This window comes from Notamacropus eugenii, chromosome 4, assembly GCF_028372415.1.
Source record: "Notamacropus eugenii isolate mMacEug1 chromosome 4, mMacEug1.pri_v2, whole genome shotgun sequence".
Taxonomy (NCBI): Eukaryota; Metazoa; Chordata; class Mammalia; order Diprotodontia; family Macropodidae; genus Notamacropus; species Notamacropus eugenii.
Window position 1 is genome coordinate 21,287,823 of NC_092875.1, and position 482,736 is coordinate 21,770,558.

The 482,736-nt window shown below is 43.8% G+C and overlaps 12 protein-coding genes and 3 long non-coding RNA genes across 23 annotated transcripts; 10 read left to right on the plus strand and 5 right to left on the minus strand.

Annotated features, from left to right (window-relative positions):
- Nucleotides 1-13,257: 13,257 nt before the first annotated feature.
- On the plus strand, nt 13,258-16,941 carry LOC140499114 (LHFPL tetraspan subfamily member 7 protein-like). Its single transcript, XM_072600128.1, has 3 exons — nt 13,258-13,591; nt 15,322-15,460; nt 16,103-16,941. Exons 1-3 carry the CDS (start codon nt 13,340-13,342, stop codon nt 16,360-16,362), a joined length of 651 nt encoding a protein of 216 aa, XP_072456229.1. The 5' UTR covers nt 13,258-13,339; the 3' UTR covers nt 16,363-16,941.
- Nucleotides 16,942-36,598: 19,657 nt separating this feature from the next.
- On the minus strand, nt 36,599-429,328 carry LOC140499107 (uncharacterized). Its single transcript, XM_072600116.1, is given in 12 exon segments — nt 36,599-37,274; nt 58,684-58,806; nt 63,706-66,651; nt 201,950-204,895; nt 209,820-211,008; nt 211,010-212,766; nt 308,300-311,257; nt 421,510-422,698; nt 422,700-423,200; nt 423,202-423,459; nt 423,461-424,437; nt 429,158-429,328. Coding segments are annotated over 12 exon segments (15,051 nt in total). The 3' UTR covers nt 36,599-37,238.
- Nucleotides 71,286-81,905, minus strand: LOC140499111 (uncharacterized protein KIAA1671-like). The gene is given in 3 exon segments (XM_072600125.1): nt 71,286-72,621; nt 81,112-81,226; nt 81,885-81,905. A coding segment is annotated over 1 exon segment (1,281 nt). The 5' UTR covers nt 72,567-72,621; nt 81,112-81,226; nt 81,885-81,905.
- On the plus strand, nt 71,766-80,594 carry LOC140499119 (uncharacterized). The gene is made up of 2 exons (XR_011965286.1): nt 71,766-71,855; nt 80,321-80,594. It is a non-coding gene; the product is annotated as an uncharacterized lncRNA (long non-coding RNA).
- On the minus strand, nt 104,536-107,625 carry LOC140498692 (LHFPL tetraspan subfamily member 7 protein-like). The gene is made up of 3 exons (XM_072599563.1): nt 107,322-107,625; nt 105,441-105,579; nt 104,536-104,798 (listed from the first exon to the last, which is right to left on the minus strand). The coding sequence occupies exons 1-3, from the start codon at nt 107,571-107,573 to the stop codon at nt 104,536-104,538; spliced, it is 654 nt and encodes a 217-aa protein (XP_072455664.1). The 5' UTR covers nt 107,574-107,625.
- Nucleotides 137,792-402,157, plus strand: LOC140499108 (uncharacterized). 3 transcript variants are annotated; one of them, XM_072600119.1, is made up of 6 exons: nt 137,792-137,902; nt 146,037-146,124; nt 150,498-153,203; nt 369,949-372,654; nt 377,581-377,703; nt 399,021-402,157. In XM_072600119.1, the coding sequence occupies exons 3-6, from the start codon at nt 150,525-150,527 to the stop codon at nt 399,054-399,056; spliced, it is 5,544 nt and encodes a 1,847-aa protein (XP_072456220.1). In that variant the 5' UTR covers nt 137,792-137,902; nt 146,037-146,124; nt 150,498-150,524; the 3' UTR covers nt 399,057-402,157. The 3 variants fall into 3 exon arrangements, with proteins under 3 accessions (XP_072456220.1, XP_072456218.1, XP_072456219.1); XM_072600117.1 differs by lacking the exon at nt 137,792-137,902 and having other exon boundaries at nt 145,860-146,124; XM_072600118.1 differs by lacking the exons at nt 137,792-137,902; nt 399,021-402,157 and adding an exon at nt 389,497-391,542 and having other exon boundaries at nt 145,860-146,124.
- Nucleotides 137,909-145,967, plus strand: LOC140499113 (uncharacterized protein KIAA1671-like). Its single transcript, XM_072600127.1, has one exon. It carries the CDS (start codon nt 144,795-144,797, stop codon nt 145,863-145,865), a length of 1,071 nt encoding a protein of 356 aa, XP_072456228.1. The 5' UTR covers nt 137,909-144,794; the 3' UTR covers nt 145,866-145,967.
- On the plus strand, nt 170,044-187,698 carry SGSM1 (small G protein signaling modulator 1). 5 transcript variants are annotated; one of them, XM_072600132.1, is made up of 4 exons: nt 170,044-171,929; nt 177,505-177,601; nt 178,245-178,412; nt 179,580-187,698. In XM_072600132.1, the coding sequence occupies exons 2-4, from the start codon at nt 177,532-177,534 to the stop codon at nt 179,666-179,668; spliced, it is 327 nt and encodes a 108-aa protein (XP_072456233.1). In that variant the 5' UTR covers nt 170,044-171,929; nt 177,505-177,531; the 3' UTR covers nt 179,669-187,698. The 5 variants fall into 5 exon arrangements, with proteins under 5 accessions (XP_072456233.1, XP_072456234.1, XP_072456230.1 ...); XM_072600133.1 differs by having other exon boundaries at nt 170,044-171,680; XM_072600131.1 differs by lacking the exon at nt 170,044-171,929 and adding an exon at nt 173,651-175,137.
- On the plus strand, nt 213,046-226,908 carry LOC140499118 (uncharacterized). The gene is made up of 3 exons (XR_011965285.1): nt 213,046-218,315; nt 221,886-222,075; nt 226,793-226,908. It is a non-coding gene; the product is annotated as an uncharacterized lncRNA (long non-coding RNA).
- LOC140498059 (LHFPL tetraspan subfamily member 7 protein-like) lies at nt 256,562-261,355 on the plus strand. Its single transcript, XM_072599384.1, has 4 exons — nt 256,562-256,714; nt 257,868-258,203; nt 259,944-260,082; nt 260,725-261,355. Exons 2-4 carry the CDS (start codon nt 257,952-257,954, stop codon nt 260,985-260,987), a joined length of 654 nt encoding a protein of 217 aa, XP_072455485.1. The 5' UTR covers nt 256,562-256,714; nt 257,868-257,951; the 3' UTR covers nt 260,988-261,355.
- Nucleotides 315,622-317,213, minus strand: LOC140499112 (uncharacterized protein KIAA1671-like). The gene has a single exon (XM_072600126.1). It carries the CDS (start codon nt 317,032-317,034, stop codon nt 315,883-315,885), a length of 1,152 nt encoding a protein of 383 aa, XP_072456227.1. The 5' UTR covers nt 317,035-317,213; the 3' UTR covers nt 315,622-315,882.
- On the plus strand, nt 356,412-365,414 carry LOC140499110 (uncharacterized protein KIAA1671-like). The gene is given in 2 exon segments (XM_072600124.1): nt 356,412-364,076; nt 364,079-365,414. Coding segments are annotated over 2 exon segments (1,350 nt in total). The 5' UTR covers nt 356,412-363,964; the 3' UTR covers nt 365,317-365,414.
- Nucleotides 429,329-429,415: 87 nt separating the features above from the next.
- Nucleotides 429,416-451,896, minus strand: LOC140499109 (uncharacterized protein KIAA1671-like). 3 transcript variants are annotated; one of them, XM_072600123.1, is made up of 3 exons: nt 451,811-451,896; nt 439,243-439,358; nt 429,416-430,751 (listed from the first exon to the last, which is right to left on the minus strand). In XM_072600123.1, the coding sequence occupies exon 3, from the start codon at nt 430,694-430,696 to the stop codon at nt 429,416-429,418; it is 1,281 nt and encodes a 426-aa protein (XP_072456224.1). In that variant the 5' UTR covers nt 430,697-430,751; nt 439,243-439,358; nt 451,811-451,896. The 3 variants fall into 3 exon arrangements, with proteins under 3 accessions (XP_072456224.1, XP_072456222.1, XP_072456221.1); XM_072600121.1 differs by lacking the exon at nt 451,811-451,896 and adding an exon at nt 451,630-451,779 and having other exon boundaries at nt 429,416-430,716; XM_072600120.1 differs by lacking the exon at nt 451,811-451,896 and adding an exon at nt 451,630-451,778.
- LOC140499117 (uncharacterized) lies at nt 429,897-438,739 on the plus strand. Its single transcript, XR_011965284.1, has 3 exons — nt 429,897-429,985; nt 433,556-433,745; nt 438,451-438,739. It is a non-coding gene; the product is annotated as an uncharacterized lncRNA (long non-coding RNA).
- Nucleotides 451,897-469,596: 17,700 nt separating the features above from the next.
- On the plus strand, nt 469,597-472,591 carry LOC140502162 (LHFPL tetraspan subfamily member 7 protein-like). Its single transcript, XM_072606493.1, has 3 exons — nt 469,597-469,806; nt 471,551-471,689; nt 472,329-472,591. Exons 1-3 carry the CDS (start codon nt 469,597-469,599, stop codon nt 472,589-472,591), a joined length of 612 nt encoding a protein of 203 aa, XP_072462594.1.
- Nucleotides 472,592-482,736: the final 10,145 nt, after the last annotated feature.

The window sequence follows — 482,736 nt, forward strand, 5'->3', positions numbered from 1 at the left end:
TAATACAAAAGAAAATGATCTGCTTCACGTAAATCCTTTTTTAAAAAAATAATGGATTCAACTAGCTGATTGATAATGGAGAGCACACTGTTGGGGGCTCATGAGATACAATGTTAGAAAACACAGTTCTTCAGGAGTATCCCTGGAATTTTGAGGGGAATCACAGTCATTTGTACTTCTGAGCACAAATCTTTTTTTTTTTTTTTTAACATTTTAGGAAAAGGCTTAAATCTCTAGTTTATTTCTTTTTTTTCTTTCTATTTATTTTTCATATTTATCACAGCTCATATCACATAAAACAATTCCAACCTTTGGTCAGGTGGTATTTCTTTTAAAGCATTTAAAATATAGACCATAAAAGAATTTTTTTTAACATTATCCAAATGAGACACAAACAATAACTGTGTATGCTAACTTCATAAGCCCTTGACTTAATTGTCTCCACACTATTACTAAGAATTAGAGTACCCTAACTTATTGTTGTTGGTCTAAAGTCCTAAGCCTAATAGCTTAATTTTAGACTTGACCTCGGATGTTCCCCTACTAACAATCTATAATTTAATTGATCTGGTATTAAGCTTACAAACCTTTTGACTATAGGAAATTGCCACCAAGAGTAGGGACATTGCAGGGAAAAAAATATCTCCCCAACTTCATGTCAGTTCCAGGCAAGAGGAGATTATCAACTTGCATTCAGTGAGGCTTAGAGTCTGCCAGGTGTCAGTGGGGAAATTGAGTCAGGAGAATCCTACCTCAGCCCAGGCTGAACAGCCACTCTCCCACCCTTCCCTTGAGATCACCTATGCAGTTCCTACCAGCATCTCACAGGCCTACTGGTATCATGGATTGGAGGCTCAGACCACCTTTCTTGCTATCCATACCTGGAGTTAGACTCAGAAGAACAGTCACTTAATAGTCCCATAGCATCTTAAAATAGAAAGTTGCAATGACCAGGTTTCAGATATGACTATAATTTCACATTGGCTAAGGAACATCTTTTGTGGCAAGTCTTAAGTGGCTTACATGCCTTTCCATACTTGTTCTAGTTCCTGCTTAAATAACAATCCTAAAATCAAATTTACCATTAAAACCTTAACTTTTCCATCAATGCCAAATTTTACCTGAAGTTACCTGCCTCTAGGAGATTTAGACCAAAATTCATTTCCCCAATCTAAAGATGTGTCTGATTTAGTCTCAGTAATTAATTCAGTCAATTTTTTTAATACTAATTGCTTTTACATCACTTTGTAACATGTCCAATTTTTCTCCCCATCTCTCCCCTCCTCCTACCCCCTAATTCCTTGCATTCTGATTACCCCTTCCCTCAATGAGCCCTCCCTTCTATCACAGCCCACCTTTCCATTATCCCCATCTTCTCTCTTTTCTTGTAGGGCAAGATAAATTTCTATACCCCATTACCTGTGTTTCTTATTTCCCAGTTATATGCAATAATCATTCTCAACATTCATTTCTAATACTTTAAATTATACCTTTTTTCCCTCCCTTTCTCCCTACCAATCCCCACTGAGAAGGCAAGCAATTCAATACAGATTAAATAGATACTGTTTTGCAGAAGACTTCCATAATAATCATGTTGTGTAATACTATGTTGCTCTCTTTCCTATTCTATCCCCCCTTATTTTTTTATTCCCTCATTTGACCTTGTCCCTTCCTAAAAGTGTTTATTTCTAGTTACTCCCTTCTCCCATTTGCCCTCCCTTCTATCATTCCCCTCACCCCACTTGTCACCTCTTCCTCTACTTTCCTCTAGTATAAGATACATTTTCATACCAAATTTAGTGAGCATGATATTCCTTCCTTAAGGCATATGTGGAGAGAGTAGCTTCACTTTTCCCCTCTTCTCTTCTCCCTTTTCTCCTCTATTGAACAAGATTTTTCTTTATCTCTTTTATGAGTTATAGCCTGCCCCATTCCACTTCTCCCTTTCTCCTTCCAATATTTTCCTCCCTCACCCCTTAATTTTTATTTTATATGTTCTTTTTGTGGATATCATCTCTTCTGATTCAACACAGCCTGTAGTCTCTGTCTATATGTGTGTATGTGTGTGAGTGTGTGTGTGTGTATGTACAATCCCTCCACCTACTCAAATACTGAGAAAAGTCTCAAGAGTTATAAATATTTTCTTTCCTGTTTACCTTTTCAAGCTTCTCTTGATTCTTGTGTTTGAAAGTCAAATTTTCTATACAGTTCTGGTCTTTTCAACATGAATGCTTGAAAGTCCTCTATATCATTGAAAGACCATTTTCCCCCCTAAAGTATTATACTCAGTTTTGCTGGGTAGGGGATTCTTAGTTTTAATCCCAGTTCCTTTGACTTCTGGAATACCCTGTTCCAAGCCCTTCAATCTCTTAATGTTGAAGCTGCCAGATCCTGTGTTATCCTGATTATATTTCCACAATACTCGAATTGTTTCTTTCTAGCTGCTTGCAGCATTTTCTCCTTGACTTTGGAACTCTGAAATTTGGCCACATAGACACAAATCTTGAATGAGAATTTGACCTGAGGGAGTAGTCTTAAAATTTCACACAAGGAATTATGAAGACAGTAAAGGTCTAAAAATATGAATGAACAGAAAATATAGATTGGTTATGTGACCTAACCAAGGTACAGCGCACATCTTCCATTAATATCCTATCAACATTAAGAGAAACTGAGGCAGAAAAACCCTAGCATTTTAGATGTGTCTCCAATGGCAAAAATATATAGCAAAGAGTCACATAGGATGAGCAGGCATGTGACATGATAGGCTAGGATCTACATCATGGAGATCACACAACAATTTGAACATATGTTTACAAAAGGAAGGAAGGAAGAAAAGAAAGAAAGGGAGAGAGGAAAAAAGAAAGAAAGAGAGAGAAAGAGAAAGAAAGAAAGAGAAAAAAAATAAAGAAAGAGAAAGAAAGAAAGAAGCAATCCTTGCTTTCAAGGAGCTTATATTCTCTTGAGGAAAAAACTGCAAATAAGCAGACAAATATATATGAAGTAGAGAGTGGTGATGTAGCTAGGAGGTGCAGTGGGTAGAGCTCTGAGCCTGGAGTCAGGAAAACCTGAGTTCAAATCCAGGCTCAGACATTGACTAGCTGTGTGACCCTGGGAAAGTCACTTAACCCTGTTTGCCTCAGTCTTCTCATCTGTAAAATGAGCTACAGAAGGAAATGGCAAAAAACTCCAATATCTCTGCCAAGAAAATCCCAAATGTAGTCATGACTGAACAACAAAAGTGGTGGGGAGGAGAGACAAAGGAATATTTGAGGATGGATAGAATAATTCCAAGTTGGGGATCAGGAAGGTTTCATGTAGGAGGTGTGCCTGAGCTGACCTTTGAAGGGGAGAAGAGTTCCAAAAGATAGAGATGAATAGGGATGCATTCCAAATAGGGATGCATTCCAAGAATGGAAAGACAGCCTGTGTAAATACTCAGAGACTGGAGATACCCAGATGAATTAGCTAGTGGACCAGTTTGTCTCAGACGTAAAATGTATGAAATAGCATTGATAAGTAAACCTGGAAAAGTAGGTTGGACTTGTGTAAATGAATGCAGAGTGAGGAGAACAGAACCAAGAGAACACTTTACAGAATAGTAGCAACAGTAGAGAGAGAGGAGTGGGCAGAGGTCCCACGTATTTCAAAGGCTGTCACCATGTGACTCCAGGGAAAAGCAGCATAGACATCGCTAACCTCTTCACCTCCCACACTTCTCCAAGGGAGACTTTGGTTCATGCCTGGAGGGGAAACAGGAAGTTGGGGTAGAAGGCCATTCTGCCCTCAGTAGAAAGAATGAGTACCAGGCTAGAATTATATCTATCTGCTCCCTTAAATATTGTTTACCAAGGGAATAATATAATTTCTGAGTGCTTTGTCATTTCTGGGAGGAAGACCCTAAGCTCTTTATCCAAGGCTTGAACCATTTCCAGCCAAATACCAATTCCACAATGAACCCATGTAGTAGCAAAAAACCAAACAAACCATTTTTCTGAATCATAGCAAAACTGGGATCAGAAAAGGTATACGTAGGAGAATCTACAGCAGACAGTTCAGGCTGAAGGAGTGTTCTCAATGGAAGTGACATAGCTCAGTCAAGAGACATTGTCCTTGATCTCATCCAAGGGGAAATTCCCCAAAGACTTTAGAGTAGCAATCTGAGAACAGGGACATAATAGAGAGAGCTGACTTTTCTCATGTCTTCCCATAGTCTTCCTCTTCCATCTTCCTCCTGGAAGCTGAAAACCAGAAGCCCTGAAAGCAACTTGACACTTGAAAAATTTTGGAAGGGGGACTGAGCCTGAAGAGTCCAGAATGGGACTCTTCCTTGAAGAGTCTCCAAAGGGGATTAGTGAAGGTTGGGCCTCTCATCAGCTCAGCCCTCCCTCTCATGCACGGCTAGGCATTCATCTCTACCAATAGGGAGAGAGTCCAAGACCAATGGGCTTTGGCACTAGGGGTCCACAACAATGTAAAGGCAAGCTGTTCAGAATGTCTTAAGAACCCTGATCAATGCCAGCACCAGGCATGATTTCAAAGGGCTGATGAAGAGCTAGTTTACCTATCCTAATAGATTGGGTGGTGGACTCAGGGAACAAAAGGACACAGACACATTTTTGGACTCAGCCATTATGGGAATTTGTTGAGCTTGACTATGCATACTTGTCATAATGGTTTTGTTCTTTTTGGGGGCGGGGGTAGAATGTGGATAGGTAGAAGGGAGACAAAATAAATGGTTGCTTAAAAAATTAACTTTTAGGATCCACATGTACAAAAGTATTTATAGCAGCTCTTTTTGTGGTGACTAAGAACTCAAAATCAAGGGGATGCCCATCCATTGGGGAATGGCTGAACAAGGTGTGGTATATATGAATGTAATGGAATACTATTGTGCTATAACAAATGATGAAGAGGAGGACTTCAGAAAAACCTAGAAAGACTTAATATGAACGGATGCTGAGTGAAATGAGCAGAACCAGGAGAACATTATGGACAGTAACAGACACAGTGTGCAAGGATGGTTTGTAATAGATTTAGCCCTTCACAGCAATGCAAGGACCTAAAACTTTTCCAAAGGACTCAATGTAAAATGCCATTCACAAAAAAATTTGACTTTTGAAAAAGAAAAGAAAGTCATATTGCAGCCACATTACAGAGGGACTTACATGCCATCCTAAGCAGTTTATATTCCATCCTGGGGGGCAATAATGAGCCATCAAAGGTTGTTAAGCAGGAGAAGTGATAGAGTCAACTCTGTGCTTAGAAAGCAGAAAACTTTTTACCCCAGGGTGCTGTAACCCAGCTGTGCCAATGCACTTTTTACCAGCAGGTCTTTGAGAAGAGCCCCTTGGACAGGGAGGCTTATTGATTTAAAGGGGCAAGCAAGGACACACATGAGTCTAGCACTGGCTTATCAGGGAGCAGGTTCAGTTCTCCCAACCCAAATGTGACCTTTAAAGGCAAGTAGAAATTCAAGTCAAGAAGAAATTCAAGGTCACAGGGCTTGGTTTCTGAAAGCAGCAACTGGGCCCTGGGGATCTGAAAGTACAGTAGGGGTAAAAAATCCTTCATTAGTTTGAAAATAAAGGAGAGAGGCCCAGGATGCTTGTCCTCAGGGTAGGGGAGAAGGGGCTGGAAGGGGCTTCTTCCAAGGATTATTCACAGGAGAGTCATGGATACCACCAGACTTGAAGAAACACAAGGAGTTGAATGGGAGTGAAAAGAACACATCAGACCAGAATTGGGAACATCCATGTTCTGATCCCAGGCATTTGGAATCTAGAGAATTAGTAAGGGTGGGGTTGAAAGCACAATGAGTTTAGATCCTGAAAGGGATCTGGTTTCCAAGTTTTCTGCTCTTGCCATCTACCATTTCTATGATTCTTAACAATTCAGGGAATGTCTCTGGATCTTAATTTTCCCATCTGCAACAGAATGTGACAGCTGTCATCCTATAACCCTTGGAGCTTTGTGAAGAACTTTGAGTAGAGAGAAAGGTTATCAGGGTATCCCTGCTCAATTAAGTCCCCCAATATGCCATCAGATTTAGAGCCACCCATTTTTCTCTAGGAAGGGAAGTCCTTCGGAGGTCCATTTACATATGAAAGGTCTGGAAATTCAGTTGAGGAGTGATGGAGATAATGGACCAGCTCCTTGGGTAGCCAGAGGGCCATTTCTTGACCCATTCAATTCCCTGGAGAGTTTAGGTTTAAAAATGAGGAGACATCCTAAAAAGGCAGAGGAGAAGAGAGCTGGTCATGGAGGAAGAACCAAGCTTTTGAGGATGCTCCTGACTCTCTGGTGGAGTGTATTACCTGTACAAACTACAGTGTGCCTGCCAACCAATGAACAATTTATCATTAGCAATCACCAGTGTTGTTTCAGCAGGATCACTCGGCCATTGGAGACATACGCTTGTCTCGGGAGACACACAGGCTGAGAATAACACCCAAGAACATGGCTTTCCAAAACCCAACTTTCTGTCAAGTGAGTAGGGGAGCTTGGGTCAAGCTACTCAGGAGATGGTAGCCCCCAGACGCAAGCGTACAAAAGAGCAGACCTGGGAAAGTTTTTCACTTGTCTTAGGGAAAGAATTCTGGCTCTTTCTGAAAAAGCCTAGCAGTATCCTAGTCAAAGATTACAGCTGAGCCAAAAGACAGTGACAGAGTATGACCAAGCAGCAGATCCATGCCCAGTCTGGCCCAGCAGAGATATCACATTCCCGGTACCTCGCTCTTCACTGGCCAAAGAATGTACAAAAGAGAGTAAGGTACAATTACATCGGAAAGGTGAATTGGAGCCAAGCTTTAAAAGACAGCAGAGTTTGTATGTGATCCAAAAGGTAGGAAGTCACTGGACTTTATTCAGCCATAGAATATTATGGTCAGGCTTTAAAAAGATCTCTCACCAACTCATGCAGTACTAAGCATGGATCTCCACCAATAAAGCCTCCACCAGTGGGCTTTGGGACAACATTAAGACAAGCTGCTCAGAATGTCTTAAGAACTCTGAGATCAATGCTAGCACCAAGCATGATTCCTAAGGGCTGACAAAGAACTATCTTACCTATCCTAACCGATAGGGTAGTGGACTCAGAGCAGAATGAGACATACGCATTTTTGGTGGTACAGTGGATAGAGCACCATCCCTGGAGTCAGAAGGACCTGAGGACTTGGATTTATATTGACTCTCAGACATTTACTGTGTGATCCTGGGCAAGTCACTTAACTCCAGTTACCTCAAAAAAACCCCAAAAAACTGACAGAAATGTGAAGGACACATTAGAAAGGGGAGACACTTAAGTTAGCAAGAATAACTGGAAGGCCTTTGCAGTTCCAGGCAAGAGTTGATGAGGGTCTGAGGCAAGGAGGCAGGAGGGTAAGAGGAAAAAAAAGGGGAGAGAGTTATCCCAAAGTGAGATGGGATGTCTGGGGAACCAGTGAGTTCTTCCTCCCTGATCATTTTCAAGCAAAGGCCTCTATGACCAAGGATATGCATTTATGAGGGAGTTAGGAGTGCTTTCTGAGCCCTTGATAAAGAGTGAAACTCACTGGGTCCTTTTTCTATACTCCATGGCCTGTACAGGGCCTACCACATAGTAGGAGCTTAATACATGCTCACTGAATGAGTATGTGAATTGCCTTTGATAGCAACAGAACCCAGCTGAACTGCTGACCAATTAACAAGAATTAATTAAACAAGCATTGGAAATACCCATACAAAATGACATCCATCCTTTCCCTTAAGGAACTTACATTTTAATTACATTATATTACATTTACATTTCATTTGACCAGTTAGAGAAAATGCTGCCACCCAACCGGGTCATCCTCCCTTTTCTCCCCACCATATTTACCCCTTTCTGTTTCCCCACCCTCTTCATCCAAATCCCACAAGAACCAGTGAGAAAAGCCAAGGCAAGACGCCATTTCCCGAATTGCATTGTGATATTCTCCATGGTCTAGGCAGTCGAGTGTGTATTCATTGATGATAAAGCAGGAACCCTACCAAATATCTGGCTTTTAATCGCTTTGATACAGGGCTTTATGGTGTGCAAACAAAGCACTTTACAAAAAATTAACTTGTTTGATCTTCACAACAACGCTGGGAGGTTGGAAGTTATTTATAGATGAGATGGTTGAGTCTTTTCAGTTATGTCTGACTCTCCATGACCCTATTTTCTTGGCAGAGATACTGGAGTGGGTTTTGCTGTTTCCTTCTCCAGCTCATTTTACAGATGAGGAAACTGAAACACACAGGGTTAAGTAAATTGCCCAGGGTCACACAGCTAGTAGGTGTCTGAGGTCAGATTTGAACTCAGAAAGATGAGTCTTCTTAACTCCAGACCCAGTGCTCTGTGCACTATAGTGCCATCTAGCTGTCCTAAGCATTCTACTGTTCATTTAAGGTGTCTCCTTTGCAAGAGTGAGTTCCCTGGGGAACATAGACAAGATTTGGCACACCCTGTCCAAAGCACTGGTACACATCCAATCCCAGTCCATGAACTCTAGGAGAAATTCTCGCCAATTAAAAGAATGGCAAAAAAGATGGACCATGCAGGTGAAATGATGCCTGTTTTGGCTGTGATGTCATCCTTCCTGCTGAAGCATCTGCTAATCACCAAATGGTAAGGTACCAGTAACTATGAAGCTGCTGCATCCTAGTGAGTCAGGCTGGTGTGTTGAGAACAGCTGGCACTCCTCTTGCTCCTTAAGGCTGGTGAAGTACTTAACATATCATCTCATTTAGTCATCAAGATGACCCAGTGGGGCAGGTCCTATGGCATTATTATCCCCTTTTTATGAATGAGTAAACTGAGGCAGCAAAGAGTAAAGGATAGACTTGACCATGGTGACCCAGCTACTAAGTGCTAAAGGCTGGGTTGGAGCCCAAGTCTTCTTGATTCCAAGACTAATGCTGCATCAACTGTAATGTGTTACCTCACTGAAAACCAGGGTTAGAAGGGACATGATTATGTGCATTTCATTTTATAGAAAAGGAAATAGAGGAGATTCCTTTAATGTACAGGCTGGACTAGATGGCTGCTAAGGGCCCCTTTCTGCTCGCAGTTTCTGTGATTTATTTTGAATGGGGTTTATATTTACTTGTATATGTTCCCATATCCTATAGAAAGTAAGCCCTTCAAGAGCCAGAACCACTTCATTTTGTCTTTGCGTTCCCGACACGATGCCTGGCACATAGTAGGCACATAATAGACACTTGTAAATTGACTTAACGATCATTGATAGTTCTATATTGATTTAAGATGATAATAATAAACACACGAGTAGCCTTTGATTCCAAGGACCAATTGCATGAGACTGTCCTCACTGATTGAGACTGATTACTCAGCACTTCTCGCCTGTGTGAGGGGCGGGTGGAGTCGGCGAGAGTGGGAGAGAAAAGAACCTAAATCTCTTTAGGTTCTTCTAACTTCCAGCTTGGAGAGGGAAGTCAACCTCTCCGTAGGCTTCTGAAGGGAGAGAAAGTCTCTGAGAAGAAACCAGAATGGGAAGAGCTAGAAGACTTTGTCATATCCCAGTTTCCAGCTTGCAACACTTCAGGAAATGGTCCCCTTTCTGAGACCTAGATCCTCTTACTCCTCCCCCTCCTCCTCCTCCTCCTCCTCCTCCTCCTCCTCCTCCTCCTCCTCCTTCTCTCTCTCTCTCTCTCTGTAATGAAAAAGATCCTTCAGTTTGTAATGTCTGATTATATATTCCCATATGTATGTTTTTCTGATTTCTGGTTTGCTATCAACCTGCACAAATGAGTAGCTTTGCTATTTGGGGTGTGTGTGTGTGTGTGTGTGTGTGTGTGTGTGTCTATTGTAGAATTACTATTTGGTGGGACAGAATTCCAGCCTCGGATATTAATCTTGGGGCCCTTCTTCTCCATTAAAGGACAGTTGACCTGATAATTACATTGTCCATACTAGTAATTCTTAATAGAAAAGACAGAATTGTAGCTAGGTACTAGGAGAGCAGAATGGTGGCCATGCCTGGTCCTCGCCTCCTGCTCCCTCTCCTCTAGTAGGAATCAAAATCTCCCTTAGAGATAAGAGGGAGATGGGGGAGATGCTAGACATGGCTATTCTTGCCTCGCTGTGAGTCAGACACCAGACACCCCTTACTATACCAGCAAAGTGCTTTATATATTGTGGCTCACTTGATTCTCACACCCCTGTGAGGTGTTATTATCATTTCCATTTTACAGTTGAGGAAACTGAAATTTAGAGGTTAAGTGACTTGCCCAGGGTCATACAGCTCCTACGTATCTGTGGTGGGATTTGAATTTAGGTCTTCCTGAGTCCAGCACTAGCATTCTATGCACTGGACCATATAGCTGCCACATGAAGATTTCACAAAACCTTTCCTCATAACCTTGTGAGATAAGTTATACAAGGATTATCACCCCCACCCCCATTTCACAGATGGCAGCCTGAAGGCTCAGAAGGCTGAGACTTGGCCAACACTTGAAGCCAGGTCTTCTAACTCCAGAGATAGAGCTCTTTCTACCATACTGCACCGCCTCCTTCATTTCCAAGGTTTTTATTAGAAGTGGTTATTTCTGCTGATCTGAGATTCTGAGATCATTTAAATAACTGTGCGCATTCAGAGAACCTGGAATCTTGGAGGCGGAAGGAACCTCAGAGGCCGAATAAGACAAGACCGTGTCCTGTAGAACATCCCCAGTGGGCAGTCACCTGAACAGACTTCAGATGAGCAGGAGACCCAATGGCCATTCATGCTGGGATCACTCCAACTATGGTCTTCCTAACATTGGGCCAAAATCTGCTTCCTTTGCAACTGCCAACTCATTTGGCCTGGAGGGCCAGACACAACTAGTCCAGTCCCTCTTGCCTGTGAAAGTTCTTTTCTAGACTCAACATCCAAAGCTTCTCTAGACTGGGCTAGGCTTGGGGGAAGGTTCTGCAGCATCGCTATAGGCTCCATCATCACCAACTTCATTTGTTACTTGGTCATAATCTCTGGCTCCTCAGTCTTCCAGTAGAAAGAGAGGGGTTAGACTAGATCATTGGTGATAAACTCAAGTGACAATGAGGACCATTGGATCATATCTAAGGATTCGTGTTGCTGTTCAGTTGTGTCCAACTCTTCGTGACCCCAGCAGAGATGCTGGGGTAGTTTCCATTTCCTTCTCAAACTCATTTTACAGATGAGGAAACTGAGGCAGAGTGAAGTGACTTGCCCAGAATCACACAGCTAGGTGACTGTTGTCAAATTTGAACTCAGGGAGATGAACCTTCCTGACTCCAGGCTCAGCACTGTATGCACTATGGTGCCACCTAGCAGCCTTCAAGGTCACATATTGACTTGGACACACACACACACACACATACACACACACACACACACACACACACACACACACACTTTATCTCTGTCTCTATCTACATCTACAGCTATACACAGACATATATATGTATATACATATACATATATATACACAAATACCTTGATATACATACACACATGTATATATAAATACATATACACACTCTGCATAGTGTGTATATATAGGTATGTGTATATATAATCATATATACATACATATATGCACTGTATTGTATATATTTTCATATATGTACATATGATTTTTATATAATATAATTATGATATATTTAATATACATATTTTATTACTGCATGAAGACATTAAAATAAAAAAGGAACTCTGCTTTGATCTGGTTTGGGTCACACTCAGTAGCATCATAGACTGGGTACTTGACTCCTCCAGACCAAATGACCTGGAAGGTCCCTTTCAACTTTAATCTATGACCCCATGAAAGAGACAAGGCCATTGGGTTGATTGAAAGCCTTCTTTTGGGTTGGCCCTTTAAGAATCACCTCACCTGTGACCAGGTCTGCCTCCACCCTCATGTCATGAGGATGATAAGATTAGAGGCACCTTTGGTTGGGTGAAATTCTGCTCTTTAGAACAGGAAGGACAAAGCATGCCTTCCCAAATACAGGGCCACAAGGACTAGGATGAATGTCTAGCTTTCTCCTCGGAGGATATTACCTGGAAATTGAACGGAGAAATTGACACCAACATGGCATCCTCTAAGATAACTCCAGTTCAACTCTACACTTTCTTGGACTGTTGCATGGGGAGCTCATAAAATTATGGAATTTCCTTAGGGTTTATCAAATCCAACCCCCATATTTTGCAGATAGGGAAACTGAGTCCAAGAGAAGGGAATTAAATCGGCCAAGATTAAATAGCTGGTAAATGGCAGAGGTGGTATTTTGCTCCTTCTATAACTCTAGCTATTTTTTTTTCTGGGACTGTACCTAAGGGAAGAATGAAAAATTGTGTGGGTCTGAAATAATAATAGTAACTAGCAATTATGTAGCATTTTAAACTTTACATCTATTTTTTTTATCCTCACTGTAACCCTAAAAATTAGGTGCTATTATCAATCTGGTTTTACACATCAGGAAACTGAGGCCAAAAGCTGTTAAGTGACTTGCGCAGGGTCACACAACTAGAAAGTGTCTGAGACCAGGTTGGAACTCAGGTCCTTCTCATTCTAGACCTTATGCTCTATCCACTGTGCCATCTGGCAGAGATCCCCTAAAATCCCGCCCCCCCATCGAGGGTCCATGGACCCCAGGTAAGAACCCTCGGACCAGATGGTTTCTAAGGTATCTTCCTGCTATAAATCTCTATGACCTAGTTCAACCACAGCATTTTTTAAAGCAGGAAAGAAGACAAATTCTTAAATAACATGGAGACAGGGCTGTGTGTATGTGGGCATACATACATACATACATAAGTTCAGACTGGTTTCATTTTAAGAGCACTGAAATGTACCTAGCACATAGTAGATGCTTGTTGATTGATTAGTCAATTATGTGTGTGCGTGATCTTACCTCCAGCACTGCCTCTTCATCATGTCATATGGCTCTGTCTTTAAGTTCTCTAAGCCCACACCTGCAGAGCACAGAATTGAGCAGGTTCTTCTAAGCTGGAAAGACATAGAGAGTGGGCTGGGTGAGGATTGCGTTTGTCCAACGAGGACCAGCCTGGCTAAGTTTAGAAGCAGCTCATCACCAGATAACACTGGGGAGGAAACATGGAACAGAGGGGCAGAGCAGAGTGAGGAACAAGGGATGTCAGGCCTGGGAGGGCCTTAGAACAGGGAAAGTCAGAACCGTTGGAATCTTGGAAACCAATGCTAAAAACCACTAACGTCTTTAGACATCTCCCTGAGCCTTTCTGTTTTTCAGATGACCTTGAGGTCCAGAGATGAGCCATGACAGTGTCCAAAATATAAGGCCAAACTTATCAGAGAGAAGCCCTCTCCATGTCTCATGTACGCAGCAGGTGTTGAGGCCTGTTTCCTGGAACTCCGCATGAGGGACAGTGGGGACAGTGTGGGCTCAGCCCTGACTCTCTCCTTGGTCTTCATATCTGCCTTGGGCCTAGTCTCCCCTGCCTGGTTCCAAAGTGATCTTTTTTCTTTTGGACTCTTTGCCTCGTGCTCCTGGCCTGAGGGTAATGACTGGAACCAGACCTGCGTGGCTTACAGGACCCTGGAGGACATGCCTGACCTGGCCTGGAAGGTAGTGATCATTTAGGGCAAACTCAGTGGCTGTCCTCCAGAGGGGAGGAAAGGAGGGAGGGAGGGAGAGAAGGAAATGAGTATTTAATAATCACCTACTATGTGCTAAGCACTTTACAAACGCATCATTTGATCCTCCCTGGGAGGTGGGTGTTATTTTGATTCCCATTTTACAGGTGAGGACACTGAAGCAGAGGGAGGTTAAGTGACTGGCCCAGGGTCACCTACTAGTGCAGACTAGTGAGTTCCAGAAGTCACATTTGAACTGGAGACTTCCTGACTCCAGGCCCACCACTCCACCCACTCTTTGTCACTTAGCTGCCTCTAGAGGCTTAAGAGATGGTTCCTCAGGCAATCGACACACTTTTACTAAGGACTGATTATGTGCTGGGCAGTCTGCTGAGCAATAGGAAAACAGAAGCAAAAAGGAAAAAAAAGTCTAAGGTGATGAGAGGCAGGGCCTTTTCCCCAAGGGATTGGCCAGTGATCTGACTTCAGCAGTTATCAGCCCTCAGGAACAGCTAGGTGGTGTAGTGGATAGAGCACCAGTGCAGGAGTCAGGAGGACCTGAGTTCAAATCTCACCTCAGACACTTGATACTCACTAGCTGTGTGACCTTGGGCAAGTCACTTAACCCCAATTGCCTCATCCTGGGTCATCTCCAGTCATCCGGATGAACATCTAGTCACTGGATTCAGATGGCTCTGGAGGAGAAGTGAGGCTGGTGACCCGCACAGCCCTCCCTCACTCAAAACAAAGTCAAGGGCAAGTCATGTTATTATTTCTCTGATGGCATGGTCTTCTTCGGCAATGAAGGATGAACACACACATGCCTTTGATCAGTCCTCAGTAACAGGTGGACAGTTTAAGAGGGGCCTTCTAGAGGCACAAGGTTATAACCCAAAATTTAACCCACATTTTCAGTTCCCAGAGCACTTGGCTCATAGCCACTCTGAGAAGGAGGTCTTGAAAAGTTTCTCCCGTGGAAGAATATTCTTCTTGAGAGTAGACTCTGTATCCTCACTACCTGGTACACCATAGGTGCTTAATAAATGCCTGCCGATAGATTGATTTACTCCCATTTTGCAGATAAGGAATCTGGGAGGTGATTTAGGAGGCCAAAAGAGTTCTGAGATAATTTCGGGTCCTCAGATTTTGAACTGTAAGAGATCTAGTTCCACTGCTCACTTTACAGATGAGCAAGTTGAAACCCTGAGAGTGTGTGATTTGCCAAAGGTCACACAGGTATTCTAAATCCTTCATTTTACTGATAGGGAAACATGAGGCCCACAGAATGTGTAATTAGCCAAAGGTCACACAGGTATACAAATCCTTCATTTTACTGATGGGAAAACTAAAGCCAAGAGAGGGGAAGCAAGTAGCTTAAAGTCACACAGCAAGTGACCAGGTTGAGAGATGAACCCAGGTCTCTTGACCCTCAATCCAGTGATCTTTATAAAAATAATACCAACACTGTCTGCCTGTTCATATTACAACTAGCTTATGGGGAAGGGGAACTGAACAATGGGGTTCTTTTCCTCCCACATAGAATGTTACAGTTTGAAGAGATCTTCATTTTACAACAAAAACAAATGAGTGCCAGGGAGGAGATAACCTGACTTGGGTCTCTTCTTCCAAGACATGGTGTGAAGGGAAGTTCCCTAGTGGCTGAATTGAAAATGATGCTTTTGTGGTTTCTGGGGTATCCACCCTCCTCTTTCTCTCCTCTAGGCTTCAGCTGCTCTGCTTCTTGGAGGCTGGCTCCTGCTGGCCTTTTGGGCCCTGCTCCTCCTCTCCTGGACCATCCTCCCTGAGGACTTCTGCCCTGTGAAAGGGCGCATCCCAACGCAGTACATACAAGCAACATCGGGTGAGTCCCTTAAGTACTCACAACCGCATTTCTGACAGAGCAGGTTCCTGTTTCTAAACTGATAGAGTCAGATAAAAAAACTGACCTTCCCACAATGTGGCAGAAACAGCTCTGGATTTGGAAGTCAGATGACCTGTGTTCAAATCCCAGCTTTCCTATTACTCCCTGAGTGACTTTGGGAGAATAACTTCATATCCTTCCTCCCTCCCCCACTGCCTCACTTTCTTCATCTGTCAAATGAGAACATTGGGCTTCGTGGCTTCTAGGGTCATTTCCAGTCCTAGTTCTATGACCATATGCTTCTATTTTTACTTGGAGAAGTCACGCCTTTCTGAGTCTCAGTTTGCCCATCCGTAAAATGATAACATTGGACCAGATGATTACTCAACTCTACTTTTCATAGGCCCATCAGAAACTAGCAGAGTCATAGAGCCGGCCCATTAGCATCTAAGCTCCCTAAAGGAAAGAGCCTGCTTTGTTTCTGTATTTGGATCAACCAATATTTCTGCAGCACAATGTGCTAAGCACTGGACATTCAGGCAAAAGACAGTGCTTGCCCTCAAGGACCTTACGATCTAATGGTGCTTAGCACAACACTTAGCAACCCAGTAAAGATGCCTTTCTCCTCTTGTCTTCCTCCAGTCATCACCACTCTCCTGGGCCTATTGCTTTTCCCATTCAGTCTGGACTCCCAGATGGCTCAAGATGCCTGCGGTCCTTCCACCGTGTACAGTGCTGGTCGATGCCACCTGGGTTGGGGCTACATCACCGCCATTTTCGCTCTGGTCCTCACCAGCCTCTTGTCCATCATGGGGAGATTCCACCTAGACAAGAGCCAGGAGAAGATTCTTTTCTCCACCATCACTGAAAGAAATGTCTTGGTTTCAGAGTCAAATACATAAACAGCCAACATCTCTGCAAATTATTGCTTCCTGCTGCCACCTAGTGGCTCCTGTACCTCACTGCCCAGAGATCAGTAGAGTTTAAGAGGCTGCTGACCTGCCCCTAAACTCTCTGTGTGATCTTGGGCAAGTCACCTATTCTCTGGGCCAAATAATAGACTTGGACAAATCTCAGGCTCTTAACTTAGCTCCACAAAGGAGTACGCAGATAGATTTTAGGGAGTCTGTAACTTTGGATGGGAAAAAATGCCATTGTTACTTTCACTAACCTCTAATTCAAATTTACCATTTTCTACATTTTTTCCCCACTTAATAATATTTTATTTTTTCTAATTACATGTAAAAGATAGTTTTCAACATTCACTTCTATAAGATTTTGAGTTCCAAATTTTTTTCTCCCTCTCCTTCCTACTCCCCAAGACGGCAAGCAATCTGATATAGGCTACACATGTTCAATCATATTAAACATATTTTATTTCCTTTATTTAAAAAATAATTCTCCTAAGAGGACCATAGGCTTCCCCAGACTCCCCAAGGCATCCATGATTCAAATGAGGATAATGAGGATAAAAGCCTGTGGCTGGTATAGGCTCTACTATCCTTTCTATCTCTTGAGCCAGGGATGTTAAGGCATCCTTGAAAGGGACGCATATGAAGAATACAAGAAACGTGGACAGACAAAATTAGGCAAAGTGTCAGATATGTATAATAGAAACACAGACCACAATGCTATGAAAAGTTTTTCAAAATATAGAGCACAGGGGGAGGGCTCTTGAAGAACCACACTGCCACACCAGGAGGGCAGGATACCAATAGGATACCACACAACATAGCTGGGTTTCCCCTCCACCATTGTAACCAGATCCATGGGCACGCTTGACATACAACCAAGATGTGTCCTCCCATCCAAAGCCCCCACACCACTCAAGATTCAAACTTATACAGAAATTTAGACCAAGAGCTGACTTGGCATTATTAGGAAACTGCCATGATCAAGGCAATAGAGTAGTCTAGACCCCTGAAATGAGGGTATTCTCTGAATTGACTAATAAGGAATGAGGAATAAGGGGCAGGAATCCAGGACACTTCACCCTAACTGTGCCACAACAAGCAAGTAGCACAATGGAGAGGGGGCCAATGCCCAGTCTCTGGGTCAATTAAGCCTTATCCTGCATCAATCCTGAGGCATGCCAGCCAAACCAGTTTTTACTGTCTTCCCCAGATTAAGAATGTAACAACATTGTCATCATCATCATTTTTATTTTGAGTATTTGAGTATATTTTTAAAAAATAACATGAACAACACACAGACTTCAAGTGGTTTTAAGAGTCTAGTTTTAGGTAACAATTCCAGGGACAATATAGAATCATTTTCCTAGAATTATTCTCGTTTCAGCCCTGTACAACTTTCTGTGACTCCATTTGGGGTTTTTTTGGCAAGGATACTGGAGTAGTTTGCCATTTCCTTTTCCAGCTCATTTTACAGATGAGGAAACTGAGGCAAACAGGGTGAAGTGACTTGCCCAGAGTCATACAGTTAGGAAGTGTCTGAGGCCACATATGAACTCAGGTCCTCCTGACTCCAGAGCTGGTGCTCTATCCACTTCACCACCTAGCTGCCTTTCCTAGACTAGTTTGAGAAAAGAAGGAAAAACGTTTTAGAGTTACTTTAAGGAATTGTACCTGGAATTAAAGGGTTGAGTCATGCATGGTTTTTTGAGTTCCATTCACTGTCCTTATAGTTATGATCCCAAGGAAAATAGAAAATGTGCAACTGACTCAATCCTACTTTTCTTTTTAAAAATTTTTATATATTTTTTCCAATTACATGTAAAAACAATTTTTAACAAGGCAACAACATTCTGTAAGTCCCTAGACATATTCGTAATGGGACCCAGAACTGAAAAGTTAACACTGTTATTATTTAGTTTAGAATCAGTGTAGATTTAAAACCTAAAGTCATCAATTCTAACCCCCTTGTACAAATGAAGAAAGAGAAGCCCAAAGAGGTGAAGTAACTTGCCCAAGGCCATCTGCAGAGCTGGAGCAGTGTTGAGATTCAGTGCCAGTTCCTCTGAATTCAAATCTAAAGCCCTTCATCCTGTGCCACCCAGACCTTTTTTTAAAATCTAAATGTAAAGAGTTCAGATTTAATAACATAATAATGATAGAATGTTCAGGATGGGAAAGGCTCAACTTGGCCCTGTTTAGCCAAAAAGAAGATTCAGGAAAGGTATGAGACCTGGATTCAAGTATCTGAGGAAGAAGGATTAGTCTTTTTCTGCCAGACCCCAGTGGGGAGGCATAGCCTGGGTGGAAGTTAGAAAAGGTCAATTTCAGCATGATGTCAGAACTTCCTAATGATAAGGGAACTGTCCAAAGTAGAATGAGCTGCACAGAGTAGTAATGAGCTCCCTGTTCTTGGAAGTCTTCAGCCAAAAACTGGATGATTACTTACCCTTCAGGGGTTTTTTAGAGAGGATACTTGTTCAGGTAAGGGCTAGACTAAATGGTCTCTGAGGTCCCTTCCAAACTTGACATTCTGGGATAACTCACCTTGATATAGTCAATGAAAGTTTGCAAAATATATAATTTCCTTATTTAATTGGGTTTGGAGTCCATTACCCAGAAGGTCTCTTCTCTCTCTAACCAACGACCCTGTGCTCTTCTGGGTGTGGTAAGCAGTATAAGAATCATCATCTCCATTTTGCAAATGAAACTGAAGCTGGAGGAGGGGAGTGACTTGCTTGTGGCACATGTAAGTGGCAGAGCCTGAGTTTGAAACTAGAACTGCTTGTCTCCAAGTTCATATGCTCATAGATCTAGACTAGAGATTCTTACCCCTTTCTTGTATCATGAACCCCTTTGGTAGTAGGGTGAAGCCTGTGGAACCTTCTGAGAACCATATTTTTAAATGCACAAAATAAAATATGTGAGATTACAAAAATGAACCAATTTTATTGAAATTGCTTTATCAAAATATTTTTTTAAATTTATCAACCACGGAGGTTAATGACTTTATGAGAAACCAAGAAATCACAAAACAAAACCAAAAGAATGAAAAAATGGAAGATAACGTGAAATATCTCATTGGAAAAGCAACTGACCTGGAAAATATATCCAGGAGAGACAATTTAAAAATTATGGGACTACCTGAAAGTCATGATCAAAAAAGAGCCTAGACATCATCTTTCATGAAATTATCAAGGAAAACTGCCCTGATATTCTAGAACCAGGGGGCAAAATAAATATTGAAAGAATCCACCGATCACCTCCTGAAAGAGATCCAAAAAGAGAAACTCCTAGGAACATTGTGGACAAATTCCAGAGTTCCCAGGTCAAGGAGAAAATATTGCAAGCAGCTAGAAAGAAACAATTCAAGTATTGTGGAAATACAATCAGGATAACACAAGATCTAGCAGCTTCTACACTAAGGGATCGAAGGGCATGGAATATGATATTCCAGAAGTCAAAGGAACTAGGACCAAAACCAAAAATCACCTACCCAGCACAACTGAGTATAATACTTCAGCGGAAAAAATGGTCTTTCAATGAAATCGAGGGCTTTCAAGCATTCTTGATGAAAAAACCGAAGCTGAAAAGAAAATTTAACTTTCAAACACAAGAATGAAGAGAAGTATGAAAAGGTAAACAGCAAAGAGAAGTCATAAGGGACTTACTAAAGCTGAACTATTTACATTCTTACAGGGAAAGACAATATTTGTAACTCTTGAAACTTTTTTCAGTATCTGGGTAGTTAATGGGATTACACACACACACACACACAGAGACAGAGAGAGAGAGAGAGAGAGAGAGAGAGAGAGAGCGAAGGCGAGAGACAGACAGACAGACAGACAGACAGATAGACAGAGAGACAGAGAGCACAAGGTGAATTGAATAGGATGGGATCATATGTTTAAATAATGAAATTAAAGCAGTGAGAGAGAAATATATTGGGAGGAGAAAGGAAGAAATGAAATGGGGCAAATTATCTCTCACAAAAGAGGCAAGTAAAAGACTTTTCAGTGGAGGGGAAAAGGGGGGAGGTGAGAGAGAAAAAAACATGAAGCTTACTCTCATCACATTTGACTAAAGGAAGGAATAAAATGCACACTCATTTTGGTATGAAAACCTATCTTACAATACAGGATAGTGGGGGAGAAAGGGATAAGCAGGGTGGGGGGGATAATTGAAAGGAGGGCAGTGGGAGGAGGGAGCACTCTCGGGGAGGGATCAAAAGAGAGAACAGAAGAAATAGGGGGGCAGGATAGGATGGAGGGAAATATAGTTAGTCTTACACAACACGACTATTATGGAAGTCATTTGCAAAAGTACACAGATATGGCCTATATTGAATTGCTTGCCTTCCCAAAGGGAATGGGTGAGGAGGGAGGGATGAGGAGAAGTTGTAACTCAAAAGTTTTAGGAACAACTGTTGAGTATTGTTCTTGCAACTAAGAAATAGAAATTTATCTTGCGCTACAAGACAAAAGAGAAGATGGGGACAAGGGAAGGGAAGGATGTTAGAAGGGAGGACAGATTGGTGATAGGGGTAATTAGAATGCATGGCATTTAGGGGTGGGGGGAGGGGAGAAATGGGAAGAAAATTTGGAACCCAAAATTTTGAGGAAATGAATGTTGAAAACTTAAATAAATAAATTTAAATTTAAAAAATTTATCAACCACATGTATAACCTACATCAGATTGCATGCTGGATTGAGGAGGGAGGAGGGAAGGGAGGGAGAGAGAAAAAAATTTGGAACTCAAAATTTTATAAAAATGGATGTTGAAAACTATCTTTTCATGTAATTGGAAAAAAAAATACTATTAAGTGGGGGGGAAAGAGAAAAAGATTGACAAATTCTATCAGGGGATCTAGAGTTGGAAGGGGCCTCAGACATCTGCTAGTCCCATTCTCTCCTTTTACATAGGAAGAAACAGAAGCCTGGGGATATTGAGTGGCTTTATTCTTCAGTCATTTCTAACTCTTTGTGAGGGGTTTTCTTGGCAAAAATACCAGAGTGGTTTGCCATTTCCTTCTTCAGCTCACTTTGCACATGAAGAAACTGAGACAGACAATAGTTAAGTGATCTGCCCAAGGTCACACAGCTAGTAAGTGTCTGAGGCCAACTCAGGTCTTCCTGACTCCAAGCCTGGTGCTCTATCCACTGTGCCATCTGGCTGCCCCAATTAGTTGATTTACTCAAGATCAAACAGGGAGTCAGTCGAAAAGCCAGCACTCAAACTCAGAACCAATGAGTCTAAGCTCAGCATTCTTCTGCTTTCCGAACTAAGCTTGCTCTTTATGTCTTGTCCCTATACATGAGAAAGAATAATCCCTGCATCTGGGATAAGGCAATGTGTTACTAAAAAGAACATTATTTCTTGAGGCAGAGGACCCAGGTTCAAATCCTGCCTCTCCCGTTTCCTGCCTGTGTGACCAAGAACAGGTAAAATTATCTTATTTTGAACTTCTGGTTCCTCATCAGTAAAGCAAAGAGGTTAGACAAGATGACCTCAACGGTTCCTTCTAGCTCTAGATGTATAATCTTAATTAATCATAGTACTGTTCTTTTAAAGGAACCCTCCCCTTTATTTTTCTTAAGATTTTATTTTTAAAAAAACCCTTAACATTGACCATAAATATCGTCATCTCAGTAGAAACTCTTTACATTGAAAATAATTTCAATACATAAAATGTCAGAAGAATTCTTCGTTTATTCCATGTTCTCATTAGAATTTTGGGCTTATGCACTCATTCTCATTAGCTTTTCTCCTGACGTGATTATAGTTAAGGAATATTGCATTTTCTGGTCCTGCTTTTGCTTTGCATTATTTTGTATGGGACTTTCTAGATTTCTTTTTATTCCTCATATTTGTCTGTCCTACTTACATGATCAAATACCACTGGGTTCAGATTCCCCATTTTATTTAACCTTTTCTGCTTCACTGTTGGATACTTAGATTACTTTCCTTCCACCACCCCCATTCCCCACCTCCCCACCCCTGCACACACACACCTTTTTTTTTTGTCCTTACATATAATATGATTATGAGAAATCGTCCAACAAATAGACCTCATTTTTTATTGCTTTTGATAAAATTCTTCAGGGTACCTTCCAGGCAACAGAATTTCATATCTGAGAGTATAATTATTTCTGTAATTTTCCTCAATATTTATCAGAATTGCTCACCAAAAAGATTTTGCAAGTCTCTGATTCCACCAAGGATGAGTGAATGTGTCCATTCTTCCATGACTCCATCAAGATCAAAGTTTGTTACTTTTAATTATTTTTGCAAGTTTTCAATTCTGCCGGCAATGTATGAGTGCGCTTGCCTGTTCCCGAATAGCCTCACCAACACTGAATTTTGATTCTTTTCATAGTTGCCAGGTGATAGGTTTGAGGACCCACCATTTGGTTTCTCCTGTAAATATCACCTTCTTCTCCGATCTCTCTTTATAGTGGCTCATGTACAAAGGTAGTAAACCAGCAAATTCTGCAGTTCATAAAAACTATTGTTTTTCTTGTTAGTCCTTTGTTGTGTTTTTTTAATGAAGGTTACTTTATTTTTTCCCACTTAATGGCATGTTATTTCTTCCAAATACATGTAAAGATACTTTTCAACATTCACTTTAATAAGATTTTCAGTTCTAATTTTTTCCTTCCCTCCCTCTGCTTTTTCCTCCCCAAGACAGCATGCAATCTGATGTGTACTTTGTTTTCAAAGAGAACTGATGATACCACAACGTGATGTCTTGACTTGTGCATGAATTGGATTGAAGTGAGGCAGAACATCACAAAGTTGTCAGCCTCACTCTCTCCTCCAGAGTCACTGAAGTCCAGTAGTAGGACAAAGTTAAGACAACTGGTGATGGCTTGAGATGAACCTTGGCATCTTCCATGTCAGACCAAGTTCTAAGAGCTCCAAGAGACCTGCTTCAGAAAAACTAACCAACTTATTAACTGCCTTTTGAAAATCTCAAATTGTCAATAAATCAATAAATCAAAGGCATAAAGTGATTTTAAAAATCTTTAATCAGTTTGGAAGAAAAATATTTTGAGCCATTGAATTACATGAGATTATGCTACACAGGAAATGGCCTGAAATTGGTTGACAGGAATAGAGACATCATTGAGAAGGAGATTCCTAGGGGAACCAGGATGGGGTACCCACTACGGCAGCTGAGTAGGAGTCATGGGAGGCCCTACCCTACCCACATCCCCCTCGGATGCTTCATTGTAGTACACTACTTGATAGTTTCTCAGTGATTTTAACCAATGTTAAATGTTTAACAATTTTTTTTAATATCACCTGCATTTTCCTAAAGCATTCCCCCTCCCAGAGTGCCAATTCTTAACAGATAATGGTTTTTAAAAAGAAGCAATTTCACAAAACTAACTAATATACCAATTACATTTGGAAGATCTAAAATTGGATACCCCAGAAGTATGGCAAACTCAACATATTCAACCTTATTGCCCCCACCCCCAAGCCCTCCCAGTTCTTCCCAATTTTCCTACGACTGTGAAAGGAATCACGATTTCTTACACACTTGGTGTCATCAGCAACTCCTCATTCACACTCAGCCCACGTACTCAATCTGTCATCAAGTCTGTGAGTGTCTGCTTCCAGAACATTTCTCCTGTCTGTCCCTTCCTCTCATCTTCCACAGCCAACACTCTGGTGCAGCCTGTCATCTCACCATGGCTAGATTTCCTTCCCTTGTGGCTTCTTTCCCCATCTCGAGTTTCTTTTTACTCAAATCCAGCCTCCACACAGCTGCCAAAGGGAAGTCCCTAAAACAAAGATCTGAGTGCCTTCCTGTCTTGTTCGCTAATCTCCAATGGCTCTTGAGGACCACCAGGATCAAAGAGAAAATCTTTTGTTTGGCTTTTAAAACTCTTCACAGCCTGGCCCCTTCCTACCTTTCCAGCCTTCTTACCTTTACTCCCCTCCGTGCCCTGTGGTCCAGGGATACTGGTCTTCTCACTGTTCCTTGAACCAGACAGTCCATCTCCTAACTGCTGCATTTTTATTATTTGTCCCACACACCTGGAGTGTTCCCTTCTCCTCCCTGCCTTCTAGCTTCCTTGGACTCCTCAAAGTCTCAGTTCAAATCCCAGCTTCCCTCCTCCACCTCTAGAAGCAGCTGGACCGCAAATCTGGAAGACCTGACTTCAAATTTAACCTCAAACACTTACTAACTGTGTGACCTTGGGCAAGTCATTTAACCTTGTTTGCCCCAGTTTTTCCAACTGTACAAAGCGGATAATGATAGCACCTTTTTTTTCCTGTCATTGTGAGGATCAAATGAGATAATATTTGGTGTCTGGCACAGCTGGTTGGTTGGTTGTCGTCCTTTGTTCTCGAAGAAGGACAAAATCACATCATCATGATAAAGTGAAGTTTCAGTATCTCCGACTGTGGCTGATCAGTCCAAACAAGGTCAGAACGCTCTACCACAGGTTGGGCACAGATAGTCCATGTGAATATTTAGGATGGCTGCTCCAAATTTGCCCATTTTTTTGTGCTATTGCAATTCTGCTTTGCTCATAGAGTATAATACCCTTTCTGATGTGGGCACGCCATGCTGAGCAGTCCTGTGCCAGTGTCTCCCATGTTGTACAATCAAATTCAAAGTTCTTGAGAGAGACCTTGAGAGTGCCCTTGTATCGCTTCTTATGACCACCATGTGATCGCCTGCGCCATGTGAGTTCTCCATAAAATAGTCTTTTTGGCAAGCGTACATTTTGCATTCGAACAATGCACAGTACTCGGCACATAGTAGGTGCTTTACAAATACATTCCTTTCCCTTCCCCTTATCCCAGTATCTTCTTCTGATGTTACTTTTATTTTCATTGTGATAAGTACATAGTTATTCTCATGTTATCTCGCCTAGTAGAATATGGACTTTTGAAAGGCAGGGACTGTGTTTCTGCTTTTATTAGAATCTCCAGGATTTATTTAGCACATTGCCTGGCACACAGATAGAAAGTACGGCCCCATATACACTACAGTATTTATAGCAGCCCTTTTTGTGAGCTACAAATTAGATGCCCCTTGATTGAGAAATGACTATGTTATTTGTGGCTTCTGAATATAATAGAATATCCTTTTACTATATGACATTGCAACAATCAAAAAGCATTTATTAAGCACTTACTGTTTGTTTTAGTCTTGATCAGGTGAGAACACCCCCTTTGAGTTACAGAATCAATCAAATGTATCACCTGGCATGAACCCCATAATCAACATAATATAATCAATCAACCAAAAACATAAACTAAGTGGAGAAAAGTCCTTATTCAATTTGGAAGGAGTAAAATGATCTAAATCAGTGGATGAAATGAAGTGATGCTACATAGGAAATATATTGAGATTGGTTTAAAGGATTGTTGTTCAGTCATTTCAGACTCTGTGATCCCGTTTGGGTTTTTCTTGGCAAAGATACTGGAGTGGTTTACCATTTTCTTCTCCAGCTCATTTTTACAGATGAAGAAACTGAGGCAAATAGCATTAAGTGACTTGCCCACAGTCACACACCTGGTAAGTGTCTGAGGCCAGATTTGAACTCACAAAGACGAGTCTTCCCAACTCCAGGCTAGGCATTCCCTCCTTTGTACCAACCAGCTGCCCCTTACAGAATTAAATCTAGGTATAGAAGAAGATTCCAGCAGAAGTTTTTCCAACAACTGCTATTGGAGTCAAGTTTTGGTATCTTGAGAAAGCTTATACTTGGCTAGGTGGGCAGCAAGGGAGGACAGGGAGAGAGTTTCACACTTCCCTCCAGATCCCTCACTATTGCCACGTCCTCAGAGAGACTGGTCCACGACAAACAAGTCTTCTAAAGAGCAGATGAAAACAAGCCAGACATGCAGAGAGGAGGCAGCTTCAGGATTCTACAGGGACCCAGGCCCATCAGGGAACTACCCAGACCCCAGGGAAACTTCACAAGAATTTCACAATAGGAGAAAGAACATCCATCCAACCAGGAGCTGTGAGTTAATCATTGGATACACGTGCTTTCTAAGCTTGAGATCACTCCCTCTCGAAGTCAGGCTGTACCTATGGGAAAGTATGTCCCAGACTCTTTGCAGGATGTTATTATACTTTGGTCCTTGTTATATCTTGTCAGTAAATATCCTTTTGTAAAAGCTAATGGATATGAATTGGTATATTGATATTAAAAAGATGTTAACTGTTTGATATTGGGGCACACTGGATAGGGACTCATTCTCTGGAAACTAGAACCACTAATCCAAGTTGTGAGTCATAATTCAAAATTGCTTTCCCAGAATGGTTGAGATTCATTAGTTCTGCCAACAGTGCATTAGTATGCCCACTATCACACTGGCAATATTTTTAAAAATATCCTCCCAACAGCCTGGATACAGGAGAGAAGTGTTCAGATGGTTAAATTCTTCTTGTTGCATCTCCTTCCCTGGAGGGCGAGCTTTGAGACCAGGCTTTTCTGCCCAGAATGGCTTAGCTTTCCAACTCCAATTTCATTTGCATAGAGTTACCACCACAGAATTATGGGATCTTTAAGTTCAAAGGAACCTTAGAGGCCATCTTGTCTTACTCAAGGATGTGTATCCTCTTTATAACATCCCCAACAAGTGGTCATCCAGCCTTTCTTTGAAGGGCTCTGAAGATAGCCCATCCCACTTGGGAACAGGTCTCCACAGATAGCCCATCCCACTTGGGAACAGGGCTCCACAGATAGCATAGCCATCCCACTTGGGAATAGATCTACACAGTTTAAATTTTCCTTTGAGATTATGTTTTATCTCTTTCCTAAGGGGCTCAAAGTGCATCCCCTTATATCCTCTTGTCATCCAGATCTACTTTTGGCCAAAGACTAAGATCAGGTGAGGAAGTCAGAGGACCTGGCTTCAAATCTCTACAGTTTATCTGTGACCTTGGACAGGTTGCTTCTGAAAGACAATGGGGTCAGATTAGCATTTTTCTCTTTCTAAAGTCCATTGGTCTATGAAAAAAGGCATAATATATAGGTCTAAACCCCTGGGTTCAAAGGGTTCTCAAGCCTTGAACACGAGTTGTATCTTCATAGTTGGGTTGGTCACACAGACTCTATGGAAGGATTTATGGAGAAATGGAGATTTTAGTTCTGATTGCCTAGGTGGTCAGTTCTAAGCAGTTGTGGCTACTCTACAAGGCTTCTTTGCCCCACCTCTCCAGAAGACCATGTGGTACAGGGATAAGAGCGCTGGTTCTTAAGTCTCAGATGTGGGTTCATATCCTGCTTCTAAGGGTTATTACCCAGTGAATGTGGGCAAGTACCCAGTTTCCTTTTCTACAAAATGAAGAGGGTGGACTGGTTGACCTCCGAGCTGTTTCTGTCCTAGCATTGGGATCCTCAGTTCTTCCATCCAGGAGACAACATCCAGTTCTGTGACACATCTGCACTTCCACAATCTTCTGTTAGAGGCAAGGCACCCACCCTGTCCTGTGCACAAGGGAAACAGAGGTAGATGTTCTGGCTCAGTGGGCCTCTAGATCACGTGCAGAGGGGACTGGGAAGCTTCTGGGTCACAGACGGGTCCTCTACTCTTGGCCTGAAAAGTTCCCAGGTGTGGATGATGTGAGTAGACCCAGGGAGGCTGCAGTAGGGGACACTGGCTTCCACAATGGGAGCATGGGGGTGACGGGGCTATTGGGATATGGGAAATGTTAAAAGAGCATCTTTAGAATACAAAATGTCAGGGCTGAGAGGAGCCTCTGAACAGGGGATGTCAGGGCTGGGAGGGGCCTCAGAATAGGGGATGTCAGGGCTGGTAGGGGCCTTAGGATAGGTCCTTCACTCCTCTCCAGGCAAGTCTTTCTTCCCCATCCCCAGCATTTTTCTCACACTCAGAGATCTTTTCTCCTCAAATCCCCTTCCTCTTGACAGTTTTTCCTTGTACGTCCATTTTAGGAGAGAGCCTCCAGACCAGTCAGGTTCCTTCTCCCACTTTTCTTGCCTCTCTGGAATCTTTATTCATCTTGCCTGGCTCAAGTACCTTCTCTTCTCTCCCCAGCCTTTTCACCTGAATTTAAGTTCCCTGAGGGCAGAACCTTATTATTTTTACTTGTTCTGTATTCCCAATACTTCGAATGGAGCCTGGCATATATCAGTGCACTTATATGTATATGTATAACAGGGCACAGATGGCTTCGCCCAGCAGAATGTCTGGTATATATATACAGAAGGGGACTGATTAGTGCTTATCAACTAATTCCACCCCCTCTCTACACAAGTATAACATTGAACATAGGGCCAAGAAAACTTGAATTCAAATAACCACTCAGAAACTTTCTAGCTGTATGATGCTGGGCAAGTACCTTACTTCTCTGAGCCTCAGTTTTCTTATCTGTGAAACGGGGATAATAATAGCGCCTACTACATTAGTTGTTGTGAGGAACAAGTAAGATAATATCTACAGAATGTTTAAGAATATGGATGGGGATTGGCTTGTGATTTTAGTGGCAAAGGGAACTCCTGGGTGAGGAAACTTGACCAATTCAGGTCCACACCTTCCCTTCCACTTGGTCTGGAGGGCTGCCTAGAATGACTTACTTGCCTGGGGCCACACAGCCAGTGTGTGTTAGAGACACGACATGACTTGAACCCGGGAGTTCCTGACTTAGAGGTTAGTTCTATCTACTACACCAGGCTGCTCGAAAGAGTTTGTAAACCATAGATGTTTTCATCCTCATCATCATCATCGTTGTCATCATCATTTTACTTCACTTCCTGCAAATATCCCCTCACCCAATAACAAAACCACAGAGACCAACCAGTAACGATTTTATTGTTCTGAAAACACACAGACCATAGGGACCAAAGTTTGAACTGTTGTTTTTTTTTGAAACAACAATCAATTTACAATTAAAAAAAAAAAACGCAGGGCCAAAACCCATATAAAATATATTATACCACCACATGGAGATCACAGGTGCTCATAAATTGGGTGACACGGATACATAATACCATAAAAGCCACAACATCGACTGATCTCATACAGAAGGATTTCCCTCAGACCAGGACAGCGTCCAAGCTAGAGTCACAATAGTCCAGCATCACCCTGGAGACTGAATCTAGATGCCAAGTCGCATATGCATTATTTACTACAAAAAAGACCCAGGCTTTCATGACCTGGAGTCTTTTCTCATCCTTCTCTGGGGCTATTTAACCAGAGACAGTTTGGATTTGGAGGAGGAGGAGAGGGTCGGTGACTTTCCTACCAAGTGAATGAACACCCTGTTGGAACATCCTGTCTTGAGGGGGTAGGTAAGGTAGGAAGGGCCTAATTTACTCCTGAACAGGGCGATGGCTACAGATTTTCCAAGCTCTGTGACCATAACAGCCAGAGAGGCCACCCATTTATTGAAATCGGCTTCCAAAGAAGGGAGGTCTTAGGATCGGTTTCAGCAATTTCAGTCACCTCTCTTTGCTGGTGTTGATGAGCAGCAGGTATATTCCTGATTGAAAGTCGGCACTTCAAAGATAATTGAATTGTGCTATTGGGTACATACCTTCAGACTATTAACTGTCTCCTCATCCCTAATGCCCTAAAATCCCAGAGGCTGCAGCCTGGGGTCCTCTAAGGTAAACAGTTCAGAGTCTTGCCTACCCACCCCACACCTGTTTTCTCCTTCCTACACTGGTCTCATTTCCAGGAGAATCCATGAATGAGAGGTTTGCCCTCCAAGTGACTTCCTGCTTTGAGTAAGTGATACCTGGGGATTTTGTAAGTGCAGATGGGACAGTTCCCATTCTGAGCCTTTATCCAAAGAAAAAGCATCATCTGACTCAGAGGATTAGGGGTCAAATTCTGTTTCTGCTACTCAATAGCCACAGGACTTAAAGCCCCGTGTTGGGCCCACTTTTCTCTCCTTTAATTAAGGCCATTGGCCTAGATGACCTTTAACCTTTGTGGCACTATATGTAACAATGGTGGGGCTTGATTTGTCCTCCTGGGCCCCTGTCGCATCTTTAAAGTCCCAAGGCAAAATATAAAATGAATAATCAAGGGAGAAAAGGTGGGCTAAGAATGAAATGCCAGTGAAGTCTGGGTGATGGTAAAAACCAGGCAAACACCGCAAGGAAAGAAAAGGACTGGAATTATGTGGGCAGGAGGAGGAAACATGAGTGGAAAAGATTCTGGTCCATCCCCTGGGATGGTTACAGGAGGAGCTCCTTCCCCAAAATTCCACTGCATTTATTCGGTCGTGGTATAGTTTAAGCTTATTAGAACTTAATAAGGCTTAAGCCGCACTGCCTTTTGGGATTCTCTATTTAGCATTTACTTACATGTGTACATCTAGCATGTAAGCTTTTTGAGGGCAGGAACATTTCATTTTTGTTTTTATACGTCTAGCATCTACAGTGCCTAGAACATTTTTTTTGGAGGGGAGGAGAAGGTTGATCTGGGATTTCATAGGCATAGGGAACTCTCAATAAGGAAATTCCCTCTAGAATCTCAGAAAGTTGCCTAGGTTGATAGGAGCTTAAGTGACTTGCCCAAGGTCACACAGTTAGTGTGTGTCAGAGCAGGCTTTGAATTCTGACTCCAAGGCCTTTCACTTGGAAGGCAGCAAGTGTTTAATAAATGGGGTTGGTGTTAGGGAAGAGGTACATTGAAACAGAATGGTATTATCTTGGGCTCAGCTCCCCTGCCCTAGGAGAAGCTCTAAGGAGAAAATTATAAAAATTAGGGACCTTAGAAATCACCTAGACCAACAAGCTTATTTTACAGAGGAGGAAATGAGGCACAGAAAATTTAAGCGACTTCCTGAAAGTTTCACACTGCAGGCAGTAATAGTAGTTATAGTTCAAGCTCAGAGTTCTCTGGTACCACATTTGATAATTCTTTCTACTATGTTGCCTGCTCACCACATCAGTCTCCAAGGAGAGGGAGAAGAAAGGGAGAAGGGAAAGGGAAAGAGCTGTGAAATATTTTGTACCCACTCCAAAATGTAGGGATTAAGTAGAGTGGTTCATGGTGGAAACTACTTTCTTTCCTCTTTCTTCCCGACCCAGGCAGGCATGGCTCTGACCCTTCTGGGATCATCTTCATAACCAAATTAAAAAACAACCCATGGTCTTCCATTTGGTCAGCTGGGAGAGGAAAAGGCCCAGGAAAGAGAAGGGAAATCATACCAGGATATCACTCAAACACCTTTGTGCCGCCATCTTGGTCTTAAGTGGAATAAATCCAATCCACATGAAATCTTTCACAGAACCATTATTTTCAGTTTCAACACTACAAGAGGCAAAGATGCCTGAAACACACACACACACACACACACACACACACACACACACATTTTGGGGACAAAGACCACATACTTCCAAAACTCACATCAGGAATGCTTAAAGAAGATGTGGCCAGTCCTTCATCCATGACTACAGAAAATTCAAATGAATGCAATTGTGTAAGAAGTCCTTTACAAAAAGCAAGAATATCAACTTAGACTTTTTTTGTTGTCTGTAAAAATATAACATCGAGAACAAGGAGAGCCATAGTGCATTAGATTAGGCATTTGTGCGAGTTCAACAGGTATGTGGGCGCCCTGCTCCCCACAAGGGCAAGCTTAGATGTGGGTCTGCAAGCTTCAGAGGGAAGTTCTGGTGCATGCCAAAAGGCCTGTGTACACCGAACTAAGGCTGAGGGGGGGAGGTGTGAAGCTGGCTGAATGATGACAGAGCAATGGGACCATTGGGGTACTGGGACCATAACAGGATGGGGCCATTGCAATATATGAATGTGGATGCTGGAAGAATGATATTGGGGAAAAAGGGGCTGTTGGAACATGGAACGATGAGACTGGCAGACCAAGGAATAATGTGACAACTGAGATATAGTACAGAATCAGAACAATGGGACTGGTGGAATATGAAACAGTAAGGCTGGTGGAGGGGCCATAGGCCATGGGTACCTCAGGAACATCTGCCATCCCACAGATTTCCTTTAGTAACCATCAAAAGAACCAACAAAAAAGTGTCACAAAGACCAAAAATGCAGCTGATGTGGTTTCAGTTATGCCTGACTCTTTGTGACCCCATTTGGAGTTTTCTTGGCAAACTCCTTGCCATTTCCTTCTCTACCTCATTTTACAGATGAGGAAACTGAGGCAAACAAAGTTAAGTGACTTGCCCAGGGTCACATAGCTAGTAAGTGAATGAGGCCACATTTGAACTCAGGTCTTCCTGATTCTAGCCTTGGTGCTCTATCCACTGCACTTCCTAGTTGCTCCAGACCAAAAATACAGAACCCTTTATACCACCCACCTCTGCTTTATGACTTTCTAGTATTTTGGATCTATAACCAATTTTCTAGGATGGAGTGAGTGGGACATATTTCCCACCATCTAAAAGCTCAATACTCAAGTAGTATGCCACTTGGATGTAAACAGATATCTCATAGTATCTGTATTTTTTTTTAAATATATAGTTTCCAATGGAAACTCACTATGTAAGGTCAACCCCGGTCCCATTGTTGGTTTTGTGCAATTAGTGGGGCAGGGAATGTCTACCTCTTATCAGTTACTTAACCACCAGTGACAGGCAGGAGTTACAAATGGCAGGGATTCAGCTGTCAACCCCAGTTTCAGGGAAAGATGATTCTTTACTTTTAAATGATCAACATGTACACCAAAAAATATGGGACGCTAGAGGGATGGACCCCCCTGGAAAAACTTCTTTGAGTGCTCTCTCTGGGTTGCATGATAGACCTTTCTTCTTGTTCCACAAAAAGGTCCATCAGCCAAGTGACTCTTTCCCATAAGCAGAAATTCTCTAAAGTCACCTCTGGATGGTTTCACAGGCTGGTATTCTAGAATTTGAACATGTGTATATAATCTGACAACATCTGGATTTGTGGTTCTGGCCCAACTTAATAACTCACTTTGGCTGGCCCCACTGGTGGCTCACTTAACATGGCTCTATTTCCCGATACATTCAGGGAGTTTTGGGTGAGGTATGTGGTCTGTGGGAGATAGCAGGGCTGGTAAAAATGGAGACCCATTGATGTAAAAGCTTGTCAGTATCTATACAATGCTCACATGGAAAAAGTCAGAGAGTGAGATGGAAATTTTTCCTCTGATGTGAAAACTACTCGGATCTCCAGCATGGCATTTCACTGTTTCTTTCTCCTCTAGGCAGAATCTGCTGCTACCTGTGGTCAAAGCTGCTGTGCTAGAGTACAGTTGGCTGGTGCTCATGAGAAGCTCATTTTTGAAAGCCTCTTGGAGACAGGTGTTTTCTAGAGAAAACTGCCTTTGCTCTTGGGAATGTTAAAACCAGAGTTGAGCCAAAGAGGGGGCTACATAGACAACACACAGGACACTTCATACATTTTAAACCAGTCTCACCAATAAGGACTTGAAAACTGACCAGCTCACATAAATCATCCCCCTCGAGAGTGGATACTAGTAGTAAACAAACAGAAAAACCCACCAGCATTCTATTTCACTTACCTGAAAAAGTAGGCAAGTAACTAGTTCCAAGGCTGTTTTAAACATTCCAAAATTGAAAATGCCCATCCTCACCCCCTCCATGAGGTAGTTTAGGCAATAAATCAGTCACAGTTACCTAATATATCTCTATATGCAATGTAGCTATACATTTGTGTGTATATATATATATATTAATGTACATGTTGAAACTTCACATCAGGGCTATGTTCAGCTTCATAGCCTCGTTCAGTCCTCAACTCAGACAGGTGGGCTTGTATCCACACAAAAGAAAAAGAGAATCAAAGGTCTTTTCTCTGCCCTTAATTTTTTTGTGGGAGTAACAGAAGAGTTGACATGAGAAGATGACATCTGGACACACCACTGAAAGGGAGGGAAAGCATGAGCCATACAGTCTTCAGAAGCAAAAAGGTTCTTCCCAAAATAAATAAATAAATATGGTAATATTAGCTTGACCCCCTTCATAGACTTCTCTACATTTGTCCATAGATAGATATCAATACATCAAGGATCTGAGATTTTCTCAGTGGAGGGTTCCTACACCCAAGCAGACTGAAGCTTTTCTCTTACTTAGTAGAGAAGTTTGAAAGAGGTCAAATGACTTGCCCAGGGTCATACATCTAGGAAGAGGCAGGACTTCCTGACTCCAAATCTAGCAAATATATGCCTTCTGTCCTACAGAATGTAAGCACCTCCAGTGAACTATAAATGCCTCGAAGGCAGACAGTGTTTTGTTTTCCTTTGTCTTGTCTCTGTATCCCTAGTACCTAGCTCAGTGATTGGCACACAGTAGGGGCTGAATAAATGCTCATTGATTTGTACTGAATTGTACCACCCTGCCTCTCATTTGTGTGTATATGTGAAAAGAGAGACAAATCTCTGGTAAACACTGGCAATATACATATATAACAATGAAAAGCTTCAGTCCCATTTGCCAAAGAACTCGCAAATTGCTTAAATTTGGTTATGTATGGAAACATGAGATTCACAAGAAATAGGGTAAGTCCGAGGGATTCCAAATGGCCAAGAGATGCTTTCTGGAAAACCATCGCAACAGAGAGAGGAGGCTTCCAGGATTTCTCAGGCACTTTGTCCGAAGCATGACAACTTGGGAATATTTGGATTTTTAAAAATTTCTCTAAGGGGCCTTCTTATGTATTTGATTGTTTTGTTCCTACACACCTGGAAAGTGATGGGAGACCAGGCTGATGACCGCAAGTGGAATAGAAGAAGATGCCACTTTCTATCTGGTGATCAGTGTTAAGTACTCAGACTTCAGATGGAATAAGATGGATTCTGAAAGTCGTATCCAGATGGTTTCTCAGAGTAGGGAAGCTCAACACTCCCCATGGCTCACCAAGTATGCTCTTCTGAAGATTAAGTCAAGAGAAAAGACCCAGATCCAACAGAGAGGGGAGAGAGGACAATGCAGGGTAGATAACAAGAGAGCCTTCTCCTCCTGGAGGAAATGGATGATGCCTCGCAAATACTGCTGCTAGATGCCATTTGGTAGAGAATGGAAGCTCACTGGGAGTAGCGGTTGCTCCATTTCTTGTGCACACAGCAGGTGCTTCAGAAATGTTTGTTGAATTGAACCTGGGGCCAGAAGACTTGGCTTGAAATTCCAGCTCAGACACTCAGGAGCTGTGTGACCCAGAATTAATCACTTCCTCATCTGTAAACTGAGAATAAGAGAACGTAGGCAACTGTCTCCCAGAGTTATGAGGAGATAACTTTCTATCTCTGGAAATGAGAGTTACAGCTCCCACAGACTGTGTCTGCTGCTCTCACCTCCAACTCAAGGATTGTACACACATACTGAGTAGCTGATGCTATACAGAATCATAGCTTTGGAGTTTGGAAGGGACCTCAGAGACCATCCAATCCAATCCTTTCATTTTAGAGATGAGGAAGAAACTGAGGCCCACGTGCCCAAGATAACACAGGTAATAAGTGTCTGAGGCAGAATTTGAACACAGGTTCTTCCTGATGCTAAGCCCTATCCTCTACACCCTGCTACTGGTCATGTTTTACGTAGTTATTGTTGTTTCCCTGGAACCAATCCAATGCTGTTTATGTCGTGAGATTTTAGGCAGGTTGATGGCCAGGGCACTGAATGATTTTCTGGAAAGAGGGGATGTGGGAAAGAGCTTCACTCTCCCACCTGGGGCTGCCTTTCTCTGATTTGTGACCTTGAATCACAATTAGGGCACTGAGGAAACCAAGCTCATAGAAGGGAAGGTGGGGGAGAGAAAACTCATTTAGGGTGAGTCTGTGGCTGGAGGCTGTCCCAGCTGGACAACAGAAGAGGAAGGAGCCTTGGGTGTATATTTATCCTAACATAGACCGACTTCTCAGTGGGACCTTAGGGAGATACCCGACCCGAGCCCCACTCTGGGCACATCAAGGCTCCACCCAGCCAGACCTCCAGCGTTCCCTGTTGGGTCATCCAACAGGACTAATCCGCATCTTTCTTCTGCCTAAATTTGAAAAAAAAAAAGCCAGGAAGGGGACACTGAGGAAGGGCTCTCTGATCTTGTCCATCCTTTAGGAGTTCACCACGAGACAGCCCTACCTAGCCCCAGTGAGAGCTCTCAGGAAGAAATCCTTGTCTGCTGGGATCCACACCTTTGGCTGGCACTGAGGTGTGAAAAAAGAAGGTTCCCCTTTGAGGAAAAAATAGGGTGTCCTCCTTGGAGAAGGGAAGAAGGAGCAGCATCAAACAGATACCCAAACATCAGAAAGGAAGCTGGGCTATTCTGTATATTTCTGGGGTTTCTGGGCTAGACTGGGGGCAGTAGATCTTGGCAGTGGGTAGAAGGAGGTGAAAGAGACTTAGATTCCTTCATTATGGTCATCTGTGGCTCTCCACCCTGCCCACTGTTCACACAAGGGACGAGGGAGCCTGGGGCAGCTAGGGCGGACTCTCCCAGGTCTGCTTCCTGGAAGGCCCCATTACCCCTGCTCTTCAGAAGATAGGGGAACTGCTTGGACCAGGGGAGGTGGAACTTGAGGGAAGACAGGAAGAGCAGTGAGGCAAAGGAGAAACACTTCCTTTCTTTTCCAGTCGGCCCCTTCCTCCCCCTAAAAGAGACGATTCTGACTTGGAGATCTTTGGTTGAACACATAGGAATGAAGTTGTAGCGAAGGAACAAACCCCTCTCCTGCCAGCTGCAGATCTGAACAGGAGACCCTTCCAGATGCTGGCAGCACAACCTGGGTCCTGGGCCAGGTCCCAAAGTCTTTCTGGAGAGCGTGGATACCACCAGACGAAAGAAGATGCAACCAAAGCCTCAGGCAGGAACTTCCAGGGGACGCTGGTACCACCACTGGCCCTCTACTTATTCTCGATCAGAGTCTGCACCTTGTAGACGAGGTCTCGGGCTAGTTTCAGGATCTGTTTAGTATTGTGTCTCTCTGCCATCTCTGAGAAGAGACAGGGGAGAAAATGGAAGTGAGCAAAATGTCCCAAACAGCCCTGGACCCTGTGAAGCCACCAGCTCCAAGCAGGGAATCAGAGGAGGCAGGAGGGCAGGAGGAGAACCAGGACTGCTCAGAAAGTGGTACTCATTTTATAGAAATCCTCATAGAATTGATGGGGTACAAGTCCAAGCCAATATCTTTTCCTCTTGGATCAGGAGGGCCTTTGTCACATTTGTCCAAAGGGCCCTGGAAAGTCTGCCCCTGGGGGGAGGGGGGCCCTTGGATTCCCCTTCCATTTCTCCCAGCCCAGATGCTCCCTGTCTGATCACCATTTAGCATTCTGTTTCTTTGATCTTAGCATCCTTTTGACATTCTTGACTACTTAGCATATTTTGAAGTCCAACTTGCCCAGACTGGATTGTGGATAGTCTGGATTACTGGCCACTCCCATCAGGATATCAGGATTCTCCCTGGGTTTGATCTATCAAGACTATCCCTGGCACCCCAGACTACTTGGTGACACCTGGATTCTTCCCTCAGTCTTTTTCTGTATTTAAGTTCCATCTCACCTCCATGAAGGCACTCAGATTTGATCCAGCTCAGACTGTCTAGCTGAGATTCTATCTGGCCCACTTGTGAATACAAGTGTTACAAATGTTTAGCCTCCTTAAGAGTCAACCCATATGGCAAATCTTTAATAAACTGTTTTTCTTTGGCTTTAAGAAGGCTTGTGTCAAATTCATTCACGCAAGACCCGTGCTGTCAGTATTTTGGGGTCTCTACATCCCATCCCTCAACAGAATTATGGAATGTTCTACCAGGAGGGAAACTTAGAACAGGGAATGTCAGGGCTAGGAGGGACCTGAGAACAGAGGATGTCAGGGCTAGAAGGGGCCTTAGAAGAGGGGATGTCAGGGCTGGGAGGGACCTGAGAACAGAGGATGTCAGGGCTGGAAGGGGCCTTAGAAGAGGGGATGTCAGGGCTGGGAGGGGCCTTAGAACAGGGGATGTCAGAAATCATCCAGTCCAATTATCTTGCTCCTTATGGCTGTATCTCTTAGTCACACTTAGCTCCGCTGACACCCATGAGTCTTTATAAGTTACACAAGAGCAGAATCTGTCTCAGCTTAACTTTGTCCTAGCCCCTAGCATAGAGTTTTGCATACAATAGGTGCTTAATAAATGTGGGTTGTGTGGTATTTTTTATTTTAGCAAAAGGCTCCTACTTTATTTTTTTCAACATGGTCTTCCTTCTTCCTCAGGGTTCAAATCTTACCTTGGCAAATACCAGCCAAATGACTCTGGACAAGTCACTGAATGTCCTGGACAATTCTCCAAGTAGGTGCCCTTGGCACTAGAAGCTTCTTATACCGATAAAATCACCCTGCAGCCCATCCCATTCATTCTACTCCTCTTATCCTTTGGATTTAGCCATCTATTTGCCTGTTTCATTTTTACTTCTTTCTTTGTATCAATGGGGCTTGGCACATAGTAGGTGCTTAATAAATGTTTCTGACTGATGAACTGATGTCCTACAATCTGAGGCCCCTTCCAGCTTTGACAGTGGGTTCTGCAGGCCCAACAGTAACTGTTTTAAGGCCCACCCCAGCTCTAAACTTCAGCACATGGGACCACAGAAACCCAGATTTCCTGCCTTCAAAATTTTATCCTTCTCTTAGCTCACCTCAGAAAAAGTGACGTTCTCCACCTCCTCTTTAGCAGACAACGAGGAAGCATGCTTGCTGATAAAGACAAGATGAAAATTCAGAGGCCCTTCTCCCACTGGCTCAAACAATGCCCCTCCCCCTCAAGAGGTCACCTGGTGGCCCAGAAATCAGGTGAGCACAGCCCAGGCTTCATTCAGAAAATATACTCAACCTCCAACAATGATTGAGCCCCAGGGAAACCTGGGAAGGACAGGATAAGGGCCTACTCCCTCTGTTCCACATAAAGGGGTATGGGGCTGCCCCAGCAAATTCCCAGGCCAGGGGGTGAACAATCCTAGCTGTAAAAGGCCTCCCACCACCTCCACAACGCTATGGCCATCCCACAAGTCTCTCTCTCTGGGAGACATCTCCTGCCCAAACCAACCAACAACTGGTTTAGCAAGACTGATCTTTCCAAGGAAAAGGAATACACTTTACAAACAAATGGTAAGAGAGACACCATAGCATTGTGGCTGTGGGATGACTTGGAAGTTAAAATATCCCACATTCAAATCCTATCTAAATGATTTTTACCTTTCTTTGTGTCCCTGGTGCCAAGCACAGTGCCTGGAACATAGTAGGTGCTTAATAAATGCTTACAGCCTTGACATCTACTAAGTGGTGTTTAATAAATGCTTGTTGACTTGATATGTACTAAGTGGTGTTTAGTAAATGCTTATTTTACACTTTACATGGTGCCTAATTAATGCTGGTTGACTTGCCATGTAGTAACTGTTCAACTAATCAATAGATAAGTGCTTGTTGGTTGATCGACTGGCCTTGGGCAAGACCTCTCTGACTCCAGACAATTTGCTGAGATTATTAATTACTGAGGAGCTTTGCTGAAATTTATCCATAGATGGAATTTTCTACACTGGACTTTTCCTAAACAGACCAAAGCAACGTCACTGGAGCATAGGCCCAAAGACTTCACGCCAGACAGGACCTCAGAGGTCATCCCATTCTCAGTCCCCTTCATTTTTTCAAGTGAGAAAACTGAGGCCTAGAAGGGTTAAGTGGCTTACCTAACATCACACAGACAGTAGCTAACAGAGGCAGAATCTGAACCCAGGTTTTAGGACTCCAAATTGAATACTCTTAGCACAGAAAACCAAAAGTCTTGACCCTGAACTGGCCTGTCTCTCATTCAGAAACAGATCCGGGACTCCATCTAAGAGGCAGCATGGCTTAGTCTCAGTGGATATTCACTCAGTAGACAGAGCACCAGCCCTGCAGTCAGGAGGACCTGAGTTCAAATCCAGACTCAGATACTTGACGCATACTAGCTGTGTGACCCTGGGCAAGTCACTTAACCCTGACTGCTTCTCCAAAACAAAATATAGATAGACACGCGCGCGCGCACACACACACACACATACAATATATACATATGTGTATATATATATATACATACATATGTCTGTATACATCTACATCTACCTCTATAGAGATATAAACACAGATACTGACTCATCTGTACACTTGTGGCTATCACTGGAGGATGTAAGCATGAGGTTTCTGACTGGAAAGTTCAAACCATGACGTCCATACCCCTTCCCCTCAGGACCACCAAGAAAAAACATTTCTTTACATGCACAGATTCTCCCATGGTCTTGGAGGCCACCCACTCAACTCCATACTTATCTGGCCAAGTCTGTCATCCAAGTCAGTCCCAATGAGTGACCCTCCAGCCTGACCTTGAAGCCTTCACTGAGAGGGAGCCCACCTTCATCAGCAGAATCCCCACTATACCTAAGGTCTGCTCCCATTATTTCCACACCATCCAGGCTAAACTGGGTCCCATCTATGGTCCTAGGCTTAGGGACAGATGCTCTGCCACCCCAGAAACGACATTCTCCCTGTCTTTCCCCAGTCCTACCCAGCTACTTATTAGTGCAGGGCTCTACATTTAGTAAATCCAGGTCAAGGGGAAATTGAATGGCTTCCTGGTTTGGCCTTGGCTCCAAAGTCATAAAAAACTCAGTGTCCTGTAGAATCTATCAGGGAGAAGAGCCTCCATACCCCACCAAAAGAAAGCTGGAGAGCTAGAGCCCTTCTCTCTCATCTTTGAAATGGGATCATTCTGAACTCCACCCTAGGCCAGGCTAAGGACTAAGTCTTATAACCATGAAACCCCCTGCCTGAAAGTGAATGGAATCCTATGTGATTCCAAAGGAGAGACTGGAGAGACCGCTCCTACCCTGAGCCACTCTTTCGTGGAATTGGGACCACAGGAACTGAACGCTGCACATTTTCTGACTTTTCAATGTATTTATGAGTCATGCTGACTTTGTCATATTTTTCTTTCTGTATTTAAAAAATACTATTTGTTACGAGAGAGGGGAGACACCAAGGAAAATATGACGTGAAAAAATCAATAAAAACATTTTTAGATGAATGTGATGTAACTGCAGTGACCAAAGCAGAAACTCCACCTGCCCCCAGGAAATGAATACACCTGTTTGCCACCGTGGGGGAGGGTGCATGCACTGCCTCAGACTCATGATTTGCTGTCTGGTTTTTGCTGACACTGTCCCCCCACAGCTCCCCAAACCTTTCTTGTTTATTTTTTGTTACAAAGGATGGCTTGAGGGGTTGGGGAAAGAGGAGGGCTAATTCAGAAAGGACGGTGATGTCAGAACAAAAGACAGAATTTCTAGGGAGATGACTTCTGTATTCATCTCCTCCAGATCCTTTAGAACGCTTCCTCAGTTCTAAAGGCCAGCTGTGGTTTCTCATACGCTCACACACACACATATACACACACACACGTATACATATATGTGTATACACACATACACATATACAAACACACAAACATATACACGTGACTATATACATGTGTGCCGGTGTGTGCAAATACATGCATGTATACATGTGTGTGTGCATGTGTATATAGGTAGAGTATGTCTACATGGATGCATCTATGTGTTTAGTTGTATCTGATTCTTCAGGACCTCAAATATGTAACAAGCTATGCTATACATGATTATATGATATACAATAGAATACATCACACATGTTATATGTGTACATATTTTTGTCATTGATACAATTTTATACGTATATTTATGGATGAGCATGTAGAATATATTGGATGTAATCATATATTACATATAAAATATTATATATGTGTGTGCATGTGCGTGTGCAAACAATAATCACAGCAACGAACAACGTGAAAGCCTACCCGTAAAGGGAAGCAGGCCCACACAAGCTCCTGGAAGAACCCTGAAAACAGGAGAGGGCAGGGCCAGCTCACCCAGCTGGCACACCTTCACTAAGATGTGCCAAAGTCCCTCCGGACATTTCTGAGATGCTGACACCGGCAGGTGAAGGATTTCAAGGTGTTCTATGACACAGGGCTTTAGGCAGAGTGTGGAGCTGGATTTGGAGGCAGCGGAGCTGGGTTCCCATAATCCCAGCCATGCAGACTAACCTTGTTCCACTCTCCATCTGTGGCCCTCTGTGGGTCTCAGTTTCTTCACCTGTAAAATGAGCGGCTTGGACCAGATGGCCTCTGATGGCCTTTGGTGGCTCAGTGGTGCTGGCTCTGTGTGACCTTGGGCAAGTCAGCCCTTAGGACTTTATTACTAAGTAGTACTAAGTGCCCACTATGTGCCTGTCACTGTGCTAAATGTCGGGGATACAAGGCAAAGGACTGCCTCTGTTCTGGAGGAGCCCAGATGATGGGGGAGACAATGTGCCCCCACACAAGCTAGACCTAGTCTAAATTGGACAGCATCAATGGAGGGAAGGCACCAGTGCCATCCAGCGGCTCAGAGGTCCTGAGAAGGTCCAGTGCCCCAATGAACATGCTGGTCGAGGGCTGACCCATGAGGAGGTTCTCCTGCTGGGATCGTGTCGCTATCAGCCCATCAGCCACGGAACTCCTCACTTCATGGGATAGGGTGAGAGGAGAGGGAGAGGAGAGTTCCAGTTCTGACATGGTCCAAGGTGAACCAAGGCTAATGACTGGTTTCCTCATGCCCACCCCTACCCTCCATTCCCAACATACCAGGATTATCCACAGAATGTCAGGAATCACAGCTTAGAATGTGGAATCACAGCTTTATGATTTAGAATACAAAACGCTGAAACTAGGAAGGACTAGGAAAAATGAGGGTCAAAACTGAAGGTTAGAACTGGGAGGGGTCCAGAACTTGATAGGGTCCTTAGACTGTGGAATCACAGCTTTATGATTTAGAATTCAAAACGCTGAAACTAGGAAGGACTAGGAAAAATGAGGGTCAAAACTGAAGGTTAGAACTGAGAGGGGTCCAGAACTTGATAGGGTCCTTAGACTGTGGAATCACAGCTTTATGATTTAGAATACAAAACGCTGAAACTAGGAAGGACTAGGAAAAATGAGGGTCAAAACTGAAGGTTGGAACTGGGAGGGGTCCAGAACTTGATAGGGTCCTTAGACTGTGGAATCACAGCTTTATGATTTAGAATTCAAAACGCTGAAACTAGGAAGGACTAGGAAAAATGAGGGTCAAAACTGAAGGTTAGAACTGGGAGGGGTCCAGAACTTGATAGGGTCCTTAGACTGTGGAATCACAGCTTTATGATTTAGAATACAAAACGCTGAAACTAGGAAGGACTAGGAAAAATGAGGGTCAAAACTGAAGGTTAGAACTGGGAGGGGTCCAGAACTTGATAGGGTCCTTAGAACACTAAGTGACAGAGCTAATAGAGATCTAGAATGAAGAATATAGAGTTATTAGAGCCAAAAGTGAGCTTGAAGATCGCCATGCCCAATCTAGTAGATGGGAAATGGATGCCCAGAAAAGGGGGATGCCTTGTCCTGCCGGTTTGGGCGAATCACACAGCCAGGCCCTGGATGCCCCCCACAGGTCTGGCTTCTTCCTATTATGCCAAAAAGGAAACCAGTCTTTACTTTAGAAATCTCATCATCTCCAAGCCCATTCCGAGGCAGAAATAGCAGGTCTTGAGTCACCATCTCTTGCTCCAAGTCAACTAAGGAACCCAACCAGACTCTTCAATGAAGCAGCTCAGGACAGTCTTTGGATTCTGTGATTTCCAGGGAGGGAAAAGGAATGTTCTGATTGTCCTCACTAAAAAAAAAGGGAAAAGAAAAGGACACAAAAGAGCATTTGTGGGCATGTGGTCTCAGGGGTCAACCCAATAACCGTGGATAGGAGGCTAGGGATGCACACCGTGGGGACAGGAAGGACTAGCCAAGCCTGAAATGTTAAAGATCCAGGCCCAAGGCCAAGCTTTGGGATTCTTGGGGCTCCAAAGCTGGGTATGGCTTGAGTTGATTGATCTCTTCTGAATCTAAGTCAGACCCACCCATAATGAAGCCCACCCTCTCCTCAAACCCTCCTCTGGATCTAGTTCCCAGGCCTGGTTGAAAAAAAAAAAGGTTGGGGGGGCAGCAGGTGACAAATTGAGTCACCTGCTGACTCTGGGCCAAGGTATACCCATCTGTCTCTTCCACTTGGGTCCCAGAGCAAGAAGGTCCCTAGGGAGTGAAGGGCCTTACTTGGGTCTCTTTCTGATCTCAATGCCAAAGCAGTCCAAACAGAGCTGACCTTTGCAACAAGGAGGGATAGAGGAGGCGACTCTTCATGCCAAACCTGTTCCCTCTTTCTCAGCCCTCTAAGAGGCCTACTTTCATTCATACTCATGCTACTCAGAAAGACAGGGCTAGAAAGGAGACGTGTGATTTTGCTGGGATGGGGAACCTCTTGGTGAAGGGGCAACCTTCTTACATATCAGGGGTAGGGAGCTTGCGGCCTTGAGGCTATATGTGGCCTTCTAGATCCTTAAGTCCCTTTATTTAAATTTTATTACAATTTTTAATCTTTTTATTTTTTACTTAAACCTTTTATTAAAAGGATTTGTCCTGTAAAATTTGGATTCAGTCAAAAGGCCACACTTACCGACCTAGAAGCCACACGTGGTCTCAAGGTCACAGGTTCCTCACCCCAGCTTATATATAAAGTTTATGTTATAAGGTTTATACGCTTAGCCAAAGGCCTAGAGCAATTGAGAGGTGACATTTGTTTAAGGGTGTCTTATGTCGTCTCCCCCAGCAGAATGTAAGTCCCTTGAGTGCACAGACTGTTTCATTTTTGCCTTGGTATACCAAGTACCTGGCCAGGGCCTGGCATATGGAGGAGCTTAATAAGTATTGGTAAAGGACCATGATTCCTGAGGACTCATGATGAACCTATTTCACCATGTCCTCACTTAAAGAGTACAGTGTGAGACTTACTCTTTTGGATGTGGCCAATTTGGGGATTTCTTTTGCTTGGCTACATGATTATGACAGGGGATTCTGTCTTCCTTGCTTTCCCAATGTTGAGGAAGTAGAACTGGCAAGAAGTGGGGGAGTGGGTCTTCATTCAAAAAGTATTTTCAATTAAAAAAAAAACTGGCTAAATGGAAAAGATGATAAAATAAATAAATAACCAGGATCCTTGGGCTCCAAGGGCTTCTAGACCCCAAATATCTAAAGGCATACAAAAGAATGATTCAAGTTTGAGTGTTATAGACAAAGCAAAGATCCAAAAGAGCTCTAAGAAAATACAAAGGGGAGGTCCTCAAGGAAGGAACCTAAAAGTCTACTATCTAGCACTCATTTTATGTATTTTCCCTGGGCAGAGCAGGTGGTAATATGTTGTTGGTGTTCAATCGCTTCAGTCATGTTTGACTTTCCACGACCCCATTTGGGGTTTTCTTGGCAGAGACACTGAAGTGGTTTGCCCATTTCCTTCTCCAGCTCATCTGACAGATGAGGAAACAGAGGCAAACAGGGTGAAGTAACTTGCTCAGGGTCACACCACTAACATCTGAAGCCAAATTTGAATTCAGAAAGGTGAGTCTTCCTGACTCCAGGCCCGGCATTCTATCTACTGTATCACAATAACTAGAGGGTGTAATTTATTTGATTGGAGTCTACAAGATCTGAGTTTGAATTTTGTCTCAGACGCTGTGTAACTCTGGTGATGTAACTTCACCTCTGAGCCTCAGTTTCCTTCTCTGTTAAATGAAGGGGTTGGACTCAGTGTCGTCTCTAAGGGCCCTTCTTGCTCTCACACTATGGTCCTCTGTTCCTGCTTCATTCAATCTAGAGGCAGTGGGGAGGATAACTACAGATGCTGAGCCAGCCAGGGCCTCTGAAGTCATCTTGTCCAATTCCCTCATTTTGCAGACCAGGAAATACAGGCAAATTACCTAAGGCTGCACAGGTGGTAAGTTGAATCCAGGTTCTTTGACCACAATATGTTGGTTTTCTCTACTGTACACATATAAAAATATACAAAAGCAAGCCATTTATTAAGCACCAACTGCATGAAAAGCACCTACTATGTGCTAAGTGCTTGGGACACAATGACAAAAATAAAAATAATCCTCGTCCTCAACAAGCTATATTCCCTTGTCTGTGACTCTATCCTGGAGAAGAAAGCTAGCTGTCCACCACCAAACACTGAACTACTCTCTGGGCCTCAGTTTCCTCAACTGTAAAATGGGCTCAATGCCCTCCAAGAACTTTCCTGCTCTTGAGCAACAAATGAAAGTCATTTTAACCCTTTGAGGCTCAGTTTTCTCATCTGTAAAAAGCCTCTCCACCTCTAGTTAAAAATTAAATTCACTTCCCTCTCTGGGTCTCAGTTTCCTGATCTGGCACTGGACTAAATAAACAGCGACTACACTTCCTTTCCTGTTCCCTAGCTCCTACTTCCAAAGCCCCTGAGTTCCATTTTAGCCTTTCTGTGCAGAAAGATCCTGGAGATGCTCAAGGCCTCCACCAGAGGGGGCCCTTGAGCCAAGATGAGTGGCCATGCCTAGGCTCTCACCCTGGAGCCCAAGGTGGAAAGGGATGGGGATGGTTGAGTGTATCTCGAGAAGGCTCTCTTTCCTCCTGCCTCACCCTATCTGTTCTTCGAGTAAGTGGAGGCTTGGATTTCCTCCATGCTTCCTCAGCTCAAAGTGTCAAGTGGGGCCCCCAAAGGAGATCATATAGCGCCAATTCCCTGGCCGGCAGAGAGCCCCAGCGCCTCCAGAGAACATGCCTCATTGTAGCCCAACGATTTCTGTTTCTCCTCAGACACCCTGGGCTGGGAGGGAGGCGTGTGCCATCTGCAGGTGCAGAAACCAGAGACTCCTTGATAGAATTTCCTCATTGTCCCCAGTCAATGCTCCCAGCGATTTCCGGAGCTAGAGATGGTGAAGGGGCCCTCCTCCCAGCCCCCAAAGAGTAGAGGAAGCTCCCGATCAGACTTTCAAGGACCTTCCCTCCCACAAGCCTCCGATGGGAGGTGGGGGAGACCAAAAGACAGTATTAAAATTAAGAAAATTCCATCAATAGAAACAGCGTTAAAGTCAAACCCCATTTCCCATCTTCATTTTTCTCCAAAAAGGATAGTCTCAGAGGATCATAGATTTAGCCCTGAAAGAAACCTCAGAGGTCATCTGGTCCAACTCTCTTCTTTTACAGATGAGGAAACTGAGGCTCCAAGAGGTCACTGGACAATAAAACCAAAGATTGGGAGAAGGCATCTGCTCCAACCTCCTCATTTCACAGATGACAGGAAGTAACCATCCAAGGTCACTTGGGAACAATATGACACAACTGGAATTTCAACCTCAGTTTCCATCATCTGCAAAAGTGATAGGCTTGGATCAGATGACTTTGGAGGTCCCAAACAACTTTAGACAACCCTGCTTTCTCAGCTTTACTATGTCACATTATATATTATTTTCATCACATTACCCCCCTTCCTGGACTCTGCCTTTCAGCCAAGGGTGGGGTTGGCAACATTTACTAAGTGTCAAGTCAAAGTCCTGACCCCTTTTTCTCATCGAATTGGGTGTGGAGGGGAGATGCCCCTGGACCATCACACTGGGTGTGGAGGGGAGGTGTGCCTGCATCTTCTCTTGAGGGTTGGATATCAATTTAATTCCAAGGAGCAAAATAGCTCTCACTAGCCATGGAGGGGAAGGAGTTGGGAGGCAGGGAGAGGAGGGGAGTAGAAAGTGGGGGGGATGATTAAAACAGACCCCCAAATCCTCCCATGCCATATTTAAGATAGATTAAAGGTTGCCAATCCCTATTCAAAAGAAATCTTCAAGCATGCTTCTTTTCTTTAAATTCATAGGTTTGAGTCAGAGGAGACTTTAGAAATTATCTAGAGTCTAGACCAGAGGCTCTTAACCTTGGCTTCAAGGGGGGTCTGTGGATAGATTTCAGATGGTCTGTGAATTTAGATAGAAAAAAAAATCATCCTTATTTCCACTAACCTTTGGTTTCCTTTGAAATACTAGGTATTTTATGCATTTAAAAATATCATTCTTTTTCACCAGACAAGAAAGGGGTCCATGACACCAAAAAAAGTATAGTCAGGGATGGGGAACCGGCTCTTGACCAACCCTCCAAATTTTAACAGATGAGGAAGCTGAAGCTGGAGAGAAGAGGGGAACCAAGGGCTCATATGCAGTAAATAGCAAAGCTCAGACTCAAACCCAGGTCCTCAGACATCTAATTCATCATTCATTTCCAGTTTTAAAAATAAAGGAAGGATGGGGAAAGTTAGGCAAAAAAATAAGTAGAAGGAAAAAAATTTCTTTTTAAATCTCAGCTCATCCATTTGGAAAGTAATGGGACCCTAAAGCTTCCAGTGAATATAATAAAGAAAAACCCAATGATTAGTAGCCATTGGTTAATAGGGATGAGAATCAGCCTGACTCAGAGTCCTTTCCTGTCTGCAGGTGAAGGGTGGAAAGTAATTAACAAAGTGAAATTTACTAGGTGGATGGAGCATTCTTGTACCTACCCCACCCCCACCCCAGCATGTGCCACTTACTCACTGTCTCTCTCCTGGGATCTGGCCATCTAAGACCTGTTTGGGGATTTAGGAGAAAATCCCCAACGTCCAAGGAAGCACAGCTCGCCCACCCAAATGGAATGCATGGTGAAGGAGCCGAAAACCCAAATGCCAATGGGTTGACAAAAAATTAAGGAGATTTTAGGCTGCATTAAGAAAAGTCCGGCTTATACAACAAAGGAAATGAGACTGCTGCTGTGTAATATACTCAGCCCTGGTTAGACCACACCTGGAGCACTGGTGGGTTCAGTTCTAAGCAGGTGTAGTGGCTGGGGAATCAATCCTGGAATCAGGAAGCCCTGGGTTCAAGTCTTGCCTCTAAATAAACATATTGGCTTTGTGACAAGCATGAACAGATGCACTACAGCCAGTTCAAACCAGCTCTGGGGAGCTGATTATTAAAATTTCAGCATTTATACCTCAGAAGCCTTGGGTTCAAGTCCTACCTCTAAACCATATTGGCTTTGTGACCCTGGCCAACTCACACTGGCTCTGAGGAAACAATTGTTAAATTTTCAGTGTGAGTATTTATACCTCAGATGCCCTAGGATCAAGTCCTGACTCTTTAACACACTGGCTTGGTGCCCCTGGCAAGCAGGGAGGTGGTAGAGTCAGTTCCAACTGGTCTGGGAAGCCAATTGTTAAATGTTTATGTGACCATTTATACCTCAGACACCTACAAATGCTACAGATCAAGGCCTGACTTATTATGCTTGTCTAGACCAAAGGGTGAAAAAAAATTTGTGATATATATTAAATTTTAAAATGTGTCATGGGTACATTTCCTCCCACTGCCACAGAAAGGTGGTTGTTAAACATATACCAGCATACCCCTACTAGAAAGTCACTCACTTCTCAGTACTCCAGGCAATCCTAAGGCTATAAATTACAGAGAATCTGCACTGGTGAAGGGAATGTCCACACCTGCAAGTTCTTCATACCAATGAAGTCCAGTCCTAACTCCTATCTATCCCTATCTGGGCCCCACATTTGGAAATTTGCATTTGCTGATGCTAACACCCTAAAGCATAGATACAGGATCCCTAAAGAGTTTGCTGGGTTAGAACATTGGACTGAACTGAATAAATGCAATTCAACTGCAATAAGTACAAAAATCTTCCACTTGGGTTCAAAAACATGATTTGAAAAGTACAAGCTGGAGGAGAGATGGCGCAAGGGCAGAGGTTTGCCTGAAAACGATCTGGGGGTCTAAGTGGATTTCCAGTTCATCCTAAATCCACAGTATGCTATGGCAGCCAAGAAGGTGGCAGGATCACACACTGCATGCAAAGAGGGACACAGATGGTCTAATGGCACTCTACCCTGATCAGACCACATGTTGGGGATTGTGTTCTGTGCTAAGCACACCCACAATTTGGTATGGCTGCTGATAAACTAGAGGGTCTTCAGATACAAAGTAGAGGAAAAGCCCCCAGATCATCACACAGGAGGATTACAACTATACCTCTTCTCAGTCTCAGTTTCCTCATCTGTAAATGGAGGGGGAAAACAGATGACCTCTAAAGTTCCTTGGACCTGGAGATGGCTAATTCAGAGAAAAGATTTCCCAAGGGGCTGGAGTATTTGAATGATAGTCTGTGGAAGTAGAATCAGAAGTCCTGGGTTCAAATCCCTGCTCTGCCACTTACTAACTATGGAACCTTGTACAAGTCACCTCACTTCCCTGGACCTCAATTTCCTTCTCTGAAAAATGAGTAGGGCTGGACTAAATGGTTTTCCAGAGAGTTAAATTAATTATCAGGAAAAATATTCGCACACACATTAGACTTGAAGTCACGAAGTCCTGAGCTAGAATCCCACCTTAGACACATACTAGCTATCAATTTCTACTTGACTCAGTTTCTTCATTTGTAAAATTGAAATAATAATAGCCCCTGCCTCCCAGGGTCACTGTGAGGATCAAATGAGATAACTGCAAGCCTTCCTAGCTTTTATTATTAATAATAATAATGATGGGTCTCTTTAAGAGCTAGTGAGTTCTCCACCACCACTCTTGTGCAAGTATGGGTTGGACTGGATGTTGCAGAGGTCCCTGCTAGTTTGGAGTTTCAGTGATCCCTCCATCCCATTCCCTGAATCCCCCAAAATCACAAAATGGAAGGAATCTCGGAGAACCTCTGATCCAATCCAAACCTGCCATGCCAAGGGTTGGCTTCCCACCAGGGAACACACAAACACACATAAAGCCTTGTACTAGACCACAAGACAAACCAGAGTCACTGCCTTTTATTAGCCCAAGACAAAAGGAGACCGAAGAGCAAACTTTTTTATGGGAAAGAGGGAAGCGGATGTATAATCTGGGGCACAGGCTTCCTGGCTGTTCCCCAAACAAGGCCCTTGGCTTTGGGCATTTTTTCTGGTTGTCCCTCATGCCTGGAACTGCTGACTGATTGGCTGAATCCCTGGGGAAGGGAAGGAGGAAGGCTCTCTTCTCACCCTGGGAGCTAAGAACCCCTAGTTTGTCACTGGTTTGCAAAGCCCATGGTGGCTGGGAGTCTCATCACCCTGATTTTCATGTCTGAACACTAGAAACCGGTAGTTTCTGAGGCTTTGTGCTACCAGAAAAGGCTAGCCTCTGAGGTCCCTTCCCACGCTGAGATTCTGGGATTCTGACAAGGGATCCCAGTGGTGACCCAAAGGATGTCAAGCAGGCAGTGAGCCTAAACAAAGCCAGGTGGGAAAGAACAATGGAGGGGAAGCTCACGGATGTCAAGAAATGTATGTCCCTTCTCTGCAGAGGTGGGGGGCTATGGGTGCACAGTACCACATACACAGGCTATTCAACTTAGGGGATGTTGGCTGGTTTTAATGAATTTCTTTTTTTTCCCCCTTCTCTTTCTTTTTTCTTTACTTTTCATTGACTGATCGATTGTTATTCCCTGGGGAGGGAAGCATTCAGAAATGTAGGTGATATAAACATAAAAGTTCACAATGAAAAGGAAAAGAAAGAATCTGAAACCTGGAATCAAAAGACCTCGGTCTTAATCCTACAACTTCCACTTATAATAAGATTTCTATCCTCCATGGCTCATTTGACAGGGCAAGTAACTTAACCTCTCTGGGTCTCAGTTTTCTTTTTCTGCAAAAGTCATGGATCATGGGATCATAGATTTAGGGCCAGGAGGGATCTTCATTGAGTACAATATTAAATACAACTCCATTTCACAGATGAGGAAATTGAGGCCCAGAGAGGTCACACAGAGGGTTCAGGATCACACAGCTAGTGCCTGAGGCAACATTAGAAACCTGGTCCTGCAGACTCCAAGAGACCTTTAAATATCTGTTAGCCCTAGAACTTATAATTCTAAAATGCCTAACCTCTCTGCTACTCAGCTCTAAAAATACTGTCAACCTCCCAGAAAGAACACTGGACTTGAGTTAGGGGTCTTGGATTCAACTCCTACTTCACACACTTACTAGTTGTGTGACCTTGGCCAAGTCACTTAACCACTAGGAGCCTCAGGTTACCCATCTGTAAAAAGGAGATAACAACAGGGATAGTTCCTCAGAGATATGTTTCCCAGTGCTTTCTGCTACCTTTCTCATGTTAGTAAGCAGCAAGTATGATACATGTGGAGACAGACAACCTGAGTTGAAATTCAGACTCCACCACATGATAGGTATGTGGTCCTCTTAACTTGTCTGTCTCAGTTTCCTTATCTGTAAAATGAAGGGGTTAAACCAGGTGGCATCTGAGGTTTCTACCAGTTCTTATGATCACAGGACAGTGGATCTAGGAATGGGGAGCATTCCAGGGACCCCCATTCTGCAGATGAGGAAACTGAAGCCTGGGGAGGTGAAATGAATACAGGAAGTAAGTCTAAGAAGTGGGATATGAAACCAGGTCCTTTGACACCACAGCAAGCATTCTTTATGCTGTACTCAATTGAGGACCCTGAGGCACAGAGTAACTTCAAGGTCAAGGTACATAGCAGAGCTGGGATTCGAACCCAGATCCTCTTTATCCAAATGGAGAGCCCTCTGCTCTCCCCTCTGCCTCATCCTCCTGGTAAGAGGCCAGGCTGAGCTCAGGAAATGCTGACCAAACTGAATTAATGGATTTTCTGTAAGCCTTTGTCCCAGTGGCCTCAGCCTAGTGCCAGAGGGGCTGGTGGGAGGGATCGCCTAATGGCTGGGGAGAAGAAAGGAGGGGGTAGGGATGAAAACAGAGGAAAGCAGTCCTGGGAAATGTGGGTGTGGCCAATGCAAATCCGGAATGCTCATTAGCATTCTGGGAGATTCTCCACCTTGTCAAGCAACATTTGCAAGGATAAGAAACAGCTGATGCCAAACCCTAGCTCTGAACAAAGACCAAGCTCTCATTTCTCAAATGTCAGCGATGCCAAGCCAGCCCAGGGAAAAAGGCTGATGGAGACCAAGACCATCATCCTCAAGCTGGCTCAGGAAGGAGGATTACTCTGGCCTGCTGGGCTTCTGAGAGCAGAATGGGGAGCATGGAGACAGGACAGAGAAGGGATGGGATGTCATGGAGTGGGGAAAGAATACAAGGGAGGAAAAGAGCCAAACTTGGGGTCTGGAAGACCTGAGTTCAAATTTGACCTCAGACACTTACTAGCTGTGTGACTCTGGGCAAGTCACTTAACTTCTGTCTGCCTCAGTTTCCTAATCTTTTTTTCCTTGGGAATTTGATTTTTTTAATCTATTTTTTAAATAATTATTTTATTTCTTTTCAGTGTTCTATAATCACTTTCATATATCTTAGATATTTTTCCCTCCCTCTTCTTCTTTCCCCTCTCTTTCCCCACTCTCTCTCCAAAGGATGTATGTACACATACATTCCTATTAAATACAATTTCACCATAGTCATGTTGAATAGAAGAACCAAAATGAACCGGAGAAACTTGGTTTCCTCATCTTTAAAAATTGAATCCAATGCCCTCAAAGTTCCCTCCCTGCTGTAAATCCCATGATTCTACCTGTGTAACCTTGGATAAGTCATTTCCTCAGAGTCACTCAGTTTCCTCATCTATGGTCCTTTTTAACTCTAAAGTGGTGCTCCTACAAGGACAGGAAGGTATAATGGAAAGTACCCTGGGACTGTTACAACCTGTGACTCTGGGCAAGCTGTGCCCCTCTCTGGGCTTCAGATCCTTTGCTTTAATGTCTGACAACTGGTTTGCCTGTACTCTCATCTGATCCTGACAGCCCTGTGAGGCAGGTACCACTGGGAGTATTATCCCTGCTTTACAGGTGAGGAAGGCAACTGAGGCCTATGTGGACTGCCCATGCTCACAAAGGCTAGGAAGTATTAAAGGGAGGAGGATCTGAAGCTCAGGGAAACCCCAAAGAAATCACTTCTCTCCACACCAAGATAAAACGCTGAGAGAGAACCCAAAGGAAAGTAGCCTAACAATCCACAGAGGAGAAACAAAGTGAATGAATGAATAACCGTAGCCCAGACTATAGCCTACAATGGACTGGCAGCTCAGCTATACTGGGTAAGTTCATCTTGGAATTCCAAAGGCTGGTCAGTGGAAGAATCCCACTGGATTTCTCCCCTTGACTAACAACAAGAGCTCCCTCAGGGCCCTGGCCAAGGTAGCCTCAATGAGGATTTCCACAAATATAGCAGAAAGCCACTATTTAAAAGGAGTGATCACACCCTCCAGAAAAATGGTAAGAAGTAATTAGCTCTACAGGAGTCTGGGGGATGGGGAGGGGCACCTTAGACCCAGACCAAGCTAAAGTTAGTGGTGAGACAGGCAATAAGGAGGAGCCTGAGTGGTAAAGCTTTTTTAAAAGCACCACGTGAGAAGTCTTGTAGTCTTTCAATCGTTTCAGTCATGTTTCACTCTCCGTGATCCTGTTTGGGGTTTTCTTGGCAGAGACACTGGAATGGTTTGCCATTTCCTTCTCCAGCTCATTTGAGAGATGAGGAAACCATGGCAAACTGGGTGAAGTGACTTGACCAGGGTCACCCAACTAGTAAGTGTCTGAGGCTGGATCTGAACCCAGACCCAGTGCTCCATTCACTGCTCCCCCTAGTAGGAGCAATCAGAGGTGCTTTTCCATGTATATATACATTATTCCCCTTTCTACACTCCACAGTCCAGGTAAACTAATATACGATATCCCATCTCCTGCCTCCACACCTCTGCTCAGGTGGCCTAAGGTTTGCAGAGAACTTGACAAATACTACCTCATTTGATTCTCACAACAACCCCGGGATGTAGGTGTCAGTAGTACCCCCATTTTGGAGAGGAAATAATCGAGAAAGGCAAGTCAATTGACTTGCCCAGGGTCATAGAGCTAGTAAGTATCCAAGCAAAGATTTGGAATCAGTCTTTGTAAATCTGGTACTTAACCCAGGGCCTGGCACATGGGAGGGACTTAGTGTACCTGCGTGTTGATGAACTGACCATGCTATCACCAGTTGATGCTACCTGTCTGGCATCTTAATCAAGGTGATTTAGCAAGCATTTATTAAGCACCTATTGTGTGTGATGCAATCAGTGTTCAAGTCCCTATTAAGTGCCAAGGACAGTCCACTTGCTGCCTTCACTATCAGAAACCTCCATCAGAGTGAAAGAGCCAGGAAGACAGTCATGTGGCCAGCCCATCCATCCATCTCTGTGCAGATGGGCAATGGGACAGACAAGGAGGAGGAGGCTGGGTGCTATTTGCAGAAATATGCAGTCTTTTCCGAGAGCCCCAGCTGGGTCCCTCAGGAGACGACCAAGCCACGAGTCAGGCAGAGAAAGCCAAAGAGGCTGGGCAGGAGAGCAGACAAAGGGGTAGAGGAAGTGGTTCTTCAGTTAAATGAGGCCAAAGAGGCTCGAGGAAAGGAGGAGAAACTTCGATAAGCCTGGACTATAAAAAAAGGGAGAGGGTTTTCAATGGCCCTTCTTTTCCGTCTAACCTTTGTCTGCTCGGGAAAAGTTCAGTTCAGATCAGATTAGGGAAAGGCTGCAGCACTACCTGAGAGAGAGAGAGAATGCCAGGGGAGAAAGGAAGGAGGATGGGGTGGATTCCCCCTGGGGCCTGACCATGTCAGGGTACCGAGGAACCAGAGTTTGTCATAAGGGATCCAGCCCTTCGTAACTACCCATCTAGAAATGTGCGGCCTCCAAAGTTCCTTCTAGATCTCACATTCTACAGTCAACATGGTTGGGTAAGTCACATAAACTCTGCCCAGTTTCCTCATCTGTAAAATGAGAGGATTGGAATACAGGATCTCTAAGGTTCCTTCCAGTTCCACCTCCTCTGGACTATATCTCCCTGAGCTGTGTGATCTTGGTCAAGTCACAGATTCCTGGAGAAGTTATGAGTGGTGGTGGGCATTCCTGAGGAGTGCCAGCCTCCCCTTGAAGACCTGCAGTACTGGAGCTCAAATGCCAGCTCCAAGAGGCAGTTCACTCCATGGTTTCAACAGCCCTCATTGTTAGAAAATGCTTCTGTTCCACCTCTACTTCTATCCTCTGGGACCAAGCAGAATGTCTCCATCTGGGTGCACAATTAGCCTTTTAAACATCTGAACAGAGCTAATAAATCCAGGATGCCCAACTCTTCCTACTAATTCAATTCAATCCAATAAGCACTGATTAAACACCTGCTGTGTGCCAGGTGCTGTGCTAGGTACTTACAAAGATAAAAATGAGGCAGTCCCTGGCTGGGAGGGTGGGGGGTAACAATCTACCAGGCGGTGCCATTATCGCAGAGTGTACATGCTGTTTCTCCCAATAGAATATAAACTCTTTGAAGGCAGGAACAGTTTCATTTTGATCTTTGGTATCCCCAGCAGCTGGCACTAGGACCTTACTAAATGGGCCAATCCCAGTCCCTAATTTAGGAAATTAGGCAATTTTCTAAAATGTGGCACTCAGAATGGAAGACAATACTCCAGATGAGGTCTGCCCAGAGTAAGGGATTGGCAAGATAGCTCATAGTGACGGTCTTTAGATGCCACCCTGAAACACTTGTTTTTTATACTAGAACAGGAGTTATGAATTCTTTTTGTGCGTGTGTCATGGGCAGCTTTGGCGATCTGAGGAAACCTATGGCCCTCTTTTCAGAAAAATGTTTTAAAATGCATAAAATCAAGTACTTAAGATGACAAGAAAATTAGGGTCCATGGCCCCCAGATTAACAGTCCCTTTCCTTGAGGTAACTGGGGATCACCAAAGCTTTCTGAGAAAGCGAGGGAGTGCCATGGTCTGACCTGTGAGAATGTCTCAGTTTCCTCTTCTGTAAATGGATTAGATGAGACAATCTCTACTTCCCCTTGCAACTCCAAACACAGTGATTCCAGCTGTTCTCTTCACCAGACTTCTGCTAACAATGGCTGAGCCCAAATGGGCTTTACGGGCTGGATTTTCACGACTCCGGGCCTCACGAAACAGCCTAGACACACACCAGGAGCAAGGCTGGGCTGGGATTTATGTTAGCTTCATAAAGCTCCGTCTGGGAAACCAAAAAATCCTCAGGCGATTTCTGAAGCAGGTCTACCAAGGAACACCCATTCTGGTGGGCTTCCAGCACAGACTCAAGCTTCCCACACAGGAAGAAATACAAAGATAAAATCGAGGGTCAAGTCCAGCCAAACTCCATCTTCTTTAGACACATACAGGCAATCAAGATGTAAATCAATAATTTTTTAAGCCCCTACTGTGTACCAGGAACTGAGCTGGGAAATGAGGATACAAACACTAAACAGTTGCTGTCCCCAGGCAGCTTACATTCCATAAATTATATCCATATATCAACACATACCCATATAAGCAAACACAAATCGACAAGCATTAATTAAGCCCCTTTTGTGTGCCAGGCACTAGAATACAAACACTGAACAGCCCCTGTCCTCAGGAGGCTCACTTTCCATGAGGTATACCAGCACATACTTACATAAGCAAACAAAAACCAATCAAGCATTTATTAAGCACCTACTATATGCCAGAGGCTGGCAAAGACAAACACTAAGCAGTCCTCAGGGAGTTTACTTCTCCTAGCTTCCATTCTGTCGTCCACAATTCCACACTGGGGAGAACACCCCAGCAGAAGACGCAGGTTGGCTGTATGGACAGTCTACAATGCTAGCCTCCATCTCCTAACTGCTAAGTGTGACTCAGTTAGAAGGTACCTACTTGACACTCACAACTAATGACAATAATTACTTTTCCAAAGGGAAAAAGAAAACCACCCACATGGGCCTTGAAGGACACTCATCATTGGGAAACCAACGGTGGGGTGACAGCATTCAGGCAGGTCAATGGAAACATGTTAAAGAAAACACTAGAAAACGCAAGAGAAAAATATAGACCAAGACAAAATGATTCATTATGGCCAGGGAGGATCTGTAATCCAATTATGTTCAACAACCGTAATAGTATGACTAAGGAAGCTCTCATTCAACGGATGTATAAATAACCTTTGGAAAACATAATATCCATTTATGTTTTTTTAAAAAGCATATAACAGAGAAATCTAGCCACCAGAAAGGACGCAAAATTAAATGCAAAGCTCTTCAGTGACCCACAAAAATTTCATTCAATCTTGTATTCTCAAATTTCCTCAATTTACTCCAACACATATTCCCAAGTTTAAAAAAAGTGACTTTTTTTCTGCAACAGGACATCAAGACGCACTTCATGAAGCCCAGAGCATGCCACCACTCCTTTCACTTCACATGAACGCAAAAACAGAACACAGCCGTGCCCAAGTGTGCCCAAAAGATCACCCCAAGTATAGGGGGAAGTACCATTCGCAAGCACATCCACTGTAATTAAATGTTCCTGGACCAGCATTCCTCCCACCCTGTGGAGGAAAGATAGGGGCAGAATGGCTGGTTCTAGGCAAAAGAAAACTTACCATAAAAGGGTCCATTTTCTTGTCTTTACAGAAGCTGTGCCTTCTCCTGGAAACAGGTGCAGGAGTGAAGCCTCTCAGGGGGGATTTATTGTTTGCAGGTCGGACCTTCTCTTTTTCAGTGTCCTGTGGCACCCGAGTAACCAAAGAGAGAAAGTACCTTAATGTAATGAAAAGTGTGACAGACTTACAAGTCAAAAGACGTGGGTTCAAATCCTAGTTTTGATACATACTAGCTCTGTGACTTTGGGTAGGTAGCTATACCTATCAGAACCTCAGTTTCTTCTTCTGCCAACAGAGAGCAATAATCCTTGACCTATCTACCCTCACAGGGTCTTTATGAGAAAAACACATTATAAACCTCCCAGTACAATTAATTAATCAATCAACAGTTATCAAACACCTACTATGTTCCAGGTGCTGCGCTAAACTAAGAAATGAGATCTATAACAACGTCACACAGGATTTTTTTTGAGGTTTATTTCTTGGGGTTTTTTTGCATTCATTAGGACAACATACATACAGGTTGCAGGATTCCTAAGTGTGTGTGTTTGTCCTTCGTTGCCAAAGAAAACCATGCCATCAGAGAAATAATGACGTGACTTGCACTTGACTTTCTTCTGAGTGAGGGAAGGCTGTGCAGGTCACTAGACTCACTTCTCCTCCACAGCCATCTAAATCCAGTGACCAGATATTCATCAGGATGACTGGAGATGACCCAGGATGAGGCAGTTGGGGTTAAGTGACTTGCTCAAGGTCACATAGCTAGTGAGTGTCAAGTGTCTGAGGTGAGATTTGAACTCAGGTCAATGGCCAATGGTTATCAATCAATTCAGTACAATTAATCAAACACAAAACACCAATGGTCCAACTGCTTTTACAGCCAACCAGGACACAGCTGTTGCCTAAAGATTCCATTGTTGTGTGAATCTCAATCCCCCACTGGGAGGAGGGGGGTGGGTCCTTGAGGGAAGAGCTCATGTCAGCTACCTCCTGTGACCACCCCACCACCCAGAATAGGGCTGGGCACAGCAGACACTGAGGAAGAGTTACTGATGGTAGAGACTAGGAGCAGTGTGATGCAATGAAGACCTGAGTACAAATCCTGCCTTGGCTACTAGTCAGCCAGTAAACATTTATTATGCATTTACCACGAGTCAGGCACTGTGCTAAGCTCTAGGGCTACAAAAAAGTCAACACGCATTTATTAAGCATTTACTAGGAGCCAGGCTTATGCTAAGCTCTGGGGATACAGCCCCTGCCCTCAGGAAGCTCACAATTAAATGGGGCAAACAACATGCGAACAACTACGTACTGGTGAGATTGGAGATAAAATGCATTGGGGATAACTGATAGAGGGAAGGCACTAGACTAAAGGGGAGTGGGGAAAGGCTCCCTGTAGAAGGTGGGATTTTGACAGGGACTTAAAGGAAGCCAGGAGACAGAGGTGAGGATGGAGACCACTCCAGGCTTGGGGGCAAGTCACCTTGCTCTCCCTGAGCCTCTGCTTCCTCCCTTTGTAAAATGAGAGTACTGGACACTAAGGTGTCTAAATCCTAAGATTCTGCTTTTTACAGGAAAAGAAATGACCCTGCTTTTACCATCAGCTAGATGGCTTCATGAGAGGCAGTGTGGTACAATGGGTACATACCTAGCCTCACTGTCAGTTCTGAGTCCCACCTCTGACACAGACTAACTGTGTCACCTCAGATGAGTCACTGAAACTCTTGGGTTAAGGAACATTTGGCAGTTTGCATTGGGAGACGAAGTTTCAAAGCAGGGACTCCTGACTTTTAGAATCACAAGTATCCTCCGATAAAAAACAGGATGGGGCTTTTCAGAGTTCAGGGTCCCACGATTTGCTACCCACTCTCTCTCAGATATACTCAGGAACAAGTGAACACGTGGGGCAGCCAGGTGGCACTGTGGACAGACTGAAATCAGGAATACTGGAGCTCAAATCCAGCCACAGGCACTTACTAGTTGTATGACCCTGAGCAAGTCACTTAACTGTGTCTGCTTCAGTTTGCTAATCTATAAAATGAGCTGAAGAAGGAAATGGCAAACCACTCCAGTATCTCTGCCAAGAAAACCCCAAGGGTAGGAAGTCATGAAGACCATGACTGAAAAAAAACAAGTGTGAACAAATGTTTGGGAACAATCACAGAATCATATCTAGGTTTAGAGCTGTTGGAGAGCACTGGGTACAACCCCCTCGTTTGACAGATGAGGAAACTAAGGCTCTGGTGTTCTGAAATAAATGAGGTTGTCTGGGCTTTCCAATTCTCAAGAAATGACAAGGAAGAGGAAAGTAAAAGGAAGGGAGCAGAAGCAAGGGATAGAGAGATCCACTGACTATGAGAACACAGAGAATTCTCCCAAAGAAAGTCAAGCTTCCAATCACTGCTATGACGACCCATGTGGGTCCTGCCGAAATAAGGAGGAAAGGCAGTTTCCTATCCCCAGCCTAAACCTTCCCTCTTTCTGGGGGGTGAGAGGGAGCTTACAGAGATTGTGTATGTCCATGGTCCATTAACTTGTCTTAACTGATATTCTTTGTTACAAAAGAGAGCTCACTGGACTGGGAGTGGGAAGGAGATATCTCTGGAAACAACCAGGATGTTTAAAAAAAAAAGACAATGATAAAATCAGTTTTTAAAAATGTCAAATAAAAAAATTAATTCAATTTTAATAATTATTTTAAATTAATATTTTATCTTAAAAATATTTTGAATTAAATATTTATTGTTTTTAAATAACAATTACTTAAATACAATTTTATTTCATGTTAAAATTTATTTTCTTAAACTTAATTTTTTGATAAAAATTTTATTCCATTTCATTTTTAAATAAAATCATTTTCTTATTAATAAAATTATTGCTAAATAAAAATGATTTTGTTTTCTAATGAAACTATTTTAAAACTACTTTATTTTTAAATAAAGATTTCATTTTTAATAAAATTATTTTAAATAAAAGTGATTGTTTTTAATAAAATTATTTTAAAATAAACATTTTGTTAAAATAAAAACTGTTTTAATAAAAGTATTTTAAATAAAAATTATTTCATTTTTAATAAAATTATTATAAATAAAAACATTCCATTTTTAAATAAAAATCTTGTTTTATTTTAAAGAAAAATTTATTTCATTTTTTTAAACAATTTTTTTAATTTAAAAATTATGGTCTTTAAAATAAATTTTTATTTTTTTAATAATTTTTTTATTTTTTAAAATTAAAACATTTAATAAAAATTATTTGGCATTTGTGTTCTTGGAGAGAGAAAAAGCAGCAGGAGTTGATTAAATCAGGTGTCACCAAAGCACACCAGCCTTTCTGCCAAATTGGGCCCAGGAGCAGTGAACATGCCCTGTGTGAGAAAGGGCAGCTCCATGTGGTCTAAGGACTTCTCAGATAAGGGAACAGCCTTCCTGTTGAAAATCCATGTTTGGGGTCCAGGAGATAGGAGCAGACACTCCAGCACCCGTGATTGGGGTCAGAGCCGGAGGGCAGAGCAGCTCTCCCAGGTCTGAGGCCAGGGCACCCTCTGCTACAACGCTGCCTTTCTCCTGGGCCCTTCTCAGCAGCCATGCTGCTGCTCCAGTCTAGGGAAGGACTAAATGTCACATTTCCATTGGCATTCTCCCAGAAGCCCTCTCCCCACTGCTCCCAGCATAGCAATCCTGTAGACAGGCAAAAATAGTCGCTGGATGACTAAAAACAAAGCAGAACTCATGGAGGGGGGCCACGGATGGCCTTTTGCTGTGGTCAGCTGTATTCTCCAGCCAGGCTGATCTACACTAGAAGGAAACGTCAGAGATGGAGTCTGAACCCAAGTTCTTCCCACTGTCCCATAATGCCTCACTTAGGGTATAGTTCCCCAGGACAATATAAACTGTTTGAGGACAGAGACAAATGTATGACGCAGTGTTTTTCCATAACCAATGCTTTCATCAGGGTAGGGAACCTTGAGCATGGAAGCTCCCTTCGTCAACAGCAATCTTTCTGTAACTGAGTCTTACTAAGTTGTCTACAGCATCAAGAGGTCACTAAGTATGTTGAGTAGGACTTGAATCTGAGTCTTCCTGATTCCAAAACCAGACCTCGTTTATTATACTATACCTAACACACAGTAGGTGTTTAATAAGAGTCTTGTCGAATTGAAATGTGCCACCTGGACTAGGCTAAGCTAGGATGGCCCAATAAATAGGCCTCTGGGCTAGACTCTGAGTCACTTCATTTCTGTCTGTCTCAGTTTTCCCATCTGTAAATGTGGTGATAAAAACAGCAACTACCTCTCAGGATTGTTGTGAAAATCAAAGGAGATATTATTTATAAAGAGGTGCCTAGCACATAGTAAGTGTTTAACATATGTTCCTCTCTCTCCATGAATTGAATTTTTTGACTGACAAGACCTAGGATCACACCCCAACATTTTACAGACAAGGAAATTGAGGCCACAGACAAGGAAACACTGGTGCCCAAAGTAACACAGGCAAGTTAAAATGAGAGAGAGCTAAGTGTTCTGACTGCAAACCCAGGATTTTCTTACATTGTACCCTAAGAGAAGAGAGTGAGGAGGAAGAGTTGGTCACGGCCCCATGTTCGTGAGGACGAATGACAGGAAAGATGGAGAAAAAACTGAGAAGTGGAGAGGAGGGAAAGATAATGAACCCTACTGGGTCCAAGTATAAGAGAATCACTCATGAGTCAGAGAATCAGGGAGGAGAAATCGCTCTTAGGTCACAGAGCCCAGAATGTTGGAGCTCCAGCCGGACCCCTAGAAACCACCTGATCCAAACTTATCCTTTTACGCAGAAGGAAAGGAAAGCTCAGAAAACAACGCAGAGCCAGAAGCAACTGACAGCAATCTAGGGGCTCTTTTCACTTATCTTTGATCTTATCATTTGGCCCTTTTGATTTCTCCTTAGTGTATGCTAATACTTTTCTTTTTTTGGTCTCCTAACTTGAGGCTGGGAACATGAGAGGTGTGTTGAACAGAAACGAATTTCAGTATATAAATACCTTATGATCCTCACTGGATTTCGTTTCCCAGTGTGGGAATTCCTTGTAGGCCACAGTGCTCTCAAGATTTTCCCCTGGGAGACTCTTCTGGGCTTTTAATGGATCTCTCCTTCGTTCTCGGGCCTCCTGCATGAGGGACAGATTCTCTCGGACTGAAGCAGGGGCTATCTGTTCTGAATCAGTACGCTTGATGTTTCCAAAATCCGAATCATAGTCTTCTCTCCTGACTTTAGTTCTTCCATGGAGAGAGGACACTTTCTCTCTTTTCCCCACAGAGTTTCGGGGAGCCCAGACTTCATCCTCAAATAAGATGGCATCACGAGCAACAGGGGAAGTCTTGGGAGGCAAGCTTACCTCTGTGTTTTTAATATCATGTAAAGGGGTGCTTGCCTCCGCCCTGTAACTCTGGCATTTCGTGTTTTGTGGTTTGTTAGCAGGTGCCACCTCCATTTTCTGATCCTCAGCTGTTTTTTTCTTCCAGAGGTCAGAAGGTGACTGTTCAGAAAGTTCATATTGGGGCATCCCCCAGAGTGGAGGGGTGAATCTGGTGCTGGGAGCTTTCTGTCTACTCAGTTCTTGAGTGGGGGACCCAGTCTTTTCTTTGCTTATTTCAGGTCCAGAGGGTATCATGGAGCTGGATTCTTCAGGCCTGGGACGTAGCTGCCCAGGGAGATTCACCAACTTTCTAAAACCCATATGATCCTGGGCTTCCTTCTGGCCCCTCCAGTCATACCTTTGGGAAAGGTTATCTGCAGTTGAACTCCTGGTACTTGGCCTTTCCCACTGAAACCCACCATGACTAGAATGTACTCTGTCCTCCTTCCAGTCCCTGGGCTCACTGCCTTTTGCGGAGTCTTCTTTGTATTCGGCCATGAGGGCATCTATGTCAAGGATACTTGACCTATAACCATCCTCAGCTTTGGTCCTGAGTGATTCACGGGCATCCCGCTGCTTCCTTCTTGTCAGGAGGTCACTGTTCTTTGACGAATACATAAAATGCTCAGAACCTCTGGAGGACCTCTTGCCTCCATTGTCTTTGGGGTCACTGGGGATGCTGACAGTTGCTGACCTTTGGCTAACTGACAAAGCATCCACATCTATCCCTCTGCCATCTGCATGTCTCGTCCTTCTCTCCCCAGGCAGCACTGGCTGGTCCCTGGACCTTGGGCTCCTAGAAAAACTGAGGTTTTCCTGTTCCCTCTCTTTGGCCTGCCAAGTTTTCCTCTCAAAGTTGTCTGACAGATCTCTGGGATTTGGAGGAGCTAACCTAGAGCTTGGGGATGATTCAGACCAAAAGCTGAGTTTTCTAGAATTATGGACATTGACTGGCTCATCTTTGTCTAACGAAGAGGCCTTCCTATTTTCATAAACAGAACTGTCCATGTTATAGTCTCTTTTATCCCCAGGGATCTGATATGTCACAGCAAAACGGGTCTCCCTGGGCTCCCGAGGTGGGTCTGCCTTTGGAGCTGCATCCTTTGCATTCTGACTGGACTCCTCTGAATCTGGTCCATCTTGGGTGTGCCGACTCTTTTTGAAGGAGGCATCCCTGGGGGACAGAGAGTCAGCTCGTCTCCCATGCCTCTTGGTCGGTTCTGGGGCAAATGAGACGAATTCATCAAACTTCACATCATGAGGCAATGTCCTCCGTTGCCATCTCTCTGTGACTTTCAGATCCACACTACCTGACTTTCTGACTTTGGCTTCTGGCTCCGGGGTTGGGGACTGGCTCCATTCACTTTCTTCACCCATTATTAAAGGGTCTTTTCTCATGGACCTGGAGCCTAAGGGTTTTCTTGATCTGAGGTCAAAGGATTCTTCTTTAGCCAAGTCCCTGGGATGAGAGCTCTCTGAATAATCACCAAACTGGCTCCTTCCTTCTCCTGGACTTTGTGAATCAAGCTTCTTCATTTCTACTGGCTGTACATTATAAGAACCTATATGGGCTGCTCTGACCACCACAGTCTCAGAGACATGGATTGGACTTTCCTTTCCCTTGGCAATGTGCCGGGGGAACAACCGAGCAGCTTTTTCATCACCCACAATCCCGGGAGTCTTGTCTTGGTTTGCCAAATAGGATCTCTCAACAATTTTATTGGGTGGCAGCGAGCTCCCACCTAACACGTCCTTCGGTTCATGGAATTCAGACTTAGGGGTTGCTGTTTCCAGCCTCTCTCGGGCTTCCCCAACCAAACTAGAAACTTGGGAGCGCCCCATTTTCATGTCCAGTCTACCCTGCTGCTTCATGCTCAGACCCTCATTCCAAGAGCCCTGCTTCTGAGAAGACCACTGTTTATTAGTCCTAAGCGTCACGGCCTTCTCCTCAGGGGCAGTCACCACAGCCTTGCTGAGGACCCTTTCGCCAGTCATATGTACATTGTTATATCTTGGCTCAATTCTTTGGTGAGAAAGACTATTTCCCGTTTGCTTCACCGAGGACATATTCCATCTTTCGTCCCTGGGACGTTTTTCCAACAGGGTGGCATTAACTGGGCTTTTTTCTTCGTTCGACAGTATGCTACTCCAGGGTTTCTCAGCCCACTTTGAATTCTCGGTTCTGACATTTGCATTGTCCAGCGGCCCCTTCCCTAACCATGATGTTTTCTCCGCTGCTAGGCTAGGTGACTCACCACATTTTCTGGCTGACTCACTGGAGGATGTCAAGAAGGAACGATCAGCCACAGGGTACTTCATCACATTGGACTGAAACACAGTTGCCCAGACAGTCTGGAAGTCCTTATCATCTTCATCCATGGCGGCTGCAGGCCGACGGGGCACCATGGTGGAATCCTCTTTCGAGAAGAGGGAGCTGTCTGACTCGTTGCTGGCACTCAGTTTCCGCTCAGTCTGTCTGGTTTTCTCACAGGGCTTCACAGGCTTCCACTGGTTTCTCCCAGCAGATGCTCCGTTCAAATCCATCCTGAGCAAACTCTGCCCTTCTCTGTTCTGTGAAGAAAAAAGGAAGAAAGAAAGAAAACTCAATATGGAAGAACTCAAAAACTAAAGCAGGCTCGTGAGGCTAATTGAAGTGGCTTACAAAGGGCAGGTGGATGAAATTTCCTTCTATTTAAAGGGGGATGTCTTAAATAGAATACAGTTTGGGGTACATTCAGATCCTCTCTCTAGTCACATACAGTAGTCCAACAACTATTCAAAGCGACAGAGCAGAAAATTTACAAAATGACCCAACTAATTTAGAAAAGGTAAAAAGACAGCCTCTTTTTACGTCAACAGTCAAATGTCTGTTCATCTTTTTCTGTGTGGTTGCTTTGTTTTTACAGGTCAGGGTTCAGTCTGCAATAAAGACCCATTATGACATTACAACCTCTGAAGAGGGAGTTGGACACAAGATGGTCATGCCAACAGTTTCTTTTAGAAAAGGACTTTGAAGAAAACATTGGGCCAGCTGGGATGTCCAAAGATACTCTGTGGAGTTCAGCAGAAAAGCCCAGAAATCTGGGAAGGATCACATGTCCTGGAGGCAAGCTGATGATCTCGAAGGCCCTATCCCCAGCTCTATTTCAACAAGTAGAAAACTAGCCCGTACTCTGATTCAGACCCTGGGCTAGACCCTGGGCATACGAAAGACAAGAAAATGAAGCAGGCCCTGCCCTGGGGGAGATTCCGTTCTACAGGGATTCTACTACTGGTGGATATTAACTGTAGGGTCCTCCATGCTCACCCCACCCCCGAAGATGACAGTTCTTCATGAGGAGCTGTGGTCAGTCCCCTGAGGCCCAAGCTTCTGGTAATGGGACTCTGGTCTTCTCTAACAAGACTGGTCATTGAACCACACACCATCCCTGTGAGAAAGGTAGGGCTTCCTGGAGAAGGGAGAATCTTAGGCTCCTGAATTAGGTTCATTTTTTCAAATGAAATGAGGCCAGTAATCCCTGTGTTTTATATTGATTTTGCTTTAAAATGGAACACTAGCTATGAATTATTATCTGTTTTTTGTGAAATATTTCCCAATTAACACTCCCTCTCAAACCAGGTCACAAGCTGTTGTTGTCCACTCACTTTTCAGTCATGTCCAACTCTTCCCGACCCCATTTAGGGTTTTCTTGGCAGAGAGATTAGAGAGGTTTGCCATGTCCTTCTCCAGCTCATTTTGCAGATGAGGAAACTGAGACAAACAGGGTGAAGTGACTTGCCCAGGGTCACACAACTGAGACCACAGTGAACGAAAGGAGATGAGTCTTCCTAACTGTAGGCCCACTGTTCTATCCACTGTACCACCTAGCTGTCCCAGACTGCAAGTACCTGCTTAGCAATTTATAATCTCAAAGAGGTGCCTGAGCATTAAAAGGTTGAAGTGATTGGATAACAGGCAAGGTAGTATGTTAGAACGGAGAGCTGGTCTTACAGTACAAAAGATATGGATTCTAATATAATAAAAATGACAATTTTACCTAAATTAATTTACTTATTTGGTGTCATACCAATCAAACTACCAGATAACTTATTTTCTAGAGCTAGAAAAAATAATCTCAAAATGCATCTGCAAGAACAAAAGGTCTAAAATATCAAGGGAAGTAATGAAAAGAAATGCTAGGGAAAGTGGCCTATCCCTACCAGATCTCAAATTGTATTATAAAGCAGCAATCATCAAAATCACTTGGTACTGGCTAAGAAATAGAGGGATAGACCAGTGGAACAGGTTAGGTATTCAAGACACAGTAGTCAATGAATATAACAGCAATCTACTGTTTGATAAACCCAAGGACCCCCGTTTCTAGGATAAGAACTCACTGTTTGACAAAAACTACTAAGAAAACTGGATAACAGTGTGGCAGACACTGGGCATAGACCAATGCCTGACACCATATACAAGAATAAAGTCCAAATACATGATCTCGGTATAAAGATTGATACCATAAACAAATTAGGGGAGCAAGGAAGAGTGTATTTGTCAGATTTATGGAGAATGGACAAATGTATGACCAAACAAGAGATAGAGAACATTATGAAGTGCAAAATGGATAATTTTAATTACATTAAATTGAAAAGTTTCTGCATAAACAAACTCAATGCAACCAAGATTAGGAGGGAAGCAGAAAAGTGAGAAAGAATTTTTGCAACTAGTGTCTGTGATAAAGGCCTCATTTCCAAATATAGGTAGAGAACTCAGTCAAATGTACAAGAATACAAGTCATTCCCCAACTGATAATTGATCAAAGGATATCAACAGGCAGTTTTCAAGAGGAAGAAATTAAAGCTATCTAAAATCATATGAAAAAATGCTCTAAATCACTATTGATTAGAGAGATGCAAATCAAAACAACTCTGAGGTACCACATCATACCTGTCAGATTGGCAAACATGACAGAACAGGAAGATGATAAATGCTGGAGAGGATGTGGCAGAGTTGGAACATTAATTCATTGTTGGTGGAGCTGATCTAACCATTCTGGAGAGCAATTTGGAACTATGCCCACAGGGCAACAAAAATCTGCACACCCTTTGACCTAGCAATATTGCTTCTAGGACTGTATCCCCAAGAGATCATAAAAATAGGAAAGGGTCCCACATGTACAAAAATATTTATAGCAGCACACTTTGTGGTGGCCAAAACCTGCAAATCAACGGGATGTCTATCAATTGGGGAATGACAAGTTATGGTATAAGAATATAATGGAAGACTATTGTGCTATGAGAAATGATGAACAGGAAGACTTCAGACAGGTCTGGAAGGACTTATATGAACTGATGGTGAGTGAAAGAAGCAGATCCAGGAGAACACTGTACACAGTAACAACCACAGTGTGCAAGAAATTTTTCTGGCAGACTTAGCCCTTCACAGCAATGCAAGGACCTAAAACATTCTCAATGGACTCGAGGCAAAATGTCTTCCACATCCAGAGAAAGAACTATGGAACTGGATTGCCAAATGAAGCAATATATATTCTCTTGTGCTATGTTTTGGTTTGGTTTGGTTTTTCTCATGGTTTCTCCCATTCATCTTAATTCTTCTATGCAACATGACCAATGTGAAAATGTGTTTAATAAGAATGTATGAGTAGAACCCCACCCTCCCAAAAAAACCATCTGGATTCAAGACCTGTCTTTCACCTGTCTCTGGCTGTAAAATCTGGGAAAAGTTGCAGAATCCCAGTGTTATATATTTTTACATAATTTTTTTAAAGGAGAAGGGGAATTCCCAGTGTGGAAACTCATCTTCAGTTTAAGAAAGCTCCCTAGGGGTAGCAAGGGCTCTTAGTTATCAAGCACTTAATTGTCAACTATATACACTCGGGCTGCTAGGTGGCACCATAGTGGATAGAGTACCAGGCCTAGAGTCAAGAAGACTTATCTTCCTGAGTTCAAATCTGGCCTCAGATACTAGCTATGGGACCCTGAGCAAGTCACCTTACCCTGTTTGCCTCAGTTTCTTCACCTCCAAAATGAACTGTAGAAGGAAATGGCAAACCCCTCTGGTATCTTGCCAAGAAAACCCCAAATGGGGTCATGAAGAATCAACTGAACAATATGAGGAAGACCATAAACAGTGAATGTATACATTCACAGACACATCTATTTTATATGTATATACACATGCACACAATACACACTAAGTATAAAAAAAAGGCAAACACAAAAATCCCCAACTTTGAGGGGCTCAATCTAATGGCAGAGACAACCCCAAACAAGCCCACAACTTTATGCCCAGCATCACACAATTGGTGCGCCAGAAGAGGGGGATGTGAACCCTGGTCTTCCTCACTCCAAGTCTGAGCCTCTTTCCAAGCTGCTGCACAGCCTTTCTATGTACGTTACAGAATTCTAGAATGGCAAAGTGGCAGCTGTGGGGCAGTGGTTAGAGATGCCAACCCTTGAGTCAGGAAGTCCCTCATTTGATACATAATGCTTCTGTGACCCAGGACACTTAATGGCCCCCAGAACTCTCCAGAGGAGGTGTCATTCTGCACTGAAGAGGGACTTTCCTTACTGGGAGATCCCTACACCAGGACAATCCCAGTCCATTGGCAAAAGAAAATAAAAAGGATGTCAGGTATTAAAAACCTTAAAATTAATTACTCGTGGGATCTAAAACCTTGTAAAATAACATCTGGGAAAAGGGTCTCAGGACACATAACGAGAAGGTTAGCCAGTGTAATGACCTCCTTTTACAGGTGTGGAAACTAACGAACAGGGAGGGGGAAACAAAGCCCCCTTGTGAGGCCACACAATAGTGGAGCATCAGGGCCCAGCTAGGGCTCCAGATTCCTTGCAAATGAATCTAAAGGTCATTGTGCACAGGGATATTTGAAGGGGGCACAGGACAACTGCAGGGAAGCTGGACACCAGAGGGGCCTCTTACCTGAAGAACACTTTCTTGAAGAAGCTCACCGCTCGATGCTGGGCCTTTCTCAAGTCTTGATTGACTTTCCAAAGCTGGCCTTGTGAACCTAGAGTAGAAACTCAGGTTAATCTCAGAGGGGGCAAGCAAAGGTGCTATATGCCAGGGTAGGAGTACCCAGAGCATTAAACATAATATGAAAATGACACAGACAGCAGGCTAAATACTCTCTGTCTCTCAGTTGCTGTTGACATGAGTCTGACAGACAAAGCCTACGATGTCACAATGTCAGTCTGGCTTTACACTCCCTCTCCTGTTTGGCTTTCTCTTCCAGGGGGTTTCACCCTTTTCTGACAGAGGCCTCAGGCAGGTCTGTAGATGTTTCAGGGGAACAGGCGTCCATCGACTTAAAGACGATTTTCGGACTCTGTTCCGTGACTTTGTTTTTCAAGTCTGGGTCATCCAAACCCTGTTCCTTCAATCTCAAAGAAGGATTCAAGGATGTAGCCCTGTCCAACGGCTCTGTTCTCTTTTCTCCATTCCCTCTGTCTCTGGAACCTACACCCAGCCCTTTGTCCTTGCTCACCTCCACGGGACTGCCCACCTTCTTGGAAAGGACGTCCTTATTTTCAAACCTGGCTGTGAGATCCACAGACAAGGGCCGAGGTTTCCGGACCCACGATTTCTCTGGGGGAGGAGGTGGTACCTTCCCCCCAGGGCTTTCTAAAGAGCTAGGCTTTGGATGTTGGACAGACTCAGTGAAGATCGCTGAGACAGGCCTCCGCTTGCTCCTTGGCCAGGCCTCTGAAGATGGGTGGCCTCCTTCATTCTTGATGCCAGGGGATGCCAGGTGATTGTTTTCCTCCCCTTTCTCCCAAGATTTCAACACAGCTGGCCTTTCCTCAGAACACAAAGATGCCTGCCTCTGGAGGGTCCCTGCAGGTTTCCGAGGCGGTAATGCAGGTTTGGCTGTAGTCTCGGTCTTGGAACTGGGTGGCTGTCCTTGGGGCTGGGTCACAGCGTCTACCTTTTGCTCCTCACCCGTCCACTTTCCAGAGCTGGGATCTGCCTTGGACTTGGCAGGGCCAGCCGTTTCAAAAAGAATGATGGTGTTTTGGCTGTGCACGGTTTGGGGCAGGGCTTTATTACGGGGCTTTATTACACTTGAGCTCGTGCCTCCCCCCTCATTCATCTTTGGTTCAACCAAGGAAGGCATGTTTTCATCTGAAGCCTTAGCAGTGGTTGAGTCCTCAAGCTTGCTATATGAGAGTGGCCTGATCACCAGAGTGCCAGGCTTGACAGCTGTGATGGCAGATTTCACATTTGCAAACACATCCGAAGAGTTCTCCTTAGAAAATGGTTTGGGGGAAAGTCGGGGCATGGGGAGTGCTCTTGATGGAGTCCCAAGATTCCTAGACCCTGCCAACACCATCACTGGAGGAGAGGCTTTGCTGGCAAGGTGATAGTAGGTGGTCTGCAGTCTGTCTTCCTTGGCGATCTCATTTAAATTGGGAACAGGTGTTAGAGACGCTAGTGGGCTGACCTCCACCCTTGTGGCCATGGTCACACTCACAGGGCCATCTGTGTTAAGACATTCCGAAACAAAGCAGAGACCACTAGTGAAGCAAGAGAAAAAAAGAATTAGCATAGGGCAGGACTCAAGTTAACAGCATAAAGACTTCCTCACACCTGATCCTCCCCCGCAATTCCATCACCATCTCTAGGTTTGGAACCAAGGCCTAGGCCTAAATCTCTCACTGCATACTTACTGGCTGTCACAGTCTGGACAAGTCAACTTTCCCTTCCTATAGATAATCATATATGGCTTTGATTTCTGTAACATCTTCAAAATTTACAAGTATTTGTTGAGTTGCTTCAGTTATGTCTGATTCTTTGTGACCCCATTTGAGGTTTCTTGGCAGAGATACTAGAGTGGTTTGCCATTTCCTTCTCCAGCTCATTCTACAGAGGAGGAAACTGAGGCAAACGGTGAAGTGACTTGCCCAGGGTCACACAGCTAGTAAGTGTCTGAAGTTGGATTTTAATTCAGGTTTTCCTGACTCCAGGCCCATGGCTCAATCCACTGAACCACATCCTGCCCTTACATGGCGGGGGAGGGAGGGTTGTTAGCAAATTTAAGAAGCATAAGATGGTGCCTGGAACATATTTGATGCCTCATATACATTGACTGACTGGCTGCCTGATGGCAATGCAATCTTGGACTACAGAGGTTCCAAGAATAAATAAAAGAATGAGGGAATAGCATGCTCTGGTCAGACCACAGCTGGAGGGCTATCTTCCATTCTGGGTGAAAACATGGGCAAACTAGAGTATAACCATTGAAGGCTAGAGGGTTATAGATAAATAAGTAGTGAGAAGGCACTTGGAATCATAAAGAGTTGGGTTTCACTCCTGCCTCAGGCACTTACTAGCTACATGACCCTGAACAAGTCACTTCCCCTAGGTCTGCCTCAGTGTCCTCTTCTGTAAAATGAGAATAACAGTATTTACTTCCCAGAAATGAATTAAAATTTGTGAAGGGCTTTGCAAACCTTAAAGTGTTAAACAAATGTTAGTTGTTGTTGTGGACAGAGCCAGGATGGACCCAGAGACCCTCTAGTCCAACTCTCTTGCCTAGTTTATAGATGAAGAAACCAAGTCCCATGGAGGTGAAGTGACTTGTCCCAAGGTCACACAGGTAAGTAGTAGGAGCAGGATCCAAACCCAAATGCTCTGATTCTAAATAGAACATTCCACCCTCAAGACGGGGAAGATATGTGAAGCAGAGCAAGCTTTGTCTCCAAAGTCACAAGTGGATGGTGGTAGGAGGGAACATTAGGCTGGATGACCTCCTGGATCCCTTCCAACTTTGCCGGGAGGAATGTGGCCTTCTAGGTCCTCAAGTGTGGTCTTCTGACTGAGTCCAAGTTTTACACAACAAATCCTTGTATTAAGGGCATTTGTTCTGTGAAGTTTGGATTCAGTCAAAAGGCCACACTTGAGGACCTAGAGAGCCACATGTGACCTCAAGGCTGCAGGTTCCCCCACCCTGATCTAAATAAATGGCAGCTATTCATCCATTTGGCATTCTTTACCAGTTTGGGTACTCAGAGAAAATTCTCCCCTTGTGGCATCACCCCGGTCACTGGGCATGATAATTAGCCTCTATCATGCCAAGACAAACATTAAGTGTCAGCTAGGTGACACCATCTGAGCTGAGGCTTTGAAAACAGAAAAGAAGAGGCTGTTGCTGCCTTTCAGAAACTTACATGCTATCTCAGGAAACACAGTACTGGCTGTGTGGTCCGAAGTCATTTAGCTGTTTTTCTGTGCCTCACTTTCCTCATCTGTATATGGAGGAAACTGAACTGGTGGCTTCTAAAGTGCTTTCCTGTTCTTAATCTATGGTCTTATGATCTTCAGGATACATGTGAGCATATGTATGTATGTAGCAGATAGATATAGATGCGTGTATACATATATATATTTTGATCCTCTTCGAGAATGAAGGAATATATACACACACAGAAACATGTATGTATATCTTTGTGTATACATAAACACAGATATACTGAAATGTACATTTATATCCCTGTAATTGGCTAGTACTCTTTCAGATATACATTATGTAGGATGAATTATAGTATATTGTATATGTAAAAGATGATGCATATTATATATTATTTATAATAGAAATATGCTGCAATGCAACATATCCTCATATGTAATACTACATAGTACCTAAGAGTAATATATTGCAACATAATAGCTATCCCTTTAACACCATGGGGGTTTGACACACAACACTCCCGTAGTCTGGAGTATCCGTGTAGGGATTTTTGGTCCTCCTCTCATACCAGAAAAGAAATCGAAATTGTTTTCTTTCCTTTATGGTTTGGGGTGTTTACAGTACCTTAAAAGATAAAATATGTTGATATTATATAATACTATGCATACATTTTATGCATTTCTGAGTTGCTAAACCTTTTCTGCATCATCTGTTGGCCTTTGTGTGTTGTCTACAGCTTCCACAAAACTCCCCCAAAATTCCAATTTCACTTTTTTATGCCCACCTGTAATATGGCAAAACCAGGATGGGGAAAATCACACTGTGGAAGGGATAATTGTATATTCTGTATATACTGTATACATGATAATATATTACATATATACTTGTATATTGTACCTATAATAGATGTAATATAAAATATTATTGTAGATATTAAATCTATTATTTATAATGTATGTTTTCTATGTTATATAGTCTTATTATATATTACATTTTATAGCTAATATGTATAAAATGTGTGTATATATGCATATATCTATATAGATGTATAGAAATGTGAGTATATGTATATCTATACATGTCTATGTGTGTGGTATATACATAAATAACAAACACCAGATAATTTCAGGGATCCTAGCAGCTGGGGGAATCAGGAAGCCTTCCTGGAGGAAGAAGGCCTAGCATGCACTTCCTTCTCACCTCCTTGCGTCAAAGACGTCCTCTCTTCCTGTAAGATGTAGCTCGGACACTATCTTCACATGAAGCCTCTTCTGATCCCCCCCCCCATGCTAACGTCCTTCGTACTTTCCAGACCTTCAGGTATTTAATGACTTTTTAAACAGAAGTGTCTGTTCACTTTCTACATAAAAAATGCGCAAAATTACATGATAATATAAAGACTACAAATCGAAGTACATAAATCTGGAGCATATATAGTTGTGTACGTACCTATTCTGGGAAACATGACACTAACTGCAGGACCGACCTTGAATAAGTCACTTAACTTGTCTATTGTTGGGGGTGGAAGCTCAATTCCATGTGGACAGTCTCGGGTGGGTAAAGGTGGGAACTTCTAAATCTTAGAGTTCTCATGAGGCCCCCAGAAAACAGCAGGGAATCGAGGAGTGAGACTGAGCTATCTCGTGTATTTGTGCCTCTTCCCGTGAGAAACGTGATGGGAGAGAGCTCTCCCCGCCCTTGAGATTGGCCCGGGTCTGGGCACACCTATTGTTATCTAACAGGCACGGTATTCAGGTGCAAACTACTCGGCCGGAGAGCTTAACTAGGGTCAGGAAAGCCCGAAGGCGCTCTTAGCGCTGAGGGGCCCTGACAGGACAGAAGGCTCCATTTTTCCTCTCTTCGTTCTCCCCTCCCCCTCTCTCCCCACTTACACTTCTGCTTCCAATCTCTTACCGTAAGATCTTTGCCTCCTTGGGAGATTTCTCTCTCCCTCCTAAGGAAGAGCTCCCCCTGCACATGTAACCAGGACCCTGAATAAAGCCTAACCCTTGCTCGACTCCGAAAAGTCTCTTCTCTCATACGTTTATCCGGTTTGGCCAACCGAAGACCTGGGACAGGTAAGGTAAGACTCGGGTAGCCCTCAGGCCTCTAGGCCTGGCAGTCTATGCCTTAGTTTCCTTATCTGTAAAAGGAGGGAACTGTACTCCATAAAAATGGACTCAGCTCCGTGTTGTCTCTTCCATTAGACTAGAAGTTCCTTAAGAGTTGAGAGCGTTCCATTGCTTGTTCATAAGAAACTTAAAGTCCCTGCACATAGTAGGTGGCTAATTAAATACCTGTTGATCAGCTTATTGAGCCTGGAAAGAAGTTAGAGATTATCAGAGGGGAAGCATTCCAGGTGTGGAGGAGAAAGAAAATAAAGAAAATTAAAAAAAATAAAAGAAATATATTAAAAATAAGGAGAAATTGAAAAAATAAAGGGAAGACATCTGCATCCTTTCATATCAGTCAATGGTGTGTACACATCCTCCATTCCCTCTCAATTCTCTCCAGCTGACTATAACTTCTCTGAGGGCAGGCACTATATCTCCTCTCTTTGTATCCCCCCTCATAATCTATCAGCTGTAGGGGAGGCCTCCGAAGTTTGGTGGACACCTACCTGTCTTCCAGTCACTTTTATCTCACCATTTCTTCCTGAAAACCTGAATTCAGATCTGGTCTCAGACACTTACTATCTGTTTGACCCTGGGCAAATCTCTTAACCTCTGGGCCTCAGTTACCTCAACTATAAAATATGGACCACAATCACACCTATCTCACAGAATTGTTGTGAAGATCAAATGGACAAATTTGTAAAGCACTTTTATAGTACAGTGCCTAGCACACAGTAGGAGCTTAATAAAGGCTTGTTTCCTTCCTTCTTCTAGCAAGTAAGTTGTAGAAATTCCTCATATCTCTACTATTTATGACAAAAAGGCTCTCACTGGTTCAATTCAGTTCAATATACAAGTATTAATTAGATACGTACTATGTGGCGAGCCCTGGAGAAACAAACATAGCTCTTTGGAAACCTTTATGAATTATTTATTTTTTTCTTTTGAACCCCCAAGAACAGAGGTCCATAGGAGAACAGCTATACACACACACACACACACACAAACACAGCTGCCTCTCCTTGCTTTCATAATGAGGGTGTATGATAATAGCTGGCATCCCTATAGGTGCCAAAATATTCACAGGAACCCTTTTGTAGTAGCTAAGGGAACCGGAAACAAAGCCAATGCCCATAGAATAGGAAAAGGTTAAAGCAGTAGTGAGATATGTGAGTATAATGAGTAGGACCAAGCTGGAAGAAACGATGGAAAGGGAATCATGGGGAGACTTTCATGAAATGATGCAAAATGAAATCAGCAGAATCAGGAAAACATCATATACAGTGACTGCAACAATGTAACAAGAGGAGTAAGAAAAGGAAACTAAATAAACACTGTGTAATCTGAATGACCAAGCTTAGCCTCAGAGAAGAGGTAGAAAAATGCACCTCTCCTTTACAGAGGAGGGGGATCACAGGGATGGAATATGGTATATACTGTGTGATTCTCAGCTCAGATGTGTTTGATCCATTTTGCTGAAAGAAGGAATTCTTTCCCTTACTCTTTCCCTCCTCTCTCCTTCTTTCTTCTCTCCCTCTTTCCTTCCTTCTACTTAGTTATAACTAAGTAGAAGGCTCAATGGGTAGGAGAGGGAGATATTGGGAAATGTTATCAATAACTTTTTAAATAGAAAAGAAATAAATCCTAATTGGCATCTTTGCCATCACAAGGCTTTCTTTCATGATCTCAGCTGATGCTCGCAGAAAGCGCATGGGCTCAGAAGCCTGGGATCTCAGCAGCCATCTGGTCCAACCATTCCTGAAGAATCCCTTCTATGATGTCACACACATGTACTCACACTCACTCTGGCATTCACACAGTGCTTAGCACCGTGCCTGGCGCATAGGAGCCACTTAATATTGTATATACATACACACACATACATAGACATACTCACACAAATGCATATACACACTCACACCATGCATTTGCACACGTTCACACACATGCTTGTTTCCTTCTCCCTGTCCTCTGGGACAGGGATAATCCCATCATGCTCTACACCCTGGGCAAACTATACCTGAACTACAATGTTCTGACGCCACATTTTAGGGAGGACATTGGAAAGTTGTGGAGTACTGAGGACAGCAACCAGAATGGTGAGGTGACTGGGTACCATGTCCTTGGAAGAACAATGGAAGGAAAAAGGCATATTTAAACAGAAAGACATGCGGAGGCCACGACCATTGCCTCCACCTATCCAAAGACCTAAAATGTGAAATCACACAAAGTGCTACATAAATGCTAATTATTATTATTTATGACAGACAATTCAATTTAACCAAGAAGTGTTCATTAGACACTTCATATGTACCAGAGACTGCTGGACCTTGGTGTTGTAAGCACAGCACCATGGAAACTTCTAGAATCGAATCTAGAGCTAGAAGTTGGCTACAAGTTACAAAATAGCAAATATTAACTTGAGGTGAGGCCAAGACCCTTAACAGGGAGCACTGACCTAAGCAGAATGAGCCACCTTCAGGGGCAATGGGTTCCTCCTCCTTTCCAGGGGTTGAGCAAGAGGACTGAGTTTCTTGGGGCTTGGGAGAGTCACCATATTTGGGTTGGAAGGTTGTCCTTCATGCCCATTCTTGGGGGTTCTGGAGTGGGGATTTGTGTTCTGGTACAGATTAGACTCAGTGGCCTGTGAGGTCCTCCTGAGATTCTACCAGGCCCCCATAAATAGGCCAGAGGGAAGCAAGACACTTCCTTCCAAGGCTTTTGTCCAGAAGGCCTTACACCATCACACCCCCTAGACCTTGACTCATTCAACAGCCTCCTGGAAGGCAACACGGAACAGACTTTGTCAGAAAGAGGAAAATGGGCAAACAGCATATTGAGTAGGACTCAGATTGCATCCCACAAAGAACCAGAGAGCACATCAAGACACATTCAGGGATGGGAATGGAGGAGGATCTTCAGTAAGGTTCTCCAACTCAGGCAGCCTTTGGGCTACATGACACACAGCCACTCATTCATTTTCAGGCTGACCTTTTTGTATCTCGATGCCAAGTGTCCTGAGCTGGAAAAATGGGAGGATTCAGAAGTAGGGTGGAAAGTGTTCTGGGCTCAAGGCCAGAAGATTTAGATTCTAGTCTCAGCCCTACTGCTCAATGATGGACAAGGGTACTTCATTGCCTAAATCTGTTTCCCCATCTGTAAAAGTGGAAATTAATAAGGCAGTGTAACATAATATCAGGCATCCCACCCCAGTATAAAAGTCTATGTTGGATACTTCATTAGCTGTGTGACTATGGATAGCCATCGAACCTCTCTGAGTCTCATCTCTAAGGTGAGGAAAACCAGTAGTACCTACCTTACAGGGTTATTGTAAGGATCAAATGAGAGAGTGACATAAAATATTCTGCAAATTCCAAAGCATTATTGAAATGCCACTTCCTGTTCTCCTCAATCATCACCGTCACCAATCCCTACCCCTGTCAGCATCACAGAGGAGACCCCAAGAGCGTCAAGAGGTACAAAGTATCCCTCAGAAAAAGCAGTATGGAAAGCAAGAAGGAATGCTGGCCTTGTTTGTGGTCAGCAAGGCCTGGCTTCAAATCCTACGAAGGACACCTACGAGCTATATAACCCTGGCAAATCACTTACTGACTTACTGAGCCTATGTGAGCCTCAAGTTCCATGTCTGGAAAATGGGATCATAATAACACTGAACCTCACCAAACTGCTATAAGATCATTCATGTAAAGAGCTTTGTAAAAGGTAAAGTACTCTGTCAGCATCTGCTACCTTCATCATCATCGTCATCCGTGTTATATCCACAGCAATACTATTAAAATTAGTCCTAATAATAATCTTCTTAGGGGACTATGGGTGTGAAATACATGCAGACCCAATTAACGTACTGCTTAGTTTTGCTGAATTTTTATTTCTCCTCATTATTTGTTACAGGACATGACTCTCAAGGGATATGGAAAGGAAAGAGATGCAAAAACAAAAGACAGCAAATAAAATTTTTAATTACTGTAATTATTAAAGTGCTTCCCTGATTATATTCCTCTGCATTTTTTACATGCACTTAGATTGTGTATTTGTCTCACCTTAAAGATTGCAAGCTTGCTGGGGGGAAGACTATGTCCTTTCAGAAAGTGCTTAATAAGTGCTTATTGATCAATACCAAGGACTAATACATAGTAAGTGCTTAATAAATGCTGATTGATTAATACCAGGACTAATATATAGTGTTTAATAAATGCTGATTAATACCAAGGACTAATATATAGTAAGTGCTTAATAAATGCTGATTAACTACTACTAAGTACTGATACACAATAAGTGCCTAATAAATGCTTTACCTATCCTCATTGGTGGGGAGGGGAAGGGAATAAGCATTATTATAGTGCCTACTGTGTGCCAGGCACTGTGTTAAGCACCTTACAAATATCTCATTTGATCTTTACAACAATCCTGAGAGGCAGGAGATATTATGATCCTCATTTTACAGATGAGGAAACTGAGGCAAACAGAGATGAAGTGACTTGCCCAGGATCACCCAGTTGTTCAGCATCAGAGGGCCCATTTGAATTCAGGTTTCTATGACTCCAGGCCCAGCACTGTATCCACTCCACCCCCAGTTGCCTCTGGTACTATCATCAAAAGAGGGAAAAGGGGCCTGTTGGGGCAGAAGTAGTGACCAAAACCTCAACATTCTTTTCCCCTGCCCTGAGCCCCAATGTCCTTACCAGCAGAGGCAGGGCCTTGGTATCCCTTCTCATTGTGAATGGGGGCATCTCCTCACTCCCACTGCAGATGGGAGACAGGGCAGGGACCGTGCCATCCGTCTACATTACAGCAGGCCTGTGGACAAAGAAAAATTCAAAATTCTGGAACTTCTCCATGACCTACAGCCAGACAGCCCTCCACATACTTTAGGAGTCTGTCTCCATTTGCCACAATCATCGAAGCCAGGATTCCTCCACAATTTGCCCACAAGACTTTTTGGCAGAAGAGCGCTGGACTTGGGGTTCCAAAGACCCAAGGAAACATCCTGCCCTCACACTACCACTGACTAGTTCTTTGACCTTGGTAATTCATTCTCCCTCCCTGAGGCTGACTCTTTAGGTAAAAAATGGAAGGGAGGTAGGGGACTGCTGATCAAATCCTAGTCTAGAGCTGTACCAGAATACAGGCCTCATGGCGCTGAGAAATGAAAATGATGAGGAGCTCATTGGGCCCTCCTGCTTCAGAGTGAATGTCAACATTAACTGTCTTTTGGCCAGCAACCATGGGGGTATTCCCCTCCCAGTTTGATTTTTTTAAGGGACATCCCTTGACTCACTTCTTAAAGAGACCTATTCACTACATGGGCATTATCTCACTTTAAGTGAGTCCCTGAAAAGGCCTTAGCCTAAAAGGGGCGGGGTCTCCCATTGCATCCTGGGCCATCTCCAGTCATCCTGATGACTATCTGGCCAATGATCCAGATGACTCTGGAGGAGAAAGTGAAGCTGCTGACCTTGCACAGCCCTTCCTCACTCAAATCCAAGTCAACTGTGAGTCATGTCATCACCTCCCTGAGATCACGGTTCTCTTCGATAACGAAGGACAAACACAACAACAAATCATTCGTTGCTACTCCAGCTTTAGTCCGGAACTACACCTGCTCACATACAGGTCATTCAATCCATCAAGAAGCAATAGTGAGTTATTAATAACAATAGTGAGTTACTAATAACAAGCTTAATGTGCCAGGGACTGAGCTAAGCATTGGGGATTAGAAAACCAATAAGTGGGTCCCTGGTCCTAAGATGCTCACATTCTCTAGAAGGATATGTTTTCTCCCTTGGCCAACTCGCCTCACTAATCACCACCACACCAATCTTTAACATGCCACAACCCTGCTCAGAAAAACATCCACATATAGTCAATGACTCCCTATTTGACTTCCAAGACCCTCTCTCTTAAAACCACCAAACTGTTCTAATTTTGCTTTCTATTTTTAGGACAGGTAAGGTCTTCTTACTCTTATAAGGGTGTAGTCGAAGGCAGACAGCTTTTTATGATGCTCATATTTAAAAAGAAACAGAATGATTAACCACTAATTGCCACATATCTAAAATCTGGAACAAGGGGGTAAAAAATCAATTGTTGGTACAAATGAACTCTGAATGAGTCTCCTTAAAAGTATAAAACTATCATCAATTCATACAGATTCAAGGACCCATTTGTTTATTCTGTTTTTGGAATCCAGAGACAAGATGTCCAGAAACTGCCCACTATATCAGAATCCATCAGTCAAACCCATAAACGTTTATTATGCACTGATAATGGCCAAGGCACTGCAGTAAGGGCTGGGGTGCAAAGAAAGGCAAAAACAGTATTAGAATGTTAGCACTGAAAAGGACCTGAGAATATTGAATGTCAGGGCCAGGAGGGGCTTCAGAACAGGGGATGTCAGAGCTGGGAGGGGCCTTAGAACAGGGGATGTCAGGGCTGAAGGGGCCTTAGAACAGGGGATGTCAGAGCTGGGAGGGGCCTTAGAACAGGGGATGTCAGACCTGGGAAGGGCCTTAGAAAATAGAAGGTAATAATAAGACGGCAATATTTGGGACCTGATTATGACGATTCATACCATAAATAAAAAATAAGACAAAAAAAATCAGGAATTTTTTCCAAAGATTATTGTTCAGGGAAGAGCTCTTAATGAAGTAAGAGACAAAGGTGATCACCAAAGATCAAATAGATAATTTCAATTACATAAAATGGAAAAATATTTGCATGAACAAAATCAATGCTGCCAGGATAAGAAAGAAATATAGAGATTGGAAAAAGGCATCCTTGCATCAAGCAATTCTGATGATGGGCTAATATGTGGGATAAGTAGGGAATTATCCCAAATATATACAACACAGTCATTTATCTCCCCATGGCTAGGTGGTCAAAGTAGATGAATAAATATTTCTCCAAAAAAAAGTTGCAAACTAATAGCAACCATATGGAAAACTACACTGAACCACTAATATTGTGAGAAATGCAAATCAAAATTATCCTGAGGTTTCACCTCATGCCTAGTAAATTGTCCAAGATGGTAAGAGATGGAAATCATTGATGCTAGCAGAGTTGTGGAAAGACAGGTACACACCAATCCGTGATTGGTGGAACCATGAATGGGTCTAGTCACTCTGAAAAACAATTTGGGATAATGCTAAAAAAAAAAAAAAAAAAAAAAAAGGTAGGGGGTGGAGGTTCAGAAGTCAATTTTCCTTTGATCCAGAGATCCTACTACTACACATACACAACATGAACATCAGGAATAGAAAGAGGCCCCATAGAAACTTAACTAGCACAAAACAAAGAACCAGAAACAAAAGTTGAGAGCAATGATTCGGCCAATTGTGGGATGTACTGGAATATCACAGCACCATAAGAAATCATGCATATCATCGTCATAGCTATGCCACACACCAGAATTACTGTCTTATGGGATCTTCACAACAACCCTGGAAGGTAAGTGCTATTTTTATTCCCATTTTTCAGATAAGGAAACTGAGGCAAACAAGGGTTAAGTGACTTGTCCAGGGTTATACTGCTAGTGTCTGAGGTCAGATCTGACCTCGGGTCTTACAGACTCCAGGCATAGCCTTGTATTCACCAAACTGTCCGCTGTACCTGCCTGAGGAATTCTGAGAAGTATGAGAAGAAATAAGCAGGGTCACAAAAACAACTCACGATAACTACCATAGAAATGGAAAGAATGAAAACTCAAATTGCATGATATGGTTAAGTACCATGATGAGGACCTCTTTTTTAAATTCTTTATTCCAAGGGATAGCCAACTAGCAAGGAATACATTTGTAAATGAATAAAAGATACCAAGAAAAGTATTTTTAAAAGATAAAACAGAATGTTAGAGCTGGAAGAAATGTTAGAACATACAACAACAAAGCAAAACGGATGAAACCTTAGAGATCATCTTCATTGTACAGAAAGGGATACTGAGGTAGAAGCCCTTCCAGGGACGCTGACTAGTCCAAGGTCATACAACAAATTAGCAGATTTGTGGCTCAAGCCCTGCTCACCATCTATCCCATGTAGCCTCTTGTGATATCGGCAAGACCAGTTTCAAACATGATCCCAACATTCCTCTGAAATTGTACTTGGTTTATGAGGAAGGGGCATCCCATGTAGACTCCCAGAAAGATGGCCCCAAACCCTCCTCAGGATGGCAGTTTATAGGAAGCCATGGAGAGTGCTGAAAACTTGATTCCTCCCCCAAGACTTGGGGCACACCCCCTGCCTCCTTCCTGGGACACACCCTAAAAACCATGCACACCTGAGGCTTCGCCTCCCCTCTCTACCTGCTCTGCAATAACTGAAATACACCAGCTTCCCGCCATCACCAAGATGGCTTGCTCCCAAAATGAAATAAATCTACTCCTTTCCCTCCCCCAGTAGGCCAGATTACACACTCATAAAAGCCCAGGCCAACCCAGGAACAATCAGCTACTTTTACAAACCCTTATAAATCTGTCACTACCCACATCCTTGAGTGCTTATTCTGTTCAATGGCGACCGGAAGCCAAAACCAGCGAAAATAGAAAGCTGGAGTCTCAGCGTTGATGGCATTGACTTGGGGCCATAGGCTCTGCCAAGAACAACTACTGTGTTCTCCCCATTTCACAGATGAACAACATGGAAGTCACAGATGTTAAGTGAGGCTGCCTAATGTCACAACAACAACTGTCCATGAAGAATTCAAATCCTAGGTCTCTCTGAACTCAAGTCCAGGACTCTTTCATGATACCAGAAGAACATAAATTGTCAAAGTAGGAAAGAACTTGAGATATGATTTAGTGCAAAGGTTCTTAAGTTTGGGGTCTATGAACTTGCTTTTCAAAATATTGTAATAACTCTATTTTAACATAATTGGTTTCCTTTGTAAATCACCCAAAGCTAGTATCTTCCCTCTGAAATTATATCCAATTTATCCTCTCTACATTATATGTGTGTGTGTGTGTGTGTGTGTGTGTGTGTGTGTTATATACACATACACCCATATGATATAGACAGGGTAAATTAGATGTGATACACATTGACAATATTGGAATGTTCATTGCGAGCAGGGCCTGTTTTTTATCTTTCTTTGTATCTCCAGCGTTTAGTATAGTGTCTGGAATATAATAGGTGCTTAGTAAATGCTTATTGACTAATATTTTATTTTGCGCATTTAAAAATATTATTCTGAGGAGTCCACAAAATTCATCAGAATGTCAAAGGGGTCCACAACTCAAAGTTAAAAAACCTTGACCTAGTCCAAATGCCTCATTTTACGGATGAGGAAACTGATAGAGGTTAAGTGACTTGCTCAGGGTAACAGGTTTCAGAGGCAGGATTCCAATACAGATCCTCCCAACTCCAAGTTCTGAGTTCTGTCTACTATTCCATACTGACTCATACTCATTGGCTGCCTCTCTTCCAACAAGAGAGAAATGTCTTTCACAAGCCTAAAATGTTGAAGAAGACTAAACACTCTCCTTGAGTGACAGCTGAACCCAGAATTGGAAACGCACCAACTACATTGTTGTTTTTTGTCCTTCATTTTCAGAGGACCAATGACATCCTGACATGCACATAAACTGAATTTAAGTGAGACAAAGTTACTTATGAAGTGAACAGCTTCACTCTGACTTCCAGAGTCACTGAAGTCCAGTGGCAGAACACAAGTCAAGAGGACTGGTGATTGCCCAGGATAGAGTGGATGACCTTGCCATCTTCCATATTTGACCAACCTCTAAGCATTCCCCCAAGCTTTCTTCAGAGTCTTCATGACCATTGGAACAAAATGTTCTTATCTGCCCGTTCCACTGGGAGAAATCTTTACATGCTTGGGGTAGACACCCCCCTAACTCATTGACAGATTTGAGGTCTGTTGGCTATCCTCAACCTGGTTTAGCCCATCTGCCCTGATGGTTTACCAGGGTGTGACCACTGTGCATGCTACAGCTTCTTGGAACCACAGGTGAGTGTTCAGTGAGAGGTGGACACCAACAGTGGATGAGCAGCCCTCACATCAGAGGTGCTAGTCACTTGTGGATGAGTCGTACATGTTAAGAAAAGATTGCAACATTATGGTATATGTCCCTATTCAGAGGACTCAAAGAACCATTGGTTCAGAAACGACTATGCTCTCAAGGACCCTCTTCTACATCACAGGTCATTTTGAACAGCTCAACAGCAACATGGAGGATGTGTGGTCCAAAGGGTACTGATGGCCTGAGAATAAGAAGACCAGGATTGCTGTTCCAGCTGTCACTTACTAGCTATGTGACTTCAGGTAATCTGGCCTCAGCTCCCTCCCCTGTAAAAAAGAAGAGGGGTCTGGAATTGATACCCTCTGACCTAGGGATAGTACTAAGCCTATACCCCAAAGAGATCTTGCAAAAAATTTTAAAAGGAAGAGGACGAAAAGGACTCACATGTGAACAAAATTTCTCTAGCAGCTGTTTGTGGTGGCAAAGAATTGGAAGCAGAGGGTGCGCCCATCAACTGGGGAATGGTGGAACAAGTATATGAATATGATAGAATGCTGTGGTTCATTAAGAAGACTTGTATGAACGGATGCAGAAGGAAGTAAGCAGAACCAGGGACACTGTACACAGTAACAGTAACAACTTTGTAAAGACTTTGAACGATCTAAGAACTCTCCTTCATTCAATGACCAATGACAATTTCAGAGGATCAATAAGGAGTGATGGACGCTGGGGTCAGGAGACACACGTTTTTGGATGTGGCCAATGTGGGAATTTGTTTGGCTCGTCTTCTTTGCACGTTTGCTACGAGTTTTCTTTGCTTTGTTTTTGCAAAGTTTGGGGGACGTGAGAGAGAATATCAGTTTTTGTTCATTGAAAAAGGTTTTAATTATTTTTGAAAAATTAAAAGATAAAAAACCCAAGTTCGCATCCATCACTATAAATCTCTGTTCTGTATTTGCACAGCACATTGCCTGGTAACACATAATCTGTTCATGGACAGGCACTGCCTAACATCTTGGTGTCTGTCTCCCAAAACCACCTGAGGTGATTTCCTTGGTACAAGGAACTCCCAGGTGAGGAAACTGCCTCCATCAAAGCAGGATATCACATTATCAGTGCCTTCAAGACTTAGAGAACTGCCTGGAGCACTGGGACATTCAACCCAGGACCAACACAGTCAGGATGTGGCCCAGAAGGGACTTAGAGGCCAACTGTTTATTCATAGATGCCTTATGCCCTTCACAAAGTAGATGGTAAATAAATGCTTATTGAACAGAATTATGGATGCTCCCAACCTAAGGTACTTTCCAGGTCTGATATTCCCTGTTTTAAGGCCCTTTCAGCTCTGACATTCTCTGCTCTAAGGGTACTTCCAGTTCAGACATCCTCTCTTCTAATATCCCTTCTAAATGACATTTTGTGTTCTAAGATCTCTTTAATATCCTATGCTCTTAAAGTCTCTTACAGCTCCAGCATTCAATGCTCTAAGGTCCCTCCCAACTCTAATATTCTATGGTCATAGACCACAGGACCACCTATCTACTCCAATCCCTTGATTTTTACAAATGAGAAAACTGAAGCCTGGGAAGGTAAGTGACAAACCTAAGGCGACACCGGTAATAAACATCAGAGGTGGAATCTGAACCCAGGGTCTCTGACTTCAGAACCAGTCTTTTTCCACCACAGTGAACCACAACCCTTATTTAAAGGTTCCGACTAACTGAGGGCCCTGAGTCCTGACGGAAAGATTTGTGGGACCAAAATGAAAGGATCTGTTCTCTTTCGACGAGCTGGGCCATACCAGAAAACCACTTGGCTTTTTAAGATAGTCATATCAAGGAATGGTGACTTCAGCTAATCTTTCTTCTAAGCCCTCCTATCCCTGTGCCCAAAGAGGAAGAGATGCCCTGGATACAAAGTCCAGGGAAGGGCTTGACAAGTCTAAAGAAATATACAAACATAAAGAGAGAGTGTACATGGTTATGAATGTACACACACAAACAGTGATTAAGAACCTACTAAGTGCCAGCCACTGAGTGGTGCAGGGGTGGGGGGTACGATACAAAGAAAGGTAAAAACATAATTCCTGTTTTCAAGGACCTTATAGACAACACGCAAATAACTACGTACAAACAAGATGGATACAATGTAAAGAGATGGTACTAATCAATCCACCAGCATATAGGAAGCACCTACTGTGTGCTAGACCCTGGGTATACAAACACAAATGAAAGCAGTCCCTGCACTCATGAAGCTTATATGTTATTGAGAAGCAGTATGGAATAATGGATAAAGCCATAGCCTTGGAAAGGTGAAAGACCTGGGTTCAGATCCTGCCTCAGACTGTCCCTAGCTATGTGACCTTTGACAAATGATTTCACTTCTCAGTATCTCAGGCTACCCTCTAAGATTCACCTACCAAATTATGTCCAGATTTCCATCCCACCACAGGTGGACAACCTTCAAACGCCAGAGAAATCAGTCTTATTATATAGAACAGTACCCACTCTCTGACATTCTTACACCCTGATGGAGACTGGGCAGAGTGGTAGAGAGGAAGGAACACAGGATTTAGATTCAGAGGACTGAGTTCAAATCCCAAATCTCCCATTTACTACTTGTATAACCCTGAACAGGCAGCTAGGTGGCTCAATGGATAGGGTACCAGGAAGGACATGAGTTCAAATCCAGCCTCAGACACTTTCCTAACTGCATGATCCTGGGCAAGTCACTTAACCTGGTTTGCCTCAGTTTCCTCATCTGTAAAATGAGCAGGGAAGGAAATGGCAAACCACTCCAGAAAACCCCAAAGGGGGCCACAGCAGATACAACTGAAATAAATGAATAACCTTGGACAAGTCATTTTGAACCAAATAGCCTTAAGCTAAGAGACACTTGGGTTCAAATGTGGCCCCACTGTGTAACCACGGTTGAGTCATTTCACTACCCCAAGCCTCAGTTTCCTCATTTGTAAAACTGAGACAATATCTGAGATAAGACTCACATGAGAGTATGTTCACACCTTTGCAGATGGCAAAGCATCAGATAAATGTCAATGACCACATCCCCACAATGCCTTGTGAAGTCAAAATGTCCATCTTACAGAAGAGGAAACAGGCCAAGAGAGAAGATTAGTGACTTGTTTCGGGGGCAAGGGTTCGAGTCAGGGTCACTTCCACCTGGTATCCTTCATGTCTCTTCTAAAGCCCTCCCAGCCCCCGTTCTAGGGCCCCTCTCAGCCCTGACATTCCCTGTTCTGTAACGTTCCTTCCAGCTCCGGCATCCTATACACCATGTTTCAAGATGCCCTCCAACTCTGTGCAGGCTAGAGGTGAAGGAAGGACAAGTCCCTGGAGGACTCTCCATCCCATTCAGAGCCAGGGGTTGCACCTGCCTGAGGAGGCCAGCTGGAGGAAAGGAGGTCCCCTGGGCAGCTTGCAGTGATGGCCACTCCCCTATTTCCCCCACTGAATAACCCTGTGTTCACCCTGCAGTTGGACTCAGCCTCTGGAACCGGATACAGTCACTGTTCACAGTCTCCAGCCAAGGACAATAGTTAGGCTGTGGGTTTTTGTCTTGAAAGTTTGGGGGGAGTGGGAAGGGAGGGCCAGTGACTGCCAGAGGCATGTTAAGGGAAGGTTTTCTGTTCTGAGTCATGATTTCTATGGCTAAAAATCAAACCTAGGAATCCTTTCCATAGGCCATCTTTACTGCAGGAGTGGTGACCAATAGCTGCTCCTCAGATCCCACACTGTTACCAAAGTGGGTTATCTCAATGGATGCCCACCCTCCCCCCTGCCTCAGCCAGCCAGGCATGGGATCTGGCCCTAAGAAACTCAACTCAAATCCTACTTCATGCAAGAGATCTTTACTAAACTATCCCCCACCCCAGAGCCTTCTCTCTAAGACTGCCCTGTTTATACTGTCTATACCTTGTATAGACCTAGTTACTTACATATCATCTGCCCTGGTAGACTGAGAGCCCCTGCAGGGCAGCGACTGTGTTTTTGCCTTTCATTGCATCTCTATCACGTGGCGTGGTGCCCCGACACATAGTAGGTTCTGTAGTAATAATGTTTGTTGACTGCTAGAGCTGAAATGATCTTAAGGCAGAGGCCACTAAGTGCAACCCCTTCATTTTACAGATGAGGAAACTGAGGTCCAGAGATGTTAAGGGACTTGACCTGCTGAGCATCCCAAAGCTAGGGTCACAGGAAAGATTTGAACCAGGTCTTTCTGAGACCAATTCCAGACTGCTTACCATTCTACTACACTAATCTTTTTCTCCTTAAGCCTTCTCTCCCCCAGGCTTTTTACATTCAAATTTTCATTACAGTTATCTGGGGCCACACCTTCTCTTTCAAATGGATTGGCAGCTCCCTGGGGGTGGCCATCAGAGCTCATTCGTGTTTGTCTCCACATGGTCAAGCCCAGCACACTGGAGAGAGAGAGAAGGGGGAGGAGAGAGAAAATGAAAGGAAGGGCCAAAAGGAGAGAGGGAGAGGGAAAGGGAGAGGGATAGAGAGAGGGAGAGAGGGAGGAAGAAAGAAAGTGAAAGGAAGGGAGAGAGAGGGAGGGAGAGAGTAGGGGGAGAGAGAGGAGAGGAGAGGAGAGAAAGAGGGAGAGGAGAGGAGAGAGAGAGAGAGAGATGCACACACATTGAGTCTTGATCTCTTCCTTCACCCCCACCCCCCACCATGTTCCTTTGGATTTACTTTATATAATGCTGATGGTGATAAAAATAATAATAGATAGCACTTCATAGTACCTAACGGTTTGTGAAGAACTTTTATGTATACTATGTCATCTTACACTCACAACTATGCCCATATTGCAGATGAGAAAACTGAGGCAGGTAGGCAGAGGTCAAGGGACCTGCCCTAGGTCACACAGCTAGTAAGTATCAGAGGCTGGATTTGAACTCAGGTCTTCCTAACTCCAGGCCCAGAGCTATATTGTGCTACACACATGCACAAGTATATGTGTGTACGCATATGTGTGTACAAGCACATACATACATGTAAAATATTTAATTGGAAAAACAACTGACCTGGAAAATAGATCCAGGAGAGAAAATTTAAGAACTATATATTTTTTAAAAAAAATACAGATACTATGAGATATCTGTTTACATCCAAGTGGCATACTACTTGAGTATTGAGCTTTTAGATGGTGGGAAATATGTACCACTCACTCCATCCTAGAAAATTGGTTATAGATCCAAAATACTAGAAAGTCATAAAGCAGCAGTGGGTGGTATAAAGGGTTCTGTATTTTTGGTCTGGAGCAACTAGGAAGTGCAATGGATAGAGCACCAAGGCTAGAATCAGGAAGACCTGAGTTCAAATGTGGCCTCAGTCACTTATTAGCTATGTGACCCTGGGCAAGTCACTTAACTTTGTTTGCCTCAGTTTCCTCATCTGTAAAATGAGGTGGAGAAGGAAATGGCAAGGAGTTTGCCAAGAAAACTCCAAATGGGGTCACAAAGAGTCAGGCATGACTGAAACCACATCAGCTGCATTTTTGGTCTTTGTGACAGTTTTTTGTTTGGTTCTTTTGATGGTTACTAAAGGAAATCTGTGGGATGGCAGATGTTCCTGAGGTACCCATGGCCTATGGCCCCTCCACCAGCCTTACTGTTTCATATTCCACCAGTCCCATTGTTCTGATTCTGTACTATATCTCAGTTCTCACATTATTCCTTGGTCTGCCAGTCTCATCGTTCCATGTTCCAACAGCCCCTTTTTCCCCAATATCATTCTTCCAGCATCCACATTCATATATTGCAATGGCCCCATCCTGTTATGGTCCCAGTACCCCAATGGTCCCATTGCTCTGTCATCATTCAGCCAGCTTCACACCCCCCCCCCCCCAGCCTTAGTTCGGTGTACACAGGCCTTTTGTCATGCACCAGAACTTCCCTCTGAAGCTTGCAGACCCATATCTAGGCTTCCCCCTTGGGGAGCAGGGCGCCCACACACCTGTTGAACTCACACAAATGCCTAATCTAATGCACTATGGCTCTCCTTGTTCTTGATGTTATATTTTTACAGACAACAAAAAAAGTCTAAGTTGATATTCTTGCTTTTTGTAAAGGACTTCTTACACAATTGCATTCATTTGAATTTTCTGTGGTCATGGATGAAGGACTGGCCACATCTTCTTTAAGCATTCCTGATGTGAGTTTTGGAAGTATGTGGTCTTTGTCCCCAAAATGTGTGTGTGTGTGTGTGTGTGTGTGTGTTTCAGGCATCTTTGCCTCTTGTAGTGTTGAAACTGAAAATAATGGTTCTGTGAAAGATTTCCTGTGGATTGGATTTATTCCACTTAAGACCAAGATGGCAGCACAAAGGTGTTTGAGTGATATCCTGGTATGATTTCCCTTCTCTTTCCTGGGCCTTTTCCTCTCCCAGCTGACCAAATGGAAGACCATGGGTTGTTTTTTAATTTGGTTATGAAGATGATCCCAGAAGGGTCAGAGCCATGCCTGTCTGGGTCAGGAAGAAAGAGGAAAGAAAGTGGCTTCTGCCATGAACCACTCTACTTAATCCCTACATTTTGGAGTGGGTACAAAATATTTCACAGCTCTTTCCCTTTCCCTTCTCCCTTTCTTCTCCCTCTCCTTGGAGACTGATGTGGTGAGCAGGCAACATAGTAGAAAGAATTATCAAATGTGGTACCAGAGAACTCTGAGTTTGAACTATAACTACTATTACTGCCTGCAGTGTGAAACTTTCAGGAAGTCACTTAAATTTTTCTGTGCCTCATTTCCTCCTCTGTAAAATAAGCTTGTTGGTCTAGGTGATTTCTAAGGTCCCTAATTTTTATAATTTTCTCCTTAGAGCTTCTCCTAGGGCAGGGGAGCTGAGCCCAAGATAATAGGAAGGAGCTCACTCATTCTGGTTCAATGTCCCTCTTCCCTAACACCAACCCCATTTATTAAACGCTTGCTGCCTTCCAAGTGAAAGGCCTTGGAGTCAGAAAGACTTGGATTCAAAGCCTGCTCTGACACACACCAACTGTGTGACCTTGGGCAAGTCACTTAAGCTCCTATCAACCTAGGCAACTTTCTGAGATTCTAGAGGGAATTTCCTTATTGAGAGTTCCCTATGCCAATGAAATCCCAGATCAACCTTCTCCTCCCCTCCAAAAAGTGTTCTAGGCACTGTAGATGCTAGACATATAAAAACAAAAATGAAATGTTACTGCCCTCAAAAAGCTTATATGCTAGATGTACACAGGTAAGTAAATGCTAAATACAGAGAATCCCAAAAGTCAGTGCTCCTTAAGCCTTATTAGGTTCTAATAAGCTTAAACTATACCAAGACCAAATAAATGCAGTGGAATTTTAGGGAAGGAGCTCCTCCTGTAACCATCCCAGGGGATGGAGCAGAATCTTTTCCACTCATGTTTCCTCCTCCTGCCCTCATAATTCCAGTCCTTTTCTTTCCTTGGGGTGTTTGCCTGGTTTTTACCATCACCCAGACTTCACTGGCATTTCATTCTTAGCCCACCTTTCCTCCCTTGATTATTCATTTTATATTTTCCCTTGGGACTTTAAAGATGCGACAGGGGCCCAGGAGCACAAATCAAGCCCCATCATCGTTAGATATAGTGCCACAAAGGTTAAAGGTCATCTAGGCCAATGGCCTTAATTAAAAGAGAGAAAAGTGGGGCCCAACACGGGGCCTTTAAGTCCTGTGGCTATTGAGTAGCAGAAACAGAATTTGACCCCTAGTCCTCTGAGTCAGATGATGCTTTTTCTTTGGATAAAGGCTCAGAATGGGGACTATCCCATCTGCACTCACAAAATCCCCAGGTATCACTTACTCAAAGCAGGAAGTCACTTGGAGGGCAAACCTCATTCATGGATTCTCCTGGAAATGAGACCAGTGTAGGAAGGAGAAAACAGGTGTGGGGTGGGTAGGCAAGACTCTGAACTGTTTACCCTAGAGGACCCCAGGCTGCAGCCTCTGGAATTTTAGGGCATTAGGGATGAGGAGAGAGTTAATAGTCTGAAGGTATGTACCCAATAGCACGATTCAATTATCTTTGAAGTGCCGACTTTCAATCAGGAATATACCTGCTGCTCATCAACACCAGCAAAGAGAGGTGACTGAAATTGCTGAAACCAATCCTAAGACCTCCCTTCTTTGGAAACCGATTTCAATAAATGGGTGGCCTCTCTGGCTGTTATGGTCACAGAGCTTGGAAAATCTGTAGCCATCGCCCTGTTCAGGAGTAAATTAGGCCCTTCCTACCTTACCCACCCCCTCAAGACAGGATGTTCCAACAGGGTGTTCATTCACTTGGTAGGAAAGTCACCGACCCTCTCCTCCTCCTCCTCCAAATCCAAACGGTCTCTGGTTAAATAGCCCCAGAGAAGGATGAGAAAAGACTCCAGGTCATGAAAGCCTGGGTCTTTTTTGTAGTAAATAATGCATATGCGACTTGGCATCTAGATTCAGTCTCCAGGGTGATGCTGGACTGTTGTGACTCTACCTTGGATGCTGTCCTGGTCTGAGGGAAATCCTTCTGTATGATATCAGTCGATGTTGTGGCTTTTATGGTATTATATATCCGTGTCACCCAATTTATGAGCACATGTGATCTCCATGTGGTGGTATAATATATTTTATATGGGTTTTGGCCCTGCCTTTTTTTTTTTTTTATTGTAACTTGATTGTTGTTTCAAAAAAAAACAACAGTTGCAAACTTTGGTCCCTATGGTCTGTGTCTTTTCAGAACAATAAAATCGTTACTGGTTGGTCTCTGTGGTTTTGTTATTGGGTGAGGGGATATTTGCAGGAAGTGAAGTAAAATGATGATGACGACGATGACGATGATGAGGATGAAAACATCTATGGTTTACAAACTCTTTCGAGCAGCCTGGTGTAGTAGATAGAACTAACCTCTAAGTCAGGAACTCCCGGGTTCAAGTCATGTCGTGTCTCTAACACACACTGGCTGTGTGACCCCAGGCAAGTAAGTCATTCTAGGCAGCCCTCCAGACCAAGTGGAAGGGAAGGTGTGGACCTGAATTGGTCAAGTTTCCTCACCCAGGAGTTCCCTTTGCCACTAAAATCACAAGCCAATCCCCATCCATATTCTTAAACATTCTGTAGATATTATCTTACTTGTTCCTCACAACAGCCCAATGTAGTAGGTGCTATTATTATCCCTGTTTCACAGATAAGAAAACTGAGGCTCAGAGAAGTAAGGTACTTGCCCACAATCATACAGCTAGAAAGTTTCTGAGTGGTTATTTGAATTCCAGTTTTCTTGGCCCTATGTTCAATGTTACACTTGTGTAGAGAGGAGGTGGAATTAGTTGATAAGCACTAATTAGTCCCTTTCTGTATATATATATATATACCAGACATTCTGCTGGGTGAAGCCATCTGTGCCCTGTTATACATATACATATAAGTGCACTGATATATGCCAGGTTCCATTCAAAGTACTGAGAATCCAGATACAAGTAAAAATAATAAGGTTCTGCCCTCAGGGAACTTAAATTCTAATACAGTCAAAGGAAGGTGAAAAGGCTGGGGAGACAAGAGAAGGTGCTTGAGCCAGGCAAGATGAAAAAAGATTCCAGAGAGGCAAGAAAAGTGGGAGAAGGAACCTGACTGGTCTGGACGCTCTCTCCTAAAATGGAGGTGCAAGGAAAAACTGTCAAGGGGAAGGGGATTTGAGGAGAAAAGATCTCTGAGTGTGAGAAAAATGCTGGGGATGGGGAAGAAAGACTTGCCTGGAGAGGAGTGAAGGACCTGTTCTAAGGCCCCTCCCAGCCCTGATATCCCCTATTCTGAGGCCCCTCCTAGCCCTGACATCCCCTGTTCTGAGGCCCCTCCCAGCCCTGACATCCCCTGTTCAGCGGCTCCTCTCCACCCTGACATTTTGTATTCTAAAGATGCTCTTTTAACATTTCCCATATCCCAATAGACCCCTCACCCCCATGCTCCCGTTGTGGAAACCAGTCCCCTACTGCAGCCTCCCTGGGTCTACTCACATTATCCACACCTGGGAACTTTTCAGGCCAAGAGTAGAGGACCCGTCTGTGACCCAGAAGCTTCCCAGTCCCCTCTGCACGTGATCCAGAGGCCCACTGAGCCAGAACATCTACCTCTGTTTCCCTTGTGCACAGGACAGGGTGGGTACCTTGCCTCTAACAGAAGATTGTGGAAGTGCAGATGTGTCACAGAACTGGATGTTGTCTCCTGGATGGAAGAACTGAGGATCCCAATGCTAGGACAGAAACAGCTCGGATGTCAACCAGTCCACCCCCTTCATTTTGTAGAAAAGGAAACTGGGTACTTGCCCACATTCACTGGGTAATAACCCTTAGAGGCAGGATATGAACCCACATCTGAGACTTAAGAACCAGCGCTCTTATCCCTGTACCACATGGTCTTCTGGGGAGGTGGGGCAAAGAAGCCTTGTAGAGTAGCCACAACTGCTTAGAACTGACCACCTAAGCAGCCAGAACTAAAATCTCCATTTCTCCATAATCCTTCCATAGAGTCTGTGTGACCAACCCAACTATGAGGATACAACTTCTGTTGAAGGCTTGAGAACCCTTTGAACCCAGGGGTTTAGACCTATATATTATGCCTTTTTTCATAGACCAATGGACTTTAGAAAGAGAAAAACGCTAATCTGACCCCACTGTCTTTCAGAAGCAACCTGTCCAAGGTCACAGATAAACCTGTAGAGATTTGAACCCAGGTCCTCAGCTGATCTAAGTCTTTGGCCAAAAGTAGATCTGGATGACAAGAGGATATAAGGGGATGCACTTTGAGCCCCTTAGGAAAGAGATAAAATGTAATCTCAAAGGAAAATTTAAACTGGGTAGAGGAAAATCTTCCCAGCAATGATGAGATCTATTCCCAAGTGGGATGGGCTATCTTCAGAGCCCTTCAAAGAAAGGCTGGATGACCACTTGTTGGGGATGTTATAAAGAGGATACACATCCTTGGGTAAGACAAGATGCCCTCTAAGGTCCCTTTGAACTTAAAGATCCCATAATTCTGTGGTGGTAACTCTATGCAAACGAAATCAGAGTTGGAAAGCTAAGCCATTCTGGGCAGGAAAGCCTGGTCTCAAAGCTCGCCCTCCAGGGAAGGAGATGCAACAAGAAGAATTTAACCATCTGAACACTTATCTCCTGTATCCAGGCTGTTGGGAGGATATTTTTAAAAATATTGCCAGTGTGATGGTGGGCATAGTAATGCACTGTTGGCAGAACTAATGAATCTCAACCATTCTGGGAAAGCAATTTTGAATTATGACTCACAACTTGGATTAGTGGTTCTAGTTTCCAGAGAATGAGTCCCTATCCAGTGTGCCCCAATATCAAACAGCTAACATCTTTTTAATATCAATATACCAATTCATATCCATTAGCTTTTACCAAAGGATATTTACTGACAAGATATAACAAGGACCAAAGTATAATAACATCCTGCAAAGAGTCTGGGACATACTTTCCCATAGGTACAGCCTTACTTCGAGAGGGAATGATCTCAAGCTTAGAAAGCATGTGTGTCCAATGATTAACTCACAGCTTTTGTTTGGATGGATGTTCTTTCTCCTATTGTGAAATTCTTGTGAAGTTTCCCTGGGGCCTGGGTAGTTCCCTGATGGACCCATGGCCTGGGTCCCTGTAGAATCCTGAAGCTGCCTCCTCTCTGCATGTCTGGCTTGTTTTCATCTGCTCTTTAGAAGACTTGTTTGTCGTGGACCAGTCTCTCTGAGGACGTGGCAATAGTGAGGGATCTGGAGGGAAGTGTGAAACTCTCTCCCTGTCCTCCCTTGCTGCCCACCCAGCCCAGTATAAGCTTCCTCAAGATACCAAAACTTGACTCCAATAGCAGTTGTTGGAAAAACTTCTACTGGAATCTTCTTATATTCCTAGATTTAATTCTGTAAGGGGCAGCTGGTTGGTACAAAGGAGGGAATGCCTAGCCTGGAGTTGGGAAGACTCGTCTTTGTGAGTTCAAATCTGGCCTCAGACACTTACCAGCTGTGTGACTGTGGGCAAGTAATTAATGCTATTTGCCTCAGTTTCTTCATCTGTAAAAATGAGCTGGAGAAGAAAATGGCAAACCACTCCAGTATCTTTGCCAAGAAAAACCCAAACAGGATCACAGAGTCTGAAATGACTGAATAACAATCCTTTAAACCAATCTCAATATATTTCCTATGTAGCATCACTTCATTTCATCCACTGATTTAGAGCATTTTATTCCTTCCAAATTGAATAGAGACTTTTCTCCACTTAGTTTGTGTTTTTGCTTGATTGATTATATTATGTTGATTATGGCGTTCATGCCAGGTGATACATTTGATTGATTCTGTAACTCAAAGGGGGTGTTCTCACCTGATCAAGACTAAAGCAAACAGTAAGTGCTTAATAAATGCTTTCTGATTGTTGCAATGTCATATAGTAAAAGGACATTCTATTACATTCATGAGCCACAAGTAACATAGTCATTTCTCAATCAAGGGGCATCTACTTTGTTTGTGGTTCACAAAAAGTCCTGCTATAAATACTGTAGTGTATATGGGGCCGTACTTTCTATCTGTGTGCCAGGCAATGTGCTAAATAAATCCGGGAGATTCTAATAAAAGCAGAAACACAGTCCCTGCCTTTCAAAAGTCCATATTCTACTAAGCGAGATAACCTGAGAATAACTATGTACTTATCACAATGAAAATACAAGTAACACCAGAAGAAGATATGGGATAAGGGGAAGGGAAAGGAATTTATTTATAAAGCACCTACTATGTGCCAAGTACTGTGCATTGTTCGAATGCAAAATGTACGCTTGCCAAAAAGACTATTTTATGGGGAACTCACATGGGGCAGGCAATCACACAGTGGTCAGAAGGAGCGATACAAGGGCACTCTCAAGGTCTCTCTTAAGAACTTTGAATTTGATTGTACAACATGGGAGACACTGGCACAGGACTGCTCAGCATGGCATGCCCACATCAGAAAGGGTACTATACTCTATGAGCAAAGCAGAATTGAAATAGCACAAACAAATGGGTAAATTTGGAGTACCCATGCTAAATATTCACATGGACTATGGTAGAGCGTTCTGACCTTGTATTGTTCTGATCAGCCACAGTCAGAGACACTGAAACTTCATTTTATCGTGATGATGTCATTTTGGTCCTCTTTGAGAACAAAGGACAACAACCAACCAGCCAACCAACTGTGCTAGACACCAAATATTATCTCATTTGATCCACACAATGACAGAGAAAAAAGGTGCTATCATTATCCCCTTTGTACAGTTGGAAAAACTGGGGCAAACAAGGTTAAGTGACTTGCCCAAGGTCACACAGTTAGTAAGTGTTTGAGGTTAAATTTGAAGTCAGGTCTTCCAGATTTGAGGTCCAGCTGCTACTAGGGGTAGAGGAGGGAAGCTGGGATTTGAACTGAGACTTTGAGGAGTCCAAGGAAGCTAGAAGGCAGGGAGGAGAAGGGAACACTCCAGGTGTGTGGGACAAATAATAAAAAGGCAGCAATTAGGAGATGGACTGTCTGATTCAAGGAACAGTGAGAAGACCAGTATCCCTGGACCACAGGGCACGGAGGGGAGTAAAGGTAAGAAGCCTGGAAAGGTAGGAAGGGTCCAGGTTGTGAAGAGTTTTAAAAGCCAAACAAAGGATTTTCTCTTTGATCCTGGTGGTCCTCAAGAGCCATTGGTGATTAATGAACAAGACAGGAAGGCAGTCAGATCTTTGTTTTAGGGACTTCCCTTTGGCAGCTGTGTGGAGGCTGGATTTGAGTAAAAAGAAACTCGAAGTGGGGAAAGAAGCCACAAGGGAAGGAAATCTAGCCATGGTGAGATGACAGGCTGCACCAGAGTGTTGGCTGTGGAAGATGAGAGGAAGGGACAGACAGGAAAAATGTTCTGGAAGCAGACACTCACAGACTTGATGACAGATTGAGTACGTGGGCTGAGTGTGAATGAGGAGTTGCTGATGACACCAAGTTTGTAAGAAATCGTGATTTCTTTCACAGTCATAGGAAAATTGGGAAGAACTGGGAGGGCTTGGGGGTGGGGGGAATAAGGTTGAATATGTTGAGTTTGCCGTACTTCTGGGATATCCAATTTTAGATCTTCCAAATGTAATTGACATATTAGTTCTGTGAAATTGCTTCTTTTTAAAAACCATTGTCTGTTAAGAATTGGCACTCTGGGAGGGGGAATGCTTTAGGAAAAAGCAGGGGATATGAAAAAAATTGTTAAACATTTAACATTTGTTAAAATCATTGAGAAACTACCAAGTAGTGTACTACAATGAAGCATCCGAGGGGGATGTGGGTAGGGTAGGGCCTCCCATGACTCCTACTCAGCTGCCGTAGTGGGTACCCCATCCTGGTTCCCCTAGGAATCTCCTTCTCAATGATGTCTCTATTCCTGTCAACCAATCTCAGGCCATTTCCTGTGTAGCATAATCTCATTTAATTCAATGGCTCAAAGTATTTAACTTCTTCCAAACTGATTTTCAGCTCTGGTTTTTTCATTAAGAATGCTTGAAAGTCCTCAATTTCATTGAAAGACCATTTTTTCCCCTGAAGTATTATACTCAGTTTTGCTGGGTAGGTGATTCTTGGTTTTAGTCCTAGTTCCTTTGACTTCTGGAATATCATATTCCATGCCCTTCAATCCCTTAATGTAGAAGCTGCTAGATCTTGTGTTATCCTGATTGTATTTCCACAATACTTGAATTGTTTCTTTCTAGCTGCTTGCAATATTTTCTCCTTGACCTGAGAACTCTGGAATTTGGCCACAATGTTCCTAGGAGTTTCTCTTTTTGGATCTCTTTCAGGAGGTGATCAGTAGATTCTTTCAATATTTATTTTGCCCCCTGGTTCTAGAATATCAGGGCAGTTTTCCTTGATAATTTCATGAAAGATGATGTCTAGGCTCTTTTTTGATCATGACTTTCAGGTAGTCCCATAATTTTTAAATTGTCTCTCCTGGATATATTTTCCAGGTCAGTTGCTTTTCCAATGAGATATTTCACGTTATCTTCCATTTTTTCATTCTTTTGGTTTTGTTTTGTGATTTCTTGGTTTCTCATAAAGTCATTAACCTCCGTGGTTGATAAATTTAAAAAAAATATTTTGATAAAGCAATTTCAATAAAATTGGTTCATTTTTGTAATCTCACATATTTTATTTTGTGCATTTAAAAATATGGTTCTCAGAAGGTTCCACAGGCTTCACCCTACTACCAAAGGGGTTCATGATACAAGAGAGGGGTAAGAATCTCTAGTCTAGATCTATGAGCGTATGAACTTGGAGACAAGCAGTTCTAGTTTCAAACTCAGCCTCTGCCACTTACATGTATCACAAGCAAGTCACTCCCCTCCCTCAGCTTCAGTTTCATTTGCAAAATGGAGATGATGATTCTTATACTGCTTACCACACCCAGAAGAGCACAGGGTCGTTGGTTAGAGAGAGAAGAGACCTTCTGGGTAATGGACTCCAAACCCAATTAAATAAGGAAATTATATATTTTGCAAACTTTCATTGACTATATAAAGGTGAGTTATCCCAGAATGTCAAGTTTGGAAGGGACCTCCGAGACCATTTAGTCTAGCCCTTACCTGAACAAGTATCCTCTCTAAAAAACCCCTGAAGGGTAAGTAATCATCCAGTTTTTGGCTGAAGACTTCCAAGAACAGGGAGCTCATTACTACTCTGTGCAGCTCAATCTACTTTGGACAGTTCCCTTATCATTAGGAAGTTCTGACATCATGCTGAAATTGACCTTTTCTAACTTCCACCCAGGCTATGCCTCCCCACTGGGGTCTGGTAGAAAAAGACTAATCCTTCTTCCTCAGATACTTGAATCCAGGTCTCATATCTTTCCTGAATCTTCTTTTAGGCTAAACAGGGCCAAGTTGAGCCTTTCCCCTTCCTGAACATTCTATCATTATTATGTTATTAAATCTGAACTCTTTACATTTAGATTTTAAAAAGAGGTCTGGGTGGCACAGGATGAAGGGCTTTAGATTTGAATTCAGAGGAACTAGTGTTGAATCTCAACACTGCTCCAGCTCTGCAGATGGCCTTGGGCAAGTTACTTCACCTCTTTGGGCTTCTCTTTCTTCATTTGTACAAGGGGGTTAGAATTGATGACTTTAGGTTTTAAATCTACACTGATTCTAAACTAAATAATAACAGTATTAACTTTTCAGTTCTGAGTCCCATTACGAATCTGTCTAGGGACTTATAGAATGTTGTTGCCTTGTTAAAAATTGTTTTTACATGTAATTGGAAAAAATATATAAAAATTTTTAAAAAGAAAAGTAGGATTGAGTCAGTTGCACATTTTCTATTTTCCTTGGGATCGTAACTATAAGGACAGTGAATGGAGCTCAAAAAACCATACATGACTCAACCCTTTAATTCTAGGTACAATTCCTTAAAGTAACTCTAAAACGTTTTTCCTTCTTTTCTCAAACTAGTCTAGGAAAGGCAGCTAGGTGGTGAAGTGGATAGAGTACCAGCTCTGGAGTCAGGAGGACCTGAGTTCATATGTTTCCTCACACACTTCCTAACTGTATGACTCTGGGCAAGTCACTTCACCCTGTTTGCCTCAGTTTCCTCATCTCTAAAATGAGCTGGAGAAGGAAATGGCAAACTACTCCAGTATCCTTGCCAAAAAAACCCCAAATGGAGTCACAAAAAGTTGTACAGGGCTGAAATGAGAATAATTCTAGGAAAATGATTCTATATTGTCCCTGGATTTGTTACCTAAAACTAGACTCTTAAAACCACTTGAAGTCTGTGTGTTGTTCATGTTATTTTTTAAAAATATACTCAAATACTCAAAATAAAAATGATGATGATGATGATGACAATGTCGTTACCTTCTTAATCTGGGGAAGACACTAAAAACTGGTTTGGCTGGCATGCCTCAGGATTGATGCAGGATAAGGCTTAATTGACCCAGAGACTGGGCATTGGCCCCCTCTCCATTGTGCTACTTGCTTGTTGTGGCACAGTTAGGGTGAAGTGTCCTGGATCCCTGCCCCTTATTCCTCATTCCTTATTAGTCAATTCAGAGAATACCCTCATTTCAGGGGTCTAGACTACTCTATTGCCTTGATCATGGCAGTTTCCTAATAATGCCAAGTCAGCTCTTGGTCTAAAATTCTATATAAGTTTGAATCTTGAGTGGTGTGGGGGCTTTGGATGGGAGGACACATCTTGGTTGTATGTCAAGCGTGCCCATGGATCTGGTTACAATGGTGGAGGGGAGACCCAGCTATGTTGTGTGGTATCCTATTGGTATCCTGCCCTCCTGGTGTGGCAGTGTGGTTCTTCAAGAGCCCTCCCCCTGTGCTCTATATTTTGAAAAACTTTTCATAGCATTGTCGTCTGTGTTTCTATTATACATATCTGACACTTTGCATAATTTTGTCTGTCCACATTTCTTGTATTCTTCATATGCGTCTCTTTCAAGGATGCCTTAACATCCCTGGCTCAGGAGATAGAAAGGATAGTAGAGACGATACCAGCCACAGGCTTTTATCCTCATTATCCTCATTTGAATCATGGATGCCTTGGGGAGTCTGGGGAAGCCTATGGTCCTCTTAGGAGAATTATTTTTTAAATAAAGGAAATAAAATATGTTTAATATGATTGAACATGTGTAGCCTATATCAGATTGCTTGCCGTCTTGGGGAGTAGGAAGGAGAGGGAGAAAAAAATTTGGAACTCAAAATCTTATAGAAGTGAATGTTGAAAACTGTCTTTTACATGTAATTAGAAAAAATAAAATACTATTAAGTGGGGGAAAAACGTAGGAAATGGTAAATTTGAATTAGAGGTTAGTGAAAGTAACAATGGCATTTTTTCCCATCCAAAGTTACAGACTCCCTAAAATCTATCTGCGTACTCCTTTGTGGAGCTAAGTTAAGAGCCTGAGATTTGTCCAAGTCTATTATTTGGCCCAGAGAATAGGTGACTTGCCCAAGATCACACAGAGAGTTAGGGGCAGGTCAGCAGCCTCTTAAACTCTACTGATCTCTGGGCAGTGAGGTACAGGAGCCACTAGGTGGCAGCAGGAAGCAATAATTTGCAGAGATGTTGGATGTTTAATCATTTGGCTCTGAAATCAAGACATTTCTTTCAGTGATGGTGGAGAAAAGGATCTTCTTCTCCTGCCTCTTGTTTAGGTGGAATCTCCCCACGATGGACAAGAGGCTGGTGAGGACCAGAGTGAAAATGGCGGTGATGTAGCCCCAACCCAGGTGGCATAGACCAGCACTGTACACGGCGGAAGGACCCCAGGCATCCTGAGCCACCTGGGAGTCCAGACTGAATGGGAAAAGCAATAGGCCCAGGAGAGTGGTGATGACTGGAGGAAGACAAGAGGAGAAAGGCATCTTTACTGGGTTGCTAAGTGTTGTGCTAAGCACCATTAGATCGTAAGGTCCTTGAGGGCAAGCACTGTCTTTTGCCTGAATGTCCAGTGCTTAGCACATTGTGCTGCAGAAATATTGGTTGATCCAAATACAGAAACAAAGCAGGCTCTTTCCTTTAGGGAGCTTAGATGCTAATGGGCCGGCTCTATGACTCTGCTAGTTTCTGATGGGCCTATGAAAAGTAGAGTTGAGTAATCATCTGGTCCAATGTTATCATTTTACAGATGGGCAAACTGAGACTCAGAAAGGCGTGACTTCTCCAAGTAAAAATAGAAGCATATGGTCATAGAACTAGGACTGGAAATGACCCTAGAAGCCACGAAGCCCAATGTTCTCATTTGACAGATGAAGAAAGTGAGGCAGTGGGGGAGGGAGGAAGGATATGAAGTTATTCTCCCAAAGTCACTCAGGGAGTAATAGGAAAGCTGGGATTTGAACACAGGTCATCTGACTTCCAAATCCAGAGCTGTTTCTGCCAGATTGTGGGAAGGTCAGTTTTTTTATCTGACTGTATCAGTTTAGAAACAGGAACCTGCTCAGTCAGAAATGCAGTTGTGAGTACTTAAGGGACTCACCCGATGTTGCTTGTATGTACTGCGTTGGGATGCGCCCTTTCACAGGGCAGAAGTCCTCAGGGAGGATGGTCCAGGAGAGGAGGAGCAGGGCCCAAAAGGCCAGCAGGAGCCAGCCTCCAAGAAGCAGAGCAGCTGAAGCCTAGAGGAGAGAAAGAGGAGGGTGGATACCCCAGAAACCACAAAAGCATCATTTTCAATTCAGCCACTAGGGAACTTCCCTTCACACCATGTCTTGGAAGAAGAGACCCAAGTCAGGTTATCTCCTCCCTGGCACTCATTTGTTTTTGTTGTAAAATGAAGATCTCTTCAAACTGTAACATTCTATGTGGGAGGAAAAGAACCCCATTGTTCAGTTCCCCTTCCCTATCAGCTAGTTGTAATATGGACAGACAGTATTAGTATTATTTTTATAAAGATCACTGGATTGAGAGTCAAGAGACCTGGGTTCATCTCTCAACCTGGTCACTTGCTGTGTGACTTTAAGCTAATTGCTTCCCCTCTCTTGGCTTTAGTTTCCCCATCAGTAAAATGAAGGATTTGTAATACCTGTGTGACCTTTGACAAATTACACATTCTCTGGACCTCATGTTTCCCTATCAGTAAAATGAAGGATTTAGAATACCTGTGTGACCTTTGGCAAATCACACACTCTCAGGGTTTCAACTTGCTCATCTGTAAAATGAGCAGTGGAACTAGATCTCTTACAGTTCAAAATCTGAGGACCCCAAATTATCTCAGAACTCTTTTGGCCTCCTAAATCACCTCCCAGATTCCTTATCTGCAAAATGGGAGTCAATCAATCTATCGGCAGGCATTTATTAAGCACCTATGGTGTACCAGGTGGTGAGGATACAGAGTCTACTCTCAAGAAGAATATTCTTCCACGGGAGAAACTTTTCAAGACCTCCTTCTCAGAGTGGCTATGAGCCAAGTGCTCTGGGAACTGAAAATGTGGGTTAAATTTTGGGTTATAACCTTGTGCCTCTAGAAGGCCCCTCTTAAACTGTCCACCTGTTACTGAGGACTGATCAAAGGCATGTGTGTGTTCGTCCTTCATTGCCGAAGAAGACCATGCCATCAGAGAAATAATAACATGACTTGCCCTTGACTTTGTTTTGAGTGAGGGAGGGCTGTGCGGGTCACCAGCCTCACTTCTCCTCCAGAGCCATCTGAATCCAGTGACTAGATGTTCATCCGGATGACTGGAGATGACCCAGGATGAGGCAATTGGGGTTAAGTGACTTGCCCAAGGTCACACAGCTAGTGAGTATCAAGTGTCTGAGGTGAGATTTGAACTCAGGTCCTCCTGACTCCTGCACTGGTGCTCCATCCACTGCACCACCTAGCTGCCCCTGAGGGCTGATACTGCTGAAGTCAGATCATTGGTCAGTCCCTTGGGGAAAAGGCCCTGCCTCTCATCACCTTAGACTTTTTTTTCCTTTTCACTTCTGTTTATCTATTGCTCAGCAGACTGCCCAGCACATAATCAGTCCTTAGTAAAAGTGTGTTGATTGCCTGAGGAACCATCTCTTAAGCCTCTAGAGGCAGCTAAATGACAAAGAGTGGGTGGAGTGGTGGGCCTGGAGTCAGGACGTCTCGAGTTCAAATGTGACTTCTGGAACTCACTAGTCTGCACTAGTAGGTGACCCTGGGCAAGTCACTTAACCTCCCTCTGCTTCAGTGTCCTCACCTGTAAAATGGGAATCACAATAACACCCACCTCCCAGGGAGCATCAAATGATGCATTTGTAAAGTTCTTAGCACTTAGTAGGTGATTATTAAATACTCATTTCCTTCTCTCCCTCCCTCCCTCCTTTCCTCCCTCCTTCCCTCCCTCCCCTCTGGAGGACAGCCACTGAGTTTGCCCTAAATGATCACTACCTTCCAGGCCAGGTCAGGCATGTCCTCCAGGGTCCTATAAGCCACGCAAGTCTGGTTCCAGTCATTACCCTCAGTCCAGGAGCACGAGGCAAAGAGTCCAAAAGAATAAAGATCACTTTGGAACCAGGCAGGGGAGATTAGGCCCAAGGCAGATATGAAGACCAAGGAGAGAGTCAGGGCTGAGCCCACACTGTCCCCACTGTCCCTCATGTGGAGTTCCAGGAAACAGGCCTCAACACCTGCTGCGTACATGAGACGTGGAGAGGGCTTCTCTCTGATAAATTTGGTCTTTTATTTTGGACTCTGTCATGGCTCATCTCTGGACCTCAAGGTCATCTGAAAAACAGAAAGGCTCAGGGAGACTTCTAAAGACGTTAGTGGTTTTTAGCATTGGTTTCCAAGATTCCAATGGTTCTGACTTTCCCTGTTCTAAGGCCCTCCCAGGCCTGACATCCCTTGTTCCTCACTCTGCTCTGCCCCTCTGTTTCATGTTTCCTCCCCAGTGTTATCTGGTGATGAGCTGCTTCTAAACTTAGCCAGGCTGGTCCTCATTGGACAAACGCAATCCTCACCCAGCCCACTCTCTATGTCTTTCCAGCTTAGAAGAACCTGCTCAATTCTGTGCTCTGCAGGTGTGGGCTTAGAGAACTTAAAGACAGAGCCATATGACATGATGAAGAGGCAGTGCTGGAGGTAAGATCATGCACACACATAATTGACTAATCAATCAACAAGCATCTACTATGTGCTAGGTCCATTTCAGTGCTCTTAAAATGAAACCAGTCTGAACTTATGTATGTATGTATGTATGCCCACATACACACAGCCCTGTCTCCATGTTATTTAAGAATTTGTCTTCTTTCCTGCTTTAAAAAATGCTGTGGGTGAACTAGGTCATAGAGATTTATAGCAGGAAGATACCTTAGAAACCATCTGGTCCGAGGGTTCTTACCTGGACCCTCCATGGACCCTCGATGGGGGCGAGGGGGATTTTAGGGGATCTCTGCCAGATGGCACAGTGGATAGAGCATAAGGTCTAGAATGAGAAGGACCTGAGTTCCAACCTGGTCTCAGACACTTTCTAGTTGTGTGACCCTGAGTAAGTCACTTAACAGCTTTAGGCCTCAGTTTCCTGATCTATAAAACCAGATTGATAATAGCACCTAATTTTTAGGGTTATAGTGAGCATAAAAAAAATCAGCAGATATAAAGCTTAAAATGCTACATAATTGCTAGTTATTATTATTATTTCAGACCCACATAATTTTTCAATCTTCCCTTAGGTACAGTCCCCCCAAAGAAATAGCTAGAGTTATAGAAGGAGCAAAATACCACCTCTGCCATTTACCAGCTATTTAATCTTGGCCGATTTAATTCCCTTCTCTTGGACTCAGTTTCCCTATCTGCAAAATATGGGGGTTGGATTTGATAAACCCTAAGGAAATTCCATAATTTTATGAGCTCCCCATGCAACAGTCCAAGACAGTGTAGAGTTGAACTGGAGTTACCTTAGAGGATGCCATGTTGGTGTCAATTTCTCCGTTCAATTTCCAGGTAATATCCTGGGAGGAGAAAGCTAGACATTCATCCTAGTCCTTGTGGCCCTGTATTTGGGAAGGCATGCTTTGTCCTTCCTGTTCTAAAGAGCAGAATTTCACCCAACCAAAGGTGCCTCTAATCTTATCATCCTCATGACATGAGGGTGGAGGCAGACCTGGTCACAGGTGAGGTGATTCTTAAAGGGCCAACCCAAAAGAAGGCTTTCAATCAACCCAATGGCCTTGTCTCTTTCATGGGGTCATAGATTAAAGTTGAAAGGGACCTTTCAGGTCATTTGGTCTGGAGGAGTCAAGTACCCAGTCTATGATGCTACCGAGTGTGACCCAAACCAGATCAAAGCAGAGTTCCTTTTTTATTTTAATGTCTTCATGTAGTAGTAAAATATGTATATTAAATATATCATAATTATATTATATAAAAATCATATGTACATATATGAACATATATACAATACAGTGCATATATATGTATGTATATACAATTATATATAAACATACCTATACATACACACTATCCAGAGTGTGTATATGTATTTACATATGTATATATGTGTGTATATGTATATCGAGGTATTTGTGTATCTATATATATATATACATATATATGTCTGTGTATAGCTGTAGATGTAGATAGAGACAGAGACAAAGTGTGTGTGTGTGTGTGTGTGTGTATGTGTGTGTGTGTGTGTGTGTCCAAGTCAATATGTGACCTTGAAGGCTGCTAGGTGGCACCATAGTGCATACAGTGCTGAGCCTGGAGTCAGGAAGGTTCATCTCCCTGAGTTCAAATTTGACAACAGTCACCTAGCTGTGTGATTCTGGGCAAGTCACTTCACTCTGCCTCAGTTTCCTCATCTGTAAAATGAGTTTGAGAAGGAAATGGAAACTACCCCAGCATCTCTGCTGGGGTCACGAAGAGTTGGACACAACTGAACAGCAACACAAATCCTTAGATATGATCCAATGGTCCTCATTGTCACTTGAGTTTATCACCAATGATCTAGTCTAACCCCTCTCTTTCTACTGGAAGACTGAGGAGCCAGAGATTATGACCAAGTACCAAATGAAGTTAGTGATGATGGAGCCTATAGTGATACTGCAGAACCTTCCCCCAAGCCTAGCCCAGTCTAGAGAAGCTTTGGATGTTGAGTCTAGAAAAGAACTTTCACAGGCAAGAGGGACTGGACTAGTTGTGTCTGGCCCTCCAGGCCAAATGAGTGGCAGCTGCAAAGGATGCAGATTTCAGCCCAATGTTAGGAAGACCATAGTTGGAGTGATCCCAGCGTGAATGGCCCTTGGGTCTCCTGCTCATCTGAAGTCTGTTCAGGTGACTGCCCACTGGGGATGTTCTACAGGACACGGTCTTGTCTTATTCGGTGTCTGAGGTTCCTTCCGCCTCCAAGATTCGAGGTTCTCTGAATGCGCACAGTTATTTAAATGATCTCAGAATCTCAGATCAGCAGAAATAACCACTTCTAATAAAAACCTTGGAAATGAAGGAGGCAGTGCAGTATGGTAGAAAGAGCTCTATCTCTAGAGTTAGAAGACCTGGCTTCAAGTGTTGGCCAAGTCTCAGCCTTCTGAGCCTTCAGGCTGCCATCTGTGAAATGGGAATGGGGGTGATAATCCTTGTATAACCTATCTCACAAGGTTATGAGGAAAGGTTTTGTGAAATCTTCACGTGGCAGCTATCTAGTCCAGTGCATAGAATGCTAGTCCTAGACTCAGGAAGACCTAAATTCAAATCCCACTACAGATATGTAGGAGCTGTATGACCCTGGGCAAGTCACTTAACCTCTAAATTTCAGTTTCCTCAACTGTAAAATGGAAATGATAATAACACCTCACAGGGGTGTGAGAATCAAGTGAGCCACAATATATAAAGCACTTTGCTGGTATAGTAAGGGGTGTCTGGTGTGTGACTCACAGCAAGGCAAGAATAGCCATGTCTAGCATCTCCCCCATCTCCCTCTTATCTCTAAGGGAGATTTTGATTCCTACTAGAGGAGAGGGAGCAGGAGGCTAGGACCAGGCATGGCCACCATTCTGCTCTCCTAGTACCTAGCTACAATTCTGTCTTTTCTATTAAGAATTACTAGTATGGACAATTTAATTATCAGGTCAACTGTCCTTTAATGGAGAAGAAGGGCCCCAAGATTAATATCCGAGGCTTGAATTCAGTCCCACCAAATAGTAATTCTACAATGGACACACACACACACACACACACACACACACACACACACACACACACACAGACCCCAAATAGCTAAGCTACTCATTTGTGCAGGTTGATAGCAAACCAGAAATCAGAAAAACATACATATGGGAATATATAAGCAGACATTACAAACTGAAGGATCTTTTTCATTACAGAGAGAGAGAGAGAGAGAGAGAGAGAGAGAGAGAGAGAGAGAGAGAAGGAGGAGGAGGAGGAGGAGGAGGAAGAGGGGGAGGAGGAAGAGGACCTAGGTCTCATGAAAGGGACCATTTCCTGAAGTGTTGCAAGCTGGCAACTGGGACATGACAAAGTCTTCCAGCTCTTCCCATTGTGGTTTCTTCTCAGAGACTTTCTCTCCCTTCAGAAGCCTACGGAGAGGTTGACTTCCCTCTCCAAACTGGAAGTTAGAAGAACCTAAAGAGATTTAGGTTCTTTTCTCTCCCACTCTCGCCGACTCCACCCGCCCCTCACACAGGCAAGAAGCGCTGAGTAATCAGTCTCAACCAGTGAGGACAGTCTCATGCAATTGGTCCTTGCAATCAAAGGCTACTCGTATGTTTATTATTATCATCTTAAATCAATATAGAACTATCAATGATTGTTAAGTCAATTTACAAGTGTCTATTATGTGCCTACTATGTGCCAGGCATCGTGTCGGGAACGCAAAGACAAAATGAAGTGGTTCTGGCTCTTGAAGGGCTTACTTTCTATAGGATATGGGAACATATATAAGTAAATATAAACCCCATTCAAAATAAATCACAGAAACTGAGAGCAGAAAGGGGCCCTTAGCAGCCATCCAGTCCAGCCTGTACATTAAAGGAATCTCCTCTATTTCCTTTTCTCTAAAATGAAGTGCACATAATCATGTCCCTTCTAACCCTGGTTTTCAGTGACGAAGCACATTACAGTTGATGCAGCATTAGTCTTGGAATCAAGAAGACTTGGGCTCCAACCCAGCCTTTAGCACTTAGTAGCTGGGTCACCACGGTCAAATCTATCCTTTACTCTTTGCTGCCTCAATTTACTCATTCATAAAAAGGGGATAATAATGCCATAGGACCTGCCCCACTGGGTCATCTTGATGACTAAAAGAGATGATAAGTTAAGTACTTCACCAGCCTTAAGGAGCAAGAGGAGTGCCAGCTGTTCTCAACACACCAGCCTGACTCACTAGGATGCAGCAGCTTCATAGTTACTGGCACCTTACCATTTGGTGATTTGCAGATGCTTGAGCAGGAAGGATGACATCACAGCCAAAACAGGCATCATTTCACCCGCATGGTCCATCTTTTTTGCCATTCTTTTAATTGGCGAGAATTTCTCCTAGAGCTCATGGACTGGGATTGGATGTGTACCAGTGCTTTGGACAGGATGTGCCAAATCTAGTCTGTGTTCCCCAGGGAACTCTCACTCTTGCAAAGGAGACACCTTAAATAAACAGTAGAATGCTTAGGACAGCTAGATGGCGCTATAGTGCACAGAGCCCTGGGTCTGGAGTTAAGAAGACTCATCTTTCTGAGTTCAAATCTGACCTCAGACACCTACTAGCTGTGTGACCCTGGGCAATTTGCTTAACCCTGTGTGTTTCAGTTTCCTCATCTGTAAAATGAGCTGGAGAAGGAAACAGCAAAACCCACTCCAGTATCTCTGCCAAGAAAATAGGGTCATGGAGAGTCAGACATACCTGATAAGACTCAACCATCTCATCTATAAATAACTTCCAACCTCCCAGCGTTGTTGTGAAGATCAAACAAGTTAATTTTTTGTAAAGCGCTTTGTTTGCACACCATAAAGCCCTAAGCTATGACAAGCCAGATATTTGGTGAGGTTGCTGCTTTATCATCAATGAATACACACTTGACGTGCCTAGACCATGGAGAATATCACAGTGCAATTCGGGAAATGGCAGCTTGCCTTGGCTTTTCTCTCTGGTTCTTGTGGGATTTGGGTGAAGAGGGTGGGGAAACAGAAAGGGGTAAATATGGTGGGGAGAAAAGGGAGGATGACCCGGTTGGGCGGCAGCATTTTCTCTGACTGGTCAAATAAAATGTAAATGTAATATAATATAATTAAAATGTAAGTTCCTTAAGGGAAAGGATGGATGTCATTTTGTATGGGTATTTTCAATGCTTGTTTAATTAATTCTTGTTAATTGGTCTGCAGTTCAGCTGGGTTCTGTTGCTATCAAAGGCAATTCACATACTCATTCAGTGAGCATGTATTAAGCTCCTACTATGTGGTAGGCCCTGTACAGGCCATGGAGTATAGAAAAAGGACCCAGTGAGTTTCACTCTTTATCAAAGGCTCAGAAAGCACTCCTAACTCCCTCATAAATGCATATCCTTGGTCATAGAGCCCTTTGCTTGAAAACCATCAGGGAGGAAGAACTCACTGGTTCCCCAGACATGCCATCTCACTTTGGGATAACTCTCTCCCCTTTTTTTTCCTCTTACCTGCCTGCCCCCTTGCCTCAGACCCTCATCAACTCTTGCCTGGAACTGCAAAAGCCTTCCAGTTGTTCTTGCTAACTTAAGTGTCTCCCCTTTCTAATGTGTCCTTCACATTTCTGTCAGTTTTTGGGGTTTTTTTTGAGATAATTGGAGTTAAGTCACTTGCCCAGGATCACACAGTAAATGTCTGAGAGTCAATATAAATCCAGGTCCTCAGGTCCTTCTGACTCCAGGGATGGTGCTCTATCCACTGTACCACCAAAAATGCGTATGCCTCATTCTGCTCTGAGTCCACCACCCTATCGGTTAGGATAGGTACGATAGTTCTTTGTCAGCCCTTAGGAATCATGCTTGGTGCTGGCATTGATTTCAGAGTTCTTAAGACATTCTGAGCAGCTTGTCTTTATGTTGTCCCAAAGCCCACTGGTGGAGGCTTTATTGGTGGAGATCCATGCTTAATACTGCATGAGTTGGTGAGAGATCTTTTTAAAGCCTGACCATGATATTCTATGGCTGAATAAAGTCCAGTGACTTCCTACCTTTTGGATCACATACAAACGCTGCTGTCTTTTAAAGCTTGGCTCCAATTCACCTTTCCAATGTAATTATACCTTACCCTCTTTTGTACATTCTTTGGCCAGTGAAGAGCGAGGTACTGGGAACGTGATATCTCTGCTGGGCCAGGCTGGGCATGGATCTGCTGCTTGGTCATACTCTGTCACTGTCTCTTGGCTCAGCTGTAATCTTTGACTGGGATACTGCTAGGCTTTTTCAGAAAGAGCCAGAATTCTTTCCCTAAGACAAGTGAAAAACTTTCCCAGGTCTGCTCTTTCGTACGCTTGGGTCTGGGGGCTACCATCTCCTGAAAAGCTTGACCCAAGCTCCCCTACTCACTTGACAGAAAGTTGGGTTTTGGAAAGCCATGTTCTTGGGTGTTATTCTCAGCCTGTGTGTCTCCCGAGACAAGCGTATGTCTCCAATGGCCGAGTGATCCTGCTGAAACAACACTGGTGATTGCTAATGATAAATTGTTCATTGGTTGGCAGGCACACTGTAGTTTGTACAGGTAATACACTCCACCAGAGAGTCAGGAGCATCCTCAAAAGCTTGGTTCTTCCTCCATGACCAGCTCTCTTCTCCTCTGCCTTTTTAGGATGTCTCCTCATTTTTAAACCTAAACTCTCCAGGGAATTGAATGGGTCAAGAAATGGCCCTCTGGCTACCCAAGGAGCTGGTCCATTATCTCCATCATTCCTCAACTGAATTTCCAGACCTTTCATATGTAAATGGACCTCCGAAGGACTCCTTCTCTTCCTAGAGAAAAATGGGTGGCTCTAAATCTGATGGCATATTGGGGGACTTAATTGATCAGGGATACCCTGATAACCTTTCTCTCTGCTCAAAGCTCTTCACAAAGCTCCAAGAGTTATAGGATGACAGCTGTCACATTCTGTTGCAGATGGGAAAATTAAGATCCAGAGACATTCCCTGAATTGTTAAGAATCATACAAATGGTAGATGGCAAGAGCAGAAAATTTGGAAACCAGATCCCTTTTAGGATCTAAACTCATTGTGCTTTCAACCCCACCCTTACCAATTCTCTAGATTCCAAATGCCTGGGATCAGAACATGGATGTTCCCAATTCTGGTCTGATGTGTTCTTTTCACTCCCATTCAACTCCTTGTGTTTCTTCAAGTCTGGTGGTATCCATGACTCTCCTGTGAATAATCCTTGGAAGAAGCCCCTTCCAGCCCCTTCTCCCCTACCCTGAGGACAAGCATCCTGGGCCTCTCTCCTTTATTTTCAAACTAATGAAGAATTTTTTACCCCTACTGTACTTTCAGATCCCCAGGGCCCAGTTGCTGCTTTCAGAAACCAAGCCCTGTGACCTTGAATTTCTTCTTGACTTGAATTTCTACTTGCCTTTAAAGGTCACATTTGGGTTGGGAGAACTGAACCTGCTCCCTGATAAGCCAGTGCTAGACTCATGTGTGTCCTTGCTTGCCCCTTTAAATCAATAAGCCTCCCTGTCCAAGGGGCTCTTCTCAAAGACCTGCTGGTAAAAAGTGCATTGGCACAGCTGGGTTACAGCACCCTGGGGTAAAAAGTTTTCTGCTTTCTAAGCACAGAGTTGACTCTATCACTTCTCCTGCTGAACAACCTTTGATGGCTCATTATTGCCCCCCAGGATGGAATATAAACTGCTTAGGATGGCATGTAAGTCCCTCTGTAATGTGGCTGCAATATGACTTTCTTTTCTTTTTCAAAAGTCAAATTTTTTTGTGAATGGCATTTTACATTGAGTCCTTTGGAAAAGTTTTAGGTCCTTGCATTGTTACGAAGGGCTAAATCTATTACAAACCATCCTTGCACACTGTGTCTGTTACTGTCCATAATGTTCTCCTGGTTCTGCTCATTTCACTCAGCATCCGTTCATATTAAGTCTTTCTAGGTTTTTCTGAAGTCCTCCTGTTCATCATTTGTTATAGCACAATAGTATTCCATTACATTCATATATACCACACCTTGTTCAGCCATTCCCCAATGGATGGGCATCCCCTTGATTTTGAGTTCTTAGTCACCACAAAAAGAGCTGCTATAAATACTTTTGTACATGTGGATCCTAAAAGTTAATTTTTTAAGCAACCATTTATTTTGTCTCCCTTCTACCTATCCACATTCTACCCCCGCCCCCAAAAAGAACAAAACCATTATGACAAGTATGCATAGTCAAGCTCAACAAATTCCCATAATGGCTGAGTCCAAAAATGTGTCTGTGTCCTTTTTTTCCCTGAGTCCACCACCCAATCTGTTAGGATAGGTAAACTAGCTCTTCATCAGCCCTTTGAAATCATGCCTGGTGCTGGCATTGATCAGGGTTCTTAAGACATTCTGAACAGCTTGCCTTTACATTGTTGTGGACCCCTAGTGCCAAAGCCCATTGGTCTTGGACTCTTTCCCTATTGGTAGAGATGAATGCCTAGCCCTGCATGAGAGGGAGGGCTGAGTTGATGAGAGGCCCAACCTTCACTAATCCCCTTTGGAGACTCTTCAAGGAAGAGTCCCATTCTGGACTCTTCAGGCTCAGTCCCCCTTCCAAAATTTTTCAAGTGTCAAGTTGCTTTCAGGGCTTCTGGTTTTCAGCTTCCAGGAGGAAGATGGAAGAGGAAGACTATGGGAAGACATGAGAAAAGTCAGCTCTCTCTATTATGTCCCTGTTCTCAGATTGCTACGCTAAAGTCTTTGGGGAATTTCCCCTTGGATGAGATCAAGGACAATGTCTCTTGGCTGAGCTATGTCACTTCCATTGAGAACACTCCTTCAGCCTGAACTGTCTGCTGTAGATTCTCCTACGTATACCTTTTCTGATCCCAGTTATGCTATGATTCAGAAAAATGGTTTGTTTGGTTTTTTGCTACTACATGGATTCATTGTGGAATTGGTATTTGGCTGGAAATGGTTCAAGCCTTGGATAAAGAGCTTAGGGTCTTCCTCCCAGAAATGACAAAGCACTCAGAAATTATATTATTCCCTAGGTAAACAATAGTTAAGGGAGCAGATAGATATAATTCTAGCCTGGTACTCAGTCCTTCTACTGAGGGCAGAATGGCCTTCTGCCCCAACTTCCTGTTTCCCCTCCAGGCATGAACCAAAGTCTCCCTTGGAGAAGTGTGGGAGGTAAAGAGGTTAGCGATGTCTATGCTGCTTTTCCCTGGAATCACATGGTGACAGCCTTTGAAATACGTGGGACCTCTGCCCACTCCTCTCTCTCTACTGTTGCTACTATTCTGTAAAGTGTTCTCCTGGTTCTGTTCTCCTCACTCTGCATTCATTTACACAAGTCCAACCTACTTTTCCAGGTTTACTTATCAATGCTATTTCATACATTTTACGTCTGAGACAAACTGGTCCACTAGCTAATTCATCTGGGTATCTCCAGTCTCTGAGTATTTACACAGGCTGTCTTTCCATTCTTGGAATGCATCCCTATTCATCTCTATCTTTTGGAACTCTTCTCCCCTTCAAAGGTCAGCTCAGGCACACCTCCTACATGAAGCCTTCCTGATCCCCAACTTGGAATTATTCTATCCATCCTCAAATATTCCTTTGTCTCTCCTCCCCACCACTTTTGTTGTTCAGTCATGACTACATTTGGGATTTTCTTGGCAGAGATACTGGAGTGGTTTGCCATTTCCTTCTGTAGCTCATTTTACAGATTGAGGAGACTGAGGCAAACAGGGTTAAGTGACTTTCCCAGGGTCACACAGCTAGTAAGTGTCTGAGCCTGGATTTGAACTCAGGTTTTCCTGACTCCAGGCTCAGAGCTCTATCCACTGCACCTCCTAGCTACATCACCACTCTCTACTTCATATATACTTGTCTGCTTATTTGCAGTTTTTTCCTCAGGAGAATATAAGTTCCTTGAAAGCAAGGATTGCTTCTTTCTTTCTTTCTCTTTCTTTATTTTTTTTCTCTTTCTTTCTTTCTCTTCCTGTCTCTTTCTTTCTTTTTTCCTCCCTCCCTTCCTTTCTTTTCTTCCTTCCTTCCTTTTGTAAACATATGTTCAAATTGTTGTGTGATCTCCATGATGTAGATCCCAGCCTATCATGTCACATGCCTGCTCATCCTATGTGACTCTTTGCTATATATTTTTGCCATTGGAGACACATCTAAAATGCTAGGGTTTTTCTGCCTCAGTTTCTCTTAATGTTGATAGGATATTAATGGAAGATGTGGGCTGTACCTTGGTTAGGTCACGTAACCAATCTATATTTTCTGTTCATTCATATTTTTAGACCTTTACTGTCTACATAATTCCTTGTGTGAAATTTTAAGACTACTCCCTCAGGTCAAATTCTCATTCAAGATTTGTGTCTATGTGGCCAAATTTCAGAGTTCCAAAGTCAAGGAGAAAATGCTGCAAGCAGCTAGAAAGAAACAATTCGAGTATTGTGGAAATATAATCAGGATAACACAGGATCTGGCAGCTTCAACATTAAGAGATTGAAGGGCTTGGAACAGGATATTCCAGAAGTCAAAGGAACTGGGATTAAAACTAAGAATCCCCTACCCAGCAAAACTGAGTATAATACTTCAGGGGGGAAAATGGTCTTTCAATGATATAGAGGACTTTCAAGCATTCATGTTGAAAAGACCAGAACTGTATAGAAAATTTGACTTTCAAACACAAGAATCAAGAGAAGCTTGAAAAGGTAAACAGGAAAGAAAATATTTATAACTCTTGAGACTTTTCTCAGTATTTGAGTAGGTGGAGGGATTGTACATACACACACACACACTCACACACATACACACATATAGACAGAGACTACAGGCTGTGTTGAATCAGAAGAGATGATATCCACAAAAAGAACACATAAAATAAAAATTAAGGGGTGAGGAAGGAAAATATTGGAAGGAGAAAGGGAGAAGTGGAATGGGGCAGGCTATAACTCATAAAAGAGATAAAGAAAAATCTTGTTCAATAGAGGAGAAAAGGGAGAAGAGAAGAGGGGAAAAGTGAAGCTACTCTCTCCACATATGCCTTAAGGAAGGAATATCATGCTCACTAAATTTGGTATGAAAATGTATCTTATACTAGAGGAAAGTAGAGGAAGAGGTGACAAGTGGGGTGAGGGGAATGATAGAAGGGAGGGCAAATGGGAGAAGGGAGTAACTAGAAATAAACACTTTTAGGAAGGGACAAGGTCAAATGAGGGAATAAAAAAATAAGGGGGGATAGAATAGGAAAGAGAGCAACATAGTATTACACAACATGATTATTATGGAAGTCTTCTGCAAAACAGTATCTATTTAATCTGTATTGAATTGCTTGCCTTCTCAGTGGGGATTGGTAGGGAGAAAGGGAGGGAAAAAAGGTATAATTTAAAGTATTAGAAATGAATGTTGAGAATGATTATTGCATATAACTGGGAAATAAGAAACACAGGTAATGGGGTATAGAAATTTATCTTGCCCTACAAGAAAAGAGAGAAGATGGGGATAGTGGAAAGGTGGGCTGTGATAGAAGGGAGGGCTCATTGAGGGAAGGGGTAATCAGAATGCAAGGAATTAGGGGGTAGGAGGAGGGGAGAGATGGGGAGAAAAATTGGACATGTTACAAAGTGATGTAAAAGCAATTAGTATTAAAAAAATTGACTGAGTTAATTACTGAGACTAAATCAGAGACATCTTTAGATTGGGGAAATGAATTTTGGTCTAAATCTCCTAGAGGCAGGTAACTTCAGGTAAAATTTGGCATTGATGGAAAAGTTAAGGTTTTAATGGTAAATTTGATTTTAGGATTGTTATTTAAGCAGGAACTAGAACAAGTATGGAAAGGCATGTAAGCCACTTAAGACTTGCCACAAAAGATGCTCCTTAGCCAATGTGAAATTATAGTCATATCTGAAACCTGGTCATTGCAACTTTCTATTTTAAGATGCTATGGGACTATTAAGTGACTGTTCTTCTGAGTCTAACTCCAGGTATGGATAGCAAGAAAGGTGGTCTGAGCCTCCAATCCATGATACCAGTAGGCCTGTGAGATGCTGGTAGGAACTGCATAGGTGATCTCAAGGGAAGGGTGGGAGAGTGGCTGTTCAGCCTGGGCTGAGGTAGGATTCTCCTGACTCAATTTCCCCACTGACACCTGGCAGACTCTAAGCCTCACTGAATGCAAGTTGATAATCTCCTCTTGCCTGGAACTGACATGAAGTTGGGGAGATATTTTTTTCCCTGCAATGTCCCTACTCTTGGTGGCAATTTCCTATAGTCAAAAGGTTTGTAAGCTTAATACCAGATCAATTAAATTATAGATTGTTAGTAGGGGAACATCCGAGGTCAAGTCTAAAATTAAGCTATTAGGCTTAGGACTTTAGACCAACAACAATAAGTTAGGGTACTCTAATTCTTAGTAATAGTGTGGAGACAATTAAGTCAAGGGCTTATGAAGTTAGCATACACAGTTATTGTTTGTGTCTCATTTGGATAATGTTAAAAAAAATTCTTTTATGGTCTATATTTTAAATGCTTTAAAAGAAATACCACCTGACCAAAGGTTGGAATTGTTTTATGTGATATGAGCTGTGATAAATATGAAAAATAAATAGAAAGAAAAAAAAGAAATAAACTAGAGATTTAAGCCTTTTCCTAAAATGTTAAAAAAAAAAAAAAAGATTTGTGCTCAGAAGTACAAATGACTGTGATTCCCCTCAAAATTCCAGGGATACTCCTGAAGAACTGTGTTTTCTAACATTGTATCTCATGAGCCCCCAACAGTGTGCTCTCCATTATCAATCAGCTAGTTGAATCCATTATTTTTTTAAAAAAGGATTTACGTGAAGCAGATCATTTTCTTTTGTATTATGTTTTGATTTGTTTTATGATTTCTCCCATTTATTTTGATTCTTCTCTGCAAAATGACTAAGGTGAAAATGTATTTAATAGGAATGTGTGTGTAGAACCTATATAGAAACCTATATAAAACCTATACAAAACACCCTCAAGGAGGGAGTGGGGAGCTAGTGGGGAAAGGGGGAAGGGAGGGGAAAAATCTAAGCTATATAGAAGTGATTGTGGAACACTGAAAACAAATAAAATTGTTTTAAAAAATAAAAAAAGGATTTACTCACAAGGTATAGTAAGAACGTTTGGTACAAAATATTCCCCCCATACACACCTCAAACTAGGGGTACACTTTCTGCTCATACAGCAAGGTCTCTGAGTTGTCTCAACCTTAAAGTAAAAGATAGTGTGAAATGCATGTAGAAAACACCTGTGGAAAAGGTACTCATTGACTCCTAGACCTGGAAGTTCTTTTTTTCTTTGTTTCCCTTTTTTTTCCCTTTAGGTATAGCTCCTTACTGAATGATAAACCCAGCTTAGCCTAGAGGATCCATGCTTCTTTTGAGACCACAGTTGGCACTTTCTTACATCGGGAAGGGTCTCATTCCTTGAAACTGTTGCTACACGTGGATGACATTTCTTTCTGCATCTGTTGCTGTCTCCAGCCATAAACAGGATCTCTGAATCTCTCAGATTTAGCTGGTCATCCACTGCAAGACCAGGTTGCTAGGCTGTGGGTGGTTTTCTCTCTCCCCTGCCTGCTCAGGTCCTGGGGAAGGAGAAGAAACCAGCTGCTGCCCAGCTATTGTGCTGATTCCTCCCTGGGTTCAGCTGCTGCTGAGCTAATAATAATGATGATAGTTTGTGCTTATATAAAACTTTAAGGTTTACAAAGTGCTTCACATATATTAGCTCATATGATCCTCACAACAATCCTAGGAGGTTGGTGTTGTCATTTTATTCTCATTTTATAGGTGAGGAAACTGAGGCAAACAGGGCTAAGTGACTTGCCCAGAGTCACACAACTAGTAAGTGTTTGAGGCAGAATGAGAACTCAGGTCTTCCTGACTCCAAGTCCTGTGCTCTATCCACTGCACCACCCTGCAGATGGGCGGTTCAGCTGCTATCTTGACATCTCTTGCCCTCAAGGTCACTTCCTGGGTAAAGCTCTTTCAAGGCTGCTGCTCAGCCCCCTCCTAACTTTCGGGCCTTTAGCTATCAGCTCTCCTAGACTGCGCTTCTGACTCTGGTGGGTTCTCTGATGAGAACTTTGAATACTGAGGTCTCATCATGTTTCTCTTTGGATACATCCACTTTGGGGCATTCATTTGTCTCATATCAGAAAAGAACGATCATAAAAGAAAGAAATGAACTCCTGGACAGTGGTGGCCAGGGAGAGAAATGTATCCAGGTACCCCTCCAAAAGCTAAAGCAGCTTTCCTAATAGGAAACCACCTAGGAGAAAAACCAACAAACCCAGCAATGGTTAAGTGACACCTTTTGTACATACATTCAATTCTACCTCAGCAACTACTGAGTCATCTGTTCTGATTCTGCAGACAAAGAGAAGACTTTTCAACTTTGTAATGTCAACACCTCAACCACTCATAGCTCTCCAAAGTTTCCACGTGATCGGATTGGAAGCAGGCAGAGCATATCGGCACATGCTCTAAGGACTGGCCCTCATAGGCCAATCCATCCAGGCTACAATGATCTGTAATGAGTTACAGCCACTGCACACCTACCAAGTACCTTATGGTAGGAGCAGCATCTGACATGTAGGCCAGCTTGGTTATTCCTTACAAGGTATTGAAGCTATCCTCTAGACTTAATTGGTGGAGGGAACTAAGTAAGACTTGAACCACTTAAGAAGCCTCCTACTGGCTAAAAAAAAAAAAAAAAGCCAGCAAAACAGCTTTTGAACAGCCAAACGGCACAGACAAAACAGAGGTAGGGAAAGCTATCCCCAAGTGAATCAATGCTGTTTCCTTGACAAATATTCCATTTCCTGCTATGGTTAAGTAAAACTCATTTTGGTAAGTCTTAGCTGGTGTGCAGTTCTCTCACTTCAATCCAGTCTTGGACCTCAGTTACCAGACTGTCTAGCTGCCCACACATTTCTGCATTGCCCTCGGAGTGATCATTAGTTTCTGTTTTTCAGAGACCACAGTGTTCCATGGTTTACAGACATACAACATCACCAGAAGGATGAGGATATTTTGGAAAATGGACTTTTATTTCAGGATAAAGTTTGGAGATATTAAAATAACTTTGCAATTTCCCAAACCTGAATATGTCTCTTGCATTGTATTCCCTGCCCCCTCCAGCCAAATTGACCCACTTACCTGTACATTACTTTTTCTCTCCTGCTGCCACATCATGGCACACACCTCCTTGCCTCTCTCATACCTGAAATGCTCTTTCTGTCTCTGTCTCTGAAACCTCAGGTCCCTTTAAAACTCAGCTCAAGCTCCATCTCCTTCTGGAGACATTTCCTGATTCTTTTACTTCTTAGTATCCTTTCCCCCCGCCAATACCTGAACTCACTTGTTTTAGAGCGTGCTGTAGCCTAAAAGTAGAAAGAAGGTAGAAACTTTCTCGCTTTTGGATTTGTCTTCCCAGAATTCAGCATATAATAGGTGCTTAATAAATGCTTGTTAACTGATTATGGCGTAATGATTCAGATTATTGCTAATCCTACTTAAAGGGTCGAGGTCTATGATACCATTTTTGTTTCGGTCACTGACTGAATGGCATCTGTCTTCTCAAATAAACCATTAGATAGTAGGTGTACCCTCTGTAGTTTTAGGTGTAGTGGGATGGTAGTGAGCACAGTCGATTTGCCTTGAGAGATTTGATATTGAGAGACAGGCATCTAGGCAGGAGCAAGAAGGCAGTAAGTAACCCAGTCTAAGAAGGCCTGGGTTCAAGTCCTGACACGCTCTGATTCGCTTGAGCTGTGACATTTTCCCTCCCCCCAGGCATTTAATATTTCGATGCTTTAGGCAACTAATTCTAAGACTAATTACAGAGAAGTGGATGATCTACCATGGGAGTCAGTCAATCCTAAGCATTTATTAAATATCTGCTGTGTGCCAAGCTCTGTGCTAGGGCGCCAGGGATACAATGAAAGATAAAAGAGTCCCTACCTTCAAGGGGCTCACAGTGTGAGTGGCAACATAAAATGACTATGTAGAAACACCGCATAAATACAGAGTCATCGCAGAGGGAAGGCACAAATCTCAAGTGCGACTTGCAGAAATTGGGACTTGAGCTGAGATCTGGAGGAACCCAGGGAAGCCACGAGGCCACCTACGCTGATGAAATCACAGATCTCCCCTTAGAAAAATGTATTTACCCTGTTGTGACCGTAGGGTCTTTGTAGGAATAAGCTCCCTGAGAGGAGCTGCATTTAAGAAACTAATCCTTCCGTTGAAAGTGTGCTGGTGTAGGGTCCTGGGAGTGGGGGCACATCGCCTGGAGCTCAGCAAGCCCCTGGGGAAGAGGGCCGCCCCCTCAGGCCAGTCCCCCGGAAAGCAGCAGAAGGCGCAGAGGAGTGGCGCAGATTCTCCCGGCTGGTTACGAAGGAAGTGTCCAAGAGGAAACTGACCTAAAGCAATGCGGGAGATCCCGTCGGGCCTGGCTCCTGCGGACCCAGAGGTGCTGTTACAGCTTCTGCCCACGGCAGGGCACTGACACCTCACTTGTGGATGTAAGGGTGGCCCGCATGGGGCGGGAGGGCAGGTAAGGGGGGGGTACTAAAATTCTTACACCACCATCGGGGTGTGTGGGGGCGCCGAGCGTGGGGAAAGATTGGGTGTCCGCAGGCAGGGTCCTAGACTCAGGGCGCATACGTTCTAAGGTCACACTGCGGCCGCTCTAAGGACAGACCGCAGGCTGGCCGGGTTCTGGGCTGGGCAGCAGCGCGGCGGCGGGTCTGCCGACCTTTACCTCTGGGAATGGTCCCCAGCCTCAGACCCTCGGACCGGGCATCGGGCCCAGGGGAAGGACGGGGGTCCTTCCGCGCCTGCTGACCATTTTCTGTCACCACCTCCTGCAGCATTTCCAAGTTCAGCCCGGCCCGCCCATCCTGCTGCAGCCCGCTCACAGCCCAGCTCAGGGGCAGACGTCCAGCCGGCCTGCCCCCTTCTCGCTCCCCACGCGCGCGACTCCGCCCCGGGCCCCAGTAGGCGCAGGCGCCGCCGGACTCAGGGTTGCCATGACCACGGAGGCGCTTCCCCGCCCCCTCCCCCGGCGGCCCCGGTCCCCCGGCCCCGCCCCTCACGCCGGCCCCGCCCCCTGGCGCCCCCCACCCTCCTGGCCCCAGCAGGGTAGGCTGCGCGCCGGCCGCCGCGGCTGGGCAGCGCAGCGCGGCTCGGCTCAGGTGGCGGCAGGTGGCCCGCACACCCAGCCCCGCAGGGTAGGTTGCACCGCGGGGCCGGCGGGGAGGGGCGGGGCGTGAGAGTGGGAGGGAGCCCCACTGCCCGCCCGTCCGGCCCGTGGCAAAAGGGCTGCAGGTGGAGGGCGGGCGATGGCGGTGCCCGGGGCGAGGGGCGAGCGAGGCGCTGGCGGCGGCGGAGCCCACGGACCTGGGCGACTGAGTGAGTGCCTGGCGGCCGGAAACTTTCTGCCCCGGGAGAAAAGTTCCCCGAGCGTCCGGGGAGGGTCCGGTGTGGGGGCGGCGGGGACGGATGGAGGTCCGGTGCACCGGCAGTGGTGAGAGGAGTAGATCCCAAGGGATCTCCCTCCCGGACCTTGGAGCCTGGGAGCGTCGGCCGGGATCCTGAGGGCCCGAGGGCGAACTGGGATTGGGAGCGAGTGGATCCTCTCCGATCCTCCCCCGCCCTCTGTCCGAGGTTCCGTAGGGGATTCTGGGCTGGGGGCGAGTGGATCGGCCGAAAGGCGGGGTGAGGGATTGGACTGCGGCCGGGATTTGGGTTTAGCCGAGTGGATTCCCCAGACTGGGGTGCGGGTGGGGGTGGGGGACAAGAGATCAGAGCTGGGATCCCAGGCAGAGATTAGGGTCCTCGGGAGGGCTGTGGGTTTGGAGGTAGCGGGTTGCCGGGGCAGTGAACGGGGCTCCCACTTTCCTAAACCTCCGTGGAGCCCTCCCGCACCCACGGCGCCCGGGGCGTGGGAAAGGCCCGGAGCCCCGCTGTGGCCGCCTAGCCGCTTCCGGGGGATACCCCACGGGCCAGGCTCCACTCCCAGGGGAGCTGGAAGGCTCCCTCGCCAACCTCTCGGGGGCTCGTGTTCTCTGGCGCGCCCCAGCCCCGCGTGGATTCCCACTTTCCCACACAAAGGGCCGCGGAAGGGAAGCCGAGGACTAGGTGGTGAGGGGCGTGGGGTCCTCCGTGGATGTCCCTGAGGGTTCTGGGCTGAGCTGATCGGCTCTCCCCCATATCTGCTCGGAGGCTCGGTTGGTAGAACAACAAAGTCGCTTTGATGGGATTAAGGGCTCAGGCGGCCAGCTCCAACCTAACCCCAACTCTCCCGGGAGGGAGCTGCACAGGATTTCCCCTTCTCTCTGTCATCCTGCCTTCCCCACCCCCAAGCTTAGTTGGGCCCAGGCAACCGAGTCTAGGAGCCTGGACCAGAGGGAGGCAGGGGGCCCCGAGAGGAAAAGGACGGGTGATCCCCCAGCTTCGGGGGAAATGGCCTATTGCCCCACATTCAGAATCTGACCTTTTAAACAGACAGGGAGCTCTGGGGCTCCAGCCCCTTTCCTGGTAGCCAGGGACATTTCGCTTAAACCTTATTATCTCTGAGGAGATAATTGAGCGTCTGACATCCATAATTTGCTCTAAAAGTGGTTCTGATGTCTGTGTTTAATGCCAGGCTGATACTTAACTTTCCCAGAGGTTATCCATTATCTTTTGGAGGGGGGTGTGGCTTTTGGACCTGGTACCAAATGCTTCCCCCCACTTCTCATTTTCCCTGTATGTGCCTCTCTCAGGAGTCTTCCTTTTGCCTCCTCAACTCTGTCTGTCTAGTCCGGTATAGCTGAGGTAAGGCCCCTTTCATTTAGCAGCTTGGGGAAATTGGTTTCCAGGGGGGCTGGGCCCTGTCTTGGCTAGCCTAGCTCAGTAGGTTTGGTTAATCAGTAACTTTTTACTCTGGTCATTCACTCTCCTTTGGCGTGGCTCAACTTTGAAAATATTTCTGAGTTACAGATTGGTTCTGTGAAGGGAGACATTGGGGGCCTCCCCCAATGGCCTTGCTGGGGCATGCTGGGCATCCTTATGGGGGATCAGGCAGCTTCAAAGACACACAGGCTGAGCTAGGAGGGGCCCTGGAGGTGGTCTGGATCAGCCTCCTGACTAGGGCATTCTCGGATGGGGCTGGGCCTAGAGGCTCCTTTTTAGCTGGAAAGCAAGTAGTCATTATTGGGATCTCTCTAAATAAATAGGGCTTGGAAACAGATTTGCTAGTATCTGCATTGAGCAAAAGACTCCAGAGTGGACAGCTTGTGGCAAATTAACATTTTATTTCTTTTTAAAGAAAAGTTTTCTTCACCAATCAGTCATATACTTCCTCCACCCTTGTCTTTTCCTGTGACAAAGAAGAGTCTGCTAAGGGGAACTACCCAATATATACTGCCTCAGCCTGACAGCATTGCAAACCTCTTCATATCTCTAAAAGACCATTTAGCTGAACTCCTTCATTTTACAGAACAGGAAACTGAGGCCCAGAGAGTTTAAGTCACTAACTCAGAAACACATCCACATATACTAAGTGACAGTGCAGGATTTGAACTCAGTTCTGTGACTGGTAGGATCATTTATCTTTCCACTGAGCCATGTGGATTGAAGGTGTTTGTTTATCTCAGTCAAGATTGGTCATCACAGTTACACAGTTTTGTTGTTCACTGGATTTTTACATGAGTGTTCTCATTGTATATAATTAAAAAATTTTTTTTCCTCACATAGCATGATTCTGGTTAACATTTGCACTGATTTCTTATCCCTTCTGTTTCTGATAAGGACATTCATTGCTAACACAGGTCTAGAGCTGGAAGGGACTTTACAGCCACTTTCAGATGAGGAAACAGAGGCTTAGCATTTCAGGTGACTTCTCCAAGGTCCTACCACTAATAAGGTCAGAAGGGAGATTTAAACCCGGGTCTTCCTGCCTTTATGTCCAGCAGCCTTTTCCATGAGGCACATTGAAATGAGGTGAGTTTCCCAAGGCCACCTGACTGGTAAGTGTTAGGAGACAGATTCAAGCCTCTTAAGTTGAGTTTATTTTTATAAACCTCTTTGCTCACAAAAGATCCAGGTAGTGGGGGGGGGGGGTGTTGACTTAAGGTGAGGCCATTTGGGAGAATCAAACTGCGTCCCAGGATGGGGATTTCAGTTAAGACAGACAGCATGATACAGCAGTGAGGGTCAGGAATTCCTAGTCAGAAAACTGTTAGGATCCTGGGATTAAAGCTAAAAGGGACCTTGGAGGTCACCTAATCTGATCCCTTCACTGTATAGAGAATGAGATTGAGGCCTGAAGGGGGTTGGGGAATGATTTATTAAGGTCAAACAAGCAGTATCAGAGCCAAGATTTGAATTCTGCAAGTAGTAGGTTGCCCCACAGAAGAAACTGAGTAAGCAGAAGCGTTGATTTGGCACCTGCTGTGTGCTGTGGACATTATCTTTCCTTCATCTGATATGAACTTGGGGGGCCTCATTTTATTCATTTGTAAAATTGGGCAGGTAGGTGGCACAATGGATAGACTCATTTTCACAGGTTCAGACACCGTGACCCTGGGCAAGTCACCTTAACCCTATTGGACTCAGTTTCCTCTTCTGAAAAATGAGCTGAAGAAGGAAATGGCAAACCACTCCAGTATCTTTGCAAAGAAAACCCTAAATGGGCTCGTGGCAGGTCAGACACGACTGAAATGACTGAACTACAACAAAAATGGACTGGATAATAAGTATTATATTTCCCCGTGCCCATGGTGGAGGGGTTCTCCTCTGCTAGATTGTAAGTTCCATGAAGGTAAGCACTAGCTCTTACTTAGTTCTGTCACCCCTCCTACCTAAAGCAGGTGCTTTTGAAGATGAAATAAAAGATACTAAAGATGCCTTTCCTCAAATAGAGAAGCAGCTGGTCTCTGACGTCCCATCCAGTTCTAAATTTCTCTGATTCATGTTTGCAATCTGAAAGACACAGATTGTGGAATGACTTACAAATGAGGAGAATTCTTACAAAACAGAATGTCAGAGACTCATAGAGATTATCAAAGCCAGAAAATTCTGTAGAGAATGTCAGAGCTGGGAGGGAGCCTGGAACACAGGTTCTCAGACCTGGGAGGGAGCTTAGAACACATTGTCCAAGCAGGTCTAAGAGGAGAGAATGTCAGAACTGAAAGGCATCTTAGAGATTATCTCATCCAACCCACTCACATTTACACATGAGGAAACTGAGGCCTGGAGGGAAGATATGATTTTAGCTAATTTAATAGACAGTTGAGTGATAATGAGTTGAGAGCATTTTAAGAGTTGGCATAAATCCCAGAAGGCTTGATAGAAAGTTGGAAGGCATTCTAGGTATGGAGATACGTGTGTGTATGTATGTATAAATGGTGGATCAGTCCTGCCTTTAACATTTAACTGACATTGACATGGCTGCGTGACTTTGACTGTGACCTTTTGGGTGATCACAGGTCTCTATTAGCTTGTCAAAGCCCAGTGGACCAGCAGGGAGGTAATGAATAAAGTTGGGGAGATGGCTGGAGGCTCTAGAAAGTCAGATGGGAGAGCTTGAATCTTAGAATCTGCTCATTCGTGTATTCAATGGACATTTTTGATCTTACGAGTTAAATTTGTCTTCCAAAGTTGGATGAGTTTATGCCTATCCCCAGCCCTCTTTGTATATGGTTCATGCTGAATCTTTTTTTTTCTATCACTAAAGAGACATTTGAAAGCTGATATGACTTCAGGAAATGACTTCTGCGAAGCTTACTGTTTCCACAGCTTTCTCTAGTGTGGTGGAGTACAGAGAGCGCTAGACATGGAATCATAGAGATGAGGATTTGAATCTCACTTGCATTGCAACACTTGCTTAGCCATGTCTGACATTTTCCTAGATGTATGACTTTGAGCCGATCACTTATTTGAGCCTTCGCTTTCTCATCTGTGAAATGGGATCACCCAACCATAGATCCAGAGCAGAAAGGCATTCTGAGATCCTTTAGTCCAGTCTTCTAATTATAGATGAGAAAGCTGAGGCTCAGGGAGGTATGTGCTCAAGGTCTTAAGAGGAATAAGCAAAAATGTAGCCCTTTTATCACTCAAATGGGGTCTGAAATGTGCTATTATCATGGCTTTCTTAGGCATAAAGGTACAAGCCCTGGTGCAAGGTGCCAGCCTCCTGGTGTCTGATGATGCCCTTTGACAGGAATTACTGTGGGAGACCAATGATGCTCAGGCATCATCGACTTGGTTTTGGGGTCCAAGTGGTAATTATGGGTAATTTTCTCTGTATACAAAGTGAATAAATAGGAGAATCTCCAAGGTAACTGGTTCAGTCAGATCATCACCAATTAAAAAAAAGTAGGCTAACCATCCTCACCCCTTTCTGCCCATTCCAAAAAGAACCAGAAAATCCAGATCCAAGGTCTAAACACTTTGTAGAGTGGAATGGACTGGGATGTTTGCTTGGGTCATGGTGTCACTCACTTCAGTTGGCATTAATCATTTTTGCCATGAATTGTCCTTCCAAAGTGACCCTGGAAGCAGGTGAGATTTTTTTAGAGTGTGAGGAAATTCCTTCTTCCAATGCAGTCCATCACCTGCTCTGCAGTTGAGAGGTTAAGTGACTTATCTGGGGTCACAAAGCAAGAGATGTCAGAGGTTGAAGTTGATATTGAGTAGTGCCCCCTCAACTCATCTACTGGAAGATTTTCTGGTTAGGGTGTCTGAGGGAAGTGGTTGCTACTTTGTAAAGGAATTGTATGGGGTCAGTGTAGCTCAGGAGCCCCCACTGGTGTATTTATTTTTAATAGTCAGCCAGTGGACACAATTAACTAGAAGCAAAGACATCCCCTTTCCTAAGACCTTATCCAGAGAACCACAGATATAGAGCTATCCAAGTCTATGACTCTACAGATAAGGAAACTGGGTCCTACTTGTCTAGGCTCATTCAAATGCAGGGATGGGATTTGGACCCAAGTCATATGACTTCAGATCTGATCAGTGCTCGTACCAAAGAGAAAAATGAGCTCAATGAATAAGTATTTCTTAAGCAGCTACTGTGTGCCAGGCACTGTGTTAAGTGACAGAAATACAAAGACAAAAATGATACAGTTCCTTCTTTCTAGGAGTTTATGGACTTTGAAATGAGACCAAAAGTTCTGTGGGGTAGGTTTCCCATCCTCCCAACCCAACAATGTTTGTGCTAAGAAGATCTGCCTCTTGAACTCAAGGGAAATGTGATTTGACAACTTAAGGAGATGTTTATTTGTGAGAGCAAAATACCTTCCTGTCTATGTATAAATGTGGAAGTTTGCTCTTAAAAGATCTTCGAATGTCAGAACAGAGTGAGGGAAGGTCCCAGCTGGAAGGGACCTAAAGGTCAAAGCCATGCTTTTGCAGATGAGGAAACTTTAGCCTTGAGAGAGGAAGAGGCTTGGCCCAGGGGGATGATCTTTTTATTTCAAGTGGCTACCAGATGTTTTGTACCCAGTGTGAGGAAGGAAGGCCCTTCCCAGCGCTGACCCTTCAGGACACTTGGCTTCTATTGAGAAGGCAGATGGAGAGCTTCCAAAGACCATGGTTCATTGGTGCTTTGTAAGGGATGCAGTGGAACTATTGGGATCCCCTCTTACAGGTGAGGAAAATGAGTTGTGCCCATGAAGTGTGGTAGGGGGTAGGATGGGGTGGGGTGGGAGCCCAAGGCATGTCTGTCAGTAGTTGTCAGACCATAGTGCAAAAATCTCACTAAAAAAAATTAACCATCCCATTTTAGAATGCTAGAATGGCATGTCTGGGGTTGGCCTTAGAATAGAGAATTTCAGAACTGGAAGAGCTTAGAACAGGCAGAGCTGGGAGGGACCTTAAAAGAGGAAATATCAGAGTTGGGAGGGGCCTTAGAACAGGGAATGCCAGAGCTGGGAGGGAGCTTAGAACAGGGGATGTCAGAGCTGGGAGGGAGCTTAGAACAGGGCATGTCAGAGCTCAGCTAGGGTAAGGGAGACATTAGAACACAGAATGTCAGATTGGGAGTGCCCTTAGAGAATATCTAGTTCAGGATTTCTTAACCTGGGCTCTGTAAACATCTTTAAATTTTTTTTAATAGCTACATTTCAATATAATGGGCTTCCTTTATGTTCTATGTATTTTATTTTCTGCATTTGCAAACATGATTCTGAGCATGAGTCCCTAGACTTCTCCAGGATCAGTACACTCGGGAAGCCCCTCCTTTTGGACATAAAGTAACAGCTTTGGAGTGAAGCAGGGTGTCCTGGGCCAGCAGGTCTCCAGACTCCAGGCCTGGGGCTCTTTCCTGGGTTCTCGGTGGCTGCCTTTGGAAGTTTCTGGTTTCCCATGTTTTTTTTTATAAAAAGGGGAAAGCTGGGTAGCTCTTTAGAAGAAATAAAAGGTTCATTTGCAACTTTAGAGCAGTCCTTAGCCTGCCAGGAGGTTGGGGACATTATCCAAATGGAAATGTTTCTGATTTACCTGTGGGCACTTTGAAAGTGAGACTTCTTTGACAGTCAATGGTGGGTCTTCAGCCAAGGAACCAGTTCAGGGTGGGGAAAAGAGGGTTTCACCAGGTCAGGAGACTAGATTTTTAATCCTGACTTCCTCACCATCACCTGGCCATAGACAAACCACATCCCCCCTCTTTTGCTCAGTTTTCCTGTCTGTAAAATGTGGAGGAGGGATTGAGGGGGCTTCTCTCCAGCCCCTTCCTATCTGTGAAACTTGGATTCACCACTGGCTTGGTAGAAGGCTGGATTAGTCATGGGCAAGATATAGGGTAAAATCCTGCCCCTGACACTGAGCATGGGAAAGACACAGAGTAACAACTTTAGGGCCAGGGGCTCTGTAGAAGCAATCTGATGCAGCTTCATCACCATACGGATGAGGAAACTGGAATCTAAGAAGGTCACACAAGTGGTAAGCTTCAAAGGTGGAATTTGAACCCAGGTTCTTGGACTCCAGAGTTTGGGTTCTTTCCAGCATCTGGAAAATGAGGGTCTCATTTCCCCAAGAGGCCTTTAAGTCCAGGAAAGTCTGGGCTCCCACGGGAGGATGGTCAGGCCAGGGTATGATTGTTTTCCAGGTGGGGTCCAAGGCTAGACTCCCCGGGGGATGGTGTGATGTGTATTGTTTTCTTTTTCCTTTGGTGACTAAGATTTTTTTGGGGGGGGGTGGGAACTCACTGTTTATTTGTAGAGTGATGAGGTGCCTGAGAGAGTGGAAGCCGGATGTCAGTGCTTATTGTCCAGTCCTGGCAGCCAAGCTTTGTGTAGCCAGGGGTCGGTCTGAACCATCATGGCAGCCTCTCCTAAGCTGGGCTAGAGCTCCAGGGGTGATGTTCCTGGGCATGATGTCTGTGACCTGGTGAGCATAGCCGCTGAGAACAGCCCCCTATACCCGCCAGCCAAGAACTCTTTGAATAATGTTTAGAAATTATAATACCAGCTGACATGAGTGGCTAGCATCACTTTTTAAAAAAATTCTCAAAGCAACTGTGGGTACTTGGTGCTATCTTTTTTACCTCTTTTACAGGTGAGGAAACTGAGGCAGGCTTTGGTTCAGTGACTTGCTCAAGGTCCCATAGCTAATATAAGATGGAATTTGAACATCAAGGCATGCCAGACTCCCAATTCAAACTCGTATCCACTGCCCTACACTGCCTTAATTTCTTGACTTAGTTTAATAAAAATATGGTACAGTGGATTGGGCTCAATCACTTCTGAGAGGCTAGCTAGGTATGATTCTGTATCTGCAGAAAAAATCATTTTTCTTCTTTATAAAATGAGCCTGGACCAGATGACCTCTGTACCAACTGTAAATCTTTGACCTTCTGAAGTTTTTATTTTGTAACAGATGAGTGAGTGAGGTTAAAGTGTTTTACTACCCTTAGAACTCTCTATAAATACAAGTGACCCTGGATGAGTCCTTTCCCATCTCTGTGGTCCCCAAGACTGTAAGGTAGGGGCCTTTGATATAGAATGCTAGAGCTAAGGTTTTCTGCAGACTCTGTGACTGTAAAACATGAAATAAGCTCTATCAAGCAATTTTGACACCTGGAATGGGCAGCATGGATAGAGATCTCAAAAGAGCTTTGAAAAAGAAGTTGAGTTGGGGATTAGGAAGAGTCCTCAGAAGTTGGGCCCCGTTGTACGTTGGGAAGGCAGGGGAGGAAGGGCTGGTGACCCTGCCTTGGCTTTGGTGGGCAGACCCCAGATACCAGGGAAGGATGGGTGGGGTTTCCCTGGGGTGTGGCTACAGTGGGGTAGAGGGAGACAGGGAGAAGGTCTGAGACTAAGGTGGGGAACCAGGGGCCTTGAGGCCACATGTGATCCTTTGGGTCCTTAAGTGAGGCCCTTTGACAGAATCTAAGCTTCATTTGTGATTCAATCAAAGGGCCACACTTTTGAGGACCTAGAGGGCCACATGTGGCCTTGAGACTGCAGGTACCCCACTCCTAGCTCAAAGAAGATGTCCTGCCATCTTTGAGTGCTTCTTTTAACTCAGGATTTTGCTAACTTGGTCAGTTGCCAGGCTTGGCCGATTCTCCCTGTTTTAGAAGAACAAGTATCATCAGGGCCCTCTTAGTTCTAGTGCCCTCAGTCAATGCTTCTACTGTCCCCATGACTCTCCATTTTCAGAGGTTGAAGAGTCATTCGTTGGTTGGGTTCTCTGTATCCCAAGAGGGCAGTGACCAAATTGGTCCCAACTTCCACATCCTGCCAGCTTGGAAAGAGGAAACAAAGCCATGTGCAAACAGAAATCTTGTGGCCTTGACGTTTGTCTCCAAGCTGGTTGTGTATCAGGATTTACCAATTTGGGAGATGGAGCTTAGGAACTTAGATCATTCGTTAAGAGGAATGAACCTTTGTTCCCGGGAGGAACAGACACAGAGTGGGACTTGGCTGGCTGTTTCAGACAGATGGTGTCATTACAAAGGAAACCATTCAGTGGAGACAGGAGTCCCGGATGGTCTTTGCCTAGGTCACTCTGGGCTCACTGAGTTGAATGGGAGAGAGAGTCATTAATTCTGAGCGATGGTCAGCAGCTGATTGAATTAATGACGTATCAGAACTGCCAAACTCTTCCATCTTTGAATAGATGTTTTCCTTCCTTCTCCTTTTGTGACGGGGGTGTATTGGTACTTCCTCTAGCTAATGGGGGTGATTAGAGATGCACACAGAGGGTGATGGCCTTTGGAGCTCACAAGGTCATCAGAATTCCAGGACCTTCCAGATTGTGCCTTGGTAACTCAGCGTTGGATTCCAACCTGATTCTCTTTTTCTGTTGATGACTTTGGGCAAATTGCCTCCTCTCTGGGCCTCGGGATCCCCATCTGTGAAACCAGCAGATTGAAGTAGTTGACTTCTAAGACCCCTCCCAGCTCTGACATCCCCTGTTCTAAGGCCCTTCTCAGCTCTGACATCCCCTGTTCTAAGGCCCTTCTCAGCTCTGACATCCCTTGTTGTAAGGCCCTTCCCAGCTCTGACATTCTCTGTTTGAAAGACCCTTCCAAGTCTGACATTCTCTGTTCTCGGTGGGTCAGGTGGGCTGGTGTACAGAAGGCTAGAAAATGAGATGGAAACCTAACTCCAGGAATGAAAAAGCCTGACATTCTCACCTATCAGAGATGAGGCCTCAGGGATAGAGTCCAAGGTTGGGCTGGAGGCGAGATGATGGAGACCAGATGAGGCAGCCCTGTGTAGGCAGCACAGTGATGAGATGATTGACAGAATGTCACTTCTGAAGAGCAGTAAATAGGTCAGGGTGGCTGGCCTGGAGACTTAATGAAGGAGGGCAGCATGTAAAAATGTGCAGAGGTCAGCTGGGGCCAGATCACAAAGGCTTTAAGTGCTAGACAGAGGACGAGAGTGTACTTCATCCCAGAGGCAGTTGGGAAGTTTCTGTGGCATGGTCAAACTGGGATTCCAGGAATATCACCCTGGCATCATTTGGAGGCTGGATTGGAGAGGGGAGAACATGGTGGACCTGAGGAACCCAGAGAGGTCAGAGCTTTAGAATGGAAAAGGACGTTAGAAGCCTTCTCCTTCAACCCTCTCGTTTCTTCCAGGTGAACAAAGCTATAGGCCCCCAGAAGTTTAAGTACCATGCCCAAGGTTACTTGGATAATAAATAATCGTTAGCATTTATATTAACTTTTAAGATTTTACAAAGTATTTTACGATTATTTATTTCATTTTATACTCATGATAATCCTGGGAGGTAGAGGCTAGTACGATTATTATCCCCATTTTACAGATGAGGAAACTAAGGCAGGCATAGGTTAGGTGAGTTGCCCAAGGGTACACATAGAACTAGTTAGTGTCTGAGGTTGGAGGTGAACTCAGATCTTGCTGATGCCAGGTTCAGTGCTCTATCCGCAGTGTACCTAGCTGCCTCTGATAAATGACAGAGCTAGGATTTGAACCCAGGACAACTAAGTCCCAGTGCAGTACTTTTGCCCAATGAACCATGAGACATTCTCATGAGTGATGAGGGTGTGGATTCCACCCTGATAAGAGTAAGAAGACCTTACCTGTCCTAAAAATAGAAAGCAAAATTAGAACAGTTTGGTGGTTTTAGGAGAGAGGGTCTTGGAAGTCAAATAGGAAGTCATTGACTATATATGGATGTTTTTCTGAGCAGGGTTGTGGCATGTTGAAGATTGGTGTGGTGGTGATTAGTGAGGCAAGTTGGCCAAGGGAGAAAACATATCCTTCTAGAGAATGTGAGCATCTTAGGACCAGGGCCCCCCTTATTGGTTTTCTAATCCCCAATGCTTAGCTCAGTCCCTGGCACATTAAGCTTGTTATTAGTAACTCACTATTGTTATTAATAACTCACTATTGCTTCTTGACAGATTTAATGACCTGCATGTGAGCAGGTGTAGTTCCGGACTAAAGCTGGAGTAGCAACGAATGATTTGTTGTTGTGTTTGTCCTTCGTTATCGAAGAGGACCGTGATCTCAGGGAGATGATGACATGACTCACAGTTGACTTGGATTTGAGTGAGGAAGGGCTGTGCAAGGTCAGCAGCTTCACTTTCTCCTACAGAGTCATCTGGATCATTGGCCAGATAGTCATCAGGATGACTGGAGATGACCCAGGAAGCAGTGGGAGACCCCGCCCCTTTTAGGCTAAGGCCTTTTCAGGGACTCACTTAAAGTGAGATAATGCCCATGTAGTGAATAGGTCTCTTTAAGAAGTGAGTCAAGGGATGTCCCTTAAAAAAATCAAACTGGGAGGGGAATACCCTCACGGTTGCTGGCTAAAAGGCAGTTAATATTGACATTCACTCTGAAGCAGGAGGGCCCAATGAGCTCCTCATCATTTTCATTTCTCAGGGCCATGAGGCCTATATTCTGGTACAGCTCTAGACCAGGATTTGATCAGCAGTCCCCTACCTCCCTTTCATTTTTTACCTAAAGAGTGAGCCTCAGGGAGGGAGAATGAATTACCAAGGTCAAAGACCCAGTCAGTGGTAGTGTGAGGGCAGGGCGTTTCCTTGGGTCTTTGGAACCCCAAGTCCAGCGCTCTTCTGCCAAAAAGTCTTGTGGGCAAATTGTGGAGGAATCCTGGCTTTGATGATTGTGGTGAATGGAGACAGAATCCTAAAGTATGTGGAGGGCTGTCTGGCTGTAGGTCATGGAGAAGTTCCAGAATTTTGAATTTTTCTTTGTCCACAGGCCTGCTGTAATGTAGACGGATGGCACGGTCCCTGCCCTGTCTCCCATCTGCAGTGGGAGTGAGGAGATGCCCCCATTCACAATGAGAAGGGATACCCAGGCCCTGCCTCTGCTGGTAATGACGTTGGGGCTCAGGGCAGGGGAAAAGAATGTTGAGGTTTCCGTCACTACTTCTGCCCCAATAGGCCCCTTTTCCCTCTTTTGATGATAATACCAGAGGCAGCTGGGGGTGGAGTGGATTCAGTGCTGGGCCTGGAGTCATAGAAACCTGAATTCAAATGTGCCCTCTGATGCTGAATAGCTGGGTGATCCTGGGCAAGTCACTTCATCTCTGTTTGCCTCAGTTTCCTCATCTGTAAAATGAGGATCATAACAGCCCCTGCCTCTCAGGATTGTTGTAAAGATCAAATGAGATATTTGTAAGGTGCTTAGCACAGTGCCTGGCACACAGTAGGCACTATAATAATGCTTATTCCCTTCCCCTCCCCACCAATGAGGATAGGTAAAGCATTTATTAGGCACTTATTGTGTATCAGTACTTAGTAGTAGTTAATCAGCATTTATCAAGCACTTACTCTATATTAGTCCTTGGTATTAATCAGCATTTATTAAACACTATATATTAGTCCTGGTACAAACCAGTCAGCATTTATTAAGCACTTACTATATACTAGTCCTTGGTATTAATCAGCATTTATTAAACACTATATATTAGTCCTGGTATTAATCAATCAGCATTTATTAAGCACTTACTATGTATTAGTCCTTGGTATTGATCAATAAGCACTTATTAAGCACTTTCTGAAAGGACATAGTCTTCCCCTCAGCAAGCTTGCAATCTTGAAGGTGAGACAAATACACAATCTACGTGCATGTAAAAAATGCAGAGGAATATAATCAGGGAAGCACTTTAATAATTACAGTAATTAAAAATTTTATTGCTGTCTTTTGTTTTTGCATCTCTTTCCTTTCCGTAGCCCTTGAGAGTCATGTCCTGTAACAAATAATGAGGAGAAATAAAAATTCAGCAAAACTAAGCAGTACGTTAATTGGGTCTGCATGTGTTTCACACCCATAGTCCCCTAAGAAGATTATTATTAGGACTAATTTTAATAGTATTGCTGTGCATATAACACGGATGACGATGATGATGAAGGTAGAAGATGTTGACAGAGTACTTTACCTTTTACAAAGCTCTTTACATGAATGATCTTATAACAGCTTGGTGAGGTTCAGTGCTATTATGATCCCATTTTCCAGACATGGAACTTGAGGCTCACATAGGCTCAGTAAGTCAGTAAGTGATTTGCCAGGGTTACATAGCTCATAAGTGTCCAACGTAGGATTTGAACCCAGGCCTTGCTGACCACAAGGCCAGCATTCCCTTTTGCTTTCCATACTGCTTTTTCTGAGGGATACTTTGTAGCTCTTGATGTTCTTGGGGTCTCCTCTGTGATGTTGACAGGGGTAGGGATTGATGACGGTGATGATTGATGAGAACAGGAAGTGGCATTTCGATAATGCTTTGGAATTTGCAGAATATTTTATGTCACTCTCTCATTTGATCCTTACAATAACCCTGTAAGGTAGGTACTACTGGTTTTCCTCACCTTAGAGATGAGGCTCAGAGAGGTTCGATGGCTATCCATAGTCACACAGCTAATGAAGTATCCAACATAGACTTTTATACTGGGGTGGGATGCCTGATATTATGTTACACTGCCTTATTAATTTCCACTTTTACAGATGGGGAAACAGATTAGGCAATGAAGTACCCTTGTCCATCATTGAGCAGTAAGGCTGAGACTAGAATCTAAATCTTCTGGCCTTGAGCCCAGAACACTTTCCACCCTACTTCTGAATCCTCCCATTTTTCTAGCTCAGGACATTTGGCATCGAGATACAAAAGGGTCAGCCTGAAAATGAATGAGTGGCTCTTTTGGGCAGCTGCCATCTGTCATGTAGCCCAAAGGCTGCCTGAGTTGGAGAACCTTACTGAAGATCCTCCTCCATTCCCATCCCTGAATGTGTCTCGATGTGCTCTCTGATTCTTTGTGGGACGCAATCTGGGAGTCCTACTCAATATGCTGTTTGCCCATTTTCCTCTTCCTGACAAAGTCTGTTCCATGTTGCCTTCCATGAGGCCGTTGTATGAGTCAAGGTCTAGGGGGTGTGATGGTGTAAGGCCTTCTGGACAAAAGCCTTGGAAGGAAGTGTCTTGCTTCCCTCTGGCCTATTTATGGGGGCCTGGTAGAATCTCAGGAGGACCTCACAGGCCACTGAGTCTAATCTGTACCAGAACACAAATCCCCACTCCAGAACCCCCAAGAATGGGCATGAAGGACAACCTTCCAACCCAAATATGGTGACTCTCCGAAGCCCCAAGAAACTCAGTCCTCTTGCTCAACCCCTGGAAAGGAGGAGGAACCCATTGCCCCTGAAGGTGGCTCATTCTGCTTAGGTCAGAGCTCCGCGTTAAGGGTCTTGGCCTCACCTCAAGTTAATATTTGCTACTTTGTAACTTCTAGCTCTAGATTCGATTCTAGAGGTTTCCATGGTGCTGTGCTTACAACACCAAGGTCCAGCAGTCTCTGGTGCATATGAAGTGTCTAATAAACACTTCTTGGTTAAATTGAATTGTCTGTCATAAACAGTAATAATTAGCATTTTTGTAGCACTTTGTGTGATTCCACATTTTAGGTCTTCGGATAGGTGGAGGCAATGGTCGTGGCCTCCGCATATCTTTCTGTTTAAATATGCCTGTTTCCTTCCATTGTTCTTCCAAGGACATGGTACCCAGTCACCTCACCATTCTGGTTGCTGTCCTCAATACTCCACAACTTTCCAATGTCCTCCCTAAAATGTGGCATCAGAACATTGCAGTTCAGGTATAGTTTGCCCAGGGTGTAGAGCATGATGGGATTATCCTTGTCCCAGAGGACAGGGAGAAGGAAACAAGCATGTGTGTGAATGTGTGCAAATGTATGGTGTGAGTGTGTATATGCATTTGTGTGAGTATGTCTATGTATGTGTGTGTATGTATGTACAATGTTAAATAGCTCCTATGTGCCAGGCACGGTGCTAAGCACTGTGTGAATGCCAGAGTGAGTGTGAGTACATGTGTGTGACATCATAGAAGGGATTCTTCAGGAATGGTTGGACCAGATGGCTGCTGAGATCCCAGGCTTCTGAGCCCATGCGCTTTCTGCGAGCATCAGCTGAGATCATGAAAGAAAGCCTTGTGATGGCAGAGATGCCAATTAGGATTTATTTCTTTTCTATTTAAAAAGTTATTGATAACATTTCCCAATATCTCCCTCTCCTACCCATTGAGCCTTCTACAAGTAGAAGGAAGGAAAGAGGGAGAGAAGAAAGAAGGAGAGAGGAGGGAAAGAGTAAGGGAAAGAATTCCTTCTTTCATCAAAATGGATCAAACACATCTGAGCTGAGAATCACACAGTATATACCATATTCCATCCCTGTGATCCCCCTCCTCTGTAAAGGAGAGGTGCATTTTTCTACCTCTTCTCTGAGGCTAAGCTTGGTCATTCAGATTACACAGTGTTTATTTAGTTTCCTTTTCTTACTCCTCTTGTTACATTGTTGCAGTCACTGTATATGATGTTTTCCTGATTCTGCTGATTTCATTTTGCATCATTTCATGAAAGTCTCCCCATGATTCCCTTTCCATCGTTTCTTCCAGCTTGGTCCTACTCATTATACTCACATATCTCACAACTGCTTTAACCTTTCTCTATTCTATGGGCATTGTCTTTGTTCCTGGTCCTCTTAGCTACTACAAAAGGGTTCCTGTGAATATTTTGGCACCTATGGGGATGCCAGCTATTATCATACATCCTTCTTATGAAAGCAAGGAGAGGCAGGTGTGTTTGTTTGTGTGTGTGTGTATGTGTGTGTGTGTGTGTGTGTGTGTGTGTGTGTGTGTGTGTGTGTGTGTGCAGCTGTTATCCTATGGACCTCTGTTCTTGGGGCTTCAAAAGAAAAAAATATATAATTCATAAAGGTTTCCAAAGTGCTATGTTTGTTTCTCCAGGGCCCGCCACATAGTAGGTATCTAATTAATACTTGCAGATTGAACTGAATTGAACCAGTGAGAGCCTTTTTGTCACAAATAGTAGAGATACGAGGAATTTCTACAACTTACCTGCTAGAAGAAGGAAGGAAACAAGCATTTATTAAGCTCCTACTGTGTGCTAGGCACTGTACTATAAAAGTGCTTTACAAATTTGTCCATTTGATCTTCACAACAATTCTGTGAGATAGGTGTGATTGTGGTCCATATTTTGCAGTTGAGATAACTGAGCCCCAGCGGTTAAGAGATTTGCCCAGGGTCAAACAGATAGTAAGTGTCTGAGACCAGATCTGAATTCAGGTTTTCAGGAAGAAATGGTGAGATAAAAGTGACTGGAAGACAGGTAGGTGTCCACCAAACTTCGGAGGCCTCCCCCACAGCTGATAGATTATGAGGGGGGATACAAAGAGAGGAGATATTGTGCCTGCCCTCAAAGAAGTTATAGTCAGCTGGAGAGAATTGAGAAGGAATGGAGGATGTGTGCACACCATTGACTGATGTGAATGGACGCAGATGTCTTCCCTTTATTTTTTCAATTTCTCCTTATTTTTAATATATTTCTTTAATTTTTTTAAATTTTCTTTATTTTCTTTCTCCCCCACACCGGGAGTGCTTCCCCTCTGATAATCTCTAACTTCTTTCCAGGCTCAGTAAGCTGATCAACAGGTATTTAATTAGCCACCTGCTGTGTGCAGGGACTTTAGATTTCTTTTGAACAAGGAATGGAACGCTCTCAACTCTTAAGGAACTTCCATTCTAATGGAAGAGACAACACGGAGCTGAGTCCATTTTTATGGAGTACAGTTCCCTCCTTTTACAGATAAGGAAACTAAGGCATAGACAAGTGAAGTGACTTACTCAAGGTCGATCCTGCAGTTAGTGCCATGTTTCCCAGAATAGGTACGTACACAACTATATATGCTCCATATTTATGTGCTTCGATTTGTAGTCTTTATATTATCATGTAATTTTGCGCATTTTTTAAGTAGAAAGTGAACAGATACTTCTGTTTACAAAGTCATTAAATACCTGAAGGTCTGGAAAGTACAAAGGACATTAGCTTGGGGGGGGGATCAGAAGAGGCTTCATGTGAAGATAGTGTCCGTGCTACATCTTATAGGAAGAGAGGACGTCTTTGACGCAAGGAGGTGAGAAGGAAGTGCATGCCAGGCCTTCTTCCTCCAGGAAGGCCTCCTGATTCCCACAGCTGCTAGGATCCCTGAAATTATCTGGTGTTTGCTATTTATGTATATACCACACACACAGACATGTATGCATATACATACACTCACATTTATATACATCTATATAGATATATGCATCTATACACACATTTTATACATATTAGCTATAAAATGTAATATATAATAAGACTATATAACATAGAAAACATACATTATAAATAATAGATTTAATATCTACAATAATATTGTATATTACATCTATCATAGGTACAATATACAAGTATATAAGTAATATGTTATCATGTATACAGTATACACACAATATACAGTTATCCCTTCCACAGTGTGATTTTCCCGTCCTGGTTTTGCCATATTACAGGTGGGCATAAAAAAGTGAAATTGGAATTTTGGGGGAGTTTTGTGGAAGCTGTAGACAACACACAAAGGCCAACAGATGATGCAGAAAAGGTTTAGCAACTCAGAAATGCATAAAATGTATGCATAGTATTATATAATATCAACATATTTTATCTTTTAAGGTACTGTAAACACCCCAAACCATAAAGGAAAGAAAAAAATTTCGATTTCTTTTCTGGTATGAGGGGAGGACCAAAAATCCCTACACGGATAGTCCAGACTACGGGAGTGTTGTGTGTCAAACCCCCATGATGTGAAAGGGATAGCTATTATGTTGCAATATATTCCTCTTAGGTACTATGTAGTATTACATATGAGGATATATTGCATTGCAGCATATTTCTATTATAAATAATATATAATATGCATATATATAAATAATATATAATATGCATCATAATATGCATACATATACAATATACTATAATTCATCCTACATAATGTATATCTGAAAGAGTACTAGCCAATTACAGGGATATAAATGGACATTTCAGTATATCTGTGTTTATGTATACACAAAGATATACATACATGTTTCTGTGTGTGTATATATTCCTTCGTTCTCGAAGAGGATCAAAATATATATATGTATACACGCATCTATATCTATCTGCTACATACATACATATGCTCACATGTATCCTTAAGATCATAAGACCATAGATTAAGAACAGGAAAGCACTTTAGAAGCCACCAGTTCAGTTTCCTCAATACACAGATGAGGAAAGTGAGGCACAGAAAAACAGCTAAATGACTTCGGACCACACAGCCAGTACTGTGTTTCCTGAGATAGCATGTAAGTTTCTGGAAGGCAGCAACAGCCTCTTCTTTTCTGTTTTCAAAGCCTCAGCCCAGATGGTGTCACCTAGCTGACACTTAATGTTTGTCTTGGCATGATAGAGGCTAATTATCATGCCCAGTGACCGGGGTGATGCCACAAGGGGAGAATTTTCTCTGAGTACCCAAACTGGTAAAGAATGCCAAATGGATGAATAGCTGCCATTTATTTAGATCAGGGTGGGGGAACCTGCAGCCTTGAGGTCACATGTGGCTCTCTAGGTCCTCAAGTGTGGCCTTTTGACTGAATCCAAACTTCACAGAACAAATGCCCTTAATACAAGGATTTGTTGTGTAAAACTTGGACTCAGTCAGAAGACCACACTTGAGGACCTAGAAGGCCACATTCCTCCCGGCAAAGTTGGAAGGGATCCAGGAGGTCATCCAGCCTAATGTTCCCTCCTACCACCATCCACTTGTGACTTTGGAGACAAAGCTTGCTCTGCTTCCCATGTCTTCCCTGTCTTGAGGGTGGAATGTTCTATTTAGAATCAGAGCATTTGGGTTTGGATCCTGCTCCTACTACTTACCTGTGTGACCTTGGGACAAGTCACTTCACCTCCATGGGACTTGGTTTCTTCATCTATAAACTAGGCAAGAGAGTTGGAAACATGCCTTCCTTGGTTGAACCAAAGATGAATGAGGGGGGAGGCACGAGCTCAAGTGTAATAAAGCCCTGTAATAAAACCCTGCCCCAAACCGTGCACAGCCAAAACACCATCATTCTTTTTGAAACGGCTGGCCCCGTCAAGTCCAAGGCAGATCCCAGCTCTGGAAAGTGGATGGGTGAGGAGCAAAAGGTAGACACTGTGACCCAGCCCCAAGGACAGCCACCCAGTTCCAAGACCGAGACTACAGCCAAACCTGCATTACCACCTCGGAAACCTGCGGGGACCCTCCAGAGGCAGGCATCTTTGTGTTCTGAGGAAAGGCCAGCTGTGTTGAAATCTTGGGAGAAAGGGGAGGAAAACAATCACCTGGCATCCCCTGGCATCAAGAATGAAGGAGGCCACCCATCTTCAGAGGCCTGGCCAAGGAGCAAGCGGAGGCCTGTCTCAGCGATCTTCACTGAGTCTGTCCAACATCCAAAGCCTAGCTCTTTAGAAACCCCTGGGGGGAAGGTACCACCTCCTCCCCCAGAGAAATCGTGGGTCCAGAAACCTCGGCCCTTGTCTGTGGATCTCACAGCCAGGTTTGAAAATAAGGACGTCCTTTCCAAGAAGGTGGGCAGTCCCATGGAGGTGAGCAAGGACAAAGGGCTGGGTGTAGGTTCCAGAGACAGAGGGAACGGAGAAGAGAGAACAGAGCCGTTGGACAGGGCTACATCCTTGAATCCTTCTTTGAGATTGAAGGAACAGGGTTTGGATGACCCAGACTTGAAAAACAAAGTCACGGAACAGAGTCCGAAAATCGTCTTTAAGTCGATGGATGCCTGTTCCCCTGAAACATCTACAGACCTGCCTGAGGCCTCTGTCAGAAAAGGGTGGAACCCCCTGGAAGAGAAAGCCAAACAGGAGAGGGAGTGTAAAGCCAGACTGACATTGTGACATCGTAGGCTTTGTCTGTCAGACTCATGTCAACAGCAACTGAGAGACAGAGAGTATTTAGCCTGCTGTCTGTGTCATTTTCATGTTATGTTAAATGCTCTGGGTACTCCTACCCTGGCATATAGCACCTTTGCTTGCCCCCTCTGAGATTAACCTGAGCTTCTACTCTAGGTTCACAAGGCCAGCTTTGGAAAGTCAATCAAGACTTGAGAAAGGCCCAGCATCGAGCGGTGAGCTTCTTCAAGAAAGTGTTCTTCAGGTAAGAGGCCCCTCTGGTGTCCAGCTTCCCTGCAGTTGTCCTGTGCCCCCTTCAAATATCCCTGTGCACAATGACCTTTAGATTCATTTGCAAGGAATCTGGAGCCCTAGCTGGGCCCTGATACTCCACTATTGTGTGGGGCTTTGTTTCCCCCTCCCTGTTCCTTAGTTTCAACACCTGTAAAAGGAGGTCATTACACTGGCTAACCTTCTCGTTATGTGTCCTGAGACCCTTTTCCCAGATGTTATTTTACAAGGTTTTAGATCCCATGAGTAATTAATTTTAAGGTTTTTAATACCTGACATCCTTTTTATTTTCTTTTGCCAATGGACTGGGATTGTCCCGGTGTAGGGATCTCCCAGTAAGGAAAGTCCCTCTTCAGTGCAGAATGACACCTCCTCTGGAGAGTTCTGGGGGCCATTAAGTGTCCTGGGTCACAGAAGCATTATGTATCAAATGAGGGACTTCCTGACTCAAGGGTTGGCATCTCTAACCACTGCCCCACAGCTGCCACTTTGCCATTCTGGAATTCTGTAACGTCCATAGAAAGGCTGTGCAGCAGCTTGGAAAGAGGCTCAGACTTGGAGTGAGGAAGACCAGGGTTCACATCCCCCTCTTCTGGCGCACCAATTGTGTGATGCTGGGCATAAAGTTGTGGGCTTGTTTGGGGTTGTCTCTGCCATTAGATTGAGCCCCTCAAAGTTGGGGATTTTTGTGTTTGCCTTTTTTTTATACTTAGTGTGTATTGTGTGCATGTGTATATACATATAAAATAGATGTGTCTGTGAATGTATACATTCACTGTTTATGGTCTTCCTCATATTGTTCAGTTGATTCTTCATGACCCCATTTGGGGTTTTCTTGGCAAGATACCAGAGGGGTTTGCCATTTCCTTCTACAGTTCATTTTGGAGGTGAAGAAACTGAGGCAAACAGGGTAAGGTGACTTGCTCAGGGTCCCATAGCTAGTATCTGAGGCCAGATTTGAACTCAGGAAGATAAGTCTTCTTGACTCTAGGCCTGGTAATCTATCCACTATGGTGCCACCTAGCAGCCCGAGTGTATATAGTTGACAATTAAGTGCTTGATAACTAAGAGCCCTTGCTACCCCTAGGGAGCTTTCTTAAACTGAAGATGAGTTTCCACACTGGGAATTCCCCTTTTCCTTTAAAAAAATTATGTAAAAATATATAACACTGGGATTCTGCAACTTTTCCCAGATTTTACAGCCAGAGACAGGTGAAAGACAGGTCTTGAATCCAGATGGTTTTTTTGGGGGGTGGGGTTCTACTCATACATTCTTATTAAACACATTTTCACATTGGTCATGTTGCATAGAAGAATTAAGATGAATGGGAGAAACCATGATAAAAACCAAACCAAACCAAAACATAGCACAAGAGAATATATATTGCTTCATTTGGCAATCCAGTTCCATAGTTCTTTCTCTGGATGTGGAAGACATTTTGCCTCGAGTCCAGTGAGAATGTTTTAGGTCCTTGCATTGCTGTGAAGGGCTAAGTCTACCAACCAGAAAAATTTCTTGCACACTATGGTTGTTACTGTGTACAATGTTCTCCTGGTTCTGCTCCTTTCACTCACCATCAGTTCATATAAGTCCTTCCAGACCTCTCTGAAGTCTTCCTGTTCATCATTTCTCATAGCACAATAGTATTCCATTATATTCTTATACCATAACTTGTCATTCCCCAATTGATAGACATCCCGTTGATTTGCAGGTTTTGGCCACCACAAAGAGTGCTGCTATAAATATTTTTGTACATGTGGGACCCTTTCCTATTTTTATGATCTCTTGGGGATACAGTCCTAGAAGCAATATTGCTAGGTCAAAGGGTGTGCACATTTTTGTTGCCCTGTGGGCATAGTTCCAAATTGCTCTCCAGAATGGTTAGATCAGCTCCACCAACAATGAATTAATGTTTCAACTCTGCCGCATCCTCTCCAGCATTTATCATCTTCCTGTTCTGTCATGTTTGCCAATCTGACAGGTATGATGTGGTACCTCAGAGTTGTTTTGATTTGCATCTCTCTAATCAATAGTGATTTAGAGCATTTTTTCATATGATTTTAGATAGCTTTAATTTCTTCCTCTTGAAAACTGCCTGTTGATATCCTTTGATCAATTATCAGTTGGGGAATGACTTGTATTCTTGTATATTTGACTGAGTTCTCTACCTATATTTGGAAATGAGGCCTTTATCACAGACACTAGTTGCAAAAATTCTTTCTCAGTTTTCTGCTTCCCTCCTAATCTTGGTTGCATTGAGTTTGTTTATGCAGAAACTTTTCAATTTAATGTAATTAAAATTATCCATTTTGCACTTCATAATGTTCTCTATCTCTTGTTTGGTCATACATTTGTCCATTCTCCATAAATCTGACAAATACACTATTCCTTGCTCCCCTAATTTGTTTATGGTATCAATCTTTATACCTAGATCATGTATTTGGACTTTATTCTTGTATATGGTGTCAGGCATTGGTGTATGCCCAGTTTCTGCCACACTCTTATCCAGTTTTCTTAGCAGTTTTTGTCAAACAGTGAGTTCTTATCCTAGAAACGGGGGTCCTTGGGTTTATCAAACAGTAGATTGCTGTTATATTCATTGACTACTGTGTCTTGAATACCTAACCTGTTCCACTGGTCTATCCCTCTATTTCTTAGCCAGTACCAAGTGATTTTGATGATTGCTGCCTTATAATACAATATGAGATCTGGTGGGGATAGGCCACTTTCCCTAGCATTTCTTTTCATTACTTCCCTTGATATTTTGGACCTATTGTTCTTGCAGATGCATTTTGAGATTATTTTTTCTAGCTCTAGAAAATAGTTATCTGGTAGTTTGACTGGTATGATACCAAATAAGTAAATTAATTGAGGTAAAATTGTCATTTTTATTATATTAGAATCCATATCTTTTGTACTGTAAGACCAGCTCTCCATTCTAACATACTACCTTGACTGTTATCCAATCACTTAAACCTTTTAATGCTCAGGCAACTCTTTGAGATTATAAATTGCTAAGCAGGTACTTGCAGTCTGGGACAGCTAGGTGGTACAGTGGATAGAACAGTGGGCCTGCAGTTAGGAAGACTCATCTCCTTTCGTTCACATGTGGTCTCAGTTGTGTGACCCTGGGCAAGTCACTTCACCCTGTTTGTCTCAGTTTCCTCATCTGCAAAATGAGCTTTAGAAGGACATGGCAAACCTCTCTAATCTCTCTGCCAAGAAAACCCTAAATGGGGTCGGGAAGAGTTGGACATGACTGAAAAGTGAGTGGACAACAACAGCTTGTGACCTGGTTTGAGAGGGAGTGTTAATTGGGACATATTTCACAAAAAAACAGATAATAATTCATAGCTAGTGTTCCATTTTAAAACAAAATCAATATAAAACACAGGGATTACTGGCCTCATTTCATTTGAAAAAATGAACCTAATTCCGGAGCCTAAGATTCTCCCTGCTCCAGGAAGCCCTACCTTTCTCACAGGGATGGTGTGTGGTTCAATGACCAGTCTTGTTAGAGAAGACCAGAGTCCCATTACCAGAAGCTTGGGCCTCAGGGGACTGGCCACAGCTCCTCATGAATAATTGTCATCTTGGGGAGTGGGGTGAGCATGGAGGACCCTACAGTTAATATCCACCAGTAGTAGAATCCCTGTAGAACGGAATCTCCCCCAGGGCAGGGCCTGCTTCATTTTCTTGTCTTTCGTATGCCCAGGGTCTAGCCCAGGGTCTGAACCAGAGTACGGGCTAGTTTTCTGCTTGTTGAAATAGAGCTGGGGATAGGGCCTTCGAGATCATCAGCTTGCCTCCAGGACATGCGATCCTTCCCTCATTTCTGGGCTTTTCTGCCGAACTCCACAGAGTATCTTTGGACATCCCAGCTGGCCCAATGTTTTCTTCAAAGTCCTTTTCTAAAAGAAACTGTTGGCATGACCATCTTGTGTCCAACTCCCTCTTCAGAGGTTGTAATGTCGTAATGGGTCTTTATTACAGACAGAACTCTGACATGTAAAAACAAAGCAACCACACAGAAAAAGATGAACAGACATTTGACTGTTGACGTAAAAAGATATGCTGCTGTCTTTTTACCTTTTCTAAATTAGTTGGGTCATTTTGTAAATTTTCTGCTCTGTCGCTTTGAATAGTTATTGGACTACTGTACGTGACTAGAGAGAGGATCTGAATGTACCCCAAACTGTATTCTATTTAAGACATCCCCCTTTCAATAGAAGGAAATTTCATCCACCTGCCCTTTGTAAGCCACTTCAATTAGCCTCACGAGCCTGCTTTAGTTTTTGAGTTCTTCCATATTGAGTTTTCTTTCTTTCTCCCTTTTTTCTTCACAGAACAGAGAAGGGCAGAGTTTGCTCAGAATGGATTTGAACGGAGCATCTGCTGGGAGAAACCAGTGGAAGCCTGTGAAGCCCTGTGAGAAAAGCAGACAGACTGAGCGGAAACTGAGTGCCAGCAACGAGTCAGACGGCTCCCTCTTCTCGAAAGAGGATTCCACCATGGCGCCCCGTCGGCCTGCAGCCGCCGTGGCTGAAGATGATGGGGACTTTCAGACTGTCTGGGCAACTGTGTTTCAGTCCAATGTGATGAAGTACCCCGTGGCTGACCGTTCCTTCTTGACATCCTCCAGTGAGTCAGCCAGAAAATGTGGTGAGTCACCTAGCCTAGCAGCGGAGAAAACATCATGGTTAGGGAAGGGGCCGCTGGACAATGCAAATGTCAGAACTGAGAATTCGAAGTGGGCTGAGAAACCCTGGAGTAGCATACTGTCGAAGGAAGCAAAAAGCCCAGTTAATGCCACCCTGTTGGAAAAACGTCCCAGGGACGAAAGATGGAATATGTCCTCGGTGAAGCAAACGGGAAATAGTCTTTCTCACCAAAGAATTGAGCCAAGATATGACATTGTACATATGACTGGCGAAAGGGTCCTCAGCAAGGCTGTGGTGACTGCCCTTGAGGAGAAGGCCGTGACGCTTAGGACTAATAAACAGTGGTCTTCTCAGAAGCAGGGCTCTTGGAATGAGGGTCTGAGCATGAAGCAGCAGGGTAGACTGGACATGAAAATGGGGCGCTCCCAAGTTTCTAGTTTGGTTGGGGAAGCCCGAGAGAGGCTGGAAACACCTAGCCCTAAGTCTGAATTCCATGAACCCAAGGACGTGTTAGGTGGGAGCTCGCTGCCACCCAATAAAATTGTTGAGAGATCCTATTTGGTAAACCAAGACAAGACTCCCGGGATTGTGGGCGATGAAAAAGCTGCTCGGTTGTTCCCCCGGCACATTGCCAAGGGAAAGGAAAGTCCAATCCATGTCTCTGAGACTGTGGTGGTCAGAGCAGCCCATATAGGTTCTTATAATGTACAGCCAGTAGAAATGAAGAAGCTTGATTCACGAAGTCCAGTAGAAGGAAGGAGCCAGTTTCGTGATTATTCAGAGAGCTCTCATAGCGGGGACTTGGCTAAAGAAGAACCCTTTGACCTCAGATCAAGAAAACACTTCGGCTCAAGGTCCATGAGAAAAGACCCTTTGATAATGGGTGAAGAAAGTGAATGGAGCCAGTCCCCAACCCCGGAGCCAGAAGCCAAAGTCAGAAAGTCAGGTAGTGTGGATCTGAGAGTCACAGAGAGATGGCGACGGAGGACATTGCCTCATGATGTGAAGTTTGATGAATTCGTCTCATTTGCCCCAGAACCGACCAAGAGGCATGGGAGACCAGCTGACTCTCTGTCCCCCAGGGATGCCTCCTTCAAAAAGAGTCGGCACACCCAAGATGGACCAGATTCAGAGGAGTCCAGTCGGGATCTGTCAGACAACTTTGACAGGAAAACTTGGCAGGCCAAAGAGAGGGAACAGGAAAACCTCAGTTTTTCTAGGAGCCCAAGGTCCAGGCACCAGCCAGTGCTGCCTGGGGAGAGAAGGATGAGACATGCAGATGGCAGAGGGATAGATGTGGATGCTTTGTCAGTTAGCCAAAGGTCAGCAACTGTCAGCATCCCCAGTGACCCCAAAGACAATGGAGGCAAGAGGTCCTCCAGAGGTTCTGAGCATTTTATGTATTCGTCAAAGAACAGTGACCTCCTGACAAGAAGGAAGCAGCGGGATGCCCGTGAATCACTCAGGACCAAAGCTGAGGATGGTTATAGGTCAAGTATCCTTGACATAGATGCCCTCATGGCAGAATACAAAGAAGACTCCGCAAAAGGCAGTGAGCCCAGGGACTGGAAGGAGGACAGAGTACATTCTAGTCATGGTGGGTTTCAGTGGGAAAGGCCAAGTACCAGGAGTTCAACTGCAGATAACCTTTCCCAAAGGTATGACTGGAGGGGCCAGAAGGAAGCCCAGGATCATATGGGTTTTAGAAAGCTGGTGAATCTCCCTGGGCAGCTACGTCCCAGGCCTGAAGAATCCAGCTCCATGATACCCTCTGGACCTGAAATAAGCAAAGAAAAGACTGGGTCCCCCACTCACGAACTGAGTAGACAGAAAGCTCCCAGCACCAGATTCACCCCTCCACTCTGGGGGATGCCCCAATCTGAACTTTCTGAACAGTCACCTTCTGACCTCTGGAAGAAAAAAACAGCTGAGGATCAGAAAATGGAGGTGGCACCTGCTAACAAGCCACAAAACACCAAATGCCGGAGTTACAGGGCTGAGGCAAGCACCCCTTTACATGATATTAAAAACACAGAGGTAAGCTTGCCTCCCAAGACTTCCCCTGTTGCTCGTGATGCCATCTTATTGGAGGATGAAGTCTGGGCTCCCCGAAACTCTGTGGGGAAAAGAGAGAAAGTGTCCTCTCTCCATGGAAGAACTAAAGTCAGGAGAGAAGACTATGATTCGGATTTTGGAAACATCAAGCGTACTGATTCAGAACAGATAGCCCCTGCTTCAGTCCGAGAGAATCTGTCCCTCATGCAGGAGGCCCGAGAACGAAGGAGAGATCCATTAAAAGCCCAGAAGAGTCTCCCAGGGGAAAATCTTGAGAGCACTGTGGCCTACAAGGAATTCCCACACTGGGAAACGAAATCCAGTGAGGATCATAAGGTATTTATATACTGAAATTCGTTTCTGTTCAACACACCTCTCATGTTCCCAGCCTCAAGTTAGGAGACCAAAAAAAGAAAAGTATTAGCATACACTAAGGAGAAATCAAAAGGGCCAAATGGTAAGATCAAAGATAAGTGAAAAGAGCCCCTAGATTGCTGTCAGTTGCTTCTGGCTCTGCGTTGTTTTCTGAGCTTTCCTTTCTTTCTGCGTAAAAGGATAAGGTTGGATCAGGTGGTTTGTAGGGGTCCGGCCTGAGCTCCAACATTCTGGGCTCTGTGACCTAAGAGCGATTTCTCCTCCCTGAGTCTCTGACTCATGAGTGATTCTCTTATACTTGGACCCAGTGGGGTTCATTATCTTTCCCTCCTCTCCACTTCTCAGTTTTTTCTCCATCTTTCCTGTCATTCGTGCTCACAAACATGGGGCCATGACCAACTCTTCCTCCTCACTCTCTTCTCTTAGGGTACAATGTAAGAAAATCCTGGGTTTGCAGTCAGAACACTTAGCTCTCTCTCATTTTAACTTGCCTGTGTTACTTTGGGCACCAGTGTTTCCTTGTCTGTGGCCTCAATTTCCTTGTCTGTAAAATGTTGGGGTGTGATCCTAGGTCTTGTCAGTCAAAAAATTCAATTCATGGAGAGAGAGGAACATATGTTAAACACTTACTATGTGCTAGGCACCTCTTTATAAATAATATCTCCTTTGATTTTCACAACAATCCTGAGAGGTAGTTGCTGTTTTTATCACCACATTTACAGATGGGAAAACTGAGACAGACAAAAATGAAGTGAGTCAGAGTCTAGCCCAGAGGCCTATTTATTGGGCCATCCTAGCTTAGCCTAGTCCAGGTGGCACATTTCAATTCGACAAGACTCTTATTAAACACCTACTGTGTGTTAGGTATAGTATAATAAACGAGGTCTGGTTTTGGAATCAGGAAGACTCAGATTCAAGTCCTACTCAACATACTTAGTGACCTCTTGATGCTGTAGACAACTTAGTAAGACTCAGTTACAGAAAGATTGCTGTTGACGAAGGGAGCTTCCATGCTCAAGGTTCCCTACCCTGATGAAAGCATTGGTTATGGAAAAACACTGCGTCATACATTTGTCTCTGTCCTCAAACAGTTTATATTGTCCTGGGGAACTATACCCTAAGTGAGGCATTATGGAACAGTGGGAAGAACTTGGGTTCAGACTCCATCTCTGACGTTTCCTTCTAGTGTAGATCAGCCTGGCTGGAGAATACAGCTGACCACAGCAAAAGGCCATCCGTAGCCCCCCTCCATGAGTTCTGCTTTGTTTTTAGTCATCCAGCGACTATTTTTGCCTGTCTACAGGATTGCTATTCTGGGAGCAGTGGGGAGAGGGCTTCTGGGAGAATGCCAATGGAAATGTGACATTTAGTCCTTCCCTAGACTGGAGCAGCAGCATGGCTGCTGAGAAGGGCCCAGGAGAAAGGCAGCGTTGTAGCAGAGGATGCCCTGGCCTCAGACCTGGGAGAGCTGCTCTGCCCTCTGGCTCTGGCATCCCATTCACGGGTGCTGGAGTGTCTGCTCCTATCTCCTGGACCCCAAACATGGATTTTCAACAGGAAGGCTGTTCCCTTATCTGACAAGTCCTTAGACCACATGGAGCTGCCCCTTTCTCACACAGGGCATGTTCACTGCTGCTGGGCCCAATTTGGCAGAAAGGCTGGGGTGCTTTGGTGACACCTGATTTAATCAACTCCTGCTGCTTTTTCTGTCTCCAAGAACACAAATGCCAAATAATTTTTATTAAATGTTTTCATTTAAAAAAATAAAAAAATTATTAAAAAAATAAAAATTTATTTTAAAGAACATAATTTTTAAATTTAAAAAATTGTTTAAAAAAATGAAATAAATTTTTATTTAAAATAAAACAAGATTTTTATTTAAAAATGGAATGTTTTTATTTACAATGATTTTATTAAAAATGAAATAATTTTTATTGAAAATACTTTTATTAAAACAGTTTTATTTTATTTAAGTACAAAATGTTTATTTCAAAATAATTTTATTAAAAACAAAATCATTTTTATTTAAAATAATTTTATTAAAAATGAAATCTTTATTTAAAAATAAATTGGTTTTATTTTAAAATAGTTTCATTAGAAAACAAAATCATTTTTATTCAGCAATAATTTTATTAAAAAGAAAATGATTTTATTTAAAAATGAAATGGAATAAAATTTTTATTAAAAAATAAAGTTTAAGAAAATAAATTTTAACATGAAATAAAATTGTATTTAAGGAATTGTTATTTAAAAACAATAACTATTTAATTGAAAATATTTTTAAGATAAAATATTAATTTAAAATAATTTTTAAAATTTAATTCATATTTTTATTTGACATTTTAAAACACAGATTTTATCATTGTCTTTTTTTTTTTAAACATCCTGGTTGTTTCCAGAGATATCTCCTTCCCACTCCCAGTCCAGTGAGCTCTCTTTTGTAACAAAGAATATCAGTTAAGAAAAGTTAATGGACCATGGACATACACAATCTCTGTAAGCTCCCTCTCCCCCGCCAGAAAGAGGGAAGGATTAGGTTGGGGATAGGAAACTGCCTTTCCTCCTTATTTCGGCAGGAACCACATGGGTCGTCACAGCAGCAATTGGAAGCTTGACTTTCTTTGGGAGAATTCTCTATGTTCTCATAGTCAGTGGGTCTCTCTATCCCTTGCTTCTGCTCCCTTCCTTTTACTTTCCTCTTCCTTGTCATTTCTTGAGAATTGGAAAGCCCAGACAACCTCATTTATTTGAGAACACCAGAGCCTTAGTTTCCTCATCTGTCAAACGAGGGGGTTGTACCCAGTGCTCTCCAACAGCTCTAAACCTAGATATGATTCTGTGATTGTTCCCAAACACTTGTTCACACGACTTGTATTTTTTCAGTCATGGTCTTCATGACTTCCCACCCTTGGGCTTTTCTTGGCAGAGATACTGGAGTGGTTTGCCATTTCCTTCTTCAGCTTATTTTATAGATTAGCAAACTGAAGCAGACACAGTTAAGTGACTTGCTCAGGGTCATACAACTAGTAAGTGCCTGTGGCTGGATTTGAGCTCCAGTATTCCTGATTTCAGTCTGTCCACAGTGCCACCTGGCTGCCCCACGTGTTCACTTGTTCCTGAGTATATCTGAGAGAGAGTGGGTGGCAAATAGTGGGACCCTGAACTCTGAAAAGCCCCATCCCGCTTTTTATCAGAGGATACTTGTGATTCTAAAAGAGTCAGGAGTCCCTGCTTTGAAACTTCGTCTCCCAGTGCAAACTGCCAAATGTTCCTTAACCCAAGAGTTTCAGTGACTCCTCTGAGGTGACACAGTTAGTCTGTGTCAGAGGTGGGACTCAGAACTGACAGTGAGGCTAGGTATGTACCCATTGTACCACACTGCCTCTCATGAAGCCATCTAGCTGATGGTAAAAGCAGGGTCATTTCTTTTCCTGTAAAAAGCAGAATCTTAGGATTTAGACACCTTAGTGTCCAGTACTCTCATTTTACACAGGGAGGAAGCAGAGGCTCAGGGAGAGCAAGGTGACTTGCCCCCAAGCCTGGAGTGGTCTCCATCCTCACCTCTGTCTCCTGGCTTCCTTTAAGTCCCTGTCAAAATCCCACCTTCTACAGGGAGCCTTTCCCCACTCCCCTTTAGTCTAGTGCCTTCCCTCTATCAATTATCCCCAATGTATTTTATCTCCAATCTCACCAGTACGTAGTTGTTCGCATGTTGTTTGCCCCATTTAATTGTGAGCTTCCTGAGGGCAGGGACTGTATCCCCAGAGCTTAGCATAAGCCTGGCTCCTAGTAAATGCTTAATAAATGCGTGTTGACTTTTTTGTAGCCCTAGAGCTTAGCACAGTGCCTGACTCGTGGTAAATGCATAATAAATGTTTACTGGCTGACTAGTAGCCAAGGCAGGATTTGTACTCAGGTCTTCATTGCATCACACTGCTCCTAGTCTCTACCATCAGTAACTCTTCCTCAGTGTCTGCTGTGCCCAGCCCTGTTCTGGGTGGTGGGGTGGTCACAGGAGATAGCTGACATGAGCTCTTCCCTCAAGGACCCACCCCCCTCCCCCCAATGGGGGATTGAGATTCACACAACAATGGAATCTTTAGGCAACAGCTGTGTCCTGGTTGGCTGTAAAAGCGGTTGGACCATTGGTGTTTTGTGTTTGATTAATTGTACTGAATTGATTGATAACCATTGGCCATTGACCTGAGTTCAAATCTCACCTCAGACACTTGACACTCACTAGCTATGTGACCTTGAGCAAGTCACTTAACCCCAACTGCCTCATCCTGGGTCATCTCCAGTCATCCGGATGAATATCTGGTCACTGGATTTAGATGGCTGTGGAGGAGAAGTGAGTCTAGTGACCTGCACAGCCTTCCCTCACTCAGAACAAAGTCAAGTGCAAGTCATGTCATTATTTCCCTGATGGCGTGGTTTTCTTTGGCAACGAAGGACAAACACACACACTTAAGAATCCTGCAACCTCCACGTATGTTGTCCTAATGAATGCAAAAAAACCCCAAGAAATAAACCTCAAAAAAAATCCTGTGTGACATTGTAATAGATCTCATTTCTTAGTTTAGCGCAGCACCTGGAACATAGTAGGTGTTTGATAACTGTTTGTTGATTGATTAATTAATTGTATTGGGAGGTTTACAATGTGTTTTTCTCATAAAGACCCTGTGAGGGTAGATGGGTCAAGGATTATTGCTCTCTACTGGCTGAAGAAGAAACTGAGGTTCTGATAGGTATAGCTACCTACCCAAAGTCACAGAGCTAGTATGTATCAAAACTAGGATTTGAACCCACATCTTTTGACTTGTAAGTCTGTCACACTTTTCATTACATTAAGGTACTTTCTCTCTTTGGTTACTCGGGTGCCACAGGACACTGAAAAAGAGAAGGTCCGACCTGCAAACAATAAATCCCCCCTGAGAGGCTTCACTCCTGCACCTGTTTCCAGGAGAAGGCACAGCTTCTGTAAAGACAAGAAAATGGACCCTTTTATGGTAAGTTTTCTTTTGCCTAGAACCAGCCATTCTGCCCCTATCTTTCCTCCACAGGGTGGGAGGAATGCTGGTCCAGGAACATTTAATTTCAGTGGATGTGCTTGCAAATGGTACTTCCCCCTATACTTGGGGTGATCTTTTGGGCACACTTGGGCACGGCTGTGTTCTGTTTTTGCGTTGATGTGAAGTGAAAGGAGTGGTGGCATGCTCTGGGCTTCATGAAGTGCGTCTTGATGTCCTGTTGCAGAAAAAAAGTCACTTTTTTTAAACTTGGGAACATGTGTTGGAGTAAATTGAGGAAATTTGAGAATACAAGATTGAATGAAATTTTTGTGGGTCACTGAACAGCTTTGCATTTAATTTTGCGTCCTTTCTGGTGCCTAGATTTCTCTGTGTTATATGCTTTTTAAAAAAACATAAATGGATATTACATTTTCCAAAGGTTATTTATACATCTGTTGAATGAGGGCTTCCTGTTACAGTTGTTGAACATAATTGGATTATAGATCCTCCCTGGCCATAATGAATCATTTTGTGTTGGTCTATATTTTTCTCTTGCGTTTTCTGGTGTTTTCTTTAACATGTTTCCATTGATCTGCCTGAATGCTGTCACCCCACCGTTGGTTTCCCAATGATGAGTGTGCTTCAAGGCCCATGTGGGTGGTTTTCTTTTTCCCTTTGGAAAAGTAATTATTGTCATTAGTTGTGTGTGTCAAGTAGGAACCTTCTAACTGAGTCACACTTAGCAGTTAGGACATGGAGGCTAGCATTGTAGACTATCCATACAGCCAACCTGCGTCTTCTGCTGGGGTGTTCTCCCCAGTGTGGAATTGTGGACAACAGAATGGAAGCTAGGAGAAGTAAACTCCCTGAGGACTGCTTAGTGTTTGTCTTTGCCAGCCTCTGGCATATAGTAGGTGCTTAATAAATGCTTGATTGGTTTTTGTTTGCTTATGTAAGTATGTGCTGGTATACCTCATGGAAAGTGAGCTTCCTCAGGACAGGGGCTGTTTAGTGTTTGTATTCTAGTGCCTGGCACACAGAAGGGGCTTAATTAATGCTTGTCGATTTGTGTTTGCTTATATGGGTATGTGTTGATATATGGATATAATTTATGGAATGTAAGCTGCCTGGGGACAGCAACAGTTTAGTGTTTGTATCCTCATTTCTCAGCTCAGTTCCTGGTACACAGTAGGGGCTTAAAAAATTATTGATTTACATCTTGATTGCCTGTATGTGTCTAAAGAAGATGGAGTTTGGCTGGACTTGACCCTCGATTTTATCTTTGTATTTCTTCCTGTGTGGGAAGCTTGAGTCTGTGCTGGAAGCCCACCAGAATGGGTGTTCCTTGGTAGACCTGCTTCAGAAATCGCCTGAGGATTTTTTGGTTTCCCAGACGGAGCTTTATGAAGCTAACATAAATCCCAGCCCAGCCTTGCTCCTGGTGTGTGTCTAGGCTGTTTCGTGAGGCCCGGAGTCGTGAAAATCCAGCCCGTAAAGCCCATTTGGGCTCAGCCATTGTTAGCAGAAGTCTGGTGAAGAGAACAGCTGGAATCACTGTGTTTGGAGTTGCAAGGGGAGGTAGAGATTGTCTCATCTAATCCATTTACAGAAGAGGAAACTGAGACATTCTCACAGGTCAGACCATGGCACTCCCTCGCTTTCTCAGAAAGCTTTGGTGATCCCCAGTTACCTCAAGGAAAGGGACTCTTAATCTGGGGGCCATGGACCCTAATTTTCTTGTCATCTTAAGTACTTGATTTTATGCATTTTCAAACATTTTTCTGAAAAGAGGGCCATAGGTTTCCTGAGATCGCCAAAGCTGCCCATGACACACGCACAAAAAGAATTCATAACTCCTGTTCTAGTATAAAAAACAAGTGTTTCAGGGTGGCATCTAAAGACCGTCACTATGAACTATCTTGCCAATCCCTTACTCTGGGCAGACCTCATCTGGAGTATTGTCTTCCATTCTGAGTGCCACATTTTAGAAAATTGCCTAATTTCCTAAATTAGGGACTGGGATTGGCCCATTTAGTAAGGTCCTAGTGCCAGCTGCTGGGGATACCAAAGACCAAAATGAAACTGTTCCTGCCTTCAAAGAGTTTATATTCTATTGGGAGAAGCAGCATGTACACTCTGCGATAATGGCACCGCCTGGTAGATTGTTACCCCCCACCCTCCCAGCCAACCACTGCCTCATTTATATCTTTATCTATATGAAAGTGATTATAGAACACTGAAAACAAATAAAATAATTATTTAAAACATAGATGAAAAAAATCAAATTCCCAAGGAAAAAAAGATTAGGAAACTGAGGCAGAGAGAAGTTAAGTGACTTGCCCAGGGTCACACAGCTAGTAAGTGTCTGAGGTCAAATTTGAACTCAGGTCTTCCAGACCCCAAGTTTGGCTCTTTTTCTCCCTTGTTTTCTTTCCCCACTCCATGACATCCCATCCCTTCTCTGTCCTGTCTCCATGCTCCCCATTATGCCCTCAGAAGCCCAGCAGGCCAGAGTAATCCTCCTTCCTGAGCCAGCTTGAGGATGATGGTCTTGGTCTCCATCAGCCTTTTCCCTGGGCTGGCTTGGCATCGCTGACATTTGAGAAATGAGAACTTGGTCTTTGTTCAGAGCTAGGGTTTGGCATCAGCTGTTTCTTATCCTTGAAAATGTTGCTTGACAAGGTGGAGAATCTCCCAGAATGCTAATGAGCATTCCGGATTTGCATTGGCCATACCCACATCTCCCAGGACTGCTTTCCTCTGTTTTCATCCCTACCCCCTCCTTTCTTCTCCCCAGCCATTAGGCAATCCCTCCCACCAGCCCCTCTGGCACTAGGCTGAGGCCACTGGGACAAAGGCTTACAGAAAATCCATTAATTCAGTTTGGTCAACATTTCCTGAGCTCAGCCTGGCCTCTTACCAGGAGGATGAGGCAGAGGGGAGAGCAGAGGGCTCTCCATTTGGATTAAGAGGATCTGGGTTCGAATCCCAGCTCTGCTATGTACCTTGACCTTGAAGTTACTCTGTGCCTCAGGGTCCTCAACTAGGTACAGCAAAAAGAACGCTTACTGTGGTGTCAAAGGACCTGGCTTCATATCCCACTTCTTAGACTTACTTCCTGTATTCATTTCACCTCCCCAGGCCTCAGTTTCCTCATCTGCAGAATGGGGGTCCCTGGAATGCCCCCCATTCCTAGATCCACTATCCTGTGATCATAAGAACTGGTAGAAACCTCGGATGCCACCTGGTTTAACCCCTTCATTTTACAGATAAGGAAACTGAGACAGACAAGTTAAGAGGACCACATACCTATCATGTGGTGGAGTCTGGATTTGAACTCAGGTTGTCTGTCTCCACATGTATCATACTTGCTGCTTACTAACATGAGAAAGGTAGCAGAAAGCTCTGGGAAACGTATCTCTGAGGAACTATCCCTGTTGTTATCTCCTTTTTACAGACGGGTAACCTGAGGCTCCTAGTGGTTAAGTGACTTGGCCAAGGTCACACAACTAGTAAGTGTGTGAAGTAGGAGTTGAATCCAAGACCCCTAACTGAAGTCCAGTGTTCTTTCTGGGAGGTTGACAGTATTTTTAGACCTGAGTAGCAGAGAGGTTAGGCATTTTAGAATTATAAGTTCTAGGGCTAACAGATATTTAAAGGTCTCTTGGAGTAGCAGAAAGGACATGAGGCTTGGAGTCTGCAGGAGCAGGTTTCTAGTCTTGCCTTAGGCACTAGCTGTGTGATCCTGAACCCTCTGCATGACCTTTCTGGGCCTCAATTTCCTCATCTGTGAAATGGAGTTGTATTTAGTATTGTACTCAATTAAGATCCCTCCCGACCTTAAATCTATGATCCCATGATCCATGACTTTTGCAGAAAACGAAAACTGAGGCTCAGAGAGGTTAAGTTACTTGCCCTGTTAAATATCCAGCAAATGAGCCATGGAGGATTGAAATCTTATTATAAGTGGAAGTTGTAGGATTAAGACCGAGGTCTTTTGATTCCAGGTTTAAGATTCTTTCTTTTCCTTTTCATTGTGAACTTTTATGTTTATATCACCTACATTTCTGAATGCTTCCCTCCCCAGGGAATAACAATCGATCAGTCAATGAAAAGTAAAGAAAAAAGAAAGAGAAGGGGGAAAAAAAGAAATTCATTAAAACCAGCCAACATCCCCCAAGTTGGAAAGCCTGTGTATGCGGTACTGTGCACCCATAGCCCCCAACCTCTGCAGAGAAGGGACATACATTTCTTGACATCCGTGAGCTTCCCCTCCATTGTTCTTTCCCACCTGGCTTTGTTTAGGCTCACTGCCTGCTTGACATCCTTTGGGTCACCAGTGGGATCCCTTGTCAGAATCCCAGAATCTCAGCGTGGGAAGGGACCTCAGAGGCTAGCCTTTTCTGGTAGCACAAAGCCTCAGAAACTACCAGTTTCTAGAGTTCAGACACGAAAATCAGGGTGATGAGACTTCCAGCCACCATGGGCTTTGCAAACCAGTGACAAACTAGGGGTTCTTAGCTCCCAGGATGAGAAGAGAGCCTTCCTCCTTCCCTTCCCCAGGGATTCAGCCAATCAGTCAGCAGTTCCAGGCATGAGGGACAACCAGAAAACATGCCCAAAGCCAAGAGCCTTGTTTGGGGAACAGCCAGGAAGCCTGTGCCCCAGATTATACACCCCCTTCCCTCTTTCCCATAAAAAAGTTTGCTCTTCGGTCTCCTTTTGTCTTGGGCTAATAAAAGGCAGTGACTCTGGTTTGTCTTGTGGTCTAGTACAAGGCTTTATGTGTGTTTGTGTGTTCCCTGGTGGGAAGCCAACCCTTGGCATGGCAGGTTTGGATTGGATCAGAGGGTCTCTGAGATTCTTTCCATTTTGTGATTTTGGGGGATTCAGGGAATGGGATGGAGGGATCACTGAAACTCCAAACTGGCAGGGACCTCTGCAACACCCAGTCCAACCCATACTTGCACAAGAGTGGTGGTGGAGAACTCACTACCTCTTAAAGAGACCCATCATTATTATTATTAATAATAAAAGCTAGGAAGGCTTGCAGTTATCTCATTTGATCCTCACAGTGACCCTGGGAGGCAGGGGCTATTATTATTTCAATTTTACAAATGAAGAAACTGAGTCAAGTAGAAGTTGATAGCTAGTATGTGTCTAAGGTGGGATCCTAGCTCAGGACTTCGTGACTTCAAGTCTAATGTGTGTGCGAATATTTTTCCTGATAATTAATTTAACTCTCTGGAAAACCATTTAGTCCAGCCCTACTCATTTTTCAGAGAAGGAAATTGAGGTCCAGGGAAGTGAGGTGACTTGTCCAAGGTTCCATAGTTAGTAAGTGGCAGAGCTGGGATTTGAACCCAGGACTTCTGATTCTACTTCCACAGACTATCATTCAAATACTCCAGCCCCTTGGGGAATCTTTTCTCTGAATTAGCCATCTCCAGGTCCAAGGAACTTTAGAGGTCATCTGTTTTCCCCCTCCATTTACAGATGAGGAAACTGAGACTGAGAAGAGGTATAGTTGTAATCCTCCTGTGTGATGATCTGGGGGCTTTTCCTCTACTTTGTATCTGAAGACCCTCTAGTTTATCAGCAGCCATACCAAATTGTGGGTGTGCTTAGCACAGAAAACAATCCCCAACATGTGGTCTGATCAGGGTAGAGTGCCATTAGATCACCTGTGTCCCTCTTTGCATGCAGTGTGTGATCCTGCCACCTTCTTGGCTGCCATAGCATACTGTGGATTTAGGATGAACTGGAAATCCACTTAGACCCCCAGATCGTTTTCAGGCAAACCTCTGCCCTTGAGCCATCTCTCCTCCAGCTTGTACTTTTCAAATCATGTTTTTGAACCCAAGTGGAAGATTTTTGTACTTATTGCAGTTGAATTGCATTTATTCAGTTCAGTCCAATGTTCTAACACAGCAAACTCTTTAGGGATCCTGTATCTATGCTTTAGGGTGTTAGCATCAGCAAATGCAAATTTCCAAATATGAGGCCCAGATAGGGATAGATAGGAGTTAGGACTGGACTTCATTGGTATGAAGAACTTGCAGGTGTGGACATTCCCTTCACCAGTGCAGATTCTCTGTAATTTATAGCCTTAGGATTGCCTGGAGTACTGAGAAGTGAGTGACTTTCTAGTAGGGGTATGCTGGTATATGTTTAACAACCACCTTTCTGTGGCAGTGGGAGGAAATGTACCCATGACACATTTTAAAATTTAATATATATCACAAATTTTTTTTTCACCCTTTGGTCTAGACAAGCATAATAAGTCAGGCCTTGATCTATAGCATGTGTAGGTGTCTGAGGTATAAATGCTCACACTAAACATTTAACAATTGGCTTCCCAGACCACTTGGAACTGACTGTACCACCTCCCTGCTTGCCAGGGTCACCAAGCTAGTGTGTTAAAGAGTCAGGACTTGATCCTAGGGCATCTGAGGTATAAATACTCACACTGAAAATTTAACAATTGTTTCCTCAGAGCCAGTGTGAGTTGGCCAGGGTCACAAAGCCAATATGGTTTAGAGGTAGGACTTGAACCCAAGGCTTCTGAGGTATAAATGATGAAATTTTAATAATCAGCTCCCCAGAGCTGGTTTGAATTGGCTGTAGTGCATCTGTTCATGCTTGTCACAAAGCCAACATGTTTATTTAGAGGGAAGACTTGAACCCAGGGCTTCCTGATTCCAGGATTGATTCCCCAGCCACTACACCTGCTTAGAACTGAACCCACCAGTGCTCCAGGTGTGGTCTAACCAGGGCTGAGTATATTACACAGCAGCAGTCTCATTTCCTTTGTTGTATAAGCCGGACTTTTCTTAATGCAGCCTAAAATCTCCTTAATTTTTTGTCAACCCATTGGCATTTGGGTTTTCGGCTCCTTCACCATGCATTCCATTTGGGTGGGCGAGCTGTGCTTCCTTGGACGTTGGGGATTTTCTCCTAAATCCCCAAACAGGTCTTAGATGGCCAGATCCCAGGAGAGAGACAGTGAGTAAGTAAGTGGCACATGCTGGGGTGGGGGTGGGGTAGGTACAAGAATGCTCCATCCACCTAGTAAATTTCACTTTGTTAATTACTTTCCACCCTTCACCTGCAGACAGGAAAGGACTCTGAGTCAGGCTGATTCTCATCCCTATTAACCAATGGCTACTAATCATTGGGTTTTTCTTTATTATATTCACTGGAAGCTTTAGGGTCCTATTACTTTCCAAATGGATGAGCTGAGATTTAAAAAGAAATTTTTTTCCTTCTGCTTCTTTTTTTACCTAACTTTCCCCATCCTTCCTTTATTTTTAAAACTAGAAATGAATGATGAATTAGATGTCTGAGGACCTTGGTTTGAGTCTGAGCTTTGCTATTTACTGCATATGAGCCCTTGGTTCCCCTCTTCTCTCCAGCTTCAGTTTCCTCATCCGTTAAAATTTGGAGGGTTGGTCAAGAGCCGGTTCCCCATCCCTGACTATACTTTTTTTGGTGTCATGGACCCCTTTCTTGTCTGGTGAAAAAGAATGATATTTTAAATGCATAAAATACCTAGTATTTCAAAGGAAACCAAAGATTAGTGAAAATAAGGATGATTTTTTTTTCTATCTAAATTCACAGACCATCTGAAATCTATCCACAGACCCCCTTGAAGCCAAGGTTAAGAGCCTCTGGTCTAGACTCTAGATAATTTCTAAAGTCTCTTCTGACTCAGACCTATGAATTTAAAGAAAAGAAGCATGCTTGAAGATTTCTTTGGAATAGGGATTGGCAACCTTTAATCTATCTTAAATATGGCATGGGAGGATTTGGGGGCCTGTTTTAATCATCCCCCCCACTTTCTACTCCCCTCCTCTCCCTGCCTCCCAACTCCTTCCCCTCCGTGGCTAGTGAGAGCTATTTTGCTCCTTGGAATTAAATTGATATCCAACCCTCAAGAGAAGATGCAGGCACACCTCCCCTCCACACCCAGTGTGATGGTCCAGGGGCGTCTCCCCTCCACACCCAATTCGATGAGAAAAAGCGGTCAGGACATTGACTTGACACTTAGTAAATGTTGCCAACCCCACCCTTGGCTGAAAGGCAGAGTCCATGAAGGGGCGTAATGTAATGAAAATAATATATAATGCGACATAGTAAAGCTGAGAAAGCAGGGTTGTCTAAAGTTGTTTGGGACCTCCAAAGTCAGCTGATCCAAGCCTATCACTTTTGCAGATGATGGAAACTGAGGTTGAAATTCCAGTTGTGTCATATTGTTCCCAAGTGACCTTGGATGGTTACTTCCTCTCATCTGTGAAATGAGGAGGTTGGAGCAGATGGCTTCTCCCAATCTTTGGTTTTATTGTCCAGTGACCTCTTGGAGCCTCAGTTTCCTCATCTGTAAAAGAAGAGAGTTGGACCAGATGACCTCTGAGGTTTCTTTCAGGGCTAAATCTATGATCCTCTGAGACTATCCTTTTTGGAGAAAAATGAAGATGGGAAATGGGGTTTGACTTTAACGCTGTTTCTATTGATGGAATTTTCTTAATTTTAATACTGTCTTTTGGTCTCCCCCGCCTCCCATCGGAGGCTTGTGGGAGGGAAGGTCCTTGAAAGTCTGATCAGGAGCTTCCTCTACTCTTTGGGGGCTGGGAGGAGGGCCCCTTCACCATCTCTAGCTCCGGAAATCGCTGGGAGCATTGAATAGGGACAATGAGGAAATTCTATCAAGGAGTCTCTGGTTTCAGCACCTGCAGATGGCACACGCCTCCCTCCCAGCCCAGGGTGTCTGAGGAGAAACAGAAATCGTTGGGCTACAATGAGGCATGTTCTCTGGAGGCGCTGGGGCTCTCTGCCGGCCAGGGAATTGGCGCTATATGATCTCCTTTGGGGGCCCCACTTGACACTTTGAGCTGAGGAAGCATGGAGGAGATCCAAGCCTCCACTTACTCGAAGAACAGATAGGGTGAGGCAGGAGGAAAGAGAGCCTTCTGGAGATACAGTCAACCATCCCCATCCCTTTCCACCTTGGGCTCCAGGGTGAGAGCCTGGGCATGGCCACTCATCTTGGCTCAAGGGCCCCCTCTGGTGGAGGCCTTGAGCATCTCCAGGATCTTTCTGCACAGAAAGGCTAAAATGGAACTCAGGGGCTTTGGAAGTAGGAGCTAGGGAACAGGAAAGGAAGTGTAGTCGCTGTTTATTTAGTCCAGTGCCAGATCAGGAAACTGAGACCCAGAGAGGGAAGTGAATTTAATTTTTAACTAGAGGTGGAGAGGCTTTTTACAGATGAGAAAACTGAGCCTCAAAGGGTTAAAATGACTTTCATTTGTTGCTCAAGAGCAGGAAAGTTCTTGGAGGGCATTGAGCCCATTTTACAGTTGAGTAAACTGAGGCCCAGAGAGTAGTTCAGTGTTTGGTGGTGGACAGCTAGCTTTCTTCTCCAGGATAGAGTCACAGACAAGGGAATATAGCTTGTTGAGGACGAGGATTATTTTTATTTTTGTCATTGTGTCCCAAGCACTTAGCACATAGTAGGTGCTTTTCATGCAGTTGGTGCTTAATAAATGACTTGCTTTTGTATATTTTTATATGTGTACAGTAGAGAAAACCAACATATTGTGGTCAAAGAACCTAGATTCAACTTACCACCTGTGCAGCCTTAGGTAATTTTCCTCTATTTCCTGGTCAGCAAAATGAGGGAATTGGACAAGATGACTTCAGAGGCCCTGGCTGGCTCAGCATCTGTAGTTATCCTCCCCACTGCCTCTAGATTGAATGAAGCAGGAACAGAGGACCATAGTGTGAGAGCAAGAAGGGCCCTTAGAGACGACACTGAGTCCAACCCCTTCATTTAACAGAGAAGGAAACTGAGGCTCAGAGGTGAAGTTACATCACCAGAGTTACACAGTGTCTGAGACAAAATTCCAACTCAGATCTTGTAGACTCCGATCAAATAAATTACACCCTCTAGTTATTGTGATACAGTAGATAGAATGCCGGGCCTGGAGTCAGGAAGACTCACCTTTCTGAATTCAAATTTGGCTTCAGATGTTAGTGGTGTGACCCTGAGCAAGTTACTTCACCCTGTTTGCCTCTGTTTCCTCATCTGTCAGATGAGCTGGAGAAGGAAATGGGCAAACCACTCCAGTGTCTCTGCCAAGAAAACCCCAAATGGGGTCGTGGAGAGTCAAACATGACTGAAGCTATTGAACACCAACAACATATTACCACCTGCTCTGCCCAGGGAAAATACATAAAATGAGTGCTAGATAGTAGACTTTTAGGTTCCTTCCTTGAGGACCTCCCCTTTGTATTTTCTTAGAGCTCTTTTGGATCTTTGCTTTGTCTATAACACTCAAACTTGAATCATTCTTTTGTATGCCTTTAGATATTTGGGGTCTAGAAGCCCTTGGAGCCCAAGGATCCTGGTTATTTATTTATTTTATCATCTTTTCCATTTAACCAGTTTTTTTTTTAATTGAAAATACTTTTTGAATGAAGACCCACTCCCCCACTTCTTGCCAGTTCTACTTCCTCAATATTGGGAAAGCAAGGAAGACAGGATCCCCTGTCATAATCATGTAGCCAAGCAAAAGAAATCCCCAAATTGGCCACATCCAAAAGAGTAAGTCTCACACTGTACTCTTTAAGTGAGGACATGGTGAAATAGGTTCATCATGAGTCCTCAGGAATCATGGTCCTTTACCAATACTTATTAAGCTCCTCCATATGCCAGGCCCTGGCCAGGCACTTGGTGTACCAAGGCAAAAGTGAAACAGTCTGTGCACTCAAGGGACTTACATCCTGCTGGGGGAGACGACATAAGGCCCCATAAACAAATGTCACCTCTCAGTTGCCCTAGGCCTTCGGCTAACTGTATAAACCTTATAACATAAAGTTTATATATAAGCTGGGGTGAGGAACCTGTGACCTTGAGACCACGTGTGGCCTCTAGGTCCGTAAGTGTGGCCTTTTGACTGAATCCAAATTTTACAGGACAAATCCTTTTAATAAAAGGATTAAGTAAAAAATAAAAAGATTAAAAATTGTAATAAAATTTAAATAAAGGGACTTAAGGATCTAGAAGGCCACATATAGCCTCAAGGCCGCAAGCTTCCCACCCCTGATATATAAGAAGGTTGCCCCTTCACCAAAAGGTTCCCCATCCCAGCAAAATCACACGTCTCCTTTCTAGCCCTGTCTTTCTGAGTAGCATGAGTATGAATGAAAGTAGGCCTCTTAGAGGGCTGAGAAAGAGGGAACAGGTTTGGCATGAAGAGTCCCCTCCTCTATCCCTCCTTGTTGCAAAGGTCAGCTCTGTTTGGACTGCTTTGGCATTGAGATCAGAAAGAGACCCAAGCAAGGCCCTTCACTCCCTAGGGACCTTCTTGCTCTGGGACCCAAGTGGAAGAGACAGATGGGTATACCTTGGCCCAGAGTCAGCAGGTGACTCAATTTGTCACCTGCTGCCCCCCCAACCTTTTTTTTTCCAACCAGGCCTGGGAACTAGATCCAGAGGAGGGTCTGAGGAGAGGGTGGGCTTCATTATGGGTGGGTCTGACTTAGATTCAGAAGAGATCAATCAACTCAAGCCATACCCAGCTTTGGAGCCCCAAGAATCCCAAAGCTTGGCCTTGGGCCCGGATCTTTAACATTTCAGGCTTGGCCAGTCCTTCCTGTCCCCACGGTGTGCATCCCTAGCCTCCTATCCACGGTTATTGGGTTGACCCCTAAGACCACATGCCCACAAATGCTCTTTTGTGTCCTTTCTTTTCCCCCGTGGTTATTTCTTTCTTTTTTTTTTTTTTTAGTGAGGACAATCAGAACATTCCTTTTCCCTCCCTGGAAATCACAGAACCCAAAGACTGTCCTGAGCTGCTTCATCGAAGAGTCTGGTTGGGTTCCTTAGTTCACTTGGAGCAAGAGATGGTGACTCAAGACCTGCTATTTCTGCCTCGGAATGGGTTTGGAGATGATGAGATTTTGAAAGTAAAGACTGGTTTCCTTTTTGGCGTAATAGGAAGAAGCCAGACCTGTGGGGGGCATCCAGGGCCTGGCTGTGTGATTCGCCCAAACCGGCAAGACAAGGCATCTCCCTTTTCTGGGCATCCATTTACCATCTACCAGATTGGGCATGGCGATCTTCAAGCTCACTTTTGGCTCTAATAACTCTATATTCTTCATTCTAGATCTCTATTAGCTCTGTCACTTAGTGTTCTAAGGACCCTATCAAGTTCTGGACCCCTCCCAGTTCTAACCTTCAGTTTTGTCCCTCATTTTTCCTAGTCCTTCCTAGTTTCAGCGTTTTGTATTCTAAATCATAAAGCTGTGATTCCACAGTCTAAGGACAATATCAAGTTCTGGACCCCTCCCAGTTCTTCAGTTTTGTCCCTCATTTTTCCTAGTCCTTCCTAGTTTCAGCGTTTTGTATTCTAAATCATAAAGCTGTGATTCCACAGTCTAAGGACACTATCAAGTTCTGGACCCCTCCCAGTTCTAACCTTCAGTTTTGACCTTCATTTTTCCTAGTCCTTCCTAGTTTCAGCGTTTTGTATTCTAAATCATAAAGCTGTGAATCCACAGTCTAAGGACAATATCAAGTTCTGGACCCCTCCCAGTTCTAACCTTCAGTTTTGACCTTCATTTTTCCTAGTCCTTCCTAGTTTCAGCGTTTTGTATTCTAAATCATAAAGCTGTGATTCCACAGTCTAAGGACCCTATCAAGTTCTGGACCCCTCCCAGTTCTAACCTTCAGTTTTGACCCTCATTTTTCCTAGTCCTTCCTAGTTTCAGCGTTTTGTATTCTAAATCATAAAGCTGTGATTCCACATTCTAAGCTGTGATTCCTGACATTCTGTGGATAATCCTGGTATGTTGGGAATGGAGGGTAGGGGTGGGCATGAGGAAACCAGTCATTAGCCTTGGTTCACCTTGGACCATGTCAGAACTGGAACTCTCCTCTCCCTCTCCTCTCACCCTATCCCATGAAGTGAGGAGTTCCGTGGCTGATGGGCTGATAGCGACAAGATCCCAGCAGGAGAACCTCCTCATGGGTCAGCCCTCAACCAGCATGTTCATTGGGGCACTGGACCTTGTCAGGACCTCTGAGCAGCTGGATGGCACTGGTGCCTTCCCTCCATTGATGCTGTCCGATTTAGACTAGGTCTAGCTTGTGTGGGGGCACATTGTCTCCCCCATCATCTGGGCTCCTCCAGAACAGAGGCAGTCCTTTGCCTTGTATCCCCGACATTTAGCACAGTGACAGGCACATAGTGGGCACTTAGTACTACTTAGTAATAAAGTCCTAAGGGCTGACTTGCCCAAGGTCACACAGAGCCAGCATCACTGAGCCACCAAAGGCCATCAGAGGCCATCTGGTCCAAGCCGCTCATTTTACAGGTGAAGAAACTGAGACCCACAGAGGGCCACAGATGGAGAGTGGAACAAGGTTAGTCTGCATGGCTGGGATTATGGGAACCCAGCTCCGCTACCTCCAAATCCAGCTCCACACTCTGCCTAAAGTCCTGTGTCATAGAACACCGTGAAATCCTTCACCTGCCGGTGTCAGCATCTCAGAAATGCCCCGAGGGACTTTGGCACATCTTAGTGAAGGTGTGCCAGCTGGGTGAGCTGGCCCTGCCCTCTCCTGTCTTCAGGGTTCTTCCAGGAGCTTGTGTGGGCCTGCTTCCCTTTACGGGTAGGCTTTCACGTTGTTCGTTGGTGTGATTATTGTTTGCACACGCACATGCACACACATGTATAATATTTTATATGTAATATATGATTACATCCAATATATTCTACATGCTCATCCATAAATATACGTATAAAATTGTATCAATGACAAAAATATGTACACATATAACATGTGTGATGTATTCTATTGTATATCATATAATCATGTATAGCATAGCTTGTTACATATTTGAGGTCCTGAAGAATCAGATACAACTAAACACAGAGATGCATCCATGTAGACATACTCTACCTATATACACATGCACACACATATGCATATGCACACACATGTATACATGCATGTATTTGCACACATCGGCACACATGTATATAGTCATGTGTATATGTTTGTGTGTTTGTATGTGTGTATACACATATATGTATACGTGTGTGTGTGTGTGTGAGCGTATGAGAAACCACAGCTGGCCTTTAGAACTGAGGAAGCGTTCTAAAGGATCTGGAGGAGATGAATACAGAAGTCATCTCCCTAGAAATTCTGTCTTTTGTTCTGACATCACCGTCCTTTCTGAATTAGCCCTCCTCTTTCCCCAACCCCTCAAGCCATCCTTTGTAACAAAAAATAAACAAGAAAGGGTTGGGGAGCTGTGGGGGGACAGTGTCAGCAAAAACCAGACAGCAAATCATGAGTCTGAGGCAGTGCATGCACCCTCCCCCACGGTGGCAAACAGGTGTATTCATTTCCTGGGGGCAGGTGGAGTTTCTGCTTTGGTCACTGCAGTTACATCACATTCATCTAAAAATGTTTTTATTGATTTTTTCACGTCATATTTTCCTTGGTGTCTCCCCTCTCTCGTAACAAATAGTATTTTTTAAATACAGAAAGAAAAATATGACAAAGTCAGCATGACTCATAAATACATTGAAAAGTCAGAAAATGTGCAGCGTTCAGTTCCTGTGGTCCCAATTCCACGAAAGAGTGGCTCAGGGTAGGAGCGGTCTCTCCAGTCTCTCCTTTGGAATCACATAGGATTCCATTCACTTTCAGGCAGGGGGTTTCATGGTTATAAGACTTAGTCCTTAGCCTGGCCTAGGGTGGAGTTCAGAATGATCCCATTTCAAAGATGAGAGAGAAGGGCTCTAGCTCTCCAGCTTTCTTTTGGTGGGGTATGGAGGCTCTTCTCCCTGATAGATTCTACAGGACACTGAGTTTTTTATGACTTTGGAGCCAAGGCCAAACCAGGAAGCCATTCAATTTCCCCTTGACCTGGATTTACTAAATGTAGAGCCCTGCACTAATAAGTAGCTGGGTAGGACTGGGGAAAGACAGGGAGAATGTCGTTTCTGGGGTGGCAGAGCATCTGTCCCTAAGCCTAGGACCATAGATGGGACCCAGTTTAGCCTGGATGGTGTGGAAATAATGGGAGCAGACCTTAGGTATAGTGGGGATTCTGCTGATGAAGGTGGGCTCCCTCTCAGTGAAGGCTTCAAGGTCAGGCTGGAGGGTCACTCATTGGGACTGACTTGGATGACAGACTTGGCCAGATAAGTATGGAGTTGAGTGGGTGGCCTCCAAGACCATGGGAGAATCTGTGCATGTAAAGAAATGTTTTTTCTTGGTGGTCCTGAGGGGAAGGGGTATGGACGTCATGGTTTGAACTTTCCAGTCAGAAACCTCATGCTTACATCCTCCAGTGATAGCCACAAGTGTACAGATGAGTCAGTATCTGTGTTTATATCTCTATAGAGGTAGATGTAGATGTATACAGACATATGTATGTATATATATATATACACATATGTATATATTGTATGTGTGTGTGTGTGCGCGCGCGCGTGTCTATCTATATTTTGTTTTGGAGAAGCAGTCAGGGTTAAGTGACTTGCCCAGGGTCACACAGCTAGTATGCGTCAAGTATCTGAGTCTGGATTTGAACTCAGGTCCTCCTGACTGCAGGGCTGGTGCTCTGTCTACTGAGTGAATATCCACTGAGACTAAGCCATGCTGCCTCTTAGATGGAGTCCCGGATCTGTTTCTGAATGAGAGACAGGCCAGTTCAGGGTCAAGACTTTTGGTTTTCTGTGCTAAGAGTATTCAATTTGGAGTCCTAAAACCTGGGTTCAGATTCTGCCTCTGTTAGCTACTGTCTGTGTGATGTTAGGTAAGCCACTTAACCCTTCTAGGCCTCAGTTTTCTCACTTGAAAAAATGAAGGGGACTGAGAATGGGATGACCTCTGAGGTCCTGTCTGGCGTGAAGTCTTTGGGCCTATGCTCCAGTGACGTTGCTTTGGTCTGTTTAGGAAAAGTCCAGTGTAGAAAATTCCATCTATGGATAAATTTCAGCAAAGCTCCTCAGTAATTAATAATCTCAGCAAATTGTCTGGAGTCAGAGAGGTCTTGCCCAAGGCCAGTCGATCAACCAACAAGCACTTATCTATTGATTAGTTGAACAGTTACTACATGGCAAGTCAACCAGCATTAATTAGGCACCATGTAAAGTGTAAAATAAGCATTTACTAAACACCACTTAGTACATATCAAGTCAACAAGCATTTATTAAACACCACTTAGTAGATGTCAAGGCTGTAAGCATTTATTAAGCACCTACTATCTTCCAGGCACTGTGCTTGGCACCAGGGACACAAAGAAAGGTAAAAATCATTTAGATAGGATTTGAATGTGGGATATGTTAACTTCCAAGTCATCCCACAGCCACAATGCTATGGTGTCTCTCTTACCATTTGTTTGTAAAGTGTATTCCTTTTCCTTGGAAAGATCAGTCTTGCTAAACCAGTTGTTGGTTGGTTTGGGCAGGAGATGTCTCCCAGAGAGAGAGACTTGTGGGATGGCCATAGCGTTGTGGAGGTGGTGGGAGGCCTTTTACAGCTAGGATTGTTCACCCCCTGGCCTGGGAATTTGCTGGGGCAGCCCCATACCCCTTTATGTGGAACAGAGGGAGTAGGCCCTTATCCTGTCCTTCCCAGGTTTCCCTGGGGCTCAATCATTGTTGGAGGTTGAGTATATTTTCTGAATGAAGCCTGGGCTGTGCTCACCTGATTTCTGGGCCACCAGGTGACCTCTTGAGGGGGAGGGGCATTGTTTGAGCCAGTGGGAGAAGGGCCCCTGAATTTTCATCTTGTCTTTATCAGCAAGCATGCTTCCTCGTTGTCTGCTAAAGAGGAGGTGGAGAACGTCACTTTTTCTGAGGTGAGCTAAGAGAAGGATAAAATTTTGAAGGCAGGAAATCTGGGTTTCTGTGGTCCCATGTGCTGAAGTTTAGAGCTGGGGTGGGCCTTAAAACAGTTACTGTTGGGCCTGCAGAACCCACTGTCAAAGCTGGAAGGGGCCTCAGATTGTAGGACATCAGTTCATCAGTCAAAAACATTTATTAAGCACCTTATTAAGCCAAGCCCCATTGATACAAAGAAAGAAGTAAAAATGAAACAGGCAAATAGATGGCTAAATCCAAAGGATAAGAGGAGTAGAATGAATGGGATGGGCTGCAGGGTGATTTTATCGGTATAAGAAGCTTCTAGTGCCAAGGGCACCTACTTGGAGAATTGTCCAGGACATTCAGTGACTTGTCCAGAGTCATTTGGCTGGTATTTGCCAAGGTAAGATTTGAACCCTGAGGAAGAAGGAACACCATGTTGAAAAAAATAAAGTAGGAGCCTTTTGCTAAAATAAAAAATACCACACAACCCACATTTATTAAGCACCTATTGTATGCAAAACTCTATGCTAGGGGCTAGGACAAAGTTAAGCTGAGACAGATTCTGCTCTTGTGTAACTTATAAAGACTCATGGGTGTCAGCGGAGCTAAGTGTGACTAAGAGATACAGCCATAAGGAGCAAGATAATTGGACTGGATGATTTCGGACATCCCCTGCTCTAAGGCCCTTCCCAGCCCTGCTGTCCCCTGTTCTAAGGCCCCTCCAAGCTCTGACATCCCCTGTTCCAGGGCCCTTTCTGGCACTAACACTCTGTGTTTCATTTTCCAGGGACCCTGCCAGCTTTCATGTTTTTTGTATTATATATTCTAAAGTCCCTTCCTGGTCCCACCTTAGGTGTTCTCAGGTATCTTCCAATTTTAGTATTTTCAGTTCTAGGGGGAGCTAGGTGGTGAAGTGGATGGAACCCTGGTGTCTGGAGTTAGGAAGGCCTGAGTTCAAATATGCCACTAGACACTCAGTTGCTGTGTGACCCTGTGCAGGCCAATCAGTCAGTCAACAACCATTTATTAAGCACCTATGCTATTTGTGCCAGGTCATGCTAAATGCTATCTGCCTCAGTTTCCTCATCTATTAAATGGGGATAATGGTAGCCCCTACCTTCAGGGATTATGCTGATGACATGAGCTATTTTCAAAGTGCTTAGCATGGTGTCCGGCTTGCAGTAGATGCTGTATAAATGTTAGCTGTTATTACTGTCAGTAGGCCTGCAGACCCCTTCCTGTTCATACGTCTTGTGGGCTTCCCAGTGTGGTTCTGACCTCAGATGGGAAAGGAGGTGTGGGTAAGAATAGGGGAGAGCAGAGGCATCCCCTTCCCACCAAGCGTTTAGGGGAATGGGAGTAAGTAGGGCCTCCTTCCCCACCTCCCAGGCCCTGCCTCCCATGCAATTTCCTCCCAGGGGTTTCCGGTGGGCTAGAAGATCCCAGAACACCCCAGATGAGGAGTGAAGCCTGTTTGAAGCAGTCCCCTAGGCCAGTCATCCACTTGGGCAGAGGTTTAATTGGAAGGATGCTAGGAAGATAGCTGGAGGCACCATAGTGCACAGCATGCCAACCCAGTGTTCTTTTTCACAGTACCAGGCCACTGCCTTCTTTTTGGCTTTTGGGACCCCAGTGCTTAGCACAGGGACAAGCACAGACTAGGTGCCCAGTAAATGCCTCTGAAAACGGAATTCTTGCCTCTGGGGCCAGCTCCTTAAGCTGTCTCTCAACCACATTGTTAAAATAATAAAATCTCGTGTTTCTATAGCACTTTAAGGTGTTCAAGATCCCTGTCCCCCATAATACTCTTTGAGACTGGCAATCCAGAAGTTATTATACCCACTTTACTGATGTGGAAAATAAGTCTTAGAGAAAGGAAATAATTTGCTCATAGAATCATACTATTCATTCACATTTCTGGAGAAGACTCAAGGCAAAGATGTGAGTGATCATCATCTATTTCAAGGGCTGTCGTGTGGAAGAGGCATTGGCCTTGATCTGGGTTGTGGTTGAGTCTTGTCCGTGACCCCGTTTAGGTTTTCTTAGCAAAGATACCAGCGGGGTTCACCATTTCCTTCTCCAGCTCATTTTACAGATGAGGAAACTTAGGCAGACAGGGTAAAGTGACTTGCCCAGGGTCACATAACTAGCGTTTGAACTCAAGTCTTCCTGACTCCAGACTACTCTGACTGAATAACATATGTGGTAGGTTTTTTGTGCAGATACATTTTTTCTTCTTTTTCTTAATGATCCAAGTCTTGGGGAACAACTGGCCAATAATAGGCTCCCGGGGTCAGTGGGAGACCCTCCTTTCACGTGCTCTCAGGTGCATTGGCATGACTCTTTCTTCTCTTGGGCAGATTTTGGACTCGGAGCTTTTTGAGCTCATGCACCAGAACGGCAATTACACACATTTCTACTTCTGCAACCGCTGGTTCCTCCTGGATTTCAAGAGAGGTACGAGCCTTGGCAGGGGTTGGCTGCCATGTTGTACCATCGAGTGGGAGGGTGGCAGCTCAAGAGCAACTGGGGATAATAAAACTTAAAGTTCTTTGGAGGTCACATAATCCAACCTCTTTATTTTGCACAAGAGGAAACAGGCTTATTGGAGTTAGGGGACTGACCCAAGGTCACACAGCTTGTAGTAGCAGAATTGGAATTCAAGCCCGGGACCTCTGACTCCAATTTCCAGTTCTCTTTCTCCTACACAATAGTACCCTTAGAAGTAACCAAAGCATGTGTCATGAATTATATAAGACATTTCTAGAATATTTTAACATTTCTATAATAACACCATTGGAGCCTCACAAGAACCCATTAAAGTAGGTTTTATTATTTTCATTTCTATAGCTGGAGAAACTGAGGTATGAGTGACTTGATGTTGGGGGGTCTGGATATCCCATGAACTTGATGTTTTTGATGCTGGGCCATAGGCCGTCAATGCTGTTGGGTATCCATCCATTGAATGGGATGAATAATTAGCCATGGATTGAGCTGAGTTGTTCTTGAAGGTGGTTGAGTGAGGGGCAGGGGGCAGTTTTGAACAGATGGCGTGCTGTCTCTGACACTCTCCCGAAGCTGTGCTTTGGTGTTTTCACAGAACTCGTCTACGATGATGTCTTCTCTGTCTGGGAGACCATTTGGGCTGCAAAGCACGTCTCTTCCTCCCACTACGTCCTGTTCATCGCCCTGGCCTTGGTGGAGGTGTACCGAGACATCATCCTGGAAAACAACATGGACTTCACAGACATCATCAAGTTCTTTAACGGTACCACAGTGGCCGGGTCCTGCTAGGGGAGGGAGAAGAGGAGGGGCAGCTCTGGGGGTCCAGAAGGAAAATGGTACTTTGGAATAAAACAGCTCTTGTTCAGGGCTGACTTGGTGGTGAAATAAGGAGGAAGGTTTGGCAGAGTGAAATCTGTGCACTTGAAGTTCCATTATTTCAAAAAACAGAGTGACAAGATGACATCCTTCCATTGAATCTCTTTGAAGAGAAGGCCTGTCTTCAAGACTCCTCCCAGCCCTGACATCCCCTCTTCTAAGGCCCCTTCCAGCCCTGACATCCTCTGTTCTCAGGTCCCTCCTAGCCCTGACATTCCCTGTTCTAAGTTTACCTCCTGGTAGAACATTCCATAATTCTGTTGAGGGATGGGATGTAGAGACCCCAAAATACTGACAGCACGGGTCTTGCGTGAATGAATTTGACACAAGCCTTCTTAAAGCCAAAGAAAAACAGTTTATTAAAGATTTGCCATATGGGTTGACTCTTAAGGAGGCTAAACATTTGTAACACTTGTATTCACAAGTGGGCCAGATAGAATCTCAGCTAGACAGTCTGAGCTGGATCGAATCTGAGTGCCTTCATGGAGGTGAGATGGAAATTAAATACAGAAAAAGACTGAGGGAAGAATCCAGGTGTCACCAAGTAGTCTGGGGTGCCAGGGATGGTCTTGATAGATCAAACCCAGGGAGAATCCTGATATCCTGATGGGAGTGGCCGGTAGTCCAGACTATCCACAATCCAGTCTGGGCAACTTGGACTTCAAAATATGCTAAGTAGTCAAGAATGTCAAAAGGATGCTAAGATCAAAGAAACAGAATGCTAAATGGTGATCAGACAGGGAGTATCTGGGCTGGGAGAAATGGAAGGGGAATCCAAGGGCCCCCCTCCCCCCAGGGGCAGACTTTCCAGGGCTCTTTAGACAACTGTAAAAAAAGCCCTCCTGATCCAAGGTGAAAAGATCTTGGCTTGGACTTGTACCCCATGAATTCTATGAGGATTTCTATAAAATGAGTACCACTTTCTGAGCAGTCCTGGTTCTCCTCCTGCCCTCCTGCCTCCTCTGATTCCCTGCTTGGAGCTGGTGGTTTCACAGGGTCCAGGGCTGTTTGGAACATTTTGGTCACTTCCATTTTCTCCCCTGTCTCTTCTCAGAGATGGCAGAGAGACACAATACTAAACAGATCCTGAAACTAGCCCGAGACCTCGTCTACAAGGTGCAGACTCTGATCGAGAATAAGTAGAGGGCCAGTGGTGGTACCAGCATCCCCTGGAAGTTCCTGCCTGAGGCTTTGGTTGCATCTTCTTTCGTCTGGTGGTATCCACGCTCTCCAGAAAGACTTTGGGACCTGGCCCAGGACCCACGTTGTGCTGCCAGCATCTGGAAGGGTCTCCTGTTCAGATCTGCAGCTGGCAGGAGAGGGGTTTGTTCCTTCGCTACAACTTCATTCCTATGTGTTCAACCAAAGATCTCCAAGTCAGAATCGTCTCTTTTAGGGGGAGGAAGGGGCCGACTGGAAAAGAAAGGAAGTGTTTCTCCTTTGCCTCACTGCTCTTCCTGTCTTCCCTCGAGTTCCACCTCCCCTGGTCCAAGCAGTTCCCCTATCTTCTGAAGAGCAGGGGTAATGGGGCCTTCCAGGAAGCAGACCTGGGAGAGTCCGCCCTAGCTGCCCCAGGCTCCCTCGTACCCTTGTGTGAACAGTGGGCAGGGTGGAGAGCCACAGATGACCATAATGAAGGAATCTAAGTCCCTTTCACCTCCTTCTACCCACTGCCAAGATCTACTGGCCCCAGTCTAGCCCAGAAACCCCAGAAATATACAGAATAGCCCAGCTTCCTTTCTGATGTTTGGGTATCTGTTCGATGCTGCTCCTTCTTCCCTTCTCCCAGGAGGACACCCTATTTTTTCCTCAAAGGGGAACCTTCTTTTTTCACACCTCAGTGCCAGCCAAAGGTCTGGATCCCAGCAGACAAGGATTTCTTCCTGAGAGCTCTCACTGGGGCTAGGTAGGGCTGTCTCGTGGTGAACTCCTAAAGGATGGACAAGATCAGAGAGCCCTTCCTCAGTGTCCCCTTCCTGGCTTTTTTTTTCAAATTTAGGCAGAAGAAAGATGCGGATTAGTCCTGTTGGATGACCCAACAGGGAACGGTGGAGGTCTGGCTGGGTGGAGCCTTGATGTGCCCAGAGTGGGGCTGGGGTGGGGTATCTCCCTAAGGTCCCGCTGAGAAGTCGGTCTATGTTAGGATAAATCTACACCCAAGGCTCCTTCCTCTTCTGTTGTCCAGCTGGGACAGCCTCCAGCCACAGACTCACCCTAAATGCATTTTCTCTCCCCCACCTTCCCTTCTATGAGCTTGGTTTCCTCAGTGCCCTAATTGTGATTCAAGGCCACAAATCAGAGAAAGGCAGCCCCAGGTGGGAGAGTGAAGCTCTTTCCCACATCCCCTCTTTCCAGAAAATCATTCAGTGCCCTGGCCATCAACCTGCCTAAAATCTCACCACATAAACAGCATTGGATTGGTTCCAGGGAAACAACAATAACTACGTAAAACATGGCCAGTAGCAGGGTGTAGAGGATAGGGCTTAGCATCAGGAAGAACCTGTGTTCAAATTCTGCCTCAGACACTTATTACCTGTGTTATCTTGGGCACGTGGGCCTCAGTTTCTTCCTCATCTCTAAAATGAAAGGATTGGATTGGATGGTCTCTGAGGTCCCTTCCAAACTCCAAGGCTATGATTCTGTATACCATGAGCTACTCAGTATGTGTGTACAATCCTTGAGTTGGAGGTGAGAGAAGCAGACACAGTCTGTGGGAGCTGTAACTCTCGTTTCCAGAGATAGAAAGTTATCTCCTCATAACTCTGGGAGACAGTTGCCTACGTTCTCTTATTCTCAGTTTACAGATGAGGAAGTGATTAATTCTGGGTCACACAGCTCCTGAGTGTCTGAGCTGGAATTTCAAGCCAAGTCTTCTGGCCCCAGGTTCAATTCAACAAACATTTCTGAAGCACCTGCTGTGTGCACAAGAAATGGAGCAACCGCTACTCCCAGTGAGCTTCCATTCTCTACCAAATGGCATCTAGCAGCAGTATTTGCGAGGCATCATCCATTTACTCCAGGAGGAGAAGGCTCTCTTGTTATCTACCCTGCATTGTCCTCTCTCCCCTCTCTGTTGGATCTGGGTCTTTTCTCTTGACTTAATCTTCAGAAGAGCATACTTGGTGAGCCATGGGGAGTGTTGAGCTTCCCTACTCTGAGAAACCATCTGTATACGACTTTCAAAATCCATCTTATTCCATCTGAAGTCTGAGTACTTAACACTGATCACCAGATAGAAAGTGGCATCTTCTTCTATTCCACTTGCGGTCATCAGCCTGGTCTCCCATCACTTTCCAGGTGTGTAGGAACAAAACAATCAAATACATAAGAAGGCCCCTTAGAGAAATTTTTAAAGATCCGAATATTCCCAAGTTGTCATGCTTTGGACAAAGTGCCTGAGAAATCCTGGAAGCCTCTTCTCTCTGTTGCGATGGTGTTCCAGAAAGCATCTCTTGGCCATTTGGAATCCCTGGGACTTACCCTATTTCTTGTGAATCTCATGTTTCCATACGTAACCAAATTTAAGCAATTTGCGAGTTCTTTGGCAAATGGGACTGAAGCTTTTCATTGTTATATATGTATATTGCAGGGTTTACCAGAGATTTGTCTCTCTTTTCACATATACACACATATGAGAGGCAGGGTGGTACAATTCAGTACAAATCAATGAGCATTTATTCAGCCCCTACTGTGTGCCAATCACTGGGCTAGGTACTAGGGATACGGAGACAAGACAAAGGAAAACAAAACACTGTCTGCCTTCGAGGCATTTATAGTTCACTGGAGGTGCTTACATTCTGTAGGACAGAAGGCATATATTTGCTAGATTTGGAGTCAGGAAGTCCTGCCTCTTCCTAGATGTATGACCCTGGGCAAGTCATTTGACCTCTTTCAAACTTCTCTACTAAGTTAGAGAAAAGCGTCAGTCTGCTTGGGTGTAGGAACCCTCCACTGAGAAAATCTCAGATCCTTGATGTATTGATATCTATCTATGGACAAATGTAGAGAAGTCTATGAAGGGGGTCAAGCTAATATTACCATATTTATTTATTTATTTTGGGAAGAACCTTTTTGCTTCTGAAGACTGTATGGCTCATGCTTCCCCTCCCTTTCAGTGGTGTGTCCAGATGTCATCTTCTCATGTCAACTCTTCTGTTACTCCCACAAAAAAATTAAGGGCAGAGAAAAGACCTTTGATTCTCTTTTTCTTTTGTGTGGATACATGCCCACCTGTCTGAGTTGAGGACTGAACGAGGCTATGAAGCTGAACGTAGCCCTGATGTGAAGTTTCAACATGTACATTAATATATATATATACACAAATGTATAGGTACATTGCATATAGAGATATATTAGGTAACTTTGACTTATTTATTGCCTAACCTACCTCATGGAGGGGGGTGAGGATGGGCATTTTCAATTTTGGAATGTTTAAAACAGCCTTGGAACTAGTTACTTGCCTGCTCTTTCAGGCAAGTGAAATAGAATGCTGGTGGGTTTTTTTGTGGGTTTGTTTCCTACTAGTATCCACTCTCGAGGTGGATGATTTATGTGAGCTGGTCAGTTTTCAAGTCCTTGTTCATGAGACTGGTTTAAAATGTAGGAAGTGTCCTGTGTGTTGTCTATGTAGCCCCCTCTTTGGCTCAACTCTGGTTTTAACATTCCCAAGAGCAAAGGCAGTTTTCTCTAGAAAACACCTGTCTCCAAGAGGCTTTCAAAAATGAGCTTCTCATGAGCACCAGCCAACTGTGCTCTAGCACAGCAGCTTTGACCGCAGGTAGCAGCAGATTCTGCCTAGAGGAGAAAGAAGCGGTGAAATGCCATGCTGGAGATCAGAGTAGTTTTCACATCAGAGGGAAAATTTCCATCTCACTCTCTGACTTTTTCCATGTAAGCATTGTATAGATACTGACAAGCTTTTACATCAATGGTTCTCCATTTTTACCAGCCCTGCTATCTCCCACACACCACATACCTCACCCAAAACTCGCTGAACATATCGGGAAATGGCACCATGTTAAGTGAGCCACCAGTGGGGCCAGCCAAAGTGAGTTATTAAGTTGGGCCAGAACCACAAATCCAGATGTTGTCAGATTATATACACATGTTCAAATTCTAGAATACCAGCCTGTGAAACCATCCAGAGGTGACTTTAGAGAATTTCTGCTTATGGGAAAGAGTCACTTGGCTGATGGACCTTTTTGTGGAACAAGAAGAAAGGTCTATCATGGCAACCCAGAGAGAGCACCCAAAGGAGTTTTTTCAGGGGGGGCCATCCCTCTAGCTTCCCATATTTTTTGGTGTACATGTTGATCATTTAAAAGTAAAGAATCATCTTTCCTTGAAACTGGGGTTGAAAGCTGAATCCCTGCCATTTGTAACTCCTGCCTGTCACTGGTGGTTAAGTAACTGATAAGAGGTAGACATTCCCTGCCCTACTAATTGCACAAAACCAACAATGGAACCGGGGTTGACCTTACATAGTGAGTTTCCATTGGAAACTATATATTTTTAAAAAAAAAATACAGATACTATGAGATATCTGTTTACATCCAAGTGGCATACTACTTGAGTATGGAGCTTTTAGATGGTGGGAAATATGTCCCACTCACTCCATCCTAGAAAATTGGTTATAGATCCAAAATACTAGAAAGTCATAAAGCAGCAGTGGGTGGTATAAAGGGTTCTGTATTTTTGGTCTGGAGCAACTAGGAAGTGCAGTGGATAGAGCACCAAGGCTAGAATCAGGAAGACCTGAGTTCAAATGTGGCCTCAGTCACTTACTAGCTATGTGACCCTGGGCAAGTCACTTAACTTTGTTTGCCTCAGTTTCCTCATCTGTAAAATGAGGTGGAGAAGGAAATGGCAAGGAGTTTGCCAAGAAAACTCCAAATGGGGTCACAAAGAGTCAGGCATGACCGAAACCACATCAGCTGCGTTTTTGGTCTTTGTGACAGTTTTTTGTTTGGTTCTTTTGATGGTTACTAAAGGAAATCTGTGGGATGGCAGATGTTCCTGAGGTACCCATGGCCTATGGCCCCTCCACCAGCCTTACTGTTTCATATTCCACCAGTCCCATTGTTCTGATTCTGTACTATATCTCAGTTGTCACATTATTCCTTGGTCTGCCAGTCTCATCATTCCATGTTCCAACAGCCCCTTTTTCCCCAATATCATTCTTCCAGCATCCACATTCATATATTGCAATGGCCCCATCCTGTTATGGTCCCAGTACCCCAATGGTCCCATTGCTCTGTCATCATTCAGCCAGCTTCACACCCCCCCCCTCAGCCTTAGTTCGGTGTACACAGGCCTTTTGACATGCACCAGAACTTCCCTCTGAAGCTTGCAGACCCACATCTAGGCTTGCCCTTGTGGGGAGCAGGGTGCCCACATACCTGTTGAACTCGCACAAATGCCTAATCTAATGCACTATGGCTCTCCTTGTTCTCGATGGTATATTTTTACAGACAACAAAAAAAGTCTAAGTTGATATTTTTGCTTTTTGTAAAGGACTTCTTACACAATTGCATTCATTTGAATTTTCTGTAGTCATGGATGAAGGACTGGCCACATCTTCTTTAAGCATTCCTGATGTGAGTTTTGGAAGTATGTGGTCTTTGTCCCCAAAATGTGTGTGTCTGTGTGTGTGTGTGTTTCAGGCATCTTTGCCTCTTGTAGTGTTGAAACTGAAAATAATGGTTCTGTGAAAGATTTCATGTGGATTGGATTTATTCCACTTAAGACCAAGATGGCGGCACAAAGGTGTTTGAGTGATATCCTGGTGTGATTTCCCTTCTCTTTCCTGGGCCTTTTCCTCTCCCAGCTGACCAAATGGAAGACCATGGGTTGTTTTTTAATTTGGTTATGAAGATGATCCCAGAAAAGTCGGAGCCATGACTGCCTGGTTCGGGAAGAAAGAGAAAAGCCATGTTGTTTCCACCATGAACCACTCTACTTAATCCCTACATTTTGGAGTGGGTACAAAATATTTCACAGTTCTTTCCCTTTCCCTTCTCCCTTTCTTCTCCCTCTCCTTGGAGACTGATGTGGTGAGCAGGCAACATAGTAGAAAGAATTATCAAATGTGGTGCCAGAGAACTCTGAGTTTGAACTATAACTACTATTACTGCCTGCAGTGTGAAACTTTCAGGAAGTCACTTAAATTTTCTGTGCCTCATTTCCTCCTCTGTAAAATAAGCTTGTTGGTCTAGGTGATTTCTAAGGTCCCTAATTTTTATAATTTTCTCCTTAGAGCTTCTCCTAGGGCAGGGGAGCTGAGCCCAAGATAATAGGAAGGAGCTCACCCATTCTGGTTCAATGTCCCTCTTCCCTAACACCAACCCCATTTATTAAACACTTGCTGCCTTCCAAGTGAAAGGCCTTGGAGTAAGAAAGACTTGGATTCAAAGCCTTCTCTGACACACACCAACTGTGCGACCTTGGGCAAGTCACTTAAGCTCCTATCAACCTAGGCAACTTTCTGAGATTCTAGAGGGAATTTCCTTACTGAGAGTTCCCTATGCCAATGAAATCCCAGATCAACCTCCTCCCCTCCAAAAAAGTGTTCTAGGCACTGTAGATGTTAGACATATAAAAACAAAAATGAAATGTTACTGCCCTCAAAAAGCTTACATGCTAGATGTACACAGGTAAGTAAATGCTAAATAGAGAATCCCAAAAGTCAGTGCCCCTTAAACCTTATTAAGTTCTAATAAGCTTAAACTATACCAAGACCAAATAAATGGAGTGGAATTTTTGGGAAGGAGCTCCTCCTGTAACCATCCCAAGGGATGGACCAGAATCTTTTCCACTCATGTTTCCTCCTCCTGCCCTCATAATTCCAGTCCTTTTCTTTCCTTGGGGTGTTTGCCTGGTTTTTACCATCACCCAGACTTCACTGGCATTTCATTCTTAGTCCCCCTTTTCTCCCTTGATAATTCATTTTATATTTTGCCTTGGGACTTTAAAGATGCAACAGGGGCCCAGGAGCACAAATCAAGCCCCATCATCGTTAGATATAGTACCACAAAGGTTAAAGGTCATCTAGGCCAATGGCCTTAATTAAAGGAGAGAAAAGTGGGGCCCAACAGGGGGCTTTAAGTCCTGTGGCTATTGAGTAGCAGAAACAGAATTTGACCCCTAGTCCTCTGAGTCAGATGATGCTTTTCCTTTGGATAAAGGCTCAGAATGGGGACTATCCCATCTGCACTCACAAAATCCCCAGGTATCACTTACTCAAAGCAGGAAGTCACTTGGAGGGCAAACCTCTCACTCATGGATTCTCCTGGAAATGAGACCAGTGTAGGAAGGAGAAAACAGGTGTGGGGTGGGTAGGCAAGACTCTGAACTGTTTACCCTAGAGGACCCCAGGCTGCAGCCTCTGGAATTTTAGGGCATTAGGGATGAGGAGAGAGTTAATAGTCTGAAGGTATGTACCCAATAGCACAATTCAGTTATCTTTGAAGTGCCAACTTTCAGTCAGGAATATACCTGCTGCTCATCAACACCAGCAAAGAGAGGTGACTGAAATTACTGAAACTGATCCTAAGACCTCCCTTCTTTGGAAGCCGATTTCAATAAATGGGTGGCCTCTCTGGCTGTTATGGTCACAGAGCTTGGAAAATCTGTAGCCATCGCCCTGTTCAGGAGTAAATTAGGCCCCTCCTACCTTACCCACCCCCTCAAGACAGGATGTTCCAACAGGGTGTTCATTCACTTGGTAGGAAAGTCACCGACCCTCTCCTCCTCCTCCAAGTCCATACGGTCTCTGGTTAAATAGCCCCAGAGAAGGATGAGAAAAGACTCCAGGTCATGAAAGTCTGGGTCTTTTTTGTAGTAAATAATGCATGTGCGACTTGACATCTAGATTCAGTCTCCAGGGTGATGCTGGACTGTTGTGACTCTAGCTTGGATGCTGTCCTGGTCTGAGAGAAATCCTTCTGTATGAGATCAGTCAATGTTGTGGCTTCTTTGGTATTATGTATCCGTGTCACCCAATTTATGAGCACATGTGATCTCCATGTGGTGGTATAATATATTTTATATGGGTTTTGGCCCTGCCTTTTTTTTTTTTTTATTGTAAATTGATTGTTTCAGAAAAAAACAACAGTTTCAAACTTTGGTCCCTATGGTCTGTGTGTTTTCAGAATAATAAAATCGTTACTGGTTGGTCTCTGGTTTTGTTATTGGGTGAGGGGATATTTGCAGGAAGTGAAGTAAAATGATGATGACGACGACGATGATGAGGATGAAAACATCTATGGTTTACAAACTCTTTCGAGCAGCCTGGTGTAGTAGATAGAACTAACCTCTAAGTCAGGAACTCCCGGGTTCAAGTCATGTCGTGTCTCTAACACACACTGGCTGTGTGGCCCCGGGCAAGTAAGTCATTCTAGGCAGCCCTCCAGACCAAGTGGAAGGGAAGGTGTGGACCTGAATTGGTCAAGTTTCCTCACCCAGGAGTTCCCTTTGCCACTAAAATCACAATCCATATTCTTAAACATTCTGTAGATATTATCTTGTTCCTCACAACAGCCCAATGTAGTAGGTGCTATTATTATCCCTGTTTCACAGATAAGAAAACTGAGGCTCAGAGAAGTAAGGTACTTGCCCACAATCATACAGCTAGAAAGTTTCTGAGTGGTTATTTGAATTCCAGTTTTCTTGGCCCTATGTTCAATATTATACTTGTGTAGAGAGGGAGTGGAATTAGTTGATAAGCACTAATTAGTCCCCTTCTGTATATATATACCAGACATTCTGCTGGGTAAAGCCATCTGTGCCCTGTTATACATATACATATAAGTGCACTGATATATGCCAGCCTCCATTCGAAGTATTGGGAATACAGAACAAGTAAAAATAATAAGGTTCTGCCCTCAGGGAACTTAAATTCTAATACAGTCAAAGGAAGGTGAAAAGGCTGGGGAGAGAAGAGAAGGTGCTTGAGCCAGGCAAGATGAAGAAAGATTCCAGAGAGGCAAGAAAAGTGGGAGAAGGAACCTGACTGGTCTGGAGGCTGTTCCCTAAAATGGAGGTACAAGGAAAAACTGTCAAGAGGAAGGGGATTTGAGGAGAAAAGATCTCTGAGTGTAAGAAAAATGCTGGGGATGGGGAAGAAAGACTTGCATGGAGAGGAGTGAAGGACATATTCTAAGGCCCCTCCCAGCCCTGACATCCCCTATTCTGAGGCCCCTCCCAGCCCTGACATCCCCTGTTCTGAGGCCCCTCCCAGCCCTGACATCTCCTGTCCTGAGGCCCCTCCCAGCCTTGACATCCCCTGTTCAGAGGCTCCTCCCAGCCCTGACATTTTGTATTCTAAAGATGCTCTTTTAACATTTCCCATATCCCAATAGCCCCCTCACCTCCATGCTTCCATTGTGGAAGCCAGTGTCCCCTACTGCAGCCTCCCTCAGTCTACTCACATCATCCACACCTGGGAACTTTTCAGGCCAAGAGTAGAGGACCAGTCTGTGACCCAGAAGCTTCCCAGTGCCCTCTGCACGTGATCCAGAGGCCCACTGAGCCAGAACATCTACCTCTGTTTCCCTTGTGCCCAGGACAGGGTGGGTGCCTTGCCTCTAATAGAAGATTGTGGAAGTGCAGATGTCTCGCAGAACTGGATGTTGTCTCCTGGATGGAAGAACTGAGGATCCCAATGCTAGGACAGAAACAGCTTGGAGGTCAACCAGGCCACCCCCTTCATTTTGTAGAAAAGGAAACTGGGTACTTGCCCACATTCACTGGGTAATAACCCTTAGAGGCAGGATATGAACCCACATCTGAGACTTAAGAACCAGCGCTCTTATCCCTGTACCACGTGGTCTTCTGGAGAGGTGGGGCAAAGAAGCCTTGTAGAGTAGCCACAACTGCTTAGAACTGACCACCTAGGCAGCCATAACTAAAATCTCCATTTCTCCAAAAATCCTTACATAGAGTCTGTGTGACCAACGCAACTATGAAGATACAACTTGTGTTCAAGGCTTGAGAACCCTTTGAACCCAGGGGTTTAGACCTATATATTATGCCTTTTTTCATAGACCAATGGACTTCAGAAAGAGAAAAACATTAATCTGACCCCACTGTCTTTCAGAAGCAACCTGTCCAGGGTCACAGATAAACTGTAGAGATTTGAACCCAGGTCCTCTGACTTCCTCAGCTGATCTAAGTCTTTGGCCAAAAGTAGATCTGGATGACAAGAGGATATAAGGGGATGCACTTTGAGCCCCTTAGGAAAGAGATAAAACGTAATCTCAAAGGAAAATTTAAACTGGGTAGAGGAAAATCTTCCCAGCAATGATGAGATCTATTCCCAAGTGGGATGGGCTATGCTATCTGTGGAGTCCTCTTCCCAAGTGGAATGGGCTATTTGTGGAGCCCTGTTCCCAAATGGGATGGGCTATCTTCAGAGCCCTTCAAAGAAAGGCTGGATGTCCACTTGTTGGGGATGTTATAAAGAGGATACACATCCTTGAGTAAGACAAGATGGCCTCTAAGGTCCCTTTGAACTTAAAGATCCCATAATTCTGTGGTGGTAACTCTATGAAAACGAAATCAGAGTTGGAAAGCTAAGCCATTCTGGGCAGGAAACCCTGGTCTCAAAGCTCTCCCTCCAGGGAAGGAGATGCAACAAGAAGAATTTAACCATCTGAACACTTCTCTCCTGTATCCAGGCTGTTGGGAGGATATTTTTAAAAATATTGCCATTGTGATGGTGGGCATACTAATGCACTGTTGGTAGAACTAATGAATCTCAACCATTCTGGGAAAGCAATTTTGAATTATGACTCACAACTTGGATTAGTGGTTCTAGTTTCCAGAGAATGAGTCCCTATCCAGTGTGCCCCAATATCAAACAGCTAACATATTTTTAATATCAATATACCAATTCATATCCATTAGCTTTTACCAAAGGATATTTACTGACAAGATATAACAAGGACCAAAGTATAATAACATCCTGCAAAGAGTCTGGGACATACTTTCCCATAGGTACAGCCTTACTTCGAGAGGGAATGATCTCAAGCTTAGAAAGCACGTGTGTCCAATGATTAACTCACAGCTCCTGTTTGGATGGATGTTCTTTCTCCTATTGTGAAATTCTTGTGAAGTTTCCCTGGGGCCTGGGTAGTTCCCTGATGGACCCATGGCCTGGGTCCCTGTAGAATCCTGAAGCTGCCTCCTCTCTGCATGTCTGGCTTGTTTTCATCTGCTCTTTAGAAGACTTGTTTGTCGTGGACCAGTCTCTCTGAGGACATGGCAATAGTGAGGGATCTGGAGGGAAGTGTGAAACTCTCTCCGTGTCCTCCCTTGCTGCCCACCCAGCCAAGTATAAGCTTCCTCAAGATACCAAAATTTGACTCCAATAGCAGTTGTTGGAAAAACTTCTACTGGAATCTTCTTCTATACCTAGATTTAATTCTGTAAGGGGCAGCTGGTTGGTACAAAGGAGGGAATGCCTAGCCTGGAGTTGGGAAGACTCGTCTTTGTGAGTTCAAATCTGGCCTCAGACACTTACCAGCTGTGTGACTGTGGGCAAGTCACTTAATGCCATTTGCCTCAGTTTCTTCATCTGTAAAAATGAGCTGGAGAAGAAAATGACAAACCACTCCAGTATCTTTGCCAAGAAAAACCCAAACAGGATCACAGAGTCTGAAATGACTGAACAACAATCCTTTAAACCAATCTCAATATATTTCCTATGTAGCATCACTTCATTTCATCCACTGATTTAGAGCATTTTATTCCTTCCAAATTGAATAGAGACTTTTCTCCACTTAGTCTGTGTTTTTGGTTGATTGATTATATTATGTTGATTATGGCGTTCATGCCAGGTGATACATTTGATTGATTCTGTAGCTCAAAGGGGGTGTTCTCACCTGATCAAGACTAAAGCAAACAGTAAGTGCTTAATAAATGCTTTCTGATTGTTGCAATGTCATATAGTAAAAGGACATTCTATTACATTCATGAGCCACAAGTAACATAGTCATTTCTCAATCAAGGGGCATCTACTTTGTTTGTAGTTCACAAAAAGTCCTGCTATAAATACTGTAGTGTATATGGGGCCTTACTTTCTATCTGTGTGCCAGGCAATGTGCTAAATAAATCCGGGAGATTCTAATAAAAGCAGAAACACAGTCCCTGCCTTTCAAAAGTCCATATTCTACTAAGCGAGATAACCTGAGAATAACTATGTACTTATCACAATGAAAATAAAAGTAACACCTGAAGAAGATACTGGGATAAGGGGAAGGGAAAGGAATTTATTTATAAAGCACCTACTATGTGCCAAGTACTGTGCATTGTTCGAATGCAAAATGTACGCTTGCCAAAAAGACTGTTTTATGGAGAACTCACATGGGGCAGGCGATCACATGGTGGTCAGAAGAAACGATACAAGGGCACTCTCAAGGTCTCTCTCAAGAAATTTGAATTTGAAAGGGTACTATACTCTATGAGCAAAGCAGAATTGAAATAGCACAAACAAATGGGCAAATTTGGAGTACCCATCCTAAATATTCACATGGACTATGGTAGAGCGTTCTGACCTTGTATTGTTCTGATCAGCCACAGTCAGAGCCACTGAAACTTCATTTTATCGTGATGATGTCATTTTGGTCCTCTTTGAGAACAAAGGACAACAACCAACCAACCAACCAACTGTGCTAGACACCAAATATTATCTCATTTGATCCTCACAATGACAGAGAAAAAAGGTGCTATCATTATCCCCTTTTTTACAGTTGGAAAAACTGGGGCAAACAAGGTTAAGTGACTTGCCCAAGGTCACACAGTTAGTAAGTGTTTGAGGTTAAATTTGAAGTCAGGTCTTCCAGATTTGAGGTCCAGCTGCTACTAGGGGTAGAGGAGGGAAGCTGGGATTTGAACTGAGACTTTGAGGAGTCCAAGGAAGCTAGAAGGCAGGGAGGAGTAGGGAACACTCCAGGTGTGTGGGACAAAAAATGAAAAGGCAGCAATTAGGAGATGGACTGTCTGGTTCAAGGAACAGTGAGAAGACCAGTATCCCTGGACCACAGGGCACGGAGGGGAGTAAAGGTAAGAAGGCTGGAAAGGTAGGAAGGGGCCAGGTGGTGAAGAGTTTTAAAAGCCAAACAAAGGATTTTCTATTTGATCCTGGTGGTTCTCAAGAGCCATTGGAGATTAGCGAACAAGACAGGAAGGCAGTCAGATCTTTGTTTTAGGGACTTCCCTTTGGCAGCTGTGTGGAGGCTGGATTTGAGTAAAAAGAAACTCGAGATGGGGAAAGAAGCCACAAGGGAAGGAAATGTAGCCATGGTGAGATGACAGGCTGCACCAGAGTGTTGGCTGTGGAAGATGAGAGGAAGGGACAGACAGGAGAAATGTTCTGGAAGCAGACACTCACAGACTTGATGACAGATTGAGTACGTGGGCTGAGTGTGAATGAGGAGTTGCTGATGACACCAAGTTTGTAAGAAATCGTGATTCCTTTCACAGTCACAGGAAAATTGGGAAGAACTGGGAGGGATTGGGGGTGGGGGGAATAAGGTTGAATATGTTGAGTTTGCCGTACTTCTGGGGTATCCAATTTTAGATCTTCCAAATGTAATTGACATATTAGTTAGTTTTGTGAAATTGCTTCTTTTTAAAAACCATTATCTGTTAAGAATTGGCACTCTGGGAGGGGGAATGCTTTAGGAAAATGCAGGTGATATTAAAAAAAATTGTTAAACATTTAACATTTGTTAAAATCATTGAGAAACTACCAAGTAGTGTACTAAAATGAAGCATCCGAGGGGGATGTGGGTAGGGTAGGGCCTCCCATGACTCCTACTCAGCTGCTGTAGTGGGTACTCCATCCTGGTTCCCCTAGGAATCTCCTTCTCAATGGAGTCTCTATTCCTGTCAGCCATTTCCTGTGTAGCATAATCTCATTTAATTCAATGGCTCAAAGTATTTAACTTCTTCCAAACTGATTAAAGATTTTTAAAATCACTTTATGCCTTTGATTTATTGATTTATTGACAGTCTGAGATTTTCAAAAGGCAGTTAATAAGTTGGTTAGTTTTTCTGAAGCAGGTCCCTTGGAGCTCTTAGAACTTGGTCTGACATGGAAGATGCCAAGGTTCATCCCAAGCCATCACCAGTTGTCTTAACTTTGTCCTACTACTGGACTTCAGTGACTCTGGAGAAGAGAGTGAGGCTGACAACTTTGTGATGTTCTGCCTCACTTCAATCCAATTCATGCACAAATCAAGACATCACGTTGTGGTATCATCAGTTGTCTTTGAAAACAAAGTACACATCAGATTGCATGCTGTCTTGGGGAGGAAAAAGCAGAGGGAGGGAAGGAAAAAATTAGAACTGAAAATCTTATTAAAGGGAATGTTGAAAAGTATCTTTACATGTATTTGGAAGAAATAACATACCATTAAGTGGGAAAAAATAAAGTAACCTTCATTAAAAAAACACAACAAAGGACTAACAAGAAAAACAATAGTTTTTATGAACTGCAGAATTTGCTGGTTTACTACCTTTGTACATGAGCCACTATAAAGAGAGATCAGAGAAGAAGGTGATATTTACAGGAGAAACCAAATGGTGGGTCCTCAAACCTAGCACCTGGCAACTATGAAAAGAATCAAAATTCAGTGTTGGTGAGACTATTCGGGAACAGGCAAGCATACTCATACATTGCCGGTAGAATTGAAAACTTGTACCAAAAATAATTAAAAGTAACAAACTTTGATCTTGAGGGAGTCATGGAAGAATGGACACATTCACTCATCCTTGGTGGAATCGGAGACTTGCAAAATCTTTTTGGTGAGCAAACTGATAAATATTGAGGACAATTACAGAAATAAACATACTCTCAGATCTGAAATTCTGTTGCTTGGAAGGTACCCTGAAGAATTTTATCAAAAGCAAGAAAAAATGACGTCTATTTGTTGGAAGATTTTTCATAGTCATATTATATGTAAGGACTAAAAAAAAAGGTGTGTGTGTGCAGGGGTGGGGAGGTGGGGAATGGGGGTGGTGGAAGGAAAGTAATCTAAGTATCCAACAATGAAGAGGAAAAGGTTAAATAAAATGGGGAATCTGAACCCAGTGGTATTTTATCATGTAATTAGGACAGACAAATATGAGGAATAAAAAGAAATCTAGAAAGTCCCATACAAAATAATGCAAAGCAAAAGCAGGACCAGAAAATGCAATATTCCTTAACTATAATCACGTCAGGAGAAAAGCTAATGAGAATGAGTGCATAAGCCCAAAATTCTAATGAGAACATGGAATAAATGAAGAATTCTTCTGACATTTTATGTATTGAAATTATTTTAAATGTAAATGGTTTCTACTGAGATGACGATATTTATGGGCAATGTTAAGGGTTTTTTTAAAAATAAAATCTTAAGAAAAAATAAGGGGGGGGGGGTTCCTTTAAAAGAACAGTACTATGATTAATTAAGATTATACATCTAGAGCTAGAAGGAACCGTTGAGGTCATCTTGTCTAACCTCTTTGCTTTACTGATGAGGAACCAGAAGTTCAAAATAAGATAATTTTACCTGTTCTTGGTCACACAGGCAGGAAGTGGGAGAGGCAGGATTTGAACCTGGGTCCTCTGCCTCAAGAAATAACGTTCTTTTTAGTAACACATTGCCGTATCCCAGATGCAGGGATTATTCTTTCTCATGTATAGGGACAAGACATAAGGAGCAGGCTTAGTTCAGAAAGCAGAAGAATGCTGAGCTTGGACTCATTGGTTCTGAGTTTGAGTGCTGGCTTTTCGACTGACTCCCTGTTTGATCTTGAGTAAATCAACTAATTGGGGCAGCCAGATGGCACAGTGGATAGAGCACCAGCCGTGGAGTCAGGAAGACCTGAGTTGGCCTCAGACACTTACTAGCTGTGTGACCTTGGGCAAATCACTTAATTACTGTCTGTCTCAGTTTCTTCATGTGTAAAGTGAGCTGAAGAAGGAAATGGCAAACCACTCTGGTATCTTTGCCAAGAAAACCCCTCAGAAAGAGTTAGAAATGACTGAACAATAAAGCCACTCAATATCCCCAGGCTTCTGTTTCTTCCTATGTAAAAGGAGAGAATTGGACTAGCAGATGTCTGAGACCCATTCCAACTCTAGATCCCCTGATAGAATTTGTCAACCTTTTTCTCTTTTTCCCCCACTTAATAGTATTTTTTTTCCAATTACATGAAAAGATAGTTTTCAACATTCACTTTTATAAAATTTTGAGTTGCAAATTTTTTTCTCTCTCCCTCCCTTCCCTCCTCCCTCCTCAATCCAGCATGCAATCTGATGTAGGTTATACATGTGGTTGATAATTTTTTTAAATTTAAATTTATTTATTTAAGTTTTCAACATTCATTTCCTCAAAATTTTGGGTTCCAAATTTTCTCCCCATTTCTCCCCTTCCCCCACCCCTAAATGCCAAGCATTCTAATTACCCCTATCACCAATCTGTCCTCCCTTCTAACATCCCTCCCTTCCCTTATCCCCATCTTCTCTTTTGTCTTGTAGCGCAAGATAACTTTCTATATCCCATTACCTGTATTTCTTATTTCCTAGTTGCAAGAACAATACTCAACAGTTGTTCCTAAAACTTTTGAGTTCCGACTTCTCCTCATCCCTCCCTCTGCACCCATTCCCTTTGGGAAGGCAAGTAATTCAACATAGGCCATATCCATGTAGTTTTGAAAATGACTTCCATAATAGTCGTGTTGTGTAAGATTAACTATATTTCCCTCCATCCTATCCTGCCTCCCATTTCTTCTATTCTTTCTTTTGACCTTGTCCCTCCCCAAGAGTGTTGAATTCTAATTGTTCCCTCCTCCCACTGCCCTCCCTTCCATCATCACCCCCCTACCCTGCTTATCCCTTTCTCCCCCACTATCCTGTATTGTAAGATAGGTTTTCATACCAAAATGAGTGTGCATTTTATTCCTTCCTTTAGTCAAATGTGACGAGAGTAAGCTTCATGTTTTTTCTCTCTCACCTCCCCCATTTTCCCCTCCACTGAAAAGTCTTTTACTAGCCTCTTTTATGAGAGATAATTTGCCCCACTCCGTTTCTTCCTTTCTCCTCCCAATATATTTCTCTCTCACTGCTTAATTTCATTATGTAAAGGTATGATCCCATCCTATTCAATTCACCTTGTTGTCTGTCTGTCTGTCTCTCTCTCTCTCTCTCTGTGTGTGTGTGTGTATGTGTGTGTGTGTGTGTGTGTGTATGTGTGTGCAATCCCACCAACTACCCAGATACTGAAAAAAGTTTCAAGAGTTACAAATATTGTCTTTCCCTGTAGGAATGTAAATAGTTCAGCTTTAGTAAGTCCCTTATGACTTCTCTTTGCTGTTTACCTTTTCATGCTTCTCTTCATTCTTGTGTTTGAAAGTTAACTTTTCTTTTCAGCTCTGGTTTTTTCATTAAGAATGCTTGAAAGTCCTCAATTTCATTGAAAGACCATTTTTTCCCCTGAAGTATTATACACAGTTTTGCTGGGTAGGTGATTCTTGGTTTTAGTCCTAGTTCCTTTGACTTCTGGAATATCATATCCCACACCCTTCGATCCCTTAATGTAGAAACTGCTAGATCTTGTGTTATCCTGATTGTATTTCCACATTATTTGAATTGTTTCTTTCTAGCTGCTTGCAATATTTTCTCCTTGACCTGGGAACTCTGGAATTTGGCCACAATGTTCCTAGGAGTGTCTCTTTTTGGATCTCTTACAGGAGGTGAACAGTGATTCTTTCAATATTTATTTTGCTCCCTGGTTCTAGAATCTCAGGGCAGTTTTCCTTGATAATTTCATGAAAGATGATGTCTAGGCTCTTTTTTGATCATGGCTTTCAGGTAGTCCCATAATTTTTAAATTGTCTCTCCTGGATATATTTTCGAGATCAGTTGCTTTTCCAATGAGATATTTCACGTTATCTTCCATTTTTTCATCCTTTTGGTTTTGTTTTGTGATTTCTTGGTTTCTCCTCAAGTCATTAGCCTCCATGGTTGATAAATTAAAAAAATATATTTTGATAAAGCAATTTCAATAAAATTGGTTCATTTTTGTAATCTCACGTATTTCATTTTGTGCATTTAAAAATATGGTTCTCAGAAGGTTCCACAGGCTTCACCCTACTACCAAAGGGGTTCATGATACAAGAAAGGGGTAAGAATCTCTAGTCTAGATCTATGAGCATATGAACTTGGAGACAAGCAGTTCTAGTTTCAAACTCAGCCTCTACCACTTACATGTACCACAGGCAAGTCACTCCCCTCCCCAAGCCTCAGTTTCATTTGCAAAATGGAGGTGATGATTCTTATACTGCTTACCACACCCAGAAGAGCACAGGGTAGTTGGTTAGAGAGAGAAGAGACCTTCTGGGTAATGGACTCCAAACCCAATTAAATAAGGAAATTATATATTTTGCAAACTTTCATTGACTATATAAAGGTGAGTTATTCCAGAATGTCAAGTTTGGAAGGGACCTCCGAGACCATTTAGTCTAGCTCTTACCTGAATAAGTATCCTCTCTAAAAAACCCCTGAAGGGTAAGTAATCATCCAGTTTTTGGCTGAAGACTTCCAAGAACAGGGAGCTCATTACTACTCTGTGCAGCTCATTCTACTTTGGACAGTTCCCTTATCATTAGGAAGTTCTGACATCATGCTGAAATTGACCTTTTCTAACTTCCACCCAGGCTATGCCTCTCCACTGGGGTCTGGCAGAAAAAGACTAATCCATCTTCCTCAGATACTTGAATCCAGGTCTCATATCTTTCCTGAATCTTCTTTTAGGCTAAACAGGGCCAAGTTGAGCCTTTCCCCTTCCTGAACATTCTATCATTATTATGTTATTAAATCTGAACTCTTTACATTTAGATTTTAAAAAAAGGTCTGGGTGGCACAGGATGAAGGGCTTTAGATTTGAATTCAGAGGAACTGGCACTGAATCTCAACATTGCTCCAGCTCTGCAGATGGCCTTGGGCAAGTTACTTCACCTCTTTGGGCTTCTCTTTCTTCATTTGTACAAGGGGGTTAGAATTGATGACTTTAGGTTTTAAATCTACACTGATTCTAAACTAAATAATAACAGTATTAACTTTTCAGTTCTGGGTCCCATTACGAATATGTCTAGGGACTTACAGAATGTTGTTGCCTTGTTAAAAATTGTTTTTACATGTAATTGGAAAAAATATATAAAAATTTTTTAAAAAGAAAAGTAGGATTGAGTCAGTTGCACAATTTCCATTTTCCTTGGGATCGTAACTATAAGGACAGTGAAGGGAGCTCAAAAAACCATACATGACTCAACCCTTTAATTCTAGGTACAATTCCTTAAAGTAACTCTAAAACGTTTTTCCTTCTTTTCTCAAACTAGTCTAGGAAAGGCAGCTAGGTGGTGAAGTGGATAGAGTACCAGCTCTGGAGTCAGGAGGACCTGAGTTCATATGTGGCTTCACACACTTCCTAACTGTATGACTCTGGGCAAGTCATTTCACCCTGTTTGCCTCAGTTTCCTCATCTCTAAAATGAGCTGGAGAAGGAAATGGCAAACTACTCCAGTATCCTTGCCCAAAAAACCCCAAATGGAGTCACAAAAAGTTGTACAGGGCTGAAACAGGAATAATTCTAGGAAAATGATTCTGTATTGTCCCTGGAATTGTTACCTAAAACTAGACTCTTAAAACCACTTGCAGTCTGTGTGTTGTTCATGTTATTTTTTAAAAATATACTCAAATGCTCAAAATAAAAATGATGATGATGACAATGTTGTTACCTTCTTAATCTGGGGAAGACAGTAAAAACTGGTTTGGCTGGCATGCCTCAGGATTGATGCAGGATAAGGCTTAATTGACCCAGAGACTGGGCATTGGCTCCCTCTCCTTTGTGCTACTTGTTTGTTGTGGCACAGTTAGGGTGAAGTGTCCTGGATCCCTGCCCCTTATTCCTCATTTTTATTAGTCAATTCAGAGAATACCCTCATTTCAGGGGTCTAGACTACTCTATTGCCTTGATCATGGCAGTTTCCTAATAATGCCAAGTCAGCTCTTGGTCTAAAATTCTGTATAAGTTTGAATCTTGAGTGCTGTGGGGGCTTTGGATGGGAGGACACATCTTGGTTGTATGTCAAGCCTGCCCATGGATCTGGTTACAATGGTGGAGGGGAAACCCAGCTATGTTATGTGGTATCCTATTGGTATCATGCCCTCCTGGTGTGGCAGTGTGGTTCTTCAAGAGCCCTCCCCCTGTGCTCTATATTTTGAAAAATTTTTCATAGCATTGTGGTCTGTGTTTCTATTATACATATCTGACACTTTGCATAATTTTGTCTGTCCACATTTCTTGTATTCTTCATATGCGTCCCTTTCAAGGATGCCTTAACATCCCTGGCTCAGGAGATAGAAAGGATATTAGAGACTATACCAGCCACAGGCTTTTATCCTCATTATCCTCATTTGAATCATGGATGCCTTGGGGAGTCTGGGGAAGCCTATGGTCCTCTTAGGAGAATTATTTTTTAAATAAAGGAAATAAAATATGTTTAATATGATTGAACATGTGTAGCCTATACCAGATTGCTTGCCATCTTGGGGAGTAGGAAGGAGAGGGAGAAAAAAATTTGGTACTCAAAATCTTATAGAAGTGAATGTTGAAAACTGTCTTTTACATGTAATTAGAAAAAATAAAATACTATTAAGTGGGGGAAAAACGTAGGAAATGGTTGCCAGGCCTAGAGGCCTGAGGGCTACCCGAGTCTTCTTACCTCACCTCCCGAGGTCTTCGGCTGGCCAAGCCCGATGCTTGTATGAGAGAAAGGACGTTCCATAGTCGAACAAGGGTTGAGCTTTATTCAGGGTTCTGGTTAAAAGTGCAGGGGAATTCTTCCTTAGGAGGGAGTGAAGAATCTCCCAAGGAGGCAAAGATCTTACAATAAGAGATTGGAAGTAGAAGTATAAGTGGGGAGAGAGGGGGAGGGGCGAGAAGAGAGAGGAAAAGCGGAGCCTAATGTCCTCACACGTGGCCCCTCCGCCCAAGAGCACTTTCAGGCTTTCCTGATCCTACTTAAGCTCTCCAGCCGCATAGTTTGCATCTGAATACCGTGCTGTTAGGTGTGCCCAGATCGGGGACAATCTCAAGGGCAGGGAGAGCTCTCTCCCATCACGTTTCTCACGGGAAGAGGTGGAAATACACGAGATAGCTCGGTTCACCTCGATTCCCAGTCGTTTCCTGGGGGGTCTCGTGAGAACTCTAAGATTTAGAAGTTCCCACCTTTACCCGCACGAGACTGTCCACATGGAATTGAGCTTCCATCCCCAGCAAATGGTAAGTTTGAATTAGAGGTTAGTGAAAGTAACAACGGCATTTTTTCCATTCCAAAGTTACAGACTCCTGAAAATCTATGTGCATACTACTTTGTGGAGCTAAGTTAAGAGCCTGAGATTTGTCCAAGTCTATTATTTGGCCCAGAGAATAGGTGACTTGCCCAAGATCACACACAGAGTTAGGGGCAGGTCAGCAGCCTCTTAAACTCTACTGATCTCTGGGCAGTGAAGTACAGGAGCCACTAGGTGGAAGCTAGGATGGCCCAATAAATAGGCCTCTGGGCTAGACTCTGACTCACTTCATTTCTGTCTTTCTCAGTTTTCCCATCTGTAAATGTGGTGATAAAAACAGCAACTACCTCTCAGGATTGTTGTGAAAATCAAAGGAGATATTATTTATAAAGAGGTGCCTAGCACATAGTAAGTGTTTAAGATATGTTCCTCTCTCTCCATGAATTGAATTTTTTGACTGACAAGACCTAGGATCATACCCCAACATTTTACAGACAAGGAAATTGAGGCCACAGATAAGGAAACACTGGTGCCCAAAGTAACACAGGCAAGTTAAAATGAGAGAGAGCTAAGTGTTCTGACTGGAAACCCAGGATTTTCTTACATTGTACCCTAAGAGAAGAGAGTGAAGAGGAAGAGTTGGTCACGGCCCCATGTTCGTGAGGACGAATGACCGGAAAGATGGAGAAAAAACTGAGAAGTGGAGAGGAGGGAAAGATAACGAACCCCACTGGGTCCAAGTATAAGAGAATCACTCATGAGTCAGAGACTCAGGGAGGAGAAATCGCTCTTAGGTCACAGAGCCCAGAATGTTGGAGCTCCAGCCGGACCCCTACAAACCACCTGATCCAAACTTAGCCTTTTACGGAGAAGGAAAGTAAAGCTCAGAAAACAACGCAGAGCCAGAAGCAACTGACAGCAATCTAGGGGCTCTTTTCTCTTATCTTTGATCTTATCATTTGGCCCTTTTGATTTCTCCTTAGTGTATGCTAATACGCTAATACTTTTTTTTTTTTGGTCTCCTAACTTGAGGCTGGGAACATGAGAGGTGTGTTGAACAGAAACGAATTTCAGTATATAAATACCTTATGATCCTCACTGGATTTCGTTTCCCAGTGTGGGAATTCCTTGTAGGCCACAGTGCTCTCAAGATTTTCCCCTGGGAGACTCTTCTGGGCTTTTAATGGATCTCTCCTTCGTTCTCGGGCCTCCTGCATGAGGGACAGATTCTCTCGGACTGAAGCAGGGGCTATCTGTTCTGAATCAGTACGCTTGATGTTTCCAAAATCCGAATCATAGCCTTCTCTCCTGACTTTAGTTCTTCCATGGAGAGAGGACACTTTCTCTCTTTTCCCCACAGAGTTTCGGGGAGCCCAGACTTCATCCTCAAATAAGATGGCATCACGAGCAACAGGGGAAGTCTTGGGAGGCAAGCTTACCTCTGTGTTTTTAATATCATGTAAAGGGGTGCTTGCCTCAGCCCTGTAACTCCGGCATTTCGTGTTTTGTGGCTTGTTAGCAGGTGCCACATCCATTTTCTGATCCTCAGCTGTTTTTTTCTTCCAGAGGTCAGAAGGTGACTGTTCAAAAAGTTCAGATTGGGGCATCCCCCAGAGTGGAGGGGTGAATCTGGTGCTGGGAGCTTTCTGTCTACTCAGTTCGTGAGTGGGGGACCCAGTCTTTTCTTTGCTTATTTCAGGTCCAGAGGGTATCATGGAGCTGGATTCTTCAGGCCTGGGACGTAGCTGCCCAGGGAGATTCACCAACTTTCTAAAACCCATATGATCCTGGGCTTCCTTCTGGCCCCTCCAGTCATACCTTTGGGAAAGGTTATCTGCAGTTGAACTCCTGGTACTTGGCCTTTCCCACTGAAACCCACCATGACTAGAATGTACTCTGTCCTCCTTCCAGTCCCTGGGCTCAATGCCTTTTGCGGAGTCTTCTTTGTATTCGGCCATGAGGGTATCTACGTCAAGGATACTTGACCTATAACCATCCTCAGCTTTGGTCCTGAGTGATTCACGGGCATCCCGCTGCTTCCTTCTTGTCAGGAGGTCACTGTTCTGTGACGAATACATAAAATGCTCAGAACCTCTGGAGGACCTCTTGCCTCCATCGTCTTTGGGGTCACTGGGGATGCTGACAGTTCCTGACCTTTGGCTAACTGACAAAGCATCCACATCTATCCCTCTGCCATCTGCATGTCTCGTCCTTCTCTCCCCAGGCAGCACTGGCTGGTCACTGGACCTTGGGCTCCTAGAAAAACTGAGGTTTTCCTGTTCCCTCTCTTTGGCCTGCCAAGTTTTCCTGTCAAAGTTTTCTGACAGATCTCTGCGATATGGAGGAGCTAACCTAGAGCTTGGGGATGATTCAGACCAAAAGCTGAGTTTTCTAGAATTATGGACATTGACTGGCTCATCTTTGTCTAACGAAGAGGCCTTCCTGTTTTCATAAACAGAACTGTCCATGTTATAGTCTCTTTTATCCCCAGGGATCTGATATGTCACAGCAAAACAGGTCTCCCTGGGCTCCCGAGGTGGGTCTGCCTTTGGAGCTGCATCCTTTGCATTCTGACTGGACTCCTCTGAATCTGGTCCATCTTGGGTGTGCCGACTCTTTTTGAAGGAGGCATCCCTGGGGGACAGAGAGTCAGCTCGTCTCCCATGCCTCTTGGTCGGTTCTGGGGCAAATCAGACGAATTCATCAAACTTCACATCATGAGGCAATGTCCTCCGTCGCCATCTCTCTGTGACTCTCAGATCCACACTACCTGACTTTCTGACTTTGGCTTCTGGCTCCGGGGTTGGGGACTGGCTCCATTCACTTTCTTCACCCATTATCAAAGGGTCTTTTCTCATGGACCTTGAGCCTAAGTGTTTTCTTGATCTGAGGTCAAAGGGTTCTTCTTTAGCCAAGTCCCTGCTATGAGAGCTCTCTGAATAATCACGAAACTGGCTCCTTCCTTCTCCTGGACTTCGTGAATCAAGCTTCTTCATTTCTACTGGCTGTACATTATAAGAACCTATATGGGCTGCTCTGACCACCACAGTCTCAGAGACATGGATCGGACTTTCCTTTCCCTTGGCAATGTGCCGGGGGAACAACCGAGCAGCTTTTTCATCGCCCACAATCCCGGGAGTCTTGTCTTGGTTTACCAAATAGGATCTCTCAACAATTTTATTGGGTGGCAGCGAGCTCCCACCTAACACGTCCTTGGGTTCATGGAATTCAGACTTAGGGGTAGCTGTTTCCAGCCTCTCTCGGGCTTCCCCAACCAAACTAGAAACTTGGGAGTGCCCCATTTTCATGTCCAGTCTACCCTGCTGCTTCATGCTCTGACCCTCATTCCAAGAGCCCTGCTTCTGAGAAGACCACCATTTATTAGTCCTAAGCGTCATGGCCTTCTCCTCAGGGGCAGTCACCACAGCCTTGCTGAGGACCCTTTCGCCAGTCATATGTACAATGTCATATCTTGGCTCGATTCTTTGGTGAGAAAGACTATTTCCCGTTTCCTTCACTGAGGACACATTCCATCTTTCGTCCCTGGGACGTTTTTCCAACAGGGTGGCATTAACTGGGCTTTTTGCTTCCTTCGACAGTATGCTACTCCAGGGTTTCTCGGCCCACTTTGAATTCTCAGTTCTGACATTTGCATTGTCCACCGGCCCCTTCCCTAACCACGATGTTTTCTCCGCTGCTAGGGTAGGTGACTCACCACATTTTCTGGCTGACTCACTGGAGGATGTCAAGAAGGAACGGTCAGCCACAGGGTACTTCATCACATTGGACTGAAACACAGTTGCCCAGACAGTCTGAAAGTCCCCATCATCTTCAGCCACGGCGGCTGCAGGCCGACCGGGCGCCATGGTGGAATCCTCTTTCGAGAAGAGGGAGCCGTCTGACTCGTTGCTGGCACTCAGTTTCCGCTCAGTCTGTCTGGTTTTCTCACAGGGCTTCACAGGCTTCCACTGGTTTCTCCCAGCAGATGCTCCGTTCAAGTCCGTTCTGAGCAAACTCTGCCCTTCTCTGTTCTGTGAAGAAAAAAGGGAGAAAGAAAGAAAACTCAATATGGAAGAACTCAAAAACTAAAGCAGCCTCGTGAGGCTAATTGAAGTGGCTTACAAAGGGCAGGGGGATGAAATTTCCTTCTATTTAAAGGGGGATGTCTTAAATAGAATACAGTTTGGGGTACACTCAGATCCTCTCTCTAGTCACGTACAGTAGTCCAATAACTATTCAAAGCGACAGAGCAGAAAATTTACAAAATGACCCAACTAATTTAGAAAAGGTAAAAAGACAGCCTCTTTTTACATCAACAGTCAAATGTCTGTTCATCTTTTTCTCTGTGGTTGCTTTGTTTTTACAGGTCAGGGTTCAGTCTGCAATAAAGACCCATCATGACATCACAACCTCTGAAGAGGGAGTTGGATGCAAGATGGTCATGCCAACAGTTTCTTTTAGAAAAGGACTTTAAAGAAAACATTGGGCCAGCTGGGATGTCCAAAGATACTCTGTGGAGTTCGGCAGAAAAGCCCAGAAATCAGGGAAGGATCGCATGTCCTGGAGGCAAGCTGATGATCTCGAAGGCCCTATCCCCAGCTCTATTTCAACAAGTAGAAAACTAGCCCATACTCTGGTTCAGACCCTGGGCTAGACCCTGGGCATACGGAAGACAAGAAAATGAAGCAGGCCCTGCCCTGGGGGAGATTCCGTTCTATAGGGATTCTACTACTGGTGGATATTAACTGTAGGGTCCTCCATGCTCACCCCACCCCCGAAGATGACAATTCTTCATGAGGAGCTGTGGCCAGTCCCCTGAGGCCCAAGCTTCTGGTAATGGGACTCTGGTCTTCTCTAACAAGACTGGTCATTGAACCACACACCATCCCTGTGAGAGAGGTAGGGCTTCCTGGAGCAGGGAGAATCTTAGGCTCCTGAATTAGGTTCATTTTCTCAAATGAAATGAGGCCAGTAATCCCTGTGTTTTATATTGATTTTGTTTTAAAATGGAACACTAGCTATGAATTATTATCCGTTTTTTGTGAAACATTTCCCAATTAACACTCCCTCTCAAACCAGATCACAAGCTGTTGTTGTCCACTCACTTTTCAGTCATGTCCAACTCTTCCCGACCCCATTTAGGGTTTTCTTGGCAGAGAGATTAGAGAGGTTTGCCATGTCCTTCTCCAGCTCATTTTGCAGATGAGGAAACTGAGGCAAACAGGGTGAAGTGACTTGCCCAGGATCACACAACTGAGACCACATTTGAACGAAAGGAGATGAGTCTTCCTAACTGTAGGCCCACTGTTCTATCCACTGTACCACCTAGCTGTCCCAGACTGCAAGTACCTGCTTAGCAATTTATAATCTCAAAGAGTTGCCTGAGCATTAAAAGGTTTAAGTGATTGGATAACAGGCAAGGTAGTATGTTAGAACGGAGAGCTGGTCTTACAGTACAAAAGATATGGATTCTAATATAATAAAAATGACAATTTTACCTAAATTAACTTACTTATTTGGTGTCATGCCAATCAAACTACCAGATAACTTATTTTCTAGAGCTAGAAAAAAGAATATCAGAATGCATCTGGAAGAACAAAAGGTCCAAAATATCAAGGGGAGTAATGAAAAGAAATGCTAGGGAAAGTGGCCTATCCCTACTAGATCTCAAATTGTATTATAAAGCAGCAATCATCAAAATCACTTGCTACTGGCTAAGAAATAGAGGGATAGACCAGTGGAACAGGTTAGGTATTCAAGACACAGTAGTCAATGAATATAACAGCAATCTACTGTTCGATAAACCCAAGGACCCCCGTTTCTAGGATAACAACTCACTGTTTGACAAAAACTGCTAAGAAAACTGGATAACAGTGTGGCAGAAACTGGGCATAGACCAATGCCTGACACCATATACAAGAATAAAGTCCAAATACATGATCTAGGTATAAAGATTGATACCATAAACAAATGAGGGGAGCAAGGAATAGTGTATTTGTCAGATTTATGGAGAATGGACAAATGTATGACCAAACAAGAGATAGAGAACATTATGAAGTGCAAAATGGATAATTTTAATTCCATTAAATTGAAAAGTTTCTGCACAAACAAACTCAATGCAACCAAGATTAGGAGAGAAGCAGAAAACTGAGAAAGAATTTTTGCAACTAGTGTCTGTGATAAAGGCCTCATTTCCAAATATAGGTAGAGAACTCAGTCAAATGTACAAGAATACAAGTCATTCCCCAACTGATAATTGATCAAAGGATATCAACAGGCAGTTTTCAAGAGGAAGAAATTAAAGCTATCTAAAATCATATGAAAAAATGGTCTAAATCACTATTGATTAGAGAGATGCAAATGAAAACAACTCTCAGGTACCACATCACACCTATAAGATTGGCAAACATGACAGAACAAGAAAATGATAAATGCTGGAGAGGATGTGGGAGAGCTGGAACACTAATTCATTGTTGGTGGAGCTGCGAGCGCATCCAACCATTCTGGAGAGCAATTTGGAACTATGCCCAAAGGGCTACAAAAATGTGCATACCCTGTGACCCAGCAATATCTCTACTAGGACTATATCCCCAAGAGATCAAAAAAATGGGAAAGGGTCCCACATGTACAAAAAATATTTATAGCAGCACTCTACGTAGTTGCCAAAAACTGGAAGTCAAGGGGATGTCCATCAATTGGGGAATGGCTGAATAAATTATGGTATATGAATGTAATGGAGTACTATTGTGCCATAAGAAATGATGAACAAGAAGACTTCAGAGAGGCCTGGAAGGACTTATATGACCTGATGCTGAGTGAAAGGAGTAGAACCAGGAGAACTTTGTGCACAGCAACGACCACAGTGTGCGAGAGTTTTTTCTGGTAATGATTTTGTTTTTAATAAAATTATTTTAAAATAAACATTTTGTACTTAAATAAAATAAAACTGTTTTAATAAAAGTATTTTCAATAAAAATTATTTCATTTTTAAGAAAATTATTTTAAATAAAAACATTCCATTTTTAAATAAAAATCTTGTTTTATTTTAAATAAAAATTTATTTCATTTTTTTAAACAATTTTTTAAATTTAAAAATTATGGTCTTTAAAATAAATTTTTATTTTTTTAATAATTTTTTTATTTTCTTAAATGAAAAAATTTAATAAAAATTACTTGGCATTTGTGTTCTTGGAGAGAGAAAAAGCAGCAGGAGTTGATTAAATCAGGTGTCCCCAAAGCACCCCAGCCTTTCTGCCAAATTGTGCCCAGGAGCAGTGAACATGCCCTGTGTGAGAAAGGGCAGCTCCATGTGGTCTAAGGACTTGTCAGATAAGGGAACAGCCTTCCTGTTGAAAATCCATGTTTGGGGTCCAGGAGATAGGAGCAGACACTCCAGCACCCGTGAATGGGGGCCAGAGCCGGAGGGCAGAGCAGCTCTCCCAGGTCTGAGGCCAGGGCACCCTCTGCTACAACGCTGCCTTTCTCCTGGGCCCTTCTCAGCAGCCATGCTGCTGCTCCAGTCTAGGGAAGGACTAAATGTCACATTTCCATTGGCATTCTCCCAGAAGCCCTCTCCCCACTGCTCCCAGCATAGCAATCCTGTAGACAGGCAAAAATAGTCGCTGGATGACTAAAAACAAAGCAGAACTCATGGAGGGGGGCCACGGATGGCCTTTTGCTGTGGTCAGCTGTATTCTCCAGCCAGGCTGATCTACACTAGAAGGAAACGTCAGAGATGGAGTCTGAACCCAAGTTCTTCCCACTGTCCCATAATGCCTCACTTAGGGTATAGTTCCCCAGGACAATATAAACTGTTTGAGGACAGAGACAAATGTATGACGCAGTGTTTTTCCATAACCAATGCTTTCATCAGGGTAGGGAACCTTGAGCATGGAAGCTCCCTTCGTCAACAGCAATCTTTCTGTAACTGAGTCTTACTAAGTCGTCTACAGCATCAAGAGGTCACTAAGTATGTTGAGTAGGACTTGAATCTGAGTCTTCCTGATTCCAAAACCAGACCTCGTTTATTATACTATACCTAACACACAGTAGGTGTTTAATAAGAGTCTTGTCGAATTGAAATGTGCCACCTGGACTAGGCTAAGCTAGGATGGCCCAATAAATAGGCCTCTGGGCTAGACTCTGAGTCACTTCATTTCTGTCTGTCTCAGTTTTCCCATCTGTAAATGTGGTGATAAAAACAGCAACTACCTCTCAGGATTGTTGTGAAAATCAAAGGAGATATTATTTATAAAGAGGTGCCTAGCACATAGTAAGTGTTTAACATATGTTCCTCTCTCTCCATGAATTGAATTTTTTGACTGACAAGACCTAGGATCATACCCCAACATTTTACAGACAAGGAAATTGAGGCCACAGATAAGGAAACACTGGTGCCCAAAGTAACACAGGCAAGTTAAAATGAGAGAGAGCTAAGTGTTCTGACTGGAAACCCAGGATTTTCTTACATTGTACCCTAAGAGAAGAGAGTGAGGAGGAAGAGTTGGTCACGGCCCCACGTTCGTGAGGACGAATGACCGCCGGAAAGATGGAGAAAATACTGAGAAGTGGAGAGGAGGGAAAGATAACGAACCCCACTGGGTCCAAGTATAAGAGAATCACTCATGAGTCACAGAATCAGGGAGGAGAAATCGCTCTTAGGTCACAGAGCCCAGAATGTTGGAGCTCCAGCCGGACCCCTACAAACCACCTAATCCAACCTTATCCTTTTACGGAGAAGGAAAGTAAAGCTCAGAAAACAACGCAGAGCCAGAAGCAACTGACAGCAATCTAGGGGCTCTTTTCTCTTATCTTTGATCTTATCATTTGGCCCTTTTGATTTCTCCTTAGTGTATGCTAATATGCTAATACTTTTTTTCTTTTTTTGGTCTCCTAACTTGAGGCTGGGAACATGAGAGGTGTGTTGAACAGAAACGAATTTCAGTATATAAATACCTTATGATCCTCACTGGATTTCGTTTCCCAGTGTGGGAATTCTTTGTAGGCCACAGTGCTCTCAAGATTTTCCCCTGGGAGACTCTTCTGGGCTTTTAATGGATCTCTCCTTCGTTCTTGGGCCTCCTGCATGAGGGACAGATTCTCTCGGACTGAAGCAGGGGCTATCTGTTCTGAATCAGTACGCTTGATGTTTCCAAAATCCGAATCATAGCCTTCTCTCCTGACTTTAGTTCTTCCATGGAGAGAGGACACTTTCTCTCTTTTCCCCACAGAGTTTCGGGGAGCCCAGACTTCATCCTCAAATAAGATGGCATCACGAGCAACAGGGGAAGTCTTGGGAGGCAAGCTTACCTCTGTGTTTTTAATATCATGTAAAGGGGTGCTTGCCTCAGCCCTGTAACTCCGGCATTTCGTGTTTTGTGGCTTGTTAGCAGGTGCCACATCCATTTTCTGATCCTCAGCTGTTTTTTTCTTCCAGAGGTCAGAAGGTGACTGTTCAGAAAGTTCAGATTGGGGCATCCCCCAGAGTGGAGGGGTGAATCTGGTGCTGGGAGCTTTCTGTCTACTCAGTTCGTGAGTGGGGGACCCAGTCTTTTCTTTGCTTATTTCAGGTCCAGAGGGTATCATGGAGCTGGATTCTTCAGGCCTGGGACGTAGCTGCCCAGGGAGATTCACCAGCTTTCTAAAACCCATATGATCCTGGGCTTCCTTCTGGCCCCTCCAGTCATACCTTTGGGAAAGGTTATCTGCAGTTGAACTCCTGGTACTTGGCCTTTCCCACTGAAACCCACCATGACTAGAATGTACTCTGTCCTCCTTCCAGTCCCTGGGCTCACTGCCTTTTGCGGAGTCTTCTTTGTATTCGGCCATGAGGGCATCTATGTCAAGGATACTTGACCTATAACCATCCTCAGCTTTGGTCCTGAGTGATTCAAGGGCATCCCGCTGCTTCCTTCTTGTCAGGAGGTCACTGTTCTGTGACGAATACATAAAATGCTCAGAAGCTCTGGAGGACCTCTTGCCTCCATCGTCTTTGGGGTCACTGGGGATGCTGACAGTTCCTGACCTTTGGCTAACTGACAAAGCATCCACATCTATCCCTCTGCCATCTGCATGTCTCGTCCTTCTCTCCCCAGGCAGCACTGGCTGGTCACTGGACCTTGGGCTCCTAGAAAAACTGAGGTTTTTCTTTGGCCTGCCAAGTTTTCCTGTCAAAGTTTTCTGACAGATCTCTGCGATATGGAGGAGCTAACCTAGAGCTTGGGGATGATTCAGACCAAAAGCTGAGTTTTCTAGAATTATGGACATTGACTGGCTCATCTTTGTCTAACGAAGAGGCCTTCCTGTTTTCATAAACAGAACTGTCCATGTTATAGTCTCTTTTATCCCCAGGGATCTGATATGTCACAGCAAAACAGGTCTCCCTGGGCTCCCGAGGTGGGTCTGCCTTTGGAGCTGTATCCTTTGCATTCTGAGGCACACCCCAACTGGACTCCTCTGAATCTGGTCCATCTTGGCTGTGCCGACTCTTTTTGAAGGAGGCATCCCTGGGGGACAGAGAGTCAGCTCGTCTCCCATGCCTCTTGGTCAGTTCTGGGGCAAATCAGACGAATTCATCAAACTTCACATCATGAGGCAATGTCCTCCGTCGCCATCTCTCTGTGACTCTCAGATCCACACTACCTGACTTTCTGACTTTGGCTTCTGGTTCCGGGGTTGGGGACTGGCTCCATTCACTTTCTTCACCCATTATCAAAGGGTCTTTTCTCATGGACCTTGAGCCTAAGTGTTTTCTTGATCTGAGGTCAAAGGGTTCTTCTTTAGCCAAGTCCCTGCTATGAGAGCTCTCTGAATAATCACGAAACTGGCTCCTTCCTTCTCCTGGACTTCGTGAATCAAGCTTCTTCATTTCTACTGGCTGTACATTATAAGAACCTATATGGGCTGCTCTGACCACCACAGTCTCAGAGACATGGATCGGACTTTCCTTTCCCTTGGCAATGTGCCGGGGGAACAACCGAGCAGCTTTTTCATCGCCCACAATCCCGGGAGTCTTGTCTTGGTTTACCAAATAGGATCTCTCAACAATTTTATTGGGTGGCAGCGAGCTCCCACCTAACACGTCCTTGGGTTCATGGAATTCAGACTTAGGGGTAGCTGTTTCCAGCCTCTCTCGGGCTTCCCCAACCAAACTAGAAACTTGGGAGCGTCCCATTTTCATGTCCAGTCTACCCTGCTGCTTCATGCTCTGACCCTCATTCCAAGAGCCCTGCTTCTGAGAAGACCACCGTTTATTAGTCCTAAGCGTCACGGCCTTCTCCTCAGGGGCAGTCACCACAGCCTTGCTGAGGACCCTTTCGCCAGTCATATGTACAATGTCATATCTTGGCTCGATTCTTTGGTGAGAAAGACTATTTCCCGTTTCCTTCACCGAGGACACATTCCATCTTTCGTCCCTGGGACGTTTTTCCAACAGGGTGGCATTAACTGGGCTTTTTGCTTCCTTCGACAGTATGCTACTCCAGGGTTTCTTGGCCCACTTTGAATTCTCAGTTCTGACATTTGCATTGTCCACCGGCCCCTTCCCTAACCACGATGTTTTCTCCGCTGCTAGGGTAGGTGACTCACCACATTTTCTGGCTGACTCACTGGAGGATGTCAAGAAGGAACGGTCAGCCACAGGGTACTTCATCACATTGGACTGAAACACAGTTGCCCAGACAGTCTGAAAGTCCCCATCATCTTCAGCCATGGCGGCTGCAGGACGACAGGGTGCCATGGTGGAATCCTCTTTCGAGAAGAGGGAGCCGTCTGACTCGTTGCTGGCACTCAGTTTCCGCTCAGTCTGTCTGGTTTTCTCACAGGGCTTCACAGGCTTCCACTGGTTTCTCCCAGCAGATGCTCCGTTCAAGTCCGTTCTGAGCAAACTCTGCCCTTCTCTGTTCTGTGAAGAAAAAAGGGAGAAGAAAAGAAAACTCAATATGGAAGAACTCAAAAACTAAAGCAGGCTCATGAGGCTAATTGAAGTGGCTTACAAAGGGCAGGTGGATGAAATTTCCTTCTATTGAAAGGGGGATGTCTTAAATAGAATACAGTTTGGGGTACACTCAGATCCTCTCTCTAGTCACGTACAGTAGTCCAATAACTATTCAAAGCGACAGAGCAGAAAATTTATAAAATGACCCAACTAATTTAGAAAAGGTAAAAAGACAGCCTCTTTTTACATCAACAGTCAAATGTCTGTTCATCTTTTTCTCTGTGGTTGCTTTGTTTTTACAGGTCAGGGTTCAGTCTGCAATAAAGACCCATCATGACATCACAACCTCTGAAGAGGGAGTTGGATGCAAGATGGTCATGCCAACAGTTTCTTTTAGAAAAGGACTTTAAAGAAAACATTGGGCCAGCTGGGATGTCCAAAGATACTCTGTGGAGTTCGGCAGAAAAGCCCAGAAATCAGGGAAGGATCGCATGTCCTGGAGGCAAGCTGATGATCTCGAAGGTCCTATCCCCAGCTCTATTTCAACAAGTAGAAAACTAGCCCATACTCTGGTTCAGACCCTGGGCTAGACCCTGGGCATACGGAAGACAAGAAAATGAAGCAGGCCCTGCCCTGGGGGAAGATTCCGTTCTATAGGGGTTCTACTACTGGTGGATATTAACTGTAGGGTCCTCCATGCTCACCCCACCCCCGAAGATGACAATTCTTCATGAGGAGCTGTGGCCAGTCCCCTGAGGCCCAAGCTTCTGGTAATGGGACTCTGGTCTTCTCTAACAAGACTGGTCATTGAACCACATACCATCCCTGTGAGAAAGGTAGGGCTTCCTGGAGCAGGGAGAATCTTAGGCTCCTGAATTAGGTTCATTTTCTCAAATGAAATGAGGCCAGTAATCCCTGTGTTTTATATTGATTTTGTTTTAAAATGGAACACTAGCTATGAATTATTATCCGTTTTTTGTGAAACATTTCCCAATTAACACTCCCTCTCAAACCAGATCACAAGCTGTTGTTGTCCACTCACTTTTCAGTCATGTCCAACTCTTCCCGACCCCATTTAGGGTTTTCTTGGCAGAGAGATTAGAGAGGTTTGCCATGTCCTTCTCCAGCTCATTTTGCAGATGAGGAAACTGAGGCAAACAGGGTGAAGTGACTTGTCCAGGGTCACACAACTGAGACCACATCTGAACGAAAGGAGATGAGTCTTCCTAACTGTAGGCCCACTGTTCTATCCACTGTACCACCTAGCTGTCCCAGACTGCAAGTACCTGCTTAGCAATTTATAATCTCAAAGAGTTGCCTGAGCATTAAAAGGTTTAAGTGATTGGATAACAGGCAAGGTAGTATGTTAGAACGGAGAGCTGGTCTTACAGTACAAAAGATATGGATTCTAATAAAATAAAAATGACAATTTTACCTAAATTAACTTACTTATTTGGTGTCATGCCAATCAAACTACCAGATAACTTATTTTCTAGAGCTAGAAAAAAGAATATCAGAATGCATCTGGAAGAACAAAAGGTCCAAAATATCAAGGGGAGTAATGAAAAGAAATGCTAGGGAAAGTGGCCTATCCCTACTAGATCTCAAATTGTATTATAAAGCAGCAATCATCAAAATCACTTGCTACTGGCTAAGAAATAGAGGGATAGACCAGTGGAACAGGTTAGGTATTCAAGACACAGTAGTCAATGAATATAACAGCAATCTACTGTTCGATAAACCCAAGGACCCCCGTTTCTAGGATAACAACTCACTGTTTGACAAAAACTGCTAAGAAAACTGGATAACAGTGTGGCAGAAACTGGGCATAGACCAATGCCTGACACCATATACAAGAATAAAGTCCAAATACATGATCTCGGTATAAAGATTGATACCATAAACAAATTAGGGGAGCAAAGAATAGTGCATTTGTCAGATTTATGGAGAATGGACAAATGTATGACCAAACAAGAGATAGAGAACATTATGAAGTGCAAAATGGATAATTTTAATTCCATTAAATTGAAAAGTTTCTGCACAAACAAACTCAATGCAACCAAGATTAGGAGGGAAGCAGAAAAGTGAGAAAGAATTTTTGCAACTAGTGTCTGTGATAAAGGCCTCATTTCCAAATATAGGTAGAGAACTCAGTCAAATGTACAAGAATACAAGTCATTCCCCAACTGATAATTGATCAAAGGATATCAACAGGCAGTTTTCAAGAGGAAGAAATTAAAGCTATCTAAAATCATATGAAAAAATGGTCTAAATCACTATTGATTAGAGAGATGCAAATCAAAACAACTCTCAGGTACCACATCATACTTGTCAGATTGGCAAACATGACAGAACAGGAAGATGATAAATGCTGGAGAGGATGTGGCAGAGTTGGAACATTAATTCATTGTTGGTGGAGCTGATCTAACCATTCTGGAGAGCAATTTGGAACTATGCCCACAGGGCAACAAAAATGTGCACACCCTTTGACCTAGCAATATTGCTTCTAGGACTGTATCCACAAGAGATCATAAAAATAGGAAAGAGTCCCACATGTACAAAAATATTTATAGCAGCACTCTTTGTGGTGGCCAAAACCTGCAAATCAACGGGATGTCTATCAATTGGGGAATGACAAGTTATGGTATAAGAATATAATGGAATACTATTGTGCTATGAGAAATGATGAACAGGAAGACTTCAGAGAGGTCTGGAAGGACTTATATGAACTGATGGTGAGTGAAAGAAGCAGAACCAGGAGAATATTGTACACAGTAACAAGCACAGTGTACAAGAAATTTTTCTGATAGACTTTGCCCTTCACAGCAATGCAAGGACCTAAAACATTCTCAATGGACTCGAGGCAAAATGTCTTCCACATCCAGAGAACAAACTATGGAACTGGATTGCCAAATGAAGCAATATATATTCTCTTGTGCTATGTTTTGGTTTGGTTTGGTTTTTCTCATGGTTTCTCCCATTCATCTTAATTCTTCTATGCAACATGACCAATGTGAAAATGTGTTTAATAAGAATGTATGAGTAGAACCCCACCCCCCCAAAAAAACCATCTGGATTCAAGACCTGTCTTTCACCTGTGTCTGGCTGTAAAATCTGGGAAAAGTTGCAGAATCCCAGTGTTATATATTTTTACATAATTTTTTTAAAGGAGAAGGGGAATTCCCAGTGTGGAAACTCATCTTCAGTTTAAGAAAGCTCCCTAGGGGTAGCAAGGGCTCTTAGTTATCAAGCACTTAATTGTCAACTATATACACTCGGGCTGCTAGGTGGCACCATCGTGGATAGAGTACCAGGCCTAGAGTCAAGAAGACTTATCTTCCTGAGTTCAAATCTGTAGAGGACCGAGCTCTGGACCATGGCCCCCTGGTGAGCCCGGAGATGCCCGGGGGTGAGAACCAGCCTTCGGGTGCTGGGAAGACCCCTTCCGGAGCTGACCTCTGCCTCCAGGGCGGAACATGGGAGGAGCTACGGCAGGGTATATAACGGGGAACACGGGAAGGTCGGGAGGACTGGGGTAAGCAATAAAGTGCAGTAAGCAGCTCCTAGAGTGCACTGTTTGGTCATTCCCCTCCCCCACAGGAGGGGGCCGGAACCCTTGGAAGACCGGTAAAGCAGTTGGAGCAGTTGGAGAGACAAGCTCCAGGCGACAGCTCAGGGCAGGCCCTGAGCAAAAATCTGGCCTCAGATACTAGCTACGTGACCCTGAGCAAGTCACCTTACCCTGTTTGCCTCAATTTCTTCACCTCCAAAATGAACTGTAGAAGGAAATGGCAAACCCCTCTGGTATCTTGCCAAGAAAACCCCAAATGGGGTCATGAAGAATCAGTTGAACAATATGAGGAAGACCATAAACAGTGAATGTATACATTCACAGACACATATATTTTATATGTATATACACATGCACACAATACACACTAAGTATAAAATAAAGGCAAACACAAAAATCCCCAACTTTGAGGGGCTCAATCTAATGGCAGAGACAACCCCAAACAAGCCCACAACTTTATGCCCAGCATCATGCAATTGGTGCGCCAGAAGAGGGGGATGTGAACCCTGGTCTTCCTCACTCCAAGCCTGAGCCTCTTTCCAAGCTGCTGCACAGCCTTTCTATGGACGTTACAGAATTCCAGAATGGCAAAGTGGCAGCTGTGGGGCAGTGGTTAGAGATGCCAACCCTTGAGTCAGGAAGTCCCTCATTTGATACATAATGCTTCTGTGACCCAGGACACTTAATGGTCCCCAGAACTCTCCAGAGGAGGTGTCATTCTGCACTGAAGAGGGACTTTCCTTACTGGGAGATCCCTACACCAGGACAATCCCAGTCCATTGCCAAAAGAAAATAAAAAGGATGTCAGGTATTAAAAACCTTAAAATTAATTACTCATGGGATCTAAAACCTTGTAAAATAACATCTGGGAAAAGGGTCTCAGGACACATAACTAGAAGCTTAGCCAGTGTAATGACCTCCTTTTACAGGTGTTGAAACTAAGGAACAGGGAGGGGGAAACAAAGCCCCCTTGTGAGGCCACACAATAGTGGAGCATCAGGGCCCAGCTAGGGCTCCAGATTCCTTGCAAATGAATCTAAAGGTCATTGTGCACAGGGATATTTGAAGGGGGCACAGGACAACTGCAGGGAAGCTGGACACCAGAGGGGCCTCTTACCTGAAGAACACTTTCTTGAAGAAGCTCACTGCTCAATGCTAGGCCTTTCTCAAGTCTTGATTGACTTTCCAAAGCTGGCCTTGTGAACCTAGAGTAGAAACTCAGGTTAATCTCAGAGGGGGCAAGCAAAGGTGCTAATGCCAGGGTAGGAGTACCCAGAGCATTTAACATAATATGAAAATGACACAGACAGCAGGCTAAATACTCTCTGTCTCTCAGTTGCTGTTGACATGAGTCTGACAGACAAAGCCTACGATGTCACAATGTCAGTCTGGCTTTACACTCCCTCTCCTGTTTGGCTTTCTCTTCCAGGGGGTTCCACCCTTTTCTGACAGAGGCCTCAGGCAGGTCTGTAGATGTTTCAGGGGAACAGGCGTCCATTGACTTAAAGACGATTTTCGGACTCTGTTCCGTGACTTTGTTTTTCAAGTCTGGGTCATCCAAACCCTGTTCCTTCAATCTCAAAGAAGGATTCAAGGATGTAGCCCTGTCCAACGGCTCTGTTCTCTCTTCTCCGTTCCCTCTGTCTCTGGAACCTACACCCAGCCCTTTGTCCTTGCTCACCTCCACGGGACTGCCCACCTTCTTGGAAAGGACGTCCTTATTTTCAAACCTGGCTGTGAGATCCACAGACAAGGGCCGAGGTTTCTGGACCCAGGATTTCTCTGGGGGAGGAGGTGGTACCTTCCCCCCAGGGCTTTCTAAAGAGCTAGGCTTTGGATGTTGGACAGACTCAGTGAAGATCGCTGAGACAGGCCTCCGCTTGCTCCTTGGCCAGGCCTCTGAAGATGGGTGGCCTCCTTCATTCTTGATGCCAGGGGATGCCAGGTGATTGTTTTCCTCCCCTTTCTCCCAAGATTTCAACACAGCTGGCCTTTCCTCAGAACACAAAGATGCCTGCCTCTGGAGGGTCCTCGCAGGTTTCCAAGGTGGTAATGCAGGTTTGGCTGTAGTCTTGGTCTTGGAACTGGGTGGCTGTCCTTGGGGCTGGGTCACAGCGTCTACCTTTTGCTCCTCACCCATCCACTTTCCAGAGCTGGGATCTGCCTTGGACTTGGCAGGGCCAGCCGTTTCAAAAAGAATGATGGTGTTTTGGCTGTGCACGGTTTGGGGCAGGGTTTTATTACAGGGCTTTATTACACTTGAGCTCATGCCTCCCCCCTCATTCATCTTTGGTTCAACCAAGGAAGGCATGTTTTCATCTGAAGCCTTAGCAGTGGTTGAGTCCTCAAGCTTGCTATATGAGAGTGGCCTGGTCACCAGAGTGCCAGGCTTGACAGCTGTGATGGGAGATTTCACATTTGCAAACACATCCGAAGGGTTCTTCTTAGAAAATGGTTTGGGGGAAAGTCGGGGCATGGGGAGTGCTCTTGATGGAGTCCCATGATTCCTAGACCCTGCCAACACCATCAGTGGAGGAGAGGCTTTGCTGGCAGGGTGATAGTAGGTGGTCTGCAGTTTGTCTTCCTTGGCGATCTCATTTAAATTGGGAACAGGTGTTAGAGACGCTAGTGGGCTGACCTCCACCCTTGTGGCCATGGTCACACTCACAGGGCCATCTGTGTTAAGACATTCCGAAACAAAGCAGCGACCACTAGTGAAACAAGAGAAAAAAAGAATTAGCATAGGGCAGGCCTCAAGTTAACAGCATAAAGACTTCCTCACACCTGATCCTCCCCTGCAACTCCATCACCATCTCTAGGTTTGGAACCAAGGCCTAGGCCTAAATCTCTCACTGCATACTTACTGGCTGTCACAGTCTGGACAAGTCAACTTTCCCTTCCTATAGATAATCATATATGGCTTTGATTTCTGTAACATCTTCAAAATTTACAAGTATTTGTTGAGTTGCTTCAGTTTTGTCTGATTCTTTGTGACCCCATTTGAGGTTTCTTGGCAGAGATACTAGAGTGGTTTGCCATTTCCGTCTCCAGCTCATTCTACAGAGGAGGAAACCGAGGCAAACAGGGTGAAGTGACTTGCCCAGGGTCACACAGCTAGTAAGTGTCTGAAGTTGGATTTTAATTCAGGTTTTCCTGACTCCAGGCCCATGGCTCAATCCACTGAACCACATCCTGCCCTTACATGGCGGGGGAGGGAGGGTTGTTAGCAAATTTAAGAAGCATAAGATGGTGCCTGGAACATATTTGATGCCTCATATACGTTGACTGACTGGCTGCCTGATGGCAATGCAATCTTGGACTACAGAGGTTCCAAGAATAAATAAAAGAATGAGGGAATAGCATGCTCTGGTCAGACCACAGCTGGAGGGCTATCTTCCATTCTGGGTGAAAACATGGGCAAACTAGAGTATAACCATTGAAGGCTAGAGGGTTATAGATAAAGAAGTCGTGAGAAGGCACGTGCAATCATAAAGAGCTGGGTTTCACTCCTGCCTCAGGCACTTACTAGCTGCATGACCCTGAACAAGTCACTTCCCCTGGGTCTGCCTCAGTGTCCTCTTCTGTAAAATGGGAATAACAGTATTTACTTCCCAGAAATGAATTAAAATTTGTGAAGGGCTTTGCAAACCTTAAAGTGTTAAACAAATGTTAGTTGTTGTTGTGGACAGAGCCGGGATGGACCCCAGAGACCCTCTAGTCCAACTCTCTTGCCTAGTTTATAGATGAAGAAACCAAGTCCCATGGAGGTGAAGTGACTTGTCCCAAGGTCACACAGGTAAGTAGTAGGAGCAGGATCCAAACCCAAATGCTCTGATTCTAAATAGAACATTCCACCCTCAAGACGGGGAAGATATGTGAAGCAGAGCAAGCTTTGTCTCCAAAGTCAGAAGTGGATGGTGGTAGGAGGGAACATTAGGCTGGATGACCTCCTGGATCCCTTCCAACTTTGCCGGGAGGAATGTGGCCTTCTAGGTCCTCAAGTGTGGTCTTCTGACTGAGTCCAAGTTTTACAAAACAAATCCTTGTATTAAGGGCATTTGTTCTGTGAAGTTTGGATTCAGTCAAAAGGCCACACTTGAGGACCTAGAGAGCCACATGTGACCTCAAGGCCGCAGGTTCCCCCACCCTGATCTAAATAAATGGCAGCTATTCATCCATTTGGCATTCTTTACCAGTTTGGGTACTCAGAGAAAATTCTCCCCTTGTGGCATCACCCCGGTCACTGGGCATGATAATTAGCCTCTATCATGCCAAGACAAACATTAAGTGTCAGCTAGGTGACACCATCTGGGCTGAGGCTTTGAAAACAGAAAAGAAGAGGCTGTTGCTGCCTTCCAGAAACTTACATGCTATCTCAGGAAACACAGTACTGGCTGTGTGGTCCTAAGTCATTTAGCTGTTTTTCTGTGACTCACTTTCCTCATCTGTGTATTGAGGAAACTGAACTGGTGGCTTTTAAAGTGCTTTCCTGTTCTTAATCTATGGTCTTATGATCTTAAGGATACATGTGAGCATATGTATGTATGTAGCAGATAGATATAGATGTGTGTATACATATATATATTTTGATCCTCTTCGAGAACGAAGGAATATATACACACACAGAAACATGTATGTATATCTTTGTGCATACATAAACACAGATATACTGAAATATACATTTATATCCCTGTAATTGGCTAGTACTCTGTCAGATATACATTATGTAGGATGAATTATAGTATATTGTATATGTAAAAGATGATGCATATTATATATTATTTATAATAGAAATATGCTGCAATGCAATATATCCTCATATGTAATACTACACAATACCTAAGAGGAATATATTGCAACATAATAGCTATCCCTTTAACACCATGGGGGTTTGACACACAACACTCCCGTAGTCTGGACTATCCGTGTAGGGATTTTTGGTCCTCCCCTCATACCAGAAAAGAAATCGAAATTGTTTTCTTTCCTTTATGGTTTGGGGTGTTTACAGTACCTTAAAAGATAAAATATGTTGATATTATATAATACTATGCATACATTTTATGCATTTCTGAGTTTCTAAACCTTTTCTGCGTCATCTGTTGGCCTTTGTGTGTTGTCTACAGCTTCCACAAAACTCCCCCAAAATTCCAATTTCACTTTTTTATGCCCACCTGTAATATGGCAAAACCAGGACGGGAAAATCACACTGTGGAAGGGATAACTGTATATTGTGTGTATACTGTAAACATGATAATATATTACATATATACTTGTATATTGTACCTATGATAGATGTAATATAAAATATTATTGTAGATATTAAATCTATTATTTATAATGTATGTTTTCTATGTTATATAGTCTTATTATATATTACATTTTATAGCTAATATGTATAAAATGTGTGTATATATGCATATATCTATATAGATGTATATAAATGTGAGTGTATGTATATCTATACATGTCTATGTGTGTGGTATATACATAAATAACAAACACCAGATAATTTCAGGGATCCTAGCAGCTGGGGGAATCAGGAAGCCTTCCTGGAGGAAGAAGGCCTAGCATGCACTTCCTTCTCACCTCCTTGCGTCAAAGACGTCCTCTCTTCCTGTAAGATGTAGCTCGGACACTATCTTCACATGAAGCCTCTTCTGATCCCCCCCCCATGCTAACGTCCTTCGTACTTTCCAGACCTTCAGGTATTTAATGACTTTTTAAACAGAAGTGTCTGTTCACTTTCTACATAAAAAATGCGCAAAATTACATGATAATATGAAGACTACAAATCGAAGTACATAAATCTGGAGCATATATAGTTGTGTACGTACCTATTCTGGGAAACATGACACTAACTGCAGGACCGACCTTGAATAAGTCACTTAACTTGTCTATTGTTGGGGGTGGAAGCTCAATTCCATGTGGACAGTCTCGGGTGGGTAAAGGTGGGAACTTCTAAATCTTAGAGTTCTCATGAGGCCCCCAGAAAACAGCAGGGAATCGAGGAGTGAGACTGAGCTATCTCGTGTATTTGTGCCTCTTCCCGTGAGAAACGTGATGGGAGAGAGCTCTCCCCGCCCTTGAGATTGGCCCGGGTCTGGGCACACCTATTGTTATCTAACAGGCACGGTATTCAGGTGCAAACTACTCGGCCGGAGAGCTTAACTAGGGTCAGGAAAGCCCGAAGGCGCTCTTAGCCCTGAGGGGCCCTGACAGGACAGAAGGCTCCATTTTTCCTCTCTTCGTTCTCCCCTCCCCCTCTCTCCCCACTTACACTTCTGCTTCCAATCTCTTACCGTAAGATCTTTGCCTCCTTGGGAGATTTCTCTCTCCCTCCTAAGGAAGAGCTCCCCCTGCACATGTAACCAGGACGCTGAATAAAGCCTAACCCTTGCTCAACTCAGGAAACTCTCTTCTCTCATACGTTTATCCAGTTTGGCCAACCGAAGACCTGGGACAGGTAAGGTAAGACTTGGGTAGCCCTCAGGCCTCTAGGCCTGGCAGTCTATGCCTTAGTTTCCTTATCTGTAAAAGGAGGGAACTGTACTCCATAAAAATGGACTCAGCTCCGTGTTGTCTCTTCCATTAGACTGGAAGTTCCTTAAGAGTTGAGAGCGTTCCATTCCTTGTTCATAAGAAACTTAAAGTCCCTGCACACAGTAGGTGGCTAATTAAATACCTGTTGATCAGCTTATTGAGCCTGGAAAGAAGTTAGAGATTATCAGAGGGGAAGCATTCCAGGTGTGGGGGAGAAAGAAAATGAAGAAAATTAAAAAAAATTAAAGAAATATATTAAAAATAAGGAGAAATTGAAAAAATAAAGGGAAGACATCTGCATCCATTCGTATCAGTCAATGGTGTGTACACATCCTCCATTCCCTCTCAATTCTCTCCAGCTGACTATAACTTCTCTGAGGGCAGGCACTATATCTCCTCTCTTTGTATCCCCCCTCATAATCTATCAGCTGTAGGGGAGGCCTCTGAAGTTTGGTGGACACCCACCTGTCTTCCAGTCACTTTTATCTCACCATTTCTTCCTGAAAACCTGAATTCAGATCTGGTCTCAGACACTTACTATCTGTTTGACCCTGGGCAAATATCTTAACCTCTGGGCCTCAGTTACCTCAACTGTAAAATATGGACCACAATCACACCTATCTCACAGAATTGTTGTGAAGATCAAATGGACAAATGTGTAAAGCACTTTTATAGTACAGTGCCTAGCACACAGTAGGAGCTTAATAAATGCTTGTTTCCTTTCTTCTTCTAGCAATTAAGTTGTAGAAATTCCTCATATCTCTACTATTTGTGACAAAAAGGCTCTCACTGTTTCAATTCAGTTCAATCTGCAAGTATTAATTAGATACCTACTATGTGGCAGGCCCTGGAGAAACAAACATAGCACTTTGGAAACCTTTATGAATTATTTATTTTTTTCTTTTGAACCCCCAAGAACAGAGGTCCATAGGAGAACAGCTATACACACACACACACACACACACACACACACACACACACACACACACACACAAACACACCTGCCTCTCCTTGCTTTCATAATGAGGGTGTATGATAATAGCTGGCATCCCTATAGGTGCCAAAATATTCACAGGAACCCTTTTGTAGTAGCTAAGGGAACCGGAAACAAAGCCAATGCCCAAAGAATAGGAAAAGGTTAAAGCAGTTGTGAGATATGTGAGTATAATGAGTAGGATCAAGCTGGAAGAAACAATGGAAAGAGAATCATGGGGAGACTTTCATGAAATGATGCAAAATGAAATCAGCAGAATCAGGAAAACATCATATACAGTGACTGCAACAATGTAACAAGAGGAGTAAGAAAAGGAAACTAAATAAACACTGTGTAATCTGAATGACCAAGCTTAGCCTCAGAGAAGAGGTAGAAAAATGCACCTCTCCTTTACAGAGGAGGGGGATCACAGGGATGGAATATGGTATATACTGTGTGATTCTCAGCTCAGATGTGTTTGATCCATTTTGCTGAACTTCTTTCCCTTACTCTTTCCCTCCTCTCTCCTTCTTTCTTCTCTCCCTCTTTCCTTCCTTCTACTTGTAGAAGGCTCAATGGGTAGGAGAGGGAGATATTGGGAAATGTTATCAATAACTTTTTAAATAGAAAAGAAATAAATCCTAATTGGCATCTCTGCCATCACAAGGCTTTCTTTCATGATCTCAGCTGATGCTCGCAGAAAGCCCATGGGCTCAGAAGCCTGGGATCTCAGCAGCCATCTGGTCCAACCATTCCTGAAGAATCCCTTCTATGATGTCACACACATGTACTCACACTCACTCTGGCATTCACACAGTGCTTAGCACCGTGCCTGGCGCATAGGAGCCACTTAATATTGTATATACATACACACACATACATAGACATACTCACACAAATGCATATACACACTCACACCATGCATTTGCACACGTTCACACACATGCTTGTTTCCTTCTCCCTGTCCTCTGGGACAGGGATAATCCCATCATGCTCTACACCCTGGGCAAACTATACCTGAACTACAATGTTCTGACGCCACATTTTAGGGAGGACATTGGAAAGTTGTGGAGTACTGAGGACAGCAACCAGAATGGTGAGGTGACTGGGTACCATGTCCTTGGAAGAACAATGGAAGGAAAAAGGCATATTTAAACAGAAAGACATGCGGAGGCCACGACCATTGCCTCCACCTATCCAAAGACCTAAAATGTGAAATCACACAAAGTGCTACATAAATGCTAATTATTATTATTTATGACAGACAATTCAATTTAACCAAGAAGTGTTCATTAGACACTTAATATGTACCAGAGACTGCTGGACCTTGGTGTTGTAAGCACAGCACCATGGAAACTTCTAGAATCGAATCTAGAGCTAGAAGTTGGCTACAAGTTACAAAATAGCAAATATTAACTTGAGGTGAGGCCAAGACCCTTAACAGGGAGCACTGACCTAAGAAGAATGAGCCACCTTCAGGGGCAATGGGTTCCTCCTCCTTTCCAGGGGTTGAGCAAGAGGACTGAGTTTCTTGGGGCTTGGGAGAGTCACCATATTTGGGTTGGAAGGTTGTCCTTCATGCCCATTCTTGGGGGTTCTGGAGTGGGGATTCGTGTTCTGGTACAGATTAGACTCAGTGGCCTGTGAGGTCCTCCTGAGATTCTACCAGGCCCCCATAAATAGGCCAGAGGGAAGCAAGACACTTCCTTCCAAGGCTTTTGTCCAGAAGGCCTTACACCATCACACCCCCTAGACCTTGACTCATTCAACAGCCTCCTGGAAGGCAACACGGAACAGACTTTGTCAGAAAGAGGAAAATGGGCAAACAGCATATTGAGTAGGACTCAGATTGCGTCCCACAAAGAACCAGAGAGCACATCAAGACACATTCAGGGATGGGAATGGAGGAGGATCTTCAGTAAGGTTCTCCAACTCAGGCAGCCTTTGGGCTACATGACACACAGCCACTCATTCATTTTCAGGCTGACCTTTTTGTATCTCGATGCCAAGTGTCCTGAGCTAGGAAAATGGGAGGATTCAGAAGTAGGGTGGAAAGTGTTCTGGGCTCAAGGCCAGAAGATTTAGATTCTAGTCTCAGCCCTACTGCTCAATGATGGACAAGGGCAGTTCACTGCCTAAATCTGTTTCCCCATCTGTAAAAGTGGAAATTAATAAGGCAGTGTAACATAATATCAGGCATCCCACCCCAGTATAAAAGTCTATGTTGGATACTTAATTAGCTGTGTGACTATGGATAGCCATCGAACCTCTCTGAGCCTCATCTCTAAGGTGAGGAAAACCAGTAGTACCTACCTTACAGGGTTATTGTAAGGATCAAATGAGAGAGTGACATAAAATATTCTGCAAATTCCAAAGCATTATTGAAATGCCACTTCCTGTTCTCCTCAATCATCACCGTCACCAATCCCTACCCCTGTCAGCATCACAGAGGAGACCCCAAGAGCGTCAAGAGGTACAAAGTATCCCTCAGAAAAAGCAGTATGGAAAGCAAGAAGGAATGCTGGCCTTGTTTGTGGTCAGCAAGGCCTGGCTTCAAATCCTACGAAGGACACCTACGAGCTATATAACCCTGGCAAATCACTTACTGACTTACTGAGCCTATGTGAGCCTCAAGTTCCATGTCTGGAAAATGGGATCATAATAACACTGAACCTCACCAAACTGCTATAAGATCATTCATGTAAAGAGCTTTGTAAAAGGTAAAGTACTCTGTCAGCATCTGCTACCTTCATCATCATCGTCATCCGTGTTATATCCACAGCAATACTATTAAAATTAGTCCTAATAATAATCTTCTTAGGGGACTATGGGTGTGAAACACATGCAGACCCAATTAACGTACTGCTTAGTTTTGCTGAATTTTTATTTCTCCTCATTATTTGTTACAGGACATGACTCTCAAGGGATATGGAAAGGAAAGAGATGCAAAAACAAAAGACAGCAAATAAAATTTTTAATTACTGTAATTATTAAAGTGCTTCCCAGATTATATTCCTCTGCATTTTTTACATGCACTTAGATTGTGTATTTGTCTCACCTTAAAGATTGCAAGCTTGCTGGGGGGAAGACTATGTCCTTTCAGAAAGTGCTTAATAAGTGCTTATTGATCAATACCGAGGACTAATACATAGTAAGTGCTTAATAAATGCTGATTGATTAATACCAGGACTAATATATAGAGTTTAATAAATGCTGATTAATACCAAGGACTAATATATAGTAAGTGCTTAATAAATGCTGATTAACTACTACTAAGTACTGATACATAATAAGTGCCTAATAAATGCTTTACCTATCCTGATTGGTGGGGAGGGGAAGGGAATAAGCATTATTATAGTGCCTACTGTGTGCCAGGCACTGTGTTAAGCACCTTACAAATATCTCATTTGATCTTTACAACAATCCTGAGAGGCAGGAGATATTATGATCCTCATTTTACAGATGAGGAAACTGAGGCAAACAGAGATGAATTGACTTGCCCAGGATCACCAAGTTGTTCAGCATCAGAGGGCCCATTTGAATTCAGGTTTCTATGACTCCAGGCCCAGCACTGTATCCACTCCACCCCCAGTTGCCTCTGGTACTATCATCAAAAGAGGGAAAAGGGGCCTGTTGGGGCAGAAGTAGTGATCAAAACCTCAACATTCTTTTCCCCTGCCCTGAGTCCCAATGTCCTTACCAGCAGAGGCAGGGCCTTGGTATCCCTTCTCATTGTGAATGGGGGCATCTCCTCACTCCCACTGCAGATGGGAGACAAGGCAGAGACTGTGCCAATGCGTCTACGTTACAGCAGGCCTGTGGACAAAGAAAAATTCAAAATTCTGGAACTTCTCCATGACCTACAGCCAGACAGACCCCTACATACTTTAGGATTCTGTCTCCATTTGCCACAATCATCAAAGCCAGGATTCCTCCACAATTTGCCCACAAGACTTTTTGGCAGAAGAGCGCTGGACTTGGGGTTCCAAAGACCCAAGGAAACGCCCTGCCCTCACACTACCACTGACTAGTTCTTTGACCTTGGTAATTCATTCTCCCTCCCTGAGGCTGACTCTTTAGGTAAAAAATGGAAGGGAGGTAGGGGACTGCTGATCAAATCCTAGTCTAGAGCTGTACCAGAATACAGGCCTCATGGCCCTGAGAAATGAAAATGATGAGGAGCTCATTGGGTCCTCCTCGTTCAGAGTGAATGTCAACATTAACTGTCTTCTGGCCAGCAACCATGGGGGTATTCCCCTCCCAGTTTGATTTTTTTAAGGGACATCCCTTGACTCACTTCTTAAAGAGACCTATTCACTACATGGGCATTATCTCACTTTAAGTGAGTCCCTGATAAAGCCTTAGCCTAAAAGGGGCGGGGTCTCCCATTGCATCCTGGGCCATCTCCAGTCATCCTGATGACTATCGGGCCAATGATCCAGATGACTCTGGAGGAGAAAGTGAAGCTGCTGACCTTGCACAGCCCTTCCTCCCTCAAATCCAAGTCAACTGTGAGTCATGTCATCACCTCCCTGAGAACACGGTTCTCTTCGATAACGAAGGACAAACACAACAACAAATCATTCGTTGCTACTCCAGCTTTAGTCCGGAACTACACCTGCTCACATACAGGTCATTCAATCCATCAAGAAGCAATAGTGAGTTATTAATAACAATAGTGAGTTACTAATAACAAGCTTAATGTGCCAGGGACTGAGCTAAGCATTGGGGATTAGAAAACCAATAAGTGGGTCCCTGGTCCTAAGATGCTCACATTCTCTAGAAGGATATGTTTTCTCCCTTGGCCAACTCGCCTCACTAATCACCACCACACCAATCTTCAACATGCCACAACCCTGCTCAGAAAAACATCCACATATAGTCACTGACTCCCTATTTGACTTCCAAGACCCTCTCTCCTAAAACCACCAAACTGTTCTAATTTTGCTTTCTATTTTTAGGACAGGTAAGGTCTTCTTACTCTTATCAGGGTGTAGTCCACACCCTCATCACTCAGGAGAATGTCTCATGGTTCACTGGGCAAAAGTACTGCACTGGGACTTAGTTGTCCTGGGTTCAAATCCTAGCTCTGTCATTTATCAGAGGCAGCTAGGTACACTGCGGATAGAGCACTGAACTTGGCATCAGCAAGATCTGAGTTCAGCTCCAACCTCAGACACTAACTAGTTCTATGTGTACCCTTGGGCAACTCACCTAACCTATGCCTGCCTTAGTTTCCTCATCTGTAAAATGGGGATAATAATCGTACTAGCCTCTACCTCCCAGGATTATCATGAGTATAAAATGAAATAAATAATCGTAAAATACTTTGTAAAATCTTAAAAGTTAATATAAATGCTAACGATTATTTATTATCCAAGTAACCTTGGGCATGGTACTTAAACTTCTGGGGGCCTATAGCTTTGTTCACCTGGAAGAAACGAGAGGGTTGAAGGAGAAGGCTTCTAACGTCCTTTTCCATTCTAAAGCTCTGACCTCTCTGGGTTCCTCAGGTCCACCATGTTCTCCCCTCTCCAATCCAGCCTCCAAATGATGCCAGGGTGATATTCCTGGAATCCCAGTTTGACCATGCCACAGAAACTTCCCAACTGCCTCTGGGATGAAGTACACTCTCGTCCTCTGTCTAGCACTTAAAGCCTTTGTGATCTGGCCCCAGCTGACCTCTGCACATTTTTACATGCTGCCCTCCTTCATTAAGTCTCCAGGCCAGCCACCCTGACCTATTTACTGCTCTTCAGAAGTGACATTCTGTCAATCATCTCATCACTGTGCTGCCTACACAGGGCTGCCTCATCTGGTCTCCATCATCTCGCCTCCAGCCCAACCTTGGACTCTATCCCTGAGGCCTCATCTCTGATAGGTGAGAATGTCAGGCTTTTTCATTCCTGGAGTTAGGTTTCCATCTCATTTTCTAGCCTTCTGTACACCAGCCCACCTGACCCACCGAGAACAGAGAATGTCAGACTTGGAAGGGTCTTTCAAACAGAGAATGTCAGAGCTGGGAAGGGCCTTACAACAAGGGATGTCAGAGCTGAGAAGGGCCTTAGAACAGGGGATGTCAGAGCTGAGAAGGGCCTTAGAACAGGGGATGTCAGAGCTGGGAGGGGTCTTAGAAGTCAACTACTTCAATCTGCTGGTTTCACAGATGGGGATCCCGAGGCCCAGAGAGGAGGCAATTTGCCCAAAGTCATCAACAGAAAAAGAGAATCAGGTTGGAATCCAACGCTGAGTTACCAAGGCACAATCTGGAAGGTCCTGGAATTCTGATGACCTTGTGAGCTCCAAAGGCCATCACCCTCTGTGTGCATCTCTAATCACCCCCATTAGCTAGAGGAAGTACCAATACACCCCCGTCACAAAAGGAGAAGGAAGGAAAACATCTATTCAAAGATGGAAGAGTTTGGCAGTTCTGATACGTCATTAATTCAATCAGCTGCTGACCATCGCTCAGAATTAATGACTCTCTCTCCCATTCAACTCAGTGAGCCCAGAGTGACCTAGGCAAAGACCATCCGGGACTCCTGTCTCCACTGAATGGTTTCCTTTGTAATGACACCATCTGTCTGAAACAGCCAGCCAAGTCCCACTCTGTGTCTGTCCCTCCCGGGAACAAAGGTTCATTCCTCTTAACGAATGATCTAAGTTCCTAAGCTCCATCTCCCAAATTGGTAAATCCTGATACACAACCAGCTTGGAGACAAACGTCAAGGCCACAAGATTTCTGTTTGCACATGGCTTTGTTTCCTCTTTCCAAGCTGGCAGGATGTGGAAGTTGGGACCAATTTGGTCACTGCCCTCTTGGGATACAGAGAACCCAACCAACGAATGACTCTTCAACCTCTGATAATGGACAGTCATGGGGACAGTAGAAGCATTGACTGAGGGCACTAGAACTAAGAGGGCCCTGATGATACTTGTTCTTCTAAAACAGGGAGAATCGGCCAAGCCTGGCAACTGACCAAGTTAGCAAAATCCTGAGTTAAAAGAAGCACTCAAAGATGGCAGGACATCTTCTTTGAGCTAGGAGTGGGGTACCTGCAGTCTCAAGGCCACATGTGGCCCTCTAGGTCCTCAAAAGTGTGGCCCTTTGATTGAATCACAAATGAAGCTTAGATTCTGTCAAAGGGCCTCACTTAAGGACCCAAAGGATCACATGTGGCCTCAAGGCCCCTGGTTCCCCACCTTAGTCTCAGACCTTCTCCCTGTCTCCCTCTACCCCACTGTAGCCACACCCCAGGGAAACCCCACCCATCCTTCCCTGGTATCTGGGGTCTGCCCACCAAAGCCAAGGCAGGGTCACCAGCCCTTCCTCCCCTGCCTTCCCAACGTACAACGGGGCCCAACTTCTGAGGACTCTTCCTAATCCCCAACTCAACTTCTTTTTCAAAGCTCTTTTGAGATCTCTATCCATGCTGCCCATTCCAGGTGTCAAAATTGCTTGATAGAGCTTATTTCATGTTTTACAGTCACAGAGTCTGCAGAAAACCTTAGCTCTAGCATTCTATATCAAAGGCCCCTACCTTACAGTCTTGGGGACCACAGAGATGGGAAAGGACTCATCCAGGGTCACTTGTATTTATAGAGAGTTCTAAGGGTAGTAAAACACTTTAACCTCACTCACTCATCTGTTACAAAATAAAAACTTCAGAAGGTCAAAGATTTACAGTTGGTACAGAGGTCATCTGGTCCAGGCTCATTTTATAAAGAAGAAAAATGATTTTTTCTGCAGATACAGAATCATACCTAGCTAGCCTCTCAGAAGTGATTGAGCCCAATCCACTGTACCATATTTTTATTAAACTAAGTCAAGAAATTAAGGCAGTGTAGGGCAGTGGATACGAGTTTGAATTGGGAGTCTGGCATGCCTTGATGTTCAAATTCCATCTTATATTAGCTATGGGACCTTGGGCAAGTCACTGAACCAAAGCCTGCCTCAGTTTCCTCACCTGTAAAAGAGGTAAAAAAGATAGCACCAAGTACCCACAGTTGCTTTGAGAATTTTTTTTAAAAAGTGATGCTAGCCACTCATGTCAGCTGGTATTATAATTTCTAAACATTATTCAAAGAGTTCTTGGCTGGCGGGTATAGGGGGCTGTTCTCAGGGGCTATGCTCACCAGGTCACAGACATCATGCCCAGGAACATCACCCCTGGAGCTCTAGCCCAGCTTAGGAGAGGCTGCCATGATGGTTCAGACCGACCCCTGGCTACACAAAGCTTGGCTGCCAGGACTGGACAATAAGCACTGACATCCGGCTTCCACTCTCTCAGGCACCTCATCACTCTACAAATAAACAGTGAGTTCCCACCCACCCCCCAAAAAAATCTTAGTCACCAAAGGAAAAAGAAAACAATACACATCACACCATCCCCCGGGGAGTCTAGCCTTGGACCCCACCTGGAAAACAATCATACCCTGGCCTGACCATCCTTCCGTGGGAGCCCAGACTTTCCTGGACTTAAAGGCCTCTTGGGGAAATGAGACCCTCATCTTCCAGATGCTGGAAAGAACCCAAACTCTGGAGTCCAAGAACCTGGGTTCAAATTCCACCTTTGAAGCTTACCACTTGTGTGACCTTCTTAGATTCCAGTTTCCTCATCCGTATGGTGATGAAGCTGCATCAGATTGCTTCTACAGAGCCCCTGGCCCTAAAGTTGTTACTCTGTGTCTTTCCCATGCTCAGTGTCAGGGGCAGGATTTTACCCTATATCTTGCCCATGACTAATCCAGCCTTCTACCAAGCCAGTGGTGAATCCAAGTTTCACAGATAGGAAGGGGCTGGAGAGAAGCCCCCTCAATCCCTCCTCCACATTTTACAGACAGGAAAACTGAGCAAAAGAGGGGGGATGTGGTTTGTCTATGGCCAGGTGATGGTGAGGAAGTCAGGATTAAAAATCTAGTCTCCTGACCTGGTGAAACCCTCTTTTCCCCACCCTGAACTGGTTCCTTGGCTGAAGACCCACCATTGACTGTCAAAGAAGTCTCACTTTCAAAGTGCCCACAGGTAAATCATAAACATTTCCATTTGGATAATGTCCCCAACCTCCTGGCAGGCTAAGGACTGCTCTAAAGTTGCAAATGAACCTTTTATTTCTTCTAAAGAGCTACCCAGCTTTCCACTTTTTATAAAAAAAAAAGATGGTAAACCAGAAACTTCCAAAGGCAGCCACCGAGAACCCAGGAAAGAGCCCCAGGCCTGGAGTCTGGAGACCTGCTGGCCCAGGACACCCTGCTTCACTCCAAAGCTGTTACTTTATCTCCAAAAGGAGGGGCTTCCCAAGTGTACTGATCCTGGAGAAGTCTAGGGACTCATGCTCAGAATTATGTTTGCAAATGCAGAAAATAAAATACATAGAACATAAAGGAAGCCCATTATATTGAAATGTAGCTATTAAAAAAAATTTAAAGATGTTTACAGAGCCCAGGTTAAGAAATCCTGAACTAGATATTCTCTAAGGGCACTCCCAATCTGACATTCTGTGTTCTAATGTCTCCCTTACCCTAGCTGAGCTCTGACATCCCCTGTTCTAAGCTCCCTCCCAGCTCTGACATCCCCTGTTCTAAGCTCCCTCCCAGCTCTGGCATTCCCTGTTCTAAGGCCCCTCCCAACTCTGATATTTCCTGTTTTAAGGTCCCTACCAGCTCTGCCTGTTCTAAGCTCTTCCAGCTCTGAAATTCTCTATTCTAAGGTCAACCCCAGACATGCCATTCTAGCATTCTAAGAAGGGATGGTTAATTTTTTTTAGTGAGATTTTTGCACTATGGTCTGACAACTACTGACAGACATGCCTTGGGCTCCCACCCCACCCCATTCTACCCCCTACCACACTTCATGGGCACAACTCATTTTCCTCACCTATAAGAGGGGATCCCAATAGTTCCACTGCATCCCTTACAAAGCACCAATGAACCATGGTCTTTGGAAGCTCTCCATCTGCCTTCTCAATAGAAGCCAAGTGTCCTGAAGGGTCAGCGCTGGGAAGGGCCTTCCTTCCTCACACTGGGTACAAAACGTCTGGTAGCCACTTGAAATAAAAAGATCATCCCCCTGGGCCAAGCCTCTTCCTCTCTCAAGGCTAAAGTTTCCTCATCTGCAAAAGCATGGCTTTGACCTTTAGGTCCCTTCCAGCTGGGACCTTCCCTCACTCTGTTCTGACATTCGAAGATCTTTTAAGAGCAAACTTCCACATTTATACATAGACAGGAAGGTATTTTGCTCTCACAAGTAAACATCTCCTTAAGTTGTCAAATCACATTTCCCTTGAGTTCAAGAGGCAGATCTTCTTAGCACAAACATTGTTGGGTTGGGAGGATGGGAAACCTACCCCACAGAACTTTTGGTCTCATTTCAAAGTCCATAAACTCCTAGAAAGAAGGAACTGTATCATTTTTGTCTTTGTATTTCTGTCACTTAACACAGTGCCTGGCACACAGTAGCTGCTTAAGAAATACTTATTCATTGAGCTCATTTTTCTCTTTGGTAAGAGCACTGATCAGATCTGAAGTCATATGACTTGGGTCCAAATCCCATCCCTGCATTTGAATGAGTCTAGACAAGTAGGACCCAGTTTCCTTATCTGTAGAGTCATAGACTTGGATAGCTCTATATCTGTGGTTCTCTGGATAAGGTCTTAGGAAAGGGGATGTCTTTGCTTCTAGTTAATTGTGTCCACTGGCTGACTATTAAAAATAAATACACCAGTGGGGGCTCCTGAGCTACACTGACCCCATACAATTCCTTTACAAAGTAGCAACCACTTCCCTCAGACACCCTAACCAGAAAATCTTCCAGTAGATGAGTTGAGGGGGCACTACTCAATATCAACTTCAACCTCTGACATCTCTTGCTTTGTGACCCCAGATAAGTCACTTAACCTCTCAACTGCAGAGCAGGTGATGGACTGCATTGGAAGAAGGAATTTCCTCACACTCTAAAAAAATCTCACCTGCTTCCAGGGTCACTTTGGAAGGACAATTCATGGCAAAAATGATTAATGCCAACTGAAGTGAGTGACACCATGACCCAAGCAAACATCCCAGTCCATTCCACTCTACAAAGTGTTTAGACCTTGGATCTGGATTTTCTGGTTCTTTTTGGAATGGGCAGAAAGGGGTGAGGATGGTTAGCCTACTTTTTTTTAATTGGTGATGATCTGACTGAACCAGTTACCTTGGAGATTCTCCTTTGTATACAGAGAAAATTACCCATAATTACCACTTGGACCCCAAAACCAAGTCGATGATGCCTGAGCATCATTGGTCTCCCACAGTAATTCCTGTCAAAGGGCATCATCAGACACCAGGAGGCTGGCACCTTGCACCAGGGCTTGTACCTTTATGCCTAAGAAAGCCATGATAATAGCACATTTCAGACCCCATTTGAGTGATAAAAGGGCTACATTTTTGCTTATTCCTCTTAAGACCTTGAGCACATACCTCCCTGAGCCTCAGCTTTCTCATCTATAATTAGAAGACTGGACTAAAGGATCTCAGAATGCCTTTCTGCTCTGGATCTATGGTTGGGTGATCCCATTTCACAGATGAGAAAGCGAAGGCTCAAATAAGTGATCGGCTCAAAGTCATACATCTAGGAAAATGTCAGACATGGCTAAGCAAGTGTTGCAATGCAAGTGAGATTCAAATCCTCATCTCTATGATTCCATGTCTAGCGCTCTCTGTACTCCACCACACTAGAGAAAGCTGTGGAAACAGTAAGCTTCGCAGAAGTCATTTCCTGAAGTCATATCAGCTTTCAAATGTCTCTTTAGTGATAGAAAAAAAAAGATTCAGCATGAACCATATACAAAGAGGGCTGGGGATAGGCATAAACTCATCCAACTTTGGAAGACAAATTTAACTCGTAAGATCAAAAATGTCCATTGAATACACGAATGAGCAGATTCTGAGATTCAAGCTCTCCCATCTGACTTTCTAGAGCCTCCAGCCATCTCCCCAACTTTATTCATTACCTCCCTGCTGGTCCACTGGGCTTTGACAAGCTAATAGAGACCTGTGATCACCCAAAAGGTCACAGTCAAAGTCACGCAGCCATGTCAATGTCAGTTAAATGTTAAAGGCAGGACTGATCCACCATTTATACATACATACACACACGTATCTCCATACCTAGAATGCCTTCCAACTTTCTATCAAGCCTTCTGGGATTTATGCCAACTCTTAAAATGCTCTCAACTCATTATCACTCAACTGTCTATTAAATTAGCTAAAATCATATCTTCCCTCCAGGCCTCAGTTTCCTCATGTGTAAATGTGAGTGGGTTGGATGAGATAATCTCTAAGATGCCTTTCAGTTCTGACATTCTCTCCTCTTAGACCTGCTTGGACAATGTGTTCTAAGCTCCCTCCCAGGTCTGAGAACCTGTGTTCCAGGCTCCCTCCCAGCTCTGACATTCTCTACAGGATTTTCTGGCTTTGATAATCTCTATGAGTCTCTGACATTCTGTTTTGTAAGAATTCTCCTCATTTGTAAGTCATTCCACAATCTGTGTCTTTCAGATTGCAAACATGAATCAGAGAAATTTAGAACTGAATGGGACGTCAGAGACCAGCTGCTTCTCTATTTGAGGAAAGGCATCTTTAGTATCTTTTATTTCATCTTCAAAAGCACCTGCTTTAGGTAGGAGGGGTGACAGAACTAAGTAAGAGCTAGTGCTTACCTTCATGGAACTTACAATCTAGCAGAGGAGAACCCCTCCACCATGGGCACGGGGAAATATAATACTTATTATCCAGTCCATTTTTGTTGTAGTTCAGTCATTTCAGTCGTGTCTGACCTGCCACGAGCCCATTTAGGGTTTTCTTTGCAAAGATACTGGAGTGGTTTGCCATTTCCTTCTTCAGCTCATTTTTTAGAAGAGGAAACTGAGTCCAATAGGGTTAAGGTGACTTGCCCAGGGTCACGGTGTCTGAACCTGTGAAAATGAGTCTATCCATTGTGCCACCTACCTGCCCAATTTTACAAATGAATAAAATGAGGCCCCCCAAGTTCATATCAGATGAAGGAAAGATAATGTCCACAGCACACAGCAGGTGCCAAATCAACGCTTCTGCTTACTCAGTTTCTTCTGTGGGGCAACCTACTACTTGCAGAATTCAAATCTTGGCTCTGATACTGCTTGTTTGACCTTAATAAATCATTCCCCAACCCCCTTCAGGCCTCAATCTCATTCTCTATACAGTGAAGGGATCAGATTAGGTGACCTCCAAGGTCCCTTTTAGCTTTAATCCCAGGATCCTAACAGTTTTCTGACTAGGAATTCCTGACCCTCACTGCTGTATCATGCTGTCTGTCTTAACTGAAATCCCCATCCTGGGTCGCAGTTTGATTCTCCCAAATGGCCTCACCTTAAGTCAACACCCCTCCCCCCCCCACTACCTGGATCTTTTGTGAGCAAAGAGGTTTATAAAAATAAACTCAACTTAAGAGGCTTGAATCTGTCTCCTAACACTTACCAGTCAGGTGGCCTTGGGAAACTCACTTCATTTCAATGTGCCTCATGGAAAAGGCTGCTGGACATAAAGGCAGGAAGACCCGGGTTTAAATCTCCCTTCTGACCTTATTAGTGGTAGGACCTTGGAGAAGTCACCTGAAATGCTAAGCCTCTGTTTCCTCATCTGAAAGTGGCTGTAAAGTCCCTTCCAGCTCTAGACCTGTGTTAGCAATGAATGTCCTTATCAGAAACAGAAGGGATAAGAAATCAGTGCAAATGTTAACCAGAATCATGCTATGTGAGGAAAAAAAATTTTTTAATTATATACAATGAGAACACTCATGTAAAAATCCAGTGAACAACAAAACTGTGTAACTGTGATGACCAATCTTGACTGAGATAAACAAACACCTTCAATCCACATGGCTCAGTGGAAAGATAAATGATCCTACCAGTCACAGAACTGAGTTCAAATCCTGCACTGTCACTTAGTATATGTGGATGTGTTTCTGAGTTAGTGACTTAAACTCTCTGGGCCTCAGTTTCCTGTTCTGTAAAATGAAGGAGTTCAGCTAAATGGTCTTTTAGAGATATGAAGAGGTTTGCAATGCTGTCAGGCTGAGGCAGTATATATTGGGTAGTTCCCCTTAGCAGACTCTTCTTTGTCACAGGAAAAGACAAGGGTGGAGGAAGTATATGACTGATTGGTGAAGAAAACTTTTCTTTAAAAAGAAATAAAATGTTAATTTGCCACAAGCTGTCCACTCTGGAGTCTTTTGCTCAATGCAGATACTAGCAAATCTGTTTCCAAGCCCTATTTATTTAGAGAGATCCCAATAATGACTACTTGCTTTCCAGCTAAAAAGGAGCCTCTAGGCCCAGCCCCATCCGAGAATGCCCTAGTCAGGAGGCTGATCCAGACGACCTCCAGGGCCCCTCCTAGCTCAGCCTGTGTGTCTTTGAAGCTGCCTGATCCCCCATAAGGATGCCCAGCATGCCCCAGCAAGGCCATTGGGGGAGGCCCCCAATGTCTCCCTTCACAGAACCAATCTGTAACTCAGAAATATTTTCAAAGTTGAGCCACGCCAAAGGAGAGTGAATGACCAGAGTAAAAAGTTACTGATTAACCAAACCTACTGAGCTAGGCTAGCCAAGACAGGGCCCAGCCCCCCTGGAAACCAATTTCCCCAAGCTGCTAAATGAAAGGGGCCTTACCTCACCTATACAGGACTAGACAGACAGAGTTGAGGAGGCAAAAGGAAGACTCCTGAGAGAGGCACATACAGGGAAAAGGAGAAGTGGGGGGAAGCATTTGGTACCAGGTCCAAAAGCCACACCCCCCTCCAAAAGATAATGGATAACCTCTGGGAAAGTTAAGTATCAGCCTGGCATTAAACACAGACATCAGAACCAGTTTTAGAGCAAATTATGGATGTCAGACGCTCAATTATCTCCTCAGAGATAATAAGGTTTAAGCGAAATGTCCCTGGCTACCAGGAAAGGGGCTGGAGCCCCAGAGCTCCCTGTCTGTTTAAAAGGTCAGATTCTGAATGTGGGGCAATAGGCCATTTCCCCCGAAGCTGGGGGATCACCCGTCCTTTTCCTCTCGGGGCCCCCTGCCTCCCTCTGGTCCAGGCCCCTAGGCCCGGTTGCCTGGGCCCAACTAAGCTTGGGGGTGGGGAAGGCAGGATGACAGAGAGAAGGGGAAATCCTGTGCAGCTCCCTCCCGGGAGAGTTGGGGTTAGGTTGGAGCTGGCCGCCTGAGCCCTTAATCCCATCAAAGCGACTTTGTTGTTCTACCAACCGAGCCTCCGAGCAGAAGTGGGGGAGAGCCGATCAGCTCAGCCCAGAACCCTCAGGGACGTCAACGGAGGACCCCACGCCCCTCACCACCTAGTCCTCGGCTTCCCTTCCGCGGCCCTTTGTGTGGGAAAGTGGGAATCCACGCGGGGCTGGGGCGCGCCAGAGAACACGAGCCCCCGAGAGGTTGGCGAGGGAGCCTTCCAGCTCCCCTGGGAGTGGAGCCTGGCCCGCGGGGTATCCCCCGGGAGCGGCTAGGCGGCCACAGCGGGGCTCCGGGCCTTTCCCACGCCCCGGGCGCCGTGGGTGCGGGAGGGCTCCACGGAGGTTTAGGAAAGTGGGAGCCCCGTTCACTGCCCCGGCAACCCGCTACCTCCAAACCCACAGCCCTCCCGAGGACCCTAATCTCTTCCTGGGATCCCAGCTCTGATCTCTTGTCCCCCACCCCCACCCGCACCCCAGTCTGGGGGAATCCACTCGGCTAAACCCAAATCCCGGCCGCAGTCCAATCCCTCACCCCGCCTTTCGGCCGATCTACTCGCCCCCAGCCCAGAATCCACTACGGAACCTCGGACAGAGGGCGGGGGAGGATCGGAGAGGATCCACTCGCTCCCAATCCCAGTTCGCCCTCGGGCCCTCAGGATCCCGGCCGAGGCTCCCAGGCTCCAAGGTCCGGGAGGGAGATCCCTTGGGATCTACTCCTCTCACCACTGCCGGTGCACCGGACCTCCATCCGTCCCCGCCGCCCCCACACCGGACCCTCCCCGGACGCTCGGGGAACTTTTCTCCCGGGACAGAAAGTTTCCGGCCGCCAGGCACTCACTCAGTCGCCCAGGTCCGTGGGCTCCGCCGCCGCCAGCGCCTCGCTCGCCCCTCGCCCCGGGCACCGCCATCGCCCGCCCTCCACCTGCAGCCCTTTTGCCACGGGCCGGACGGGCGGGCAGTGGGGCTCCCTCCCACTCTCACGCCCCGCCCCTCCCCGCCGGCCCCGCGGTGCAACCTACCCTGCGGGGCTGGGTGTGCGGGCCACCTGCCGCCACCTGAGCCGAGCCGCGCTGCGCTGCCGAGCCGCGGCGGCCGGCGCGCAGCCTACCCTGCTGGGGCCAGGAGGGTGGGGGGCGCCAGGGGGCGGGGCCGGCGTGAGGGGCGGGGCCGGGGGCCGCCGGGGGAGGGGGCGGGGAAGCGCCTCCGTGGTCATGGCAACCCTGAGTCCGGCGGCGCCTGCGCCTACTGGGGCCCGGGGCGGAGTCGCGCGCGTGGGGAGCGAGAAGGGGGCAGGCCGGCTGGACGTCTGCCCCTGAGCTGGGCAGTGAGCGGGCTGCAGGAGGATGGGCGGGCCGGGCTGAACTTGGAAATGCTGCAGGAGGTGGTGACAGAAAATGGTCAGCAGGCGCGGAAGGACCCCCGTCCTCCCCCTGGGCCCGATGCCCGGTCCGAGGGTCTGAGGCTGGGGACCATTCCCAGAGGTAAAGGTCGGCAGACCCGCCGCCGCGCTGCTGCCCAGCCCAGAACCCGGCCAGCCTGCGGTCTGTCCTTAGAGCGGCCGCAGTGTGACCTTAGAACGTATGCGCCCTGAGTCTAGGACCCTGCCTGCGGACACCCAATCTTTCCCCACGCTCGGCGCCCCCACACACCCCGATGGTGGTGTAAGAATTTTAGTACCCCCCCTTACCTGCCCTCCCGCCCCATGCGGGCCACCCTTACATCCACAAGTGAGGTGTCAGTGCCCTGCCGTGGGCAGAAGCTGTAACAGCACCTCTGGGTCCGCAGGAGCCAGGCCCGACGGGATCTCCCGCATTGCTTTAGGTCAGTTTCCTCTTGGACACTTCCTTCGTAACCAGCCGGGAGAATCTGCGCCACCCCTCTGCGCCTTCTGCTGCTTTCCGGGGGACTGGCCTGAGGGGGCGGCCCTCTTCCCCAGGGGCTTGCTGAGCTCCAGGCGATGTGCCCCCACTCCCAGGACCCTGCACCGGCACACTTTCAACGGAAGGATTGGTTTCTTAAATGCAGCTCCTCTCAGGGAGCTTATTCCTACAAAGACCCTACGGTCACAACAGGGTAAATACATTTTTCTAAGGGGAGATCTGTGATTTCATCAGCGTAGGTGGCCTCGTGGCTTCCCTGGGTTCCTCCAGATCTCAGCTCAAGTCCCAATTTCTGCAAGTCGCACTTGAGATTTGTGCCTTCCCTCTGCGATGACTCTGTATTTATGCGGTGTTTGTACATAGTCATTTTATGTTGCCACTCACACTGTGAGCCCCTTGAGGGTAGGGACTCTTTTATCTTTCATTGTATCCCTGGCGCCCTAGCACAGAGCTTGGCACACAGCAGATATTTAATAAATGCTTAGGACTGACTGACTCCCATGGTAGATCATCCACTTCTCTGTAATTAGTCTTAGAATTAGTTGCCTAAAGCATCGAAATATTAAATGCCTGGGGGGAGGGAAAATGTCACAGCTCAAGCGAATCAGAGCGTGTCAGGACTTAAACTCAGGCCTTCTTAGACTGGGTTACTTACTGCCTTCTTGCTCCTGCCTAGATGCCTGTCTCTCAATATCAAATCTCTGAAGGCAAATCGACTGTGCTCACTACCATCCCACTACACCTAAAACTACAGAGGGTACACCTACTATCTAATGGTTTATTTGAGAAGACAGATGCCATTCAGTCAGTGACCGAAACAACAAAAATGGTATCATAGACCTCAACCCTTTAAGTAGGATTAGCAATAATCTGAATCATTACGCCATAATCAGTTAACAAGCATTTATTAAGCACCTATTATATGCTGAATTCTGGGAAGACAAATCCAAAAGCGAGAAAGTTTCTACCTTCTTTCTACTTTTAGGCTACAGCACGCTCTAAAACAAGTGAGTTCAGGTATTGGCGGGGGGAAAGGATACTAAGAAGTAAAAGAATCAGGAAATGTCTCCAGAAGGAGATGGAGCTTGAGCTGAGTTTTAAAGGGACCTGAGGTTTCAGAGACAGAGACAGAAAGAGCATTTCAGGTATGAGAGAGGCAAGGAGGTGTGTGCCATGATGTGGCAGCATCATGGCAGCAGGAGAGAAAATGTAATGTACAGGTAAGCAGGTCAATTTGGCTGGAGGGGGCAGGGAATACAATGCAAGAGACATATTCAGGTTTGGGAAATTGCAAAGTTATTTTAATATCTCCAAACCTTATCCTGAAATAAAAGTCCATTTTCCAAAATATCCTCATCCTTCTGGTGATGTTGTATGTCTGTAAACCATGGAACACTGTGGTCTCTGAAAAACAGAAACTAATGATCACTCCGAGGGCAATGCAGAAATGTGTGGGCAGCTAGACAGTCTGGTAACTGAGGTCCAAGACTGGATTGAAGTGAGAGAACTGCACACCAGCTAAGACTTACCTAAATGAGTTTTACTTAACCATAGCAGGAAATGGAATATTTGTCAAGGAAACAGCATTGATTCACTTGGGGATAGCTTTCCCTACCTCTGTTTTGTCTGTGCCGTTTGGCTGTTCAAAAGCTGTTTTGCTGGCTTTTTTTTTTTTTAGCCAGTAGGAGGCTTCTTAAGTGGTTCAAGTCTTACTTAGTTCCCTCCACCAATTAAGTCTAGAGGATAGCTTCAATACCTTGTAAGGAATAACCAAGCTGGCCTACATGTCAGATGCTGCTCCTACCATAAGGTACTTGGTAGGTGTGCAGTGGCTGTAACTCATTACAGATCATTGTAGCCTGGATGGATTGGCCTATGAGGGCCAGTCCTTAGAGCATGTGCCGATATGCTCTGCCTGCTTCCAATCCGATCACGTGGAAACTTTGGAGAGCTATGAGTGGTTGAGGTGTTGACATTACAAAGTTGAAAAGTCTTCTCTTTGTCTGCAGAATCAGAACAGATGACTCAGTAGTTGCTGAGGTAGAATTGAATGTATGTACAAAAGGTGTCACTTAACCATTGCTGGGTTTGTTGGTTTTTCTCCTAGGTGGTTTCCTATTAGGAAAGCTGCTTTAGCTTTTGGAGGGGTACCTGGATACATTTCTCTCCCTGGCCACCACTGTCCAGGAGTTCATTTCTTTCTTTTATGATCGTTCTTTTCTGATATGAGACAAATGAATGCCCCAAAGTGGATGTATCCAAAGAGAAACATGATGAGACCTCAGTATTCAAAGTTCTCATCAGAGAACCCACCAGAGTCAGAAGCGCAGTCTAGGAGAGCTGATAGCTAAAGGCCCGAAAGTTAGGAGGGGGCTGAGCAGCAGCCTTGAAAGAGCTTTACCCAGGAAGTGACCTTGAGGGCAAGAGATGTCAAGATAGCAGCTGAACCGCCCATCTGCAGGGTGGTGCAGTGGATAGAGCACAGGACTTGGAGTCAGGAAGACCTGAGTTCTCATTCTGCCTCAAACACTTACTAGTTGTGTGACTCTGGGCAAGTCACTTAGCCCTGTTTGCCTCAGTTTCCTCACCTATAAAATGAGAATAAAATGACAACACCAACCTCCTAGGATTGTTGTGAGGATCATATGAGCTAATATACGTGAAGCACTTTGTAAACCTTAAAGTTTTATATAAGCACAAACTATCATCATTATTATTAGCTCAGCAGCAGCTGAACCCAGGGAGGAATCAGCACAATAGCTGGGCAGCAGCTGGTTTCTTCTCCTTCCCCAGGACCTGAGCAGGCAGGGGAGAGAGAAAACCACCCACAGCCTAGCAACCTGGTCTTGCAGTGGATGACCAGCTAAATCTGAGAGATTCAGAGATCCTGTTTATGGCTGGAGACAGCAACAGATGCAGAAAGAAATGTCATCCACGTGTAGCAACAGTTTCAAGGAATGAGACCCTTCACAATGTAAGAAAGTGCCAACTGTGGTCTCAAAAGAAGCATGGATCCTCTAGGCTAAGCTGGGTTTATCATTCAGTAAGGAGCTATACCTAAAGGGAAAAAAAAGGGAAACAAAGAAAAAAAGAACTTCCAGGTCTAGGAGTCAATGAGTACCTTTTCCACAGGTGTTTTCTACATGCATTTCACACTATCTTTTACTTTAAGGTTGAAACAACTCAGAGACCTTGCTGTATGAGCAGAAAGTGTACCCCTAGTTTGAGGTGTGTATGGGGGGAATATTTTGTACCAAACGTTCTTACTATACCTTGTGAGTAAATCCTTTTTTTATTTTTTAAAACAATTTTATTTGTTTTCAGTGTTCCACAATCACTTCTATATAGCTTAGATTTTTCCCCTCCCTTTCCCCTTTCCCCACTAGCTCCCCACTCCCTCCTTGAGGGTGTTTTGTATAGGTTTTATATAGGTTTCTATATAGGTTCTACACACACATTCCTATTAAATACATTTTCACCTTAGTCATTTTGCAGAGAAGAATCAAAATAAATGGGAGAAATCATAAAACAAATCAAAACATAATACAAAAGAAAATGATCTGCTTCACGTAAATCCTTTTTTAAAAAAATAATGGATTCAACTAGCTGATTGATAATGGAGAGCACACTGTTGGGGGCTCATGAGATACAATGTTAGAAAACACAGTTCTTCAGGAGTATCCCTGGAATTTTGAGGGGAATCACAGTCATTTGTACTTCTGAGCACAAATCTTTTTTTTTTTTTTTAACATTTTAGGAAAAGGCTTAAATCTCTAGTTTATTTCTTTTTTTTCTTTCTATTTATTTTTCATATTTATCACAGCTCATATCACATAAAACAATTCCAACCTTTGGTCAGGTGGTATTTCTTTTAAAGCATTTAAAATATAGACCATAAAAGAATTTTTTTTAACATTATCCAAATGAGACACAAACAATAACTGTGTATGCTAACTTCATAAGCCCTTGACTTAATTGTCTCCACACTATTACTAAGAATTAGAGTACCCTAACTTATTGTTGTTGGTCTAAAGTCCTAAGCCTAATAGCTTAATTTTAGACTTGACCTCGGATGTTCCCCTACTAACAATCTATAATTTAATTGATCTGGTATTAAGCTTACAAACCTTTTGACTATAGGAAATTGCCACCAAGAGTAGGGACATTGCAGGGAAAAAAATATCTCCCCAACTTCATGTCAGTTCCAGGCAAGAGGAGATTATCAACTTGCATTCAGTGAGGCTTAGAGTCTGCCAGGTGTCAGTGGGGAAATTGAGTCAGGAGAATCCTACCTCAGCCCAGGCTGAACAGCCACTCTCCCACCCTTCCCTTGAGATCACCTATGCAGTTCCTACCAGCATCTCACAGGCCTACTGGTATCATGGATTGGAGGCTCAGACCACCTTTCTTGCTATCCATACCTGGAGTTAGACTCAGAAGAACAGTCACTTAATAGTCCCATAGCATCTTAAAATAGAAAGTTGCAATGACCAGGTTTCAGATATGACTATAATTTCACATTGGCTAAGGAGCATCTTTTGTGGCAAGTCTTAAGTGGCTTACATGCCTTTCCATACTTGTTCTAGTTCCTGCTTAAATAACAATCCTAAAATCAAATTTACCATTAAAACCTTAACTTTTCCATCAATGCCAAATTTTACCTGAAGTTACCTGCCTCTAGGAGATTTAGACCAAAATTCATTTCCCCAATCTAAAGATGTCTCTGATTTAGTCTCAGTAATTAACTCAGTCAATTTTTTTAATACTAATTGCTTTTACATCACTTTGTAACATGTCCAATTTTTCTCCCCATCTCTCCCCTCCTCCTACCCCCTAATTCCTTGCATTCTGATTACCCCTTCCCTCAATGAGCCCTCCCTTCTATCACAGCCCACCTTTCCACTATCCCCATCTTCTCTCTTTTCTTGTAGGGCAAGATAAATTTCTATACCCCATTACCTGTGTTTCTTATTTCCCAGTTATATGCAATAATCATTCTCAACATTCATTTCTAATACTTTAAATTATACCTTTTTTCCCTCCCTTTCTCCCTACCAATCCCCACTGAGAAGGCAAGCAATTCAATACAGATTAAATAGATACTGTTTTGCAGAAGACTTCCATAATAATCATGTTGTGTAATACTATGTTGCTCTCTTTCCTATTCTATCCCCCCTTATTTTTTTATTCCCTCATTTGACCTTGTCCCTTCCTAAAAGTGTTTATTTCTAGTTACTCCCTTCTCCCATTTGCCCTCCCTTCTATCATTCCCCTCACCCCACTTGTCACCTCTTCCTCTACTTTCCTCTAGTATAAGATACATTTTCATACCAAATTTAGTGAGCATGATATTCCTTCCTTAAGGCATATGTGGAGAGAGTAGCTTCACTTTTCCCCTCTTCTCTTCTCCCTTTTCTCCTCTATTGAACAAGATTTTTCTTTATCTCTTTTATGAGTTATAGCCTGCCCCATTCCACTTCTCCCTTTCTCCTTCCAATATTTTCCTCCCTCACCCCTTAATTTTTATTTTATATGTTCTTTTTGTGGATATCATCTCTTCTGATTCAACACAGCCTGTAGTCTCTGTCTATATGTGTGTATGTGTGTGTGTGTGTGTGTGTGTGTGTATGTACAATCCCTCCACCTACTCAAATACTGAGAAAAGTCTCAAGAGTTATAAATATTTTCTTTCCTGTTTACCTTTTCAAGCTTCTCTTGATTCTTGTGTTTGAAAGTCAAATTTTCTATACAGTTCTGGTCTTTTCAACATGAATGCTTGAAAGTCCTCTATATCATTGAAAGACCATTTTCCCCCCTGAAGTATTATACTCAGTTTTGCTGGGTAGGGGATTCTTAGTTTTAATCCCAGTTCCTTTGACTTCTGGAATATCCTGTTCCAAGCCCTTCAATCTCTTAATGTTGAAGCTGCCAGATCCTGTGTTATCCTGATTATATTTCCACAATACTCGAATTGTTTCTTTCTAGCTGCTTGCAGCATTTTCTCCTTGACTTTGGAACTCTGAAATTTGGCCACATAGACACAAATCTTGAATGAGAATTTGACCTGAGGGAGTAGTCTTAAAATTTCACACAAGGAATTATGTAGACAGTAAAGGTCTAAAAATATGAATGAACAGAAAATATAGATTGGTTACGTGACCTAACCAAGGTACAGCCCACATCTTCCATTAATATCCTATCAACATTAAGAGAAACTGAGGCAGAAAAACCCTAGCATTTTAGATGTGTCTCCAATGGCAAAAATATATAGCAAAGAGTCACATAGGATGAGCAGGCATGTGACATGATAGGCTGGGATCTACATCATGGAGATCACACAACAATTTGAACATATGTTTACAAAAGGAAGGAAGGAAGAAAAGAAAGGAAGGGAGGGAGGAAAAAAGAAAGAAAGAGAGAGGAAGAGAAAGAAAGAAAGAAAGAGAAAAAAAATAAAGAAAGAGAAAGAAAGAAAGAAGCAATCCTTGCTTTCAAGGAACTTATATTCTCCTGAGGAAAAAACTGCAAATAAGCAGACAAGTATATATGAAGTAGAGAGTGGTGATGTAGCTAGGAGGTGCAGTGGATAGAGCTCTGAGCCTGGAGTCAGGAAAACCTGAGTTCAAATCCAGGCTCAGACACTGACTAGCTGTGTGACCCTAGGAAAGTCACTTAACCCTGTTTGCCTCAGTCTCCTCAATCTGTAAAATGAGCTACAGAAGGAAATGGCAAACCACTCCAGTATCTCTGCCAAGAAAATCCCAAATGTAGTCATGACTGAACAACAAAAGTGGTGGGGAGGAGAGACAAAGGAATATTTGAGGATGGATAGAATAATTCCAAGTTGGGGATCAGGAAGGCTTCATGTAGGAGGTGTGCCTGAGCTGACCTTTGAAGGGGAGAAGAGTTCCAAAAGATAGAGATGAATAGGGATGCATTCCAAGAATGGAAAGACAGCCTGTGTAAATACTCAGAGACTGGAGATACCCAGATGAATTAGCTAGTGGACCAGTTTGTCTCAGACGTAAAATGTATGAAATAGCATTGATAAGTAAACCTGGAAAAGTAGGTTGGACTTGTGTAAATGAATGCAGAGTGAGGAGAACAGAACCAGGAGAACACTTTACAGAATAGTAGCAACAGTAGAGAGAGAGGAGTGGGCAGAGGTCCCACGTATTTCAAAGGCTGTCACCATGTGATTCCAGGGAAAAGCAGCATAGACATCGCTAACCTCTTTACCTCCCAAACTTCTCCAAGGGAGACTTTGGTTCATGGCTGGAGGGGAAACAGGAAGTTGGGGCAGAAGGCCATTCTGCCCTCAGTAGAAGGACTGAGTACCAGGCTAGAATTATATCTATCTGCTCCCTTAACTATTGTTTACCTAGGGAATAATATAATTTCTGAGTGCTTTGTCATTTCTGGGAGGAAGACCCTAAGCTCTTTATCCAAGGCTTGAACCATTTCCAGCCAAATACCAATTCCACAATGAACCCATGTAGTAGCAAAAAACCAAACAAACCATTTTTCTGAATCATAGCATAACTGGGATCAGAAAAGGTATACGTAGGAGAATCTACAGCAGACAGTTCAGGCTGAAGGAGTGTTCTCAATGGAAGTGACATAGCTCAGCCAAGAGACATTGTCCTTGATCTCATCCAAGGGGAAATTCCCCAAAGACTTTAGCGTAGCAATCTGAGAACAGGGACATAATAGAGAGAGCTGACTTTTCTCATGTCTTCCCATAGTCTTCCTCTTCCATCTTCCTCCTGGAAGCTGAAAACCAGAAGCCCTGAAAGCAACTTGACACTTGAAAAATTTTGGAAGGGGGACTGAGCCTGAAGAGTCCAGAATGGGACTCTTCCTTGAAGAGTCTCCAAAGGGGATTAGTGAAGGTTGGGCCTCTCATCAACTCAGCCCTCCCTCTCATGCAGGGCTAGGCATTCATCTCTACCAATAGGGAAAGAGTCCAAGACCAATGGGCTTTGGCACTAGGGGTCCACAACAATGTAAAGGCAAGCTGTTCAGAATGTCTTAAGAACCCTGATCAATGCCAGCACCAGGCATGATTTCAAAGGGCTGATGAAGAGCTAGTTTACCTATCCTAACAGATTGGGTGGTGGACTCAGGGAAAAAAAGGACACAGACACATTTTTGGACTCAGCCATTATGGGAATTTGTTGAGCTTGACTATGCATACTTGTCATAATGGTTTTGTTCTTTTTGGGGGCGGGGGTAGAATGTGGATAGGTAGAAGGGAGACAAAATAAATGGTTGCTTAAAAAATTAACTTTTAGGATCCACATGTACAAAAGTATTTATAGCAGCTCTTTTTGTGGTGACTAAGAACTCAAAATCAAGGGGATGCCCATCCATTGGGGAATGGCTGAACAAGGTGTGGTATATATGAATGTAATGGAATACTATTGTGCTATAACAAATGATGAAGAGGAGGACTTCAGAAAAACCTAGAAAGACTTAATATGAACGGATGCTGAGTGAAATGAGCAGAACCAGGAGAACATTATGGACAGTAACAGACACAGTGTGCAAGGATGGTTTGTAATAGATTTAGCCCTTCGTAACAATGCAAGGACCTAAAACTTTTCCAAAGGACTCAATGTAAAATGCCATTCACAAAAAAATTTGACTTTTGAAAAAGAAAAGAAAGTCATATTGCAGCCACATTACAGAGGGACTTACATGCTATCCTAAGCAGTTTATATTCCATCCTGGGGGGCAATAATGAGCCATCAAAGGTTGTTCAGCAGGAGAAGTGATAGAGTCAACTCTGTGCTTAGAAAGCAGAAAACTTTTTACCCCAGGGTGCTGTAACCCAGCTGTGCCAATGCACTTTTTACCAGCAGGTCTTTGAGAAGAGCCCCTTGGACAGGGAGGCTTATTGATTTAAAGGGGCAAGCAAGGACACACATGAGTCTAGCACTGGCTTATCAGGGAGCAGGTTCAGTTCTCCCAACCCAAATGTGACCTTTAAAGGCAAGTAGAAATTCAAGTCAAGAAGAAATTCAAGGTCACAGGGCTTGGTTTCTGAAAGCAGCAACTGGGCCCTGGGGATCTGAAAGTACAGTAGGGGTAAAAAATTCTTCATTAGTTTGAAAATAAAGGAGAGAGGCCCAGGATGCTTGTCCTCAGGGTAGGGGAGAAGGGGCTGGAAGGGGCTTCTTCCAAGGATTATTCACAGGAGAGTCATGGATACCACCAGACTTGAAGAAACACAAGGAGTTGAATGGGAGTGAAAAGAACACATCAGACCAGAATTGGGAACATCCATGTTCTGATCCCAGGCATTTGGAATCTAGAGAATTGGTAAGGGTGGGGTTGAAAGCACAATGAGTTTAGATCCTGAAAGGGATCTGGTTTCCAAGTTTTCTGCTCTTGCCATCTACCATTTGTATGATTCTTAACAATTCAGGGAATGTCTCTGGATCTTAATTTTCCCATCTGCAACAGAATGTGACAGCTGTCATCCTATAACTCTTGGAGCTTTGTGAAGAGCTTTGAGCAGAGAGAAAGGTTATCAGGGTATCCCTGATCAATTAAGTCCCCCAATATGCCATCAGATTTAGAGCCACCCATTTTTCTCTAGGAAGAGAAGGAGTCCTTCAGAGGTCCATTTACATATGAAAGGTCTGGAAATTCAGTTGAGGAGTAATGGAGATAATGGACCAGCTCCTTGGGTAGCCGGGGGGGGGGGGGGGGGGGGGGGAGGGGGGGGGCGGCATTTCTTGACCCATTCAATTCCCTGGAGAGTTTAGGTTTAAAAATGAGGAGACATCCTAAAAAGGCAGAGGAGAAGAGAGCTGGTCATGGAGGAAGAACCAAGCTTTTGAGGATGCTCCTGACTCTCTGGTGGAGTGTATTACCTGTACAAACTACAGTGTGCCTGCCAACCAATGAACAATTTATCATTAGCAATCACCAGTGTTGTTTCAGCAGGATCACTCGGCCATTGGAGACATACGCTTGTCTCGGGAGACATACGCTTGTCTCGGGAGACACACAGGCTGAGAATAACACCCAAGAACATGGCTTTCCAAAACCCAACTTTCTGTCAAGTGAGTAGGGGAGCTTGGGTCAAGCTTTTCAGGAGATGGTAGCCCCCAGACCCAAGCGTACGAAAGAGCAGACCTGGGAAAGGTTTTCACTTGTCTTAGGGAAAGAATTCTGGCTCTTTCTGAAAAAGCCTAGCAGTATCCCAGTCAAAGATTACAGCTGAGCCAAGAGACAGTGACAGAGTATGACCAAGCAGCAGATCCATGCCCAGCCTGGCCCAGCAGAGATATCACGTTCCCAGTACCTCGCTCTTCACTGGCCAAAGAATGTACAAAAGAGGGTAAGGTATAATTACATTGGAAAGGTGAATTGGAGCCAAGCTTTAAAAGACAGCAGCGTTTGTATGTGATCCAAAAGGTAGGAAGTCACTGGACTTTATTCAGCCATAGAATATCATGGTCAGGCTTTAAAAAGATCTCTCACCAACTCATGCAGTATTAAGCATGGATCTCCACCAATAAAGCCTCCACCAGTGGGCTTTGGGACAACATAAAGACAAGCTGCTCAGAATGTCTTAAGAACTCTGAAATCAATGCCAGCACCAAGCATGATTCCTAAGGGCTGACAAAGAACTATCGTACCTATCCTAACCGATAGGGTGGTGGACTCAGAGCAGAATGAGGCATACGCATTTTTGGTGGTACAGTGGATTAGAGCACCATCCCTGGAGTCAGAAGGACCTGAGGACCTGGATTTATATTGACTCTCAGACATTTACTGTGTGATCCTGGGCAAGTGACTTAACTCCAATTATCTCAAAAAAAACCCCAAAAACTGACAGAAATGTGAAGGACACATTAGAAAGGGGAGACACTTAAGTTAGCAAGAACAACTGGAAGGCCTTTGCAGTTCCAGGCAAGAGTTGATGAGGGTCTGAGGCAAGGGGGCAGGCAGGTAAGAGGAAAAAAACGGGGAGAGAGTTATCCCAAAGTGAGATGGCATGTCTGGGGAACCAGTGAGTTCTTCCTCCCTGATGGTTTTCAAGCAAAGGCCTCTATGACCAAGGATATGCATTTATGAGGGAGTTAGGAGTACTTTCTGAGCCTTTGATAAAGAGTGAAACTCACTGGGTCCTTTTTCTATACTCCATGGCCTGTACAGGGCCTACCACATAGTAGGAGCTTAATACATGCTCACTGAATGAGTATGTGAATTGCCTTTGATAGCAACAGAACCCAGCTGAACTGCTGACCAATTAACAAGAATTAATTAAACAAGCATTGAAAATACCCATACAAAATGACATCCATCCTTTCCCTTAAGGAACTTACATTTTAATTATATTATATTACATTTACATTTTATTTGACCAGTCAGAGAAAATGCTGCCGCCCAACCGGGTCATCCTCCCTTTTCTCCCCACCATATTTACCCCTTTCTGTTTCCCCACCCTCTTCACCCAAATCCCACAAGAACCAGAGAGAAAAGCCAAGGCAAGCTGCCATTTCCCGAATTGCACTGTGATATTCTCCATGGTCTAGGCACGTCAAGTGTGTATTCATTGATGATAAAGCAGCAACCTCACCAAATATCTGGCTTGTCATAGCTTAGGGCTTTATGGTGTGCAAACAAAGCGCTTTACAAAAAATTAACTTGTTTGATCTTCACAACAACGCTGGGAGGTTGGAAGTTATTTATAGATGAGATGGTTGAGTCTTATCAGGTATGTGTGACTCTCCATGACCCTATTTTCTTGGCAGAGATACTGGAGTGGGTTTTGCTGTTTCCTTCTCCAGCTCATTTTACAGATGAGGAAACTGAAACACACAGGGTTAAGCAAATTGCCCAGGGTCACACAGCTAGTAGGTGTCTGAGGTCAGATTTGAACTCAGAAAGATGAGTCTTCTTAACTCCAGACCCAGTGCTCTGTGCACTATAGAGCCATCTAGCTGTCCTAAGCATTCTACTGTTTATTTAAGGTGTCTCCTTTGCAAGAGTGAGAGTTCCCTGGGGAACACAGACTAGATTTGGCACATCCTGTCCAAAGCACTGGTACACATCCAATCCCAGTCCATGAGCTCTAGGAGAAATTCTCGCCAATTAAAAGAATGGCAAAAAAGATGGACCATGCGGGTGAAATGATGCCTGTTTTGGCTGTGATGTCATCCTTCCTGCTCAAGCATCTGCAAATCACCAAATGGTAAGGTGCCAGTAACTATGAAGCTGCTGCATCCTAGTGAGTCAGGCTGGTGTGTTGAGAACAGCTGGCACTCCTCTTGCTCCTTAAGGCTGGTGAAGTACTTAACTTATCATCTCTTTTAGTCATCAAGATGACCCAGTGGGGCAGGTCCTATGGCATTATTATCCCCTTTTTATGAATGAGTAAATTGAGGCAGCAAAGAGTAAAGGATAGATTTGACCGTGGTGACCCAGCTACTAAGTGCTAAAGGCTGGGTTGGAGCCCAAGTCTTCTTGATTCCAAGACTAATGCTGCATCAACTGTAATGTGCTTCGTCACTGAAAACCAGGGTTAGAAGGGACATGATTATGTGCACTTCATTTTAGAGAAAAGGAAATAGAGGAGATTCCTTTAATGTACAGGCTGGACTGGATGGCTGCTAAGGGCCCCTTTCTGCTCTCAGTTTCTGTGATTTATTTTGAATGGGGTTTATATTTACTTATATATGTTCCCATATCCTATAGAAAGTAAGCCCTTCAAGAGCCAGAACCACTTCATTTTGTCTTTGCGTTCCCGACACGATGCCTGGCACATAGTAGGCACATAATAGACACTTGTAAATTGACTTAACAATCATTGATAGTTCTATATTGATTTAAGATGATAATAATAAACATACGAGTAGCCTTTGATTGCAAGGACCAATTGCATGAGACTGTCCTCACTGGTTGAGACTGATTACTCAGCGCTTCTTGCCTGTGTGAGGGGCGGGTGGAGTCGGCGAGAGTGGGAGAGAAAAGAACCTAAATCTCTTTAGGTTCTTCTAACTTCCAGTTTGGAGAGGGAAGTCAACCTCTCCTTAGGCTTCTGAAGGGAGAGAAAGTCTCTGAGAAGAAACCACAATGGGAAGAGCTGGAAGACTTTGTCATGTCCCAGTTGCCAGCTTGCAACACTTCAGGAAATAGTCCCCTTCATGAGACCTAGGTCCTCTTCCTCCTCCCCCTCTTCCTCCTCCTCCTCCTCCTCCTTCTCTCTCTCTCTCTCTCTCTCTCTCTCTCTCTCTCTCTCTCTCTCTCTGTAATGAAAAAGATCCTTCAGTTTGTAATGTCTGCTTATATATTCCCATATGTATGTTTTTCTGATTTCTGGTTTGCTATCAACCTGCACAAATGAGTAGCTTTGCTATTTGGGGTGTGTGTGTGTGTGTGTGTGTGTGTGTGTGTGTGTGTGTGTGTGTGTGTGTGTGTGTGTGTGTCCATTGTAGAATTACTATTTGGTGGGACTGAATTCAAGCCTCGGATATTAATCTTGGGGCCCTTCTTCTCCATTAAAGGACAGTTGACCTGATAATTACATTGTCTATACTAGTAATTCTTAATAGAAAAGACAGAATTGTAGCTAGGTACTAGGAGAGCAGAATGGTGGCCATGCCTGGTCCTAGCCTCCTGCTCCCTCTCCTCTAGTAGGAATCAAAATCTCCCTTAGAGATAAGAGGGAGATGGGGGAGATGCTAGACATGGCTATTCTTGCCTTGCTGTGAGTCACACACCAGACACCCCTTACTATACCAGCAAAGTGCTTTATATATTGTGGCTCACTTGATTCTCACACCCCTGTGAGGTGTTATTATCATTTCCATTTTACAGTTGAGGAAACTGAAATTTAGAGGTTAAGTGACTTGCCCAGGGTCATACAGCTCCTACGTATCTGTAGTAGGATTTGAATTTAGGTCTTCCTGAGTCTAGGACTAGCATTCTATGCACTGGACTAGATAGCTGCCACGTGAAGATTTCACAAAACCTTTCCTCATAACCTTGTGAGATAGGTTATACAAGGATTATCACCCCCATTCCCATTTCACAGATGGCAGCCTGAAGGCTCAGAAGGCTGAGACTTGGCCAACACTTGAAGCCAGGTCTTCTAACTCTAGAGATAGAGCTCTTTCTACCATACTGCACCGCCTCCTTCATTTCCAAGGTTTTTATTAGAAGTGGTTATTTCTGCTGATCTGAGATTCTGAGATCATTTAAATAACTGTGCTCATTCAGAGAACCCCAAATCTTGGAGGCGGAAGGAACCTCAGACACCGAATAAGACAAGACCGTGTCCTGTAGAACATCCCCAGTGGGCAGTCACCTGAACAGACTTCAGATGAGCAGGAGACCCAAGGGCCATTCACGCTGGGATCGCTCCAACTATGGTCTTCCTAACATTGGGCTGAAATCTGCATCCTTTGCAGCTGCCACTCATTTGGCCTGGAGGGCCAGACACAACTAGTCCAGTCCCTCTTGCCTGTGAAAGTTCTTTTCTAGACTCAACATCCAAAGCTTCTCTAGACTGGGCTAGGCTTGGGGGAAGGTTCTGCAGTATCACTATAGGCTCCATCATCACTAACTTCATTTGGTACTTGGTCATAATCTCTGGCTCCTCAGTCTTCCAGTAGAAAGAGAGGGGTTAGACTAGATCATTGGTGATAAACTCAAGGGACAATGAGGACCATTGGATCATATCTAAGGATTCGTGTTGCTGTTCAGTTGTGTCCAACTCTTCGTGACCCTGGGGTAGTTTCCATTTCCTTCTCAAACTCATTTTACAGATGAGAAAACTGAGGCAGAGTGAAGTGACTTGCCCAGAATCACACAGCTAGGTGACTGTGGCCAAATTTGAACTCAGGGAGATGAACCTTCCTGACTCCAGGCTCAGCACTCTATGCACTATGGTGCCACCTAGCAGCCTTCAAGGCTACATATTGACTTGGACACACGCACACACACACACACACACACATACACACACACACACTTTGTCTCGGTCTCTATCTACATCTACAGCTATACACAGACATATATATGTATATATATATATATATAGATACACAAATACCTCGATATACATATACACACATATATACATATGTAAATACATATACACACTCTGGATAGTGTGTATGTATAGGTATGTTTATATATAATTGTATATACATACATATATATGCACTGTATTGTATATATTTTCATATATGTACATATGATTTTTATATAATATAATTATGATATATTTAATATACATATTTTACTACTACATGAAGACATTAAAATAAAAAAGGAACTCTGCTTTGATCTGGTTTGGGTCACACTCAGTAGCATCATAGACTGGGTACTTGACTCCTCCAGACCAAATGACCTGGAAGGTCCCTTTCAACTTTAATCTATGACCCCATGAAAGAGACAAGGCCATTGGGTTGATTGAAAGCCTTCTTTTGGGTTGGCCCTTTAAGAATCACCTCACCTGTGACCAGGTCTGCCTCCACCCTCATGTCATGAGGATGATAAGATTAGAGGCACCTTTGGTTGGGTGAAATTCTGCTCTTTAGAACAGGAAGGACAAAGCATGCCTTCCCAAATACAGGGCCACAGGGACTAGGATGAGTGTCTAGCTTTCTCCTTGCAGGATATTACCTGGAAATTGAACAGAGAAATCGACACCAACATGGCATCCTCTAAGGTAACTCCAGTTCAACTCTACACTTTCTTGGACTGCTGCATGGGGAGCTCATAAAATTATGGAATTTCCTTAGGGTTTATCAAATCCAACCCCCATATTTTGCAGATAGGGAAACTGAGTGCAAGAGAAGGGAATTAAATCGGTCAAGATTAAATAGCTGGTAAATGGCAGAGGTGGTATTTTGCTCCTTCTATAACTCTAGCTATTTCTTTGGGGGGACTGTACCTAAGGGAAGAATGAAAAATTATGTGGGTCTGAAATAATAATAGTAACTAGCAATTATGTAGCATTTTAAACTTTACATCTATTTTTTTTATCCTCACTGTAACCCTAAAAATTAGGTGCTATTATCAATCTGGTTTTACAGATCAGGAAACTGAGGCCAAAAGCTGTTAAGTGACTTGCTCAGGGTCACACAACTAGAAAGTGTCTGAGACCAGGTTGGAACTCAGGTCCTTCTCATTCTAGACCTTATGCTCTATCCACTGTGCCATCTGGCAGAGATCCCCTAAAATCCCCCTCGCCCCCATCGAGGGTCCATGGACCCCAGGTAAGAACCCTCGGACCAGATGGTTTCTAAGGTATCTTCCTGCTATAAATCTCTATGACCTAGTTCAACCACAGCATTTTTTAAAGCAGGAAAGAAGACAAATTCTTAAATAACATGGAGACAGGGCTGTGTGTATGTGGGCTTACAGAAGTTCAGACTGGTTTCATTTTAAGGGCACTGAAATGGACCTAGCAAATAGTAGATGCTTGTTGATTGATTAGTCAATTATGTGTGTGCGTGATCTTACCTCCAGCACTGCCTCTTCATCATGTCATATGGCTCTGTCTTTAAGTTCTCTAAGCCCACACCTGCAGAGCACAGAATTGAGCAGGTTCTTCTAAACTGGGAAGACATAGAGAGTGGGCTGGGTGAGGATTGCGTTTGTCCAACGAGGACCAGCCTGGCTAAGTTTAGAAGCAGCTCATCACCAGATAACACTGGGGAGGAAACGTGGAACAGAGGGGCAGATCAGAGTGAGGAACAAGGGATGTCAGGCCTGGGAGGGCCTTAGAACAGGGAAAGTCAGAACCGTTGGAACGTTGGAAACCAATGCTAAAACCACTAACGTCTTTAGAAATCTCCCTGAGCCTTTCTGTTTTTCAGATGACCTTGAGGTCCAGAGATGAGCCATGACAGAGTCCAAAATAAAAGACCAAATTTATCAGAGAGAAGCCCTCTCCACGTCTCATGTACGCAGCAGGTGTTGAGGCCTGTTTCCTGGAACTCCACATGAGGGACAGTGGGGACAGTGTGGGCTCAGCCCTGACTCTCTCCTTGGTCTTCATATCTGCCTTGGGCCTAATCTCCCCTGCCTGGTTCCAAAGTGATCTTTATTCTTTTGGACTCTTTGCCTCGTGCTCCTGGCCTGAGGGTAATGACTGGAACCAGACTTGCGTGGCTTATAGGACCCTGGAGGACATGCCTGACCTGGCCTGGAAGGTAGTGATCATTTAGGGCAAACTCAGTGGCTGTCCTCCAGAGGGGAGGGAAGGAAGGAGGGAGGAAAGGAGGGAGGGAGGGAGATAAGGAAAGGAGTATTTAATAATCACCTACTATGTGCTAAGAACTTTACAAATGCATCATTTGATCCTCCCTGGGAGGTGGGTGTTATTATGATTCCCATTTTACAGGTGAGGACACTGAAGCAGAGGGAGGTTAAGTGACTTGCCCAGGGTCACCTACTAGTGCAGACTAGTGATTTCCAGAAGTCACATTTGAACTGGAGACTTCCTGACTCCAGGCCCACCACTCCACCCACTCTTTGTCATTTAGCTGCCTCTAGAGGCTTAAGAAATGGTTCCTCAGGCAATCGACACACTTTTACTAAGGACTGATTATGTGCTGGCAGTCTGCTGAGCAATAGGAAAACAGAAGTGAAAAGGAAAAAAAAGTCTAAGGTGATGAGAGGCAGGGCCTTTTCCCCAAGAGACTGACCAATGATCTGACTTCAGCAGTATCAGCCCTCAGGGGCAGCTAGGTGGTGCAGTGGATGGAGCACCAGTGCAGGAGTCAGGAGGACCTGAGTTCAAATCTCACCTCAGACACTTGGCACTCACTAGCTGTGTGACCTTGGGCAAGTCACTTAACCCCAATTGCCTCATCCTGGGTCATCTCCAGTCATCCGGATGAACATCTAGTTGCTGGATTCAGATGGCTCTGGAGGAGAAGTGAGGCTGGTGACCTGCACAGCCCTCTCTCACTCAAAACAAAGTCAAGGGCAAGTCATGTTATTATTTCTCTGATGGCATGGTCTTCTTCGGCAATGAAGGACGAACACACACATGCCTTTGATCAGTCCTCAGTAACAGGTAGACAGTTTAAGAGGGACCTTCTAGAGGCACAAGGTTATAACCCAAAATTTAACCCATATTTTCAGTTCCCAGAGCACTTGGCTCATAGCCACTCTGAGAAGGAGGTCTTGAAAAGTTTCTCCCGTGGAAGAATATTCTTCTTGAGAGTAGACTCTGTATCCTCACCACCTGGTACACCATAGGTGCTTAATAAATGCCTGCCGATTGATTGACTCCCATTTTGCAGATAAGGAATCTGGGAGGTGATTCAGGAGGCCAAAGGAGTTCTGAGATAATTTGGGGTCCTCAGATTTTGAACTGTAAGAGATCTAGTTCCACTGCTCACTTTACAGATGAGCAAGTTGAAACCCTGAGAGTGTGTGATTTGCCAAAGGTCACACAGGTATTCTAAATCCTTCATTTTACTGATAGGGAAACATGAGGCCCACAGAATGTGTAATTAGCCAAAGGTCACACAGGTATACAAATCCTTCATTTTACTGATGGGAAAACTAAAGCCAAGAGAGGGGAAGCAAGTAGCTTAAAGTCACACAGCAAGTGACCAGGTTGAGAGATGAACCCAGGTCTCTTGACCCTCAATCCAGTGATCTTTATAAAAATAATACCAACACTGTCTGCCTGTTCATATTACAACTAGCTTATGGGGAAGGGGAACTGAACAATGGGGTTCTTTTCCTCCCACATAGAATGTTACAGTTTGAAGAGATCTTCATTTTACAACAAAAACAAATGAGTGCCAGGGAGGAGATAACCTGACTTGGGTCTCTTCTTCCAAGACATGGTGTGAAGGGAAGTTCCCTAGTGGCTGAATTGAAAATGATGCTTTTGTGGTTTCTGGGGTATCCACCCTCCTCTTTCTCTCCTCTAGGCTTCAGCTGCTCTGCTTCTTGGAGGCTGGCTCCTGCTGGCCTTTTGGGCCCTGCTCCTCCTCTCCTGGACCATCCTCCCTGAGGACTTCTGCCCTGTGAAAGGGCGCATCCCAACACAGTACATACAAGCAACATCGGGTGAGTCCCTTAAGTACTCACAACCGCATTTCTGACTGAGCAGGTTCCTGTTTCTAAACTGATACAGTCAGATAAAAAAACTGACCTTCCCACAATCTGGCAGAAACAGCTCTGGATTTGGAAGTCAGATGACCTGTGTTCAAATCCCAGCTTTCCTATTACTCCCTGAGTGACTTTGGGAGAATAACTTCATATCCTTCCTCCCTCCCCCACTGCCTCACTTTCTTCATCTGTCAAATGAGAACATTGGGCTTCGTGGCTTCTAGGGTCATTTCCAGTCCTAGTTCTATGACCATATGCTTCTATTTTTACTTGGAGAAGTCACGCCTTTCTGAGTCTCAGTTTGCCCATCTGTAAAATGATAACATTGGACCAGATGATTACTCAACTCTACTTTTCATAGGCCCATCAGAAACTAGCAGAGTCATAGAGCCGGCCCATTAGTATCTAAGCTCCCTAAAGGAAAGAGCCTGCTTTGTTTCTGTATTTGGATCAACCAATATTTCTGCAGCACAATGTGCTAAGCCCTGGACATTCAGGCAAAAGACAGTGCTTGCCCTCAAGGACCTTACGATCTAATGGTGCTTAGCACAACACTTAGCAACCCAGTAAAGATGCCTTTCTCCTCTTGTCTTCCTCCAGTCATCACCACTCTCCTGGGCCTATTGCTTTTCCCATTCAGTCTGGACTCCCAGATGGCTCAAGATGCCTGCGGTCCTTCCACCGTGTACAGTGCTGGTCGATGCCACCTGGGTTGGGGCTACATCACCGCCATTTTCACTCTGGTCCTCACCAGCCTCTTGTCCATCGTGGGGAGATTCCACCTAAACAAGAGGCAGGAGAAGAAGATTCTTTTCTCCACCATCACTGAAAGAAATGTCTTGGTTTCAGAGTCAAATACATAAACAGCCAACATCTCTGCAAATTATTGCTTCCTGCTGCCACCTAGTGGCTCCTGTACCTCACTGCCCAGAGATCAGTAGAGTTTAAGAGGCTGCTGACCTGCCCCTAAACTCTCTGTGTGATCTTGGGCAAGTCACCTATTCTCTGGGCCAAATAATAGACTTGGACAAATCTCAGGCTCTTAACTTAGCTCCACAAAGGAGTACGCAGATAGATTTTAGGGAGTCTGTAACTTTGGATGGGAAAAAATGCCATTGTTACTTTCACTAACCTCTAATTCAAATTTACCATTTTCTACATTTTTTCCCCACTTAATAATATTTTATTTTTTCTAATTACATGTAAAAGATAGTTTTCAACATTCACTTCTATAAGATTTTGAGTTCCAAATTTTTTTCTCCCTCTCCTTCCTACTCCCCAAGACGGCAAGCAATCTGATATAGGCTACACATGTTCAATCATATTAAACATATTTTATTTCCTTTATTTAAAAAATAATTCTCCTAAGAGGACCATAGGCTTCCCCAGACTCCCCAAGGCATCCATGATTCAAATGAGGATAATGAGGATAAAACCCTGTGGCTGGTATAGTCTCTACTATCCTTTCTATCTCCTGAGCCAGGGATGTTAAGGCATCCTTGAAAGGGATGCATATGAAGAATACAAGAAATATGGACAGACAAAATTATGCAAAGTGTCAGATATGTATAATAGAAACACAGACCACAATGCTATGAAAAAATTTTCAAAATATAGAGCACAGGGGGAGGGCTCTTGAAGAACCACACTGCCACACCAGGAGGGCAGCATACCACACAACATAGCTGGGTTTCCCCTCCACCATTGTAACCAGATCCATGGGCACGCTTGACATACAACCAAGATGTGTCCTCCCATCCAAAGCCCCCACACCACTCAAGATTCAAACTTATACAGAATTTTAGACCAAGAGCTGACTTGGCATTATTAGGAAACTGCCATGATCAAGGCAATAGAGTAGTCTAGACCCCTGAAATGAGGGTATTCTCTGAATTGACTAATAAGGAATGAGGAATAAGGGGCAGGGATCCAGGACACTTCACCCTAACTGTGCCACAACAAACAAATAGCACAATGGAGAGGGGGCCAATGCCCAGTCTCTGGGTCAATTAAGCCTTATCCTGCATCAATCCTGAGGCATGCCAGCCAAACCAGTTTTTACTCTCTTCCCCAGATTAAGAAGGTAACAACATTGTCATCATCATCATCATCATCATCATTTTTATTTTGAGCATTTGAGTATATTTTAAAAAAATAACATGAACAACACACAGACTTCAAGTGGTTTTAAGAGTCTAGTTTTAGGTAACAATTCCAGGGACAATATAGAATCATTTTCCTAGAATTATTCTCATTTCAGCCCTGTACAACTTTTTGTGACTCCATTTGGGGTTTTTCTGGCAAAGATACTGGAGTAGTTTGCCATTTCCTTCTCCAGCTCATTTTACAGATGAGGAAACTGAGGCAAACAGGGTGAAATGACTTGCCCAGAGTCATACAGTTAGGAAGTGTCTGAGGCCACATATGAACTCAGGTCCTCCTGACTCCAGAGCTGGTGCTCTATCCACTTCACCACCTAGCTGCCTTTCCTAGACTAGTTTGAGAAAAGAAGGAAAAACGTTTTAGAGTTACTTTAAGGAATTGTACCTGGAATTAAAGGGTTGAGTCATGCATGGTTTTTTGAGTTCCATTCACTGTCCTTATAGTTATGATCCCAAGGAAAATAGAAAATGTGCAACTGACTCAATCCTACTTTTCTTTTAAAAAATTTTTATATATTTTTTCCAATTACATGTAAAAACAATTTTTAACGAGGCAACAACGTTCTATAAGTCCCTAGACAGATTCGTAATGGGACCCAGAACTGAAAAGTTAATACTGTTATTATTTAGTTTAGAATCAGTGTAGATTTAAAACCTAAAGTCATCAATTCTAACCCCCTTGTACAAATGAAGAAACAGAAGCCCAAAGAGGTGAAGTAACTTGCCCAAGGCCTTCTGCAGAGCTGGAGCAGTGTTGAGATTCAGCGCCAGTTCCTCTGAATTCAAATCTAAAGCCCTTCGTCTTGTGCCACCCAGACCTTTTTTTAAAATCTAAATGTAAAGAGTTCAGATTTAATAACATAATAATGATAGAATGTTCAGGAAGGGGAAAGGCTCAACTTGGCGCTGTTTAGCCTCAAAGAAGATTCAGGAAAGATTTGAGACCTGGATTCAAGTATGTGAGGAAGAAGGATTGGCCTTTTTCTGCCAGACCCCAGTGGGGAGGCATAGCCTGGGTGGAAGTTTAAAAAAAGTCAATTTCAGCATGATGTCAGAACTTCCTAATGATAAGGGAACTGTCCAAAGTAGAATGAGCTGCACAGAGTAGTAATGAGCTCCCTGTTCTTGGAAGTCTTTAGCCAAAAACTGGATGATTACTTACCCTTCAGGGATTTTTTAGAGAGGATACTTATTCAGGTAAGGGCTAGACTAAATGGTCTCGGAGGTCCCTTCCAAACTTGACATTCTGGGATAACTCACCTTTATATAGTCAATGAAAGTTTGCAAAATATATAATTTCCTTATTTAATTGGGTTTGGAGACCATTACCCAGAAGGTCTCTTCTCTCTCTAACCAACTACCCTGTGCTCTTCTGGGTGTGGTAAGCAGTATAAGAATCATCATCTCCATTTTGCAAATGAAACTGAAGCTGAGGGAGGGGAGTGACTTGCTTGTGCCACATGTAAGTGGCAAAGGCTGAGTTTGAAACTAGAACTTCTTGTCTCCAAGTTCATATGCTCATAGATCTAGACTAGAGATTCTTACCCCTTTCTTGTATCATGAACCCCTTTGGTAGTAGGGTGAAGCCTATGGAACCTTCTGAGAACCATATTTTTAAATGCACAAAATAAAATATGTGAGATTACAAAAAAGAACCAATTTTATTGAAATTGCTTTGTCAAAATATATTTTTTTAATTTATCAACCATGGAGGCTAATGACTTTATGAGAAACCAAGAAATCACAAAACAAAACCAAAAGAATGAAAAAATGGAAGATAACGTGAAATATCTCATTGGAAAAGCAACTGATCTGGAAAATAGATCCAGGAGAGACAATTTAAAAATTATGGGACTACCTGAAAGCCATGATCAAAAAAGAGCCTAGACATCATCTTTCATGAAATTATCAAGGAAAACTGCCCTGAGATTCTAGAACCAGGGGGCAAAATAAATATTGAAAGAATCTACTGATCACCTCCTGAAAGAGATCCAAAAAGAGAAACTCCTAGGAACATTGTGGCCAAATTCCAGAGTTCTCAGGTCAAGGAGAAAATATTGCAAGCAGCTAGAAAGAAACAATTCAAGTATCGTGGAAATACAATCAGGATAACACAAGATCTAGCAGCCTCTACATTAAGGGATTGAAGGGCATGGAATATGATATTCCAGAAGTCAAAGGAACTAGGACTAAAACCAAGAATCACCTACCCCGCAAAACTGAGTATAATACTTCAGGGGAAAAAATGGTCTTTCAATGAAATTGAGGACTTTCAAGCATTCTTAATGAAAAAACCAGAGCTGAAAAGAAAATTTAACTTTCAAACACAAGAATGAAGAGAAGCATGAAAAGGTAAACAGCAAAGAGAAGTCATAAGGGACTTGCTAAAGCTGAACTATTTACATTCCTACAGGGAAAGACAATATTTGTAACTCTTGAAACTTTTTTCAGTATCTGGGTAGCTGGTGGGATGACACACACACACACACACACACACACACACACACAGAGAGAGAGAGAGAGAGAGAGAGAGAGAGAGAGAGAGAGAGAGAGAGAGAGAGAGAGAGAGAGACCACAGGGTGAATTGAATAGGATGGGATCATACCTTTACATAATGAAATTAAGCAGTGAGAGAGAAATATATTGGGAGGAGAAAGGAAGAAACGGAGTGGGGCAAATTATCTCTCATAAAAGAGGCTAGTAAAAGATTTTTCAGTGGAGGGGAAAATGGGGGAGGTGAGAGAGAAAAAACATGAAGCTTACTCTCATCACATTTGACTAAAGGAAGGAATAAAATGCACACTCATTTTGGTATGAAAACCTATCTTACAATACAGGATAGTGGGGGAGAAAGGGATAAGCAGGGTAGGGGGGTGATGATGGAAGGGAGGGCAGTGGGAGGAGGGAACAATTAGAAGTCAACACTCTTGGTGAGGGACAAAGTCAAAAGAAAGAATAGAAGAAGTGGGAGGCAGGATAGGATGGAGGGAAATATAGTTAGTCTTACCCAACATGACTATTATGGAAGTCATTTGCAAAACTACACATATACGGCCTGTATTGAATTGCTTGCCTTCCCAATGGGGATGAGTGGGGAGGGAAGAAGGAAGAGAAGTTGGAACTCAAAGTTTTAGAAACAACTGTTGAATATTGTTTTTGCATATAACTTCAAAATAAGAAATACAGGTAATGGGGTATAGAAAGTTATCTTGCGCTACAAGACAAAAGAGAAGATGGGGATAAGGGAAGGGAAGGATGTTAGCAGGGAGGACAGATTGGTGATAGGGGTAATTAGAATGCTTGGCATTTAGGGGTGGGGGAAGGGGAGAAATGGGGAGACAATTTGGAACCCAAAATTTTGAGGAAATGAATGTTGAAAACTTAAATAAATAAATTTAAATTTAAAAAAATTATCAACCACATGTATAACCTACATCAGATTGCATGCTGTCTTGAGGAGGGAAGAAGGAAGGGAGGGAGAGAGAAAAAAATTTGGAACTCAAAATTTTATAAAAGTGAATGTTGAAAACTATCTTTTCATGTAATTGGAAAAAAAATACTATTAAGTGGGGGGAAAAGAGAAAAAGGTTGACAAATTCTATCAGGGGATCTAGAGTTGGAATGGGTCTCAGACATCTGCTAGTCCAATTCTCTCCTTTTACATAGGAAGAAACAGAAGCCTGGGGATATTGAGTGGCTTTATTGTTCAGTCATTTCTAAATCTTTGTGAGGGGTTTTCTTGGCAAAGATACCAGAGTGGTTTGCCATTTCCTTCTTCAGCTCACTTTACACATGAAGAAACTGAGACAGACAATGATTAAGTGATTTGCCCAAGGTCACACAGCTAGTAAGTGTCTGAGGCCAACTCAGGTCTTCCTGACTCCAAGGTTGGTGCTCTATCCACTGTGCCATCTGGCTGCCCCAATTAGTTGATTTACTCAAGATCAAACAGGGAGTCAGTCGAAAAGCCAGCACTCAAACTCAGAACCAATGAGTCCAAGCTCAGCATTCTTCTGCTTCTGAACTAAGCCTGCTCTTTATATCTTGTCCCTATACATGAGAAAGAATAATCCCTGCATCTGGGATACGACAATGTGTTACTAAAAAGAACGTTATTTCTTGAGGCAGGGCAGAGGACCCAGGTTCAAATCCTGCCTCTTCCGCTTCCTGCCTGTGTGACCAAGAACAGGTAAAATTATCTTATTTTGAACTTCTGGTTCCTCATCAGTAAAGCAAAGAGGTTAGACAAGATGACCTCAACGGTTCCTTCTAGCTCTAGATGTATAATCTTAATTAATCATAGTACTGTTCTTTTAAAGGAACCCCCCTCTTTATTTTTTCTTAAGATTTTATTTTTAAAAAAACCCTTCACATTGACCATAAATATCGTCATCTCAGTAGAAACCATTTACATTTAAAATAATTTCAATACATAAAATGTCAGAACAATTCTTCGTTTATTCCATGTTCTCATTAGAATTTTGGGCTTATCCACTCATTCTCATTAGCTTTTCTCCTGACGTGATTATAGTTAAGGAATATTGCATTTTCTGGTCCTGCTTTTGCTTTGCATTATTTTGTATGGGACTTTCTAGATTTCTTTTTATTCCTCATATTTGTCTGTCCTAATTACATGATAAAATACCACTGGGTTCAGATTCCCCATTTTATTTAACCTTTTCCTCTTCATTGTTGGATACTTAGATTACTTTCCTTCCACCACCCCCATTCCCCACCTCCCCACCCCTGCACAGACACACCTTTTTTTTTAGTCCTTACATATAATATGATTATGGAAAAATCTTCCAACAAATAGACCTCATTTTTTTTTGCTTTTGATAAAATTCTTCAGGGTATCTTCCAAGCAACAGAACTTCAGATCTGAGAGTATGGTTATTCTGTAATTGTCCTCAATATTTATCAGATTGCTCACCAAAAAGATTTTGCAAGTCTCCGATTCCACCAAGGATGAGTGAATGTGTCCACTCTTCCATGACTCCCTCAAGATCAAAGTTTGTTACTTTTAATTATTTTTGGTACAAGTTTTCAATTCCACCGGCAATGTATGAGTATGCTTGCCTGTTCCCGAATAGCGTCTCCAACACTGAATTTTGATTCTTTTCATAGTTGCCAGGTGATAGGTTTGAGGACCCACCATTTGGTTTCTCCTGTAAATATCACCTTCTTCTCCGATCTCACTTTATAGTGGCTCATGTACAAAGGTAGTAAACCAGCAAATTCTGCAGTTCATAAAAACTATTGTTTTTCTTGTTAGTCCTTTGTTGTGTTTTTTTAAATGAAGGTTACTTTATTTTTTCCCACTTAATGGTATGTTATTTCTTCCAAATACATGTAAAGATACTTTTCAACATTCACTTTAATAAGATTTTCAGTTCTAATTTTTTTCTTTCCCTCCCTCTGCTTTTTCCTCCCCAAGACAGCATGCAATCTGATGTGTACTTTGTTTTCAAAGAGAACTGATGATACCACAACGTGATGTCTTGACTTGTGCATGAATTGGATTGAAGTGAGGCAGAACATCACAAAGTTGTCAGCCTCACTCTCTTCTCCAGAGTCACTGAAGTCCAGTAGTAGGACAAAGTTAAGACAACTGGTGATGGCTTGGGATGAACCTTGGCATCTTCCATGTCAGACCAAGTTCTAAGAGCTCCAAGGGACCTGCTTCAGAAAAACTAACCAACTTATTAACTGCCTTTTGAAAATCTCAGACTGTCAATAAATCAATAAATCAAAGGCATAAAGTGATTTTAAAAATCTTTAGTCAGTTTGGAAGAAAAATATTTTGAGCCATTGAATTAAATGAGATTATGCTACACAGGAAATGGCTGACAGGAATAAGGACTCCATTGAGAAGGAGATTCCTAGGGGAACCAGGATGGGGTACCTACTACGGCAGCTGAGTAGGAGTCATGGGAGGTCCTACCCTACCCACATCCCCCTCGGATGCTTCATTGTAGTACACTACTTGGTAGTTTCTCAGTGATTTTAACAAATGTTAAATGTTTAACAATTTTTTAAAATATCACCTGCATTTTCCTAAAGCATTCCCCCTCCCAGAGTGCCAATTCTTAACAGATAATGGTTTTTAAAAAGAAGCAATTTCACAGAACTAACTAATATGTCAATTACATTTGGAAGATCTAAAATTGGATACCCCAGAAGTATGGCAAACTCAACATATTCAACCTTATTCCCCCCACCCCCAATCCCTCCCAGTTCTTCCCAATTTTCCTATGACTGTGAAAGGAATCACGATTTCTTACACACTTGGTGTCATCAGCAACTCCTCATTCACACTCAGCCCACGTACTCAATCTGTCATCAAGTCTGTGAGTGTCTGCTTCCAGAACATTTCTCCTGTCTGTCCCTTCCTCTCATCTTCCACAGCCAACACTCTGGTGCAGCCTGTCTTCTCACCATGGCTAGATTTCCTTCCCTTGTGGCTTCTTTCCCCATCTCGAGTTTCTTTTTACTCAAATCCAGCCTCCACACAGCTGCCAAAGGGAAGTCCCTAAAACAAAGATCTGACTGCCTTCCTGTCCTGTTCATTAATCTCCAATGGCTCTTGAGGACCACCAGGATCAAAGAGAAAATCCTTTGTTTGGCTTTTAAAACTCTTCACAACCTGGACCCTTCCTACCTTTCCAGCCTTCTTAACTTTACTCCGCTCTGTGCCCTGTGGTCCAGGGATACTGGTCTTCTCACTGTTCCTTGAACCAGACAGTCCATCTCCTAATTGCTGCCTTTTTATTATTTGTCCTACACACCTGAAGTGTTCCCTTCTCCTCCCTGCCTTCTAGCTTTCTTGGACTCCTCAAAGTCTCAGTTCAAATCCCAGATTCCCTCCTCTACCCCTAGAAGCAGCTGGACCTCAAATCTGGAAGAACTGACTTCAAATTTAACCTCAAACACTTACTAACTGTGTGACCTTGGGCAAGTCATTTAACCTTGTTTGCCCCAGTTTTTCCAACTGTACAAAGGGGATAATGATAGCACCGTTTTTCTCTGTCATTGTGAGGATCAAATGAGATAATATTTGGTGTCTAGCACAGTTGGTTGGTTGGTTGGTTGTCATCCTTTGTTCTCGAAGAGGACCAAAACGACAAAGTAAAGTTTCAGTGTCTCCGACTGTGGCTGATCAGTCCAATACAAGGTCAGAATGCTCTACCATAGTCCATGTGAATATTTAGGATGGGTACTCCAAATTTGCCCATTTGTTTGTGCTATTTCAATTCTGCTTTGCTCATAGAGTATAGTAACCTTTCTGATATGGGCACACCATGCTGAGCAGTCCTGTGCCAGTGTCTCCCATGTTGTATAATCAAATTCAAAGTTCTTGAGAGAGACCTTGAGAGTGCCCTTGCATCGCTTCTTCTGACCACCATGTGATCACCTGCCCCATGTGAGTTCTGCATAAAATAGTCTTTTTGGCAAGTGTACATTTTGCATTCGAACAATGCACAGTACTCGGCACATAGTAGGTACTTTACAAATACATTCCTTTCCCTTCCCCTTATCCCAGTATCTTCTTCTGATGTTACTTTTATTTTCATTGTGATAAGTACATAGTTATTCTCATCTTATCTTGCCTAGTAGAATATGGACTTTTGAAAGGCAGGGACTGTGTTTCTGCTTTTATTAGAATCTCCAGGATTTATTTAGCACATTGCCTGGCACACAGATAGAAAGTAAGGCCCCATATACACTACAGTATTTATAGCAGCACTTTTTGTGAGCTACGAAGTAGATGCCCCTTGATTGAGAAATGACCATGTTACTTGTGGCTCATGAATATAATAGAATATCCTTTTACTATATGACATTGCAACAATCAAAAAGCATTTATTAAGCACTTACTGTTTGCTTTAGTCTTGATCAGGTGAGAACACCCCCTTTGAGCTACAGAATCAATCAAATGTATCACCTGGCATGAACGCCATAATCAACATAATATAATCAATCAACCAAAAACACAAACTAAGTGGAGAAAAGTCTCTATTCAATTTGGAAGGAGTAAAATGCTCTAAATCAGTGGATGAAATGAAGTGATGCTACATAGGAAATATATTGAGATTGGTTTAAAGGATTGTTGTTCAGTCATTTCAGACTTTGTGATCCCGTTTGGGTTTTTCTTGGCAAAGATACTGGAGTGGTTTGCCATTTTCTTCTCCAGCTCATTTTTACAGATGAAGAAACTGAGGCAAATAGCATTAAGTGACTTGCCCACAGTCACACAGCTGGTAAGTGTCTGAGGCCAGATTTGAACTCACAAAGATGAGTCTTCCCAGCTCCAGGCTAGGCATTCCCTCCTTTGTACCAACCAGCTGCCCCTTACAGAATTAAATCTAGGTATAGAAGAAGATTCCAGTAGAAGTTTTTCCAACAACTGCTATTGGAGTCAAGTTTTGGTATCTTGAGGAAGCTTATACTTGGCTGGGTGGGCAGCAAGGGAGGACAGGGAGAGAGTTTCACACTTCCCTCCAGATCCCTCACTATTGCCATGTCGTCAGGGAGACTGGTCCAGGACAAGCAAGTCTTCTAAAGAGCAGATGAAAACAAGCCAGACATGCAGAGAGGAGGCAGCTTCAGGATTCTACAGGGACCCAGGCCATGGGTCCATCAGGGAACTACCCAGACTCCAGGGAAACTTCACAAGAATTTCACAATAGGAGAAAGAACATCCATCCAACCAGGAGCTGTGAGTTAATCATTGGATACACGTGCTTTCTAGGCTTGAGATCACTCCCTCTCGAAGTCGGGCTGTACCTATGGGAAAGTACGTCCCAGACTCTTTGCAGGATGTTATTATACTTTGGTCCTTGTTATATCTTCTCAGTAAATATCCTTTGGTAAAAGCTAATGGATATGAATTGGTATATTGATATTAAAAAGATGTTAACTGTTTGATATTGGGGCACACTGGATAGGGACTCATTCTCTGGAAACTAGAACCACTAATCCAAGTTGTGAGTCATAATTCAAAATTGCTTTCCCAGAATGGTTGAGATTCATTAGTTCTGCCAACAGTGCATTAGTATGCTCACCATCGCACTGGCAATATTTTTTAAAATATCCTCCCAACAGCCTGGATACAGGAGATAAGTGTTCAGATGGTTAAATTCTTCTTGTTGCATCTCCTTCCCTGGAGGGTGAGCTTTGAGACCAGGCTTTCCTGCCCAGAATGGCTTAGCTTTCCAACTCCGATTTTGTTTGCATAGAGTTACCACCACAGAATTATGGAATCTTTAAGTTCAAAGGAACCTTAGAGGCCATCTTGTCTTACTCAAGGATGTGTATCCTCTTTATAACATCCCCAACAAGTGGTCATCCAGCCTTTCTTTGAGGGGCTCTGAAGATAGCCCATCCCACTTAGGAACAGGTCTCCACAGATAGCCCATCCCACTTGGGAACAGGGCTCCGCAGATAGTATAGCCATCCCACTTGGGAATAGATCTACACAGTTTAAATTTTCCTTTGAGATTATGTTTTATCTCTTTCCTAAGGGGCTCAAAGTGCATCCCCTTATATCCTCTTGTCATCCAGATCTACTTTTGGCCAAAGACTTAGATCAGCTGAGGAAGTCAGAGGACCTGGGTTCAAATCTCTGCAGTTTATCTGTGACCTTGGACAGGTTGCTTCTGAAAGACAATGGGGTCAGATTAGCATTTTTCTCTTTCTAAAGTCCATTGGTCTATGAAAAAAGGCATAATATATAGGTCTAAACCCCTGGGTTCAAAGGGTTCTCAAGCCTTGAACACAAGTTGTATCCTCATAGTTGGGTTGGTCACACAGACTCTATGGAAGGATTTATGGAGAAATGGAGATTTTAGTTCTGATTGCCTAGGTGGTCAGTTCTAAGCAGTTGTGGCTACTCTACAAGGCTTCTTTGCCCCACCTCCCCAGAAGACCATGTGGTACAGGGATAAGAGCGCTGGTTTTTAAGTCTCAGATGTGGGTTCATATCCTGCTTCTAAGGGTTGTTACCCAGTGAATGTGGGCAAGTACCCAGTTTCCTTTTCTACAAAATGAAGAGGGTGGACTGGTTGACCTCCGAGCTGTTTCTGTCCTCGCATTGGGATCCTCAGTTCTTCCATCCAGGAGACAACATCCAGTTCCGTGAGACATCTGCACTTCCACAATCTTCTATTAGAGGCAAGGCACCCACCCTGTCCTAGGCACAAGGGAAACAGAGGTAGATGTTCTGGCTCAGTGGGCCCCTGGATCACGTGCAGAGGGGACTGGGAAGCTTCTGGGTCACAGACTGGTCCTCTACTCTTGGCCTGAAAAGTTCCCAGGTGTGGATGATGTGAGTAGACCCAGGGAGGCTGCAGTAGGGGACACTGGCTTCCACAATGGGAGCATGGGGGTGAGGGGACTATTGGGATATGGGAAATGTTAAAAGAGCATCTTTAGAATACAAAATGTCAGGGCTGAGAGGAGCCTCAGAACAGGGGATGTCAGGGCTGGGAGGGGCCTTAGAATAGGTCCTTCACTCCTCTCCAGGCAAGTCTTTCTTCCCCATCCCCAGCATTTTTCTCACACTCAGAGATCTTTTCTCCTCAAATCCCCTTCCTCTTGACAGTTTTTCCTTGCACCTCCATTTTAGGACAGAGCCTCCAGACCAGTCAGGTTCCTTCTCCCACTTTTCTTGCCTCTCTGGAATCTTTCTTCATCTTGCCTGGCTCAAGCACCTTCTCTTCTCTCCCCAGCCTTTTCACCTTCCTTTGACTGTATTAGAATTTAAGTTCCCTGAGGGCAGAACCTTATTATTTTTACTTGTTCTGTATTCCCAATACTTCCAATGAAGCCTGGCATATATCAGTGCACTTATATGTATATGTATAACAGGGCACAGATGGCTTCACCCAGCAGAATGTCTGGTATATATATACAGAAGGGGACTAATTAGTGCTTATCAACTAATTCCACCCCCTCTCTACACAAGTATAACATTAAACATAGGGCCAAGAAAACTGGAATTCAAATAACCACTCAGAAACTTTCTAGGGGTATAATTCTGGGCAAGTACCTTACTTCTCTGAGCCTCAGTTTTCTTATCTGTGAAACAGGGATAATAATAGCACCTACTACATTGGGTTGTTGTGAGGAACAAGTAAGATAATATCTACAGAATGTTTAAGAATATGGATGGGGATTGGCTTGTGATTTTAGTGGCAAAGGGAACTCCTGGGTGAGGAAACTTGACCAATTCAGGTCCACACCTTCCCTTCCACTTGGTCTGGAGGGCTGCCTAGAATGACTTACTTGCCCGGGGCCACACAGCCAGTGTGTGTTAGAGACACGACATGACTTGAACCCGGGAGTTCCTGACTTAGAGGTTAGTTCTATCTACTACACCAGGCTGCTCGAAAGAGTTTGTAAACCATAGATGTTTTCATCCTCATCATCGTCATCGTCGTCATCATCATTTAACTTCACTTCCTGCAAATATCCCCTCACCCAATAACAAAACCAGAGAGACCAACCAGTAACGATTTTATTGTTCTGAAAACACACAGACCATAGGGACCAAAGTTTGAAACTGTTGTTTTTTTTTGAAACAACAATCAATTTACAATAAAAAAAAAAAAAAGGCAGGGCCAAAACCCATATAAAATATATTATACCACCACATGGAGATCACATGTGCTCATAAATTGGGTGACACGGATACATAATACCATAAAAGCCACAACATCGACTGATCTCATACAGAAGGATTTCCCTCAGACCAGGACAGCGTCCAAGCTAGAGTCACAACAGTCCAGCATCACCCTGGAGACTGAATCTAGATGCCAAGTCGCATATGCATTATTTACTACAAAAAAGACCCAGACTTTCATGACCTGGAGTCTTTTCTCATCCTTCTCTGGGGCTATTTAACCAGAGACCGTTTGGATTTGGAGGAGGAGGAGAGGGTCGGTGACTTTCCTACCAAGTGAATGAACAGAACACCCTGTTGGAACATCCTGTCTTGAGGGGGTGGGTAAGATAGGAAGGGCCTAATTTACTCCTGAACAGGACCATGGCTACAGATTTTCCAAGCTCTGTGACCATAACAGCCAGAGAGGCCACCCATTTATTGAAATCGGCTTCCAACGAAGGGAGGTCTTAGGATCAGTTTCAGCAATTTCAGTCACCTCTCTTTGCTGGTGTTGATGAGCAGCAGGTATATTCCTGATTGAAAGTCGGCACTTCAAAGATAATTGAATTGTGCTATTGGGTACATACCTTCAGACTATTAACTCTCTCCTCATCCCTAATGCCCTAAAATCCCAGAGGCTGCAGCCTGGGGTCCTCTAAGGTAAACAGTTCAGAGTCTTGCCTACCCACCCCACACCTGTTTTCTCCTTCCTACACTGGTCTCATTTCCAGGAGAATCCATGAATGAGAGGTTTGCCCTCCAAGTGACTTCCTGCTTTGAGTAAGTGATACCTGGGGATTTTGTGAGTGCAGATGGGATAGTCCCCATTCTGAGCCTTTATCCGAAGAAAAAGCATCATCTGACTCAGAGGACTAGGGGTCAAATTCTGTTTCTGCTACTCAATAGCCACAGGACTTAAAGGCCCCTGTTGGGCCCCACTTTTCTCTCCTTTAATTAAGGCCATTCCTCTAGATGACCTTTAACCTTTGTGGCACTATATCTAACGATGATGGGGCTTGATTTGTGCTCCTGGGCCCCTGTCGCATCTTTAAAGTCCAAGGCAAAATATAAAATGAATAATCAAGGGAGAAAAGGTGGGCTAAGAATGAAATGCCAGTGAAGTCTGGGTGATGGTAAAAACCAGGCAAACACCCCAAGGAAAGAAAAGGACTGGAATTATGAGGGCAGGAGGAGGAAACATGAGTGGAAAAGATTCTGCTCCATCCCCTAGGATGGTTACGGGAGGAGCTCCTTCCCCAAAATTCCACTGCATTTATTTGGTCTTGGTATAGTTTAAGCTTATTAGAACTTTATAAGGCTTAAGCCGCACTGCCTTTTGGGATTCTCTGTATTTAGCATTTACTTACCTGTGTACATCTAGCATGTAAGCTTTTTGAGGGAAGTAACATTTCACTTTTGTTTTTATATGTCTAGCATCTACAGTGCCTAGAACACTTTTTGGAGGGGAGGAGAAGGTTGATCTGGGATTTCATTGGCATAGGGAACTCTCAATAAGGAAATTCCCTCTAGAATTTCAGAAAGTTGCCTAGGTTGATAGGAACTTAAGTGACTTGCCCAAGGTCGCACAGTTGGTGTGTGTCAGAGCAGGCTTTGAATCCAAGTCTTTCTGACTCCAAGGCCTTTCACGTGGAAGGCAGCAAGCAAGTGTTTAATAAGTGGTGTTAGGGAAGAGGGACATTGAACCAGAATGAGTGAGCTCCTTCCTATTATCTTGGGCTTAGCTCCCCTGCCCTAGGAGAAGCTCTAAGGAGAAAATTATAAAAATTAGGGACCTTAGAAATCACCTAGACCAACAAGCTTATTTTACAGAGGAGGAAATGAGGCACAGAAAAATTTAAGTGACTTCCTGAAAGTTTCACACTGCAGGCAGTAATAGTAGTTATAGTTCAAACTCAGAGTTCTCTGGCACCACATTTGATAATTCTTTCTACTATGTTGCCTGCTCACCACATCAGTCTCCAAGGAGAGGGAGAAGAAAGGGAGAAGGGAAAGGAAAAGAGCTGTGAAATATTTTGTACCCACTCCAAAATGTAGGGATTAAGTAGAGTGGTTCATGGTGGAAACAACATGGCTTTTCTCTTTCTCCCGACCCAGGCAGGCATGGCTCTGACCCTTCTGGGATCATCTTCATAACCAAACTAAAAAACAACCCATGGTCTTCCATTTGGTCAGCTGGGAGAGGAAAAGGCCCAGGAAAGAGAAGGGAAATCATACCAGGATATCACTCAAACACCTTTGTGCTGCCATCTTGGTCTTAAGAGGAATAAATCCAATCCACAGGAAATCTTTCACAGAACCATTATTTTCAGTTTCAACACTACAAGAGGCAAAGATGCCTGAAACACACACACACACAGACACACACATTTTGGGGACAAAGACCACATACTTCCAAAACTCACATCAGGAATGCTTAAAGAAGATGTGGCCAGTCCTTCATCCATGACCACAGAAAATTCAAATGAATGCAATTGTGTAAGAAGTCCTTTACAAAAAGCAAGAAATCAACTTAGACTTTTTTTGTTGTCAGTAAAAATATAACCTTGAGAACAAGGAGAGCCATAGTGCATTAGATTAGGCATTTGTGCGAGTTCAACAGGTATGTGGGCGCCCTGCTCCCCACGAGGGCAAGCCTAGATGTGGGTCTGCAAGCTTCAGAGGGAAGTTCTGGTGCATGCCAAAAGGCCTGTGTACACCGAACTAAGGCTGAGGGGGGGAGGTGTGAAGCTGGCTGAATGATGACAGAGCAATGGGACCATTGGGGTACTGGGACCATAACAGGATGGGGCCATTGCAATATATGAACGTGGATGCTGGAAGAATGATATTGGGGAAAAAGGGGCTGTTGGAACATGGAACGATGAGACTGGCAGACCAAGGAATAATGTGAGAACTGAGATATAGTACAGAATCAGAACAATGGGACTGGTGGAATATGAAACAGTAAGGCTGGTGGAAGGGCCATAGGCCATGGGTACCTCAGGAACATCTGCCATCCCACAGATTTCCTTTAGTAACCATCAAAAGAACCAAACAAAAAAGTGTCACAAAGACCAAAAATGCAGCTGATGTGGTTTCGGTCATGCCTGACTCTTTGTGACCCCATTTGGAGTTTTCTTGGCAAACTCCTTGCCATTTCCTTCTCCACCTCATTTTACAGATGAGGAAACTGAGGCAAACAAAGTTAAGTGACTTGCCCAGGGTCACATAGCTAGTAAGTGACTGAGGCCACATTTCAACTCAGGTCTTCCTGATTCTAGCCTTGGTGCTCTATCCACTGCACTTCCTAGTTGCTCCAGACCAAAAATATAGAACCCTTTATACCATCCACCTCTGCTTTATGACTTTCTAGTATTTTGGATCGATAACCAATTTTCTAGGATGGAGTGAGTGGGACATATTTCCCACCATCTAAAAGCTCAATACTCAAGTAGTATGCCACTTGGACGTAAACAGATATCTTATAGTATCTGTATTTTTTTAAAAAAATATATAGTTTCCAATGGAAACTCACTATGTAAGGTCAACCCCTGGTCCCATTGTTGGTTTTGTGCAATTACTGGGGCAGGGAATGTCTACCTCTTATCAGTTACTTAACCACCAGTGACAGGCAGGAGTTACAAATGCCAGGGATTCAGCTGTCAACCCCAGTTCCAGGGAAAGATGATTCTTTACCTTTAAATGATCAACATGTACACCAAAAAATATGGGAAGCTAGAAGGATGGCCCCCCCTGAAAAAACTCCTTTGGGTGCTCTCTCTGGGTTGCCATGATAGACCTTTCTTCTTGTTCCACAAAAGGGTCCATCAGCCAAGTGACTCTTTCCCATAAGCAGAAATTCTCTAAAGTCACCTCTGGATGGTTTCACAGGCTGGTATTCTAGAATTTGAACATGTGTATATAATCTGACAACATCTGGATTTGTGGTTCTGGCCCAACTTAATAACTCACTTTGGCTGGCCCCACTGGTGGCTCACTTAACATGGCGCCATTTCCCGATACATTCAGGGAGTTTTGGGTGAGGTACGTGGTCTGTGGGAGATAGCAGGGCTGGTAAAAATGGAAAACCATTGATGTAAAAGCTTGTCAGTATCTATACAATGCTCACATGGAAAAAGTCAGAGAGTGAGATGGAAATTTTCCCTCTGATGTGAAAACTACTCTGATCTCCAGCATGGCATTTCACCGCTTCTTTCTCCTCTAGGCAGAATCTGCTGCTACCTGCGGTCAAAGCTGCTGTGCTAGAGCACAGTTGGCTGGTGCTCATGAGAAGCTCATTTTTGAAAGCCTCTTGGAGACAGGTGTTTTCTAGAGAAAACTGCCTTTGCTCTTGGGAATGTTAAAACCAGAGTTGAGCCAAAGAGGGGGCTACATAGACAACACACAGGACACTTCCTACATTTTAAACCAGTCTCATAAATAAGGACTTGAAAACTGACCAGCTCACATAAATCATCCACCTTGAGAATGGATACTAGTAGGAAACAAACACACAAAAAAACCCACCAGCATTCTATTTCACTTGCCTGAAAGAGGAGGCAAGTAACTAGTTCCAAGGCTGTTTTAAACATTCCAAAATTCAAAATGCCCATCCTCACCCCCTCCATGAGGTAGGTTAGGCAATAAATAAGTCAAAGTTACCTAATATATCTCTATATGCAATATACCTATACATTTGTGTATATATATATATATTAATGTACATGTTGAAACTTCACATCAGGGCTATGTTCAGCTTCATAGCCTCATTCAGTCCTCAACTCAGACAGGTGGGCATGTATCCACACAAAAGAAAAAGAGAATCAAAGGTCTTTTCTCTGCCCTTAATTTTTTTGTGGGAGTAACAGAAGAGTTGACATGAGAAGATGACATCTGGACACACCACTGAAAGGGAGGGGAAGCATGAGCCATACAGTCTTCAGAAGCAAAAAGGTTCTTCCCAAAATAAATAAATAAATACGGTAATATTAGCTTGACCCCCTTCATAGACTTCTCTACATTTGTCCATAGATAGATATCAATACATCAAGGATCTGAGATTTTCTCAGTGGAGGGTTCCTACACCCAAGCAGACTGAAGCTTTTCTCTTACTTAGTAGAGAAGTTTGAAAAAGGTCAAATGACTTGCCCAGGGTCATACATCTAGGAAGAGGCAGGACTTCCTGACTCCAAATCTAGCAAATATATGCCTTCTGTCCTACAGAATGTAAGCACCTCCAGTGAACTATGAATGCCTCGAAGGCAGACAGTGTTTTGTTTTCCTTTGTCTTGTCTCTGTATCCCTAGTACCTAGCTCAGTGATTGGCACACAGTAGGGGCTGAATAAATGCTCATTGATTTGTACTGAATTGTACCACTCTGCCTCTCATATGTGTGTATATGTGAAAAGAGAGACAAATCTCTGGTAAACACTGGCAATATACATATATAACAATGAAAAGCTTCAGTCCCATTTGCCAAAGAACTCGCAAATTGCTTAAATTTGGTTATGTATGGAAACATGAGATTCACAAGAAATAGGGTAAGTCCCAGGGATTCCAAATGGCCAAGAGATGCTTTCTGGAAAACCATCGCAACAGAGAGAAGAGGCTTCCAGGATTTCTCAGGCACTTTGTCCGAAGCATGACAACTTGGGAATATTTGGATTTTTAAAAATTTCTCTAAGGGGCCTTCTTATGTATTTGATTGTTTTGTTCCTACACACCTGGAAAGTGATGGGAGACCAGGCTGATGACCGCAAGTGGAATAGAAGAAGATGCCACTTTCTATCTGGTGATCAGGGTTAAGTACTCAGACTTCAGATGGAATAAGATGGATTCTGAAAGTCGTATACAGATGGTTTCTCAGAGTAGGGAAGCTCAACACTCCCCATGGCTCACCAAGTATGCTCTTCTTAAGATTAAGTCAAGAGAAAAGACCCAGATCCAACAGAGAGGGGAGAGAGGACAATGCAGGGTAGATAACAAGAGAGCCTTCTCCTCCTGGAGGAAATGGATGATGCCTCGCAAATACTGCTGCTAGATGCCATTTGGTAGAGAATGGAAGCTCACTGGGAGTAGCGGTTGCTCCATTTCTTGTGCACACAGCAGGTGCTTCAGAAATGTTTGTTGAATTGAACCTGGGGCCAGAAGACTTGGCTTGAAATTCCAGCTCACACACTCAGGAGCTGTGTGACCCAGAATTAATCACTTCCTCATCTGTAAACTGAGAATAAGAGAACGTAGGCAACTGTCTCCCAGAGTTATGAGGAGATAACTTTCTATCTCTGGAAACGAGAGTTACAGCTCCCACAGACGGTGTCTGCGTCTCTCACCTCTAACTCAAGGATTGTACACACATACTGAGTAGCTGATGCTATACAGAATCATAGCCTTGGAGTTTGGAAGGGACCTCAGAGACCATCCAATCCAATGCTTTCATTTTAGAGATGAGGAAGAAACTGAGGCCCACGTGCCCAAGATAACACAGGTAATAAGTGTCTGAGGCAGAATTTGAACACAGGTTCTTCCTGATGCTAAGCCCTATCCTCTACACCCTGCTACTGGTCATGTTTTACGTAGTTATTGTTGTTTCCCTGGAACCAATCCAATGCTGTTTCTGTGGTGAGATTTTAGGCAGGTTGATGGCCAGGGCACTGAATGATTTTCTGGAAAGAGGGGATGTGGGAAAGAGCTTCACTCTCCCACCTGGGGCTGCCTTTCTCTGATTTGTGACCTTGAATCACAATTAGGGCACTGAGGAAACCAAGCTCATAGAAGGGAAGGTGGGGGAGAGAAAACTCATTTAGGGTGAGTCTGTGGCTGGAGGCTGCCCCAACTGGACAACAGAAGAGGAAGGAGCCTTGGGTGTAGATTTATCCTAACATAGACCGACTTCTCAGCAGGACCTTAGGGAGATACCCCACCCGAGCCCCACTCTGGGCACATCAAGGCTCCACCCAGCCAGACCTCCAGTGTTCCCTGTTGGGTCATCCAACAGGACTAATCCGCATCTTTCTTCTGCCTAAATTAAAAAAAAAAAAGCCAGGAAGGGGACACTGAGGAAGGGCTCTCTGATCTTGTCCATCCTTTAGGAGTTCACCACGAGACAGCCCTACCTAGCCCCAGTGAGAGCTGTCAGGAAGAAATCCTTGTCTGCTGGGATCCAGACCTTTGGCTGGCACTGAGGTGTGAAAAAAGAAGGTTCCCCTTTGAGGAAAAAATAGGGTGTCCTCCTGGGAGAAGGGAAGAAGGAGCAGCATCGAACAGATACCCAAACATCAGAAAGGAAGCTGGGCTATTCTGTATATTTCTGGGGTTTCTGGGCTAGACTGGGGCCAGTAGATCTTGGCAGTGGGTAGAAGGAGGTGAAAGAGACTTAGATTCCTTCATTATGGTCATCTGTGGCTCTCCACCCTGCCCACTGTTCACACAAGGGACGAGGGAGCCTGGGGCAGCTAGGGCTGACTCTCCCAGGTCTGCTTCCTGGAAGGCCCCATTACCCCTGCTCTTCAGAAGATAGGGGAACTGCTTGGACCAGGGGAGGTGGAACTTGAGGGAAGACAGGAAGAGCAGTGAGGCAAAGGAGAAACACTTCCTTTCTTTTCCAGTCAGCCCCTTCCTCCCCCTAAAAGAGACGATTCTGACTTGGAGATCTTTGGTTGAACACATAGGAATGAAGTTGTAGCGAAGGAACAAACCCCTCTCCTGCCAGCTGCAGATCCGAACAGGAGACCCTTCCAGATGCTGGCAGCACAACCTGGGTCCTGGGCCAGGTCCCAAAGTCTTTCAGGAGAGCGTGGATACCACCAGACGAAAGAAGATGCAACCAAAGCCTCAGGCAGGAACTTCCAGGGGACGCTGGTACCACCACTGGCCCTCTACTTATTCTCGATCAGAGTCTGCACCTTGTAGACGAGGTCTCGGGCTAGTTTCAGGATCTGTTTAGTATTGTGTCTCTCTGCCATCTCTGAGAAGAGACAGGGGAGAAAATGGAAGTGAGCAAAATGTCCCAAACAGCCCTGGACCCTGTGAAGCCACCAGCTCCAAGCAGGGAATCAGAGGAGGCAGGAGGGCAGGAGGAGAACCAGGACTGCTCAGAAAGTGGTACTCATTTTATAGAAATCCTCATAGAATTGATGGGGTACAAGTCCAAGCCAAGATCTTTTCCTCTTGGATCAGGAGGGCTTTTGTCACATTTGTCTAAAGGGTCCTGGAAAGTCTGCCCCTGGGGGGAGGGGGGCCCTTGGATTCCCCTTCCATTTCTCCCAGCCCAGATACTCCCTGTCTGATCACCATTTAGCATTCTGTTTCTTTGATCTTAGCATCCTTTTGACATTCTTGACTACTTAGCATATTTTGAAGTCCAACTTGCCCAGACTGGATTGTGGATAGTCTGGACTACTGGCCACTCCCATCAGGATATCAGGATTCTCCCTGGGTTTGATCTATCAAGACTATCCCTGGCACCCCAGACTACTTGGTGACACCTGGATTCTTCCCTCAGTCTTTTTCTGTATTTAAGTTCCATCTCACCTCCATGAAGGCACTCAGATTCGATCCAGCTCAGACTGTCTAGCTGAGATTCTATCTGGCCCACTTGTGAATACAAGTGTTACAAATGTTTAGCCTCCTTAAGAGTCAACCCATATGGCAAATCTTTAATAAACTGTTTTTCTTTGGCTTTAAGAAGGCTTGTGTCAAATTCATTCACGCAAGACCCGTGCTGTCAGTATTTTGGGGTCTCTACATCCCATCCCTCAACAGAATTATGGAATGTTCTACCAGGAGGGAAACTTAGAACAGGGAATATCAGGGCTAGGAGGGACCTGAGAACAGAGGATGTCAGGGCTAGAAGGGGCCTTAGAAGAGAGGATGTCAGGGCCTGGAGGGGTCTTAGAAGAGGGGATGTCAGGGCTGGGAGGGACCTGAGAACAGAGGATGTCAGGGCTGGAAGGGGCCTTAGAAGAGGGGATGTCAGGGCTGGGAGGGGCCTTAGAACAGGGGATGTCAGAAATCATCCAGTCCAATTATCTTGCTCCTTATGGCTGTATCTCTTAGTCACACTTAGCTCCGCTGACACCCATGAGTCTTTATAAGTTACACAAGAGCAGAATCTGTCTCAGTTTAACTTTGTCCTAGCCCCTAGCATAGAGTTTTGCATACAATAGGTGATTAATAAATGTGGGTTGTGTGGTATTTTTTATTTTAGCAAAAGGCTCCTACTTTATTTTTTTCAACATGGTGTTCCTTCTTCCTCAGGGTTCAAATCTTACCTTGGCAAATACCAGCCAAATGACTCTGGACAAGTCACTGAATGTCCTGGGCAATTCTCCAAGTAGGTGCCCTTGGCACTAGAAGCTTCTTCTACCAATAAAATCACCCTGCAGCCCATCCCATTCATTATATTCCTCTTATCCTTTGGATTTAGCCATCTCTTTGCTTGTTTCATTTTTACTGTTTCTTTCTTTGTATCAATGGGGCTTGGCACATAGTAGGTGCTTAATAAATGTTTTTGACTGATGAACTGATGTCCTACAATCGGAGGCCCCTTCCAGCTTTGACAGTGGGTTCTGCAGGCCCAACAGTAACTGTTTTAAGGCCCACCCCAGCTCTAAACTTCAGCACATGGGACCACAGAAACCCAGATTTCCTGCCTTCAAAATTTTATCCTTCTCTTAGCTCACCTCAGAAAAAGTGACATTCTCCACCTCCTCTTTAGCAGACAACGAGGAAGCATGCTTGCTGATAAAGACAAGATGAAAATTCAGAGGCCCTTCTCCCACTGGCTCAAACAATGCCCCCTCCCCCTCAAGAGGTCACCTGGTGGCCCAGAAATCAGGTGAGCACAGCCCAGGCTTCATTCAGAAAATATACTCAACCTCCAACAATGATTGAGCCCCAGGGAAACCTGGGAAGGACAGGATAAGGGCCTACTCCCTCTGTTCCACATAAAGGGGTATGGGGCTGCCCCAGCAAATTCCCAGGCCAGGGGGTGAACAATCCTAGCTGTAAAAGGCCTCCCACCACCTCCACAACGCTATGGCCATCCCACAAGTCTCTCTCTCTGGGAGACATCTCCTGCCCAAACCAACCAACAACTGGTTTAGCAAGACTGATCTTTCCAAGGAAAAGGAATACACTTTACAAACAAATGGTAAGAGAGACACCATAGCATTGTGGCTGTGGGATGACTTGGAAGTTAACATATCCCACATTCAAATCCTATCTAAATGATTTTTACCTTTCTTTGTGTCCCTGGTGCCAAGCACAGTGCCTGGAACATAGTAGGTGCTTAATAAATGCTTACAGCCTTGACATCTACTAAGTGGTGTTTAATAAATGCTTGTTGACTTGATATGTACTAAGTGGTGTTTAGTAAATGCTTATTTTACACTTTACATGGTGCCTAATTAATGCTGGTTGACTTGCCATGTAGTAACTGTTCAACTACTCAATAGAGAAGTGCTTGTTGGTTGATCAATTGGCCTTGGGCAAGACCTCTCTGACTCCAGACAATTTGCTGAGATTATTAATTACTGAGGAGCTTTCCTGAAATTTATCCATAGATGGAATTTTCTACACTGGACTTTTGCTAAACAGACCAAAGCAACGTCACTGGAGCATAGGCCCAAAGACTTCACGCCAGACAGGACCTCAGAGGTCATCCCATTCTGAGTCCCCTTCATTTTTTCAAGTGAGAAAACTGAGGCCTAGAAGGGTTAAGTGGCTTACCTAACATCACACAGACAGTAGCTAACAGAGGCAGAATCTGAACCCAGGTTCTAGGACTCCAAATTGAATACTCTTAGCACAGAAAACCAAAAGTCTTGACCCTGAACTGGCCTGTCTCTCATTCAGAAACAGATCCGGGAGTCCATCTAAGAGGCAGCATGGCTTAGTCTCAGTGGATATTAACTCAGTAGACAGAGCACCAGCCCTGCAGTCAGGAGGACCTGAGTTCAAATCCAGACTCAGATACTTGACGCATACTAGCTGTGTGACCCTGGGCAAGTCACTTAACCCTGACTGCTTCTCCAAAACAAAATATAGATAGACGCGCGTGCACACACACACACACACACACACATACAATATATGCATATGTGTATATATATATATATATATATATATACATACATATGTCTGTATACATCTACATCTACCTCTATATAGATATAAACACAGATACTGACTCATCTGTACACTTGTGGCTATCACTGGAGGATGTAAGCATGAGGTTTCTGACTGGAGAGTTCAAACCATGACGTCCATACCCCTTCCCCTCAGGACCACCAAGAAAAAACATTTCTTTACATGCACAGATTCTCCCATGGTCTTGGAGGCCACCCACTCAACTCCATACTTATCTGGCCAAGTCTGTCATCCAAGTCAGTCCCAATGAGTGACCCTCCAGCCTGACCTTGAAGCCTTCACTGAGAGGGAGCCCACCTTCATCAGCAGAATCCCCACTATACCTAAGGTCTGCTCCCATTATTTCCACACCATCCAGGCTAAACTGGGTCCCATCTATGGTCCTAGGCTTAGGGACAGATGCTCTGCCACCCCAGAAACGACATTCTCCCTGTCTTTCCCCAGTCCTACCCAGCTACTTATTAGTGCAGGGCTCTACATTTAGTAAATCCAGGTCAAGGGGAAATTGAATGGCTTCCTGGTTTGGCCTTGGCTCCAAAGTCATAAAAAACTCAGTGTCCTGTAGAATCTATCAGGGAGAAGAGCCTCCATACCCCACCAAAAGAAAGCTGGAGAGCTAGAGCCCTTCTCTCTCATCTTGGAAATGGGATCATTCTGAACTCCACCCTAGGCCAGGCTAAGGAGTAAGTCTTATAACCATGAAACCCCCTGCCTGAAAGTGAATTGAATCCTATGTGATTCCAAAGGAGAGACTGGAGAGACCGCTCCTACCCTGAGCCACTCTTTTGTGGAATTGGGACCACAGGCACTGAACGCTGCACATTTTCTGACTTTTCAATGTATTTATGAGTCATGCTGACTTTGTCATATTTTTCTTTTTGTCTTTAAAAATACTTTTTGTTACGAGAGAGGGGAGACACCAAGGAAAATATGACGTGAAAAAATCAATGAAAACATTTTTAGATGAATGTGATGTAACTGCAGTGACCAAAGCAGAAACTCCACCTGCCCCCAGGAAATGAATACACCTGTTTGCCACCGTGGGGGAAGGTGCATGCACTGCCTCAGACTCATGATTTGCTGTCTGGTTTTTGCTGACACTGTCCCCCCACAGCTCCCCAACCCTTTCTTGTTTATTTGTTGTTACAAAGGATGGCTTGAGGGGTTGGGGAAAGAGGAGGGCTAATTCAGAAAGGACGGTGATGTCAGAACAAAAGACAGAATTTCTAGGGAGATGACTTCTGTATTCATCTCCTCCAGATCCTTTAGAACGCTTCCTCAGTTCTAAAGGCCAGCTGTGGTTTCTCATACGCTCACACACACACACACACACACACACACACGCATACATATATGTGTATACACACATACACACACAAACATATACACATGACTATATACATGTGTGCCGATGTGTGCAAATACATGCATGTATACATGTGTGCATATGCATATGTGTGTGCGTGTGTATATATGTAGACTATGTCTACATGGATGCATCTATGTGTTTAGCTGCATCTGATTCTTCAGGACCTCAAATATGTAACAAGCTATGCTATACATGATTATGTGGTATACAATAGAATACATCACACATGTTATATGGGTACATATTTTGTCATTGATACAATTTCATACGTATATTTATGGATGAGCATGTAGAATATATTGGATGTAATCATATATTACATATAAAATATTATACATGTGTGTGCATGTGCGTGTGCAAACAATAATCACAGCAACGAACAAGGTGAAAGCCTACCCGTAAAGGGAAGCAGGCCCACACAAGCTCCTGGAAGAACCCTGAAGACAGGAGAGGGCAGGGCCAGCTCACCCAGCTGGCACACCTTCACTAAGATGTGCCAAAGTCCCTCGGGGCATTTCTGAGATGCTGACACCGGCAGGTGAAGGATTTCAAGGTGTTCTACAACACGGGGCTTTAGGCAGAGTGTGGAGCTGGATTTGGAGGCAGCGGAGCTGGGTTCCCATAATCCCAGCCATGCAGACTAACCTTGTTCCACTCTCCATCTGTGGCCCTCTGTGGGTCTCAGTTTCTTCACCTGTAAAATGAGCGGGTTGGACCAGATGGCCTCTGATGGACTTTGGTGGCTCAGTGATGCTGGCTCTGTGTGATCTTGGGCAAGTCAGCCCTTAGGACTTTATTACTAAGTAGTACTAAGTGCCCACTATGTGCCTGTCACTGTGCTAAATGTCGGGGATACAAGGAAAAGGACTGCCTCTGTTCTGGAGGAGCCCAGATGATGGGGGAGACAATGTGTCCCCACACAAGCTAGACCTAGTCTAAATTGGACAGCATCAATGGAGGGAAGGCACCAGTGCCATCCAGCTGCTCAGAGGTCCTGAGAAGGTCCAATGCCCCAATGAACATGCTGGTTGAGGGCTGACCCATGAGGAGGTTCTCCTGCTGGGATCTTGTCGCTATCAGCCCATCAGCCACGGAACTCCTCACTTCATGGGATAGGGTGAGAGGAGAGGGAGAGGAGAGTTCTAGTTCTGACATGGTCCAAGGTGAACCAAGGCTAATGACTGGTTTCCTCATGCCCACCCCTACCCTCCATTCCCAACATACCAGGATTATCCACAGAATGTCAGGAATCACAGCTTAGAATGTGGAATCACAGCTTTATGATTTAGAATACAAAACGCTGAAACTAGGAAGGACTAGGAAAAATGAGGGTCAAAACTGAAGGTTAGAACTGGGAGGGGTCCAGAATTTGATAGGGTCCTTAGACTGTGGAATCACAGCTTTATGATTTAGAATACAAAACGCTGAAACTAGGAAGGACTAGGAAAAATGAGGGTCAAAACTGAAGGTTAGAACTGAGAGGGGTCCAGAACTTGATAGGGTCCTTAGACTGTGGAATCACAGCTTTATGATTTAGAATACAAAACGCTGAAACTAGGAAGGACTAGGAAAAATGAGGGTCAAAACTGAAGGTTAGAACTGGGAGGGGTCCAGAACTTGATAGGGTCCTTAGACTGTGGAATCACAGCTTTATGATTTAGAATTCAAAATGATGAAACTAGGAAGGACTAGGAAAAATGAGGGACAAAACTGAAGGTTAGAACTAGGAGGGGTCCAGAACTTGATAGGGTCCTTAGAACACTAAGTGACAGAGCTAATAGAGATCTAGAATGAAGAATATAGAGTTATTAGAGCCAAAAGTGAGCTTGAAGATCGCCATGCCCAATCTTGTAGATGGGAAATGGATGCCCAGAAAAGGGGGATGCCTTGTCCTGCCGGTTTGGGCGAATCACACAGCCAGGCCCTGGATGCCCCCCACAGGTCTGGCTTCTTCCTATTACGCCAAAAAGGAAACCAGTCTTTACTTTAGAAATCTCATCATCTCCAAGCCCATTCCGAGGCAGAAATAGCAGGTCTTGAGTCACCATCTCTTGCTCCAAGTCAACTAAGGAACCCAACCAGACTCTTCAATGAAGCAGCTCAGGACAGTCTTTGGGTTCTGTGATTTCCAGGGAGGGAAAAGGAATGTTCTGATTGTCCTCACTAAAAAAAAAGGGAAAAGAAAAGGACACAAAAGAGCATTTGTGGGCATGTGGTCTCAGGGGTCAACCCAATAACCGTGGATAGGAGGCTAGGGACGCACACCGTGGGGACAGGAAGGACTGGCCAAGCCTGAAATGTTAAAGATCCAGGCCCAAGGCCAAGCTTTGGGATTCTTGGGGCTCCAAAGCTGGGTATGGCTTGAGTTGATTGATCTCTTCTGAATCTAAGTCAGACCCACCCATAATGAAGCCCACCCTCTCCTCAAACCCTCCTCTGGATCTAGTTCCCAGGCTTGGTTGAAAAAAAAAAAGGTTGGGGAGGCAGCAGGTGACAAATTGAGTCACCTGCTGACTCTGGGCCAAGGTATACCCATCTGTCTCTTCCACTTGGGTCCCAGAGCAAGAAGGTCCCTAGGGAGTGAAGGGCCTTGCTTGGGTCTCTTTCTGATCTCAATGCCAAAGCAGTCCAAACAGAGCTGACTTTTGCAACAAGGAGGGATAGAGGAGGGGACTCTTCATGCCAAACCTGTTCCCTCTTTCTCAGCCCTCTAAGAGGCCTACTTTCGTTCATACTCATGCTACTCAGAAAGACAGGGCTAGAAAGGAGACGTGTGATTTTGCTGGGATGGGGAACCTTTTGGTGAAGGGGCAACCTTCTTACATATCAGGGGTGGGAAGCTTGCGGCCTTGAGGCTATATGTGGCCTTCTAGATCCTTAAGTCCCTTTCTTTAAATTTTATTACAATTTTTAATCTTTTTATTTTTTACTTAAACCTTTTATTAAAAGGCTTTGTCCTGTAAAATTTGGATTCAGTCAAAAGGCCACACTTACGGACCTAGAAGCCACACGTGGTCTCAAGGTCACAGGTTCCTCACCCCAGCTTATATATAAACTTTATGTTATAAGGTTTATACGCTTAGCCAAAGGCCTAGAGCAATTGAGAGGTGACATTTGTTTAAGGGTGTCTTATGTCGTCTCCCCCAGCAGAATGTAAGTCCCTTGAGTGCACAGACTGTTTCATTTTTGCCTTGGTACACCAAGTACCTGGCCAGGGCCTGGCATATGGAGGAGCTTAATAAGTATTGGTAAAGGACCATGATTCCTGAGGACTCATGATGAACCTATTTCACCATGTCCTCACTTAAAGAGTACAGTGTGAGACTTATTCTTTTGGATGTGGCCAATTTGGGGATTTCTTTTGCTTGGCTACATGATAATGACAGGGGATTCTGTCTTCCTTGCTTTCCCAATGTTGAGGAAGTAGAACTGGCAAGAAGTGGGGGAGTGGGTCTTCATTGAAAAAGTATTTTCAATTAAAAAAAAAACTGGTTAAATGGAAAAGATGATAAAATAAATAAATAACCAGGATCCTTGGGCTCCAAGGGCTTCTAGACCCCAAATATCTAAAGGCATACAAAAGAATGATTCAAGTTTGAGTGTTACAGACAAAGCAAAGACCCAAAAGAGCTCTAAGAAAATACAAAGGGGAAGTCCTCAAGGAAGGAACCTAAAAGTCTACTATCTAGCACTCATTTTATGTATTTTCCCTGGGCAGAGCAGGTGTTAATATGTTGTTGGTGTTCCATCGCTTCAGTCATGTTTGACTTTCCACGACCCCATTTGGGGTTTTCTTGGCAGAGACACTGGAGTGGTTTGCCCATTTCCTTCTCCAGCTCATCTGACAGATGAGGAAACAGAGGCAAACAGGGTGAAGTAACTTGCTCAGGGTCACACCACTAACATCTGAAGCCAAATTTGAATTCAGAAAGGTGAGTCTTCCTGACTCCAGGCCCGGCATTCTATCTACTGTATCACAATAACTAGAGGGTGTAATTTATTTGATCGGCGTCTACAAGATCTGAGTTGGAATTTTGTCTTAGACACTGTGTAACTCTGGTGACGTAACTTCACCTCTGAGCCTCAGTTTCCTTCTCTGTTAAATGAAGGGGTTGGACTCAGTGTCGTCTCTAAGGGCCCTTCTTGCTCTCACACTATGGTCCTCTGTTCCTGCTTCATTCAATCTAGAGGCAGTGGGGAGGATAACTACAGATGGTGAGCCAGCCAGGGCCTCTGAAGTCATCTTGTCCAATTCCCTCATTTTGCTGACCAGGAAATAGAGGCAAATTACCTAAGGCTGCACAGGTGGTAAGTTGAATCCAGGTTCTTTGAGCACAATATGTTGGTTTTCTCTACTGTACACATATAAAAATATACAAAAGCAAGCCATTTATTAAGCACCAACTGCATGAAAAGCACCTACTATGTGCTAAGTGCTTGGGACACAATGACAAAAATAAAAATAATCCTCATCCTCAACAAGCTATATTCCCTTGTCTGTGACTCTGTCCTGGAGAAGAAAGCTAGCTGTCCACCACCAAACACTGAACTACTCTCTGGGCCTCAGTTTACTCAACTGTAAAATGGGCTCAATGCCCTCCAAGAACTTTCCTGCTCTTCAGCAACAAATGAAAGTCATTTAACCCTTTGAGGCTCAGTTTTCTCATCTGTAAAAAGCCTTTCCACCTCTAGTTAAAAATTAAATTCACTTCCCTCTCTGGGTCTCAGTTTCCTGATCTGGCACTGGACTAAATAAACAGCGACTACACTTCCTTTCCTGTTCCCTAGCTCCTACTTCCAAAGCCCCTGAGTTCCATTTTAGCCTTTCTGTGCAGAAAGATCCTGGAGATGCTCAAGGCCTCCACCAGAGGGGGCCCTTGAGCCAAGATGAGTGGCCATGGCCAGGCTCTCACCCTGGAGCCCAAGGTGGACAGGGATGGGGATGGTTGAGTGTATCTCGAGAAGGCTCCCTTTCCTCCTGCCTCACCCTATCTGTTCTTCGAGTAAGTGGAGGCTTGGATGTCCTCCATGCTTCCTCAGCTCAAAGTGTCAAGTGGGGCCCCCAAAGGAGATCATATAGCGCCAATTCCCTGGCCGGCAGAGAGCCCCAGCCCCTCCACAGAACATGCCTCATTGTAGCCCAACGATTTCTGTTTCTCCTCAGACACCCTGGGCTGGGAGGGAGGTGTGTGCCATCTGCAGGTGCTGAAACCAGAGACTCCTTGATAGAATTTCCTCATTGTCCCCAGTCAATGCTCCCAGCGATTTCTGGAGCTAGAGATGGTGAAGGGGCCCTCCTCCCAGCCCCCAAAGAGTAGAGGAAGCTCCTGATCAGACTTTCAAGGACCTTCCCTCCCACAAGCCTCCGATGGGAGGCGGGGGAGACCAAAAGACAGTATTAAAATTAAGAAAATTCCATCAATAGAAACAGCGTTAAAGTCAAACCCCATTTAACATCTTCATTTTTCTCCAAAAAGGATAGTCTCAGAGGATCATAGATTTAGCCCTGAAAGAAACCTCAGAGGTCATCTGGTCCAACTCTCTTCTTTTACAGATGAGGAAACTGAGGCTCCAAGAGGTCACTGGACAATAAAACCAAAGATTGGGAGAAGCCGTCTGCTCCAACCTCCTCATTTCACAGATGAGAGGAAGTAACCATCCAAGGTCACTTGGGAACAATATGACACAACTGGAATTTCAACCTCAGTTTCCATCATCTGCAAAAGTGATACGCTTGGATCAGATGACTTTGGAGGTCCCAAACAACTTTAGACAACCCTGCTTTCTCAGCTTTACTATGTCGCATTATATATTATTTTCATCACATTACCCCCCTTCATGGACTCTGCCTTTCAGCCAAGGGTGGGGTTGGCAACATTTACTAAGTGTCAAGTCAAAGTCCTGACCCCTTTTTCTCATAGAATTGGGTGTGGAGGGGAGACGCCCCTGGACCATCACACTGGGTGTGGAGGGGAGGTGTGCCTGCATCTTCTCTTGAGGGTTGGATATCAATTTAATTCCAAGGAGCAAAATAGCTCTCACTAGCCATGGAGGGGAAGGAGTTGGGAGGCAGGGAGAGGAGGGGAGTAGAAAGTGGAGGGGATGATTAAAACAGGCCCCCAAATCCTCCCATGTCATATTTAAGATAGATTAAAGGTTGCCAATCCCTATTCCAAAGAAATCTTCAATCATGCTTCTTTTCTTTAAATTCAAAGGTTTGAGTCAGAAGAGACTTTAGAAATTATCTAGAGTCTAGACCAGAGGCTCTTAACCTTGGCTTCAAGGGGCATCTGTGGATAGATTTCAGATGGTCTGTGAATTTAGATAGAAAAAAAAATCATCCTTATTTCCACTAACCTTTGGTTTCCTTTGAAATACTAGGTATTTTATGCATTTAAAAATATCATTCTTTTTCACCAGACAAGAAAGGGGTCCATGACACCAAAAAAAGTATAGTCAGGGATGGGGAACCGGCTCTTGACCAACCCTCCAAATTTTAACAGATGAGGAAACTGAAGCTGGAGAGAAGAGGGGAACCAAGGGCTCATATGCAGTAAATAGCAAAGCTCAGACTCAAACCCAGGTCCTCAGACATCTAATTCATCATTCATTTCCAGTTTTAAAAATAAAGGAAGGATGGGAAAGTTAGGCAAAAAAATAAGTAGAAGGAAAAAAATTTCTTTTTAAATCTCAGCTCATCCATTTGGAAAGTAATAGGACCCTAAAGCTTCCAGTGAATATAATAAAGAAAAACCCAATGATTAGTAGCCATTGGTTAATAGGGATGAGAATCAGCCTGACTCAGAGTCCTTTCCTGTCTGCAGGTGAAGGGTGGAAAGTAATTAACAAAGTGAAATTTACTAGGTGGATGGAGCATTCTTGTACCTACCCCACCCCCACCCCAGCATGTGCCACTTACTTACTCACTGTCTCTCTCCTGGGATCTGGCCATCTAAGACCTGTTTGGGGATTTAGGAGAAAATCCCCAACGTCCAAGGAAGCACAGCTCGCCCGCCCAAATGGAATGCATGGTGAAGGAGCCGAAAACCCAAATGCCAATGGGTTGACAAAAAATTAAGGAGATTTTAGGCTGCATTAAGAAAAGTCTGGCTTATATAACAAAGGAAATGAGACTGCTGCTGTGTAATATACTCAGCCCTGGTTAGACCACACCTGGAGCACTGGTGGGTTCAGTTCTAAGCAGGTGTAGTGGCTGGGGAATCAATCCTGGAATCAGGAAGCCCTGGGTTCAAGTCTTGCCTCTAAATAAACATATTGGCTTTGTGACAAGCATGAACAGATGCGCTACAGCCAATTCAAACCAGCTCTGGGGAGCTGATTATTAAAATTTCAGCATTTATACCTCAGAAGCCTTGGGTTCAAGTCCTACCTCTAAACCATATTGGCTTTGTGACCCTGGCCAACTCACACTGGCTCTGAGGAAACAATTGTTAAATTTTCAGTGTGAGTATTTATACCTCAGATGCCCTAGGATCAAGTCCTGACTCTTTAACACACTAGCTTGGTGACCCTGGCAAGCAGGGAGGTGGTACAGTCAGTTCCAAGTGGTCTGGGAAGCCAATTGTTAAATGTTTATGTGACCATTTATATCTCAGACACCTACAAATGCTACAGATCAAGGCCTGACTTATTATGCTTGTCTAGACCAAAGGGTGAAAAAAAATTTGTGATATATATTAAATTTTAAAATGTGTCATGGGTACATTTCCTCCCACTGCCACAGAAAGGTGGTTGTTAAACATATACCAGCATACCCCTACTAGAAAGTCACTCACTTCTCAGTACTCCAGGCAATCCTAAGGCTATAAATTACAGAGAATCTGCACTGGTGAAGGGAATGTCCACACCTGCAAGTTCTTCATACCAATGAAGTCCAGTCCTAACTCCTATCTATCCCTATCTGGGCCCCACATTTGGAAATTTGCATTTGCTGATGCTAACACCCTAAAGCATAGATACAGGATCCCTAAAGAGTTTGCTGGGTTAGAACATTGGACTGAACTGAATAAATGCAATTCAACTGCAATAAGTACAAAAATCTTCCACTTGGGTTCAAAAACATGATTTGAAAAGTACAAGCTGGAGGAGAGATGGCGCAAGGGCAGAGGTTTGCCTGAAAATGATCTGGGGGTCTAAGTGGATTTCCAGTTCATCCTAAATCCACAGTATGCTATGGCAGCCAAGAAGGTGGCAGGATCACACACTGCATGCAAAGAGGGACACAGGTGGTCTAATGGCACTCTACCCTGATCAGACCACATGTTGGGGATTGTGTTCTGTGCTAAGCACACCCACAATTTGGTATGGCTGCTGATAAACTAGAGGGTCTTCAGATACAAAGTAGAGGAAAAGCCCCCAGATCATCACACAGGAGGATTACAACTATACCTCTTCTCAGTCTCAGTTTCCTCATCTGTAAATGGAGGGGGAAAAGAGATGACCTCTAAAGTTCCTTGGACCTGGAGAAGGCTAATTCAGAGAAAAGATTCCCCAAGGGGCTGGAGTATTTCAAGGATAGTCTGTGGAAGTAGAATCAGAAGTCCTGGGTTCAAATCCCAGTTCTGCCACTTACTAACTATGGAACCTTGGACAAGTCACCTCACTTCCCTGGACCTCAATTTCCTTCTCTGAAAAATGAGTAGGGCTGGACTAAATGGTTTTCCAGAGAGTTAAATTAATTATCAGGAAAAATATTCGCACACACATTAGACTTGAAGTCACGAAGTCCTGAGCTAGGATCCCACCTTAGACACATACTAGCTATCAACTTCTACTTGACTCAGTTTCTTCATTTGTAAAATTGAAATAATAATAGCCCCTGCCTCCCAGGGTCACTGTGAGGATCAAATGAGATAACTGCAAGCCTTCCTAGCTTTTATTATTAATAATAATAATGATGGGTCTCTTTAAGAGCTAGTGAGTTCTCCACCACCACTCTTGTGCAAGTATGGGTTGGACTGGGTGTTGCAGAGGTCCCTGCCAGTTTGGAGTTTCAGTGATCCCTCCATCCCATTCCCTGAATCCCCCAAAATCACAAAATGGAAGGAATCTCAGAGACCCTCTGATCCAATCCAAACCTGCCATGCCAAGGGTTGGCTTCCCACCAGGGAACACACAAACACACATAAAGCCTTGTACTAGACCACAAGACAAACCAGAGTCACTGCCTTTTATTAGCCCAAGACAAAAGGAGACTGAAGAGCAAACTTTTTTATGGGAAAGAGGGAAGCGGATGCATAATCTGAGGTACAGGCTTCCTGGCTGTTCCCCAAACAAGGCTCTTGGCTTTGGGCATGTTTTCTGGTTGTCCCTCATGCCTGGAACTGCTGACTGATTGGCTGAATCCCTGGGGAAGGGAAGGAGGAAGGCTCTCTTCTCACCCTGGGAGCTAAGAACCCCTAGTTTGTCACTGGTTTGCAAAGCCCATGGTGGCTGGGAGTCTCATCACCCTGATTTTCATGTCTGAACTCTAGAAACTGGTAGTTTCTGAGGCTTTGTGCTACCAGAAAAGGCTAGCCTCTGAGGTCCCTTCCCACGCTGAGATTCTGGGATTCTGACAAGGGATCCCACTGGTGACCCAAAGCATGTCAAGCAGGCAGTGAGCCTAAACAAAGCCAGGTGGGAAAGAACAATGGAGGGGAAGCTCACGGATGTCAAGAAATGTATGTCCCTTCTCTGCAGAGGTGGGGGGCTATGGGTGCACAGTACCACATACACAGGCTATCCAACTTAGGGGATGTTGGCTGGTTTTAATGAATTTCTTTTTTTTCCCCCTTCTCTTTCTTTTTTCTTTACTTTTCATTGACTGATCGATTGTTATTCCCTGGGGAGGGAAGCATTCAGAAATGTAGGTGATATAAACATAAAAGTTCACAATGAAAAGGAAAAGAAAGAATCTGAAACCTGGAATCAAAAGACCTCGGTCTTAATCCTACAACTTCCACTTATAATAAGATTTCTATCCTCCATGGCTCATTTGACAGGGCAAGTAACTTAACTTCTCTGGGTCTCAGTTTTCTTTTTCTGCAAAAGTCATGGATCATGGGATCATAGATTTAGGGCCAGGAGGGATCTTCATTGACTACAATATTAAATACAACTCCATTTCACAGATGAGGAAATTGAGGCCCAGAGAGGTCACGCAGAGGGTTCAGGATCACACAGCTAGTGCCTGAGGCAACATTAGAAACCTGGTCCTGCAGACTCCAAGAGACCTTTAAATATCTGTTAGCCCTAGAACTTATAATTCTAAAATGCCTAACCTCTCTGCTACTCAGCTCTAAAAATACTGTCAACCTCCCAGAAAGAACACTGGACTTGAGTTAGGGGTCTTGGATTCAACTCCTACTTCACACACTTACTAGTTGTGTGACCTTGGCCAAGTCACTTAACCACTAGGAGCCTCAGGTTACCCATCTGTAAAAAGGAGATAACAACAGGGATAGTTCCTCAGAGATATGTTTCCCAGAGCTTTCTGCTACCTTTCTCATGTTAGTAAGCAGCAAGTATGATACATGTGGAGACAGAAAACCTGAGTTCAAATCCAGACTCCACCACATGATAGGTATGTGGTCCTCTTAACTTGTCTGTCTCAGTTTCCTTATCTGTAAAATGAAGGGGTTAAAGCAGGTGGCATCCGAGGTTTCTACCAGTTCTTATGATCACAGGACAGTGGATCTAGGAATGCGGGGCATTCCAGGGACCCCCATTCTGCAGATGACGAAACTGAAGCCTGGGGAGGTGAAATGAATACAGGAAGTAAGTCTAAGAAGTGGGATATGAAACCAGGTCCTTTGACACCACAGCAAGCGTTCTTTATGCTGTACTCAATTGAGGACCCTGAGGCACAGAGTAACTTCAAGGTCAAGGTACATAGCAGAGCTGGGATTCGAACCCAGATCCTCTTAATCCAAATGGAGAGCCCTCTGCTCTCCCCTCTGCCTCATCCTCCTGGTAAGAGGCCAGGCTGAGCTCAGGAAATGCTGACCAAACTGAATTAATGGATTTTCTGTAAGCCTTTGTCCCAGTGGCCTCAGCCTAGTGCCAGAGGGGCTGGTGGGAGGGATCGCCTAATGGCTGGGGAGAAGAAAGGAGGGGGTAGGGACAAGAACAGAGGAAAGCAGTCCTGGGAAATGTGGGTGTGGCCAATGCAAATCCGGAATGCTCATTAGCATTCTGGGAGATTCTCCACCTTGTCAAGCAACATTTGCAAGGATAAGAAACAGCTGATGCCAAACCCTAGCTCTGAACAAAGACCAAGCTCTCATTTCTCAAATGTCAGCGATGCCAAGCCAGCCCAGGGAAAAGGCTGATGGAGACCAAGACCATCATCCTCAAGCTGGCTCAGGAAGGAGGATTACTCTGGCCTGCTGGGCTTCTGAGAGCAGAATGGGGAGCATGGAGACAGGACAGAGAAGGGATGGGATGTCATGGAGTGGGGAAAGAATACAAGGGAGGAAAAGAGCCAAACTTGGGGTCTGGAAGACCTGAGTTCAAATTTGACCTCAGACACTTACTAGCTGTGTGACCCTGGGCAAGTCACTTAACTTCTGTCTGCCTCAGTTTCCTAATCTTTTTCTCCTTGGGAATTTGATTTTTTTAATCTATTTTTTAAATAATTATTTTATTTCTTTTCAGTGTTCTATAATCACTTTCATATATCTTAGATATTTTTCCCTCCCTCTTCTTCTTTCCCCTCTCTTTCCCCACTCTCTCACCAAAGGATGTATGTACACATACATTCCTATTAAATACAATTTCACCATAGTCATGTTGAATAGAAGAACCAAAATGCACAGGAGAAACTTGGTTTCCTCATCTTTAAAAATTGAATCCAATGCCCTCAAAGTTCCCTCCCTGCTGTAAATCCCATGATTCTACCTGTGTAACCTTGGATAAGTCATTTCCTCAGAGTCACTCAGTTTCCTCATCTATGGTCCTTTTTAACTCTAAAGTGGTGCTCCTACAAGGACAGGAAGGTATAATGGAAAGAACCCTGGGACTGTTACAACCTGTGACTCTGGGCAAGCTGCGCCCCTCTCTGGGCTTCAGATCCTTTGCTTTAATGTCTGACAACTGGTTTGCCTGTACTCTCATCTGATCCTGACAGCCCTGTGAGGCAGGTACCACTGGGAGTATTATCCCTGCTTTACAGGTGAGGAAGGCAACTGAGGCCTATGTGGATTGCCCATGCTCACAAAGGCTAGGAAGTATTAAAGGGAGGAGGATCTGAAGCTCAGGGAAACCCCAAAGAAATCACTTCTCTCCACACCAAGATAAAACGCTGAGAGAGAACCCAAAGGAAAGTAGCCTAACAATCCACAGAGGAGAAACAAAGTGAATGAATGAATAACCGTAGCCCAGACTATAGCCTACAATGGACTGGTAGCTCAGCTATACTGGGTAAGTTCATCTTGGAATTCCAAAGGCTGGTCAGTGGAAGAATCCCACTGGATTTCTCCCCTTGACTAACAACAAGAGCTCCCTCAGGGCCCTGGCCAAGGTAGCCTCAATGAGGCTCCACAAACGCAGCAGAAAGCCACTATTTAAAAGGAGTGATCACACCCTCCAGAAAAATGGTAAGAAGTAATTAGCTCTACAGGAGTCTGGGGGATGGGGAGGGGCACCTTAGACCCAGACCAAGCTAAAGTTAGTGGTGAGACAGGCAATGAGGAGGAGCTCGAGCGGTAAAGCTTGTTTAAAAGCACCACGTGAGAAGTCTTGTAGTCTTTCAATCGTTTCAGTCATGTTTCACTCTCCGTGATCCTGTTTGGGGTTTTCTTGGCAGAGACACTGGAATGGTTTGCCATTTCCTTCTCCAGCTCATTTGAGAGATGAGGAAACCATGGAAAACTGGGTGAAGTGACTTGCCCAGGGTCACCCAACTAGTAAGTGTCTAAGGCTGGATCTGAACCCAGGCCCAGTGCTCCATTCACTGCTCCCCCTAGTAGGAGCAATCAGAGGTGCTTTTCCATGTATATATACATTATTCCCCTTTCTACACTCCACAGTCCAGGTAAACTGATATACGATATCCCATCTCTTGCCTCCACACCTCTGCTCAGGTGGCCTAAGGTTTGCAGAGAACTTTACAAATACTACCTCATTTGATCCTCACAACAACCCCGGGATGTAGGTGTCAGTAGTACCCCCATTTTAGAGAGGAAATAATCGAGAAAGGCAAGTCAATTGACTTGCCCAGGGTCATAGAGCTAGTAAGTATCCAAGCAAAGATTTGGAATCAGTCTTTGTAAATCTGGTACTTAACCCAGGGCCTGGCACATGGGAGGGACTTAGTGTACCTGCGTGTTGATGAACTGACCATGCTATCACCAGTTGATGCTACCTGGCTGGCATTCTAATCAAGGTGATTTAGCAAGCATTTATTAAGCACCTATTGTGTGTGCTGCAATCAGTGTTCAAGTCCCTATTAAGTGCCAAGGACAGTCCACTTGCTGCCTTCACTATCAGAAACCTCCATCAGAGTGAAAGAGCCAGGAAGACAGTCATGTGGCCAGCCCATCCATCCATCTCTGTGCAGATGGGCAATGGGACAGACAAGGAGGAGGAGGCTGGGTGCTATTTGCAGAAATATGCAGTCTTTTCCGAGAGCCCCAGCTGGGTCCCTCAGGAGACGACCAATCCACGAGTCAGGCAGAGAAAGCCAAAGAGGCTGGGCAGGAGAGCAGACAAAGGGGTAGAGGAAGTGGTTCTTCAGTTAAATGAGGCCAAAGAGGCTCGAGGAAAGGGGGAGAAACTCCGATAAGCCTGGACTATAAAAAAAGGGAGAGGGTTTTCAATGGCCCTTCTTTTCCGTCTAACCTTTGTCTGCTCGGGAAAAGTTCAGTTCAGATCAGATTAGGGAAAGGCTGCAGCACTACCTGAGAGAGAGAGAGAATGCCAGGGGAGAAAGGAAGGAGGATGGGGTGGATTCCCCCTGGGGCCTGACCATGTCAGGGTACTGAGGAACCAGAGTTTGTCATAAGGGATCCAGCCCTTCGTAACTACCCATCTAGAAATGTGCAGCCTCCAAAGTTCCTTCTAGATCTCACATTCTACAGTCAACATGGTTGGGTAAGTCACATAAACTCTGCCCAGTTTCCTCATCTGTAAAATGAGAGGATTGGAATACAGGATCTCTAAGGTTCCTTCCAGTTCCACCTCCTCTGGACTATATCTCCCTGAGCTGTGTGATCTTGGTCAAGTCACAGATTCCTGGAGAAGTTATGAGTGGTGGTGGGCATTCCTGAGGAGTGCCAGCCTCCCCTTGAAGACCTGCAGTAGTGGAGCTCAAATGCCAGCTCCAAGAGGCAGTTTACTCCATGGTTTCAACAGCCCTCATTGTTAGAAAATGCTTCTGTTCCACCTCTACTTCTGTCCTCTGGGACCAAGCAGAATGTCTCCATCTGGGTGCACAATTAGCCTTTTAAACATCTGAACAGAGCTAATAAATCCAGGATGCCCAACTCTTCCTACTAATTCAATTCAATCCAATAAGCACTGATTAAACACCTGCTGTGTGCCAGGTGCTGTGCTAGGTACTTACAAAGATAAAAATGAGGCAGTCCCTGGCTGGGAGGGTGGGGGGTAACAATCTACCAGGCGGTGCCATTATCGCAGAGTATACATGCTGTTTCTCCCAATAGAATATAAACTCTTTGAAGGCAGGAACAGCTTCATTTTGATCTTTGGTATCCCCAGCAGCTGGCACTAGGACCTTAATAAATGGGCCAATCCCAGTCCCTAATTTAGGAAATAAGGCAATTTTCTAAAATGTGGCACTCAGAATGGAAGACAATACTCCAGATGAGGTCTGCCCAGAGTAAGGGATTGGCAAGATAGTTCATAGTGACGGTCTTTAGATGCCACCCTGAAACACTTGTTTTTTATACTAGAACAGGAGTTATGAATTCTTTTTGTGCGTGTGTCATGGGCAGCTTTGGCGATCTGAGGAAACCTATGGCCCTCTTTTCAGAAAAATGTTTTAAAATGCATAAAATCAAGTACTTAAGATGACAAGAAAATTAGGGTCCATGGCCCCCAGATTAACAATCCCTTTCCTTGAGGTAACTGGGGATCACCAAAGCTTTCTGAGAAAGCGAGGGAGTGCCATGGTCTGACCTGTGAGAATGTCTCAGTTTCCTCTTCTGTAAATGGATTAGATGAGACAATCTCTACCTCCCCTTGCAACTCCAAACACAGTGATTCCAGCTGTTCTCTTCACCAGACTTCTGCTAACAATGGCTGAGCCCAAATGGGCTTTACGGGCTGGATTTTCACGACTCTGGGCCTCACGAAACAGCCTAGACACACACCAGGAGCAAGGCTGGGCTGGGATTTATGTTAGCTTCATAAAGCTCCGTCTAGGAAACCAAAAAATCCTCAGGCGATTTCTGAAGCAGGTCTACCAAGGAACACCCATTCTGGTGGGCTTCCAGCACAGACTCAAGCTTCCCACACAGGAAGAAATACAAAGATAAAATCGAGGGTCAAGTCCAGCCAAACTCCATCTTCTTTAGACACATACAGGCAATCAAGATGTAAATCAATAATTTATTAAGCCCCTACTGTGTACCAGGAACTGAGCTGGGAAATGAGGATACAAACACTAAACAGTTGCTGTCCCCAGGCAGCTTACATTCCATAAATTATATCCATATATCAACACATACCCATATAAGCAAACACAAATCGACAAGCATTAATTAAGCCCCTTCTGTGTGCCAGGCACTAGAATACAAACACTGAACAGCCCCTGTCCTCAGGAGGCTCACTTTCCATGAGGTATACCAGCACATACTTACATAAGCAAACAAAAACCAATCAAGCATTTATTAAGCACCTACTATATGCCAGAGGCTGGCAAAGACAAACACTAAGCAGTCCTCAGGGAGTTTACTTCTCCTAGCTTCCATTCTGTCGTCCACAATTCCACACTGGGGAGAACACCCCAGCAGAAGAGGCAGGTTGGCTGTATGGACAGTCTACAATGCTAGCCTCCATCTCCTAACTGCTAAGTGTGACTCAGTTAGAAGGTACCTACTTGACACTCACAACTAATGACAATAATTACTTTTCCAAAGGGAAAAAGAAAACCACCCACATGGGCCTTGAAGCACACTCATCATTGGGAAACCAACGGCGGGGTGACAGCATTCAGGCAGGTCAATGGAAACATGTTAAAGAAAACACCAGAAAACGCAAGAGAAAAATATAGACCAAGACAAAATGATTCATTATGGCCAGGGAGGATCTGTAATCCAATTATGTTCAACAACCGTAATAGTATGACTAAGGAAGCCCTCATTCAACGGATGTATAAATAACCTTTGGAAAACATAATATCCATTTATGTTTTTTTAAAAAGCATATAACAGAGAAATCTAGCCACCAGAAAGGACGCAAAATTAAATGCAAAGCTCTTCAGTGACCCACAAAAATTTCATTCAATCTTGTATTCTCAAATTTCCTCAATTTACTCCAACACATATTCCCAAGTTTAAAAAAAGTGACTTTTTTTCTGCAACAGGACATCAAGACGCACTTCATGAAGCCCAGAGCATGCCACCACTCCTTTCACTTCACATTAACGCAAAAACAGAACACAGCCGTGCCCAAGTGTGCCCAAAAGATCACCCCAAGTATAGGGGGAAGTACCATTCGCAAGCACATCCACTGTAATTAAATGTTCCTGTACCAGCATTCCTCCCACCCTGTGGAGGAAAGATAGGGGCAGAATGGCTGGTTTTAGGCAAAAGAAAACTTACCATAAAAGGGTCCATTTTCTTGTCTTTACAGAAGCTGTGCCTTCTCCTGGAAACAGGTGCAGGAGTGAAGCCTCTCAGGGGGGATTTATTGTTTGCAGGTCGGACCTTCTCTTTTTCAGTGTCCTGTGGCACCCGAGTAACCAAAGAGAGAAAGTAGCTAAATGTAATGAAAAGTGTGACAGACTTACAAGTCAAAAGACGTGGGTTCAAGTCCTAGTTTTGATACATACTAGCTCTGTGACTTTGGGTAGGTAGCTATACCTATCAGAACCTCAGTTTCTTCTTCTGCCAACAGAGACGAATAATCCTTGACCTATCTACCCTCACAGGGTCTTTATGAGAAAAACACATTATAAACCTCCCAGTACAATTAATTAATCAATCAACAGTTATCAAACACCTACTATGTTCCAGGTGCTGCGCTAAACTAAGAAATGAGATCTATTACAATGTCACACAGGATTTTTTTTGAGGTTTATTTCTTGGGGTTTTTTTGCATTCATTAGGACAACATACATACAGGTTGCAGGATTCCTAAGTGTGTGTGTTTGTCCTTCGTTGCCAAAGAAAACCATGCCATCAGAGAAATAATGACGTGACTTGCACTTGACTTTGTTCTGAGTGAGGGAAGGCTGTGCAGGTCACTAGACTCACTTCTCCTCCACAGCCATCTAAATCCAGTGACCAGATATTCATCAGGATGACTGGAGATGACCCAGGATGAGGCAGTTGGGGTTAAGTGACTTGCTCAAGGTCACATAGCTAGTGAGTGTCAAGTGTCTGAGGTGATATTTGAACTCAGGTCAATGGCCAATCGTTATCAATCAATTCAGTACAATTAATCAAACACAAAACACCAATGGTCCAACTGCTTTTACAGCCAACCAGGACACAGCTGTTGCCTAAAGATTCCATTGTTGTGTGAATCTCAATCCCCCACTGGGAGGAGGGGGGTGGGTCCTTGAGGGAAGAGCTCATGTCAGCTACCTCCTGTGACCACCCCACCACCCAGAACAGGGCTGGGCACAGCAGACACTGAGGAAGAGTTACTGATGGTAGAGACTAGGAGCAGTGTGATGCAATGAAGACCTGAGTACAAATCCTGCCTTGGCTACTAGTCAGCCAGTAAACATTTATTATGCATTTACCACGAGTCAGGCACTGTGCTAAGCTCTAGGGCTACAAAAAAGTCAACACGCATTTATTAAGCATTTACTAGGAGCCAGGCTTATGCTAAGCTCTGGGGATACAGCCCTTGCCCTCAGGAAGCTCACAATTAAATGGGGCAAACAATATGCGAACAACTACGTACTGGTGAGATTGGAGATCAAATGCATTGGGGATAACTGATAGAGGGAAGGCACTAGACTAAAGGGGAGTGGGGAAAGGCTCCCTGTAGAAGGTGGGATTTTGACAGGGACTTAAAGGAAGCCAGGAGACAGAGGTGAGGATGGAGACCACTCCAGGCTTGGGGGCAAGTCACCTTGCTCTCCCTGAGCCTCTGCTTCCTCCCTTTGTAAAATGAGAGTACTGGACACTAAGGTGTCTAAATCCTAAGATTCTGCTTTTTACAGGAAAAGAAATGACCCTGCTTTTACCATCAGCTAGATGGCTTCATGAGAGGCAGTGTGGTACAATGGGTACATACCTAGCCTCACTGTCAGTTCTGAGTCCCACCTCTGACACAGACTAACTGTGTCACCTCAGATGAGTCACTGAAACTCTTGGGTTAAGGAACATTTGGCAGTTTGCATTGGGAGACGAAGTTTCAAAGCAGGGACTCCTGACTCTTTTAGAATCACAAGTATCCTCCGATAAAAAGTGGGATGGGGCTTTTCAGAGTTCAGGGTCCCACTATTTGCTACCCACTCTCTCAGATATACTCAGGAACAAGTGAACACGTGGGGCAGCCAGGTGGCACTGTGGACAGACTGAAATCAGGAATACTGGAGCTCAAATCCAGCCACAGGCACTTACTAGTTGTATGACCCTGAGCAAGTCACTTAACTGTGTCTGCTTCAGTTTGCTAATCTATAAAATGAGCTGAAGAAGGAAATGGCAAACCACTCCAGTATCTCTGCCAAGAAAAGCCCAAGGGTGGGAAGTCATGAAGACCATGACTGAAAAAATACAAGTCGTGTGAACAAGTGTTTGGGAACAATCACAGAATCATATCTAGGTTTAGAGCTGTTGGAGAGCGCTGGGTACAACCCCCTCGTTTGACAGATGAGGAAACTAAGGCTCTGGTGATCTGAAATAAATGAGGTTGTCTGGGCTTTCCAATTCTCAAGAAATGACAAGGAAGAGGAAAGTAAAAGGAAGGGAGCAGAAGCAAGGGATAGAGAGATCCACTGACTCTGAGAACATAGAGAATTCTCCCAAAGAAAGTCAAGCTTCCAATCACTGCTATGACGACCCATGTGGGTCCTGCCGAAATAAGGAGGAAAGGCAGTTTCCTATCCCCAGCCTAATCCTTCCCTCTTTCTGGGGGGTGAGAGGGAGCTTACAGAGATTGTGTATGTCCATGGTCCATTAACTTTTCTTAACTGATATTCTTTGTTACAAAAGAGAGCTCATTGGACTGGGAGTGGGAAGGAGATATCTCTGGAAACAACCAGGATGTTTAAAAAAAAAAAGACAATGATAAAATCAGTTTTTAAAAATGTCAAATACAAATATGAATTAAATTTTAATAATTATTTTAAATTAATATTTTATCTTAAAAATATTTTCAATTAAATATTTATTGTTTTTAAATAACAATTACTTAAATACAATTTTATTTCATGCTAAAATTTATTTTCTTAAACTTAATTTTTTGATAAAAATTTTATTCCATTTCATTTTTAAATAAAATCATTTTCTTATTAATAAAATTATTGCTAAATAAAAATGATTTTGTTTTCTAATGAAACTATTTTAAAACTACTTTATTTTTAAATAAAGATTTCATTTCTAATAAAATTATTTTAAATAAAAGTGATTGTTTTTAATAAAATTATTTTAAAATAAACATTTTGTTAAATAAAATAAAAACTGTTTTAATAAAAATATTTTAAATAAAAATTATTTCATTTTTAATAAAATTATTATAAATAAAAACATTCCATTTTTAAATAAAAATCTTGTTTTATTTTAAAGAAAAATTTATTTCATTTTTTTAAACAATTTTTTAAATTTAAAAATTATGGTCTTTAAAATAAATTTTTATTTTTTTAATAATTTTTTGATTTTCTTAAATGAAAAAATTTAATAAAAATTATTTGGCATTTGTGTTCTTGGAGAGAGAAAAAGCAGCAGGAGTTGATTAAATCAGGTGTCACCAAAGCACCCCAGCCTTTCTGCCAAAATGGGCCCAGGAGCAGTGAACATGCCCTGTGTGAGAAAGGGCAGCTCCCTGTGGTCTAAGGACTTCTCAGATAAGGGAACAGCCTTCCTGTTGAAAATCCATGTTTGGGGTCCAGGAGATAGGAGCAGACACTCCAGCACCCGTGAATGGGGGCCAGAGCCGGAGGGCAGAGCAGCTCTCCCAGGTCTGAGGCCAGGGCACCCTCTGCTACAACGCTGCCTTTCTCCTGGGCCCTTCTCAGCAGCCATGCTGCTGCTCCACTCTAGGGAAGGATTAAATGTCACATTTCCATTGGCATTCTCCCAGAAGCCCTCTCCCCACTGCTCCCAGAACAGCAATCCTGTAGACAGGCAAAAATAGTCGCTGGATGACTAAAAACAAAGCAGAACTCATGGAGGGGGGCCACGGATGGCCTTTTGCTGTGGTCAGCTGTATTCTCCAGCCAGGCTGATCTACACTAGAAGGAAACGTCAGAGATGGAGTCTGAACCCAAGTTCTTCCCACTGTCCCATAATGCCTCACTTAGGGTATAGTTCCCCAGGACAATATAAACTGTTTGAGGACAGAGACAAATGTATGACGCAGTGTTTTTCCATAACCAATGCTTTCATCAGGGTAGGGAACCTTGAGCATGGAAGCTCGCTTCGGCAACAGCAATCTTTCTGTAACTGAGTCTTACTAAGTTGTCTACAGCATCAAGAGGTCACTAAGTATGTTGAGTAGGACTTGAATCTGAGTCTTCCTGATTCCAAAACCAGACCTCGTTTATTATACTATACCTAACACACAGTAGGTGTTTAATAAGAGTCTTGTCGAATTCAAATGTGCCACCTGGACTAGGCTAAGCTAGGATGGCCCAATAAATAGGCCTCTGGGCTAGACTCTGAGTCACTTCATTTCTGTCTGTCTCAGTTTTCCCATCTGTAAATGTGGTGATAAAAACAGCAACTACCTCTCAGGATTGTTGTGAAAATCAAAGGAGATATTATTTATAAAGAGGTGCCTAGCACATAGTAAGTGTTTAACATATGTTCCTCTCTCTCCTTGAATTGAATTTTTTGACTGACAAGACCTAGGATCACACCCCAACATTTTACAGACAAGGAAATTGAGGCCACAGACAAGGAAACACTGGTGCCCAAAGTAACACAGGCAAGTTAAAATGAGAGAGAGCTAAGTGTTCTGACTGGAAACCCAGGATTTTCTTACATTGTACCCTAAGAGAAGAGAGTGAGGAGGAAGAGTTGGTCATGGCCCCACGTTCGTGAGGACGAATGACCGGAAAGATGGAGAAAAAACTGAGAAGTGGAGAGGAGGGAAAGATAATGAACCCCACTGGGTCCAAGTATAAGAGAATCACTCATGAGTCAGAGACTCAGGGAGGAGAAATCGCTCTTAGGTCACAGAGCCCAGAATGTTGGAGCTCCAGCCGGACCCCTACAAACCACCTGATCCAACCTTATCCTTTTACGCAGAAGGAAAGGAAAGCTCAGAAAACAACACAGAGCCAGAAGCAACTGACAGCAATCTAGGGGCTCTTTTCTCTTATCTTTCATCTTATCATTTGGCCCTTTTGATTTCTCCTTAGTGTATGCTAATATGCTAATACTTTTTCTTTTTTTGGTCTCCTAACTTGAGGCTGGGAACATGAGAGGTGTGTTGAACAGAAACGAATTTCAGTATATAAATACCTTATGATCCTCACTGGATTTCGTTTCCCAGTGTGGGAATTCCTTGTAGGCCACAGTGCTCTCAAGATTTTCCCCTGGGAGACTCTTCTGGGCTTTTAATGGATCTCTCCTTCGTTCTCGGGCCTCCTGCATGAGGGACAGATTCTCTCGGACTGAAGCAGGGGCTATCTTTTCTGAATAAGTACACTTGATGTTTCCAAAATCCGAATCATAGTCTTCTCTCCTGACTTTAGTTCTTCCATGGAGAGAGGACACTTTCTCTCTTTTCCCCACAGAGTTTCGGGGAGCCCAGACTTCATCCTCCAATAAGATGGCATCACGAGCAACAGGGGAAGTCTTGGGAGGCAAGCTTACCTCTGTGTTTTTAATATCATGTAAAGGGGTGCTTGCCTCAGCCCTGTAACTCTGGCATTTGATATTTTGTGGTTTGTTAGCAGGTGCCACCTCCATTTTCTGATCCTCAGCTGTTTTTTTCTTCCAGAGGTCAGAAGGTGACTGTTCAGAAAGTTCAGATTGGGGCATCCCCCAGAGTGGAGGGGTGAATCTGGTGCTGGGAGCTTTCTGTCTACTCAGTTCGTGAGTGGGGGACCCAGTCTTTTCTTTTCTTATTTCAGGTCCAGAGGGTATCATGGAGCTGGATTCTTCAGGCCTGGGACGTAGCTGCCCAGGGAGATTCACCAACTTTCTAAAACCCATATGATCCTGGGCTTCCTTCTGGCCCCTCCAGTCATACCTTTGGGAAAGGTTATCTGCAGTTGAACTCCTGGTACTTGGCCTATCCCACTGAAACCCACCATGACTAGAATGTACTCTGTCCTCCTTCCAGTCCCTGGGCTCACTGCCTTTTGCAGAGTCTTCTTTGTATTCGGCCATGAGGGCATCTATGTCAAGGATACTTGACCTATAACCATCCTCAGCTTTGGTCCTGAGTGATTCACGGCCATCCTGCTGCTTCCTTCTTGTCAGGAGGTCACTGTTTTTTGACGAATACATAAAATGCTCAGAAGCTCTGGAGGACCTCTTGCCTCCATTGTCTTTGGGGTCACTGGGGATGCTGACAGTTGCTGACCTTTGGCTAACTGACAAAGCATCCACATCTATCCCTCTGCCATCTGCATGTCTCGTCCTTCTCTCCCCAGGCAGCACTGGCTGGTCCCTGGACCTTGGGCTCCTAGAAAAACTGAGGTTTTCCTGTTCCCTCTCTTTGGCCTGCCAAGTTTTGCTCTCAAAGTTTTCTGACAGATCGCTGGGATTTGGAGGAGCTAACCTAGAGTTTGGGGGTGATTCAGACAAAAAGCTGAGTTTTCTAGAATTATGGACATTTACTGGCTCATCTTGGTCTAGCAAAGAGGCCTTCCTGTTTTCATAAACAGAACTGTCCATGTTATAGTCTCTTTTATCCCCAGGGAACTGATATGTCACAGCAAAACGGGTCTCCCTGGGCTCCCGAGGTGGGTCTGGCTTTGGAGCTGCATCCTTTGCATTCTGAGGCACATCCCGACTGGACTCCTCTGAATCTGCTCCATCTTGGGTGTGCCGACTCTTTTTGAAGGAGGCATCTCTGGGGGACAGAGAGTCAGCTCGTCTCCCATGCCTCTTGGTCGGTTCTGGGGCAAATGAGACGAATTCATCAAACTTCACATCATGAGGCAATGTCCTCCGTTGCCATCTCTCTGTGACTTTCAGATCCACACTACCTGACTTTCTGACTTTGGCTTCTGGCTCTGGGGTTGGGGACTGGCTCCATTCACTTTCTTCACCCATTATCAAAGGGTCTTTTCTCATGGACCTGGAGCCTAAGTGTTTTCTTGATCTGAGGTCAAAGGATTCTTCTTTAGCCAAGTCCCTGGGATGAGAGCTCTCTGAATAATCACCAAACTGGCTCCTTCCTTCTACTGGACTTCGTGAATCAAGCTTCTTCATTTCTACTGGCTGTACATTATAAGAACCTATATGTGCTGCTCTGACCACCACAGTCTCAGAGACATGGATCGGACTTTCCTTTCCCTTGGCAATGTGCCGGGGGAACAACCGAGCAGCTTTTTCATTGCCCGCAATCCCGGGAGTCTTGTCTTGGTTTGCCAAATAGGATCTCTCAACAATTTTATTGGGTGGCAGTGAGCTCCCACCTAACACGTCCTTGGGTTCATGGAATTCAGACTTAGGGGTAGCTGTTTCCAGCCTCTCTCGGGCTTCCCCAACCAAACTAGAAACTTGGGAGCGCCCCATTTTCATGTCCAGTCTACCCTGCTGCTTCATGCTCAGACCCTCATTCCAAGAGCCCTGCTTCTGAGAAGACCACTGTTTATTAGTCCTAAGCGTCACGGCCTTCTCCTCAGGGGCAGTCACCACAGCCTTGCTGAGGACCCTTTCGCCAGTCATATGTACATTGTTACATCTTGGCTCAATTCTTTGGTGAGAAAGACTATTTCCCATTTGCTTCACCGAGGACATATTCCATCTTTCGTCCCTGGGACGTTTTTCCCACAGGGTGGCATTAACTGGGCTTTTTTCTTCGTTCGACAGTATGCTACTCCAGGGTTTCTCAGCCCACTTTGAATTATCGGTTCTGACCTTTGCGTTGTCCACCGGCCCCTTCCCTAACCATGATGTTTTCTCCACTGCTAGGGTACGTGACTCACCACATTTTCTGGCTGACTCACTGGAGGATGTCAAGAAGGAGCGGTCAGCCACGGGGTACTTCATCATATTGGACTGAAACACAGTTGCCCAGACAGTCTGGAAGTCCTTATCATCTTCATCCATGGCGGCTGCAGGCCGACGGGGCACCATGGTGGAATCCTCTTTCGAGAAGAGGGAGCTGTCTGACTCGTTGCTGGCACTCAGTTTCCGCTCAGTCTGTCTGGTTTTCTCACAGGGCTTCACAGGCTTCCACTGGTTTTTCCCAGCAGATGCTCCGTTCAAATCCATCCTGAGCAAACTCTGCCCTTCTCTGTTCTGTGAAGAAAAAAGGAAGAAAGAAAGAAAACTCAATATAGAAGAACTCAAAAACTAAAGCAGGCTCGTGAGGCTAATTGAAGTGGCTTACAAAGGGCAGGTGGATGAAATTTCCTTCTATTGAAAGGGGGATGTCTTAAATAGAATACAGTTTGGGGTACATTCAGATCCTCTCTCTAGTCACATACAGTAGTCCAACAACTATTCAAAGCAACAGAGCAGAAAATTTACAAAATGACCCAACTAATTTAGAAAAGGTAAAAAGACAGCAGCCTATCTTTTTACGTCAACAGTCAAATGTCTGTTCATCTTTTTCTGTGTGGTTCCTTTGTTTTTAAAGGTCAGGGTTCAGTCTGCAATAAAGACCCATTATGACATTACAACCTCTGAAGAGGGAGTTGGACACAAGATGGTCATGCCAACAGTTTCTTTTAGAAAAGGACTTTGAAGAAAACATTGGGCCAGCTGGGATGTCCAAAGATACTCTGTGGAGTTCAGCAGAAAAGTCCAGAAATCTGGGAAGGATCACATGTCCTGGAGGCAAGCTGATGATCTCGAAGGCCCTATCCCCAGCTCTATTTCCACAAGTAGAAAACTAGCCCGTACTCTGGTTCAGACCCTGGGCATACGAAAGACAAGAAAATGAAGCAGGCCCTACCCTGGGGGAGATTCCGTTCTATAGGGATTCTACTACTGGTGGATATTAACTGTAGGGTCCTCCATGCTCAGCCCACCCCCGAAGATGACAATTCTTCATGAGGAGCTGTGGTCAGTCCCCTGAGGCCCAAGTTTCTGGTAACGGGACTCTGGTCTTCTCTAACAAGACTGGTCATTGAACCACACACCATCCCTGTGAGAAAGGTAGGGCTTCCTGGAGCAGGGAGAATCTTAGGCTCCTGAATTAGGTTCATTTTTTCAAATGAAATGAGGTCAGTAATCCCTGTGCTTTATATTGATTTTGCTTTAAAATGGAACACTAGCTATGAATTATTATCTGTTTTTTGTGAAATATTTCCCAATTAACACTCCCTCTCAAACCAGATCACAAGCTGTTGTTGTCCACTCACTTTTCAGTCATGTCCAACTCTTCCCGACCCCATTTAGGGTTTTCTTGGCAGAGAGATTAGAGAGGTTTGCCATGTCCTTCTCTAGCTCATTTTGCAGATGAGGAAACTGAGGCAAACAGGGTGAAGTGACTTGCCCAGGGTCACACAACTGAGACCACATTTGAACTAAAGGAGATGAGTCTTCCTAACTGTAGGCCCACTGTTCTATCCACTGTACCACCTAGCTGTCCCAGACTGCAAGTACCTGCTTAGCAATTTATAATCTCAAAGAGTTGCCTGAGCATTAAAAGGTTTAAGTGATTGGATAACAGGCAAGGTAGTATGTTAGAACGGAGAGCTGGTCTTACAGTACAAAAGATATGGATTCTAATATAATAAAAATGACAATTTTACCTAAATTAATTTACTTATTTGGTGTCATACCAATCAAACTACCAGATAACTTATTTTCTAGAGCTAGAAAAAATAATCTCAAAATGCATCTGGAAGAACAAAAGGTCTAAAATATCAAGGGAAGTAATGAAAAGAAATGCTAGGGAAAGTGGCCTATCCCTACCAGATCTCAAATTGTATTATTAAGCAGCAATCATCAAAATCACTTGGTACTGGCTAAGAAATAGAGGTATAGACCAGTGGAACAGGTTAGGTATTCAAGACACAGTAGTCAATGAATATAACAGCAATCTACTGTTTGATAAACCCAAGGACCCCCGTTTCTAGGATAAGAACTCACTGTTTGACAAAAACTACTAAGAAAACTGGATAACAGTGTGGCAGACACTGGGCATAGACCAATGCCTGACACCATATACAAGAATAAATTCCAAATACATGATCTCGGTATAAAGATTGATACCATAAACAAATTAGGGGAGCAAGGAAGAGTGTATTTGTCAGATTTATGGAGAATGGACAAATGTATGACCAAACAAGAGATAGAGAACATTATGAAGTGCAAAATGGATCATTTTAATTACATTAAATTGAAAAGTTTCTGCATAAACAAACTCAATGCAACCAAGATTAGGAGGGAAGCAGAAAACTGAGAAAGAATTTTTGCAACTAGTGTCTGTGATAAAGGCCTCATTTCCAAATATAGGTAGAGAACTCAGTCAAATGTACAAGAATACAAGTCATTCCCCAACTGATAATTAATCAAAGGATATCAACAGGCAGTTTTCAAGAGGAAGAAATTAAAGCTATCTAAAATCATATGAAAAAATGCTCTAAATCACTATTGATTAGAGAGATGCAAATCAAAACAACTCTGAGGTACCACATCATACCTGTCAGATTGGCAAACATGACAGAACAGGAAGATGATAAATGCTGGAGAGGATGTGGCAGAGTTGGAACATTAATTCATTGTTGGTGGAGCTGATCTAACCATTCTGGAGAGCAATTTGGAACTATGCCCACAGGGCAACAAAAATGTGCACACCCTTTGACCTAGCAATATTGCTTCTAGGACTGTATCCCCAAGAGATCATAAAAATAGGAAAGGGTCCCACATGTACAAAAATATTTATAGCAGCACTCTTTCTGGTGGCGAAAACCTGGAAATCAACGGGATGTCTATCAATTGGGGAATGACAAGTTATGGTATAAGAATATAATGGAATACTATTGTGCTATGAGAAATGATGAACAGGAAGACTTCAGAGAGGTCTGGAAGGACTTCTATGAACTGATGGTGAGTGAAAGGAGCAGAACCAGGAGAACATTGTACACAGTAACAACCACAGTGTGCAAGAAATTTTTCTGGTAGACTTAGCCCTTCACAGCAATGCAAGGACCTAAAACATTCTCAATGGACTCGAGGCAAAATGTCTTCCACATCCAGAGAACGAACGATGGAACTGGATTGCCAAATGAAGCAATATATATTCTCTTGTGCTATGTTTTGGTTTGGTTTGGTTTTTCTCATGGTTTCTCCCATTCATCTTAATTCTTCTAAGCAACATGACCAATGTGAAAATGTGTTTAATAAGAATGTATGAGTAGAACCCCACCCCCCCAAAAAAACCATCTGGATTCAAGACCTGTCTTTCAACTGTCTCTGGCTGTAAAATCTGGGAAAAGTTGCAGAATCCCAGTGTTATATATTTTTACATAATTTTTTTAAAGGAGAAGGGGAATTCCCAGTGTGGAAACTCATCTTCAGTTTAAAAAAGCTCCCTAGGGGTAGCAAGGGCTCTTAGTTATCAAGCACTTAATTGTCAACTATATACACTCGGGCTGCTAGGTGGCACCATAGTGGATAGAGTACCAGGCCTAGAGTCAAGAAGACTTATCTTCCTGAGTTCAAATCTGGCCTCAGATACTAGCTATGTGACCCTGAGCAAGTCACCTTACCCTGTTTGCCTCAGTTTCTTCACCTCCAAAATGAACTGTAGAAGGAAATGGCAAACCCCTCTGGTATCTTGCCAAGAAAACCCCAAATGGGGTCATGAAGAATCAACTGAACAATATGACGAAGACCATAAACAGTGAATGTATACATTCAGAGACACATATATTTTATATGTATATACACATGCACACAATACACACTAAGTAAAAAAAGGCAAACACAAAAATCCCCAACTTTGAGGGGCTCAATCTAATGGCAGAGACAACCCCAAACAAGCCCACAACTTTATGCCCAGCATCACACAATTGGTGCGCCAGAAGAGGGGGATGTGAACCCTGGTCTTCCTCACTCCAAGCCTGAGCCTCTTTCCAAGCTGCTGCACAGCCTTTCTATGGACGTTACAGAATTCCAGAATGGCAAAGTGGCAGCTGTGGGGCAGTGGTTAGAGATGCCAACCCTTGAGTCAGGAAGTCCCTCATTTGATACATAATGCTTCTGTGACCCAGGACACTTAATGGCCCCCAGAACTCTCCAGAGGAGGTGTCATTCTGCACTGAAGAGGGACTTTCCTTACTGGGAGATCCCTACACCAGGACAATCCCAGTCCATTGGCAAAAGAAAATAAAAAGGATGTCAGGTATTAAAAACCTTAAAATTAATTACTCATGGGATCTAAAACCTTGTAAAATAACATCTGGGAAAAGGGTGTCAGGACACATAACAAGAAGCTTAGCCAGTGTAATGACCTCCTTTTACAGGAGTGGAAACTAAGGAACAGGGAGGGGGAAACAAAGCCCCCTTGTGAGGCCACACAATAGTGGAGCATCAGGGCCCAGCTAGGGCTCCAGATTCCTTGCAAATGAATCTAAAGGTCATTGTGCACAGGGATATTTGAACGGGGCACAGGACAACTGCAGGGAAGCTGGACACCAGAGGGGCCTCTTACCTGGAGAACACTTTCTTGAAGAAGCTCACCGCTTGATGCGGGGCCTTTCTCAAGTCTTGATTGACTTTCCAAAGCTGGCCTTGTGAACCTAGAGTAGAAACTCAGGTTAATCTCAGAGGGGGCAAGCAAAGGTGCTATATGCCAGGGTAGGAGTACCCAGAGCATTAAACATAATATGAAAATGACACAGACAGCAGGCTAAATACTCTCTGTCTCTCAGTTGCTGTTGACATGAGTCTGACAGACAAAGCCTACGATGTCACAATGTCAGTCTGGCTTTACACTCCCTCTCCTGTTTGGCTTTCTCTTCCAGGGGGTTCCACCCTTTTCTGACCGAGGCCTCAGGCAGGTCTGTAGATGTTTCAGGGGAACAGGCGTCCATCGACTTAAAGACGATTTTCGGACTCTGTTCCGTGACTTTGTTTTTCAAGTCTGGGTCATCCAAACCCTGTTCCTTCAATCTCAAAGAAGGATTCAAGGATGTAGCCCTGTCCAACGGCTCTGTTCTCTCTTCTCCGTTCCCTCTGTCTCTGGAACCTACACCCAGCCCTTTGTCCTTGCTCACCTCCATGGGACTGCCCACCTTCTTGGAAAGGACGTCCTTATTTTCAAACCTTGCCGTGAGATCCACAGACAAGGGCCGAGGTTTCTGGACCCACGATTTCTCTGGGGGAGGAGGTGGTACCTTCCCCCCAGGGCTTTCTAAAGAGCTAGGCTTTGAATGTTGGACAGACTCAGTGAAGATGGCTGAGACAGGCCTCCGCTTGCTCCTTGGCCAGGCTTCTGAAGATGGGTGGCCTCCTTCATTCTTGATGCCAGGGGATGCCAGGTGATTGTTTTCCTCCCCTTTCTCCCAAGATTTCAACACAGCTGGCCTTTCCTCAGAACACAAAGATGCCTGCCTCTGGAGGGTCCCTGCAGGTTTCCGAGGCGGTAATGCAGGTTTGGCTGTAGTCTCGTTCTTGGAACTGGGTGGCTGTCCTTGGGGCTGGGTCACAGCGTCTACCTTTTGCTCCTCACCCATCCACTTTCCAGAGCTGGGATCTGCCTTGGACTTGGCAGGGCCAGCCGTTTCAAAAAGAATGATGGTGTTTTGGCTGTGCACGGATTGGGGCAGGGCTTTATTACAGGGCTTTATTACACTTGAGCTCGTGCCTCCTCCCTCATTCATCTTTGGTTCAACCAAGGAAGGCATGTTTTCATCTGAAGCCTTAGCAGTGGTTGAGTCCTCAAGCTTGCTATATGAGAGTGGCCTGGTCACCAGAGTGCCAGGCTTGACAGCTGTGATGGCAGATTTCACATTTGCAAACACATCCGAAGAGTTCTCCTTAGAAAATGGTTTGGGGGAAAGTCGGGGCATGGGGAGTGCTCTTGATGGAGTCCCAAGATTCCTAGACCCTGCCAACACCATCAGTGGAGGAGAGGCTTTGCTGGCAGGGTGATAGTAGGTGGTCTGCAGTCTGTCTTCCTTGGCGATCTCATTTAAATTGGGAACAGGTGTTAGAGACGCCAGTGGGCTGACCTCCACCCTTGTGGCCACGGTCACACTCACAGGGCCATCTGTGTTAAGACATTCCTAAACAAAGCAGAGACCACTAGTGAAACAAGAGAAAAAAAGAATTAGCATAGGGCAGGACTCAAGTTAACAGCATAAAGACTTCCTCACACCTGATCCTCCCCTGCAACTCCATCACCATCTCTAGGTTTGGAACCAAGGCCTAGGCCTAAATCTCTCACTGCATACTTACTGGCTGTCACAGTCTGGACAAGTCAACTTTCCCTTCCTATAGATAATCATATATGGCTTTGATTTCTGTAACATCTTCAAAATTTACAAGTATTTGTTGAGTTGCTTCAGTTATGTCTGATTCTTTCTGACCCCATTTGAGGTTTCTTGGCAGAGATACTAGAGTGGTTTGCCATTTCCTTCTCCAGCTCATTCTACAGAGGAGGAAACTGAGGCAAACAGGGTGAAGTGACTTGGCCAGGGTCACACAGCTAGTAAGTGTCTGAAGTTGGATTTTAATTCAGGTTTTCCTGACTCCAGGCCCATGGCTCAATCCACTGAACCACATCCTGCCCTTACATGGCAGGGGAGGGAGGGTTGTTAGCAAATTTAAGAAGCATAAGATGGTGCCTGGAACATATTTGATGCCTCATATACGTTGACTGACTGGCTGCCTGATGGCAATGCAATCTTGGACTACAGAGGTTCCAAGAATAAATAAAAGAATGAGGGAATAGCATGCTCTGGTCAGACCACAGCTGGAGGGCTATCTTCCATTCTGGGTGAAAACATGGGCAAACTAGAGTATAACCATTGAAGGCTAGAGGGTTATAGATAAATAAGTAGTGAGAAGGCACTTGGAATCATAAAGAGCTGGGTTTCACTCCTGCCTCAGCCACTGCATGACCCTGAACAAGTCACTTCCCCTAGGTCTGCCTCAGTGTCCTCTTCTGTAAAATGGGAATAACAGTATTTACTTCCCAGAAATGAATTAAAATTTGTGAAGGGCTTTGCAAACCTTAAAGTGTTAAACAAATGTCAGTTGTTGTTGTGGACAGAACCAGTATGGACCCCAGAGACCCTCTAGTCCAACTCTCTTGCCTAGTTTATAGATGAAGAAACCAAGTCCCATGGAGGTGAAGTGACTTGTCCCAAGGTCACACAGGTAAGTAGTAGGAGCAGGATCCAAACCCAAATGCTCTGATTCTAAATAGAACATTCCACCCTCAAGACAGGGAAGACATGTGAAGCAGAGCAAGCTTTGTCTCCAAAGTCACAAGTGGATGGTGGTAGGAGGGAACATTAGGCTGGATGACCTCCTGGATCCCTTCCAACTTTGCCGGGAGGAATGTGGCCTTCTCGGTCCTCAAGTGTGGTCTTCTGACTGAGCCCAAGTTTTACAAAACAAATCCTTGTATTAAGGGCATTTGTTCTGTGAAGTTTGGATTCAGTCAAAAGGCCACACTTGAGGACCTAGAGAGCCACATGTGACCTCAAGGCCGCAGGTTCCCCCACCCTGATCTAAAAAAATGGCAGCTATTCATCCATTTGGCATTCTTTACCAGTTTGGGTACTCAGAGAAAATTCTCCCCTTGTGGCATCACCCTGGTCACTGGGCATGATAATTAGCCTCTATCATGCCAAGACAAACATTAAGTGTCAGCTAGGTGACACCATCTGGGCTGAGGCTTTGAAAACAGAAAAGAAGAGGCTGTTGCTGCCTTCCAGAAACTTACATGCTATCTCAGGAAACACAGTACTGGCTCTGTGGTCCGAAGTCATTTAGCTGTTTTTCTGTGCCTCACTTTCCTCATCTGTATATGGAGGAAACTGAACTGGTGGCTTCTAAAGTGCTTTCCTGTTCTTAATCTATGATCCTATGATCTTAAGGATACATTTGAGCATATGTATGTATGTAGCAGATAGATATAGATGCGTGTATACATATATATATTTTGATCCTCTTCGAGAACGAAGGAATATATACACACACAGAAACATGTATGTATATCGTTGTGTATACATAAACACAGATATACTGAAATGTACATTTATATCCCTGTAATTGGCTAGTACTCTTTCAGATATACATTATGTAGGATGAATTATAGTATATTGTATATGTAAAAGATGATGCATATTATATATTATTTATAATAGAAATATGCTGCAATGCAATATATCCTCATATGTAATACTACATAATACCTAAGAGTAATATATTGCAACATAATAGCTATCCCTTTAACACCATGGGGGTTTGACACACAACACTCCCGTAGTCTGGACTATCCGTGTAGGGATTTTTGGTCCTCCCCTCATACCAGAAAAGAAATCGAAATTTTTTTCTTTCCTTTATGGTTTGGGGTGTTTACAGTACCTTAAAAGATAAAATATGTTGATATTATATAATACTATGCATACATTTTATGCATTTCTGAGTTTCTAAACCTTTTCTGCATCATCTGTTGGCCTTTGTGTGTTGTCTACAGCTTCCACAAAACTCCCCCAAAATTCCAGTTTCACTTTTTTATGCCCACCTGTAATATGGCAAAACCAGGACGGGGAAATCACACTGTGGAAGGGATAACTGTATATTGTGTGTATACTGTAAACATGATAATATATTACATATATACTTGTATATTGTACCTATGATAGATGTAATATAAAATATTATTGTAGATATTAAATCTATTATTTATAATGTATGTTTTCTATGTTATATAGTCTTATTATATATTACATTTTATAGCTAATTTATAGAAAATGTGTGTATATATGCATATATCAATATAGATGCATATAAATGTGAGTGTATGTATATGTACACATGTCTGTGTGTGTGGTATATACATAAATAACAAACACCAGATAATTTCAAGGACCCTAGCAGCTGGGGGAATCAGGAAGCCTTCCTGGAGGAAGAAGGCCTGGCATGCACTTCCTTCTCACCTCCTTGCGTCAAAGACGTCCTCTCTTCCTGTAAGATGTAGCTCGGACACTATCTTCACATGAAGCCTCTTCTGATCCCCCCCCCATGCTAACGTCCTTCGTACTTTCAAGACCTTCAGGTATTTAATGACTTTGTAAACAGAAGTATCTGTTCACTTTCTACTTAAAAAACGCGCAAAATTACATGATAATATAAAGACTACAAATCAAAGTACATAAATATGGAGCATATATAGTTGTGTACGTACCTATTCTGGGAAACATGACACTAACTGCAGAACCGACCTTGAGTAAGTCACTTCACTTGTCTATGCCTTAGTTTCCTTATCTGTAAAAGGAGGGAACTGTACTACATAAAAATGGACTCAGCTCCTTGTTGTCTCTTCCATTAGACTGGAAGTTCCTTAAGAGTTGAGAGCATTCCATTGCTTGTTCATAAGAAACTTAAAGTCCCTGCACACAGTAGGTAGCTAATTAAATACCTGTTGATCAGCTTACTGAGCCTGGAAAGAAGTTAGAGATTATCAGAGGGGAAGCATTCCAGGTGTGGGGGAGAAAGAAAATAAAGAAAATTAAAAAAAATAAAAGAAATGTATTAAAAATGAGGAAAAATTGAAAAAATAAAGGGAAGACATCTGCATCCATTCGTATCAGTCAATGGTGTGTACACATCCTCCATTCCCTCTCAATTCTCTCCAGCTGACTATAACTTCTTTGAGGGCAGGCACTATATCTCCTCTCTTTGTATCCCCCCTCATAATCTATCAGCTGTGGGGGAGGCCTCTGAAGTTTGGTGGATACCTACCTGTCTTCCAGTCACTTTTATCTCACCATTTCTTCCTGAAAACCTGAATTCAGATCTGGTCTCAGACACTTACTATCTGTTTGACCCTGGGCAAATCTCTTAACCTCTGGGCCTCAGTTATCTCAACTGTAAAATAGGGACCACAATCACACCTATCTCACAGAATTGTTGTGAAGATCAAATGGACAAATTTGTAAAGCACTTTTATAGTACAGTGCCTAGCACACAGTAGGAGCTTAATAAATGCTTGTTTCCTTCCTTCTTCTAGCAAGTAAGTTGTAGAAATTCCTCGTATCTCCACTATTTGTGACAAAAAGGCTGTCACTGGTTCAATTCAGTTCAATCTACAAGTGTTAATTAGATACGTACTATGTGGCGGGCCCTGGAGAAACAAACATAGCACTTTGGAAACCTTTATGAATTATTTATTTTTTTCTTTTGAACCCCCAAGAACAGAGGTCCATAGGAGAACAGCTACACACACACACAGACACACACACACACACAAACACACCTGCCTCTCCTTGCTTTCATAATGAGGGTATATGATAATAGCTGGCATCCCCACAGGTGCCAAAATATTCACAGGAACCCTTTTGTAGTAGCTAAGGGAACCGGAAACAAAGCCAATGCCCATAGAATAGGAAAAGGTTAAAGCAGTTGTGAGATATGTGAGTACAATGAGTAGGACCAAGCTGGAAGAAACAATGGAAAGAGAATCATGGGGAGACTTTCATGAAATGATGCAAAATGAAATCAGCAGAATCAGGAAAACATCATATACAGTGACTGCAACAATGTAACAAGAGGAGTAAGAAAAGGAAACTAAATAAACACTGTGTAATCTGAATGACCAAGCTTAGCCTCAGAGAAGAGGTAGAAAAATGCACCTCTCCTTTACAGAGGAGGGGGATCACAGGGATGGAATATGGTATATACTGTGTGATTCTCAGCTCAGATGTGTTTGATCCATTTTGCTGAACTTCCTTCTTTCCCTTACTCTTTCCCTCCTCTCTCCTTCTTTCTTCTCTCCCTCTTTCCTTCCTTCTACTTAGTTATAACTAAGTAGAAGGCTCAATGGGTAGGAGAGGGAGATATTGGGAAATGTTATCAAAAACTTTTTAAATAGAAAAGAAATAAACCCTAATTGGCATCTCTGCCATCACGATGCTTTCTTTCATGATCTCAGCTGATGCTTGCAGAAAGCCCATGGGCTCAAAAGCGTGGGATCTCAGCAGCCATCTGGGCCAACCATTCCTGAAGAATCCCTTCTATGATGTCACACACATGTACTCACACTCACTCTGGCATTCACACAGTGCTTAGCACCCTGCCTGGCACATAGGAGCCATTTAATATTGTATATACATACACACACATACATAGACATACTCACACAAATGCATATACACACTCACACCATACATTTGCACACATTCACACACATGCTTGTTTCCTTCTCCCTGTCCTCTGGGACAGGGATAATACCATCATGCTCTACACCCTGGGCAAACTATACCTGAACTACAATGTTCTGATGCCACATTTTAGGGAGGACATTGGAAAGTTGTGGAGTACTGAGGACAGCAACCAGAATGGTGAGGTGACTGGGTACCACGTCCTTGGAAGAACAATGGAAGGAAACAGGCATATTTAAACAGAAAGATATGCGGAGGCCACGACCATTGCCTCCACCTATCCGAAGACCTAAAATGTGAAATCACACAAAGTGCTACATAAATGCTAATTATTATTATTAATGACAGACAATTCAATTTAACCAAGAAGTGTTTATTAGACACTTCATATGCACCAGAGACTGCTGGACCTTGGTGTTGTAAGCACAGCACCATGGAAACCTCTAGAATCGAATCTAGAGCTACAAGTTACAAAATAGCAAATATTAACTTGAGGCGAGGCCAAGACCCTTAACAGGGAACACTGACCTAAGCAGAATGAGCCACCTTCAGGGGCAATGGGTTCCTCCTCCTTTCCAGGGGTTGAGCAAGAGGACTGAGTTTCTTGGGGCTCGGGAGAGTCACCATATTTGGGTTGGAAGGTTGTCCTTCATGCCCATTCTTGGGGGTACTGGAGGGGGGATTCTTGTTCTGGTATAGATTAGACTCAGTGGCCTGTGAGGTCCCCCTGAGATTCTGCCAGGCCCCCATAAATAAGCCAGAGGGAAGCAAGACATTTCCTTCCAAGGCTTTTGTCCAGAAGGCCTTACACCATCACACCCCCTAGACCTTGACTCATGCAACGGCCTCATGGAAGGCAACATGGAACAGACTTTGTCAGGAAGAGGAAAATGGGCAAACAGCATACTGAGTAGGACTCCCAGATTGCGTCCCACAAAGAATCAGAGAGCACATCGAGACACATTCAGGGATGGGAATGGAGGAGGATCTTCAGTAAGGTTCTCCAACTCAGGCAGCCTTTGGGCTACATGACAGATGGCAGCTGCCCAACAGAGCCACTCATTCATTTTCAGGCTGACCCTTTTGTATCTCGATGCCAAGTGTCCTGAGCTAGAAAAATGGGAGGATTCAGAAGTAGGGTGGAAAGTGTTCTGGGCTCAAGGCCAGAAGATTTAGATTCTAGTCTCAGCCCTACTGCTCAATGATGGACAAGGGTACTTCATTGCCTAAATCTGTTTCCCCATCTGTAAAAGTGGAAATTAATAAGGCAGTGTAACATAATATCAGTCATCCCACCCCAGTATAAAAGTCTATGTTGGATACTTCATTAGCTGTGTGACTATGGATAGCCATGAAACCTCTCTGAGCCTCATCTCTAAGGTGAGGAAAACCAGTAGTACCTACCTTACAGGGTTATTGTAAGCATCAAATGAGAGAGTGACATAAAATATTCTGCAAATTCCAAAGCATTATCGAAATGCCACTCCCTGTTCTCCTCAATCATCACCGTCATCAATCCCTACCCCTGTCAGCATCACAGAGGAGACCCCAAGAGCGTCAAGAGCTACAAAGTATCCCTCAGAAAAAGCAGTATGGAAAGCAAGAGGGAATGCTGGCCTTGTTTGTTGTCAGCAAGGCCTGGGTTCAAATCCTACGTCAGACACTTATGAGCTATGTAACCCTGGCAAATCACTTACTGACTTACTGAGCCTATGTGGGCCTCAAGTTCCATGTCTGGAAAATGGGATCATAATAGCACCGAACCTCACCAAGCTGTTATAAGATCATTCATGTAAAGAGCTTTGTAAAAGGTAAAGTACTCTGTCAACATCTGCTACCTTCATCATCATCGTCATCCATGCTATATCCACAGCAATACTATTAAAATTAGTCCTAATAATAATCTTCTTAGGGGACTATGGGTGTGAAGCACATGCAGACCCAATTAACGTACTGCTAAGTTTTGCTGAATTTTTATTTCTCCTCATTATTTGTTACAGGACATGACTCTCAAGGGCTATGGAAAGGAAAGAGATGCAAAAACAAAAGACAGCAATAAAATTTTTAATTACTCTAATTATTAAAGTGCTTCCCAGATTATATTCCTCTGCATTTTTTACATGCACTTAGATTGTGCATTTGTCTCACCTTCAAGATTGCAAGCTTGCTGGGGGGAAGACTATGTCCTTTCAGAAAGTGCTTAATAAGTGCTTATTGATCAATACCAAGGACTAATACATAGTAAGTGCTTAATAAATGCTGATTGATTAATACCAGGACTAATATATAGTGTTTAATAAATGCTGATTAATACCAAGGACTAATATAGAGTAAGTGCTTAATAAATGCTGATTAAGTACTACTAAGTACTGATGCACAATAAGTGCCTAATAAATGCTTTACCTCTCCTCATTGGTGGGGAGGGGAAGGGAATAAGCATTATTATAGTGCCTACTGTGTGCCAGGCACTGTGCTAAGCACCTTACAAATATCTCATTTGATCTTTACAACAATCCTGAGAGGCAGGGGCTGTTATGATCCTCATTTTACAGATGAGGAAACTGAGGCAAACAGAGATGAAGTGACTTGCCCAGGATCACCCAGTTGTTCAGCATCAGAGGGCCCATTTGAATTCAGGTTTCTATGACTCCAGGCCCAGCGCTGTATCCACTCCACCCCCAGCTGCCTCTGGTATTATCATCAAAAGAGGGAAAAGGGGCCTATTGGGGCAGAAGTAGTGACCGAAACCTCAACATTCTTTTCCCCTGCCCTGAGCCCCAACGTCCTTACCAGCAGAGGCAGGGCCTGGGTATCCCTTCTCATTGTGAATGGGGGCATCTCCTCACTCCCGCTGCAGATGGGAGACAGGGCAGGGACCGTGCCATCCGTCTACGTTACAGCAGGCCTGTGGACAAAGAAAAATTCAAAATTCTGGAACTTCTCCATGACCTACAGCCAGACAGCCCCCCACATACTTTAGGATTCTGTCTCCATTCACCACAATCATTGAAGCCAGGATTCCTTCACAATTTGCCCACAAGACTTTTTGGCAGAAGAGTGCTGGACTTGGGGTTCCAAAGACCCAAGGAAACGCCCTGCCCTCACACTACCACTGACTGGTTCTTTGACCTTGGTAATTCATTCTCCCTCCCTGAGGCTGACTCTTTAGGTAAAAAATGGAAGGGAGGTAGGGGACTGCTGATCAAATCCTAGTCTAGAGCTGTACCAGAATACAGGCCTCATGGCCCTGAGAAATGAAAATGATGAGGAGCTCATTGGGTCCTCCTGGTTCAGAGTGAATGTCAACATTAACTGTCTTTTGGCCAGCAACCATGAGGGTATTCCCCTCCCAGTTTGATTTTTTTAAGGGACATCCCTTGACTCACTTCTTAAAGAGACCTATTCACTACATGGGCATTATCTCACTTTAAGTGAGTATCTGAAAAGGCCTTAGCCTAAAAGGGGCGGGGTCTCCCACTGCATCCTGGGTCATCTCCAGTCATCTGGCCAATGATCCAGATGACTCTGTAGGACAAAGTGAAGCTGATGACCTTGCACAGCCCTTCCTCACTCAAATCCAAGTCAACTGTGAGTCATGTCATCACCTCCCTGAGATCACGGTCCTCTTCGATAACGAAGGACAAATACAACAACAAATCATTCGTTGCTACTCCAGCTTTAGTCCGGAACTACACCTGCTCACATGCAGGTCATTCAATCCGTCAAGAAGCAATAGTGAGTTCTTAATAACAATAGTGAGTTACTAATAACAAGCTTAATGTGCCAGGGACTGAGCTAAGCATTGGGGATTAGAAAACCAATAAGGGGGTCCCTGGTCCTCAGATGCTCACATTCTCTAGAAGGATATGTTTTCTCCCTTGGCCAACTCGCCTCACTAATCACCACCACACCAATCTTCAACACGCCACAACCCTGCTCAGAAAAACATCCATATATAGTCAATGACTTCCTATTTGACTTCCAAGACCCTCTATCCTAAAACCACCAAACTGTTCTAATTTTGCTTTCTATTTTTAGGACAGGTAAGGTCTTCTTACTCTTATAAGGGTGTAGTCCACACCCTCATCACTCATGAGAATGTCTCATGGTTCACTGGGCAAAAAGTACTGCATTGGGACTTAGTTGTCCTGGGTTCAAATGCTAGCTCTGTCATTTATCAGAGGCAGCTAGGTACACTGTGGATAGAGCACTGAACCTGGCATCAGCAAGATCTGAGTTCAACTCCAACCTCAGACACTAACTAGTTCTATGTGTAACCCTGGGCAACTCACCTAACCTATGCCTGCCTTAGTTTCCTCATCTGTAAAATGGGGATAATAATCGTAGTAGCCTCTACCTCCTAGGATTATCATGAGTATAAAATGAAATAAATAATCGTAAAATACTTTGTAAAATCTTAAAAGTTAATATAAATGCTAACGATTATTTATTATCCAGGTAACCTTGGGCATGGTGCTTAAACTTCTGGGGACCTATAGCTTTGTTCACCTGGAAGAAACGAGAGGGTTGAAGGAGAAGCCTTCTAAAGTCCTTTTCCATTCTAAAGCTCTGACGTCTCTGGGTTCCTCACGTCCACCATGTTCTCCCCTCTCCCATCCAGCCTCCAAATGATGCCATGGTGATATTCCTGGAATCCCAGTTTGACCATGCCACAGAAACTTCCCAACTGCCTCTGGGATGAAGTACACTCTCGTCCTCTGTCTACCACTTAAAGCCTTTGTGATCTGGCCCCAGCTGACCTCTGCACATTTTTACATGCTGCCCTCCTTCATTAAGTCTCCAGGCCAGCCACACCGACCTATCAGAAGTGACATTCTGTCAATCATCTCATCACTGTGCTGCCTACACAGGGCTGCCTCATCTGGTCTCCATCATCTCGCCTCCAGCCCAACCTTGGACTCTATCCCTGAGGCCTCATCTCTGATAGGTGAGAATGTCAGGCTTTTTCATTCCTGGAGTTAGGTTTCCACCTCATTTTCTAGCCTTCTGTACACCAGCCCACCTGACCCACTGAGAACAGGGAATGTCAGACTTGGGAGGGTCCTTCAAACAGAGAATGTCAGAGCTGGGAAGGGCCTTAGAACAGGGGATATCAGAGCTGAGAAGGGCCTTAGAACTGGGGATGTCAGACCTGGGAAGGGCCTTAGAAAATAGAAGGTACTAATAAGATGGCAATATTTGGGACCTGATTGTGACGATGCATACCATAAATTAAAAATAAGACAAAAAAATCAGGTATTTTTTCCAAAGATTATTGTTCAGGGAAGAGCTCTTAATGAATAGACAAAGGTGATCACCAAAGATCAAATAGATAATTTCAATTACATAAAATGGAAAAATATTTCCATGAACAAAATCAATGCTGCCAGGAGAAGAAAGAAATATAGAGATTGGAAAAAGGCATCCCTGCATCAAGCAATTCTGATGATGGGCAAATATGTGGGATAAGTAGGGAATTATCCCAAATATATACAACACAGTCATTTGTCTCCCCATGGCTAGGTGGTCAAAGTAGATGAATAAATATTTCTCCAAAAAAAAGTTGCCAACTAATAGCAACCTTATGGAAAACTACACTGAACCACTAATATTATTAGAAATGCAAATCAAAATTATCCTGAGGTTTCACCTCATGCCTAGTAAATTGTCCAAGATGGTAAGAGATGGAAATCATTGATGCTGGCAGAGCTGTGGAAAGACAGGCATAGACCAATCTGTGATTGGTGGAACCATGAATGGGTCTAGTCACTCTGAAAAACAATTTAGGATAATGCTAAAAAAAAAAAAAAAAAAAAAAAGGTAAGGGTTGGAGGTTCAAAAGTCAATTTCCCTTTGATTCAGAGATCCCACTGCTACACATACACAACATGAACATCAGGAATAGAAAGAGGCCCCATAGAAACTTAACTAGCACAAAACAAAGAACCAGAAACAAAAGTTGAGAGCAATGATTCGGCCAATTGTGGGATATACTGGAATATCACAGCACCATAAGAAATCATGCATATCATCGTCATAGCTATGCCACACACCAGAATTACTGTCTTATGGGATCTTCACAACAACCCTGGAAGGTAAGTGCTATTTTTATTCCCATTTTTCAGATAAGGAAACTGAGGCAAACAAGGGTTAAGTAACTTGTCCAGGGTTACACAGCTAGTGTCTGAAGCCAGATTTGAACTTGGGTCTTGTAGACTCCAGGCATAGCCTTGTATTCACCAAACTGTCCGCTGTACCTGCCTGAAGAATTCTGAGAAGTATGAGAAGAAATAAGCAGGGTCACAAAAACAACTCACGATAACTACCATAGAAATGGAAAGAATGAAAACCCAAATTGCATGATATGGTTAAGTACCATGATGAGGACCTCTTTTTTTAATTCTTTGTTCCAAGGGATAGCCAACTAACAAGAAACATATCTGTAAATGAATAAAAGATACCAAGAAAAGTATTTTTAAAAGATAAAACAGAACGTTAGAGCTGGAAGAAATGTTAGAAAATAGAACAACAAAGCAAAATGGATGAAACCTTAGAGATCATCTTCATTTTACAGAAAGGGATACTGAGGTAGAAGCCCTTCCAGGGATGCTGACTAGTCCAAGGTCATACAACAAATTAGCAGATTTGTGGCTCAAGCCCTGCTCACCATCTATCCCATGTAGCCTCTTGTGATATCGGCAAGACCAGTTTCAAACATGATCCCAACATTCCTGTGAAATTGTACTTGGTTTATGAGGAAGGGGCATCCCATGTAGACTCCCAGAAAGATGGCCCCAAACCCTCCTCAGGATGGCAGTTTATAGGAATCCATGGACAGTGCTGAAAACTTGATTCCTCCCCCAAGACTTGGGGCACATCCCCTGCCTCCTTCCTGGGACACACCCTAAAAACCAGGCACACCTGAGGCTTCGCCTCCCCTCTCTACCTGCTCTGCAATAACTGAAATACACCAGCTTCCCGCCATCACCAAGATGGCTTGCTCCCAAAACGAAATAAATCTACTCCTTTCCCTCCCCCAGCAGGCCAGATTACACACTCATAAAAGCCCAGGCCAACCCAGGAACAATCAGCTACTTTTACAAACCCTTATAAATCTGTCACTACCCACATCCTTGAAGGCTTATTCTGTTCAATGGCGGCCGGAAGCCAAAACCAGCGAAAATAGAAAGCTGGAGTCTCAGCGTTGATGGCATTGACTTGCGGCCGTAGGCTCTGCCAAGAACAACTACTGTGTTCTCCCCATTTCACAGATGAACAACATGGAAGTCACAGATGTTAAGTGAGGTTGCCTAATGTCACAACAACAACTGTCCAAGGAAGAATTCAAATCCTAGGTCTCTCTGAACTCAAGTCCAGGACTCTTTCATGATACCAGAAGAACACAAATTGTCAAAGTAGGAAAGAACTTGAGATATGATCTAGTCCAAAGGTTCTTAAGTTTGGGGTCTATGAACTTGCTTTTCAAAATATTGTAATAACTATATTTTAACATAATTGGTTTCCTTTGTAAATCACCCAAAGCTAGTATCTTCCCTCTGAAATTATATCCAATTTATCCTCTCTACATTATATGTGTGTGTGTCTGTGTGTGTGTGTTATATACACATACACCCATATGATATAGACAGGGTAAATTAAATGTAACACACATAGACAATATTGGAATGTTCATTGCGAGCAGGGCCTGTTTTTTATCTTTCTTTGTATCTCCAGCCTTTAGTACAGTGTCTGGAATATAATAGGTGCTTAGTAAATGCTTATTGACTAATATTTTATTTTCTGCATTTAAAAATATTATTCTGAGGAGTTCACAGAATTCATCAGAATGTCAAAGGGTCCACAACTCAAAGTTAAAAAACCTTGATCTAGTCCAAATGCGTCATTTTACGGATGAGGAAACTGATAGAGGTTAAGTGACTTGCTCAGGGTAACAGGTGTCAGAGGCAGGATTCCAATACAGATCCTCCCAACCCCAAGTTCTGAGTTCTGTCTACTATTCTATACTGACTCATACTCATTGGCTGCCTCTCTTCCAACAAGAGAGAAATGTCTTTCACAAGCCTAAAATGTTGAAGAAGACTAAACACTCTCCTTGAGTGACAACGGAGCTCAGAATTAGAAACGCACCAATTACATTGTTATTTTTTATCCTTCATTTTCAGAGGACCAATGACATCCTGACTTGCACGTAGACTGAATTTATGTGAGACAAAGTTACTTATGAAGTGAACAGCTTCACTCTGACTTCCAGAGTCACTGAAGTCCAGTGGCAGAACACAAGTCAAGAGGACTGGTGATTGCCCAGGATAGAGTGGATGACCTTGCCATCTTCCATATTTGACCAACCTCTAAGCATTCCCCCAAGCTTTCTTCAGAGTCTTCATGACCATTGGAACAAAATGTTCTTATCTGCCCATTCCACCGGGAGAAATCTTTACATGCTTGGGGTAGACACCCCCCTAACTCATTGACAGATTTGAGCTCTGTTGGCTATCCTCAACCTGATTTAGCCCATCTACCCTGATGGTTTACCAGGGTGTGCCCACTGTGCATGCTACAGCTTCTTGGAACCACAGGTGAGTGTTCAGTGAGAGGTGGACACCAACAGTGGATGAGCAGCCCTCACATCAGAGGTGCTAGTCACTTGTGGATGAGTCGTACATCTTAAGAAAAGATTGCAACATTATGGTATATGTCCCTATTCAGAGGACTCAAAGAACCATTGGTTCAGAAAGGACTATGCTCTCAAGGTCCCTCTTCTACATCACAGGTCATTTTGAACAGCTCAACAGCAACATGAAGGATGTGTGGTCCAAAGGGTACTGATGGCCTGAGAATAAGGAGACCAGGATTGCTGTTCCAGCTGTCACTTACTTGCTATGTGACTTCAGGTAATCTGGCCTCAGGTCCCTCCCCTGTAAAAAAGAGGAGGAGTCTGGAAGTGATCCAGTCACTAAACTGTGCCTGCCCTCTGACCTAGGGATAGTACTACTAAGCCTATACCCCAAAGAGATCTGGCAAAAAATTTTAAAAGGAAGAGGAAGGACTCACATGTGAACAAAATTTCTCTAGCAGCTGTTTGTGGTGGCAAAGAATTGGAAGCAGAGGGTGCGCCCATCAAGTGGGGAATGGTGGAACAAGTATATGAATATGATAGAATGCTGTGGTTCGCTAAGAAGACTTGTATGAATGGATGCAGAAGGAAGTAAGCAGAACCAGGGACACTGTACACAGTAACAGTAACAACTTTGTAAAGACTTTGTAAAGACTCTGAAAGATCTAATAACTCTCCTTCATTCAATGACCAATGACAATTTCAGAGGATCAATAAGGAGTGATGGACGCTGGGGTCAGGAGACCCACATTTTTGGAAGTGGCCAACGTGGGAATTTGTTTGGCTCGTCTTCTTTGCACGTTTGCTACGAGTTTTCTTTTTCTTTGCTTTGTTTTTGCAAAGTTTGGGGGAGGCGAGAGAGAATATCAGTTTTTGTTCATTGAAAAAGGTTTTAATTATTTTTGAAAAATTAAAAGATAAAAAACCCAAGTTCGCATCCATCACTATAAATCTCTGTTCTGTATTTGCACAGCACATTGCCTAGTAACACATAATCTGCTCATGGACAGGCACTGCCTAACATCTTGGTGTCTGTCTCCCAAAACCACCTGAGGTGATTTCCTTGGTACAAGGAACTCCCAGGTGAGGAAACTCCCTCCATCAAAGCAGGATATCACATTATCAGTGCCTTCAAGACTTAGACAACTGCCTGGAGCACTGGGACATTCAACCCAGGGCCAACACAGTCAGGATGTGGCCCAGAAGGGACTTAGAGGCCAACTGTTTATTCATAGATGCCTTATGCCCTTCACAAAGTAGATGGTAAATAAATGCTTATTGAACAGAATTATGGATGCTCCCAACCTAACGTACTTTCCAGGTCTGATATTCCCTGTTTTAAGGCCCTTTCAGCTCTGACATTCTCTGCTCTAAGGGTACTTCCAGTTCAGACATCCTCTCTTCTAATATCCCTTCTAAATGACATTTTGTGTTCTAAGATCTCTTTAATATCCTATGCTCTTAAAGTCTCTTACAGCTCCAGCATTCAATGCTCTAAGGTCCCTCCCAACTCTAATATTCTATGGTCATAGACCACAGGACCACCTATCTACTCCAATCCCTTGATTTTTACAAATGAGAAAACTGAAGCCTGGGAAGGTAAGTGACAAACCTAAGGCCACACTGGTAATAGACATCAGAGGTGGAATCTGAACCCAGGGTCTCTGACTTCAGAACCAGTCTTTTTCCACCACAGTGAACCACAACCCTTATTTAAAGGTTCCGACTAACTGAGGGCCCTGAGTTCTAACGGAAAGATTTGTGGGACCAAAATGAAAGGATCTGTTCTCTTTCAAAGAGCTGGGCCATACCAGAAAACCACTTGGCTTTTTAAGATAGTCATATCAAGGAATGGTAACTTCAGCTAATCTCTCTTCTAAGCCCTCCTATCCCTGTGCCCAAAGAGGAAGAGATGCCCTGGATACAAAGTCCAGGGAAGGGCTTGACAAGTCTAAAGAAATATACAAACATAAAGAGAGAGTGTACATGGTTATGAATGTACACACACAAACAGTGATTAAGAACCTACTAAGTGCCAGCCACTGAGTGGTGCAGGGGTGGGGGGTACGATACAAAGAAAGGCAAAAACATAATTCCTATTTTTAAGGTCCTTATGGACAACACGCAAATAACTATGTTCAAACAAGATGGATACAATGTAAAGGGAAGGTACTAATCAATCCACCAGCATATAGGAAGCACCTACTGTGTGCTATACCCTGGGTATACAAACACAAATGAAAGCAGTCCCTGCACTCATGAAGCTTATATGCTATTGAGAAGCAGTATGGAATAATGGATAAAGCCATAGACTTGGAAAGGTGAAAGACCTGCGTTCAGATCCTGCCTTAGACTATCCCTAGCTATGTGACCTTTGACAAATGATTTCACTTCTCAGTATCTCAGGCTACCCTCTAAGATTCATCTACCAAATTATGGCCAGATTTCCATCCCACCACGTGTGGACAACCTTCAAACACCAGAGAAATCAGTCTTAATATATAGAACAGCACCCACTCTCTGACATTCTTACACCCTGATGGAGACTGGGCAGAGTGGAAGAGAGGAAGGAACACAGGATTTAGATTCAGAGGACTGAGTTCAAATCCCAAATCTCCCATTTACTACTTGTATAACCCTGAACAGGCAGGTAGGTGGCTCAATGGATAGGGTACCAGGAAGGACATGAGTTCAAATCCAGCCTCAGACACTTTCCTAAATGCATGCTCCTGGGCAGGTCACTTAACCCGGTTTGCCTCAGTTTTGTCATCTGTAAAATGAGCAGGGAAGGAAATGGCAAACCACTCCAGAAAACCCCAAAGGGGGCCACAGCAGATACAACTGAAATAAATGAATAACCTTGGACAAGTCATTTTGAACCAAATAGCCTTAAGCTAAGAGACACTTGGGTTCAAATGTGGCCCCACTGTGTAACCACGGTTGAGTCATTTCACTACCCCAAGCCTCAGTTTCCTCATTTGTAAAACTGAGACAATATCTGAGATAGGACTCACATGAGAGTATGTTCACACCTTTGCAGATGGTAAGGCATCAGATAAATGTCAATGACCACATCCCCACAATGCCTTGTGAAGTCAAAATGTCCATCTTACAGAAGAGGAAACAGGCCGAGAGAGATTAGTGACTTGTTTAGGGGCATGGGTCCGAGTCAGGGTCACTTCCACCTGGTATCCTTCATGTCTCAGACCAAATCCCACTTTCCAGAAGTGGTAACCCCACAGGCTGGTATCTTTTCTTCTAAATTTACCTTGGAGGACCTGTATTCAAATTCAGACACTATTTGTATGACCTTGGGATCTATTTAACCTCTATGCACATCAGTTTCCTCTGTGGTTGGATTTGACAGCCTCTAAGATCCCTTTCAGCTCAAACTCCATGATCCTTATGTGTACTTCTAATCTATCTTGCTATGTGACCTACCCTCTTAGAATGGGAGCTCCAGGAGAGCAGGTTATTCCCAGGGTGTAACCCATTAAATGTTTGCTGAATGACTGACCGATGACTCTGAACCTAGCTACCACTTCTGCAGGCTGCCAGCCTCTGAATAATAAGTATCAGAGGGAGGAGTTGGTAGGGGGGAAATGATCTGATGACTTCATGCCTGAAAATAGAAACCTTCCCGGTCAGAGGTCTGCCCACCCAGGCACCTTCTCTCCACTTCCCACATTCCACATTCTCGGTCAACAGCTTGCAAGGCACCCCAGAGTAGGAGAAGGCTCCTTGGCCAGCACTCACCTGGACACTCCCTTCTCAGGTGGTAGAAGAAAAGATCAGGGATATTAATGGCAAGGGTGAGGCTCAGTCCAGGGCACGCATGTGAATCCTGACTCATGCGCTCCCTATACAGCCACTGCCCAGTTGTGAGGGCCCAACATCACAGGATGACAAGAGAATCACCCACAGGGAGCTAACTGGCTTGGGGAAACAGGCCTACAGGAGCCATAAGATCACAGAGTTGGAGCTAAACAGGCCCTCACAGGTCATCCAATCCACCCCCTTTTTAAAAATGGGGAAGCTGAAGCCCAGGGTGGAAAGGGACTCACTTAAAGTCACACAGGTAGTAAGTGGCAGCCCCAGAATTCTAACCTAGGTTCTCTGGCTACTGTCAGAATCCTTTCCAGTGAACCAGGACGCCTCCGGAATTCATATTTAATAGAGATTGAGTCTGTACTGCATCTGTACAGGAGTGAGGAAACACCCCCTGCAGTGCCTCAGTTACCTTATCTCCTAAATGAGAGTATTTGTCTCTCATTTGTCTGCATAATCTCTAACCATTAAGCAGGGCAGCAAGGGGCACAGAACACCAGGTCCAGAGTTAGGAAGACTCATGTTCCTGAGTTCAAATCTGGCCTCAGACACTTCCTAGCTATATGATCCTGGGTAAGTCACTTCACCCTGTTTGCCTCAGTTTCCTCATCTGTCAATAAGCTGGAGAAGGAAATGATAAACCACTCCAAGAAAACCCCAAATGGGATCAGGAAGCGCTGAACACAACTCAACCACCACCACCACCACAATAGCAGAGTCTATCCAGCTTAGATACCTTCTGTTCTTAGTCTGTGTCATAAGAACCTTCCCACGGTGACATTACAGACTGTGTCTTCTAAAGCCCTCCCAGCCCCTGTTCTAGGGCCCCTCTCAGCCCTGACATTCCCTGTTCTGTAACGTTCCTTCCAGCTCCGGCATCCTATACACCATGTTTTAAGATGCCCTCCAGCTCTGTGCAGGCTAGAGGTGAAGGAAGGACAAGTCCCTGGAGGACTCTCCATCCCATTCAGAGCCAGGGGTTGCACCTGCCTGAGGAGGCCAGCTGGAGGAAAGGGGGTCCCCTGGGTAGCTTGCGGTGATGGCCACTCCCCTATCTCCCCCACTGAATAACCCTGTGTTCACCCTGCAGTTGGACTCAGCCTCTGGAACCGGATACAGTTACTGTTCACAGTCTCCAGCCAAGGACAATAGTTAGGCTGTGGGTTTCTGTCTTGAAAGTTTGGGGGGAGTGGGAAGGGAGGGCCAGTGACCGCCAGAGGCATGTTAAGGGAAGGTTTTCTGTTCTGAGTCATGATTTCTATGGCTAAAAATCAAACCTAGGAACCCTTTCTATAGGCCATCTTTACTGCAGGAGTGGTGACCAATAGCTGCTCCTCAGATCCCACACTGCTACCAAAGTGGGTTATCTCAATGGATGCCCACCCTACCCCCTGCCTCAGCCAGCCAGGCGTGGGATCTGGCCCTAAGAAACTCAACTCAAATCCTACTTCATGCAAGAGATCTTTACTAAACTATCCCCCACCCCAGAGCCTTCTCTCTAAGATTGCCCTGTTTGTACTGTCTATACCTTGTATAGACCTAGTTACTTACATATCATCTGCCCTGGTAGACTGAGAGCCCCTGCAGGGCAGCGACTGTGTTTTTGCCTTTCATTGCATCTCTATCACGTGGCGTGGTACCCCGACACATAGTAGATTCTGTAGTAATAATGTTTGTTGACTGCTAGAGCTGAAATGATCTTAAGGCAGAGGCCACTAAGTGCAACCCCTTCATTTTACAGATTAGGAAACTGAAGTCCAGAGATGTTAAGGGACTTGACCTGTTGAGCATCCCAAAGCTAGGGTCAGAGGAAAGATTTGAACCAGGTCTTCCCGAGACCAATTCCAGACTGCTTACCATTCTACTACACTAATCTTTTTCTCCTTAAGCCTTCTCTCCCCCAGGCTTTTTACATTCAAATTTTCATAATAGTTATTTGGGGCCACACCTTCTCTTTCAAATGGATTGGCAGCTCCTTGGGGGTGGCCATCGGAGCTCATTCATGTTTGTCTCCACATGGTCAAGCCCAGCACACTGGAGAGAGAGAGAAGGGGGAGGAGAGAGAAAATGAAAGGAAGGGACAAAAGGAGAGAGGGAGAGGGAAAGGGAGAGGGATAGAGAGAGGGAGAGAGGGAGGAAGAAAGAAAGTGAAAGGAAGGGAGAGAGAGGGAGGGAGAGAGTAGGGGGAGAGAGAGGAGAGGAGAGAGAGAGGGAGAGGAGAGGAGAGAGAGAGGGAGAGGAGAGGAGAGAGAGAGAGATGCACACACATCGAGTCTTGATCTCTTCCTTCACCCCCACCCCGCATCATGTTCCTTTGGATTTACTTTATATAATGCTGATGGTGATAAAAATAATAATAGATTGCACTTCATAGTACCTAACGGTTTGTGAAGAACTTTTATGTATACTATCTCATCTTACACTCACAACTATGCCCATATTGCAGATGAGAAAACTGAGGCAGGTAGGCAGAGGTCAAGGGACCTGCCTTAGGTCACACAGCTAGTAAGTATCAGAGGCTGGATTTGAACTCAGGTCTTCCTAACTCCAGGCCAGCGCTATATTGTGCTACACACATGCACAAGTATATGTGTGTGCACATATATGTGTACAAGCACATACATGTTATATTGCACTGTGTTGCATGCCTGGGTATGTAGACACATGCACGTGTATGTTATCATCAGAATGCATGTGTATATATGAATGTTTTTGCTGAGTTGTTTTTAGTTGTGTCCAACTCTCCATGACCCTATTTGGGATTTTCTTGGCAGAGATACTGGATTGATTTGCCATTTCCTTCTCTACTTCATTTTACAGATGAGGAAACTGAGGAAAATAGGGTGAAGTGACTTGCCCAGGGTCACACAGCTGTTAAAATGTCTGAGGCCAGATTTGAACTCAGGAAAATGATGTATATGTACATACGCATACAGATGAGGAAACTGAAGCCCAGAGACATTAAGGGACTTGACCTGCTCAGCTTATGTGTGTGATTTCCTTTAAACTTATCTCTGTCTGCCTAGAGGTGGATAGCATTCCTTTAGAATATGAGCTCCTTGAGGGCACGGAATGCTTTTGCTTTCCTCTGTAGAGCTTAACTCAATTCTTGCCCCATAATACGTGCTCAACAAATGCTTATGGATTGTCTGGTTTTGTATTTGCTCATGTTCCTCCCACAATACAAATCCACTGCCTTCTGACTGGCTCTGCCCCATGCCTGGACAGCTCTGCCTCCTTCCCTCCCACTCTGGGCTGCCCTGGCTCCTTTCTACTCCACCCCTCTCTAAGGGACCTTTCCCAATCACCAGCTCTTAACACCTTCCCAGAGACAGACAGCAAGTAGATAGAAATAATCTCAGGGAAGGCACTCTTCTGGGTGGAAGACCAGTGGGCTTTCTACTGTTATCACACACCTCTCCCATCAGCCTTAAGATATAAACAAAGGATTAGAGAATCAGAGCTCTAGAGCTAAAAGGAACCTGAGAAACCCTCTCCTCTAAGCACCTTGGGTTGGAGATGAGGGAAGCGAGACGCAGGGAAGCCGAGCGACTTCACTTATTACTCCACCGTGATCAAGGTCGGAAATGGAATGACCACCAAGGGTCTCCGACTCTAAAGTGAATTCCCTTTCTGCTTTCCACCCTGGGACATAATAATTCTTATTATTGCTAATAATCATGATGATGATGGTGGAAATTTTAAGAAGACACTCCCATTTCATTCCTTTGCAGAGCTCAGAATACCAGATGTGGTAAACTGGACAGAGTTCTAGAAATTTTCAATGTATTTATGAGTTCTGCTGGGGGGGGGGGCTGGTTCTCTTCTTTTTTTTCCTTTAAATATATTACTTGTATTATTATTATTATTATTATTATAGGAGTAACTGGTGGCTCGGTAGATAGAGTGCCGGCCCGGAGTCAGAAGACCTGAGTTCAAATCCAACCTCAGACACTTTACCAGCTGGGCATGTCCTTAACCTCTGTGGGAATCAAGTGAGATAATGACTGTAAAGTGTTTGGCACAGTGCCTGGCACACAGTAAGGATTCTATAAATGTTAGTGGTTAATGATAATAACTAGTGGCAGCCAGGTGTCACAGTGAACAGGGAGCTGAATGTGGAGTCAGGAGGACCTGAATTCAAATCTGCCTTCGGACATTTACTAGCAGAGTGACTCTGGCTAAATCACTTAACTTCTGTCTGCCTCAGTTTCCCCATCGTAAAACAGCGATAATGACAGCACCTATTTCTCTAGGTTGTTTTGGGAATGAACTAATATAATAATTGTAGCGTACTGAGCACTGTGCATGGCACATAGTAAGCATTATATACATATTCATCATTATTACATGGGAGGGTTCTCTGGAAGGGGAAAGGGGAAACTGTATAAAAGCAAAAGATATCGATAAAATTCTATTTTTAAAAATGATAATACTGAGCATTTACACGGCAATACAAACTTTGCAAAGCCCTTTAAATACATTTCTGCAGCCTTCATGGGACTCAATTTTACACTCATAACTTATTCAAGCATGGCAACTATGTAATACATGATACAAACTTTCATGCCGGAGCTCAAGAGCCAAGGAAGGAAGGCACACTTAAAATAGAATACAATCTATGTGATACAATGAGAACACCAGAGTTTTTGATGCCCACATGGAACTCAGTTCTCTGCTGAAATCATGACACCCACACAATAATGTTAGGGACAATCGTCATAAAATATGGCATCCTTCATTTTTACACAGAGAGAGAGAGACAATCTGAAGGAGGTCTCACTTTAAACCCATTACCAGCTTTCCTATATGGAACTGAGTATTAACACTCTGAAATCAAAAGAGAAACATTCATCTCTTGAGCGTATCAAGTGACCAAATTGCACTGTAAAATGCCTAAAACAGTCCATTAGCATGTATTAGGTACCTACTATGTGTCAGGCATGTGCCAAATATGGAAGATACAAAGAAAGGCAAAAGACAATCCCAGCTCTCCTGAAGCTCACAATTCTGATGATAAAATAACTTCTTATCACATGGAAATTCTCTCCAGTATATCAAGAAATCATTTGGACTGAACAGATAGAAAAGGAAAACCGGGAACTTAGCACTGTATCCTAGAGATCGAGTCAATGGATGAGGGGGAAACATAAAAATTCCTTGGTCTTCCTCAGGCATCAAGCATGTTATGGAAAAGGCTGACTCTATGTCAAGAAAATTACTGGCATCCTAAAGTCAAAGTCCAATAGAAAGGATACATTTATAGTAACTAACCCCCAACCCAGTGCAAATCTTAACGACCATACTCTTGGAACAATGAAAAAAATGATAACATATTAGAAAGCACCCAAACAAAAACCTGTGAAACAAATGGCCCACCTTCCTAAGGCAGCTATAGGAAGTGTAATGCTTCCTCTTCAAAAAGGAGAAATAAAATGGATATCTATGCAGATCACATGATAAACAGGTTAAAAATTGACAAAAATGCTTCAGGTATATTTCACAGGTCAGGATGACAATATTTATAGGCCACTGATTTACTGGAGATATTTTACCTGAAAGTAATTTACCTCTGATCAGAGTGGATGAAATGAACGAGATCTAAGAACTGTACAAAAAGAACACCCTGGGCAACATCTCAAGCAGTAATGCAGTGACAAACAAGCATTCATTCCATTAGCCACCAAAAATTAAGCACTTTCTATGTTCTAGATGCTAGAAATACAAGTACAAAGGAAGGGAAAAAGCATTTATTGAACACTTATTGTGTGCTAGGCACTGGGCTAAGCTCTTTACAAATATACTCTCATTTGATCCTCAAAACAACCTTGGGAAGTAGGATTTTTCACAAGTGAGGAAACTGAGGCAGAGGTTAAATGACCTGCCCAGGATCACACAGCTATCAAGTGTTAGAGGGTAGATCTGAACGTGGTTCTTACTGACTCTAGGCACAGGGCTCTGTGTACTGAGTCACCTCACTGCTTCCAAGGAATAAACTCATCCTTACAATGAGCTTTCACTCTAATAGACAAATAGTTGGATCACATTGTGTGGGATGGCTCAGGTCCCTACATAAATCAATTACTCAGAGGCCTCTCAAAGTGATGACAGAAAAGTGATTTATTCGATTCTGGAGAAGCGGGGCTCACCTGTAGGAGTAGGAAAGCTGAAGACAAAGAACAGGACAGTGATTTATATAGACCCTAACGCAAGTCCCTCCTCTCCCCACTGACCTTTATCCTCATTAGCTGAGAATATGGTCTTACATTCTAGACACGAAATCTAACCAATCCCTTTTGAAATGAAGACATCTAGGAATTATGTAAGTTTTGTCCAATCATTGAGACCCTAATACACTACACAGTTTTATATCCTTATATGGAACTATTCTATTCTAAAAATATTGTAACCTTGAGGCTTTAGGCCTTACCTCACCCTTGGGAGAAAAATTACAATCTGAGGAGTCTTCACTAAGTCTGTCTCACTCAATTGTGATGCCTGTGACTTCCTCTGAGGCTCTGAGGAGTTTGTCTAGGGTGTGACTACTGAGAGCATGTGATTGTAATGCCTTCCTCCAGTGCTCTGCCTTCTTCCCCACCGTTTTTGGAGATGAGAGATGGCCATGGTCCTCATGGCATCCACGGTGGGGCTGGTTGTTTTCTTCTCCTCTGATTGTAACCTAGGCTGTATGTCTCCTGGGTCACCTGCCCTTCCCTGCTAAACCCCCTACAGCTGAATTTTCCCCAGGGGCAACTCAGTAATTTATGGCTCTGATTGATTCTGCTTGATTGGTCTGATTTGATTCTGATTGATTCACCAAGGGCCAAGAGTAGACACTCCAGGTCATGGTGAATCGGGGTAGGGGGTGGGGGTGGCGGGAGAAAAACAGTTGGCCAGATTCCCTTGAACAGAATGCTTCTGCTGTCTCACCCCCACAACACTGGGGCTTAGAATCCAATTGGAAACAGGATGTTTTCCATGCATTCCCTCCTTGTTTGTGAGAGATTTCAGCTTGGGATAGAGAACTAGCCTGGCTGTTGAAATGACTTAAGTGGAATCCACTGTGGAATGGAAAGCTGGACAGAGGCAGCCTACCCAAGGGCAAAACCTAAGCCCTAAAGCCCTTGGCATCCACCTCCTCCTCCCTCCACTTGGATGAATGTGAATGAACGGTGCCGACCGATTTTTAGTTAGTGCCATGAAGCTGAGAAAGAACGTTGCCCGAGAGGCCTTTGGGGAGGTCCTCTCAGTTTCCCCATCTGGAGCCTTTGCCAATTCATTCCCTCTCCCCTATGCCAGTGCCTTCCTCACCAGAATCTCATTACATTTACTTTACACATCTTTATTTTTCCTTTTCTTTGTTTTTTCATGTTGTTTCTCCTTATAGAATGTAAGCCCGCAAGGTCAGAGACTTTCATTTTTGTCCTTAAGTTCCCAGGAGTATGTAAAGTGCTTGGCATGTTAAAATGTTTGCTGATTGATGGAGCAAGTACAAGAGAATTTTAAATAAGATAGTTTTGAAGCTTTCTTCCAGCTTGTAAATGCTGTGTTCTCTCCAGGTTGGCCAGATAGGATTCTGGGAGGTGGGGCAATGGATAAAGCACCAACCCTGGAGTCAGGAGGACCTGAATTCAAATAGTTCCTAGCTGGGTGGCCCTGAACAAGTCACTTCATCCTGTTTTCCTCAGTTTCCTCATCTCCAAAATGAGCTGGAAAAGGAAATGGCAAAACTCCAGTATCTTTGCCAAGAAAATCTCAAATGGGGTCATCTAGAGTCAGACACAAATGAAAACAATTCAACAAAGTGGTGCACATCATTGGGTGTTGGACTTAAAATCTGAAGCTCTGGGTTCAAATCTAGCCTTAGATCCTGGGAAAGTCACTTGAGTTCTCTGTTCCTGAGTTCCCTTACCTAAAGCGGCTCACCTGAATTGGTAGCCAAACATGGACTAGACTCTGGGCATAGAGATACTCAGATACAGATGACCTCATCTGTAACCAAGCATAGGATCACAAGCCCATAGGCTAAGAGCTGGAAAGAGCCTTACAGCCTGTGGAGGCCAGCTTCCTCATTTTACTGATGCACAGGGAGTTTAAGTGACTTGGCTAGGGTCCCACAGCCATTAAATATATGAGGCACGATTTGAACCCTGGTCTTTCAGATGATAAGTCCAGTGATCTCTTCACTGCTCCAAGTTTCTTCTCAAAAGGTACTTGGGAGATGTGGCCATCCAGCAGGGCTTGGCCTAGCTCATCTGGGTTCACGTTCCAAGTCTGGGTGTGCTTGGGTGGAGGCTGGGCTCCAGAGAGTGATTTCTCTGCGTATTGGTGGGAGGGTAGCTGCAACCAGGGGAGGAGGGTCTGGTGCCTGGGTCAGGGAGGAACTATTTGGAAAGCATCCCTCATTCTTTACATGAGTTCCCTGGACCCTTCTTCTCCTCCCCCTGAGAAAATATTCAACAGGACCTTAGCCAAGATGTGAGACGTTTATTGGGTTGAGTGTAAGGAGAGAGAGAGAGAGAGAGAGAGAGAGAGAGAGAGAGAGAGCAACCACACCCAGAGTGTGACCCCTGGAGAGGGTCCAGTCTTGTTTGGCATTTTTGAACAGTGAAAAAGATCCAAGATGAAATCCATAGCCCTGCAAAGCTGTGAGGTTTTAGGGTGAGAAGGGGAGAGAAGATAATCAGACAGTACTCCGAGCTCTGATCTGGGATTGGCTCATCTAGCTTTTCCTCTGTGATCCTCAGTTTCCTGAGCTGTAAAATGAGGGGGGGGTGTCAGACTAACTAGTTTGTGAAGCTTCCTCCCAGCATGAGATTTACGAGCCTGTCATTGAACCTCACTGGGCCTTAGATCGCTTGCCCCTCTGAAAAATGCGGAGTTTGGACTCAAATATCTTCTTATGTGTTGTCTTCTCCCATTAGAATATATGGTCCTTAAGGTCAGCAGACTGTCTTTTGTTTTTGTTTAGGCTCTTACTTGTGTTCTTAGCCCTTAGCACAGTGCTGGACATATCGAAAGCCCTTAATAGATGCTTGTTGATTGACTGATGGACATTGAGATCCCTCTCCAGCTCCAGCCCTGGGATTCTATGAGTTCAGCTTGGAGGGTGCCATTTGGGAATTTCCTTTATCTAAGCTGAGATCAGGGGCTCCTAGATGCTTCAGTGAATAGAATTCTTGACCTGGAGTCAGGAAGACCTGATTTCAAATTTGGCCTCAGACACTAGCTGTGGGACCCTGAGCAAGTCACTTAACCTGTGGTTGTATTAATTTACTGGAGAAAAAAATGGCAAACCACTCCAGTATCCTTGCCAAGGAAAACCCCATGCACAGTGTGGTCTACTGGGTCATGAAGAGCTGGATGTAATTGAACCACTGAAGAGGACATCTTAATCTGGAGGAGAGACAGCTGGTAGATTATGTCCAAGGGAGTTTCTTAGAGTACCCAGATGTCAGATATCTTGACCATGGACACATTGCTTGTGAAAGTCAGGGGTAGAATTTGAACCCTGGCCTACCCACTACAAACCCAATGCTTTTATCCATACTGGAAGCAAGATGAGAAATAAGTCTTTATTAAGCACCTACTTTGTATACTGTGCTAAGCACTTTATAAATATTCTCTCATTACATACAATAGCCCTAGAAGGTGGTGCTATTATTATTTTCATTTTACAGTTGAGGAAATTGAGGCAGCCAGAGGGCAAGTGTCTGAGGCTGGATTTGAACTCAGGTCTCCAAACCCCGTGCCCCATCCACTTCAAGATCTAGAGGACTGTGGGTGTTTTGAGAGTATCTTTTCCTCCTCAGGAAAGAATTGACTCTCAGCCCATCTAATCATAGCACGAACTAGCACGCTGTAGTAGAAAGAACATTGGCGTTGGAGTCAGAGCTTGGCACAGTAGAGTGGGCAGGGAAGCCTTCCTGGAGAAGACCATGAAAGAGAAGTAGAATTTATTTTTTAATGAATGAATGAATTAATTCATTTCTAGTTTTCAGCATTCACTTTTATAAGATTTTGAGTTCTAAAATTTTCCCCCTCCCTTCATTCCCTCCTCCCCAAGACCATAGGCAGTCTGATATCGGTTATTCATGTACGATCAAATTAGACATATTTTCACATTAGTCATGTTGTAAAGGAAGAATCAGAACAAAAGAGAGAAATCACAAAAAAGAAAAAGGAGAGACTCCATAGTTCTTTCTCTACATGTGGAAAGTCTTTTCCTTCATGAGTCTTTTGGAATTGTCTTAGATCGTTGTATTTCTGAAAAGAGCTAAGCCTATCAAGTTTATCCTCACACAGTGTGACTGTTACTGTGTACAATGTTCTGGTTCTGTGCAGAGAAACGGAATTTAAATAGTCAGAATAAGAAAAGTCTGGCATTCATTGACAAATATTTATGGAGTCCCTTCCTCTTTATTTCATATTCATGCCTCCCTCATTAGAGTATGACCTACTCCTTGAGAACAGGCACTGTCTTTTTGCCTTTTTTTTTTTTTTTTTTGTATCTCCAGTGCTTAGGAGAGTGCCTGGATTAGAGTAGGTGCTTAATAAAAGCTTATTGACTGATTCCAGGTCAGACTAAGTCTTGGCTGTTTTCATCTCTGTCTTGGTGGGATCCATGACTCCCTTTTAAGTTTCAATTCAGGTACTTCCTCTCTCCTTCCAAATCTAGAATATTAAGGAAAAAATATTTCCAGAATAAAATATTAATGAAATAAGAGTCTTCTACATTTTTGGCCACTTATTTTCATAAGTGAAGTGGAAAAAAAGAACTTAATTCATTTCTTTTTGTTATACTTATATGATAGAAATTTAAGAGAAGTTGGAGTGAAGTACTTACTTGCCTTTTCCCCACTTTCCCTTCTCTGACCCTGTACTGAACAAGCACCATAATACACTCTACTTCTTTTATGTAAGCATTTTCTGTATCCTGGTTTCATTTTAAAAATAAAGAAGACAGATATTTTATATTCTCAAATAGAAAGTATGTGAAAGTAGACAAAATTTCTTTTAGAGAGACTAACTTCTGTCCAAATGTTAGAGATTTTCTTAACTGGGGGCTCTGAGCTATGGTGATTTTGTTAATATCTTTTTGTCTGATATAGACTCCATAACAGAGAAATGGACCATGTGGAGCTAAGGGCCATTTAGGACTGACCCTGGGCTAAAGATACGTTAATTTGTAGCAAGGTGGTTGATTAATTCTCTAGGGCTTGATGTGAGACAGAAGAAATGAGGCCGGATGGAGACAGGTAAGGCCTGGGTGAGTTAGGTCTGCTCCCATACAGAAAGAAGGAAGGAACATAAAGTATGGGCTGCCTTCCTCACTGCCATCCATCCAATAGCTTCTACATGTGTACATGTTTTAAGTGCTATATTTTGAAAGCTTTTTATTCCACGTAATTTAGACACTGAGTATTTGGTAAAATGGTATCTGCTTAAAATCTTGTTCTGGATGCAGAGCATTATCAATGTTTTGAATCGATATTATAAACTTTTTCATTTCTATAAATAAATCTATGTGATCCAACTATTTGTCTATTAGAGTGAAAGCTCATTGTAAGGATGAGTTTATTCCTTGGAAGCAGTGAGGTGACTCAGTACACAGAGCCCTGTGCCTAGAGTCAGTAAGAACCATTTTCAGATCTACCCTCTAACACTTAATAGCTGTGTGATCCTGGGCAGGTCATTTAACCTCTGCCTCAGTTTCCTTACTTGTAAAAAATCCTACTTCCCAAAGTTGTTTTGAGGATCAAATGAGAGTATATTTGTAAAGTGCTTAGCCCAGTGCCTAGCACACAATAAGTGTTCAATAAATGCTTTTTCCCTTCCTTTGTACTTGTATTTCTAGCACCTAGAACATAGAAAGTGCTTAATTTTTGGTGGCTAGTTGAATGAATGCTTGTTTGTCACTGCATTACTGCTTGAGTTGTTGCCCAGGGCGTTCTTTTTGTACAGTTCTTAGATCTCGTTCATTTCATCCACTCTGATCAGAGGTAAATTCCTTTCAGGTAAAATATCTCCAGCAAATCAGTGGCCTATAAATATTGTCATCCTGCTCTGTGAAATGTACCTGAAGCATTTCTGTCAATTTTTAACCTGTTTATCATGTGATCTGCATAGATATCCCTTTTATTTCTCCTTTTTGAAGAGGAAGTATTACACTTCCTATAGCTGCCTTAGGAAGGTAGGCCATTTGTTTCACAGGTTTTTGTTTGGATGCTTTCTAATATGTTATTTTTTTTATTGTTCCAAGAGTATGGTCGTTAAAATTTGCACTGGGATGGGGGTTAGTTACTATAAATGTATCCTTTCTATTGGACTTTGACTTTAGGATGCCAGTAATTTTCTTGACATAGAGTCAGCCTTTTCCATAACATGCTTGATGCCTGAGGAAGACCAAGGAATTTTTATGTTTCCCCCTCATCCATTGACTCGATCTCTAGGATACAGTGCTAAGTTCCCGGTTTTCCTTTTCTATCTGTTCAGTCCAAATGATTTCTTGATATACTGGAGAGAATTTCCATGTGATAAGAAGTTATTTTATCATCAGAATTGTGAGCTTCAGGAGAGCTGGGATTGTCTTTTGCCTTTCTTTGTATCTTCCATATTTGGCACATGCCTGACACATAGTAGGTACCTAATACATGCTAATGGACTGTTTTAGGCATTTTACAGTGCAATTTGGTCACTTGATACGCTCAAGAGATGAATGTTTCTCTTTTGATTTCAGAGTGTTAATACTCAGTTCCATATAGGAAAGCTGGTAATGGGTTTAAAGTGAGACCTCCTTCAGATTGTCTCTCTCTCTGTGTAAAAATGAAGGATGCCATATTTTATGACGATTGTCCCTAACATTATTGTGTGGGTGTCATGATTTCAGCAGAGAACTGAGTTCCATGTGGGCATCAAAAACTCTGGTGTTCTCATTGTATCACATAGATTGTATTCTATTTTAAGTGTGCCTTCCTTCCTTGGCTCTTGAGCTCCGGCATGAAAGTTTGTATCATGTATTACATAGTTGCCATGCTTGAATAAGTTATGAGTGTAAAATTGAGTCCCATGAAGGCTGCAGAAATGTATTTAAAGGGCTTTGCAAAGTTTGTATTGCCGTGTAAATGCTCAGTATTATCATTTTTAAAAATAGAATTTTATCGATATCTTTTGCTTTTATACAGTTTCCCCTTTCCCCTTCCAGAGAACCCTCCCATGTAATAATGATGAATATGTATATAATGCTTACTATGTGCCATGCACAGTGCTCAGTACGCTACAATTATTATATTAGTTCATTCCCAAAACAACCTAGAGAAATAGGTGCTGTCATTATCGCTGTTTTACGATGGGGAAACTGAGGCAGACAGAAGTTAAGTGATTTAGCCAGAGTCACTCTGCTAGTAAATGTCCGAAGGCAGATTTGAATTCAGGTCCTCCTGACTCCACATTCAGCTCCCTGTTCACTGTGACACCTGGCTGCCACTAGTTATTATCATTAACCACTAACATTTATAGAATCCTTACTGTGTGCCAGGCACTGTGCCAAACACTTTACAGTCATTATCTCACTTGATTCCCACAGAGGTTAAGGACATGCCCAGCTGGTAAAGTGTCTGAGGTTGGATTTGAACTCAGGTCTTCTGACTCCGGGCCGGCACTCTATCTACCGAGCCACCAGTTACTCCTATAATAATAATAATAATAATAATAATACAAGTAATATATTTAAAGGAAAAAAAAGAAGAGAACCAGCCCCCCCCCCCCCCAGCAGAACTCATAAATACATTGAAAATTTCTAGAACTCTGTCCAGTTTACCACATCTGGTATTCTGAGCTCTGCAAAGGAATGAAATGGGAGTGTCTTCTTAAAATTTCCACCATCATCATCATGATTATTAGCAATAATAAGAATTATTATGTCCCAGGGTGGAAAGCAGAAAGGGAATTCACTTTAGAGTCGGAGACCCTTGGTGGTCATTCCATTTCCGACCTTGATCACGGTGGAGTAATAAGTGAAGTCGCTCGGCTTCCCTGCGTCTCGCTTCCCTCATCTCCAACCCAAGGTGCTTAGAGGAGAGGGTTTCTCAGGTTCCTTTTAGCTCTAGAGCTCTGATTCTCTAATCCTTTGTTTATATCTTAAGGCTGATGGGAGAGGTGTGTGATAACAGTAGAAAGCCCACTGGTCTTCCACCCAGAAGAGTGCCTTCCCTGAGATTATTTCTATCTACTTGCTGTCTGTCTCTGGGAAGGTGTTAAGAGCTGGTGATTGGGAAAGGTCCCTTAGAGAGGGGTGGAGTAGAAAGGAGCCAGGGCAGCCCAGAGGGGGAGGGAAGGAGGCAGAGCTGTCCAGGCATGGGGCAGAGCCAGTCAGAAGGCAGTGGATTTGTATTGTGGGAGGAACATGAGCAAATACAAAACCAGACAATCCATAAGCATTTTGTTAAGCACGTATTATGGGGCAAGAATTGAGTTAAGCTCTACAGAGGAAAGCAAAAGCATTCCGTGCCCTCAAGGAGCTCATATTCTAAAGGAATGCTATCCACCTCTAGACAGATAGAGATAAGTCTAAAGGAAATCACACACATAAGCTGAGCAGGTCAAGTCCCTTAATGTCTCTGGGCTTCAGTTTCCTCATCTGTATGCGTATGTACATATACATCATTTTCCTGAGTTCAAATCTGGCCTCAGACATTTAACAGCTGTGTGACCCTGGGCAAGTCACTTCACCCTGTTTTCCTCAGTTTCCTTATCTGAAAAATGGGAATAAAAATAGCACTTACCTTCCAGGGTTGTTGTAAAGATCCCATAAGACAGTAATTCTGGTGTGTGGCATAGCTATGACGATGATATGCATGATTTCTTATGGTGCTGTGATATTCCAGTATATCCCACAATTGGCCGAATCATTGCTCTCAACTTTTGTTTCTGATTCTTTGTTTTGTGCTAGTTAAGTTTCTATGGGGCCTCTTTCTATTTCTGATGTTCATGTGGTGTATGTGCAGCAGTGGGATTTCTGGATCAAAGGGAAATTGACTTTTGAACCTCCACCCCTTACCTTTTTTTTTTTTTTTTTTTTTTTTTTTAGCATTATCCCAAATTGTTTTTCAGAGTGACTAGACCCATTCATGGTTCCACCAATCACGGATTGGTGTGTACCTGTCTTTCCACAGCTCTGCTAGCATCAATGATTTCCATCTCTTACCATCTTGGATAATTTACTAGGCATGAGTTGAACCCTCAGGATAATTTTGATTTGCATTTCTCATAATATTAGTGGTTCAGTGTAGTTTTCCATATGGTTGCTATTTAGTTAGCAACTTTTTTTGGAGAAATATTTATTCATATACTTTTACCACCTAGGCATGGGGAGATAAATGACTGTGTTGTATATATTTGGGATAATTCCCTACTTATCCCACATATTTGCCCATCATCAGAATTGCTTGATGCAAGGATGCCTTTTTCCAATCTCTATATTTCTTTCTTATCCTGGCAGCATTGATTTTGTTCATGCAAATATTTTTCCATTTTATGTAATTGAAATTATCTGTTTGATCTTTGGTGATCACCTTTGTCTCTTACTTCATTAAGAGCTCTTCCCTGAACAATAATCTTTGGAAAAAATTCCTGATTTTTTTGTCTTATTTTTAATTTATGGTATGAATCGTCATAATCAGGTCCCAAATATTGCCATCTTATTAGTACCTTCTATTTTCTAAGGCCCTTCCCAGGTCTGACATCCCCTGTTCTAAGGCCCCTCCCAGCTCTGACATCCCCTGTTCTGAAGCCCCTCCTGGCCCTGACATTCAATATTCTCAGGTCCTTTTCAGTGCTAACATTCTAATACTGTTTTTGCCTTTCTTTGCACCCCAGCCCTTACTGCAGCGCCTTGGCTATTGTCAGTGCATAATAAATGCTTATCAGTTTGACTGATGGATTCTGATATAGTGGGCAGTTTCTGGACATCTTGTCTCTGGATTCCAAAAACAGAATAAATAAATGGGTCCTTGAATCTGTATGAATTGATGATAGTTTTATACTTTTAAGGAGACTCATTTAAAGTTCATTTGTACCAACAATTGATTTTTTACCCCCTTGTTCCAGATTTTAGATATGTGGCAATTAGTGGTTAATCATTCTGTTTCTTTTTAAATATGAGCATCATAAAAAGCTGTCTGCCTTCGACAGGGCCTGGTGGACTTTGGAAGGGCTCAGCCTTCAGTCGTTTTTGTCCTGATATGCAGGCGACACTTCCTGTCTTTCCTTTCTTTAGTCCTAGGATTCTCATTGAGAAGCCTGTGGCCGGCAACCCCTCCAAAAGGTAATAGAAAAGAGGTCTCCTTCAGGTTGGTGGGAAGGCTGAGAGGAAAGGGTTTCAAAAGACTGGACCTAACCTGAGCTTCATTGATACAGTGATAATCCAGGTGAACAAACTCCCTTTGCCAAGTGGGTCAGCCCCTTCTGGGTAACTTATGATCTTAGAGCAAACAGAGAATTTTAGTGACTTGCCCAGGGTCCCAAAGCCTGGAGGTGGCAGCAACAGGATTTGATTCCAGGTCATTAATCTTATGGCCTCTAATACATGTTTTTAAATGAGGTGGGAAAAAATTGGAACTTTTTGGTAAAAAAGATAATTTCCAGATGGCTATGCTTGGGTCTTGTTTTATTACTGCAGAAGTGTAGACACCAGAGAATGTTGGAACTGGAAAGGACCTTGGAGCAGAGGACTTCAGAACTTGGAGGGACCTTGAAACATAGGTGTTAGAGCTGTGAGGAATATTAGAACAGAGAATGTCAGAACTGTGAGGGATTTTAGAAGTGAGAATATCTGAGCTGGGAAAGACCTTAGAACATAGGACATCAGAACCTGGAGGGACCTTGGAACATAAAATGTCAGAGTTAGGAGGGATCTTAGAACAGAGAATGTCTGAGCTGGGCAGGATCTTATTACATAGAACATCGGAACCTGGAGAGACCTTGGCACATAGAATGTTAGAGTTAGGAGGGATCTTAGAACAGAGAATGTCTGAGCTGGGCAGGATCTTATTACATAGAACATCGGAACCTGGAGAGACCTTGCAACATAGAATGTTAGAGTTAGGAGGGATCTTAGAACAGAGAATGTCTGAGCTGAACAGGATTTTAGCATATAGAATATCAGACCTGGAAGGGATCTTAGAACAGAGAATGTCTGAAGGACCTTACGGCATAGGACATCAGAATTTGGAGGGACCTTGGAACATAAAATGTTAGAGCTGGGAAGGATCTTAGAACAGGGAATGTCTGAGCTGGAAAGTCTTTGAACAAGGAACATCTGAACTGGGAGAGACAGAGAGACCTTAGACTATAGAATATCAGAGCCAGGAGGGATCTTAGAACAGGGAACATCTGTACTGGGAAGGATTTTAGAACAGGAAACATCTAAGTTGGTAGGGGCCTTTGATACAGAATGCTAGAGGTAAGGTTTTCTGCAGACTCTGTGACTGAAAAACATGAGATAAGCTCTATCAAGCAATTTTGACACCTGGAATGGGCAGCATGGATAGAGATCTCAAAACAGCTTTGAAAAAGAAGTTGAGTTGGGGATTAGGAAGAGCCCTCAGAAGTTGGGCCCCATTGTACATTGGGAAGGCAGGGGAGGAAGGGCTGGTGACCCTGCCTTGGCTTTGGTGGGCAGACCCCAGATACCAGGGAAGGATGGGTGGGGTTTCCCTGGGGTGTGGCTACAGTGGGGTAGAGGGAGACAGGGAGAAGGTCTGAGACTAAGGTGGGGAACCAGGGGCCTTGAGGCCACATGTGACCCTTTGGGTCCTCAAATGAGGCCCTTTGACAGAATCTAAGCTTCATTTGTGATTCAATCAAAGGGCCACACTTTTGAGGACCTAGAGGGCCACATGTGGCCTTGAGACTGCAGGTACCCCACTCCTAGCTCAAAAAAGATGTCCTGCCATCTTTGAGTGCTTCTTTTAACTCAGGATTTTGCTAACTTGGTCATTTGCTAGGCTTGGCCGATTCTCCCTGTTTTAGAAGAACAAGTATCATCAGGGCCCCCTTAGTTCTAGTGCCCTCAGTCAATGCTTCTACTGCCCCCATGACTCTCCACTATCAGAGGTAGAAGAGTCATTCGTTGGTTGGGTTCTCTGTATCCCAAGAAGGCCACTGCCAAATTGGTCCCAAATTCCATATCCTGCTAGCTTGGAAAGAGGAAACAAAGCCATGTGCAAACAGAAATCTTGTGGCCTTGACATTTGTCTCCAAGCTGGTTGTGTATCAGGATTTACCAATTTGGGAGATGGAGCTTAGGAACTTAGATCATTCGTTAAGAGGAATGAACCTTTGGTCTCGGGAGGAACAGACACAGAGTGGGACTTGGCTGGCTGTTTCAGACAGATGGTGTTATTACAAAGGAAACCATTCAGTGCAGACAGGAGTCCCGGATAGTCTTTGCCTAGGTCACTCTGGGCTCACTGAGTTGAATGGGAGAGAGAGTCATTAATTCTGAGCGATGGTCAGCAGCTGATTGAATTAATGAAGTATCAGAACTGCCAAACTCTTCCATCTTTGAATAGATGTTTTCCTTCCTTCTCCTTTTGTGACGGGGGTGTATTGGTACTTCCTCTAGCTAATGGGGGTGATTAGAGATGCACACAGAGGAAGATGGCCTTTGGAGCTCACAAGGTCATCAGAATTCCAGGACCTTCCAGATTGTGCCTTGGTAACTCAGCGTTGGATTACAACCTGATTCTCTTTTTCTGTTGATGACTTTGGGTAAATTGCCTCCTCTCTGGGCCTCGGGATCCCCATCTGTGAAACCAGCAGATTGAAGTAGTTGACTTCTAAGACCCCTCCCAGCTCTGACATCCCCTGTTCTAAGGCCCTTCTCAGCTCTGACATCCCCTGTTCTAAGGCCCTTCTCAGCTCTGACATCCCTTGTTGTAAGGCCCTTCCCAGCTCTGACATTCTCTGTTTGAAAGACCCTTCCAAGTCTGACATTCCCTGTTCTCAGTGGGTCAGGTGGGCTGGTGTACAGAAGGCTAGAAAATGAGATGGAAACCTAACTCCAGGAATGAAAAAGCCTGACATTCTCACCTATCAGAGATGAGGCCTCAGGGATAGAGTCCAAGGTTGGGCTGGAGGCGAGATGATGGAGACCAGATGAGGCAGCCCTGTGTAGGCAGCACAGTGATGAGATGATTGACAGAATGTCACTTCTGAAGAGCAGTAAATAGGTCAGTGTGGCTGGCCTGGAGACTTAATGAAGGAGGGCAGCATGTAAAAATGTGCAGAGGTCAGCTGGGGCCAGATCACAAAGGCTTTAAGTGGTAGACAGAGGACGAGAGTGTACTTCATCCCAGAGGCAGTTGGGAAGTTTCTGTGGCATGGTCAAACTGAGATTCCAGGAATAACACCCTGGCATCATTTGGAGGCTGGATTGGAGAGGGGAGAACATGGTGGACCTGAGGAACCCAGAGAGGTCAGAGCTTTAGAATGGAAAAGGACGTTAGAAGGCTTCTCCTTCAACCCTCTCGTTTCTTCCAGGTGAACAAAGCTATAGGCCCCCAGAAGTTTAAGTACCATGCCCAAGGTTACCTGGATAATAAATAATCGTTAGCATTTATATTAACTTTTAAGATTTTACAAAGTATTTTACAATTATTTATTTCATTTTATACTCATGATAATCCTGGGAGGTAGAGGCTACTACGATTATTATCCCCATTTTACAGATGAGGAAACTAAGGCAGGCATAGGTTAGGTGAGTTGCCCAGGGTTACACATAGAACTAGTTAGTGTCTGAGGTTGGAGTTGAACTCAGATCTTGCTGATGCCAGGTTCAGTGCTCTATCCACAGTGTACCTAGTTGCCTCTGATAAATGACAGAGCTAGGATTTGAACCCAGGACAACTAAGTCCCAGTGCAGTACTTTTGCCCAATGAACCATGAGACATTCTCATGAGTGATGAGGGTGTGGACTACACCCTGAGAAGAGTAAGAAGACCTTACCTGTCCTAAAAATAGAAAGCAAAATTAGAACAGTTTGGTGGTTTTAGGAGAGAGGGTCTTGGAAGTCAAATAGGGAGTCATTGACTATATGTGGATGTTTTTCTGAGCAGGGTTGTGGCATGTTGAAGATTGGTGTGGTGGTGATTAGTGAGGCGAGTTGGCCAAGGGAGAAAACATATCCTTCTAGAGAATGTGAGCATCTGAGGACCAGGGACCCCCTTATTGGTTTTCTAATCCCCAATGCTTAGCTCAGTCCCTGGCACATTAAGCTTGTTATTAGTAACTCACTATTATTATTAAGAACTCACTATTGCTTCTTGATGGATTGAATGACCTGCATGTGAGCAGGTGTAGTTCCGGACTAAAGCTGGAGTAGCAACGAATGATTTGTTGTTGTGTTTGTCCTTCGTTATCGAAGAGGACCGTGTTCTCAGGGAGGTGATGACATGACTCACAGTTGACTTGGATTTGAGGGAGGAAGGGCTGTGCAGGGTCATCAGCTTCACTTTGTCCTACAGAGTCATCTGGATCATTGGCCAGATGACTGGAGATGGCCCAGGATGCAATGGGAGACCCCGCCCCTTTTAGGCTAAGGCCTTTTCAGGTACTCACTTAAAGTGAGATAATGCCCATGTAGTGAATAGGTCTCTTTAAGAAGTGAGTCAAGGGATGTCCCTTAAAAAAATCAAACTGGGAGGGGAATACCCTCATGGTTGCTGGCCAAAAGACAGTTAATGTTGACATTCACTCTGAACCAGGAGGACCCAATGAGCTCCTCATCATTTTCATTTCTCAGGGCCATGAGGCCTGTATTCTGGTACAGCTCTAGACTAGGATTTGATCAGCAGTCCCCTACCTCCCTTCCATTTTTTACCTACAGAGTCAGCCTCAGGGAGGGAGAATGAATTACCAAGGTCAAAGAACTAGTCAGTGGTAGTGTGAGGGCAGGGCGTTTCCTTGGGTCTTTGAAACCCCAAGTCCAGTGCTCTTCTGCCAAAAAGTCTTGTGGGCAAATTGTGGAGGAATCCTGGCTTCGATGATTGTGGCGAATGGAGACAGAATCCTAAAGTATGTGGGGGGCTGTCTGGCTGTGGGTCGTGGAAAAGTTCCAGAATTTTGAATTTTTCTTTGTCCACAGGCCTGCTGTAACGTAGACGGATGGCACGGTCCCTGCCCTGTCTCCCATCTGCAGTGGGAGTGAGGAGATGCCTCCATTCACAATGAGAAGGGATACCCAGGCCCTGCCTCTGCTGGTAAGGACAGTGGGGCTCAGGGCAGGGGAAAAGAATGTTGAGGTTTTGGTCACTACTTCTGCCCCAATAGGCCCCTTTTCCCTCTTTTGATGATAATACCAGAGGCAGCTGGGGGTGGAGTGGATACAGCGCTGGGCCTGGAGTCATAGAAACCTGAATTCAAATGTGCCCTCTGATGCTGAAAAGCTGGGTGATCCTGGGCAAGTCACTTCATCTCTGTTTGCCTCAGTTTCCTCATCTGTAAAATGAGGATCATAATAGCCCCTGCTTCTCAGGATTGTTGTAAAGATCAAATGAGATATTTGTAAGGTGCTTAACACAGTGCCTGGCACACAGTAGGCACTATAATAATGCTTATTCCCTTCCCCTCCCCACCAATGAGGAGAGGTAAAGCATTTATTAGGCACTTATTGTGTATCAGTACTTAGTAGTAGTTAATCAGCATTTATTAAGCACTTACTCTATATTAGTCCTTGGTATTAATCAGCATTTATTAAACACTATATATTAGTCCTGGTATAAATCAGTCAGCATTTATTAAGCACTTACTATATACTAGTCCTTGGTATTAATCAGCATTTATTAAACAGTATATATTAGTCCTGGTATTAATCAATCAGCATTTATTAAGCACTTACTATATATTAGTCCTTGGTATTGATCAATAAGCACTTCTTAAGCAGTTTCTGAAAGGACATAGTCATCCCCTCAGCAAGCTTGCAATCTTTAAGGTGAGACAAATACACAATCTAAGTGCATGTAAAAAATGCAGAGGAATATAATCTGGGAAGCACTTTAATAATTACAGTAATTAAAAATTTTATTGCTGTCTTTTGTTTTTGCATCTCTTTCCTTTCCATAGCCCTTGAGAGTCATGTCCTGTAACAAATAATGAGGAGAAATAAAAATTCAGCAAAACTAAGCAGTACGTTAATTGGGTCTGCATGTGTTTCACACCCATAGTCCCCTAAGAAGATTATTATTAGGACTAATTTTAATAGTATTGCTGTGGATATAACATGGATGACGATGATGATGAAAGTAGCAGATGCTGGCAGAGTACTTTATCTTTTACAAAGCTCTTTACATGAATGATCTTATAACAGCTTGATGAGGCTCGGTGCTATTATGATCCCATTTTCCAGACATGGAACTTGAGGCCCACATAGGCTCAGTAAGTCAGTAAGTGATTTGCCAGGGTTACATAGCTCATAAGTGTCTGACGTAGGATTTGAACCCAGGCCTTGCTGACCACAAACAAGGCCAGCATTCCCTCTTGCTTTCCATACTGCTTTTTCTGAGGGATACTTTGTAGCTCTTGATGCTCTTGGGGTCTCCTCTGTGATGTTGACAGGGGTAGGGATTGATGACGGTGATGATTGATGAGAACAGGAAGTGGCATTTCGATAATGCTTTGGAATTTGCAGAATATTTTATGTCACTCTCTCATTTGATCCTTACAATAACCCTGTAAGGTAGGTACTACTGGTTTTCCTCACCTTAGAGATGAGGCTCAGAGAGGTTTCATGGCTATCCATAGTCACACAGCTAATGAAGTATCCAACATAGACTTTTATACTGGGGTGGGATGACTGATATTATGTTACACTGCCTTATTAATTTCCACTTTTACAGATGGGGAAACAGATTTAGGCAATGAAGTACCCTTGTCCATCATTGAGCAGTAGGGCTGAGACTAGAATCTAAATCTTCTGGCCTTGAGCCCAGAACACTTTCCACCCTACTTCTGAATCCTCCCATTTTTCTAGCTCAGGACACTTGGCATCGAGATACAAAAGGGTCAGCCTGAAAATGAATGAGTGGCTCTGTTGGGCAGCTGCCATCTGTCATGTAGCCCAAAGGCTGCCTGAGTTGGAGAACCTTACTGAAGATCCTCCTCCATTCCCATCCCTGAATGTGTCTCGATGTGCTCTCTGATTCTTTGTGGGATGCAATCTGGGAGTCCTACTCAGTATGCTGTTTGCCTATTTTCCTCTTCCTGACAAAGTCTGTTCCATGTTGCCTTCCATGAGGCCGTTGCATGAGTCAAGGTCTAGGGGGTGTGATGGTGTAAGGCCTTCTGGACAAAAGCCTTGGAAGGAAATGTCTTGCTTCCCTCTGGCTTATTTATGGGGGCCTGGCAGAATCTCAGGGGGACCTCACAGGCCACTGAGTCTAATCTATACCAGAACAAGAATCCCCCCTCCAGTACCCCCAAGAATGGGCATGAAGGACAACCTTCCAACCCAAATATGGTGACTCTCCCGAGCCCCAAGAAACTCAGTCCTCTTGCTCAACCCCTGGAAAGGAGGAGGAACCCATTGCCCCTGAAGGTGGCTCATTCTGCTTAGGTCAGCGTTCCCTGTTAAGGGTCTTGGCCTCGCCTCAAGTTAATATTTGCTATTTTGTAACTTGTAGCTCTAGATTCGATTCTAGAGGTTTCCATGGTGCTGTGCTTACAACACCAAGGTCCAGCAGTCTCTGGTGCATATGAAGTGTCTAATAAACACTTCTTGGTTAAATTGAATTGTCTGTCATTAATAATAATAATTAGCATTTATGTAGCACTTTGTGTGATTTCACATTTTAGGTCTTCGGATAGGTGGAGGCAATGGTCGTGGCCTCCGCATATCTTTCTGTTTAAATATGCCTGTTTCCTTCCATTGTTCTTCCAAGGACGTGGTACCCAGTCACCTCACCATTCTGGTTGCTGTCCTCAGTACTCCACAACTTTCCAATGTCCTCCCTAAAATGTGGCATCAGAACATTGTAGTTCAGGTATAGTTTGCCCAGGGTGTAGAGCATGATGGTATTATCCCTGTCCCAGAGGACAGGGAGAAGGAAACAAGCATGTGTGTGAATGTGTGCAAATGTATGGTGTGAGTGTGTATATGCATTTGTGTGAGTATGTCTATGTATGTGTGTGTATGTATATACAATATTAAATGGCTCCTATGGGCCAGGCACGGTGCTAAGCACTGTGTGAATGCCAGAGTGAGTGTGAGTACATGTGTGTGACATCATAGAAGGGATTCTTCAGGAATGGTTGGCCCAGATGGCTGCTGAGATCCCAGGCTTCTGAGCCCATGGGCTTTCTGCGAGCATCAGCTGAGATCATGAAACAAAGCATTGTGATGGCTGAGATGCCAACTAGGATTTATTTCTTTTCTATTTAAAAAGTTATTGATAACATTTCCCAATATCTCCCTCTCCTACCCATTGAGCCTTCTACAAGTAGAAGGAAGGAAAGAGGGAGAGAAGAAAGAAGGAGAGAGGAGGGAAAGAGTAAGGGAAAGAAGTTCAGCAAAATGGATCAAACACATCTGAGCTGAGAATCACACAGTATATACCATATTCCATCCCTGTGATCCCCCTCCTCTGTAAAGGAGAGGTGCATTTTTCTACCTCTTCTCTGAGGCTAAGCTTGGTCATTCAGATTACACAGTGTTTATTTAGTTTCCTTTTCTTACTCCTCTTGTTACATTGTTGCAGTCACTGTGTACGGTGTTTTCCTGATTCTGCTGATTTCATTTTGCATCATTTCATGAAAGTCTCCCCATGATTCTCTTTCCATTGTTTCTTCCAGCTTGGTCCTACTCATTGTACTCACATATCTCACAACTGCTTTAACCTTTCTCTATTCTATGGGCATTGGCTTTGTTCCCGGTCCCCTTAGCTACTACAAAAGGGTTCCTGTGAATATTTTGGCACCTGTGGGGATGCCAGCTATTATCATATACCCTCATTATGAAAGCAAGGAGAGGCAGGTGTGTTTGTGTGTGTGTGTGTGTGTCTGTGTGTGTGTGTGTGTAGCTGTTCTCCTATGGACCTCTGTTCTTGGGGGTTCAAAAGAAAAAAATATATAATTCATAAAGGATTCCAAAGTGCTATGTTTGTTTCTCCAGGGCCCGCCACATAGTACGTATCTAATTAACACTTGTAGATTGAACTGAATTGAACCAGTGACAGCCTTTTTGTCACAAATAGTAGAGATACAAGGAATTTCTACAACTTACTTGCTAGAAGAAGGAAGGAAACAAGCATTTATTAAGCTCCTACTGTGTGCTAGGCACTGTACTATAAAAGTGCTTTACAAATTTATCCATTTGATCTTCACAACAATTCTGTGAGATAGGTGTGATTGTGGTCCATATTTTACAGTTGAGATAACTGAGGCCCAGAGGTTAAGAGATTTGCCCAGGGTCAAACAGATAGTAAGTGTCTGAGACCAGATCTGAATTCAGGTTTTCAGGAAGAAATGGTGAGATAAAAGTGACTGGAAGACAGGTAGGTGTCCACCAAAATTCAGAGGCCTCCCCCACAGCTGATAGATTATGAGAGGGGATACAAAGAGAGGAGATATAGTGCCTGCCCTCAAAGAAGTTATAGTCAGCTGGAGAGAATTGAGAGGGAATGGAGGATGTGTACACACCATTGACTGATACGAATGGATGCAGATGTCTTCCCTTTATTTTTTCAATTTCTCCTCATTTTTAATATATTTCTTTTATTTTTTTAATTTTCTTTATTTTCTTTCTCCCCCACACCTGGAATGCTTTCCCTCTGATAATCTCTAACTTCTTTCCAGGCTCAGTAAGCTGATCAACAGGTATTTAATTAGCCACCTACTGTGTGCAGGGACTTTAAGTTTCTTATGAACAAGCAATGGAACGCTCTCAACTGTTAAGGAACTTCCAGTCTAATGGAAGAGACAACAAGGAGCTGAGTCCATTTTTATGGAGTACAGTTCCCTCCTTTTACAGACAAGGAAACTAAGGCATAGACAAGTGAAGTGACTTACTCAAGGTTTGTCCTGCAGTTAGTGTCATGTTTCCCAGAATAGGTACGTACACAACTATATATGCTCCAGATTTATGTACTTCGATTTGTAGTCTTTATATTATCATGTAATTTGGCGCATTTTTTATGTAGAAAGTGAACAGATACTTCTGTTTACAAAGTCATTAAATACCTGAAGGTCTTGAAAGTACAAAGGACGTTAGCATGGGGGGGGGATCAGAAGAGGCTTCATGTGAAGATAGTGTCCGAGCTACATCTTACAGAAGAGAGGACGTCTTTGACGCAAGGAGGTGAGAAGGAAGTGCATGCCAGGCCTTCTTCCTCCAGGAAGGCTTCCTGATTCCCCGAGCTGCTAGGATCCTTGAAATTATCTGGTGTTTGTTATTTATGTATATACCACACACACAGACATGTATGCATATACATACACTCACATTTATATACATCTATATCGATATATGCATATATACACACATTTTCTATAAATTAGCTATAAAATGTAATATATAATAAGACTATATAACATAGAAAACATACATTATAAATAATAGATTTAATATCTACAATAATATTTTATATTACATCTATCATAGGTACAATATACAAGTATATATGTAATATATTATCATGTATACAGTATATACAGAATATACAGTTATCCCTTCCACAGTGTGATTTCCCCGTCCTGGTTTTGCCATATTACAGGTGGGCATAAAAAAGTGAAATTGGAATTTTGGGGGAGTTTTGTGGAAGCTGTAGACAACACACAAAGGCCAACAGATGATGCAGAAAAGGTTTAGAAACTCAGAAATGCATAAAATGTATGCATAGTATTATATAATATCAACATATTTTATCTTTTAAGGTACTGTAAACACCCCAAACCATAAAGGAAAGAAAAAAATTTTGATTTCTTTTCTGGTATGAGGGGAGGACCAAAAATCCCTACACGGATAGTCCAGACTACGGGAGTGTTGTGTGTCAAACCCCCATGGTGTTAAAGGGATAGCTATTATGTTGCAATATATTTCTCTTAGGTATTATGTAGTATTACATATGAGGATATATTGCATTGCAGCATATTTCTATTATAAATAATATATAATATGCATCATCTTTTACATATACAATACACTATAATTCATCCTACATAATGTATATCTGAAAGAGTACTAGCCAATTACAGGGATATAAATGTACATTTGAGTATATCTGTGTTTATGTATACACAAAGATATACATACATGTTTCTGTGTGTGTATATATTCCTTCGTTCTCGAAGAGGATCAAAATATATATATGTATACACACATCTATATCTATCTGCTACATACATACATATGCTCACATGTATCCTTAAGATCATAAGACCATAGATTAAGAACAGCAAAGCACTTTGGAAGCCACCAGTTCAGTTTCCTCCATATACAGATGAGGAAAGTGAGGCACAGAAAAACAGCTAAATGACTTCGGACCACAGAGCCAGTACTGTGTTTCCTGAGATAGCATGTAAGTTTCTGGAAGGCAGCAACAGCCTCTTCTTTTCTGTTTTCAAAGCCTCAGCCCAGATGGTGTCACCTAGCTGACACTTAATGTTTGTCTTGGCATGATAGAGGCTAATTATCATGCCCAGTGACCAGGGTGATGCCACAAGGGGAGAATTTTCTCTGAGTACCCAAACTGGTAAAGAATGCCAAATGGATGAATAGCTGCCATTTATTTAGATCAGGGTGGGGGAACCTGCGGCCTTGAGGTCACATGTGGCTCTCTAGGTCCTCAAGTGTGGCCTTTTGACTGAATCCAAACTTCACAGAACAAATGCCCTTAATACAAGGATTTGTTTTGTAAAACTTGGGCTCAGTCAGAAGACCACACTTGAGGACCGAGAAGGCCACATTCCTCCCGGCAAAGTTGGAAGGGATCCAGGAGGTCATCCAGCCTAATGTTCCCTCCTACCACCATCCACTTCTGACTTTGGAGACAAAGCTTGCTCTGCTTCACATGTCTTCCCTGTCTTGAGGGTGGAATGTTCTATTTAGAATCAGAGCATTTGGGTTTGGATCCTGCTCCTACTACTTACCTGTGTGACCTTGGGACAAGTCACTTCACCTCCATGGGACTTGGTTTCTTCATCTATAAACTAGGCAAGAGAGTTGGACTAGAGGGTCTCTGGGGTCCATACTGGTTCTGTCCACAACAACAACTGACATTTGTTTAACACTTTAAGGTTTGCAAAGCCCTTCACAAATTTTAATTCATTTCTGGAATGTAAATACTGTTATTCCCATTTTACAGAAGAGGACACTGAGGCAGACCTAGGGGAAGTGACTTGTTCAGGGTCATGCAGCTTGTAAGTGCCTGAGGCAGGAGTGAAACCCAGCTCTTTATGATTCCAAGTGCCTTCTCACTACTTATTTATCTATAACCCTCTAGCCTTCAATGGTTATACTCTAGTTTGCCCATGTTTTCACCCAGAATGGAAGATAGCCCTCCAGCTGTGGTCTGACCAGAGCATCCTATTCCCTCATTCTTTTATTTATTCTTGGAACCTCTGTAGTCCAAGATTGCATTGCCATCAGGCAGCCAGTCAGTCAACGTATATGAGGCATCAAATATGTTCCAGGCACCATCTTATGCTTCTTAAATTTGCTAACAACCCTCCCTCCCCTGACATGTAAGGGCAGGATGTGGTTCAGTGGATTGAGCCATGGGCCTGGAGTCAGGAAAACCTGAATTAAAATCGAACTTTAGACACTTACTAGCTGTGTGACCTTGGGCAAGTCACTTCACCCTGTTTGCCTCAGTTTCCTCCTCTGTAGAATGAGCTGGAGAAGGAAATGGCAAACCACTCTAGTATCTCTGCCAAGAAACCTCAAATGGGGTCAGAAAGAATCAGACATAACTGAAGCAACTCAACAAATACTTGTAAATTTTGAAGATGTTACAGAAATCAAAGCCGTATATGATTTTCTATAGGAAGGGAAAGTTGACTTGTCCAGACTGTGACAGCCAGTAAGTATGCAGTGAGAGATTTAGGCCTAGGCCTTGGTTCCAAACCTAGAGATGGTGATGGAGTTGCAGGGGAGGATCAGGTGTGAGGAAGTCTTTATGCTGTTAACTTGAGGCCTGCCGTATGCTAATTCTTTTTTTCTCTTGTTTCACTAGTGGTCTCTGCTTTGTTTTGGAATGTCTTAACACAGATGGCCCTGTGAGTGTGACCATGGCCACAAGGGTGGAGGTCAGCCCACTGTTCCCAATTTAAATGAGATCGCCAAGGAAGACAGACTGCAGACCACCTACTATCACCCTGCCAGCAAAGCCTCTCCTCCACTGATGGTATTGGCAGGGTCTAGGAATCTTGGGACTCCATCAAGAGCACTCCCCATGCCCCGACTTTCCCCCAAACCATTTTCTAAGGAGAACCCTTCGGATGTGTTTGCAAATGTGAAATCTCCCATCACAGCTGTCAAGCCTGGCACTCTGGTGACCAGGCCACTCTCATATAGCAAGCTTGAGGACTCAACCACTGCTCAGGCTTCAGATGAAAACATGCCTTCCTTGGTTGAACCAAAGATGAATGAGCGGGGAGGCACGAGCTCAAGTGTAATAAAGCCCCGTAATAAAGCCCTGCCCCAAACCGTGCACAGCCAAAACACCATGATTCTTTTTGAAACGGCTGGCCCCGCCAAGTCCGAGGCAGATCACAGCTCTGGAAAGTGGACGGGTGAGGAGCAAAAGGTAGACGCTGTGACCCAGCCCCAAGGACAGCCACCCAGTTCCAAGACCGAGACTACAGCCAAACCTGCATTACCACCTCGGAAACCTGCGGGGACCCTCCAGAGGCAGGCATCTTTGTGTTCTGAGGAAAGGCCAGCTGTGTTGAAATCTTGGGAGAAAGGGGAGGAAAACAATCACCTGGCATCCTCTGGCATCAAGAATGAAGGAGGCCACCCATCTTCAGAGGCCTGGACAAGGAGCAAGCGGAGGCCTATCTCAGCGATCTTCACTGAGTCTGTCCAACATCCAAAGCCTAGCTCTTTAGAAACCCCTGGGGGGAAGGTACCACCTCCTCCCCCAGAGAAATCGTGGGTCCAGAAACCTCGGCCCTTGTCTGTGGATCTCACAGCCAGTTTTGAAAATAAGGACATCCTTTCCAAGAAGGTGGGCAGTCCCATGGAGGTGAGCAAGGACAAAGGGCTGGGTGTAGGTTCCAGAGACAGAGGGAACGGAGAAGAGAGAACAGAGCCATTGGACAGGGCTACATCCTTGAATCCTTCTTTGAGATTGAAGGAACAGGGTTTGGATGACCCAGACTTGAAAAACAAAGTCACGGAACAGAGTCCGAAAATCGTCTTTAAGTTGATGGATGCCTGTTCCCCTGAAACATCTACAGACCTGCCTGAGGCCTCGGTCAGAAAAGGGTGGAACCCCCTGGAAGAGAAAGCCAAACAGGAGAGGGAGTGTAAAGCCAGACTGACATTGTGACATCGTAAGCTTTGTCTGTCAGACTCATGTCAACAGCAACTGAGAGACAGAGAGTATTTAGCCTGCTGTCTGTGTCATTTTCATATTATGTTAAATGCTCTGGGTACTCCTACCCTGGCATATAGCACCTTTGCTTGCCCCCTCTGAGATTAACCTGAGCTTCTACTCTAGGTTCACAAGGCCAGCTTTGGAAAGTCAATCAAGACTTGAGAAAGGCCCAGCATCGAGCGGTGAGCTTCTTCAAGAAAGTGTTCTTCAGGTTAAGAGGCCCCTCTGGTGTCCAGCTTCCCTGCAGTTGTCCTGTGCCCCCTTCAAATATCCCTGTGCACAATGACCTTTAGATTCATTTGCAAGGAATCTGGAGCCCTAGCTGGGCCCTGATACTCCACTATTGTGTGGGGCTTTGTTTCCCCCTCCCTGTTCCTTAGTTTCAACACCTGTAAAAGGAGGTCATTACACTGGCTAACCTTCTCGTTATGTGTCCTGAGACCCTTTTCCCAGATGTTATTTTACAAGGTTTTAGATCCCATGAGTAATTAATTTTAAGGTTTTTAATACCTGACATCCTTTTTATTTTCTTTTGCCAATGGACTGGGATTGTCCTGGTGTAGGGATCTCCCAGTAAGGAAAGTCCCTCTTCAGTGCAGAATGACACCTCCTCTGGAGAGTTCTGGGGGCCATTAAGTGTCCTGGGTCACAGAAGCATTATGTATCAAATGAGGGACTTCCTGACTCAAGGGTTGGCATCTCTAACCACTGCCCCACAGCTGCCACTTTGCCATTCTGGAATTCTGTAACGTCCATAGAAAGGCTGTGCAGCAGCTTGGAAAGAGGCTCAGGCTTGGAGTGAGGAAGACCAGGGTTCACATCCCCCTCTTCTGGCGCACCAATTGTGTGATGCTGGGCATAAAGTTGTGGGCTTGTTTGGGGTTGTCTCTGCCATTAGATTGAGCCCCTCAAAGTTGGGGATTTTTGTGTTTGCCTTTATTTTATACTTAGTGTGTATTGTGTGCATGTGTATATACATATAAAATATATGTGTCTCTGAATGTATACATTCACTGTTTATGGTCTTCGTCATATTGTTCAGTTGATTCTTCATGACCCCATTTGGGGTTTTCTTGGCAAGATACCAGAGGGGTTTGCCATTTCCTTCTACAGTTCATTTTGGAGGTGAAGAAACTGAGGCAAACAGGGTAAGGTGACTTGCTCAGGGTCACATAGCTAGTATCTGAGGCCAGATTTGAACTCAGGAAGATAAGTCTTCTTGACTCTAGGCCTGGTACTCTATCCACTATGGTGCCACCTAGCAGCCCGAGTGTATATAGTTGACAATTAAGTGCTTGATAACTAAGAGCCCTTGCTACCCCTAGGGAGCTTTCTTAAACTGAAGATGAGTTTCCACACTGGGAATTCCCCTTTTCCTTTAAAAAAATTATGTAAAAATATATAACACTGGGATTCTGCAACTTTTCCCAGATTTTACAGCCAGAGACAGGTGAAAGACAGGTCTTGAATCCAGATGGTTTTTTTGGGGGGTGGGGTTCTACTCATACATTCTTATTAAACACATTTTCACATTGGTCATGTTGCATAGAAGAATTAAGATGAATGGGAGAAACCATGAGAAAAACCAAACCAAACCAAAACATAGCACAAGAGAATATATATTGCTTCATTTGGCAATCCAGTTCCATAGTTCTTTCTCTGGATGTGGAAGACATTTTGCCTCGAGTCCAGTGAGAATGTTTTAGGTCCTTGCATTGCTGTGAAGGGCTAAGTCTACCTACCATAAAAATTTCTTGCACACTATGGTTGTTACTGTGTACAATGTTCTCCTGGTTCTGCTCCTTTCACTCACCATCAGTTCATAGAAGTCCTTCCAGACCTCTCTGAAGTCTTCCTGTTCATCATTTCTCATAGCACAATAGTATTCCATTATATTCTTATACCATAACTTGTCATTCCCCAATTGATAGACATCCCGTTGATTTGCAGGTTTTGGCCACCACAAAGAGTGCTGCTATAAAAAATTTTGTACATGTGGGACCCTTTCCTATTTTTATGATCTCTTGGGGATACAGTCCTAGAAGCAATATTGCTAGGTCAAAGGGTGTGCACATTTTTGTTGCCCTGTGGGCATAGTTCCAAATTGCTCTCCAGAATGGTTAGATCAGCTCCACCAACAATGAATTAATGTTTCAACTCTGCCACATCCTCTCCAGCATTTATCATCTTCCTGTTCTGTCATGTTTGCCAATCTGACAGGTATGATGTGGTACCTCAGAGTTGTTTTGATTTGCATCTCTCTAATCAATAGTGATTTAGAGCATTTTTTCATATGATTTTAGATAGCTTTAATTTCTTCCTCTTGAAAACTGCCTGTTGATATCCTTTGATCAATTATCAGTTGGGGAATGACTTGTATTCTTGTATATTTGACTGAGTTCTCTACCTATATTTGGAAATGAGGCCTTTATCACAGACACTAGTTGCAAAAATTCTTTCTCAGTTTTCTGCTTCCCTCCTAATCTTGGTTGCATTGAGTTTGTTTATGCAGAAACTTTTCAATTTAATGTAATTAAAATTATCCATTTTGCACTTCATAATGTTCTCTATCTCTTGTTTGGTCATACATTTGTCCATTCTCCATAAATCTGACAAATACACTATTCCTTGCTCCCCTAATTTGTTTATGGTATCAATCTTTATACCTAGATCATGTATTTGGACTTTATTCTTGTATATGGTGTCAGGCATTGGTCTATGCCCAGTTTCTGCCACACTCTTATCCAGTTTTCTTAGCAGTTTTTGTCAAACAGTGAGTTCTTATCCTAGAAACGGGGGTCCTTGGGTTTATCAAACAGTAGATTGCTGTTATATTCATTGACTACTGTGTCTTGAATACCTAACCTGTTCCACTGGTTTATCCCTCTATTTCTTAGCCAGTACCAAGTGATTTTGATGATTGCTGCTTTATAATACAATATGAGATCTGGTGGGGATAGGCCACTTTCCCTAGCATTTCTTTTCATTACTTCCCTTGATATTTTGGACCTTTTGTTCTTCCAGATGCATTTTGATATTATTTTTTCTAGCTCTAGAAAATAGTTATCTGGTAGTTTGACTGGTATGATACCAAATAAGTAAATTAATTGAGGTAAAATTGTCATTTTTATTATATTAGAATCCATATCTTTTGTACTGTAAGACCAGCTCTCCATTCTAACATACTACCTTGCCTGTTATCCAATCACTTAAACCTTTTAATACTCAGGCAACTCTTTGAGATTATAAATTGCTAAGCAGGTACTTGCAGTCTGGGACAGCTAGGTGGTACAGTGGATAGAACAGTGGGCCTACAGTTAGGAAGACTCATCTCCTTTCGTTCAGATGTGGTCTCAGTTGTGTGACCCTGGACAAGTCACTTCACCCTGTTTGCCTCAGTTTCCTCATCTGCAAAATGAGCTGGAGAAGGACATGGCAAACCTCTCTAATCTCTCTGCCAAGAAAACCCTAAATGGGGTCGGGAAGAGTTGGACATGACTGAAAAGTGAGTGGACAACAACAGCTTGTGATCTGGTTTGAGAGGGAGTGTTAATTGGGAAATATTTCACAAAAAACAGATAATAATTCATAGCTCGTGTTCCATTTTAAAACAAAATCAATATAAAACACAGGGATTACTGGCCTCATTTCATTTGAGAAAATGAACCTAATTCAGGAGCCTAAGATTCTCCCTGCTCCAGGAAGCCCTACCTTTCTCACAGGGATGGTGTGTGGTTCAATGACCAGTCTTGTTAGAGAAGACCAGAGTCCCATTACCAGAAGCTTGGGCCTCAGGGGACTGGCCACAGCTCCTCATGAAGAATTGTCATCTTGGGGAGTTGGGTGAGCATGGAGGACCCTACAGTTAATATCCACCAGTAGTAGAATCCCTGTAGAACGGAATCTCCCCCAGGGCAGGGCCTGCTTCATTTTCTTGTCTTCCGTATGCCCAGGGTCTAGCCCAGGGTCTGAACCAGAGTACGGGCTAGTTTTCTACTTGTTGAAATAGAGCTGGGGATAGGGCCTTCGAGATCATCAGCTTGCCTCCAGGACATGCAATCCTTCCCTGATTTCTGGGCTTTTCTGCCGAACTCCACAGAGTATCTTTGGACATCCCAGCTGGCCCAATGTTTTCTTTAAAGTCCTTTTCTAAAAGAAACTGTTGGCATGACCATCTTGTGTCCAACTCCCTCTTCAGAGGTTGTAATGTCGTAATGGGTCTTTATTACAGACAGAACTCTGACCTGTAAAAACAAAGCAACCACACAGAAAAAGATGAATAGACATTTGACTGTTGACGTAAAAAGATATGCTGCTGTCTTTTTACCTTTTCTAAATTAGTTGGGTCATTTTGTAAATTTTCTGCTCTGTCGCTTTGAATAGTTATTGGACTACTGTACGTGACTAGAGAGAGGATCTGAATGTACCCCAAACTGTATTCTATTTAAGACATCCCCCTTTCAATAGAAGGAAATTTCATCCACCTGCCCTTTGTAAGCCACTTCAATTAGCCTCACTAGCCTGCTTTAGTTTTTGAGTTCTTCCATATTGAGTTTTCTTTCTTTCTCCCTTTTTTCTTCACAGAACAGAGAAGGGCAGAGTTTGCTCAGAATGGATTTGAACGGAGCATCTGCTGGGAAAAACCAGTGGAAGCCTGTGAAGCCCTGTGAGAAAACCAGACAGACTGAGCGGAAACTGAGTGCCAGCAAAGAGTCAGACAGCTCCCTCGTCTCGAAAGAGGATTCCACCATGGCGCCCCGTCGGCCTGCAGCCACCCTGGATGAAGATGATGGGGACTTTCAGACTGTCTGGGCAACTGTGTTTCAGTCCAATGTGATGAAGTACCCCGTGGCTGACCGTTCCTTCCTGACATCCTCCAGTGAGTCAGCCAGAAAATGTGGTGAGTCACCTAGCCTAGCAGTGGAGAAAACATCGTGGTTAGGGAAGGGGCCGGTGGACAATGCAAATGTCAGAACTGAGAATTCAAAGTGGGCCGAGAAACCCTGGAGTAGCATACTGTCGAAGGAAGCAAAAAGCCCAGTTAATGCCACCCTGATGGAAAAACGTCCCAGGGACGAAAGATGGAATGTGTCCTCGGTGAAGCAAACGGGAAATAATCTTTCTCACCAAAGAATCGAGCCAAGATATGACATTGTACATATGACTGGCGAAAGGGTCCTCAGCAAGGCTGTGGTGACTGCCCTTGAGGAGAAGGCCGTGACGCTTAGGACTAATAAACGGTGGTCTTCTCAGAAGCAGGGCTCTTGGAATGAGGGTCTGAGCATGAAGCAGCAGGGTAGACTGGACATGAAAATGGGGCGCTCCCAAGTTTCTAGTTTGGTTGGGGAAGCCCGACAGAGGCTGGAAACACCTAGCCCTAAGTCTGAATTCCATGAACCCAAGGACGTGTTAGGTGCGAGCTCGCTGCCACCCAATAAAATTGTTGAGAGATCCTATTTGGTAAACCAAGACAAGACTCCCGGGATTGTGGGCGATGAAAAAGCTGCTCGGTTGTTCCCCCGGCACATTGCCAAGGGAAAGGAAAGTCCGATCCATGTCTCTGAGACTGTGGTGGTCAGAGCAGCCCATACAGGTTCTTATAATGTACAGCCAGTAGAAATGAAGAAGCTTGATTCACGAAGTCCAGGAGAAGGAAGGAGCCAGTTTGGTGATTATTCAGAGAGCTCTCATCCCTGGGACTTGGCTAAAGAAGAATCCTTTGACCTCAGATCAAGAAAACACTTCGGCTCAAGGTCCATGAGAAAAGACCCTTTGATAATGGGTGAAGAAAGTGAATGGAGCCAGTCCCCAACCCCGGAGCCAGAAGCCAAAGTCAGAAAGTCAGGTAGTGTGGATCTGAGAGTCACAGAGAGATGGCGACGGAGGACATTGCGTCATGATGTGAAGTTTGATGAATTCGTCTCATTTGCCCCAGAACCGACCAAGAGGCATGGGAGACCAGCTGACTCTCTGTCCCCCAGGGATGCCTCCTTCAAAAAGAGTCGGCACACCCAAGATGGACCAGATTCAGAGGAGTCCAGTCGGGATCTGTCAGACAACTTTGACAGGAAAACTTGGCAGGCCAAAGAGAGGGAACAGGAAATCCTCAGTTTTTCTAGGAGCCCAAGGTCCAGGGACCAGCCAGTGCTGCCTGGGGAGAGAAGGACGAGACATGCAGATGGCAGAGGGATAGATGTGGATGCTTTGTCAGTTAGCCAAAGGTCAGCAACTGTCAGCATCCCCAGTGACCCCAAAGACAATGGAGGCAAGAGGTCCTCCAGAGCTTCTGAGCATTTTATGTATTCGTCAAAGAACAGTGACCTCCTGACAAGAAGGAAGCAGCGGGATGCCCTTGAATCACTCAGGACCAAAGCTGAGGATGGTTATAGGTCAAGTATCCTTGACATAGATGCCCTCATGGCCGAATACAAAGAAGACTCCGTAAAACGCAGTGAGCCCAGGGACTGGAAGGAGGACAGAGTACCTTCTAGTCATGGTGGGTTTCAGTGGGAAAGGCCAAGTACCAGGAGTTCAACTGCAGATAACCTTTCCCAAACGTATGACTGGAGGGGCCAGAAGGAAGCCCAGGATCATATGGGTTTTAGAAAGTCGGTGAATCTCCCTGGGCAGCTACGTCCCAGGCCTGAAGAATCCAGCTCCATGATACCCTCTGGACCTGAAATAAGCAAAGAAAAGACTGGGTCCCCCACTCACGAACTGAGTAGACAGAAAGCTCCCAGCACCAGATTCACCCCTCCACTCTGGGGGATGCCCCAATCTGAACTTTCTGAACAGTCACCTTCTGACCTCTGGAAGAAAAAAACAGCTGAGGATCAGAAAATGGAGGTGGCACCTGCTAACAAACCACAAAATATCAAATGCCAGAGTTACAGGGCTGAGGCAAGCACCCCTTTACATGATATTAAAAACACAGAGGTAAGCTTGCCTCCCAAGACTTCCCCTGTTGCTCGTGATGCCATCTTATTGGAGGATGAAGTCTGGGCTCCCCGAAACTCTGTGGGGAAAAGAGAGAAAGTGTCCTCTCTCCATGGAAGACCTAAAGTCAGGAGAGAAGACTATGATTCAGATTTTGGAAACATCAAGTGTACTTATTCAGAAAAGATAGCCCCTGCTTCAGTCCGAGAGAATCTGTCCCTCATGCAGGAGGCCCGAGAACGAAGGAGAGATCCATTAAAAGCCCAGAAGAGTCTCCCAGGGGAAAATCTTGAGAGCACTGTGGCCTACAAGGAATTCCCACACTGGGAAACGAAATCCAGTGAGGATCATAAGGTATTTATATACTGAAATTCGTTTCTGTTCAACACACCTCTCATGTTCCCAGCCTCAAGTTAGGAGATCAAAAAAGAAAAAGTATTAGCATATTAGCATACACTAAGGAGAAATCAAAAGGGCCAAATGATAAGATGAAAGATAAGAGAAAAGAGCCCCTAGATTGCTGTCAGTTGCTTCTGGCTCTGCGTTGTTTTCTGAGCTTTCCTTTCCTTCTGCGTAAAAGGATAAGGTTGGATCAGGTGGTTTGTAGGGGTCCGGCTGGAGCTCCAACATTCTGGGCTCTGTGACCTAAGAGCGATTTCTCCTCCCTGAGTCTCTGACTCATGAGTGATTCTCTTATACTTGGACCCAGTGGGGTTCATTATCTTTCCCTCTTCTCCACTTCTCAGTTTTTTCTCCATCTTTCCGGTCATTCGTCCTCACGAACATGGGGCCATGACCAACTCTTCCTCCTCACTCACTTCTCTTAGGGTACAATGTAAGAAAATCCTGGGTTTCCAGTCAGAACACTTAGCTCTCTCTCATTTTAACTTGCCTGTGTTACTTTGGGCACCAGTGTTTCCTTGTCTGTGGCCTCAATTTCCTTGTCTGTAAAATGTTGGGGTGTGATCCTAGGTCTTGTCAGTCAAAAAATTCAATTCATGGAGAGAGAGGAACATATGTTAAACACTTACTATGTGCTAGGCACCTCTTTATAAATAATATCTCCTTTGATTTTCACAACAATCCTGAGAGGTAGTTGCTGTTTTTATCACCACATTTACAGATGGGAAAACTGAGACAGACAGAAATGAAGTGACTCAGAGTCTAGCCCAGAGGCCTATTTATTGGGCCATCCTAGCTTAGCCTAGTCCAGGTGGCACATTTGAATTCGACAAGACTCTTATTAAACACCTACTGTGTGTTAGGTATAGTATAATAAACGAGGTCTGGTTTTGGAATCAGGAAGACTCAGATTCAAGTCCTACTCAACATACTTAGTGACCTCTTGATGCTGTAGACAACTTAGTAAGACTCAGTTACAGAAAGATTGCTGTTGCCGAAGCGAGCTTCCATGCTCAAGGTTCCCTACCCTGATGAAAGCATTGGTTATGGAAAAACACTGCGTCATATATTTGTCTCTGTCCTCAAACAGTTTATATTGTCCTGGGGAACTATACCCTAAGTGAGGCATTATGGGACAGTGGGAAGAACTTGGGTTCAGACTCCATCTCTGACGTTTCCTTCTAGTGTAGATCAGCCTGGCTGGAGAATACAGCTGACCACAGCAAAAGGCCATCCGTCCCCCCCCTCCATGAGTTCTGCTTTGTTTTTAGTCATCCAGCGACTATTTTGCCTGTCTACAGGATTGCTATTCTGGGAGCAGTGGGGAGAGGGCTTCTGGGAGAATGCCAATGGAAATGTGACATTTAGTCCTTCCCTAGACTGGAGCAGCAGCATGGCTGCTGAGAAGGGCCCAGGAGAAAGGCAGCGTTGTAGCAGAGGGTGCCCTGGCCTCAGACCTGGGAGAGCTGCTCTGCCCTCTGGCTCTGGCCCCCATTCACGGGTGCTGGAGTGTCTGCTCCTATCTCCTGGACCCCAAACATGGATTTTCAACAGGAAGGCTGTTCCCTTATCTGACAAGTCCTTAGACCACATGGAGCTGCCCCTTTCTCACACAGGGCATGTTCACTGCTGCTGGGCCCAATTTGGCAGAAAGGCTGGGGTGCTTTGGTGACACCTGATTTAATCAACTCCTGCTGCTTTTTCTCTCTCCAAGAACGCAAATCCCAAATAATTTTTATTAAATTTTTTAATTTAAAAAAATAAAAAAATTATTAAACAAATAAAAATTTATTTTAAAGAACATAATTTTTAAATTTAAAAAATTGTTTAAAAAAATGAAATAAATTTTTATTTAAAATAAAACAAGATTTTTATTTAAAAATGGAATGTTTTTATTTACAATGATTTTATTAAAAATGAAATAATTTTTATTTAAAATACTTTTATTAAAACAGTTTTATTTTATTTAAGTACAAAATGTTTATTTCAAAATAATTTTATTAAAAACAAAATCATTTTTATTTAAAATAATTTTATTAAAAATGAAATCTTTATTTAAAAATAAAGTGGTTTTATTTTAAAATAGTTTCATTAGAAAACAAAATCATTTTTATTCAGCAATAATTTTATTAAAAAGAAAATGATTTTATTTAAAAATGAAATGGAATAAAATTTTTATTTAAAAATAAAGTTTAAGAAAATATATTTTAACATGAAATAAAATTGTATTTAAGTAATTGTCATTTAAAAACAATAACTTTATTTGAAAATATTTTTAAGATAAAATATTAATTTAAAATAATTTTTAAAATTTAATTCATATTTGTATTTGACATTTTTAAAAACAGATTTTATCATTGTCTTTTTTTTTTAAACATCCTGGTTGTTTCCAGAGATATCTCCTTCCCACTCCCAGTCCAATGAGCTCTCTTTTGTAACAAAGAATATCAGTTAAGAAAAGTTAATGGACCATGGACATACACAATCTCTGTAAGCTCCCTCTCACCCCCCAGAAAAAGGGAAGGATTAGGTTGGGGATAGGAAACTGCCTTTCCTCCTCATTTCGGCAGGACCCACATGGGTCATCACAGCAGCGATTGGAAGCTTGACTTTCTTTGGGAGAATTCTCTATGTTCTCATAGTCAGTGGGTCTCTCTATCCCTTGCTTCTGCTCCCTTCCTTTTACTTTCCTCTTCCTTGTCATTTCTTGAGAATTGGAAAGCCCAGACAACCTCATTTATTTCAGAACACCAGAGCCTTAGTTTCCTCATCTGTCAAACGAGGGGGTTGTACCCAGTGCTCTCCAACAGCTCTAAACCTAGATATGATTCTGTGATTGTTCCCAAACACTTGTTCACACGACTTGTTTTTTTTCAGTCATGGTCTTCATGACTTCCCACCCTTGGGCTTTTCTTGGCAGAGATACTGGAGTGGTTTGCCATTTCCTTCTTCAGCTCATTTTATAGATTAGCAAACTGAAGCAGACACAGTTAAGTGACTTGCTCAGGGTCATACAACTAGTAAGTGCCTGTGGCTGGATTTGAGCTCCAGTATTCCTGATTTCAGTCTGTCCACAGTGCCACCTGGCTGCCCCACGTGTTCACTTGTTCCTGAGTATATCTGAGAGAGTGGGTAGCAAATAGTGGGACCTTGAACTCTGAAAAGCCCCATCCCACTTTTTATCGGAGGATACTTGTGATTCTAAAAGAGTCAGGAGTTCCTGCTTTGGAACTTCGTTTCCCAGTGCAAACTGCCAAATGTTCCTTAACCCAAGAGTTTCAGTGACTCCTCTGAGGTGACACAGTTAGTCTGGGTCAGAGGTGGGACTCAGAACTGACATTGAGGCTAGGTATGTACCCATTGTACCACATTGCCTCTCATGAAGCCATCTAGCTGATGGTAGAAGAAGGGTCATTTCTTTTCCTGTAAAAAGTAGAATCTTAGGATTTAGACACCTTAGTGTCCAGTACTCTCATTTTACAAAGGGAGGAAGCAGAGGCTCAGGGAGAGCAAGGTGACTTGCCCCCAAGCCTGGAGTGGTCTCCATCCTCACCTCTGTCTCCTGGCTTCCTTTAAGTCCCTGTCAAAATCCCACCTTCTACAGGGAGCCTTTCCCCACTCCCCTTTAGTCTAGTGCCTTCCCTCTATCAATTATCCCCAATGTATTTTATCTCCAATCTCACCAGTACGTAGTTGTTCGCATGTTGTTTGCCCTATTTAATTGTGAGCTTCCTGAGGGCAGGGGCTGTATCCCCAGAGCTTAGCATAAGCCTGGCTCATAGTAAATGCTTAATAAATGCGTGTTGACTTTTTTGTAGCCCTAGAGCTTAGCACAGTGACTGACTCGTGGTAAATGCATAATAAATGTTTACTGGCTGGCTAGTAGCCAAGGCAGGATTTGTACTCAGGTCTTCATTGCATCACACTGCTCCTAGTCTCTACCATCAGTAACTCTTCCTCAGTGTCTGCTGTGCCCAGCCCTGTTCTGGGTGGTGGGGTGGTCACAGGAGATACCTGACGTGAGCTCTTCCCTCAAGGACCCACCCCCCTCCCCCCAATGGGGGATTGAGATTCACACAACAATGGAATCTTTAGGCAACAGCTGTGTCCTGGTTGGCTGTAAAAGCGGTTGGACCATTGGTGTTTTGTGTTTGATTAATTGTACTGAATTGATTGATAACGATTGGCCATTGACCTGAGTTCAAATATCACCTCAGACACTTGACACTCACTAGCTATGTGACCTTGAGCAAGTCACTTAACCCCAACTGCCTCATCCTGGGTCATCTCCAGTCATCCTGATGAATATCTGGTCACTGGATTTAGATGGCTGTGGAGGAGAAGTGAGTCTAGTGACCTGCACAGCCTTCCCTCACTCAGAACAAAGTCAAGTGGAAGTCATGTCATTATTTCCCTGATGGCATGGTTTTCTTTGGCAACGAAGGACAAACACACACACTTAAGAATCCTGCAACCTCTACGTATGTTGTCCTAATGAATGCAAAAAAACCCCAAGAAATAAACCTCAAAAAAAATCCTGTGTGACATTGTAATAGATCTCATTTCTTAGTTTAGCGCAGCACCTGGAACATAGTAGGTGTTTGATAACTGTTTGTTGATTGATTAATTAATTGTATTGGGAGGTTTACAATGTGTTTTTCTCATAAAGACCCTGTGAGGGTAGATGGGTCAAGGATTATTGCTCTCTATTGGCTGAAGAAGAAACTGAGCTTCTGATAGGTATAGCTACCTACCCAAAGTCACAGAGCTAGTATGTATCAAAACTAGGATTTGAACCCACATCTTTTGACTTGTAAGTCTGTCATACTTTTCATTACATTAAGCTACTTTCTCTCTTTGGTTACTCGGGTGCCACAGGACACTGAAAAAGAGAAGGTCCGACCTGCAAACAATAAATCCCCCCTGAGAGGCTTCACTCCTGCACCTGTTTCCAGGAGAAGGCACAGCTTCTGTAAAGACAAGAAAATGGACCCTTTTATGGTAAGTTTTCTTTTGCCTAGAACCAGCCATTCTGCCCCTATCTTTCCTCCACAGGGTGGGAGGAATGCTGGTACAGGAACATTTAATTACAGTGGATGTGCTTGCAAATGGTACTTCCCCCTATACTTGGGGTGATCTTTTGGGCACACTTGGGCACGGCTGTGTTCTGTTTTTGCGTTGATGTGAAGTGAAAGGATTGGTGGCATGCTCTGGGCTTCATGAAGTGCATCTTGATGTCCTGTTGCAGAAAAAAAGTCACTTTTTTTAAACTTGGGAATATGTGTTGGAGTAAATTGAGGAAATTTGAGAATACAAGATTGAATGAAATTTTTGTGGGTCACTGAACAGCTTTGCATTTAATTTTGCGTCCTTTCTGGTGCCTAGATTTCTCTGTGTTATATGCTTTTTAAAAAAACATAAATGGATATTACATTTTCCAAAGGTTATTTATACATCTGTTGAATGAGGGCTTCCTGTTACAGTTGTTGAACATAATTGGATTATAGATCCTCCCTGGCCATAATGAATCATTTTGTCTTGGTCTATATTTTTCTCTTGCGTTTTCTGGTGTTTTCTTTAACATGTTTCCATTGATCTGCCTGAATGCTGTCACCCCACCATTGGTTTCCCAATGATGAGTGTGCTTCAAGGCCCATGTGGGTGGTTTTCTTTTTCCCTTTGTAAAAGTAGTTATTGTCATTAGTTGTGTGTGTCAAGTAGGAACCTTCTAACTGAGCCACACTTAGCAGTTAGGAGATGGAGGCTAGCATTGTAGACTATCCATACAGCCAACCTGCGTCTTCTGCTGGGGTGTTCTCCCCAGTGTGGAATTGTGGACAACAGAATGGAAGCTAGGAGAAGTAAACTCCCTGAGGACTGCTTAGTGTTTGTCTTTGCCAGCCTCTGGCATATAGTAGGTGCTTAATAAATGCTTGATTGGTTTTTGTTTGCTTATGTAAGTATGTGCTGGTATACCTCATGGAAAGTGAGCTTCCTCAGGACAGGGGCTGTTTAGTGTTTGTATTCTAGTGCCTGGCACACAGAAGGGGCTTAATTAATGCTTGTCGATTTGTGTTTGCTTATATGGGTATGTGTTGATATATGGATATAATTTATGGAATGTAAGCTGCCTGGGGACAGCAACTGTTTAGTGTTTGTATCCTCATTTCCCAGCTCAGTTCCTGGTACACAGTAGGGGCTTAATAAATTATTGATGTATATATTGATTGCCTGTATGTGTCTAAAGAAGATGGAGTTTGGCTGGACTTGACCCTCGATTTTATCTTTGTATTTCTTCCTGTGTGGGAAGCTTGAGTCTGTGCTGGAAGCCCACCAGAATGGGTGTTCCTTGGTAGACCTGCTTCAGAAATCGCCTGAGGATTTTTTGGTTTCCTAGACGGAGCTTTATGAAGCTAACATAAATCCCAGCCCAGCCTTGCTCCTGGTGTGTGTCTAGGCTGTTTCGTGAGGCCCGGAGTCGTGAAAATCCAGCCCGTAAAGCCCATTTAGGCTCAGCCATTGTTAGCAGAAGTCTGGTGAAGAGAACAGCTGGAATCACTGTGTTTGGAGTTGCAAGGGGAGGTAGAGATTGTCTCATCTAATCCATTTACAGAAGAGGAAACTGAGACATTCTCACAGGTCAGACCATGGCACTCCCTCGCTTTCTCAGAAAGCTTTGGTGATCCCCGGTTACCTCAAGGAAAGGGACTCTTAATCTGGGGGCCATGGACTCTAATTTTCTTGTCATCTTAAGTACTTGATTTTATGCATTTTAAAACATTTTTCTGAAAAGAGGGCCATAGGTTTCCTCAGATCGCCAAAGCTGCCCATGACACACGCACAAAAAGAATTCATAACTCCTGTTCTAGTATAAAAAACAAGTGTTTCAGGGTGGCATCTAAAGACCGTCACTATGAACTATCTTGCCAATCCCTTACTCTGGGCAGACCTCATCTGGAGTATTGTCTTCCATTCTGAGTGCCACATTTTAGAAAATTGCCTAATTTCCTAAATTAGGGACTGGGATTGGCCCATTTAGTAAGGTCCTAGTGCCAGCTGCTGGGGATACCAAAGATCAAAATGAAACTGTTCCTGCCTTCAAAGAGTTTATATTCTATTGGGAGAAGCAGCATGTACACTCTGTGATAATGGCACCGCCTGGTAGATTGTTACCCCCCACCCTCCCAGCCAACCACTGCCTCATTTTTATCTTTATCTATATGAAAGTGATTATAGAACACTGAAAACAAATAAAATAATTATTTAAAAAATAGATGAAAAAAATCAAATTCCCAAGGAAAAAAAGATTAGGAAACTGAGGCAGAGAGAAGTTAAGTGACTTGCCCAGGGTCACACAGCTAGTAAGTGTCTGAGGTCAAATTTGAACTCAGGTCTTCCAGACCCCAAGTTTGGCTCTTTTTCTCCCTTGTATTCTTTCCCCACTCCATGACATCCCATCCCTTCTCTGTCCTGTCTCCATGCTCCCCATTATGCCCTCAGAAGCTCAGCAGGCCAGAGTAATCCTCCTTCCTGAGCCAGCTTGAGGATGATGGTCTTGGTCTCCATCAGCCTTTTCCCTGGGCTGGCTTGGCATCGCTGACATTTGAGAAATGAGAACTTCGTCTTTGTTCAGAGCTAGGGTTTGGCATCAGCTGTTTCTTATCCTTGCAAATGTTGCTTGACAAGGTGGAGAATCTCCCAGAATGCTAATGAGCATTCCGGATTTGCATTGGCCACACCCACATTTCCCAGGACTGCTTTCCTCTGTTCTTGTCCCTACCCCCTCCTTTCTTCTCCCCAGCCATTAGGCGATCCCTCCCACCAGCCCCTCTGGCACTAGGCTGAGGCCACTGGGACAAAGGCTTACAGAAAATCCATTAATTCAGTTTGGTCAACATTTCCTGAACTCAGCCTGGCCTCTTACCAGGAGGATGAGGCAGAGGGGAGAGCAGAGGGCTCTCCATTTGGATTAAGAGGATCTGGGTTCGAATCCCAGCTCTGCTATGTACCTTGACCTTGAAGTTACTCTGTGCCTCAGGGTCCTCAACTAGGTACAGCAAAAAGAACGCTTACTGTGGTGTCAAAGGACCTGGCTTCATATCCCACTTCTTAGACTTACTTCCTGTATTCATTTCACCTCCCCAGGCTTCAGTTTCGTCATCTGCAGAATGGGGGTCCCTGGAATGCCCCCCATTCCTAGATCCACTATCCTGTGATCATAAGAACTGGTAGAAACCTCGGATGCCACCTGGTTTAACCCCTTCATTTTACAGATAAGGAAACTGAGACAGACAAGTTAAGAGGACCACATACCTATCATGTGGTGGAGTCTGGATTTGAACTCAGGTTGTCTGTCTCCACATGTATCATACTTGCTGCTTACTAACATGAGAAAGGTAGCAGAAAGCTCTGGGAAACATATCTCTGAGGAACTATCCCTGTTGTTATCTCCTTTTTACAGATGGGTAACCTGAGGCTCCTAGTGGTTAAGTGACTTGGCCAAGGTCACACAACTAGTAAGTGTGTGAAGTAGGAGTTGAATGCAAGACCCCTAACTGAAGTCCAGTGTTCTTTCTGGGAGGTTGACAGTATTTTTAGAGCTGAGTAGCAGAGAGGTTAGGCATTTTAGAATTATAACTTCTAGGGCTAACAGATATTTAAAGGTCTCTTGGAGTAGCAGAAAGGGCATGAGGCTTGGAGTCTGCAGGACCAGGTTTCTAGTCTTGCCTCAGGCACTAGCTGTGTGATCCTGAACCCTCTGCATGACCTTTCTGGGCCTCAATTTCCTCATCTGTGAAATGGAGTTGTATTTAGTATTGTACTCAATTAAGATCCCTCCCGACCCTAAATCTATGATCCCATGATCCATGACTTTTGCAGAAAACGAAAACTGAGGCTCAGAGAGGTTAAGTTACTTGCCCTGTCAAATATCCAGCAAATGAGACATGGAGGATTGAAATCTTATTATAAGTGGAAGTTGTAGGATTAAGACCGAGGTCTTTTGATTCCAGGTTTAAGATTCTTTCTTTTCCTTTTCATTGTGAACTTTTATGTTTATATCACCTACATTTCTGAATGCTTCCCTCCCCAGGGAATAACAATCGATCAGTCAATGAAAAGTAAAGAAAAAAGAAAGAGAAGGGGGAAAAAAAGAAATTCATTAAAACCAGCCAACATCCCCTAAGTTGGATAGCCTGTGTATGCGGTGCTGTGCACCCATAGCCCCCCACCTCTGCAGAGAAGGGACATACATTTCTTGACATCCGTGAGCTTCCCCTCCATTGTTCTTTCCCACCTGGCTTTGTTTAGGCTCACTGCCTGCTTGACATCCTTTGGGTCACCAGTGGGATCCCTTGTCAGAATCCCAGAATCTCAGCGTGGGAAGGGACCTCAGAGGCTAGCCTTTTCTGGTAGCACAAAGCCTCAGAAACTACCAGTTTCTAGAGTTCAGACACGAAAATCAGGGTGATGAGACTCCCAGCCACCATGGGCTTTGCAAACCAGTGACAAACTAGGGGTTCTTAGCTCCCAGGATGAGAAGAGAGCCTTCCTCCTTCCCTTCCCCAGGGATTCAGCCAATCAGTCAGCAGTTCCAGGCATGAGGGACAACCAGAAAACATGCCCAAAGCCAAGAGCCTTGTTTGGGGAACAGCCAGGAAGCCTGTGCCCCAGATTATACATCCGCTTCCCTCTTTCCCATAAAAAAGTTTGCTCTTCGGTCTCCTTTTGTCTTGGGCTAATAAAAGGCAGTGACTCTGGTTTGTCTTGTGGTCTAGTACAAGGCTTTATGTGTGTTTGTGTGTTCCCTGGTGGGAAGCCAACCCTTGGCATGGCAGGTTTGGATTGGATCAGAGGGTCTCTGAGATTCTTTCCATTTTGTGATTTTGGGGGATTCAGGGAATGGGATGGAGGGATCACTGAAACTCCAAACTGGCAGGGACCTCTGCAACACCCAGTCCAACCCATACTTTGCACAAGAGTGGTGGTGGAGAACTCACTAGCTCTTAAAGAGACCCATCATTATTATTATTAATAATAAAAGCTAGGAAGGCTTGCAGTTATCTCATTTGATCCTCACAGTGACCCTGGGAGGCAGGGGCTATTATTATTTCAGTTTTACAAATGAAGAAACTGAGTCAAGTAGAAGTTGATAGCTAGTATGTGTCTAAGGTGGGATCCTAGCTCAGGACTTCGTGACTTCAAGTCTAATGTGTGTGCGAATATTTTTCCTGATAATTAATTTAACTCTCTGGAAAACCATTTAGTCCAGCCCTACTCATTTTTCAGAGAAGGAAATTGAGGTCCAGGGAAGTGAGGTGACTTGTCCAAGGTTCCATAGTTAGTAAGTGGCAGAACTGGGATTTGAACCCAGGACTTCTGATTCTACTTCCACAGACTATCATTCAAATACTCCAGCCCCTTGGGGAATCTTTTCTCTGAATTAGCCATCTCCAGGTCCAAGGAACTTTAGAGGTCATCTCTTTTCCCCCTCCATTTACAGATGAGGAAACTGAGACTGAGAAGAGGTATAGTTGTAATCCTCCTGTGTGATGATCTGGGGGCTTTTCCTCTACTTTGTATCTGAAGACCCTCTAGTTTATCAGCAGCCATACCAAATTGTGGATGTGCTTAGCACAGAACACAATCCCCAACATGTGGTCTGATCAGGGTAGAGTGCCATTAGACCACCTGTGTCCCTCTTTGCATGCAGTGTGTGATCCTGCCACCTTCTTGGCTGCCATATCATACTGTGGATTTAGGATGAACTGGAAATCCACTTAGACCCCCAGATCATTTTCAGGCAAACCTCTGCCCTTGCGCCATCTCTCCTCCAGCTTGTACTTTTCAAATCATGTTTTTGAACCCAAGTGGAAGATTTTTGTACTTATTGCAATTGAATTGCATTTATTCAGTTCAGTCCAATGTTCTAACCCAGCAAACCCTTTAGGGATCCTGAATCTATCCTTTAGGGTGTTAGCATCAGCAAATGCAAATTTCCAAATGTGGGGCCCAGATAGGGATAGATAGGAGTTAGGACTGGACTTCATTGGTATGAAGAACTTGCAGGTGTGGACATTCCCTTCACCAGTGCAGATTCTCTGTAATTTATAGCCTTAGGATTGCCTGGAGTACTGAGAAGTGAGTGACTTTCTAGTAGGGGTATGCTGGTATATGTTTAACAACCACCTTTCTGTGGCAGTGGGAGGAAATGTACCCATGACACATTTTAAAATTTAATATATATCACAAATTTTTTTTCACCCTTTGGTCTAGACAAGCATAATAAGTCAGGCCTTGATCTGTAGCATGTGTAGGTGTCTGAGGTATAAATGCTCACACTAAACATTTAACAATTGGCTTCCCAGACCACTTGGAACTGACTGTACCACCTCCCTGCTTGCCAGGGTCACCAAGCTAGTGTGTTAAAGAGTCAGGACTTGATCCTAGGGCATCTGAGGTATAAATACTCACACTGAAAATTTAACAATTGTTTCCTCAGAGCCAGTGTGAGTTGGCCAGGGTCACAAAGCCAATATGGTTTAGAGGTAGGACTTGAACCCAAGGCTTCTGAGGTATAAATGCTGAAATTTTAATAATCAGCTCCCCAGAACTGGTTTGAATTGGCTGTAGCGCATCTGTTCATGCTTGTCACAAAGCCAACATGTTTATTTAGAGGGAAGACTTGAACCCAGGGCTTCCTGATTCCAGGATTGATTCCCCAGCCACTACACCTTCTTAGAACTGAACCCACCAGTGCTCCAGGTGTGGTCTAACCAGGGCTGAGTATATTACACAGCAGCAGTCTCATTTCCTTTGTTGTATAAGCCGGGCTTTTCTTAATGCAGCCTAAAATCTCCTTAATTTTTTGTCAACACATTGGCATTTGGGTTTTAGGCTCCTTCACCATGCATTCCATTTGGGCGGGCGAGCTGTGCTTCCTTGGACGTTGGGGATTTTCTCCTAAATCCCCAAACAGGTCTTAGACGGCCAGATCCCAGGAGAGAGACAGTGAGTAAGTAAGTGGCACATGCTGGGGTGGGGGTGGGGTAGGTACAAGAATGCTCCATCCACCTAGTAAATTTCACTTTGTTAATTACTTTCCACCCTTCACCTGCAGACAGGAAAGGACTCTGAGTCAGGCTGATTCTCATCCCTATTAACCAATGGCTACTAATCATTGGGTTTTTCTTTATTATATTCACTGGAAGCTTTAGGGTCCTATTACTTTCCAAATGGATGAGCTGAGATTTAAAAAGAAATTTTTTTCCTTCTACTTATTTTTTTGCCTAACTTTCCCATCCTTCCTTTATTTTTAAAACTGGAAATGAATGATGAATTAGATGTCTGAGGACCTGGGTTTGAGTCTGAGCTTTGCTATTTACTGCATATGAGCCCTTGGTTCCCCTCTTCTCTCCAGCTTCAGTTTCCTCATCTGTTAAAATTTGGAGGGTTGGTCAAGAGCCGGTTCCCCATCCCTGACTATACTTTTTTTGGTGTCATGGACCCCTTTCTTGTCTGGTGAAAAAGAATGATATTTTTAAATGCATAAAATACCTAGTATTTCAAAGGAAACCAAAGGTTAGTGGAAATAAGGATGATTTTTTTTTCTATCTAAATTCACAGACCATCTGAAATCTATCCACAGATGCCCCTTGAAGCCAAGGTTAAGAGCCTCTGGTCTAGACTCTAGATAATTTCTAAAGTCTCCTCTGACTCAAACCTATGAATTTAAAGAAAAGAAGCATGATTGAAGATTTCTTTGGAATAGGGATTGGCAACCTTTAATCTATCTTAAATATGGCATGGGAGGATTTGGGGGCCTGTTTTAATCATCCCCCCCACTTTCTACTCCCTTCCTCTCCCTGCCTCCCAACTCCTTCCCCTCCATGGCTAGTGAGAGCTATTTTGCTCCTTGGAATTAAATTGATATCCAACCCTCAAGAGAAGATGCAGGGACACCTCCCCTCCACACCCAGTGTGATGGTCCAGGGGCGTCTCCCCTCCACACCCAATTCGATGAGAAAAAGGGGTCAGGACTTTGACTTGACACTTAGTAAATGTTGCCAACCCCACCCTTGGCTGAAAGGCAGAGTCCATGAAGGGGGGTAATGTGATGAAAATAATATATAATGCGACATAGTAAAGCTGAGAAAGCAGGGTTGTCTAAAGTTGTTTGGGACCTCCAAAGTCATCTGATCCAAGCGTATCACTTTTGCAGATGATGGAAACTGAGGTTGAAATTCCAGTTGTGTCATATTGTTCCCAAGTGACCTTGGATGGTTACTTCCTCTCATCTGTGAAATGAGGAGGTTGGAGCAGATGGCTTCTCCCAATCTTTGGTTTTATTGTCCAATGACCTCTTGGAGTCTCAGTTTCCTCATCTGTAAAAGAAGAGAGTTGGACCAGATGACCTCTGAGGTTTCTTTCAGGGCTAAATCTATGATCCTCTGAGACTATCCTTTTTGGAGAAAAATGAAGATGTTAAATGGGGTTTGACTTTAACGCTGTTTCTATTGATGGAATTTTCTTAATTTTAATACTGTCTTTTGGTCTCCCCCGCCTCCCATCGGAGGCTTGTGGGAGGGAAGGTCCTTGAAAGTCTGATCAGGAGCTTCCTCTACTCTTTGGGGGCTGGGAGGAGGGCCCCTTCACCATCTCTAGCTCCAGAAATCGCTGGGAGCATTGACTGGGGACAATGAGGAAATTCTATCAAGGAGTCTCTGGTTTCAGCACCTGCAGATGGCACACGCCTCCCTCCCAGCCCAGGGTGTCTGAGGAGAAACAGAAATCGTTGGGCTACAATGAGGCATGTTCTCTGGAGGCGCTGGGGCTCTCTGCCGGCCAGGGAATTGGCGCTATATGATCTCCTTTGGGGGCCCCACTTGACACTTTGAGCTGAGGAAGCATGGAGGACATCCAAGCCTCCACTTACTCGAAGAACAGATAGGGTGAGGCAGGAGGAAAGAGAGCCTTCTCGAGATACAGTCAACCATCCCCATCCCTTTCCACCTTGGGCTCCAGGGTGAGAGCCTGGCCATGGCCACTCATCTTGGCTCAAGGGCCCCCTCTGGTGGAGGCCTTGAGCATCTCCAGGATCTTTCTGCACAGAAAGGCTAAAATGGAACTCAGGGGCTTTGGAAGTAGGAGCTAGGGAACAGGAAAGGAAGTGTAGTCGCTGTTTATTTAGTCCAGTGCCAGATCAGGAAACTGAGACCCAGAGAGGGAAGTGAATTTAATTTTTAACTAGAGGTGGAAAGGCTTTTTACAGATGAGAAAACTGAGCCTCAAAGGGTTAAATGACTTTCATTTGTTGCTGAAGAGCAGGAAAGTTCTTGGAGGGCATTGAGCCCATTTTACAGTTGAGTAAACTGAGGCCCAGAGAGTAGTTCAGTGTTTGGTGGTGGACAGCTAGCTTTCTTCTCCAGGATAGAGTCACAGACAAGGGAATATAGCTTGTTGAGGATGAGGATTATTTTTATTTTTGTCATTGTGTCCCAAGCACTTAGCACATAGTAGGTGCTTTTCATGCAGTTGGTGCTTAATAAATGGCTTGCTTTTGTATATTTTTATATGTGTACAGTAGAGAAAACCAACATATTGTGCTCAAAGAACCTGGATTCAACTTACCACCTGTGCAGCCTTAGGTAATTTGCCTCTATTTCCTGGTCAGCAAAATGAGGGAATTGGACAAGATGACTTCAGAGGCCCTGGCTGGCTCAGCATCTGTAGTTATCCTCCCTACTGCCTCTAGATTGAATGAAGCAGGAACAGAGGACCATAGTGTGAGAGCAAGAAGGGCCCTTAGAGACGACACTGAGTCCAACCCCTTCATTTAACAGAGAAGGAAACTGAGGCTCAGAGGTGAAGTTACGTCACCAGAGTTACACAGTGTCTAAGACAAAATTCCAACTCAGATCTTGTAGACGCCGATCAAATAAATTACACCCTCTAGTTATTGTGACACAGTAGATAGAATGCCGGGCCTGGAGTCAGGAAGACTCACCTTTCTGAATTCAAATTTGGCTTCAGATGTTAGTGGTGTGACCCTGAGCAAGTTACTTCACCCTGTTTGCCTCTGTTTCCTCATCTGTCAGATGAGCTGGAGAAGGAAATGGGCAAACCACTTCAGTGTCTCTGCCAAGAAAACCCCAAATGGGGTCGTGGAAAGTCAAACATGACTGAAGCGATTGAACACCAACAACATATTACCACCTGCTCTGCCCAGGGAAAATACATAAAATGAGTGCTAGATAGTAGACTTTTAGGTTCCTTCCTTGAGGACCTCCCCTTTGTATTTTCTTAGAGCTCTTTTGGATCTTTGCTTTGTCTACAACGCTCAAACTTGAATCATTCTTTTGTATGCCTTTAGATATTTGGGGTCTAGAAGCCCTTGGAGCCCAAGGATCCTGGTTATTTATTTATTTTATCATCTTTTCCATTTAACCAGTTTTTTTTTAATTGAAAATACTTTTTGAATGAAGACCCACTCCCCCACTTCTTGCCAGTTCTACTTCCTCAGCATTGGGAAAGCAAGGAAGACACAATCCCCTGTCATAATCATGTAGCCAAGCAAAAGAAATCCCCAAATTGGCCACATCCAAAAGAATAAGTCTCACACTGTACTCTTTAAGTGAGGACATGGTGAAATAGGTTCATCATGAGTCCTCAGGAATCATGGTCCTTTACCAATACTTATTAAGCTCCTCCATATGCCAGGCCCTGGCCAGGTACTTGGTGTACCAAGGCAAAAATGAAACAGTCTGTGCACTCAAGGGACTTACATTCTGCTGGGGGAGACGACATAAGGCCCCATAAACAAATGTCACCTCTAAATTGCTCTAGGCCTTTGGCTAAGCGTATAAACCTTATAACATAAAGTTTATATATAAGCTGGGGTGAGGAACCTGTGACCTTGAGACCACGTGTGGCCTCTAGGTCCGTAAGTGTGGCCTTTTGACTGAATCCAAATTTTACAGGACAAAGCCTTTTAATAAAAGGATTAAGTAAAAAATAAAAAGATTAAAAATTGTAATAAAATTTAAAGAAAGGGACTTAAGGATCTAGAAGGCCACATATAGCCTCAAGGCCGCAAGCTTCCCACCCCTGATATGTAAGAAGGTTGCCCCTTCACCAAAAGGTTCCCCATCCCAGCAAAATCACACGTCTCCTTTCTAGCCCTGTCTTTCTGAGTAGCATGAGTATGAATGAAAGTAGGCCTCTTAGAGGGCTGAGAAAGAGGGAACAGGTTTGGCATGAAGAGTCCCCTCCTCTATCCCTCCTTGTTGCAAAGGTCAGCTCTGTTTGGACTGCTTTGGCATTGAGATCAGAAAGAGACCCAAGCAAGGCCCTTCACTCCCTAGGGACCTTCTTGCTCTGGGACCCAAGTGGAAGAGACAGATGGGTATACCTTGGCCCAGAGTCAGCAGGTGACTCAATTTGTCACCTGCTGCCCCCCCAACCTTTTTTTTTTTCAACCAGGCCTGGGAACTAGATCCAGAGGAGGGTCTGAGGAGAGGGTGGGCTTCATTATGGGTGGGTCTGACTTAGATTCAGAAGAGATCAATCAACTCAAGCCATACCCAGCTTTGGAGCCCCAAGAATCCCAAAGCTTGGCCTTGGGCCCGGATCTTTAACATTTCAGGCTTGGCCAGTCCTTCCTGTCCCCACGGTGTGCATCCCTAGCCTCCTATCCACGGTTATTGGGTTGACCCCTGAGACCACATGCCCACAAATGCTCTTTTGTGTCCTTTCTTTTCCCCCGTGGTTATTTCTTTTTTTTTTTTTTTTTTTTAGTGAGGACAATCAGAACATTCCTTTTCCCTCCCTGGAAATCACAGAACCCAAAGACTGTCCTGAGCTGCTTCATCGAAGAGTCTGGTTGGGTTCCTTAGTTGACTTGGAGCAAGAGATGGTGACTCAAGACCTGCTATTTCTGCCTCGGAATGGGCTTGGAGATGATGAGATTTCTAAAGTAAAGACTGGTTTCCTTTTTGGCGTAATAGGAAGAAGCCAGACCTGTGGGGGGCATCCAGGGCCTGGCTGTGTGATTCGCCCAAACCGGCAGGACAAGGCATCTCCCTTTTCTGGGCATCCATTTACCATCTACCAGATTGGGCATGGCGATCTTCAAGCTCACTTTTGGCTCTAAAAACTCTATATTCTTCATTCTAGATCTCTATTAGCTCTGTCACTTAGTGTTCTAAGGACCCTATCAAGTTCTGGACCCCTCCCAGTTCTAACCTTCAGTTTTGTCCCTCATTTTTCCTAGTCCTTCCTAGTTTCAGCGTTTTGTATTCTAAATCATAAAGCTGTGATTCCACAATCTAAGGACAATATCAAGTTCTGGACCCCTCCCAGTTCTTCAGTTTTGTCCTTCATTTTTCCTAGTCCTTCCTAGTTTCAGCGTTTTGTATTCTAAATCATAAAGCTGTGATTCCACAGTCTAAGGACCCTATCAAGTTCTGGACCCCTCCCAGTTCTAACCTTCAGTTTTGACCCTCATTTTTCCTAGTCCTTCCTAGTTTCAGCGTTTTGTATTCTAAATCATAAAGCTGTGATTCCACAGTCTAAGGACAATATCAAGTTCTGGACCCCTCCCAGTTCTAACCTTCAGTTTTGACCTTCATTTTTCCTAGTCCTTCCTAGTTTCAGCGTTTTGTATTCTAAATCATAAAGCTGTGATTCCACAGTCTAAGGACAATATCAAGTTCTGGACCCCTCCCAGTTCTAACCTTCAGTTTTGACCCTCATTTTTCCTAGTCCTTCCTAGTTTCAGCGTTTTGTATTCTAAATCATAAAGCTGTGATTCCACATTCTAAGCTGTGATTCCTGACATTCTGTGGATAATCCTGGTATGTTGGGAATGGAGGGTAGGGGTGGGCATGAGGAAACCAGTCATTAGCCTTGGTTCACCTTGGACCATGTCAGAACTAGAACTCTCCTCTCCCTCTCCTCTCACCCTATCCCATGAAGTGAGGAGTTCCGTGGCTGATGGGCTGATAGCGACAAGATCCCAGCAGGAGAACCTCCTCATGGGTCAGCCCTCAACCAGCATGTTCATTGGGGCACTGGACCTTCTCAGGACCTCTGAGCAGCTGGATGGCACTGGTGCCTTCCCTCCATTGATGCTGTCCAATTTAGACTAGGTCTAGCTTGTGTGGGGGCACATTGTCTCCCCCATCATCTGGGCTCCTCCAGAACAGAGACAGTCCTTTGCCTTGTATCCCCGACATTTAGCACAGTGACAGGCACATAGTGGGCACTTAGTACTACTTAGTAATAAAGTCCTAAGGGCTGACTTGCCCAAGGTCACACAGAGCCAGCATCACTGAGCCACCAAAGGCCATCAGAGGCCATCTGGTCCAAGCCGCTCATTTTACAGGTGAAGAAACTGAGACCCACAGAGGGCCACAGATGGAGAGTGGAACAAGGTTAGTCTGCATGGCTGGGATTATGGGAACCCAGCTCCGCTACCTCCAAATCCAGCTCCACACTCTGCCTAAAGCCCCGTGTTGTAGAACACCTTGAAATCCTTCACCTGCCGGTGTCAGCATCTCAGAAATGCCCCGAGGGACTTTGGCACATCTTAGTGAAGGTGTGCCAGCTGGGTGAGCTGGCCCTGCCCTCTCCTGTCTTCAGGGTTCTTCCAGGAGCTTGTGTGGGCCTGCTTCCCTTTACGGGTAGGCTTTCACGTTGTTCGTTGCTGTGATTATTGTTTGCACACGCACACGCACACACATGTATAATATTTTATATGTAATATATGATTACATCCAATATATTCTACATGCTCATCCATAAATATACGTATGAAATTGTATCAAGGACAAAAATATGTACCCATATAACATGTGTGATGTATTCTATTGTATATCACATAATCATGTATAGCATAGCTTGTTACATATTTGAGGTCCTGAAGAATCAGATGCAGCTAAACACATAGATGCATCCATGTAGACATAGTCTACCTATATACACATGCACACACATATGCATATACACACATGTATACATGCATGTATTTGCACACATGTATATAGTCATGTGTATATGTTTGTGTGTGTATGTGTGTATACACATATATGTATGCGTGTGTGTGTGTGTGTGAGCGTATGAGAAACCACAGCTGGCCTTTAGAACTGAGGAAGCGTTCTAAAGGATCTGGAGGAGATGAATACAGAAGTCATCTCCCTAGAAATTCTGTCTTTTGTTCTGACATCACCGTCCTTTCTGAATTAGCCCTCCTCTTTCCCCAACCCCTCAAGCCATCCTTTGTAACCAAAAATAAACAAGAAAGGGTTGGGGAGCTGTGGGGGGACAGTGTCAGCAAAAACCAGACAGCAAATCATGAGTCTGAGGCAGTGCATGCACCCTCCCCCACGGTGGCGAACAGGTGTATTCATTTCCTGGGGGCAGGTGGAGTTTCTGCTTTGGTCACTACAGTTACATAACATTCATCTCAAAATGTTTTTATTGATTTTCTCACGTCATATTTTCCTTGGTGTCTCCCCTCTCTCGTAACAAATAGTATTTTTTAAAGACAAAAAGAAAAAGATGACAAAGTCAGCATGACTCATAAATACATTGAAAAGTCAGAAAATGTGCAGCGTTCAGTGCCTGTGGTCCCAATTCCATGAAAGAGTGGCTCAGGGTAGGAGCGGTCTCTCCAGTCTCTCCTTTGGAATCACATAGGATTCCATTCACTTTCAGGCAGGGGGTTTCATGGTTATAAGACTTAGTCCTTAGCCTGGCCTAGGGTGGAGTTCAGAATGATCCCATTTCCAAGATGAGAGAGAAGGGCTCTAGCTCTCCAGCTTTTTTTTGGAGGGGTGTGGAGGCTCTTCTCCCTGATAGATTCCACAGGACACTGAGTTTTTTATGACTTTGGAGCCAAGGCCAAACCAGGAAGCCATTAAATTTCCCCTTGACCTGGATTTACTAAATGTAGAGCCCTGCACTAATAAGTAGCTGGGTAGGACTGGGGAAAGACAGGGAGAATGTCGTTTGTGGGGTGCCAGAGCATCTGTCCCTGTCTAAGCCTAGGACCATAGATGGGACCCAGTTTAGCCTGGATGGTGTGGAAATAATGGGAGCAGACCTTAGGTATAGTAGGGATTCTGCTGATGAAGGTGGGCTCCCTCTCAGTGAAGGCTTCAAGGTCAGGCTGGAGGGTCACTCATTGGGACTGACTTGGATGACAGACTTGGCCAGATAAGTATGGAGTTGAGTGGGTGGCCTCCAAGACCATGGGAGAGTCTGTGCATGTAAAGAAATGTTTTTTCTTGGTGGTCCCGAGGGGAAGGGGTATGGACGTCATGGTTTGAACTCTCCACTCAGAAACCTCATGCTTACATCCTCCAGTGATAGCCACAAGTGTACAGATGAGTCAGTATCTGTGTTTATATCTATATAGAAGTAGCTGTAGATGTATACAGACATATGTATGTATATATATATACACATATGTATATATTGTATGTGTGTGTGTGTGTGTGCGCGCGCGCGTGTCTATCTATATTTTGTTTTGGAGAAGCAGTCAGGGTTAAGTGACTTGCCCAGGGTCACACAGCTAGTATGCGTCAAGTATCTGAGTCTGGATTTGAACTCAGGTCCTCCTGACTGCAGGGCTGGTGCTCTGTCTACTGAGTTAATATCCACTGAGACTAAGCCATGCTGCCTCTTAGATGGACTCCCGGATCTGTTTCTGAATGAGAGACAGGCCAGTTCAGGGTCAAGACTTTTGGTTTTCTGTGCTGAGTATTCAATTTGGAGTCCTAGAACCTGGGTTCAGATTCTGCCTCTGTTAGCTATTGTCTGTGTGATGTTAGGTAAGCCACTTAACCCTTCTAGGCCTCAGTTTTCTCACTTGAAAAAATGAAGGGGACTCAGAATGGGATGACCTCTGAGGTCCTGTCTGGCTTGAAGTCTTTGGGCCTATACTCCAGTGACGTTGCTTTGGTCTGTTTAGCAAAAGTCCAGTGTAGAAAATTCCATCTATGGATAAATTTCAGGAAAGCTCCTCAGTAATTAATAATCTCAGCAAATTGTCTGGAGTCAGAGAGGTCTTGCCCAAGGCCAATCGATCAACCAACAAGCACTTCTCTATTGAGTAGTTGAACAGTTACTACATGGCAAGTCAACCAGCATTAATTAGGCACCATGTAAAGTGTAAAATAAGCATTTACTAAACACCACTTAGTACATATCAAGTCAACAAGCATTTATTAAACACCACTTAGTAGATGTCAAGGCTGTAAGCATTTATTAAGCACCTACTATGTTCCAGGCACTGTGCTTGGCACCAGGGACACAAAGAAAGGTAAAAATCATTGAGATAGGATTTGAATGTGGGATATGTTAACTTCCAAGTCATCCCACAGCCACAATGCTATGGTGTCTCTCTTACTATTTGTTTGTAAAGTGTATTCCTTTTCCTTGGAAAGATCAGTCTTGCTAAACCAGTTGTTGGTTGGTTTGGGCAGGAGATGTCTCCCAGAGAGAGAGACTTGTGGGATGGCCATAGCGTTGTGGAGGTGGTGGGAGGCCTTTTACAGCTAGGATTGTTCACCCCCTGGCCTGGGAATTTGCTGGGGCATCCCCATACCCCTTTATGTGGAACAGAGGGAGTAAGCCCTTATCCTGTCCTTCCCAGGTTTCCCTGGGGCTCAATCATTGTTGGAGGTTGAGTATATTTTCTGAATGAAGCCTGGGCTGTGCTCACCTGATTTCTGGGCCACCAGGTGACCTCTTGAGGGGGAGGGGCATTGTTTGAGCCAGTGGGAGAAGGGCCCCTGAATTTTCATCTTGTCTTTATCAGCAAGCATGCTTCCTCGTTGTCTGCTAAAGAGGAGGTGGAGAATGTCACTTTTTCTGAGGTGAGCTAAGAGAAGGATAAAATTTTGAAGGCAGGAAATCTGGGTTTCTGTGGTCCCATGTGCTGAAGTTTGGAGCTGGGGTGGGCCTTAAAACAGTTACTGTTGGGCCTGCAGAACCCACTGTCAAAGCTGGAAGGGGCCTCAGATTGTAGGACATCAGTTCATCAGTCAAAAACATTTATTAAGCACCTACTATGTGCCAAGCCCCATTGATACAAAGAAAGAAAGAGTAAAAATGAAACAAGCAAATAGATGGCTAAATCCAAAGGATAAGAGGAGTAGAATGAATGGGATGGGCTGCAGGGTGATTTTATCGGTATAAGAAGCTTCTAGTGCCAAGGGCACCTACTTGGAGAATTGTCCAGGACATTCAGTGACTTGTCCAGAGTCATTTGGCTGGTATTTGCCAAGGTAAGATTTGAACCCTGAGGAAGAAGGAACACCATGTTGAAAAAAATAAAGTAGGAGCCTTTTGCTAAAATAAAAAATACCACACAACCCACATTTATTAAGCACCTATTGTATGCAAAACTCTATGCTAGGGGCTAGGACAAAGTTAAGCTGAGACAGATTCTGCTCTTGTGTAACTTATAAAGACTCATGGGTGTCAGCGGAGCTAAGTGTGACTAAGAGATACAGCCATAAGGAGCAAGATAATTGGACTGGATGATTTCTGACATCCCCTGCTCTAAGGCCCTCTCAGCTCTGACATCCCCTGTTCTAAGACCCCTCCAAGCTCTGACATCCCCTGTTCCAGGGCCCTTTCTGGCACTAACACTCTGTGTTTCATTTTCCAGGGACCCTGCCAGCTTTCATGTTTTTTGTATTACATATTCTAAACTCCCTTCCTGGTCCCATCTTAGGTGTTCTCAGGTATCTTCCAATTTTGGTATTTTCAGTTCTAGGGGGAGCTAGGTGGTGAAGTGGATGGAACCCTGGTGTCTGGAGTTAGGAAGGCCTGAGTTCAAATATGCCACTAGACACTCAGTCACTGTGTGACCCTGTGCAGGCCAATCAGTCAGTCAACAACCATTTATTAAGCACCTATGCTATTTGTGCCAGGTCATGCTAAATGCTATCTGCCTCAGTTTCCTCATCTATAAAATGGGGATAATGGTAGCCCCTACCTTCAGGGATTATGCTGATGACATGAGCTATTTTCAAAGTGCTTAGCATGGTGTCCGGCTTGCAGTAGATGCTGTATAAATGTTAGCTGTTATTACTGTCAGTAGGCCTGCAGACCCCTTGCTGTTCATACGTCTTGTGGGCTTCCCAGTGTGGTTCTGACCTCAGATGGGAAAGGAGGTGTGGGTAAGAATAGGGGAGAGCAGAGGCATCCCCTTCCCACCAAGCGTTTAGGGGAATGGGAGTAAGTAGGGCTTCCTTCCCCACCTCCCAGGCCCTGCCTCCCATGCAGTTTCCTCCCAGGGGTTTCTGGTGGGCTAGAAGATCCCAGAACACCCCAGATGGGAGTGAAGCCTGTTTGAAGCAGTCCCCTAGACAAGTCATCCACGTGGGCAGAGATTTAATTGGAAGGATGCTAGGAGGATAGCTGGAGGCACCATAGTGCACAGCATGCCAACCCAGTGTTCTTTTTCACAGTACCAGGCCACTGCCTTCTTTTTGGCTTTTGGGACCCCAGTGCTTAGCACAGGGACAAGCACAGACTAGGTGCCCAGTAAATGCCTCTGAAAACGGAATTCTTGCCTCTGGGGCCAGCTCCTTAAGCTGTCTCTCAACTACATTGTTAAAATAATAAAATCTCATTTTTCTATAGCACTTTAAGGTATTCAAGATCCCTGTCCCCCATAATACTCTTTGAGACTGGCAATCCAGAAGTTATTATACCCACTTTACTGATGTGGAAAATAAGTCTTAGAGAAAGGAAATAATTTGCTCATAGAATCGTACTATTCATTAAAATTTATTTCTGGAGAAGACTCAAGGCAAAGATGTGAGTGATCATCATCTATTTCAAGGGCTGTCGTGTGGAAGAGGCATTGGCCTTGATCTGGGTTGTGGTTGAGTCTTGTCCGTGACCCCATTTAGGTTTTTTTAGCAAAGATACCAGAGGAGTTCACCATTTCCTTCTCCAGCTCATTTTACAGATGAGGAAACTGAGGCAGGCAGGGTAAAGTGACTTGCCCAGGGTCACATAACTAGCGTTTGAACTCAAGTCTTCCTGACTCCAGACTACTCTGACTGAATAACGTATGTGGTAGGTTTTTTGTGCAGATACATTTTTTCTTCTTTTTCTTAGTGATCCAAGTCTTGGGGAACAACTGGCGAATAACAGGCTCCCGGGGTCAGTGGGAGACCCTCCTTTCACGTGCTGTATTGGCGTGACTCTTTCTTCTCTTGGGCAGATTTTGGACTCGGAGCTTTTTGAGCTCATGCACCAGAACGGCGATTACACACATTTCTACTTCTGCTACCGCTGGTTCCTCCTGGATTTCAAGAGAGGTACGAGCCTTGGCAGGGGTTGGCTGCCATTTTGTACCATCCAGTGGGAGGGTGGCAGCTCAAGAGCAACTGGGGATAATAAAACGTAAAGGTCTTTGGAAGTCACATAATCCAACCTCTTTATTTTGCACAAGAGGAAACAGGCTTATTGGAGTTAGGGGACTGACCCAAGGTCACACAGCTTGTAGTAGCAGAATTGGAATTCAAGCCCGGGACCTCTGACTCCAATTTCCAGTTCTCTTTCTCCTACACAATAGTACCCTTAGAAGTAACCAAAGCATGTGTCATGAATTACATAAGACATTTCTAGAATATTTTAACATTTCTATAATAACACCATTGGAGCCTCACAAGAACCCATTAAAGTAGGTTTTATTATTTTCATTTCTATAGCTGGAGAAACTGAGGTATGAGTGACTTGATGTTAGGGGGTCTGGATATCCCATGAACTTGATGTTTTTGATGCTGGGCCATAGGCCGTCAATGCTGTTGGGTATCCATCCATTGAATGGGATGAATAATTAGCCATGGATTGAGCTGAGTTGTTCTTGAAGGTGGTTGAGTGAGGGGCAGTGGGGCAGTTTTGAACAGATGGCCTGCTGTCTCTGACACTCTCCGAAGCTGTGCTTTGGTGTTTTCACAGAACTCGTCTACGATGATGTCTTCTCTGTCTGGGAGACCATTTGGGCTGCAAAGCACGTCTCTTCCTCCCACTACGTCCTGTTCATCACCCTGGCCTTGGTGGAGGTGTACCGAGACATCATCCTGGAAAACAACATGGACTTCACAGACATCATCAAGTTCTTTAACGGTACCACAGCGGCCGGGTCCTGCTAGGGGAGGGAGAAGAGGAGGGGCAGCTATGGGGGTCCAGAAGGAAAATGGTACTTTGGAATAAACCAGCTCTTGTTCAGGGCTGACTTGGTGGTGAAATAAGGAGGAAGGTTTGGGAGAGTGAAATCTGTGCACTTGAAGTTCCATTATTTCAAAAAACAGAGTGACAAGACGACATCCTTCCATTGAATCTCTTTGAAGAGAAGGCCTGTCTTCAAGACCCCTCCCAGCCCTGACATCCCCTCTTCTAAGGCCCCTTCCAGCCCTGACATCCTCTGTTCTCAGGTCCCTCCTAGCCCTGACATTCCCTGTTCTAAGTTTCCCTCCTGGTAGAACATTCCATAATTCTGTTGAGGGATGGGATGTAGAGACCCCAAAATACTGACAGCACGGGTCCTGCGTGAATGAATTTGACACAAGCCTTCTTAAAGCCAAAGAAAAACAGTTTATTAAAGATTTGCCATATGGGTTGACTCTTAAGGAGGCTAAACATTTGTAACACTGTATTCACAAGTGGGCCAGATAGAATCTCAGCTAGACAGTCTGAGCTGGATCGAATCTGAGTGCCTTCATGGAGGTGAGATGGAACTTAAATACAGAAAAAGACTGAGGGAAGAATCCAGGTGTCACCAAGTAGTCTGGGGTGCCAGGGATAGTCTTGATAGATCAAACCCAGGGAGAATCCTGATATCCTGATGGGAGTGGCCGGTAGTCCAGACTATCCACAATCCAGTCTGGGCAACTTGGACTTCAAAATATGCTAAGTAGTCAAGAATGTCAAAAGGATGCTAAGATCAAAGAAACAGAATGCTAAATGGTGATCAGACAGGGAGTATCTGGGCTGGGAGAAATGGAAGGGGAATCCAAGGGCCCCCCTCCCCCCAGGGGCAGACTTTCCAGGGCCCTTTAGACAAATGTGACAAAAGCCCTCCTGATCCAAGAGGAAAAGATCTTGGCTTGGACTTGTACCCCATGAATTCTATGAGGATTTCTATAAAATGAGTACCACTTTCTGAGCAGTCCTGGTTCTCCTCCTGCCCTCCTGCCTCCTCTGATTCCCTGCTTGGAGCTGGTGGCTTCACAGGGTCCAGGGCTGTTTGGGACATTTTGCTCACTTCCATTTTCTCCCCTGTCTCTTCTCAGAGATGGCAGAGAGACACAATACTAAACAGATCCTGAAACTAGCCCGAGACCTCGTCTACAAGGTGCAGACTCTGATCGAGAATAAGTAGAGGGCCAGTGGTGGTACCAGCATCCCCTGGAAGTTCCTGCCTGAGGCTTTGGTTGCATCTTCTTTCGTCTGGTGGTATCCACGCTCTCCAGAAAGACTTTGGGACCTGGCCCAGGACCCAGGTTGTGCTGCCAGCATCTGGAAGGGTCTCCTGTTCAGATCTGCAGCTGGCAGGAGAGGGGTTTGTTCCTTCGCTACAACTTCATTCCTATGTGTTCAACCAAAGATCTCCAAGTCAGAATCGTCTCTTTTAGGGGGAGGAAGGGGCCGACTGGAAAAGAAAGGAAGTGTTTCTCCTTTGCCTCACTGCTCTTCCTGTCTTCCCTCGAGTTCCACCTCCCCTGGTCCAAGCAGTTCCCCTATCTTCTGAAGAGCAGGGGTAATGGGGCCTTCCAGGAAGCAGACCTGGGAGAGTCAGCCCTAGCTGCCCCAGGCTCCCTCGTCCCTTGTGTGAACAGTGGGCAGGGTGGAGAGCCACAGATGACCATAATGAAGGAATCTAAGTCCCTTTCACCTCCTTCTACCCACTGCCAAGATCTACTGGCCCCAGTCTAGCCCAGAAACCCCAGAAATATACAGAATAGCCCAGCTTCCTTTCTGATGTTTGGGTATCTGTTCGATGCTGCTCCTTCTTCCCTTCTCCCAGGAGGACACCCTATTTTTTCCTCAAAGGGGAACCTTCTTTTTTCACACCTCAGTGCCAGCCAAAGGTCTGGATCCCAGCAGACAAGGATTTCTTCCTGAGAGCTCTCACTGGGGCTAGGTAGGGCTGTCTCGTGGTGAACTCCTAAAGGATGGACAAGATCAGAGAGCCCTTCCTCAGTGTCCCCTTCCTGGCTTTTTTTTTTTCAAATTTAGGCAGAAGAAAGATGCGGATTAGTCCTGTTGGATGACCCAACAGGGAACACTGGAGGTCTGGCTGGGTGGAGCCTTGATGTGCCCAGAGTGGGGCTCGGGTGGGGTATCTCCCTAAGGTCCCGCTGAGAAGTCGGTCTATGTTAGGATAAATCTACACCCAAGGCTCCTTCCTCTTCTGTTGTCCAGCTGGGACAGCCTCCAGCCACAGACTCACCCTAAATGCATTTTCTCTCCCCAACCTTCCCTTCTATGAGCTTGGTTTCCTCAGTGCCCTAATTGTGATTCAAGGCCACAAATCAGAGAAAGGCAGCCCCAGGTGGGAGAGTGAAGCTCTTTCCCACATCCCCTCTTTCCAGAAAATCATTCAGTGCCCTGGCCATCAACCTGCCTAAAATCTCACCACAGAAACAGCATTGGATTGGTTCCAGGGAAACAACAATAACTACGTAAAACATGACCAGTAGCAGGGTGTAGAGGATAGGGCTTAGCATCAGGAAGAACCTGTGTTCAAATTCTGCCTCAGACACTTATTACCTGTGTTATCTTGGGCACGTGGGCCTCAGTTTCTTCCTCATCTCTAAAATGAAAGGATTGGATTAGATGGTCTCTGAGGTCCCTTCCAAACTCCAAGGCTATGATTCTGTATAGCATCAGCTACTCAGTATGTGTGTACAATCCTTGAGTTAGAGGTGAGAGACGCAGACACCGTCTGTGGGAGCTGTAACTCTCGTTTCCAGAGATAGAAAGTTATCTCCTCATAACTCTGGGAGACAGTTGCCTACGTTCTCTTATTCTCAGTTTACAGATGAGGAAGTGATTAATTCTGGGTCACACAGCTCCTGAGTGTGTGAGCTGGAATTTCAAGCCAAGTCTTCTGGCCCCAGGTTCAATTCAACAAACATTTCTGAAGCACCTGCTGTGTGCACAAGAAATGGAGCAACCGCTACTCCCAGTGAGCTTCCATTCTCTACCAAATGGCATCTAGCAGCAGTATTTGCGAGGCATCATCCATTTCCTCCAGGAGGAGAAGGCTCTCTTGTTATCTACCCTGCATTGTCCTCTCTCCCCTCTCTGTTGGATCTGGGTCTTTTCTCTTGACTTAATCTTAAGAAGAGCATACTTGGTGAGCCATGGGGAGTGTTGAGCTTCCCTACTCTGAGAAACCATCTGTATACGACTTTCAGAATCCATCTTATTCCATCTGAAGTCTGAGTACTTAACCCTGATCACCAGATAGAAAGTGGCATCTTCTTCTATTCCACTTGCGGTCATCAGCCTGGTCTCCCATCACTTTCCAGGTGTGTAGGAACAAAACAATCAAATACATAAGAAGGCCCCTTAGAGAAATTTTAAAAATCCAAATATTCCCAAGTTGTCATGCTTCGGACAAAGTGCCTGAGAAATCCTGGAAGCCTCTTCTCTCTGTTGCGATGGTTTTCCAGAAAGCATCTCTTGGCCATTTGGAATCCCTGGGACTTACCCTATTTCTTGTGAATCTCATGTTTCCATACATAACCAAATTTAAGCAATTTGCGAGTTCTTTGGCAAATGGGACTGAAGCTTTTCATTGTTATATATGTATATTGCCAGTGTTTACCAGAGATTTGTCTCTCTTTTCACATATACACACATATGAGAGGCAGAGTGGTACAATTCAGTACAAATCAATGAGCATTTATTCAGCCCCTACTGTGTGCCAATCACTGAGCTAGGTACTAGGGATACAGAGACAAGACAAAGGAAAACAAAACACTGTCTGCCTTCGAGGCATTTAGAGTTCACTGGAGGTGCTTACATTCTGTAGGACAGAAGGCATATATTTGCTAGATTTGGAGTCAGGAAGTCCTGCCTCTTCCTAGATGTATGACCCTGGGCAAGTCATTTGACCTCTTTCAAACTTCTCTACTAAGTTAGAGAAAAGCATCAGTCTGCTTGGGTGTAGGAACCCTCCACTGAGAAAATCTCAGATCCTTGATATATTGATACCTATCTATGGACAAATGTAGAGAAGTCTATGAAGGGGGTCAAGCTAATATTACCGTATTTATTTATTTATTTTGGGAAGAACCTTTTTGCTTCTGAAGACTGTATGGCTCATGCTTCCCCTCCCTTTCAGTGGTGTGTCCAGATGTCATCTTCTCATGTCAACTCTTCTGTTACTCCCACAAAAAAATTAAGGGCAGAGAAAAGACCTTTGATTCTCTTTTTCTTTTGTGTGGATACATGCCCACCTGTCTGAGTTGAGGACTGAATGAGGCTCTGAAGCTGAACATAGCCCTGATGTGAAGTTTCAACATGTACATTAATATATATATATATATATATATATATATATATATATATATATATATATATATATATATATATACACAAATATATAGGTATATTCCATATAGAGATATATTAGGTAACTTTGACTTATTTATTGCCTAACCTACCTCATGGAGGGGGGTGAGGATGGGCATTTTCAATTTTGGAATGTTTAAAACAGCCTTGGAACTAGTTACTTGCCTGCTCTTTCAGGCAAGTGAAATAGAATGCTGGTGGGTTTTTTTGTGTGTTTGTTTCCTACTAGTATCCATTCTCAAGGTGGATGATTTATGTGAGCTGGTCAGTTTTCAAGTCCTTATTTATGAGACTGGTTTAAAATGTAGGAAGTGTCCTGTGTGTTGTCTATGTAGCCCCCTCTTTGGCTCAACTCTGGTTTTAACATTCCCAAGAGCAAAGGCAGTTTTCTCTAGAAAACACCTGTCTCCAAGAGGCTTTCAAAAATGAGCTTCTCATGAGCACCAGCCAACTGTGCTCTAGCACAGCAGCTTTGACCGCAGGTAGCAGCAGATTCTGCCTAGAGGAGAAAGAAGCGGTGAAATGCCATGCTGGAGATCAGAGTAGTTTTCACATCAGAGGGAAAATTTCCATCTCACTCTCTGACTTTTTCCATGTGAGCATTGTATAGATACTGACAAGCTTTTAAATCAATGGTTTTCCATTTTTACCAGCCCTTGTATCTCCCACAAACCACATACCTCACCCAAAACTCGCTGAACGTATCGGGAAATGGCGCCATGTTAAGTGAGCCACCAGTGGGGCCAGCCAAAGTGAGTTATTAAGTTGGGCCAGAACCACAAATCCAGATGTTGTCAGATTATATACACATGTTCAAATTCTAGAATACCAGCCTGTGAAACCATCCAGAGGTGACTTTAGAGAATTTCTGCTTATGGGAAAGAGTCACTTGGCTGATGGACCTTTTTGTGGAACAAGAAGAAAGGTCTATCATGGCAACCCAGAGAGAGCACCCAAAGGAGTTTTTTCAGGGGGGGCCATCCCTCTAGCTTCCCATATTTTTTGGTGTACATGTTGATCATTTAAAAGTAAAGAATCATCTTTCCTTGAAACTGGGGTTGACAGCTGAATCCCTGGCATTTGTAACTCCTGCCTGTCACTGGTGGTTAAGTAACTGATAAGAGGTAGATATTCCCTGCCCCACTAATTGCACAAAACCAACAATGGAACCGGGGTTGACCTTACATAGTGAGTTTCCATTGGAAACTATATATTTTTTAAAAAAAAAATACAGATACTATGAGATATCTGTTTACATCCAAGTGGCATACTACTTGAGTATTGAGCTTTTAGATGGTGGGAAATATGTCCCACTCACTCCATCCTAGAAAATTGGTTATAGATCCTAAATACTAGAAAGTCATAAAGCAGCAGTGGGTGGTATAAAGGGTTCTGTATTTTTGGTCTGGAGCAACTAGGAAGTGCAGTGGATAGAGCACCAAGGCTAGAATCAGGAAGACCTGAGTTCAAATGTGGCCTCAGTCACTTACTAGCTATGTGACCCTGGGCAAGTCACTTAACTTTGTTTGCCTCAGTTTCCTCATCTGTAAAATGAGGTGGAGAAGGAAATGGCAAGGAGTTTGCCAAGAAAACTCCAAATGGGGTCACAAAGAGTCAGGCATGACCGAAACCACATCAGCTGCGTTTTTGGTCTTTGTGACAGTTTTTTGTTTGGTTCTTTTGATGGTTACTAAAGGAAATCTGTGGGATGGCAGATGTTCCTGAGGTACCCATGGCCTATGGCCCCTCCACCAGCCTTACTGTTTCATATTCCACCAGTCCCATTGTTCTGATTCTGTACTATATCTCAGTTCTCACATTATTCCTTGGTCTGCCAGTCTCATCGTTCCATGTTCCAACAGCCCCTTTTTCCCCAATATCATTCTTCCAGCATCCACATTCATATATTGCAATGGCCCCATCCTGTTATGGTCCCAGTACCCCAATGGTCCCATTGCTCTGTCATCATTCAGCCAGCTTCACACACCCCCCCCTCAGCCTTAGTTCGGTGTACACAGGCCTTTTGACATGCACCAGAACTTCCCTCTGAAGCTTGCAGACCCACGTCTAGGCTTGCCCTCGTGGGGAGCAGGGTGCCCACATACCTGTTGAACTCGCACAAATGCCTAATCTAATGCACTATGGCTCTCCTTGTTCTCGATGGTATATTTTTACAGACAACAAAAAAAGTCTAAGTTGATATTTTTGCTTTTTGTAAAGGACTTCTTACACAATTGCATTCATTTGAATTTTCTGTAGTCATGGATGAAGGACTGGCCACATCTTCTTTAAGCATTCCTGATGTGAGTTTTGGAAGTATGTGGTCTTTGTCCCCAAAATGTGTGTGTCTGTGTGTGTGTGTGTTTCAGGCATCTTTGCCTCTTGTAGTGTTGAAACTGAAAATAATGGTTCTGTGTAAGATTTCATGTGGATTGGATTTATTCCACTTAAGACCAAGATGGCGGCACAAAGGTGTTTGAGTGATATCCTGGTGTGATTTCCCTTCTCTTTCCTGGGCCTTTTCCTCTCCCAGCTGACCAAATGGAAGACCATGGGTTGTTTTTTAATTTGGTTATGAAGATGATCCCAGAAAAGTCGGAGCCATGACTGCCTGGGTCGGGAAGAAAGAAGAAAGCCATGTTGTTTCCACCATGAACCACTCTACTTAATCCCTACATTTTGGAGTGAGTACAAAATATTTCACAGTTCTTTCCCTTTCCCTTCTCCCTTTCTTCTCCTTCTCCTTGGAGACTGATGTGGTGAGCAGGCAACATAGTAGAAAGAATTATCAAATGTGGTGCCAGAGAACTCTGAGTTTGAACTATAACTACTATTACTGCCTGCAGTGTGAAACTTTCAGGAAGTCACTTAAATTTTCTGTGCCTCATTTCCTCCTCTGTAAAATAAGCTTGTTGGTCTAGGTGATTTCTAAGGTCCCTAATTTTTATAATTTTCTCCTTAGAGCTTCTCCTAGGGCAGGGGAGCTGAGCCCAAGATAATAGGAAGGAGCTCACCCATTCTGGTTCAATGTCCCTCTTCCCTAACACCAACCCCATTTATTAAACACTTGCTGCCTTCCAAGTGAAAGGCCTTGGAGTAAGAAAGACTTGGATTCAAAGCCTTCTCTGACACACACCAACTGTGCGACCTTGGGCAAGTCACTTAAGCTCCTATCAACCTAGGCAATTTTCTGAGATTCTAGAGGGAATTTCCTTACTGAGAGTTCCCTATGCCAATGAAATCCCAGATCAACCTCCTCCCCTCCAAAAAAGTGTTCTAGGCACTGTGGATGTTAGACATATAAAAACAAAAATGAAATGTTACTGCCCTCAAAAAGCTTACATGCTAGATGTACACAGGTAAGTAAATGCTAAATACAGAGAATCCCAAAAGTCAGTGCCCCTTAAACCTTATTAAGTTCTAATAAGCTTAAACTATACCACGACCAAATAAATGCAGTGGAATTTTTGGGAAGGAGCTCCTCCTGTAACCATCCCAAGGGATGGACCAGAATCTTTTCCACTCATGTTTCCTCCTCCTGCCCTCATAATTCCAGTCCTTTTCTTTCCTTGGGGTGTTTGCCTGGTTTTTACCATCACCCAGACTTCACTGGCATTTCATTCTTAGTCCCCCTTTTCTCCCTTGATTATTCATTTTATATTTTGCCTTGGGACTTTAAAGATGTGACAGGGGCCCAGGAGCACAAATCAAGCCCCATCATTGTTAGATATAGTACCACAAAGGTTAAAGGTCATCTAGGCCAATGGCCTTAATTAAAGGAGAGAAAAGTGGGGCCCAACAGGGGGCTTTAAGTCCTGTGGCTATTGAGTAGCAGAAACAGAATTTGACCCATAGTCCTCTGAGTCAGATGATGCTTTTCCTTTGGATAAAGGCTCAGAATGGGGACTATCCCATCTGCACTCACAAAATCCCCAGGTATCACTTACTCAAAGCAGGAAGTCACTTGGAGGGCAAACCTCTCATTCATGGATTCTCCTGGAAATGAGACCAGTGTAGGAAGGAGAAAACAGGTGTGGGGTGGGTAGGCAAGACTCTGAACTGTTTACCTTAGAGGACCCCAGGCTGCAGCCTCTGGGATTTTAGGGCATTAGGGATGAGGAGAGAGTTAATAGTCTGAAAGTATGAACCCAATAGCACGATTCAATTATCTTTGAAGTGCCGACTTTCAATCAGGAATATACCTGCTGCTCATCAACACCAGCAAAGAGAGGTGACTGAAATTGCTGAAACTGATCCTAAGACCTCCCTTCTTTGGAAGCCGATTTCAATAAATGGGTGGCCTCTCTGGCTGTTATGGTCACAGAGCTTGGAAAATCTGTAGCCATCGCCCTGTTCAGGAGTAAATTAGGCCCCTTCTACCTTACCCACCCCCTCAAGACAGGATGTTCCAACAGGGTGTTCATTCACTTGGTAGGAAAGTCACCGACCCTCTCCTCCTCCTCCAAATCCAAACGGTCTCTGGTTAAATAGCCCCAGAGAAGGATGAGAAAAGACTCCAGGTCATGAAAGTCTGGGTCTTTTTTGTAGTAAATAATGCATATGCGACTTGACATCTAGATTCAGTCTCCAGGGTGATGCTGGACTGTTGTGACTCTAGCTTGGATGCTGTCCTGGTCTGAGAGAAATCCTTCTGTATGAGATCAGTCAATGTGGTGGCTTTTATGGTATTATGTATCCGTGTCACCCAATTTATGAGCACATGTGATCTCCATGTGGTGGTATAATATATTTTATATGGGTTTTGGCCCTGCCTTTTTTTTTTTTTATTGTAAATTGATTGTTTCAGAAAAAAACAACAGTTGCAAACTTTGGTCCCTATGGTCTGTGTGTTTTCAGAATAATAAAATCGTTACTGGTTGGTCTCTGGTTTTGTTATTGGGTGAGGGGATATTTGCAGGAAGTGAAGTAAAATGATGATGACAACGATGATGATGATGAGGATGAAAACATCTATGGTTTACAAACTCTTTCGAGCAGCCTGGTGTAGTAGATAGGACTAACCTCTAAGTCAGGAACTCCCGGGTTCAAGTCATGTCGTGTCTCTAACACACACTGGCTGTGTGGCCCCGGGCAAGTAAGTCATTCTAGGCAGCCCTCCAGACCAAGTGGAAGGGAAGGTGTGGACCTGAATTGGTCAAGTTTCCTCACCCAGGAGTTCCCTTTGCCACTAAAATCACAAGCCAATCCCCATCCATATTCTTAAACATTCTGTAGATATTATCTTACTTGTTCCTCACAACAGCCCAATGTAGTAGGTGCTATTATTATCCCTGTTTCACAGATAAGAAAACTGAGGCTCAGAGAAGTAAGGTACTTGCCCACAATCATACAGCTAGAAAGTTTCTGAGTGGTTATTTGAATTCCAGTTTTCTTGGCCCTATGTTTAATGTTATACTTGTGTAGTGAGGGGGTGGAATTAGTTGATAAGCCCTAATTAGTCCCCTTCTGTATATATATATACCAGACATTCTGCTGGGTGAAGCCATCTGTGCCCTGTTATACATATACATATAAGTGCACTGATATATGCCAGGCTTCATTGGAAGTATTGGGAATACAGAACAAGTAAAAATAATAAGGTTCTGCCCTCAGGGAACTTAAATTCTAATACAGTCAAAGGAAGGTGAAAAGGCTGGGGAGAGAAGAGAAGGTGCTTGAGCCAGGCAAGATGAAGAAAGATTCCAGAGAGGCAAGAAAAGTGGGAGAAGGAACCTGACTGGTCTGGAGGCTCTCCCCTAAAATGGAGGTAGAAGGAAAAACTGTCAAGAGGAAGGGGATTTGAGGAGAAAAGATCTCTGAGTGTGAGAAAAATGCTGGGGATGGGGAAGAAAGACTTGCATGGAGAGGAGTGAAGGACCTATTCTAAGGCCCCTCCCAGCCCTGACATCCCCTATTCTGAGGCCCCTCCCAGCCCTGACATCCCCTGTTCTGAGGCCCCTCCCAGCCCTGACATCTGCTGTCCTGAGGCCCCTCCCAGCCTTGACATCCCCTGTTCAGAGGCTCCTCCCAGCCCTGACATTTTGTATTCTAAAGATGCTCTTTTAACATTTCCCATATCCCAATAGCCCCCTCACCCCCATGCTTCCATTGTGGAAGCCAGTGTCCCCTACTGCAGCCTCCCTCGGTCTACTCACATCATCCACACCTGGGAACTTTTCAGGCCAAGAGTAGAGGACCAGTCTGTGACCCAGAAGCTTCCCAGTGCCCTCTGCACGTGATCCAGAGGCCCACTGAGCCAGAACATCTACGTCTGTTTCCCTTGTGCCCAGGACAGGGTGGGTGCCTTGCCTCTAATAGAAGATTGTGGAAGTGCAGATGTCTCGCAGAACTGGATGTTGTCTCCTGGATGGAAGAACTGAGGATCCCAATGCTAGGACAGAAACAGCTCGGAGGTCAACCAGGCCACCCCCTTCATTTTGTAGAAAAGGAAACTGGGTACTTGCCCACATTCACTGGGTAATAACCCTTAGAGGCAGGATATGAACCCACATCTGAGACTTAAGAACCAGCGCTCTTATCCCTGTACCACATGGTCTTCTGGAGAGGTGGGGCAAAGAAGCCTTGTAGAGTAGCCACAATTGCTTAGAACTGACCACCTAGGCAGCCATAACTAAAATCTCCATTTCTCCATAAATCCTTCCATAGAGTCTGTGTGACCAACGCAACTATGAAGATACAACTTGTGTTCAAGGCTTGAGAACCCCTTGAACCCAGGGGTTTAGACCTATATATTATGCCTTTTTTCATAGACCAATGGACTTCAGAAAGAGAAAAACATTAATCTGACCCCACTGTCTTTCAGAAGCAACCTGTCCAAGGTCACAGATAAACTGTAGAGATTTGAACCCAGGTCCTCTGACTTCCTCAGCTGATCTAAGTCTTTGGCCAAAAGTAGATCTGGATGACAAGAGGATATAAGGGGATGCACTTTGAGCCCCTTAGGAAAGAGATAAAACGTAATCTCAAAGGAAAATTTAAACTGGGTAGAGGAAAATCTTCCCAGCAATGATGAGATCTATTCCCAAGTGGGATGGGCTATGCTATCTGTGGAGTCCTCTTCCCAAGTGGAGTGGGCTATCTGTGGAGCCCTGTTCCCAAATGGGATGGGCTATCTTCAGAGCCCTTCAAAGAAAGGCTGGATGTCCACTTGTTGGGGATGTTATAAAGAGGATACACATCCTTGAGTAAGACAAGATGGCCTCTAAGGTCCCTTTGAACTTAAAGATCCCGTAATTCTGTGGTGGTAACTCTATGAAAACGAAATCAGAGTTGGAAAGCTAAGCCATTCTGGGCAGGAAAGCCTGGTCTCAAAGCTCGCCCTCCAGGGAAGGAGATGCAACAAGAAGAATTTAACCATCTGAACACTTATCTCCTGTATCCAGGCTGTTGGGAGGATATTTTTAAAAATATTGCCAGTGTGATGGTGGGCATACTAATGCACTGTTGGTAGAACTAATGAATCTCAACCATTCTGGGAAAGCAATTTTGAATTATGACTCACAACTTGGATTAGTGGTTCTAGTTTCCAGAGAATGAGTCCCTATCCAGTGTGCCCCAATATCAACAGTTAACATCTTTTTAATATCAATATACCAATTCATACCCATTAGCTTTTACAAAAGGATATTTACTGAGAAGCTATAACAAGGACCAAAGTATAATAACATCCTGCAAAGAGTCTGGGACATACTTTCCCATAGGTACAGCCTGACTTCGAGAGGGAGTAATCTCAAGCTTAGAAAGCACGTGTATCCAATGATTAACTCACAGCTCCTGGTTGGATGGATGTTCTTTCTCCTATTGTGAAATTCTTGTGAAGTTTCCCTGGGGTCTGGGTAGTTCCCTGATGGACCCATGGCCTGGGTCCCTGTAGAATCCTGAAGCTGCCTCCTCTCTGCATGTCTGGCTTGTTTTCATCTGCTCTTTAGAAGACTTGTTTGTCATGGGCCAGTCTCTCTGAGGACATGGCAATAGTGAGGGATCTGGAGGGAAGTGTGAAACTCTCTCTCTGTCCTCCCTTGCTGCCCACCCAGCCAAGTATAAGCTTCCTCAAGATACCAAAACTTGACTCCAATAGCAGTTGTTGGAAAAGCTTCTACTGGAATCTTCTTCTATACCTAGATTTAATTCTGTAAGGGGCAGCTAGTTGGTACAAAGGAGGGAATGCCTAGCCTGGAGTTGGGAAGACTCGTCTTTGTGAGTTCAAATCTGGCCTCAGACACTTACCAGGTGTGTGACTGTGGGCAAGTCACTTAATGCTATTTGCCTCAGTTTCTTTATCTGTAAAAATGAGCTGGAGAAGAAAATGACAAACCACTCCAGTATCTTTGCCAAGAAAAACCCAAACGGGATCACAGAGTCTGAAATGACTGAACAACAATCCTTTAAACCAATCTCAATATATTTCCTATGTAGCATCACTTCATTTCATCCACTGATTTAGAGCATTTTATTCCTTCCAAATTGAATAGAGACTTTTCTCCACTTAGTTTGTGTTTTTGGTTGATTGATTATATTATGTTGATTATGGCGTTCATGCCAGGTGATACATTTGATTGATTCTGTAGCTCAAAGGGGGTGTTCTCACCTGATCAAGACTAAAGCAAACAGTAAGTGCTTAATAAATGCTTTCTGATTGTTGCAATGTCATATAGTAAAAGGATATTCTATTATATTCATGAGCCACAAGTAACATGGTCATTTCTCAATCAAGGGGCATCTACTTTGTGTGTAGTTCACAAAAAGTGCTGCTATAAATACTGTAGTGTATATGGGGCCTTACTTTCTATCTGTGTGCCAGGCAATGTACTAAATAAATCCGGGAGATTCTAATAAAAGCAGAAACACAGTCCCTGCCTTTCAAAAGTCCATATTCTACTAGGCGAGATAACATGAGAATAACTATGTACTTATCACAATGAAAATAAAAGTAACCTCAGAAGAAGACACTGGGATAAGGGGAAGGGAAAGGAATTTATTTATAAAGCACCTACTATGTGCCAAGTACTGTGCATTGTTCGAATGCAAAATGTACGCTTGCCAAAAAGACTATTTTATGGAGAACTCACATGGGGCAGGCGATCACATGGTGGTCAGAAGAAGCGATACGAGGGCACTCTCAAGGTCTCTCTCAAGAACTTTGAATTTGATTGTACAACATGGGAGACACTGGCACAGGACTGCTCAGCATGGTGTGCCCACATCAGAAAGGGTACTGTACTCTATGAGCAAAGCAGAATTGAAATAGCACAAACAAATGGGCAAATTTGGAGTACCCATCCTAAATATTCACATGGACTATGGTAGAGCGTTCTGACCTTGTATTGTTCTTATCAGCCACAGTCAGAGACACTGAAACTTCATTTTATCGTGATGATGTCATTTTGGTCCTCTTTGAGAACAAAGGACAACAAACAACCAACCAACCAACTGTGCTAGACACCAAATATTATCTCATTTGATCCTCACAATGACAGAGAAAAAAGGTGCTATCATTATCCCCTTTGTTACAGTTGGAAAAACTGGGGCAAACAAGGTTAAGTGACTTGCCCAAGGTCACACAGTTAGTAAGTGTTTGAGGTTAAATTTGAAGTCAGGTCTTCCAGATTTGCGGTCCAGCTGCTTCTAGGGGTAGAGGAGGGAAGCTGGGATTTGAACTGAGACTTTGAGGAGTCCAAGGAAGCTAGAAGGCAGGGAGGAGTAGCGAACACTCCAGGTGTGTGGGACAAAAAATGAAAAGGCAGCAATTAGGTGATGGACTGTCTGGTTCAAGGAACAGTGAGAAGACCAGTATCCCTGGACCACAGGGCACGGAGGGGAGTAAAGGTAAGAAGGCTGGAAAGGTAGGAAGGGGCCAGGTGGTGAAGAGTTTTAAAAGCCAAACAAAGGATTTTCTCTTTGATCCTGGTGCTCCTCAAGAGCCATTGGCGATTAATGAACAAGACAGGAAGGCAGTCAGATCTTTGTTTTAGGGACTTCCCTTTGGCAGCTGTGTGGAGGCTGGATTTGAGTAAAAAGAAACTCGAGATGGGGAAAGAAGCCACAAGGGAAGGAAATGTAGCCATGGTGAGATGACAGGCTGCACCAGAGTGTTGGCTGTGGAAGATGAGAGGAAGGGACAGACAGGAGAAATGTTCTGGAAGCAGACACTCACAGACTTGATGACAGATTGAGTACGTGGGCTGAGTGTGAATGAGGAGTTGCTGATGACACCAAGTTTGTAAGAAATCGTGATTCCTTTCACAGTCACAGGAAAACTGGGAAGAACTGGGAGGGATTGGGGGTGGGGGGAATAAGGTTGAATATGTTGAGTTTGCCGTACTTCTGGGGTATCCAATTTTAGATCTTCCAAACGTAATTGACATATTAGTTAGTTTTGTGAAATTGCTTCTTTTTAAAAACCATTATCTGTTAAGAATTGGCACTCTGGGAGGGGGAATGCTTTAGGAAAATGCAGGTGATATTAAAAAAAAATTGTTAAACATTTAACATTTGTTAAAATCATTGAGAAACTACCAAGTAGTGTACTAAAATGAAGCATCCGAGGGGGATGTGGGTAGGGTAGGGCCTCCCATGACTCCTACTCAGCTGCTGTAGTGGGTACTCCATCCTGGTTCCCCTAGGAATCTCCTTCTCAATGGAGTCTCTATTCCTGTCAGCCATTTCCTGTGTAGCATAATCTCATTTAATTCAATGGCTCAAAGTATTTAACTTCTTCCAAACTGATTAAAGATTTTTAAAATCACTTTATGCCTTTGATTTATTGATTTATTGACAGTCTGAGATTTTCAAAAGGCAGTTAATAAGTTGGTTAGTTTTTCTGAAGCAGGTCCCTTGGAGCTCTTAGAACTTGGTCTGACATGGAAGATGCCAAGGTTCATCCCAAGCCATCACCAGTTGTCTTAACTTTGTCCTACTACTGGACTTCAGTGACTCTGGAGAAGAGAGTGAGGCTGACAACTTTGTGATGTTCTGCCTCACTTCAATCCAATTCATGCACAAATCAAGACATCACGTTGTGGTATCATCAGTTCTCTTTGAAAACAAAGTACACATCAGATTGCATGCTGTCTTGGGGAGGAAAAAGCAGAGGGAGGGAAGGAAAAAATTAGAACTGAAAATCTTATTAAAGGGAATGTTGAAAAGTATCTTTACATGTATTTGGAAGAAATAACATACCATTAAGTGGGAAAAAATAAAGTAACCTTCATTAAAAAAACACAACAAAGGACTAACAAGAAAAACAATAGTTTTTATGAACTGCAGAATTTGCTGGTTTACTACCTTTGTACATGAGCCACTATAAAGAGAGATCAGAGAAGAAGGTGATATTTACAGGAGAAACCAAATGGTGGGTCCTCAAACCTATCACCTGGCAACTATGAAAAGAATCAAAATTCAGTGTTGGTGAGACTATTCGGGAACAGGCAAGCATACTCATACATTGCCGGTAGAATTGAAAACTTGTACCAAAAATAATTAAAAGTAACAAACTTTGATCTTGAGGGAGTCATGGAAGAATGGACACATTCACTCATCCTTGGTGGAATCGGAGACTTGCAAAATCTTTTTGGTGAGCAAACTGATAAATATTGAGGACAATTACAGAAATAAACATACTCTCAGATCTGAAATTCTGTTGCTTGGAAGGTACCCTGAAGAATTTTATCAAAAGCAAGAAAAAATGAGGTCTATTTGTTGGAAGATTTTTCATAGTCATATTATATGTAAGGACTAAAAAAAAAGGTGTGTGTGTGCAGGGGTGGGGAGGTGGGGAATGGGGGTGGTGGAAGGAAAGTAATCTAAGTATCCAACAATGAAGAGGAAAAGGTTAAATAAAATGGGGAATCTGAACCCAGTGGTATTTTATCATGTAATTAGGACAGACAAATATGAGGAATAAAAAGAAATCTAGAAAGTCCCATACAAAATAATGCAAAGCAAAAGCAGGACCAGAAAATGCAATATTCCTTAACTATAATCACGTCAGGAGAAAAGCTAATGAGAATGAGTGCATAAGCCCAAAATTCTAATGAGAACATGGAATAAATGAAGAATTCTTCTGACATTTTATGTATTGAAATTATTTTAAATGTAAATGGTTTCTACTGAGATGACGATATTTATGGGCAATGTTAAGGGTTATTTTAAAAATAAAATCTTAAGAAAAAATAAAGGGGGGGGTTCCTTTAAAAGAACAGTACTATGATTAATTAAGATTATACATCTAGAGCTAGAAGGAACCGTTGAGGTCATCTTGTCTAACCTCTTTGCTTTACTGATGAGGAACCAGAAGTTCAAAATAAGATAATTTTACCTGTTCTTGGTCACACAGGCAGGAAGTGGGAGAGGCAGGATTTGAACCTGGGTCCTCTGCCTCAAGAAATAACGTTCTTTTTAGTAACACATTGCCGTATCCCAGATGCAGGGATTATTCTTTCTCATGTATAGGGACAAGACATAAGGAGCAGGCTTAGTTCAGAAAGCAGAAGAATGCTGAGCTTGGACTCATTGGTTCTGAGTTTGAGTGCTGGCTTTTCGACTGACTCCCTGTTTGATCTTGAGTAAATCAACTAATTGGGGCAGCCAGATGGCACAGTGGATAGAGCACCAGCCTTGGAGTCAGGAAGACCTGAGTTGGCCTCAGACACTTACTAGCTGTGTGACCTTGGGCAAATCACTTAATTACTGTCTGTCTCAGTTTCTTCATGTGTAAAGTGAGCTGAAGAAGGAAATGGCAAACCACTCTGGTATCTTTGCCAAGAAAACCCTTCAGAAAGAGTTAGAAATGACTGAACAATAAAGCCACTCAATATCCCCAGGCTTCTGTTTCTTCCTATGTAAAAGGAGAGAATTGGACTAGCAGATGTCGGAGACCCATTCCAACTCTAGATCCCCTGATAGAATTTGTCAACCTTTTTCTCTTTTCCCCCCACTTAATAGTATTTTTTTTCCAATTACATGAAAAGATAGTTTTCAACATTCACTTTTATAAAATTTTGACTTGCAAATTTTTTTCTCTCTCCCTCCCTTCCCTCCTCCCTCCTCAATCCAGCATGCAATCTGATGTAGGTTATACATGTCGTTGATAATTTTTTTAAATTTAAATTTATTTATTTAAGTTTTCAACATTCATTTCCTCAAAATTTTGGGTTCCAAATTTGCTCCCCATTTCTCCCCTTCCCCCACCCCTAAATGCCAAGCATTCTAATTACCCCTATCACCAATCTGTCCTCCCTTCTAACATCCCTCCCTTCCCTTATCCCCATCTTCTCTTTTGTCTTGTAGCGCAAGATAACTTTCTATATCCCATTACCTGTATTTCTTATTTCCTAGTTGCAAGAACAATACTCAACAGTTGTTCCTAAAACTTTTGAGTTCCAACTTCTCCTCATCCCTCCCTCTGCACCCATTCCCTTTGGGAAGGCAAGTAATTCAACATAGGCCATATCCATGTAGTTTTGAAAATGACTTCCATAATAGTCGTGTTGTGTAAGATTAACTATATTTCCCTCCATCCTATCCTGCATCCCATTTCTTCTATTCTTTCTTTTGACTTTGTCCCTCCCCAAGAGTGTTGAATTCTAATTGTTCCCTCCTCCCACTGCCCTCCCTTCCATCATCACCCCCCTACCCTGCTTATCCCTTTCTCCCCCACTATCCTGTATTGTAAGATAGGTTTTCATACCAAAATGAGTGTGCATTTTATTCCTTCCTTTAGTCAAATGTGACGAGAGTAAGCTTCATGTTTTTTCTCTCTCACCTCCCCCATTTTCCTCTCCACTGAAAAGTCTTTTACTTGCCTCTTTTATGAGAGATAATTTGCCCCACTCCGTTTCTTCCTTTCTCCTCCCAATATATTTCTCTCTCACTGCTTAATTTCATTATGTAAAGGTATGATCCCATCCTATTCAATTCACCTTGTTGTCTGTCTGTCTCTCTCTCTCTCTCTCTCTCTCTGTGTGTGTGTGTGTGTGTGTATGTGTGTGCAATCCCACCAACTACCCAGATACTGAAAAAAGTTTCAAGAGTTACAAATATTGTCTTTCCCTGTAGGAATGTAAATAGTTCAGCTTTAGTAAGTCCCTTATGACTTCTCTTTGCTGTTTACCTTTTCATGCTTCTCTTCATTCTTGTGTTTGAAAGTTAACTTTTCTTTTCAGCTCTGGTTTTTTCATTAAGAATGCTTGAAAGTCCTCAATTTCATTGAAAGACCATTTTTTCCCCTGAAGTATTATACACAGTTTTGCTGGGTAGGTGATTCTTGGTTTTAGTCCTAGTTCCTTTGACTTCTGGAATATCATATCCCACGCCCTTCGATCCCTTAATGTAGAAACTGCTAGATCTTGTGTTATCCTGATTGTATTTCCACAGTATTTGAATTGTTTCTTTCTAGCTGCTTGCAATATTTTCTCCTTGACCTGGGAACTCTGGAATTGGGCCACAATGTTCCTAGGAGTTTCTCTTTTTGGATCTCTTACAGGAGGTGAACAGTGATTCTTTCAATATTTATTTTGCTCCCTGGTTCTAGAATCTCAGGGCAGTTTTCCTTGATAATTTCATGAAAGATGATGTCTAGGTTCTTTTTTGATCATGGCTTTCAGGTAGTCCCATAATTTTTAAATTGTCTCTCCTGGATCTATTTTCGAGATCAGTTGCTTTTCCAATGAGATATTTCACGTTATCTTCCATTTTTTCATCCTTTTGGTTTTGTTTTGTGATTTCTTGGTTTCTCATCAAGTCATTAGCCTCCATGGTTGATAAATTAAAAAAATATATTTTGATAAAGCAATTTCAATAAAATTGGTTCATTTTTGTAATCTCACGTATTTCATTTTGTGCATTTAAAAATATGGTTCTCAGAAGGTTCCACAGGCTTCACCCTACTACCAAAGGGGTTCATGATACAAGAAAGGGGTAAGAATCTCTAGTCTAGATCTATGAGCATATGAACTTGGAGACAAGCAGTTCTAGTTTCAAACTCAGCCTCTACCACTTACATGTACCACAGGCAAGTCACTCCCCTCCCCAAGCCTCAGTTTCATTTGCAAAATGGAGGTGATGATTCTTATACTGCTTACCACACCCAGAATAGCACAGGGTAGTTGGTTAGAGAGAGAAGAGACCTTCTGGGTAATGGACTCCAAACCCAATTAAATAAGGAAATTATATATTTTGCAAACTTTCATTGACTATATAAAGGTGAGTTATCCCAGAATGTCAAGTTTGGAAGGGACCTCCGAGACCATTTAGTCTAGCTCTTACCTGAATAAGTATCCTCTCTAAAAAACCCCTGAAGGGTAAGTAATCATCCAGTTTTTGGCTGAAGACTTCCAAGAACAGGGAGCTCATTACTACTCTGTGCAGCTCATTCTACTTTGGACAGTTCCCTTATCATTAGGAAGTTCTGACATCATGCTGAAATTGACCTTTTCTAACTTCCACCCAGGCTATGCCTCTCCACTGGGGTCTGGCAGAAAAAGACTAATCCTTCTTCCTCAGATACTTGAATCCAGGTCTCATATCTTTCCTGAATCTTCTTTTAGGCTAAACAGGGCCAAGTTGAGCCTTTCCCCTTCCTGAACATTCTATCATTATTATGTTATTAAATCTGAACTCTTTACATTTAGATTTTTAAAAAAGGTCTGGGTGGCACAGGATGAAGGGCTTTAGATTTGAATTCAGAGGAACTGGCACTGAATCTCAACATTGCTCCAGCTCTGCAGATGGCCTTGGGCAAGTTACTTCACCTCTTTGGGCTTCTGTTTCTTCATTTGTACAAGGGGGTTAGAATTGATGACTTTAGGTTTTAAATCTACACTGATTCTAAACTAAATAATAACAGTATTAACTTTTCAGTTCTGGGTCCCATTACGAATATGTCTAGGGACTTACAGAATGTTGTTGCCTTGTTAAAAATTGTTTTTACATGTAATTGGAAAAAATATATAAAAATTTTTTAAAAAGAAAAGTAGGATTGAGTCAGTTGCACAATTTCCATTTTCCTTGGGATCGTAACTATAAGGACAGTGAATGGAGCTCAAAAAACCATACATGACTCAACCCTTTAATTCTAGGTACAATTCCTTAAAGTAACTCTAAAACGTTTTTCCTTCTTTTCTCAAACTAATCTAGGAAAGGCAGCTAGGTGGTGAAGTGGATAGAGTACCAGCTCTGGAGTCAGGAGGACCTGAGTTCATATGTGGCCTCACACACTTCCTAACTGTATGACTCTGGGCAAGTCATTTCACCCTGTTTGCCTCAGTTTCCTCATCTCTAAAATGAGCTGGAGAAGGAAATGGCAAACTACTCCAGTATCCTTGCCCAAAAAACCCCAAATGGAGGCACAAAAAGTTGTACAGGGCTGAAACAGGAATAATTCTAGGAAAATGATTCTGTATTGTCCCTGGAATTGTTACCTAAAACTAGACTCTTAAAACCACTTGCAGTCTGTGTGTTGTTCATGTTATTTTTTAAAAATATACTCAAATGCTCAAAATAAAACTGATGATGATGACAATGTTGTTACCTTCTTAATCTGGGGAAGACAGTAAAAACTGGTTTGGCTGGCATGCCTCAGGATTGATGCAGGATAAGGCTTAATTGACCCAGAGACTGGGCATTGGCTCCCTCTCCTTTGTGCTACTTGTTTGTTGTGGCACAGTTAGGGTGAAGTGTCCTGGATCCCTGCCCCTTATTCCTCATTTTTATTAGTCAATTCAGAGAATACCCTCATTTCAGGGGTCTAGACTACTCTATTGCCTTGATCATGGCAGTTTCCTAATAATGCCAAGTCAGCTCTTGGTCTAAAATTCTGTATAAGTTTGAATCTTGAGTGCTGTGGGGGCTTTGGATGGGAGGACACATCTTGGTTGTATGTCAAGCCTGCCCATGGATCTGGTTACAATGGTGGAGGGGAAACCCAGCTATGTTATGTGGTATCCTATTGGTATCATGCCCTCCTGGTGTGGCAGTGTGGTTCTTCAAGAGCCCTCCCCCTGTGCTCTATATTTTGAAAAATTTTTCATAGCATTGTGATCTGTGTTTCTATTATACATATCTGACACTTTGCATAATTTTGTCTGTCCACATTTCTTGTATTCTTCATATGCGTCCCTTTCAAGGATGCCTTAACATCCCTGGCTCAGGAGATAGAAAGGATATTAGAGACTATACCAGCCACAGGGTTTTATCCTCATTATCCTCATTTGAATCATGGATGCCTTGGGGAGTCTGGGGAAGCCTATGGTCCTCTTAGGAGAATTATTTTTTAAATAAAGGAAATAAAATATGTTTAATATGATTGAACATGTGTAGCCTATACCAGATTGCTTGCCATCTTGGGGAGTAGGAAGGAGAGGGAGAAAAAAATTTGGTACTCAAAATCTTATAGAAGTGAATGTTGAAAACTGTCTTTTACATGTAATTAGAAAAAATAAAATACTATTAAGTGGGGGAAAAACGTAGGAAATGGTTGCCAGGCCTAGAGGCCTGAGGGCTACCCGAGTCTTCTTACCTCACCTCCCGAGGTCTTTGGCTGGCCAAGCCCGATGCTTGTATGAGAGAAAGGACGTTCCATAGTCGAACAAGGGTTGAGCTTTATTCAGGGTTCTGGTTACAAGTGCAGGGGAATTCTTCCTTAGGAGGGAGTGAAGAATCTCCCAAGGAGGCAAAGATCTTACAATAAGAGATTGGAAGTAGAAGTATAAGTGGGGAGAGAGGGGGAGGGGCGAGAAGAGAGAGGAAAAGCGGAGCCTAATGTCCTCACACGTGGCCCCTCCGCCCAAGAGCACTTTCAGGCTTTCCTGATCCTACTTAAGCTCTCCAGCCGCATAGTTTGCATCTGAATACCGTGCTGTTAGGTGTGCCCAGATCGGGGACAATCTCAAGGGCAGGGAGAGCTCTCTCCCATCACGTTTCTCACGGGAAGAGGTGGAAATACACGAGATAGCTCGGTTCACCTCGATTCCCAGTCGTTTCCTGGGGGGGGTCTCGTGAGAACTCTAAGATTTAGAAGTTCCCACCTTTACCCGCCTGAGACTGTCCACATGGAATTGAGCTTCCATCCCCAGCAAATGGTAAGTTTGAATTAGAGGTTAGTGAAAGTAACAATGGCATTTTTTCCATTCCAAAGTTACAGACTCCTGAAAATCTATGTGCGTACTACTTTGTGGAGCTAAGTTAAGAGCCTGAGATTTGTCCAAGTCTATTATTTGGCCCAGAGAATAGGTGACTTGCCAAAGATCACACACAGAGTTAGGGGCAGGTCAGCAGCCTCTTAAACTCTACTGATCTCTGGGCAGTGAAGTACAGGAGCCACTAGGTGGCAGCTAGGATGGCCCAATAAATAGGCCTCTGGGCTAGACTCTGACTCACTTCATTTCTGTCTGTCTCAGTTTTCCCATCTGTAAATGTGGTGATAAAAACAGCAACTACCTCTCAGGATTGTTGTGAAAATCAAAGGAGATATTATTTATAAAGAGGTGCCTAGCACATAGTAAGTGTTTAACATATGTTCCTCTCTCTCCATGAATTGAATTTTTTGACTGACAAGACCTAGGATCATACCCCAACATTTTACAGACAAGGAAATTGAGGCCACAGAGAAGGAAACACTGGTGCCCAAAGTAACACAGGCAAGTTAAAATGAGAGAGAGCTAAGTGTTCTGACTGGAAACCCAGGATTTTCTTACATTGTACCCTAAGAGAAGAGAGTGAGGAGGAAGAGTTGGTCACGGCCCCATGTTCGTGAGGACGAATGACCGCCGGAAAGATGGAGAAAAAACTGAGAAGTGGAGAGGAGGGAAAGATAACGAACCCCACTGGGTCCAAGTATAAGAGAATCACTCATGAGTCAGAGAATCAGGGAGGAGAAATCGCTCTTAGGTCACAGAGCCCAGAATGTTGGAGCTCCAGCCGGACCCCTAGAAACCACCTGATCCAAACTTAGCCTTTTACGGAGAAGGAAAGGAAAGCTCAGAAAACAACGCAGAGCCAGAAGCAACTGACAGCAATCTAGGGGCTCTTTTCTCTTATCTTTGATCTTATCATTTGGCCCTTTTGATTTCTCCTTAGTGTATGCTAATACGCTAATACTTTTTTTTTTTTGGTCTCCTAACTTGAGGCTGGGAACATGAGAGGTGTGTTGAACAGAAACGAATTTCAGTATATAAATACCTTATGATCCTCACTGGATTTCGTTTCCCAGTGTGGGAATTCCTTGTAGGCCACAGTGCTCTCAAGATTTTCCCCTGGGAGACTCTTCTGGGCTTTTAATGGATCTCTCCTTCGTTCTCGGGCCTCCTGCATGAGGGACAGATTCTCTCGGACTGAAGCAGGGGCTATCTTTTCTGAATCAGTACGCTTGATGTTTCCAAAATCCGAATCATAGCCTTCTCTCCTGACTTTAGTTCTTCCATGGAGAGAGGACACTTTCTCTCTTTTCCCCACAGAGTTTCGGGGAGCCCAGACTTCATCCTCAAATAAGATGGCATCACGAGCAACAGGGGAAGTCTTGGGAGGCAAGCTTACCTCTGTGTTTTTAATATCATGTAAAGGGGTGCTTGCCTCAGCCCTGTAACTCCGGCATTTCGTGTTTTGTGGCTTGTTAGCAGGTGCCACATCCATTTTCTGATCCTCAGCTGTTTTTTTCTTCCAGAGGTCAGAAGGTGACTGTTCAGAAAGTTCAGATTGGGGCATCCCCCAGAGTGGAGGGGTGAATCTGGTGCTGGGAGCTTTCTGTCTACTCAGTTCGTGAGTGGGGGACCCAGTCTTTTCTTTGCTTATTTCAGGTCCAGAGGGTATCATGGAGCTGGATTCTTCAGGCCTGGGACGTAGCTGCCCAGGGAGATTCACCGACTTTCTAAAACCCATATGATCCTGGGCTTCCTTCTGGCCCCTCCAGTCATACCTTTGGGAAAGGTTATCTGCAGTTGAACTCCTGGTACTTGGCCTTTCCCACTGAAACCCACCATGACTAGAATGTACTCTGTCCTCCTTCCAGTCCCTGGGCTCACTGCCTTTTGCGGAGTCTTCTTTGTATTCGGCCATGAGGGCATCTATGTCAAGGATACTTGACCTATAACCATCCTCAGCTTTGGTCCTGAGTGATTCAAGGGCATCCCGCTGCTTCCTTCTTGTCAGGAGGTCACTGTTCTGTGACGAATACATAAAATGCTCAGAAGCTCTGGAGGACCTCTTGCCTCCATCGTCTTTGGGGTCACTGGGGATGCTGACAGTTCCTGACCTTTGGCTAACTGACAAAGCATCCACATCTATCCCTCTGCCATCTGCATGTCTCGTCCTTCTCTCCCCAGGCAGCACTGGCTGGTCACTGGACCTTGGGCTCCTAGAAAAACTGAGGTTTTTCTTTGGCCTGCCAAGTTTTCCTGTCAAAGTTTTCTGACAGATCTCTGCGATATGGAGGAGCTAAGCTAGAGCTTGGGGATGATTCAGACCAAAAGCTGAGTTTTCTAGAATTATGGACATTGACTGGCTCATCTTTGTCTAACGAAGAGGCCTTCCTGTTTTCATAAACAGAACTGTCCATGTTATAGTCTCTTTTATCCCCAGGGATCTGATATGTCACAGCAAAACAGGTCTCCCTGGGCTCCCGAGGTGGGTCTGCCTTTGGAGCTGTATCCTTTGCATTCTGAGGCACACCCCAACTGGACTCCTCTGAATCTGGTCCATCTTGGCTGTGCCGACTCTTTTTGAAGGAGGCATCCCTGGGGGACAGAGAGTCAGCTCGTCTCCCATGCCTCTTGGTCGGTTCTGGGGCAAATCAGACGAATTCATCAAACTTCACATCATGAGGCAATGTCCTCCGTCGCCATCTCTCTGTGACTCTCAGATCCACACTACCTGACTCTGGCTTCTGTCTCCAGGGTTGGGGACTGGCTCCATTCACTTTCTTCACCCATTATCAAAGGGTCTTTTCTCATGGACCTTGAGCCTAAGTGTTTTCTTGATCTGAGGTCAAAGGGTTCTTCTTTAGCCAAGTCCCTGCTATGAGAGCTCTCTGAATAATCACGAAACTGGCTCCTTCCTTCTACTGGACTTCGTGAATCAAGCTTCTTCATTTCTACTGGCTGTACATTATAAGAACCTATATGGGCTGCTCTGACCAGAGACATGGATCGGACTTTCCTTTCCCTTGGCAATGTGCCGGGGGAACAACCGAGCAGCTTTTTCATCGCCCACAATCCCGGGAGTCTTGTCTTGGTTTACCAAATAGGATCTCTCAACAATTTTATTGGGTGGCAGCGAGCTCCCACCTAACACGTCCTTCGGTTCATGGAATTCAGACTTAGGGGTAGCTGTTTCCAGCCTCTCTCGGGCTTCCCCAACCAAACTAGAAACTTGGGAGCGCCCCATTTTCATGTCCAGTCTACCCTGCTGCTTCATGCTCTGACCCTCATTCCAAGAGCCCTGCTTCTGAGAAGACCACCGTTTATTAGTCCTAAGCGTCACGGCCTTCTCCTCAGGGGCAGTCACCACAGCCTTGCTGAGGACCCTTTCGCCAGTCATATGTACAATGTCATATCTTGGCTCGATTCTTTGGTGAGAAAGACTATTTCCCGTTTCCTTCACCGAGGACACATTCCATCTTTCGTCCCTGGGACGTTTTTCCAACAGGGTGGCATTAACTGGGCTTTTTGCTTCCTTCGACAGTATGCTACTCCAGGGTTTCTCGGCCCACTTTGAATTCTCAGTTCTGACATTTGCATTGTCCACCGGCCCCTTCCCTAACCACGATGTTTTCTCCGCTGCTAGGGTAGGTGACTCACCACATTTTCTGGCTGACTCACTGGAGGATGTCAAGAAGGAACGGTCAGCCACAGGGTACTTCATCACATTGGACTGAAACACAGTTGCCCAGACAGTCTGAAAGTCCCCATCATCTTCAGCCATGGCGGCTGCAGGACGACAGGGTGCCATGGTGGAATCCTCTTTCGAGAAGAGGGAGCCGTCTGACTCGTTGCTGGCACTCAGTTTCCGCTCAGTCTGTCTGGTTTTCTCACAGGGCTTCACAGGCTTCCACTGGTTTCTCCCAGCAGATGCTCCGTTCAAGTCCGTTCTGAGCAAACTCTGCCCTTCTCTGTTCTGTGAAGAAAAAAGGGAGAAGAAAAGAAAACTCAATATGGAAGAACTCAAAAACTAAAGCAGGCTCATGAGGCTAATTGAAGTGGCTTACAAAGGGCAGGTGGATGAAATTTCCTTCTATTGAAAGGGGGATGTCTTAAATAGAATACAGTTTGGGGTACACTCAGATCCTCTCTCTAGTCACGTACAGTAGTCCAATAACTATTCAAAGCGACAGAGCAGAAAATTTACAAAATGACCCAACTAATTTAGAAAAGGTAAAAAGACAGCCTCTTTTTACGTCAACAGTCAAATGTCTGTTCATCTTTTTCTCTGTGGTTGCTTTGTTTTTACAGGTCAGGGTTCAGTCTGCAATAAAGACCCATCATGACATCACAACCTCTGAAGAGGGAGTTGGACGCAAGATGGTCATGCCAACAGTTTCTTTTAGAAAAGGACTTTAAAGAAAACATTGGGCCAGCTGGGATGTCCAAAGATACTCTGTGGAGTTCGGCAGAAAAGCCCAGAAATCAGGGAAGGATCGCATGTCCTGGAGGCAAGCTGATGATCTCGAAGGCCCTATCCCCAGCTCTATTTCAACAAGTAGAAAACTAGCCCATACTCTGGTTCAGACCCTGGGCTAGACCCTGGGCATACGGAAGACAAGAAAATGAAGCAGGCCCTGCCCTGGGGGAGATTCCGTTCTATAGGGATTCTACTACTGGTGGATATTAACTGTAGGGTCCTCCATGCTCACCCCACCCCCGAAGATGACAATTCTTCATGAGGAGCTGTGGCCAGTCCCCTGAGGCCCAAGCTTCTGGTAATGGGACTCTGGTCTTCTCTAACAAGACTGGTCATTGAACCACACACCATCCCTGTGAGAAAGGTAGGGCTTCCTGGAGCAGGGAGAATCTTAGGCTCCTGAATTAGGTTCATTTTCTCAAATGAAATGAGGCCAGTAATCCCTGTGTTTTATATTGATTTTGTTTTAAAATGGAACACTAGCTATGAATTATTATCCGTTTTTTGTGAAATATTTCCCAATTAACACTCCCTCTCAAACCAGGTCACAAGCTGCTGTTGTCCACTCACTTTTCAGTCATGTCCAACTCTTCCCGACCCCATTTAGGGTTTTCTTGGCAGAGAGATTAGAGAGGTTTGCCATGTCCTTCTCCAGCTCATTTTGCAGATGAGGAAACTGAGGCAAACAGGGTGAAGTGACTTGCCCAGGGTCACACAACTGAGACCACATCTGAACGAAAGGAGATGAGTCTTCCTAACTGTAGGGCCACTGTTCTATCCACTGTACCACCTAGCTGTCCCAGACTGCAAGTACCTGCTTAGCAATTTATAATCTCAAAGAGTTGCCTGAGCATTAAAAGGTTTAAGTGATTGGATAACAGGCAAGGTAGTATGTTAGAACGGAGAGCTGGTCTTACAGTACAAAAGATATGGATTCTAATATAATAAAAATGACAATTTTACCTAAATTAACTTACTTATTTGGTGTCATGCCAATCAAACTACCAGATAACTTATTTTCTAGAGCTAGAAAAAAGAATATCAGAATGCATCTGGAAGAACAAAAGGTCCAAAATATCAAGGGGAGTAATGAAAAGAAATGCTAGGGAAAGTGGCCTATCCCTACCAGATCTCAAATTGTATTATAAAGCAGCAATCATCAAAATCACTTGCTACTGGCTAAGAAATAGAGGGATAGACCAGTGGAACAGGTTAGGTATTCAAGACACAGTAGTCAATGAATATAACAGCAATCTACTGTTCGATAAACCCAAGGACCCCCGTTTCTAGGATAACAACTCACTGTTTGACAAAAACTGCTAAGAAAACTGGATAACAGTGTGGCAGAAACTGGGCATAGACCAATGCCTGACACCATATACAAGAATAAAGTCCAAATACATGATCTAGGTATAAAGATTGATACCATAAACAAATTAGGGGACCAAGGAATAGTGTATTTGTCAGATTTATGGAGAATGGACAAATGTATGACCAAACAAGAGATAGAGAACATTATGAAGTGCAAAATGGATAATTTTAATTACATTAAATTGAAAAGTTTCTGCACAAACAAATTCAATGCAACCAAGATTAGGAGGGAAGCAGAAAACTGAGAAAGAATTTTTGCAACTAGTGTCTGTGATAAAGGCCTCATTTCCAAATATAGGTAGAGAACTCAGTCAAATGTACAAGAATACAAGTCATTCCCCAACTGATAATTGATCAAAGGATATCAACAGGCAGTTTTCAAGAGGAAGAAATTAAAGCTATCTAAAATCATATGAAAAAATGCTCTAAATCACTATTGATTAGAGAGATGCAAATCAAAACAACTCTCAGGTACCACATCATACTTGTCAGATTGGCAAACATGACAGAACAGGAAGATGATAAATGCTGGAGAGGATGTGGCAGAGTTGGAACATTAATTCATTGTTGGTGGAGCTGATCTAACCATTCTGGAGAGCAATTTGGAACTATGCCCACAGGGCAACAAAAATGTGCACACCCTTTGACCTAGCAATATCGCTTCTAGGACTGTATCCACAAGAGATCATAAAAATAGGAAAGAGTCCCACATGTACAAAAATATTTATAGCAGCACTCTTTGTGGTGGCCAAAACCTGCAAATCAACGGGATGTCTATCAATTGGGGAATGACAAGTTATGGTATAAGAATATAATGGAATACTATTGTGCTATGAGAAATGATGAACAGGAAGACTTCAGAGAGGTCTGGAATGACTTATATGAACTGATGGTGAGTGAAAGAAGCAGAACCAGGAGAACATTGTACACAGTAACAAGCACAGTGTGCAAGAAATTTTTCTGATAGACTTTGCCCTTCACAGCAATGCAAGGACCTAAAACATTCTCAATGGACTCGAGGCAAAATGTCTTCCACATCCAGAGAACAAACTATGGAACTGGATTGCCAAATGAAGCAATATATATTCTCTTGTGCTATGTTTTGGTTTGGTTTGGTTTTTCTCATGGTTTCTCCCATTCATCTTAATTCTTCTATGCAACATGACCAATGTGAAAATGTGTTTAACAAGAATGTATGAGTAGAACCCCACCCCCCCAAAAAAACCATCTGGATTCAAGACCTGTCTTTCACCTGTGTCTGGCTGTAAAATCTGGGAAAAGTTGCAGAATCCCAGTGTTATATATTTTTACATAATTTTTTTAAAGGAAAAGGGGAATTCCCAGTGTGGAAACTCATCTTCAGTTTAAGAAAGCTCCCTAGGGGTAGCAAGGGCTCTTAGTTATCAAGCACTTAATAGTCAACTATATACACTCGGGCTGCTAGGTGGCACCATAGTGGATAGAGTACCAGGCCTAGAGTCAAGAAGACTTATCTTCCTGAGTTCAAATCTGTAGAGGACTGAGCTCTGGACCATGGCCCCCTGGTGAGCCCGGAGATGCCCGGGGGTGAGAACCAGCCTTCGGGTGCTGGGAAGACCCCTTCCGGAGCTGACCTCTGCCTCCAGGGCGGAACATGGGAGGAGCTACGGCGGGGTATATAAGGGGGAACACGGGAAGGTCGGGAGGACTGGGGTAAGCAATAAAGTGCAGTAAGCAGCTCCTAGAGTGCACTGTTTGGTCATTCCCCTCCCCCACAGGAGGGGGCCGGAACCCTTGGAAGACCAGTAAAGCAGTTGGAGCAGTTGGAGAGACAAGCTCCAGGCGACAGCTCAGGGCAGGCCCTGAGCAAAAATCTGGCCTCAGATACTAGCTACGTGACCCTGAGCAAGTCACCTTACCCTGTTTGCCTCAATTTCTTCACCTCCAAAATGAACTGTAGAAGGAAATGGCAAACCCCTCTGGTATCTTGCCAAGAAAACCCCAAATGGGGTCATGAAGAATCAGTTGAACAATATGAGGAAGACCATAAACAGTGAATATATACATTCACAGACACATATATTTTATATGTATATACACATGCACACAATACACACTAAGTATAAAATAAAGGCAAACACAAAAATCCCCAACTTTGAGGGGCTCAATCTAATGGCAGAAACAACCCCAAACAAGCCCACAACTTTATGCCCAGCATCATGCAATTGGTGCGCCAGAAGAGGGGGATGTGAACCCTGGTCTTCCTCACTCCAAGCCTGAGCCTCTTTCCAAGCTGCTGCACAGCCTTTCTATGGACATTACAGAATTCCAGAATGGCAAAGTGGAAGCTGTGGGGCAGTGGTTAGAGATGCCAACCCTTGAGTCAGGAAGTCCCTCATTTGATACATAATGCTTCTGTGACCCAGGACACTTAATGGTCCCCAGAACTCTCCAGAGGAGGTGTCATTCTGCACTGAAGAGGGACTTTCCTTACTGGGAGATCCCTACACCAGGACAATCCCAGTCCATTGCCAAAAGAAAATAAAAAGGATGTCAGGTATTAAAAACCTTAAAATTAATTACTCATGGGATCTAAAACCTTGTAAAATAACATCTGGGAAAAGGGTCTCAGGACACATAACTAGAAGCTTAGCCAGTGTAATGACCTCCTTTTACAGGTGTTGAAACTAAGGAACAGGGAGGGGGAAACAAAGCCCCCTTGTGAGGCCACACAATAGTGGAGCATCAGGGCCCAGCTAGGGCTCCAGATTCCTTGCAAATGAATCTAAAGGTCATTGTGCACAGGGATATTTGAAGGGGGCACAGGACAACTGCAGGGAAGCTGGACACCAGAGGGGCCTCTTACCTGAAGAACACTTTCTTGAAGAAGCTCACTGCTCAATGCTAGGCCTTTCTCAAGTCTTGATTGACTTTCCAAAGCTGGCCTTGTGAACCTAGAGTAGAAACTCAGGTTAATCTCAGAGGGGGCAAGCAAAGGTGCTAATGCCAGGGTAGGAGTACCCAGAGCATTTAACATAATATGAAAATGACACAGACAGCAGGCTAAATACTCTCTGTCTCTCAGTTGCTGTTGACATGAGTCTGACAGACAAAGCTTACGATGTCACAATGTCAGTCTGGCTTTACACTCCCTCTCCTGTTTGCCTTTCTCTTCCAGGGGGTTCCACCCTTTTCTGACCGAGGCCTCAGGCAGGTCTGTAGATGTTTCAGGGGAACAGGCATCCATCAACTTAAAGACGATTTTCGGACTCTGTTCCGTGACTTTGTTTTTCAAGTCTGGGTCATCCAAACCCTGTTCCTTCAATCTCAAAGAAGGATTCAAGGATGTAGCCCTGTCCAACGGCTCTGTTCTCTCTTCTCCGTTCCCTCTGTCTCTGGAACCTACACCCAGCCCTTTGTCCTTGCTCACCTCCACGGGACTGCCCACCTTCTTGGAAAGGACGTCCTTATTTTCAAACCTGGCTGTGAGATCCACAGACAAGGGCCGAGGTTTCCGGACCCACGATTTCTCTGGGGGAGGAGGTGGTACCTTCCCCCCAGGGCTTTCTAAAGAGCTAGGCTTTGGATGTTGGACAGACTCAGTGAAGATCGCTGAGACAGGCCTCCGCTTGCTCCTTGGCCAGGCCTCTGAAGATGGGTGGCCTCCTTCATTCTTGATGCCAGGGGATGCCAGGTGATTGTTTTCCTCCCCTTTCTCCCAAGATTTCAACACAGCTGGCCTTTCCTCAGAACACAAAGATGCCTGCCTCTGGAGGGTCCCCGCAGGTTTCCGAGGTGGTAATGCAGGTTTGGCTGTAGTCTTGGTCTTGGAACTGGGTGGCTGTCCTTGGGGCTGGGTCACAGCGTCTACCTTTTGCTCCTCACCCATCCACTTTCCAGAGCTGGGATCTGCCTTGGACTTGGCAGGGCCAGCCGTTTCAAAAAGAATGATGGTGTTTTGGCTGTGCACAGTTTGGGGCAGGGTTTTATTACAGGGCTTTATTACACTTGAGCTCGTGCCTCCCCCCTCATTCATCTTTGGTTCAACCAAGGAAGGCATGTTTTCATCTGAAGCCTTAGCAGTGGTTGAGTCCTCAAGCTTGCTATATGAGAGTGGCCTGGTCACCAGAGTGCCAGGCTTGACAGCTGTGATGGGAGATTTCACATTTGCAAACACATCCGAAGGGTTCTTCTTAGAAAATGGTTTGGGGGAAAGTCGGGGCATGGGGAGTGCTCTTGATGGAGTCCCATGATTCCTAGACCCTGCCAACACCATCAGTGGAGGAGAGGCTTTGCTGGCAGGGTGATAGTAGGTGGTCTGCAGTCTGTCTTCCTTGGCGATCTCATTTAAATTGGGAACAGGTGTTAGAGACGCTAGTGGGCTGACCTCCACCCTTGTGGCCATGGTCACACTCACAGGGCCATCTGTGTTAAGACATTCCAAAACAAAGCAGAGACCACTAGTGAAACAAGAGAAAAAAAGAATTAGCATAGGGCAGGCCTCAACTTAACAGCATAAAGACTTCCTCACACCTGATCCTCCCCTGCAACTCCATCACCATCTCTAGGTTTGGAACCAAGGCCTAGGCCTAAATCTCTCACTGCATACTTACTGGCTGTCACAGTCTGGACAAGTCAACTTTCCCTTCCTATAGATAATCATATATGGCTTTGATTTCTGTAACATCTTCAAAATTTACAAGTATTTGTTGAGTTGCTTCAGTTTTGTCTGATTCTTTGTGACCCCATTTGAGGTTTCTTGGCAGAGATACTAGAGTGGTTTGCCATTTCCTTCTCCAGCTCATTCTACAGAGGAGGAAACTGAGGCAAACAGGGTGAAGTGACTTGGCCAGGGTCACACAGCTAGTAAGTGTCTGAAGTTGGATTTTAATTCAGGTTTTCCTGACTCCAGGCCCATGGCTCAATCCACTGAACCACATCCTGCCCTTACATGGCGGGGGAGGGAGGGTTGTTAGCAAATTTAAGAAGCATAAGATGGTGCCTGGAACATATTTGATGCCTCATATACGTTGACTGACTGGCTGCCTGATGGCAATGCAATCTTGGACTACAGAGGTTCCAAGAATAAATAAAAGAATGAGGGAATAGCATGCTCTGGTCAGACCACAGCTGGAGGGCTATCTTCCATTCTGGGTGAAAACATGGGCAAACTAGAGTATAACCATTGAAGGCTAGAGGGTTATAGATAAAGAAGTCGTGAGAAGGCACGTGCAATCATAAAGAGCTGGGTTTCACTCCTGCCTCAGGCACTTACTAGCTGCATGACCCTGAACAAGTCACTTCCCCTGGGTCTGCCTCAGTGTCCTCTTCTGTAAAATGGGAATAACAGTATTTACTTCCCAGAAATGAATTAAAATTTGTGAAGGGCTTTGCAAACCTTAAAGTGTTAAACAAATGTTAGTTGTTGTTGTGGACAGAGCCGGGATGGACCCCAGAGACCCTCTAGTCCAACTCTCTTGCCTAGTTTATAGATGAAGAAACCAAGTCCCATGGAGGTGAAGTGACTTGTCCCAAGGTCACACAGGTAAGTAGTAGGAGCAGGATCCAAACCCAAATGCTCTGATTCTAAATAGAACATTCCACCCTCAAGACAGGGAAGACATGTGAAGCAGAGCAAGCTTTGTCTCCAAAGTCACAAGTGGATGGTGGTAGGAGGGAACATTAGGCTGGATGACCTCCTGGGTCCCTTCCAACTTTGCCGGGAGGAATGTGGCCTTCTAGGTCCTCAAGTGTGGTCTTCTGACTGAGTCCAAGTTTTACAAAACAAATCCTTGTATTAAGGGCATTTGTTCTGTGAAGCTTGGATTCAGTCAAAAGGCCACACTTGAGGACCTAGAGAGCCACATGTGACCTCAAGGCCGCAGGTTCCCCCACCCTGATCTAAATAAATGGCAGCTATTCATCCATTTGGCATTCTTTACCAGTTTGGGTACTCAGAGAAAATTCTCCCCTTGTGGCATCACCCCGGTCACTGGGCATGATAATTAGCCTCTATCATGCCAAGACAAACATTAAGTGTCAGCTAGGTGACACTATCTGGGCTGAGGCTTTGAAAACAGAAAAGAAGAGGCTGTTGCTGCCTTCCAGAAACTTACATGCTATCTCAGGAAACACAGTACTGGCTCTGTGGTCCGAAGTCATTTAGCTGTTTTTCTGTGCCTCACTTTCCTCATCTGTATATGGAGGAAACTGAACTGGTGGCTTCTAAAGTGCTTTCCTGTTCTTAATCTATGGTCTTATGATCTTAAGGATACATGTGAGCATATGTATGTATGTAGCAGATAGATATAGATGTGTGTATACATATATATATTTTGATCCTCTTCGAAAACGAAGGAATATATACACACACAGAAACATGTATGTATATCTTTGTGTATACATAAACACAGATATACTCAAATGTACATTTATATCCCTGTAATTGGCTAGTACTCTTTCAGATATACATTATGTAGGATGAATTATAGTATATTGTATATGTAAAAGATGATGCATATTATATATTATTTATAATAGAAATATGCTGCAATGCAATATATCCTCATATGTAATACTACATAATACCTAAGAGTAATATATTGCAACATAATAGCTATCCCTTTAACACCATGGGGGTTTGACACACAACACTCCCGTAGTCTGGACTATCCGTGTAGGGATTTTTGGTCCTCCCCTCATACCAGAAAAGAAATCAAAATTTTTTTCTTTCCTTTATGGTTTGGGGTGTTTACAGTACCTTAAAAGATAAAATATGTTGATATTATATAATACTATGCATACATTTTATGCATTTCTGAGTTTCTAAACCTTTTCTGCATCATCTGTTGGCCTTTGTGTGTTGTCTACAGCTTCCACAAAACTCCCCCAAAATTCCAATTTCACTTTTTTATGCCCACCTGTAATATGGCAAAACCAGGACGGGGAAATCACACTGTGGAAGGGATAATTGTATATTCTGTATATACTGTATACATGATAATATATTACATATATACTTGTATATTGTACCTATGATAGATGTAATATAAAATATTATTGTAGATATTAAATCTATTATTTATAATGTATGTTTTCTATGTTATATAGTCTTATTATATATTACATTTTATAGCTAATTTATAGAAAATGTGTGTATATATGCATATATCGATATAGATGCATATAAATGTGAGTGTATGTATATGTACACATGTCTGTGTGTGTGGTATATACACAAATAACAAACACCAGATAATTTCAGGGATCCTAGCAGCTGGGGGAATCAGGAAGCCTTCCTGGAGGAAGAAGGCCTGGCATGCACTTCCTTCTCACCTCCTTGCGTCAAAGACGTCCTCTCTTCCTGTAAGATGTAGCTCGGACACTATCTTCACATGAAGCCTCTTCTGATCCCCCCCCCATGCTAACGTCCTTCGTACTTTCCAGACCTTCAGGTATTTAATGACTTTTTAAACAGAAGTATCTGTTCACTTTCTACATAAAAAATGCGCAAAATTACATGATAATATGAAGACTACAAATCGAAGTACATAAATCTGGAGCATATATAGTTGTGTACGTACCTATTCTGGGAAACATGACACTAACTGCAGGACCGACCTTGAATAAGTCACTTCACTTGTCTATTGTTGGGGGTGGAAGCTCAATTCCATGTGGACAGTCTCGGGTGGGTAAAGGTGGGAACTTCTAAATCTTAGAGTTCTCATGAGGCCCCCAGAAAACAGCAGGGAATCGAGGAGTGAGACTGAGCTATCTCGTGTATTTCTGCCTCTTCCCGTGAGAAACGTGATGGGAGAGAGCTCTCCCCGCCCTTGAGATTGGCCCGGGTCTGGGCACACCTATCGTTATCTAACAGGCACGGTATTCAGGTGCAAACTACTCGGCCGGAGAGCTTAACTAGGGTCAGGAAAGCCCGAAGGCGCTCTTAGCCCTGAGGGGCCCTGACAGGACAGAAGGCTCCGTTTTTCCTCTCTTCGTTCTCCCCTCCCCCTCTCTCCCCACTTACACTTCTGCTTCCAATCTCTTACCGTAAGATCTTTGCCTCCTTGGGAGATTTCTCTCTCCCTCCTAAGGAAGAGCTCCCCCTGCACATGTAACCAGGACCCTGAATAAAGCCTAACCCTTGCTCGACTCAGGAAACTCTCTTCTCTCATACGTTTATCCGGTTTGGCCAACCGAAAACCTGGGACAGGTAAGGTAAGACTCGGGTAGCCCTCAGGCCTCTAGGCCTGGCAGTCTATGCCTTAGTTTCCTTATCTGTAAAAGGAGGGAACTGTACTCCATAAAAATGGACTCAGCTCCGTGTTGTCTCTTCCATTAGACTGGAAGTTCCTTAACAGTTGAGAGCGTTCCATTCCTTGTTCATAAGAAACTTAAAGTCCCTGCACACAGTAGGTGGCTAATTAAATACCTGTTGATCAGCTTATTGAGCCTGGAAAGAAGTTAGAGATTATCAGAGGGGAAGCATTCCAGGTGTGGGGGAGAAAGAAAATAAAGAAAATTTAAAAAAAATAAAAGAAATATATTAAAAATAAGGAGAAATTGAAAAAATAAAGGGAAGACATCTGCATCCATTCGTATCAGTCAATGGTGTGTACACATCCTCCATTCCCTCTCAATTCTCTCCAGCTGACTATAACTTCTCTGAGGGCAGGCACTATATCTCCTCTCTTTGTATCCCCCCTCATAATCTATCAGCTGTAGGGGAGGCCTCTGAAGTTTGGTGGACACCCACCTGTCTTCCAGTCACTTTTATCTCACCATTTCTTCCTGAAAACCTGAATTCAGATCTGGTCTCAGACACATACTATCTGTTTGACCCTGGGCAAATCTCTTAACCTCTGGGCCTCAGTTATCTCAACTATAAAATATGGACCACAATCACACCTATCTCACAGAATTGTTGTGAAGATCAAATGGACAAATTTGTAAAGCACTTTTATAGTACAGTGCCTAGCACACAGTAGGAGCTTAATAAATGCTTGTTTCCTTCCTTCTTCTAGCAAGTAAGTTGTAGAAATTCCTTGTATCTCTACTATTTGTGACAAAAAGGCTCTCACTGGTTCAATTCAGTTCAATCTACAAGTGTTAATTAGATACCTACTATGTGGCGGGCCCTGGAGAAACAAACATAGCACTTTGGAAACCTTTATGAATTATTTATTTTTTTCTTTTGAACCCCCAAGAACAGAGGTCCATAGGAGAACAGCTACACACACACACAGACACACACACACACACACAAACACACCTGCCTCTCCTTGCTTTCATAATGAGGGTACATGATAATAGCTGGCATCCCCATAGGTGCCAAAATATTCACAGGAACCCTTTTGTAGTAGCTAAGGGAACCGGAAACAAAGCCAATGCCCGTAGAATAGAGAAAGGTTAAAGCAGTTGTGAGATATGTGAGTAAAATGAGTAGGACCAAGCTGGAAGAAACAATGGAAGGAGAATCATGGGGAGACTTTCATGAAATGATGCAAAATGAAATCAGCAGAATCGGGAAAACACCATATACAGTGACTGCAACAATGTAACAAGAGGAGCAAGAAAAGGAAACTAAATAAACACTGTGTAATCTGAATGACCAAGCTTAGCCTCAGAGAAGAGGTAGAAAAATGCACCTCTCCTTTACAGAGGAGGGGGATCACAGGGATGGAATATGGTATATACTGTGTGATTCTCAGCTCAGATGTGTTTGATCCATTTTGCTGAAAGAAGGAATTCTTTCCCTTACTCTTTCCCTCCTCTCTCCTTCTTTCTTCTCTCCCTCTTTCCTTCCTTCTACTTGTAGAAGGCTCAATGGGTAGGAGAGGGAGATATTGGGAAATGTTATCAATAACTTTTTAAATAGAAAAGAAATAAATCCTAATTGGCATCTCTGCCATCACAAGGCTTTCTTTCATGATCTCAACTGATGCTCGCAGAAAGCGCATGGGCTCAGAAGCCTGGGATCTCAGCAGCCATCTGGTCCAACCATTCCTGAAGAATCCCTTCTATGATGTCACACACATGTACTCACACTCACTCTGGCATTCACACAGTGCTTAGCACCGTGCCTGGCGCATAGGAGCCACTTAATATTGTATATACATACACACACATACATAGACATACTCACACAAATGCATATACACACTCACACCATGCATTTGCACACGTTCACACACATGCTTGTTTCCTTCTCCCTGTCCTCTGGGACAGGGATAATCCCATCATGCTCTACACCCTGGGCAAACTATACCTGAACTACAATGTTCTGACGCCACATTTTAGGGAGGACATTGGAAAGTTGTGGAGTACTGAGGACAGCAACCAGAATGGTGAGGTGACTGGGTACCATGTCCTTGGAAGAACAATGGAAGGAAAAAGGCATATTTAAACAGAAAGACATGCGGAGGCCACGACCATTGCCTCCACCTATCCAAAGACCTAAAATGTGAAATCACACAAAGTGCTACATAAATGCTAATTATTATTATTTATGACAGACAATTCAATTTAACCAAGAAGTGTTCATTAGACACTTAATATGTACCAGAGACTGCTGGACCTTGGTGTTGTAAGCACAGCACCATGGAAACTTCTAGAATCAAATGTAGAGCTAGAAGTTGGCTACAAGTTACAAAATAGCAAATATTAACTTGAGGTGAGGCCAAGACCCTTAACAGGGAGCACTGACCTAAGCAGAATGAGCCACCTTCAGGGGCAATGGGTTCCTCCTCCTTTCCAGGGGTTGAGCAAGAGGACTGAGTTTCTTGGGGCTTGGGAGAGTCACCATATTTGGGTTGGAAGGTTGTCCTTCATGCCCATTCTTGGGGGTTCTGGAGTGGGGATTCGTGTTCTGGTACAGATTAGACTCAGTGGCCTGTGAGGTCCTCCTGAGATTCTACCAGGCCCCCATAAATAGGCCAGAGGGAAGCAAGACACTTCCTTCCAAGGCTTTTGTCCAGAAGGCCTTACACCATCACACCCCCTAGACCTTGACTCATTCAACAGCCTCCTGGAAGGCAACATGGAGCAGACTTTGTCAGAAAGAGGAAAATGGGCAAACAGCATATTGAGTAGGACTCAGATTGCGTCCCACAAAGAACCAGAGAGCACATCAAGACACATTCAGGGATGGGAATGGAGGAGGATCTTCAGTAAGGTTCTCCAACTCAGGCAGCCTTTGGGCTACATGACACACAGCCACTCATTCATTTTCAGGCTGACCTTTTTGTATCTCGATGCCAAGTGTCCTGAGCTGGAAAAATGGGAGGATTCAGAAGTAGGGTGGAAAGTGTTCTGGGCTCAAGGCCAGAAGATTTAGATTCTAGTCTCAGCCCTACTGCTCAATGATGGACAAGGGCAGTTCACTGCCTAAATCTGTTTCCCCATCTGTAAAAGTGGAAATTAATAAGGCAGTGTAACATAATATCAGGCATCCCACCCCAGTATAAAAGTCTATGTTGGATACTTCATTAGCTGTGTGACTATGGATAGCCATCGAACCTCTCTGAGCCTCATCTCTAAGGTGAGGAAAACCAGTAGTACCTACCTTACAGGGTTATTGTAAGGATCAAATGAGAGAGTGACATAAAATATTCTGCAAATTCCAAAGCATTATTGAAATGCCACTTCCTGTTCTCTTCAATCATCACCGTCACCAATCCCTACCCCTGTCAGCATCACAGAGGAGACCCCAAGAGCGTCAAGAGGTACAAAGTATCCCTCAGAAAAAGCAGTATGGAAAGCAAGAAGGAATGCTGGCCTTGTTTGTGGTCAGCAAGGCCTGGCTTCAAATCCTACGAAGGACACCTACGAGCTATATAACCCTGGCAAATCACTTACTGACTTACTGAGCCTATGTGAGCCTCAAGTTCCATGTCTGGAAAATGGGATCATAATAACACTGAACCTCACCAAACTGCTATAAGATCATTCATGTAAAGAGCTTTGTAAAAGGTAAAGTACTCTGTCAGCATCTGCTACCTTCATCATCATCGTCATCCGTGTTATATCCACAGCAATACTATTAAAATTAGTCCTAATAATAATCTTCTTAGGGGACTATGGGTGTGAAATACATGCAGACCCAATTAACGTACTGCTTAGTTTTGCTGAATTTTTATTTCTCCTCATTATTTGTTACAGGACATGACTCTCAAGGGATATGGAAAGGAAAGAGATGCAAAAACAAAAGACAGCAAATAAAATTTTTAATTACTGTAATTATTAAAGTGCTTCCCAGATTATATTCCTCTGCATTTTTTCACATGCACTTAGATTGTGTATTTGTCTCACCTTAAAGATTGCAAGCTTGCTGGGGGGAAGACTATGTCCTTTCAGAAAGTGCTTAATAAGTGCTTATTGATCAATACCAAGGACTAATACATAGTAAGTGCTTAATAAATGCTGATTGATTAATACCAGGACTAATATATAGAGTTTAATAAATGCTGATTAATACCAAGGACTAATATATAGTAAGTGCTTAATAAATGCTGATTAACTACTACTAAGTACTGATACACAATAAGTGCCTAATAAATGCTTTACCTATCCTGATTGGTGGGGAGGGGAAGGGAATAAGCATTATTATAGTGCCTACTGTGTGCCAGGCACTGTGTTAAGCACCTTACAAATATCTCATTTGATCTTTACAACAATCCTGAGAGGCAGGAGATATTATGATCCTCATTTTACAGATGAGGAAACTGAGGCAAACAGAGATGAATTGACTTGCCCAGGATCACCCAGTTGTTCAGCATCAGAGGGCCCATTTGAATTCAGGTTTCTATGACTCCAGGCCCAGCACTGTATCCACTCCACCCCCAGTTGCCTCTGGTACTATCATCAAAAGAGGGAAAAGGGGCCTATTGGGGCAGAAATAGTGACTGAAACCTCAACATTCTTTTCCCCTGCCCTGAGCCCCAATGTCCTTACCAGCAGAGGCAGGGCCTTGGTATCCCTTCTCATTGTGAATGGGGGCATCTCCTCACTCCCACTGCAGATGGGAGACAGGACAGAGACTGTGCCAATGCGTCTACGTTACAGCAGGCCTGTGGACAAAGAAAAATTCAAAATTCTGGAACTTCTCCATGACCTACAGCCAGACAGACCCCTACATACTTTAGGATTCTGTCTCCATTCGCCACAATCATCGAAGCCAGGATTCCTCCACAATTTGCCCACAAGACTTTTTGGCAGAAGAGCGCTGGACTTGGGGTTCCAAAGACCCAAGGAAACGCCCTGCCCTCACACTACCACTGACTAGTTCTTTGACCTTGGTAATTCATTCTCCCTCCCTGAGGCTGACTCTTTAGGTAAAAAATGGAAGGGAGGTAGGGGACTGCTGATCAAATCCTAGTCTAGAGCTGTACCAGAATACAGGCCTCATGGCCCTGAGAAATGAAAATGATGAGGAGCTCATTGGGTCCTCCTGGTTCAGAGTGAATGTCAACATTAACTGTCTTTTGGCCAGCAACCATGGGGGTATTCCCCTCCCAGTTTGATTTTTTTAAGGGATATCCCTTGACTCACTTCTTAAAGAGACCTATTCACTACATGGGCATTATCTCACTTTAAGTGAGTCCCTGAAAAAGCCTTAGCCTAAAAGGGGCGGGGTCTCCCATTGCATCCTGGGCCATCTCCAGTCATCCTGATGACTATCTGGCCAATGATCCAGATGACTCTGGAGGAGAAAGTGAAGCTGCTGACCTTGCACAGCCCTTCCTCCCTCAAATCCAAGTCAACTGTGAGTCATGTCATCACCTCCCTGAGAACACGGTTCTCTTCGATAACGAAGGACAAACACAACAACAAATCATTCGTTGCTACTCCAGCTTTAGTCCGGAACTACACCTGCTCACATACAGGTCATTCAATCCATCAAGAAGCAATATTGAGTTATTAATAACAATAGTGAGTTACTAATAACAAGCTTAATGTGCCAGGGACTGAGCTAAGCATTGGGGATTAGAAAACCAATAAGTGGGTCCCTGGTCCTAAGATGCTCACATTCTCTAGAAGGATATGTTTTCTCCCTTGGCCAACTCGCCTCACTAATCACCACCACACCAATCTTCAACATGCCACAACCCTGCTCAGAAAAACATCCACATATAGTCACTGACTCCCTATTTGACTTCCAAGACCCTCTCTCCTAAAACCACCAAACTGTTCTAATTTTGCTTTCTATTTTTAGGACAGGTAAGGTCTTCTTACTCTTATAAGGCTGTAGTCCACACCCTCATCACTCAGGAGAATGTCTCATGGTTCACTGGGCAAAAGTACTGCACTGGGACTTACTTGTCCTGGGTTCAAATCCTAGCTCTGTCATTTATCAGAGGCAGCTAGGTACACTGCGGATAGAGCACTGAACTTGGCATCAGCAAGATCTGAGTTCAGCTCCAACCTCAGACACTAACTAGTTCTATGTGTACCCTTGGGCAACTCACCTAACCTATGCCTGCCTTAGTTTCCTCATCTGTAAAATGGGGATAATAATCGTAGTAGCCTCTACCTCCCAGGATTATCATGAGTATAAAATGAAATAAATAATCGTAAAATACTTTGTAAAATCTTAAAAGTTAATATAAATGCTAACGATTATTTATTATCCAAGTAACCTTGGGCATGGTACTTAAACTTCTGGGGGCCTATAGCTTTGTTCACCTGGAAGAAACGAGAGGGTTGAAGGAGAAGCCTTCTAACGTCCTTTTCCATTCTAAAGCTCTGACCTCTCTGGGTTCCTCAGGTCCACCATGTTCTCCCCTCTCCAATCCAGCCTCCAAATGATGCCAGGGTGATATTCCTGGAATCCCAGTTTGACCATGCCACAGAAACTTCCCAACTGCCTCTAGGATGAAGTACACTCTCGTCCTCTGTCTAGCACTTAAAGCCTTTGTGATCTGGCCCCAGCTGACCTCTGCACATTTTTACATGCTGCCCTCCTTCATTAAGTCTCCAGGCCAGCCACGCTGACCTATTTACTGCTCTTCAGAAGTGACATTCTGTCAATCATCTCATCACTGTGCTGCCTACACAGGGCTGCCTCATCTGGTCTCCATCATCTCGCCTCCAGCCCAACCTTGGACTCTATCCCTGAGGCCTCATCTCTGATAGGTGAGAATGTCAGGCTTTTTCATTCCTGGAGTTAGGTTTCCATCTCATTTTCTAGCCTTCTGTACACCAGCCCACCTGACCCACCGAGAACAGAGAATGTCAGACTTGGAAGGGTCTTTCAAACAGAGAATGTCAGAGCTGGGAAGGGCCTTACAACAAGGGATGTCAGAGCTGAGAAGGGCCTTAGAACAGGGGATGTCAGAGCTGAGAAGGGCCTTAGAACAGGGGATGTCAGAGCTGGGAGGGGTCTTAGAAGTCAACTACTTCAATCTGCTGGTTTCACAGATGGGGATCCCGAGGCCCAGAGAGGAGGCAATTTGCCCAAAGTCATGAACAGAAAAAGAGAATCAGGTTGGAATCCGACGCTGAGTTACCAAGGCACAATCTGGAAGGTCCTGGAATTCTGATGACCTTGTGAGCTCCAAAGGCCATCACCCTCTGTGTGCATCTCTAATCACCCCCATTAGCTAGAGGAAGTACCAATACACCCCCGTCACAAAAGGAGAAGGAAGGAAAACATCTATTTAAAGATGGAAGAGTTTGGCAGTTCTGATACGTCATTAATTCAATCAGCTGCTGACCATCGCTCAGAATTAATGACTCTCTCTCCCATTCAACTCAGTGAGCCCAGAGTGACCTAGGCAAAGACCATCCGGGACTCCTGTCTCCACTGAATGGTTTCCTTTGTAATGACACCATCTGTCTGAAACAGCCAGCCAAGTCCCACTCTGTGTCTGTTCCTCCCGGGAACAAAGGTTCATTCCTCTTAACGAATGATCTAAGTTCCTAAGCTCCATCTCCCAAATTGGTAAATCCTGATACACAACCAGCTTGGAGACAAACGTCAAGGCCACAAGATTTCTCTTTGCACATGGCTTTGTTTCCTCTTTCCAAGCTGGCAGGATGTGGAAGTTGGGACCAATTTGGTCACTGCCCTCTTGGGATACAGAGAACCCAACCAACGAATGACTCTTCAACCTCTGATAATGGAGAGTCATGGGGACAGTAGAAGCATTGACTGAGGGCACTAGAACTAAGAGGGCCCTGATGATACTTGTTCTTCTAAAACAGGGAGAATCGGCCAAGCCTGGCAACTGACCAAGTTAGCAAAATCCTGAGTTAAAAGAAGCACTCAAAGATGGCAGGACATCTTCTTTGAGCTAGGAGTGGGGTACCTGCAGTCTCAAGGCCACATGTGGCCCTCTAGGTCCTCAAAAGTGTGGCCCTTTGATTGAATCACAAATGAAGCTTAGATTCTGTCAAAGGGCCTCACTTAAGGACCCAAAGGGTCACATGTGGCCTCAAGTCCCCTGGTTCCCCACCTTAGTCTCAGACCTTCTCCCTGTCTCCCTCTACCCCACTGTAGCCACACCCCAGGGAAATCCCACCCATCCTTCCCTGGTATCTGGGGTCTGCCCACCAAAGCCAAGGCAGGGTCACCAGCCCTTCCTCCCCTGCCTTCCCAACGTACAACGGGGCCCAACTTCTGAGGACTCTTCCTAATCCCCAACTCAACTTCTTTTTCAAAGCTCTTTTGAGATCTCTATCCATGCTGCCCATTCCAGGTGTCAAAATTGCTTGATAGAGCTTATTTCATGTTTTACAGTCACAGAGTCTGCAGAAAACCTTAGCTCTAGCATTCTATATCAAAGGCCCCTACCTTACAGTCTTGGGGACCACAGAGATGGGAAAGGACTCATCCAGGGTCACTTGTATTTATAGAGAGTTCTAAGGGTAGTAAAACACTCTAACCTCACTCACTCATCTGTTACAAAATAAAAACTTCAGAAGGTCAAAGATTTACAGTTGGTACAGAGGTCATCTGGTCCAGGCTCATTTTATAAAGAAGAAAAATGATTTTTTCTGCAGATACAGAATCATACCTAGCTAGCCTCTCAGAAGTGATTGAGCCCAATCCACTGTACCATATTTTTATTAAACTAAGTCAAGAAATTAAGGCAGTGTGGGGCAGTGGATACGAGTTTGAATTGGGAGTCTGGCATGCCTTGATGTTCAAATTCCATCTTATATTAGCTATGGGACCTTGGGCAAGTCACTGAACCAAAGCCTGCCTCAGTATCCTCACCTGTAAAAGAGGTAAAAAAGATATCACCAAGTACCCACAGTTGCTTTGAGAATTTTTTTAAAAAGTGATGCTAGCCACTCATGTCAGCTGGTATTATAATTTCTAAACATTATTCAAAGAGTTCTTGGCTGGCGGGTATAGGGGGCTGTTCTCAGGGGCTATGCTCACCAGGTCACAGACATCATGCCCAGGAACATCACCCCTGGAGCTCTAGCCCAGCTTAGGAGAGGCTGCCATGATGGTTCAGACCGACCCCTGGCTACACAAAGCTTGGCTGCCAGGACTGGACAATAAGCACTGACATCCGGCTTCCACTCTCTCAGGCACCTCATCACTCTACAAATAAACAGTGAGTTCCCACCCCCCCCCCAAAAAAATCTTAGTCACCAAAGGAAAAAGAAAACAATACACATCACACCATCCCCCAGGGAGTCTAGCCTTGGACCCCACCTGGAAAACAATCATACCCTGGCCTGACCATCCTCCCGTGGGAGCCCAGACTTTCCTGGACTTAAAGGCCTCTTGGGGAAATGAGACCCTCATCTTCCAGATGCTGGAAAGAACCCAAACTCTGGAGTCCAAGAACCTGGGTTCAAATTCCACCTTTGAAGCTTACCACTTGTGTGACCTTCTTAGATTCCAGTTTCCTCATCCGTATGGTGATGAAGCTGCATCAGATTGCTTCTACAGAGCCCCTGGCCCTAAAGTTGTTACTCTGTGTCTTTCCCATGCTCAGTGTCAGGGGCAGGATTTTACCCTATATCTTGCCCATGACTAATCCAGCCTTCTACCAAGCCAGTGGTGAATCCAAGTTTCACAGATAGGAAGGGGCTGGAGAGAAGCCCCCTCAATCCCTCCTCCACATTTTACAGACAGGAAAACTGAGCAAAAGAGGGGGGATGTGGTTTGTCTATGGCCAGGTGATGGTGAGGAAGTCAGGATTAAAAATCTAGTCTCCTGACCTGGTGAAACCCTCTTTTCCCCACCCTGAACTGGTTCCTTGGCTGAAGACCCACCATTGACTGTCAAAGAAGTCTCACTTTCAAAGTGCCCACAGGTAAATCATAAACATTTCCATTTGGATAATGTCCCCAACCTCCTGGCAGGCTAAGGACTGCTCTAAAGTTGCAAATGAACCTTTTATTTCTTCTAAAGAGCTACCCAGCTTTCCCCTTTTTATAAAAAAAAAGATGGGAAACCAGAAACTTCCAAAGGCAGCCACCGAGAACCCAGGAAAGAGCCCCAGGCCTGGAGTCTGGAGACCTGCTGGCCCAGGACACCCTGCTTCACTCCAAAGCTGTTACTTTATCTCCAAAAGGAGAGGCTTCCCGAGTGTACTGATCCTGGAGAAGTCTAGGGACTCATGCTCAGAATCATGTTTGCAAATGCAGAAAATAAAATACATAGAACATAAAGGAAGCCCATTATATTGAAATGTAGCTATTAAAAAAAATTTAAAGATGTTTACAGAGCCCAGGTTAAGAAATCCTGAACTAGATATTCTCTAAGGGCACTCCCAATCTGACATTCTGTGTTCTAATGTCTCCCTTACCCTAGCTGAGCTCTGACATCCCCTGTTCTAAGCTCCCTCCCAGCTCTGACATCCCCTGTTCTAAGCTCCCTCCCAGCTCTGGCATTCCCTGTTCTAAGGCCCCTCCCAACTCTGATATTTCCTGTTTTAAGGTCCCTCCCAGCTCTGCCTGTTCTAAGCTCTTCCAGCTCTGAAATTCTCTATTCTGGTCAACCCCAGACATGCCATTCTAGCATTCTAAGATGGGATGGTTAATTTTTTTTAGTGAGATTTTTGCACTATGGTCTGACAACTACTGACAGACATGCCTTGGGCTCCCACCCCACCCCATCCTACCCCCTACCACACTTCATGGGCACAACTCATTTTCCTCACCTGTAAGAGGGGATCCCAATAGTTCCACTGCATCCCTTACAAAGCACCAATGAACCATGGTCTTTGGAAGCTCTCCATCTGCCTTCTCAATAGAAGCCAAGTGTCCTGAAGGGTCAGCACTGGGAAGGGCCTTCCTTCCTCACACTGGGTACAAAACGTCTGGTAGCCACTTGAAATAAAAAGATCATCCTCCTGGGCCAAGCCTCTTCCTCTCTCAAGGCTAAAGTTTCCTCATCTGCAAAAGCATGGCTTTGACCTTTAGGGCCCTTCCAGCTGGGACCTTCCCTCACTCTGTTCTGACATTCGAAGATCTTTTAAGAGCAAACTTCCACATTTATACATAGACAGGAAGGTATTTTGCTCTCACAAGTAAACATCTCCTTAAGTTGTCAAATCACATTTCCCTTGAGTTCAAGAGGCAGATCTTCTTAGCACAAACATTGTTGGGTTGGGAGGATGGGAAACCTACTCCACAGAACTTTTGGTCTCATTTCAAAGTCCATAAATTCCTAGAAAGAAGGAACTGTATCATTTTTGTCTTTGTATTTCTGTCACTTAACACAGTGCCTGGCACACAGTAGCTGCTTAAGAAATACTTATTCATTGAGCTCATTTTTCTCTTTGGTAAGAGCACTGATCAGATCTGAAGTCATATGACTTGGGTCCAAATCCCATCCCTGCATTTGAATGAGCCTAGACAAGTAGGACCCAGTTTCCTTATCTGTAGAGTCATAGACTTGGATAGCTCTATATCTGTGGTTCTCTGGATAAGGTCTTAGGAAAGGGGATGTCTTTGCTTCTAGTTAATTGTGTCCACTGGCTGACTATTAAAAATAAATACACCAGTGGGGGCTCCTGAGCTACGCTGACCCCATACAATTCCTTTACAAAGTAGCAACCACTTCCCTCAGACACCCTAACCAGAAAATCTTCCAGTAGATGAGTTGAGGGGGCACTACTCAATATCAACTTCCATCTCTGACATCTCTTGCTTTGTGACCCCAGATAAGTCACTTAACCTCTCAACTGCAGAGCAGGTGATGGACTGCATTGGAAGAAGGAATTTCCTCACACTCTAAAAAAATCTCACCTACTTCCAGGGTCACTTTGGAAGGACAATTCATGGCAAAAATGATTAATGCCAACTGAAGTGAGTGACACCATGACCCAAGCAAACATCCCAGTCCATTCCACTCTACAAAGTGTTTAGACCTTGGATCTGGATTTTCTGGTTCTTTCTGGAATGGGCAGAAAGGGGTGAGGATGGTTAGCCTACTATTTTTAATTGGTGATGATCTGACTGAACCAGTTACCTTGGAGATTCTCCTATTTATTCACTTTGTATACAGAGAAAATTACCCATAATTACCACTTGGACCCCCAAACCAAGTCAATGATGCCTGAGCATCATTGGTCTCCCACAGTAATTCCTGTCAAAGGGCATCATCAGACACCAGGAGGCTGGCACCTTGCACCAGGGCTTGTTCCTTTATGCCCAAGAAAGCCATGATAATAGCACATTTCAGACCCCATTTGAGTGACAAAAGGGCTACATTTTTGCTTATTCCTCTTAAGACCTTGAGCACATACCTCCCTGAGCCTCAGCTTTCTCATCTATAATTAGAAGACTGGACTAAAGGATCTCAGAATGCCTTTCTGCTCTGGATCTATGGTTGGGTGATCCCATTTCACAGATGAGAAAGCGAAGGCTCAAATAAGTGATCGGCTCAAAGTCATACATCTAGGAAAATGTCAGACATGGCTAAGCAAGTGTTGCAATGCAAGTGAGATTCAAATCCTCATCTCTATAGATTCCATGTCTAGCGCTCTCTGTACTCCACCACACTAGAGAAAGCTGTGGAAACAGTAAGCTTGGCAGGAGTCATTTCCTGAAGTCATATCAGCTTTCAAATGTCTCTTTAGTGATAGAGAAAAAAAGATTCAGCATGAACCATATGCAAAGAGGGCTGGGGATAGGCATAAACTCATCCAACTTTGGAAGACAAATTTAACTCGTAAGATCAAAAATGTTCATTGAATACACGAATGAGCAGATTCTAAGATTCAAGTTCTCCCATCTGACTTTCTAGAGCCTCCAGCCATCTCCCCAACTTCATTCATTACCTCCCTGCTGGTCCACTGGCTTTGACAAGATAATAGAGACCTGTGATCACCCAAAAGGTCATGGTCAAAGTCAAGTAGCCATGTCAATGTCAGTTAAATGTTAAAGACAGGACTGATCCACCATTCATACATACATACACACACATATCTCCATACCTAGAATGCCTTCCAACTTTCTATCAAGCCTTCTGGGATTTATGCCAACTCTTAAAATGATCTCAACTCATTATCACTCAACTGTCTATTAAATTAGCTAAAATCATATCTTCCCTCCAGGCCTCAGTTTCCTCATGTGTAAATGTGAGTGGGTTGGATGAGATAACCTCTAAGATGCCTTTCAGCTCTGACATTCTCTCCTCTTAGACCTGCTTGGACAATGTGTTCTAAGCTCCCTCCCAGGTCTGAGAACCTGTGTTCTAGGCTCCCTCCCAGCTCTGACATTCTCTACAGGATTTTCTGGCTTTGACAATCTCTATGAGTCTCTGACATTCTGTTTTGTAAGAATTCTCCTCATTTGTAAGTCATTCCACAATCTGTGTCTTTCAGATTGCAAACATGAATCAGAGAAATTTAGAACTGAATGGGACGTCAGAGACCAGCTGCTTCTCTATTTGAGGAAAGGCATCTTTAGTATCTTTTATTTCATCTTCAAAAGCAACTGCTTTAGGTAGGAAGGGTGACAGAACTAAGTAAGAGCTAGTGCTTACCTTCATGGAACTTACAATCTAGCAGAGGAGAACCCCTCCACCATGGGCACGGGGAAATATAATACTTATTATCCAGTCCAATTTTGTTGTAGTTAAGTCATTTCAGTCGTGTCTGACCTGCCATGAGCCCATTTAGGGTTTTTTTTGCAAAGGTACTGGAGTGGTTTGCCATTTCCTTCTTCAGCTCATTTTTCAGAAGAGGAAACTGAGTCCAATAGGGTTAAGGTGACTTACCCAGGGTCACGGTGTCTGAACCTGTGAAAATGAGTCTATCCTCTGTGCCACCTACCTGCCCAATTTTACAAATGAATAAAATGAGGCCCCCCAAGTTCATATCAGATGAAGGAAAGATAATGTCCACAGCACACAGCAGGTGCCAAATCAATGCTTCTGCTTACTCAGTTTGGGGCAACCTACTACTTGCAGAATTCAAATCTTGCCTCTGATACTGCTTGTTTGACCTTAATAAATCATTCCCCAACCCCCTTCAGGACTCAATCTCATTCTCTATAAAGTGAAGGGATCAGATTAGGTGACCTCCAAGGTCCCTTTTAGCTTTAATCCCAAGATCCTAACAGTTTTCTGACTAGGAATTCCTGACCCTCACTGCTGTATCACGCTGTCTGTCTTAATTGAAATCCCCATCCCTGGGACGCAGTTTGATTCTCCCAAACGGCCTCACCTTAAGTCAACACCCCCCTCGACTACCTGGATCTTTTGTGAGCAAAGAGGTTTATAAAAATAAACTCAACTTAAGAGGCTTGAATCTGGCTCCTGAAACCAGTCAGGTGGCCTTGGGAAACTCACTTCATTTCAATGTGCCTCATGGAAAAGGCTGCTGGACATAAAGGCAGGAAGACCTGGGTTTAAATCTCCCTTCTGACCTTATTAGCGGTAGGACCTTGGATAAGTCACCTGAAGTGCTAAGCCTCTGTTTCCTCATCTGAAAGTGGCTGTAAAGTCCCTTCCAGCTCTAGACCCGTGGTAGCAATGAATGTCCTTACAAGAAACAGAAGGGATAAGAAATCAGTGCAAATGTTAACCAGAATCATGCTATGTGAGGAAAAAAATTTTTTTAATTATATACAATGAAAACACTCATGTAAAAACCCAGTGAACAACAAAACTGTGTAACTGTGATGACCAATCTTGACTGAGATAAACAAACACCTTCAATCCACATGGCTCAGTGGAAAGAGGAATGATCCTACCAGTCACAGAACTGAGTTCAAATCCTGCACTGTCACTTAGTATATGTGGATGTGTTTTTGAGTTAGTATCTTAAACCCTCTGGGCCTCAGTTTCCTGTTCTGTAAAATGAAGGGGTTCAGCTAAATGGTCTTTTAGAGATATGAAGAGGTTTGCAATGCTGTCAGGCTGAGGCAGTATATATTGGGTAGTTCCCCTTAGCAGACTCTTCTTTGTCACAGGAAAAGACAAGGGTGGAGGAAGTATATGACTGATTTGAGAAGAAAACTTTTCTTTAAAAAGAAATAAAATATTAATTTGCCACAAGCTGTCCACTCTGGAGTCTTTTGCTCAATGCAGATACTAGCAAATCTGTTTCCAAGCCCTATTTATTTAGAGAGATCCCAATAATGACTACTTGCTTTCCAGCTAAAAAGGAGCCTCTAGGCCCAGCCCCATCCTAGAATGCCCTAGTCAGGAGGCTGATCCAGACCACCTCCAGGGCCCCTCCTAGCTCAGCCTGTGTGTCTTTGAAGCTGCCTGATCCCCCATAAGGATGCCCAGCATGCCCCAGCAAGGCCATTGGGGGAGGCCCCCAATGTCTCCCTTCACAGAACCAATCTGTAACTCAGAAATATTTTCAAAGTTGAGCCACGCCAAAGGAGAGTGAATGCCCAGAGTAAAAAGCTACTGATTAACCAAACCTACTGAGCTAGGCTAGCCAAGACAGGGCCCAGCCCCCCTGGAAACCAATTTCCCCAAGCAGCTAAATGAAAGGGGCCTTACCTCAGCTATACCGGACTAGACAGACAGAGGTGAGGAGGCAAAAGGAAGACTCCTGAGAGAGGCACATACAGGGAAAATGAGAAGTGGGGGGAAGCATTTGGTACCAGGTCCAAAAGCCACACCCCCCTCCAAAAGATAATGGATAACCTCTGGGAAAGTTAAGTATCAGCCTGGCATTAAACACAGACATCAGAACCACTTTTAGAGCAAATTATGGATGTCAGACGCTCAATTATCTCCTCAGAGATAATAAGGTTTAAGCGAAATGTCCCTGGCTACCAGGAAAGGGGCTGGAGCCCCAGAGCTCCCTGTCTGTTTAAAAGGTCAGATTCTGAGTGTGGGGCAATAGGCCATTTCCCCCGAAGCTGGGGGATCACCCGTCCTTTTCCTCTCGGGGCCCCCTGCCTCCCTCTGGTCCAGGCCCCTAGACTCGGTTGCCTGGGCCCAACTAAGCTTGGGGGTGGGGAAGGCAGGATGACAGAGAGAAGGGGAAATCCTGTGCAGCTCCCTCCCGGGAGAGTTGGGGTTAGGTTGGAGCTGGCCGCCTGAGCCCTTAATCCCATCAAAGCGACTTTGTTGTTCTACCAACCGAGCCTCCGAGCAGATATGGGGGAGAGCCGATCAGCTCAGCCCAGAACCCTCAGGGACGTCAACGGAGGACCCCACGCCCCTCACCACCTAGTCCTCGGCTTCCCTTCCGCGGCCCTTTGTGTGGGAAAGTGGGAATCCACGCGGGGCTTGGGAGCGCCAGGGAACACGAGCCCCCGAGAGGTTGGCGAGGGAGCCTTCCAGCTCCCCTGGGAGTGGAGCCTGGCCCGCGGGGTATCCCCCGGGAGCGGCTAGGCGGCCACAGCGGGGCTCCGGGCCTTTCCCACGCCCCGGGCGCCGTGGGTGCGGGAGGGCTCCACGGAGGTTTAGGAAAGTGGGAGCCCCGTTCACTGCCCCGGCAACCCGCTACCTCCAAACCCACAGCCCTCCCGAGGACCCTAATCTCTTCCTGGGATCCCAGCTCTGATCTCTTGTCCCCCACCCCCACCCGCACCCCCAGTCTGGGGGAATCCACTCGGCTAAACCCAAATCCCGGCCGCAGTCCAATCCCTCACCCCGCCTTTCGGCCGATCCACTCGCCCCCAGCCCAGAATCCACTACGGAACCTCGGACAGAGGGCGGGGGAGGATCGGAGAGGATCCACTCGCTCCCAATCCCAGTTCGCCCTCGGGCCCTCAGGATCCCGGCCGACGCTCCCAGGCTCCAAGGTCCGGGAGGGAGATCTCTTGGGATCTACTCCTCTCCCCACTGCCGGTGCACCGGACCTCCATCCGTCCCCGCCGCCCCCACACCGGACCCTCCCCGGACGCTCGGGGAACTTTTCTCCCGGGGCAGAAAGTTTCCGGCCGCCAGGCACTCACTCAGTCGCCCAGGTCCGTGGGCTCCGCCGCCGCCAGCGCCTCGCTCGCCCCTCGCCCCGGGCACCGCCATCGCCCGCCCTCCACCTGCAGCCCTTTTGCCACGGGCCGGACGGGCGGGCAGTGGGGCTCCCTCCCACTCTCACGCCCCGCCCCTCCCCGCCGGCCCCGCGGTGCAACCTACCCTGCGGGGCTGGGTGTGCGGGCCACCTGCCGCCACCTGAGCCGAGCCGCGCTGCGCTGCCCAGCCGCGGCGGCCGGCGCGCAGCCTACCCTGCTGGGGCCAGGAGGGTGGGGGGCGCCAGGGGGCGGGGCCGGCGTGAGGGGCGGGGCCGGGGACCGGGGGCCGCCGGGGGAGGGGGCGGGGAAGCGCCTCCGTGGTCATGGCAACCCTGAGTCCGGCGGCGCCTGCGCCTACTGGGGCCCGGGGCGGAGTCGCGCGCGTGGGGAGCGAGAAGGGGGTAGGTCGGCTGGACGTCTGCCCCTGAGCGGGGCTGTGAGCGGGCTGCAGGAGGATGGGCGGGCCGGGCTGAACTTGGAAATGCTGCAGGAGGTGGTGACAGAAAATGGTCAGCAGGCGCGGAAGGACCCCCGTCCTCCCCCTGGGCCCGATGCCCGGTCCGAGGGTCTGAGGCTGGGGACCATTCCCAGAGGTAAAGGTCGGCAGACCCGCCGCCGCGCTGCTGCCCAGCCCAGAACCCGGCCAGCCTGCGGTCTGTCCTTAGAGCGGCCGCAGTGTGACCTTAGAACGTATGCGCCCTGAGTCTAGGACCCTGCCTGCGGACACCCAATCTTTCCCCACGCTCGGCGCCCCCACACACCCCGATGGTGGTGTAAGAATTTTAGTACCCCCCTTACCTGCCCTCCCGCCCCATGCGGGCCACCCTTACATCCACAAGTGAGGTGTCAGTGCCCTGCCGTGGGCAGAAGCTGTAACAGCACCTCTGGGTCCGCAGGAGCCAGGCCCGACGGGATCTCCCGCATTGCTTTAGGTCAGTTTCCTCTTGGACACTTCCTTCGTAACCAGCCGGGAGAATCTGCGCCACTCCTCTGCGCCTTCTGCTGCTTTCCGGGGGACTGGCCTGAGGGGGCGGCCCTCTTCCCCAGGGGCTTGCTGAGCTCCAGGCGATGTGCCCCCACTCCCAGGACCCTACACCGGCACACTTTCAACGGAAGGATTAGTTTCTTAAATGCAGCTCCTCTCAGGGAGCTTATTCCTACAAAGACCCTACGGTCACAACAGGGTAAATACATTTTTCTAAGGAGAGATCTGTGATTTCATCAGCGTAGGTGGCCTCGTGGCTTCCCTGGGTTCCTCCAGATCTCAGCTCAAGTCCCAGTTTCTGCAAGTCGCACTTGAGATTTGTGCCTTCCCTCTGCGATGACTCTGTATTTATGCGGTGTTTCTACATAGTCATTTTATGTTGCCACTCACACTGTGAGCCCCTTGAAGGTAGGGACTCTTTTGTCTTTCATTGTATCCCTGGCGCCCTAGCACAGAGCTTGGCACACAGCAGATATTTAATAAATGCTTAGGACTGACTGACTCCCATGGTAGATCATCCACTTCTCTGTAATTAGTCTTAGAATTAGTTGCCTAAAGCATCGAAATATTAAATGCCTGGGGGGAGGGAAAATGTCACAGCTCAAGCGAATCAGAGCGTGTCAGGACTTGAACCCAGGCCTTCTTAGACTGGGTTACTTACTGCCTTCTTGCTCCTGCCAAGATGCCTGTCTCTCAAATACATTAATATCAAATCTCTGAAGGCAAATCGACTGTGCTCACTACCATCCCACTACACCTAAAACTACAGAGGGTACACCTACTATCTAATGGTTTATTTGAGAAGACAGATGCCATTCAGTCAATGACGGAAACAACAAAAATGGTATCATAGACCTTGACCCTTTAAGTAGGATTAGCAATAGTCTGAATCATTACGCCATAATCAGTTAACAAGCATTTATTAAGCACCTATTATATGCAAAACGCTATGCTGAATTCTGGGAAGACAAATCCAAAAGCGAGAAAGTTTCTACCTTCTGTCTACTTTTAGGCTACAGCACGCTCTAAAATAAATGAATTCAGTTATGGGCCGGGGGGAAGGATACTAAGAAGTAAAAGAATCCGGAAATATCTCCAGAAGGAGATGGAGCTTGAGCTGAGTTTTAAAGGGACCTGAGGTTTCAGAGACGGAGACAGAAAGAGCATTTCAGGTATGAGAGAGGCAAGGAGGTGTGTGCCATGATGTGGCAGCATCATGGCAGCAGGAGAGAAAATGTAATGTACAGGTAAGCAGGTCAATTTGGCTGGAGGGGGCAGGGAATACAATGCAAGAGACATATTCAGGTTTGGGAAACTGCAAAGTTATTTTAATATCTCCAAACTTTATCCTGAAATAAAAGTCCATTTTCCAAAATATCCTCATCCTTCTGGTGATGTTGTATGTCTTTAAATCATGGAACACTGTGGTCTCTGAAAAACAGAAACTAATGATCACTCCGAGGGCAATGCAGAAATGTGTGGGCAGCTAGACAGTCTGGTAACTGAGGTCCAAGACTGGATTGAAATGAGAGAACTGCACACCAGCTAAGACTTACCAAAATGAGTTTTACTTAACCATAGCAGGAAATGGAATATTTGTCAAGGAAACAGCATTGATTCACTTGGGAATAGCTTCCCCTACCTCTGTTTTGTCTATGCCATTTGGCTGTTCAAAAGCTGTTTTGCTGGCTTTTTTTTTTTTTAGCCAGTAGGAGGCTTCTTAAATGGTTCAAGTCTTCCTTAGTTCCCTCCACCAATTAAGTCTAGAGGATAGCTTCAGTACCTTGTAAGGAATAACCAAGCTGGCCTACATGTCAGATGCTGCTCCTACCATAAGGTACTTGGTAGGTGTGCAGTGGCTGTAACTCATTACAGATCATTGTAGCCTGGATGGATTGGCCTATGAGGGCCAGTCCTTAGAGCATGTGCCGATATGCTCTGCCTGCTTCCAATCCGATCACGTGGAAACTTTGGAGAGCTATGAGTGGTTGAGGTGTTGACATTACAAAGCTGAAAAGTCTTCTGTTTGTCTGCAGAATCAGAACAGATGACTCAGTAGTTGCTGAGGTAGAACTGAATGTATGTACAAAAGGTGTCACTTAACCATCACTGGGTTTGTTGGTTTTTCTCCTAGGTGGTTTCCTATTAGGAAAGCTGCTTTAGCTTTTGGAGGGGTACCTGGATACATTTCTCTCCCTGGCCACCACTGTCCAGGAGTTCATTTCTTTCTTTTATGATCGTTCTTTTCTGATATGAGACAAATGAATGCCCCAAAGTGGATGTATCCAAAGAGAAACATGATGAGACCTCAGTATTCAAAGTTCTCATCAGAGAACCCACCAGAGTCAGAAGTGCAGTCTAGGAGAGCTGATAGCTAAAGGCCCGAAAGTTAGGAGGGGGCTGAGCAGCAGCCTTGAAAGAGCTTTACCCAGGAAGTGACCTTGAGGGCAAGAGATGTCAAGGTGGCAGCTGAACCGCCCATCTGCAGGGTGGTGCAGTGGATAGAGCACAGGACTTGGAGTCAGGAAGACCTGAGTTCTCATTCTGCCTCAAACACTTACTAGTTGCGTGACTCTGGGCAAGTCACTTAGCCCTGTTTGCCTCAGTTTCCTCACCTATAAAATGAGAATAAAATGACAACACCAACCTCCTAGGATTGTTGTGAGGATCATATGAGCTAATATATGTGAAGCACTTTGTAAACCTTAAAGTTTTGTATAAGCACAAACTATCATCATTATTATTAGCTCAGCAGCAGCTGAACCCAGGGAGGAATCAGCACAATAGCTGGGCAGCAGCTGGTTTCTTCTCCTTCCCCAGGACCTGAGCAGGCAGGGGAGAGAGAAAACCACCCACAGCCTAGCAACCTGGTCTTGCAGTGGATGACCAGCTAAATCTGAGAGATTCAGAGATCCTGTTTATGGCTGGAGACAGCAACAGATGCAGAAAGAAATGTCATCCACGTGTAGCAACAGTTTCAAGGAATGAGACCCTTCCCGATGTAAGAAAGTGCCAACTGTGGTCTCAAAAGAAGCATGGATCCTCTAGGCTAAGCTGGGTTTATCATTCAGTAAGGAGCTATACCTAAAGGGAAAAAAAGGGAAACAAAGAAAAAAAGAACTTCCAGGTCTAGGAGTCAATGCGTACCTTTTCCACAGGTGTTTTCTACATGCATTTCACACTATCTTTTACTTTAAGGTTGAGACAACTCAGAGACCTTGCTGTATGAGCAGAAAGTGTACCCCTAGTTTGAGGTGTGTATGGGGGGAATATTTTGTACCAAATGTTCTTACTATACCTTGTGAGTAAATCCTTTTTTTATTTTTTAAAACAATTTTATTTGTTTTCAGTGTTCCACAATCACTTCTATATAGCTAAGATTTTTCCCCTCCCTTCCCCCTTTCCCCACTAGCTCCCCACTCCCTCCTTGAGGGTGTTTTATATAGGTTTCTATGTAGGTTCTACACACACATTCCTATTAAATACATTTTCACCTTAGTCATTTTGCAGAGAAGAATCAAAATAAATGGGAGAAATCATAAAACAAATCAAAACATAATACAAAAGAAAATGATCTGCTTCACGTAAATCCTTTTTTAAAAAAATAATGGATTCAACTAGCTGATTGATAATGGAGAGCACACTATTGGGGGCTCATGAGATACAATGTTAGAAAACACAGTTCTTCAGGAGTATCCCTAGAATTTTGAGGGGAATCACAGTCATTTGTACTTCTGAGCACAAATCTTTTTTTTTTTTTTTAACATTTTAGGAAAAGGCTTAAATCTCTAGTTTATTTCTTTTTTTTCTTTCTTTTTATTTTTCATATTTATCACAGCTCATATCACATAAAACAATTCCAACCTTTGGTCAGGTGGTATTTCTTTTAAAGCATTTAAAATATAGACCATAAAAGAATTTTTTTAACATTATCCAAATGAGACACAAACAATAACTGTGTATGCTAAGTTCATAAGCCCTTGACTTAATTGTCTCCACACTATTACTAAGAATTAGAGTACCCTAACTTATTGTTGTTGGTCTAAAGTCCTAAGCCTAATAGCTTAATTTTAGACTTGACCTCGGATGTTCCCCTACTAACAAATCTATAATTTAATTGATCTGGTATTAAGCTTACAAACCTTTTGACTATAGGAAATTGCCACCAAGAGTAGGGACATTGCAGGGAAAAAAATATCTCCCCAAGTTCATGTCAGTTCCAGGCAAGAGGAGATTATCAACTTGCATTCAGTGAGGCTTAGAGTCTGCCAGGTGTCAGTGGGGAAATTGAGTCAGGAGAATCCTACCTCAGCCCAAGCTGAACAGCCACTCTCCCACCCTTCCCTTGAGATCACCTATGCAGTTCCTACCAGCATCTCACAGGCCTACTGGTATCATGGATTGGAGGCTCAGACCACCTTTCTTGCTATCCATACCTGGAGTTAGACTCAGAAGAACAGTCACTTAATAGTCCCATAGCATCTTAAAATAGAAAGTTGCAATGACCAGGTTTCAGATATGACTATAATTTCACATTGGCTAAGGAACATCTTTTGTGGCAAGTCTTAAGTGGCTTACATGCCTTTCCATACTTGTTCTAGTTCCTGCTTAAATAACAATCCTAAAATCAAATTTACCATTAAAACCTTAACTTTTCCATCAATGCCAAATTTTACCTGAAGTTACCTGCCTCTAGGAGATTTAGACCAAAATTCATTTCCCCAATCTAAAGATGTCTCTGATTTAGTCTCAGTAATTAATTCAGTCAATTTTTTTAATACTAATTGCTTTTACATCACTTTGTAACATGTCCAATTTTTCTCCCCATCTCTCCCCTCCTCCTACCCCCTAATTCCTTGCATTCTGATTACCCCTTCCCTCAGTGAGCCCTCCCTTCTATCACACCCCACCTTTCCATTATCCCCATCTTCTCTCTTTTCTTGTAGGGCAAGATAAATTTCTATACCCCATTACCTGTGTTTCTTATTTCCCAGTTATATGCAATAATCATTCTCAACATTCATTTCTAATACTTTAAATTATACCTTTTTTCCCTCCCTTTCTCCCTACCAATCCCCACTGAGAAGGCAAGCAATTCAATACAGATTAAATAGATACTGTTTTGCAGAAGACTTCCATAATAATCATGTTGTGTAATACTATGTTGCTCTCTTTCCTATTCTATCCCCCCTTATTTTTTTATTCCCTCATTTGACCTTGTCCCTTCCTAAAAGTGTTTATTTCTAGTTACTCCCTTCTCCCATTTGCCCTCCCTTCTATCATTCCCCTCACCCCACTTGTCACCTCTTCCTCTACTTTCCTCTAGTATAAGATACATTTTCATACCAAATTTAGTGAGCATGATATTCCTTCCTTAAGGCATATGTGGAGAGAGTAGCTTCACTTTTCCCCTCTTCTCTTCTCCCTTTTCTCCTCTATTGAACAAGATTTTTCTTTATCTCTTTTATGAGTTATAGCCTGCCCCATTCCACTTCTCCCTTTCTCCTTCCAATATTTTCCTCCCTCACCCCTTAATTTTTATTTTATATGTTCTTTTTGTGGATATCATCTCTTCTGATTCAACACAGCCTGTAGTCTCTGTCTATATGTGTGTATGTGTGTGAGTGTGTGTGTGTGTATGTACAATCCCTCCACCTACTCAAATACTGAGAAAAGTCTCAAGAGTTATAAATATTTTCTTTCCTGTTTACCTTTTCAAGCTTCTCTTGATTCTTGTGTTTGAAAGTCAAATTTTCTATACAGTTCTGGTCTTTTCAACAGGAATGCTTGAAAGTCCTCTATATCATTGAAAGACCATTTTCCCCCCTGAAGTATTATACTCAGTTTTGCTGGGTAGGGGATTCTTAGTTTTAATCCCAGTTCCTTTGACTTCTGGAATATCCTGTTCCAAGCCCTTCAATCTCTTAATGTTGAAGCTGCCAGATCCTGTGTTATCCTGATTATATTTCCACAATACTCGAATTGTTTCTTTCTAGCTGCTTGCAGCATTTTCTCCTTGACTTTGGAACTCTGAAATTTGGCCACATAGACACAAATCTTGAATGAGAATTTGACCTGAGGGAGTAGTCTTAAAATTTCACACAAGGAATTATGAAGACAGTAAAGGTCTAAAAATATGAATGAACAGAAAATATAGATTGGTTATGTGACCTAACCAAGGTACAGCCCACATCTTCCATTAATATCCTATCAACATTAAGAGAAACTGAGGCAGAAAAACCCTAGCATTTTAGATGTGTCTCCAATGGCAAAAATATATAGCAAAGAGTCACATAGGATGAGCAGGCATGTGACATGATAGGCTAGGATCTACATCATGGAGATCACACAACAATTTGAACATATGTTTACAAAAGGAAGGAAGGAAGAAAAGAAAGGAAGGGAGGGAGGAAAAAAGAAAGAAAGAGAGAGGAAGAGAAAGAAAGAAAGAGAAAAAAAATAAAGAGAAAGAAAGAAAGAAGCAATCCTTGCTTTCAAGGAGCTTATATTCTCCTGAGGAAAAAACTGCAAATAAGCAGACAAATATATATGAAGTAGAGAGTGCTGATGTAGCTAGGAGGTGCAGTGGATAGAGCTCTGAGCCTGGAGTCAGGAAAACCTGAGTTCAAATCCAGGCTCAGACACTGACTAGCTGTGTGATCCTGGGAAAGTCACTTAACCCTGTTTGCCTCAGTCTTCTCATCTGTAAAATGAGCTACAGAAGGAAATGGCAAAAAACTCCAATATCTCTGCCAAGAAAATCCCAAATGTAGTCATGACTGAACAACAAAAGTGGTGGGGAGGAGAGACAAAGGAATATTTGAGGATGGATAGAATAATTCCAAGTTGGGGATCAGGAAGGTTTCATGTAGGAGGTGTGCCTGAGCTGACCTTTGAAGGGGAGAAGAGTTCCAAAAGATAGAGATGAATAGGGATGCATTCCAAGAATGGAAAGACAGCCTGTGTAAATACTCAGAGACTGGAGATACCCAGATGAATTAGCTAGTGGACCAGTTTGTCTCAGACGTAAAATGTATGAAATAGCATTGATAAGTAAACCTGGAAAAGTAGGTTGGACTTGTGTAAATGAATGCAGAGTGAGGAGAACAGAACCAGGAGAACACTTTACAGAATAGTAGCAACAGTAGAGAGAGAGGAGTGGGCAGAGGTCCCACGTATTTCAAAGGCTGTCACCATGTGACTCCAGGGAAAAGCAGCATAGACATTGCTAACCTCTTCACCTCCCACACTTCTCCAAGGGAGACTTTGGTTCATGCCTGGAGGGGAAACAGGAAGTTGGGGTAGAAGGCCATTCTGCCCTCAGTAGAAGGACTGAGTACCAGGCTAGAATTATATCTATCTGCTCCCTTAAATATTGTTTGCCTAGGGAATAATATAATTTCTGAGTGCTTTGTCATTTCTGGGAGGAAGACCCTAAGCTCTTTATCCAAGGCTTGAACCATTTCCAGCCAAATACCAATTCCACAATGAACCCATGTAGTAGCAAAAAACCAAACAAACCATTTTTCTGAATCATAGCAAAACTGGGATCAGAAAAGGTATACGTAGGAGAATCTACAGCAGACAGTGCAGGCTGAAGGAGTGTTCTCAATGGAAGTGACATAGCTCAGCCAAGAGACATTGTCCTTGATCTCATCCAAGGGGAAATTCCCCAAAGACTTTAGAGTAGCAGTCTGAGAACAGGGACATAATAGAGAGAGCTGACTTTTCTCATGTCTTCCCATAGTCTTCCTCTTCCATCTTCCTCCTGGAAGCTGAAAACCAGAAGCCCTGAAAGCAACTTGACACTTGAAAAATTTTGGAAGGGGGACTGAGCCTGAAGAGTCCAGAATGGGACTCTTCCTTGAAGAGTCTCCAAAGGGGATTAGTGAAGGTTGGGCCTCTCATCAGCTCAGCCCTCCCTTTCATGCAGGGCTAGGCATTCATCTCTACCAATAGGGAGAGAGTCCAAGACCAATGGGCTTTGGCACGAGGGGTCCACAACAATGTAAAGGCAATTTACAGAATGTCTTAAGAACCCTGATCAATGCCAGCACCAGGCATGATTTCAAAGGGCTGATGAAGAGCTAGTTTACCTATCCTAACAGATTGGGTGGTGGACTCAGGGAACAAAAGGACACAGACACATTTTTGGACTCAGCCATTATGGGAATTTGTTGAGCTTGACTATGCATACTTGTCATACTGGTTTTGTTCTTTTTGAGGGCGGGGGTAGAATGTGGATAGGTAGAAGGGAGAGAAAATAAATGGTTGCTTAAAAAATTAACTTTTAGGATCCACATGTACAAAAATATTTATAGCAGCTCTTTTTGTGGTGACTAAGAACTCAAAATCAAGGGGATGCCCATCCATTGGGGAATGGCTGAACAAGGTGTGGTATATATGAATATAATGGAACACTATTGTGCTATAACAAATGATGAACAGGAGGACTTCAGAAAAACCTAGAAAGACTTAATATGAACGGATGCTGAGTGAAATGAGCAGAACCAGGAGAACATTATGGACAGTAACAGACACAGTGTGCAAGGATGGTTTGTAATAGATTTAGCCCTTCGTAACAATGCAAGGACCTAAAACTTTTCCAAAGGACTCAATGTAAAATGCCATTCACAAAAAAATTTGACTTTTGAAAAAGAAAAGAAAGTCATATTGCAGCCACATTACAGAGGGACTTACATGCCATCCTAAGCAGTTTATATTCCATCCTGGGGGGCAATAATGAGCCATCAAAGGTTGTTAAGCAGGAGAAGTGATAGAGTCAACTCTGTGCTTAGAAAGCAGAAAACTTTTTACCCCAGGGTGCTGTAACCCAGCTGTGCCAATGCACTTTTTACCAGCAGGTCTTTGAGAAGAGCCCCTTGGACAGGGAGGCTTATTGATTTAAAGGGGCAAGCAAGGACACACATGAGTCTAGCACTGGCTTATCAGGGAGCAGGTTCAGTTCTCCCAACCCAAATGTGACCTTTAAAGGCAAGTAGAAATTCAAGTCAAGAAGAAATTCAAGGTCACAGGGCTTGGTTTCTGAAAGCAGCAACTGGGCCGTGGGGATCTGAAAGTACAGTAGGGGTAAAAAATCCTTCATTAGTTTGAAAATAAAGGAGAGAGGCCCAGGATGCTTGTCCTCAGGGTAGGGGAGAAGGGGCTGGAAGGGGCTTCTTCCAAGGATTATTCACAGGAGAGTCATGGATACCACCAGACTTGAAGAAACACAAGGAGTTGAATGGGAGTGAAAAGAACACATCAGACCAGAATTGGGAACATCCATGTTCTGATCCCAGGCATTTGGAATCTAGAGAATTAGTAAGGGTGGGGTTGAAAGCACAATGAGTTTAGATCCTGAAAGGGATCTGGTTTCCAAATTTTCTGCTCTTGCCATCTACCATTTGTATGATTCTTAACAATTCAGGGAATGTCTCTGGATCTTAATTTTCCCATCTGCAACAGAATGTGACAGCTGTCATCCTATAACCCTTGGAGCTTTGTGAAGAGCTTTGAGCAGAGAGAAAGGTTATCAGGGTATCCCTGATCAATTAAGTCCCCCAATATGCCATCAGATTTAGAGCCACCCATTTTTCTCTAGGAAGAGAAGGAGTCCTTCGGAGGTCCATTTACATATGAAAAGTCTGGAAATTCAGTTGAGGAATGATGGAGATAATGGACCAGCTCCTTGGGTAGCCAGAGGGCCATTTCTTGACCCATTCAATTCCCTGGAGAGTTTAGGTTTAAAAATGAGGAGACATCCTAAAAAGGCAGAGGAGAAGAGAGCTGGTCATGGAGGAAGAACCAAGCTTTTGAGGATGCTCCTGACTCTCTGGTGGAGTGTATTACCTGTACAAACTACAGTGTGCCTGCCAACCAATGAACAATTTATCATTAGCAATCACCAGTGTTGTTTCAGCAGGATCACTCGGCCATTGGAGACATACGCTTGTCTCAGGAGACACACAGGCTGAGAATAATACCCAAGAACATGGCTTTCCAAAACCCAACTTTCTGTCAAGTGAGTAGGGGAGCTTGGGTCAAGCTTTTCAGGAGATGGTAGCCCCCAGACCCAAGCGTACGAAAGAGCAGACCTGGGAAAGTTTTTCACTTGTCTTAGGGAAAGAATTCTGGCTCTTTCTGAAAAAGCCTAGCAGTATCCCAGTCAAAGATTACAGCTGAGCCAAGAGACAGTGACAGAGTATGACCAAGCAGCAGATCCATGCCCAGCCTGGCCCAGCAGAGATATCACGTTCCCAGTACCTCGCTCTTCACTGGCCAAAGAACGTACAAAAGAGAGTAAGGTATAATTACATTGGAAAGGTGAATTGGAGCCAAGCTTTAAAAGACAGCAGCGTTTGTATGTGATCCAAAAGGTAGGAAGTCATTGGACTTTATTCAGCCATAGAATATCATGGTCAGGCTTTAAAAAGATCTCTCACCAACTCATGCAGTATTAAGCATGGATCTCCACCAATAAAGCCTCCACCAGTGGGCTTTGGGACAACATAAAGACAAGCTGCTCAGAATGTCTTAAGAACTCTGAGATCAATGCCAGCACCAAGCATGATTCCTAAGGGCTGACAAAGAACTATCTTACCTATCCTAACCGATAGGGTGGTGGACTCAGAGCAGAATGAGGCATACGCATTTTTGGTGGTACAGTGGATAGAGCACCATCCCTGGAGTCAGAAGGACCTGAGGACCTGGATTTATATTGACTCTCAGACATTTACTGTGTGATCCTGGGCAAGTCACTTAACTCCAATTATCTCAAAAAAAACCCCAAAAACTGACAGAAATGTGAAGGACACATTAGAAAGGGGAGACACTTAAGTTAGCAAGAACAACTGGAAGGCCTTTGCAGTTCCAGGCAAGAGTTGATGAGGGTCTGAGGCAAGGGGGCAGGCAGGTAAGAGGAAAAAAAAGGGGTGAGAGTTATCCCAAAGTGAGATGGCATGTCTGGGGAACCAGTGAGTTCTTCCTCCCTGATGGTTTTCAAGCAAAGGGCTCTATGACCAAGGATATGCATTTATGAGGGAGTTAGGAGTACTTTCTGAGCCTTTGATAAAGAGTGAAACTCACTGGGTCCTTTTTCTATACTCCATGGCCTGTACAGGGCCTACCACATAGTAGGAGCTTAATACATGCTCAGTGAATGAGTATGTGAATTGCCTTTGATAGCAACAGAACCCAGCTGAACTGCAGACCAATTAACAAGAATTAATTAAACAAGCATTGGAAATACCCATACAAAATGACATCCATCCTTTCCCTTAAGGAACTTACATTTTAATTACATTATATTACATTTACATTTCATTTGACCAGTCAGAGAAAATGCTGCCGCCCAACCGGGTCATCCTCCCTTTTCTCCCCATCATATTTACCCCTTTCTGTTTCCCCACCCTCTTCACCCAAATCCCACAAGAACCAGTGAGAAAAGCCAAGGCAAGCTGCCATTTCCCAAATTGCACTGTGATATTCTCCATGGTCTAGGCACGTCAAGTGTGTATTCATTGATGATAAAGCAGCAACCTCACCAAATATCTGGCTTGTAATAGCTTAGGGCTTTATGGTGTGCAAACAAAGCGCTTTACAAAAAATTAACTTGTTTGATCTTCACAACAACGCTGGGAGGTTGGAACTTATTTATAGATGAGATGGTTGAGTCTTATCAGGTATGTCTGACTCTCCACGACCCTATTTTCTTGGCAGAGATACTGGAGTGGGTTTTGCTGTTTCCTTCTCCAGCTCATTTTACAGATGAGGAAACTGAAACACACAGGGTTAAGCAAATTGCCCAGGGTCACACAGCTAGTAGGTGTCTGAGGTCAGATTTGAACTCAGAAAGATGAGTCTTCTTAACTCCAGACCCAGTGCTCTGTGCACTATAGCGCCATCTAGCTGTCCTAAGCATTCTACTGTTTATTTAAGGTGTCTCCTTTGCAAGAGTGAGAGTTCCCTGGGGAACACAGACTAGATTTGGCACATCCTCTCCAAAGCACTGGTACACATCCAATCCCAGTCCATGAGCTCTAGGAGAAATTCTCGCCAATTAAAAGAATGGCAAAAAAGATGGACCATGCGGGTGAAATGATGCCTGTTTTGGCTGTGATGTCATCCTTCCTGCTCAAGCATCTGCTAATCACCAAATGGTAAGGTACCAGTAACTATGAAGCTGCTGCATCCTAGTGAGTCAGGCTGGTGTGTTGAGAACAGCTGGCACTCCTCTTGCTCCTTAAGGCTGGTGAAGTACTTAACATATCATCTCATTTAGTCATCAAGATGACCCAGTGGGGCAGGTCCTATGGCATTATTATCCCCTTTTTATGAATGAGTAAATTGAGGCAGCAAAGAGTAAAGGATAGACTTGACCGTGGTGACCCAGCTACTAAGTGCTAAAGGCTGGGTTGGAGCCCAAGTCTTCTTGATTCCAAGACTAATGCTGCATCAACTGTAATGTGCTTCGTCACTGAAAACCAGGGTTAGAAGGGACATGATTATGTGCACTTCATTTTAGAGAAAAGGAAATAGAGGAGATTCCTTTAATGTACAGGCTGGACTGGATGGCTGCTAAGGGCCCCTTTCTGCTCGCAGTTTCTGTGATTTATTTTGAATGGGGTTTATATTTACTTATATATGTTCCCACATCCTATAGAAAGTAAGCCCTTCAAGAGCCAGAACCACTTCATTTTGTCTTTGCGTTCCCGACACGATGCCTGGCACATAGTAGGCACATAATAGACACTTGTAAATTGACTTAACAATCATTGATAGTTCTATATTGATCTAAGATGATAATAATAAACATACGAGTAGCCTTTGATTGCAAGGACCAATTGCATGAGACTGTCCTCACTGGTTGAGACTGATTACTCAGCGCTTCTTGCCTGTGTGAGGGGCGGGTGGAGTCGGCGAGAGTGGGAGAGAAAAGAACCTAAATCTCTTTAGGTTCTTCTAACTTCCAGTTTGGAGAGGGAAGTCAACCTCTCCGTAGGCTTCTGAAGGGAGAGAAAGTCTCTGAGAAGAAACCACAATGGGAAGAGCTGGAAGACTTTGTCATGTCCCAGTTGCCAGCTTGCAACACTTCAGGAAATAGTCCCCTTCATGAGACCTAGGTCCTCTTCCTCCTCCCCCTCTTCCTCCTCCTCCTCCTCCTCCTCCTCCTCTCTCTCTCTCTCTCTCTCTCTCTCTCTCTCTCTCTCTCTCTCTCTCTCTCTCTGTAATGAAAAAGATCCTTCAGTTTGTAATGTCTGCTTATATATTCCCATATGTATGTTTTTCTGATTTCTGGTTTGCTATCAACCTGCACAAATGAGTAGCTTTGCTATTTGGTGTGTGTGTGTGTGTGTGTGTGTGTGTGTGTGTGTGTGTGTGTCCATTGTAGAATTACTATTTGGTGGGACAGAATTCAAGCCTTGCATATTAATCTTGGGGCCCTTCTTCCCCATTAAAGGACAGTTGACCTGATAATTACATTGTCCATACTAGTAATTCTTAATAGAAAAGACAGAATTGTAGCTAGATACTAGGAGAGCAGAATGGTGGCCATGCCTGGTCCTAGCCTCCTGCTCCCTCTCCTCTAGTAGGAATCAAAATCTCCCTTAGAGATAAGAGGGAGATGGGGGAGATGCTAGACATGGCTATTCTTGCCTTGCTGTGAGTCAGATACCAGACACCCCTTACTATACTAGCAAAGTGCTTTATGTATTGTGGCTCATTTGATTCTCACACCCCTGTGAGGTGTTATTGTTATTTCCATTTTACAGTTGAGGAAACTGAAATTTAGAGGTTAAGTGACTTGCCCAGGGTCATACAGCTCCTACATATCTGTGGTAGGATTTGAATTTAGGTCTTCCTGAGTCTAGGACTAGCATTCTATGCACTGGACTAGATAGCTGCCACGTGAAGATTTCACAAAACCTTTCCTCATAACCTTGTGAGGTAAGTTATAAAAGGATTATCACCTCCACCCCCATTTCACAGATGGCAGCCTGAAGGCTCAGAAGGCTGAGACTTGGCCAACACTTGAAGCCAGGTCTTCTAACTCCAGAGATAAAGCTCTTTCTACCATACTGCACCGCCTCCTTCATTTCCAAGGTTTTTATTAGAAGTGGTTATTTCTGCTGATCTGAGATTCTGAGATCATTTAAATAACTGTGCACATTCAGAGAACCCCGAATCTTGGAGGCGGAAGGAACCTCAGAGGCCGAATAAGACAAGACCATGTCCTGTAGAACATCTCCAGTGGGCAGTCACCTGAACAGACTTCAGATGAGCAGGAGATCCAACGGCCATTCACGCTGGGATCACTCCAACTGGTAGGAAGGTCTTCCTAACATTGGGCCAAAATCTGCTTCCTTTGCAACTGCCAACTCATTTGGCCTGGAGGGCCAGACACAACTAGTCCAGTCCCTCTTGCCTGTGGAAGTTCTTTTCTAGACTCAACATCCAAAGCTTCTCTAGACTGGGCTAGGCTTGGGGGAAGGTTCTGCAGCATCGCTATAGGCTCCATCATCACTAACTTCATTTGTTACTTTGTCATAATCTCTGGCTCCTCAGTCTTCCAGTAGAAAGAGAGGGGTTAGATTAGATCATTGGTGATAAACTCAAGTGACAATGAGGACCATTGGATCATATCTAAGGATTCGTGTTGCTGTTCAGTTGTGTCCAACTCTTCGTGACCCCAGCAGAGATGCTGGGGTAGTTTCCATTTCCTTCTCAAACTCATTTTACAGATGAGGAAACTGAGGCAGAGTGAAGTGACTTGCCCAGAATCACACAGCTAGGTGACTGTGGCCAAATTTGAACTCAGGGAGATGAACCTTCCTGACTCCAGGCTCAGCACTCTATGCACTATGGTGCCACCTAGCAGCCTTCAAGGTCACATATTGACTTGGACACACACACACACACATACACACACACATATACACTTTGTCTCTGTCTCTATCTACATCTACAGCTATACACAGACATATATATGTATATATATATATATATATATAGATACACAAATACCTCGATATACATACACACATATATATATAAATACATATACACACTCTGGATAGTGTGTATGTATAGGTATGTTTATATATAATTGTATATACATACATATATATGCATTGTATTGTATATATGTTCATATATGTACATATGATTTTTATATAATATAATTATATGATATATTTAATATACATATTTTATTACTGCATGAAGACATTAAAATAAAAAAGGAACTCTGCTTTGATCTGGTTTGGGTCACACTCGGTAACATCATAGACTGGGTACTTGACTCCTCCAGGCCAAATGACCTGGAAGGTCCCTTTCAACTTTAATCTATGACCCCATGAAAGAGACAAGGCCATTGGGTTGATTGAAAGCCTTCTTTTGGGTTGGCCCTTTAAGAATCACCTCACCTGTGACCAGGTCTGCCTCCACCCTCATGTCATGAGGATGATAAGATTAGAGGCACCTTTGGTTGGGTGAAATTCTACTCTTTAGAACAGGAAGGACAAAGCATGCCTTCCCAAATACAGGGCCACAGGGACTAGGATAAGTGTCTAGCTTTCTCCTCGGAGGATATTACCTGGAAATTGAACAGAGAAATCGACACCAACATGGCATCCTCTAAGGTAACTCCAGTTCAACTCTACTCTTTCTTGGACTGCTGCATGGGGAGCTCATAAAATTATGGAATTTCCTTAGGGTTTATCAAATCCAACCCCCATATTTTACAGATAGGGAAACTGAGTGCAAGAGAAGGGAATTAAATCGGCCAAGATTAAATAGCTGGTAAATGGCAGAGGTGGTATTTTGCTCCTTCTATAACTCTAGCTATTTTTTTTCTGGGACTGTACCTAAGGGAAGAATGAAAAATTATGTGGGTCTGAAATAATAATAATAACTAGGAATTATGTAGCATTTTAAGCTTTATATCTGCTGATTTTTTTTATGCTCACTATAACCCTAAAAATTAGGTGCTATTATCAATCTGGTTTTATAGATCAGGAAACTGAGGCCTAAAGCTGTTAAGTGACTTACTCAGGGTCACACAACTAGAAAGTGTCTGAGACCAGGTTGGAACTCAGGTCCTTCTCATTCTAGACCTTATGCTCTATCCACTGTGCCATCTGGCAGAGATCCCCTAAAATCCCGCCCCCCCATCGAGGGTCCATGGACCCCAGGTAAGAACCCTCGGACCAGATGGTTTCTAAGGTATCTTCCTGCTATAAATCTCTATGACCTAGTTCAACCACAGCATTTTTTAAAGCAGGAAAGAAGACAAATTCTTAAATAACATGGAGACAGGGCTGTGTGTATGTGGGCTTACAGAAGTTCAGACTGGTTTCCTTTTAAGGGCACTGAAATGGACCTAGCAAATAGTAGATGCTTGTTGATTGATTAGTCAATTATGTGTGTGCATGATCTTACCTCCAGCACTGCCTCTTCATCATGTCATATGGCTCTGTCTTTAAGTTCTCTAAGCCCACACCTGCAGAGCACAAAATTGAGCAGGTTCTTCTAAGCTGGGAAGACATAGAGAGTGGGCTGGGTGAGGATTGCGTTTGTCCAACAAGGACCAGCCTGGCTAAGTTTAGAAACAGCCATCACCAGATAATACTGGGGAGGAAACATGGAACAGAGGGGCAGAGCAGAGTGAGGAACAAGGGATGTCAGGCCTGGGAGGGCCTTAGAACAGGGAAAGTCAGAACCGTTGGAATCTTGGAAACCAATGCTAAAAACCACTAACGTCTTTAGAAATCTCCCTGAGCCTTTCTGTTTTTCAGATGACCTTGAGGTCCAGAGATGAGCCATGACAGAGTCCAAAATAAAAGACCAAATTTATCAGAGAGAAGCCCTCTCCATGTCTCATGTACGCAGCAGGTGTTGAGGCCTGTTTCCTGGAACTCCACATGAGGGACAGTGGGGACAGTGTGGGCTCAGCCCTGACTCTCTCCTTGGTCTTCATATCTGCCTTGGGCCTAATCTCCCCTGCCTGGTTCCAAAGTGATCTTTTTTCTTTTGGACTCTTTGCCTCGTGCTCCTGGCCTGAGGGTAATGACTGGAACCAGACTTGCGTGGCTTATAGGACCCTGGAGGACATGCCTGACCTGGCCTGGAAGGTAGTGATCATTTAGGGCAAACTCAGTGGCTGTCCTCCAGAGGGGAGGGAGGGAAGGAGGGAGGAAAGGAGGGAGGGAGGGAGATAAGGAAAGGAGTATTTAATAATCACCTACTATGTGCTAAGAACTTTACAAATGCATCATTTGATCCTCCCTGGGAGGTGGGTGTTATTATAATTCCCATTTTACAGGTGAGGACACTGAAGCAGAGGGAGGTTAAGTGACTTGCCCAGGGTCACCTACTAGTGCAGACTAGTGAGTTCCAGAAGTCACATTTGAACTGGAGACTTCCTGACTCCAGGCCCACCACTCCACCCACTCTTTGTCATTTAGCTGCCTCTGGAGGCTTAAGCAATGGTTCCTCAGGCAATCGACACACTTTTACTAAGGACTGATTATGTGCTGGCAGTCTGCTGAGCAATAGGAAAACAGAAGTGAAAAGGAAAAAAAAGTCTAAGGTGATGAGAGGCAGGGCCTTTTCCCCAAGAGACTGACCAATGATCTGACTTCAGCAGTATCAGCCCTCAGGGGCAGCTAGGTGGTGTAGTGGATGGAGCACCAGTGCAGGAGTCAGGAGGACCTGAGTTCAAATCTCACCTCAGACACTTGGCACTCACTAGCTGTGTGACCTTGGGCAAGTCACTTAACCCCAATTGCCTCATCCTGGGTCATCTCCAGTCATCCGGATGAACATCTAGTTGCTGGATTCAGATGGCTCTGGAGGAGAAGTGAGGCTGGTGACCTGCACAGCCCTCTCTCACTCAAAACAAAGTCAAGGGCAAGTCATGTTATTATTTCTCTGATGGCATGGTCTTCTTCGGCAATGAAGGACGAACACACACATGCCTTTGATCAGTCCTCAGTAACAGGTGGACAGTTTAAGAGGGACCTTCTAGAGGCACAAGGTTATAACCCAAAATTTAGCCCACATTTTCAGCTCCCAGAGCACTTGGCTCATAGCCACTCTGAGAAGGAGGTCTTGAAAAGTTTCTCCCGTGGAAGAATATTCTTCTTGAGAGTAGACTCTGTATCCTCACCACCTAGTACACCATAGGTGCTTAATAAATGCCTGCCGATAGATTGATTGACTCCCATTTTGCAGATAAGGAATCTGGGAGGTGATTCAGGAGGCCAAAGGAGTTCTGAGATAATTTGGGGTCCTCAGATTTTGAACTGTAAGAGATCTAGTTCCACTGCTCACTTTACAGATGAGCAAGTTGAAACCCTGAGAGTGTGTGATTTGCCAAAGGTCACACAGGTATTCTAAATCCTTCATTTTACTGATAGGGAAACATGAGGCCCACAGAATGTGTAATTTGCCAAAGGTCACACAGGTATACAAATCCTTCATTTTACTGATGGGGAAACTAAAGCCAAGAGAGGGGAAGCAATTAGCTTAAAGTCACACAGCAAGTGACCAGGTTGAGAGATGAACCCAGGTCTCTTGACCCTCAATCCAGTGATCTTTATAAAAATAATACCAACACTGTCTGCCTGTTCATATTACAACTAGCTTATGGGGAAGGGGAACTGAACAATGGGGTTCTTTTCCTCCCACATAGAATGTAACAGTTTGAAGAGATCTTCATTTTACAACAAAAACAAATGAGTGCCAGGGAGGCGATAACCTGACTTGGGTCTCTTTTTCCAAGACATGGTGTGAAGGGAAGTTCCCTAGTGGCTGAATTGAAAATGATGCTTTTGTGGTTTCTGGGGTATCCACCCTCCTCTTTCTCTCCTCTAGGCTTCAGCTGCTCTGCTTCCTGGAGGCTGGCTCCTGATGGCCTTTTGGGCCCTGCTCCTCCTCTCCTGGACCATCCTCCCTGAGGACTTCTGCCCTGTGAAAGGGCGCATCCCAACGCAGTACATACAAGCAACATCGGGTGAGTCCCTTAAGTACTCACAACCGCAATTCTGACTGAGCAGGTTCCTGTTTCTAAACTGATACGGTCAGATAAAGAAACTGACCTTCCCACAATCTGGCAGAAACAGCTCTGGATTTGGAAGTCAGATGACCTGTGTTCAAATCCCAGCTTTCCTATTACTCCCTGAGTGACTTTGGGAGAATAACTTCATATCCTTCCTCCCTCCCCCACTGCCTCACTTTCTTCATCTGTCAAATGAGAACATTGGGCTTCGTGGCTTCTAGGGTCATTTCCAGTCCTAGTTCTATGACCATATGCTTCTAATTTTACTTGGAGAAGTCACGCCTTTCTGAATCTCAGTTTGCCCATCTGTAAAATGATAACATTGGACCAGATGATTACTCAACTCTACCTTTCAGAGGCCCATCAGAAACTAGCAGAGTCATAGAGCCAGCCCATTAGTATCTAAGCTCCCTAGAAAGAGCCTGCTTTGTTTTTGTATTTGGATCAACCAATATTTATGAAGCAAAATGTGCTAAGCCCTGGACATTCACACAAAAGACAGTGCTTGCCCTCAAGGACCTTACAATCTAATGGTGCTTAGCACAACACTTAGCAACCCAGTAAAGATGCCTTTCTCCTCTTGTCTTCCTCCAGTCATCACCACTCTCCTGGGCCTGTTGCTTTTCCCATTCAGTCTGGACTCCCAGGTGGCTCAGGATGCCTGGGGTCCTTCCGCCGTGTACAGCGCTGGTCGATGCCACCTGGGTTGGGGCTACATCACCGTCATTTTCGCCCTGGTCCTCACCAGCCTCTTGTCCATCGTGGGGAGTTTCCACTTAGACAAGAGCCAGGAGAAGAAGATTCTTTTCTCCAGCATCACTGAAAGAAATGTCTTGATTTCAGAGCCAAATGATTAAACATCCAACATCTCTGCAAATTATTGCTTCCTGCTGCCACCTCGTGGCTCCTGTACCTCACTGCCCAGAGATCAGTAGAGTTTAAGAGGCTGCTGACCTGCCCCTAACTCTCTGTGTGATCTTGGGCAAGTCACCTATTCTCTGGGCCAAATAATAGACTTGGACAAATCTCAGGCTCTTAACTTAGCTCCACAAAGGAGTACGCAGATAGATTTTAGGGAGTCTGTAACTTTGGATGGGAAAAAATGCCATTGTTACTTTCACTAACCTCTAATTCAAATTTACCATTTTCTACATTTTTTCCCCACTTAATAGTATTTTATTTTTTCTAATTACATGTAAAAGATAGTTTTCAACATTCACTTCTGTAAGATTTTGAGTTCCAAATTTTTTTCTCCCTCTCCTTCCTACTCCCCAAGACGGCAAGCAATCTGATATAGGCTACACATGTTCAATCATATTAAACATATTTTATTTCCTTTATTTAAAAAATAATTCTCCTAAGAGGACCATAGGCTTCCCCAGACTCCCCAAGGCATCCATGATTCAAATGAGGATAAAAGCCTGTGGCTGGTATCGTCTCTACTATCCTTTCTATCTCTTGAGCCAGGGATGATAAGGCATCCTTGAAAGGGATGCATATGAAGAATACAAGAAATGTGGACAGACAAAATTATGCAAAGTGTCAGATATGTATAATAGAAACACAGACCACAATGCTATGAAAAAATTTTCAAAATATAGAGCACAGGGGGAGGGCTCTTGAAGAACCACACTGCCACACCAGGAGGGCAGGATACCAATAGGATACCACACAACATAGCTGGGTTTCCCCTCCACCATTGTAACCAGATCCATGGGCACGCTTGACATACAACCAAGATGTGTCCTCCCATCCAAAGCCCCCACACCACTCAAGATTCAAACTTATACAGAATTTTAGACCAAGAGCTGACTTGGCATTATTAGGAAACTGCCATGATCAAGGCAATAGAGTAGTCTAGACCCCTGAAATGAGGGTATTCTCTGAATTGACTAATAAGGAATGAGGAATAAGGGGCAGGAATCCAGGACACTTCACCCTAACTGTGCCACAACAAGCAAGTAGCACAATGGAAAGGGGCCTGAGGCACGCCAGCCAAACCAGTTTTTACTGTCTTCCCCAGATTAAGAAGATAACAACATTGTCATCATCCTCCTCCTCCTCCTCCTCATCATCATCATTTTTATTTTGAGCATTTGAGTATATTTTTAAAAAATAACATGAACAACACACAGACTGCAAGTGGTTTTAAGAGTCTAACTTTAGGTAACAATTCCAGGGACAATATAGAATCATTTTCCTAAAATTATTCCTGTTTCAGCCCTGTACAACTTTTTGTGACTCCATTTGGGGTTTTTTTGGCAAGGATACTGGAGTAGTTTGCCATTTCCTTCTCCAGCTCATTGTACAGATGAGGAAACTGAGGCAAACAGGGTGAAGTGACTTGCCCAGAGTCATACAGTTAGGAAGTGTCTGAGACCACATATTAACTCAGGTCCTCCTGACTCCAGAGCTGGTGCTCTATCCACTTCACCACCTAGCTGCCTTTCCTACACTAGTTTGAGAAAAGAAGGAAAAACGTTTTAGAGTTACTTTAAGGAATTGTACCTGGAATTAAAGGGTTGAGTCATGCATGGTTTTTTGAGCTCCATTCACTGTCCTTATAGTTACGATCCCAAGGAAAATAGAAAATGTGCAACTGACTCAATCCTACTTTTCTTTTTAAAAATTTTTATATATTTTTTCCAATTACATGTAAAAACAATTTTTAACAAGGCAATAACATTCTGTAAGTCCCCAGACAGATTCATAATGGGACCCAGAACTGAAAAGTTAATACTGCTATTATTTAGTTTAGAATCAGTGTAGATTTAAAACCTAAAGTCATCAGTTCTAACCCCCTCGTAAAAATGAAGAAACAGAAGCCCAAAGAGGTGAAGTAACTTGCCCAAGGCCATCTGCAGAGCTGGAGCAGTGTTGAGATTCAACACTAGTTCCTCTGAATTCAAATCTAAAGCCCTTCATCCTGTGCCACCCAGACCTTTTTTTAAAATCTAAATGTAAAGAGTTCAGATTTAATAACATAATAATGATAGAATGTTCAGGAAGGGGAAAGGCTCAACTTGGCCCTGTTTAGCCTAAAAGAAGATTCAGGAAAGATTTGAGACCTGGATTCAAGTATTTGAGGAAGAAGGATTGGCCTTTTTCTACCAGACCCCAGTGGGGAGGCATAGCCTGGGTGGAAGTTAGAAAAGGTCAATTTCAGCATGATGTCAGAACTTCCTAATGATAAGGGAACTGTCCAAAGTAGAATGAGCTGCACAGAGTAGTAATGAGCTCCCTGTTCTTGGAAGACTTCAGCCAAAAACTGGATGATTACTTACCCTTCAGGGGTTTTTTAGAGAGGATATTTATTCAGGTAAGGGCTAGACTAAATGATCTCTGAGGTCCGTTCCAAACTTGACATTCTGGGATAACTCACCTTTATATAGTCAATGAAAGTTTGCAAAATATATAATTTCTTTATTTAATTGGGTTTGGAGTCCATTACCCAGAAGGTCTCTTCTCTCTCTAACCAATGACCCTTTGCTCCTCTGGGTGTGGTAAGCAGTATAAGAATCATCACCTCCATTTTGCAAATGAAACTGAGGCTGGGGGAGGGGAGTGACTTGCCTGTGGTACATGTAAGTGGCAGAGGCTGAGTTTGAAACTAGAACTGCTTATCTCCAAGTTCATATACTCATAGATCTAGACTAGAGATTCTTATCCCTTTCTTGTATCATGAACCCCTTTGGCTGTAGGGTGAAGCCTGTGGAACCTTCTGAGAATCATATTTTTAAATGCACAAAATAAAATATGTGAGATTACAAAAATGAACCAATTTTATTGAAATTGCTTTATCAAAATATATTTTTTAATTTATCAACCACGGAGGCTAATGACTTTATGAGAAACTAAGAAATCACAAAACAAAACCAAAAGGATGAAAAAATGGAAGATAACATGAAATATCTCATTGGAAAAGCAACTGATCTGGAAAATAGATCCAGGAGAGACAATTTAAAAATTATGGGACTACCTGAAAGCCATGATCAAAAAAGAGCCTAGACATCATCTTTCATGAAATTATCAAGGAAAACTGCCCTGAGATTCTAGAACCAGGGGGCAAAAGAAATATTGAAAGAATCTACTGATCACCTCCTGAAAGAGATCCAAAAAGAGAAACTCCTAGGAACATTGTGGCCAAATTCCAGAGTTCTCAGGTCAAGGAGAAAATATTGCAAGCAGCTAGAAAGAAACAATTCAAGTATTGTAGAAATACAATCAGGATAACACAAGATCTAGCAGCTTCTACATTAAGGGACTGAAGGGCATGGAATATCATATTCCAGAAGTCAAAGGAACTAGGAGTAAAACCAAGAATCACCTGCCCAGCAAAACTGAGTATAATACTTCAGGGGAAAAAATGGTCTTTCAATGAAATTGAGGACTTTCAAGCATTCTTAATGAAAAAACCAGAGCTGAAAAGAAAATTAACTTTCAAACACAAGAATGAAGAGAAGCATGAAAAGGTAAACAGCAAAGAGAAGTCATAAGGAACTTACTAAAGCTGAACTATTTACATTCCTACAGGGAAAGACAATATTTGTAACTCTTGAAACTTTTTTCAGTATCTGGGTAGTTGGTGGGATTACACACACACACACACACACACACACACACACAGAGAGACAGAGAGAGAGACAGAGAGAGAGACAGAGAGCACAGGGTGAATTGAATAGGATGGGATCATACCTTTACATAATGAAATTAAGCAGTGAGAGAGAAATATATTGGGAGGAGAAAGGAAGAAACGGAGAGGGGCAAATTATCTCTCATAAAAGAGGCAAGTAAAAGACTTTTCAGTGGAGGGGAAAATGGGGGAGGTGAGAGAGAAAAATATGAAGCTTACTGTCATCACATTTGACTAAAGGAAGGAATAAAATGCACACACATTTTGGTATGAAAACCTATCTTACAATACAGGATAGTGGGGGAGAAAGGGATAAGCAGGGTAGGGGGGTGATGATGGAAGGGAGGGCAGTGGGAGGAGGGAGCACTCTTGGGGAGGGATAGGATCAAAAGAGAGAATAGAAGAAATGGCGGGGGCAGGATAGGATGGAGGGAAATATAGTTAGTCTTACACAACACGACTATTATGGAAGTCATTTTCAAAACTACATGGATATGGCCTATATTGAATTGCTTGCCTTCCCAAAGGGAATGGGTGCAGAGGGAGGGATGAGGAGAAGTTGGAACTCAAAAGTTTTAGGGACAACTGTTGAGTATTGTTCTTGCAACTAGGAAATAAGAAATACAGGTAATGGGATATAGAAAGTTATCTTGCGCTACAAGACAAAAGAGAAGATGGGGATAAGGGAAGGGAGGGATGTTAGAAGGGAGGACAGATTGGTGATAGGGGTAATTAGAATGCTTGGCATTGAGGGGTGGGGGAGGGGAGAAATGGGGAGACAATTTGGAACCCAAAATTTTGAGGAAATGAATGTTGAAAACTTAAATAAATAAATTTAAATTTAAAAAATTTATCAACCACATGTATAACCTACATCAGATTGCATGCTGTCTTGAGGAGGGAGGGAGAAAAAAATTTGGAACTCACAATTTTATAAAAGTGAATGTTGAAAACTATCTTTTCATGTAATTGGAAAAAAAATACTATTAAGTGGGGGGGAAAGAGAAAAAGGTTGACAAATTCTATCAGAGAATCTAGAATTGTAATGGGTCTCAGACATCTGCTAGTCCAATTCTCTCCTTTTACATAGGAAGAAACAGAAGCCTGGGGATATTGAATGGCTTTATTGTTCAGTCATTTCTAACTCTTTCTGAAGGGTTTTCTTGGCAAAGATACCAGAGTGGTTTGCCATTTCCTTCTTCAGCTCACTTTACACAGGAAGAAACTGAGACAGACAGTAATTAAGTGATTTGCCCAAGGTCACACAGCTAGTAAGTGTCTGAGGCCAACTCAGGTCTTCCTGACTCCAAGGCTGGTGCTCTATCCACTGTGCCATCTGGCTGCCCCAATTAGTTGATTTACTCAAGATCAAACAGGGAGTCAGTCGAAAAGCCAGCACTCAAACTCAGAACCAATGAGTCCAAGCTCAGCATTCTTCTGCTTTCCGAACTAAGCTTGCTCTTTATGTCTTGTCCCTATACATGAGAAAGAATAGTCCCTGCATCTGGGATACGGCAATGTGTTACTAAAAAGAACGTTATTTCTTGAGGCAGAGGACCCAGGTTCAAATCCTGCCTCTCCCACTTCCTGCCTGTGTGACCAAGAACAGGTAAAATTATCTTATTTTGAACTTCTGGTTCCTCATCAGTAAAGCAAAGAGGTTAGACAAGATGACCTCAACGGTTCCTTCTAGCTCTAGATGTATAATCTTCATTAATCATAGTACTGTTCTTTTAAAGGAACCCCCCCTTTATTTTTCTTAAGATTTTATTTTTAAAAACCCTTAACATTGAGCATAAATATCGTCATCTCAATAGAAGCTATTTACATTGAAAATAATTTCAATACATAAAATGTCAGAACAATTCTTCGTTTATTCCATGTTCTCATTAGAATTTTGGGCTTATCCACTCATTCTCATTAGTTTTTCTCCTTACGTGATTATAGTTGAGGAATATTGCATTTTCTGGTCCTGCTTTTGCTTTGCATTATTTTGTATGGGACTTTCTAGATTTCTTTTTATTCCTCATATTTGTCTGTCCTAATTACATGATAAAATACCACTGGGTTCAGATTCTCCATTTTATTTAACCTTTCCCTCTTCATTGTTGGATACTTAGATTACTTTCCTTCCACCACCCCCATTCCCCACCTCCCCACCCCTGCACACACACACCTTTTTTTTTAGTCCTCACATATAATATGATTATGGAAAAATCTTCCAACAAATAGACCTCATTTTTTCTTGCTTTTGATAAAATTCTTCAGGGTACCTTCCAAGCAACAGAATTTCAGATCTGCGAGTATGGTTATTTCTGTAATTGTCCTCAATATTTATCAGATTGCTCACCAAAAAGATTTTGCAAGTCTCCGATTCCACCAAGGATGAGTGCATTCTTCCATGACTCCATCAAGATCAAAGTTTGTTACTTTTAATTATTTTTGCAAGTTTTCAATTCTACCGGCAATGTATGAGTGTGCTTGCCTGTTCCCGAGTAGCCTCACCAACACTGAATCATAATTCTTTTAATATTTGCCAGGTGATAGGTTTGAGGACCCACCATTTGGTTTCTCCTGTAAATATCACCTTCTTCTCCGATCTCTCTTTGTAGTGGCTCATATGGACTACAACGGTAGTAAACCAGCAAATTCTGCAGTTCATAAAAACAATTGTTTTTCTTGTTAGTCCTTTGTTGTGTTTTTTTAATGAAGGTTACTTTATTTTTTCCTACTTAATGGCATGTTATTTCTTCCAAATACATATAAAGATACTTTTCAACATTCACTTTAATAAGATTTTCCTTCCGTCCCTGTGCTTTTTCCTCCCCAAGACAGCATGCAATCTGATGTGTACTTTGTTTTCAAAGAGAACTGATGATACCACAACGTGATGTCTTGACTTGTGCATGAATTGGATTGAAGTGAGGCAGAACATCACAAAGTTGTCAGCCTCACTCTCTTCTCCAGAGTCACTGAAGTCCAGTAGTAGGACAAAGTTAAGACAACTGGTGATGGCTTGGGATGAACCTTGGCATCTTCCATGTCAGACCAAGTTCTAAGAGCTCCAAGGGACCTGCTTCAGAAAAACTAACCAACTTATTAACTGCCTTTTGAAAATCTCAGACTGTCAATAAATCAATAAATCAAAGGCATAAAGTGATTTTAAAAATCTTTAGTCAGTTTGGAAGAAAAATATTTTGAGCCATTGAATTAAATGAGATTATGCTACACAGGAAATGGCTGACAGGAATAGAGACTCCATTGAGAAGGAGATTCCTAGGGGAACCAGGATGGGGGTACCCACTACGGCAGCTGAGTAGGAGTCATAGGAGGCCATACTCTACCCACATCCCCCTCAGATGCTTCATTGTAGTACACTACTTGATAGTTTCTCAGTGATTTTAACAAATGTTAAATGTTTAACAATTTTTTTTAATATCACCTGCATTTTCCTAAAGCATTCCCCCTCCCAGAGTGCCAATTCTTAACAGATAATGGTTTTTAAAAAGAAGCAATTTCACAAAACTAACTAATATACCAATTACATTTGGAAGATCTAAAATTGGATATCCCAGAAGTACGGCAAACTCAACATATTCAACCTTATTGCCCCCACCCCCAAGCCCTCCCAGTTCTTCCCAATTTCCCTATGACTGTGAAAGGAATCACGATTTCTTACAAACTTGGTGTCATCAGCAACTCCTCATTCACACTCAGCCCACATACTCAATCTGTCATCAAGTCTGTGAGTGTCTGCTTCCAGAACATTTCTCCTGTCTGTCCCTTCCTCTCATCTTCCACAGCCAACACTCTGGTGCAGCCTGTCATCTCACCATGGCTACATTTCCTTCCCTTGTGGCTTCTTTCCCCATCTCGAGTTTCTTTTTACTCAAATCCAGCCTCCACACAGCTGCCAAAGGGAAGTCCCTAAAACAAAGATCTGACTGCCTTCCTGTCTTGTTCGCTAATCTCCAATGGCTCTTGAGAACCACCAGGATCAAATAGAAAATCCTTTGTTTGGCTTTTAAAACTCTTCACAGCCTGGCCCCTTCCTACCTTTCCAGCCTTCTTACATTTACTCCCCTCCGTGCCCTGTGGTCCAGGGATACTGGTCTTCTCACTGTTCCTTGAACCAGACAGTCCATCTCCTAATTGCTGCATTTTTATTATTTGTGCCACACACCTGGAGTGTTCCCTTCTCCTCCCTGCCTTCTAGCTTCCTTGGACTCCTCAAAGTCTCAGTTCAAATCCCAGCTTCCCTCCTCTACCCCTAGAAGCAGCTGGACCGCAAATCTGGAAGACCTGACTTCAAATTTAACCTCAAACACTTACTAACTGTGTGACCTTGGGCAAGTCACTTAACCTTGTTTGCCCCAGTTTTTCCAACTGTACAAAGGGGATAATGATAGCACCGTTTTTCTCTGTCATTGTGAGGATCAAATGAGATAATATTTGGTGTCTAGCACAGTTGGTTGGTTGGTTGGTTGTCGTCCTTTGTTCTCGAAGAGGACCAAAATCACATCATCATGATAAAGTGAAGTTTCAGTGTCTCCGACTGTGGCTGATCAGACCAATACAAGGTCAGAACGCTCTACCATAGTCCATTTGAATATTTAGGATGGATACTCCAAATTTGCAAATTTGTTTGTGCTATTTCATTTCTACTTTGCTCATAGAGTACAGTACCCTTTCTGATGTGGGCACACCATGCTGAGCAGTCCTGTGCCAGTGTCTCCCATGTTGTACAATCAAATTCAAAGTTCTTGAGAGAGACCTTGAGAGTGCCCTCGTATCGCTTCTTCTGACCACCATGTGATCGCCTGCCCCATGTGAGTTCTCCATAAAATAGTCTTTTTGGCAAGCGTACATTTTGCATTCGAACAATGCACAGTACTTGGCACATAGTAGGTGCTTTATAAATAAATTCCTTTCCCTTCCCCTTATCCCAGTGTCTTCTTCTGAGGTTACTTTTATTTTCATTGTGATAAGTACATAGTTATTCTCATGTTATCTCGCCTAGTAGAATATGGACTTTTGAAAGGCAGGGACTGTGTTTCTGCTTTTATTAGAATCTCCCGGATTTATTTAGTACATTGCCTGGCACACAGATAGAAAGTAAGGCCCCATATACACTACAGTATTTATAGCAGCACTTTTTGTGAACTACACACAAAGTAGATGCCCCTTGATTGAGAAATGACCATGTTACTTGTGGCTCATGAATATAATAGAATATCCTTTTACTATATGACATTGCAACAATCAGAAAGCATTTATTAAGCACTTACTGTTTGCTTTAGTCTTGATCAGGTGAGAACACCCCCTTTGAGCTACAGAATCAATCAAATGTATCACCTGGCATGAACGCCATAATCAACATAATATAATCAATCAACCAAAAACACAAACTAAGTGGAGAAAAGTCTCTATTCAATTTGGAAGGAATAAAATGCTCTAAATCAGTGGATGAAATGAAGTGATGCTACATAGGAAATATATTGAGATTGGTTTAAAGGATTGTTGTTCAGTCATTTCAGACTCTGTGATCCCGTTTGGGTTTTTCTTGGCAAAGATACTGGAGTGGTTTGTCATTTTCTTCTCCAGCTCATTTTTACAGATGAAGAAACTGAGGCAAATAGCATTAAGTGACTTGCCCACAGTCACACACCTGGTAAGTGTCTGAGGCCAGATTTGAACTCACAAAGACGAGTCTTCCCAACTCCAGGCTAGGCATTCCCTCCTTTGTACCAACTAGCTGCCCCTTACAGAATTAAATCTAGGTATAGAAGAAGATTCCAGTAGAAGCTTTTCCAACAACTGCTATTGGAGTCAAGTTTTGGTATCTTGAGGAAGCTTATACTTGGCTGGGTGGGCAGCAAGGGAGGACAGAGAGAGAGTTTCACACTTCCCTCCAGATCCCTCACTATTGCCATGTCCTCAGAGAGACTGGCCCATGACAAACAAGTCTTCTAAAGAGCAGATGAAAACAAGCCAGACATGCAGAGAGGAGGCAGCTTCAGGATTCTACAGGGACCCAGGCCATGGGTCCATCAGGGAACTACCCAGACCCCAGGGAAACTTCACAAGAATTTCACAATAGGAGAAAGAACATCCATCCAACCAGGAGCTGTGAGTTAATCATTGGATACACGTGCTTTCTAAGCTTGAGATTACTCCCTCTCGAAGTCAGGCTGTACCTATGGGAAAGTATGTCCCAGACTCTTTGCAGGATGTTATTATACTTTGGTCCTTGTTATAGCTTCTCAGTAAATATCCTTTTGTAAAAGCTAATGGGTATGAATTGGTATATTGATATTAAAAAGATGTTAACTGTTGATATTGGGGCACACTGGATAGGGACTCATTCTC

Excerpts from the sequence above, each read along its gene's own strand:
- SGSM1 (XM_072600129.1), top strand. The coding sequence starts at position 177,391 with ATGATCCAAGTCTTGGGGAACAACTGGCCAATAATAGGCTCCCGGGGT. Across the intron at positions 177,602-178,244 it reads CCTCCTGGATTTCAAGAGAG|AACTCGTCTACGATGATGTC; the intron begins GTACGAGCCTTG and ends GTGTTTTCACAG. Across the intron at positions 178,413-179,579 it reads CATCATCAAGTTCTTTAACG|AGATGGCAGAGAGACACAAT; the intron begins GTACCACAGTGG and ends GTCTCTTCTCAG.
- LOC140502162 (XM_072606493.1), top strand. The coding sequence starts at position 469,597 with ATGAGGGACAGTGGGGACAGTGTGGGCTCAGCCCTGACTCTCTCCTTG. Across the intron at positions 469,807-471,550 it reads TGCCTGACCTGGCCTGGAAG|GCTTCAGCTGCTCTGCTTCC; the intron begins GTAGTGATCATT and ends TCTCTCCTCTAG. Across the intron at positions 471,690-472,328 it reads GTACATACAAGCAACATCGG|TCATCACCACTCTCCTGGGC; the intron begins GTGAGTCCCTTA and ends GTCTTCCTCCAG.
- LOC140499114 (XM_072600128.1), top strand. The coding sequence starts at position 13,340 with ATGTACGCAGCAGGTGTTGAGGCCTGTTTCCTGGAACTCCGCATGAGG. Across the intron at positions 13,592-15,321 it reads TGCCTGACCTGGCCTGGAAG|GCTTCAGCTGCTCTGCTTCT; the intron begins GTAGTGATCATT and ends TCTCTCCTCTAG. Across the intron at positions 15,461-16,102 it reads GTACATACAAGCAACATCGG|TCATCACCACTCTCCTGGGC; the intron begins GTGAGTCCCTTA and ends GTCTTCCTCCAG.
- LOC140499113 (XM_072600127.1), top strand. The coding sequence starts at position 144,795 with ATGTTCTATTTAGAATCAGAGCATTTGGGTTTGGATCCTGCTCCTACT.
- LOC140499108 (XM_072600117.1), top strand. The coding sequence starts at position 145,960 with ATGCTCTGGGTACTCCTACCCTGGCATATAGCACCTTTGCTTGCCCCC. Across the intron at positions 372,655-377,580 it reads AATCCAGTGAGGATCATAAG|GACACTGAAAAAGAGAAGGT; the intron begins GTATTTATATAC and ends CGGGTGCCACAG. Across the intron at positions 377,704-399,020 it reads AGAAAATGGACCCTTTTATG|AGATGGCAGAGAGACACAAT; the intron begins GTAAGTTTTCTT and ends GTCTCTTCTCAG.
- LOC140498692 (XM_072599563.1), bottom strand. The coding sequence starts at position 107,573 with ATGTACGCAGCAGGTGTTGAGGCCTGTTTCCTGGAACTCCACATGAGG. Across the intron at positions 105,580-107,321 it reads TGCCTGACCTGGCCTGGAAG|GCTTCAGCTGCTCTGCTTCT; the intron begins GTAGTGATCATT and ends TCTCTCCTCTAG. Across the intron at positions 104,799-105,440 it reads GTACATACAAGCAACATCGG|TCATCACCACTCTCCTGGGC; the intron begins GTGAGTCCCTTA and ends GTCTTCCTCCAG.
- LOC140499109 (XM_072600123.1), bottom strand. The coding sequence starts at position 430,696 with ATGGCCACAAGGGTGGAGGTCAGCCCACTAGCGTCTCTAACACCTGTT.
- LOC140498059 (XM_072599384.1), top strand. The coding sequence starts at position 257,952 with ATGTACGCAGCAGGTGTTGAGGCCTGTTTCCTGGAACTCCACATGAGG. Across the intron at positions 258,204-259,943 it reads TGCCTGACCTGGCCTGGAAG|GCTTCAGCTGCTCTGCTTCT; the intron begins GTAGTGATCATT and ends TCTCTCCTCTAG. Across the intron at positions 260,083-260,724 it reads GTACATACAAGCAACATCGG|TCATCACCACTCTCCTGGGC; the intron begins GTGAGTCCCTTA and ends GTCTTCCTCCAG.
- LOC140499112 (XM_072600126.1), bottom strand. The coding sequence starts at position 317,034 with ATGGTGTTGGCAGGGTCTAGGAATCTTGGGACTCCATCAAGAGCACTC.